General features: G+C 41.8%; 2 protein-coding genes, 2 non-coding genes and 3 pseudogenes across 9 annotated transcripts; 3 read left to right on the top strand and 4 right to left on the bottom strand.

Moving 5' to 3' along the window:
• Positions 1-24,581: 24,581 nt before the first annotated feature.
• LOC136317866 (poly(rC)-binding protein 2-like) lies at positions 24,582-85,507 on the bottom strand (annotated as a pseudogene).
• A 10,442-nt stretch (positions 85,508-95,949) lies between these two features.
• NHS (NHS actin remodeling regulator) lies at positions 95,950-449,326 on the top strand. Of its 4 annotated transcripts, XM_066249261.1 has the most exons (10): positions 95,950-96,272; positions 96,482-97,113; positions 395,238-395,390; positions 401,202-401,338; positions 429,720-429,782; positions 431,902-432,094; positions 434,695-434,826; positions 435,758-438,736; positions 439,224-439,350; positions 445,250-449,326. In XM_066249261.1, the coding sequence occupies exons 2-10, from the start codon at positions 96,555-96,557 to the stop codon at positions 445,857-445,859; spliced, it is 4,953 nt and encodes a 1,650-aa protein (XP_066105358.1). In that variant the 5' UTR covers positions 95,950-96,272; positions 96,482-96,554; the 3' UTR covers positions 445,860-449,326. The 4 variants fall into 4 exon arrangements, with proteins under 4 accessions (XP_066105358.1, XP_066105357.1, XP_066105359.1 ...); XM_066249260.1 differs by having other exon boundaries at positions 95,950-97,113; XM_066249263.1 differs by lacking the exons at positions 95,950-96,272; positions 96,482-97,113 and adding an exon at positions 342,895-342,980.
• Positions 409,713-417,193, bottom strand: LOC136317304 (calcineurin B homologous protein 1-like; annotated as a pseudogene).
• Positions 438,966-439,105, bottom strand: LOC136318028 (small nucleolar RNA SNORA29). Its single transcript, XR_010727999.1, has one exon. It is a non-coding gene; the product is annotated as a small nucleolar RNA SNORA29 (small nucleolar RNA).
• A 29,967-nt stretch (positions 449,327-479,293) lies between the features above and the next one.
• On the top strand, positions 479,294-480,533 carry LOC136317160 (transcription factor BTF3 homolog 4 pseudogene; annotated as a pseudogene).
• Positions 480,534-504,189: 23,656 nt separating this feature from the next.
• On the bottom strand, positions 504,190-576,319 carry RAI2 (retinoic acid induced 2). 3 transcript variants are annotated; one of them, XM_066249034.1, is made up of 2 exons: positions 576,133-576,319; positions 504,190-506,174 (listed from the first exon to the last, which is right to left on the bottom strand). In XM_066249034.1, the coding sequence occupies exon 2, from the start codon at positions 506,148-506,150 to the stop codon at positions 504,549-504,551; it is 1,602 nt and encodes a 533-aa protein (XP_066105131.1). In that variant the 5' UTR covers positions 506,151-506,174; positions 576,133-576,319; the 3' UTR covers positions 504,190-504,548. The 3 variants fall into 3 exon arrangements, with proteins under 3 accessions (XP_066105131.1, XP_066105132.1, XP_066105130.1); XM_066249035.1 differs by lacking the exon at positions 576,133-576,319 and adding an exon at positions 575,535-575,898; XM_066249033.1 differs by lacking the exon at positions 576,133-576,319 and adding an exon at positions 522,776-522,814.
• On the top strand, positions 550,557-550,747 carry LOC136317906 (U2 spliceosomal RNA). The gene has a single exon (XR_010727915.1). It is a non-coding gene; the product is annotated as a U2 spliceosomal RNA (small nuclear RNA).
• Positions 576,320-576,716: the final 397 nt, after the last annotated feature.

Here is a 576,716-nt window from a genome sequence, read left to right as displayed (position 1 = left end):
TCTTAACCCCAACAAACCCACTCCAAGGCACATCATAATGAAGATGACACAAACCAATGACAAAGAAAAAATTCTCAAGGCAGCCAGGGAAAAGAAGAGTACAACATATAAAGGAAGGCCTATTAGATTATCATCAGATTTCTCAGCAGAAACTCTACAAGCTAGAAGAGAGTGGACCCCAATATTTAAAGCCCTGAAAGAGAGGAACTTTCAGCCAAGAATACTATACCCATCAAAGCTATCCTTCAAGTATGAAGGAGATATAAAAACATTCACAAATACAGAAAAGATGAGAGAATTTATCATCAGAAAGCCCCCACTCCAGGAAATACTAAAGGGGGTTCTCCAACCAGATTCAAAGAACAAAAGAAAACAAAACCACAAGTAACAGCTCCACCAAGAACACAATAAAACCAAACTTAAACTGTGACAACAAAAGAAAAAAAGGGGGGAGAGGATGGAGATTAACAGTAGCAAAGGACGATGAAGTGCAGAAATACTCATAAGATAGGGTACTACAATGAATATGGTAGGTACCCTTTTCATTACTTAATGGTAACCACCCTTGAAAAAACCACCATAAAAACACTTGACTTAAAAAAGGTAGCAACAGAGGAAAGAAGTATGGAATACAAACAAACAAAAACAAATGATAGAAAAACAAAAGAGAAGAATCAAACAAGATACAAAACTAACAGAAAGCAATTTATAAAATGGCAATAGGGAACCCACAAGTGTCAATAATTACACTAAATGCAAATAGATTAAACTTACCAATAAAAAGTCACAGAGTAGCAGAATGGATTAAAAAAGAAAATCCAACTGTATGCTGCCTACAAGAAACTCGTCTAAGCAACAAGAATAAAAATAAATTCAAAGTGAAAGGCTGGAAAACAATACTCCAAGCAAACAACACCCCCCCAAAAAAGCAGGTGTAGCAATACTCATATCTAATAATGCTGACTACAAGACAGAAAAAGTACTCAGAGATAAAAATGGTCATTTCATAATGATTAAGGGGACACTGAATCAAGAAGACATAACAATCCTTAATATATATGCACCAAACCAAGGAGCACCAAAATATATAACACAGCTACTTATTGACCTTAAAACAAAAACTAAAAAAAATACAATCATACTTGGAGACCTCAATACACCGCTGACAGCTCTAGATCGGTCATCCAAACAGAGAATCAATAAAGATATAGTGGCCTTAAACGAAATACTAGAACACCTGGATATGATAGACATCTACAGGACACTTCATCCCAAAGCGACAGAGTATACATTTTTCTCTAGTGTACATGGAACATTCTCAAGAATTGACCATATGTTGGGCCACAAAGATAATATCAGGAAATTTAGAAAAATTGAAATTGTACCAAGCATATTTTCTGATCATAAAGCCTTGAAACTAGAATTCAACTGCAAAAAAGAGGGGGAAAACCCCACAAAAATGTGGAAACTAAACAACATACTTCTAAAAAATGAATGGGTCAAAGAAGAAATAAGCGCAGAGATCAAAATATATATACAGACAATGAAAATGAAAATACGACATATCAGAATCTCTGGGATGCAGCAAAAGCAGTAATAAGAGGAAAGTTCATATCACTTCAGGCCTATATGAACAAACAAGAGAGAACCCAAGTAAACTACTTAACTTCACACCTTAAGGAACTAGAAAAAGAAGAACAAAGACAACCCAAAACCAGCCAAAGAAAGGAGATAATAAAAATCAGAGCAGAAATAAATGAAATAGAGAACAGGAAAAACTATAGAAAAAATCAATAAAACAAGGAGCTGGTTCTTTGAAAAGATCAACAAAATTGACAAACCTTTGGCAAGACTCACCAAGGAAAAAAGGCACAGGACTCAAATAAATAAAATCCAAAATGAAAGAGGAGAGATCACCACAGATATCATAGATATACAAAGAATTATTGTAGAATACTATGAAAAACTATATGCCACCAAATACAACAATCTATAAGAAATGGATAAATTCCTAGAACAATACAACCTTCCTAGACTGAGTCATGAAGAAGCAGAAAGCCTAAACAGACCAATCAGCAGGGAGGAAATAGAAAAAACTATTAAAAACCTCCCCAAAAATAAAAGTCCAGGCCCAGATGGTTATACTAGTGAATTCTATCAAACATTCTATTCTACTCAAAGTCTTCCAAAAAATTGAAGAAGAAGCAATACTTCCAAACACATTTTATGAGGCTAACATAACCTTCATACCAAAACCTGGCAAGGATGGCACAAAGAAAGAAAACTACAGACCAATATCTCTAATGAATACAGATGCTAAAATACTAAACAAAATACTGGCAAATCGAATACAACAATATATTAAAAAAATAATACATCATGATCAAGTGGGATTCATCCCAGAATCTCAAAGATGGTTCAACATACGCAAAACGGTTAACGTAATACACCATATCAACAAAACAAAGAACAAAAACCACATGATCTTATCAATAGATGCAGGAAAGGCTTTTGATAAAATACAACACAATTTTATGTTTAAGACTCTCAACAAAATGGGTATAGAAGGAAAATATCTCAACATGATAAAGGCCATATATGATAAACCATCAGCCAACATCATATTTAATGGCATAAAACTGAGGACTTTCCACCTTAAATCAGGAACAAGACAGGGTTGTCCACTCTCTCCTCTCTTATTTAACGTGGTGCTAGAAGTTCTGGCCAGAGCAATCAGGCAAGACAAAGAAATAAAAGCCATCCATATCGGAAAAGAAGAAGTAAAGCTATCACATTTTGCTGATGATATGATCCTATACATTGAAAACCCGAAGGACTCCACAAAAATTACTAGAAACAATTAACCAATACAGTAAGGTCGCAGGATACAAAATTAACATACAAAAGTCCATAGCCTTTCTATATGCCAACAATGAAATATTAGAAAACGAACTCAAAAAAGTAATCCCCTTCACGATTGCAACAAAAAAAATAAAATACCTAGGAATAAACATAACAAAGAATGTAAAGGACCTATATAACGAAAACTATAAGGCATTGTTAGGAGAAATAGAAAAAGACACAATTAGATGGAAAAATATTCCTTGTTCTTGGATAGGAAGAATAAATATAATTAAAATGGCCATATTACCCAAAGCAATATATAAATTTAATGCAATTCCCATCAAAATTTCTATGACATTTTTTAAAGAAATGGAACAAATAATCATCAGATTTATATGGAACTATAAAAAACCCCGAATAGCCAAAACAATCCTAAGGAAAAAGAATGAAGCTGGGGGCATTACAATACCTGACTTCAAACTATATTATAGGGCCACGATAATCAAAACAGCATGGTATTGGCAGAAAAATAGACACTCAGACCAATGGAACAGAATAGAAAGCCCAGAAATAAAACCACATATATATGGTCAAATAATCTTTGATAAAGGGGCCAACAACACACAATGGAGAAAAGAAAGCCTCTTCAACAAATGGTGTTGGGAAAATTGGAAAGCCACATGTAAAAGAATGAAACTCGACTACAGCCTGTCCCTGTGTACTAAAATTAATTCAAAATGGATCAAAGACCTAAATATAAGGCCTGAAACAATAAAGTACATAGAAAAAGACATAGGTACTAAACTCATGGACCTGAGTTTTAAAGAACATTTTATGAACTTGACTCCAATAGCAAGAGAAGTGAAGGCAAAGATAAATGAATGGGACTACATCAGAATAAAAAGTTTTTGCTCAGCAAGAGAAACTGATATCAAAATAAACAGACAGCCAAATAAATGGGAAATGTTATTTTCAAACAACAGCTCAGATAAGGGCCTAATATCCAAAATTTACAAAGAACTCATAAAACTCAACAACAAACAAACAAACAATCCAATAAAAAAATGGGAAGAGGACATGAGCAGACACTTCTCCCAAGAAGAAATACAAATGGCCAACAGAGACATGAAAAGATGCTCAGCTTCATTAGTTATTAGAGAAATGCAAATCAAAACTACAATGAGGTACCACCTCACCCCTGTTAGATTAGCTATTATCAACAAGACGGGTAATAGCAAATGTTGGAGAGGCTGCGGAGTAAAGGGAACTCTCATCCAGTGTTGGTGGGACTGTAAAGTAGTACAACCATTATGGAGGAAAGTATGGTGGTTCCTCAAAAAACTGAAAATAGAACTACCTTATGACCCACCAATCCCTCTACTGGGTATATACCCCAAAACCTCAGAAACATTGATACGTGAAGACACATGTAGCCCCATGTTCATTGCAGCACTGTTCACAGTGGCCAAGACATGGAAACAACCAAAAAGCCCTTCAATAGAAGACTGGATAAAGAAGATGTGGCACATATACACTATGGAATACTACTCAGCCATAAGAAATGATGACATCAGATCATTTACAGCAAAATGGTGGGATCTTGATAACATTATACGGAGTGAAATAAGTAAATCAGAAAAAAACAAGAGCTACATGATTCGATACATTGGTGGAACATAAAAACAAGACTAAGAGACATGGACAAGAGTGAGGCGGTTACCAGGGGTGGGGGGAGGGAGGACGCAGGAGGGAGGGAGGGAGAGAATTAGGGGGAGGGGGAGGGGCACAGAGAAAACTAGATAGAGGGTGACGGAGGACAATCTGACTTTGGGCGAGGGGTATGCAACATAATTTAATGACAAGATAACCTAGACATGTTTTCTTTGAATATATGTACCCTGATTTATTAATGTCATCTCATTAACATTAATAAAAATTTATTAAAAAAAAAAAAGATTCTCTCTTTGTCTTTAGCCTTCACCATTTTAATTATGATGTGTCTTGGTGCAGGCCTCTTTGAGTTCATTTGTTTTGGACTCTCTGTGCTTCCTGGACTTGTGTGTTTTACCTTCACCAGGTTAGAGAAATTTTCAGTCATTATCTTTTTCCTTCACCAGGTTAGGGAAGTTTTTAGTCATTATTTCTTCAAATAGGCTCTCAATTTCTTGCTCTCTGTCTTCTCCTTCTGCTACTCTTATGATGGGGATGTTGTTATGGTTCATGTTGTTCCAGATGTTCCTAAACTATCTTTATTTCTTTTCTTTCTGCTATTCTGATCAGGTATTTTCTGCTACCTTGTTTTCCAAATTGCTGATTCGATCTTCTGCTTGCAACTTACTGTTTATTCTTTCTAGTGCAGTCTTCATTTCAGATATTATAATTTTCATTTCTGACAATTTTTTTTTTGTATTTTTCTGAAGCTGGGAATGGGGAGAGAAAGTCAGACAGACTCCCGTATGCGCCCGACCGGGATCCACCATGCCCGACCAACAGCACTGATGCTCTGTTCACCGGGGGGCGATGCTCTGCCCCTCCGGGGCATCTCTCTGCCATGACCAGAGCCACTCTAGCACCTGGGGCAGAGGCCAAGGAGCCATCCCCAGCGCCCGGGCCATCCTCGCTCCAATGGAGCCCTGGCTGTGGGAGGGGAAGAGAGAGACAGAGAGGAAGGAGGGGGGGGTGGGGGGTGGAGAAGCAAATGGGCGCCTCTCCTATGTGCCCTGGCTGGAAATCGAACCCGGGTCCCCCGCACGCCAGGCCGATGCTCTACCGCTGAGCCAACCGGCCAGGGCCAATGACATTTTTTTTTATGGTTTCTATGTCCTTTTTCAGGCTGATGTAGTTCTTACTAAGTTCCTTGAGCATCATTATAACCATTTTTTTAAACTCTGTAGTTGAGAAACTGCATGCCTCTATTTCATTCAGCTCTTATTCTGGAGGTTTTCCTTGTTCTTTCATTTGGGGAATTTTTCTTAGTCTCCCCATTTCAGCTGTCTCTTTGTATTTGTTTCTATGTATTAGGTAGATCTGCTATGTCTCCCAGCCTTGGTAGGTGGCTTTATGTAGATGTGCTTTGGGATCCAGGTGCACAATCTCCTTGATCACATGAGCTGGGTGCTCCAGGAATGTCCCTTGTGTGGGTGATGTTAGCTCTCCTGTTATAATTGAGAGGAGACAGAGAGACTGACTCCCACATGTGCCCCCACTGAGATCCACCCAGCAAGCCCCCTGGGACAATACTTAGCCTATCTAGGGATGTTTCTCAGCAACTGAGCTATTTTTAGCACCTGGGGCAGAGGCTCCACGAAGCCATCCTTGGTGCCCAGAATCAACTCGCTTGAACTAATCAAGCCATGGCTGCAGGTGGGGAAGAGAGGGAGGAGGAGGAGGAAGTTTGGAGAATCAGATGGTTCCTTCTCCTGTGTGCCCTGACTGGGAATCGAATCCAAGACATCCACATGCTAGGTAGATGCTCTAACACTGAGTCAACTGGCCAGGGCCATTATTGAGTCTTGATTGCTTTTGGTCAGTTTATGTGTATGTCCAACCTTCAGGCTGGCTGACTCTGAGGATTGACTTTGTTTGCAGTATATGAGCTGCTGCTGTATAGGTGCTGAGCACACTAAGTGGAATTCTCCTCAGCAGGTTCTGGTGCCTGAAGAGATCTTCCTTGGGATATGCCTTTTGTGAAGCTAATTGGATGCTTCTCTGATGTTATCTCAAGCTGGCCACTGTGTGAGTTGGTTCTGGGGCCTCTTGGGAGGGAATGTGGTGCAGGTCAATGTCAGGTGCTACTTGGTATTGACCCTGGGCAACCTGTTTGGAGTTACAAAGCAGTCTACAGTTTATGGCTGCCTCTGCTGGGCCTTAGTGTGCATGGGAAAGACAAAGCTGTGCACCAAAGCTGGATTATACCAGCACTGAGTACAGGGGCAAGTCAGCATAAGACCTAAGACATTCCAAGATTCATCTCCACCTACCTCCTCCTGCCTCTACCTGTCTGCTAACTGTTAGGCTCACTCACTGAAAGAACCTCTGGTGGTATTTGAGTTGCATGAAGTAGGTTCTCAGTGAGTAACCAAGCAGGGGTAAGTGATGTTAACTAAATTGATACAAGTTCAATTTCAGTGCCAGTGTTGGGTGTGAGGCTACTCAGCAAAATACCCAAGATATATCAAGTCTAACTTGCATCCACTGAGTGCCCACAGACCTTTGTGATGGGGCAGGGTCTCAGGAAATTGTTAGAGTGAGGCCAGCAGAGTTTATTTGGCCCAAACAGACCAAGATTTGGCTGTGTGAAGGGAGGGCTCTGAAAGAGGAAAAATGACCCTCGTTCTAGATCCACACAACTCAGTCTCTCCCCGATTCTGCCACTCTGAGCTCAGCTGGGCAGAGCTGCAAGAAGTTGGGATGGTAGAGCTAGTGGATCTCATGTGGGGGGTGCTAGTCAGGCTTGGGGGAAGATATAGGGGTGTCCTTTGCCCCAGAGACATACAATTTAGTCACTGACACCTCCTGAGTCTTCCCAGACTTCTACACCCCTGCCCTGGCAGCCGACTCCTCAGTAGGGTATAAGCTCTATAGGGTGGGGCAACAGGGAGTCCAGAGGGTAGGGCTATTGCTTTCCTCCAGGCTGATGCCGTTTGGAAGGAAGAGAATGCTACACCCAAGAAATATGATATCTGCAGTGTGGGAGAGAGACTCAGCACAGGAATCCTGGAGTCTCTCCCTTCAGCTCTCTTCTCAGAGCCACAAAGTCCAGTCTTATTTCACACAACTCTAGTCTGCTTTGTCTTCTTTCCATTGGAGTCCAGGATGAGTGTCTGAGAATCAGATTTTGTCTGTTGGCACTTTCAAAGTGTGCCTGTGTCTCTAGCTGACTTCAGTCTTTCCCTGGCAGACAGAATCCCCACTGATTTTCATAGCCAGATGTTATGGGGTCAACTCTTTCTGGCTCTGGCACTCTGGGCTGGGGATCCTGGCATGAGGTTGAGACCCCTCACTATACAGGGGAAACTTTTGCAGCTATGATATTCCTCGAATTCTCAGCCTCCAGGGACATGATCCAAGGATAGACCTTTCTGTGTCTCCACCATTCTTATCAGTCTTGATGTGACTTCTTCTGTAAATCGTTGGTTATATGATTTCTGTTCACCTAGTCTTTGGTTGGTTATTCAGGCTGTTCTATATTTTAGTTGCAATTCCAGTTTGGTCTTGGGAGGTGATGAGTGTAGCTTCTACCCACTCCACTGACATCTTGGATCTCCTACAAGGACGCTTCTAATCAACATTCAACAGAACTTTTTTGAAGGCTACCGAGGGACCAGGTCCTGGGCTAAGGACAGCAGTGGATAAGAGAGACCTGGCCCTCTCCCTCAAGAGGTCTAGCTGAGCTTGACCTCTGTATCTTCTTATATCTAGGAAGTTAAGCAACCAGCTAAGGCAGTCTTGGCACCAAACAGCTTGAGGATCCATAAGAACAACTTCCCTCCTATTTTTGGAAAGATTTAAACTCATGGTTTCATTCAACCAGGGATCTTCTTGCCTACTACCTCTACCACCCACAAGCTCTCTAACTTGAAGCAAATGACACAAACTAAGTAGACTAATACTTTCCAATAGAACTTTCTGAAATGATAGAAATGTTATAATTTGTGCTGTCCAGTATGGGGGGTACTAGCCATAGGTGGCTACTAAATACTTGAAATGGGGCCAGTCAAAATTGGGATGTGCTATAAGTGGAAAATTTCAAAGCCATAGTACAAAAAGAATGTAAAATATCTGAGTGATAATTTTTATGTTGTTTACACGTGAAAAATATAATATTTGAAACATACTGGGTTATAAAATATATTATTAATATCAATTTCATGTTTCATTTTACTTTTTACATATGATTCTAAAGTTTTTCAAATTATATATATGTACTGTATTATATTTTTATTGGACAATGCTATTCTAAATCTTGGTTTTCTTACCTGGAAAATTAGGGAATAGGCCAGAGATTGGTGGGATGCACTCATCTCAAAGATACTATGATTTCCGCCCATACCTTATTCATTGTGATTGACTACACAACAATGTGAAACAGGGTCAAGGTTAATGCAGCAGGTTCTATCAGTGCCCCACTCACATTCCCTCAACACTTACCATATTATAGGCTGAAGGCTTCCTACTTCAAGCATCTATAGCTCTTCCATTTAAGGTTCTCTATCAACCTCCAGGAGGGCAGGCCAACAATGCTTCTAGGAGCAGCCCTTAGCTAGTGATGGGTGGGAGTTGGAGGATAAATACTCTAGTTTCCATGCCCCTCAGGTGGCACATTAAGGTGTGTTCTATACAATTTCCCAGAGTTCCTCAGCAGTTTGAGCCTCAGCACCCACCATGGTACGCTGCTCAATAATACTCTTTATTGGCTTTCTTCACTTCCCTATTTCACTTCCTCATTTCTTTGTTTTCTGGGATCATCTCTTAAGTAAACTACTACATTCATATCCTTTTTCTCCAAGTCGGCATCTGGGTGAGTACAACCTACAGTAGTCAATTACTAGCCCTATAAGGTAGTGATGTTTAAGGGCACTGTCCCAAGAGCCTTTCACTGGATTCTATTTTATCAGCTCATCAGAATCTCTGGCACATTAAAGACACAAGTAGATGCTTAATGTTGTTCTTAGTTTGTCCTATCCCACAAAACTGTAGACATAACTACTTGGCATTCTTTCCTTGCCCTTTCAAACACACTGCCTCACATGAATTGGCACTTACAGCTACATTTTTTTCTGCATTAATGATTTCTATTTTAATACTAGTTTCCAACCTCAGTTTTTTATCAGACTGAGCTCCTGGTTTCATTTTCTCCTAATTGCAATAAGATGCCTAAGACAGCTTAGGCATGATGAGTCCTGGGTGGGTGTAAATTGTTTGCTGCTGTTGAAGACACTCTGAGAGGGAACCTTCTGGGATATGACAGGAAGTTGTTCCAGATGTCAGAAATTCAACACCAAAAAATAAGAATAAGCTGCCTTTACTAAAATGATCATGGTATGGCATTTCAGAAATTAGAGAGCCTCTACATTGAGCCAAGTCTGAAATATCTGGAAATGGTTCAGAGGTACAGCAAATATATGGCTTATTAGTGTTCTGGAAGCTAGAAGATAGATTGTGGCCATTTAAGGAATCATTTTATCTTGTCACATCATGAATTAGAATCCTAGAAGAATAGGAAGGAATCTTGGGAATTCTCTTATCTACCCTCCACCCTCTAATTTTATGGGTTAGAAGCACTAAGGCCCAGAGAGATGAAATGATGGGTCTAGGACCATGATGGCAAACCTATGACATGCATGTCAGCACTGAAACATGTAGCCATTTTTGATGACATGGGGCCACATACCAGAGAAGTATGGAGCCGCATGCCGAGAAGGACGTTTCATCCTTGGCTCCTGCACGGCCAGGTGCAGTAGCCGAAGATAACCAGGAGTCCCCAAACTACGGCCTGCGGGCTGCAATGCGGCCCCCTGAGGCCATTTATCCAGCCCCCACTGCACTTCTGGAAGGGGCACCTCTTTCATTGGTGGTCAGTGAGAGGAGCACTGTATTTGGCAGCCCTCCAATGGTCTGAGGGACAGTGAACTGGCCCCCTGTGTAAAAAGTTTGGAGACCCCTGGGGAGGTCTGTAGGCCAAAACAACAGAACTCCGGCACAGAGCATCTAGTTCTGGGACTCCCGGTTAGGCTGTTAGGGGATCTTTGACCTCACTTCCGGCCTGTGGAGCAGGGAGCAGCGGAATGCCGTGGGGGACAGACACATCTCTGGGGGCCCTGTGATCGCCATTACGGGCAGCCACATAATCACAGCAACCATCATCCAATCTACTGTTCTGGGGTGTCATGGATTTCTAACTGATCATCATTACTGAGATAAGTGAGGGGGAGGCTGGGAGAGGCGAGGGCCTGTGCTATGGGTGCTGTTTCCCACCATTAGAAATAGCGGCAGCCATCTTAATTTACATAAGATGCAACTTGCAGAATTTCAAGACAGTATCTGGGCTCAGGTGTTTGTTGACCTGAGGTCAAAGCTTGAGAATCTGGAAAGGTGCCGCTTGGAGAATCAAGAGGAGTGCCACTACAAACAGGAAATTTGGAGTGCCTGGAACCGATTACCAGACACTTTTTGCATCCTGAAAAATAAAGCAATGGCTTTACTCACAATTTTTCCCTCTATTTACTTTTGTGAGACCTTATTCTCAGCGTTAAATAATATCAAAACCAACAAAAGAAACAGATTGACAGATGAAGTTAGTAGCACTTGCTTGGGCTTGAAGTGTACAAAATACCAACCTTCAATTGAAGATTTAGCCAATGAAATCCAGCAACAAAAAAGTCACTAATAGGCAGGTTAGTTAAAGAATTCCCCCTCCCCCTCACTTATCTTAGTTCACGGCACCCCACACACGTTAAATAATATCAAGACCAACAAAAGAAACCGACTGACAGATGAACAAAGAAGTCACTAAGCAGGTAAATTAAATAATTAGTTTTTGGTTTATTAAATACAGTTATATATTACAATTATATATTTTTGTTATTTAAACTATAAATATCGTGAGATTATGGTTTTTTTCTCGCAGTGACACACCACCCAAGTTATGCTCATTTTTTTGGCGAATTTTGACATACCAAGCTCAAAAGATTGCCTATCACTGGTCTAGGACATACAGATAATGAGCTGACTCTAAAAACAAGTTCAAAGCTTTTTCCACAACCTTTGTATAGAAAATCTAATGATTCCAAACCAACAACCATTGCTCCCACCCTCATCACCAGGAAGGACTAGTGAGTCAGGATAGCCAAGGGAAAGACTAGAATTCTCAGAGCCGTTTTTGGCCACATAAGACAATGGGAACCACATTTGGTAGCTCCCCATGAGGGCTTAGCGAGGGTCTAGCTAGAGCGCTGGCACGTGAAATGTACCGCACTAAAAATTATTCCACCTGCAGAAGTAGCATAAGAACTGGAAGAATATTTTGGGCATACCTCATGGCATTAGGCTCTGAATCAGTCACAGTCTTGGGCTCTGCTCTGAAGTTATTTATGATTTAAATAGTAGGGATAAGGCAGACAATGAACCAATCTGAAATATATAAATGTGGTTATTAAATTTCTTTCACCAAATGTTTGGTTGAGGTCTGGCATTAATCTCCCCCCTCCCATTTCTGGAATTCTCCAATAATTTCATGAATATGAATTTTATCACTTAACAACACTCATAAGTTCTTTAGTGATAAAGAGCATATTTTCATTCATTTATCCATTCAACAAATTTATTGAATGCTTTCTATAAGTCACCAGGATGGAACAGAGTGCTAGGTGAAGTAGAAGGTGTAACAGAAGAGGTCTTAAACCCTCCAGTGGCTTCTCATCATATTCAGAATACAAACCCAAGTCCTTATAACCATTTGTAAAATCTGTCCTGATTCCCAAATTGTAAAGCCAGTAGCTACGGCCACCATCACAGCCTCCCAGCCCATGCAGGTTCGCATTGGATTCGGACAGATGGTAATGAAACAACAGAGCCAAGAACTGGTGGGCCATTAGCTTTAATCCTAGCTTGCACCCAGCAGGCAAGTAAAAACACACACTGGGCTCCAAAACCCACTCATTCAGTGCTCACAAAGCTACTGACTTATCCGAGTTTCCTAGAATCAAAGGTTTCTAGCTCACTAGCCTTATTCACCTCTGTTCCCCATCTCCTCCTCTCTGCACAAACTTTGCACAAACTGGCTTCTCCTTCAGCACTCTGCCATCTTGGCTGCTTCTCCTCTCCTCCACGTGGCCTTTATCTGCTCTCCTACAGCATGGGCTCCTACTAGAACATAATCACTCTTCTTAGAACAACGTGATCTCTCTTCCTTTTAAAACCTTTTGGCACAAAAGCCCTCCCCCAACACATATTAACATAATCACGCCCATCCCAAGCAAGAAGGGTAACTAATATCATCCCCTGGGCAACGGGCTTCCACGTGGGCAGTGCCATCTTTAACAAAGTGAGCATAATATATTTTATCTACCCAATATAAATCTTTTACTTTCCCTCTAGTATCTTGCTATCTATAGTATAGTTAGCTGTCAAGAAAAGGCTGTTACATGATGGTAAAAGGGGTGATAGTTTCACTCATTTAAGTTAATTTACTTACTTCGCTTATCCATTGTAAAGCCAGTAGCCATGGCCACCATCACAGCTGCCTGGCCCATGCAGGTTCACATTTGATTCGGACAGTCAGTAATGAAACAACGGAGCCAAGAACTGGTGGGCCATTACCTTTAATCCTAGTTTGTACCCGGTGGGCAAGTAAAAACACACACTGGACTCCAAAACCCACTCATTCAGTGCTCACAAAGCTACTGACTTATCTGAGTTTCCTAGAATCAAAGATGTCTACCTCACCAGCCTTATTCACCTCTATTCCCCATCTCCTTCTCTCTGCACAAACTCTGCACAAACTGGCTTCTCCTTCATCACTCCGCCATCTTGGCTGCCTCTCCTCTCCTTCACGTGGCTTTCTCTGCTCTCCATTCTCTGCTCTCTCCTCTAATGCTAATCTCAGGAACCGAGAGAGAGCAAGCTCCCGGTCTGCCCCACTTTATAGTGTAGAAATCAAAACCTTTAATCCAATAAAAAAACAAGGAAGTCGCTGATACAAAGTCACTTAGGGTGGGAAGGCTTAGTCTTAAAACTAAGCCTTAGGGTATAACGACCCTGCCTGCTTACAGCCTGTTCCCCACACCCAATGCAAACTATAAGCGAGCAAACATATATATCATATTTACAAACTTATTTGACCAACGTGCATTTACTTATTTAATAAACATTTATTACCACTTCCATGTCAGGGCCTATGCTGAACACTAGGGAATTGGTGTAAATGATGTTTTAGTTCTCATAAAACTTATAGTCTTTCCTTGAGTCTCTCAAGGTACAACTACCTCAACACAAGAGTTCTGGGAGAAGAGTTATAGAGAGTTATTACATGAAGCTACTCCCCAAAACACACACACACACTCACACACACAAACACATACACATCTTCATACTTGGACACATTTTGTTGGCAAGAAGTAAGTAGGATCCTCTCCTGTTTCTGTCAGGGACAAAATGTACAAAACAGGAAAATTTCTCTTTGATTTCTTCCTCAGCTTCCCTAGATTTCCTGCTACAAAAGACTGACCTCTGTTCTATGCACACTGACTTTAGAATCAGAAGTTTCTCTCATTTGTTAGTTGAACTTGAAGTACTTGAAGTTGTACTTTCCTTGTCTGTAATACGTGTATACTATATTTGCCTTATTTTCTCATAACTTTTATGTAAAGGTTTTAGAAAATAGAAATCATTTAAAAATATTTTTAAAAATATAACTTTATTTTAGAGTGGTTTTAGGTTCATAGCACAATTGTGTAAAAAGTAGAGATTTCTCATATACCTCCTGCACCTCTACCCTGACACACAATAGCCTCCCATACTATAAATATCCTCCACCAAAGTGGTATATTTGTTACAAACAATGAATCTACACTGATATATCATAATCACCCAAAGTCTATAGTTTACATGAGCATTACTCTTGGTATTGTACATTCTGTAAATTTAAGCATTATAAAAACATAATAGTAATAATTGTACTGGTTATTCTTCACCCTCCCCTACTTCCCCAAGATACATTCTGTATCCTTCTTTACCTGGCTCTGTGCCCCAAGAAACAGACTACATCACCCAGGTTCCCCTGTCTGCTGACTTCTGATTGGGTTCAGCTAATGGGAGGGCCTAGAAAGAGATCAGAAGGCAGGAAGAAAGAGATTAAGATATATATTTCCTGGTCCATCCCTGTTTTAGCACCCCATCTCTGGTAAGTGCTGGGTTCTCTCCATGACTACAGATCCTGATAAGTGGCCCCTCATCCATGCCCCCAGCTTTCACTGTAGTCTAGTGACATTATTTCTTCTCCTGTTCCCTTAGACACAGTAGTAGTGATAGTTCCTTATCATAGACTCTGGGTACTTTAATATTTCTTGTTGGTTCCCTTTACCTGCCCACAAAGTAGTCTTTTCACTGGAGTCTGTTCATTTGAACCTTTGGCCTGAGTTCTGTTTCTTGTTGGCATTCTCATTCATATACACATAACAACAAAAGCAACAGTAGCAAATGAACTTTATTGAGTGCTTACACTGTGCCAACTGCTATGTTAATTCCTTCAAAAGTATTGGCTGGATTAAAGGTTAATTTTATTAAGAAAAAATAAAGGTTAATTTTGAAAAAAGGTTTAACTATGACTTACATATAGATATAAAGTGAACACAAATTGATTGACAAAGACTCTCTCCTTAATTTAACTCTAGTCAATTTCCTGTTTGCCCTCAAGACTCCAACTTTGGGCTCTGTCCTTGGCCTGCTTATGCAAGAATACCACTGAGTCAGTTTAGTCAGAATCCCCAATCCCTGGTATCCCACTTTCCTTGATATCTGATCAAATTTCTCATCCCCCTTTGATATCTTATTTCCCTAGCCTGCCTTCAACAACAATCCTATAAAGTCTATCACATCAGTTTAGTTAGAATCTCCATCATCCCTGATGCTTCCTCTTGTAATTTTCTAACCACTGACTGCCCCACTCTTTGGATATAAATTTCCATGTGTCCTTGTATTTGGATCTGGGTCTGAACTCTCTTCCGCTCTGCAAAACCTCGTTGTGGTAATCCCCCTGATTGAGGTCTGCCTTAAACACATATCATAAAAATTTTTCTTTAACATAGCAAGAACTCTTTTCTTAACCAAACTTTAGACAAGCTCCTCTGAGCTCTATTTTTGACTAGGCTTCATCCTTGGGCCTTATCTTTGGCCTGCCTAGCCCAGTTTTAACAAGAAAACTGCTAAGTCCAGTTATTGGGAATCCCTGATATCTGATCACCCTAGATATCTGATCAAATCTCTCATCCCCTATCCTTGATACCTGATAACTCTGGTCTGCCTTCAGCAAGAATCCCTTTAAGTTGTTTTAGCAAGAATCCCTTTACCCTTGATGTCTCTTAGTAATTTACCACCTACTGATCACTTCACTCTGCTTGTTGGTCATAATATCAGTCTCCCACTGTTTTTGTGGTATTCAGAGTTGCACCCTATCTCTCTCCCCTACTGTGCATATCTTCACATATTTTGCAATAGTCCTGAATAAAGTCTTTCTTACCATTTTAACAAGCATCAGAATAATTTTATTCTTTAATAATGTTAAGTATTTAATTTAACTCATTAACAAGGGAACTAGTAAGATGTTACAGCCAGTTCAAGAGAGAATCCAAAGAATAGACACGTTTATAGGTCAGAAATATTTAAATGGTATGCAAATGAAAGCAAAATCGAATCTCTTCCATAGTTACAGAAGGAAGTCAATTGGACCTCTATTGGACAGAATTAGTACATGTATAGACAAGAATTATTTTTGTAAATACAGAGTTGTAAATTGTCTTTAAGGCAATGAAAGGCTAGACTCATATAACTTCAAGAAAGGTATGCTGTAGACTACTGCCCATGTGCAAAATGCAGTGCACTGCCTATTATTTTTTTTAATTTTTTATTTATTCATTTTAGAAAGGAGAGGGAGAGAGAGAAAGAGAGAGAGAGAGAGAGAGAGAGAGAGAGAGAGAGAGGAGAGACAGAGAGGGAGGAGCTGGAAACATCAACTCCCATATGTGCCTTGACCAGGCAAGCCCAGGGTTTCGAACTGGCGACCTCAGCATTTCCAGGTCGACGCTTTATCCACTGCGCCACCACAGGTCAGGCCTGCCTATTATTTTTAAATTTTATTTATTCAAGCTCTGGCCAGTTGGCTCAGTGGTAGAGCATCGGCCTGGTGTGCAGGAGTCCTGGTTTTGATTCCCGGCCAGGGACAGGAGAAGCGCCCATCTGCTTCTCCACCCCTCCCCCTCTCCTTCCTCTCTGTCTCTCTCTTCCCCTCCCGCAGCCAAGGCTCCATTGGAGCAAAGTTGGCTCGGGCACTGAGGATGGCTCCATGTCCTCTGCCTCAGGCACTAGAATGGCCCTGGTTGCAACAGAGCAACAGCCCAGATGGGCAGAGCATCGCCCCCTGGTGGGCATGCTGGGTGGATCCCGGTCAGGTGCATGCGGGAGTCTGTCTGACTGCCTCCTCGTTTCCAACTTCAGAAAAATACAAAAAAAAATTTTTATTTATTCATTTTTACAGAGAGGAGGAAGGGAGAGAGAGAGAGAGAGAGAGAGAGAGAGAGAGAGAGAGAGAAAGGGGGAGGAGCAGGAAGCATCAACTCCCATATGTACCTTGACCCGGCAAGCCCAGGGTTTTGATCTGACAACTTAAGCATTCCAGGTTGACACTTTATCTACTGTGCTACCATAGGTCAGGCCCACTGCCTATTTTTGTAAATAAAATTTTATAGGAACACAACCACATACATTTCATCCATGTATTTTCTATGACTGCTGATGCTAGAATGGCAGAACTGAGTAGTTGCAGCAGTGGCCGTGCGCCCCACAAAACCTAAGATATTTACTATACAGCCCTTTACAGAAAGGTTTCTTGACCTCCCTGCTCTGAACAGTGCCTAGTTTTCTACTGAAGCAATTTTTCCTACAGCTGATTAGGAATATACCATTATTAACCCATTTTACAAGTCAAAAATCTAGGAACAGAAGTGGCAGAACCTGAACTCTAACTTAGGTCAGGCTGATTCCATCATTAGTACTATGCTAAATTTAGGCCCAGGTAAAGCCTCAGAGTCAGCCACCTTGAGGGTTGATAGCACACAAAACAGGCCAATAAAAGTCAAGATTCAATTACAACAGGAGAGTCACATAACCTACACAAGGGACATTCCTGTAGTGATCAAGGGGATCTCACTATTGACCCAACAGAACACCTACTACATAAGGCCACTCAATGAAGACTGGGAATCAGAGCAGATCCAATACTTGGGAAAAAAAACAACAACACAAAAAAGCAGCCAAAATGGAGAGAAAAAACAAGCCCCAAGTGACAGAACGGAGAAATCTCCAGAAAAGGAGCTAAATGAAATGGAGATAAGCAATGTATCAGATATATAGTCAAAGTAATGGTTATATTAATGCTCAGGGAACAAAGTGAGATTTGCAACTAAGAAATAGCAAGCATAAAAAAGGACATAGAAACCATTAAAAGGAACCAGTCATAAATAAAGAATACAATATCTGACATTAAGAATACACTAGAATGAATAAACAGTAAGTTGGATGAAGGAGAGGATCAAATCAGATATTTGGAAGACAAAGTAGAAAACATCCAATCAGAGCAGCAAAAAGAGAAAAGAATAAAAATGAATGAGGATAGTTTAAGGGACTTTTGGGACAATATGAAGTGTAGCAAAATCTGTATCATAAGTTTACAAAAAGGAGACAAGAGAGAGCAAGGGATTGAGAAGCGATTTGAAGAAATAATGACCAAAAATAACCCTAACCTGATGAAGGAAATAAACACAAGTTCAGGAAGCATAGAAAGTCACAAATGGCCCTGGCCGGTTGACTCAGCGGTAGAGCGTCGGCCTGGCATGCGAGGGACCCGGATTCGATTTCCGGCCAGGGCACACAGGAGAAGCACCCATTTGCTTCTCCACCCCCACCCCCTCCTTCCTCTCTGGCTCTCTCTTCCCCTCCCGCAGCCAAGGCTCCATTGGAGCAAAGATGGCCCAGGCGCTGGGGATGGCTCCTTGGCCTCTGCCCCAGGCGCTTAGAGTGGCTCTGGTCGCAGCAGAGTGACGCCCCGGAAGGGCAGAGCATCACCCCCTGGTGGGCAGAGCGTCACCCCTGGTGGGCAGAGCGTCGCCCCTGGTGGGCGTGCCGGGTGGATCTCGGTCGGGCGCATGCGGGAGTCTGTCTGTCTCTACCCATTTCCAGCTTCAGAAAAATACAAAAAAAAAAAAAAAAAAAAGAAAGTCACAAACAAGATGAACCCAAAGAAGCACACAATAAGACGCATCATAATTAAAATGGCAAAGGTTAAAGACAAAGAGGCAATCTTAAAACCAGCAAGAGAAAAGAAGTTAGTTAACCATAATGGACCTCCCATATGACTGTCAGCTGATTTCTCATCAGAAACATTGTAGGCCAGAAGGAATTGGCATGAAATATTCAAAGTGATGAATAGCAAAGACCTACAACCAATACTAATTTACTGAGCAAGGCTATTATTTAAAATTGAAGAAAAAAACCAAGAAATCAAGGGCTTCCCAGACAAGACAAAGCTAAAGTAGTTTGTTACCATCAAACCAGTATTACAAGAAATGTTAAAGGACTTTCTTTGAGAAAAAGAAGGAAAAAAAAACCCCAGAGGAACAGTTAAAAGAAAAAGAATTACAATAAATATGCATCTATAAATAATCACTTGAAATATAAATAGCTTAATGCTCCAATCAAAAGACATAGGGTAGCTGAATGGATAAAAAAGCAAGACCCATATATATGTTGTCTGCAAGAGACCCACCTCAGAATGAAAGATACACACAAACTAAAGAGAAGGCAAAAAATATTTCATGTTAATGGAAATTTTTAAAAAAGCTGGGTATTGATATTTATATTTCACAAAATAGACTTTAAAACAAAGGCTACAGTAAGAGACAAAAAAGGACACTACATAATGATAAAGGGAGCAGTCCAACAACAGGAGATAAACACATTTACACATCCAATGTAGAAGCACCTAAATATGTAAAGCAAATCTTGATACACATAAAGGGAGAGAATGACAGTAATACAGTCATGGTAGGTTTTAACACCCCATTGACATCAATGGATAGATCTTCCAGACAGAAAATCAAGAAAGAAATGGAACCCTTAAATGACACATAAAATCAGCTGGATTTAATTGATCTCTTCAGAGCATTTCACCCCAAAGCAGCAGAATATACATTCTTTTCAAGTGCACATGGAATATTTTCTAGGATAGACCACATATTAGGACACAAAACAAGTCTCAATAAATTTAAAAAATTGAAATTATATCAATCATCTTCTGTGACCATAATGTTATGATACTAGAAATCAATCTCAAGAAAAAAACTCTGAAAAACACACAAAGACATGGAAGCTAAATAACATATTACTAAACCATGAATGGGTTAACAATGAAATCAAGAAATAAACCAAAAGATACCTTGAAACATGTGAAAATGAGAACACAATAACCCAAAATCATGTAACATACTGAAAAAGATACAAATAAATGGAAGCATATACTGTTTTTGTGGATAGGAAGAATTTATATCATTAAAATGTCCATACTACCCAAAGCAATCTATGGATTCAATGCAATTACTATTTAGACACCAATGATGTATTTTACAGAACTAGAACAAATATTCCAAAAGTTTATATGGAACCACATAAGACCTTGAATAACTACAGCAGTCTTGAGAACAAAATTAGAGGGATCATGCAACTTGGTACCAAACTATATTACAAAGCTATAGTAAACAAAACAGTATGGTACTGGCATAAAAACAGACATATAGACCCTGGCCTGTTGGCTCAGTGGATAGAGTGTTGGCCTGGTGTATGAATATCCCAGGTTTGATTCCCAGTCAAAGCACACAAGAGAAGCAACCATCTGCTTCTTTCCCGCCCTCCCTCTTCAATCCCTCTTCCTTTCCTGCAACCAGTGGCTCAATTGGTTCAAGTGTTGGCCCTGAGCACTGAGGACAGCTCAGTTGATTGAACAATGGCCCCAAATGGGGCTTGCTGGGTGGATCTCAGTCAGGATGCATGCGGAAATCTGTCCCACTATGTCCCCTCCTCTCACTTAAAAACAAAACAAAACAAAACAGATATATAGATCAATGGAACAGAATAGAAAGCCTAGAAATCAACCCACACTATATGGTCAATTAATATTTGACAAAGGAGGCAAAAACATCCATTGGGGTAAAATCAGTCTATTCAATAAATACTATTGGGAAAATTGGACAAATAAGTGCCAAAAAAAGAAAATAGACCGTCTTTCTACACCATACACAAGAATGAGCTCAAAATGAGTTAAAGACTTAAATGTAGGCCTCAAAACCATACCAATCCTAAAAGAAAACATAGGCAGTAAAATCTCAGACATTTCTTGTAGCAATGTTTTTCCTGATATATCTCCTCGGTCAAGGGAAACAAAAGAAAAAAAAAATTAACAAATGGGACTGCATCAAACTAAAATGTTTTTGCACAGAAAAGGAAACCATCAACAAAATAAAAGGATAATTCAATGAATGGGGGAATGTATTCACTGATACATGATAAAGGCTTCATATCCAAAATTTATAAAGAACTTATAAAACTGAGCATCATAAAAACAAACAATCCAATTATAAAATGGGCAAAGGACCTAAACAGACACTTTTCCAAAGAGGACATACAGATGGCCAATAGACATATCAAAAGATGCTCAGTATTGTTAATCATCAGTATTGTTAAATTAAAACCACAATGAGAAACACCTCACACCTGTCAGAATGGCGCTCATCAACAAATCCACAAGCAAGTGTTGGTGAGGGTGAGTAAAGGGAACCGTTGTGCACTGTTACTGGGATGCATATTGGTGTATCCACTGTGGAAAATAGTATGGAGGGTCCTCAAAATATTAAAAATGGAATTGCCTTATGACCCAGCAATTTCACTTTGGGATTTATCCATGTACCCCAAATAGTAACTCTAAAAAAGATATGCACCTCTGTGTTCATTTCAGTGTTCTTTTCAGTAGGCAAGATTTGGAAGCAGTCCAAGTGCTCATTAGCAAATGAGTGATAAAAAAGCAGTGGTACATTTACACAATGGAATACTACATGGCCATAAAAGAGAAATAATACTTACCTTTTACGACAGCATGGATGGACCTGAAGAGCATTATATGCAAAGTGAAATAAGCCAGTCAGAGTAATACAAGTAGTATATGATTTTACTCATATGTTAGAATCTAATGGATAAAATGAACAAGCAAATTAGAGACAGACTCATAGATTGAGAGCAGGTTGACAGCTGTGGCAGGGTTTGGGTGAGGGGGTGGAAAGATTGAGCAGAAAAGGACAAAAGAGAGAAACAAAAACCTCGTGGACAGAGACAAACAGCATGGTGATGGATGGCAGTGTGGTGGAGGGTATGGCGATGGACAAAGACTTCACTTCAGGGGTGAGCACACAAGACAATGCACAGAGGCGTGTTGTCGAACTGGGCACCTGAAACTTGTATAGTTATGTTAACCAGTGTCACCCCAATAAATCCGATTAAAGGAGAAATTTAAAACAATGTTTAAAATTCACCTGTAGCTTTATTAAAAAGTTAACTCCTCCCTCCTTCTCCATTGATTATACTGTCTTCCATTTTTAAAGCTTTTGATAGTGCCAGTCTCTGAAAGGGATTAAATAGTTAATTAGCATTAAAAAGCCCTTTATTTAGTCAGTATTTAAAATCTCTAAATACAGCCTCCATTATCCACCCTGCCCCCCATCTTGTGAATGGGAAAGTAAGATGAAAAACTTCAGTTATAATAGACTGAAACTAGCCAGTCCATTCCCCAATCAGATTTGGAAATCACATCTTTAGTATCAGGTTGCATGTGAAATTTTTGTCAAACTTTTTTTTGTACACACTTATAAATGATACTTCCCAGAATATCACTAATAGTCACAGACACAGTGGGTGAATTTCAGTGACTGAACTGCCCTGGAGAAAATGAATGAACTGATAATAGGATCATTCTTGAATAATAGCTAAATTATTAAACCGTAGTCTGGTGGATGTCACTTCCTTAGTGTGGCAAATTAGATTTGAAGGTGCCAGTGTGAATGTCTCAGGCGTATTACATTGCACAGCCTTTTGGAAGGATTTTAAGCTTTTCTATAGCCTTCAGCCTTCTATCCTTTACCAGAGCTCATGTTCATTTTTGTTTTTCATTGGTTTTTATTAGTAGAGGGTGTAGCAGACAGTATTGGTTTTCTGTCATATCCCTTTGTATCTACTTTGAGCCAAAGGCTCTTTCCTGCAAACACCTGCACTGCATTTTCTAGCCCTCGGAGCATCTGGGCCTGCCGTCAGGGCAAACCCATAATGCTGGAAACTAATCCTGACCTGGCTGCCCTCTTCTAATGATGGCCGTGGGTTGGTGGATAAATATCCAGCTGCCTCACCCCTCCTTTGGAGCAGTGATGGGGTAGGGTAACTCTGAGGTGTGGGACAACAGCAGGCTCTGGAGTTCTCCAGCAGGACTGAGCTCCAGTGACAACCCCCCACTCAGTGTTTGATAAAGTTCCCTTTATTGGCTGCCTTCCATTTCTGTCTCAATTTCTCTACTGGCATTTCCTAGAATCACCACCCAAAGAAACTACTTGCACTCAAATCCCTCTCTTAGGTTCTGCTTCTATGGTAACCCACACCAAGACAGAAAGTGAATATGAGAATTTTTCTTCACCAGTTATCATGCAGCTAAGGCAATATTTTCTAATTCCCTGTCATGGAACAACTTTGCCGAGTCCCTAGCTCTTACCGGATGGCAGCATGTTATGCTGGGAAAGCCATGAACTTGAAGTTAGGTTTGCTCTTGAGTTGAAATTCTGCTTTTGCCATTCACTGGCTATTTGACTTGTATGACTTTGCTCAAGTTATTTTTCCTAAGTAAACCTCAGTTTCCCCACATATAAAAGAGGAATTATAATAGCTCCTTCCAGAACTGTTAAAAGAACTAACTACATAATGTATGTCAACAAATCAGTAGAGCTTTGCATATAGTAGCAAACCAATAAATATTAGTTTGTTGACCTCTAATGGGTTGCTCCTCTAATGAGTTGCTCCACAGTCATTACCAACAGAATGTAATGTTCTTGTCCTTGTAGCTTTTGCCTTGAGAGAATAAAGCAAATAGATAACCAGAACAAGACTGTATCAAGATTCCAAGCTTCATGTGATTGCAAGACAGTGGTAAAAATAAACAAGGAAAACATTATTTGGCTAAAAAAAAAATCCAGTCCATTTGTTAATTATTTTTTGAAAATTTTCTGATATTCTAAAACTAAACTGAATTGTATTAGTATTCCACCTTTATAGTTCTATGACAAACAAAAAAATTATAAGCAACAAAATGACCCAAAATAAAACAGAACTGGGAGAAGCTTATAAAACCAAATATGGAACTCAGCTCTAATAGCTGAATGAAGAAAATAATTAAAATAATTTTTAAATCATCAAGTGAATTATAATGTGTAAAGAAACAAAAAAAGCCTGACCAGGCAGTGGCGCAGTGAATAGAACATTGGACTAGGATGCAGAAGACCCAGGCTTGAAACGCTGAGGTCACCAGCTTGAGCACGGGGTCGCTGGCTTGAGCCCAAAGGTCACTGGCTTGAAGACCAAGGTTGCTGGCTTGAGCCCAAGGTCACTGACTTGAGCAAGTGGTCACTTGTTCTGCTATAGTCCCCCGGCCAAGGTGCATATGAGAAAGCAATCAATGAACAACTGAGGTGCCTCAATGAAGAATTGATGCTTCTCATCTCTCTCCCTTCCTGTCTGTCAGTCCCTATCTGTCCCTCCCTCTGCCTCTCTCTCTGTCTCTGTCACACATACAAACCTGGAATTGCTGAATATTCAGAAACTACACAGATGGATAGAAGATGGTGAACAGTCAACAAGGATTATAGATAAATTGGCATTTTTTTTTAGCTGCTTCCAATGCCACTTGTCTCTGAGGAAAGCCTGACAGATATTGAACTGGCTAATGCTGGCAGCAGATGCAATGATGGTAACCTGCTTATTACTAGATCCTTCCTACTGGGATTGCAGTTTTTATCTGTGTCCCAGATAGCTGGTAGATCTTACTCATTTAGACACCCTAATGCCTTATTATACAGCCAATTGAAAGTGCTTGGGATGGTGAGTTCATAAATAGTCTTAGTAAATGCATCCAAACTTGCCCAATGGACTTTTACTTCTGGAGAGTGGATTGAACATCATTGAATCCAGGGTTGTAATGCATTATAGAAAAATAAGATCTTTTCATTGTCCACAGCTTGGGGCAGCTTGGTTAACTGTGGTGGTGAAATGGCATAATGTCCTTGAATAGTATAGGCCTCCAGAAGAAGTTACTTCAGGTCAGTATGAGGCACATGTATGGGGCGATGTGGGGAAACCTCACACATTGCTTCCTATTCTGTACCTGTCTTGAATACCTGCACAGATGGCCAGACAGCTGGATGGCCTTCAGGGTCAAGGTAACTCCAACATGACCAGAGTGGTATGTTTGACACACTCAGTGATGGATTTCACATGCCAGCAGTTGTAATGGCCTGCTTAGTTGAGTTGGGAAGTTTAAGCCCTATTGCCTGGACCTGAGCCAAATATCCTTGGTACTCTCTTGTCAGATGTCCTTGATGTCAAAACCACCTTTCCCAATGAGAGAGCCACACTGATAGCAGGGACAACCAGGCTCAGGGGTGACCAGGATCTACTGGCAGCTGTACTATTGTGCTATGTTCTCTTCTAGTTTGTCAATACAGCGGTACCTTGAGATACAAATTTAATTCATTCTGTAACCGAGCTCGTAAGTCAGTCAACTTGTATATCAAACTGCTGATACTGGACCTGTGTGCCAAAGCACCAACTAGCAGCAGCTTCCTGAATCACAACTCATATTTCGGAATTTCGCTGGGATCTCGAACAAAAATACGGACCGAGTCGCAGCTCGTATCTTAAAAAAAGAAATCATATGTTAGTCTGTTCGTATCTAAAGGTACCACTGTAATCCATAGCAGAGGCTTTAAAGATGGTGCTAGTGGGTCTAACCAAAGTGGTAATTCTCATCACAGTTCTCTTCTGAGATGTTAGTACATGCACCTCTATCCCTCACAGCATCTTAACTGATCCTCTTTTCCTTCTTTTTTTTTTTTTTTTTTTTTTTCATTTTTCTGAAGCTGGAAACAGGGAGAGACAGTCAGACAGACTCCCGCATGCGCCCGACCGGGATCCACCCGGCACGCCCACCAGGGGCGGTGCTCTGCCCACCAGGGGGCGATGCTCTGCCCATCCTGGGCGTCGCCATATTGCTACCAGAGCCACTCTAGTGCCTGAGGCAGAGGCCACAGAGCCATCCCCAGCGCCCGGGCCATCTTTGCTCCAATGGAGCCTTGGCTGCGGGAGGGGAAGAGAGAGACAGAGAGGAGATCGCGGCGGAGGGGTGGAGAAGCAAACGGGCGCCTCTCCTATGTGCCCTGGCTGGGAATCGAACCCGGGTCCTCCGCACGCTAGGCCGACGCTCTACCGCTGAGCCAACCGGCCAGGGCCTCCTCTTTTCCTTCTGATGATACTCCCAACTTCCTTTCCATGCACAAGAAGCTGGATGAAGACATTTAATTCACTTTTAATCATACCCTCCATCTGGCCGCAGGGCCCTTGTCACTTTCCTGTTAATCCCTCTTGTTCTTCCTCTGTCTTCAACCAATCCACTAGTCTTGAGCCTTTAGTTTTTAGTTTTCACAACTACAACAACCAAATACTTGACCTTTCAAAGTCCAGCTCCCCAGATATGGAGACAACTGTGATTATTAAAGGAGACACACTAGACAGAAGCATAAAGGGAAAACAATTGATAGATTTAATTACATTTAAACAACGAACTTAAAACAAACTTTAGAGTGAGAGAAGCTATTGCAACTCCTATACCTAACAAAGGACTTTTATTTAGAATAAAAAACTCCTATAAATTATGAAAGAAATAGAAACTCGATAGAGAAATGAACAAAAGGCTTGAACATGAGCTGCACAAAAGAGTATATTCAAGTGATCAATAAACATAATAAAATGTGCTCAATGTCACTACTAATCAGAGAAATGCAAATTCAGATCTCTACTATACACTGAATAGATTGGCAGAAATGAAAACATTTAACATTACCAAGTATAACCTATGGCGTAAAGCAACTACAATAGAATACTCATACGCTGTTAGTATGAGTGTTGATTGGTACTCTCAATTTGGGAAAGAGTTTAACATTATCTGTGGAAGTTGAAGATACTTACACCCTATGGCCCTTCCAATACACACTAAATAATTCCGTTTATATAGCTTTCAAAAACAGACAAAACACATCTATAGTTTAGATATGCATACTTAGGTGGCAAAACAATGAAACATTGCAAGGGAGTTATTACCATAAAGTCAGGGAAATGGTTAGTTCTAGGGAGGAGGAAGGAATTTGTAACGGGCCAGGAGTACACAGGAGTCTAGTGAAGGGTTCGAAGTACTCTATTTCTTGACCAGGGGGGTAGTTACAAGAATGTTTGGTCTGAAATAATTCATTATGCTGCATGTTTGTGCTGCATGTGCTTTTCCATATGTGTGCTGTATTTTAGTATAAGAAAGTTAAAAAAAAACTTTCTCAAAGTGTTTTCTGAGAAACACTAGTTATTGAGATTTTAATATATGTTACTTATGAAAAGGGTCCCATGGTCAAATATATTTGAGCACTGGAATAAATGAAGATGAACAGGTCTTTAATGTGCCAAGGTACATTGTGAAATTCCAAGAGAGGTCAAGAGCATGCAATTATTTATGTTACCACAGAACACTTTTCCTAAGGGATGTCTTATAGAGCATACACTTAGGAAAAATAGATGGGAAAAACATTATAAAGCAAGTCCCAGTTTTACAAGACAATTGATATGGTTCAACTAAGGGCTTAGGAGTTTTATGGAAAGCATGAAATGCAAAGGTACAAACAAATGAAGTTTTATGTGGCACTGACTATGCTTAAAATCCTCATGATTTCAAGTATCTACCCAATTGATCCAAACATTGAATAGTGAGGGATCAGCATACCCATTCCCATGCTCTCTGGCTATGTTTATTCCAGTTTTCATAGTCACCATGTTGATAACTGTGTGTCTGTGGACAGATGGACCACCCCAGATTTGCTCACATCTTATTGTTTTATGTCAACATCAATTACAATAGTTTATAAGCAAAATCATTCTGATGGACATCTGCTCCAATGCTCATGTGACAACTCTGCTGTAATTGGGACACCATGTCATTTAGCTTTCACTGTATAACAAACCACCCAAAACTTAGTGGCTTAAAACAACAACCACTATTCTGTGTTCTGGAAATTTGGACTGGGCTCAGATGGATGAGCCTTCTGCTGGTCTCAATTGGGTGTCACTCATGTGTTTGTGGGAAGCTGCTAGTTCATCTAGGATATTGGCTGGCTGTTAGCTAAGACAGCTATATGAGTTCCAACCAGGAATTTCTCTCATCATCCATCAGGCAGCCCTTGATGGGCTTGTTCATATGACAGCTATAACAAGAGTCCTAAGAAGAGCGAGAGAGGAATAGTTCCAATGTGCGAGTGTGTTTCAAATCTTTGCTTGCATCACATTTATTATTATCCTATTGGTCAACAAATCGCATGGCGAAGTCTAGAGTCAGTGTATAAGGAGACTACCCAAGGATATGGATACAGGCAGACTTGAGCAAATTGGTAGTCATTACTGCATCAATCTGCCAAAGGTACCTCTGGCATCATAGCCACTTATTACCAAACTATCTATAAAACTGCACTGACTTACGGTACTTCTGATACCAGTCAAATTTACTACAGAGCTGATTTTTAAAAACAAACCTGTTCAATAGTCTTTGAAGGAATGGTCAAAATAAGAAAGGTTGAATAACAGAGAAATCTGCTTTATTTCAAAGATATTGATATGATGAAATGTGAACAGTTTCCCCTAAGGAAAGTATGCAAGATAATTACTCAAGGAGAGATTTAATTATAACCTAACAAAACTAAACAAAACAAAAAAACCAAAGGGATTCTAGCAGATAGGGATTAACTTTAGTTTGCATCTTTTTAGATGTAAAAACTATGACTTTCCCTTAGTTTCACTTTTTTTTTTTTTACCAAAATCTGTTTGTTGTTTTTCCCTCCAATATGACTGTGTCTTGTTTACAGTTTAACTGTTGCAGACTTCAAATTATTATCCAAGACTGGACATATTAACCCTGTCTGCTGGAAGAGAAGAAGCCTGTCATATGGGTAATTATGGCTGTGGGAGACAATAATGAAAAGGCAGAACAGGCCCAGACCTGCTTTTTGTTGTCTTCAGCCATTGGCAGACTGTCTAGGGCTGTGACCATGCTGAGTTGGAAAGGGACTCACATCTCCAAGTTATAACAGTACTTGGAGATAATTACTCTTGGGAAATGGCAAGCCAAGGATCATTAAGTGACTCCATGTGTGCTAGCAATTTCGATTCCATATGACCACCTAAGGCTACCTTCTTGTACTGATTTTATTTTTTTAATATTTATTTTGTTGATTTTAGAGAGAGTGAGGGAGAGAGCAAGAGAGAGTCATTATTGTCAATCTGTTCCTGTACGTGCCCTGACTGGGGAACAAACCGGCGACCTCTGTACCTTGGGGCAATGCTCTTACCAACCGAGCTATCTGGGCAGGGCCTGATTTTATACTATTAAGACCACAAGAAAGGATTTTTACCAAGAATTTGAGTCTCTCAGTTCTAGATCTGAATCATGGTAAGATTCATTTGTTTTGGACATCATTAAAATCTATAGATAATTTAAAATTTGATGAAGTTATAGTTTCTAAACCTTTTATTGATAAGTTGAGATGATAATGATAATAATGGTAGAGAATAGCAGCTCTTACCAAGTTCTTGACAAGAAGCCTATTATTTGATCTTCACAACACCCTCTTATTTCTATTTGACACAGGAACAACCAATGACTTCAAGAAATTAATTAACTTTCCCAAGGACCCACGACTTGTACATGGTGGCACTAGGATTTGAACCCAGGTCTAATCTGACTCTAAAGTGCTGCTATTAACTACTAAGCCACGCCACCTCCCTTTGAGAACTTGGTGGGTCTGAGTATCATAGATATGCTTTTGTTGAGCATTTATTCACTGTTTGTAGTGTGTGCAGAACTGTGCTGGAAGTGTGGCATAAAAAATGTCTCTTGCACAATAGAATGTGGGATAAACAACCTTATAAATAGCTCTCTCTAGTTGGCTGTCTTGGTAGAAACAGAAAGCATAAGTTACAAGAACCTTGTCAATTGACAAACCTGTTTTTAGTTAGAGGTTTAACACTTTCCACCTCCCTCAACAAATCCTGATAAGAGAGTTGCTAACAAGCAGCAAAATGGAAAAATTTGAGCCCTAGTGTATCTTCACCACACACACCCCAGCATTTTATTGATGAAATCATATGAAGTTCGGAAACCCAAGAGAGACCAGGGAGCATCCTGGATATCTTACAGCTGTAAAGATACTACATCTTTCAGGTACTACATCTTTGAGAAATGGCCTTTCACAGTTACATATGGTTTTGTCTCTGTCTTCTGCTAGTTAAAGGCACAGACTCAGGAAACAGACTGCATGGAATCCACCACACATCTATCATTTTACTAGCTGTGTGAACTTGGAAAAGTTAATAAACTTCTCTGGGTCTCAATTTCTTCAACTGGAAAAAGGATACGATAATATTATACTTTGCAATTGAGTTATTATAGAAATTAAGATAATTATGTAAAGCATATAATGCCTGGCTACTTAAATATTAACTATTGCAATTATTATTCTATTAATCAGCTTAAATTAGGTAGAGGTTTTCATTTTTAATTTAAAAGCTTGAAAAAGTATTTTAAATTTTGTAAATAGAAAAAGCATTTTTTTCTGATTTAAAAAGTAATGTGTGTTCTTTGTAAAAGTTTAGAAAATGTAGAGTTACAAAAAATTGCTTTTGAACTTTTAAAGTAACCAAATTCTACTACCTGAGATTATATATCATACCATCCAGAACTTAGTGGGTTGAAACAATAACCAATGATTACTTTATAATTCTGTGAGTTGGCTGGTTCCGCTCAGTATCCCTCTGCACTATTCTGGAGGCTTGGTTGGGCTGGATGGTCAAGCATGGTCTCACTTACAGCTGGTGGCTGGTAGGCTGTAGGCCAAGCTACCTCAGTTTTCCTCTTTGTGGCCACTCTAGCAGGCTATTTACCTGCTGGATAATAGGCTGTTCACCTATTCACATGGTGGTCTCAGGGCTTCAAGTGCAACAAGAAGCAAAGTACCAACCAAAGTCCAAGCATTTTCCAGGCTTCTGCCAGTAACACGTCGGCGAAACAAGTTACATGGATAAGCACAGATTCAACATATCAATAGACAGAGTTCACCTTTTGATCTCAGGAGAGCCAAAGTTGCATTCCAAAGTTACAAGCATACAGAGATAGAAAATAATTTGTGGCTATTTCTTTTTCTTTTTTTTCAGTTTACCATATATATATATATATATATATATATATATATATATATATATATATATATAATACATGACATAAAAACATACTCAAAAGAAATGTTGATTCTGAGCTTTTATAACTTTTAATTACATACCGAGGGCATTTTAATGTCTGCATTCTAAGATGTGCATAATATTACATTGTATGGATTTACCAAGACAAATTTAACCAAAGTCTCTTGCGGGACTTTTAGGTTGTTTCTAATTTTGCAATAACCTTCTGATTATGTAGACTTTTATACCTTTTTCTCATTAGTTCCTTGGTGTATATATTTTCAGGTCTGACATATTGTAAGAATATTCTACAGGAATACTGTATCCAGAGATATTTAAAATACTCAACCGCAGAATGGATATGGACCTTAGCATAGAGCAGCATCCTGAGGGCAACCATTCTATTGCTGGCTACAGAGGTTTGATCCCAGGGGAGAAGGCCAAAAAGCTGGAATAGTGGGTGGCATTCAGAGGTGGGTGGGATAACTGTTGTTTACTTTTACAACCATAACTAAGTATTAGCCACAGAGAACTGTGTGGGAATGCTTCCTATCACCCTCTCCAATTAGAAATGTCTATCTTTTTAATCTTTGCCACTCTGACAATGTTGTTTCCATGATAACAAGACAATAATACCATCTTTTATTTTATATTTTTCTAATCACAAGTAAGGACACTTTTTTATGCTTCATCACCATTTGTACTGGGTTTTTATTGTTGCTTTTAATGAATTGCCCATTTATGTCCTTTGCCCATTTTTCTTTGGTATTTTATTCTTTTATTTTAAAAATTATTTTTACATTTTTTTAAATGAGAGGAAGGAGATAGAGGAGGGGAGATAAACAGACTCCTGCATGAGCCTGAACTGGGATCCACCCGGCAGCCCTGGTCTGGGTCAGGCGCTCAAATCAACTGAGCTATCCTCAGTGCTCAGGGCTGATGCTTGAACCAATTGAGCCATTTGCTTGAGAGGAGAAGAAAGAGAAGGCAGAGAGGGAGGGGAAGACAAGCAGATGATCACTTCTTCTGTGTGTCCTGACCAGCGATTGAACCTGGAATGTCCACATGCCAGGCCGGTGCTCTATCCACTTAGAAACCAGCCAGAAGTCTGACCTGTGGTGGTGCAGTGGAAAAAGCATTGACCTGGAATGCTGAGGTTGCCGGTTCGAAACCCTGCACTTCTCTGGTCAAGGCACCTATTCTTGACCAGATAATGATGCTAGAAACAAGCCAGGGCCTATTTTATAATTTTAATTTATTTTGTTGACATGGTTTCAAGTGTCCCACTCAATGTAACACCATTTACCCACTGCATCGTGCCCCCCCATGACCCTTGCCAAGTCTCTTTCCACCCCCATTTCACACCCTTAGCCCCTCTTCCTGTACCTCCACCCCCCTTTTTCTCTGGGAAGAGCTACCCTGACTTATTTCACTTAGCATAATAATCTCCAGGTCCATCCATGTCATCACAAAAGGTAAGATTTCCTTCTTTTTCATAGCTGCATAGTATGCCATTGTGTATATGTACCAATGCTTTGTTATCTACTCATCCACTGATGAACACTTGAGGTGTTTCCAGATCTTGGCTACTATAAAAATATAGATAGCCAATAGGCATATGAAAAAATGTTCAACATCACTAATCATCAGAAATGGAAAGTATTTTTTAATGGAGAAAGTTTTCATTATAGGAGAGAAAGCAAACCAGGGACCTTAGGAAATCATCATAAACCACCTTTTGCCCAATTGCCTTTTCTTTCCATTTTTAATCTATTTTTTTAAGTTTTTAAATTTATTGTGTTAACATGGATTCAATTGTCCCACTCAATATAACATGCTCATCTTCAAACAACGTGCCCGCATTACACCCCCTTTGCCCCTCTCTCCAACTGCCTCCCCCTTCCCTCTGTGATTTGCAGTCCTGTTATCTGCATCTATGTGTTATGCATATATAATTTCATTTATCCCTTCACATTCTCTGATCCCATCCCTTCATTCCCCTTCCCTCTGACAGCTGTCCCTCTGGTCCCTGTGACCCCACCTCTGCCTCTGTTCCATTCCTCAGTTCACTGTGTTCATTAGATTCCACACATAAGAGAGATCATATGATATTTGTCTTTCTCTGCCTGGCTTATTTCACTTAGCATAATAATCTCCAGGTCCATCCATGCCATTGCAAAAGGTAAGATTTCCTTCTTTTTCACGACCACATATTATTCCATTGTGTATATGTACCACTGCTTTTTTATCCATTTGTCCACTGATGGACACTTGGGCTGTTTCCAGATCTTGACTGTTGTAAACAATGCTGCAATAAACATAGGAGTGCATATCTTCTTTTGAATTAGTGTTTTGGGATTCTTAGGATATAGTCCTAAAAGTGTGATAGCTGGGTCAAAAGGCAGTTCCATTTTTAATTTTTTGAGGAAACTCCATGCTGTTTTCCACAGTGGCTGCACAAGTCTGCATTCCCAACAGCAGTGCGGGAAGATTCCCTTTTCTCCACACCCTCACCAGCACTTGTTGTATGTTGATTTGTTAATGAGAGCCATCCTGACAGGTGTGAGGTGGTATCTCATTGTGGTTGTAATTTGCACTTCTCTAATGATTAGTGACATTGAACATTCTTTTCATATGTCTATTGGCCATCTGTATGTCTTCTTTGGAGACGTATCTATTCACTTCCTTTGCCCACTTTTTTTATAAATAAATTTTTATTTTAATGGGGTGACATCAATAAATCAGGGTACATATATTCAAAGAAAACATGTCCAGGCTATCTTGTCAATCAATCCCGTTGCATACCCATCACCCAAAGTCAGACCGTCCTCCATCACCCTCTATCTAGCTTTCTCCATGCCCCTCCCCCACCCCCTCCCTCTCTCCCTCCCTCCCTTCCCCCGTAGCCACCACACTCCTGTCCATGTCTCCTAGTCTCGTTCCTATGTCCCACCATGTACGGAATCCTGCAGTTCTTGTTTTTTTCTGATCTACTCATTCCACTCCATATAATGCCATCAAGATCTCACCATCTCGTTGCAAGTGATCCGATGTCAATACTTCCCATGGCTGAATAGTATACCATGGTGTATATGTGCCACATCTTCTTTATCCAGTCTTCTATTTTTTTTACAGTGATTAAAGCCTTTAAGCAAACTCTTGGCCAATACAGCAAGAATCCATAAAAGAGTAGTGTCCTTAACATGTTCACCAAGTTCAAGTTGGCCCCAACACCATGCCAAATCCCTGAAAAATGCAACCCAACCCCAGTTCAGTCTGTTAGGAGCTGTCACAAGGAGCAGGAGTCCAGGAAAAGTCCACATCCAGGAAAAGTCAGCATGGCACTGGAATTGTTGTCACAATTCTATACTTTGCAGCTCACGTCCAAGTCCCAATGACCACTGCTTCTAGCTGGTAATGATTCAGGTAGACTGGAAAAGCCATCTGCAGCATGTGTGGAGATGGAGCTTCTGTTCTCCTCTGCCTGGAGAGATGAGACCAGGTTGCTTTTCCCTGGAGCTCTGCGACTGTGGCTTGGTAAAGAGAACCTTGGGATACACTAAGCTGGGTGGCAAAGGTAGATTCATAATAGATGTTGCCTGTGCCCATTTTTTAACTGGATTGTTTACGTTCCTGGTGTTGAGTTTTAGAAGTTCTTTATAAATTTTGGTTATTAACCCTTTATCAGATATATTAGTGAATATGTTCTCCCATTGTCTGGGTTTTCTTTTTATTTTGTTAATGGTGTCTTTTGCTTTTTAGTTTGATATAGTCCTATTTCTTTATTTTGTCTTTTATTTCCCTTGCCTGAGGAGATATATTGGCTAAAATATTGCTTCGAGAGTTATCTGAGAGCTGACCGCTTATGTTTTCCTCTAGGATTTTTATGGTTTCACAACTTATATTTAAGTCTTTTATCCACTTTGTTGTTTTTTTTTTTTTTGTGTGTGTGTGTGTGTGTGTGTGTGTGTGTGTGAATGGTGTAAGCGGGTGGGGTTTTTTTTTGTTTGTTTTGTTTTGGTTTTTTTTGCATGTATCTGTCCAGTTTTTGCAACACCATTTTTTAGAAAGACTGTCTTTATTCCATTGTATACTCTTGCCTCCTTTGTCAAATATTAATTGATCATAAAGGCGTGGGTTCATTTCTGGGTTTTTTGTTTTGTCCCATTGATCTGTATGTGTGTTCTTAAGCCTGTACCAAGCTGTTTTGATTACACTGGCTTTGTAGTATAACTTGATATCAGAAAGTGTGAGACATCCCACATTGTTCTTCATTTTCAAGATTGCTGAGGCTATCCAGGTTCTTGTTTGGTTCTGTATAAATTTTTTGGAATATTAATTCTAGATCTGTGAAATATGCCACTGGCATTTTAATAAGAATTGCATTGAATCTATGGATTGCTTTGAGTGGTCTGGGCATTTTAATGATGTTCATTCTTTCTATCTGTAAACACAGTATATGCTTTCACTTGTTTGTGTTTCCTTGATTTCTTTTTTCAATGTCTTATAATTTTCTGAGTATAAGTCTTTTACCTCCTTGGTTAAATTTACTCCTAGGTACTTTATTTTTTGTCATTGCAATAGTACATTGTATTGTTTCTTTAATTTCTCTTTCTGACAGTTCATTATTGGTGTATAAAAATGCCACTGATTTCAAAACATTAATTTTATATTCTGCCACTTTTCTAAATTCATTCATCATGTCTAGTAATTTTTGGCAGAGATTTTAGGGTTTTCTCTGTACAGTATCATGTTGTCAGCAAGTAATGGTAGTTTTACTTCTTCTTTTCCAATTTAGATGCCTTTTCTTTTTTTCTTGTTTGATTGCTATGGCTAGCATCTTCTAGTTTTATGTTGAATAGGAGTAATGAAAGGGCTTGTTTTAGATCTTAAGGAAATTGTGTTTAAGTTTAGCCCATTGAGTGTGATGTTGTTTGTCATTTTTGTCATATATAGCCTTTATTATGTTGATGTATGTTTTTTGTGTTCTCACTTGGTTGAGAGTTTTGAGCATAAATGGATGCTGGATTTAAGCAAATGCTTTTTTCTGCATCTATTGATGTGATCATGTGATTTTTATTCTTCTTTTTGTTTATGCGATGAATCAAATTGATTGGTTTGCAAATATTATACCAGCATTACCTCCCTGGAATAAATCCTACTTGATCATTGAATATGATCTTTTTAATGTTTTTATGAATCCAGTTTGCTAATATTTTGTTGGAAATAGATTGATTTACATAACAGCTATGTTTATCAGGGTTACTGGCCTATAGTTTTCTTTCTCTGGAGTGTCTTTACCCCGTTTTGGAGTTAAGATAATTCTTTCCTCATAAAATAAGCTTGGAAGTCTTTTCTCCTATAGAATTTTTTGGGCTAGCTTGAGAAGGATAGATGTTAGTTCCTCTTTGAAAGTTTGGTAAAATTCTCCTGTGAAGCCATCCGGTCTAGGACTTTTCTTTTTGCTGCTCTGTGCTTATATTTATCTTGTCCTCTAAATCAGTGATTTGATCCTCTTCTTCATCCAAGTTGCTGTTGATTCCTTCTGGTGAAGTCCTCATTTCAGATATTGTACTTGCCATTTCTGACTGGTTTCTATTTTATGGTTTCAATGTCCTTTTTATTGCTTACTATTTCTTTGTTTAATTTCTTAGTTAGATCATACGTTGTTGCTCTAAGCTCATTGAACATCCTAATAACCGTTATTTTAAACTCTGTGTCTGGTAGTTTGGTTGCTACCATATCATTTAAATATTTTTCTGAGAATTTCTCTTTTTGATTCATTAGGGCATATTTCTTTGTCTTCCCGTATTGCTTGTGTATTAGGTAGCTCTGCTATGACTCCCAAATTTGTTGTGGTGTCTTTGTGAGGAGGATGAGCTCAGTGGTACAAATCTCCAGGCAACCTCAGCTCCTTGCTCTAGGAATGTTTCTTGAGAAACATATTTACCCTCCTGTTGGATGTGAGCCTTGGATGCTGTTGGTCCTTTAGTGGGTGAAATTAACCCTTCAGGTTGGCTGGCTCTAAGGGTCTACCTTGATCATGCATATCAGACCTGTGCAGTGTCTGTCCTCTGGGGCGTAATTATGCTCAGCAGGGTCTGGTGCCTCCTAGACTCCTCCTTTTAGGTGTGCCGTTTGCATAGCTAGTGGAGTCTAGTGTTGGTGCAGTCTGCCACCCACTACCGGTTGTGTTGGTTCGGGTTCTGTTGGGTGAGGTTTTGGTGTGGGTTGTCAGATGTCTTTTGTAACCCATCGTGTGCTTCCTATCTGTAACTACCCTTTGTTCACTGTTTGTGTTTTCTGTGCCTGAGTGTGTATTGGAGGGGTCAATCTGTGTATAAGGATCAGTTTCCTCCTGGTTAGAGTTGGCAGTAACTCTGTAAAAGGGCCCAAATCCCTTAAGATTTGCCTCTGCTTTTTGGCTGCTCCACCTCTCCTTCCAACTTCCCACAGAGTCTGCAGTAGAAAGACTGTAGAGTGGGCTTAGACAATCCTCACCCTATCAACCCCTCTACAGGTTGTAAGGTTGGTGGGTTAGGGCACTTGAGTTTGGGAGTACAACATTAGTGGGGCTCACTACTTGGGAGGTTTCTTGATCAGGAGCTCAGTATGGGGAAAGTGGACCCTCCTACAGAGCCTAATCCCTCAGCCACTGCTAGACACTCCCAATTCCATTTCTCCCCAGTGAGATGAGCAGCAAGGTCAGATTGGGTGGGCTGACAGTCTCCTCTGAAGAAGTTCTTTTAGCTGAGAAGCCCCTGGTCTCAGGTAGGAAGATTAAGAGAGTCTTCTACTGGGGCTGATTATGACCCTTCCCCCAGATGGTGGCTAAGCCCCTCGTCTGGTTCTAACAATAGGTCCCAAGGAACTCATACTTGAATGTCTGAGCTCTAAGCCTCTCTCTCTTCCTCTGCAGAACCTAGTCCAGCAAGGGAGGGTATTCAGGACTTGAGCTGGCTGACTGTGAGGCTATATAAGTCGTCCAATGTGTGTAAACTGCTGTGCAGGTGCTGACCTCAGGATGTGGAATTCACCTCACTTGAACTTTGTGCCTGATGAGTTCTTCCTTTGCATATGTTGCTTGTAATGCTTATTTGACCTTTTCCATTGTTTGCAGCTGGCTACTGGATGTGTTGGTTCTGGGCCTTGTACAAAGGAACCTGGTTCAGACCAGTGTAAGATACTTTCTATGATTGGCCCTCAGCAACCGTTTTGGAGCTATAAGCAATCCAGAGGTTGTGGCTACTTCTGCTGGACCGAGTTGCACATGGAAGGACCAAGCTGCACACCTAGGCTTTTACCAGCACCAGGCCTGAGGGCAAGTCAGCAAAAGGCTGAGGTTCCCTGAGAATGCCTCCTGCTGCCTCTGCCTACTGGCTGCTTGTTGGCCTCAGTCCCTTAAAAAACTCTGGTAGAGTCTAGAGACTGGGGCAATTCAGGGATTAGGAAGGGTGGTGGGTGTGACTCCCACTCCAGGGCCCCAGGTGTCGATCTGTCCTGTATATTTTCACAGATCTTGGTAGGGTGTGGCCACCAAATGTCCAGTGTGTATGGTCTGTGATACCCAGAGATATGGTCTGCCCTCAGTCTGGACAGTTTCTACTGAATCTCCAGTGGGCCAGAAGTACCAGTCATATTCTCAAGAAATTGAGGGGGAAAGCTCCTGCCTCAATGTCAGACAATTGGGTCTCTGTCATACCTCCTGTTTCCTGGTCAAAGCTGCTACTTCCTAGCCCAGCCCAGTCTCCATAGGGTGGGGAAAGAGAGAATCCCAAAGATGGGGCAGTTGCTTTCCCCCAGGCTGACACTGCATGGAGGGTATGCTCCACCCAAGAAAGATGGTGATTGCAGTACTGGAGAATGACGCACAGGGGTTCTGGTGGCCATCACCCACAGTGTCTCTCCCTGGGTCACGAACTTCACAATCTATTCATGCAACTCTAATCCTCTCAGCCCTCCCCTGCCAGAGCCCCAGGTAAGTGGCTATCTATGAGACTTTCTGTGCTGGCCCTTTAAGATGGAACTTGCATCTCTGAGAGCTCCCATCCCTTTCTTGCAGACAGAAACCTTGGCTCTTTTCACCACCAAATGCTGTGTGGGCACCTCTTCTAGGCTCTGGAGCTCTAGGTTGAGGGCCTGGCCTGGGGCTGAGGACCCTCCCCTCTCAGGGAGACCCTCCCCACAGTGAGAGTCCCTCTGGACCCTCAATCCCACTCACTCCTGGGAACGGGGTAGCCCTTTTCATGTCTCCGCCCTTCCTACCATCTCAGTGTGGCTTCCTCAGTGATCCTTGGGTATAGACTCCTCTTTGTTTAGTCCAAAGTTGTTTTTCAAGATGATTTTTATTAAATTTACTTATAACTTCAGTTTGGTACTGGGAAGTGGCAACTGGAATATCTGCCTACTCCTTTGCCATCTTGGAATCTCTTTTGGTATGTTACTCTTTTCATTAGAAAGCTAATATTTATTGATGTCTTACAATATGCTACTATTCTAAGCTCTTAATAGGCATTACCTATTTTAATATTCACCATAATCTAATGGAATTACAGTGGTTTCTCATTTTTCATGGGGGTTATCTTCCAGACCCCTTGTGATAGGCAAAAATCCACGAATTAGTGACCTTATATTTATTTTATTATTTATATATATTTTACAGCTTTATAAACCCTCCCCACACTCTTATAAACCTCTCCCACACTGTTATTAACCTTTTACACACTTATTTTGCTGCAAAAATAATTAAAATAATAAATATATAAAAATACCTATATATTGCAACATCCCTCAATATAGAGAAAAATCCATGATACAAAATTAGATATATACAATTTAAAAATCCTCAATACAGTGAGACCATGAAAAGTGAACTATGATATGGTGAGGGACAACTGTATTTTTGTTTCCATTTTAGAGATGTGAAAACAGAGGCAACGACTCAGTAATGTGCACCCCAGGAATTTTTTTAAGTGCTGGTGTTAGGATTCAGATCAGGCAGTCATATCTTATAACCCAGGTTCTTAATCATTCTGATTTATTCTTTTTCTTCTGAAGTATTAACTTTTAAAATCTTTTTATATCTAGATATTAATTTGTAAGAGGTATTTTACATTTTTCCTAGTTGGTCCTTCTATATTCAATTTTCTGGCAGTGTTGTTTTCTGGACAGGAGTTTAAAAATTTTATGGGCCCCAGCTGGCTGGTTCAGTGGATAGAACCTTGACTCAGCGTATGGATGTCCTGGGTTCGATCCCCAGTCAGGGCACACATGAGAAGCGACCATCTGCTTCTCTTCCCCTTTCTCTCCCCCTTCTCTCTTTCTTGCACTCCCAGAGCCAGTGGCTCGACTGGTTTGCACACCAAGCCCTAGTGCTGAGGATAGTTCAGTTGGTCCGAGCAACAGCCCTGGCATTGAGGATAGCTCGGTTGATTCAAGCATCAGCCCAAGACAGGGGTTGCCAGGTGGATCCTGGTTTGGCACATGTGGAGTCTATCTCTTTGTCTCCCCTCCTTTCACTTAAAAAACAATCTTACAGATGTACTTTTCATTTTTTTTAATAAGTTTTTACTAATGGTAATGGGATGACATTAATAAATCAGGGTACATATATTCAAAGAAAACATGTCTAGGTTATTTTGTCATTAAATTATGTTGCATACCCCTCGCCCAAAGTCAGATTGTCCTCCGACACCCTCTATCTAGTTCTCTGTGCCCCTCCCCCCTAACTCTCTCCCTCCCTCCCCCCACCCCTGGTAACCACCACACTCTTGTCCATATCTCATAGTCTCGTTTTTATGTTCCACTAATGTATGGAATCATGTAGTTCTTGTTTTTTTTCTGATTTACTTATTTCACTCCGTATAATGTTATCAAGATCCCACCATTTTGCTGTAAATGATCTGATGTCATCATTTCTCATGGCTGAGTAGTATTCCATAGTGTATATGTGCCACATCTTCTTTATCCAGTCTTCTATTGAAGGGCTTTTTGGTTGTTTCCATGTCTTGGCCACTGTAAACAGTGCTGCAATGAACATGGGGCTACATGTGTCTTCATGTATCAATGTTTCTGAGGTTTTGGGGTATATACCCAGTAGAGGGATTGCTGGGTCATAAGGTAGTTCTATTTGCAGTTTTTTGAGGAACCACCATACTTTCCTCCATAATGGTTGTACTACTTTACAGTCCCACCAAGAGTGAATGAGGGTTCGTTTTTCTCCACAGCCTCTCCAACATTTGCTATTACCCGTCTTGTTGATAATAGCTAATCTAACAAGGGTGAGGTGGTATCCCATTGTAGTTTTGATTTGCATTTCTCTAATAACTAATGAAGCTGAGCATCTTTTCATATATCTGTTGGCCATTTGTATCTCTTCCTGGGAGAAGTGTCTGTTCATATCCTCTTCCCATTTTTTTATTGGATTGTTTGTTTGTTTGTTGTTGAGTTTTATGAGTTCTTTGTAAATTTTGGGTATTAGGCCCTTATCTGAGCTGTTGTTTGAAAATATCATTTCCCATTTAGTTGGCTGTCTGTTTATTTTGATATCAGTTTCTCTTGCTGAGCAAAAACTTTTAATTCTGATGTAGTCCCATTCATTTATCTTTGCCTTCACTTCTCTTGCCATTGGAGTCAAGTTCATAAAATGTTCTTTAAAACTCAGGTCCATGATTTTAGTATCTATGTCTTCTTCTATGTACTTTATTGTTTCAGGTCTTATATTTAGGTCTTTGATCCATTTTGAATTAATTTTAGTACATGGGGACAGGCTGTAGTCGAGTTTCATTCTTTTGCATGTGGCTTTCCAGTTTTCCCAACACCATTTGTTGAAGAGGCTTTCTTTTCTCCATTGTGTGTTGTTGGCCCCTTTATCAAAGATTATTTGACCATATATATGTGGGTTTTATTTCTGGGCTTTCTATTCTGTTCCATTGGTCTGAGTGTCTATTTTTCTGCCAATACCATGCTGTTTTGATTATCGTGGCCCTATAATATAGTTTGAAGTTAGGTATTGTAATGCCCCCAGCTTCATTCTTTTTCCTTAGGATTGTTTTGGCTATTCGGGGTTTTTTATAGTTCCATATAAATCTGATGATTATTTGTTCCATTTCTTTAAAAAATCTCATAGGAATTTTGATGGGAATTGCATTAAATTTGTATATTGCTTTGGGTAATATGGCCATTTTGATTATATTTATTCTTCCTATCCAAGAACAAGGAATATTTTTCCATCTTATTGTATCTTTTTTGATTTCCCTTAACAATGGTTTATAGTTTTCATTATAAAGGTCCTTTACATTCTTTGTTATGTTTATTCCTAGGTATTTTTTTTTTGTTGTTGTTGCAATCGTGAAGGGGATTATTTTTTTGAGTTCGTTTTCTAATATTTCATTGTTGGCATATAGAAAGGCTATGGACTTTTGTATGTTAATTTTGTATCCTGTGACCTTACTGTATTGGTTTATTGTTTCTAGTAATCTTTTTGTGGAGTCCTTCGGGTTTTCGATGTATAGGATCATATCATCAGCAAAAAGTGATAGCTTTACTTCTTCTTTTCCGATATGGATGCCTTTTATTTCTTTGTCTTGTCTGATTGCTCTGGCCAGAACTTCTAGCACCACGTTAAATAAGAGTGGAGAGAGTGGACAACCGTCTTTTTCCTGATTTAAGGTAGAAAGTCCTCAGTTTTATGCCGTTTAATAGGATGTTGGCTGATGGTTTATCATATATGGCCTTTATCATGTTGAGATATTTTCCTTCTATACCCATTTTGTTGAGAGTCTTAAACATAAAATTGTGTTGTATTTTATCAAAAGCCTTTTCTGCATCTATTGATGAGATCATGTGGTTTTTGTTCTTTGTTTTGTTGATATGGTGTATTACGTTAACCGTTTTGCGTATGTTGAACCATCCTTGAGATTCTGGGATGAATCCTACTTGATCATGATGTATTATTTTTTTAATATGTTGTTGTATTCGGTTTGCCAGTATTTTGTTTAGTATTTTAGCATCTGTATTCATTAGAGATATTGGTCTGTAGTTTTCTTTCTTTGTGCCATCCTTGTCAGGTTTTGGTATGAGGGTTATGTTGGCCTCATAAAATGTGTTTGGAAGTATTGCTTCTTCTTCAATTTTTTGGAAGACTTTGAATAGAATAGGAACCAAGTCTTCTTTGAATGTTTGATAGAATTCACTAGTATAACCATCTGGGCCTGGACTTTTATTTTTGGGAGGTTTTTTTAATAGTTTTTTCTATTTCCTCCCTGCTGATTGGTCTGTTTAGGCTTTCTACTTCTTCATGACTCAGTCTAGGAAGGTTGTATTGTTCTAGGAATTTATCCATTTCTTCTAGATTGTTGTATTTGGTGGCATATAATTTTTCATAGTATTCTACAATAATTCTTTGTATATCTATGATGTCTGTGGTGATCTCTCCTCTTTCATTTTGGATTTTATTTATTTGAGTCCTGTGCCTTTTTTCCTTGGTGAGTCTTGCCAAAGGTTTGTCAATTTTGTTGATCTTTTCAAAGAACCAGCTCCTTGTTTTATTGATTTTTTCTATAGTTTTTCTGTTCTCTATTTCATTTATTTCTGCTCTGATTTTTATTATCTCCTTTCTTCGGCTGGTTTTGGGTTGTCTTTGTTCTTCTTTTTCTAGTTCCTTAAGGTGCGAAGTTAAGTGGTTTACTTCGGCTCTCTCTTGTTTGTTCATATAGGCCTGAAGTGAAATGAACTTTCCTCTTATTACTGCTTTTGCTGCATCCCAGAGATTCTGATATGTCGTATTTTCATTTTCATTTGTCTGTATATATCTTTTGATCTCTGCGCTTATTTCTTCTTTGACCCATTCATTTTTTAGAAGTATGTTGTTTAGTTTCCACATTTTTGTGGGTTTTCCCCCCTCTTTTTTGCAGTTGAATTCTAGTTTCAAGGCTTTATGATCAGAAAATATACTTGGTACAATTTCAATTTTTCTAAATTTGCTGATATTGTCTTTGTGGCCCAACATATGGTCAATTCTTGAGAATGTTCCATGTACACTAGAGAAAAATGTATACTCTGTTGCTTTGGGATGAAGTGTCCTGTAGATGTCTATCATATCCAGATGTTCTAATATTTCGTTTAAGGCCACTATATCTTTATTTTTTTTTTCCTTTTTTTTTTCTTTTTTTTTTTTTTTTTCTGAAGCTGGAAACAGGGAGAGACAGTCAGACAGACTCCCGCATGCACCCGACCGGGATCCACCCAGCACGCCCACCAGGGGCGATGCTCTGCCCACCAGGGGGCGATGCTCTGCCCATCCTGGGCATCGCCATGTTGCGACCAGAGCCACTCTAGCACCTGAGGCAGAGGCCACAGAGCCATCCCCAGCGCCCGGGCCATCTTTGCTCCAATGGAGCCTTGGCTGCGGGAGGGGAAGAGAGAGACAGAGAGGAAAGCGCGGCGGAGGGGTGGAGAAGCAAATGGGCGCTTCTCCTGTGTGCCCTGGCCGGGAATCGAACCCGGGTCCTCCGCATGCTAGGTTGACGCTCTACCGCTGAGCCAACTGGCCAGGGCCTATATCTTTATTGATTCTCTGTTTGGATGACCGATCTAGAGCCGTCAGCGGTGTATTGAGGTCTCCAAGTATGATTGTATTTTTGTTAGTTTTTGTTTTAAGGTCAATAAGTAGCTGTCTATATATTTTGGTGCTCCTTGGTTTGGTGCATATATATTAAGGATTGTTATGTCTTCTTGATTCAACTTCCCCTTAATCATTATGAAATGACCATTTTTGTCTCTGAGTACTTTTTCTGTCTTGTAGTCAGCATTATTAGATATGAGTATTGCTACACCTGCTTTTGTTGGGGTGTTGTTTGCTTGGAGTATTGTTTTCCAGCCTTTCACTTTGAATTTGTTTTTATTCTTGTTGCTTAGATGTGTTTCTTGTAGGCAGCATATAGTTGGATTTTCTTCTTTAATCCATTCTGCTACTCTGTGTCTTTTTATTGGTAAGTTTAATCCATTTACATTTAGTGTAATTATTGACACTTGTGGGTTCCCTACTGCCATTTTATAAATTGCTTTCTGTTATTTTTATATCTTGTTTGATTCTTCTCTTTTGTTTTTCTATCATTTGTTTTTGTTTGTTTGTGTTCCATACTTCTTTCCTCTGTTGCTACCTTTTTTAAGTCAAGTGTTTTTGTGGTGGCTTTTTCAAGGGGGGTTACCATTAAGTAATGAAAAGGGTACCTACCATATTCATTGTAGTACCCTATCTTATGAGTATTTCTGTACTTCATCGTCCTTTGCTACTGTTAATCTCCATCCTCTCCCCCCTTTTTTTCCTTTGTTGTCACAGTTTAAGTTTGGTTTTATTGTGTTCTTGGTGGAGCTGTTACTTGCAGTTTGTGTGGAACTCCGGAATGCTCCGAGGATAAATTTTTCTGTTTCTAGTTGATAAATTTGTTGTGATTTTGGGGAGATCTGTCGGACGCGCTGCTCATGGCGCCATTTCCGTGACGTCACTCCAGATGTACTTTTCTATACGAATATTTCAGCTTGATTGAGGTTGAACTGACAAAAATTTCTCATATATGTAAAATGTACAAAGTGATGATTTGATATACATATACAATGTGAAATGATTCTCATCATCAAATTAGTTAACATGTTCATCACCTCTCATAGTTACCTTTGTTTTCATTTTCTTGAGAGCACAATTTCAATTCTCAGCAAATTTGAATTATATAATACAGTATTTTCAATTATAGTCACTATGTTAGACATTAGGTCTTCACACCTTATTCATCGCATAACTGATAGTTTTACATAGTTTAAAATATTGAATATGGTCAAATATCTCAAGCTTTTTTCTTAATGGATTTTGTCTTTAATATCATTCTCAGATGTTCCCTATATATAGGTTATAAAAGTATTCATTTATATTTTCTTCTATAAAGAACTTCAGAATTGCCTGTATTAAGAAAGTATACATGCTTAGGCCCCAACTTAGACTTGCTGAATCAGAATTTCTACAATAAGGAGTAGATGTTTATGCTTTTGAAAAAATACACAAACTTACAGTCCAGGAGGGCTGGTAAATACACATATTTATCTCTTCTTACTTTCCAAAGCACATAAAATTGACTGAAGAAATACTAAATTAAGAATATATCTACAAAATCAATTCCAGATGGTGAAAAAGTTACTTATGAAATACAAAACTTAACTTTTAAAAGAACACATAGGAGAATATCTGTATTAGAGTTCTCTGAAACAGAACAAATACTTGTATATCTAAATCTATATCTATATATCTATATCTACAGACATAGGAGAGAGATACAGGGGGGTGGGGTTAAGGAATTAACTGACATGATTGTAGGGATAGGACTGGAAAGTCTAAAATCTCCAGGGAAAACCATCAGGTTGGAAATTTAGCAAGAGTTGATATTGCAGTATTGAGTCTGAAGGCTGTGTGGAGACCAAGTTACTTCTTCTTTGGGGAACTTCAGTGTTTTCCTCTTAAGGCCTTAACTGATTGGATGAAGCCCACACATATTATGGATGGTAATCTGGTTTATCAAAATCTACTGAAGTAAATGTTAGTTACATCTGTAAAATACCTTCACAACATCTGGACTGGTGATTGACCAACAACCAGGTACCATAGCCTAATCAAGTTGACACAGAAAATTAGCCATCACAATAGCTTCCCTGTGGTAGGGATGGATTTTTAAATAAGAAATACACGTGCAGATTAGAGACACAAGCACTTGATAAATGGTTTGAAAAGGGAGAAAATGTTGTATTTTCTTACCTGGTGTAGTCCTTTCCCTTCATTTGAGATGCCCTCAAGTAGATCAGGATCTATATTAGATAATATGCTTCATGGAACCATCACAACTTGCTTCCTTGCCAGAGAGCTATTTTCTTTCTTACATTTCTGATACACACCAAGAAACACAGTACAAGAATTTAAAAGAGACAAGTGTGTTTTAATTTAAAATCCACAAACCTAGGTATTAGCTGTGGTACCACAATATCCTAAGCCAAAATACTAAACAATAACGAATTTTTGTTGCCCTAATTTAAAACAAGCCTGATTTATTTTTAAAAATGCAACCTCAAAACACAACTCACCAGACATGATATGGAATGTATTATGTGCCTAACCAAAAAACAAAATGCTACTCAGTACAGTGGAATTGAAAATTATATTGCTATTAATAGATCTCCCGGATGGCTGTGATCTGTTGGATTTGATACATTAAGGTTTGGCAGTTGCTGAGAACTGAAAACAAGACGTTCCATACATTATTACTTAATAAAGAATCTAGGTCATGAAATAGCCCTTTGGTGCAGTTTTTAAAAAGATATTAAAGAGCCCAATCCCATCTTTAATAAGTCCCTGTCACCAAGTACGTTTGGCAAAGCAGCAATGTGATTAGCATACTCCTTCAGAACTCTGTGAAATTGAGAGCAATGTGGGGTGCCGTTACTTCCATCTCTTCATCTGCAACAAATGCCTAAAATATTATACACCTGCAACAAATATTTGCTGAATCTAAATATGTCCCTCTCTTTCCTTTTATATTTTGAGGACCTCACACTGAACTGCTGATTCAAATGTTTGTATTGAGAACCTTTACAAATATATCTGTCAGACAGATAACATTTTCAAGAGTTTAAGGTAATACTGATCTGTTTAGCTAGGCTCAAAATATTTTTTAAATGTTCAACTGGAAAATATTTCTACCCACTATCCCCTTTAAAACAAGATTTTCTTTTTTAAGAGATTACCAAAACAAACAAACAACAAACAAAAAACCTTCAGTGGATTTTAGGTGTTTTTTTATTTAAAGAAATACTTGTTTTAGTTTGGATTCCCTGGTAGTAGATTGAAGAGTCATAAAATCAGTAAGGAAATATAACTAGAAAAGGAAGAACTCCAAGGAAGCGTGATATATCAAGTAAAGTCACAAAAGGGTAACTTAAGCTCATTCCTGCTCTGGGAACAATATAGATCCTCATTAGGAGACAAAGGAGCTGAAGTATTTATAGATCTCCCTCCTCATTATAATCAATGAATCAAGATGCACTGCAGCATAGATTCACATGTACTCCGTGATCTCCTTGCATGGACAATGTGGGCTCTAATAGCCTGAGGACTGTCCTCTAGCAAACAGATGTAGGTACCAGCTGAAGGGGGTAATGTAGGGAATGACAGGTATGCATGAAGATGGTGAAGGGCTCTAAGGGGATATGTGCTGACATCTGACACCATCTGCCTCACTATTACACAAGGAATCATTTGTCAAGGTATCTCCACAAATTAGAGCAAGCTTAGGTATAAAGTGAAGGAGGTACTATATAGGTGATGCAAGGTTTGAGACAGTCACTATACACACACACACACACACACACACATTGGTGTCTCAGCACCCAGATTGAGTGAATAGAAAGATTAAAGAGAATTTAGGTTTGGAGATGGAAAATTGTGATATTTCTCTTGTGAGGGCAATTCTACCAATAGATCCCAAAGTCTGGCAGGTGGGGGACAGTGAACAGGTCTGGAGATCAAGAACAGAAAATCAATCCTAAAGGGGGTGCTTGGGTCAAAGACAGAAAAATAATCACAAACCAGGGCTTCACTGGGGAGAGGAAGGAGAAAGGGGTGGAGGTAGGAGCTGGAACTGGAATAACCACTATTATAATTATCTCAAAATTATAAAGCTATATTGTAGAACATTTAATAATGTACCAAATGAGTTATTTAAATAACTGTAAAACATATTGAACGTACTACCCATTTTTCAAGTACTCAATAGCCACATCTGGCTAGCGGCTGCTGAATCGGATGATGTAGCTCTAGAACATCCCATCACAGAAAGTTCTGTTGGGCAGTGCTGGTCTACAGGTTCCTAAATGGATCAAGGGTTGAAATGCAATGGGTTTCACTCTCATCTCAAACTTTGTTTTCTTCTTCCTGATATTTAGCTTATGAAGAAATTAAATTTTACCACTGGGATTTCCTTGAAAAATTTGAGGAAGCCATTTAAAGGGCAATAGTATAGAGATACTTTTAAAACTTTCTGTCTTTAGTTACCTTTGTTAAATGACTTTTGACTCTATGGGTCTAACCTGAGTTCTTAGCAGTTGAATGTTACCTCAGGTTTAGTACACATTGAGCTTCAAATGAGCTATTAAAACAACCAATCATATTCATTTTCTTTTTTGGTTGATGATTTTCTTTACCTTATTGTTGGTTCCTTTACCTTATTATTTTAATCTTTACAAGAAAAAGGAAAAATATATGACATTAAGAGAGAAGTGACAAGAAGCTACACAGGCAGAAACTTACTTTCTCAATCTTTTCTACTCCCATTTTCTACTCCACTTGGCCAAGGCAGGACAACTCTGCTAAGCTTCTGGGACAAATTATCACAAGATCAAGTGACCAAGTAGAATTTGGGCACAGTATTTCTAACAGCTTGAGATCTGCTGCTCCATTTATGCATCCAGGAGCATTTGTACAGTGCAGGTGCCTCCTGGGCCACCAGCCAAAGTCTGAGGTTGAGGAGATCCTGTGTTGTTGTTGATCACTTTTTTGCCAAAGTTGAATTATATATGGTCTTAATTTGGGTACCCCCAGAAGAAGACCCTGACACAAGGATTCAAGCACAAGCACTTTGTTTATGGGGTAATTCCAGGAAACACTGGTAGTGGGTGGTGGGAAAGAGAGAGGAAGAGGAAGGATTCAGTTAAAATACATCATCAAGCAAGTTTCCCAGTATAAATTCTGGGGTCCAATGCCTCAGAATTATCCCAATGAAGGGTGAGAGAGCTGGGCATTTATCTGTCATTTCTTATCAGTTATTGGTTGAAGGATATTGGGAAAGAAGGGAACAGGAGTCCCTACTGTGTCCGTGAGCAGAGAAAGTCCTCAAAGAAATACAGATTCAGGCATTCAGGCTGATATGCAGGGAAATGGTGAGTGTTGAAGGACATAGGTGGGACATATACAGAGTCTGCAACACAGATTTATTTTTAGGTTTAAGTAGAAAAAGTAGACTTACAGCTCTTAGAGCACAGCCCATCAATGTCCTAGTAGGGCTGATCCTTTGGCACAGAGGACATAACGAGTCACTGCCAAATGGGAAAACAAAAGAAACTTTCATGGGTAATTTGACCACTGGTCAGAACATCTCAAATAGTTGAGAGTAAGAACAGAGCCTTTGGTATTAAATGCCTCCAAATTAGAAGGGTGGGGAGACAGTGTTCTGCACCAAATAAGACATGGAACAACTTATTTTAACCACTTGTCAGAGGATACATGGGCGGCTAGTGCATTCTGGAATTTCTGAGAGAGACTTACCAAATGCTGAGACTGATGAAGACAAGCTGGGGCATCTGTGTGCCAGGAATATATGGTTGTATATATGCCACTATTTATCTGTTTTCAAAACATGCCATATGTTGACAGCTTGACATATGTTGAGCTTTATGGAAGATCAGTCAGAGAGAAAGAAGAGTCATGATATAAGAAAGAGGGAGAAGGAAAAATATGAGAGTGGAGAAAAGAAACCTTGTGACTTTGGCTAGATGGTAAATACCTTGAGCATGAGGGGTATATCTTGGTCATCTTTAATCTCTAGTGACTACAGTTTTACTGGGCACATAGTAGATGCTTAGTTAGTGCATCCTGAGGATGAAAAGACTTAGAACACTAAAGTGCTTAGAACCAAGTCTCCTATATAGATGATGCATGGTAAATGTGGATTGAATAAATGCATCAGAGGCTGTTTAGAGCTACAGAGACTCTTGAAGTTTCATTATATCACTCTTACGCATAAATTGACTCTTGGGGGAACCTGAGAATGATAGCAGCCATGGTATCCTTGGGACCTGGATGATGGAACTGGTGCTTATGTCCTGAGGTGTTATCCACTACCTTACTTACTGCATTGCTCTTACTGCTGGTGTCTGAACCCTATGAGTCACTGCTGGGCCTCTCCTTGCATTCTAAGGCATTATACAACTTGTAAGTTATAGTGTGATGACATACACAGTGCTGAAAGTCCTAGAAGAAAACATAGAGGAATAATTTCATGACATTAGTTTGGATAATGATTTATTAGATATCAAAATATAGTCTGATGTTTACAGAGCTTTCCTTCCCAGAACATCAGCTTATACATTCTTCTCCAGTGCACATGGGACACTCTCAAGAATAGACCATATGTTGGTTCACAAAACTAGCCTCAACAAATTCAAGAATATTTAAATTATATCAAGCATATTCTCTGATCCCAATGCTCTGCAATTAGAAATCAACTGAAAAAAGTGAGTAAAGGAACCCACAAATATGTAGATATTTAAAAAACTTACTACTAAAAAATGACTAGGTCAAAGCAGAAATAAAAGTAGACATCAAAAGATATATAGAGACAAATGAGAATGGTAATATGACATATCAAAACTTTTGGGATAGAACAAAAGCAGTAATAAGACTGAAATTTACATCAGTAAATGCCTATCTCAAGAAACAAGAGAAATCCCAAGTAAACAGTCTAACTTACATCTTAACTAGAAAAAGAAGAACAAAGGCAACCTGAAGTGAGCAGAAGAAAGGAAATGGTAAAAATTAGAGCAGAATTGAATTAAGCAGAAAACAAAAATAATACACAAAACGTAATACAACAAAGATCTGATTCTTTGAAAAGATTAATAAAATTGGCAAAATCCTGGCTAGACTCATGAAGGAAAAAAGAGAAAAGACTCATATGAACAAAATCAGAAATGAAGAGAAGTTACCACAGACATCACAGGTAAACAAAGGATCATACTAGAAGACTATGAAAAATTATAAGCCACCAAATACAATAACTTAGAAGAAATAGGTAAGTTCCTAGAAATATATAACCTTCTTAGACTGAATCATGAAGAACTGGAAAACATACATAGACTGATTGACAGTGAGGAAACTTAAACAACCATCAAAAACCTTGCCAAAAATAAAATTCCAGGACAAGATGAGATCACTAGTGAATTCTACCAAACATGCAAAGAAGACTTGATATTTATCCTTCTCAAATTCCTCCAAAAAAAGAAAAAGAAAAAGAAAAAGAGGCCAACATAATCCTGATACCAAGACCTGGCAAGGATAACACAATAAAAGAAAATGACAGACCAATATCTCTGATGAATACAGGTGCAAAAATCCTACATAAAATATTAGCAAGTCAAATGCAATAATACATTACAAAAATAATACATTATGATCAAGTGGAGTTCATTCCAGGGACACAAGGATGGTTTAAAATATGCAAATAAATCAATGTAACATACCACATTAACAAAACAAAGGATGAAATAATATGATCTTATTAATAGATGCAGAAAAAGCATTTTTTAAAATAATTTTATTTTTTTAATGGGGTGACATCAATAAATCAGGATACATATATTCAAAGATAACATGTCCAGGTTATCTTGTAGTTCAATTATGTTGCATACCCATCACCCAAAGTCAGATTGTCCTCTGTCACCTTCTATCTAGTGTTCTTTGTGCCCCTCCCCCTCCCCCTTTGCCTCTCCCTCTCCCCCCTCCTCGTGTAACCACCACACTCTTATCAATGTCTCTTAGTCTCACTTTTATGTCCCACCTATGTATGGAATAATGCAGTTCCTGGTTTTTTTCTTTCTGATTTACTTATTTCACTTCGTATAATGTTATCAAGATCCCACCATTTTGTTGTAAATGATCTGATGTCATCATTTTTTATGGCTGAGTAGTATTCCATAGTGTATATGTACCACATCTTCTTTATCCAGTCATTTATTGATGGGCTTTTTGGTTGTTTCCACGTCCTGGCCACTGTGAACAATGCTGCAATGAACATGGGGCTGCATGTGTCTTTACGTATCAATGTTTCTGAGTTTTTTGGGTATATACCCAGTAGAGGGATTGCTGGGTCATAAGGTAGTTCTATTTTCAGTTTTTTGAGGAACCACCATACTTTCCTCCATAATGGTTATACTACTTTACATTCCCACCAACAGTGTATGAGGGTTCCTTTTTCTCCACAGCCTCTTCAACATTTGCTATTACCTGTCTTGTTAATAATAGCTAATCTAACAGGTGTGAGGTGGTATCTCATTGCCGTTTGATTTGCATTTCTCTAATAACTAAAGAAGATGAGCATCTTTTCATATATCTGTTGGCCATTTGTATTTCTTCCTGGGAGAAGTGTCTGTTTATGTCCTCTTCCCATTTTTTCATTGGATTGTTTGTTTGTTGTTGAGTTTTATGAGTTCTTTGTATATTTTGGATATTAGGCCCTTATCTGAGCTGTTGTTTGAAAATATCATTTCCCATTTAGTTGGCTGTCTATTTATTTTGTTATTAGTTTCTCTTGCTGAGCAAAAACTTCTTAGTCTGATGTAGTCCCATTCCTTAATTTTTGCCTTCACTTCTCTTGCCTTTGGAGTCAAATTCATAAAATGCTCTTTAAAACCCAGGTCCATGAGTTGAGTACCTATGTCTTCTTCTATGTACTTAATTGTTTCAGGTCTTATGTTTAGATCTTTGATCCATTTTGAGTTAATTTTAGTACATGGGGACAAACTGTAGTCCAGTTCCATTCTTTTGCATGTGGCTTTCCAGTTTTCCCAGCACCATTTATTGAAGAGGCTTTCTTTTCTCCATTGTGTGTTGTTTTGTTTTTTTTTTTAATTTTTAATAAATTTTTATTAATGGTAATGGGATGACATTAATAAATCAGGGTACATATATTCAAAGAAAACATGTCTAGGTTATTTTGTCATCAAATTATGTTGCAAACCCCTCGCCCAAAGTCAGATTGTCCTCCGTCACCCTCTATCTAGTTCTCTGTGCCCCTCCCCCTCCCCCTAACTCTCTCCCTCCCTCCCTCCCATGTCCTCCCTCCCCCCCCACCCTTGGTAACCACCACACTCTTGTCCATGTCTCTTAGTCTCATTTTTATGTTCCACCAATGTATGGAATCATGTAGTTCTTGTTTTTTTTCTGATTTGCTTATTTCACTCCTTATAATGTTATCAAGATCCCACCATTTTGCTGTAAATGATCTGATGTCATCATTTCTTATGGCTGAGTAGTACTCCATAGTGTATATGTGCCACATCTTCTTTATCCAGTCTTCTATTGAAGGGCTTTTTGGTTGTTTCCATGTCTTGGCCACTGTGAACAGTGCTGCAATGAACATGGGGCTACATGTGTCTTCACGTATCAATGTTTCTGAGGTTTTGGGGTATATACCCAGTAGAGGGATTGCTGGGTCATAAGGTAGTTCTATTTGCAGTTTTTTGAGGAACCACCATACTTTCCTCCATAATGGTTGTACTACTTTACAGTCCCACCAAGAGTGAATGAGGGTTCCTTTTTCTCCACAGCCTCTCCAACATTTGCTATTACCCGTCTTGTTGATAATAGCTAATCTAACAGGGGTGAGGTGGTATCTCATTGTAGTTTTGATTTGCATTTCTCTAATAACTAATGAAGCTGAGCATCTTTTCATATATCTGTTGGCCATTTGTATCTCTTCCTGGGAGAAGTGTCTGTTCATGTCCTCTTCCCATTTTTTTATTGGATTGCTTGTTTGTTTGTTGTTGAGTTTTTATGAGTTCTTTGTAAATTTTGGATATTAGGCCCTTATCTGAGCTATCGTTTGAAAATATCAGTTCCCATATAGTTGGCTGTCTGTTTATTTTGATATCAGTTTCTCTTGCTGAGCAAAAACTTTTAATTCTGATGTAGTCCCATTCATTTATCTTTGCCTTCACTTCTCTTGCCATTGGAGTCAAGTTCATAAAATGTTCTTTAAAAACCCAGGTCCATGATTTTAGTACCTATGTCTTCTTCTATGTACTTTATTGTTTCAGGTCTTATATTTAGGTCTTTGATCCATTTTGAATTAATTTTAGTACACGGGGACAGGCTGTAGTCGAGTTTCATTCTTTTGCATGTGGCTTTCCAGTTTTCCCAACACCATTTGTTGAAGAGGCTTTCTTTTCTCCATTGTGTGTTGTTGGCCCCTTTATCAAAGATTATTTGACCATATATATGTGGTTTTATTTCTGGGCTTTCTATTCTGTTCCATTGGTCTGAGTGTCTATTTTTCTGCCAATACCATGCTGTTTTGATTATCGTGGCCCTATAATATAGTTTAAAGTCAGGTATTGTAATGCCCCCAGCTTCATTCTTTTTCCTTAGGATTGTTTTGGCTATTCCGGGTTTTTTATAGTTCCATATAAATCTGATGATTTTTTGTTCCATTTCTTTAAAAAATCTCATAGGGATTTTGATGGGAATTGCATTAAATTTGTATATTGCTTTGGGTAATATGGCCATTTTGATTATATTTATTCTTCCTATCCAAGAACAAGGAATATTTTTCCATCTCATTGTATCTTTTTCGATTTCCCTTAACAATGCTTTGTAATTTTCATTATATAGGTCCTTTACGTTTTTTGTTATGTTTATTCCTAGGTATTTTATTTTTTTTGTCGCAATCGTGAAGGGGATTATTTTTTTGAGTTCGTTTTCTAATATTTCATTGTTGGCATATAGAAAGGCTATGGACTTTTGTATGTTAATTTTGTATCCTGCGACCTTACTGTATTGGTTTATTGTTTCTAATAATCTTTTTGTGGAGTCCTTCGGGTTTTCGATGTATAGGATCATATCATCAGCAAAAAGTGATAGCTTTACTTCTTCTTTTCCGATATGGATGCCTTTTATTTCTTTGTCTTGTCTGATTGCTCTGGCCAGAACTTCTAGCACCACGTTGAATAAGAGTGGAGAGAGTGGACAACCCTGTCTTGTTCCTGATTTAAGGTAGAAAGTCCTCAGTTTTATGCCGTTTAATAGAATGTTGGCTGATGGTTTATCATATATGGCCTTTATCATGTTGAGATATTTTCCTTCTATACCCATTTTGTTGAGAGTCTTAAACATAAATTGTGTTGTATTTTATCAAAAGCCTTTTCTGCATCTATTGATAAGATCATGTGGTTTTTGTTCTTTGTTTTGTTGATATGGTGTATTACGTTAACCGTTTTGCGTATGTTGAACCATCCTTGAGATTCTGGGATGAATCCCACTTGATCATGATGTATTATTTTTTTAATATGTTGTTGTATTCGGTTTGCCAGTATTTTGTTTAGTATTTTAGCATCTGTATTCATTAGAGATATTGGTCTGTAGTTTTCTTTCTTTGTGCCATCCTTGCCAGGTTTTGGTATGAGGGTTATGTTGGCCTCATAAATGTGTTTGGAAGTATTGCTTCTTCTTCAATTTTTGGAAGACTTTGAGTAGAATAGGAACCAAGTCTTCTTTGAATGTTTGATAGAATTCACTAGTATAACCGTCTGGGCCTGGACTTTTATTTTTGGGGAGATTTTTAATAGTTTTTTCTATTTCCTCCCTGCTGATTGGTCTGTTTAGGCTTTCTGCTTCTTCATGACTCAGTCTAGGAAGGTTGTATTGTTCTAGGAATTTATCCATTTCTTCTAGGTTGTTGTATTTGGTGGCATATAATTTTTCATAGTATTCTACAATAATTCTTTGTATTTCTATGATGTCTGTGGTGATCTCTCCTCTTTCATTTTGGATTTTATTTATTTGAGTCCTGTGTCTTTTTTCCTTGGTGAGTCTTGCCAAGGGTTTGTCAATTTTGTTGATCTTTTCAAAGAACCAGCTCCTTGTTTTATTGATTTTTTCTATAGTTTTTCTGTTCTCTATTTCATTTATTTCTGCTCTGATTTTTATTATCTCCTTTCTTCGGCTGGTTTTGGGTTGTCTTTGTTCTTCTTTTTCTAGTTCCTTAAGGTGCGAAGTTAAGTGGTTTACTTCGGCTCTCTCTTGTTTGTTCATATAGGCCTGAAGTGATATGAACTTTCCTCTTATTACTGCTTTTGCTGCATCCCAGAGATTCTGATATGTCGTATTTTCATTTTCATTTGTCTGTATATATCTTTGATTTCTGCACTTATTTCTTCTTTGACCCATTCATTTTTTAGAAGTATGTTGTTTAGTTTCCACATTTTTGTGGGTTTTTCCCCCTCTTTTTTGCAGTTGAATTCTAGTTTCAAGGCTTTATGATCAGAAAATATGCTTGGTACAATTTCAATTTTTCTAAATTTGCTGATATTGTCTTTGTGGCCCAACATATGGTCAATTCTTGAGAATGTTCCATGTACACTAGAGAAAAATGTATACTCTGTCGCTTTGGGATGAAGTGTCCTGTAGATGTCTATCATATCCAGGTGTTCTAGTATTTCGTTTAAGGCCACTATATCTTTATTGATTCTCTGTTTGGATGACCGATCTAGAGCCGTCAGCGGTGTATTGAGGTCTCCAAGTATGATTGTATTTTTGTTAGTTTTTGTTTTAAGGTCAATAAGTAGCTGTCTTATATATTTTGGTGCTCCTTGGTTTGGTGCATATATATTAAGGATTGTTATGTCTTCTTGATTCAACTTCCCCTTAATCATTATGAAATGACCATTTTTGTCTCTGAGTACTTTTTCTGTCTTGTAGTCAGCATTATTAGATATGAATATTGCTACACCTGCTTTTTTTTGGGTGTTGTTTGCTTGGAGTATTGTTTTCCAGCCTTTCACTTTGAATTTGTTTTTATCCTTGTTGCTTAGATGTGTTTCTTGTAGGCAGCATATAGTTGGATTTTCTTTTTAATCCATTCTGCTACTCTGTGTCTTTTATTGGTAAGTTTAATCCATTTACATTTAGTGTAATTATTGACACTTGTGGGTTCCCTACTGCCATTTTATAAATTGCTTTCTGTTAGTTTTGTATCTAGTTTGATTCTTCTCTTTTGTTTTTCTATCATTTGTTTTGTTTGTTTGTGTTCCATACTTCTTTCCTCTGTTGCTACCTTTTTTAAGTCAAGTGTTTTTGTGGTGGTTTTTTTAAGGGTGGTTACCATTAAGTAATGAAAAGGGTACCTACCATATTCATTGTAGTACCCTATCTTATAAGTATTTCTGCACTTCATCATCCTTTGCTACTGTTAATCTCCATCCTCTCCCCCCTTTTTTTCCTTTGTTGTCACAGTTTAAGTTTGGTTTTATTGTGTTCTTGGTGGAGCTGTTACTTGTGGTGTTGTTTTCTTTTGTTCTTTGAATCTGGTTGGAGAACCCCCTTTAGTATTTCCTGGAGTGGGGGCTTTCTGATGATAAATTCTCTCATCTTTTCTGTATTTGTGAATGTTTTTATATCTCCTTCATACTTGAAGGATAGCTTTGATGGGTATAGTATTCTTGGCTGAAAGTTCCTCTCTTTCAGGGCTTGAAATATTGGGGTCCACTCTCTTCTAGCTTGTAGAGTTTCTGCTGAGAAATCTGATGATAATCTAATAGGCCTTCCTTTATATGTTGTACTCTTCTTTTCCCTGGCTGCCTTGAGAATTTTTTCTTTGTCATTGGTTTGTGTCATCTTTATTATGATGTGCCTTGGAGTGGGTTTGTTGGGGTTAAGAAAACTTGGTGTTCTGTTTGCTTCTTGAATTTGAGGCTTTAGTTCCTTCCACAGGCTTGGGAAGTTCTCGTCTATTATTTGTTTGAGTATATTCTCCATTCCATTTTCTTTCTCTTCTCCCTCTGATATACCTATTATTCTTATGTTATTCTTTCTGATGGAGTCAGACAATTCCTGTAGGGCTTTCTCATTTTTTATTATTCCTGAGTCTCTTTCTTCTTCTCTCTGTTGTGCCTCAAGTTGTTTGTCTTCTATTTCACTAATCCTATCTTCAATCTGGGCTGTTCTGTTAGCTAAGCTTGTTACCTCGTTTTTCAGCTCGTGAATTGAGTTTTTCATTTCTGTTTGATTTGTTTTTATAGTTTCAATTTCCTTGGTAATATATTCTTTGTGTTCATTGAGTTGTTTTCTGATCTCCCTATATTGCCTTTCTGTGTTTTCTTGTATATCTTTGAGTATTTTTAAGATTTCTAGTTTAAATTCTCTGTCATTTAGCTCCAAGGCTTCCAATATGTTAAGTCTTTTCTCCATAGATTTTTCCACATCTATTTGTGTTACCTCTCTTTCTTTTGTATCCATAATATTCGATTTCCTCTTTCTTATCGGCATCTGAGGGTGGTCTTATTGATAGCGCTAATTAGAATTAATAAAGAGTAAAAAGAAAAAAAAAAAAAAAAGGGTAAAACACCCCACAAAAAAAAACAGTAATAATTTATTATTTCCCCCTTTTTTCTCTCTTCTCTTTCCCTCCTCTCCCCTCCTCAGGGAAATATCGTGCCTATAATGGAGGGCCTGATTTGGGGTGAAGAGTTCAAGGGGCAAAAAAAGGGAGTAGAGACCTACTAAATGCAAAAAAAAAAAAAAATAAAAAAAAAAGGAAGAAAATCTTAGACAAGCATAAGATGATTTGCTTGTAAGTGATGGTCAACTAAGAGATATAATGAGAGGGATAAGAGGGAATCAGAAAAAAGGACCAAAAAAGAATAATAAAGAAGAAAAAATAAAAATAATAAGTAAAAATCTGTTGTATTAAGTGGAGCGAAGACTAAATACAATGGAGACCTTGGGTTGGGAGGACCCAAAATGCCACAAAAATAAACAAACAAGAGAAAAAAAAATAAAAACAAAAGCAAAAAAGAGAAAGAAAACCAAAAAAAAGCCTTGAGTCCCAAATTAACTAATTTGTTCGTGATTGAGGATTATATGGGAGGAAAGTAAAATGAGAAAAGAAAAAACGAATAGAAAGGAAAAAATAAGAAAAAGAGAAAAACGAAGGAAGAAATAAAATAGGAGGAGAAAAAAACAAAATAAAGCAAGACAAAAAAAAAAACAAAAGAGGAGAGAGTGAGAGTTAAGTGTTTTGGAGTATAACCTTAAAGGAGGGTGAGGATGAAGAAGAAAAATAAAATGCAACAATGGGTAGTGTAGTTCAAGAAAGGGGAAGCATAAGATGGGCAGAGAATAGAAGGACCGAGTTGGAGGAAATAAAGGCAAAAAGATAGAAGAAACAAGCAACAACAACAACAACAAAAAAAATTAGTGGATCAAGTTGTAAAGTCTGTGGGTTTTTCTTGATTTTGAGAGGTTAACTTCTTCCTTTTTCTTTTCTCTCCCTCTTCCTAGTCGGTGACTCTGTACCCCAGGCTCTGCCCCTGTGTCACTCTTAGTTAGGGATTTGCAGTTGATGGGATTCTATGGCAATGTCATATAATTGGCTTTATTCTTGCTGGAAGTAAAGGCTTGTTGGCGTTTGCAGGGTCCAACGATGAGAGAGTTTGCTTTCCTGGATTCTCTCTCCTAGTCCCCCCTTTCTGAATTAGCAGCCTGGTGATCCAGCTATAAGGCTGCAACTGCTTCTGCCTGGGGAGTAAGAGGCTCAAAGAGCTGGGAAATCCCCACTCTATCCCCACTCAGTGCAAGGCTTTGGGAAAGGCTCTGACAGTCAGGGCCTCCAGTGTAATCAGGCGGGGGTGGGAGTCAATTGTTGTCAAGGTGACTGTTCAGCGCCTATCATTTAGTTGGACCTCTCAACCCAGGTTTTCCACACTTTGTAGCCTGTTTTTGCAGGGAAGAAGAGGCACTAGTCTCTGCTTACGACTAGTGTAGTATAGACCTTATTATCTGCCAAGTCCTTCTTGTTAGCGTTTATCCCTGAATATGGAGGCTCTATCAATCAGAAGTTGCCCCCGCCCCTTTAGCGAGAGGCACTAAAAAATATCACGCCTCTTGTCTTGGATCGCTGAACTGAGAGAGATCTTATCAATTAGAACCGAGGGTGCGCAGATTTTATGGGTTAAGCTAATTTCAGTGATTGGGTCGCAGCTGTGTTTCCGAAGGTATTTTAGGCTGCCTGCGCGCACCCCTCCCCCAACGCTTGATTGTTAGCTTGAATGGCTGGGTGAGGTGCCCCGCCCACGGAGAGAATCTCCCAAGCCTCTCCCGATCGCCCTGCCGCTGGCGGCTGGACCGCACCAGGCGCAGGATAATGGAGCCCCCTGGGTGTGCAGGCCAGTAGGGCGCCCTGGGCGCGTGGAATGCCCAAGGCACGTGCGCGAATGGGGCGCTCAGGGCACCGGTGGCCGGCGACCCCCACTCGCAGTGTGCGGGCCGCTGGGAACGTCAGCGGTGCCCAACCGGACCGGGCGCGTGCGCGGAGGCTCGTGGCGGTTCGCGGGGGCTCGCGGCAGCTCGCGGTGGCGGTTTGCGGGGGTTCGCGGCAGCTCGCGGGCTCGCGGCGGCTCGCGGTTCCCAAGTATAAGGGCTGACTCACCGCGGGCGCACTCCCTGGCGGCTTGAATGAGCGTCGTTGCGGTAGCTTCCTCCACACCCTCGTCTCTCAGATTCAAGTGATAACAGTCCTTTTCCTTTCAGTTTGTGTGGAACTCCGGAATGCTCCGAGGATAAATTTTTCTGTTTGAAGTTGATAAATTTGTTGTGATTTAGGGGAGAGCTGTCGGACGCGCTTCGCATGGCGCCATTTCCGTGACGTCACTCTGTGTGTTGTTTTTTATCAAAAAATATTTGACTATATATATGTGGTTTTATTTCTGGGTTTTCTGTTCTGTTCCATTGGTCTGAGTGTCTATTTTTCTGCCAATACCATGCTGTTTTGATTGTCATGACCCTATAATATAGTTTGAAGTCAGGTATTGTAATGCCCCCAGCTTCATTCTTTTTCTTTAAGATTTCTTTGGCTATTTGGGGTTTTTTATAGTTCCACATAAATCTGATGATTTTTTGCTCCATCTCTTTAAAAAATGTCATTGGAATTTTGATGGGAATTGCATTAAATTTGTATATTGCTTTGGGTAATATGGCCATCTTGATTATATTTATTCTTACTAACCAAGAACAAGGAATATTCTTCCATTTCATTATATCTTTTTCGATTTCCCTTAACAATGGTTTATAGTTTTCATTATATAAGTCCTTTACATCCTTTGTTATGTTTATTCCTAGGTATTTTATTTTTTTTGTTGCAATCGTGAAGGGGATTATTCTTTTGAGTTCGTTCTCAAATGTTTCATTGTTGGCATATAGAAAGGCTATTGACTTCTGTATGTTAATTTTGTATCCTGCGACCTTACTGTATTGGCTTATTGTTTCTAGTAGTCTTTTTGTGGGTTCTTTGGGGTTTTCGATGTATAGGATCATATCATCTGCAAAAAGTGATACCTTTACTTCTTCTTTTCCGATATGGATGCCTTTTATTTCTTTGTCTTGTCTGATTGCTCTGACTAGAACCTCTAGTACCACATTAAATAAGAGTGGAGAGAGTGGACAACCCTGTCTTGTTCCTGATTTAAGGGGGAAAGCCTTCAGTTTTGTGCCATTTAATATGATGTTAGCTGATGGTTTATCATATATGGCCTTTATCGTGTTGAGATATTTTCCTTCTATACCCATTTTGTTGAGAGTCTTAAACATAAAATTGTGTTGTATTTTATCAAAAGCCTTTTCTGCGTCTATTGATAAGATCATGTGGTTTTTGTTCTTTGTTTTGTTGATATGGTGTATTACATTAACCGTTTTACATATGTTGAACCATCCTTGAGATTCTGGGATGAATCCCACTTGATCATGATGTATTATTTTTTTAATATGTTGTATTCGATTGCTAGTATTTTGTTTAGTATTTTAGCATCTGTATTCATTAGAGATATTGGTCTGTAGTTTTCTTTTTTTGTGCCATCCTTGCCTGGTTTTGGTATGAGGGTTATGTTGGCCTCATAAAATGTGTTTGGAAGTATTGCTTCTTCTTCAATTTTTTGGAAGACTTTCAGTAGAATAGGAACCAAGTCTTCTTTGAGTGTTTGATAAAATTCACTGGTATAGCCGTCTGGGCCTGGACTTTTATTTTTGGGGAGGTTTTTAATGGTTTTTTTCTATTTCTTCTCTACTAATAGGTCTGTTTAGGCTTTCTGCTTCTTCTTGACTCAGTCTAGGAAGGTTGTATTGTTCTAAGAATTTCTCCATTTCTTCTAGGTTGTTGAATTTAGTGGCATAAAGTTTTTCATAGTATTCTACAATAATTCTTTGTATATCTACAGTGTCTGTGGTGATTTCTCCTCTTTCATTTTGGATTTTGTTTATATGAGTTCTTTCTCTTTTTTCCTTGGTAAGTCTTGCCAAGGGTTTGTGAATTTTGTTGATCTTTTCAAAGAACCAGCTCCTTGTTCTATTAATTTTTTCTATAGTTTTTCTGTTCTCTATTTCATTTATTTCTGCTCTGATTTTTATTATCTCCTTTCTTTGGCTGGTTTTGGGTTGTCTTTGTTCTTTTTATTCTAGTTCCTTAAGGCGTGAAGTTAAGTGGTTCACTTGGGCTCTCTCTTGTTTGTTCATATAGGCCTGAAGTGATATGAACTTCCCTCTTATCACTGCTTTTGCTGCATCCCATAGATTCTGATATGTCGTATTGTCATTTTCATTTGTCTGTATATATCTTTTGATCTCTGCACTTATTTCTTCTTTGACCCATTCATTTTTTAAAAGTATGTTGTTTAGTTTCCACATTTTTGTGGGATTTTTTTTCCTCTTTTTTGCCGTTGAATTCTAGTTTCAAGGCTTTATGATCAGAAAATATGCTTGGTACAACTTCGATTTTTTTGAGTTTGTTGATGTTGTTTTTGTGGTCCAACATATAGTCAATTCTTGAGAATGATCTATGTACACTGGAGAAAAATGTATACTCAGTCACTTTGGGATGAAATGTCCTGTAGATGTCTATCATATCCAGGTGCTCTAGTGTTTTGTTTAAGGCCACTATATCTTTTTTGAGTCTCTGTTTGGATGACCGATCTAGAGCCATCAGTGGTGTATTGAGGTCTCCAAGTATGATTGTATTTTTGTCAGTTTTTGTATTAAGGTTAATAAGTAGCTGTCTTATATATTTTGGTGCTCCTTGGTTTGGGGCATATATATTAAGAATTGTTATGTCTTCTTGATTCAGTGTCCCCTTAGTTATTATTAAATGGCCATTTTTGTCTCTGAGTACTTTTGCTGTCTTGTAGTCAGCATTTTCAGATATGAGTATTGCTACGCCTGTTTTTTTTTTGGATGTTATTTGCTTGGAGTATTGTTTTCCAGCCTTTCACTTTGAATTTGTTTTTATCCTTGTTACTTAGATGAGTTTCTTGTAGGCAGCATACAGTTGGATTTTCTTTTTTAATCCATTCTGCTACTCTGTGCCTTTTTATTGGTGAGTTTAATCCATTTACATTTAGTGTAATTATTGACACTTGTGAGTTCCCTATTGGCATTTTATAGATTGCTTTCTGTTAGTTTTGTGTCTTGTTTGATCCCTCTCTTTCATCTTTCTATCTTTTGTTTTTATTTGGTTGCATTCCATACATCTTCCCTCTGTTGCTATCTTTTTTATCTCATGTGCTTCTGTGGTGGTTTTTTCAATGGTGGTTACCTTTAAGTAATGAAAAGGGTTCCTACCCTGTTTATTGTAGTGCATTATTTTGTGAGTACTTTTGCTCTCCATTGTGCTTTGCTACTGTTAATCTGCATCCTCTCCTTCCCCTTTCTTTTTGTTGTTGTCACAGTTTAAATTTCGTTTTATTGTGTTCTTCTTGGAGCTTTTACTTGTGGCTTTGTTTATTTTTGTTCTTTGTATCTGATTGGAGAACGCCCTTTAGTAATTCCTGGAGTGGGGGTTTTCTGATGATAAATTCCCTCATCTTTTCTGTATCTGTGCCAATTTTTCGCTCGACCATACCTTCAGGTGTATTGTGAGACATCTGGAGGCGCCAAGGATAGGTTTTTCTGTTTCTGGTTGAAGATCTTGTTGAGTTTTGGGGGAGATTTATCGGTATCGCTTCCTGCCGTGCCATTACGCTGACGTCATCTCCTCCAGAAAAAGCATTTGATGAAATATAACTTCCATTTATGAATAAAACACTCAATAAAATGGGTATGGAAAGTACCTCAACATAATAAAGGGCAATAGGACAAACGTTCAGCCAATTATACTCAGTGGTGAAAAACTGAAAGCTTTTTATCTAAAATCAGGAACAAGACAAGTATGCTCACTCTTACTACTCTTCTTTAACATAGTACTGGAAGTACTAGCCAGAGCAATCAGGCAAGAGAAAGAAATAAAAGGCATCCAAATTGGGAAGGAAAAGTAAAAGTGTCACTTTTTGCAGATGACATGATTCTGTATAGAAAATCCTAAAGACTCCACCAAAAAACTATTAGAAACCACAGACAAATACAGTAAAGTTTCAAGATACAAAATCAATATACAAAAACCACCACTTTCTTATATATTATCAATGAACCTTCAGAGAAAGAAATAAAAAAATTAATTTTGTAATTGCAACAAAAAGAATAAAATACCTACGAATAAACTTAACAAAGGATGTGAAAGACCTATATACTGAAAACTACAAAACATTAGGAGATTGATGAAAAAAAATAATATCCTGTGTTTATAGATTGGAGAATCAACATAGTTAAAATGGCCATATTATCCAGAGCAATATACAGATTTAATGTTATCCTCATCAAAATCCCAATGCCATTTTCTTAAAGAAATAGAACAAAAAGTAATCAAATTTGTATGGAATCATAAAAGACCCTCAATAGCCAAAACAATCCTGAGGATGAAGCTGGAAGTATCACACTATTTGACTTCAAATTATACTACAACATGGATGGGCCTTGAGAATATTATACTAAATGAAATAAGTAAATCTGAAAAACTAAGAACTATATGATTTCACATATAGGTGAAATATAAAACTGAGACTCCTAGACACAGATAAAAGTAAAGTGGTTACCAGGAGGAGGGGCGTAAAAAGGGACAAATATATGGTGATGGAAAATGATTTGACTTTGGGTGATGAATTAACAATATAATCAGCAGTTCTAATGCTATAGAAATGTTTACCTGAAACCTATATATTATTATTATTGAGCAATGTTACCTCATTAAATTTAAATAAAATTATAAAAGAAAAATTTAAAAAACAAATTATACTACAGAGCTACAATAATCAAAACAGCATGGTATTGTCAGAAAAACAGACACGCAGACCAATGGAATGGAACTGAGACCCAGAAATAAATTGAAGTATATGGGCAAATAATTTTTGACTAAGGAACCCAAAACAAAGTCTATTCAATAAATGGTGCTGGGGAAATTGGAAAGCCATATGCAAAAGAATGAAACTAGACTAGTTGATCCCCATGTACAAAAATTAATTAAAGTGGATCAAAGACCTCAATATAAGATCTAAAAAAAATTACACAGAAGAAAACATAAGTACTAAACTTATGGACCTTGGTCTTAGAGAGCATTTTGTGAATGTGACCCCAAAGGCAAGGGAAGTAAAGGCAAAAATAAATAAATGGGACTATATCAGGGGTTCGGAACCTTTTTGGCTGAGAGAGCCATGAATGCCACATATTTTAAAATGTAATTCCATGAAAGCCATACAATGTGTTTAACACTAAATACAAGTAAATGTGTGCATTTTATGTAAGACCAACACTTTTAAAGTACAATAAGTCTCTGAATTATTTTTAATAACGTTGTTATGCTGTTGCTAACCAATGATGAATAAAGTACTTCTTATCATTAATGCAACTTCTGGTGCTGCATGGTTTTGCTGATGGCTTTGTAGTCTGGTTAATACGTGGTGAGGTTAAGCTTCATGCAGGCGTTGAGACTTCCATCTGTTAAACGTGATTGTAGATTGGTCTTAACGTTCTTTAGAGGTGAGAACAACTGCTCACATCCATACGTAGAGCCAAACATTGTCAGTACAGCAATACTCACATGCTGCAGTGTGTGGTATGTGATGGGAAGTACGTTCCAAGTTTTGACAATCAGCTGGTCCACGGGTTGAAGTTTTTTCATTTCTCCCCACTTGTGTTTGCTCGCCAACTTTGCTGTTGTGCAAATCTTTCCAAATCTTCATTCAGTGACTTGAACTTATTCACCCACATGTCTGAGGCCTTCAGGTCAGCAGCTTGTAGCTCAAATTCTCTGATGGAGACACCGGGGATGTAACTCAGGTCAGCGCTGTCCACTGCACACACATGTGGATGGGTGATGAACTTAAAAAGACGAATGTGCTCACGAAATTCTCCAAAGCATGCTTTGAATGACTGCATGAGATTAGATGTGAAGCCCGCTAGCTGCTGGAGATCAAGATGTTGAGCAGGGTCACTTGCTGTGCATGCATCTTTAAACTCTCCCAGTTTTTCAAAGTGTAGTAAACAATCTGTTTCAATGTTGGCAATGAAGAGTTCCAGCTTGTTTTCAAATGTAAACACTGCTTGTTGAAGGGATAAGACTGTATTTCCAATGCCTTGCATTTTCACATTGAGCTGGTTCAGATGTTCAGTTATGTCCAAGAGATAGTAGAACTTCAGGAGCCACTCAGTGTTAGCTAACTCAGGATGCTCGACATTTTTCATTTCAGGAAAAGTCCAGATTTCATTCAGACAAGCCGAGAAATGGCTGAACACCTTTCCTCTTGACAACCAACACACACTGCTGTGCAGAAGCAGACCAGGATAATTGTTCCCAACTTCATCCAGCAGTGTTCTAAACTGGTGATCGTTTAATGCTTGGGCAACAAAAAAGTTGACCACCCAAATGACCAGTGACATCACCTCACCAACTGCTCGCCACCCATCTGAGCACAAAACACCTCCTGATGTAGGATGCAGTGAAAACTTAGGATCGGTCTTTTTTCATGTTCACAAAGAAGTGCAACGAATCCTCTGTTTTTCCTCACCATGCATGGAGCACCATCAGTACACAGCAAAATAAGTTTATCCATTGGTAGATTTTTTTTTATCTGAATCTGGAAACGGGGAGAGACAGTCAGACAGACTCCTGCATGCGCCCCACCGGGATCCACCCGGCACGCCCACCAGGGGCAAAGCTCTGCCCACCAGGGGGCGATGCTCTGCCCCTCCGGGGCGTCGCTCTGCCACAACCAGAGCCACTCTAGCGCCTGGGGCAGAGGCCAAGGAGCCATCCCCAGTGCCCAGACCATCTTTGCTCCAATGGAGCCTTGGCTGCGGGAGAGGAAGGGAGAGAAAGAGAGGAAGGAGGGAGTGGGAGTGGAGAAGCAGATGGGCGCTTCTCCTATGTGCCCTGGCCGGGAATCGAACCCGGGTCCCCTGCACGCCAGGCTGACGCTCTACCACTGAGCCAACCGGCCAGGGCCAGTAGATTTTTTTCGTTAGCGAACTCAGTGAAAGACTTGAATAAATCCTCCCCTCTTGTTGTCTCTTTCATAGGCAAAACAGCAAGACTTTCCTCACGTAGTGTGTCACCGACAGCATACCTTGCAATCATGTTGAACTGGGATAAATGGCTTACGTCTGTTGACTCATCCAAAGCGAGAGAAAAGAATGGTGCTGCATTTATGTCCTTCACTTGTGTTGCCTCAATTTCATTTGCCATCATGATGGTACGATTGTGAGCAGTTCTTGCCAACAGACGTATGTCTTTTATTTGATTATCTTGTCTTTATCTGAAAAGTTGTCAAAAAGTTCATTGGCGAGATTAGATGGCGATGGAGTAGGCAGACGTACCAACTTCCACCTCCCAGAACCAAAGTGGATTACAAACTAATTTTAAGAACCATCATCTGGAAAAACCAACTTTGAACTAAACTAAGAGGACTCTTCAACCAAGGAACACTGAAAAAGGCACACTGAGACTGGTAGGAAAAGTGGAAGTGCAGAGAGGGCTGCCAGCTCCCTGGAGCGAATGGCAGCCAGGAGAAACTTGTGTGGTGGAAAGTGAGTTTAGCAGAGAGGGGAGGGTCCTGAGCCCCAGGAAAAAAGCCCCAGCCTGTAGCCCCAGAGCCTAGAAGAGGCGTATGGACAGCATTTAGCTGGAAACAAGACAGTATACTGTTTGTGAGAAAGAGACTGATTTCTCAGACCCAGGATTCTTCTTAAAGGGACCGCGCAGAAAACCTCTCTCACAACCACTCACCTGGGGCTCCAGGGGATGGGGAGAGAAGAGAGGACTGGAGTAGCAGGAAGAGAGTGTAATCTAGGAGGCACAGGGAGAAACATTTTGAGGGACAGCCACCCTAACCCCTGGGACGAGTCACTCCCCAAATCTGAAGTGAATATTTCCCTTGGAAACAGCAATACCAGCAATAGGAAGCAGGACACCAGCCAAACAAGCTCTCCAGCAGCACTCAGAGCAGAGTCACTTAGAAGGAGGGAGCTTCCAGGACTACAGTAGTGAGTGTTAGGGTCTGAGCTGGAGCACTCCCACCCACACAGCTGAGGGGTAGCTCAAGGGCAGGTGGCGACATGGAAACACGGTTCTGTCAGAAAGGGTGGAAGCCAGCTGGCCACCACTGAGGCCCAGGTATGAGCTCAGTCTTGGCTAGCTGGAGAGGAGGAGTGTGCAAAACTGGTCAAGCCCACCTGCAGGATGCCTGCAATCCAGCCTGCAGGGGAAAGGCAGGAGCCCCAGAAGGGGCAGAGACCTGCCCTTCAGCAAGGGCACAGGAGCACAGCCCTGCCCCATCAGCAGAGCCCAGGCTTGTGGCCTGACTTGGGAGCCAGCTCCTCCTGCGGGGGTGGAGTCAAAAGCCCAAAACAGGTGGAGTCCCGCTACTGAGCGTGGGCACACAGACCCGCCAGGCCTGTGGAGCCAAGGCTTGCAGCCGTCCCACAGGTGGGTTCCTCCTGCAGGGGCAGGTGAAAGCCCGGCATCAGGCAGAGACCCACAGCTGAGCAAAGGTGCTCACCCCTGCCCTCAGGGCTGAGCATAACACCACCAGTGGGAGCATGGCAAAGGCCAAAGCCAAGGAGGCTTGCACACCTGAGCACGTGATCACAGCCACTCCCCTGAAGGAGAAGCAGAAACCAAAGCAACAGCCCCAGTGAGCAGGCACCGGCAACGCCCATACCCAAATGCCCTAGGCAGCAACAGCAGAGGGGGTGGTGGGCCTGCAGACAGAGCACACCTAGGGAACACAGAGGACACACTCAGTGGACTCTAGTGGCCAGAACCTTCTTTTACACAGACAAAATGAGAAAGCAGAGAAATGCAACACAAATGAATCAAGAAAAATCCCCAGAAAAGGAACTGAATGAGTCAGATATAACCAAATTACCAGATGCACAGTTTAAAATAATGATTGTAAGGATGCTCAAAGATATTAGAACAACAATAGATGGTCATTACGAACACCTAAATAAAGAGATAGCAAATATAAAAAAGGACATCAAAATAATAAAAAAAGAATCATTCAGAAATGACAAATACCATATCAGAATTGAAGAATACAATGGAAGGAATTAAAAGCAGGATGGATGAAGCTGAGAATCAAATCAGCAAGTTAGAGGACAAGATAAATGAAGGCACGGAAGCAGAGCAGAAAAAAGAAAAGAGACTCCAAAAGTCAGAGGAAACTCTAAGAGAGCTCTGTGACAACATGGAGAGAAACAACATCCGCATCATAGAGGTTCCTGAAGACGAAGAGAAAGAACAAGGGAAAAAGACTTTTTTCAAACATATCATAGTTGAAAACTTCCCTCAATTAAGGCAGGATAACATGTCACAAGTTCAAGAAGCACAGAGAATTCCATTAAAGAGAAACCCAAAGAAATCTACACCAAGACACATCATAATTAAAGTACCAAAGCTAAGTGATAAAGAGAAAATATTAAAAGCTGCTAGAGAAAAAAAAGGACTATCACCTACAAAGGATTCCCCATAAGAATAACTTTTGACTTCTCAACAGAAACACTTGAGGCCAGAAGGGAATGGCAAGAAATATTCAAAGTAATGCAGAACAAGAGCCTACAACTAAGACTAATTTATCCAGCAAGGCTATAGTTTAAAATTGAAGGAAAAATAAAAAGCTTTCCAGACAAAAAAAACCCAAAAAACAAAAAAACCCCAAAAACTCAAGGAATTCACTACAACCAAACCAAGGCTGTAGGAATTGCTAAGGGGCCTGTTGTAAACACATCAAAGGAGAAAAAGAATATAGCAAAAGAGGAATACAGTTTTAAAGAATAAAATGGCAATAAACAATTACATGTCAATAATAACCTTAAATGTAAATGGATTAAATGATCCAATCAAAAGACATAGGGTAGATGTCTTATCCATGCATATTTTTCTTATCCATGCAAAAGACATCTGCGTGGATAAGAAAACAGGACCCATAAATATGCTGTCTACAAGAGACACACCTTAAAAAAATATACACATAGACTGAAGGTAAAAGGATGGAAAAAAATATTTCACACAAACGGAAATAAAAAAAAGCTAGGGTAGCAATACTTATATCAGACAAAATGGACTTTAAAACAAAGACTATAGTAAGAGATAAAGAAGGTGACTACATAATGATAAAGGGAGGAATCCAACAGGAAGATATAACCATTATAAATATCTACACACCTAATATAGGAGCACCTAAATATATAAAGCAGACTTTGATGGATTTAAAGGGCGAGATCAACAGCAATACTATAATAGTAGGGGATTTCAATACCCCACTAACATCACTAGATAGATCCTCAAGAAAGAAAATTAACAAAGAAACAGCAGACTTAAAGAACACACTAGATCAATTTGATTTAATAGATATCTTTAGAACCTTTCACCCCAAAGCAGCAGAATATACATTCTTTTCAAGTGCTCATGGTACATTCTCTAGGATAGACCACATGCCTCTAGGATAGAGGCATAATAGTGGTCTCAACAAGTTGAAGAAGATTGAAATCATATCAAGCACTTTCTCTGATCACAATGGCATGAAACTAGAAATCAACCACAACAGAAAAGCTCAAAAACTATCAAACACGTGGAAACTAAATAGCAGGTTGTTAAATAACGAATGGATTAAGAATGAAATCAAAGAAGAAATAAAAAAATTCCTAGAAACGAATGACAATGAGCATACAACAACTCAAAATCTATGGGACACAGCAAAAGCAGTACTGAGAGGGAAGTTCATAACACTACAGGCACACTTGAAGAAACTAGAAAAAGCTCAAATAAACAACTTAACCCTTCATCTAAAAGAACTAGAAAAGGAACAGTAAGTAAAGCCCAAATGTAGTAGAAGGAAGGAAATAATAAAGATCAGAGCAGAAATAAATTACATAGAGGCTAAAGAAACAATACAGAGGATCAATGAAACTAGGAGCTGGTTCTTTGAAAAGGTAAACAAGATCGATGAACCTTTAACTAGACTCACCAAGAAAAAAAGAGAGAGGACTCAAATAAATAAAATTAGAAATGAGAGTAGAGAAATAACACTGACACAACAGAAATACAAAGGATTGTAAGAAAATACTATGAAGTACTGTATGCCAAAAAGCTAGACAACCTAGATGAAATGGACAAATTCCTTGAAACATACACTTTTCCAAAAATCAATCTGGAAGAATCAGAAAACCTAAACAGACTGATTCCACCAAATGAGATCGAAACAGTTATCAAAAAACTCCCAAAAAGGAAAAGTCCTGGGCCTGATGGCTTCACAAGTGAATTCTACCAAATATTCAAAGAAGAACTAACTGCTATCCTCCTCAAGCTATTTCAAAAAATTCAAGAGGAAGGAAGACTTCCAAGCTCCTTTTATGAGGTGAACATAATTCTGATTCCAAAACCATGCAAAGACAGCACAAAGAAAGAAAATTATAGACCAGTATCCCTGATGAATATAGATGCTAAAATCCTCAACATAATATTAGCAAACCGTATTCAACAATATATGAAAAATTCATACTCCATGATCAAGTGGGATTTATTCTGGAGAGGGAAGGCTGGTACAATATTTGCAAATCAATCAATGTGATTCATCACATAAACAAAAGGAAAGAGAAAAACCACATGATAATTTCAACAGATGCAGAAAAAGCATTTGATAAAATCCAGCACCCATTCATGATCAAAACTCTCAGCACAGTGGGAATACAGGGAACATACCTCAACATGATAAAAGCCATCTATGACAACCCCACAGCCAACATCATACTCAATGGTCAAAAATTAAAAGCAATCCCCTTAAGATCAGGAACAATGCAGGGGTGCCCCCTTTCACCACTCTTATTCAACATAGTCCTGGAAGTCCTAGCCACAGCAATCAGACAAGAAGAAGAAATAAAAGGCATTCAAGTTGGAAAAGAAGAAGTAAAACTATCATTATTTGCAGATGATATGATATTATATATAGAAAACCCTAAAGTCTCAGTCAAAAAACTACTGGACCTGATAAATGAATTCAGGAAAGTGGCAGGATATAAAATTAATACTCAGAAATCAGAGGCATTTTTATACACCAACAATGATAAGTCAGAAAGAGAAATTAAGGAAATAATCCCCTTCCCTATTACAACCAAAAAAATAAAGTACCTAGGAGTAAATTTAACCAAGGAGACTAAAGACTTGAACTCGAAAAATTATAAAACATTGATAAAAGAAATCAAGGAAGATATAAACAAGTGGAAGCATATACCGTGCTCATGGTTAGGAAGAATAAACATCATTAAAATGTCTATATTACCCAAGGAATCTATAAATTTAATGCAATACCAATTAAAATACCAATGACATACTTCAAAGATATAGATCACATATTCCAAAAATTTTTATGGAACCAAAAGAGAACACGAATAGCCTCAGCAATCTTAAAAAAGAAGAATAAAGTGGGAGGCATCACACTTCCTGATATCAAGTTATACTACAAGGCCATTGTACTCAAAACAGCCTAGTTCTGGCATAAGATCAGGCATATAGATCAATGGAACAGAACAGAGAACCCAGAAATAAACCCACAGTTCTATGGACAACTGATATTTGACAAAGGAGGTAAGAGCATACAATGGAGTAAAGACAGCCTCTTTAATAATAAATGGTGTTGGGAAAATTGGACAGCTACCTGCCAAAAAATGAAACTAGACCACCAACTACACCATTCACAAAAATAAACTCAAAATGGATAAAAGACTTAAATGTAAGTCGTGAAACCATGAGCATCTTAGAAGAAAACATAGGCAGTATGCTCTCCGACCTCTCTCGCAGCGATATATTTGCCGATTTATCTCCACGGGGAAGTGAAATAAAAGACAGGATAAACAAATGGGACTTTATCAAACTAAAAAGCTTTTGCACAGCTAAAGACAATAAGAACAGAATAAAAAGACAAACTACACAATGAGAGAACATATTTGACAGTACGTCTGATAAGGGGTTAATAACCAAAGTTTACAAAGAACTTGTAAATCTCAACACCAGGAAGACAAACAATCCAATCAAAAAATGGGGAAAAAAATGAATAGACACTTCTCCAAAGAGGACATACAGATAGATGGCCAATAGGCATATGAAAAAATGCTCAACATCACTAATCATTACAGAAATGCAAATTTAAACCTCAATGAGATATCACCTCACACCAGTCAGAATGGTGCTCATCAACAAAACAACACAGAATAAGTGCTGGCCAGGATGTGGAGAAAAGGGAACCCTCCTGCACTGCTGGTGGGAATGCAGACTGGTGCAGCCTCTGCGGAAAACAGTATGGAGATTCCTCAAAAAATTGAAAATCGAACTGCCTTTTGACCCAGCTATCCCACTTTTAGGAATATACCCCAAGAACACCATAGAACGGCTCCAAAAGGAGAAATGCACCCCCATGTTTGTGGCAGCATTGTTCACAATAGCAAAGATCTGGAAACAACCCAAGTGTCCGTCAGAGGACGAGTGGATTAAAAAGCTTCGGTACATATATACTATGGAATACTACTCAGCCATAAGAAATGATGACATCGGATCATTTACAATAACATGGATGGACCTTGATAACATTATATGGAGTGAAATAAGTAAATCAGAAAAAACTAAGAATTATATGAATCCATACATAGGTGAGACATAAAAATGAGACTCAGAGACATGGACCAGAATGTGATGGTAACGGCGGTGGGGGGGTGTGGCGGGGGATGGGGCGAGGAAAGAGAGAGAGGGGTTGGGGGGAGGGGAGGGGCACAAAGAAGACCAGATAGAAGGTGACGGAAGACAATTTGACTTTGGGTGAGGGGTATGCATTATAATCAAATGTCAAAATAATCTGGAGAAGTTTTCTCTCAACATATGTACCCTGATTTATCAATGTCACTTCATTAAATTTAATAATAATAAAAAAATGTTAAAAACGTGGAAAAAAAAAAGTTCATTGGCAACATCAAGCATGAATGTTTTGGCATACTCCCCATCTGTGAATGGCTTTCCGTTTCTCACAATTGCTAAAGCACCAGCAAAGCTAGCCGAATTCCAGTCATTTTGTTGGATCCAAACATGGAGTTGCTGCTGACTAGCTTGTACTCTGCACAGTAGCTCTTGACATGCTTTCTTCCTGCTGTCCCCCGCTGGATATTTCGATGCAAATATATAGTATGGCGTGTGTCGAAGTGCCGCCTTATATTTGCCCGTTACATTGATGCAATTTTATCATTGCATATTAGACACACCGCAGAACCTGCTCTCTCCACAAAGGCAAATTCCTCTGTCCATTCCTGCTGAAAAGTATGATACTCCTCATCTTTTTTCCTTTTAGTCATTTTCTTCGTCAAAACGGTTTCTGCAATTAGCTAGCTGACTACTTGATTAAAAGGAGGAAAGTTCACTTCCTGACCTCACAACGACCTGTGTACATTACACATTATCCAATAAAAATTTGGTGTTGTTCTGGAGGACAGCTGTGATTGGCTCCAGCCACCTGCAACCATGAACATGAGCGGTAGGAAATGAATGGATTGTAATACATGAGAATGTTTTATATTTTTAATGTTATTAATATTTTTATTAAAGATCTGTCTGTGAGCCAGATGCAGCCATCAAAAGAGCCACATCTGGCTCATGAGCCATAGGCTCCCAACCTCTGGACTATATCAAACTGAAAAGGTTCTGCACAGCAAAAGAAACTGCCTGCAAAATTAAAAGGCAACCAACTGAATGGGTGATGATATTTAAAAACAACAGCTGTGACAAGGGGTTAATCTTCAAAATATATAAAGATCTCATACAACTGAAAAACAGACAACCCAATTAAAAAATGAGCAGACATTCCATTCAAAGGTGGGACACAAAATTGAGACTCATGGACATAGATAAGGGTGCAGTGGTTACCAGGGGGAGGGGAAGGGAGGAGAGGGCGGAGGGGGGGGAGAGGGAGGGGGAGGGGCATAAAGAGAAACAAATATAAGGTGTCAGAGGATGATTTGACTTTGGGTGATGGGTGTATAGCATAATCGACTTTCCAAATGATGTGGAGATGTTTTTTCTAAATCTATGTACTCTAGTTGAACAATGTCACCCTGTTAAAATTAATTGTCTAAATAAAAATAAAAAGGAAAAACATGTTCAGAGGGCCAGAACATACACTGCTCCCAAGAAGACATACAAATGGTCCCAGATATATGAAAAGATGTTCATCTTTGCTAGCTATTATGGAAATGCAAATCAAAACTACAATGAAATATCACCTCACACCTATTAGCTTGGATATTCTCAGCAAGACAGATATTAACAAGTGTTGAATAGGCTGTGGAGAAAAAGGAAACCTCATTCATTGCTGGTTGGAATGTAAACTGGTACAGTACAGTCACTATGGAAAACAGTGTGGTGGTTCCTCAAAAAATTAAGAATAGAGTTACCATAGGATCCAGCAATCCCTCTTCTGGGTGTCTACCCCCAAAATTCAAAAAGGTTTATTCACAAAGATATATGCACTCCATGTTCATTGCATCACTATTTACGTTGGCAAAGACATGGAGACAACCAAAGTATCCTTTGATAGAGGACTGGGTACAGATGTGATACATATATACTATGGAAGAAAAGATAAAATGTTGCCATTTGCGACAACATGGATAGATCTTGAGAATACTATGCTAAGCAAAATAAGTCAATCAGAAAAAGCTTAAAACCATATGATTTCACTCATATGTGGGATATAAAATTGAAACTCATAGACACAACAGTATAGTGGTTACTAGAGAGAAGTGGATGGAGGAGTAGTAAAGGGTAAAGGGGGCCAAATATATGGTGACAGAAGATGATTTGACTTCAAGTGGTGGGCACACAATGCAATATACAGATCATGTATCATAGATTTGTACCCTTGAAACCTATATGGTCCTTTTAACCAATATTACCCCAATAAATTTAATAAAAATAAAATAAAAATGTATGTATATCAATCAGACAAAAACATAGTCAATAAAAGCAAAAATAGATAAATTGCACCTCATAAAACTTAAAAACTTTTGCTCATCAAATTACACAATCAACAGAGTGAAAATACAACCTATAGAACAGGAGTAAAGGTTGCAAATTATATATTTTATAAGGGGTTAATATCTTGAATATATAAAGAACTCCAATAACTCAAAAACAAAAAATCCAATAAGCCGCATCCTCAAAGGTCTAGGTCTCAACCCCATGGTACTGAGGACTCCTATGTTTGGATAATTCCAATCTCTTTGCTTTGTTCCCTAGCCCCAGGAGTGGTAGCTGTCTCCAGCAGGAGCTGACTCTGTGATAACTTTAGTGTTCTCTTTTCACCTTTTCAGTTACCTAATTAATAACCTCATACTTAGTTAACAATTTTTATATCAAATCTTCTTTGTTAAAATAACTAGTGTCATTTTTGTCTCCTTGCTAGACCTTGACTGATATGCATTCCATTCAGCTTTTTGATATGTCTTCTGTGGGAGTGCTTGTCTAAATTACTATTTTCCAAATACTGAAATTGGAAACCCCTCAAATGCTATTATTATGTTGTATGAACAAGTCCCCATTCATTCATTGCATCATCACTAAAGCCAAACTATGCAGCCTTTGCTTTTGCTCCAAGATAAATGATGAGAAGGTCCTCCTTCTGTAAAGTGTCCTTATTCTGTTTCATTGGGTTAGGGGAGAGACTTTCACCTCTTTTAGTAGAGATGTACAACCCTGATCCCATAGGGTATGTCCCCCCTTCAAGCTGGGTAGAATGAATGGTGACCTGGTTTGAGTTTAAAGATTCATAAAAAACAGTTGACATGGTCACAGAACTCCAGGTATTGTTAGCATGAGTGTGGTCTTACCACTTCGTTCTGGATATTGCTTCAGGCTGCAGATGGTTCACTATCCATCTAGGCTTCTTAGGCTCCCAGTGATATAGATAGCAAGGGTCTAGGTCTGTGATGTCTCCAACACAGAGCAACCAAACCGCACTGCGATTGGCCCACCATGAAAGCTGGAATGCACACTAGTGGGCAGAGGGACCAGGTTGACCAGCACTGCAAAAGTGGGCAGTTTGTTAAAAAGGTTTGCCATCACAGATCAGGTCTAGGCAATCATCTGGTCCAATGCCCTCATTCCTAAATGAAGAAAAACTGAGTCCAGAGGTCTCATGGCCCAATGAGTACAAAGTTAGGATTAGGAAGACAGAGTTCTGACTCCATAGTTCTCCTTCCATTCTTGGCTTTAGTTTCTTACATACCCACTTATCCACCCACCTACAGCCTATCATCTGCCTTGTCTCCTGTTCATTCTTCAAGTCCTGTCCACTCTTCTAATCCATTGGTCTCCCATCAGCCTTAATGCTTGTTGTACTCCAGCTAAGCTGTTCCCTAAGCATAACATTAATCTTCTTTCCTCTGAACCTTTGTCACCATTGTTTCCTCCGCTTAGAATTCCTTTCCCTCCTAATCTATCATAGGCCCAACCATCTTCAGGGTCAATTCAAGTGGCGCTCTGTCATTGGTTCTTCCCTAGAATACAAAACTGAAAATAATTTCTCCATCCTCTGTATTACTATGACACTGTATTTCTATCAGACCATCCATTAGTTCTGCCTTATATTATGGTTGCTTATGCCCATTATTCTCTATAAAATTATAATCCACTTGCATGCAGAAATTCTTTCATCTTTGACCTTCCTCAGTGCCTATCATAGAAGCTTCAACATAGTAATAATAATAATTAGCAATTATTGAGTGTTTACTACATGTTAAGCACCATGTTTAAAGGTTTACATGAATTGGGTCATTTACTTCTCCCAATAACCATATGAAGTAAATACCATCATTAGTCTCATTTTACACACAAGGAACCTAAAACACAGAAAAGTTAAGAAACTTGCCTAACATAATACAGCTGGGGAGTTGGTCTCAGGGCTGCTGAAGTCTTAAGTTCAAGCTCTTACGCACAATACTACACTTCCTTCTAAGGACTGTATGAGCATTTGAATTTATTTCACTGTTATTAAATACAGAAAAGATCATTTTTATTTAAAAAATTAAGTATTTGATTCTAAGAATAGTTGCCCTCCTAGAAAGAAGGCAAAAAAGGAAACACTAAATAAAAAGTTAATATCACTCAGATTGTCCTCAGTAAGAAGTTGAATGAGTCTGACCAAGCAGTGGCACAGTGGATACAGGGTCAGACTGGGATGCGGAGGACCCAGGTTCGAAACCCTTAGGTCACCGGCTTGAGCATGGGCTCACCAGCTTGAGCACAAGGTTATTACTGGCTTGAGCGTGGGATCATAGACATGACCTTATAGTCGCTGGCTTGAGCCCAGGGTTGCTGACTTGAGCAAGGGTTCACTTGCTCTGCTGCAGCCACTCAAGGCACATATGAGAGAGTAATCAATGAACAACTAAGGAGACTAAGGAGCAGCAATGAAGAATTGATGCTTCTCATCTCTCTCCTTCCCGTCTGTCCCTCTCTCTGTCTCTGTCACAAAAAAATTAAATGAGCTTCATCAAATTATTTAAAATATTTTATCACCTCTATGTATAAAGAGTAAAGTATAAGTCCTCCTCCCTCCCAAAATGATTATATGAAGTGTAGTGTTGTTTATGAAACCTTTAAAATCCATGCAAGTATAGGGAACAACATAAATCATTATTAGTTGTCTTAAATTTTATGAGCCTCCTTATGGGTCAGAAGGGCTGGAATCACCTCAGGAGTCTGCCAATCTTGTGTGGGTGTGGACTTATTATGTTTTATTTTTATCACCTCAAATGGAACATAGCCAACTACAGCAATTTCAATTCTGTGGGAGCCTAAAGATTAGTCCTGTAGGAATCCTTTTCCTCTATGAATCCCCAAACCACTAGCTAGTTGAAGAGGTTTTAAATGCAAGGATACACAACCAACTATTTCTCAGAACAGGGCCTTCTGAAGCATTTGGCTTGAAGAAAAGAAACCTGAGGAGTTAGATCACAGTTGGCCAGAGTTACTATTGTATTTCACTTGGAGAAACTACAAGGAGGTGATGGGTTAGCAGCAAGGTCGGGCACAGCTTTGGGTTTACCTGAGAAGCTGTGCGGTGAAGTGTTAAAGCAACAGACACTAGATTTCCCATCTGGTCCACCACTGCCATTTAATAGTTTGATGACATTGCCTAACCTACCTACACTGTCTAATCTGCACTTTCCTGCTGTGTCAAATGGGGATAACGATATTCATCTTAAAAGGTTGTTATGATGACTTAATAGCACAGTTCGGCTTCCCAAACTTGAGTCATTCACATATCACCGTATCAGTGAGGGTAATTTTGAGGAAAGTTTAGTTAAGGGATCTGTTACAAAAGTGTGGGCAGGATTGAAGGAAACCAGCTAAGGGATAGTACAGCACACAAGGCTAGCCATTGCAGGGGGCTGTTATCACACCAGGCATGAAAGGGGCAAGAGGAGAAAGCATGGGCAGAATTGGGGAGCTACTTAGAGAAGGCAGCAAGATGTGACCCAGTAAACCTATAGGGACTCTTGCTGGAGAGGAAGCAGGAAACTGAAAAAGTGTCCTAACCTCACTTTCTTTCCCACCATCTCCTACTGGGGTTCCCTGTGGGCTGAGCCCAGCCAGAAGCAAGGAAGCCCATGATGTGAGCCATGAAGATCAGCCTCCCAAGAAGGAGGGGGAGTTAGGTGAGCCAGGACAGGCAAATAGAAAGAATCCTACACAATGTCTTTATTAGCATTTGCCCATTTCCCCAGTTAAAACAGATCCCCCTTCTATTAACTGAAATACGTCTAGTTTACAGAAGACTTCTTAAGTCTCATCCTAAGCAGTGATATCCATGGATGTGCTAGTTTCTTCTCTGTATTATACACTTTGGGAAACTTGGCCCCAGTTCAGCAGTTGGAACATAGTAAATACTCAATAAAGTAATCATCTCTGTTGCTGGATGTCACAGATGATCACTTTGTGCATAATGAAACTAAATTTTAAAAACACATGGTACTATTAAAAATGCAATATTTTCTCAATGTATTTTTTAACTGGAGATTGCTAATTTATAGAAAAGATGATATAAATAAGTTTTGTTTATTTGTTTTATAACTTGCCCACCTTAATGAATTTGATTATTTGGCCCATTGGTTTTTCATTCGATTCTTTTGGCTTCTTAAGGCAAACAAGTAAATCATCTGGGAATGTTGACAAGTTTTTCTACTTGATGCTATTTAACATCATATCACAGTGGCTAAAACCTACAGGGCAATGTTGAACAACAATGGAACAAGAATGGTGATGTCAGGAGTTCTTTGTTTTTTCCTTACTGTAATGGAAATCCTTCTAGCACTTTTGCCATTTATTGATTTGGTACCATTAAACAAGCTGTTGGTTTATGAGAGACTCTTTACTTTGGAAGTGTCCTTATATTCTTAGTGAACTAAGAATTATTAGGAATGGACATTATATCTTATCAAATGCCTCTTAGATGTCTGTTGAGACTTTTCAATCCTAGAATAAATCCTGCTGGAGGCCCTGGCTGGTAGAGCATCAGCCTGGTGTGTGGATGTCCTGGGTTTGATTTTGATTTCTCCTGGTCAGGGCACACATGAGAAGTGCCCATCTGCTTCTTCACCCCTCCCCCTCTTGCTTCTCTCTCTCTCTCTCCTCCCCTCCTGCAGCCATGGCTTGATTGGTACTGAGGATGGCTCCATGGCCTCTGCCTCAGGTGCTAAGAAGAGCTCAGTTGCTGAGTAATGAAGCAGCAGCCTCAGATGGGCAGAGCCTAGTGGGCTTGCCAGGTGGATCCTGGTCGGGGCATATGTGGGAGTCTATCTGTCTGCCTCCTCTCCTCTCACTGAATAAAAAAAAAATCCTTCTGGATTATGGTGTATAATTCTTTTAGTATATTGCTTTGCTCTTTTTCCCTAGAAGAGTTAAATCTTAGTTGCACAAAAGGAAAGTGTATATGCCTAAAAGTCATTTTCAGGGTTTTGAAGAAATAAGAAGAGTGCTTAAAACTAAAATGCAAATCATTTATTCTTATGAAGAATAAATATGTAAGAGTGAAATTGTATATTGTACATACAATAATGTTTAAAGTAACAATGTATAAGAAATAACTGTAGTTGCAGGCTCCCAACAGGTCTGTAGGCTACTGAGTCCCTCTTCTACCTCCTGCACCTTAGCAGTTTCTCGAAGAATATAGAGACTGAAATGTGGAAGATTCTAAATAGTCAAAATTTAATATTCAGGTTAGAATCCAAGCTGAGATGAAGTTGGGCCTTGCAGATCTGCCTACTTTTCTGAAACTAGATCCAGCATCAGACTTTTCTCTTTTGTCTCTAGTTAGAGTAGGTAAATTTATCCCAGTATAAGCAAGGGCAACTAATTAAGCAAGTGACAAACCAAAATATAATGTAAGAAAGCTGTATGTATGTTGTAAAGTGTACATGGGAGTGGGGGATACATGCATATGCATGAATGAGATACAAGCCAAGCTTGTAATCTGCATAAATTTGGGCAACCCTGTTGTTCACCTCAGCTCAGTGCTACATTCAGGAGAAATACCACCTCAACAACCCAAAATAACTGAAAAACTATTTAATATTTTCCTGTGCAATCAACAAAATGCACAGCAGCAATTCATAACCCAGAGCCAAGTTCCTCTTTGCTCATCTTTCTCCCCAAAGCCCCATTTCATCACAACCCAACGATTGCCCCTTCTTTTTCCCATCTCTCAAAAGCCTCCTGAGCTTTCTCTCCTTTGCCATCTCTTACCTTCCAGATCCATTCTTTCCTCTGCCTTTCTCAGTGTAAACAAATCAAGCTATTTTTTGGTTCAGTGCCTCACCCATTGTGCAGACCTGCACATTAAGGCTCAAGAATTATCCTTAGCAAAACGCTTAGCAGGGAGGATTTTTATTTTGTTTTGTTTTGTTTTCCTATAACACGTACAGAAACAAATTTCCTAGGCAATCCTCAGCCTCTTCTTACCCAGGACTTTAATTTTCCTCCTCCAGCAAACATTTCACCATGCTCTCTCTTGATGGATTCCAATACCCCTATCCCCACCAACTCGATTATAGAACAACTAAGGAACAACAAAGAGGACAAAAGCAGGGAGAAAAAAAAAGACCTTTGTAGCTCAGGACCTGGAAAAGGAATTCTATGAGTAATGGAGTGTTGGGTCTGTTGGCAAAATTATGGTCACAAAAAGTGCCATCTCTTCTACTTGGCATGGTTCCCCTGAAGCTGAAGTTTCCCAAAAAGTATTATTAAGGCCTCAAGAAAGAGGTACAGGAAGAACAAGGCAGCATTAATCTGTCTTTCTGCTTCTTAAAGCTGGAGGGTTTTCAAGGGCTGAGATTCATCTAGATGGAGGAGGGTTCTGCCTGCCTTGGGCAGTTTCCACTCAGCCCTTGCCCTCTGCCATCATCCTCTCAGTCTCTAAAGCCCAGACACCCCTTCCAGTGGAGTGAGGAGCCTATTTTTAAAAGACCAGGCATATTTTGAATGAATAATGACTTCTCTTTTTCTCCACCCGGTGCCAATCAGTGACTCATCAACCATTTTCTAAATGACTATGTTTTCATTCCCCAGTTTCCCTCGCACTGCAGTATTAGAGAAGATTAAATACAGCCTCTCGCTGCTTCCCTCTGCTTTTCTGCATCTTGTTTTAGAGGTGGTAATACCCCCCAAAATAGAAGTGTTTCTTTGAATGCTGATCATTTAGTGACAAGTAAATACACACACACACACACACACACACACACACAGGCTGTGGTGTTAGGAAAAGGTCTGTACCACTTCCAGGAGGATGTTGTGTGAAAAGAGAAGTGGAATCTTGGGCTCTGAAAAATGTGATATCTCAACTGGACCCCATTCCCTCCCTGCCCCACACCCCCAACTACACTTTGTATAGTCACTATCTACTCTGTGCTATTCTCTGACTACTACCAGAGGTTTCTATTCCTTTGTGAGTACTTCTGCTCTGCCCCACTCCCACCCATGCCAACTTTCTTACCCCTTTGCCATATCCTGTTAGCAGCCACAGGGAAAACTACAATATTTCTTGCTAGGGTTTTCACTTCTTATTCCTGTTCCTGGACATAAGTGTTTACAAAATTAGGCTGTCTTTCACCCCAAAGGCAAAGAGAGAGTTTGGATGGTGAACATAAATGCATCATCATATTGGGGATAATTATACTCAGCCTATCCTGCTGCTAATGGGCCTGTGGTTTTCTCTTCTTGACCAACAAACAAACAAACAAACAAACAAACAAACAAACAAAAAATCACACCAGTACCATTCCTTAGATGTCCCTCCTTTACTATGCCAGATACCTTCTACTGACCATTTTCTACACTTCCCCAACCTGGGTGGGCTGCTTGATCTATGTAGATTATGTCAACAGGGTTACCTTGTCCAAAGTCTCCCAGTTGGATTCAAACTATGAAGAGTCTGGAAGTAAATCAGAGGGTAAGAGGACAGTAAGGTCCAAATATTTATTCCGCTCAGTTCCCTCTTTGGGTTGACTCTGTCCATTGACTTAAGGTCACTGCTTCTTTCAAGGAAGACTACACACCTCTCTCCTTCTGGTAACATCTCTTTCCCCTCCTCCTTTTAGACCTAGGGGTGGTAACAGCTCTGCTGCTGCTTGTTGTGAGTTCCTACATTTTCCCACTAGCTGACATTTTGTATCATTAGTCCCTTTGTAAAAGAACCCTCTGAAAATTATCCTCATTTGAATGTACCATCTGTTTCCTGTTGAGACCCTGTCTGGCCCTATTTTCCTCTTTTCTCCAACCCCACTCTACCCTTTAGCTTTACTTTGCTCTGATTTTTCTCTCACCTCCTGCAGCATCGTTGCCTCCTCAGGCCTCTGGCATGATGCATGATGAGGCAGGCCTTTCAAAACACCTGCTGACCCTTTGGGAAACAGCACCAAAGGGATTACAGTGAAAAGAATGAGCTTTTCTGGAGCAAGAAGCATAGCCCGTAGGAGTCTTCAGACTTATGGTTTAAGTGCAATGCTCATAAGCATCAGTTGGCCAAAATACACTTGCTAGGAAGAAAGGCTACGGATAGATTTGGAGCTGGATTATTGACTATGCCCTCAAATTCTGCACATTACAACCTACTTGTTCTGAGCCTGAGGGACTTCTTACTCTGTGAACCATTCTCAGATCACTTAAGGCCACAGGATATCTATAGCAACTGAATCTCAATAATCATAATCATCATAGTGGCTGTCCAATTACTGAATGCCAACTCTGAAGCAGGCACTGTGCCTGATGTCTTGCCTCTGTAAATCAAATGGAAGTTTCCACCTCACTGTTAACGGTTACTTCCCTATAGTATTTGGGAAAGGTCCATTCTCAAGTTGTCCACCTGCATCACTGTGCTTTTCTGAGTCGTGTGTTATTCCTGACTCCACCGGCGGGAGGTGCTAAAAACTTCATGATGGGTGCAGGTCTGGAATGCGGTGGAGGTGGGGGATTATCCTCAGTAAATTGCTGTTCTCTGTGCAAGAATCTCTGGGAGTTTTAGGGATGATTGGGAGTCTCAACTTTCGCTTTCCTCCCTAACATAGCCAGACAGTTATGTAGATGCGTAAGTCTGTGTTTAAGGTTTGAGGAGTATCAAAAAGGAAAAACCACATGTAGGGAAAGAATCTGAAACCTCAGGAACACTCGGGGAGTTTCAGCTTTCACAGGGGGACTCAGAGGCGCACACCAGTTCCTGTCCTTGCTCCCTGCCCTCAAGGGGGCTCCTCTCTCTGGAATTCCCTCCTTCTTCTACCTTTGCCTTTTGGAAATGTTCATTCGCTGGAGCTACTCTGATCCCTTTTCCCCCAGAAGTGTGACTTAGTCAACATGTACCTGTGCAGTCTCCCCAGCGGTATTCTGTCCACTCTCCCTCTAATTTGTGTGCCTCAGTGCGGGCAGGTGCGTGTCCTTCCTCTTCAGACTGTCCAACGGGAGCTGTGGGTCTCCCTCTAATCTGTGTGCCTCAGTGCGGGCAGGCGCGTGTCCTTCCTCTTCAGACTGTCCAACAGGAGCTGTGGATCTCTCTCTCTCTCTCTCTCTCTCTCACACACACACACACACACTCACATACACACACACTTACTTGCAGAGATGCCGAAGGACAAATACAAATTTTCAGAGAGAGCATAGTCTACCCCCAGAAGGAGGAAGAGAGCTCTTTCCCTGAGTGCCTCCAGGGTTTGCACAGCCCCCTTTCCCACAGTGGACCTGGCACCTCACATCATGATACAATCATAATCAGTTCTTCTGTTCATTTTTTTTCCTTTCAAGTTCTTCACTTTGGGCCTATGGGAATAGACTCTTTAGTGGCCTTCCCTTTAGCTGCATAACAACCCAGCCTAGGTATTGAAATGACCACTTTGAAAGCCTTTTGCATTTTTTAGCTAAGGTCCTTTCTCTGCCCTGATCTCTACCTGGAGTGGGGTTGATTTCATTTGCAATTTCACATACCTTAGCTCTAGATCCTCACAGCCCTCTGAGGTGGCTGGGGGACTTTTCTCACATTCTTTATCCCAGTGAATCGGCCATCAACCTTGGGACCTAGGAATTGGATTTCTTCCCTATTTCTCTCTCATGTATATATTGTGTGCATCAACAAATCCCAGAGATGTTGTCTCTTTGACTTTTCCTGGAACCTATCTAGAAGTGCATCTAACTCCATGTATAGTAGCTGACCCAAATAGGGTGTTATTTTTCTCACAATAGAAGAAGTATGGAAAAGGGGTCATCCAGGTCTGGGGCAGCACTCTGCTCTTCTGTATTACAGAAGTCATATCCCTTTGTATGAGGCTTCCATCCTCATGTATGTCACAGGCATAAGACTGACCTTCCATCACAACCTTGTGTCCATTTTCTGGGCAAAATAAAAAGAAGGAAGAAGCAGGAAGAGACAGCACTTGTACCAGGAAAGCAAAACACATTCCTAGAAATCTCTAGGAGATATCCACTTAGATATCTTTATCCAGAACTGCATCACCTAGCCAACCCTGAATGCAAGGGAATCTAGGATGGTGAGCAAATTGACTGGTGCCATTGCCACTTGAACAAATCGAGACTCTGTTAGGAAAGAAGAAAGGGTAAGCAAATGACAGTGTCTGCCACTGTAGTAAAATTACACAAAATCTACGAATGTTTCACAGTTAAGAGCCTGTACCCCAAGAGCAAATAAAGGCAAAATTAAAATAAAATTGAAAATAATTAAGATCTCAGCCTGACCTGTGGTGGCGCAGTGGATAAAGCGTCGACCTGGAAATGCTGAGGTCGCCGGTTCAAAACCCTGGGCTTGCCTGGTCAAGGCACATATGGGAGTTGATGCTTCCTGCTCCTCCCCCCTTCTCTCTCTCTCTCTCCTTTCTAAAATGAATAAAAAATAATTAAGATCTCAAGTCCCTTTTTTGTCTTTTGGACTTTCCCCATCCTTTTATTATGATTCCTAGCAACCAGGGGTGAAGTGCTCCCTAAAGTCAGTAGGAAATAGTTGAAACACGTTTCTGGGTTTTAACATGGTCAAAATGAGACTGTAATGCTGATCTTTGCTTGCTACTTTTTTCAGTAAAGTTCTTGGATAGTTGTTTATTTTTGTCTTAGTGGCCTGGTAGTATACCTTTACACTAGTGAATGCGTAGGACAGTCACCTTTAAATTCTTTTTCTCTTAAGGAGGGATTTGGACTCCTGCAATGATTCTGCTCGTGTTGCTGTTACTACAGGAGACTCCTAGGTGCTATGGTTCCTCACGGTGAGCCTTGTATTTCTCCATGGAGAAGCTTTCATTACTTCCAGATTCTTGCTGAACACATTATGAGGCCATTGAGACAGGATGAGAAATAAAAATGTCTACTTTGTGCACTAGGCTATTATTCCTGGATCTTTATAATTAAGGTGGAGAAAAAATACTTTCAGAAAAATAATTTAACCAGAGGCATGGCTGGTTGGTTGTCTCATTTGATCCCAGGAGCTCTGTTGTTCATATGCAAATAAGAAAAGGGCCACATAAGTAAATTCCAGTGACATTTTTTTATTGAAAAATCTCCCACTGACAAAAATCACCTTTCCTACCAATGGTCATCTCAGAACACAATTTAAAGGCTGTTCCATCTAGTAAAGTGCCTTTGTGTCAAGAATTCTGGATTTTCATTTACAGAGTTCTTTTTCTGAGTGGTCATGCTGGGTTTGAATTAGTGCGTTGACCTTTTTGTGCCTGCATGTTACCCATTCATAAAAAAGAAAAAGAATTAGCTGTAGTTTTTGGTTGTATTGATGTGGAGGCACAAAGTCAAATATCTTGACCTCAAAATACTTAACTCACACCAGCAACATTATTTGCCAGAGCACGACATCATTTTTGAAAGTAGATTTTGTAGTCAAGTTGTTAAGAGTATAATAGTTCCTTCTAAAGAACCAGACTCTCAACCATTATTGCTAATTGGCTAGATATTGGTTTTCTTGTTTGTTTGTTATAGCCCATCTAATGCAATATCATATATTATAATCTCAGTGAGCTTACTATGAGGATGTTAACTTGTTCTACACTCACATAAAATACTTTATTCTCTGGTTTTCTTATTAGATTTACTAACAAGTCATTGTTGTACCATTACCATTTAACAGCCTGGGAAGAAGAAAGAACAAGCTATTATACAACTCTTGGCAAAGCCAACACCGATGTAGCGAAATCATTAAGTTTTAGGAAGTTTTAACTTTTTTGCACAGAATTTCTTATCATTATACAAAGTTTGTATTCTTCCCAGACCCCCTGATCTTGTAAAGGAAATAGACGGAGGAAAGGGGAGGGGAGACTAGGAAGAGACACAAATCAGACTGAGCTATAGCCAATTCCAGTGCCTGCCTTCACATCAGTGATTAATCAAACTAATGGGGAGTTCTAATTCAGTGCTTTGCTACCCTTAAGCCCTGTAATTGCGGCGTCTCTGAACCCAAAGGAAACACGTTGTGCTCTGCGTGCCCAGACGCATAGCTTTTAAATCTTCATAACTCTGTAATTACTACAGCGCTTTCCTTCAAATCTGGCTCAATTTCACTTCCTTAATGAGCATTACAATCTTGATAAAGTTTGAAGTTTGCTGCCTCTGCTGTTCACAAGGACTCAATCCCAGACTGATAATGTGAGTTGTAGATTTTACTCCCTCAAGTTTCTCTCAAAAAGAGCTGATTTATTTCATGACCACCACAGTCAAAAGCACTTCCTCTGGGTCAAGGCCAGCGCCTGGGTGTTTTCATCACAGAATGGTGCTTGCTTGGAGAGCAAATTCTGAATAGTTAAAAAAAAAAACCAAAACAGGAGGTTGGGATGGGGGAGCTTATGAACCCTTGGGGAATGGCTGTTTAGCTTTATTAGCGCCATGTGCTCTAGAGACTGTGGTTCATTTTACCCAATTGAAAACTTTTCTTTATAGTAAATATATTAAAAATCCACTTCCTTTTTATAAACCAAACTCTGCCAAAGAGTGAAAATTACAAGTCAGCTTTGAGAAAAAGCAAGATAATTTCCACATTCTTTCTTTTCCCAACTGATTTTCAGGAGTTTTAGAAGACTTGTTAGAAATGCCATTTATTGTTTCTAGTCAATAGCACATCTTCTCCTGCAGCTGGTTAGGAGGGGGTCTCAATTTTTGCCAGTCTGTTTTACTTTTAACTGGGCGGTGATGCTTGGTCTCAGCTTTTATTCTTTCCAGTTTGAAGCTGTAAGAACCAATACTGAAGCCCAAATTGCTCTCAGAACCCTATTGCAGTCTGTTCCCTCCCCAGTCACCCCAGACAGTGTTAATCGTCCTGGGATTCTGAATAGCACTTAATTCTTCTCTGTTATTTGTTTACACGTCTATCTCCTCTCCTAGATTCCACCCTTTGAGAGCCATGTTTATGTCTTCTTTGCTTTATATCCCTGGCAGCTAACAGAGGCCCGAGCACCCAATAAATGTTTGCACTCAGTAAATAAAGCTTCCGGTTAGTGTTTGTTGCGGAAGCAGAGGAACGAATAAGTGAATGGAACGCCCTTGTTGTTTGCTATCACCATCTGCTTTAACTCTATCAGTTATTTTGATGTATTTGCAGTTCTGACTAGATCCAGATTTAGCATGTTTAAAATTATATTTAGTTGTAAAATGTGAGGCTCGGATTTTTGAAGATAAGAAAGAGGTCTAAATTTCTCCCATTGGAAACAATGTGAGTAATCAACAGTTCTTTGGAAGGAAGATAAAAAGGCTGGTTGAAACAGTCTTTACATTCAGTCTTTGGCATTTGGGGAGAACCATTTAATAGCATTATTTTTTTCCTACCCATGTTTCTCTGTCAGTAAAATGCAGAAAGAAACCCCTGTCCTTCATACTTCATAGACTAAATGAGGATTTTTGAGGAAGAAATGCACAAAATAAAACAAAGGAAAACTTCCAGTAGTGGGATATAGTCCTTTTTTCCCTTAAAACTATACACATGATAGTTGTCAATATGCATGTGCCTGTACTGATGTGTATTGTAGCTTCATAGTTTGATATATTATTGAATTTTCCCCCTGATGTTTTCTAGAAACACAGGCACACAAAGCCAAATTTAACATTCTTGAACTGGAAGAAATGGGACTTTTAACTTTAAAAAACAGCCATGAAAGCGTTGGACATAATGTTTATGCTGTGAACCATAAATCTGGAAGAATGCATGTTCCCTCCTACAAGATGGCACACAACCATGGACTACTGGTTTCCTCCCAGGGACCAGCAAAGCAAAAGAAGAGAGGGAGCTGGAGAATCTCAGAGCTCAGCAACTACCATCAAACTCAGGAGAACTCCCTAGGCAGCATGAGGTGGTCATTTCCAGTTGTGGGGAGAGAGGGTGAGCAGCATCTTCTGCAGTCCTTCCATTTTTTTGATTAATTTTAATGGGGTGACATTGATAAATCAGGGTACATATGCTCAGAGAAAACATCTCTAGGTTATTTTGACATTTGATTATGCTGCATTCCCATCACTCAAAGTCCAATTGTCTTCCGTCACCTTCTAACTGGTTTTCTTTGTGCCCCTCCCCTCCCCCAACCCCCCCTCTCCTCCCCCCCACCCCGTAAACCCCACACTCTTGTCCATGTCTCTGAGTCTCATTTTTATGTCTCACCTATGTATGGAATCATATAGTTCTTCGTTTTTTCTGATTTACTTATTTCGCTCAGTATAATGTTCTCAAGGTCCATCCATGTTGTTGTAAATGATCCAATGTCATCATTTCTTATGGCTGAGTCCTTCCATTTGCTAAGCTAAGCCTTCTTCCCATATGTTTCATGGCTCTCTAGTCTTTAGCTGTGTTTTTTTTTGCCCTAAAGGTGTTTTTCTGTGCTATAACATTATGTGTGGGTGCAGGTTGAGTATAGGACAACCATGAGCTCCAAAAAGTTTTCTGGTTGTATATGAACCATATGACTGTCCAGGTTTCCCAAGAATGGCAACCTCTCTCTCCTCCTCGAGTCATTACTACCCACTCTCAAATCTGCTCTTTTTCCTTTGGCAAGTATAATGCCCTTTATTATAAGATACTATGTTTTATGGACAAAGCATATTTACTTTCAAATTGTTGCTTTTCACTTGTATGAGCTTTATATATTTTTCTATCTGTGAAATGGTTTGGGTAACTTAGGTTGGGATGGAATAGTCATATTTATTCCAATAAAATTACTAAAAATATTTTTTATTTAACAACTTATTTAGTGGCAGGGCTTTTAGGAATGAATTAAAATGATTAAGTGAGGAATAGGTGCAATTGGGCGGAGAGAGACTTCAGTCACTATAATTACATGATTATGCTAACAAGCTCATGTGTTTCCTGGAATTTCTTAGACAAAACAAATATATTTCTAAGTAGAAATAATGATGGTGCAGCATCAATGCTGGGATATTTGAAACACAACAGACATTTTTGGTGAAGATTCTTTCAGAAATCTCTGCTTTGTTGCTTGTGAGATTCTAGAGGAAACTTGAATACTGTGGGCAGAGGAGGCTAGTAGGCTGAGGGCGGAGGTGCCTTATAGAGCTCTCTATGCCGATCCTTTCTTTCAACAAAGACCCCATTCCTACTGGGCTGCAGTGGGCATGAATGTAACTGTGGGCATGACGACACAGACGGGATATTTCATTCATTTTACATGGCATAAGGTTTATACTGACTGAACATTAGGGTTTATGGGGAAATTGTGCTGGCTTTTGAGCTGCGTGAATGGCTGCTGGGGATTAGGCAATGCGGTCATTTTTCAATGATGCCTTCACTTTCCATTTTGGCTATAAGCTCATGGTAGTAAATATGTGTACATGGGCGGGGGAGTGTGTGATCAGGAGAGATCAACACACGTAAGTAGGTATAAAAGTCTGGCTTCAGATACCAACTTTGATGTCATCAGAGCTTTTTGTGGGAAAATCCAGTGAAATGGTGCAATCAGTTATTTGAATAAGAAAGGCACAACTCTGGGATGTGTGGAAAACTCAATCATGAAGATTTTGTATACCTGAATTACATAATGTTATTAACCAATATTATCCCAATAAATTTAATTTTGAAAAAAAGGAAAAAATAGAATATTCATCCATCCCATCATGTTTACACATGGTTACGACAATTTGTTGGTTTCAGTTCCACAAAGTAGGAAGCAAACTAAAATATTTGTGTGAGGATGTGTGTGGGGGAGGTAAGCCACACAGAAGAGTTTTGAAGTCAGAAGGGGTACAATGAAGGCAGGAGGTTGTCCTGAAGCTGCCCTTGTGTAGCTAGCTTCCAGGTCTTATTAAGGTGACATAGTATAACAATGATGTTTTCAAAGGTGCCTTTATTTAAACCTTATAGTGAACTGAGAGAACATCAACTAACCATATCAATATTATGTATTTATTTGTATTAATTTTATTTTTCATGACTTTGAATTAAGCTGTCTTTTAAAGTCATCAAGAATAAAAAAATACAAAAAACTAAAGTGACCTTAGGTCACTGGAGAGTACCAAAAGTGTGCGTGTGCTTGTGTGTGTGTGTGTGTGTGTGCGTGTGTGTGTGCTTGTGTGTGTGTGTGCATGTGCTTGTGTGTGTATGTGTGTGCGTGTGTGTGTGTGTGCGTGTGTGTGTGTGTGCTTGTGTATGTGTGTGCGTGTGTGTGTGCGTGTGTGTGTGCGTGTGCTTGTGTGTGTGCGTGTGTGCGTGTGTGCGTGTGTGTGTGTATGCGTGTGTGTGTGTGTGCGTGTGTGTGTGTGTGTGTGTGTGTGGCGGGGGGGGGGATGAGAACAAAGGAGATCAAAAGCCAAAACCAAAGTTTATTTTGAACCAAATGGCTTTATTAGCATTTGGTTACAAAGAGAGTTTTCATTTTTACATAGCAGGTGATTGCAAAGGGAGTTTTCCTTTTTGCATAGCTGAACTGTGCTTTGAATCATTCTGAAATCTTGACTTCGGTCTGTGCTGACCACTTTGGGGCTGGCCTTTCCTTGAACTTAACTACCCCTTGCAATCCTCCATCTCTTGGGCCTGGAGGACCACTCCTCCTCCCCTCCAATCACTTCTCTGGGTGGATAGGAACCCTCAGGCCCAGGAAGGAATTTCCAGTAATTAGAAGCTCCATTAGGAATGAGAACTCAATACCACTCATTGCCCATGTCAGGGTTCAGCTGGGCTCACGCCACTGGCCCCTTGAATGCTATTAATAGGACAGTGCTGGGTACAGGGGAGGTGAGCAGCAGCGCAGGCTTGCCATAGACTTGCTAAATGGATGCCTTTACTCTTCATTGTTCTTCACCTCGGTATATTTAGGGAGGAGTGTGTGGCTTGGCTACCTAGCAGAACTCATATTCAGAATTTTGAACATATTAAAAAGTCATCCTAAATTTGAAAACAGCCAGCTCTAAGCTTTTTAAATTTGTGAGATAAAGAACAACTCCTAAAAGACCCTTTTCCAAAATATTCTTCCTTTCACTTTTTATTTGGAAACCAGACCAAATTTAAAGTTGCAAGAAATGTGCGATGAATCCCAATATGCCCTTTACTTAGACTATTTTGCACATTTTGCTGTATTTTCTTTTTCCTTTGTACATATACATTATTATCGTTATTATTCTTATTGTTGGTACTGAACCATGTATGTGTACCTTGAACACATCATGACCCTTTACCTCCAAATCGCCAGCCTGGATCTTTTATGATCAAGGACATTTCCTTGCCAAAAATGTTACCTTTTGAAAACTAGACTAAGAGAACGGCCTGTTGAAGTCTTTATAACCAAAGTGTGGGCCAGTTCAAAGTGCTGATTGTGGGGACTTGTGTGGGCTCCCGCTAAGGCGGGGGTGAAGAGAGGAGACGCCGCCGCAGCTTTGGAGGACTTTATTTTCATAAAACATTTTTTTCCATGTTCTCTTTAGACACATTCAATGAAAGCTGCATTCCCAAGATCTGGCTTGTGGCTTTAATATATATATATATATATATATATATATATATATATATATATATATATATATATATATATATATATACACACACACACATACACACACACACACACTATTTTTTACAGTATTCCCTTTGGAGGGATGAAAGTATGTATTTTATTAACATTTCCCAAACTCTTTTGTAAAAAAAGGTTTTAAGCTAACAGCATCCAGCCTGCTGTGATCGAAATACATGGCCTTTTAGAAATTATACCTTTCAGCTAATAGAAGGGGAAAAATTTCTTCTGTAAATCACCATTTCTTTGACGGAGAACTCTAAAATGCCTCTGTATGATTAGCACAGTAGGGTGACAGAAAGGTAATCCTGTGTCTCTCACCTAACGCATCAGTAAGTTTTGCAAGCAGTTTTCTTGGGGGGGGGGTTGCTTATTGGTGGTCTGGGTCTCATTCATGTTGTGTAGAGAGCTGGCCCAGAACAGGCAGCCCAGCGATGCCTGGGAAGAGGGTAGACACTGCACCCTGGCCGCCCGAGCTGCACGGGGATGTGCCCGGTCAGACACCCGGCTGTCTCACTAAGCTCACACAGCCCGGGGCACCCGTAGGGGAAGCCCGCTTTTCCCCGCTAAGAACCCAAAGGACTGGCTCAGAGCAGGAATTCGGGAAGCAACTTGCTCCAACACGACAGACCTGCCGCATCCCCAGTGCTCCCCCCTCCGCCTCTGCGCTCGGTACCCACACCCCAGCCCCGACTTGAGGAGCACCCCCACCCCGCCACGCTGACCGTCTCAAACCTAACCCCTCGGATGGGAGGAAGTGTTCTTGCGTCCGAACGTGCCCGGCGAGGCCACCAGTGACTCCCAGCGGCCGCACAGGGCGCTGCGCCCCCCTCGCCTGGCCTTCTCCCGCCCTGCGTCGGCCCCGTCGCCCCCGCACCGCCTCCTGCGCCGGGGCTGGAGGTGGATTCCTCTCTCCGGGTTTTCAAAGCGCCTTACTGAAACCTCCTCCCGGCCCAGAGAGGGAGAGAGCCCGGGCTCAATCGCTCCCCGGAGCTGCCGAAGGGCGCGCGGGGAGAGGCCTGCGCTGGGGTACTTTCAAACTGAGGCGCGCGCACACTCACACCCACCCACCCAGACACACACACGCGCGCGCGCGCGTACACACACACACACACACACACACACACATACACACGCCCATTTATATAGGCGGTGGCGGCGGCAGCGGCCGGGCGGCGGCGGCGAGCGCTGGAATGATGGAGCTGAACCAACCGACCCGGGCTGGAAGCAAGTGAGCAGAGCCCAGGCGCACCCCAGGATCCCTGTGCCCTGCGCTTGGGAGCCTCCCCAGGGGACGGGGCACTCGGAGGAGGACCAAGTAGACTGATTTGTTAGGAGGAGGGCGGGGAAGTGGAGGAGGCCAGGTGACCAGAGGAAACCCCTGCGTCTCCGGACTGCCCCAGAGCGCCTTTGCCCAATTCCTGCCCCCTCTCCGCCCAGGTGGGCGCGCCAGGTCCCCAGCTCGCAAGGGGTGCTTTGAGGAGACCAGAAAGTCGCGGCCCGGCTGCGCGGGATGCCTTTCGCCAAGCGGATCGTGGAGCCGCAGTGGCTTTGCCGGCAGCGGCGCCCGCCGCCCGGCCCGGTGGAGGACGTGAGCGAAGACAGCGCCGAACCGCTGCCGCCCCTGCAGCCGCCCAGCCGACGGGACGAGGCCGTGGAGCCGGAGCCGGAGCCGGAGCCGGAGGACCCTCCCCGTGCACCCCCTGCTCCTCCCGGCTCCCCGCCGCCGTTGCCCGCTCCGACCGACCCAGCACAGCCGCCGCACGGAGAGGGGACGGCGGCGGGCGAGGAGACCGCGGCGGGGGTCCCGGAGGCGGCGGCCGCGGCTGACGAGGCGTCCTCGGCGGCGGCCGCGGCCGTGCTGCTCATGCTGGACCTGTGCGCGGTCAGCAACGCCGCGCTGGCTCGCGTCCTCCGGCAGCTCTCGGACGTGGCCCGGCACGCGTGCAGCCTGTTCCAGGAGCTCGAGAGCGACATCCAGCTGACCCACCGCCGCGTCTGGGCGCTGCAGGGCAAGCTCGGCGGCGTGCAGCGCATCCTCGGCACGCTGGACCCCAAGCAGGAGGCAGTGCGTGAGTACCCGCGCCGCCCGCCCGCCCGGCGCTGCGCTCCTGCGCTGCGCCCTCCGCCCTCCGCGGCCGCCGCAATCCCGGCCCCGCGGCGCCGCGCCCACTGCAGCTCGCACCTTCTTCTTGCCGCCCCCCGCCCCCTCTTTCCTTCCCCTGGGACCCACCCCGGCCTCCCGGGGCAGAGTTGCAGCCCCACTCCCAGGCGGGGATGCAGACGCAGCGGGGAGAAAGTTAAAGGGGCGGGTTCAGAACTCGCAGGCAGCCGCGGGCTGAGCGGGATCCTTCTTGGGGACAGAGGGGACGGAGGGGTTTGTCATTCACTCTGGGACTCACCTTCCCTGCGCCGCCCTGTGTGTGTGTAGGGGGCGAGGGTCGGTGCAACTTCAATGATTTTCAGCGGCCTAGTCCCAAGCCCCATAGTCCGGAACCCCTACTCGTGCTCGGGGGACGGGCTCAAGGAATAGCGAGTGGCTTTTAGGGCTTCTGCTTCGCCGTGGCGGTCCCGTCAGTTTCACCGTGACCTCGGGCTGAGCGGAGCCCCGAACTTGTGCCTTGCGCTCTGTGCGACGCAGCACGGAGGCGCTAGCCTCCGAGTGAACTCCGAAGCGCTCGGCTCCAACCTTGTAGCCCAGAAGGGCCGCGGGGGGGAGAGTGGAGGGAGGAGTGTCCCGGACTCTGGGGAAATCGGTGAGATCTGGGCATCTTTTCTGCTCTGAACAGCACAGGGTTCCTATTAAAAGCCTCTCTATGTGCCATCTGCCTTCTGAGGACCCCAGAGGCGTCCCTCCCCGGGGACTGTCGCCCCAATCCACCCGCGTATGGAAGACCCCGGAGCATCTTAGCAGCCCGTTAACTTCACTGTTGGAACACCCTAGGGCTCCCAATAAATGTCATTCTGTGACATCTGCCCTCCGAGCGGCGCACAGTCGGTCAAATCGGGCGGCAGCGGAACGTTTTAGGAACGAACCGGAGGTGGGCGGGGGCATTGGGCCGGTGTTGCGGCCCGGGGGCGCCTAGTCCGGCGGCGGCGCTCCCCGCGAAGGTGATGTCAGCGGCTCTGCCTTACATAAGAAGCTCCCTTCCCGGGCTGCTGCGGCAGCTGCGCCAGTGCTCGGTGGCCCGGAACGCGCGGGGCGGGGGCGCTCTCGGGCATCCTTTCCGGGAACCTGTGTCCTGCGACCCAGCTCGCGCATTGCTCCCACTACAAACAAACAAACAAACAAACAGCCCTTTGAACCCCACCCGGGAATTCGCTGCTTTTCTGCAATAACAACAACAATAAGCATAATGAATAAATGGTGTGCACGGTCGGTTTTCGCAGCTATAAAAGCCCCGGCGTTGGGTTAATGACTGGCTGTTTGAAAGGGCAGTTCCGGAGATGAGTTCTGGAAAGAATTAGGACCGCCGTAGGCCAAGTCGTATTTTACTTTTGGGACTTGAAATGAGCGCTTTAATCCTGCCTCCTTTTTCCCTCAAACCACACAGCGGGGACAGCCCCTGCACTTTCAACAGCGCTGATATCTGGGGAGTGCGGTCTGCCTGAGTGGTGATTTCACTTCAAAAGGACTAGAGGGAAGTTTTGCAGACTGTTGAGTGGTGCATACATTTCCCGCGTGTGTGCGTGTGTGCGTGTGTGCGTGTGCGTGTGTGCGTGTGTGCGTGTGTGCGTGTGTGTGTGCGCGTGTGTGCGTGTGTGCGTGTGTGCGTGTGTGCGTGTGTGTGTGTATGTGTGTGTGTGTGCGTGTGTGCGTGTGTGTGTGTATGTGTGTGTGTATGTGTGTGTGTGCGTGTGTGCGTGTGTGTGTGTATGTGTGTATGTGTGTGTATGTGTGCGTGTGTGTGTGTGTATGTGTGTGTGTGTGTGCGTGTGCGTGTGTGCGTGTGTGCGTGTGTGTGTATGTGCGTGTGTGCGTGTGTGCGTGTGTGTATGTGTGTGTGTGTATGTGTGCGTGTGTGCGTGTGTGCGTGTGTGCGTATGTGCGTGTGTGTGTGCGTGTGTGTGTGTGCGTGTGTGTGTGTGCGTGCGTGCGTGTGCGTGCGTGCGTGCGTGCGCGCGTGCGCGCGTGCGCGCGTGTGCGTGTGTGTGTGTGTGCGTGTGTGCGTGTGTGCATGTATGTGTGTGTGTGTGTGCGTGTGTGTGTGTGCGTGTGTGTGTGTATGTGTGTGCGCGTGTGTGTATGTGTGTGTGTGTGTGCGTGTGTGTGTGTGTGCGTGTGTGTGTGTATGTGTGTGTATGTGTGTGTGTGTGACACACTGCTCTTTAAGTTAGATTTCATGCAAGTGAAACAGTGCTGGAGCAAATTGTGTGTCCTCTTCGCCCCTCTTTTGTTTAGAGGCAACAGTGGGCACTTAGGTACAAGGAACTGGACCCAATCCTTTAAAGTCCTTTTAACTCTTTGGAGTAAAAACTAACGGTTAATGGTGAAAAGAAAAAAATGGAATATGTCTATATATACTGTGATGATTATGTGGATTTATATATCAATAAGTAGGTAAAGATGGGGCTAATGTAGTACCCAGAGATGGACTTAAAATTCTGTTGCTTGAAAATTTTCTGAAATGTTACCTCCCCATGTCCTTTCCAGTCCTCCCACTTCTTTTGTCCACATGGATTTAAAATGACATTGTTCTTGTTTTATGTCGAAGAAGGCATTACCGTTGGAAGGAAAGGCAGAATCGTATGTGCTTTAGTTGGAGTTTCACAGCACGCAGAGGTTGAGACTAAGGTTTCTGTGTAAATGGTTTATTTCAGAGGGCATCCCAGGACGCACAGGGAAGGAGTACAGAAGTGGAAAACCGTAGGGAGAAAAGCGCATGCACCTGCCAGCTTGGCTACCACTGTGGGCAACCTGGTTCAGTCCAGCCCATGCCTCAGAAGTGTTCCACTGAGGAGTGAGGAAGGTGGTGTGTTTATCCACCAACTTCCACCTCTCGCTGAGGGAAGGGTAGGACCTGGAGTATGCATTCCCTGGTTCCTGTGGCCTGCTCTATGTTAGGGCTTAGGATGCTCCCAGGCCAAGTAGAGAGATGCAAAAAGCCTAGGGTTTAAACAGAAATGTCTCCAGGGGTCCTGAGGGAGGGGCTATGGGTGGAGTACCAGTGGCATCTGCTACATCATGCATCTTCCTTTAGCATTGCTGAAGGCCTAGGGGAGTTTTAAAGGGAGTAGCGAGCCACATTCCCTTTTCTATCCCTTCCAACTTGTCTGGCCACCTCCTTAGCCCCTGTACAGCCTTTCCACCAAGATAACCATTCCCCATGTAGTTGCCTGTTGCTTCATCCTTGGACAGCTGCTTCCCACTACCCTGAGACAGGCTTGGGACAATTTGAAGGGGTGACATAATTTGGCATATGCTTTAGTAAAGTCACTCTAGAGGCAAGTCGGAAAGCTGGTAAACTAGTTAGTGTAACTGGAGATGGTGGCTAGGACTAGGAAGGTAGGTAGTTATGCAGACAGCGAGAATTGGTGGGACTCTGAATTCATTTTGGAAGTAGAATTGATGGTATTTACTAATCGGATTGGCTACAAGGTGGAAGAAGAAGAGAAATAACTATGTATGACTCCTAATTTTTTGTCTTAAACAACTTGTAGAAAGTAGTACCATTTCCAGAAATGGGAGAGTGGCTATTTTCTTGTGGGAGAACAGAATCAATAATTTTCTGTTTGTGCCATGTTAACTTGAGACTTAGACAATTAGATATGTGAGTTCAGAACTTGACAGGGAGGTCCAGGCTGGAGAGGTAAATGCCAGACATAAGCATAGAGATGGTATATGAAAACTTGGAGCCAGGGAGAATGTAGACAGTGAAGAAAAGGGGGTCAGAACTTAGTCTAGGGCAGTCCAATTTTGTAAGTTTAGGAAAGAAGGAGAAAGACTGAGAGAGAGCAGCTAGCAAGCTAGAAGGAAAAATTAGGAGAACATGGTCTAATGGAAACCGGGAGAAGGGTTTCAAGAATTGGAGAAATCAACTTGGTCAGGTGCTTCCAAGAGTACTGTGAGCACCAAGACAAGACCATTTAGTTTGGTAACTTGTAAGCAAGTAATGGCCCTGATAGGTGCCATTTAAGTGGAGGGGTGGCAATGAAGGCCAAATAAGAGGATGAAGAGAGGATAGGATGGGTAGAGAGATAGCAACCACAGATGACTCTTATAAGGAGTTTACTCTGAAGAGGAATGGAGAAATGGAATAGTGGCTGGAGGGGAATACAAGGTCAAAACATTAAAAGGTATTGCTATTTAGGCATATTTAGATTCCACAGAAAAGGGGAAATGGATGATAGTGGGAAAATAACTGGACAATTATGGGAGACCTTGAAAAGCTGAGAGGAGAAGGGATCAAAGCACCCTGCCATTCATGGGTGCTGGAAGGAAGATGGAAGATCCGGGCAGATAGGCAGGTTGGCTGGCGAACTGATAGTGGTAGAAGGTGGTGTTCTTATACAATTGCATGTCTTTTCTCTGTGAGGTTATTAGCAGAGAGGGCATTGGTAATGAGAGAAAAGAAGGCAGGGTGGTGATGTCGTCTCAGGGAGGGAGGCCTGGACGCAGGAAGGAAGTGTAAGGGAACTGACCACCTGCCTTTGTTGAGAGCCTTCTGAAATTTATGGTCTTAAACTTGAAGTAGGTCCAGCTTTTCAGTCACTAAAATCTGGGATTTTGGAATTACTTCATGGACCTCAGCCCCAAGGTGTTTATTCTTTCACATGTTAATGTCATTGGCTTTTTGGTTGTAGTTAATTATATTTACTTACTGTGTTTTAAAGTAAATTTTGTATTAAAGTTGAACATTACTACAGAAAAATGCACAAACCATAAATGTACAGCTTGGTTAATTTTCATGAAGTGAACAGCTCGTGTAACCACCACCCAGATCAAGGAATGAAAGCGTTACTGTGCCTTCAAACAGTCCTCCTCCCAGGCCCTTTGCCAGTCACTATCTCCCTTCCTGAGGTTACCATTATTTTGACATCCATAACCATCAGTTAGATCTTCCTATTTGTGAATTTTATGTAAGTGGAGTAATATAGTATACACTTCTTAGTGTTCATCAAACATGTTTGCAAGATTCTTCCATGTCATTACAGTAATTCATTCTCATTGCTGGATAAACTTTTACTGGGTGCATATACCAAAATTTGTTGATCCATTCTCCTGATGCTGGCCATTTGGGTTGTTACTAGTTTAAGACTATTGCCACAACCTTTTTTACTTGCCTTTTAATGAGCTTATGTATACAGAGCTCTTTGGTGTATATCTAAAAGTAGAATTTCTGGATCGAAGAGGATGGATGTGTTTGGCTTTATTAGATATTGTCTAGTAGTTTCCTAAACTGGTTGTAACAATTTATACTCCCAGAAGTACATGGAAGTTCCAGTTGCTGCACATCCTCACCAACACTTTTATTGTCTTTTCAACTGTAGCTACTCTGATGGGTAAGTAATAAAAATTTCATTGTGGTTTTAATTTGAATTTCTCTGATAGCTTGTGAGATTGAACACCTTTTCATATATATATTTGACCACTTGGATATTCTCTTTTCTGAATTACCTATTCAAGGCCTTTGCTCATTTTTTTTGATAAGGTTCTTTGTTTTTTATTGTCTTGTAGGCATTCTTTACATATTGTAGATATGAGTCATTTGTGAGCTATAGGAATTGCAAAGAACCTCTCACTCTGTGGCTTGCCTTTTCACTCTCAGTATTACCTTTTAGTGAGAAGTTCTTGTTTTTATGTAGTCCAGTTTATCAATCCTTTTCTTTGTCATTATTGTTTTTTGTGTTCTATTCTGTTTGTTCTTAAATTCTTCATTGACCCCAAGGTCCTGAAGAATTCTCCTATGTTCTAGAAATTTTTTGTTTTGCATTTGTCATTTAAACCCATGATTCATATGGAATTGATATTTGTAAACGGTGTGAAGTAGGGTGTAAAGATTATTTCCCATATGGATTCACAATTGATCTATTGCCACTTACTAAAAAGACCATCGTTTCCCCGTTGCATTACAGTGACAGTGACACTTTTGCCATCTATTGAATGGATTGACTTTATTTTTAGCTAACATTTATTGAGTGCTGCTACATATCAGGTTCTGTGCTACGGTCTTTATATGAATGACCTTATTTAATCTTCAGAGTATCTCTGTGAGAGAGGTACACTTATTTTCCCGCTTTACTGTGGGTTAGTAACTTATTTCAGTTAGCAACAACTAGAAAGTGCTAGAGCCTAGAATTAAGATCAAGGCCAGAGTCCACAGTATTGTTCCCAAGCACTAGACTTTTCTTTCATGCATTGCTGCACAAATCTAGGGAAATTACTGCATTAAAATTGAGACCTTTCTCTATATGCTTGTGTCTAGTTGACAAGCTTCAACTCTTGCTTTTCTACTCATTGGCACCCCTTGTATTTTCCATTTTCTACCCCAATACAGTTATACTGAACTACTAGGTGTTCCCCAACTTTCTAGGCATTTTCCTTCATCATGCCTGCATATATGCTACTCTTTTCTTCTGCAACATTTCACTGGCTAATTCCTACATGATCATTCCTTGATACTCAGCTGACACTTCATCTTCTCTGTGAAGTGGAACCCGATTCCTTGCCCACCACCTCCCCACCTACAAGGTTTCTAGAGCTCTGTGCTAACCTTTATCTTAGCTTTTCTCCTGTACAGTAGACAGTGTTGGCACTTTGCCTCTATTCCTTCAGCCCTCACTTCCCATGCTGAAGGCTGCTTACTGCAAACTCCTGGGACTTTGCCTAGGGTTTTCTTTTTCTGACTAATGGACCATGCTTGGCTGTGCACACAGCAAAACCCAGAAGTGCCAGTGAGGTAATATCCCTGAAGCAGAACTCAAGCAGTGGTGGACTAGGCATTGGTGCATGAGCACCCCAGCTCTTTTGCCCCTTGGAAGAGAGTGTGTTCTGTACCATCTCTCAGAGTTCCCCAGTAGGACTGAGCTCTAGTTGCACATGATAATGCACAATGTATTCTCTGCCTCCCTTTCTCCATCTCACTTTCTCACTCATCTATAAGTGGTTCCTGGGGACACCTCCCACATAAACTACGTACTTGTGGCTGAAGCTACACTCACAGGGTCTGGGGGAATCCAGATCAAAACAATGTATTTAATCTTGAAATTGTGAGAGTAAAGATCGAGGGCTGGGAGTATGGTAGAGTTGAAACCCTTTTTCCTCAGGATTATTATATTAGCCACATACCTGACCCATCCCAGGTGCTCTGCAGTGGGTCTGGAAATAACTTACTACCTTTTATATAAGAGATATTTAGTGCTTCAAGGCTGTGAGGGGGCATGGGAAGAACTCAAGTCTAAGATGAAGACACATCTTCTCAGTTCCTCAGTGGTCCCCTGGCCAGCCTTTTAGGGTAATATAAATCATCCTGTGGAATGAGGTCAGTGATGGCCCCAGGAAATCCAAGCTTTCCTATTTGAGAAGCATAATTTCAAACCTGGAAAGAAACTAGGAAGTCACACATTGGGCAAATTGATCATTTTGGGTTGATATGGTAGCTCTAATCATGGGTTCATTCTGCTCTTGGAAGGATGATCCTTTTCCTCCCTATTCTGCTCATTCTACCACATGCAAAAACCCTTTGCAGACTGGTTAACTTTTTCCCCCATCTTTCAGTAACTGTGGTTAGGTTTCTTCCCCTCTAGTCTCTGCTCAGCAAGTTTCTTTGAACATTATGAGATCCCAACAGCTCCGTTGAAAGCTGCTTTAAAACCCATCATAGAACAATTGAGAAGAAAGTAGTCTTTCAAAGGTTAATAATTTATGGTTATAATATTCTCATAACAGCAGCACATTTCTTTCCAGACTTTTCTTGTTTTACTGGATTGGACTTTTATTTTTTTATTTTTACAATTTTTACTTATTGATTTTAGAGAGAGAAGAAAAGGAGAGAGAGAGAGAGAAAGAAAGAAAAAAACACCCATCTGTTTCTGTATGTGCCCTGACCAGCAAACTTTGCCCATTGGGACAATGCTCTAACTAACCAAGCTATCTGGCCAGGGCTGGATTGGGCTTTTAAATCAAAACTACTAACCTACTTTACCAAGGAAATCCTTGAGATTCTGTTGGGCTAATATTGCTAAGATGGAAACAATAAAGATTTCTTCTTTCTGTTTCTTGAGACCTTTTCCACACAATGCCACTAGGAAAGTGTAAATTCCACATAAGCTCTCAAAAACATCTTCAATATCAGAGTTTGAAGGCATCACCTTTAAAATACTAGGATGTGTGACATTTCTCCTATTGTCCCATGATAACCCAAGAGTCTTAACGATCCATTGACTTCATATAATGCTTTATGATTTTATGGACAAAGACAATTTAAAATGTAGTTAGAATTTTGTTTTGACAGTTGAATTTCCTTTTACTCTATTAAAATAGTGAAACACAAGATTTTGTGGGACATTCCTTAAAATCACGGGAAGAGTATGCCTGGAGCAAACCATCAGTCACAAAAATTCCTGAAAGTTCTTTTTTGCATCAAGGATTCCTCATGAATCACATCTTGTTAATAAAGTAATTTTTTAAAAAAAATAATGAGATTGGAATGGTTTCTGAACGTAAGGCTCTTATTCTAAGGTCAAAATTTATTGAAACAAGGTTTTAAAGAGCCCTCCTCCCAGACTGTGAGCCCACAAAGGACAACGGCCCTGTCCAGCTCATCTCTTTCAGTGACTAAGACAGGTATGGCACATTTTTGTTTCTGATATTAATGTCAATCTTTCAATTCACTAATAAACATGAGAAGGTTGGGGTGTACTGAAATAGGAATCTGAGGACCTGGGCATCCATATGCTGAAAAATTAATTTATGATAAAGTACCTAAGTTCTTCCAAGTGAAATTAACCAAGAGTAAAATGAATTGAATAAAAGTTGGAGAAATTTGGGGACTTAGAGTTTGGAAAGACCTTAGCTAGCACCCATTGAATCCAAGCTCCCACTCAGGATGGGGCTATTTTTAAAAATGTCCCAAATGGCAACTCATCTGGTTTCCATGCCCTCTGAGGCTCCCAGGAGTGGGAAATGGCCACCCCACCCCAACTTTATTGCTGGATAGTTCCTGTTCTCAGACAATCATTATCCACACTGAGACTGAATCTGTCCTTTTGTAATTCTAGCCTTTTAGTCTGGTGTCTGGAGCGTTATGGAATCTGCTTACAATCTCTTATCCAGGACATCTTTTAAGTGGTTAGAGGTTACTGTGTGGTCCCTTCTAAACTTTCTTTGTCCTAGGTAAAACAACTTCAGTTCTTTCAACTATTCCCTTAATGCCAAGATTTCTGTGTCCTCTCATACTGGTTGTCCTCTCCCACAGGTGCAAAGCATGAATGGACCCATTCCTTTCTTCTTATGAATGCCCTACTAAGACTAAGGTGGCCATTGTTGTTGTGTTAACCATTGCAAAATATTGTGGGTGCATTATTGCTCTTATAGCTCAACAAACTTCTTCCTTTATAGTAGTGGTTCTTTTACATGAGATTTCCTCTATTCCACTGGTGCAGTTTGTATTTTGAACTTAAATTTCACAAGACTTCCCCATTGTCTCTGTTAAATTGAATCTTGCTTGCTTTGCTCTTTCACTTCCAATCAGTGGTGATGGTTTAAAATCTTGATTCAGTGTGTCAGCTACTGCCCACAGCATTTTGCTCTCTGCAGACATCATAAACATGATTCTAGCCCATCACCCACATCTTTGATAAAACTGTTGTTCTATTGCACTGAAGGCCAGATCCCACTGGCAGGCAATAATGGCAACATCCCTCCAAGTTGATGTCTATTAATCAACATTCATTGGGAATCATTGTTGCAGCAGCCACAAATACGCCTCCCACCATCCCATTCAAACCACATTTCTCCACCTTGTCCACAAGATCTATCATCATGAGTGATTATCAAATAATTTGCTGAAATCAAGATACCATATGTCTATAGTATTCCTTTGATCTCCTAGTCTAATAACCATACTCAAAAGGGAAATGAAGTTAGTCTGGCTCAAACTGGACTCATAGCCATCAGAGAGACGATTTAAATTTTCTTGTATATAATGGATAAAGAGTTTATTTTGGAGAATCTGATTTAGTGTTTTGGCCACAGAATGACTATACCATTGGACTGTAAGGGGACTCTCTGGGTCTTAGAATCAATGCTCAGACTCCAAAATGTGTGGTTGGTAAAAGGTAGAGAGAATCGGAATGCTTGTCCCTTTCTTTCTTTTATGACACCTGGTGGGAACCTTATTTCCTGTTTCTTAAGGAAAGGCTCAGAATTCATGACCTTTGGAATTTGCTTAGGCTCAGTTTGAGTAAGGTTAGCAAGTGTCAGGGTTATCTAATTGTTGAGAAGTGAGTATGTGGTTAAGAATGGATTCTGAAGTTAGAGAGCAGGAGTTCAAACTTCCAGCTCCACCTCTTCAAAGATGTATAACTGCATAATTTACTGAATACTTATTTTCCTTTGGGATGGAGATAAAAACAGTACCTACTACATCAGGTTTTTGACAGGATTGAAGGAGTCAGGGTGCACAGGCACTGAGAACTGTGCCTGGCACATGGTAAGTCCCTGGTAATTATTAGCTGTTATTTTATTGACACTGTAATTGGATCATGCAGAGTGGAAGGCATGTATTAATTTTTTCCAAGTAGTTGAAAACCTTTGCCTGAATCTGTGAAATGCTGGGTCAGGGAGAAGAGACAGCTGACAAGGCAATGCTGTATCCCTCTGCATGGTCAGACGACTATTAAGATTTCTATGTTCTTTGTGCCTCTCTTTGTTATGCGAAGTATAAAAGTAAAAAAATTTAACCAATAATCTTGTCATCCAGATTCATTCATTATATATCAGGCACTAATCTAGGCACTTGGATTTCATCACTGACAAAAAGGTACAAAGAGCTTACAGTGGAGAGAGATAAACCAAGAACAACAAACATAATGCAGAGATTTAACATAATTAAATGCAATTTAAAGAGATTACAATACATGTTAAGAGATGGTAAGTTATGGGCAAAAAGAAACTAGAGCAAGGTGAAGGCAATACAGAGGATTGAAGTGAGGTTACCATTTTAAATGAGGTGATCAGGTGGGCCTCTTTGAGGAAGCAGCGTTTTAGTAAAGATTGGAAAGAGGTGAGGGAGTTAATGATGTCAATAGCTGGAGGAAGACTGTCCCAGCAGAAGGAACCAGAGCTAATGCAAAAGCCCTGAGGTGAGAGCATGCCTGATATAAAAGGGATGGTAAGGAGGCCAATATGGTGGATGTGAAGTGAGAATGGAGAAGACTAGGAAGAGAGGAGGTCAGAGATATAGTGTGGAGGGTGGCTCATGTAGGGTCTAGCAGGCCTTTCTGAGGACTTTGCCTTTTGCTCTGAGTGAAGTGGGGACTCATTGGAGGGTTTTTAGCCTAGGAGTGACATGATTAACTTAAAGTTTTAAAGGATCAATTTGGCTATTGTGTCAAGAAGAAACTGTGGGAGAGAGTTGGAAACAGGTGACCATGTAGGATAATTGCTCTGCCAATCCTGGTGAGAGGTGGTGGTGGTTTGGTGGGAGCAATGAGGAAAGTTTGGATCCAACTTAGAGTTTTTGACATTTTCTGTTTCATGTTTGGGGCTAGACAGTTCAACTCATACAGATGGGCACAAAATGGAGAAGAAAAGGAAAGCCCTGTCTCCTCTTACTGTGCCAGACTTGCTCCAAAGGGTGCCATGGTACAATGTGTTGTCCTTCTAGGAAGAATAAAAGAATTCTCACAGAGGTCTAATTCATTCTGTAAAGCACATCCTGAATGTTGAGGAAATAAGCACTTCTAGAGTCTTGTTAATTAATCTTATTTTTGCTGTCTTGGGAAAATTTAAAGGGTGTTCTAAAGAAAACTCTTGTTAAAAACCAATGCATAATTTCCATGCAGTGAAATATATGGATTGCAAGTGTGTAGTCTGATGAGTTTTAACAACTATGCACCTCTGTAAGCCACATCCCTTATTATTAAGATAGAGACAATTCCCTCACTTGAGATAGCTAACACCTTACTGAGGTAGGAAAACAGTATTTGAACTCTGGTGCTTTTGCACTAGTCCCTGCCAGAGTTGCTGTATTAATACAGACATGGGAGAAAAGGTTTCCACAGGACTCTCCAGTAGGATCAGACTTAGAACTAGTAATCCTATATATAAGATTTGCAAAGGAACAAATTTCCAGTTAGACAATAAATAAGTCATGGATATGTAATGTACAGCATGGTGACTATAGTCAATAATAGTGTCTTGTATATTTAGAAGTGGCTAGGAGAGTAGATTTTAAATGTTCTCATCACAAGAAATAAATTTGTAACTATGTGTGATGTGGATGTTAAGTAGATGTATTGTGGTGATCATTTCACCATATGTACAAATATCAAATCATTATGTTGTATACCTGAAACTAATATAATGATCTGTGTAAATTATATCACAATGAAAAAAAACGATTGAGAGAAAAGAATTTCCAAAGCAATTGGAACAGTGGAGTTTCTTCTCTTTGGTCTCTCTGATGTGCTGGGCTGTTTATGCCATCTGGGTGCTGGGCTTTAAGGATGACCCGTTTGGGGGCAAATATAAGAATCTGGCCTCAGAGGGCCCAGAAGTAATTTAAAAGTAGGAGATTTTCTAAGTTAAAGTTAAAATAACATTTAAAAAGAACTTGTTACTTTTATGCAAATGACTAAGTAGTAGGGAACACTGATTTGTAACTGGGTTTTCAGCTTATGCTGATGCTTGAAGCCTGCAGGAAGATGAAGGAATTTCTTTAAAATGTTATTTCTGATTATTCTTTTTAAGTGCATTTAGAATTGTGAAATAAGAAGCCCATTCAAGAATTCAAATACTCTTGATTTTTAATACTGGACATCTAAGAGATGGAAGAACTAGTATCTATGAGGAAGGATGACAGCCAATGAGATATAATGTTCATCAGACTATAATATCAATATTTATGTTTCTTTCCAGAGTGCATCTGGACTCTGTTCCTCAAGCCTGTATTTACATTTTAATAGTGTGAGTAAAGCTATATTTTCCTTTTTTAATTTCACATCAGAGTTCTGCTGCCTAAGCCAGTCCCTTCCTCACTCCTGAAGACCTCAATTGCAAGAAGGCACGTATTTATCGAGAGGTCGATTCTAGAGATTAACTTGAGGGTGGAAATATGCAGCATGAATAAGTATGTCAGAAATCCTTTTCCATGAGAGAAGTCATGGGGCTTTCTGCTTCACAAATGAGACAAATGCTTAAGAGTTTGGGGCAGTGTGGGGGAAAGTAGCAGACTGAGAAAGAGGTACTAGGAAGGGTGCCCTAGAAAGTTTCCTAAGAGTTTCACTTGGGTTAAATGCCGTTAGTGTGAGAGAAGAGATGTTGGAACCTGCTCAGGTATCAGATGTCACTGGTGCTCATCTGGCAAAGTTTTAGCCTTTGCTAATTAAAATTAATCCAATTGCATGAAGAAAAATATATTGCATAACGTTGTGCTTGTGTGGTTTTATTTTAAGCTTTGTCCCATATCCTAAGACCAGCAAATCTCAGGTCAGTGATAGGATAGGAAGTGATAGTGAAAAAATGGATTTACTTATCAATGTATTTGAGTAAAGTCATGGAGTGAGGCGATTGGTTTGTCAATTTAATTTGAAGCCCTTTTGGGTTTTTTAAAAGTTGGTTTGTCAATTCAAAATTTTAATGGCTGTTAAGTGAGGAGGAAAATTTAAAAATAAAAAAAACACCAAAAAGATACCCTCTTTTACTTACCAGCTTGTATTTTGTCCTTCCAAGTTGCTCTGTATACCTTTCTTTGGCCTCATCAGCTTGGCTGGATCAAGCTCTGCAGTTAGGCAGCCACCTAGAACCAAAAGAATTCATTTATTTTCTTTCTTTCTTTCTCTCTCTCTCTCTCTCTCTCTCTCTCTCTCTCTCTCTTTCTGTCTCTCTCTCCTTCTGACTGTCCATATGTAAGTGATTTATATATTAAAAATTTAAAGGTCTAATTATAATACAAATATAGCAATTTGCACAAATCATAAATGTACAACACTTGGAATAAGAAACATTTGCAACCCTCTAGAAATTCTGCCACTGTTCCCTTCTAGTCATACCTCCCAAAGAGTGGCCATTCTCCTGAATTCTAACAGCACAAATTGCTTTGGCCTGTTTTGGAATCATGGAGTATATGTTTTTTAAATCTGGATATTTTGTTTAAAATTATATTTGCCACATTTTTTGCTCCATAAGATGCACTTTTTCCCCAAAAAAGTGGAGGATAAAATGCCCATGCATCCTATGGAGCAAAAAATATAGTATTTTATTAAATATTTCAACACACCATTTGGTTCAGAATATTTTTTTTCTTATTTTCCTCCTTAAAACTCTAGGTGTGTCTTATGGTCAGGTGCATCTTATGGAGCAAAAAATATGGTATTTGCCCCATTCATGTTGTTTTGTTGCATGTAGCTGTATTTCTTTTTTTCAGTGCTGTATAATATTTCTTCAAATGACTATACCATGCTTTATTTGTCCATTTTACTACTGACGGACATTTGGATAATATACAAATAATGTCGCTATGAGCATTGTAGCTCCTGTCTTTTGTTGAATATATCTACACATTAATATTGGGTAAAAACTCCCTGAGTTGTAGTTTTACAAAACTTTCTCCTTCAATGAGATACTTCAAGGCTATGACAGTGATTGTATTTATTCCTTGCTGTCCCTTAACTTCTGAACTAAGTAGAAGTTTTGTTCTGTTTTTCTGTAACGTAAAGATTATCACTGATCACTAATGACAACATTTTGAGGTCTGAAATGGAGGAAATGTGATCTGCTTAAAAGGACTTTTCCCCTCTCTTTAAACTAAAGAATAGTTATGAGGCTTTTTGATTCTCAGACAAGGGCTCTTCACAAAGCCATGTTTCAAATCACTTGCAAACTCCATGTAATTGGAGTTTGACATTTGAATCTTTATTGGCGCTGCTTCAGCTTTTCCTCTGTGAGAAGGAGAATCCTTTTGGATTTTCAAATTGTTTTCTTTCTTTGAGGAGGGAATGGAGGAGGAAGAGTGATGAGTTCTCTAATCACTTGGTTGGATTAGCCTTAGAGCTATGGGGGAGTTGCCTTCTCCAGTTGCCCCTATATCAAGGTTTTATGCAAAATGTAGGCAAAATAGAACATTTCCTCAGCAGGGCAAGAGACAAAGAAGAGGGGGAGGCCTTTCCATTCCCCTGGCAGAGTCTATTCTTGTGGCTCTGTTTTCAGAACCTTGGATATCTGATCCACAAAGTAGCAACCCTGGCTAGAGGAAACTTTGTGGATTCTGGTAGTTGAAAAGGCCTCAAGCAAATTCTAAGTTGCCCACAAGACTTTCTTTCCAACCCCTGACATAGGCTCAGCTTCCCAGATGCCTTTGCTGAGGTTTGATGTCCTGGACTCAATGAGTGGTGTAACCACTCTCATCCTACCCCCACCAGCCCACAGGCTTCCCCACTGTTTGGTTTGAACTAACCATGATTGGAGAATAGAGGGGTAAATATTGCAGCCTGAGCCTTCCCCTCCAAGCATCCTGGCAATGTCTGAAACATCTTTGAAGCCCAAGCAGCCCCACACTGCCTTGTGTTTTGATGGAATGTTTGGTTCACTTTGGGTGTGAAGGTGTGTGAAACTTTTAGGGTTAAGTCTGAAAAATGGTTGTGTGTAGTCCCCAGGGAACCATGCTGCTGAGTGACACACACCTGGGCCTTTGAAACTGGGGTTTTATGATAAATTTGAACATGGTTTTAAACTTTACTATAGTTTGCTTCATTCCTTTTCCTAACGAGAGGATAGGTGAGCTGATTTTTCCATGAGAGAACTGCTTTGGACCATTAATTCAGATTTTATTTTTTTCAAATGTAGAAGTGACTATGTAATTGAGTTTGGACCTTTAAGAACTGGAGGCCTAGTGAGACAGCTCTTAAAGTCAGAGTTGCAGGTGGTGTGTGTGTGGGGGGAACGACATGCTTTTCTTTATTCACCAGGTGTGAAATGTAAAAGAGCTTTATGCAGAATGAGAGGCCTTTAAAAATCCAGATGTACTCTGAGGACCTGGGTAGCTCTTGCTTAAATCCACTGCTTATCTCGGGTTGTCTTTTCCTTGTGTAGAGTACAGCTGAGACTGCAGCTTGCAATTTATTCTTCTTTACCCCTTTGACTCTCTCCTGTAGCCAGCCCTGCCCCCAGTTTTTAGTAGATGGCTGAATTTTTGTCTTAGATGACTGAGTGTTATCAAGGGGAATCTTCTAAACATGTTCAGGCAGACATCAAATAAATTCACACACACACAAGCATGCACACCCCTCCCACCTCCACATTCTCTTAGCACTTATTGTGTGACTGCTTTCTGCTAGTACTCTCTCACCTTTACAAAGCACCTCAAAATTCTGTGATGTAAATGTTTGATTGATACTCTTGGGGTAGATGAGGAAACAGAAGCCCTGGTAGTGGCTTTAAGACTACATTGTTTAAAATTTGAATCCAAGATTCCGATGTGGCTTTTCATCTTCAGTTCTGGGGCTCCATTTGCTCTATCCAGGGTCTCTCCATGCAGCACATGGTTCCTCCCGTCACTACCACCTTATCGTCACTGTGATAACCTCCGCCTCCCAGTTTATCTTGGCGAAGTAAAGGCAGAAAAAAAGACATGAGGATGATGTACAGGTGGGGTCTTGGATGCACAGAAGGTCTTTTGGGACCTCTGGACAAAACGGTCCACAAATCAAGAAGTACCTAATATGTATCTGGTGCAGGCACATGGCTCTGTTGGCAGGTGTAGTTCGGAAAGGTGGTGGCTGCCTGTCTGGCTGTAACTAATTAGTTGTTCAGTTGTAACTTAATAGTTTTGGGGAACATACTGAATATATAAAATAAGTCATTTGCTGTAACAGGAGTCATTTTATATATCAAGGCCTTTACTACTTAAACCCAAATGACACTTAATGGATACACAGATTTCTTTTCTAGTTCAGTGGTCACCCTTCTGTATTCTGTAGTGTTGCTTGAAGGTTGGTATAAATTAGCTATGGATGATCTCAATTCACATAACAAATAACCCAAATTAAAATAAATTGCTATTTTTCCATTTATTCAAATAGGCCAAGATTTAAAAAATGATAATGGTCAGGTTTGGGGTGGGAATAAGGGTAGGGTGGACATGAGGGTACTTCCAGACACTTCTGATCAAAGTGTAAATTTCTATAAATTTTCTGGTAGGCAGTTGGCCATTATGAAATTAATATACAAAAATCTATGTGCTAGAGATTTCACTTCAAATTTTAACCTAACTCATCACACACACACACACACACACACACACACACACACACACATACACCCAAAAATTGCAATTATGTGTGGTGATGGATGTTAACTAGATTTATTGTGGTGATTATTTTGCAATATATACAAGTATCAAATCATGATGTACATCTGAAACTAAGATGATGCTATATGTCAATTATGCCTCAATTAAAGAAATAAAATTATGGAGAAAAATGTTAAAAAGTAATTAACCTAAGAAAATAATTGGAAAAGTAAAATAAAAGAACATAAAGATCCCTTAGTGTTGCTTATAATTAATAAATATTGGAAATACCTTAAATGATTAACAGTAGAAAATTGCTTGAACAAACGTTACTGTACATTGATGCAGCAAACAACATTGCTACATATTGGAACAGTGAAATCCTCTATTGCCATTAAAATGATACAAATGAGTATGTTCATTCAGAAATACGTTTATCATACATTCCAAAGTTAAAACGACTCGCTACTAAATAGTATGCAGATTAATGCATGTTTATTAAGAAGATGTAGGAATATAAGGGAAACACTGTCTAGAAGGATATATGCTAAATTATTATTTTAAAAACGTGTTTTGATTATGATCCACAGTGAGCAATACAGTTTACATTGTGACCCAGTAGATGCAGGTAGCTGAAACAATAGTTTTATTAATAATACTTACTTTTTTCCAACAGTACATGCAGAGCAAATAGAGGCAGAGGCAGGGTCACAGGGAGCAGAGGGACAGCTGTCAGAGGGAAGGGGGATGAGGGGATGAGATCAGAGAAGGTGAAGGGATAAGTGAAACTATACATACATAACACAAAGATACAGATAACAGGACAGCAAGTCCCAGAGGGAAGGGAGGAGGGAGTTAGGGGGAGGGAGGCAAAGAGGGTGTAATTGGGGCACATTGTTGGGGGTTGAAGGTATTATATTGAGTGCGGCACTTGAATCCATGTTAACACAATAAATTTAAAAATTTAATAAAAATGAATTTTAAGGAAAAAACAATACTTTTCTCTATGTGATTCATTCTGATATATTTATTTATTATTTTTATTACTATTTTATCTTATTCTATTCTTCCTTACCCTATTCTACTTAACTTCAGTTCTATTCCTCTTCTCTTCTGTTTCTTTTTTAAGATGGCTGGTCATGACCACTAGGTTGCTTTTATGATTTCCCAATGGGCCACAGGCCAGTTTGAAAAACTGCTCTAAAATGTTAATAGTGGTTATCTCTGGCAGGTGGGATTATAAACAAATTTCATTTGGGGGGAAGGGAGATCCTCTTGGCATTTCCATGTTGCTTATGTAATACAAAGGCTAATGAAAGTCTTAAAATGACATGATTTCATTTAAAAACAAATTGATACTCTATAACTTTTTAGGAATGTACTGATTGTATAAAATAAGATGTCTACATGTATAAAATAAGATGTCCATGATTATTAGGTATTCTGAATGTTCTTGGAACCTTAAAGAACATTATGGCAGGAATAAATATATCCATTCAGACACAGTTTAAATACTAAAATAACAAGAAAAATGAAACATGACCTTACCTCTTTAAACTCAAAAGATCACTAAGCGTCCCTACTTATTGCTTTACGCCAGTGAAGTTCATCAGTTCTCTGGGAATTATTTCTGTTTACGTTCCAGATTACAGTTTCTCATGCTCATCTCTCCCTGCCTTAAAAAAAGGATATTAAATTCATCAGGCTACTTTCTGGCCAGATTATCTTGGCTTACAGTACTGTCGAAGTTAGCCTCCTTTAAAACTAAAGATGCTTTTAAATGGAAGGTAGTCATTAAGAACTTAGAGCAGGAAGCAGAAGCTTTAAAGAAGGAGAGGAAGAATCCCTGGCCTGAGCCACTGTACTTCCCCATGGGCTTCCTGCTCTCAGCACATAGTAGAAAATCTGTAGGCTGGCCCCAGGAGCCCTGCCCCTATCATGACCACACAACCAGAGGGCGTGTAGTATATGAAGTGAGCCTTCTCTAACTCTTCTCTGGGAAAACCATTGGTGAACGAGGGGCAGAGATTTCTGAAGAAAGTTCTGTTTATATAGAGTTCAGGTAAATCTTTGGGCATGTGTGCCAACTGCCAAGAGGGAGAGGGCAATCTATAGGGTTGGAGTAGCATTTTCAGAGTAAGGGCAGGAAGAGAGATGTTTTCTGCCCTTGAAAGGAATTAATAATAGGAAATCTGAGAAAATAACTGGGGTTGCTTTCCAAGATGTACTAATTTAGTTACTGTTGTCTCAGACTTTGTAGAGAGTAATCTGACAATGCTGAAAATGTTATTTGGACCTGTTATTTGGAGCCCTGGCTTTATAATAAAGGAGAAGACTAAATTCATTCTATCTTTGAAACATTGTGAAAAACATGTCAAAGTTATTCATGTGCTCCTTTATTAATTTTCATTCATTCCATTTATATAATTTCATATAAACTCAATGATGATTATCCATTCATGTAATTATTTGTTCATTCATTCTTCTTTCTATCCATCCAGTCAGCCAGCCAGCCAGCCATCCACCCAACCATCCATTGAAACAATGACATTTCTTACCTAGATGCGTTGTATTGAGGGACATGTGGCATCACTGGGGTAGGGCAAGGAACTCTAAAATGAGGAAGAGCAATCTTTATAGTTGTACTGTTCACAGTCGGGTAGTGCTGACAGAAGAGTAAACAACTAATTACCACATAGTGTAGGCAGTTTTTCTAGAGAAGCCAACCTGTCTTGATTCATATAAAATTCCCTTTCCTGCTTAGAATTATGAATGTTAGCCTGAAAATAAGCCTTAGAAAAACTGAATGTCACACTTTTCAGACTTTATCCACAGATTTGATGGGGTGCCATTCTAGGGAGTAGAGGTAGGTGTAGGAGGGAGGAGTGAGAGGAAAACTGAACAGATGGGTTTTAGCTTCCTTGAGAAGTAGAGCATGTCCCTTTTAATCTGTTTCATATATTGAAGTTCCTTGTAGAGTATCATTTGAGAAAAGACTTGTTTGCTTAATGATATTTGCAGAGCACTGAACCAATCTACCATCATTCCTTGTTCCTCTGATTTAAAAATCAAAACCCAACAAGGTGAAGTAATTTGACCAAGGCTATAAAATTAGTTTTTTAACAATCCAGGAATAAGATCTGGTCTTCTAATTTATGTGGACATTACCTCTGTATCAGTTAGCTTCTGCTATGTAACAGATAACTCCAAAACTTGCTGGCTTAAAACAACTACTGTTTGTTTTTCCCATAATTCTATGAGTGGATAATTTGAGCTAGACCCAGCTGAGTGGTTCCTCTGGTCTCAGCTGGGCTTACTCATGTCAGTGATGAATTTCTGATCAGCTGACAAGTAACTTGAAAACTGGCTGGTCTAAGATGGTGTTACATGTGAGAAATGGCTGGGTGTTGCCTGAGAAAATCACGTAACTGAATCTAGAATCTCGTCATCAGATGGGTTCTAATGGAATAGGGAAATGTACATAGACTTTTGAGGCCTAAGCTTGGAGCTGGTCAAAGCAAATTACAAGACCAAGTCATACTCAAGAGGTAGACAAAGAGACTACTTTTTGAATGGAGAATTACAAAGAGGTGTGGATACAGGAAGGAAATCATTGTTGCCCTTTTTGCTATCTACCACAAGAATACAGTACTTTGTTATTAACATGTCTTCTCCTCTTAATTTGGGCATTGGAAAGATGAAATTTTTTTTTATAGAGACAGGGAGTCAGAGAGAGGAACAGATAGGGACAGACAGACAGGAAGGGAAAGAGATGAGAGGTATCAATTCTTCGTTGCGGCACCTTAGTTGTTCATCGGTTGCTTTCTCATATGTGCCTTGACTGAGGGGCTACAGCATAGCGAGTCACCCCTTGCTCAAGCCAGCAACCTTGGGATCAAGTTGGCAACCTTTGTCTTCAAGCCAGTAACCTTTGGGTTCAAGCTAGGGACCTTGGGGTCATGTCTATGATCCCATGCTCAAGCCAGAGACGCTATATTCAAGCTGATGAGACCATGCTCAAGCCGGTGATCTTGGGGTTTTGAATGTGGGTCCTCCACATCCCAGTTTGACACTCTATCCACTGCACCACCACCTGATCAGACAGAAAGATGTATGTTTGAAATTGTTAACTCCAAAGCTATCTTTACAAGAAGACCATAGCCATGACTCTTTCTATGTACTACGAGACCTCTCACCAACCTGAGTTTTCAAATTCTTTGTGTTTGAGACAGGTGGTATTTACTGCTTGTGGTAAGGGACACTTATCACAAGCCTTAAGAACATCCTTACTTTACTCCCAGTCATAGTCTTTCCATCAACAACCCTTTCCATGGTAAGACTCCTTCAGCTCTTGGTCACCCTGATTCTTTCAGATGTCTGTGAAAGATGACTTAATCCTCATCATTTCCACCAAGATTTATTGAATGACTCCTATGTATTAAACAGTTGGATACTGAGGATACAAATAGTCTAAGGTAGGCCCCTTTTTCAGGTAATTCACAATATGGAATAGAAGGAAAAAATATAAACAGATTAGTAAAGTGAAATATGATGAGGAAGAAGGGTGGAAATTGAATTTCTTTTCAGTGGTCATTGTTATGTTTGTAATTAGATGGTGCAGCCACATGATCATATACATAGGTTCAGATTATATAAATAGGTTCAGAAAAAGCACTCAGCACAATTCAGTACCCTTTCAAAGCAAAAACACTTAAATTAGGAACAGAAGGTAACTTCTTCAAGCTGATAAAGGCCATTTATGAAAAATTTACAGCTGACCTCATATTCACTTGTGAAAAATTGAATGCTTTCCCCCTAAAATAAGATATTCAAGGCAAGGCTGTCCATTCTAGCTATTTATATTTAACATTATATTGGAGATTAAGCCAGAGAAATTGAGAAAGAAAATAAAAGGTATTCAGACTGGGAAGGGAGAAGTAAAAGTATCTCTTTACACAGATGTCATGACCTTGTATATAGAAATTCCTAAGAAATCCACAAAAACTCTTATTAGAACTAATAAATGAGGTTAGCAAGTTTTGAGGCTACAAGATCAATATACAAAAATGAATTATATTCTACACACTAGCAAGGAATAATAAGAAAAATGAAACAAATTAAGAGAATAATTCCTTTAAAAATAATTTTAAAATAATTCCTTTTTAAAAGAAAAAAGATACTTAGGAATAAGTTTTACAAAAATACAAGACTTGCACACTGGAAAATATAAAACATGGCTGGATGAAAATAAAGATGTAAATAAAGAGAAAGATGCCTGACTGGTAGCACAGCAGATAGAATGTTGACCTGGGACACTAAGGTCTCAGGTTCGAAACCCTGGGGTTCCTTGCTTGAGATGGACTCAGTTAGCTTGACTTCAGGATTTCCAACTTGAGCACAGGCTCACTGGCTTGAGCATGGGTTTGCTGGCTTGAGCACAGGGTCCTTGGTTTGAAGCTCAAAGTCGCTGACTTGTGCCCAAGGTTGCTGACTTGAGCAAGAGGTCACTGGCTCATCTTGGGCCCCCTGGTCAAGGCACATATGAGGAGCAATCAATGAACAACTAAAGTGACACGACTACATGTTGAGGCTTCTCATCTCTCTCCTTTCCTATCTCTCTTTCTTTTGCTTAAAGAAAAAAGAATAAAAAAATAAATAAAGAGAAAGATATTTTATGTTCATGGATCAGAAGATTTAATATTGTTTAAGATGGTGATATTCCCCAAATTGATATACTGATTCAATTCAATCCATATCAAAATCTCAGCTGACTTTTTGCAGAAATTGACAAGCTGATTCTAAAATTTGTACGGAAATGCAAGGGACTCAAAACAATCTTTAAAAGGAAAACAATTGGCAGTCCCACACTTCTGTATTACAAAACTGTAGTAATCAAAAAACAAACAAACAAAAACTGTAGTAATCAAGACAGTGGCATAAGAATAAACATATAGACCAATGGAATAGAATTGATAGTCCAGAAATAGATCCTTACATTTATGGTCAATTGATTTTTTTACAGGGTGCTAAGGCAATTCAATGGGGGAAACTTATCTTTTCAATAAATGGTGCCTGGATAACTGAATATCCACATACAAGAAGAATGAGGTTGAACTCCTTCCCCACATGATCACAACAAAAATTAACTCAAAATGAATGATAAATTTATATTTAAGACTTAAAACTATAAAATTCTAGAAAAAAAAACATAGGAGCAAATATTTATGACCTTGAATTAGGCAATGATTTTTTAGATATGACACTAAAAGCACAAGTGACAAAAATAGTGAATAGAATTTCATCAAAATTAAAAACTTTTGTCTTTCAAAGGCTACCATAAGAAAGTGAAATGGTAACTCATAAAATGGAGGAAAATATTTACAAGTCATTTAGCTGAGAAGAGACTTTGTATTAGTTCCTAGGGCTACTGTAACTACCTACCACAAATTGAGTGGCTTAAGACAACAGAAATTTATTCTTTCATAGTTCATGAAGCTAGAAGTTCAAAATCATGTTGTCTACAAAACCATATTCCCTCTGAAACCTCTAAAGAGGAATACTTCCTTTCCTCTCTCCTGGCTTCTGATGGTTACCAGTAATGCTTGCTGTTCCTTGACTTATAGTCACATGATTCCATGGTCTCTGTCTTCACATAGTACTCTCCTTTATGTGTATCTCAGTGTTCCTGTGTTTTCACAAGGCCTTCTTATAAGGATATGAGTCACTGGAGTTAGAGCTTCCCCTAATCCAGTATGACCTCATCTTCACTTGATTCCATTTGCAGAGAACCTATTTCCAAATAAGTTTATATTCATAAGTATTGGAGGTTTGAACATCAACATACTGTTTTTTTTTGGGGGGGGGGGGAGAGCACAATTCAACCCACAACAGACTTCATCTAGAATTATTTAAAAACTTATAACAACTCAACAGTAAAGAGAGAAATAAATTAATTTTTAAAATAAGCAAAGGATTTGAATAGACATTTCTTCAAAGGTGGGCATAAGCACATAAGCACACAAAAAGAGACTCAACAGCATTAGTCATCAGGAAAATGCAAATTAAAACCACAATGAGGTATTACTTCATACCCACTAGGATAGCTAAAATAAAAAAGACAGACAATGACAAGTGTTGGTGAGGATGTGGATAAATTAGAACCCTTATGCAGTGCTGGTGGGAAGATAAAATACTGCAGTAGCTTTGGAGAACAGTTTGGCAGTTTTTCAAGATGTTATACATAGAGTTATCATATGACCTAGCAGTTCTACTCCTAAGTATCTACCCAAGAGAATTGAAAGCATTTGTTTAAACAAAAACATGTACCTGAATGTTTATTGCTGCATTATTCACGATAGTTGAAAGATCAAAATAGCCTAAATGTCTATTAGCTGATAAATGCATAAAGAAAATGTGGTATATCCATGCAATGGAATATTTTTTGGCAATGAAAAGGTGATAAAAGGCAATACGAATTATTGATATATGTTACAATATGGAAAAATCTTGAAACATTATGGTAAATGAAAGAAGCCAGTCATATAAGAACACATCTTATATAATCCTAATTATAGGAAATGTCCAGAAAAGGCAAATTTATCAGGACATAAAGCAAGTTAGTGATTGCCTAATGCTGGGGGGGGGGGACTAGAAAGTGACTGCTAATGAGTATGAGGTTTCTTTTAGGGGTGATGAAATGCTCTAAAATTAGTGGTGATGATTGTTCAACTCAGTTGAATTTGTTAAAAAACCATTGAATTGCACATTTTAAAGGGTGTATTTTGTTCTATGTGAATTATATCTCAATAAAACTCTAAAAAATTTAAAGTCCTCTGACAGAAGTAGGGGATATTAGGGAAGTTGAGAAAAATGTTAATGATTTGGAATCTTCATTCAAAACAATTAGGTTAGCTGCTGCACCAAGCCACAACACAACTTTCATTGGCTGAGCACATAAAGGTTTCTTTCTCTCCCAGTATTGTCTGATCTTGGTCAGTTGACTGTCCTCAGTGGCTCTCTTCTACTTGATGACTCGGGCCCCAGGTTCTTTCTATCTTTTGTCTCTGTCCTTGTTTAGAACTTTGGTGCCCTCTCTATTCACCTGCTGGATGGGAAAAGAGAATGAGGATTCAGCATGGGAGAATTATATGTTATAGGCTTGGAGTGAAGCAATGACTTGCTTCATTTCCATTTATATTTTGTTTGCCAAAACTCAGTCACATGGCCACACCTACCTGCAGGGCACATTGGTACATACAGTCTACCCACGCTCCTGAGAAGAAAGAGGAGACAGGCTTGCTGAACAGCTAGCCGACTCTGCTACAAGGGCTGACCAAGGATATGGAGAAAGATTGCAGGTTCAGAGCCTAGCTTGAGGTGGTATATATTTGTGGTCACCGCAGTGACCAGGGCTGGGTGGTTTGCTCCCTCTGCTCTAGGTGAAACATTCCCAGGTCTAAAGTATGGAAGGGGGCACATTTCTGTGGGTGAACGTTGTCAAGTCTGCATTAGTAATGCCTAGCACCTCTCTTAAGAATGACAAATGTAGCCATGCTGTCCACACTGGGGTTAGATGGGGAGCAAGAGAGGAATGAATGTGGGAAATAAACTGCTGTTTCTTTGCACTTGGACATGGAATGAATAAAAATAAAAATCTTTCCCCCTTTAAAGTTGTGCTTTAAATAGAAATATGCCTCAGGGTCTTCTTGATCTTTTTCTTTTTGGCTTCCTCTCTTCAAGTATTATTCACTACCAGCCACATCTGCTTCTTTGTGGTGGAGAGGCCAGAGTTCTGTTTGGGAACCAACTCACCTGAGTAGATTCCTCAGGTTGAAGCTTTTTTTTCATAAGTTTTCAGGGCTGCCTTGACATTTCTGCAGTGAGTGTACCTGCCCTTCTAGACTGCTGCATGTCTTTCTGACAGACTGTGTCTGACTACTGATGCTGTAGTGAAAATCACCTTACTGGCCTGTTCTTGTTTTCAGAGGCATTTGTCTCTTAGTATAATGCTGGATGTTTAATGAGCCTTGTTTGTGGAGAGTGTAAGATAGAATAGTACAACCTTTTCCTTTGTGACATAAGACCCTGTGGGCTTTGCTGAAAGTCATCCTGGGCCCTGGAGGACAGGCTGGCAAGAAGAAGGGTCAGGGAGAAGAGATTCTGTCTCAGTCAGGCTCTAAGAGAACATGGCCAACAGTCTAATAACAGTGCCCAAGTTTTAGACTAATGATGGGTGAGATCTGGGCTGATGTCTATGCCCAAGGCTCTGGTTGGTGCATAGAAGAATTTACATTTTTCTATGGCTTCTTATTGCTCTTCTGATAACATCTAAATCAAGGGTCCCCAAACTTTTTTTTTTCCTGAAGCTGGAAATGGGAGGCAGTAAGACAGACTCCCACATGCGCCCAGCCGGGATCCACCTGGCATGCCCACCAGGGGGGCGATGCTCTGCCCATCTGGGGCATTGCTCTGTTGCAACCAGAGCCATTCTAGTGCCTGAGGTAGAGGCCACAGAGCCATCCTCAGCGCCCGGGGCCAACTTTGCTCCAATGGAGCCTTGGCTGTGGGAGGGGAAGAGAGAGACAGAGAGGAAGGAGAGGGGGAGGGGTGGAGAAGCAGATGGGCACTTCTCCTGTGTGCCCTGGCCGGGAATCGAACCTGGGACTCCTGCACGCCGGGCTGATGCTTTACCACTGAGCCAAACGGCCAGGGCCATCCCAAAACTTTTTAAACAAGGGGCCAGTTCACTGTCCCTCAGACCGTTGAAGGGCCGGAATATAAAAAAAAAAAAAACAATCTATGAACAAATTCCTATGCACACTGCAAATATCTTATTTTAAAGTAAAAAAACAAAACGGGAACAAATACAATATTTAAAATAAAGAACAAGTAAATTTAAATTAACAAACTGACCAGAATTTCAATGGGAACTATGGGCCTGCTTTTGGCTAATGAGATGGTCAATATCCGGTTCCATATTTGTCACTGCTAGCCGTAACAAGTGATATGACGCGCTTCCGGAGCCGTGACGCATGCCTCCCGCGTCACCGGAAGTAGTACTGTACATAAGTGTCGCCGCTTTGCGGCACCACCACATACAGTACTCCAGGAGCACAGGATGCATCTGCTGACCACCAATGAAAGAGATGCCCCTTCTGGAAATGCGGCGGGGGGCAGATAAATGGCCTCAGGAGGCCGCATGTGGCCCGTGGGCCATAGTTTGGGGACCCCTGATCTAAATGATTGGTTTTCAAGACCATGTGAATCTCTCTAGCCTCATTTCTGGTCTCAGTCTCTCCAGCCTTATCTCTCCTTATGTCTCTCTAGACTAATTACACTACCCCCAGTTCTAAGATTCTTCCAGTTCTTACACACCATACTCTCTGAATCCTACCACTTCCTCTGGTCCTGACCTTGATACTTCGTTCCCTGTGTAGGCTTCCTGACTAACTTCATTTGCCTCATTGAGCTAGTTGCCACTCTGTCTCCCTGTCCATGGAAGTTATCTCAATCTGCTGTAAATACCTGTTTGTTTTTGTGTTTATCCATAAAACTGAAAACTTTATAGGATCAGGGACAATGTCTTATTTCCTATTATTTTCAAGTTGTATTAGTCATGTAGGAGGTTTTTTTGGGGGGGGGCATGCTTGGAAGTTGTGTACTTAATTTCTACTTGCATTCCATTGGCCAGAACTTAGTCATATGACCACATATAATTGCAACAGATGTTGGGAAATGTTAACCAGTTGTGTGCAGGCTTGTGCAGCAAGTAGCTAGTCTCTGCCACACCAGTGCTTTCCTGGCATGTGGTAGAAACCGAGTAAGTATTTATTGAATTTCTCAAATGAGTGAATGTTGTATTCTAGGCTCCATGTTAATTTTTAAGTGATTCAATTTAACTATCAGGAGGGACATGTGATGACAGAGCGTAGAGAAAGAGCCCTGTATATTCCACGTCCTGGATACCTTGAAAGTATTATAGACAGTGGCAGAAGGAAGAGCAGAGTTGTCTGGAAGTCTGGCACCCAGACAGTGGGTGCTATCTGTTAAGTCCTCCAGGAGAAGAGTTTTTTTTGTATTAATTCTAAAATATATTTTCTCAGAGGGGACGAAGGAAGATGTAACAGAGAGGAGGAGTGAGGACTGCTTTTTTTTATTTTGTAGACTGTAATGGTGTCAGCTTTTTTTACACATTGCTCGTAGGTCTATGTAAGAAGCAAATAACATGCCTGTGCATGCTCCTGTCACTCTTTTTTCTTCCCAGGAGGGAGCAGGTGTGTGTAGCACATGTGACATTTCCATTGTCAATTCCATGATCAGAACCTCCCTGAGGCCATGCTGCTTTTGACATAAGTGTCCATCCAGTCTTCTCCCTCAACCCAGCCCCCTACAGTTGGCAAAACCTTATTGCCCACATGGATACAAAGAAGTAAGAGAAGCACATGTTGATAGCTATCAATAACTAAGAGTTTAGCTTTAAAATTAGCTTCCAAAGACTCAAATTCTCAGTGTTCTGAAATATAATGACTCCTTGCCTGTGGGTGGCTCTAGACTTTTCCAAAGTACTTTCCCACACCTTATCTCATTTCATCCTCATAACAACATGGTGAGGTAAGAAAGCCAAAAGTGATTATGTCTGCTTTACAGATGAGCAAACTGAGGCTCAGAATAGCTCAGATGACTTTCCCAAGACCACGTGGCTGCTATTCCACACTTGCTGTTTCCACCCCCAAGTCCCGTCACTCGAATCTGCAAACTATTTTCCAGAAGATTCTCTCTTAGCTTGCAATTAGTGGGACTGGAAAATATGTCTGATGACTGACCTTACCTCTCAAGACTGGCCATTTATTTTCCTGTCTAAACAAGCGGGTCTGCAAGAAGCTACCACAAAATCCTCCCCTATATTTAAATCTCTGTGCACTGTAGATCTGTGTCCTCTCTCCGAGTATTGGAAGAAAAAGCCAAAAGCAACTAAAAGGGTTTCCAAATTGCAATGCCTCACATCCCAGTTCATTACAACAGGGTCTAGGAGGGGTTGTGCCACAGGACTCTTTAATATTATTATTATTATTATTATTATTATTATTATTACTATTATTAAAACAAAATCAATCCAAAAAGCCCAGAGCTAGGATGCTTCAATAAGTGTTCATTTGTATGCTTGCTGCTGAGCACTTGTGTTGCATTCCCAGGAATCCTTAATACTCTTTCTTGACCTCACTCAGACAGAAAGCCAGCATTACCTTGCTATCCTACCTAATTAAAGGCAAAGGCTATAGTTTTCCTAGCCTATCATAGTCTGGTTAATGGTTTTTGCCAGCACAGAGCAGGAGGGTAATGCTAAAGGTTGGCTGTGATGTGGGAGGGCATAGGGACGGGCAGAGGGCGTCTGGATGAGTTATTTACCCCACAGCACCTGAAACAGAATTTCTAGCATCAGAATCATAATGGCACAAAATACCTTGTGGAGAAAAGACTGGCTAGTGTCAGTTTCCAAACCTTCCTCCCTCCTGCTGGCTCAGGTAGACCTGGGAAGCACACATCTTCTGGCATCACCTTCCATGCATTGTTTTCTCAGAAGCAGAGCATGACCGACATCGAATAGTATCTATGTTGGTATCTGTCTCAGCAAATCCCTTTCCTTATTAAAAGATTAATGTAGTAAATCCGTAGTTAGGGGGAGATTGCGGTGTTTCCTCTTCTGCCGTCAGTGTTGTTTATTAACACTATTTTGTGTTTTCCTTTTGTGATCTCCCCTCACATCCCTATAAACCATATTTTGAAGCCCTTCTTCCAATTTTTCACTTTTCTCAATAGTAATAAAATACCCAAGCAATTTGGATGGCATCTGTGCTTCTCCTCTTAGGGAAGATAACCCCATTTTTCTCCACAGAGAAGTTACAGGTCTTGTATGAAGTGGCCTAAGGTCCCTTGAGTGAGGCTGACATGAAGAAATTATTCTTGGTCCATAAGATTTTAGGAAAGGCTCTGAAAAGCAAGCTCTCTCTGAGGAATACTGTTGTTGCTTTTTGTGGGGATTATTTTGTCAGTTTTCAGGTGAGAATTCAACCTGCTTCTGTTACTATTCATGACTGCCTAATGGTGTGCTTAATTCTGATACTGTACTTGTTCAATGAGCACTTACTTTGAATTGTATATTATGACATGTTATTATATAACCTTTTCTGCAAGCCAAGCATTTGTGGTGGAGCTGAAGATATGGCTGTTATTGCTTCATCTTTTGAAACATTTTTATTGAATTTATTGAGGTCAATTGGTCAATAAAATTATATAAGTTTCTGGTGTACAATTCTATAATACATCATCTGCATACTGCATTGTGTGTTTACCACCCCAGATCAAGTTTCCATCCATCACGATTTATCCCGTTACCATCTTATACTTCCCCCTACCCCCTTTTGTTTTCTCTTTTCTGAGTGTCTGCTGTTTACAAGGCACCATATTGGTTAGACTCCTTTCAAGAGCTTCCAGGTTAAGTCAGTCAGACTGAGCCCAGCTCAGGGAGAAGATGGCAACATTTCTGAGGACAGTTGTGCTGCCATGTGATAAGGAGAGCATGTCTTCCCAACCCACTACCTGGTTATTGATTCTGCTCACAATTGAGCAGTACATGCACATCTATGAAGGATTGTGAGATAATCAATGATTATAGACAGCCTAATTCAACTCCCAGCATGGTGTTTAATAGCACATGGTGGGTGCTAAGTAAATGTCTGTGGTACTGAAGTAATATGTTAACTCAATATATTTTTCAGTAGATTGTGAGTTCTTGGAAGTCTGGCCTGTGTGTTACTTGCCTTTGTGTCACTAGCTCCATGCCCTAATTTTACCGTGCCCTTGTTTTTACCTTCCATTATAATTTTTTTAATTCATGGGAATTCCGAGCATATTGATTGCAGAAAGCCATTTATGTTTTAGATACAGAGCAGCAGTAGCAAAAGAAGGTGTAATAGGCAAGTCAGGATAAGCAGTGTTCTGCTATGATGATAAACATCCCCCAAATCCCAGTGGCTGAAGATAACAAATGCTTACTTCTCCCTTACACTATGTCACAGGCGTGCCAACAGTGGTGCTCTGCTAGTTGTAATTGTTTTGGGATCCAGGCTTATGGAGTCTCCATTTTAACATGTATATTACAAAGGGAAATGTAGTAAATTGTACATCGGCTCCTGAAGTTGTCACCTAGAAGTGCCACATAATTACTAGCTGCTCATCCTTCATTGGCTAAAGTAAGTCACAGGGCCACACCCAACCTCAAAGAGGTTGATGAAGCAATCTTCCTAAGAAGAAAAGCTAAAGTGTTTGGCAAACAGCACTGATTATTACTATAATGGGGTAATGACGAGGCTTAGGTAAATGTGGGTGGAACTTGAGCAAAATTTGTGGCACAAATGAGAATTTTTATTTACTTTAATGCTGTTTTTTGAAAAAGATTGTGTTTGCAAAACAGTCTTAACATCTAGGAGTTTTTGCCAAGCTGAGTATTTTTGTACCTAGAATGAGATTCAGAGCAGAAAACCGTTTTCCATTGAGATTATTGCCTTTCAAGTGTCCATACAGTATAAATAACAATAGCCTCAGAGAAACAATTAAAAGCTCTCCAGGTGGCTTATCTCAGATCCACTGAGAAATGAAAACCCCCAAACATGCCAAAACATTTTTAAAAAATGGCTGTGTCTGAGGGTGGTCTCGCTGTAGTGATAAAGCATTCTTCCCATCCTTCCTGAAAGTGATACCAGCCTGATGTTAGCAACAGTATCGCCGGCTGCAAACGGGATGGCTGAATCTGGTGGGATTACATTTGAGCTACATAAACACAGATTGAATTAAGCATGGTGAGTTGATGATGGGGAACATAGAAAGAGTCAGGACCTTCCATTGAGATAATAACTAGTTCATTATTTGCCTAGATAAAGGTCGTACAAGCTTTCAGCAACAGCATGGAAAGGAGACTAGACTGACCTTTCTGACAGCAACTCTCTGCTTCATTTTTTTTTATAAACAGACCTTAGAACACCACTGAGTAAGAACATCCAGGTTCCTCCTACACCCTTCCTTCCCCTTTCATAGCCTTCCCAATACACACTCTCACTTCCATTAGTCTGTGAGTGGATGCCTTTGTTTACATTTCTTATAGTGGAACTTTCCTGGAAAAATCTCAGATAAGCCCATGAATAGATATTATTAGCTTAATTTCCCCCCATTTTACACACTATGTCACACCTCTTCCTTGCGCTTAAATTTTGCTTTTTCATCAAAGGGCAAAAATGCATCATTTAGTGAAAGGAAATTTCTGCCTCTTAGGCTATATTTTTCGATTTTCCTTAAAAGGGCCCCTTATGAATCATTAGGAAGGAGGCAACGTGCCATATTGTCTTTGTGTGAAGCAATGTGGTGTGGGTGAGGCACTTCCACCTATAAAGAGAAATGACAGTTACATGTTGCTTTCAAGACATTAAGACTGTTTTCGAATCAGAAGTTAAGCAATGGCAAGGTAAGCTTTTCCCAGGAGATGGTGATTTTAGTGAAGTGTCATAAAAGTGTTACTCCAAAGCCAAAGTTTCCAATAAGATTTCAAGTGAATGATTTTCCCTTATTTATTTTGCATAATTGTTTTAATATGCCAAATATGTTTCATAATGGGTTTGGAAACCCTGGACAATATATTTTTTTCTCCTACCTTAGAAATCTTGTCGATAAAATGAAGACTAGTAATATGGATTTCTTATGTGGCTATCATTTTTCTTTGTAAGGGGAGTTACTTTAGTGAGAGAAGTGGGCTGTGTTGAATGCCAGATCATAATGAGGCCTCCTGGCTCCAATAAATTACATTTGCTCTAGGTTGACTAGCTATGGAATGAGGTCATGTACCCTTGATCCAAATCATGAGTGTGACAGTCTGCATCTACATACAGAATAATTCAATCTTTGCTACCCTACTATACTTCATCACCATCTCTGTCATCTTCAGGGCATGGGTTTGGCAGAGGATGACAGTAGTGATGTGTATTATGCTCAATCTTTAGCCTCAAACAGTAAAAGCCTTACATTTAGGTTTTTAAAATAAGATAATTTCATATCACCTAAGGATAATTGATAGGTCCCATGTAAGACATGAAACCAGAATTATTGAACTTAGAAATAGAGGGAAAATGGAAGATTCCATGAAATATATTCAGATAGTATATAATAGAATAATTTGTAATGACACTGTAATATTTTCCCCTCCCTGGATACCTACCCATGTTTATATTCTCCCCAAATGTACTTTTGAGCACAGTGCATGAGAAATAATAACAAAAGAAGCAAGAACAAGTGATTTTTTTGGAAACAGGATAATCTTATCTTGTAAGGGGTAAGTGGTTGTTATGTTTAGGAAAGATATATGTGGGAAGTGTATTTCCCAATGGTATTAGAATCACACGTAGCTTCATTCTTTTGGTAACAGGATTTCAGAGGGCTGTTTAGTTTCCCCTGATTGTTATATATCTTCCTGAATTTTGTGATGAAATAGAATGCAATGATAATGAATATAGTAAATATAGTTACGGAGTTTTTGTATGTTTCTTTATATGAAAGTGGGAACAAATCCTGTGCATGTATAAAGCTCTTGAAACATGGATGAGTAACATTTGTGTAGCTCCATTTCAATGATATTTATATACTTAAATTGTATATTTATAATACATATATGTATTAAAATAATATATATTATATCATCATATCAATAACATAAGTCAAAAATGTTTTCAAATAATTAAGGTTCAAAACAAAGGTAGTAATTATGCTAAGTCTCAAAAGTTCTTTTTTCTTAATTCTTAGTGGGTCATGATATGTAATAACATTTTTCAATAATTTGGGAAAAAGGTCTAGAGCTTGTTGAATCAAATCTGAACAGTGTGTGCAGGCTGACTAATGTGTGAGTTAGAAGGTATTTATTTTCTTAATCAGCGATTGGCAAACTTATTCTGTAATGATTCAAATAGTAAATATTTTGCAGGCTATATAGTCTCTGTTATGACTACTCAACTTTGTGATTGTAGTGTGAAAGCAGCCATAGACAATATGTAAATGAGTGAGCATGACTGTATTCCAATAAAACTTTATTTATAATAACAGATGATGGGCCAGGTTGGTTTGTGGGCCAAATTTTCAATTCCTGATCTTAACTATGAAGCCTAATTGAAAAACAATTTACATATGGCACTGAGTCGAATATATGACTATCTGTATAATTAGCACATGTGCACAAATGTGTGTGTGCACACAAGAATGAGGTAGACTGTTTATATATGTTTATCAGATAAATCCAAAAGAATTTCTGTATATGTGATTCTGTCTTGCAGTAAATAAATTTGCTCCATTTTCTAAATAAACATTCTGATTCCCTCTGGGATGGCGGCTACCTTATCCACTTAAAGTTTATTCAGTGTTGTCATTGTTGCCTTTTCTTCAGTGGTAGAGGAACAAACTATTCTCTACCCTCAAGTTTCTTTTGGCTGATCTAATAATCAAATAGACATGAGACAGATTAGCAAGAGAAAATAACCAAATTTAATACATACATATGTATGGGAACCCCACATACATGAGAAGTTCAGAAACCCCACATGCAGGTGAGGTTCACAGATAGAAAAGGAACCTGGGTATATAATATTCATACCACTGAGGCACATCTTGGGGTGGCTCTTTCTGAACCCCCATACTGCTCTCAAATTCATTGCATAATGATCATATGGGCTGCTTAATTAATGCTCTTTAGTGAAGATGATACTATTCACAAGCACTTTTTTTTAATGTAGGCTATGAATATCGCATTTCTTATGAGTCATTTTCTATTGATGTCTTTATACCGTTTTAAACTAAGCATTAATTGAAATAAAATTACAAATTTAGTCAGATTGATCACTCTTTTCAGACTCTATTCAAAATACTTTTCTTTGTTTCCAGAAAGAAAAAAAAAACTATAGTCATTTGCTCAGTAATGGGAGAGAACAATGCTTTTCCAAATGGTAAGGCTGTTTGTTTTGAGAAGTGAATTTATTGGTATGATAAATCTGGCTTTTACTGTCTGCTCACCTGTTTGTCCTCAGGGGAACTATCACTCTTTATTAATCCTTTTACACTGAAAAAGTTGAATGATAGTTTTAAAAGTCAGACCAAAAAGTGCTGATAAGCATAGGGAAAAAAAATGACTCTTCTGCTTTGAATACATATGGGCACAGTATGCAGGAGCACTTTCTTGTGGGAGGCAGTCTGACTAGACTAGAGCCATGTCCTTTTGTACTGAATCCTGCCTTGTATTTGAGAAGCACTGTTTTATAGAAATTCAGGCTACAGGTCTTCCTAACTCTTGAGCTAAACGTATCTTTCAGTTTTTCACCAAAGAAGTAATTGATCTTTCATAAATAGGAAGAGTTTGTTACAAAGATGATTTTCATTTTGCTAAATGACAGTAGTGCCTATAAGTTTAGAAATTCAAATGAAAAAATGCAGATGTGGTTTGCATTTTATTTCTAAGCAATGACGTTTTTATTTTCCCAGAGACTTTTATTGAGATTACCTACTTACAAGAAGAGGTATTCTACTTCTTCTTCCCACCCTCAACCATAACAGAAACCACCCTAGCTTTCTAAGAGGACAAAACACACCCAACCTGTCAAAAACAAACAAACAAACAAACAAACAAACAAAAGAGTCAATATGATCCTTTTGAGACACCCCCACCAAATCTCAAAAGACATATAGAAACAGAATAACTCCTTCATCATGGGAGGGGTTTGCTCATCTTAGCAAAATCCAAACATATAAATACAGTGAGACACTTAACCTGGGGAAGCCTGAAGAAACATTCTCTTAATTATTTTTATCGATCTACACAGTTCCTTTTGATGTATCCCACATCTACACTGCAGGCATGGAATGGCACACAGAATGACACTGGTCCATCCTTTTTAAAATATTAGCACCATTTGGGGTCTGAACTACTTCTTCTGGGCTTTTCACCCACCAAGTTTCATTAGGGGGGACTAGCCCAGACAGTTACCTGATGAGAATTTTTTTCCCCTCACTCCCTTCTGTGCAACTGGTTGCAATAACTCTGCAAAACTACCCACATTTTCTTAACCTTTGCTTCTTTATGAAATGAGTGAATCCTTAGTACAAAGCAGCAGCAAGCAAAGGCGTAATAATCACTGGCAGGGCGCGGGGAGGAGAGAAATGAATTGCTGTGGATGGAGGTGCAGTTGTGCATTCAGAAATCGCATCAGCACGTGCGCTCATGAATGTTAGTGTTATATTTCAGTCATTCTAGTCATTGTCAGTGGTGTGCTTTCATGTGCAATTTGATCTTAGAAATATGTGGGCTTTCAAAATTTTATTTCATAATCTTTCCCCCCCCTTGGTGAAATAATTGGGTAATACATATAAAAGAATGCCACTTCTTGGCTGGGCCTGTTTTCTCTAAGAAGTTACTTGCAGTGTGCTCATTAGTAGTGGTGAGGAAATGGCACCCTAGCAGCTCTCCTGAAATGTCTCCACAGGGACCTAGGAAGTGGATGACTGGGTGGCTGGGGCCTCAGCAATTTTAGCAGAAGGGAAAAGGGAAATGAGGACTTTTCTAACCTCAGAAGTTTTTATGCATACATGCTGTGAAAACAGTGAGGATAATGAAATCCAAGTTGGGATAGGCAACCCAGAGACATAGACAGACAAGAATGGGCGACACAGAGACACAGACAGACACACACACACACCCTGAGGCACAGGAAAGAGAAATAAGAGACCCAGGGTTGAAGCAGCAAGGTCCTTACTTACTGTCTCCGGGGATCTTTGTTGTCACCTTCACTCCTAGGCCTTCCAGGAACGGGGGACAGAAAGGCAGAAGAGAAAATGGAGCAGAAGTTCTCTGTTGCCCTGGGGAAGTCAGGAGATATCACATATGGTTGGAGACCTAGCTGGGGTGGGCTGAGCAGTGTGGTGATCACAAGACTGCACCATGAACAAGCATAAGCTCCCTGGTCGATATTGCAGCTCTACCTTGCTTCTTCTAGCACCTTCTGAATGTGTTTGAACGTGTTCCCTGGGGCATGCTATAGTCCCCACATGGCCCCTGTAGGTCTTTTTTTTCTAAATGTATGAATTCTTCACAGTAAAAACTCACCAAGACTCTCAGTAAGAGTGGGAATGAAACAATCCTCCAGACTCCTCTTTCTTCCCCTTCTGAAGTCTCCATGGTATCAGATGGCTGCTTGCAAGCATTTACTTATGATTGAGTACTCTGATTTCTTTAGTTTCTTATCTTCTCCTCTTCCCTCCCCCAGTTCCTTACCCCTCTCCCCTCTTCCCCCCCCCCACACACCCAGCTTTGGTAAGAAAGAGCTAGCCTTGAATTCAAGCATAATTGCTCGGTAGGGGGGGGGACTTCCTTGAAAAAACCTCAAATTTGTGGGTTGTAACAGTGGAAATCTGTTTGAACCCTTGAACTTCCTTTATTGTTGAAATGACCACCTACAGAAACATGCTGGGGAAAGTAGCAGAAGCACAGTGGTCCCTTTTATGGGAGAAACAGTAGCTGGAATTATTTCACTTTTGCAAGAATTCTGTAATGAGGAGGAATTTCTGAAAGGAGAGTATGGAGCAAACATTCCACAAGTTGGAGATGTCTGGGCTGCGATTGGGATTTTGTAATAATCGATGTTTCTAGACTTGGAAACAGAGTCTTCATTCTTTCTTGGCCACAAGTACAAAAGCTGATTACTGTAGCATTTCTGTATATGTTCATTGCCATTCGCAGGGCTCTGTTCTGGATACTGGGGACTTTCAGACACAAGCAACAATAGAGAAAGAAAGGGTTTTTGTTGTTGTTTGTTTTGCCTCTTTTGAAGTAAAATTGGCATGCTATGACTGCTCTATTATTTTCAAACAAACAGAGTGCGTGAGCTCTTTCATACAGATACTAGGATGTCCTTCCATTTACGGAGGCTCTGTGTACTTGGTGTGCCTGGGAAGGGCTTGCGGGTGGAGACACACTGATAAATCTGGGAAGTTGTTGCTTTCAGTCTTTCCCGTTCCTTATCCTCTATCCATCTCCCCTCCAATGTTTTTATCTTAAAACAGAAATCTGGGCATGTTACTTCTCTGCTTAAGAAACATCTATAGCCCTCACCTTTAAAGATAAAGCTGAGATTCCTTATCAAGACAGGGGCCTGACCCCAGTCCACTTTCCAGCTCATCTTTTTATGCTCCCCACTTCCCCTAGACTCTGCCCAGCACACTCAATGTGCAAGGCCAGGGACGTGCTATGTTTGTTTCACTGCACTGTAATATGCAGCTCCTGCTGCTTAGCATACCATTTTTCTCTTCATCACTGGAAGAAACCCCTACTCAGACTTCAAACCGCAAGCCAAATGTCCCTCCTCTGTGAAGCCTTCCCTAACTTCATCTGCTTATTCCATCCACTTTGCTGCCAAAACATTTTTATATTTTACCAATATTCTTCTGAACAGTACTTACCACACAAACCATAATCATTTGTTATATGTCTATTGCAGTCCACTGCCAGCCCAGTGAGCCCAGGACCATGTTGTACTCTGCTTAGATTCTTGGGGCCCAGCATAGTGCCTGGCCTGGCATCCAGTGGGTGTTCAATAAATATATTTACTCAGTGCATGAATGGGGCCCGTGAGAAAAATGTGGGACAATACCCGTGAGTGTGCTTGTGCGCGCATGTGTCTGTGTGAGGTAGAGAGAGAGAGAGAATAGTCACTGTGATTGGTGTTATCTAATTACAAGGGTTATAGTTTTCTTGAAAGAGAAGATGTTTCCATCAAGAAATAGCAGAATATTTACATCCACCCTCTTTATCAGCATTCTGGACAAACACCCAATATTGTTATAAGGTGACACAGTGCTTCTGTATTTTACTTAGATTTGTGGGTCTATGTGAATTTCAGAACACACACAGAAACTCTCAGTTTTAAATACACAAATTAATGGGTTTTTTTTTTCATTGAGTTATTGCATACCAGGGGTCAGCAACTTTTTCTGTAAAGGACCAGATAGTACATATTTATGGCTTTGTAGGGCAGTCTTTGTTCCAACTGCTAAGTCTGCCTTGTAGAGAGAAAGCAGCAAAAGACAATATATAGGTTAAAAAACAAGTTCTTTAAAATTATAGATTTTAAGTTAACATACAAAGTACTCAATTTGAATAGTGAATATTTAGCAATGATTTGTCTTAAAATGATTTCTTGCAACTTTTTGGAGTTATATAAAGCATGTGAAGGGAGCTACAGCAGGAGCAGACTCTGAGAATGGGTGAGAGTATTGGAATCAGTTTATTTTTATGTTAACCACAAATATTTATGATGGAACTCTTTAAACTGCCACAAGTAAAATAAAATGCAACACAAAATACGAGTTTTTAGCAATGCTTTTCCTTACTTATGGCTTCCTTCCATGATTCATTTTCTCATTTACAGTGATTAAACATTGGCCTCTCTGAGAAAGACGAATTTTTCCAGAGAGAGTTGCTGTTCCTTTTTGGCATTGTGCTGATCAGACCAGTCAGAATTGCGCATTAAAACATATATTTGTAGAAGCTGCAATGTGGTCAAGATATTTTCATTTTTTAAAATAATAGGGCTGCAGATTGTTCTGTGACCCACTCTAGTGATTTGTATTTGGATGATGAATAAGAGACCAAGGATTTTGTGTATCAATGTCCTGCCTTTGAGTAATTTTGCAATTTTTAAACTTTGTCAGTGATGGGCTTTCTTTGCAGTCACATTCACAAATGCCTTATTTAAGCAACTTAATTCCAGATCATGCATGCCACCAGATAGCACATGCACAAAAGAACTTTGAAAATTGTCAAGTCCAACAACACCATGTGCTTCGTTATTATTTATCGTGGAGCTGCTCAAATCTCCACTTAGGCACGAAGCCTTTTGATTTCACTACATACTATTTGGAAAGTTGTATCCTGTTCTCACACATCAAGGACTCATTCTGACAAAACTAAGCAGCAAGAAATCAGTGCTAGAAGAAAATATGAACAAGGATGAGCTGAGTTGCAAATGCATATATTCATGCCTTAATTTTTCAAGAAAGCAAGATGATGCATTCAGAGAAATCATTTGTTCTCGGAATGCTGAAATCTTTTATTGTTGCTCATTTAAACAACAACAGTAACAAAATAGAAAACCAAGTTGGGAGTGTAGAGATGACCCCTCATCATCCTGGCAGGGGCTGGCCTTTCGGTTGCCCTCCCTTCCTGGGTGCTGTTGCTGCCCTGGGAAGTACTTCCTTTCCTCAGACCAAGGGCCTCACCCAGCCTGGCCCAGGCTACTTTGGGCAGTCACCTCATTTACTCCCGGGAGAACATAGTTCCTTCAGCTGGCCCTGCCTGGAGCCTGTCCTCAGAAGCCTCACATCCAGTCTGTCAAGATACCATAGTTTCTTTCTCCTCACTCTTGGCTGCCCTCAATCCAGTGCCAAGGAGGCTTGGAAATTCCCTCTACTTCTTCTGCGTTCAGGCTGACTGCAGAAAAGAAAACTCTTTATCCTTTGAAGATGTGTTCGTCCTCGAATCTGTGTGGCTTTCGAGCCCGTGATGTATTTTCACAAAGACCTGTGCCAAGGGTGCTTCCCAGCCCATTTTCCCAAGGTTTACCTTTGTAATGATATTCATCCAGGCCATCTGATATTGAAATAAAAGACAGAGATCGAGAGAGACAACAATGGATAAGGAAAACTACGAAGGGGAAGAGGAGGAGGCAAAGAAAGAGGCAACTCTAACAGCAAAGAGCAAATAGAGGAGAATATTGGTTGATGTTCAAGCTGGTGACTGGGAAACATGTTTCATGGCTGAGACTCTCAGAGCCAACACTTCTTTTCCTAGTTTGTGTATATGTATTTGTGGATAAGACTACAAATAAATGGGATTATTCTGCTGTAAATATTTTTGTTGCAGTTTTATCTTAGCATCTTTATGGTTCAACATAGATTCTTTCCTTTGATCAGTGGATCTTAAAAGCAGCAAGGTTTGCTATAGACTTTTATAAACAGAATTTTCCCTTTTAAGTGTGGAGCTTAGAAATCTAAAGGGCATGGTCCTTCTTATGGGCAGATCTTTTGTTTATAATCTTCAGTGGCTCACCATCAGCACCAGGAACATTTTAAAATTGAATTCTGAGCTATATTATCTCTGGTTTGTATGAAAATTCTCTGTTGAAATTCTTTTCTTTTTCAAGTGGATCTTCTGAACTTAGACATAAACTTCCACAATCTAGTTTGTTTCTGAGAATAATAACACTTAAAACAAAGCTTTTGGATGACTATCATTTCTGACTGGAAGTGAAAACAAAAATGTAGACAAAATGCATCAGTAAGAAACAGTAAAAGAAAAGTAACCATTGTCTTTAATGTGGGTGGGGAACGTAGGTGGTATATGCTATGGGCTGCTTAAGCTTATGTTAGGTTCCTTAAACTTGGTTTGATGCTTTAAGAGCTATATGTGTGTCCATGTGTACACATGCACGAGAGAGACAAAAAGTATCTCTAAATTTAGTGTGTAAATAATAACTGGTTAGAAGGTTTAGAAGGTGAGAAATGATTGGTCATGACCATGACCCACTCAGCCCAAGGTTCTGCAGTAAGGTATAGACCATAAAAAGCTAAGATTGTTCCCTCATGTCACTTTGAAAGGTGAGGTCTTTTTGATAGCTTCTTTTCTAGACATCCATCATTTTGAATTGTTAAAGTATCTTGCTTACGCACACTTTTGAAATAAGTAATTCTTTAAATATTTCCTAATATTTCTAGATGTTGGTAACAAATCCATGTTCACCTTATCCATGTCCTTCATGGATTTATAGATTTCTGTTAATATTGGCTTTCTTCTACAAATCTGGTAGCTGAATGATGGCTATAGACTAGTTCTTTAACTTCTGTATGCCATCGTATTCTACCTCGGTATGCAATCTGCTCATTTCTTCACCTTTCGAAAATGAGGGTCTATTTTAATTTTTTAATTGATAAGTATTAACTGAGAACCTATAAGAAACCTGATTCAGAGATGTTATAGGTGGATGTCTAATGAAAACAATTTGAAAAGCTAAAAATAATTTGCCAAAGCATAGCCTAATCACAGTAAATGTGTGTGTCAGGCTTTCTTTAATAGTTGTTTTAAAAGACAATGCTAAGTTCTACCTTGGTAACTGAATATTTTCTTCCTCTCCTCTTCTGAATTCTTATTTAAACATGTAGTGTTTATATAATGACCTATGAAGGTATGCTATTAAAATGGAAATAAGAAATATAGAGGTAAGTGTTACATGGAATTAAGGGGCGTTTGGAATGCAGGAATACAGTAGGGGGACATGGCTGAGAATTTAATAGTTTTAAGGAGACTTACCATCTTCTTTTTCAGTAGCAGAAAACCAATGATTTTTGTTTCTTAGGAAGGAGAGAGCAAGGGTGATGTCTTAATTATGAAATGCAATTGTTTAGATTTTTAAGCTATATTATTCCTGTTATGAGCTGCCCCAGAAAGCCACATCAAAGGCAGCTCTGTGTGTGTGTGTGTGTGTGTGTGTGTGTTTGTGTGGTGCTGGCCTGGGTCTTGGAGACAGATCTGATCTTTCAAACTTGGATTTAATTTCATTGTTTGAATGGGAAATTAGTGTTTTCTTTTTGACTGAGAGAGTAATTTTTTCCTTCCTTATTTTCTAGCCATCAAGTCTATATTTGCATTTTAATTAAGAAAGAAGATAACTCTTGGAGCTGAAATTTGGATGAAAGCTGTGATATTTACTGTAGGGAAGAGCCTTGTTAACATAAGCCTACCTGTTTAAAACCATACTTTAAAAATTTTATACTGGGGCTGATTCTTTCTTTTTAGTACTTGTATCTTAATTAATGTTTTCCTTTTTAAAAATAAGCTATAACTGATATACAGGAATGTAAAACAAATCTGATAAATTTTTGTGTGTATATACACACATCTGACCACCAACCAGATCCAGATATGGATCATTTCCAGTGTTCCAGAAAGTTCCTTTGTACCCCTTTTCAGTCAGTAGTCATACCCTAATTCCCACAACAGTAACTACTATTCTTACCTCTATCATAGATTCATTTAGCTTATTTTTGAAGTTCACACAAAAGAATCATACAGATGTATCCTTTGTTTGGGGATTCCTTTGATGAGTATTATGCCTATGGTGTTTATCTATATTGTTGCATATTGAAGAGATGTTCTGCTTGTTTGTTTGTATTGCTGTGATGTATTTTTATATAATGACTGATTTTTGACCATTCTTCTGGGTCTGTTATCTTAAAATCATAATAAGATTGAGCTAAAATGTTCTATTTTTTTCCATTTATATTTGGTCATTTGCTCCCTCCTCTATGATGTAATGAGATGCATAATCATCAATTAAAAAATTTTTTTACACCTACCATGTACCCAGCATCACTGGGAATAAAAGAAGTATAAGACACAGTCCTTGCTATCAAATATCTTACAATTTATTTAAAGTAAATAAACTTTATGCTTTTATTCACAGACAAAATTAACAAGGTTTCTGCATGAGTTCTAAGAAAATGAAATTACTACCTGAGTTGCTCTTAGTTGGGTTTGTCTGACTTCTATGTTTTGTTTTGACCACAGGGATTGGTCCCAGAGATAAAGGCAGCTAATGATTCAGTCCATCAATCTGTCAGTTTTAATTGAAAACCCACTTGCTATGTGCTCAGCATATGCTTCATCTAGATAGTTCTCTTCTAGTCCAGTTTCTCACCATAGGCATTATTGACATTTCGAGCTGACATTTTGTGGAGGGGGCTGTCCTGTGTATTTTAGGATATTTGGCAGTGCGATTGTCCTCTACCCACTAGATGCCAGTAACACCCCCACCGTACTAGCTGCGATAACAAAAATACCTTCTGACTACCAGAATCACCTTCATTGAAAACCACTGTACTAAACACACTGCTGCCGCTGCTTTCTACATTTTAGTTCATACGCCTTTTTGAATACTTACTGTGTGCTTCTATTAGGAAGAACCTTTGGAGGAGAGGGGAAGGTGTTCTCCAACTTCTCCTTTTGTTATGTACCTGGGTGTGCAAATCACACAAATTTCACTTCTAGGGGATAGAGAACAGTGTGAAAGAAAACACCAAGTTAAAAATTGGTAAGCTTTTATGGTAGCTACTGAAAGAGCAAATAGTCAAACTTAAAAGTGGCAGTTCTTAAGAATCTGTTGGCCGTCTGCATCTCCACGTGCTATTTAGAGCTTTTGAAAACTTAAGAACTTCTAAGACCACCACAGTTTGAAATTATGCCTTGAGTAACTGCCCTGGGGTATGCGTAAAGTTCCTATACTGTATTTCATTATGAAATTTGACCGGGGTCCCAACTGAAATTTGTGGCTGGAGTTTGATCAGAGAAAATCTTGTCCTAAAATATGAGAAAACTTGAATAATAAAAGCACCATGCCAATGGCTTTTCATTTATTTGTTTAGAACCTGCCTTGGTTCCAGGAAGGATTCAAGATGGTTGTGTTCATTTCATGTGCCGTCTTCAGCACTGGTTTAATATCAACCAGAGTTGAGATATATTAGAGAGGAATACCAGAATCACTGCTCAGAAGACAGTTTGAGAAGGCATCTCCTCCTCCTTCATCTAACCTTCAAAATGGACCTCCCCTAATGAGACAGTCTAGTGAAATCATGAGTTAATTATAGACTTGGAAGGGTTAGCATGAGCGCCTGGTCTGTTTTGCCTCTGGCCCTATGTCTGCTCGGCTGCCTCCTGGTTAGGAGCCTTAGGTATTACTCAGGCTGAAGATGAGATACCTAGGCAGCCTTGGGTGGGCATCAAAGACACCGGGAAGGAACACAGCCCAGTTTCTGGCAATTCTGTCTGTCACTGGGTTTTATGCCTGTGTTCAAAATATTCCATTTCTCCATCTGTGAAATGGAGATAATCCTTCCTCACCTTGCAGGGCTGTTGGGAGGATTAATTAGCTAATGTTCCTCAAGTGCTTTGAAGTTGAAAAGGCTTGTGGAAGTGCTAAGTAGTATTAAGGGAAGGCAGCGAGTGCCTACTGGAAGTACCCTTATTGAACTCATTGTCGTTTCTGCAGTGTCTTTCTCTTAACTTTTAAGTGTGTTTCTTGGAGCAAAGTGCTTTTTTGGTGAGCAGGATGATGCACTGAACAGTATAGAACAAAGGCAGTGCCGCTTTATTTTATGTCTTGGTACTAATTTGGCTTATCAGTTGGCACAACTTCTGAAGATCTTTAGGTCAAAATGTTTTAATTATCAAGTTCTGGTGGTTGTTCAAGGTGAGCTTAATCTACTTTGGGGTGGAAGGAGGAAGTGGGATTAGAAGAGGTCAAGCCAGATGGCCTTGAGTTGGAAGGATTTCTCAAAATGAAGGTCATTTATGAAGTTATGACAGGTGAGAAGACTGAAAGAGAGAGAAAAGCTGAGAGGAAAATGCTGTGTGTTGTCACTTTTACGACAGGAATAGAACTTCCACTGTCTTAGCAGTAGCTTGCTTCTCGAGGCTGTCACACCTTCCAATTATGTCTTTCCTGAGGTGAATTTCTCCTTTCCAGCCCAGACTTAAAAGAGAGAGTCCATGAAGGTCCCTATACTGTGAGGATACATTGATTAAGCATGCCAATTGCAGCTCATCAATTCATCCTTTGCTGTCAGTTTTATGTATTAGGATGGAGCTCACTGTGAGGGGGCTGGATGCAGGGCTTTGTTGAGAAGCATGTCTACTACTCTTGCACTGGTGGCTTCTTTAGATTTTTCAACCTCTTCAGGATCTACATACAAAACATGTTATGATTTGTAATAACCTCCTTGAGTCTGAAAGAAGAAAAATAATAGTACCAGAAGTAATCACTTGCTGATTTGAATCTCGTAGTCTTAAAAAAAATTATTGAATTTTATCAAGTTTCTCTGGTCATTGATCTAAAAAATCACCTTGCTTTAGAGAATGGGTTTGCTCCTGAAACACTGAGGGCAAACCAGATTTTGGCAAATCAGGTTTAAGGAGTCATGGAAGTTTGTGATTTAAATAATGCTTACAGTGAGTCCCTGTATAAGGCAAAGTGTCTTGTATATCCTGTTGACTTTATCAAGTGTATATGTGTGTGTGGGGTGAGACTCAAGACCAATAGGCAACATATGGCAGGGTCTCTCCCCAAGAGACACTGAGGAAAGGGTTGTGCTTATGTCATTTTGGTGGGGCAGATCAAAGGGTCAAGAAGCTAGGGAGAAAGCTGAGAAGCTGGCATTTATAGGTCTTTAAATCAGGTCTCTCTATGATCTGTCTGATATTTATTCTCTTCCATTTCTGAAACCAAGGCCCCGGATTCCCTTTTCTTCAAAGGCCTCTTGGCAACCTCCCGAGGAATGGCAAAGTTCATTCTGATTGGTGTCCGGTGAGTGTAGCTCAACTGTGATGGAGCTCAACCTGTCAAACTTGCAGAAAAATGGCTGTTACATATTCCAGCTGTTCCTTAAACATGCTCCCTAAGAGCTATTTCCATTTGTTAGCTGTCAGAACGATGTAGAGTAATTGCTGCAGACCCTTGGATGTCATCAGCCACCTTTGTTTATATACCAGTTTTTTTCTTTATTAGCCAATCAATGTTTGGCAAAGAGAAAGAACAGGCTAAGAACTTTCCCTGTTGAGTTGCTGCCCCTAGGTTTGGAGCTCTTCTAGTAAAAGGAAATTGAGGAGGAATTTGTTTTTTCATCTTTTCTCTCTTGCTTATGAGACCTGTAGAGGGCTGCCTGAAGCTGAATTCAAGCACCTCCATTGACATTGGCAAAAATGAACATCTGAGCTCATGAATCACCTTGGAAACTGGATCCAATTGCTGCTGGGAAAGGAATGTTTGGTTTCCCTGCACATTAAAATAGGGAATGTTGATTTCAACTCTCAGCACTCCTACTTGGAGCTATCAGAGATGCAGGCGGTATGAGCCAAATGACTTCTCAAAACTTTGATTCTCTCTGGGTCCCGTGAACACTGGAACTAGACACTTTAGGGTTCAGTGACTGAGGCAGAATGTGATAAATTCTTTTCCACAAACTTGAGTGTTTTTCATTGTGAGACAAAGGTCATTTCATCCTCCACCTGAAGTGTTTTGTATTTCTCAGAAACTCCAGTGGTGTACTAGAGTCAGCTTGTACTAACCCTCAAGAGCTGATTGTGATATCTCTTTCTAACTTGCTTTCAGTGACATCATTGGTAGTTTGAAATCTGCTGTGGTGAGAATATTGACACCACAGCAATTGCCAAATGCTGCAAATCAGGGCTCCCCAACACCCAAGCTGGTTGTTAAACATCTACTACTGGCACATACAGAAAGTTATCCATATATCTCCTTAGCCTCAATTATGAGGCTGTTTAAAGGGAAGAGACTCTCTTTGCTGTGCTTTCATCGTGCATATCTGTTGTGTATAGGCAGACTATTCCTTGTTCTCTTATCTACTGTACTCAGCCTGAGAGAGAGCATTGTGGGGTGGGCTGTGTGACAGAAAATCACCAGGGTGATAATTCTGATGCTTGCACTAATAAGCTATCTGGCAGATCATTTTACCTCTCTAGTCCTCAGCCTCCTCTTCATTATAATAAGAATAATATGGATTCTTAGATGATCGCTTAGTTTCCTTTTTAACTCTGACATTCTGTTTCAGTGAATGCTTACGTACTAGGAAATGTCAAGTCTTTTATTTTTATTTATTTATTTATTTATTTATTTATTTTTGTGGCAGAGACAAAGAGAGGGACAGATAGGGGCAAACAGACAGGAAGGGAGAGAGATGAGAAACATCAATTCTTTGTTGCAGCTCCTTAGTTGTTCATTGATTGATTTCTTGTATGTGCCTTGACCGGGGGGCTACAGCAGACTGAGTGACCCCTTGCTCAAGCCAGCGACCTTGGGCTCAAGGTGGTGAGCCTTGCTCAAACCAGATGAACCTGCGCTCAAGCTGGCGACCTCGGGGTTTTGAACCTGGGTCCTCAGCATCCCAGTCCCATGCTCTATCCACTGTGCCACCGCCTGGTCAGGCGAAATGTCAAGTCTTTTAAAGGCTTGGTACCCTTCAAAGCTTTCCTGTTTTCTCTCTAGACCTTGGGCTACCAATAATCTCACTTCTACAATATTTTAACTTTGACCTCCAGCATGAACTAATGGGGTTACTCCAGAAGAGAATTACCACTAATTAGTTCTTTTTATTTGGGGGTGTCAAAGCACTTGAAGGCAGCAGTCAGCACCCTTCATTGTCACCCTCCAAGGAAGGCTACATGAGTGTGACTGCTTCACAAGGGGTCTATCATGGTTGTCACCTGAGGGTCTGGAATTATTGACCTAACTTCTCTTGATCAGAAAAGAGGCTACCTATCTTAAAGTTCCAGTTTTGAGATTAGTCTGCTGTATTTAACTCCAGATTACTTGGTGAGCTTTGCCTGGCTGACTTGTTGACAGAGCTTTGTGTGTTTTCCATCTTTTTGAAATGGAAATATACCTGCATAAGTTTTTGCTAGTCCAGAAGATTTTGAAATACAGGGGTCCCCGGGTTACGACAGTCTCGGCATACGACGTTTCAAGTTTACGATGTTCACTCCCATAAAAACTTTAAAAAATTGAGACGTGAGTGTTTTGGCTTACACCATTAGCATCATACAGCGACGACAGATTCAGTAAGGTTTATGGAGCTGTTATGGATGCCTTGCAATACTATAGGCAGACTTTGGAAGAGAAGTCATCAACCTTCTAGGCTAGCCTGGAACAATTGTTTAAGAAGGCAGAGAGGCCTGCAATAGATCCTGTGCCCTCTGCATCAGCTGCTTCTCGAGATGAAACACCCGTAGTACAGGTGTTTCCACCTCCAGCATCTCCTACATGTTCCTTAGGCAATCCTGACTCACCTGACCCAGTGTCTCCAGCACCTTCTGCAGGTTCTCCTGCCTCTCCAGCTTCCTCCTCCTAATAAGTCTCTCTCCCACCTTGCAATCCACCTTCCAGGGTACAAGCCAACCACAGGAATAAAGGTAAGGAATTTCTTTTACACTCATTTTTTTCTATTACTACAGTACAATGTACAGTACAGTATATGTATGTCCTTTTCCTTTTTCTGTGGCTTAATTGTGTTTATTTTACAACTGTGTTAGGATAGGTAAGTGACAGGCTAGGGTGTGTTTTGACTTACCAAAATTTGGGTTTCATCACTGTCATAGGAATGGAACTGTGTCATAACTGAGGACCCCCTGTACATGTTTAAATAAGGTTTTCTCTTCAAAATTATTTAAGAGTGGTGTGGGTTGGTATTGGGGATTGAGGGTAGACTTAATGGAATGTGGAGGGATAAAACCTACCTTTATGGGGTGCCTGGAAGAAAAAGAGGTGCTGATAGGGAGTTAAGACTGACTACAGACTACAGACTTGGCAACTTTGTGATTTACTTAGAATCATGTCAAGACCACGTAGGCACATATTTCAGCACCTGTAGAAATATATGTCCATGGGAGGAGCCCCCTCTGCCCAATGACATGTGCCAACTCATTTCAGCTGTTATTGTGATTGTGTTTATGAGGCCATTTATTCTTGAATCCGGAATCCTGAGTGCTTTCCTTACTGTTTGCAGGGTTGGTTACCCACTCCCACCATCCCAACTGGACGTTTGTGTTCATTGGCTGCAGCCATGAACCTGAAAGTTTGAGCCTTTGAATCTACCACCAAAAACATAAGTTGTGTGAAGGGCTGGAAAAGAAGTACATTCCTCTGGGATTCAACTTAGGGGAAAAAGAATGTTTTGGCCTACACAGGCAACAGAGGCTGACTGCAAACCTTTTAGACTCAGACTGCCGACAGTGGCCAAACTCAGAATTCTTCATACTTTTTTTGTTGAAATACTTCCAAATACATGTTTACAAATTAAGAACCCCCTTGTACATTTTATATTTGCTATCTGAATTTTAATGATAACTTTAATTCATTGAAAAAAATGTATTTTTCCAGCACATTGTATATTCTCACTGCTCAATGTGTGATTCATGGACCAGCAACATCAATGTCCCTTGGGAGCTTGTTAGAAATGCAAAATCTTGAGTCCTTCCCTAGCCTCACTAAATCAGAATCAGCTTTTTAATAAGATTCCCAAGTGATTTATGTGCACATTAAAGTCTGAGGAGCACTGTTGTATATCATATAGATGCTTTAAGTATATCTTCATCAAAATATTTCAGTTTATGAAAAAGGCCTGTTATATCTGCTAATTGGCGAAGCCATTCTTATTGTCAAAACAATCAGCCAAACCAGACGACTGACTTTTAGACAGTGAAAAGAATTGACTTTATTCGTTTATTCAAGTGACTGTGTTAATATGTGTGCTTGGCTAGTCTTCTCTCTTCTAAGTTCTGATTCTAGGATGGTTGGGTAGCTATATGGCTAGATAGTAAATATATAAGGCACAAAGCTGTGCTATGAATTTGTGCCTGAATAAAATATGGCACTGTAGCCTTCACTATTTCTTATTAAATGTTTCTTTGCTTTACTCTTGAGATTCTCCTTCTAAACTGATGCTTTTGGGTACCAGGAGACTTTTACTCCCAGGGAAAATGCACCTTTGTAAGATTGAGGATAGGTGGGCAAAATATGCCTTTCTTTAGTAAAGGGGGAAGGAGGAACTGTGAAAGGGGAGTGAGGAGGAGCAGGAGACCACAGATCTGGCAGATTAGCTTTAGGGAGGCAACATATGGAAGCTGAAGATCTGGAAATCAAATCTCTTAAAGCTATCCATATGCCTGCATAATGCCAGAAAGTCTTTGGGGTCCCCAGTGGTAGATGAAACCCAGTTTAAGAATGTTGAGCTGGAGAATGAGTTAATACCCTTTTGGAAATTCTTGGATTCAAGCTTTTTAATCTCCTTTCTGCCTTTGATTTCCTGTGTGTGTGTTTGTGCATGTGTGTACATGCATATACACACACCCCCAAATATGTCAAACAAAAGAAACTTAGTCCCAGTTCACCACAGCCAAAGCTTCTGCCTGTCCCCTTGTAGACTCTTGAATTCTAGTTTCAGATGAATTCATCAAATATTTAATACATATTATGCACCAGGTACGGTACCATGCATTGGGGATATACAGGTGATCAATGTAGATATAGGTAAACAGTCACCATTAGTAACCAATATGCAAACACTTGTGGGAATCATATAGAGATTTTCATAGGATTCTGAAAAAAGAAATGGCAAGAAACTCTCAGTGTTAACCTCAACCTCCTTGTTATGGCAGAAAGTTCCTAATAAAGGATACTGAAGTCTGCTAAAGAAGAGATGCATCTGCCTCTGTGTGTGTGCACATGCATATGTGTATGCTTTATAGTTCAGACCATCACAGACCTGCAATGTTATCCAAGTGATTTAATGTTTAATTCTCTTTGATTTGGTCCACAGTAACCTCAAGTGTTTCTGTGGGCAGTTCCAAGCATCTTACGAGCCTTGCTGGGATCAAATCCAGTAGAACCTTCAGAGAAATTGGAGAAGAGGAACTTCATTGGTTTTTAGGCCAGTCTTATAATTTCATTCTGTTTTCTGTCTGAGACACACATGCACAGTCTGTTATCAACCATTAGTCATGTGTCCTGCTAATCACAAGATTTAAGATGAGAAAAACAAGCAAATGCTTGATTGGAGAGAAAACAGCGCCGTTAGGGCACTGTGACTGTTCCCATGCTGGAGCAATCACCCGCACCTAGGATCGTGCATCAAAACGGAAATGGTACGGAGAGACTCTACTGCCCTCCTTAAGCTGTGGCTCTTGGCAACTTGTTGACTCTGATCCCGGGGTCAGGTTATTGTTGAGTTGCTGCTAGCACTAATAATTGTAAAATCGTCCTCTCGTACCAGAGGTTAGAATATTTGAGGTTTTTATGGTGAGAATATTCTCCAGATTGTGTCAGAACTTCTCACTATTACTCTTTAGGGGCCCTTTGGCTCCAGTCCCTTGCCCTCCATGTAGCCCAGTCTCTAGCACTTGCTGCCTTCTCTCCCCACCCCTTTGGTTGATTTGGCCAAAGGTTGAGGAACTCATGAAAGAGGCTCAGGACAGAAGAGGGGTGAGGTTTTGGACATCCATGAATACCCAGAGACCACTAGGGATCCCTGCCTCATTATTCTTTCTTTTTCTTTGCCATTAATTACTTCATTTAACATTTTAATCTTTATTGGATGCTAAGTATGTATTGAATAAAGAGCTTAGTTTTTAAAACATTTAAACATAATAGCTTTGTTGGAATATAATTCATTCATTTAAAGCATATACTTAAGTGATTTTTAGTATATTCACAGAGTTGTGCAGCCCTCGGTACAATCAATTTTAGAACATTTTCATCACCCCAGAGAGAAACCCATTAGTAGTTACTCCCCATTCCTTCCCTTCCCCTGGCAACCACTAATCCACTTTCTGTCTCTATGGATTCGATTATTCTGGATATTTCATGTAAATAGAATCACGCAGTATTTGACCTTTTATATCTGGCTTCTTTTACTTAATATAATTAAAAAATTGTTTTTGATCCATGTTGTAACATGTATCAGTATATCATCGCTTTTGATAGCTGAATAATATTTTTTGTTTAATAACTTTGTTTTCCTAATTAAGTTTATTGGGATAACGTTTGTTAATAGGATCATATAGGTTTCAAGTGTACATTTCCATGATACATGATTTGTATATTGTGTTGTGGGCCCACCACCCAAAGTCAAAGCATTTTCCATTACCATAGATTTTGCCACCGTTACACCCAACCCCCTACTCTCTGGTAACTACCATACTATTGTCTGTGTCAATGAGTTTCAGAGTTTTTATATTTATTTAATTAATTATTTATTTTAAAGATTTTAATTATTGATTTTACAGAGGGGGCGAGAAATATCAACTCATAGTTGCTTCACTTTAGTTGTTCACTGATTGCTTGTTGCATGTGCCTTGCTTGACCTGACAAGCCCAGGGTTTTAAACCAGAGACCTCAGCATTCCAGGTTGATGCTTTATCCACTGTGCCAACACAGGTCAGGCTCTATGAGTTTCAGTTTTATATACCACATGTGAGTAGAATCTTATAGTTCTTAGCTTTTTCTGACTGATTTATTTCACTTAACATAATATTCTCAAGGTCCATCCATGTTGTCGCAAGTGACAGCATTTCATCTTTACTTATGGCTGAGTAGTATGCGTCTATATGTACCACAACTTTATCCGATCCTCTATCGAAAGACATTTAGGTTGTGTCCATGTCCTGACCTCTGTGAATAATGCTGCATGAATAATATTTCATTGTGTGGATGTGCCACATTTTGTTTATCCATGCATCTGTTGTATTGTTCTAACTTTTGATAATTTGCTGCTATAATCATCTTGTGTACATATTTTGGTGTGAACATGTATTTTCATTCCTTTTTGGTATATGCCTATGAGTGGAATTACTGGGTCATACGGTAACTTCATGTGACCTTTTGAGGACCAGGTTATGCATTTTTGACCTACTGTTGTCTTGTGAGGCTTGAAGGTAGGAAATGGGAGGTTAAGTTATTATGGAGTAGATACTGGTGGATCTCAACGATGCTCAGCCTGGCTGTGCCATTTTTATGAGCACAACAAGCTCATCTTCTTCAACCTTTTGTGGTCTTGTTTTCTAGAGACTAACAACCCTCTTGGGTTTGTGATCCTGGCAAGAACTAGGGAATTTTTATTCTTAACGTCTCTTGAGGGACGCCTGTGAAACACGACCCCCTAGAGTGCTTGATGGACTGTCAGCCTCTATGTGCACGGAACACAAACCAGCTGTTCAGCTCTGTTAGCTCCTGTCTCATCTGGAACTGCCTTTCACAGGTTCCCCCCACCTCAAACAATGGCTCGAGTTATAGCCTTGCAATTGCCAGCCCCCTTTAATTGGGTCCTTCGTTTCATATCTGTTACTTGCGTGGTGTCTGAGCCTTGACTGGAGGGCCACACTTTTTTTTTTAACTCAACAGTTTAGTAAGATGTTTGATGGAACCCAATGATTCAACTATTCTGTGAAGAATGGGAGGAGAGAGAGAGAGAACTGGGGAGGAGGCACAGAATCCAGTTTAGAGTGTTGTAGATAAGATTGAGGGCCATGGAGGTGGACTGCCTGGGAATAAACCCAGCTCCGGATGACTCTGAGAAGTGGCTTAACCTCTTGGATCTCAGTATCTTCATTTGTAAAATAGGAATAAGAATACCTACCTCATGGGTTGTTGGACAGATTAAATATGTTGACAGATGTAATACACTTAGAAGGTACTTAGTCAGCACTAGCTGTATTTGTTGTTCTTGTTATTATTATCCTATATTGGCCCAGCTCAGATTTCACCTCTTCTAAGAAGCTATGCTTACATGTCTTTCTTGGTCACTACTGAGTGCTCAGTATCAAGCATTGTGCCTGGCATATACTAAATGCTCAATAAATAAGTGTTGAATGGATGAATAATTGAACAAATGAATGAATGAATATATTTTCCCATCTGGGAGTGATCCATGCTCCTTGAGACTTGGGTAGTACTTTGTCCCTACCTCCTTTTACGAAGTTTTCCACATTTAACTTTTATAGGAGTTAATTGTGCTTTAAATGTAACTTCCTTATCCAGATGGTCAGCCCTTGGAGAGTAGAGCCTGGGTCAGTTGTTTTGGTATTTCCTGTGAGGCCTTGCATGGAGGGCAATAAATATTTGGTAAATAATTAATCCCCTTTGGAAACGATGGTCTTAAACCATTAAATTGCCAAGTGTGTTTTACTGGATTCAAATGCAGAGACATATGCACACAGAGAGGATATCCCTTCAACATTTTCATGGCATGTGGCTTTCTTTTTTCCTAAAGGAAGTGATAAAGGTTAAAGTTAAAGAGGTGGGGGACAGTGGGAGCCAGAGACTCGTAATAAATAAAAATGTGAGTTCAGTTCAAAGAACAGGTTAATGTTAAAGTTTATTGGAGTCTAACAATTTTAGAAAATATATAGGTTTCATTCTGCTTTGAACTGTTTCAAATGTTGTGGTTTTTTTTAAATAAAAGCACACACAAGCCCTTTGATTCTGTATGAAAAAAATAATGAATTATTTTGTATTGGCTCTGCATTTTGAAGTTAATCTCTATTCTATTTCTTCTTTGGTTGAGGGTTGTGGATGCTTTGATTGTTTAGTGCAGAGCTGAGGCCTATCTCTTCTCAGATATGACTGGCTAGAGAGAATGAGAAGTTATTTGGCCAGTGATTCTGAATAGAGCAGGTTTGATCAATACACAGGCTGGGCTCTTTCCTGAATGCCCAGAGGCAAGTGACAGATCAAATGGAGGTAGATGCTAACTGGTACCTGAAGAAATCTCCCTGTTTTATTTGGGACCAAGTAACATTTGGCTAAGCTGGGAAGTAGGGAAGTGAGTTATATTGAACTACTTCCTACATATTCTGTAGAAAGAAGCCATGTGCATCAAAACAGAAGTATGGAGTGGATTAAGGTGATTTTTTTTCACTTTGACCTTTGAATTTATGGATTATGTGTACCCTGAAGTTTGAGTAAACTGGCAAAAAAAATGTTAAGTCCATTATCTATAGTAAGCTAACTGTTGTAATACCCTCAAACTTCAGTGACTTATCCAGAAAATGATTATTTCTCAGTCACACCACAATCTAATGTGGATTGGCAGGGGATGGAATGACTGCCATACACAGTCATTCAAGGACCCAAGCTCTTTCTGTCTTGTGGCTCCACTCTCCATAGGCTCTTAGAGTTCTACATTGGATCGCCAAATTCAGCCATCAGTCCAGGAATGAGAGAGACAGCAAGTGTGGGGGAGTGTGAGGTCAGTTTTTATGGATCAGGCCTAGAAATGGTGTTTATCACTTAAACCTACATTCCATTGGCCAGCCTCTGTTCATGGCCACACCTAGCCACAGGGAGGCTGGGAAATGTGGTCTAGCAGTGTGCCAGAGAAAGGCAAATGGTCTGGTGAAAAACTAGTCAACCTCTGCCACAGAAACCAAACTGGAAGTGTCCCCTCTCAGTTGTCATAGGAGGGGCAAGGTATTTTACTGTGGTTTGGAAAATGCTTGATTAAAAAAAAATGCTATCAGTGTGTCCTAGGGAAGGGACTGGTGCTGAATAAGCCAAGGACAATCATTTGTTCAAACAGGTTTTTAGTAAGCATCTATCCTGGGTCAGGCATCATGTTGGGGACAGAGGCTGTGATGGTGAGAAATACCAGAGCAGCTCGTCTTCTAGGAGCTAGCATTTGTCAGAAGACAGCTAATTGTATGTGCACACTCTATGCAATCTGAGGACCTAGGCTAGTATGGGAGAACCAAAGAAGTTTCCAGATAAAAATGACATTTACAGAGACCTGCAGGAGGGATCCTAAGACTTAGCTGGCTGAAGAAAGGCAGGACAATGATGTGTGTAAGAGTGTGCCAGGCAGAGGGAGTAACAGCTCAGGGGGTCTCAGCCTTGACTGCACTTGGGGGCCACTTTGGGTAGATTTGGCCAATTAACTCTGAATCTTGTGATGGTAGTGGGGAAAGAGGGATAAGTCCAGGAATTGGTTTTGTTTCATTTTTTTTAAAGAAGCTTCCCAGGTGATGATGATGATGGCTGAGATCAAGACTCACTAGAGTAGCAGCTTCAAAGAGAGGCCTGGAAGAGAGCTCTGGGCTAGTGGGTGTGTGTGAGGGACTGAGAGCTTTCCAGAATGAAGCTGCTTCCACACTGAGGCTTGGTTGGGGTTGGTGGGAACAGGATGGGGGGGCAGGGTATGCATAGTTGAGGATAAGCCAGTTCCCAGGAACTATTTTCTCTGGGTGTCGGGAGGCATCACTTCTCTCCAGAGCTCTCAGCCTGGCGGGGGTTTCACCAACACCGAAACTCCTCCCGCAGGGTCTAATTATCTCTTTGCCTTTAGTGGTTTGGGGGGAGGTAGGGCAAGAACAAGGATGACATAAATAGAAACCTGCTTCTCTCTCTGATTTCTTACTTAGAGTAGGGCCAAAGTGCAGGCGCTGCTTGTGATTGCCTGAAGCCTGTGTTTCCCTGGGCTGGGCAGGGTGCAGGTGCAGGCTCAGAACTGTCAGCTCACCATTCAGCAAGCTAGTGAGTGGGCATGCAAGGGCTCCTTTAGAAAGAACCCGTTGGGATTTATCTGGTCACCATGGGGCCCTGCCCATAATGAAGGGGTCCGTAGGTTCTTATATCTAGCCCCTTCTTGGGTCTGTCAGTCTGTTCCTTCCAAAGGAGAACGCAGTTACCCCAGATCCTGGGCCCACATGCTAAATAAGCTTGGTTTTTGTAGGACTCCTGCCTTCCCCAGCTGCACCTGCTTGTGTGCTCCCACCCCCTCATGTGTTTAGAAGCCCCTGGAACAACCTTGGTAGCAAATACACACCTGTTCGCCCATAAGGAGTTACCTTACAATGAAAAGCAAACACTTTGTTCCTGTTTGGAAAGCATAAAGCCTGACCTTACAATTCTGACATTCAAACTGCCAAATTGGAAGTATAAAAATGTTGGGGCTGGATATTGAATCTAAGTCAGGCTGTGTCACTCAGAAGGCTATGAGTTTTGGGGAGAGGGATCATCCCAAATATAGATAATAGCTTGTTTAAGAATAAAACTAAAGGAAAAGTTTAAACCATTTGTACTATTTTTCTCACAGAAATATTATGGTTATTAGGTTTTCCTCAGAGATAAAAGGGGGAAAATCTCCACCTCTCCTCTGTATACAAGATTGTCCTCTGATGGTGCCCTCTTGGGCATAGATCTTTCTAGGCATCTTGGATGCCGAGAGTAGGAACAAAGCTTTGTAAATTATATTGGGACACTTACCTTGTGGATATATATGAATATCTAGAACCTTCCTTAAAAATAAAATTGTAACGATTATCTCGGCAGCCATTTTGCCAGGAGATTCTAGGTAAATATTTAGGCTAAAAATCAAACAAACAAAAAAACCCAAGCCACTTCCCACCCCATCGATTTCTACTGTGGGTGATCACTCACTATGTCAGTATGGGCCCAACTTGTACTTTCTCAGATATTTGAATGTGACATCCGGTTGAAGCCTGGGTCTCCATTACCACACAGGAGAAATGAGCTATGGAGGACAGGGAAACCTGCTGGAATCCAAGATGTCGAAGAAAGTCAACTTGGGTTCTTTGTAGAAACATCCCCCTTCTCCAATTCAGGGGCCCTTATCTCTTAGTTCTCCCATTGGACACCTGAGAAAACAGAAGACCTGAGAGGTCAAGTTCTTGGTTCAAGGTCACACAACTGTTTAGTGGCAAATCCAGGATTAGAAACCTCTTCTCCTGAAGCTCAGGGTAAACTCATTACCTTAACAGAGATAGCAAGCAGATTTTCAATTGCATGTTGGTCTTACCATCTGATCATGAAAACATTGTGTTGAGAAGGATTCTGAGGCCCATTACTTACTCACTGAGAAGCACTGTGAATCATTAGCTTGGTCTACCCGAGGTACAGAGGAGAGGGTTTACTGCACTTTTTGTATGCCTTCAGCTGTCATATCATGTTATATTTTGATTTGTAAAGATTCTAGACCTTCTGTCACCCCCACTCCTCTGCTAGTGTGTGTCCAAACTCCTTTAGAATGGCCTTCCAGCCAGTTGTGCCACCCCTACAGGGAAGCCTGGAGTAGGGCCACACAACATTTCAGCTTACGGGAGTACTTTCTCTTGGTACTTCTGAATGGGACCCATCAGAATTACTGACCCTAGAATGACCCACTCATTGTCTCTAACATACATTTCAAGCAGTGGAAAATGAGATCAAAATAATACTCTCACCCATCCTTCAGGTACAAGTTTCCCCTCCACTTCTCCTCCTGTGTTTGATGGTACATGGCTCAGGGCCAAGCAAGCAGGCAGTTTGGGAGTTTACTTGAATGGCAAACACAAACACACACACAGTACCACCTCCTTCAACTATACCCTGAAATTTGGTGTTAATAATTCCCAGTCATGTCTATACATACAGGATGGGGCAAAAGTAGGCTTAAAGTTCTGAGTACATGAAACACAGAGTTTATCCTTGTATTATTTTTTATTAATTATTTTATTATTTTTCATACAACTGTAAATCTACTTTTGCCCCACCCTACATATGTATTTCCTCCTAAGAAGCATTTAGTATTATTTTCTTGATTTTAAATTTGTGTAAATTGTTTTGTATTATATTATCTTTCTGCAACTTGCCTTTTTACATATGGAGATTTAGTCATACTGTTACTTGTAGCTCTACTTGACTCATTTTTAATTGCTTTATATAATTCATTATATGAAAGTACTTCTGTTTATTTTTTTATTCTGTTATTAGACTTAAGTTGTTTCTAGTTTCTCCTCAGGGAACGCATGTCGCTTTCAATTTCGTGCATATATGTTGTGAGTTATTCAGGGCAGTGTTTTTCACGGAGTGTATTGTGACCCATTTATGGGTCATTCACTCAAACCAATGGGTTACAACCAGCATTGAAAAAAATGAAAGAATAAAATGTATTAGAAAATATCAGAATATGTTGCCCATGGTAAGAGGAAGTGAGATTACATTAAACTTGTTTTAGTTAGAAGGTGGTACAGTTTACTCTGACACCCAGTTACCTTGAAATTAAAACAAGTTTAATGAAATTAAATTTGCTGTGTGGGTCATGGTCAACCTAGGTATGAACTTGCTGGGTTGATGGCTATGTGCATCTTTGGCTTTGCGAGAGCTTGCCATATTTCTCTTCCAAGTGTACCAGTTTACACTTCTGTGAGTTTTTAGGTTGAAAAGCTCAAGAAAAAAATGGACCCCAAGGACAGATGGAAGCTAGAGAATGAGTAAGAAAAAAAGGAAAGCTTAAAATTCCCACCTTCCTTGCTCATCTTGCATGCCTCTTAACCCTAAGTAAACATTGTGGGTTTTCTTGACCTTGTAAATTTGCTTTTAATCTTAAAAAAGAAAAAAAAAGTTTCAAAGGAAATTCCTCATCTTCCTGTCTCTCTCGCCTCAGCTCAGGAAGGGGCGAGCTGGAAGGAGGTAATAAATAAGCACCCCCTTCCTTTTTGGAATCCATTAATAGCAGGTCTGGAGAGAGTTGTGTCTAACCTTTGCTCTCTAGCTGCTGTTTTTCAAAACTGGACACATATCTCTCTGGATCAAGGTCAATGGTGCTATCATTGTTGCTTGTTTAGAAATGAAGCAGGGATTTGGGGACCCCAAGGAGCTCTTCTTCCATAATTCATTTCTCTGGAAGGCCTGGTCAGTTCCTGCTCTGATCCTGAACACTCCCCTTCCCCCATCCTGGGAAGGCCAAATCCTCTGTGAAATGGTTGCGCTCTGATTCTGTGCCCTATTTTCCTGGAAGAGGATATCCATGTATTCTCTCCCACTCTGCATCATACAGCAAGACCTAGAGATGTAAAAGAGGCTGTCTTTGGAGAGGAGGAGCTCCCAGCCCATCAACCTGGCTCCTCCTCTGTGTCAGTACACAATAGAAATTTATTTCTCACAGTTCTGGTAATTTTACAATCTATATATATAACAAATCACTATGTTGTGTACCTTAGGATAACACAATGTTATATGTCAATTATATCTCAGTAAAACTAAGAAATAAGAGTTTATATGTAATTTTTAAAAAACCAGCTGTTCGCGCTCCACCCTGCCTACCAAGTGTCTGATTGAGCAGGATAGGAGTGAGGTCTGGGAATTTGCATTACTAACAAGTTCCTGCTGCTGTTTTAGGGAACACCTGTGGGAAACCACTGGCTTAATCAACAAGTAAGATTTTTTTTAAAGCACAAGAAAAAGGAAATGAATGAATGAATGTGATTTGTGTATTAGTCAGAGTAGGTTAACTGTCATAACAAACAAGCCCTAAATTCTTTGCGGTATAACACAGTAAATTTTTATTTCTTGTTTATGTTACAGTCCAGTGCAGATTGATAGGGGCGTGTTCTGCTCCATTCAGGAATTCAGGGGCCCAGTCTCCTTCTATCTGTGGCTCTACCACTCCCTGGGGACTTCAAATCCTTCATTAGAGCTTCTGAATCTAAGCAGCAGAGGGAAGAGAGAATAGAAGATTGTGCAGAGGCTTTTATGTGTCAGCCATAAAGGAGAAATGCATAATTCTTCCTACGTGTCGTTGGGTAGAACTCAGTTCCACAGTTCCACCTACTACAAGCAAGTCTGGGAAGTTCTGTCCCAGCCACATGCCTGGGAAGAAAAGGAAGCAGAGGATGAATATATAGCAGTCTCCGGCCAAACCTGTTTGAAGATCCACAAGGCTCTTCGTTTGACCGGAAAAGAACATTTGTGTTGAGAGAACAAGAATGTTTCATGCTCTTCCAAGGAAAGTTGCTGCAGACAGTTCAGGTCATTCTTTAGCATCATTACAGTGAAGCTGCAGAGTGGGAAAAATAATCACCAGATTTACGTGCAGATGCTCTTCATTGAAAACTTGGATAGCTGACCTTGTGAAGTTACACAACTTCTCAGTATCTGACTTTTTTTCTCTATAAAATTTGGGATAAGATATATGAAAATCACTGGCCCAATGCCAAACACTGAACAACACAGAGTAGTTATTTCCATGCTTTCTGCATTCAAATGGACAGATGTAGTCAAGCTATTGTGGTATTTGCAGCCTCTTCATGTGGGCAGCTGGGGGATTTATCTTTTGTGTGTGTGACAGAGATAGAGAGAAACAGAGAGAGGGGCAGATAGGGACAGTAAGGAAGGGAGAGAGATGAGAAGTATCAATTCTTCACTGCGGCAGCTTAGTTGCTCATCGATTGCTTTCTCATGTGTGCCTTGACCGGGGGGCTATAGCAGACCGAGTGAGTGACCCGTTGCTCAAGCCAGTGACCCTGGGATCAAGCTGGCAAGCTTTGCTCAAACCAGATGAACCCACACTCAAGCTGGCGACCTTGGGGTTTTGAACCTGGGTCCTCCACATCCCAGTCCGATGCTCTATCCATTGTGTCACTGCCTGGTCAGGTGGATTTATCTTTTAAAGGACGCAGGCACAAACCCTCTCTCAGCAGTTGGCTGGCTGTTCCAAAGGCTGCAGCATTATGCCTCAAACATACCAGGGGGAATCAGGCTGGCCCAGCAAGGCCTGAGGGAGTGGTCTAGTCCTGAGACCACAGCGAGTCTCATCAAATACTGGGTTTATGGAGTTGTGCTGCTTGGAATCAACACCTTTGTGCCTTAGTTTCCTTATGTGTAAAAAGGGACAAATCATGGGATGAATAATGATAGGATGAGAAAAAGCTAAAGACTATACTGAGATGTAATGGATAAAGATTCATGAATTTCCTAGCCCCTGTTGCATCATTTCTCCCTCTTGGTGTCATTAGCTGAGGCCAATATGGAAGTTCTTTGAGTATATAAACCTTTTAGTTTTCATTGATCTTAGAATGCCCATCTTAGGCCTGACAGAGCCCTCTTCTCTCTCCATAGCTTAAGTGTCTTTGAGGGATTTGGGGGCCCCTAAACAGTCAATGGACAGGAACACAGTCTGAGGGAGGAGGTGATGAGAAATTATCTGAGTTCTTTTTTCAGGCTGTACCTACATGTTTGATTAGTGGCCCATGGTTGAGTTGACCCAACAGCAAAGATGAAAGTCTCCTCGGCTCCTCAATGGCAGTACTAATACCCCAGAGGCCCCCTCTCCATCTCAGCTCTAGCACAGATCTCCATTTCCTCTAGTTCTTTGCTCCCCTCAGGTCTGGGCCCTTTAAAAGCCTTTCTCTCAAATGGTGCAATTGTAGGTGATTGAAACCACATTTTTATATGTGTCAAAATCAGTTCAGCCCTTAGAAAGAAATCATAATATAAATTGGATCATATATCCTAAGTGGATGCCACCAGCTAATTCGTTTGTTAGACAGTTCAGCTACATAGGATTAAGTGAGTGTTTACTCTTAAGCAGTTACACGTGGGTCTCATTAATGCACACTCTGGTATGGCTTGTGCCTAATATCTTGTCAAATAGAGGAGCGTATGTGCAGAAGGCCCTCGCAAACCACCCAACTGCAGGGAGCCATTACTTTTCCAGCAGCCTTTAGTGATTAATGGAGTGGGGCTGGGGGAGCTGGCTGCCTTTCTCTAACTTGATGTTGCAGAAACTGGGTGTCTTGCACTATCATTGGCCTCTCTTTAAAGCAGAGGAGGACAATAGGAGGGCCTGCACATCTGCTTTAGTACAAAGGGACACAGACTTGGAATACCATTTGTGTGTAAGTGGATATAAAGGGCTAGAAAAGCAAATCAATTTTAAAATGCCCCTGCCCTCTTTTGAAATGTGCACTCATTAAGTTTCTTGAAGCCTCAAACAAGCAATGGTCTATACCCTCACTAGTGCAAGTGGGTACATACTCAGGCCCCAGTCCAGATTCACTGAGTTGTATTTTGCCTTTTCATGTGTCATATCCGAGCATTAAAGTTTAACATGTGCTGGTCTAAACCATTGTTCTCAACCTTAGTTGCATACTGGATTCATCTGGAGGTTTCTGAAAATGTTGGTGTCTGCATCTCACCTCTAAGGATTCAGAAATAATTGGTCTGGAGTGGGCCTGAACATCAGAATTTTTAAAAGCTACCAAGGTGATTCTAATATGTATCCAAGGTCAGGAAGCACTACTCTTAACTGGTGGTGCCTCGACCCCTCCCAGTTTTAGGGGAGATTACAATGCCTGGTTTCCAGGTGGCTGAAAGGAATGGGGGAGATAACACGGGGACCAGCCAGCACACCACGGGTACCCAGAGATCACTCTTCCTTTCTCCCATTACCGCGTTTCTCTCCGATCTCCCCAACATCCCATTTTCCTAATTCCTAAAAAGAGAAGTTTCTTTTGGGCCCAAATGTGAGAATTTTGGGAACTGGTGCTGAGGAAAGTTCAGAATCCATGTGGATTATTTTCATCTAGAACTGTCTTTCTGTCTTTTTGCCTGTCTTTGTGTTATTGTAACATGACAGCGAGAGCTTCGTTTCTGCTTTTTTATTTTTTATCCCCATTTCATTTATTTATTTCTAACTACCAACAGTGGGAGCTGAAGCATGGGAAGGAAGTTTAGAAATGCTTCCTTTAGAGGGTGACGGAGGACAATCTGACTTTGGGCGAGGGGTTTGCAACATAATTTGATGACAAAATAACCTAGACATGTTTTCTTTGAATATATGTACCCTGATTTATTAATGTCATCCCATTACCATTAATAAAAATTTATTAAAAAAAAAAAAAGAAATGCTTCCTTCCTGGTACATGTATGGGAATCCAGCCTCATAGCACGACTATGATTTTCGGAAATGTTGGCTGATCCTGGTGTAAACTGGAGCCCCCGAGGCACAGCAGGCATTTCATTTGGCCACCAGATTTGTCTTTTATAAGGGAGTAGGTAAGGTGTTTTTAAACAGCTCTCCTCGCCTGACCAGCCCACACAAGTTGGCAGAGACTCATTTCTCCTGGCTCCTTCCTGCTTAGCACAACTAGAAACCCTGGAAATATTGTAAGAGTCTAAGTAATGCTAAGGACTCAGCCCAAGGGGAACTACCACCCTAACCTCTGACATCATAATATTGTGTTGCTGCTTTTTGTGTTTTAGGTAAATGAACAATTCAGTTTGTACACTTTCGTGTCTGGTTTCTTCCACACAATATTATGTTTGTGAGATTCACCCATGTTACTGTGTGTAGTTGTAGGGAATGATTTTGTCCAAATATTGATCTTAGATTCTGAGCCAAGTTAGGACTTGAGTAAAACTAAATTTAACAGAAGCTTTTTTTTTCTTAGTATAAAAGCATAAGACCTGTAAAATGAACAAAATTTAAAAAGTAAAGATCAAGAAAATAAAAATAATAAAAATAGTCTCCAAATCTATTACCCAAAGAGAATCACTCTTAATGTGTTAGTGTATATCCTTTAATATTTTCTCTGTACATATTTTCATAAAATGGGCTTAAAGTTTACCTATTCCTTTGTAAACTGATCTTTTTCACTCATTAGAACAAGAATATCTCTTGCTACCAAATATTCTTCTACAACATCCCCTTTAATAGTTACATAGTTTTTTACTTTCTCTAACGAAATTTGGCTTAAGATAATTTAATCTTTTTTTACTTGAGATTCATGAGCTGCCTTCAACAGCTTTTATTACAGTGTCATAAAATGCAATAAGTAATATCACCCTCTCTTTTGATGAAAAATAGGCTTTACTTTTTATCCTAATGGTGAATTCAACTGCCCCCAGTTTATGGGCAACAGTTGATATCTGCTGGGTGGGCCTAGTTGTCAAGGTGGAAAAGTGTCCATGTATTCTGCAGTAAAGACCAGTATTCTGTGTCCCAATCTCTAATGTCCTGACCTCTGGTTCCTTTCAGAAAGTCAAGACCTAAGGGGTGATTTTATTTTTTTAACAGGGACAGAGAGAGAGTCAGAGAGAGGGATAGAGACAGACAGACAGGAACGGAGAGAGATGAGAAGCATCAATCATCAGTTTTCATTGTGACACCTTAGTTGTTCATTGATTGCTTTCTCATATGTGCCTTGAGCACGGGCCTTCAGCAGACTGAGTAACCCCTTGCTCGAGCCAGCGACCTTGGGTCCAAGCTGGTGAAGCTTTGCTCAAACCAGATGAGCCTGCACTTAAGCTGGCAACCTTGGGGTCTCGAACGTGGGTCCTCTGCATCCCAGTCCAATGCTCTATCCACTGCGCCACCACCTGGTAAGACAGGGTGATTTTCATAAACTCACTTTTAGGCTAGTTTTATGAATTTTCTCTTTTCTATCTGCCAAAATGTCAAACTGTGTCTGCTAGGCATTAGGGCCACAAGAGTCTAATTTTGAAGGCACACCTCCTTTACTTTTATGAAATAATTCAATTGTGTTAACTAGCACCTGTGGGCATTCGTTGACTTTTCTCCCTTTTTACCAAAAGGGATTAAATGGTAGTCGTATTCCTAATTCTTATGCAATATTCTAACTGAGGCCAAAGAGACAGGTGGACATTGTAGTTTTATTGGAGATGCTATTAGAGCATTTATAAACCACAGAGCTACTTTGGAGAACTTTAAAGCACTTTGAGCCAATAAGCTCATTAATGATGAGGAAAAGGAAATAAAATTTCATTGTCTTTATACACATGCTATGGCTGAAGTCCAAGTAATTTTGGCTCATATCAACATTTGCTGGCTAGTACTTTGAGAACAAATAGACACAGTATTAGCAAGATTTTAAGTCAACAAGAACATTTGGACTTTGGCCACACACATACACACGCACACACATATGCACACACATACATGCACATACACACAAGGGGGGTGGGGGGGAGAGAGAGATTAAATGAGAATGAGAATTTTCCAGTCCTTTTTAAATCATGAAGCAACAAGAAGAAACTGCTATATCTGAAATGTTTTAGGGCCTTCCTATGTTTGCTCTTAATAGGTAGAACTATTTTCGCTTAGAAAGGCCTGTCTTTATTTCGTACAGTAAGTTCCTGCCCTTCCTGGAATTTAGAGGTCTTTTAAGTCCACTATTCTTCCATTTTCCCCACCCTCTAGCCTTGTTGAGCCGATCTTTATAATTGGAGTTTGAGTTGCTTCCTTTTGACCCTCTTGAGCATTAAGTATGGCCATATATTTTCATGCTATGGTAACTTCTTGGGTGAGATGCTAGGGAGAAATATGTTACATGATATTTGTAATTATACTAGAAAATGTTTTAGTAGGACATTTTCTTACCATAATTGTTTCTCTGAAAAATTTCATTGCTGCCTAGAACAAAAATCTTTAGAGTTGTTAGACATTCCCTTTAGAAGCAAGAACACCTTGGCACTACCTAATGCCACATACACCTCTCTCCAGTCCTGGGGCTATGGAATATTTTGTAGGTGTTACAAAGTTCTCGACATTGATAGAGTTGTATTTGTTTGTTTGTTTGTTTACAGAGACAGAGAGAGTCAGAGAGAGGGATAGATAGGGACAGACAGACAAGAACGGAGAGAGATGAGGAGCATCAATCATCAGTTTTTCGTTGCGACACCTTAGTCTAGGGGTAGTCAACCTTTTTATACCTATGGCCCACTTTTGTGCCTCTATTAGTAGTAAGATTTTCTAACCGCCCACCAGTTCCACAGTAATGGTGATTTATAAAGTAGGGAAGTAACTGTACTTTATAAAATTTATAAAGCAGAGTTACAGCAAGTTAAAGCATATAATAATAATTACTTACCAAGTACTTCATGTTGGATTTTCGCTAAGTTGGCAGAATAAATCTTTATAAAACTTACTATAGTTAAGTCTATCTTTTTATTTATACTTTGGTTGCTCCTCTACTGCCCACCATGAAAGCTGGAATGCTCACTAGTGGGCGGTAGGGACCAGGTTGACTACCACTGCCTTAGTTGTTCATTGATTGCTTTCTCATATGTGCCTTGACCGTGGGCCCTCAGCAGACTGAGTAACCCCTTGCTCGAACCAGTGACCTTGGGTCCAAGTTGGTGAGCTTTGCTCAAACCAGATGAGCCCGTGCTCAAGCTGGCGACCTTTGGTTCTCGAACCTAGGTCCTCTGCATCCCAGTGCGATGCTCTAGCCACTGCGCCACTGCCTGGTCAGGCGGATAGAGTTTTAAAGATGGTATTCTGGGAAGAGTTCATTTTCTGTCTAGTGTTTGCTGTCCTAGGAATGAGAATAATCCAGCTCCCTGTGTCCTCTCCTGGATTCCCAAGGTGGTTTGGGGCCATGAGTCTTGTCTCCCACCGGTATTTTATGGACCTTTTGTGCATTCCAGCTCATACAATGTCATCTCAGAATGAGTGAATCCCACTTGCATTCAGAGGTGGGGGAAGGGAGAGATTTCCATTCCCCAGACTGGCTTATGGCAAATATGTTCCTCTCTTTTATACTTTCTTCACTTTGATCTTTTGCCTCTGGGTTTTAATGAGCAGGAACCTTTTGAGAAGTTGAGGAGACTTTTTCACCTGCATCCTGAGAAGTGTGGTGCTGAAGGTACGTATGTGTGTATGTACCTGTGCAAGTATACATGTGTGTATATGTGTGCACCCTTGTGTACTACTTTATATGCACATTATGTACCCTGTTTACATGTGCATGTGTTTGTGTACACCTGTGAGCATTTGTTTATATGTGTGTGCTACACAATCATTGGTCTATATTGTACCCTACAGATGTCTCTGAAGGTATTAAAGATATTGTGTAGGTATAATAATTTAGCTAGTCTTTATGAAGTTTCATGTTTCAAGCACCATTCTAGGCATTGAATCCTTACATCACCTTGTGAAGTATATATTCTTCCTATGCCTTCTTTTTCAGCTGAGGAAACTGAGGCACAGAGAAGTAAAGAAATTTACCTGAGGTCACTCAGGAAATGGCAAAGCTAGGCTTCAAACCCAGGCTGACTGCCTCCAGCTCTTACCTTGCATGATAAATTGAAAAGGATGTCCCCAGAGAAAGCAAGACCTCCCCAGCTTTCTCTAGATGAAGCTGAATCTTGTTATGATGCAGCTCAATGCCCAATAACTGTGGGCCTGCTGCCCTACAAAGCAATTCTGGAAGTAGGTTTGGACACCTAGGAACTTAGGACAGTAGTGTTCATGAGTCAGAGTCAGAAGGCCTGAAAGTATCATGTTGCTATATTCAGGGACTTTTCCTCCTCCCTAGGGTCACTTTTCTCATGTCCCTTTTTGGTATTCAGTTGTATAAATGAGATAGATCACCTATTCTTGGTCACTTCCTATTGCTCTCTTTTGGTCTGTATCTCGGCTATAATATCCCTAATTGAGTGCTTCAGGAATCAGAAAAGAGAGAGAGCTATGCCATTTATATGGAGTTCAAAACTAGGCAAAGCTAATTTATGGAAGAAGTCACAAGAGTGATTATCTTGGAAGACGTATTCATGGGAGGGATTCAAGGGAGCCTGCCAGAGCCCTGGAAATAGTCCATATTTTGACCTGAGTGGTGTTAATTTGGCTGTGGAGATATATAAAAACTCTTTGAGCTGTACACGTAAGATTTATGTACTTTACTATATGTAAGTCATATCTCAATATAAAGGTAAATAAAGTGGAGACATCTATATTGACCTGTGCCAATATTGTAGAAGCCATGCCAGGAATGCCAGGGGAGAAAAAATAGATATATATGAGTAAGATTAAAAAAAAAACAGTCAGGGATTTAGAGATATAAATAGATCTTAATCTGTAAGAATCAAAGGTTATTTCCTGGAAGACATAATTGCTTCTATTTAGCAGACATTAATTTTATTGCTCTTAATTTCTTCTTTATTTTCATGATTTGTATTCTGTCTTCTAATATACCTGATCACTTGTGTTTGGCCTCCCTTCATTTGATCCTGACTGTGCCTTTTAAAACAACTGCTGCTGCCACCTCTCCCAAATTCAGAATGACTTACAAATGTTTGAACAGAGAAACAAAGACAGAAAATGGGAGACATGGTCTGGTTTGTTGCATATGGCTTTTCCTGCCAAGCTTTAAGGAATGGTATTTGGACCAGCTTTGCCTTCCTAATTGGAACCATAGATCCTCAAATTGCCTTTAGATTGCAAACTTGAGGGCCTGCCACCCTCCAGGACAATTTACACCGGGACACTGTATACAAGGATTGTCATTGTCTTGCAGGGGAAGACAGCAGAGTTTCTTTGCACTGAAAGGAAAGTTGCAAACCTGTCATTCTGTCTTTTGTTTTAATTTTTTGGGGGGTTCCTGTGTAGGTCTTGTACTTCTCTGCTACTCTCTTCCTGTCACCTCTGGTGCTGTTAACATTTACTGACAACTTACTATGTGCTTGATGTAGCTCTAAGCATCTTGCATATATTAATTCATTTAATCCTCACCAGCCCTGGAAATTGCTATTGCTATTGCCCTGTTACAAGGGAAGAAGTTAGACACAAGGAGATGAAGTCACTCACCCAAGGTCACATAGCTGGTAAGTGGTAGAGAAGCATCTGAACTCATTCTGGTTCCAGAGTCTGAGCTCTTATCCATTGTCTAAATAAAATAGATTTGCAGTGGAGTGACCCCCACAGCTATTCCCATGCTAGCTGAATGAGTGCTGTCCAATACAACAGTTACTAGTTGCACATGGCTATTGGACACTTGAACTGTAGCTAGATGATCTTTTCAGTTGTAAAATGCTCTAAATGGGAAATACATGCTGTGTTTCTAATACATAGTATAAGAAAAAGAATGTAAGTTAGATCATTGATATGTTTTATATTGATTATATATTAAAATACTTTATTTTGTTTAAATGTGGCTACTAGAAAAAAATTTTTTTTTGTATTTTTCTGAAGTGAGAAGCAAGGAGGCACAACTCCCACATGCACCAACCGGGATCCACCTGGCATGCCCACTAGGAGGTGATGCTCTGCCTATCCAGGGCATTGCTCCATTGCAACTGGAGCCATTCTAGCACCTGAGGTGGAGGCCATGGAGCCATCCTCAGTGCCCAGGTCAACTTTGCTTCAATGAAGCCTTGGCTGTGGGAGGGGAAGATAGAGGCAGAGAGAAAGGAGAGGGGGAGGGGCAGAGAAGCAGATGGGTGGTTCTCCTTTGTGCCCTGGCCAGGAATTGAACCTGGGAACTTCCACATGCCGGGCCAACACTCTACCATTGAGGCAACTTGCCAGGGCCAGAAAATTTAACATTGCACATATGGCTCACATTGTATATCTGTTTAAGTTTGTGAGACTGAGCTAAACCTTCTTTCCAACCTGCCCCAAATACAGTAACATTTTGTTCCCATACAGTATCAGGTAAAATTGATTCAGTAATAAAATGCCACAAATAAAATTCCTATCTTTTACCACCATTACCTTGCTGACTATGTACAATTAATTTTTTTCTATGTTAGGGAAAATATCTAGATCCTCAATGAACTCTGTCATGTACCAGTTATGGCCCCAGAAGCTTTCACACAATGGGTGAATTTCATCTTTATATTTTTTCTTTCTTCCATTTTATAGACAGGGAAATTAAGGATTAGTATAGCACCTTTTCTTCAGTTTCTATTACTAATAAGTGATGGGGTCAAGATTTATATATAGGTCATCTGAATCCAGTTCTAATGACAGTTTCTCCCAAATGATCTATCTTATAGCATGTATCTCATTCTGCATTGTGCTTGAGATATTATGCATGCCTTACTTTCCCATATTAATTAAATCCTTATGGAAAGGGACTGTGACTCACAGTAGGTTAAAGTAAATGTTCAGTGAACTGAATTTCTTTAACAAGCATTGTATGAGAGACCTTAATTTTAATATTCTCCTATAAGGTTTGGTATCTGTTTTATTACTTTCCTTTTAAGAACTATGGTTATGGCCCTGGCCAGTTGGCTCAGTGGTAGAGTGTTGGCCTGGCATGTGGGAGTCCTGGGTTCAATTCCTGGCCAGGGCACACAAGAGAAGTGCCCATCTGCTTCTCCACCCCTCCCCCTCTCCTTCCTCTCTGTCTCTCTCTCCTGCCCCCCGCCCCCTCCACCCGCAGCCAAGGCTTCATTGGAGCAAAGTTGGCCCGGGCGCTGAGGATGGCTCCATGGCCTCTGCCTCAGGTGCTAGAATGGCTCTGGTTGCAACAGAGTGATGCCCAGATGGGCAGAGCATCGCCCCCTGGTGGGCGTGCCAGATGGATCCCGGTCAGGCTCATGTGGGAGTCTGTCTGACTGCCTCCCCATTTCCAACTTCAGAAAAATACCAAAAAAAAAGAAAAAAAGAAAAAAAAGAGAGCTGTGGTTATATCCCTAATGCTTGCATCATTAATTTTTTTATGTTCTCATAACTTCCTTAGAAATTTCATTCTTTGATTAATTCAATAAGATCTATTAAGTGTATACTCCAGTTCTAATGGCACATTTACTGTGTCAAATCTTGGAAATCCAAAGAAGACCAACAGGGTTCCTGCCCTCAAGGAACTTATAGGCTGAAATGAGATAGAGATATGTAAATAAACATTACAATGAGCATTGTTCCTACAAAGATAAGAGTAGGTGAAAGAGACTTAGGAGCTCTTTGTTGGGGTACTTCACCCAATCTTAAAATGTAATAGAAGGCTTTTCAGAAGAAAGGCAAGGACATGCTAAGTTTCAGTTCCAGGTTAGTGGAATAAAAAATTCTGACTTTTTATATAGACACTAAATTATATAAATGAGATTATACTGTGGAGATGGGAAGTGGAAGGCAGTTTGAACCTCAGACCACCTTAGGTAAGGACCCATCTTCAGAGCTCATAGTCTACAATACACATCTCCACCCTTATTGGGCTCAGCTTCTCTCTTATTACCCTGAGTCAAAGTCTGGCTTGGCTCTGTGTTTTCTTTCATCCTGACTTCCAGCAATAATTGCTTTATTTTTGTGATGTGTCTCAGTTCTCATTCATGAAGAGATCATGAGAGAGAGAGGCTATTTGGCTTAGACTATTTAAATATATCAAGCCATATCATTAACTGTTGACTAGCCAATAGTCAAGCTGCTTTTTGAATCTGGTGCTCATCTTTGGTCCAATCAACTATGGCATAAAGAGAAGAAGGGACATGTAGTACAAAAATTGGCTACCAAAGCCACCCTCTACACATACACCTTTTCTGGGTTGTGGCAGGTTGGTGGAAAGTGTATCCAAGGATGTGGTATGGCAGGCATGATCACTGATCTAGAAAGTTCTTTTAATATCTAGAGAAGCAACGTAATGGACAACAAGTGAGCAAGTTGGAAAAATCCAGGAGCCTGTGTCTTTAATAGTATCAGGGCAGACCTCTGGATCCATAGCATTGAGGTTGTTTTATCTGTGGTTTCACCATGCTTGTAATACCTTGCCCCAGAACATCATCTTTACTTCATTGTTAGGGCTCAGAGTATTATTCCAATATTCTCAATAACTAGTTGTTGACACAACCCCTCATTGGTTTAGATGGCTCATCCGTTTTTTTTTTTGTTTGTTTGTTTGTTTGTTTCAGCAGTCCATGCAGGTAGCCCCTCTCTGGGACAAAAATCTGTCTTAACCTGGAACTCATGACACCCAGCAGTCCCTCACCCCCCACACATACAGAATTCATAAAGTCCAGGAAAAAAAAATGACTTCTTTAATTTTACTACCTTAAACTGAAATTTGGCCTTTCCTTCAATTTTGAATAAAGACACAAACCACAGTAATGTTAGCTGTATCTGTGGCTTGATCATTAACAGAAATCATAGACATGTCCATATCATATAATTCCTAGAGAGATCTCAAAATATGCTCATTGCTTCAAAATCGTGGTAGTTTTAGACTTACCACTAGATCTTATTATTTCATGTGTTGATAAAAAGAATACTCTGACCAATTTTCTATTTAGTATTTGGATGACTGCATTTTGATACAATTCAGCTTTATAATCCTATATTTTTTATGCATTATGAATTCTGAAAAGGGGTCCATAGGCTTTACCAACCTTCCAAAAGGGCCATGGCAAAACAAAGTTTAGGAACCTCTGCTTGAGGAAGTAATCCTCTGATGCACATACCCATTGTAGGGGCCACTGCTCACTCTGGGGTTTCTAATTCATTGGAGCTGTACTGGTGTGTATTAGTCTGTAAGAAGCAGAGCCTGAAGCTGAAATCCCTCAGTGGTCCTGGGGAGGGTAAATCAGGTAGTTTATAGTAAAGAGACCAAGCTATTCAAGTGATAAGCAGAATAGTAATTAAAGAGAATGGTGGCAGGAGGCTTTTAATTAAAGCCACCCTATTGCACCCACCCCATAGTATGTGTATAACTATGCTCCATGGTGTGAATGTATTCTTCTCTGACATTAATCTACCACATATATTTTGTATTATGGAATGGTATAAGGCTTTAAGTTCTTGCCTCCATTTCCTGGTTTAACAGGAAGTAGTGTGGGCACATTTTGTGGAGAAGCCCAAGTCTGAATCACTGGAGTCCTGCATTTGATGTCATCGCTGCTCATTGAAGCTATCCATATCTTTCTAATTAGAGAGCCAAGTCGAGGAAGCTACAAGGTGGATAGGATGAAGAAGCAAAGTACAGAAGGGGCTACAGAACATATGAACTGGAAGCAAGTTGAGAACTCTTCATGGGTACTATCTAATGAGTGTTCCTAGCCACTAAAAATCCCAGTTGGACATTAGTGTAGGTTACGTCTGAGGCTTCCCTGATACCTGCACTGAAGGCTATTGACTTCTCCTTCACTCCAGTAACAATTAATCCATTCCCTCATTTTGCTGCTGTGGAGTCTATAAATTCAATTTAGCCAATGTTGGCTAAAAGGCTGCTGGGTGAGAAGAGCACAAATTGGGTGTAAGTAGACTGAAATGCTACCTTTGACTGTTCTAATGACAGCTCTGTGATCTTGGGGATGCCACATTACCTCTGTCCACTTCAGTTTCACCATCTGTTAATTGAATTCAATAATTGCCCTGCTTAGAATTCTTAAGAGGATCAAAGGGTATTAAAACATGTGGGGAAGAACAAAACTTTGTGAGAACACGAGGGACTCTCACAAGGCACCTATTGGCTCCATCACAAGAACTTTGTGCTTTTATCATGTCTTTCCACTGAATGTTCATTAAAGAGAAGAGTCTGAAATGCTGAGGTTTGTTTTATGTCTGGAAAACCTCTAGTGGCCATCTGCCAAATTGTGATGAAAGAGCTTGATTCCATGCTTAATTAGAATAGGGTCTCTGTTAGTTTCTACTCTTATCAGGTTGAGCTCGAAGCTTGAGGAATTAGAGAATGGGTGGACTTTCTTCTACTCATGGGTCTAATTTGGCAATCACAGAGGGTCCAAAAAGGGAAGGGATCATGGTAACAATGAAGAGTGAAACAGAACCCCCTCTTTGATTTCACTATCTATTACCCTTGTCAGGGGCTGGCTTCCATAAAATGTAGGCTAGAATTCCAAAGCTATGGAAGAATCAAATGTAGTTTTTCATCCAAAAAAGGATGGGGATCTTGAAGTTGAAAAAAGAGTTTCACAAGACTAGTAGCCAGATCAATAGCTACTACTGGCTACTTCCCAATACTAAAGAGAGGTCCTCTTCCTTCTGCTAACTCTCCTCCTCCTCACACTCCTTCTCAGCATCTTGACATTATCATAATGATCATCACATATTCCATAGCACATGCCTGTGTGGGTACTGTGTCAGGTGGTTTACATACATAACATAGTCTCATTTAGTTCCCGCACCCATACTCAATTGCACTTAGGCAACTGAGTCTCAGAGAATCCAAGTGACTTGTCCAAGGATACAACTGGTCAAATTGAGCAGATCTGTTTGAACCTAAGTTTCATGCCCTCAAACAGCATACCATATAGGTTTCTTTGGTACTCAATAAGTGTGTGAGGAACTCATGAGTAAATGTATAAAATAATAAAAATGAAATAAAAATAAATGTATAAAAGAATAAAAGGGCAAAAAAGGGACTGAAGTCACGGTAGTAGTTTTACCAGGGTGTAACTTTTTTTTTCTTTTCTTCTGAAGCTGGAAACAGGGAGAGACAGTCAGACAGACTCCCGCATGCGCCCAACCGGGATCCACCCAGCACGCCCACCAGGGGGCGATGCTCTGCCCCTCCGGGGTGTCGCTCTGCAGCAACCAGAGCCACTTTAGCGCCTGGGGCAGAGGCCAAGGAGCCATCCCCAGCGCCTGGGCCATCTTTGCTCCAATGGAGCCTTGGCTGCGGGAGGGGAAGAGAGAGAGAGGAGGGAGGGGGTGGGGGTGGAGAAGCAAATGGGTGCTTCTCCTATGTGCCCTGGCCGGGAATCGAACCCGGGTCCCCCGCACGCCAGGCCGATGCTCTACCGCTGAGCCAACCGGCCAGGGCCTCAGGGTGTAACTTTTTCATTTGTTGTTTCTTCTGTCCCCATGCCAAATACACTGCTCACAAAAACTAGGGGATATTTCAAAATGAATATGAAGTGATAAAAAAGAAGCATTTTATTTTTTTTATTGAACAAGAACATCAGAAAAGTAAATGACAAGTCAAAGAAAGTTGTTCAGTTATGCAAATAAAATGCAAAGCCAACTTTTATTTCATGGGTGAAAATGCACTCATTATACAAAAGGCTGAAAGTACTGGAGTATCTGCATGTTCCCCGATCCCCTTATTTTTGCGAGCAGTGTAGTATTAAACTCTGTTGCTCTGTTCCTGTATATCTCAACTCAGAGTTGAGCTGCTTTTGCTTGATGTGGCAGTGGAACCCCACACTGAATGCCACCACGTTGCTTCTAAAGGGCTCTTGAGCCGTACATGGACTGTTAGGTAGTATGGATAGCGAAGGCAGGTAAAACCAAATTCTTCACAGAATTTCCTGGATGTATTTTCAGGCAAGTAGCCCCCTCCTGAGAGGAAGGAATTCAGAATTTTCAGTGGGGATATGAGGTTGATTTTGTTGCCTGTCGTCTTAGCCTACCAGTACCAGAGTGAACACTGTGTCTTTTTGGGGTAGGCAGGCCAAGGGGTGTCTTGGTTTGTGTAAAATGTGGGCTCCTGGCCTTTGGGAGCTCTTAAGCTAAATTATAAAATGTAGTCCGTTTGTTAATCCAGAAGAGTTTGAGCCATTGGTTTAGAAAAATGTGCCCATTGTGAGGCCTCTGAGCCAGCAATAATTGCAGACATGGGATTTGGGGCAGGGCAGAGGAGAGAGAATAATGCAACCATCCTTAGTTCCATGTTGGGGGATCAATAAACTGAAAACAAGAAGAAAAAGCTATAGAGAAGGGAACCAGTTGCAGCTGGTGGAAGAAACCCTCCAGTGAAACTGGTAATGCCATTTTTTTTAATTAGGCTAACGCGTGAATGATTGCTGCGTTAAGATCTTTTTCTTGGTGCCCTGGGTCGCGGGGAGAGAATGTGTTCCTTTTGTGTGCTTTGCCAAAGCCTACCAGCTGCCACCTTGCAGGAGAGTTACATCTGAGTCACTGGTTTCCAAAAGGGTGACAAGTAGACTGTGTGTGGCTGAATGAGAGGGGCCCGTCTTTCCTTGATCCTGCCAGCTTGGGCCTGGATTCGAGCCATTCCAGCAATGGCTCTAATTTGTAAACAGGTTGGATGTTTCAAGAAGCTGCTATGAGAGTGGATTGGGGTGGAACAGGAAAATAGGGGTGGAGGAAGAAAACTGTCGACTTGGGCTGGACTTTTTGAGGCTCAGAAGGCCTGTTGCTGTTGTTTTTTAATCTTCTCACTTCTCAGCTTTATACTTTATAAGCTGATAGTATAAATATCTTGCCATCCTGAAGATATTACATCTTCATCACCCCTTGTTGATGAAGATAGTAATAATGATGATAATAATAATGATAATAAAAATAAGATTGAACATTTAGCAACCACTTTCTATGTACCAGGCACTGTTCTTTCTTCTTCTTCTTCTTCCCTTGCAAGAGAGAAGATAGAGAGACAGACTCCCCGCATGTGCCTGACCGGGATCCACCCAGCAACTCCCATCTGGGGCCAATGCTCTGACCACCTGGGGCCATGCTCAAAGCCCAGCTCTTTTTAGTGCCTGAAACAGAGGCTCAGCAGAGCCATCCTTAGCGCCTGGGCCAGCTGTGCTCTAACCAATCGAGCCATGGCTGCAGGAGGAGAAGAGAGAGAGAGAGAGAAGGGAGGGAGAGGGATGGAGAAGCAGATGGCTGAATCTCCTGTGTGCCCTGACTGAGAATTGAACCCAAAACATCCACACACTGGACCGATGTTCTACCACTGAGCCAACCAGCCAGGGCCCAGGAACTATTCTAAATGCATTACATAAATGAAATCATTCTTCACTCTAGCCCTCTGATGGGGAGTTATACTATTCTACCCCTTTTAGAGATGAGGAAACAGAAGCACAGAGAGGTTAAGTAACTTACTCCAAGACCCATAGCCAGCAAACCAGGATTCAGAGCCAGGGACTGCAGCATTCCAGCAAGAGATAGATCTTAGGAAAGGCTCCCATGGACTTTGGACTCAAGTATGGAGAGCTTCACCTGCAGAGGCACTCCAGACTCTCAGCTTTAGGAGGACAGGAGTCACATACATTATGCTCAGTGTGCGATTCAGCTCAGAATATTCCTGGTACAGTCCTTGTTCTCTTTCAATGTTCCTTGACACACTGATTTTTAATAAAGTCAGAGCACTACTGATGAAACTTTGTTACATGTAATTTAATGGGCGAATGCTTCCATTCATGTTATTCATTTATTCATTCATTCCATAAGCATTTCATTGAGCATCTACTGTGTACCGAGCATTGTACCTAGATGTAAGAAGTAGAAAAATGAGTAAGATGAGGTCTTTGCCTTCGAAAAACTCATGTATAGAGATATATACATACAGATGTAAATGTATATACACATGTATATATACAGATACCACTTCAGCCCAACCTCTTCATTCAGTTTCTCTTGCTTGCTGTCTGAATCTCTCCTAAAACTAAGACTTACGTGTTTAACATGGTGTTGTTTTGTGCCTGTTCATGTGTGCACATGCATCTTAGGTCCAGTGATGGATTATTTGCTGCTTGAGGCCAGCTCTACATGTTGTTCACCTTTGTGCCTCTGAAACAGTATTCCTCCAAGTGTGGTCTATGGAGGGCAGCATTAGCATCACCTGGAAAGTTGTTTGAAATCCCAAGTCTGGGTCCCATCCCTGACCTACTGAATTAGTAGCTCTGAAGATAGAGTCCAAGAATTTGTTTCAATATTTCTCCAGGTGATCTCAGTGCATGCTCCAATTTGAGATGCAGTGCTAGAATATGGAACTCAGGTCCAGTCACATGTATGCACCCAGTAAATAGTCTGTAAATGATTACATGCATATTGACATTGAGTGGGGGAAGTGGGTTGGTCTCACTAGGCCTGGGCATGACTCCATGTGCCCATTTTGCCAAATCCAAGGAGATTGTGGGGATATGGAGTCATATTTCTCTTACTCTAAAAAAAGTGTGCATGGATTTACTTAAATAGCTGGGAAGATAGACCCTGACACCATCAATGCGGGAAATTGTGAGCAACTGAGCATGTGTACTGTTGGGAACTAAGTGAATGGGCCAGTTCATAATGAAGGGCAGGAGATAAAACAGGATGGAGTAAAAACACCATGCAGATGGTTTGAGGCAATATGCTAAAGCCACAATTGACAAGAATTGTATGCTTGGGACTTTTGTCTGTTCCAGAGACTTACTACAAATTAAAAACCCTGCCATGTCAGAGCCTGGCTGTAAATTTATTTCAAACTGGGTTTTTCTCCTTTCCCATTTTCCTTTTCATGTTCTTGAACACTCCCTTCCACCCCCAACTTCTCCCTTCTTTATGTCCAAGAAGATATTGTTGTCCAAACTTTGATCAGTGTTAAAGCTATCCTGTGGCATGACATTTGTCAAGGACAAGGATGTGTGGGTTTCTGTGAGTAATCAGCAGCTGTTTTTGGAGTCATGGTTTTAAGGAATCTCCCTCCCTCAATAGTATGACCATTCCCTCATTGTAACACCTCCCCCCAAATCCTTGCATAAGAGTATTTGCCTCAATGTAATAAAATACATCTTGGCACCATGAGCTACATAAATGAGAGGCATTTAATAAGCTGTGTAGAGTTTTGGCAGAGGGAGGGACAGTAGCAGCCAACGAGACACATATGGCTGGCTTAGCAGCATCCTGGACGCATGAGAAGAAGATCCCTAGGTTTCAATCCCTGGGACGTGGAAGTGCGGTGAACAAAGGGTTAGAAAGACTAGGGTGGTTCAGCACCCTTGGGAATACTGTTATGCCCAGGTGTTCCCAAGGACAGTGTTTATTTTACTTGATATACACTTACATAGTACTCGTTTTAGTCTAGGGATTGTTCTCTAAACCCCTTATGCTTTAAAAAACATCTTAATTGAGATGTAATTTATATGCCATAACATTCAACTGTTTTGAATGTACCATTCAATGAATTTTTATAGTAAGTTAACAGAATTATACTACCATTGTCACAGTTTTATTCTAGAATATTTCTCAATCTATCATGCCCATTCATAGTCAATTCCCACTCCCACCCACAGCCTTAGGCAGCTACTAACCTACTTCCTGTCTCCATGAATTTGCTTTTTTTTTTTTTGAAGTTTCATATAAATGTATCATATAATATGTGATTTTTTGTGAGTGGCTTCTTTCACTGAGCGTAATGTTTCTGAAATTTGATCCTTTTTATTGCCAAATAATATCCAGGATATAGTTGTGGTGCTTTATATTTATGATCTCATTTCATTCTCACAACAACCTCGTGAAGTAGATGCTTTTACTATCACCATGTACAGGTGAAGAAACTAAGGTACAGTTAGTAATTTGGAGGGTAATAATTCAAACCCAAGTAGTCTAACTTTAGAGTCTGTGCTCATGAACCCTCTTAGTATGCTCTCTCTCCATAGGCATAAATATGTATTCATTTCGAACTTGGAGAGCTTCTTTTACATACAGGCCACTGAATTTCTAAAAATGAGTGGCTTAGTTTTGTGCAATCTGATAAGATTTTTTTTGAATGCCTAATTTTTGCTTAGAATTTTGCCAGCTGCTGTGAAGGATTGAGACTATTTCTTACCTTCAAAGAATTAAGTGTCTTCTTTGGTAGACAAGATACCAATGCACATGATGATGTAGATCTTCTAGGGCCATATGAGGTCAGAAATGATCTAAAACCTAAATAAAAGTGTAGAAAGTCCACAAGAAGAGGTTGATGTCTGTAAGAACAGCTGAGGAAAAATTTTTGGAGGAGACGGCCTTGAGCTAGTTCTAGACTCTTGGCCTGATCAGTCCCAAGTTGCATGAGTGAGAGCTTATACTTGTTTAAAGCTCGCCCTATGTCTTAATGTCCGTTCCACCCACAAAGTTTTCTGCTTGTTATGTTCCAACTTTCATATCCCATCTCTGTGTCTGTAATTATACCAAGAAACTTTTCCTGTTAAGCTGTTTTTAATAGTAATGTCTTGAGGGGGTTTTGCTCTCTTTAGAAAAACTGGTTAGCCAAGGCACAGGGATTGGTATGTGTATGTTTATTTTTAAATGCCTTCAAACATTCACTTCTTTTTTTTATATAAATTTTTATTAATGTTAATGGGGTGACATAAATAAATCAGGGTACATATATTCAAAGAAAACATGTCCAGATTATCTTGTCATTCACTTATGTTGCATACCCATCACTCAAAGTCAGATTGTCCTCTGTCACCTTTTATCTAGTTTTCTTTGTGCCCTTCCCCCTCCCCCTCTCCTCCTTCCCTCCTGCGCCGCCCCTCCCCCCTATCCCCGGTAACCACCACACTCTTGTCCATGTCTCTTAGTCTCGTTTTTATGTCCCATCAATGTATGGAATCAAAACATTCACTTCTTGGGCTGGCCTTGTAGACAAGGATTTAGGAGTAAGAATCATTCATGAACATGGAGTTTAGACTCTAGAAGGCCTGCATTAGGTAGCTTGTGCTGTGTAACAAACCATACCAAAACTTAATGGTTTAAAACAACAACCATTTAGCCCTGGCTGGGTAGCTCAGTTGGTTGGAGCATCGTCCCGATATGCCAAGGTTGTGGGTTTGATCCCCAGTTGGGGCTTATACAAGAGTCAACCAGTGGGTACCTGGGTAAGCAGAACAACAAATTGATATCTCTGTCTTTCTCTCTCCCTTCTTCTCTTTCTTTAAAATCAATAAAAAATAATAAAACAGCAATAATAACAGCAACAACCATTTATTTGGCTTATATTCTGTGGGTTATCGGATAGTTCTTCTGCTCTGGAATGGTTCAGATGATAACCTATATTGGGCTCACATATGTAGCTTTGAACAGCAGGAAGGTTGGCTCATGGCTGGGCCACAAGGTATGGTAGTCAGGGTATGTTTATTGGCTAAGATGCCTAGTTCTCTTCTGTATGGTCTCTATCATCCAGTGGGCTAGCTTGGTTTCGTTTCCCCAGTTTACAAGTACTTTACTGAGCCTCTGCTGCATTATGTTTGCTAATGGTCTGTTGGCCAGAGCAAATCCTGTGGCCAGTTCCAATTCAAGGAGTGGGAAAATAAACTCTACCACTTGGTGGGAGATCTGCAATGGGGTGTGAATGCAGGATAAAGCCAAATCCGTGGCCGTTTTAATAATCATCCACAAACTCAGTGCATATAAAAGCAATAAGGTTAGCCAGCATCTATTGCATGTTTATAAGATGCAAGTACTGTTAGAAGTACTTTTTATGTATATATTTTAAGTCGTTTAAACCACAGAACAACCTTGAGAACTAGGTGTTACTATTTCTTCCATTTTGCAGAGGAATGACTTGAGTCTTTCAGAAGTTAAGTAATTTACCCAAAGTCACACCACTAGTAAGAGGTGACCCCAGGATTCTTATACAGGTGTTCTGGTTCTAGAGTCTGTGTACACTCTGAACCATTGTGTCATTTTACCCACTCCTGGCTTTGTGAAATTTAGTTAATGTGCCACTAAACTCTAGGAATAAGACTAATATACACTAATATGTATTGAAGACTTAGGCTGTGCCTGGTTGTGTTCCAAGCAGCTCACATATATTGTGACATTTTATTCCCCTATCAATCTGATCCATCCAGGACTGCTTTTACCTGCAGTTTACAGATGGAGAAGCCAAAGATTATATGTGTAAGGTTGCATAGCTTGTACTGGGGCAAGCTAGGACTTGAATGCAGGTCTGAAGAGTCAACGCTTTTATCTAATTCACAGCATCATTCCACTTAGCTAGACTTGATTTAACAGTTTCAATTTACAGTGATTGGGGAGAGGGATCTTGGAACTCTTTAGAGAATAGACGATAATATATATAATAAAGAAAAAGGGGGGAAAGCATCTAGAGAGGTAACTAGAGTTGTCATCACAAAGCCCATGAAATTACCAGGGTGGGGGGATTATTAGTTTGTTGTCCATTTTACCTGGCAGAGCCAACTGGGTATTTCCCTCAGTCCAGGGGCACTCTTCAAATGGGCTACAATGTCAGTAGCACACTGGAATGTGTAGTGTAGTGCTTTTGCAGTGCTTGCTGTCTCGGTTGTCTGGTTTTCAACCTTGTGTGGATTAGTGAAGCAAACAGGATTGGGTTAAAAAATTCGAAAACAGCTTATAAGGTCAACAAAATAAGAAAATGATAGAAGACTCAGAACTAGTTTACCAAAAACATGAGAAGTCAAAGTGTGAGGGATTGAGGATGTTGGTATAGGGGCAAATAGTCTACAAAAATCTCCATAGCTCCTGAGAAGCGGCACTGTCTTCCTACTTAGTACAGTAGTTGGTTTTTAAAACAAAAATAGATCAGGATATGTTCATATGCTTTGTTGATCAGGGAGGGAATTAAATAAGGTGATTTGGAAAGATTGCCATAGACCATGTTGATGGTATTAATATTTCTTAGGGGGAGCACCCCACACCCTTAGACACCAGATAAATCAGATGTCTTTGAGACTGACATTCTAGGGTGGCAGTGTCCTGTTGGGGTCCCTGCCTTTTCATAGTTTTGCTTCGATTTTTTGCAGGGTTGATGTACTTCTAAATGAAGAAGAGTGGGGGCTTTCAGAGATCAGGGAGGTTCTGGTGACCATTTAAGACTTGTGAAGGCAGTGGCTGGTTGCCCACGGGGAGAATTTGCTCCTGGCTTTCAGAATGGTTTGGGAGAGTCAGTGCATGACAATGAGAAGGACAACTAGCAGATCTGTCCTGGACTGACCAGTACTTGAAATGAGTCCCCACCTCCACATTGTTCCCCCTCATAATGATGGAACATGAGTTCCTTTTTTGAAGTGCTCTTGAATTCAGGTAATGGAAGGAAAATGAAGGCGATTCCTCTGAATTTCAAGGGTTGAAGCCAGCAGCTCGGTGCAGGAAACAACTTGGGAGATCCCAGTGGTGTGTGCCACTGGAAAATGGCCCACTGTTGTGCTCAGCTAAAACCTTTGTTCTCCCTTCGTCCCACCACTGTCCTCCTTTACTTTAAGAGATATTTCAGAAAAATATCAGAGCAAAATGTCTCAAGTTCTCACATATAGCAGGGTCTACTTTTAGACCAGAGGCAGCCATGTCATGGCAACAGTGAATCTGTGGAAACCGGAAAGTAGGAGAACATATATGGGGGTGGGAGAGCCAGCTGCAGGAAAACATCAGCCTGCTGAATGAACACAGACATCGTTTCTGATGCTCTAGCTGGCAGTATTTGTACACTTGTATTATGTTTTCAAAATGCCATAAATTCCTGGGAAGAAGGATGTAGAGCAGAAGATAGGAACTTGCCACCAGATTGTGAGAACATTCACTGTGGCTAGTGAATCATTGATACCCAAATGCATTTTCATTGGGACCAGGAGAGCTGTTAAGGGCAATGGTAAGAAGGAAGACCCATGTTCAAGGTGAGGTGATCTGAGTGATTACACATGTGGATTGTAGGTGTCTGGGGCACAGAATCTGACCAGGACTCAGGACTCAGGACTCAGGACTCAAGAGGTTTTGGATGGATTGGCGAGAGTGTGATGATACTGCAGAGTACATAAATAATGCAATTGGTTGCTCAGTTCGTAAAAGTCTTCATAAATGCCCTAAAGCAAAAAAATATATATGGAAATAATTAAAGTAGCACTTTGGAGGTCTCCATTGAAATTTCTTTTCTGTGTGTCATATGTGGTCAGGATAGCAGCAGACAGCTTAAAGGAAAGGGCTCTTTGTGTCCTTGTCAGTGTGGGGCCCAGATGGAGATGAGGTTGTTCATTGTTAATACTTGTAATGGTATTTGTGGAGAGGAAGGAAAAATGAAATTCCTTTCAGCTAATTTCTCAGCTTGCTGGAGTAATAGATAAAGGGACAAGAACAGGGATGCTTGAGTCTTCGAAGAATCTGCTCTTCCAGAAAGAAATAAAGTACTCCTTATACAATGAAAGCTAAGATCCAGGACAGTGCCTTCTTTTTCTAGGAACATAGTATTTTGTGTTTGCTTTTTATCTTTTCATAGTTATATGTGCAGTAATTTCTGTCTGTCCATTTATCTGCCTTGTCTATTTTTAAAGCATCAAATTCTTCAGTGTGTGGAGCTAGTTTATCATGGGTAATGTCTAGCATTCTAAAGCTATTTTATATACGTTTCTTGGTAGCATTTAAATCTGGCTGGGTGTTTACCCAGTGGCACCCTCCTGGCCCCAGGGCAAGAAGCTTTCTGCCTGTCCGTTGTTTCTTGTATGGGTTGCCCTTTGGTATATGATGAAATTTGAATGCTTAACACATGGCTATTAACTGTGACACTGGTTATATAAGCACGTGCAGCAAAATGACATGAATCCACATGCATGTGCCTCCTACAAATGCAAGTGGCCCAGACATGCTTATTGTGGGGGTCGTCAAATCACGTTTTGCCCTCCTGCCCTGATGGGCATCATATTTACCTCGCTAACCGTGAGAGAGCTGCAGTGGGGCAGGCAGGCAGGCCAGGCTGAGGAGGGGGAGATAGAGGTACCATATGGAAATGGTTGGAAAACAGATGGGGGAAGTCTGGAAAAATCCAATTTGTTGTCCTCAGGTATTTTAAGGAATGTCTTGTTATAAGGGTGTTAGAAAGGATTTCAGTGCTCAACACAGCTTAGAATTGGATGATACAAAGTGATTTCCCAGGTAGGATTGGTAGTATATAACTGAACATTAAATAATGATGTTTAATTCGTGACTGATCAATCAATGAAAAGACTAGGTCTGTGTATCAGGCAGGGTTTGAGTGGAAGGAGTTGGCCAGAGTTGGGGTAGTCAAGCACCTCCCAGTGGAAAGAAAAGAGTCTGAAAATAATCTTAGTGTAATCTTGTCAACAATAAAATAGAAAGAAGGAACAGAAAGTTCTTTGCATCTCTGGGAAAGAAGCCATTGCCAGGAGATCTGTCATCCAGTATCAGACCTCAACATCTCATCTTTCATTATCATCTCTGAGTAGGTTTATGATGCAGTCTAAAGACATAAACCTTCCCTCCCTGACCGATGCACCCACCCACCTTTTATGCTATTGACTGTACCTTTAGAGATGATGGAAGCTCATTTGGTGTGTTTGAACCCATCATGTGAGAAACTGGACACTTTCTTCATAGGTTTCTTTCATGGGCTTCTATTGAAAAAAATCAAATTTGGAAACAGTTATGTGAGCCTACATATCCATGCAAACCAGCTGTTAGTGTACAATGGCCAATGACTCACATAGAGTGAGGACTTCCTTTTTATTGGCCCCTGTGGTCAGCATCTTGTCTGGGGTGTGAGAGCTTAGAAGGCTGGGAGGGCTTCAGATCTCTGGTCCCTAGACCTGGTGACATGAAGGGAATGGTCCATACTCCTAATCCAGTGCTCTTTCTGCTCTCTCATTTGTTTCCTAATTTCTCTTGGCCCCTACATTAACCTAATGTTTCTAATGAACAAGATGGCCCTATTTTTTTTTCCTTTTTTTTTTTTTTACAGAGGCAGAGATAGACAGGGACAGACAGACAGGAACAGAGAGAGATGAGAAGCATCAATCATCAGTTTCTCGTTGTGCGTTGCGACTTCTTAGTTGTTCATTGATTGCTCTCTCATATGTGCCTCAACTGCGGGCCTTCAGCAGACGGAGTAACCCCCTGCTGGAGCCAGCAACCTTGGGTCCAAGCTGGTGAGCTCTTTGCTCAAGCCAGATGAGCCCGCGCTCAAGCTGGCAACCTCGGGGTCTCGAACCTGGGTCCTTCCGCATCCCAGTCCGACGCTCTATCCACTGCGCCACCATCTGGTCAGGCAAGATGGCCCTATTAATGTTGCATCTTCTATCCTTAAATTTTGAAAAGAAGATACAGAAATATACTTTTACGTAACACAGGGGCATGCATCTAGTGTCCCCAAACTCTTGTTCTTTCCTTTCAGTGTCCAACCCTGCATCTCTTCCCTTGATTTAATTTCAAATTAAACATATTAACTTAATAAGGCTTCACTGTTCTAAGAGTTGGGCCTGTTGGGTTCCTACTACTTTAGGACTTTTTCTTGAGGATGGAGGTCATAAAGGGGTGGCATTAACTTTGATAGTGATTAAAATTGGATTTAGCTCTCCATTCTTCCAAATGATAATATTGCCAAATATAACTGAAGACATTTTTAGAACCCGAATTTTCTCACTTAAACTTATTCCCCTAGATAAAAATTTTTAAAATTAAATTAATCACCATTTCACTAATTACTTAATTTGCTATTAACCCAATAATTAGATAGCCTAGATTTTAACAGAAAAATAAAAAAAACAACAGAAAAGTCACATAAAGATTTTTTCTTAAACAGAAATATTTCTGAAAAAGCAGATAATCTGTGGAATGTAAGTGAAATTGGGATCATGTATTTGACAGGAGCCAAGGTTTGAAGTTAATTAATAGGCTTTAAAATTTTTAGTTAATTAAAAGTTGTAAAATATACTTAGAGACTCTTCATGGGAAAGAAAAAAAATATAGATTTGAACACATTAATACAATATAAATCATCATGTTGATTTTTATATCTCCCCATATCCCATTCTCACCCCAGACATCAGGAATGCACTGTTCCTGCTTATTTTATGAACATATCATTTATGTTCATACACAAAGGACTGTAGTACACAAAGGAAACAAAGTCTAGTGATTTCTAGACATGACATGGAATTCTTAGACTCCTCACCCAGCACATTCACTACTGTTTTTTCTGATATTTTTATTTGCCAATGTAAAAAAGCTCATTATGATATTCAAAAGAGAAAGTCCTTCACCATCCATTGCAGTTTGTAAAATACTATGAACTTTTCTCTTGCAGCTTGAGTGCGAACCTTTGGAAGGTTCAGCCATATACAGGGTGGCCTAAGAGAAAGTGCCTCTCAGAGTGGGGCTAACAACTTTGTTTACTCTCAGTGCACTGATTAAAGGGATTAGGTAACAGTGGACATCCTGGCATTTGAACCAAAACCAATGATCACACAAAGCTCTACTTACCATGAGAGTTCAGTCTCACCAAAAATTACTTTACAATACATTTTTAAGTTGAAGGATAACATATATATATAGAAAAGTGTTCCAAAATTAACGGTATAAGTCCCCAAGTTACAAACATCCCACCTACGTACAACTTGTGCTTATGAACAAAGCACCATAAAGGCTATTTGGTAATCAGCTACAGTTGGACATCGGTGAAAATGATATCATAGAGTTACTTGGCTCTCATAGCAAAGAAATAACCAGTGAAGGCCTTATAGAATGAGAGCAGCAGAAGACAGTATTTAGGGAAGAAAATAGGGACCTAGAAACTCCAGAATTGAAAGAGTTTTCTACAAAAGAGATAGCTGATGCTTTTTCTCTCATGGAAGCAGGAATGGCAAAGTTAGAGGAGCAAGATTCTGACACAGAGAGGCTCACCAAAGTTTACTTCATGCTTACCGAAGGCCTGAGATGCTACAGGCCATTGATGACGAGGAAAAGAAAAGCTCTGTACGCACCTCCCTAATGCCTACACTTCAAGAAACTCACTCGAGCAGCAGAATCAAGCCCTGACTCTAACACCAGTCCTTCCTCTCCAACAAGTCCGTCATCTTCTGCACCACCCAAGACTGCTTACGGGGGTATTGGAAAATGTTTAAGTATTTATATATGCAGAAAGGTAAAAAAAAATAGTATGTTAAGACAAACATCTGTCTAAGTTACATTTAATAGGTAGATGTAACTGTTCCAGCTTACGTACAAATTCAATTTAAGAACAAACCTATAGAACCTGTCTCCTTCGTAACTCATGGATTGCCTGTACAACTTGATGGGTTGTAACTAGCTCAAGAGAGAAGAAACAATATTACCAGCATCCCAGAAACCCTTCTTTTTTTCAATCTGCCACTGTCCTAGCCCCAGAATAAGCACTATTCTGAATTCTAACACCATAGATTAATTTTGCTTGTTTTCATACTTTGTATAAATGGAATCTTTCAGTACGTGCCTTTTTGTATGTAGACTCTTTTATTCAGCATAAGTTTGTGAGATTCAACCCTGCTTTGGTGTATAAGAGTGGCTCAATTCACTCACATCGCTAAATTGCATTCCATCATGTAAATAGGCCACAGTGCATCTATATATCAAGTCTGTTGTCTGTGGGCATTTGGGTGTTTTCTGGCTTAGGGCTATTACTGATAATTCTTCTATGAACATTCTTGTACGTGACTTTTGGAGAACATGTGTTTGTATTTCTGTTGGATATATATCTAAGAGAGGAATTTCTGGATCATTCAAGAGGAGCTATTTAGCCAGAATTCTTGTTTTATTCCCACCACCCCCATCTTCCATAAGTCAAGGAGGTTATGGATTTTAGGACTGGGGAGGCCTCACAGAACACATATCTGGTTAGTGACTTCTGATTCTGCTCCACCCCACTCTAGGAGTTTAGGAGTCTTCATTAAGGGGAGGGAGGAGCTTGAGTGGGGCTTTGGGCTCTCTGCCTTCAACCAGAGTAACGCCTCTTCTATCTGGCTCATACACAATGTTGGAATTTCATAAAATACTTTGTTTTAAGAATGAGCTCTTCAGTTAAGAAAAAAAGTTTGCAAACACTTGATCATGGTTTGTTATCCTCACTTGAGAGAGGGAAAAACAGGCCTATATGGCAGATCTCGGGAGGGCTGACATACCTGGAGGGTGTTGGAACTTGATGGATGTTACTTCACTCAATTCCCTTGTGAGGCAGCTATGTTCTTATTCCTACTTTACAGCTGGGGAAACTGAGGGGTAAAGTGGTTAGGTGACATTCCTAAGGACATACGTCTAAAAGAGACAGAGCTGAACCTGGGCAGACTAACTCCAAGGCTGCTCTTTGTAATTATCCAAACCAGAGTATTCTGCTCTCACACACCACCAATTTCAATGATCTCAGAGTCTCAAGCACCTGTGATAGTAGTTAACCCTTTTGGTCCAAGTTTTTGTTTCTCTGATAAAGTTATTGCCCAAATAAAGCTGATCGTCTCTTCTCTTTTTTCCCTTTCAGAGTAGAATTTAACCCTTTATATTTACCTTCTACACACACACAGTCTTCTGTGATTGCTGATGAAAACCTGTGAGATTAGCATGATAAGTATCACTCACCCTTATTTTGTCATTCTCTCTGCTTAGATCCAACCCCCACCCTCTGCACTGTAACCACATAGCCTCCTTAATATGCCTCAGGACTTTTGTACTTGCTGTTCCCTCTGGCTGGAATTCTCTTTCCCATATATTCTCATGGCTTGCTTTGTCATTTCCTTCATAGCTGTGCTCAAAGTCACCTAACTGAAAGAGCTCCTTTTCTGACCTCTGTTATATAAAGTTACCCTTTCATCACTTTCCACTTCCTGGCTTGCTTTACTTTTCTTCAAGGTAATCCTGCTATCTAGTATGTGATATATTGATTTACTTTGTTTTATATCAGTTGACAGACAAGGTAGGCTTCAAGTGGGCTGTGCCTTTTTAATTATTGTATATACCTGGTATATCAATGCATATTAAAAGAATGAATAGAACTACTTTAAAGTTCAGAAAATTGATACCCAAGTATGGTAGCTAGAACTGATATTTAATGGGGGAAACTTTGAGGTGCTGTATCCTATTACATTCCAATATTATTTATTTTTTCATTCTCTCCTTTTTTTCCTTGATTATTCTTGCCAGAGGTTTATTTTTTCATTAGGCTTTTCAAGGAGCCAGCTTTTGGTTCAGTTGAGTCTTTTGTTTTATGCCTTTCTTCTTGTTTGGCTCTCTGTATATTTACTTTGGTTTGTATATGTCTAATTTATCTCTACATTAAAAATTGTTTGAGTGCAGAGACCATAACTAACCACAGCTATGATGAGGCCCACTGACTAGGTTAGATCTTTAAACCTCCATGTCTGGAAGTTTGTGGTTTAGATCTGTATTTCTCCTGCCCTCCCAATTGTGCATGAGCCACTGGTGTAGAAAAGAGCAAAAAAAAAAAAAAATAGGTTATTTAGTTATCATTTAAGCTATTTTCAAAAAATTTCAATTGATACAGATTGTTTTCTTACCTGTGAATAAAATTGCTGTTATAGTGTTATTTGACAATTCCCTTCTAACAAACATCTTCTATTGTTTTCAGTGTTACTTCTATTATTTGACTGTTGTAATTAAAACCATGGGGAGATGAAGATTATACTAGAATAAGAAGTTCAAACCACATTTTGGGGCTCTTTTCTCTGGGTCTAAGTGAAATCTCACTATGTTAGACTAACAAGACAGAAAATCTATATCTATAATTAAGAAACCAGCAGAGTCAGAGTCAAACCATAAGGAGGTACATCACTAAGGGATGCCTTTCCCAATGCACATATAAACCAGTAGAAAACAAAGTCTCTGTGACCAAGGAGAGTCTTGGGCACGGACCCTCAGGGTTGGGGATGTGTGTTTGTGGAGCCAAGGAAGAGATTGATGACAGCTTAACATCTAGTTTAAGCACTTAACCTCTGGGGTGAAATCTTAGTCTAGAGAACAATGAATGGTTGCACAGCAAAATGTCATCTGATGAAAAAGTGGTGGAGACATGGTTGTAAATTTGTTTGGGGGTTCTTGTGTCTCTTTCTGGCTTTGGTTAGCAACCTGATAGGCTTGATTTTCCCTGGGAGTCTCCTGACACCATGCCCACTTGTGTTAAGATCAAGGCATTTAGTTAGTATGTGAAATATGATCAGGGAAAGCACCAAGGATTCTGCAACTTGGGGGATTGTCTCTGACCTTAAGAGAGACTGGGGCAAAAAGTAAAGAGAAAAGGAAAGGGGAAGAGAGAGATGAAGAGCAAGAGTGAGAGTGACAGCAGCAGACACACACACATTTTGGGTGAAAAAGCAAGTCTGTACTGCCCACTTAAAGATGAAAATTTCACCCAATCCAATTTTAACACCCCCCCATTGAGGTCCACAGAGAGAGATGACTTGATTTCTAATGTTCCTTCCAGCTGGACCCCTCTACCCTGCCCTCGCCATCCTTTTATTCTAAATACATGAAAGACATCCTCTGGAAGACAGGGCAGCTTACAACATACCTTGAGAGGTCAAAGGTTGATGGATATCCCCAGTGCCATCTAACTGTGAAGACAGGAAATGTTCCCTTTCAAATCCTATATCCAGAGGCATTTGTGTCCAGTGTCTAGACCACTGTCGACCCAGGATAAAGTACGTTGTAGAATCCAGTAGGAACCAGTGTGGATTTTTTGGGCCCAAGGATCACTGATCCAGTGGTATGATGTAGCCACTACATGCAGAGTAATTTTCACTGGTGAGTCCCTCACTGTGTGATATCAAAGGCATGTTTTCTTTTAACAAATGGAATTTAAGTTCCATACAGCAGCTGTAGCAGGAGATAAAGATTATATTTTATTTTTTAAAAGGTATCAAAGGAACCGAGACCATGTATTAAGTACAAGTTTGAGTAAGGAAGATTCAGATTTTCCAATGATATGCAGAAAGTGAAGTTTGAACATAAACACACGTGATTTATTTACCACAGAATATCAGGACTATCAAACCAAGCCAGGCAGCATGAGTGTGCCAGTAAAGTCTTGACAGACACCAGAAGAAAAATGAGAACCCAACTTACTAAGTGGTGGGAAAAATTACTGGTGGTGGATTGAATTCTTTTTAAAAGGCCCATTTAGAAATAAGTGTAATTTTCTTGAACAGAGGCCCATTTATACTGGAAACTTTCTCTTTAACATATATATGAACACACCAGATCACTGAAAGGAAGAATACTTCTTCCCATTGGAATAGTAACCAATAGTCTTTTTTCTCAACAAACCAACCAGTTTTTTTAAAATAAATTTTTATTAATGGTAATGGGATGACATTAATAAATCAGGGTACATATATTCAAAGAAAACATGTCTAGGTTATTTTGTCATTAAATTATGTTGCATACCCCTCGCCCAAAGTCAGATTGTCTTCCGCCACCCTCTATCTAGTTCTCTGTGCCCCTCCCCCTCCCCCTAACTCTCTCCCTCCCTCCCTCCCATGTCCTCCCTCCCCCCACCCCTGGTAACCACCACACTCTTGTCCATGTCTCTTAGTCTCGTTTTTATGTTCCACCAATGTATGGAATCATGTAGTTCTTGTTTTTTTCTGATTTACTTATTTCACTCCGTATAATGTTATCAAGATCCCACCATTTTGCTGTAAATGATCTGATGTCATCATTTCTTATGGCTGAGTAGTATTCCATAGTGTATATGTGCCACATCTTCTTTATCCAGTCTTCTATTGAAGGGCTTTTTGGTTGTTTCCATGTCTTGTTCACTGTGAACAGTGCTGCAATGAACATGGGGCTACATGTGTCTTTACGTATCAATGTTTCTGAGGTTTGGGGGTATATACCCAGTAGAGGGATTGCTGGGTCATAAGGTAGTTCTATTTGCAGTTTTTTTGAGGAACCACCATACTTTCCTCCATAATGGTTGTACTACTTTACAGTCCCACCAACAATGGATGAGAGTTCCCTTTTCTCCGCAGCCTCTCCAACATTTGCTATTACCCGTCTTGTTGATAATAGCTAATCTAACAGGGGTGAGGTGGTATCTCATTGTAGTTTTGATTTGCATTTCTCTAATAACTAATGAAGCTGAGAATCTTTTCATATATCTGTTGGCCATTTGTATCTCTTCCTGGGAGAAGTGTCTGTTCATGTCCTCTTCCCATTTTTTTATTGGATTGTTTGTTTGTTTGTTGTTGAGTTTTATGAGTTCTTTGTAAATTTTGGATATTAGGCCCTTATCTGAGCTGTTGTTTGAAAATATCATTTCCCATTTAGTTGGCTGTCCGTTTATTTTGATATCAGTTTCTCTTGCTGAGCAAAAACTTTTTATTCTGATGTAGTCCCATTCATTAATTTTTGCCTTCACTTCTCTTGCCATTGGAGTCAAGTTCATAAAATGTTCTTTAAAACTCAGGTTCATGAGTTTAGTACCTATGTCTTCTTCTATGTACTTTATTGTTTCAGGTCTTATATTTAGGCCTTTGATCCATTTTGAATTAATTTTAGTACACGGGGACAGGCTGTAGTCGAGTTTCATTCTTTTGCATGTGGCTTTCCAGTTTTCCCAACACCATTTGTTGAAGAGGCTTTCTTTTCTCCATTGTGTGTTGTTGGCCCCTTTATCAAAGATTATTTGACCATATATATGTGGTTTTATTTCTGGGCTTTCTATTCTGTTCCATTGGTCTGAGTGTCTATTTTTCTGCCAATACCATGCTGTTTTGATTATCGTGGCCCTATAATATAGTTTAAAGTCAGGTATTGTAATGCCCCCAGCTTCATTCTTTTTCCTTAAAACCAACCAGTTTTTTAGTTATCCAAAATACTCAGTTGTCAAGAACTCGAAACCTGTGCTGTCCAGTATGGCAGCCACTAGCCCCTGGTGGCTATCGAATATTTGAATTGTGGTTAGTGTGATCAAGGAGCTGATTTTTTTTTTTTTTTTGGCTTAAGCAAGAGAAATTTATTTTCTCCCAATTCTAGAGGGTAAATATCCAAAATCAAAGTGTAGTCAGTTTTAGTTTCTTCTGAGGTCTCTCTCCTTGGCTTTCATATGGCCACCTTCTTCCTGTGTCTTTACATGTTTTTCCCTATGTGTGTGTCTGTTTCCTAATCTCTTCTTTATATAATATGACACAAGTCATACCAAGCTAGGGCCCATTCATATGACCTCATTTTAACTTGTATTCCTTTTTAAAGTCCCTATGTCTAAACAGAGTCACATCTGAGGTGCTGAGGGTTAGGATTTCAAAATAGGAATTTTGGGAGAGATGCAATTTAGCTTGTTTCAGAAGCATATCCTAATGTTTCCTTGTAAGTAATAAAACCACTCACTTGGGTTGGTGTCAAATATTTTTTCCTTTTTCTTGTTGTGATTTTTTTGGATTTAATTGATATTTTGGTTTTAATTTTAAGTTTTATTTAAATTTAATTAATTTAAATTAGGAAAATGATATTTGATTTAGTTATTGAAAAGTTATAGTATCTCTGGAACAAGTTTGGTATTGTGAATCTACTTTTCCAGCTATTTCATGAAGTCTAAATACAGAGCAAATATTTCTGATGAATATTTACCACCCAAATTGAGATGTACTTTAGGTGTGAAAACCACATGCAACTTCAAAGTCTTAATATAAAAAAGAGAATGTAAAATATCTTTTTAATTTTTTATATTGATCACATGTTGAAGTGATAATATTTTAGCTATAATGAGTTAAATGAAATACATTATTAAAATTAATTTCACCCAATAACTTATTTTTATTTTTCTATAAATGTGGCTATTGGAAAAACAGCAAATACCAGAGAGAAGGGAGGACGGAGTTAGGGAGAGAAGGCAAAGGGGATATAAATAGGGACATGGGGTTGGGGGGTGATGGTGTTATATTGAGTGGGACACTTGAGTTCATGTAAACACAATAAATTAAAATTAATAAAAATAAAAAACTAAATAAAAATGACTACTGGAAAAAGTAAAATTACTTATAACATTATAAGGAGTGAAATAAGTAAATCAGAAAAAAACAAGAACTACATGATTCCATACATTGGTGGAACATAAAAATGAGACTAAGAGACATGGACAAGAGTGTGGTGGTTACCAAGGGTGGGGGGGGGAGGGAGGACATGGGAGGGAGGGAGGGAGAGAGTTAGGGGGAGGGGGAGGGGCACAGAGAACTAGATGGAGGGTGACGGAGGACAATCTGACTTTGGGCGAGGGGTTTGCAACATAATTTGATGACAAAATAACCTAGATATGTTTTCTTTGAATATATGTACCCTGATTTATTAATGTCATCCCATTACCATTAATAAAAATTTATTAAAAAAAATGCTGCATCTAAAAAAAAATAATTAATAAAAATAAAAAACTAAATAAAAATGACTACTGGAAAAAGTAAAATTACTTGCAGCAAGCATTCTTGCATTATGTCCAATGGTCAGTGCTTTCGGCATCACATTGGTAGTTAAGGCTGTTGCCACTGAGGATTAAAATGAATTGGAATCTAAGGAAAATGGTAGACCCTTTAGCCTCCAGTGGAACTGAAAGCTTTCCCTGCTCTTTCCTTTTGTTCCCTGAAACCAACCACTAGGTAATTATTTTATCTAATGCAAGATCTCTGTGTGCCGAGAAAGCTAGGTTTTATTGAACTCTGATGTGTTATGTTTAATCCTTAAGATCAATGAAAAATCTAGTTGGTAAATGGTTTCAGGACAATGTGCTTCTTCCTGAAAGCTATCTTGAGTTGGGTTTATTAGACAGAGTGAGATGGTGATTTGTGTACAGGAAGCTTGTAGTTGGTACATGTGGGATCAACAGAGGAGCAAGGGAAGGAAGGGAATGAACAGGGGAGGAGTTGAACTGACACGGAGCACAGCAGAGACCTCAGCCTTGGAGGTGAGTTGGCCCTTTAGAGTTGTCCCAAGTGGAGGCAAGGAGGTTGGGCCTTTGTATCCTCTGACTGACTAGTCTTTTGATGTAGGTTGCCCCTAGTAGGGAACTGAAACTTCAGTGAGGCAGCTCCCTTGTGCAGAGTATAATTCTCAGAGCAGAAAACAGCTGTAAGCTCTCAGCAGCCAACACTTCCAGCAGCTGGCAGAAGGGGTACCTCAACCTATAATGGGGTGTTTGGGTGGCAAACCATAACATCTACTATGATATCTCAATCTTGCTCTAACCATCAGCCCTCAGCCAGACTCAAACATGCAAAGCCTTTTAAATGGCATCATCCTAGACCTGGGGAACTAAATTAACCTCCCTGTGCCTTAGAATGATGAGTGATAAGTGTGTGTGTGTGTGTGCGCGCACACACACACACATACATACCTTCTTGCATTCTTCTCTTTCCTTCCCTGGAATGAGCCATAATTTCTAGAACACAGAAAAGTAAGGTATTGGGAGAAGGGGAGACTAGAAGGATGAATCAATGTTACTCAACCACTCATAAATCCTGTTGTCAACCACTCATAAATCTCCATTGTTGTAAATGCAAAGGGATACATTTTATTTTCCTCTAACTTCTGAATTGGTCTGTACCTAGTTGCCAGCAGCCATTTAGAAATACAGACCAGGAGGAACAAGAAGGAAGCTAGTCCCATAGCAGATACACTGCACACATCAATTTAAAAAGAAGTCAAGATTCAATGTAGACTAGTATTCCACTGATATTCAACCACATGGAGAATTAGCATCACTGAGATAACAAGGCAAAAAAGAGAGCGGGTCTCAACTCTCAGGTCCTCCAGAGAGTGACCTGCAGTTGGCTGCAGAGGTTATAAGAGCTTGGTAGCCACATGATCCCTGAGAGCTTGACTGATTTTTCTGTGCGTATGTTTGTTCATCCATCTGGTTCTTCTGTTTCCCATTTTCTATTTTGTCTTTTAGGCTAAGTTTACATCTTGGTACTACTCCTAAGAATCTCCCCAGTCTATTTGTAAAAGCTGATTAATCAGAGATGCCCAACAGCTTGTGATCACTGGATAGAAGCATTTTCCCATAAACCTCTTCTGCTTCTCCTGCCTGTTTATCCAGAATTTAACAGCTAAGCATGTCCCATGTGTCTGTGCTTACAGAGGGATGTACACACTTTTTTAACTCACACACAAGCATGTTAGTGCAAACTGGGTTAAAGCTGCCCCAGCTACCTCATTTTCGTTCCTGACCCTCGCCTTCCCCTTCCTATCTCTAGCCGCCTTGCTCTTTGCCTCTCATTTCATGCTGCCTCTGAGAGAGAAATCTCATTTCTGATTTAGGGGCTCCTGTGCTCTCCCCTGCTACATGTCATGCCTGTTGCCAGTTTGTTACAATATCACAAGAGAACTCAGAGCTCTAATTTATCTGCCAGAAGGAATGACACTAGAGGGTGGGGGTAGGGGAGAGTAGGACTGAGAAAGGGAGTAAAAGAGAGGATTGGCAGGGAAGGGCTGCCGTTTTTAGAGCTGAGATAGCTTCAGGATGCTTGGATTAGTAGGGTTCAGCCACATGACAAATATTGTACATTTTATTAGAAGCCTAAAGAAGAAGCAGAGCATCCTTTGTTTATTGAATTTTAGAGATGGGCTGGGGACAGGTCATTGGAGCTCAAGGACAGTCATTGGGGCTCAGGAACAACTGTTGAAGAAAGCTGTAACGGACTTTTTCATCATTTCTCACTTTTCCTCCTGGGAAGTGGTGAATGGTGGTGATGGTTTCATAGTTTATAATTAAGCTACCTCTGCCCCATTTGTTAAGGCTAAAGGCAGGAATTAGGTATCTTGTGTTGGGTTCAATGCACAGGTCTGTCGCACAGTTGGAGCTCAGAAAAGATTTGCTCAATGTGTAATCAGCCAGGTCTTTCAGCTGTCTTGGATTTGGTTCCGCCAGAAACAGTTCCTGAGACAGTGATTCAAATGTAAGTAGTTTATATGGGGCGATTCAGGATCACTAGTAGGTCATGAAGGTTTGATATAGGGTAAGAGGTAAGCCAATATAGGGGAATTATCAAGCTTAATTCTGCACAAAAATTATTCTATCCAAAGGGCAAGATATCTGAAGTTTGTATACTCTAACCTCCCAAGAGTCATCAGAGCATTAGTTCTGTGGCATTTTTGGCCCATTTTGTACCTGGGCAGAGAGACCTTTCACAGTCTGGGAAAAATGAGTTCTCAGGCTCAGAGATGCAGTCAGTTGGAAATCTGGAACATACCTAAAAGGTCTGAAAGATAAGCATAGGACATTGACAGTATGGTACAGTAGCTAAATTTCATTCATTCACTCACTCAACCAATATTTATTGAGCTGTTCCTATGTTCCTGGCACTGTTCTGGGTGTTCTCAGATAACTTTTTGTCTAGTAAGGAGACTGACTAGATTATGAGAAGACTGACATAAAATACATAAATTAGGTGGTGATAATACCATGAAAAAAATAAAGATGGAGGCTAAGACTGCTGAGGGAACCCTGTAAATTGGCCTCAGTGAGAACTTAACATGTGTGTAAAAACCTTGTGAGAATTATTCATGTGGATATCTGGGGGAAGAAACTTCCAAGTAGAGGAAATACTAAGTACCAAGGTCCTGAGGCAGGAGTGTGTGCTTGGCATGTTCAAGGAATAGCAAGGAGACCTTGCTGTGGTTCAGTGAGAACAGAGTGGGGGAGACATGAAGCAATGGGAAATGAATGCAGAGAAGTCATAAGGTGGAGCTCCCCCACAGAACATGCAGGACTTTGGGGTGATTGCAGAGACCTCTTACTCTGAACAAGATATTGGAGGGCTTTTAGCAAAGAAGATATGTGTTCTGGCTTGTGTTACTGTGCTGAGAACATACTGAGGTAGGGCAGGAGTGGATGGAAACAGGGTGACCCATTAGGTAGCACATCTTCCAAGACCTTCCACTTTACTCCATAATAAATGAATAAAAAATGAGTGTGAAGAGGCCTCTTGAGGCTTCCGTGCAGAATTAGCATAATGCAATTTCTTCTGCATTCTGTTGGCTAAAACAAGTCTAGATTCAAGGAATCAAGAGTCACCTTTTGATGGGAGGAGCTTTTTTTTGCAAAAAAAAAAAAAACAACCATGGCAAACAACCTCAAATTAAACTTCTACTATCCTTGTTCCTAAAATTTCCTTGGACCACCCCACCTCATACTGTGAAATAAAATAGAAAGTCCAGGAAGATGTACCATGTTTATCTTAGACCATGTCCAGTGGCTATTCATATTCTAACTAGAGATAGGGAAACACATTGGAAAAGCAGTTCCCTTTGACTGCTTTGCTCTTTTAACCCTATCACCATGTTCTTTTGTCAGCTTCCTTGTTTTCCCTTCTCTTTGCTGCCTCTTCTAGCCCTCTATGCCCTTCTTTCTTGAGAACAAACACCCATATGTCATAAAGAGCACTTTGCAGGTCTTCATTAACCTTGCTCTTGATTACTTTGCACTAAATATCATAGTTTACTTCCAGTAGCTTCCAAGGACTTTCTCACCCCCAAACAGGGCCTTCAACCCTAACCTGCCCAGATGAGTTCTGTGCTCATTTTCTACCTGCTTTAGAAATGGATGTCCCTGGTTTTGGAACTGAAACTATTTTTGGTTCTGTGGTTTGGGTGGACAGTGGTATTCTGAATGTGGTGTTGACAAAATCTGGTACTATGTTCTTGTATTAGAGTGCCTAATGGTTGTATTTTTTCCTTTTTTTAAAATTAACTTTAACATGGTGATATTGATCAATAAGAGTACATGGGTGGCCAGTAAACATTTCTATAACATTTGAACTGTTGATTATGTTATGTACCCATCACTCAAAGTCAAATCATTTTTTGTCACCTTATATTCAAGTCCCCTTCCTCCTCCTCCATGTTCCTTCCCCCGATAACCACTTCACTTTTATCTATGTCCATAAGTCTCAGTTCTTTAAGCTAAAGTTTCTTTGATTCTCCTCCCAATACCTAGTACCTGGTGTATGCTCAACTAATGTGACCATAAAACTGAGGTCAGTTTCTACAACAGTCTGTTACCTCAGACCTTCCTCTCTTCCTGTCAAGTGTGGAGAGAATGACCTGGAAGCATATCTATAGATTAACCAGATTTTTGTAATCTAGACCATCACTATGCAATAGAACTTTATATGATGATGAAAATGCTCCATAGCTTCACTATCCAGGATGGTACCCATTAGCCAGTTACGGCCATTGAGCATTTTACGTGTGGCTAGCCTAAGAGAGGAATTGGATTTTTAATTCACCTTGATTTTATTAATTAATTTATATTTAAACTTACATACCATGTTAGGCTGTTCAGCTCTTTATAGTACTTCTCAATTTTTTACACTGAAACACTTGGATGGTAGAGAAAAGAGAATGAATATCTTGATGGATTGGGGTTCAAATTATTTTAAAGTGTTAGCTTAAAAATGCTTGATAACCAAAGCAATCTATAGATTTAGTGCAATTCCTATCAAGATACCAATGTCATAGTTCACAGAACTAGCACAAATATTCCAAAATTTATATGGAACCCCAAAAGACCCGAAATAGCCACAGCAATCTTGAGAATAAAAGAATAAAGTTGGAGGAATCGTGCTACCTGATAACAAACCATATTACAAGGCCATAGTAATTAAAACAGCATGGAACCAGCATAAAAACAGATATATAAATCAATGGAACAGAATAGAGAGCCCAGAAATAAACCCATATTTCTATAGTCAATTAATATTTGACAAAGGGGGCAAGAACATACAATGGGATAAATAAAGACAGTCTATTTAATAAATGGTGTTGGGAATATTGGACATATACAGGGAAAAAAAATGAAACTAGACCACCTTCTTATACCATACACAAGACATTTCTTGTAGCAGTACATTTTGTGCTGAATCTCCTTGGGCAAGGGAAACAAAAGAAAAACTAAACAAATGGGACTACATCAAACTAAAAAGTTTTTGCTCAGCAAAGGAAACCTTCAACAAAATGAAAAAACAACCCACTGAATGGAAGAACACTTTCACCAGTGATACATATGATAAGGGGTTGATATCCAAAATTTATAAAGAACTCATATAACTCAAGACCAAAACACAAATAATCCAATTAAAAAATGGGCAAAGGACGTAAATAGACATTTCTCCAAAGAGGACATATAGATTGCAAATAGATATATGAAAAGATGTTCAACGTCAACAATCAAGAGAAGAATGCAAATTAAACCATAATGGCATATCACCTCGAACCTGTTAGAATGGCTATCATCAATAAATCAACAAACAACAAATCCTGGCGAGGGTGTGGAGGAAAGGAAACCCTCGTGCACTGTTGGTGGGGATGCAGATCGGTGCAGCCACCATGGAAAGCAGTATAGAGTTTCTCCAAAAAATTAAAAATTGAACTGCCTTAAAGCCCACCGATTCTCCTTCTGGGAATATATCCAAAAAACCCAGGAACACTATTTTGAAAGAATATCTGCACCCTATGTTCACTGCAACATTATTTACAATAGCCAAGATCTGGAAGCAGCTCCCGTGCCCATCAGTAGATGAGTGGATAAAAAAGCTGTGGCACATTTACACAATGGAATACTATTCTGTCATAAAAAGGAAAAAAATCTTACCTTTTCTGGGAGCATGGATGGACTTGGAACATATTACGTATTCTGAGTGAAATAAGCCAGTCATAGAAATACAAGTACCATATGATTTCACTTATATGTGAAATCTAATGAACAAAATAAACTAACAAACAAAATAGAAATGGACTCATGGATACAGAGAAAAGATTGGCAGTTGTCAGAGGAGAGGGGATAGGGGAGCTAGATGAAAATGGTGAAGGGATTAAGCAAAAAACAAAACAAAAACTCTCATATAAAGACAACAGTATAGTAATTATAGGAGGGAAAGGGGGATAAGAGGAGGTAGAGAGTAAAAGATAATAAAATGGTGATGGAAAAAGACTAGACTTGCAGTGGTAAACACACAATACAATATACAGATGATATATTATAGAATTGTACACCTGAAACCTATATAAATTTATTAACCAATGTCTCCCAAAAAATTTAATTAAAATTTTAAAATGCTAGATTATTTTGCATTTATAGTATGCGTGATTTTGCTATTTCTATGTGTACTCTAATGTGGAGCAAAATGGATGGTCTGGGAAAATGTAGCCACGGCCTCCTTAGCATATTGCTGCCATAGACTCCTGTGGGTTCATGAATAGCGGTTGGAGATAGATGAATGCATTGCGAGTGAATTAGCTTAAAGGTTAAACTTTACATTCTCCCTATTTTTAGTACAACCTGAAAATGAAAACAACTTATCCAACATCCATTCACTGTTAGGAATGACCTCCTGCATAACCCTCTTAGTGCTTTCCCCAGAAAGCTTTTCAAGTGCATTTAATGAATAAGGTGGTTTCTGAAACTTGCTGTGACATTTACTTAATTAGACATGGGAGTGATTTAGTGATCAGTGGGTACTGACATTTGGGAAGGGAAAGACAAACTTTGCTGCTTCTAACATGACTTTTTTTTCTTCCCCTCTTGACTTCTTGCATCCATGGAAACTGTTTCTTGCGAGAGATATTGTATCCTCTGGGTTTTGGGAGTAACCTTCTTCTTTTTTCCTTCAGCATGTAGCCAGCCACAGATTAATTTCTCCTTGTATGTATGATGGTGCAACTATTTGTAATGAGTATATTTTCCACAGAATTTGTACTTTCTGACTTGTTCTAAGAGGTGTGCACATGTGAACATATATTTGTTTACATATGATGTGTGCGTGCACATGCTTTTCCTCAACATGGATTTTGTTCCATCTTGTTTAGAAAAAAACATGTGAGAAAAAAGATTATAAAAGACAGATTTAAAAATATTACACAGATAAATATGTAACTACAACTATAACCATATATATGTATATATATACATTATATATATATATATATATTATAACAACCATTCAGATCAGGAGTAGTCAACCTTTTTATACCTACCGCCCACTTTTGTATCTCTGTTAGTAGTAAAATTTTCTAACCGCTTACCAGTTCTACAGTAATGGTGATTTAAAAAGTAGGTAAGTAACTTTACTTTATAAAATTTATAAAGCAGAGTTACAGCAAATTAAAGCATATAATAATAATTACTTACCCAGTACTTTTATGTTGGAGTTTTGCTAAGTTTGGCGGAATAAATCTTTATAAAAAAGTTTACTATAGTTAAATCTATCTTTTTATTTATACTTTGGTTGCTCCGCTACCGCCCACCATGAAAGCTGGAACTAGTGGGCAGTAGGGACCAGGTTGACTACCGCTGATCCAGATAAAGATCTAGAACATTGTCAGCACCCCAAGAGGTTCTTTGATGTCCCCCTACCAGTCAATATATCCCACCCAGAGGTAACTATACTGACTTCTGTCACCAGATATTAGTTTTGCTGGAATCACACAAAATCTAGTTTTCAACAGTAGGCCCGTGAGATTCATCCATGTTGTTGTACAGATCAGTACTTTATTTTTAATTTCTGTACAGTATTACATTATATATGAATACACCCATGAATATGCTACAATTTATTTATTTATTTTCCCATTGATGAGTGTTTGGGTTGGTTCTAGCCTTTGGCTGTTCTGAATGAAACTGCTATGAATATTCTTACACTTGTCTTTTAATAAGCTTTTGAACTATTTTCTTTTGGTATATATTTAGATGTGGAGTTGCTGGGTTATCACATTAAAAGGAAGGTTTGGCTGCTCTAGCAAGGACCCAGTCAGTCTAACAGTGGTTTTGTCAAGGTAGAAGTTTATTTCTCTCTCATGTCCTAGTGAGAAACCCAGGATCTGTCCATCTTGGTGGTCGCCCGTTCCCTTATTCTGTTGGTCCAAGATGACTGACCATGTTGTTCACATTCCAGACAAAAGAGGAGAACAAAGGAGGAAGTCCACAGCATGCCCCTTCCCCGCAAAGGCAAACTTCCTATGACTGTGGTACACCACTTCTGCTGTGAGTGCATGCACCAGACTTGAATCACAGCCACCCTCCCCAAAAATGTGAGGTGCCATCTTTATTTTGAGAAGCGATGTGCTCATCTATATGTGAAAGAAGATGGGGATAGATATTGGGATATTACAAAATGTCTCTAACACAGCTTACTTCTTGGGGTTGGTACGTGCCCCATTGGGGGGAATGAGTGTACAGGTATCAACATTGATCTCATTTACATCCTAGCCCAGGAGAACCTCTGAGAACATTTTTGACTCCCTGGAAAAGTTTTACCAGCCATCCCATCTAACTTCCTACTAAGCATGGATGTTGTTAACTCATCACTTATACACAGATGTTTCCCCTATAACTGATTTGGTTTTGTTTGTTTTTAATATTCTGAAAATAGAATATTAATACTCTTACTGTTTTTAACATAGTTATTATTTTCCTAGTAAGAGACCACGTCTATTGTGTGGTTTTGGAATAGTTGTTTATTCTCTCTGAACCTCTCTTTCATCATCCATAAAATGAGAATAAAAATACCTACCTTGAAGAACTGTTTTAAGTAACAGAGATCATATATTTTACACCCAATATAACTAGAGCTCCCCGTGGTCCAGTCTTGGTATATTGTCACAATATATATATTGTGTCACCATATATATATATATATATATATATATATATATATATATATATATAGTAGAACCAATTAAATATAATTCTTGTTTCTCAAAATGTTAAAGAGTACTCAATTTACAACTTATATCAATAGTTCTAAACACACACACACACACACACACACAAACACACACACTTCTCTTATCTCTTAAACACACCTAACTATCTGGGAAAGTTCTTTGTCTCCTTGCCCTAAGTTCCTCTCGATTCTTCCAAACTTTCCCAGACTATCTTCAATATCCCACTTATATGGATGCTTATCTTTCTTCCCTCTTCCTATTTCTTTCTGCCTCTATTCTTTTCCTCTCACTCAAATAAGTCTGAGGGAAAGAGACTGAGGTTTGCTTACATCATTAATGTTTTCCTCTGTCACATGGTTCAAACATCTGTCAGATAGTAGACAATCAGCAGTTGCTATTTTCATTACCATCAAGATGAAGGCTTTTAGTGCTCTTTGCTTATCTAAGACCTTCTTCTTGTTTTTTAAATGTTTATTTTGTTGATTTTAGAGAGAGAGGAAGGGAGAGAGAGAGACAGAGACAAGAACATTGATCTGTTTCTGTATGTGCTCTGACTAGGGATCAAACCAGCAACCATTGTGCTTCAGGATGGTGCTCTCACCAACTGAGCTATCTGGCCAGGGCTATCTAGGACCTTCTTAAGAGTTTTAGTGGGAGTGAATGCCACTGGGGTTGACTCTGAGAGAAGGATATATGGTGGGTGAGCTACTGTTAGTCATAGCAACAACTCTTGTGTAGTTTACAAAGTATTTGAATTTCATTCACTCATTTAATTTTTTTAAGTGAGAGAGGGGAGATAGTGAGACACACTCCCACATGCGCCCTGACCAGGATCCACCTGGCAACCCCATTTGGGGCCGATGCTTGAATTAACTGAGCTATGTTTTAGTGCCTGAAGCCAAAGTGCTCTGACCAACTGAGCCACTGACTGCAGGAGGGGAAGAGGGAAAGAAGGGGAAGAGGGAGGGGGAGACAAGCAGATGGTTACTTCTCCCGTGTGCCCTGACTGAGAATCGAAACTGGAATGTTCATATGCTGGGCCAGCACTCTATCCAGTGAGCCACTGGCCAGGGTCCACCATTTAATTTATATAGATGTATTGATTGATATAGTCAAACAATTTTGAAAGAGTTGACAGAAAAACATAACATAGGACAAAGTAAATAAATAATAAATATGATCAAAGGGAATCAAAAGAAAGTCAAGGCCCATAAATGCATACTCGAAGCTAATGTTCATCTCAGAGGCATTGAAGAAGCTAGAGGTATGTGACTGACCAACCTCACAGTTATTTTGAGGAATAAACTGTGGTATAATGCTTGTCCAGGTATAAACTGCTTGAAAGATATGTAGTGAAATAAACTTTGTCTCTTATGTGTACAGCTTTAATGACTAGTGGATGGCTGTTCTTTTTTGCCTGTTCTCTGCATTTGCTGCTCCAGCAGTTAGCTCTGAACAGAATAGACACAATGCTATCAGCTACCAAGATCTTGCTGCTCAGCTAGGTCTCACATACCCTTAATCACTTGTTATTCATCATGGACTCCCAGTGAGTTTTTGGTATTCTGAGAACTATTAAGATATGAGCTTTTTCATAATATGTTTGGGTGCTGGGTCCAGGGCTGTGGTGTGCTGGAGCCAGCTTGTACTGGTTCTCAAGAGCCAATTGTGCACATGTCTTATCAACTCTGTGTTTAGGCATATTAAATTGATAGCTTGAAATCAATGAAGGCATGTACATTTACACCACAGAAATCAGCAAACACTACAAGTCTGGGTCTCCCTCCACCATGGAAAGCCAGTTGTTAAACATTTACTATCATGCACTGGTACTAGTGCATGATTATGTCAAGTAAAATAGATTTCACTGTTTGGAAGAGCTTATGGAAATAATTACAAGGCGTTCTGTGGACTCCAAAGTGCTGTGTGAAATTGCAGAAGAATTCCGGGTAATGTTTATATCTGATCTGGGAACACCAGTGAATTGATCAGAATTTTAGACTGGGAAACTCAAAGGTTAAACATTGTAATGAATCTTCCTGGTCTGTTTGAAAATGACACAGAAGAAAGGACGTTGCAGTTTTTTGCTGATGCTAGAAGCAGAAAGCATGGGATCACCCAGAGGACTCTAGAGCATTCACCACAGGGCAGCATAAAATTCATCTGAAATGATTCTTCCTGACACATCCCTTTAAGAGAAAGAATGAAAAGAGACTTGGAAGGGTTATCTCTATGCAGCTGATGCCTTCAACTGACAGAGCATCCATTGGCTCCCAATTGTCAAATCAACCAGCACTTTTATCTCTTCAAGTTCAATACCCAAGGCTGATGTACTGACTCTAACCAGAGAGTTTTCCAGGATCAAAAGTCACCACTGCCCCAAAGACTGCTTTAAATGTACCCATAGCTGTAGTGAGCTCTTCAGTCTTTGCAATTCTTTGAGGATATATCTATTTAGAACAATAGCTAAGAATATAGGCTTTGGAGCTGCACTGAGCTGGGTTAAGATCCTACTTTTATCACCTACTACCTGTCTGACCGTGGGAAAATATTTTGAGTTTTCTCATCTCTAAAATGGGGGAAATAATAGTATTTAACTCAAAGTTTATGGATTGGAATAAAAGAGCTACTTCATTCAACAAGTACATTTTCAATTGCCTGGAGTAGTCCAGGGCAGCTCATGCAGAGGAACTCTGCTGTGCCAACTTTTGAGTGCCCACTTGTTCCCAGCTGGAAGGGCAAGTGACAGCTTAGTAGTTGTGTAGGGAGCTCCTAAAATGCCTTAGCTAGACGACACAGTAGTAACTGCCCAAGTAACAATTTATCCACAGTTTTCTACAAATTAAGCTCCATTCCTCTACAGTTCTTGAACCCAACCAATAAAATTATTTTCCAAACTTCTTTCCAAGTTCAAAAGTGTACACAGTCTGGCCTCAAGGGCATTTGGTCTGCCGCTCACAACATCTCACAGGACTGAAGTTGTCATGCCTAGGTTTTCTGAACCATAGATCATGACAGAATATTAGCAATTGGTACCTATTGAGGACATCTAAGTGCTATGTTTTCCAGTCTCCAGGAGCAGCTTCAGCTTCTTCTGGAGTTAGAACATAAAATTAATATGTGAAACACCCAGTCAGTGGGCATGGAGCTGGGATTCACACCTAGTGCCATTGTGGGCCAGAGAGCCTTGTTTGAGGCCAGATGAACAGTGGCTAGGATTTTCACTGAGTAAGAGAGAGGACCAGGCAGTGAGCACAGTCCTCCTATTCAGTGGCTTTATTAATGTTCTGACAGCTTGTGGTCACATGGAGCTATGATATCATCCAGGGAGTGGGGATAGCTGCTCTATTTGGGCTCACTTATGGAAGGCTGTCCCAGACGCATCATAATCATAAGCATCCTGCTTCCATTTATAATCCAGGAATTTTGAATATTTCTTTGAACAATGGGGCCCTTTGGCAGTTTGGTAAAATTTATAGATCACTTCTCAGAATAAGATTTCTCAATGCGTAAAATACAATACATAGGATTACAATGGAAACCACATATATTGAAATACAATTATTAAAATATTTTTAAAATTGTGATATTGTATTAGATAAATGCTTCTTTATTAATACATTAATAAGAATTACTGGTGAATCCAACAACCATCATAATTTGAAATAGTGGTGATACAAATAATATTTTATGATATTGATTATAATATGATATGGAAATATCTGTAATTTCTTTTGGCAACAAACTCACAAGCACTGCTAATACCTCTAAATTTCAGTTACAAATTGCTGGAAAAAATCCAAGGCATCCTTGACCAGGTTAAGAACCTGTGTCTATGTCAGACATTGTGCTCAAACCTGAATAAGCATTATTCCTAGCCTTTGCCACAACCCAGCAATGTAGGAGTTGTTGTTCTTATTACAGATGAGGAAACTGAGGTTCAGAGATGGACTAACTTGCTCAAGATCACACAACAGGCTTTTGTGACACTTGAAAAGACATTTGCAGGCACATCCTTTTCCTGGATTTTATATAGTTCCACGAGGAAAAGAGAGGCTCCTATTTCTTCTGAAAGCTTATCCCCTGGGAGTATCAAGGAGATTTTTTTACTCTTGGGTCTCTAGGGCCATATTTTAGAAATTCTCCAGGACCCCAGCAAATACTAGGAGTTCAAGCTCCATTGGTGTGCCAGAGCTAATGCACAGAGCTTGCAAGAGTTGATTGTGTACATCTCATGTCGGTAGCTTGAAATTGGCCATGGCAAAGTCATTTACATGATAATATTCCTAAACATTACTAATCAGGGCATTTTAATTTTTTTAAAAAACAATTGTTACACATTTGCCTTTGAATGTGCTCCTTTGTCCCGCATGTGTATCCAGTCCTCATCCCTCCAAAGGAAAGGATTTGGACAACCATCTCACAACTGGAGGAACCATTTTCTCTTGGTGACACAAGGTCTTGATTTACTTGCTTACTGTCCCTTATTCTCACCCCTTACTAGGCACTGAAGCTATTTTAAAATGTGAGTTCTATTACTTAGACAAGATGAATCCAAGAAATCAGAGGATGATTACCATTAAAAAGACTTTGTTGCTCACAGATCCCAAGAGGAGATGCTAAGTCATGCCATGGGGTGTGGGGCACATGAGAAAGTACCGGGGTAGATCAGCAGACAGAGGGAGAGGAGGAAGCTGTGGGTAAGAGCTTTTTTGTGGTTTCCAAGGGAAGCAATGGGCAGGAGAGAGTAATAAGCAGATTTGGGATGGGTTAGTTTAAATAATTTTTGTGGGGTCTGGAGTATAGGAGTGGTCCCTAGTTATCTGGTACCTGAACTGGAATGGTTAAGGCAGGTGGATAGTAGCCTGGAGTGCTAGAGCTCCATAAAGGAGGCAGTTGGTAGAGTTGGCTATGGACTAGCAAGTTTGCATATGAAAAGCATGCTACCAGGTGAGTTGTCAGGTATCTCTAAGAATTAGCTACATCTGGCAGAGGCAGTCCCTCCAGGCTCAAGACCTCAGGATGTCAAAGCATCAAAAGTATGGACTAAAAACACGTGATTAGCACAGAGGCCAACACTGTTCTGAGAGTGGAAGGCAGAGAATAAGATTGGAGTGGTTTCCAGATAGTGTGACATGCCCCCCTGCCAGCTTTAGCTCCAGTGGCGAGAATGTCTTACATTGCACATATTGGCGGCTACGGCTGTCCTCATAAGAAGCCTGATAGAAAGTAAAAGCTGAGATTTATGGCCAATTTAAAGCTTGAGGTAACTATGCTATGATAGGTCTATAGAGATCCTCAGGTTACCTACATAAGCACCAGTCTCAGTCCTCTGTGTATTCATTCAAACTTCAGGGGTCACACATTTTACATTTCTAGAAACCAAGTGAGCGTTTAGAAGAAATAAACACTTGCCAGTTATTTTTATGCTACCACATTCTATGATGTACTTAAGAAAAGAATTATGCCTTCTGGAGAGTTGTAAACATTCTACACATGAGGTCCATTATTTCATGGTTCACAGTGGAGTCCAAATGGAATAACTGCAGCCGAAACCCTTTCTTTATGCCCAGGGCCGAGGCAGAGGGCAGTGTGGGCTGCGTGGGTGGGACAGCTTCTGAGGTGCCCTCTGACTCTGAAATGTGCTGACCTGGAGGGTTGCCAGTCAGCCAGGTTGGATAATAGACTCTTAGATGGCCTACATCAAAAGGATGACAAAATAGCAACCCAGCCCTTAATCCTTGCGCCTGCCAGGTTCCAAACACTATCAGCTATTGGAGAAATTTCCAAACAAACTGCTTTTGAATTCCCCAAAGCCTCAGAAAAGCAGCCGGCTGTTAAAGACAAGGACTGCTTTAGCCTGAAGGAGAGAAGACATGCAATTTATTGCCTTTGCGATCCTAGGTGTGAGCTGGGGTTTATCCAGGAAAAAGATGGCAGTGCTTTGCATCCTGAACATCAGTGACAATTTGGAGGCTATAGAACTTTTTACAGGGCTTGGAGGATCCTGGACACTGACAGCCTTCCTGCTGAGCAGACACATGGCTGGCTAAAGACTGTGGTGGATTCTACTGGTGATCATGGCATGCAAGCCTTCTTCCCCTGGCCAGGGCTGATGCATCACAGGGCGTGACTTTGCTTTCTAAGAACAGCATATCAGGCAGCTGAAGATTTAGCTGCAGGAATTAAGTGCAGATGGCTTTGAAGCATATGTTTTCCTAGCACCTAGTGTGCTGTCTACATGTAGTAGATGCTCAGTAAATGGTAGTTGGATGAATGAACAAATGCGTGTTTTATGCATCCTGCAGTGGAAAGACAACAATCCTTTCTATTTGTTTTTTTTTTTAATATAATGAGAGTTGATCAAAAAAGGAATAAAGTGTGTTTTAAGATTTAGCATTAAAACTGCCAATGTGTCCAAGCTGAAGCTGGATTATAAAAACTAGATCATAACTATCAGTCAGCCATGGCTGTGTAGCAAATAACCCTCATACTCAGTGGCTTACAACAGTAAGTACCTATTCTCAGGCTTTGAATTTTGCACATCAGCTCTGGTGACTGCTTCGGGCTGCACTACTGCAAGTTTCTAACCTAGTCTGGGCTTGGCTGTGGTCTTCAGGTTTGGTTCCCCGTCAGCTCCACAAGGCTTTCGTCCTTCTGGAACCAGTGGACTTACGAGGGTGTATTCTTTTCATGGCAACGGCAGAAGCACAAGAAGTCAAGGCGCACAGCACAAACACATCTTAAGCTTTAGCTCAGGGCAGATTTTCCAACATCTTTTTGGCTTAGCAAGTCATATGGTCAAGCCCCAAATCCATATGTGGTGAAGTATATAGTCTGCCTTCAGTGGGACCATGAGGGAACTAAATAATCCCTGAATGCTAATCTAGACTCTCATAATAACTCCCATTTATTGCATGCTAAACAATACTTTAAGCATCTTACCTAAATACAACTCATTTAACCATCATGACAACCTTATGGGGTAGGTGCTGTTATGTTTAAGTTCCATTCTACAGATAAAGTAGAGTCGCGTCACTACTGCTGAACTTGCTGGAGGACACACATCTAGGAGGCAGCCAAATCAAGATTCCACACCCTGCAGTCTGATCTCAACCCCTACTCTCTTCTCAACTCTGGGTTCCGTATCTAGATAGCAAGAAATGTGCTTAACATCTTGGAGCACCTTAAAGTCTGCAATGTGCTAGCACAGGTAATGGTTCACTTAACTTTTGTGGGAGCCCAGGTAGGGGAGGTTTACGTTCTCCATTTAGTGTGGAGGTTAGGGACTTGCCCAAGTCAAACCGCGGGGTAGTGGCTGAGCCAACATGGAGTTCTGGGCCTTGCTTCTGGCAGGAATTCCTCCTTTGTGGATGAGGAGCCTCTCAGCAGTTAGTTACCAAGCGTTTTTGTTTTTGTTTTTCTTTATAATTTTGCCCTGCATCCTTGAGAGGCGTCTAATTGAGGACTCTCACCCTACAGGGCAGCCTTTTACTTCACTTATTTATTTTCTGGCCGGAGGATTTGTGTCCTGGTTCCTTGGCATGGGATTGATGCCACGGCAAGATAGCTGCACATTAGTTCTCACGGTCTCCAAGTCCTTAGTTTCTCATGACATGGCATGTCCCCAAGTGTCCCCTTCCCCCCCCCCCATGTACCCCGCCCTGGCTTTCCTCCTTCTCAGAGAATTGTGGCAGCTGAGGCTGTCCCGTGGTGTCTGGTTACAGACTCAGAAGGGCGAGGCCAGCCCAGTGGATGTAATTTTAGTCCTCGATGAAAGGCTAGGGGAAGTGAAGGGGGCTCTTTAGGCCATGTTAACAGGTGTACCCAAGCCACAAGTCTCTGTCTCCTGAAGCCTCGGAGAAAGCACAGCCCGAAAGGTGTTTGGATTGTGTGCAGTCACTAGAGCCTCAGCTGGAAGTTAAAAGTTTTAATTGAGTGCCTGGATGTGAGCAACATTTCCACCCCAAAGCTATGAGAGGATATAAAGCCACCAGTTTGGGGGGAGCTCAAGGGAACAGGAAGTTCTCAAACCCCAAATAAAATGCAGAGCAACAGCTGTGAACATAACCTGCCGCTTGCTGCCCGTCAGCTAGGGAGCTTTGCCAATACAAGGCAGGCAAACGAAGGATTACCACTGTGAGTACGTGAACCAAGCATTTATTCTTGTATTATTACTTATTAATTATTGCATTAGTTTCCATCCAAACAACTGTAACCCTACTTCGGCCCAGCCCCGTGTACTCCCACCCTTGTGATTGGTTTGGAGACCACCTCCAGGCCAGCAGAAATCCGATTAATGTATTTCCCCTTACCTGAGTTCTGCTGGCATCTCACTGCCTCTGCCCTCCCTCCTTCCAGCTTCTCTCCTGTCAGAAGTTGACTGCTACACCCCTGTCATTCAGGAGTTTCGACTGCAGGCAGAAATTCCCATAGATGATGCACAAATGGTCCAGGAAGGGCAAACAGAGAAGAATGCTACTTTTATTTGGCCCACAGCCCAACATTTTTTAACTAGAGCCAGGGCTTATCTTCAAGATACTGGAACCTTCCAAATGCTCCCAGTCTCCTCCCCCCATTCTGAGTGCTCCAGTCATGATGACATTTGGGCTTGAGGGCTGAAGGGCCCGCATTTTTTAGGGGGAAGGGATGGGAGATTTATCGGCGCCACAGGCAGGAGGAGCCTGTTGGACGTGTGCAGGGGCGTGGCAGCGCTGCCCGGGCAGGTGGTGGTGGTATGCGGTGTCTCTGCGTTCTGGAAGCCTGACCCAGAGCTGGGACTTCTAGCCTTTCCCAGGCCCTGCACCCCTACAACGAATGGGTGCAACCTGGGCCTGTCAAAGACTAAGATTTGAAAATGTGAGGATATATAGAATTACAACAATCAACTGTTATTGAATACCGTTACTAAAGAATAAAGTTATTAAAATATAAATTTGTACTATAGTAAAACATGAGCTTCTTCTTAACCTATGGATTATCAAGATCTACATTAAGTGAGTGACATTCTGAGATGCCTCTAAGGGCAGTTACTATTCTATTAAAATGTCTGTGGTTTCTATTGGTAACAGAATAACAGGTCCTGCTCATACCACTGTGGTTTGTTGCCTACATTCATAACTGAAAGAAATGCTACATTTCAGTTATAGGTGAGTGAAATAAAATTTAAAATTCTCCTTCATGTGCTCAGAATTCTAAGGACCCCTGATGTAGAATCAGGCTACATGATAGTTTGTAAGTTCTTTGAGGATAGGTAGTATGTTGTATATTCAAACCACTTATACACTTTAATTCTGAAAAATATCAAACATGTAATAAACAGAACAATATGATGAAACTCCCCCAGGGACCCATCACCTAGTTTCAACTATTATTGACTCACAGCCAATTTTATTTCACCTATATCCTCACCCACTACCCCTCCCATACAATTTTGAAGCAAATCCAGACATTATACCATTTCATCCCATGCTTTGATTCATATATAGCAGATGGGCCATTAACTCTTTATGGACTGCTGGATGTTTGAGTCAGAAGTACCGTTAGTTGCACTTGGTTCCACTCATGGTTCAGTGTTGGAGAACCCCATCCCCAGTCACTGTATGTCCTGCACTTTCCAGCATGGATCAGAGAAGGTGGAGAGGGAGGGTGGAGAAGCAGATGGTTGCTTCTCTCCTGTGCCATGGCCAGGAATCAAACCTGCCATGTCCATATGCTGGGCCAATGCTCTATCCACTGACCAAGCTGGCCAGGGCCAGAACTCAAGCTTTTTAAGGGTTACAGTAATAATAGCTAAGGTAAGTGTTCCTCTTTGCCCTCCCCCCACAACACCCCCCAGTCTTGCTTCACACATCCAGTATTTGATACAATGTGTTTACTTGGGGCTTTTCCAACAGAGCTCAGCAATCCTACTTCTATCTTGCCCTGGCTGTGTATTTACATAGTAAACATTTTTATAAAAGAAAGGGAAATATTCACTTTAAAATATCTTATAAAATTGTCCTTTAGAGATGAGTAGATAGGAAAGAGCAAACATTTCGTATTTATTAAATGAATCATTTTATAAAAATGTTACCCATAGAGCAAAAACTTAATAATGATAATATTGCTGATAGTACTGTTGTAGTACTTACCTAGGTTTGTTTAGCATTCTATAAATATATAGGCCCTTTACTATACATCATTTTCTCTAAGTTTCCCCACCAATCCAGCAGACGCTGTTAGCTCCATTTTAAAAATGAGGATCTTGAAGTGTAGAAGAGTTGTATAAATACCCAGTATTACACCCCTAGAGCAGGGCTATGAGCCTAGGTCTTCTGACTCAAAACCAAATAGCTATTGGCAGATATCAGCCAAGTAACATATACGTGTAAACCCATTGGTACATAGCTGCTTTAAAGTATCTGTACCATTCAGCACTTAACCAGGGAAATGGAACCACTCTAGGTATTCCACACAGAATTTTATTTTTATTTTCTTATTTCATTTATTGATTTTCAAAAGAGGAGAGTGAGAGAAAGAAAAAGGGAGGAGGAGTGGGAAGCATCAACTTGTAGTAGTTGCTTCTCTATATGTGCCTTGATCTGGCAAGCCCGGGGTCTCAAACCAGCGTTTCAGGTCATTGCTTTATCCACTGCGCCACCACTAGTCAGGCCACACGGAGAGAATTAATACACTGAGTTGGTTACATTGACCATGGAAGAGCTGAGAAGCCAAGCAGAGAATGGAAAGATAAGCCAGAGTGTGCTGATGGCAGGAAGCTGCTTCACTTAAGCTAGAGGGACAGAGGGAAGGAGTGATGCTATCAGAAACCAAGGGCTGTAAGCCTCTTGCAGACCCTGGGACGATGGTGAGCTAAGCCTAGCTGGAAGCCAGTGGGCATGGAAGATGCAGCCTGTAGGGTGAGCCCCCTTCTGACGCCCAGCAGAGTGGGGAAGGTGAGGAATGGATCTGGGCCGCCAGCATGGCATCTCCTCCAGCGGAGTTTGGATACACTCCCAGAACTAAGTTTGTGCCTTCCAAGTTTTCCTCCTCCAAGGTCCCCTCATTCCCCTGGCTCCTTGATGACACGCCCCCTTCCATTTGCTTCCCTCCTTCTCCAACAGGGTTGGCAGCAATTCATTTTTGACCAGTTTCAGGATGAAAAATAAGAGTTGCTTGGGAGTTCCCAAAGATGAGAGAGACCGGTTCAGATTGGTCCAGTTATGCATCTGAAGTCCAGACAGAAACTTCTGTTGCTTTTGGGACACAGGGACCAAGGCTCCAGTGACCCAAGAAAGGACTACGTCAGTATCTTGGCAAGCAGATACCAAAAAGAATGCTGCCAAATGCCCCGCCAGGAGAACTGGTTTGGCAACAAGCTGATAAACGCAAAGGACTGGCATACCTCACCCATTCTTCTGGATAATGCTCCACTAGCCTCATTAAAACGCTCATTTCAACCTATGCAGCTTCGCAGAGCCCTTTCTTGACTTGCTGGATTTTGCAGGACCGTTGTCTTCTCCTGGTCACTGTCCTCTCGCCACCCCCAAAGTTCCATTTTCCATATATTTCTCTCTTAAAGGTAAGCTTGTTTGCAGGACTTTTTTTTCTTTGATTGCACAACCTTCTGTGTAGATAATTGGAGACATCTGATGCCCTTAAACCAAAATGAGAAAACTCTGGAGTAAGAAAAATCATTTCTGTGGTTCATAGCACAGTTTTGTGAACTCTTACCAATGAAAAGGGAAACTCATGGTCATTTGGGTTCATGATGGGGAAGAGATAAAAGGGAAACCCTATACCTCATTCAGGGCCAGGCACACAATAGGTTCTCAAAAAAGAAATGCTCACTGAATGGATGGGAACAAGCAAAATGTACAGTACCCTGTTCATTTCTTTTGACAGGTGCCTTTTTGTTTAAAATACACACGGCAGCATTTGATAGCAGGCAACTAAAGTCTTGGAGTTTTCTGATGACTTAGTAAAAAACTTAAAAAATAATAAATTATCTTCAAGGTTTTGTTTAGTTTCAGCTCTTTTATGGAGTTACTGCCTTTGCTCTCTGTACTGTTGAGTTTGTGATTAATTTGGGGCTTTTTGCATATGTCGAATCACTTTATCAGCTTCATCACTTTTATAATCTGTAGCTTTAAATATTTATTATGCAAGTTTTCAAGCAGAGAATAACGTAACAACCATGTATCCACCATCCAGTTCTATCAACGTTAACCTTTCTCCTATGCTTGCTTTATATGTTTTAAGAAATAAAGTATTACAGTTAGAATTGAAAGCCCCTACGTTCCCTGACTAATCTGAATATTCCCTCTCCCTAATCTTAAGCATTAGCTTCATTTTTGTGTTTATCATCTTCTCCCTGATATGTTTTACTCTTATTACTACAGCCATATATATTCAAAAACAATATTGACATGTTTCAAAATTTGCATAAATCACAGAAGATTGTGTGTGTCATTCTGTAACTTGTTTTATGAGTTAAACATTGCTACACACAGCTCTGCTGTACCCGTCTTTCATTGCCCTGAAGAATGCAATAAAAGAATACAGTGCAATTTATTTAGCACTATCCTATTGATGGATATGTAGGTTACTCCCAATTTCTTGCTCCTGCAAACAATACTGCCACAAACAATTATGTCAAATGTCCTTCTGGCACATGGGAGAAGGTCTCTAGGCAGCGGACCTCAGTCTTTTTCACATATTCGTATTGCCTGGGGAGTTTTTTTTTTTTTTTTTCCTGAAGCTGGAAACGGGGAGAGACAGTCAGACAGACTCCCGCATGTGCCCGACCGGGATCAACCCGGCACGCCCACCAGGGGGCGATGCTCTGCCCCTCCGGGGCATCCCTCTGCTGCGACCAGAGCCACTCTAGAGCCTGGGACAGAGGCCAAGGAGCCATCCCCAGCGCCCGGGCCATCCCTGCTCCAATGGAGCCTTGGCTGCGGGAGGGGAAGAGAGAGACAGAGGAAGGGGGGGGTGGAGAAGCAAATGGGCGCTTCCCCTGTGTGCCCTGGCGGGGAATTGAACCCGAGTCCCCCGCACGCCAGGCCGATGCTCTACCGCTGAGCCAACTGGCCAGGGCCTGCCTGGGGAGCTTTTAAAAGTTCCAGCTGGGTTGCACCCAGCCCAATTGAATCCCAATCACTGGGAGTGGGAACCAGGCATCTGTATTTTTTAAAGCTCCCCCAGATAATGCCAATGTGCAACCAGCATATTGATATATGTATATACATATATATCTAGAAACAACATTTCTAGGTCCAAGGATTTGATCCTCTTCAGCTTTTTAGATATTGCCAAATTATTCTCCAAAGTGGAGGTTCCAGTGAACACAGCACAAGCAGAGCATGAGGTCTCTCATTCCTGTAGCGTTGTCTCCTCCCCTAAAGTTTATTAATCTTGTCCCCATGGGGATCTCAAAGGAGGCAGAGAGCTATCCCTTTGGTGGCCTCCTATGCCTGCCTCTACATGACTCATCCCTGATAAAATCTTGCCTCTCCCCAAGGTTGCAGAGTAGGAATTATTCTCATAAAGTATAACTCAAGGCTTGGGGCTCCCAATACCACAAGATTTTGCAATTTAAGGTGTTGCAGTCAAGAGGTTCTTGCCATCCATTCGACTTGGTGTAGTCTAACAGCCTTTTCACGGCATGGTTTGCCACTGATCTGTTATGTCTAGTTTTGGGGGTACCAAATGACAAATGACAGAGGCCATATTGTTGCTTAGCCCCAGGTCCAATATGACAGTCCCCTGAGCAGCTGGGGAAACAGGATGTTCAGCCAAGTCCAGACTTCTGTGGTGGTTAGATCAGAGTGATTGTGAAGAAACATCAAAGAGATCCTAGCTTTGGACCTTCCTCAGACCACTGCAGTGTAGGAGTGTCTTTTAGCTTGATGTGCTCTCTCTTTGGACATTCTGGACAGCTAAGTGATACTTTCTAACCTGCTTACACCCTGAAAGCTCCTATTACACAACCTCTCCCTGTGTTTGTGTAGATTTAGAAAATTTAACAGGTAAAAATATGCGAGGTCATAATTGTTGTCCACTTTGAACTTAGCAGCCTTAACCCTAATACAGGAAAGCTCCCTCGCAGTATGCAGATGAGGACCAAATAATAACTCAAACATATACAATGTTGTGTCCACGAAGTCTACATAGCTCCTTGGCCAGGAGTTCCAGAGCTCTATGTGTATGATCCAAATCCATCTCAAAACAGTCTCTGGTGGCATTCTCTGGCAGTGATGTCCCTCTCTGGCTTAAATATCAAGAGAGCCAATCCTAGGGTCCATGGCTGGATATTCTGGGAATCTCTTCATTGGCCTATCAGAGGAGGCTGTGCCAGGAGAATACTGGGACTCAGAACTAACTCTGCTCTTCCTTCCAGTGTCATTTGCTGAGACAGAGTTGCTTGCCAGTTCCCTGTCCAGCCTCACCTTCCCCTCCACATTTCTTCCATACTCTCCCCAAAATATATAAAAACTTGACCTTGGCTGTGTTTGAAAGCACAGCCCATCACTAATTGCATTATACCCAGAATCTATTATCATGGGATACCTCACTGCAGGGTTTTATGCTACTGCTTATCTTTGCTTCTAACTTTGTGTCTTGAGTCGGGATCCCTAGAGGTGGAGCCTGAGACAAGAATTCCAGTGTGTGGGTTTTATTGGGAGAGCACTTTCAAGAGAAACTTGTAAGGGTATGCATGAAGCAGAATGGGCAAGGGAAAACTGCTAGGCCACAGTGTGGTCACAGAGAACTCAACTTTGCTCTGATCTACAGAGGGAGGGCTTCTGTCTGCTATTTCAGTCATTCAATGCCTGGAAGCTGTCCCCAGGAAGAAGGTGGCCCTAACCTCCCAGGCAAGGTGGCTCCCATCAGCCAAGGGCAGCTCTCCTGAGAAGGGAGCAGTTGTGAACCACTAGCAGCCACTACTCACAGCAGCTGGAAGATGGGTGTTCAGATTTGGTAAAGGGGATCTCAATGGGGCATCACTGTCCCCACTACCCTCTAGGATAGCTAATGGAGTGGTAATAGGGCATAATGCTCCCAGCTCTCACATACTAACAAGCAGGGCTCTGAAAAGGAGATGGGCTTCCTGTAGGTAAACAAGTAGTAAGCACAATTTCAATGGATATCAAGTGCTATGAAAGGACTACGCTTAACAACGCACCTTATTTTCTGGCTACAGGTCTAAGTGTATCTTTGCTGTTTTAATCTTAATCCTGGAACTGAGTCTTGGACTTTCAGTGTACCTAGAAGCCACTTTGACTGTATGTTGACAAGCATTCTAAGGCACGTGTGTGAACTGATAACCAGGATAAGTGGCATGATGAAGTTATCCCCTAGTAGACGGGAAAGGGAGGCCTGTGCATTTCCCAGTCTGGGCTCCCAGACAGGATTCACAAGCTGGGGCTTTGAGGTATGGAAAGCAAATGGCAGACTCAGGAGTCTCGGATGCAATTACTTCCTTAAGCCATAAACCTGGGGAACCCAGATGACTGAAGTGCATGTTTGCTAGGCTAAGGTCAGGTTTTATTCTGCTGGGAGCTGTCCTTGATTTTAATTGGGTCTTATCATTTGCTTGTCATCTGGAGGTTGTGCAAAGGGTGTAAAGGAGTCATAGAAATGTCCCAACTGTGACCCCGTTGTTGCCTGCTGTAATGTCTGGCCATGTTTCCTCCTGGGTTGTCTGGTTAGAACTTCCCTCTGAAGAAGCAACAGCAGAAATGAATAGCCAGAACTGCAACTCTCTTTCCACAGGAGGCTAGGGAAAGGAGTCTGCGAGCTTTACATGGCAGCTCGATGGGAATGTACATCTCCGCAGATATGTTCAGCTACCCCTTCAGGGGAGGATGATAAGGATTTGAAGCAATGTGAAATAGGAAGGTAGGGACTGGGGTTGAGTCTTCCTTCCACCGCTTATCAGCTGTGGGAGCTTCCACAGCCCAGGCCCTTAACTGCTCCCAGCCTATTGTTCCAACTAAAAGTGGGGAAAATAAAACCTGTCTTAAAGGGTGGTTTGGAGGAGTAAATGAGATAGTGTTGTATAAATTGCCTGTTATGTTGTAAATACTCAATAAGTGGCAGCTAGTATGGCTTCCTAAGAAAATTCTTTTGCATTCTTGGTTTATGGGAGTGGGATCATAGACCAGATATAATAGCCTTTCTTGGAGAGACCAAGAAATGTATTAGGGTATTTTGAGGGACTAACATTCCTGAGACCCAGTCAAGGAAGGAAAAATGAAGGTCACAGGCAGCCCATCAAAATGCGGGGTAGGGTGATCATATGTTTCAAATATTCTAGGACACTTACCATTTCAGATATTCCATCTCAGTGGGCAACCTAGTATACAGATTTTGGATTCATGAAATAGGATCTCGTTCTTGTGAGACAATGCAGCTCTAAGGCCGACTTGCTTGGGAATATTCGGACTCTTTGGAGCACTTTCAATAAAAGCGCTTTCCTTGTGGGTTGTTTTTGGTGTTTAACACGTCACTTTAAATTGTTCGGTGAAAAGTTTATTTAACTCAGTTAATTCTTGGGTAACCTTACACTCACCTCACCAAATATTTGGAGGAGTCCTTCCAAAGCTCAGCAGGGGTCAGTTTCCCAGGGAGGGTCAGGTGAACAGAGTCTCATGGGCAGTTCATTGCCCCTGCCACCTTTGCGCTCTGTGATTGTGGAGGGAGAGTGAGGGGCAGTGGACAGGTGGGCACTCTCCCTTCCTCTGTCTGGAGCCTTCTCCATGGTCCAGTTAGCAACTACACTTTGCAGCATTCAGATTGAAACTCAAGTGCCAGCACAAGGACACTAATGCCATTTGCTTTAAGAGCAACCTATGTTTAAGGAGTCAGAGCTTTCTACTTCGCCAACATACTTACTTGGAAACAAATTAAAGGTAAGGGTGGAACCTCAACCCACCTTCATATCCTGACTTTATCTACTTTGCAGCTAGAAACACCCCCATTTCCCTTTGAGTCCCAATACGTCCCACTTAAGACTTCCCTCCCATGTCCCTCCTGCGTTCTGAGACTCCAGTCCCCACCTGCTTAGCCCCAGTTGCTGATGAACATTCTCTTAAAAAATGACCTAATCTTTCAAAAACCTTATGGACGGCAAGAAAAAAAAATCAATGTATCTCTTGCCTTCCTGACCCATATATATTTTTAATGACACATGGTATGCTTTCTGGAAGGAGAAGTGTTATTTGAATTCTTGAGATGTGCTCTGGCAGTGGTGGGCCTATTAACTTTTCATTAACATTGACTTTTTGAGGATGGCTGGACCATTATTCTTTTGGCTTTACTTTTTTAAATAATTAGTTTACTAGAGTGGATGTATTATATAGGAATGGTAATGTTGGAGTAAGATTCAGAACGCTGAGGCCCCAGCAACTTTATTTTGCTTAAAGAAACACTTACCTAGTGATTACTGTAGGCTAGGCACTGGTCTGTGGCCTTTACAAATACCTGCCCACTGGATCCTTATCACAAGACTACCATTATCTTCATTTTTCAGATGAAGAAATGGAGGCCTAGAGAGTCATGTGACTTGCCCGAGGTCTTGCAGCATGCTGGAACTTACAGCCAAGCCTTCTGGCTCCAGGGGCCCTGCTCTTAACCACAAACTGTTCCCTTTCCGTTTAGGATTATCTGGGGCTTTGTGTTGTTTTTACAGTGAAGGAGATGAGCTCTATTGTTCCTAAATTATGTTCTAGGACAATATGATGGAGGACAGTGATAGCTTCAGAGGGGCTTCTTTAGCCATAGCACCAAACTTTTATAATTTTTGCCCTGAGGCTCATGCTGAAATACTTATTTTGGATACATTATTCTGAGACATAGTTTTTACTCCCCCTTCCATTCTCTGATCTCAACATTGAGTATGAGAAATGACCCTTGAATGAATTGGCTTTCCAAAACACATTCTAAGGCACCCCAATCCAGTGCCATGCTTAAGACAAAGGGTTCCCAGACAGGAATTTGGGGAAGCACCGCATACCATGCCCCACCCTCTTGGAATTCACAGTGCACACGAACTTGTTAAAGGAACGTAGATGTTCCACAGTTGAGAAACCTATTCAATTTCGATTATTTAAGTGTTTACTATCCTTGTTTTATCATGCAATCCACTCTTGGCATAGCATTTTATTAATGTCTTTTAGAGTTGAGGTTTTGGCAAAGACTAGGGCCACACTGGCTTACATGTTCTTTGTAAGTGCTTTGTACCCATCTGTGTGTATATATAGCTGGATAAATATTAGGAACAACAGGAGTCTTCTGTAAAATGATTACATACTTGCAAACTCTTGGGATTTTCAGCTAACAATATATGTATGCTTCACACATAGCCATCCTTATGGTGAGAATATTCACTTAAATTCAAACTGTATGCGTAAAGATGTGAAACTGATCCTTGAAGCATCCCTTGCTTTACTCCACCCCCCAACCCTGTACCAGCTTGAGAACATGGTTACATGTTGACTTCTCCTCACCTGCTTCTTACATGGTATCTTTTCTCCATTTATTCTTGGATGCTTCCTATATATCTTTCCGTTGGCTTGCCAGTCCTGTTTTCCTCTGCTTCTTATACTTTTCATGATTGCCAAAGAAAAAGATGTCCAGGGAGAGAAAGTCTGACAGTTGGCAGAGTACCATTTCCTAGACACTGAACCTGGGCCACCCCATGCAATTTCACAGTTTCTTTCCCTTTCCGTCTTTCTTTCTCTCTCTCTCTTTCTCTCTCTCTCTCTTTCTCTCTCTCTCTTTCTCTCTCTCTTTCTTTCTCTCTCTCTCTCTCTCTCTCTCTCTCCCTCCCTCCCTCCCTCTTTCTTCCTCCCTCCCTCCCTTCCTTTCTTTCAAATTTTATTTATTCGGCCCTGGCTGGTTGGCTCAGTGGTAGAGCATTGGCCTGGCGTGCAGGGGACCCGGGTTTGATTCCCGGCCAGGGCACATCGGAGAAGCGCCCATTTGCTTCTCCACCCCCACTCCTTCCTCTCTGTCTCTCTTCCCCTCCCGCAGCGGAGGCTCCATTGGAGCAAAGATGGCCCGGGCGCTGGGGATGGCTCCTTGGCCTCTGCCCCAGGCGCTAGAGTAGCTCTGGTCGCGGCAGAGCGACGGCCCGGAGGGGCAGAGCATCGTCCCCTGGTGGGCAGAGCGTTGCCCCTGGTGGGCGTGCCGGGTGGATCCCGGTCGGGCGCATGCGGGAGTCTGTCTGACTGTCTCTCCCCGTTTCCAGCTTCAGGAAAAAAAAATTTATTTATTCATTTTAGAGGGGAAAGAGAGGGAGAGAGAGAGAGAGAGAAGGAGGGAGGAGCAGGAAGCATCAACTCCTATACGTGCCTTAACCGGGCAAGCCCAGGGTTTCAAACTGGCAACCTCAGCGTTCCAGGGCAACACTAGATTCATTGTGCCACCACAGGTCAGGCAGTTTCACAGTTTCTATTTGCTGATTTCCTTATAATTTCTACAACATCCATTTGCAAAAAGGGCTCCTTTACTGCATTTCCTAGTCTTCTTTTTTACTTTGTAATTAAAAAAATAAAACACATGTGCAGAATTAAAAATAAAACCTCCAACTATGAAGGAAGGAAAAAGGTCAAGTGCAACGTGAAAGCCTTCCTGTCCCAAGTACTACTTCCTATTTCCAAAGAGAAACCCGGATAACAGGTTCATGTGTGTCATTCCCCAAAGGGTTTTATTCAATTACCACTAGTGTGTGTGTGTTTGCATAAATCTCTCTTTCTTGATCAATCTATCTAATTATACACATAATGTTCATTATCTTGCTTTTCAGTCACTTAATAACTAATCTTAGAAATCTTTCCAGTTCCAAATGAGCTACTCATTCTTTTCATAATATGCATAGTATTTAAAACTCTATAGTTTATTGAGCCAGTCCCCACTGACAGACATGATTTTCCGTTTTCTGCTATCAACGTTGCTGCACTGTGTATATTTGTTTACTTATAACTTGGTTTTCTCTTGAGGATATATCTGGGAATGCCAGCTCAAAGGGTGGTATGTTTTCTAGCTGGAGAGATACTGCCAAATTGCCTTCCAATTAGATTGCACTATGTATGCTTCTACCCTCTGTGTGTGGAAGCCTTCTTTTTTTCCAGCGTGCAACAACTGTGGATATTACCAAGCTTTTAACCTTTGCTCGTCAAAAATAGATGAGACAAGGTATATTTACTTATTTCAAATGATAATTCTAATTGTTATTGTAATTTCATTTACAAACACCTTAGATTACATTTTCTCATTTGATCTGCATAATGAATAGTGATGTTGGGATAAGTGTTATTTTCCATAAGAGGAAGCTGAGGCTCAAAGAGGGAAAGTGACTTAGCAAAGCCAAGCAATGAGGGAACAGAGAATCAAAAGCAGGTTTCCTAAAATAAAAATAAAGCAGATTTCCGGACTCACAATTTAATTTGTTTCACTAAATTTCATTGTCTCTCCAGCAAGGATGAGGCTGAAAACCTTGTGGCGGTATGTGTGTGCAATGTGGCCCGAGGACCTGAGAATGGCTGACTGTGAATCTTTCTCTTCTTCTCCCAACCATTCCCCCTTAGTACCCTGCAAAATCCACATTTGAGCCTTGGGTGCTTTTCTCTCCATCATTCGATTTAATTCTCACACCCAGCATTATTAGTCCTCTTCTGATTCTCAGCCAAATCATCACTTTGTGGATCCCACTGAAGTAGAACCAGAGAATATGGAATTAAGTGACATGTGTGAAATTTAGGTGAGAACCATGTAAAACTTGGTTACCTCGCATCTTGAAAGCACTCAGTCCTAGAAGCAGCATAAATAGGCTGCCTCCTCCATCTTTTATTCTCAGACATATTCTCCAGAAAAATGAGAATATTATATGCTTTGCTTATTAAAGTCAGGTTGCCCTTGTACTGATATCACGGGAGAACCTTCAGGGACTTTTAATGTTTACTGTTCTCTTCTCGTGACTGTTGGTAATTCCTTGAAAGTGAAGGGAGCTACAAGAATTTCTGTCTTGCTAGTTCTTAACAAGATGGAGGAATTGGCACATGGAATCCAGTCTCATCTACTTCTAGCATGCCTTCCTGTACTGTACTTGAGGCTGGAAAGCTAGAAACTACATTTCCCAAATTCCCCTCGCTGCTAGGTTCTAGTTGACAAAATAGATATTGTCAAATAGATGTAGCTGTGCCTTTTTGAATCTGCTGGGGGGAGGGGTTCAGGTTCACCTGCTTCTAGGGAATAGATCTGTGACATGTCTTCCCTTTGGACATACTTAATTAAGGCTGGGAAAAAACACCAGCCATATTAGATGACCTATCTTATGTGATGGAGTGTATTTTGATGTGTCTACTTTTAAGATTCCTTACTATCTTTTATAGTTGAGTTTTTTCTGCATGTATCTGTGTTTTTACAATCCCTTTAATCAGTCTTTTTAGGCTTCTTGCTAAACCAAACAATCCAAAAATAGCCAACAAACAAAACCCGGACACAAACTTTACCCTTTCATTTGTAAAAGGTGATATTTTCAGATGCTATATTTCATGGGCTTCATAAATAGATACTTAGTTCAAGGATCATTAACAATCCTGAAATGAGTGAAGAGATGGTTTTATTGCTGTTTAGACATCTGGTGTATTTATGTGATGACATCTTTTCTATTGTGACTTGTACGCTCCTGTGAACTTGTATGTCACACCTTTCCCGGCCTTCATTTGTGCTGGATTTTTGCTTTGAGCTGGAAAAACACAAATACCTAAAACCACACCTCACCACACTGTAATGAAGATCAAAGTGAAAAAATGAAGACTGGCAAGACATCCAGGTGTGCCTTCAAGTCTACAAAAAATTTCCCCTCTGGGGATTCTCCATGCTTCCTGCCAGAAAGGTCTTTCCTTTTTAGAATGTAAAACAAAGTTGCTTCTTTTGCTGCTGCAGATGGGGAATTTTTATAAAAACTGGCTTCTTGTCACTGTTGTTTACCTGGGGAGCCTGGTCACTATTCCTATTGGCACCTCCTTCCCTAAGACATAGACAAACCACTAGAGTGCTTTGGGTTTCATTAAGTGAGGTAAAGGGATGTCTCATCTGTTTTTAGAGCACAGATTAGCTCTTTTTATTAGGAACCTTAATCTAGGTAGCTTTGCTAAGCATTTCACCCTCTTTCTCTGCAAGATGGAGGCAGGAATGAAATTCACCCTCTTTCTCTGCAAGATGGAGGCAGGAATGATAAAGGTCAGCATTTATTGAGTGTTCACTCTGTGCCAGGCATAGTGCTAAGTGCTTTACACATATTATCTCATTTAATCCTCATAGTAAGCCTGAGGTTGGCATTATTATCATTATTGTAATTTTGAATTATATTTTTTGAAGTGAAATTTCCATAATACAAAATTAACCATTTTAAAGTTAACGATTCGGTGGCATTGACTACATACATTATGTTGTTGTGCAACCACCACTTCTGTCTAGTTCTGAAATGTTTTCATCACCCTAAAAGGAAACTGCATTCTCATTAGGCCGTTGCTTCCCGTTCTCCCCTCTCCCAGCCCTGGCAACCACCAGTCTGCTTTCTGTTTCTATGGACTTGTATACTCTGGACATTTCATATCATTGGAACCATACAATGTTTGTTCTTTTGTGTCTGGCTTCCTTTACTTAGCATGTATCAGAACTTCATTCCTTTTTATGTCTGAATAAAATTCCATTGTATTGATATGCCACATTTTGTATAGTTACTCATCCATTGATATACCTTTGAGCTCTTTGCATCCTTTGGCTGCTGTGGATAGTACTGTATGAACATGCATGCACATCTGTTTGAATACTCGTTTTCATTTCTTTTGAATATGCATAAAATGGGTATTATTTTTTTATCAATATTTTATGTGGAAACTTGGGTATGGAGAAATTAAGTCTGCTAATAAGGGTTGGAGGTAGGATTCAAATGCAGAGCCTTCATCTAACCACCACATTATGCTCCTTCCTGTATTTACACTACAGTGCTGTCCCAAAACCCTTCCTAGGGAACCGACTTATAACAGTCTCTTTAGCACTGACATTGCAAGTCCAGAGGCCAGGGATGGAGTTCAGCTGGGATTTCTTTAAAGCATCTGCCGTTCTCTAGCAACTAATGTTGGGAAGCATCCGTCTTTATTCCTGAACTTCAGGTAGTAATAATTAATTTGAATCTACATGTATGTTACTTTTATAAAATATCTTTATATAAGATTTTCATTTGGCCCTTATGACAACCTCCTGAGGTTGGAAAGGCCAGCTTTATAACTTGTATCTTACTTTACAAATAAAGAAACTGGAGCTCAGAGAGGTTAAGGAACTTGCTCAGGATCACACAGCTTAAGGGTAGATGATCCAGGACTTATGCTGGTCTCCCATGATCTTTCTACTGTGCCATGCTGCTTCTCCAGTAAGCAATCAGAAGGGTTAGAAGGCTTATAAAAACAAGTTATACAAAAGGCAGTTATACAAACAGCTTTTTTTGTTTTTTGTATTTTTCTGAAGTTGGAAACGGGCAGACAGTCAGACAGACTCCTGCATGTACCCGACCGGGATCCACCTGGCACGCCCACTAGGGGGCAATGCTCTGCCCATCTGGGGAGTTGCTCTGTTGCAACCAGAGCCATTCTAGCACCTGAGGCAGAGGCCATAGAGCCATCCCCAGCGCCCAGGCCAACTTTGCTCCAATGGAGCCTTGGCTACGGAAGGGGAAGAGAGAGGCAGAGAGGAAGGAGAGAGGGAGGGGTAGAGAAGCAGATGGGCGCTTCTCTATGTGCCCTGGCTGGGAATCGAACCTGGGACTCCTGCACACCAGGCTGATGCTCTACCACTGTGCCAACCTGCCAGGGCCCAAACTGCTCTTTTTTTTTTAATCAAAAGCTGCCTGACCAGGCAGTGGCACAGTGGATAGAGCGTTGGACTGGGATGTGGAGGACCCAGGTTCAAGACCCCGAGGTCGCTAACTTGAGCGCGGGCTCATCTGGCTTGAGCAAAAAAAGCTCACCAGCTTGGACCCAAGGTCGCTGGCTTGAGCGAGGAGTCACTTGGTGTGCTGAAGGCCCACGGTCAAGGCACATATGAGAAAGCAATCAATGAACAACTAAGGTGTCGCAACGAGAAACTGATGATTGATGCTTCTCATCTCTCTTCATTCCTGTCTGTCTGTCCCTATCTATCCCTCTCTCTGACTCTCTCTCTATCCCTGTTTAAAAAATGATCAAAAGCCAGTTGTAATAAAGGAATGTTATTTTAAAGCAATCATGTCATAGTAATGATAACAGCAACAATAGCCACAATAGACGATTCCAACATCTGTACATATATGCTCGTGCAGCAAATATAATCCAATACACAGTAACTTTCTACCAACATTTCTTAATCAGCAGTGTAATATCTGGAATAAGCATCATAATAGCTCTCAACCTCAAAAGGTTCACCCCAGTGACCCAGAGTCTGTCTCAAAGTTTGTCTCTGGAGGCTGTTAACCACTGGGTGATATTACCCTTGACTACAAGTAGAAACTGTTATTAATTCTGTTCCCAGATACCTCTTCCTATCTTCCCATTTTATCAGGTCATATGAACCATCTCTGTTTTTTAGATGAGGAGATAGATCTGGAAATGAGAGATATCAGTGGGCAGTAAGAGCTGGACTCAGAGTCCTGGGTGCTTTTCTAGAACTTTCTAAACTGCTTTACGTTCCCTTGGAGGGCCAATGAAACCACACTTTGCCCTGGGTACAGGTTATTGGCTTTTACACAGCTTCCTGGTCTGTTTCACTCCTCATTGTGGGGTTACTGATCTGCAGATACCCACCTCCTCCTTTCCTGCTGGCAGATTTGTTCAGAAGATGTCACATGGAGGTGGGTTCAGTGCTATGAACTGCCATTAATGAGTAATGGGGAAAGGATTGCTTTCCAAAATGCCTAATACAAACACATGTCCAAGGTTAGCACTGTTTCTATAGCAGCATCCAAGGTGGTACTTAAGTAGTGAGATTATAAATCGAGTGGTGAAGCTGTTTAGATTTTCCCAAAGGAGCTTGAATGGCTGGTCTTTCCATCTCCCCTTAACTACAAGGGACGATTCTGTCCTTCTGACTCATACATTGTTGCATGTAAAAATAAACTCCAGCCTCATTACTCTGACATTGTATTTTTGGACTTTTTGGATGCCGCCATAAGGCTTCGATGGCCAATTTAACTGACGACATAGGTTTATTTACTTATCAACTCTAGAGCAACATTCTCTGTCAAGTTATTTCATTCTGTTTCATAGATGAGGGGTTTGTTCTGTTGGCCAGGCTCACAAATGAGCCATGTTTGGGTAAAGGAAAAATAAGGACTTGAGACTGATGCACAGGAGATTCATGCTGTTTGTAGACAGGCTGGTTGTCTACAGAATTGTAGCTCTGTGCCCAATGTTGGGCAGTGAAATGGGATTGCCTTGGCCTTAAGCTCTAGGAGATTAAATGTACAGCAATTTCCTGAAGTTGAGTTATCTCTAGGATGAGAGAAGCTATTTTGGGGCCTTAAGTGACCTTGATTGTGGGTGGCAGGATGTGACCTTGGACGGGAAGCCTGCAAGCCTGGCCCCTCACTCTCCATAAGGTACTTACTGCCATTGAAGATTAAAGGAGGAGACAAATGACCACAGCTGGCCTGCCACCTCTTTGTCTTCTGAGAAGGGGTCTCTTGGGGAGTGGAGGGCCTGAGAACCACCTGTAGACCTCTGCCACAGTGATTTCTAGTTACTCTCCTGCCCCTTGGACTCAATATGGGAACTTCTCCCGTGGCCAGTTGAATCAGACAAAATTATTTGTTTTGCAATGTTTTGTGTTTTTGCTGGGTGAAAAGTCACCTTTGGAGAGTGGCATTTGGGGGATAAGCACCATTAGGGAGCTTCTCAGGATCTTCCTCTGGAGAATTTGATTCAATAAATGTGGGTAGGTTTCAGGAATCTGTATTTAAACGAGCCTTTAGTGACTCCTTGTCCCTGGCATGTTTGGGTGACTCTGGTTTAGAGTAAGAGGCTTTGAAATATGCAACCCCACACTCTTTTCTCCTGCAGTCTCTTCCCCTTTTTTTGTCTTTGTGGAAGATGCTCATAGGGAGATGACTCATATCCCTTGGGTCTTAACACTTCAGTGTACTCTAAGGGGATTTCCATCTGTCAATAACCACATCTTCTTGCCTTCCTGAGAGCTCAACAGGCTGGAATTAACACCTCCAGCAGCAGCCCTTAACTAGGGCTGCAGAGGAGTTGGTACATAAATATTCCAGCTCCCTCACCTCTCAGGTGGGATAAATCTGAGCTGTGTCTTGTACCATTTCCCAGAATTTCCTGGTGGAATTGAAGTCTACTCACCCACCATAGTAATATGCTTCACAGTACATTCTTTCTAGGCTGCCTCTCCTTCCTGTCACTTCCTTGTTTCCTTACCAGCATTCCTTTGCCTCTCAAACTGTAATCAGTTCTGCTATAACATAACACAAGTTCCTAGAAAATCACCATGCTATGCAAAATTATGTGATAAAAACCACAGGGCTTATGGGATCAATGAGATTAGGGGCACAATGCTAAAAAACTTAGTAGCACATAAAAAATAAGATGGGGATCTAATAAAAGTGGTAGTACAGTTTCACACATGTTATATGGTTAAGAAATGCATAAATACAATAACAGCTATGGCATTCTACCTAAAAAAAAAAAAAGAAAAAAAAAAAAAAACAACCCTGAAGATGGCTTACAGAAGCGGGCATCAGAAGGATTGCAATTTGTAAGTTACTCTGAAGTGGAAAGTGTGTTATCAAATCCATACAGACAGTTGTAACACCAGACAGAGATGATTGGGGCTCCTAAGGTGAACTGAGGTTCCTGGTAGACATTTGAGATGTGTGCCTGGGAGTGTTTTTTTGTAAATGCAGCTTAATTCAGCTGAGTGCACTTTTCTGTGTTCACCCACTGTTTCTTGCAGACAAAATTGCACATAAGTAAACACGAAATTCACGTGATGCTCAAATAATTCCCTAATATATCAATCACGTTGGAAAATATTTGCATTCTCAAGACAGGTATTAGAGCGGAACTGACGGTACTTGCACTGGTTTCCTTGTTGCAGGGCTTGTTTCTAAACTTAAATTAAGATATCTATTAATGGCAGCTTGATGGAGGCTTTGTTTTTTAATTGGATCTTTCACATGTTCAACTAAGCTGATATGTAGAACAAGCCCCTTCACACTTAGGTAAATTCAATAGAGACTGTGGCTGGATGTAAAAAGTGGTGTCTCCAGAAAAAATGTCCCCCACAGGAGGCTTTGCATCCCAAGTCACACAGTCTAGCCCACTCGTTCATTATCTTGTAAGGGGACTGCAACCCTGTTTTATAAGTCCTAAAAATCTTGGTTGCCTATTTTGCAGTTTCTTAGAACTGAATTAAACCTAAAATCAAATGTCAGATTATTATGAGCTGGAGCAGAATTCTGTAAATGCTCAGCTCCTTCCTGTATTGGGGGAAAAAAGATTAACATAGAACTTTGGTAGATATATTATTTGCCGCATTCATTCCTTCCTAGGAGGTAAAATTACAGCATGAGCTCAGCTCATTCTTAATTTCCCATGGTAGATTACAAATGGGTTCTTTTCTATTCTACAACTTCTTTAATCTCAATACCTGATTTCTCCCATGTGTAGCTCTAATCAATCAAGCAACTTATATACCACATGGCTCATTTGTTTAACTGGTTCTGCTTCAGTTTCAGGTTCTTACTCTCTGCAGCCTTGATTTTTGACCTAGGTGTGCACCCAGGATGTAAGATCAGTGTTTTTCAGAGTGTGGACTTCAGACCACCCACATCAGAATCTCTAGGGAGCTTGTTATAAGCACAGCTTCTTGGGTTCCACCCCAGACCTCCTGAATAGAAATATCTTGAAGTGAGACTCAAGGGCCTACCTTTTCTACAAGCTACTGGGTGACGCTGATGTGAACTGAAAGTTGCAACTCAAAGATTTAGACCAGTGGGTTTCAACTGGGGCCAATTGTGCCCCCTCCCATCAGGGGAAATTTGGCAATGTCTGGAGATGTTTTTCATTGTCACAACTCAGAGGTGGGGAGACTACTGATATCTAGTAGGTAGAGGTTAGGGATGCTGCTTAACATCCTGTAATACATAGGACAGCCCTGCCACACAGAATGATCTGGTTCCAAATGTCAATAAGGGTCAAGATTTAGAAACTCTGGTTTGGATCCTTAGAAATTTCTCCAGAGTGTGCTGCACTTATAGGGCTATTTCCTTTGTCATTAGTTTCCTCGGTTTCATCACATATGGGTGGTTTAGAAGTTACAAAGTTCTCCGGATAAGCAGAAATGTGCAGGTTGGACAGACTGACCACTTCCCATAGATGGGATCAGGTTGGTGGGGATGATGGCTGACTCTCTTAAAGATGCCTTCTCAGGCATCCATGAGGCATCAGGTCAGCTTGTATCATCCCAAAGATTAAGGGACCTTGTGGAGTTAAAGCAAATAACACAAATTTGGAGATGCAAAAATGAACTTTTCTGTCAGTGTGTAGAAGTTTTGTCGAACAAGCTCAGTATTTATTACCTGACTGATACATACATGATTCAGTGAAAGCTAGCCCTATTCATCACCCAGGACAGTGCGTGGACTGGTACTTCCATACTTCATATGTTATTGACCCTTGTTAACGGAAAGATCTGAAATTACCTTATAAATCATCAGAGGGATTAGAGTAGTCAGTATCACTTCAACATTGAGAGTATTTTTTTGTGCCATGAATTTCTGAGAACTGGTAATTCATATTTATATGGTAATGGTAATTCAACTTTCAGTTCTGAAATTCTAAGAGACTATATTATATCCCAAGGAATATGTATCTCTGTTATAAGCCTATAAATCAATGATAACATTTGTCAGATATTGTACAAAAAAGGATATTTTGAGGGCTAATTAGTGATATTTTACAAGTTCTTCATGTATATTATTTAAATGTTTTGTGTATGCTCCAGCTTAAATGTGGAATGTCTTTCATTTGTAGCCTGTTAAAGTCTGGAAAACTCTTTGGGATCTTCTAAAATTATTGAAATGTGAACATGTTTTGGATAATTATGATACCTAACATCTATTGAGCACTCACACCTGCCAGCTACTGTTCTCAGTATCGTGCATTTATTTTGCTCATTTAATCCTCACAACTTTATGGTTTAGAAGTATTATTATTACCATTTTACAGATAAGGCTAATTACCAGGGACATAACGATGTCCAGGTGGCCAAATTGCAGTTGGAACCCAGGCAGTCTGGGTTCTTAACAAGAGTATTGTTCTGCCATAACTTCCTTAAGCATAGTCAACAGTTTGTCACCTCTAACTTGAGCCAAGTGGAATAAACATTAAAATGAGCCTCTTAGTCCAGTACTGTGCAGTAGAAATAGAACACAAGTCACATATGTAGTTTAAAACTTTCTAGAAACCAAATTTTTTCAAGATGTAAAAATAAACAGATGAAATATAATTTGATAATATATTTTATTTACCCAATATACACAGAATATTATATTTTCAACTTGTGACCACTATAAGATATTATTAATGAGACATTTTACATTTTTCTTTTATACCAACTCTTTGAAATCTGGTGTATATTTTACACTTACAGCACATCTCAATTTTTATGAACTACATATGTTTTAAGTGTTCTGAATCCAGATATGACTAATGGCCACCATATTAGACAGTGCAGCCTTAGATAATACTTGGTGAGAAGCTTCAGGCTTTGAGAACTTAGCTGAAATCATTCTTTTTTTTTTTTTTTTTTTGGATTTTTCTGAAGCTGGAAACGGGGAGAGACAGTCAGACAGACTGCATGCGCCCGACCGGGATCCACCCCGCACGCCCACCAGGGGCGAAGCTCTGCCCACCAGGGGGCGATGCTCTGCCCCTCTGGGGCGTCGCTCTGCTGCGAGCAGAGCCTCTCTAGCACCTGGGGCAGAGGCTAAGGAGCCATCCCCAGCACCTGGGCCATCTTTGCTCCAATGGAGCCTTGACTGCAGGAGGGGAAGAGAGAGAGACAGAGAGGAAGGAGGGGAGGGGGGTGGAGAAGCAAATGGGGCGCTTCTCCTATATGACCTGGCCAGGAAATGATTCTTGAAAGGCAGAGAGATGGTTACCCAATCATGCTTTGCTCAAGTCAAAGAGAGGCCTTCAATGTATCTCCATATTTTGATAGAATTCTGTAGCTACTTCTGTCCCGGGGCAGGCTTCTGAAAATAGACCCAAACACTTATACACTTCTTTGCACACCTAATAATACTTAACTGTCAACAAGTATTCTTTTTTTTTAAAACAAGTATTCTTGAAAGGGAATTTAACTTACAAGTACATGCACACACACACACTGACCATCTTTATTGTTAATGTACACATTTCATTGGAGTAAGGATTCAGTACAAGTGTATAGTAAATAAGAAATGATTTATTTGTAGCTGTGTGATACCTTTCTTTGTCTGGCTGACCTTTCAACATTCATATAACTGCTAATTTGACCCCATGTGATTTAAATAGTACACATATCTGTGCACAAACATATACCACATTGCACACTGGTGGGAATGTATGGATCTATATCCTAAGAGCAAGTAAGCTTGTTGTAGACTAGCTCAGAACTCTAGGAGAGCTCCCATGCTTATCTAATAATGGCACCAACTTCGTGAAAGACATCAACTTAATCCAGAAGAGTGTGGGGTTATTTCAAAATCTTGAAGAGCAAGTGTGTGTTATGTAACTTCCTAGTAGATGAATAGAATGCACAGAGGTGCCCTTGAACTTTCAGACAGGCCAACAAGAACACTAGCCATTGGTATTGTCATCTTTTTGTTAATTAAATTTATGGGGGAAAGTGGCTCTTCTAGAAAAACACCCATAATCCTTGTGAAAGAATGTACTAGAGTGAGAAGGTCATGGATGAAAGATTTTAGTCTTGACCATTGCCATTAGCTAGCTCTGTGACCTCCATCCCTCTGGGGATGTTTTTTTTGTTGTTGTTGTTGTTTTATTTTTTATGCTGATGCCGAAGCCCAATTCTAGACCAATTAAATCAGAATATCTGGGGGATAGTGCTGTTTGTTGTAAATGAGCCCTCCCATTTTGGTGAAAAAATAGAGGACCAAGGAGGGAAAAATGGGGCATGTAGGCAAGTGCATTCAAATGCACTTGTTTGTAATGTACTTGTAAAAAAAAAGAGAGAGAAAATCCATTTATTTTACTTTAACTTCAGTTGCACTGTTTCTAGTCTCAAAAAGGAATTAAGGTGTCAGGGGATGGGAAATAATATTGAATGTCTCCATCCTTCTCTCTTGAGAAGAGTTCTATAGAGAAGGGAGTGCTCTGGTGTGTCTTATCTACTCTAGAGCATAACTGAAATCAGAGAATTCGAAGGTGAGTGATTGTATCAGTCATGATAGGCCTGGTAACAAATGACACCCAAATCTCAGTGGCTTACAATAGCACAGGTCTATTTCCTGCTCATAAAAATGTCTGTCATAAGTCATCTGCAGCTCTGTCCTTCATCACCTTCACTCCATGCCTAAGGCTGATAGAAACAGTCTCTGCCTAGAATACTGCAAGTTTAAGTGGTAAATGGGGGGAAAGAGGAAACAGTGAATTATGCACTTCCTGTTAATGCCTATACTCAGAAGTGTCACACAACATTTCTGCTCACACTTAATTGGCTAAAGCATGTCATGTGACTGTGTCAACTCTGAGTTCAACAGAGCAGGGATGGGGTTGTTTCAGTCTTCTGCAGGGATGAGGGTGAGAACAATAATGCAACCCATCAAGCAGTGAAAAACACCATAATAGAGAGAGTCACCAACCCTTAATGAGTGCCCGAGTGGCCACCATCCAAGGCTAGCTCATAGCTGGCATGGCCTGCCTCTCTTTTCCCATGCTGGTCTACTGGAGTTCATTTTCACCCTGCACCCACCAAACAAGTCTTGAGGCATATTGTGCACTAACTCCTTTCAGGCTGGCCTCTGCTGACCTTTGGCTTTTTCAGAATCTTTCCATCTGCTAAAAGTCACTTGTTTGCTCTCCATGTGGATTTTCTGACGACTTGAACAAAGACCCAGGCTAAACTCAGCCTATCCAGCTGTTCTTTATTTTCTGAAGAGGCAATGAAGAGTGGTGGTTGGCAACAGTGGTTCTCAAATTTGGCTGCACCCTGTAGTCATCTGGGCAGCTTTCAAAAATACTGATGTCTAGGTCCTAACCTCAGGGAGTCTGATTGAGTTGGTCTTGGGTGAAGCCTGGGCCTAGATAATTCTAACGCGAACTCTGAGGACCTCTGGTTCAAAGCAACCACTTCCTAGCCAGCTGCCACTTGTGTCTACAACTTGACTTTTCAGTTTCTTAGCTGTATTACTCTGGCCCAGGTTACTTTATTTCTCTGCTGCTTGGTTTTTGTAGACTTTTGTTGTGATGATTACAAGATAGGTGGATATAGCACTAAGCATTGTATCCAGTTCCTAGTAAGTGCTCGATAAGTATAATGATTTCTGTTGTTGTGATTCTTGTTACCCTGCTCCAGAATGCTTCCCATGCTGTACCAATACCTCATGGAAAAACCAGCTGTTCTCATAGGTTGGCCGAAGAAGAAGTGGTGTGTTGTCAAAGCCACACTGTGCTATTAAACATGATTGCATTTCTCAATGGTCTAGGTTATAGGAATGGAGATAGCTCTGGCTTTTGCTGATCTCTCAGGGCCTCAGAGAAGAAAACCACCTGGGGTCCTCTGTGGATCCTTACCACTCATTCCCCTGTATGCAGCATGGAGGGCTCATTGGGGAGAAGCTTTTATGGTTAAAAAAGAAAAATGAATAAAAAAACACAATTTCAAAATATCTTTCCATTGCTTTGCTGCTCCTTTTACCTTCCCACATGAATGAACAGGCTGTTGAGAAGCTGGGAGGGCAGTGTTTCACTTTCCTCCCTGGTCTTACACAACCAGGAGGCTTGGGCCAGCTGGGCCCAAACCGACGAGTGCTTGTACACATACCGTCCCCCGGATGTTCCTGCATATGTTTGGGTTTCACTTTGAAATAAAACACAAAGCATGGGAAGTACAGGGAAGAGGCTGGGTAGTGAGCAGCTTAAAAGAGCTCTAACCACTTGTTTCTAGATATTAGTTATGTTTCTTTGTGTTTAATGGTAACCCACTAGGATCACCATCCTGGGAGACTTTCCTTTGTAAGGAGGGGACATTGTCACCACGATACCTCCCATCATTTCTGTTTCTTTCAAAATAAGCATGTAGGGCTGCTCAGCTTTCATACTTGTCTGGCAAGCTCTTTGCCTCACAGTCTCTCAATTCCTGAAACTAGAACCCCCTTCCAGTTTTGCTTATGGAGTTTTTAATAATTTAATTAACAAATGTCAAGTCTTATATTTCTGTTTCCAGGAACTATTTCCTGATCATTCCTGATTCTTTGCAAATGACACACACATCAGAGAGTTCCGTTTGACATTTGTGAATTTATGGGAAGTCTCATCTTTGTAGACATCTAAAACTTGGCTGCATCCATCGATTCTACCCTAGGGAGAAATTTTGCAAAGGTCCCTGAAGGATTAGGCCAGATGACCAATAAAATGTCACTTTTGTAAATTCTGATTTCTGTGGGGTTTTAATTAGAAGGGTATTTTTTCATTTTTGTTTTCGTTTTTCCCATGAACATGTAAAATAAGAATGTCTTTGAATGATTAAGATCTAAGAGTGGATAACAAAAGCACAGACAGTGATAGTCTTGCTGACTGCCAAGGACTCGAGCTCTGTAGGGATTTGGGGCTGGCTCAGAGGAGAGTGCAGATTGCTCACATTCTATTCAGACAAAAAGGAGAATTTCTGGACCCAAAACATTTTATCCCTTTTAGAAATTGCTTCTAGAGTTGTGGCCCTATATACAGCTTATGGGGAGTGGGCTGGCTTCAGGGCATCATGTTTAAGGTCCTGTTGAGAAGAGGTGTAGTGGAAAAGAGGTAGAGGGTAGGTCAAGAAAGAAAATTCATAATTTGTAAATGGAATTTTCCCAAGAATGACTGGAAAATAGAAACATTTCCACCCATTCTAAATAATGCTGTCATTAATGGGACGACATTTTGCAAGCATGAGCCCTCTTTTGTAATTGAATGTGTGATTTCAAGATGGGGAGGAATGGAAGTACAGAGTGCATTCATCTACTTGAACTGGAATGCATCTCCAGCCCCACTCCCTTCATTTGCAGGTGGATTTTAGAACCTAATTTTTCAAACTGGATTCCATGGAACCAGCAGCATTGGCTCACCAGGGAGCTTATGAATAATGGAGACTCTCAGCCTCAACTCAGAGGGACTGAATAAGATACTGCATTTCAGCAAGAACCTGGGTGGGGTGGGTAGTTTGTGTACATGAAGGAAGCACTGCTCTGGGATTTTTAAAGAGCCACAGACACTTCTCTTTCTGGGTTGACTTTCTCTAACCCAGTCAGGACACATGCAGAAGCCCAATTTGGCCCTCCCTAAGGAGCATAAAGCCAGGCACTGGCTATGTGCTCAGTTATCTCAATTCCATGGTGGCAATAGCGATGCTCTGCTCCTGAAAGTCTTGTTGGAGGGATGTCAGGGGCAGGTGGCAAGGGATCAGTGTGAGACTCCTTTCACTGCCAGATGTGACCCACGAGACCTTGAAGAATTCATCTGGATTCTCCCGTTTCTCTCTCTTTTTTTTCACTGAGGAAATGTTCAATAAATTCTATCTCAGTTCCCTGCTCACTAGCCCCCAAAAATATTTATTATGTCTAATGCATTATATATTTCCAAAAGTGAGAGGGTGATTTTGCTGATTTAATTTTATTCATTCATTCATCAATTTATTTGTTCATTCTACAAAACCAAATGTATTCTTATTTTCTAGTGCTTCACTTATAAATATCAGAATGACTAAGGCCAGGTAGCCATAGCTGAAGTGAAATGGAAGGTTAAGAAATGGTCCCCAGTTCACTGAATGACCTTGGCAAATGAGTTGGCTCCAATTCTGCGAATAATTGCCTCATTGCTGCGTTTTGGTTTGGCAGAGGAAGCAGCCCCAATGCTAGGCCCATAACTGAATTTCACCAAAGCTAGAACACCTCAGCCTCTGCTCCCCTGATGGCTGTGGTGTGAGGCGCAGGCTTAGAAAACGGAGACCATACAGGTCCTGGGCCACAGCCACCTCAGCTCCTGGGCCACTCAGGAGATGGAGTCCACTGTTCTCTGTGACATTGTAAGGTCATTCTTCCTGAATCTCCACCATTTCCACTTTATGTAACCCCTAAGTCACCCGGAGCAAGCTTTCACCCTAGAGTGTGGAGTGTGGCCTCCAAGAAATGCTGTTGCTCTTCCAGCCACCAGACTGTCATGTTGGGTGGGTGGGCCTTGGGAGGAATTGACTTGGGAATGTTCTGACCTTGGTTGTTTCCCCATGGTTTGTGCTAATGAATGATATGGACTCTGAAAGGAACCTATTTATATGGCGGAGGTGGGGCTCTGAGCCAGGCCCACAGTTTCCCCTGTTGGTAGCTCAGACACATTGGCTCAGAGAGTAGCAGGAAGCCTCTGAGAAGCATCCCAGAACCCTCTGTGGTCCAGGTTTCAGAAGCTGCAGCCGCCTGGGTGTGGTAGCTTTTCTAAAGTTCCCGGTGCTGCCATCTGGAAAACCTGGACTGGATTTCTTTTTATGGCTCAGAGCAGGCATGTGTTGGTTCAGAGTCCCAAAATATTAACTTCTGACTTTGGCAACTGGCCTATGAGAAGCATTCTTGTGACACTGTCCCCAGATCTTTTTTTCTTTTTCTTAAAATAATTCCTCTCAAAATTATGTGAGAACCCAGCTACTCAATCCCCAGCAGCTGAGGCTGGGGAAGTGATATGGCTCCCTCAAGCAGTTATGCTGGATCTTTGTCCTGGCACTGGCTTGATCACAACTAGAAGTCAGGTTTGCTCTGATCTATGGTTCTAGAGGTCAGAGGTCATCTCTGGGTTACTTTATCAAAGGTTCGTCAGAAAAAGAATGGATAGAGAAGACTCTTCAGCTGAGAAAGCATCTCAGGTTGGTAACTGTGCTTAGAGGAGTTGTCCTTCAACCAGCAAGATGATTCTGTCACTGTCTGAGCATCATGGGTCTAGCAGGTGTACTCACGGAGGTCGAATCTGACAAGTAGGAGTGACAGCAGAGAAATCCAACATGTCTGGTGCTTCTGCCTGGAGCTGGGCAGGAGCTGGGCACCATCAGGCTGAGTCTTGGGGCCTCGTATGATTCCAGCCCTGGCAGAATGCAGGGGTGCTAGAGAGGAAACAGGGGATGGCCTAGTGACAAGGAGGAGCAACAGCAAGTAGGAAAGTCAGCAGCAGGTAACACCTAAGTGACAGAGCGCCAGTTTTCTTGCCAGGCATGTCCTTCCAGGGCCCATTCTGCCCAGAAATGGCTCAGTCTACCCACACTACAGGGTTGCTTATCACCACTGAGTAGATGAAGAAACTGAGGTGCAGTGCAGCCATGAGACCCAACTCCAGGTTCCTGACAGTCCAGAGACAGAGCCAGGAATTGGGACAGTTCCTCCCGATGAGCTGACCTCAGCGGATCTTTCTACAAATGGTACAAGATGGTCCAGATAGGGTAGCATCAGACACCACAAGGGATTGTCTCGGAACCTGTGATTTCCTGCTCGTCCCTCTGTTGCCTCCTCAGACCCCCTCACACTTCGGTAAAAACACAGTCATGTCTTTCTCTCTGGACAGTGCCAGCAAAGGAACTGTAGCCTCCAACCACCACAATGGAAAACCCACAGGAAGAAAATGTTCAAAAAGAATTGAACTGTGGCCTGGAGTGGTTTCAGTTTCCTGGCTTTCAAGGCACACAGAGACCTGGAGTGCCAGGGGCCTGCGGTCACAAAAGCCTTGTCTCAGAAGAAGCTAAGAGGGGGTCCTTTCAGGGGAACGCTCGAGGATGCTAAAGATAGATGGTGGCTGGGAAGGGACACTGCTCACTGACCCACTACTCTGCGGGCCCAGCCTTGCCATGTCCCACCACCAGCAAACCTTTGAGTTTGTGATATTGCACATCTATTTGACTTTTTTATTTTACAATAATCTAGACTTTAAGGTAAGTTGCATGAATAATACAAAAAAGTTCCTCTATTCCTTTACTCAGACTGCCTGCCACGTCTGTTTTGTCTTTTCTCTCTCTACACACTTCTGTACACACACACATTTATGGATATATGTGATTCTTTTTCTGAAACGTGAGTTGGCTGCTGGCATCAACCTCCCTTCATCATTTGTATTTCCTAAGAACAAGAATATCCCCTCACATAAGAACATACAGCTATCAAATTCAGGAAATGTAATATCAATTTCATATGATACTTTTGTCTAATCCATAATCCATATTCCAATTTTGTCCCAATAACGCCCTTTAAAACAATTTTCTTATGGTTCACAAGTTATTCCTGGATCCTACATTGCATTTAGTTGTCCTGTCTCTTTAGTTTTGTTTAATCCAGAACAGTTTATAAGTCTACCTTTGTCTTTTCCAGCCTTGCTACTCTTGAAGAATTCTGGCCAGTTATTTTATAGAATGTCCCTTATTTTAGGTTTCTCTGATGTTTCCTCATGTTTTGATTCTGATTTTTTGCATCTTTGGCTGGTATACTACTATACCAGTGATATAAGTGATTTGTCCTTCTCCGAGGGCCATATGAGGAGACACTGATATCCATTTACCCCTTATTGGTGATGTCAAGTTTGATTAGTTGGTTAAGGTAGTCTCTGTGTAGTTGCTGTTTTTTGTAGGCAGATAACTTTGATATTATATAAATATCCCTCTCCCCATGGAGTGCTCTCCAAGTAATTTTAGCAATCATTGATGAGTCCTGCCTGAAATAGTTCTCTCTGATGGTTGCATCCATCCTCCCTTCTACATTTGCAAGTCCAAAATAGTTTTTGATTGGGTGAGAAAGCACACCCACCCCACTGAGCTTGGTAACTGAGCTCACACGGAGGAAAACCTTGACTGACTGCTCTTGTAAAGCCATACAGGTCTATTGGATGTGTCTTGAGACATGTAGTAACTCATTTTGGAAGTACTTGTCTACTAGATGACTTGAATAACTTTATAAATGCTTTAAAAATGTCAAATCTTGGTTAAATATATTATGATTTATTTTTGTGTTATCTGCTGGAATAATTGCACTTAGATCTTTTACACAGTGTTGATAACAGAAAGTTGATCATGATGAGTGTTTTAATAATCCCTTCTCACTATGTGAATCCTGCTTCAGAAAAAGGAGTAAATTAAAGAGATTGTTTGAACTTAGAAGGATGGTTAGACTGGAAAAAAAACTAGCTATTGGAAGCAAATGAATTAAGTAAAACGTAAAATTTCAGGAGTATTTAAAAATGCTGTGTGGAAGCTCTTTAGGACTTCAGGAGAAGGACTGAAGTGATGACAATGGGTGGGGTTTTTTTCTGATTTGATTCAAAATGAATCCTTACTTATTTTCTAGCCAGTTCATTTTGGTCTAGTTTTTGCAGCCATTTACTGCTATTTGTGGAAGAGGAATCCATGAAGGAACCTCTAATTGTTGTTTTACTGGGGCTAGGATATTAAGTTCTTGGTCTTGATTTTTGTCTTTTCAAATAGTTCTATATAGCCCATTGAAGGAACAAAAGGAACAGTGCGGAATGTTTGGGAGCTTTCTCAGCTCTTGTATGTCGTTATAACACTGGCTGTTACAGTTCCCATTAAGGTAACTGTTTTCAGAACAGCAGTGAAAGCTGTAAGTGGACATGAAGGACAAGCAGCTGTTTTCCATAAAACCTACAAATGAACAAATGCTAGTTACTCCTGTGATGTGTGATCTGGAGCACAGTTTCCCTAAGAGTGTGTGTTCCCTGGAATGTGCATGTGTGCACACAGAAGAGAGAAAAGGGAAAGAGGAGTAAGTTTGTTGTTAAATAAATTTCAAAAAACTGCAAATCATAACCTCCTCTTCAAGAATCATAAAGCAAAACAGTCTAGTCAATGTTACACCTTTGCCAAAGAACAAACCACCCCAAAACTTGGTGGCTAAAAACAACAAATGTGAATCTAGTCTGTGTTTGAGCTGGATAGTTGATTCCACCTGAGCAGCTTGGCCCATCTTGGATGGGCTCTGTCACGTGTCCACAGTCCACTGGCAGGTCAGCCAGGACTGACTGATCTAAATTGACTTTATCTTGGGTGTCCCAAAGGTGCTTTCTCATCCTCTGACAGGCTAGCCCAGGCTTGTTCACATTGTGGTCACAGGATTCCAAGCATGTGAGCAGAAGTATGCAAGACCTGTTGAGACTCAGGCTTAGAACTCATAGAATGTCATTGTGTTGCCCTGTATTGGCCAAAGCAAGTCACGTACCATGCCTAGATCCAAGGATACCAGAAATAGACTCCATCTCTTCATGGGAGAGCCTACGAGATCTCAAGCAAAGGGAGGGGTGGAAATACCAGAAGGGGAATGATTGGGCCACTTTCACATTCATGCACAGAGATCAACTAAGTGACTGGCTATTATTTTTATCCATATTCCTGGGTTTGGGAGAATTTATATGGGAGGAGGGAAAGAAGATAGAGATAATTTCCAATTGCAGAATTTATTTTAACAAAAGCTTTGGTTTGGATTTATTGAGTTAATCCATGTAAAGAGCTTTGAAGTAGCATGTGATAAATGCTCTATAAGTGATATTTTATTATTATCATGAGTGGGTATGGCACTAGAGGTCCCCAACCTTACTTAAAAATGAAGGTAAAGATTAACTTGACATTGAAGTGAACCAAGCTTCAGATCCATTCACAAAATGGATAATCAAGTAAATGGCAAAATCAGTCTGGTGTACAGACCACACATTTTCCTCTAAGGGGTGAAGGCCAGAGGATATGTCCAGTTTTACCTTCTCTCACCAGTTAATCCCATTGGGCTTGTTTCTGACATAGGGTCAGGGCTTGGTGGGTTATTACTAAACTGGAGTCTGTGCTAAAGAGGGTATCCAGGTGTAAAGATTGTTTTCTCAAGACTTTTTCTTTGTTTATTTACTTAGCCTTTATTAAATGCATTGGAGTCTTAGAGGCTCTCAGAAGTGTCATTTGTTATATGATAAAAGCAGCATTTAACTTTGCAGTAACTATTTTGGCTCCTGAATGACAAAGGGGGAGGACACTACCAGCCTCCCCAGTCTGCCCCTTGCAGGCATCTGGGGGAGCAGCCCATTAACTGCTACCATATGCCCTTGAATTAATTCTGCCAGTGCTCTGTCTGGACTCCAAGCTAGGGGAGGAAATCTTTGCCTCTATTTCCCTTTTCACTGTACTTCGTGGTCTCAGCGCTCCTCCTCCTCATCTTGCGCAAAGCCCTCTGCAGTTAGCGTAAACACATCCCAAGCTGTTTGTATGTGTGTCTAGAAGAAACATTTTCTAAGGATTAAAAGCAGACACACTAGAGGGAGTGCTCCCTTGTGCTTTAATCACTGCAGGCTACTATGTGTTGACAGAAAGTTTTGTTAGTCTTCAAGTTTAAAGAAAGGAGCATTCGGGGTGGCTTTTGGAGTGGTTTTTTTTTCTACTTTGAATTGTTAAAGTAAGTGTGATAAGATATTTGCTGAGCCACAAGACACTCCCTTTTTAATCGGCTTCACTGTTCCTTTTATGAACTCATGGTTACCTTCAAAGGGACCTAGGAGCATGGTGAGTTCTTGGTTCAGAAACTACCCACTGCTCTGAACTGCAAGTTGAATTTGAATTCTTCTTGGCTAAAGGCTGTGAGATGTTCCTCATCTCTGAGCTTCTGCTTTTAAGCTTCTATGTTTCTTTTTTTCTTCTCTTTCCTTCCCCCCTCCACCCCAAAGTAATTGGTACCTGGTGACTTTTCTACTGTTTCCTCTTATTCTCACCTGGGGGGAGTGATTCTGCCCCTACTTCTGATATGGCTCCTACTTTTCTGAAGAGGACTGTTCTGTGTCTAGTATTGGTTATATCATCCCTACCTTTAAATAACTAAGACTCACAGAGGGAGAAATTTTTTCCTTAAGGGTGCTACTGCCTCTTGAATCTGGGAGCACATATGAATAACTGGGTCATGTCAGCACTGAGAATTTGTAACAGAATTAGGCCTGGTTCTGGGTTGCTTTGGGTGGCCGCTATGCTGCATTTGCCCACAGGGGAGTTTCATGGCAGCTAATCTTTGACTCTTCTCTGAGGAACAAATTCTCTCTGGGACTGTTGACTGACTAACCCCTTTTCCAAAGACACTGCTTGTGTGGCTTTGGGGTAGGATTGCTGGATTTAACATTTTTTAAAAGAAAGAAAAATAAATGAAAAAACTCACATTTCAAGGCAACCCATATGAATATATGTTACACAGGAAATACCCCATTTCTCAAATATTTATAAATATATGGTCTCTTTGGAATGTTCCAGATCTATCATTTGGGAAAGTTAGAAGGCCTTGAGCCACTGTCCTTCTTAAGCACAGTATGTTGGAACCAACACCAGATTGACAGCTGAATGATGCCCAGGGAATGGTGATGGTTTGACTCTGTATACTCAACACATATCAGACCCAAGATCTTGAATTAGCCACACCCCTTTTCACAAGCTATACCTTTCCTGACACCAGTCCTTCAAGAATAATGTCTGTAAAATAGCCATTCCCAGGATATCTCCTTCTGGCTCTTCCTTCTTCCTCTCTCCTAGCATAATTTCATTAAATATGGAGTAACATCTGTTGAGTGCCTACAGTGTTCTAGGCGTTTGAGAAGTAGCAATGTACACAGCCATCAGAGCCTAGGCAAACAATACAGAATAGACAAAATTATGGGTGATGAGATGCCAAGTGATAAGAGCTAAAAAATCAAATGAAGCTGGTTAAAGGGATAGAATGTAGTGGGAGCGAGTACAGGAGACCTTGCAGAGGTGGTGGTGACATCTGAGCAGAGGCCTGAATGAGGCAGAGGAGCTAGTCCTGTGTAGCTCTCTGGGGAAGAACCTTCAGCAGATAGAAGAACCAGGGTAAAGACCCTCAGGTGAGAACATGAATCTTAGTATGGATGCTCTGGCACAATGTGGAGACTAGACACTGGGAGGCAAGAGCCCATACAGGGAACCAATTGGGAGGTTACTGCAACTACTCCCACACAAGAGGGATGCTGGTGGCTTGGACTTATCCACCCTCTCAAGCTTCTAGGCTCCCTCTGTGCCCAGTGTAGGTCTTTGGTGTCTGCTCCCTTCAGGAAAAAGAATTATGGGAGGTGAAGTTGCTATTTGCAGTTGCTGCAGTGGTCTTCAGTTCTCTCTATCTTTAAAATGTTACCTGGAGTAGACTGAGAAATTTTGCAACCCACCCCAAGATGCCGAGGAAGATGTGTATTCTGGAGCCGGGAGAACAAGGACTTTGGCTCTGTTTTCATCTTCTTAGGAAAGGACCAGGGCTAAATGAGATCTCCCAAAGGCCTCTTCTGTCTTCCTCCATATTCTCTCTCTCTCTCTCTCTCTTTTGTGAGAGGAGGGGAGATAGACTCCAGCATTTGCCCCAAGTGGGATCTACCCGACAACCCCTTCTGCCACTGATGTAAGAATCAACCGGGTTATTTTTAGCACCTGAGGCTGACACAAACCAACCGAGCTATCCTCAGCACCCAGGGCCACACTGGAACCAGTTGAGCCACTGGCTGTGGGGGAGGGGGAGAGAAAGGGAAGAGGGAGGGGACAGAAGCTTCTTTTATGTGTCCTAACCGGGAATTGAACTCAGGACATCCATATGTGCAGACGATGCTCTATCCACTGAGCCACCAGCCAGAGCCCACATTCTCTTTTCTATCTGTCTCTACCTTTCCCCGTATCTCTCTCTTTCTCTTGAATCTCTCACCACTGCTCCTCTTACTTCCACTTCCATAATGAAGACTTTACTGCCCAGCACAACATCTCGTCCCATCCAGATCAAACATTCTTTTAAAAAACATACTGACTAGGCCCTGGCCGGTTGGCTCAGTGGTAGAGTGTCAGCCTGGTGTGCAAGAGTCCCGGGTTCGATTCCTGGCCAGGGCATACAGGAGAAGCGCCCATCTGCTTCTTCACCCCTCCCCCTCTCCTTCCTCTCTGTCTCTCTCTTCCCCTCCTGCAGCCAAGGCTCCTTTGGAGCAAAGTTGGCCTGAGTGCTGAGGATGGCTCCATGGCCTCTGCCTCAGGCACTAGATTGGCCCTGGTTGTAACAGAGCAACGCCCCAGATGGGCAGTGCATCGCCCCCTGGTGGGCATGCCGGGTGGATCCCGGTCGGGCGCATGCAGGAGTCTGTCTGACTGCCTCCCCATTTCCAACTTAAGAAAAATAAAAATAAAAAAAACATACTGACTACCAGGGTTTTTTTTTCCTTCCTTCCTCCCTCCCTCCCTCCCTCCCATCCTCCCTCCCTTCCTTCCTTCCTTCCTTCCTTCCTTCCTTCCTTCCTTCCTTCCTTCCTTCCTTCCTTCCTTCCTTCCTTCCTTTCCTTTCCTCCCTCCCTTCCTCTTTCCTTCCTCCATCTCCCTCCTTTCCTCCCTCTTTCTTTCGTTTTCTTTCTTTCTTCCTTTCTTTTCTTTCCTTCTTTAGTTCTTTCTACCTCAGCAGGAAGGTAACACACCTTGACTTCCTCAAGTTCATCAACTACTGTGGGCTGCTATCAAGAAGGGTGCTATGTGAGCAGAAATGCTGCTCTGATTTCCACATATCCCTTCCTGCTGCTCACTGAGTTATTTAATTAGAAGGCACCCTATTTTCTAGGGAAAACACTTTGAACAGAAGGTCTGATTTAGCTGGATGGAAACAGATGCCTTTATTATGTGTCAGAAGGCTAAAAATTGCTAGTGAGATGTTGATGTGTGTATGGCTAGAAAACACAGAAAATACAGCACATACAGGAAGAGTGATCAAAAGAGAGATGCAGAGGGATTGAAGACAAAGAACTGTGACATGCCAGGGATGACTTGATTCCTGCTCAGGAGCATGCAAGCTCCAGTTGGCTCCAGTTTGGCTAACACCGCAATGTCTTTAGTGTCACTGAGCCAGGGAAGAGAGCTGATGTACCGATTTCTAGGGGAAAGAATCCACCCCCTCCATATTCCCAGTACAGACAGGCAGCAGAAAACAGAACTGAGACCAAGCCACCTAGAGTCTGTCTTCACAGACTCCAGCTCAGTCTCTGAGTTATTTACCCAATTCTTGCCACTTTGTACATTTTCCCTAAAAAACAATCAGTTCACGGTAGGTCTTCAAAAGCATGAAGGGGGTATCCTCAACAGGATTCAATTTGTCCCAAGAGAGAACTTACAAGTTTCGTTCTCATGAAGAGATTTTATGCATAGGACAGGAAGTCAGCTAAACCTCAACTGCATTCTGTTTACTTTTGTTGTTTGTTTACCCCTTTGGTGTTCCCTGTTGACCTGTGCCTTTCACTTTGCTTCAAGACTCCTTGGATGTGGCTTTTGGCTTGCTAGTGGTTGCTAAGGGGACTACCTCACTTCTAGTTCTGGGTTACAAAGAAGAAAGGACAAAGATGCTTTCCTTGCAGTGACTACAAACTAGAACTAATAAAGCTCCTCTCTTAAGAGAGACAACAATTTAAAAATAACTCAAGGAGAACTTGAAAGTGAATTTCTGCAAACACTCCCAGTGGTGTCTGGATTAAACTCTCCTGTCCCTTCCCCAGCCTGGCTGTTGGATGGGATAAGGTATTTGTACACTGTTCAAAGGTTTTCTAGTCCTTCTGGGTATGAGTTCCATGCTGGGCTTTCCCTGGATAAAATTCAGTGAGGAGCATGACATTTCTCAGGTTTCTGGAGAGATGATTTTCTGGCTTTATGTTGAGTGCTCATTTGTCACCAGAGGTTAGGATGGTACCTAACCTCTTGGTCCCTTGCTGGTCAAAATTGAGTCCTGGGACTAGTAGTATCATCACTCTGGGAATTTATTAGAAACATGGAATCTTAGACCCCACCCTTGACTGATGAACTCAGAATTTGTTATTTGACATGATCTCCAGGGAATTCAGACACATTAATGTTTGAGAAGCTCTGGTCTACAGCAGTAGTTCTCAAGCTTCTGTATACATCCAAATCACCTATTTTAACAATCATGCTAAAACAGATTGCTAGACCCTAGTCTCAGACCTATCAGGTCTCAGATGGAACCCCAGAATCTGCATTTATTCCTTTTTTCAGCTTTACTGAGGTATAATTGACAATGTCGTTATATACAGTGTGTCCGTAAAGTCATGGTGCACTTTTGACAGGTCACAGGAAAGCAAAAAAGACGATAGAATGTGAAATCTGCACCAAATAAAAGGAAAACTCTCCTAGTTTCATACCTATTCAGTGCAATTCGATGTGAGCTCCATTTGTTACCCTACACACATCCAAACAATAGTGAAGTTCTTGCCACACACGGGTAAGGACATCTGGTATAACAGAGTGAATAACGTCTGTGATTCTGTTTTAAGTGATTAATGTCGTGGTACTTCATTATAAATGTACCGATATTCACATTGCACTTTAGTCATGGATTTGAATTTAGCGAGCCACAGAACACACTGAACTTTCCTTTGTATCGTCCACATCTTGACTGGCATGACCGTGGGCTGTTCCGTTGCACACACGGTGTTATGTCATCATCTGCGCATGCGCACATGCTGCCACATCATCCTACAGAAACTGGGAGGGTTTCCCTTTTATTTGGTGCAGATTTCACATTTCTATTGTCTTTTGTTGCTTTCCTGTGACTGGTCAAAAGTGCACCATGACTTTACGGACACACATCTAAATTCACTCTTTATTTCTTTTTTTAGTTTTATTAAGGTATAACTGACAAATAAAATCATTATATATTTAAAGTATACATTGTGTTGATTACACACACACACACACATTGTGATCTCGCCCATCTGGTTAATTAACACATCTATTATCTTTTTTTGTGAGAACATTTAAGCTCTACTGCCCTAGCAAATTTCAATTATATAATACAATGTTCAAGAATCTGCATTTCTAATGAGTTCACTAATAATGTTGTGGGGCTAAGTCCTAGGACCACACTTTGAAATTCCTTGTTCCTCCCTTGAACAGACCTCCATCCCTGTCTCCTTGTAAACTGTACACACCTACTTGGCTTCTCTCCATGTTCCCTGATTCTCTTCCCCTTTCTCTGTTTGAGGAGGTCAGTTCCTCTTCCTTAAGAACTTCCCCACTTCCTGACTGTGAATCCAGGTCCACAATCACTTTCATGGCCCCTCTGAGCTTTCCCCTCCCCTCCAACAGTTTCCCAGTGCTTCTCCAGTGCACCCAGCTTCCCAGTTAGATTGTAAGCATACTGTGGACTTCCCTCTCCCTTACCGCCCCATCTGATCTATCACCAAATCCCAAGTGTTTCCCATACAACTTTACCACCACCACATGTGTCTAAGCCCATATCTTCCTGGCAAATGTCCTTAAATTGGTCTTCCCATAGCCTCTGTTGCCTTCATCCAGCCTCTTTTGACCTTCAAGTTCCAGAGCCATTTTCCAAGTCTCTCCCACCATCACTTCCTCCCCTTTGATGCCACAACTTCAACCCTTTTGGTGACTAACAATTGGTTATACCAAGGAATCTCTCCTCAAGAAGAAAAGATGGAGAAATTTGTCCATGAAAACATTCTACACATCTCATAGAAAATCCTTGTGCAGTCACCTGATGTGTTACAGAAACATTGTCAGTTTAACAATTTGCTCTGAAGATAGTCTGAGTTTGAATCCCAAGTCTACCACTCAACTCCAGGCAAGTCACTTGGCCTCTCTGTGCCTTGATTTTCTCATCTGTGAAATGGGGATCTTTGCCATTAACTTTAGCCTCAAATCCTGAACATAGCCTAGGAAGCACTGTGGATGGGTCCTGCCTACCCCTCCCTGATGTCCTCACCCATCTCTGTGCTCTCCTCCAGCCAACTGGGCTACTATCAGGTCTCCACAGGACCTTTGCATAAGCTTAGATGCTCTCCTTACCCTTGTCTCACTTGATTACAGGCTCAGCATCCTTCAGATTGTTCCTCAGGCTTCCACAGAAAGTCCTGTTCTGACTTCTCCCCAACTGCTGAGATTCCTTTGTTAGAGATACACGTCATTCTCAGTGCCTTTTGCCCTTTACAAGTGTACATTCAAAGTGTGATGTTGAATCGGTGTGTGTTGTTCCTCTTGGACTGCAAGTTCCATGGAATACAGAGACCTGATTTATTTGTGTTATTCCCTGTGTTCTCAGGAGCTGGCATCTAGAATAAATATCTGCTGACAAAGCTATTGTCCTTTGTAATTCTGTGCAATGGCGTGTACACAGCATGCTTATTTCGAGTGGACTATCTTCCTTGTTTAAGGGGTGCTGGTCTCCTAAAATATGATACTGGGAAACAAAACCAGACTTCCCTCCAAACCTTTAACATATGCCTTTTTAAAATTGTCTTAAATATATAAGGATTCGGTTTTGAATGTCTCCATAACTGATTGCATGATGGCCCTAGAGGTCAGAAAGGCTTCTTTGCTCTTGCTTTAACTAGGATAAAGCTGAACCCACTTCTATGAAAATTAATCAATCCATGGACACATACTTTTTTAGACCTGATTATATGCTGGGCACCACCAGGCTGGAACCCTAGGGAACAGATATGAATGATGCAGTTTCTGTCCTTGAAAGAACAGGAGGCAGATGATGGCCTGCAGAGAGTTTAATCACAGGGAAGAATTTAGTAACAGTATGGACCATATCACCAGAAGTGTGCTTTGCTTAGGACCAGCCTCAGCATACCTGTCATCATGCAGTTCCAAGACCTTGAGACATCACCATGAAAAATCTACAGAATGTTTCCAGGGAGGAGGTAAGATTTTGGTATTTCAGTGAAAACATCAGCATTGTTGGAGAGAGCCCACACCAAAAATATGGCTGGGTTTGGGGGCCTAGCGTAAGTTAACTGCTCACCTGGCATCAATTCTGACCCTGCCATTCACCAGTAAGCAATTTGGGGATGTTTCTGAACTTCTTTGAGCCTCAGTTTCCTCATCTGTGAAGGGAGAATATATCTACCTACAGAGAAATGTTAAGGAATAAAGAAGATGATATAAGTAGCACACTCAGCACAGTGCCTGTAGGTGGAGATGCTGAAGCTATTGTTACATATCAAGGCTGCAGAACAGTACCTACCAAAGACGTTTGTAGAATTTTTTAATAATGAGCAACAATCATCTCCAAAACAGCCTATGAAGCCTTGACTTACAATGGAATTATATCCTTATAACCCCATTGTAAGTTGAAAATATCGTAAGTCAAAAATGTATTTAATACACCTAACCTACTGGACATCACAGCTAAGCCTAGCCTAGCTTACCTTAAATGTGTTCAGGATACTTGCATTAGCCTACAGTTGGGCAATTATCTTGAGTTTTACCTCAAGGATAATTATCTTCCTCTTTTTTTTTCACCAGAAGCAAGAGACACAGATGGGTATGATGTGATGTGAAAACTCAAAACACAATATCCAAAAGACACTGGCAACACAGAACACCGTAGAGTATCGGTTATTTACCCTCATGTTTGCGTGGCTGACTGGGAGCTGTGGCAACTGCTGCCCAGCATCATGAGAGAGCATCATATAACATATTGCTAGCCCGGGAAAAGATAAAAATTCAAAGTTCTAGAAGGTTTACTCTGTTTTAGGCAGAGTCTTAGGATTGATTTCTGAGCCATTTATTGTTCTACCACTGGAGTGATTTGAGGCCACCACCATTTTCCTTTTTGTTTTTTACAAGAGGATTTGAGGAGTCCAATTAACTGATTCTTTTTCTTGAAGAAAATCTAAAAATATGTTCCTGAGTGGGAAAGATTAGTCCCATGATGCTGTATACTATCCACTGTTTGACATGTAAGAAACTTTCCATAAATGTGTACTGAGTTGACTAATCACAAAGTTGGTTCTTGTTCACTAAATAAAACTTTGAGAACTTTTCTTTGCAAAGATGTTTTTCCATTCCAAAAGAGCCTTGGAAGACTATGCAACCATGTTTCTTTGGTGTGTAGTGAACTTAATTTTTCCATGAAGGAAAATTTAAAGGAATTTTTTATCTTGATTTTCCATAAACGGATCAAATTGTGGGGGTAAATTGAAATATGAGTCATAAAACTTATTGAAATAACAGCAAAGACTTGCCAGATAGGATACAAAGCAAAGGCTCTTATTATGTCCAAACGAGACAAGGACCAACCCACACAAGGAAGAAGAATGGGGCATTTTGCTCCTATCTTTTAAGCAGGCATTTGGCTTCCACCTTGAAGACGAGTTTGTGGTAGACATTTTGCTTATTCTGTTAGGCACTGACATCAGCAAGACCCACCAGCTAAGCTTTATGGAAAATACAAGGCAATGGGAAGTTGATCTTTATATTAGATTCCAAGCATAATGAATGATGAAATATCTCTGACTATAGATTTAAACTGGAGCAAATGTACCTTTAGAAGAAGATAGTCTCTTTGCATAGGAAGAGAAAATAAAGTGAATTAGAACTAAATTATGTGACAAGAATTTATGGAAACTATGTTTCCTACTGCATCCAAGGCAGAGGTAGCCTCAGGGTCCTGCCTATTGCTCCCCTGATGAGGTCAACTTGTCACAAATCAGATTCTATGTAGGTTAATTTCTGTAAAAGGACAAAGCTGAACTTCGAAATAAGAAGAGCTCAAGTCAGACAAAACAGAGGTGTCCTGTTGGCTCAGCATAGTGACTAAATCCACCAGGAAATGGGGCATCTGGCCTGGTGGCGATAGGGGAGTGCATTGCCAAGGGGAGTTAGACAAAGGTCAGCAAAGCCAAAGGGTTTCAAAGAGGCAGGCATGGGGACTGTCCTGCTCAGCGTCCTGACCCGCCAGGCTGATGTCAGAGGGATTATTCAGATTTGAGAACCTTTGTTTGGGGTGACTGGAGTGATCCCTAAGAGACAATGCTCAACTGCATGCTGGAGGCAAACGATGCCTGAATTGCATTTGGGCAGTTACTGAGCAGATGGGATCAGGACAAACAAAGGGGAAGCTGTTCCCAGCACATCCACAGCGGGGAGGACTGAAGAACCGGCCTCAGCAGGAGGGCCTCCTGAGTGGCTTGGCTAGGGAGGTGGCTATGCCCGCGTCTTTGCAAGACAAAGCATCCCCAGGGCTTATGTGGCTTTGTCCATTTCCTAGAGAGAAGCGAAAAGAAGGGGTGGGAAAGTTCAGGCCCATGAACTTCCCTTAAAGCACAAGCTTTTAGAAAGTTCATGCCATTTCCTCATTTGTGGGTCCTGGACTCATAAGATGTTTGGCCAGAATGTGGCTTCGTGGTTAATCCAAGTCTGACACCTTCATTTTAAGGTGCATTAAAGGAAATGAGATCTATATAAGTGAAGTGCCTTTTCTGGACTCTGTCAGTTTTTGATTAGCTTCCTCTAAAAGCAGACATGAGCCCTGGTTGGGTTGCTTAGTGGATAGAACGTCGTCTGAGCCTGCTGAAGTTACAGGTTCAATCCCCGGTCAGGGTACATTCAAGAAGCAATCAATGAGTACACAACTAGGTGAAACAACTAAGTAGAACTAGTTGATGCTTCTCTCTCTCTCTCCCTTTTTCTCTCTCAAATCAATGGAATTTTTAAAATGAAAAATAAAAATAAAAGCAGACACAATTTGAAGAATGGAGTGCAATCCAAGTATTCAGAACGTGCTCCCAGGAAGCGATGGTCAGAGACTGGGGAGGAGAGATGGGGTAGGGAGGGAAAGCAATACTACCATGTTACTGAGCAACTGGGGTTCAGTCCCTCTGGAAACCTCTGGGAGACTCAGTAGAACACACTTCAGAGCCTTGTCTCTGAACCTGGTTAGGGCAAAACACCGAACATTTTACAAGAGGCTGTGAATAATGACATCATCAAAATTGTAAGTTCCCACTGAGTGAATGTTCACTGTGACAGCTCCTTGGCTTTAGTGTGTCACTTGAGTCAACTCATGTCATCCTCTCCATAGTGCTAAGAGGTAAGCACTGCTATTATCCTCATTTCACAGATGAGGAAATCAAGGCACAGAGAAGTTAAGTGACCTGCCTGGAGTGAGCTGGCAGACTTGGAATTCAAATCCCGACAGGCTGGCTTCAGAGCAAGGTGTAAAGGTGACAGTGCTTCTGTAACACATCAGGTGACTGTACAAGGCTTTTCTCTGAGATATGTAGAATGCTTTCATGGACAAACATCTCTGACTTCCCCTCTGGAGGAGGGCTTCACTAGTATTTCTCTTTCATCTTCCTTGTAGGGCCATTGTGAAGATGAACAGCTTAGTAACGTGGAGGCCCATTACTCAGAGCAGTGTGCATGGTCTGAGATGACAATAAATGTTAGTGGACAAGTAACATTTATTGCATGTTAATAAAATATGAGGAGTGGTGTATGTTGTAAAGAATGTGGGTGTTCTGTCCATACCTCCTGGAATTGTGCTAGGGTCCCCCAACATTCTAACTTTGCTATCTTTCAGTGGTGAGCACCTGTAGTTCATTTTATGAGAGCTGTCATTGTTGGGCCTATTGGACCTCCTTTGCCCACAGGCTGGCAAAGACAAAGTGCCTGAGTTTACACTCACGTGCACACACACACACATGCACAATCCTGAGCCAAGACTGATGGGTACAAGAGCCAACTCCCTTGTCACAAGCTCAGATAACTGAAGTGTAACTTACACTCCAGAGTTCCCTGCCACCTCAGAGCTTTTCCTGAGACCCCGCCCTTATTTAGCTCTTCTCTGTCCTGCTTCTTCACTCCCTTACCTGTCTCTCCTGGGAACATCCCTTTGATAAATAACGCGCACAGGAATCCTCTTTCAGGGTCTGCTTTTTGTAGAATGTGACCTAAGAGAGTGAAGTACCAAGGGTCAGAATTCTGTCTAGTGCTTTATAACCCAGTTTCAGTGGAAAAGGGCAAAGGGAAGTAACATGGAAAAACTACCCTGTTGGGGCATCCAAACGTTTGAAAGAGATGTGGTGAAGAGGGTGTAATCTTGGCATGGTCACTCATTGCCTATTAGTTGCCTGACATCTATTAAGGAGCTGGGCCTGCTGTGAATTGATCTCCATCCAAGCCCCTTGCTAGCACCGTCGTGCAGGCCAGCCAGAGCCTTTGGAATAAGCCTTTGGAGAGCCTGCCAGGGTTCTGTGTACTTGTACGCCTGCTCCCCAGTTGCGAGAAACAGTTTCTACATTTCTGCCACTTGCTTGACCTGCTGCGGCAAAGCAGGCTACTAGGAAGGCTTGGCATCACTGCCTGGCACTGGTGCCTATTCCTTCCTGGAACTGGCCCATGCCAGCAGGAACAAGGACAGTGCCAAGCATGCCACCATGGCTGTGCCAAGCAATTCCACTGTAGCCTCAGCCTGAGGATGCTTGGACCTGCCCAGTTGTCATTAAAACTAATGCTGATGACTCTGGAGGGACTGGTCGTTTCCTTATAGCTTCCTGTCTCCAAGCAGTTGTGGCTTCCTGGGTCAGTCATAGAGGTACCTATTATTAAGATCTCTGAATCCAGAGAAAGTATAGCTGCTGCAAGAAGGTGATACCCCAGGGATCTTTGCCTAGAGAAAGTTCCAATCCAAGGGAGGGGGAGAGAAATTGAGACTTGTAGTGCTTTTGTATCATCAGTCAGCCCTGAATTCAAGCTTAGGATCCATTACTTTCAGTCTGGGTGACCTTGAACACATTACATGATCATTTTACTCCTCAGTTTTCCTATCTATGAAATGGGCACTATAATGATATCTAGTGTGTGGTGGGATTTTGATGAAGAGTAAAGGCGATAACAAGTAATAACACAGTTTCTAGCACATAGTAAGTATTCAATTAATGCTAGGTGATGTTATTACTTACATATTATTACTAATAATATTCTCATGAGTACTTGATTCTCTAAGGAAGTTGGTATAATCCAGTGCTCCTCAAACTTTACTGTCCATAAGAATTGTCAAGAGAGTTGGTAAAAATGTAGATTTCTGAACCCCACCCTCAGAAATTCTGATTTCACAGATCCTTGTTTCTAACAAGGTCCCTGGTGTTGCTGGTCCTCAGACCACGCTTTGAGTAGCATCGGTATAAACCACAGGACAGCATTATCCTTATCTGCAACAGATATTCTGAAGCATTTGAGGGTGGGATGCAGTGCATTTCATCTTAGCTCATGCCACAAGCTCCATATAGAATCATGTGATTTTTTTTTTTTACCTGACTGCAAATCCTATTCCATTCGGCTGCAGAATTAAGGCTTAACGTTGTCCTAAGCATTGATAAGACAGGAAGGCAGAGCTAATGCCTAGAAAAGCTGGCATAACTAAGAAATGCTTAGGGCTTGAAGGCTGATCCCACTGCTGAACCTGAACGCTGCTTAGAAGTCAGAGCATATTCCCATCATAGAAAAGTGTGGGTTCCTCTCCCCCAGGGAGGCCAATGGAGCTGATGGAAAGAAATGCATTAATTGTCTGTTTCTCTTGCGCAAAGATCGTGCAAAGAGGAAAATAAGGGTGCTTCAAAAACACTCTCTAGGCAGTTCTTGATTTTTTTCTTTTGTAGTTATGAGACATGAAAATTAAACGCCATTTCTATCAAACTAAGGGCCTATGTAGCCCTCGGTGTCCTGCCAGTTTCTCCCCAATCTTCCTTTGTTGGTGCCTTCACTCAGAGTTCAGGATTTCGCTCCCTTCTCCATGCCCCTCTATTCTTTCTTTTGACACCAGAGTCTCCTTCACTCGAAAGTGCCTGAATTCTGAGAATCCCTGTATTTAGGTCTTCCTGAGGACAAAAATGCAAGAGAGATAGATGGAGCTGTAAGGCATCTAGAAATCATGGTTTCTGTTTTATGATTTCTTTCCACATTTTCTTAATTGCCTAAAATGAGGAAATATCACTTTTCTAATCAGAAAACCTAGCTACTATTTTCTTTCAATAAAAATGGATACTTCTGTACATAGCCTACAACAATAGCTCACATTTCATAAGTGCTTTGTCTCAGCCAAGTAGACACTGTGCTATGTGCTTTCATGCATAACATCATGTAATTTTTGTCCCAAGTTGAATGAGATTCGAATCATTGTCCCCATTCCACAGACGAAGGAATGGAGACATAAAGAGGTGAAATAATTATTTCAATGTTGTAGAGTAAGAAGCAGTGAGATAGGATTCAAATCTGACATTTTGAACTCAGTACCATGACACTTTATTTGTGTATAACCACACTTATGTGAAAAATATAAGCCAGGCAAAAATTCTAGAAAGAAATATGTCAACATTCTGATAATGATTTGTCTGGATGGTGCAGTGGTCCAACTGTGCACCTTTTTTTTTCTAGTTGAATTTTCTAATTTTATTTTCTCAAAAACCAGATATTAATTTTAGCAATATGTATATATATATATATATATATACACTTTGCTTATTAATTGAAATAGTCACTTAGCTCAGTCTCTTTCTTCCTAGTTTAATGCGTAAGGTCATCCCAAGCACCTGATCTTCTGTTGTCCTATGAAGAGTCCCAGAGACACAAACTGTAGGAGGTAGTCAATTTGGTTAATCATTCTGTAGATTTACCCAAAAGTGGCTGACTCCATTATCTGGATGGAAAGACCTCGTGTAATCATGTGCTTTCCTGCTGGGCAGGGAACTGCTGTCAGGAGGCTATGCCCTTTGAGCTGTTCTTCTAATTGTTGAAATGAGATCCGCTGATCAACCAAATTCCTGTTTAGCCACCTTCATGCCCCAAAGCCTGCTGCACAGAGTTGGATGGCTGGCCAGGGCTAGAGACCAAACTCATGCTCTTGGCCTCTTGGCTGGTTAGGGTATGCTAACTGCTGCAATAAGCAGCCCTCAAATCTCAACAACTTAACACAATAAGCAGTCATTGTGTGCTCAGTGAACAGTTCTGTTTCATTGTTTCCTATTTCCACATTTGGCAGGAGATCCTCCACCTGGTCATTGTGAGATCAGGCCCCTCCATCTGGTGGTCCTGCCTCACAGGCTTCCTTTGGATCCTCTAAGTGTTACAGGTCAACAAGGGAGTCTCACCTGTCCTTTGGCCAGGCCTGGAAGTGGTGCATATCACATCTGAACTTTCCATTGACCAACATTAAGTCACATGGCCACCCTAACTGCGAAGGAGACTAGGAAATGTAGTCCAGTTGTATTTTGAGAAAGACCCAAAGAGTACGTAGCAGTCTCAGCCATAGGCATATTCATTTGTTCAATGAATATTTTAGGAGAGTCTGCTGTGTCAGACCCATAATGCTATTTGTGTCTTGTTTGCTATAGGTATGAGGCAGTTTTGTCTTTTGTCATTTTGGTCTAGCCAAATTTGGAGTGTCTTACTCTAGACTAAGTAGAGTTCACTGTGCCTGACTTCTAATCTTTGGGGGAGTACACAAGGCACTGTTGCCTCTAGAAACACCCCAGTTCTCATATCAGTCAGGATTCAGCCAGGAATAGAGCAACCATGCCACTTATTTTGACACAGGCCATCAGTTAAATAGGCATTAGAAGGCTAAAAATGCAAAAAGTAAAACAGAGACAGGAACTACAAGAAGCAGTGACCCCCCTAGGACTAGGGGAACAAAGGGAAGATGTTGAGTTTATCAAAACTTAGAAGTTTGGAAGTGATACCCTGAAGAGCTGGGACTCAGAACTCTGAGGAGGAAATGCTGTCTGACTAGTGCTGTTGTTTCCAAAAGAGCACAAGGAGGCTGGTCTGGGATTGCCAGATCTCCCCCACAAAACAGTTAGATTCTGGAACCAGTGGCCACTGCTTGAATGAAGGGCTGTTACTAAGGGGATGCTCTTGGGAATGGGAAGCAAAGAGAGGCACAAGTCCCTTCTTACTATATCCTACCAATTTCCCTCTAGCTCTCTTTACTGGCAGAGCCCAACAGGGAGCAGCTGGCAAAGTAGGAAGGAAGTGTGTGGCGTCCCAGCCCTGGCATCACAGAGCAGCATATAGAATGGGTGCATTTGGAACTGAGAGACTGGTGTAGGGGATTTTGTTTCAAACACAATTTGTGTTTTGGTTACATGGTGCACCCACAGTAGAATCTCAAAGGGTCACTCACAGAGACCTCCAGGTACAATCCATTCATTCATTGGTTCAAAGAACACATATTTTTGAATGCCAGGCATGTGCTTGGTATTGGAGATCAAGCTAGGAATTAATAATGCAGTTATTGCCCACAAGGAGCTCATATTACACACAGGCACATGCAATATACACATGGGCATGTACGCACATATACAGGTATGCACACACATGGTATAAATGAGAAAAGGAATTGAGAAACACTAAGAGACATTTGGGCTTAAGAGCAGATACCTTTGTTCTTCTTGGCTGCCTCCATTGGAGGATTGTGTGAAAATGAGTTTAGTTCTTCTTGGAGAAAGCAGAGGAGGAGAAAGTGGCATTTCGCATGTCCTTGCCTGGCATGGAGGTCACTGAGTGTTCTGCTGCCCAGATCTGCTCTCCCAGCAAGCAGCCTTCCCCATTAAGGGGCAAATCAAGTGGAGGTTGACCTTGACTGAAGGGAATGAAATAAGTATATGATAAATGAGGGCAGTCAGTGTAGTCTGGCTTCTTGGAGGCCTCTGCTTTCCTCCCTGGGGCGCATGCAGGAGTCTGCTCCTTTCATTTGCATCCTTTAAGCATTTGCGACAGAACACTCAGGGATCAACTTTTTCTGGCACATTGGGAAGGCAATATATTTTCTGTGATTCTTTATGAGGGGAGATAAAGGGCCCTGAAGGTAGGAACTGCAGATTTGTTCTTTAGTATGGCAAGTTTTCCACATACATGTTCTAATTTGACATTAATTGAGCACCTATTGTGTGCCAGTGACAAAGAACAAGACAGACCTATGGATTTGAATCAGTGGATTGTGTTTACTACTGAGGCTTACCCCTACTTTTCTGATCCAGGAAAGTCACAAGTCATCTGGATGCTTCCTTTATGTTATGATAAGTGTCATGTTGCAGAGGAAGACTGCCATTAGTTTTAGGACTGAGGAAATCATATAACCTACTTGAGCCTATGTTTTCTCATCTTTAAAATAGGGATTAAGATTAGGTCAGCTCAGGATCCAGCCAGTATTTACTGAGGGCTCACTCTCTGCCAAGTATTGCAATTTCTAGATTGTCATTATGATAATCTGTTTCGTTTAGCATTTCTGAGACAGTCCTGATTTCATATAACTTGATTTGTCTCAATAAAAGCAATTTCTAAATATATAACCAATTGTGATTTAATGTTTTCTGTAGACCTTTTATCTGAGTCAGAAAACAATGAGGTCAAGTGTTAGAGGTCGTGGATATGGGGATGTAACACAGGTGTATCTGTTAGCATTTGCTGTTCCTTAGTGAATTCTAGGCACACATGCTTATTCTTTCCCATTGTCCTGTATGTTGGTCCATTTGGAAGATCTGGTCTGGGCTGACCTGGTCAGGGCTGAAAGGTCTAGCCTAAACAGCTGCATTGGCTGGTTCCCTTCTCCATGTGGTCTTTCATCCTTTAGGAGGCTAGCCTATCCTTGCTCCCATAATGTTGAAAGGGTACCCAGCAGCAAGAGAGGGCAAGCCTGGATGTCCAAGTGCTCCTGCACTTCACTGCTTGAGTCAGGTTTCCTATTGTCTCTTAGACCAAAGCAAGTCACAAGGCCAAGCCAGAGTCAACTTTGGTGGGGAAGACCAAGGACTATTTTGCACAGTTTCCATAGAGCTAGTAGGTGCCAGTGACATTTTGGCAGCTTGTTTCCATGTGGGGGCCAGTGAAAGGGTGGCCAGCTGTGACTGTGTAAAGGATGAAGAGCTAAATGAGAGGAGTGATAGGGCCATTGAGAACCAGAAGATCTAAAATAGGACCAGATTTGATGAATGAGATTTTTTTTCTATGCAGGTTGAAGTGCTGATGGGTCTCACCTCACTACCATCTAACAGATGACTCAAAGTTATTCAACAAATATTTACTGAGCTCCATCTATTTCAGGGGTAGTCAACCTTTTTATACCTACTGCCCACTTTTGTATCTCTGTTAGTAATAAAATTTTCTGACCGCCCACCGGTTCCACAGTAATGGTGACTTATAAAGTAGGGAAGTCACTTTACTTTATAAAATTTATAAAGCAAAGTTACAGCAAGTTAAAGCAGATAATAATAATTACTTACTAAGTACTTTATGTCGGATTTTCACTAAGTTTGGCAAAATAAATCTTTATAAAACAACTTACTATAGTTAAATCTATCTTTTTATTTATACTTTGGTTGCTCCACTACTGCCCACCATGAAAGTTGGAACGCCCACTAGTGGGTGGTAGGGACCAAGTTGACTACCACTGATCTACTGTTAATCTGCAAATCCTCTAAGACAGAGGCTGGAGTAGAGGTAGGAGCAATAATGTAGTAGAAACATAGGACTTCTTGACTTGGAGAAAATGGGAGAAAAGATGGAGGAAATTTGAATCTGTTAAAAGCTAGACACACATATGTACACATGTACATTGCCACATGCACACACATGCACATATCTTGCATGGGTGGGCCCCACACAGACATGCTCACACACCTCCACATGTACATATGGTCATATTTCTATGCTCACTTACACTGCACACATGCACAATGAGTATATACATGCATGGTCTTCAAACAACCACAGAAGACTTACAGAAGCCCATCCTAGGGGACCTGAGAATTTCCAAATGAAAACTAGGCTGTGGAGAAAGGGAAGAGGGGAGAGGCCCAACGACAGGCCCTGGGGGGAAGCTTCCTTTCCTTCTTTAAGGTTAACGAGGGTTGAGTCAAGATATCACCACATTCTGCTCTACATAATGAATCCTGAAGTACATTTTTGTATATCATACTTGTCCCATTTTTTTAAGAACAGGGTTGACACATGTCTGTTGAAATTAATTTTCCCATCTCTATGGACACATTTGAGGGAAACAAGTCTTCATGCTAATAACAGAGAAGCGGGTGGTGAGGCGGAATAAACAGCGGGAGTTGGGGGAGGGGAGGAGACCTATTTAAAAGGTTTCAAGATGAGTAGGCCCCTCATTAAAAACAAAACAAAACAGAAAGTCAGGCTGTACATTAGCATCAGAAAAGCAACCACTTCAGTGCCTCCTTTCCATTAGGGCCTGCCTCTGCCAGGGCTAGTTATGTTGGTGGCTGTGAATAACAGGCTCTTTTGGAAAATATGGAAGAGAGCAAGCACTGTCCCTAACTTCCCTAGAGGCTGAGTGATTCCTTTAAGCCCTACCATGGTTCTGACCACCCATTGTTCCCAGATCTCATTGTCCCAGGCCCTCATCGTCGACAAAAATGTAGGCTTCATCCCACTGGATGAAAAAGAAAGACAGGCTGTCGTCTGCCCCTCCTAATCAGTTCAGGGCTTTACTCTTGTTTATGTTTAGAGGTTTTCCGCTGACAAGAGTGTCAGCTTCCATCAATGACATTACAGCCGGCTCTTCATAGCGGTGAGTGTGAGAACATGTACAACAGAACAGTTCCATCCTGTTTGGCAGAAGTGATGGGGGCAGGGAGGCGGGTGCTGCCATAATCCCTTACAGAAATAGGCACCACTGATGGTTCAAGAAGCAGCAGCTCCACATGACTTTCTCAGAGATGGAGGGACAGCAAATGTCAGCACCAGGAAAAACAGCTAGGGAATTTGGGGTGTGGGGTGAGAGGAAGGCTGGGGAGCAAGAATTTGCAAAGCCCTTAAAGCCCAGCAAAGGAACAAATGTGTTTGAATAAGGTCATATCAGAAGTCTGGAGGAAGAGATTTGACCAAGGCCCCTTGAGTCAAACAGGCTGTCTATTAGAGACCATGAAAGATTTGTAAGAAAGATTGCATTTGAATTTGGGGAAATTCAAACATAAGACATTTGGCCTGGTAACCACAGGCCTATGACTTTTTTATAAATGGTAAAAATAAATACAAAGCAACAGATACAGAGGTGATTTCTGGAGACATCCAAGCACCCAAAGACTCGTAAGTATTTTCTCCAGCTATCTCTCCACCTTGCATGTGCATGTGTACACACAGAGACACACACACACTCACACACACACACACACACATATACACCAACTAGCTGGCTCTGTGAGGCAGAAAGGAATTAACCTCACAGGACATCTTCTGCTTACTCAGGGCCATACACTTAACCCTTTCTTTGTGTGTGTGTGTGTGTGTGTGTGTGTGTGTGTGTGTGTGTGAGAGAGAGAGAGAGAGAGAGAGAGAGAGAGAGAGACAGGAAGGTAGACACATGAGAAGCATCAATTCTTCGTTGTGGCTCCTTTGTCTCCTTAGTTATTCATTGATTTTTTTTCTCATACATGCCTTGACCGGGGAGCTACAGCAGAGCGAGTGACCCCTTGCTCAAGCCAGCGACTTGGGCTCAAGCCAGCAACCACGGGGTCATGTGTATGATCCCATACTCAAACTATTGAGCCCACGCTCAGGCTGGCGACCTTAGGGTTTCAAACCTGGGTCTTGTGCTTCCCAATCTGATGCTCTTATCGACTGTGCCACCACCTGGTCAAGCTTAACCCTTTCTTTTTAAACATTTTAAATCTTTGTTGGACTTGGTATTGCCTTTCAGGTTCATGTCCTGGGGAAATGAAGGTTTTATTGTTTGGGTGCTTTTCAGAATTCTAGTTAGTAGAACAGAGGCGGTCTGGTTGGATGCCCATGGGATCCTTCTCTTCGCCCTAGCCCCACCCAAACACTCTGAAGATCTGAGGCCTAGCAGGGAGAAGTCATCTAAGTCACCATTATCTGTCCCCGTGGTCTCCCTGCTCCTGCATTTGAAGGCTTTGGTCCATACTACACACACCTGCTAGAAGTGTTGTTTTAACAAAGGTCAAATCATATCCCTCTTTTGCACAAAGGCATCCAAAGTTCGTCCATCTCACCCAGGGTAAAAGCCAGGGCCCTTTAGGGAACATGTGTGTGTGTGTGTGTGTGTGTGTGAGTGTGTGTGTGTGTGTGAGTGTGTAGTGTGTGTGTGTGTGTGAGTGAGTGTGTGTGTCTGTCTGTCTGTGTGTGAGTGTGTGTGTGTGTGTGTGTACACATGCACATGCAAGGTGGAGAGATCTCACCCAGGGTAAAAGCCAGGGCCCTTTAGGGAACGTGTGTGTGTGTGTGTGTGTGTGTGAGTGTGTGTGTGTGAGTGTGTGTGTGTGTGTGTGTACACATGCACATGCAAGGTGGAGAGATAGTTGGAGAAAATACTTACGTGTCTTTGGGTGCTTGGAGGTCTCCAGAAATCACCTCTGTACCTGTTGTTTTGCATTTATTTTTACCATTTTAAAAAATGTCATAGGCCTGTGGTTACCAGGCCAAATGCCTTACGTTTGAATTTCCCCAAATTCAAATGCAATCACAAGGACCAACATGATCTGACCCTAACATTTATCTCTCTACCTGCTCTCCCCTCACTCTGCCTCTGTTCCAGCTACACGACCTCCTGGTGCTCCCAGAACACACCAAGTGCTTCTGTCTCAGGACTTCCACTTTTGTGGACGCTGTGCCTGGAATACTTACTCTCACCAGATATCCAAATGCCTCACTCCCTCATCTCCTTCAAAGTTCACCTTCACAGTGAGGCCCTCCCTGACCACCCTCTAAGCTCTCTGAATCTACCTTCCTTGTTTAATTTTTCTCCATAGTCAGCACCTAACAAACTATGCATTTTATGTCCATATTTTGTTTGTCTCCCTCCACCACTAGGATATAAGCTCTGTGATGGCAAAGATTTCTGTTTGTATTATTCAATACTGTGCCTGCAAGGCCTATTACAGTGCTTGGCACAGAGGAGGAGCTCAATAAATATTCACAGAAAGAATGAATGGACCCACATCAAAGAACACTTTTTGGGATGACACTTGAGTTGTCACTCAAATCTTGGTGCTCCCACCGAGCTGCACAAGCCAAACACTTTCTCAGCTTTGATGACTAGAATGACCTGGATGGAGTGTCTCTAGGAGACTGTCACCTTTCCTAGCAGTCTTCATGTTATCTGTTGGACCCAAAAATGACCAAAGCTTTGTGGTTTCCTCTTCATCCCATGTACACAACTCTTGGAACCAAGAGGATGGCCTGTTTCCATGGCGTCTGTTAGATCACACTGGTCTTGTAATGAAGCAGTTTCCCCAGGGCATTGCCTGAGTTCACAGCTTCACAAGGGTTGGATGCAGGGGCCCTTGCTGATAAAACTGCTGATCCCATAAAAGGCAGGACACAACAGACACACAAATGAAGGAGATCAAATGGAGTAGAGCAGCTTCTCAGCATGCCTCCCTAATGTACAAACATCTTTCCCTTTTCTACATACCCTTTTGCCTTCCTGTACCCATCCACAGATGTCTCAGGCAGTAGCCTGGCCTGACACACTGCAGCTGTGGGAGGAGGAGACACTTAAAGTCACTATAGTCATTCAATGAAGGTTATTCCAAACACACGCTAACACAGATTGTATAACATTTTCTATAATAATACCTGTTATTTATAGAGTATCTGCTATGTGCCAGGTGTTTAACGCATATCTTTAATCTTTACAAGAGTCCTCCCAAGGAGGCATTATTATTTATTTTTAAAGAGGGGAAATTGAGGCTCAGAAAGGTTACATAACTGATTCTGAGCTAATTAGGGAAATAATTAGTGGAACTGGGTTTCTACCAAGATCTCATTCTAAACACCATGCACCACACTCCCTTCATGACTTCCTTGTATGATAAGGCAGGTTGTGCACCACACAGCTCCAAAGGCATTGTCAACAATGCCCCATTGAGAGTACAGTCTACATGACTGTACACAACCACCCTATCTGCTGGGAATAGTATTTGGCTTAGGGAGACTAGGTGTATCAGTTAGGAATGCATTGCACAGCAAAGAATAGAAAAGCTGAACTCTTGGGGCAGGGGTATTAAACAAAATCAAGTTTTCGTTTTCTCATATAGCCAAAGGTCTGGAGGTAGGTGGCTAAAAATGTCGGCATGGTGGCTCAACAATGCTGCATATAGTGTCTCAGAAGTTCCTCATGGTTGAAAAATAGCTGCTGCAGTTCAAAGCATCACATCTTGTTCTAGAGAGAAAGAAAGATGGGGAGAAAGCTTCAGTCACATCTGTTCCCTTTTGGTCATGAAGGTAAACTTCCTCAGTCCTGCATCTCTACTTTCCATAAGGTTTCTGCTCATGATTTATCAATTTGAACTGTGTCACAGGGATACCCCTAGCTGTAGACCCTGGGGGGGGGGAAGTATTTTAAATTTCAGGGCTTTGAAATGGAAGTCAACAAAGGAGAGGAGTTGGAGAGGGAATTCTGGGCCACAGTGCCAAGTATACCAGTATTTTCAATTTGTTAGCTGGGAGCCTTTTCAGCAGACCCTGTGCCCAGCAGTGTCCTGTTCTTTATTGACCATGCCAAGAGAAACGGACTTATTTGTCCTCCTGGACTGAAGCATGGAAGAGAAATCAGAAGGCAGAGGATGCTTTGATATAGTTTGTGGCCTCCCTGAGATAGGGCATGATTCTAGATTTCTGATGATGATACCATTATCATCTGGGAGCCTATTAGAAATGCAGAATCTCAGGCCTCAGACTAGAACTACAGAATTAGAATCTACATTTTAGCCAGTGATTCATATGCACCTTAGTGTTTGGGAAGTACTGTTTCTAGACCATAGACTTAGAACACAAGATGTTTCCCTGAACTATACCAAAGTTCTCTCAGCTCTGGGTTGACCAGTCTATCCCAATTTGCCAAGGAATGTTCTGATTTCTAGCACTGACAGTCTCATATCCTAGGAAACTTCCCATTCCTGGGCAAACTATCCTATCAATTCTTGTGTGTGGGGTCCTACTCTCCTTCTGCTTCTACTAGAAGGCAAAGGCCTAGAAAGCTTTCTGGAAGAGAACAGGAATGATAGGTGGAAGGTCTTTCCTTTGGAATGTAGGTTTGAACAAGATTTGAGTCAGGGCTCATAAGCATAGGAACATGGTGGAGCCCTTTCCTCCTGGCGGGAGGTAAGGGAATCTGGCAAGGAGATGGTTAACCTCCATGTGGGCTTTTTATCCAGGTGGTTTGGAGGTATCATTACTGGACTTAATAATACATCAACAGCCAGCATGAATGGGCTTTGGATTAAGAACCTGCTAACAGCAGCTTAACTCTTTCCTCTTTTCTTCCACCCCTTCGTGTCACTTTCTTCCTTCTGCCAAGAAAACAGAAGAGAAATGCCCGAATCCCACACAGGAAGCACTTGTCATAAGTAGCATTGGTGACTCAGAGTTATTTTTTAGTCCTGCCAGCCAAGAGCAACAGGATTGAGCTGGAGTGATTTGATTTATTAGTGGAAAAAAACAACAACTTTTTCTGACCTCGAGCCTCCTTCAAGTCCTCCCCATTCTGCCTCCCAGCCTCCTTCTTCGTGCCCTGGGCTGCCCATGTGGCTGCTGGGAAAACCCTCTTTGGTGAGCCTATTTTTCAGGCCAATGCTTCATTAAAAAATATGTGCTATGACCTAGTGGAGTGGGAAAGAGACAACAGGGCCTGGCCAGTGGTGGGATTCAGCCAGTGTGCACCAGTTCGGCAGAACTGATACCTAATTTTTTGTTGAGTTTGGTGAACTGGTTGTTCAAATGGCACTTGTCATCAGGGTTCTCTCTAAGGTGGGCCCCAGGGCAGCTGCCCAATGTGGAAATCACAAATTTACATTTCTTACTCTTTTTTAAGGCTCATCTGTGCAACAACGTATTCTGAGTGCCCATAGTACTGTTCATTCCATCCACAGGTGAAAAACATTGATGGAACTATGCTTATAATATTTATTTATTCATTTCATAAAACTCATTATACCTTTGATGAAATGTGACACTTTAATTCCCTCACGTTTGTTACTTTAATAAACATATAGTGTAAAGAGGAAAAGTACCAAGCATCCAAGGGGTGGTAAGCTGTCATTGGAAATATCTTTAATAACAGTTTTATTGTTTTTTGTCAGGTATTATTTAATATTTTTTCATTAATATTTTAAAACTTCCATATAACATAATCTAGTTTTGTGTACCTCTTTTATTGTTCTTACTTAAGTATTAAATGTATGAAATAATAAACTACCTTTCTGTATATTGTTTTTTTTATACTTAAAACAATCATTAGGGTCCTGGCCAGTTTGCTCAGTGGTAGAACATCAGCCTGGCATGTGAATGTCCCTGGTTCGATTTCCAGTCAGAGCACACAGGAGAAGCGCCCATCTGCTTCTCCACCCTTCCACCTTCTCTCTACCTCTCTCTTCCCCTCCAGCAGTCAAGGCTCCATTGGAACAAAGTTGGCTTGGGTGCTCAGGATGACTCCATGGCCTCTGCCTCAGGCACTAGAGTGGCTTCAGTTTCAGCAGAGCAACACCCCACCTAGGCAGAGCATCGTCCCCTAGTGGGCATACCAGGTGGATCCCAGTCGGGTGGATCCAGGTCAGGTGCGTGTGGGAGCCTGTCCTTCTGCCTCTCTGCTTCTCACTTCAGAAAACAACAACAACAACAACAACAAAAACAGTCATTAGGGCAGATAATCAGTTGTTAAATTATTTGAATCCCACTACTGGGCCTGGCTACTGAATCCCAGTGTCTGGGATCCACTTGGCAAGTAAACAGAACAACACACTAAAACTTCTGTATGCTACCTAGAGGAGGGGGCAAGAAATGCAAGAGCAGCTGAGGTGACTTCTTTAAGAACTTTGGTTTGGTCCTTTAGTTTGACCATTCTTATTTTGAGTACAGTGGCTCATGGGAAATTTGTGGACCTCTCACAAAAAGCTAAGGAGCAATAGTGCTTTCCTCAGGACCTTGCCAGTTCACTGAAGACCAATGTGTTTTCATTTTGTCTCCTTCTATTGTATGAGAGATGTTTTGGATTCGGGGGAGTGGTAGACCCAGGAGCCTTCCTGTAGAGTTTTTAGGGGTACTTCATACCCTTTTGCTGTCTGGAAGGACAGCTGTGGGATATCAGGGTGTAGTTCCTCAATCAAAGTTTCTGTTGGTGAGTTTCTACAATGCCTTTTCTCAGAAAACTATACAGAAGCCTTTTAAATGTTTCATATTATCAGACACAGGCCAGAGCTGCAGAGGTATATAGTCATGACGATGGGCAAGAGTGACAAGGTGAATAGAAGATGGCATATTAGGTCCTATTTGCCAACCACAGCAGGCAAAGAAAGACAGGACATGACAAGTCTCACCCCTGGATTATGCAGAACTGAAAACTACAGTGTGGTTGACCCAATGGGACCATCCCTGTAGAAGCCATAGCTTGCTGACTGGGATATGGTGAGATGAAAGGCTGTCTGAGTTTTTCATTGTATTTGTCTTTAATAGTTGGAAGCCCAGCTTCAAACAGGAAAACCCCTGTTTCTATTTGAAGTACTATAAGGAACAGATCTTTTTAAAGGGTCAGTGGCCAATTTTACAACTGTGGTGACCGTGAATCCCCTTCTACTCAGAGGCCCCTTTCTCTCAGGGAGTTCATTGTGTTGGTATTGCAGGGTGCTGTGTGAGGGCTGTTCAGTGAGTGGAAGAGGGCTAATGGTGGATTATTGTATTTCAAACCTTGATTTGGATTTGTTTCACATTTAGTAGTTCATCTGTTCTCTCTCTAGACTTCAGTGACAGATTTGAGCTCCAAGCCATGGATTTCCATTGTTTGTGACTGATGGCCTACATGAAGCAAGGCTTCTCACATTAGAGCATGCCTAGAACCACCTAGGAAGCTTTGCAGTGCCTGGATTGCTGGGCTCCAGCCTCTGAGATTCAGATTCAGTGTGTCTAGAGTGGGCTCAGGAGTTGACATTGTTGATAAGCTCCCAGTTGCTGCCGCTGCTGGTCCAGGGCCACTTTAAGTGACAGTGGCCCAAAGGAGGTGCCAAGCGCAACTACCTTCACTAGCTCCCCCTTAGCACAGATTGAATATGTCTGGATAAGAAGAACCCAGTGTGATCTCTTTTCCTTTTGAGACTCTCTTACTTTCTACTCCCCCAATCCTTGTTTGTAGGGGGATTCAAGATGCCATCTTAGAGTGTGAAGCAAGAATCCTAGGCACTAAGGAGCTGGCCTGGCTGCCCTCCCCCACTGGCCTGGCTTCCCTCCCCCATTGACCTGGTGCCCTCCCCCATTGGCCTGGCTGCCCTCCCCCATTGGCCTGGCTGCCCTCCCCACTGGCCTGGCTGCCCTCCCCCATTGGCCTGGCTGCCCTCCCCCACTGGCCTGGCTGCCCTCCCCCATTGGCCTGGCTGCCCTCCCCCACTGGCCTGGCTGCCCTCCCCCATTGGCCTGGCTGCCCTCCCTATACTTGCACTTCCACCCACCCCCAGGGACTCTGGGGCCTGGGAATTCCTGCTGGAGCTGCAGTAGCAGGCTGCTTGTATCTGGAGTTACACACTTCTGAGGTCTCCAGAGGAGCAGGAACAACCTGGAGAGAAAATTACATTTGAAATAATTTATTTTCACATGCAGAGGAGAAATCACATTTGGTCTAGATTCATGTAAAGAAAACAGAGATTAGATTTTAAAAAATGTGTTGCTGGCACGAGAGAAGAGCAGATGGGTTTGGATAAAATACACATTCTGTTGAACCTGGCCTTCAGACCCAGACTACACTTAAAGGGTTTTTGAGTTAGACTATGGAGAAAAATTGAATCTGGATTTTATTTTCAATTTCTTTTTCTTTTGAAATACTTCCTAGGTTGGTACTGAGAGTGACAGAACATCTGAACTACGTTAAAGGTTGTTCTTAGAATTTTGAACTTTTTTGCTCTACTCAGTAGCAGGCTGACTTAGAAGTCCCATCTGAGGAGAGAGAAGACATTCTCTTGGGATTTTTGGCTGGAGTGTGAGGATCAGTTCTAGGGAAGACAATGAGGGGAGTCTAGTGAAAGAGGTGTCCATGCAAAGTGAAGGCTGAATAGCTCATGCAAATGGCCACATCACAAAGGTTTCCCCTAAGTCCTTCAGTATGAAAAATGGTTAATGTCAGGTTTAAACTCATCACAAAGATCATTAAAGAAACAACCATAGCAATAGCTAATTTTTATTGGGTTTTTACTGTGTATCTGGCTGTATGTGCATCATCATATTAAATCCTCGCTTAGATCCATAAAGTAAGTACTGTCATTATCTTCATTTTGTAGCTGAAGAAAATGGAGAGAAGTAATTTTCTGAAAGCCACACAGCTGTCTGATTTAGATGCCCAGGCCAGGAATAAGTGTAGGTAAGAATTAGCATCAGTAGCATTATCATCGTAAATAAAGGGCAATAGTCTATGTGCATGAAAATTGATTAGATTGAGTCCCATGAAAGAGCTATTTTTGTAGATATAAATGAAAAAATATTGACAATTTCATATGGTTTAACCAAATATATGTACACACACACACTCACAGACATGCTCATTGTCTGGAAAAGGGATAAATAAATTATGATGTAATAAATGAGGGACTACTATATATGGAATATGATGAACTTTATATGTGGGTGAATATGCAAAAATGATAATTTGTTAAGGGATATATATCTATATACTATATACAGGTTGGAGACATATATATATATATATGTCTGTAGGGAGGATTTGTATTCTCATGGACTAATGGGCTATTGGACCGAGGGTCTTAGTTTCTCACTGACTATTTTACAAAGGCCACCCTCAGTTCATTGCCACATGGCCCACTCCATAGGGCAGCTTACAACATGGTAACCGGATATATCAGAGTTAGGGTTTTGAGAGACACTGAGAGATAAGTTATAGTCTTTACTTATGGAACTGATACCTCATTTTTGTTGTACCTTATCCTTAGAAACCAGTCACTAGGTTCAGCCCACAGTCAAAGGAAGGGGATTATACAAGGTCATGAATACTAGGGGTGAGGAACATCTTAGAAGTTTGCCTAGTACAATATGTCTGAAATCTGTATAATACATTTTTTAAAGAAAGATATATTTATAGGTAAAAATATAACTGATCGCTGGCATTATAAACTCTCTAATCCTCAGTGGTAGTCACATATTTGGCTGCTGCTCAATATTGCCTATGCCCCATGCCCATCCTATTCTGCCTAAGATACATTGTTATCAACAACAAAATCAGCTAAGGGTGTTTTTCTCATTACTGGATTTAGAGAAATATCTGTGTTTATCAAAAGTGCTTTTCATTTCTTCAGTTATACCTTTGCTAACTTTGTGTTAACAGTGCATTTCAAGATTCCCCATTGGCTACTCCACCCCTTATCAATATGACTTTGGGGAAGTTATACTCTCTGAACGTCAGTCTTCTCATCTGATAAATGAGAGAAACAATTCCCATCTCAAGGGTTACTGGAAGATTAAATTCATGAGAAAACATGTGCAAGTTGAAGGGCAGTGGCTGATTCACAGTAAGGACCTGATAATGTCAAGAAAGATTGCTCCAGCTCTATTAGCACCCAAATGGTGTTTGTGGCTAATGAATGGGCTGGGCAATTTAGGTTGGGATACTGAAAAAGGATGTTTGTATTATTTCTCATTTGATCCCAAGATGAATTTCCTACTATACACTTGAAGTTTGTTTCATTCATTGATTGATTCATTTGTTCATTCCTGTACTCAATTCATTCAGCAAATGGTATGTCGTAAAGAAAGTGAAGACCAATCTTCAAAACTTTAATGCCCTTTGCTCTCTCAGGGGTAGGATAGGGAATCTGGGCTATTTGTGAGCAGTTATTCATGTTCAGGATAGCAAAAACATTTGAGTTTGCTCAAATCTACCTCTCTTCCATGTGGCTGCCTGGGTAGAGTTGTTCCACCAAGTGAAAATGCTCCAATGAGTACTGACCTTTGGCACTTTTGCTTAGCAGAGGAGAGGAGCTAATGGCCCAAAGGAAACATACTACCATAAGATGGAAATCCATGTAGATGTGTTTGTTCTCTGTGGGTCCCTGCCTGCCATTAAGACACTCACCATCCCTGCTGGTTGGCCACCTGCTAGCTATTAACTTCTATATCTGAAGGAGGTGTGATATAGGACCCTGGAGACCTTTAAGCAGAGGTTTGATTCTGGCCTCTCAGCAACGGTGAGGAAGAATGCTTTTAGCCAGAGCCTGGGTTGAAGCAGTAGCCTCCATGAATCCCAATGAATGTAAAAATATATATATAGAGAGAGCCATGTTATTTCTTCAGGATTCATATGTATGTGTTGCTGTAGTAATATTTTGCTTTCTGTAACAGTCTCAGTCTATATCCCTAAATCTTAACACTCAGGGCAAATCTCCTGATAGCCAGCTGCCAGATTCTCCATCTTTTTGCCTGCAGGCTTTCTCTAAAGATGCAGAAGATCCCTCTGCTAGCTTCCTGGAAATGCCAGAAGTGCAAAGGAATTCAAATACCCCTGAAGAGCTCTCATCCCATCAATATTGGGGGCTGGTGTGTAAACCTTGCAACCCCCTTGGCCCTAGGAAAAACCCTCGGAGGTGCCTGTTCTGTGCCACTGTTTCAGACTCTGCTAGTGGGGCTGGACTCCAGGCACTTGCTCGTATTATTATGGCTTCCTTCTGTTCTCTGATTTACTACCCCACACCCCTGCCACTGTTCCCTGCAACTCCCAAATAAACTGTATACCCTTGAATCCTTGTCAAATGAGTCTGCTACAGCAGTGGTTTTCAACCGCCGGCCCATAGACCAATGCAGGTCCACCAAAACTTTCATGCTAGTCCATGAAAGAGTTAACTACCCTGATCCTGTATGAAAACCACTGTGCTAGAAAAACCCATCTTACTTATACTTTAAAACACTTACATTTAAAAAGACATATAGAAATAGAAAATGTAAAAGGCCCAATGTTTTTCCTCGCCCCTGGTCTGTGCACTGCATTTTGAAGGCTTCTGGTTTCAATCCTGGAAGTACCCCTTCTTAATCTTGTGATTTGGTGTCAGGAGGTCCTCTTTCTCTGGGTGCCTACTTCCAAGATCCATTTGGCTCATCTAGGGTGGCTTGGCAGGCTTATACATTGATTTGCGATGGGGATTTGTGGATTGCAGGCTACTGATTTGAAGGACATCTTCAGGATTGGGTTTGCTAATATCTCCTATATATGAAAGAGTGATTTCCCTTATTGGACTTTCAGTGAATTAAAAAGAAATCTCCAAGCTTAGAATCAGGCAGAAACTCCCCACAGATATTTTGATGCCTTTGGGAAACCCAGTGGTCTTCTGAGTTCAGCTGTTCATGCAAAGAAGGCCACACAACATGTACATCTTGAATCTAACCACTCTTTCATGATGGGCAGCCTCATGGTATCAGGGTGTGTGAATATTCTCTCTTGCCAGCTTTAAGTCCAGCACAAGGTTTGGCACTGCCCAGACATATAAACACACTTCAAACAGCCTTTGGCTTGAAAACAGACTCCACTGGCCTTAGCATAAAGATTTGGAAAGGCTGAATACACCCTTATTTTCTCTCTGCCTGAAAAAAAGCTTCTACTGTCTTTCAGGTCATCACTTTGTTTAGTCATCCAGATTAAAGTTGCTCCTTAACTACCAAATTCAACTATAAAGGTCCACTCTGTTGGCTCAGCCTGGCTGGAGGAGTCCTGGGATATAACACAAGCTAACGGTCCCACCCAAAGGCCTTTCTTCCCAGGGCCTCCCAATGACCTTTAAATGATGGTACCTTCAACATCCTGAGAACAGTCTCCCAGAACACTTATCTAAGGAGAATGCCACCTACCGCACACCTGTTCACCAGTCCTGTTCAAAAGCACCTCCCATGTCTTTACAAAAGGCTCATTCTCTCAGTAATGAACCAGAAGTAAGAAGACTTCCAGGCATGTTATATTTTATTTTATTTTTAGAGAAGGCCTTGGCCATGCCTCTGTCCTGCCAGGTTGACCATCCAGTGCATAAAGTTCATGAGCCTTGTCTTGTACTAAGTTCCCTCAAATTTCCCATTCACTATATATTCCTTGGCTGAATAGATGTCATGGCTGTGTAGTATTGAGAAACAGTATCTGTGGTGTTGGAACACGCAGAAAAACAAACATTCCTCTTGCTATTTCCTTAATCCTGATCCCCATGGGCCTTTCCTATTATTTTTGCCAGATTACCCACTTGGGAGGGGTGCAGAAGTGCTGTTACTACTCCATTGTCTGGGGAGTGAAAGAGGGTTCACATGATTATCAAGAGTACACTGAGATGAAAAGTCCCCCTTGTAGGGTCTTGGAGGGAGGGAGAGCAAAAAGGAGCCCTTTCTTGCATTCTCAACAGTTGACTTCTCAAGCCAGTGGGTAGAGTCATTTTGAGGTCTACACATATGCAAATGTGCATGTACATGTATAATATGCCTTCCCAAAGCATGGTTTGGCTTGGCAGGGCTGGATTAGAGCTTGGAGAGCTGCCTACTACACGGTGCCAACTTTTGGAAAATAAAGAAATGGACCACACTCATTGGTGAAGTTTTAATGAGAAATAAAATACACTTAAACAGTCAGAGAAGATACCCTTTCCCTGGGAACAGAAAACATAATGTTAATCTCCTCAAATATGGTAATAAAATATTGAAGAGTTTTTAAGAAGTTGTGAGAGGACAAATTAAGGAATTAGGGGCACATTTATCTAATCCTGGAGGATGATATGAGAGATCTAAATGTATGTCTCAGTCAGGAACAGAATCCTAGTCCAGATGAACTAGGATCTGAAGTTTCTGGCTTTCATCTTCCTTGATATTTGTTCTTCACCTTTTCCTCAGCATGTGTATATGTGTGCACAATGTAGACAAAACCCTGGGCCACTGCTCTGATATCAATGGATTGTGAATGACCATCTTAGTTTGTTCTTCCCAGAAGCAAACCCTGAGACAAAGGCTGACATATATGTAGTTTATTTGAGAGGTGATGGAAACACTTGTAATGCTGGTAAAGGGAGAGAGATGGGGAAGGAACGAAGCCATGAAAGGGTTATTAAGCGAATTACCACTGTATGCATCTGGAGATGAATTCCAAGGAGGACTCGGGGATACAGTGAACACTCAGTGTGCTCCCACCTGAGGGGTGAGGGAGCTGCGGTATTCATGTCCCAATTCCCTGAAATCATTTGTTGAGATGCTCCTGGAGGTTGCTAATTTCCCAACATATCTGGCCAAGCCTGTGGACAGAATGGCCTTCCTCAACTACGAGGGAGAAGAGCTAGGCACAGATGTGGAAGGAACCTTTGGAATTCAGCTGCAGTGCACTGGGGTGAGAGGTCCAAGGGATATCTACAGGGCACTGATGATGGCTGCCACAATCACATAAGGGTATGTATATAGATTGTTGGGGAAGGGGAACTATCTCACAGATATGGTCTCTATCAATATTTCTATGCTTTAATAAAATATAGAAAAATGTTTAGAATAATAAAAAAAATTAAAGAGAGCTTTTAAAAAACCAGAAGACAGTGGTATAGGTTTATGGTATATGCATTTGTCAAAATCATACTATACATTTCAAATCTATACATTTTACTGTATGTAAATTACACCTAAATTTTAAAATGAACAGGTATAAAATTCTAGATTTTAATACCTTTCAGTAGAATCTAAGTTTCTGCGTGTTTGGGTATACTTGCCTGAACTCCTGAAATTCTGCTTTCACTGTGGACCAACAGTTGAAACCTTTTCTTTATACCTTCAGTCAGAAAATGTTGAAATGGGGTGTTGGCAAGTCAATGCATTGTACTTGGGTAGTGATTCCCCAATAACAAAGCAGGCTCCTCCAATTAGTTCTGTGCCATGTTTGTGCCTATGTGGCCCCTTGCTAGGTTGTTCTTGTGGCATATATTTATAAGAGAAATGGCTAGGGATTTTATATCTGAGGCCATAGGTTAAATATCTGTAATGCTGAAGAAACTGACAGATAAAAGGTCTTACCTTACAAATTTAACCTTTCTGAGTCCACCTGCCACAGCTGTCAGATAAGGAAATAAGGACAAGATGATGTTTTAGAATGGGCACTAGGCCAGGTTCAATTTTAATACCTTGCACATAGTGGGCACTCCATAAATGTTTGATGGGCTGAGCAGATTCTATCTAGCTCACTAATACCTCTTGGGACCAGCTTCTGCTGAGAACAGAAAGGGGTGGATATAGGAGAAGCACCAATAATGTGAAGGCCATTGAGCCCTTCTGTTTTTCTCTCAAAAGACCCAGATCTGGAGCTGAGAAGGCAGGCCTTCATAGCAGAAGGCCTTTCTAATGACTTTTCAATTAATTGACTTGACGCTGGTGGGTAGAACACTAGAGGCTGAAAAAGATGAAAGGCATTGAAGACGAAAAGCTTTGATGTCACTGCAATCCTGTTCAGATTCAGAAAGGTTTTTTTTAGGAATTTTATATTATAACCACAAAAGCTCCACAGGGTTGATCAATCATGCAAGAAATTTTTTGTCATTTTCTGGGATTGGTGGATGATGAGAGGTGGAATGGGAAGCCAAGACAGAAGGGTCATGTATTGTCTCTTCAGGTGGCAAGTGTGTGTCATTAGAGGAGGGAGGCAAAAGAAGAAAAGCGTGCCAGGAGAGGTAGAGGATGATGGCAGTGTGCAGGGTGAGTCAAAGTTTCTGGACAGTGGTGTGCTTATTTTACAAAGTTTGGCATAGGTGTGTGTTTTTCCAACAGGTTGTGTTCTTCTAGCCTCACTGTCTTACCGTGTTTGTTTCTAAAGCTAATCTAATCTAGTTACATTAATCAATACTACCTGGCTATTTAGATACACATCACACCTATGCATCTTATTGATGCAAAATTTAAATAATTTGAAAACTCAAAGTAGTACATTGACATTGTAGATATGTAACGAATAGAATTGTAGAAGTAGAACCCTAGAAAGCAATTTGTGAGGAAATGGCAGTGGGATTATGGGAACTGACCTTTTATTCACCTAAACCAGAGTTTTTAAGTTTGGCACTTGTGATATTCAGGGCCAGATTAATTCTTTGCTGTGGTAGACTGTCTTGGGAATGGATGTTTAGCAGCATCCCTGGCCTCTAACCACTAGATGCCAGTATCACCTCCTCCAAGTTATTACATTCAAAAATATCTCCAGACATTGCTAATGTCCCCTGAGGGGCAAAATCACCCCTGGTTGAGAATGACTGGCCTAGATAGAGACCTTAGTGGATCCTGGAATCCAACACTCTTTGCTCTGTTCAACTTGAGGGTTTCAAATGATGGCTCTTATATGTCTTTGGCATCACGTACAAACATTTAAATGGAATGATTCCATGTGTGGTATGCATAACAGAATTGGAAAAGTTCAAACAGCCAACCAAGATATTTGTCTTACTAGGGCACTCCATTCTCTAACAGTTCTAAATCAGATGTGTGTGTGTGTGTGTGTGTGTGTGTGTGTATTTTAGCATGTATTATGTTAGAGCATATGAAATTGCCCCTTTTGTGTGTGGCCCAAATGGTCAAATATCAGCAGTTTCACATGGTTCAACCTAAACACAGACTTTAAGAGATATATCCTGAACACCTTTTGAAATTCCCCAACTCTTGAATGTGGAAATATTTGTTTAGGCTTGTGACTCTTCTCAGTCATATTTCTAAGGCGAGTCCAATGTTTTCCGTGCAGAACCTCAAACCACAAGCTAACCGCATTGCAAAATTCCCCTCAATATTTCTCTCTCACCCTGTGGTAAATTAAATATGACCATGAATTCTTTGCAGTGATTCCCATTAAGGGGTGGAGTCTGTTCTCCACCCTGTTGATTCTGGGCTGAATATGTGACTTGCTTTGAGCTACGGAATGGGCCGGAAATGGCATTGTTCAGTACCAGAGCCTGGTCCTTTAAGAGGCCTTGTAATTGCCACTTTGGCCCTTTTGGCCACTGTCCTGAAAGTGCCAAATAAGGAAGCTGGTGTAGCTTACAGGAGGATGAGCATCCACGTAGAGGAGAGCCAAGGCACCCCACTAATTGCCAACACCACCAACAAGATACGTAAATTGGGCCATCTTGGACCTTTTAACCTGTAGACCCTCTAACTAAGTCCAGTCAAATAAGTGAGACCAGGTAAAACCAGCAGAACCATCTAATGGATCCACATAATTATAAAAATAATAAGTCATTGTTGTTTGACGCTACTAAGTTTTGAGATGGCTTGTTGGGCAGCAGTAAAAAACTGATACATACCTATTGGCAGTTTTATGGTTTTTAATAATCTATTAGAGTGTGACTTGAAATGGAGAGCAGCAAATCTATGCTCCCCTGGACTGTTGGCTGATTGGCTGGCATCATTCACTAACTTAGTGTCTCAGAACCTCACACCAGCCTCCCAGAGGGCACCAGTAAGTCACGTTCTTCAAGAAACTGCTCATTTCTATATTCGGAAGCCATGAAATAGGATCAAAAATTTATGACTAAAAGCTACAAAGGCCAAGTGTCTGCTCTATAGAATGGTTACTTCCATAACATTCATATGGAGTGGATACTTTATATATTCTGCTCCTGTGTATACCCCACATACCAATGTCACCCATATACACCCAGTTTAAACATGGCATATCCCATAGGCATGGATATGTGATTGAAAATATCTTAAAGTTCCATTTACCATTGTCAGAATTTGAAAGGGTTATTTCAAACCAAGAATTTCCTCATAACTCATGGGCATTAATTGACTTTCTATCTTAATGCTTTCATTGAATATCTCTTTTGATCTATAGCAGATTCCTTAGGAGGTCCTTTCTTTATTATCTAAGGAAAGCTATATTTAGCACTCGTGATAATAATGCTCTGTGAGTTGTTTTTTAATGTTGCACATGCCAGCCCCCACTGGACTTAACCTACATGATAGGATAAATTCTGTCCTTCTCTCTGCCCAGGGCATCCCCAGCACAGACCACAGGGTTTGGTTCCTGCTTATTCCTCAATAAATTTGTTGACGAATGAATGAATGAATGAATGAACAAATTAATGCATTATAGAAGCTGAGAGCTGGAGAGGAGCTTGGAATTCATTGCCTTCTGTCTCCTGTTCTGCTTAATGAGTAAGGACACTGAGATTTAGAGAGGATTAGCATTTTTTTTATTCTAGGATTTTATTCATTTACAAAGCCACTCAACACACTTGATTATCTGATCTGTCACAGCTTGTGATTAGGGAGAGGAAACATTGAGGATTCTTTCTTGGGTTCAATGGGATACAGTGTGAGCATCCATTACTTTGGGCTGGCTTTGTGCCATTGAGAGCAGGTTTCTGCCCACCTTGCTTGGTCCTGTAACTCATTGAGGGGCTGCCAGGCCCACCCGGGCACAGAGCTGGCACCAGATGTACCTCTCAGAGTTAAATTATTATTACTGTTCATCAGCCTGTCAAGCCAAGGCCTTTTCTGTGCTTCAGAATGTGAAAGCAAAATGGCTTTCTCTTATATGAAGCTAATAATAGTTCTCATCTTGATTCTACTTAACACTGAACTGAAGATTTGGCCTCTGGGGTGACACTTATAGTTAATTCATTTACTTTGAAAATAATTACAGAAGCCATAAAAGAAATATCCCAATGAGGGCCATGAGCGGTCTGATTCTCAGTAACCAGCTGTGTGCTGGGTGCTTGAAGGAATGGGAATGTGGTAACTCTGTTTGAAGCCTTTGGCAGAAGGTGAAGCTGGAACGGAATAAGTCTGTAGTTACTCTGATTAGGAGTAGCTATGCCCATCCCCCTGCCACCCGCTCACTTCATTTTCTGTGATGACCTAAATGAGAAAGACAGTTGGTTTCCTTCCCCCTCAGCTCAATCCCCCACGCATACAAACAGGCTGCATCCTGGCAGACTGCACTGGGGTTATGTGCTGTCTCATCTACTCAAGAATGATCTATAGCTTTGAAGGAAAAAATAAATAAACAAGCAAAGTCCACCTCTGCCCTTTGTCTAAGAGGAAATGGATGAGTTCCCTGGCTGCCACCTCCTCCATGTTGCCATTCCCATAAACCCCAGAGAGAGGACAGACAGTGAAAAAAAGAAGCTGTTTCTAGTTGTGTTTGCATGTGCATGTTAATGTGTGTGTGAGAGACAAAGAGAGAGACAGAGTTATGGGGGGAGAAGGAGAGCAAGAGAGAAAAGAGAGAGGGATAAAGAAAGAGTGAAAGAGAATGGGGAAGATGAAAGAAGAAGAGGGAGAGCGAAGAGGAAAAAAGAGGGAGAGAGAGAATAGAGTGAGAGAGTACAAGGGACTAGCTTAAAAGAAGGCAGAGTAGTGGTTCAAATAGTTATTTCAAAATGTGAATAAGGATATTAAAAGTACTTTCCCCTTAATTTTCCCTCCTTTTCCTTCCAGATATAGTTGTAAGTACCTCTCTCCCCAGTCCTACTGTCTAACTCTGAAATATATCACAGAAGTGCCAGCACAAGCTTCAGATAATTTCTCCTTCGAGCCAGTAAATAACTTAAGCATTTCTACACATCTGCCACTCTGTTACATTTCCATCTGGCTACAAAGCTCAAGGAGACAGGATCCCACCTTCCTAGCATGAAAACCATTGACTTGTTCCCGGGCATGCCAGAGAGAACTGTCCATGTCTCAACTCATTCAATTTGAGAGTGTCTGTCATCTGGGGGAGCTGTCCCAACTAGAAAGCAGTCCCAGAGAGGGCCTTCATCCTCCATGCAGGCTGGATGGAATGTTGGTGCTTGTGTGATGGAGAGCCCATATGGTTTGACATATGTATTATCACTGTTTATTAGAGTAAAAACTGCCTGACCTATGGTGGCGCAGTGAATAAAATATCGACCTGGAATGCTGAGGTTGCCGGTTCAATACCCTGGGCTTGCCCGGTCAAGGCACATATGGAAGTTGATGCTTCCTACTCCTCCCTCCTTCTCTCTCTCTCTTCTCTTTCTAAAAATGAATAAATAAAATCTTAAAAAATAGAGTAAAAATTAAGTGAAATAATATACCAAGCATATGGCACATAGTAAGTGATCAGGAAATATTTGTTACTATTATCTGATGTTACAATAATAATAGCTAACATTTTTATCACAATATACATGCTGGACACTATTCTAAGCAAACCTTAAAACAACTCTATGAGGTTGACGCTGTTTCATTTTCTTTTAACAGATGGGGAACTGAGGCAAAGAATAGCCCCAGTTCTCATGACCTAAATATGAAGATCTGTTTTAACATGGCACCCATCTGTTATGAGAAGAGACGGTGACAACAGGGGCAGAAGAGAATTCACTAATATACACCTCCTTGTCTCCATCTCTAGCATCACTGCCCAAGACCAGGTCACCACCTCCTCTTGCTGACCCATAGCAGTTACCTCCTCTCTGGCCTCCCTATGTCTGCTATTACTCACTACAGTTGATTCTTCACATAACCATCACAGTGGTCTTTTAACTCATGGGCCACACAATGATATATTCCTCTAAGAACTCTTCATTCTCTTACATCGCACTTAGAATAAAAGCCACATATGCATGACCTGGCAAGCTCTGCCGATTTCTCCAGTTTCATGCTGTGACATGCTCCTCCAGGTACAGATCTCCCCTTCCACTCTGGTGTATCACATTTTTAAAAACATGTGAGCACTTTCTTATGTCAGAGCATTCATACATACTGTTCCGTCTTTTCTTTTCCAGATCGGCCTTTAGAGTTCTTTTCCACTTCAGCCTTTAGAGTTCTGCTCATATTTCAGTACCCTCTCCATTCCCATTTTTCTATATCTCAACACCTTCTTTTTATCCTTTATTGATCTTCCCACAATTGAGAAGTATGTTCATTTGTTTGATCATGTCCTTGCTTTCTCTCTACTTCCGCCCACTAACCTGGAAGCTCTGTAAAAGCAGCAATCATGTCCATATTGTTTGCTGTTATATCCTTAGCACTAGCACAGGGCCTGGCTCATGGTAGGTATACACTAAATAGTGGTTGATATATGAATGGCTAGTGTATCTGCAATGTGTGGGTTATGTTATTTGAAGATGTGACAGGTTATGGCTGAGGATCACCTTGCTTTACTTCCCTGGCTGCAAAATGTCTTATTTTCATACTGTTGCCTGCCATCTTGTGCTCCAGACCCAAGCATGGTCTTGTCTCATCCAGAGAGTTTTGCCCTCGTTGTAACTTCAATGCAAAGAAGCCACAGAGCCGTTGCACAGAAAGAAAAGATGGCATTTATTACAATTGGTTCTCTTAACCTGTGGCAGGATAAGGATGAAAGGTAGAAGGATATTAGTTATTCAGTAGTTCTCTCATTGTCCAGAATAGCCGAGAAATGCTATTCCCTAAATAGTATTTATAGACTATCTAATATGCTACCCTTGGCTCCCTTGCTATCCTTAGTCACTTCAAATAGTTGAATCTAAGACCCACAGCATAGTCAGTCATGGACATATTTACCCTCAAATAATTTCCTGTTACAGAATGTGAATCAATAAGCTGATTAAGTATGCATGTAAGAACTTAGCATCGCACCATTGGAAGTTAACTTCTCCTTTATGTTGCAGCAGACATTCTCTGACAAAGGTAAAGAGGTGAATAGATTTTGGTCTCTTTTCACCTTCCAGACATTCCTTGGATTTTTCTGAGAAAGACTGGTATAAGGAAAATCTCATTTTTTCTTATTCTTCTACCTTTGTCCTGACCAAGGGGTGAACTATGGGAAGATCTCATGGGTGGTGTTCTAAACAACTTTCCCTTGATTGAATAACCCTTCTCCCAAGGGCTACTTGTGTGGTTTAAATTACTTAAAAAAATCCAGAGTAACAGAATCACTTTGAACAAATAGGAGGTTACTAACAGACTTGCCCTGTACAGCTGGAAAAGATGTGAAAAGCACAGGCTCCAAGTGCCAAAGAGGATAAATAAACGTGTCGCAAGTGCCATTAAGAAAACACATCTGCACACTGTCAGTGGTGAGGATAAACACACAATTATTTTCCCTTTCACAAGGAGCAGTGATGGGGAGAGGCAACTTGATGGACCCCATCCAGGTCTGTTCAATTTACATCATCCCGAGGTTGAGGGATGGGCACTTATCCAGACTTGATGCATTCCCAGAATCTCTCATCAGAAGGAAATCTTCAAAGAAAACAAATAGTATATTCCTTCTCCTTCCAGCTTACAAAAAAGAGAACAAATGAGGAAAGAGAGAAAGGTTATCTATCGGACCTCAGTTGCCCAAGATTGGGGTTGGGCCCAAGATTGGGGTTTTGGACCCAACATACTTCTCTGGCTTTCCCCTTCTCCTAATTGCCATGCCAATGGGAAGAACAAATAAAACTGGCATGAATATTCTTTATAGCTGTTGAGTGTTAGCCAGTGTTTCTTCCCTTAGCCCTAAAACCCACATTTCCAAGGTCCATCAACTTCCCTAGTGTCTCAAGAAGTAGCTTTATAAATTTTTATGAACCATAATCAGAATTCATGAAAAATAACTAAGGGCCTAGATCATTATGATGGATCCATTGAAATCCTCATGGACATAATTTGAGAAGATTATGGCAGATACACAAGGAAATGAAGACAACCTGTGGGGATGTCAGCAATCTGGAAACTCCATGCTCCATATTCCTAAGACTACTGACAGTCCACTATTTAAATTTTAGGTTGAATCTTCTTCATTTTGATTAGGTCAAATACCTGTTACATTATGTGCTTAAATCAGGGAATGGAATATGATGACTATCTTAAAGCAGGCTTAGATTCAAATATCTATATATTCTTAGTCACCTAAATTTCAAACATTGCTCTAAAGTGAATGAAATAGAATTCCAACCTCAATCTTTTGTAATAATAAAAAGTGGCCCCCAAATTGGCAACACTTCAGAAGTCATTCACTTTGACTTTGGAAGGTGTTCCTGGTTTATTAGCTGACATGCTGAAAGTTGGCTTCAAATACCATAACAGAGAAATGCAGGAACTGACTCAGGTAGAGTTAGAAACCTTTCTACGTTTTCCTCTTTCTGCCTTCTCTTTCTTCCTCCAGCTTCCCTACAAAGTCTCTAACAAGGAATGGGAGTAGAAGGTTAAATTAGAGTATTTCTATGACTCTTGTAGTATTACATTTATGCAATTTAATGAAATGTATATGTCCTGATATAACTTTCAGCTATTCATTTATGTAACAAATTTGTTTGAGTACCAATTAGGTGCTATTGTGCTAGTCATGAAATATAAAAAGATGAACAAAATACCACCCTAAGCCCTGAAATGATATAAAATATATTGGCTAAATATACAGTAAGCACTTCATAAATGCTGTTGAAGGGGCAAAAAGTTGTGGTTATAGCAGCTCTACTGAATGATGCTATTATTAAAGATGTTCTTTAATTTTGCCATCATTTAATATCCTGTGTTAAAGACTTTTATCATTTTCTAGCTATTGGAAATGATCAGAGAAGCATATATACCCAATAACTATGAAGAATTCTCCTATACACACAGGTCCAGAAAGGTTACATACCTCATCAAGGTTATACAAGGATAGAAGTAGAGCCTGGACTAAAGCCAGCCTTCCTGAATCCCAGCATTGGGTTAGTTGATAGTTAATAAAGTAGGCTTGGAGCCGAACTACATGGGTTCAAATTCTGGCTTAGCCACTTGGTTACAGTTTGAGTGACCTTGGGCAAATTATTTAACTTCTCTGTGTCTTAGTTTCCTCCTCTGTAAATTGGGACCAGAAGAGTAACTCATTGCATAGGGTACATGAATTAAGTGAGTTCCTACATGTTGAAATGCTCAAAGCATAAATATAGTATAGTTTCATATTTAGTAAGAGCTGCTAGCAGCTAGAGGAAAAGGTGAAATGCTTTCCGACATACAACAGAAAATCAATTGGTGTTATGGAATAATCAAAACTGGTAGTATAGCCAGTTCCTAGATCTGTCTGTCCAAGATATTTCATGAGTAAATTGTAACTCTGCCAAAAAAGAAAAACCTTTTTATAACTATTCCTGGCATATAGTAAGTATTCAATAGGTGTTAGCTATTTTCTCACTATACTGCTTCTATTTCCCACAATGTTGGAGAGGGGGTTTAAAGAGCATCATTGGAGTCAGACATAATGCTTCCACCTCACCCCCACTGTGTATGTGTGTGTGTATGTGTGTGTGAGAATGTGGAGAGAGTATGTGTATGTGCATGTGCGCCAGTGAACAAGAAGGTATGTGCTAGTGGCAAATCAAATAACTTACTCAGTAAAGTATCTCAGCCAAAAGTTCAGTTGCAGGAAATCAAATTCAGAGCTGTAAGCCTGGTGAAATTCAAATTCCTTTTAAACATTTATTGCCATTTCTAGGCAAGAAACATTTCCCCTGATCAGATTGTCTTGGCCAGGAAATCTTTTAAAAGCGAGTAAAAAGTGAAAAAATAATTCTTGGTACATGACACAATTTACAGTTAGCTTCTCAGGAATGTGTGTCATGTTTTAAACTTGAGTAGGTTGATGTTCTCCAAATGTCCCAGTGCTTCATATTTATAGAGTACTTTATTTTAGCGTGTTAACGATGAATGAGAAAAAGTGGTACGTTCTGCAGGCATTTTTTCCTTTCTTTTTTTTTTTTTTTGTCTTGGTGCTATTTTGATGTGGAAACAGCCTTGTTTTTCCTGCCTTTTTTAAGCACCACAGAATTCCATTCTCTCATTCTCTTTTTTCTCCCCAAAGGAAATACTTCAATTGCTTTTATTGATGAAGAGGGAAACAAATCTAAACATCAGGCAATCAGGGTAATGAGAAAGAGGCTGATGTGACAACTAAGAAAGAACCAAACCAACTACCCCTCTCGATGTAGGTATACTGGGTTCGAAAGGAAGTGGAGTGGAGAACTGTCCAGATGTGGCTGCTGCCCCAGCCATGTTCCCAAGGTCACCTGTAGCTTGGTAGAAAATCGGCTACACACTAACAACCTTTCTGTCTGAGGGCTTTTTCTACACACTAAGTAACCCTCATCCAAGAAGAGGCAGATGTGGAGGAAGAATACCCTATATTCCTCCTTCCCTCTTCATGGGACAGTACTAAGATGTGTTTCACAATCTCTCAGAGGGTAGCCAGCAGGATTGAGCCCTGATGGCTCACAGTGACTTGAATTGAGTTCCTCCCATCTCCTGTCTCACTCCACCCCACACACATATTCTCTTGCTGGCTTTCTAGAATTGCCTCTTGTATTGGAATCACCCTCTCAGGGGCTGCTTTTGGGTGAGACCCATATCAGGACAAGAGCCTAAAAATACCGTATTTCCCCATATATAAGACGCACCATTTTCCAAAAAATTTGGGGTCTAAAAACTGGGTGCGTCTTAGACAGTGGTTGCAGATTTTTTACTTGCATTTCCTACTTATTTGCACTTGGTTTTGCACTCATCTTTGAAGACAATGATTCGTCATCAGACACAGATGAGGACAAGCTAATGGATGGGAGTTTTGACAGTGATGAGAAGCTGTATGAATTTTATGATGAATAAAACTTGAGATCAATAACTTTATGTAATACATATTTTTTTTTCAAATTTCAGGCCCCAAAATTAAGGTGTGTCTTATACATGGAAGCGTCTTATGCATGGGGACATACGGTATTTACTCAATTATATTCCTTATCCTGATCCTCCTTTCCACTCTGTCTTAGTACCAGAATAAAAGAGACAAAAAGACTAATATAGACTACATACCTGTGTGTGTGTGTGTATGTGTATTATAGCTATACAAGGGTCCCTTTTATTGGAGCGATTCCTGTGCCATATTCTAATTTAAAATACATGATTCTCTTTAGGTTCCTGAAGCTCACATTTCTTTGGCTGCGTGTTTTCATGAACTCATTCAACAAGTATTTATTCAGTGTCTACTATGTGCCACATACTATTCTGAGTGCTGGCATTATGTCAGTGAGCCAAGCAGACAGAATCTCTACTCTTCTTTATGGTGCTAGCAATACAGTGGGAGAAGACACCCCATAAGCAATAAATGTAATGAATATATAAAGTATATGAATGTTAGAAAGTGATAACTTCTGTGGACTAAACAAATCAAGCCAAACAAGAGGCATCAGCAGTGGGAGGTGGGGGGAGGTTGCATTTTTAACTTCGGTTGGCAGTAGCTTTTTTGCCCCCTGTAACAAGAAGACGATGGAGTTTGATTCTGTGATGGGCTGCCCCTACCAGATAACCCCCTTTTCCCTCCTCATTTTCCAAATTAGTCTCCAAGGAGAAGCCAATGCTATTAATAGCCATGAAGGACAGGAAACAAACGTCTGTCTTCTCTCCAGATGCAATTCTTTGCCCACATTAAGTCTGTTACCGTATCTGGAGCCGGCTAACTGTGGACACTAAGAAGTAAATGTTCAAAGAATGATGCATGCATGTCAGGATCTACATTCCTGTTTGAAGTCCAGTTGAATTTTAACGACCAACCTTGCCATAGCCATGACCACTGGGGCAGAAAGGGCAGGGAGGAAATTGGAGAGCATGCTTACTTAAATTCTCCTATAATTAAAAATGAAGCTTAATCATTAGTTTTAGGGGCATTGGGTGGCTTGCATGCACAATGGAGAAATATGAGTTCCACTTTCTCTTGCCTATTGGGACCATCCAAACAATACTTGAAAAAAAGGATTGGTCTTAAGGGTACAACCTTGGATGGGGTTACCAGGGAGACAGAGAGCAGGGAGCAATTATCCCTGCTCCAGTGTTATTATTCAGACTGCATTATTTCCAGAGAGGAGTGAAAATGTAGAAAGAGAACTGGGCAAAATCTATGGTTGGAGAGGAGAAAAATCTAAGGTGGAGAGCTGGAATTGGGGAAAGGAATGGGCCCATCCGCCACAGGACTGACATAGAAAGGCCACCCAGAGCTGTGAAGGGAGCCGGGCGGGGGGGGGGGCAGGGAGAGAAGCAAAAGAGGCCATCCTGTGGGTTGTTCTGGGTATTGGGACCACCAGCCAGGAAGCGAACTGAAGGAAGGATTGCAAATCAGAGAAACACATTACAGTTTTGTTGGAATTGGCTAATAATTCCAACAAAGTAAAATGAGATATTGTCTGTGTCAGGTTTATCCTTTCTTTTGTGATTTCTGTGGAATTGCTTGGGGGAAAGACAGGCTGATCTGGCCTTTGGAATTAATGGGTTAATTAGGAAATTGGGCTTTTCTGCTTTCTTGGGTTGCCTCTCACCTTCCTCCCTCTTAGTGACTTGAGACTGATAAAGGCAAGATCCCCTGTGAACGTTTGGGATGAAACACTTTGTCGGGAAAACAAGCAAATAAATTTGACAGCTGCTTGATGTAGGACAGTCATTAAATTTTCAAGAATGTAGGTCTTCTATTATTTAGTGACGCTAATCTCTCTTCAAAAATAGAAAAAGAAAGGGTTCCAGAATTGCAGAGAGGGGAAGTTGTGTTGTTTGTTCTGCTGAAAGTTGCCAAGGACCCCCTCCCCCACTCCCTTTCTTTATGGGGCCACTGAACTGGACCTGTTAGGCCAGCATATGTCAATAATTAGGTTAGGTTTTCAGAGGCTGGTATTAGGCCTTGCTGTCATTCAGTTCCCTTACTTGCCTCCTCTTTTCTCTTCCACTGCCTGTTCTTTTGGCTATTCACCCACTTTTTAGACTCACTATGGTGGAAATGAGATGAAGAAATAAAACTCAAATCAGCTATTTATTTTGCTACTTGGGGTGTTTCTGGGAAGATTTGGTATGAAGTGAAGTTGAAATGCTGGCCAAAAGGAGGTTTTAGAAAATTCTGTGGCTTTCTTTGTGCCCTGTTACTTAGGAGGGGTGACTAAGAATTGATGTATTTTCCAAGAAAGGCTGAAACATCATAGGGTTTGAAAACAAAATGAAACAAAACACTATATAGCAGTATTCCCTGTCTACTCTATGCAAGCCTAAAAGTGAGGTTGGATGTCCAAAGGTGGGAGGTTAACAAGAACTGCTCTTCTGGTGACTTTGGGAGGAAGAAAGAAATCTTTGTGGTAGGGCCACTCATATGTGGAGGAAGACGGCACTGTCCTTGAGCCTGCCAGAGCACAATCAAACTGTGCACAAAGGCCTCCTGGGTGCATTGTCTGTTTCCCCACTGTCTAGATGGGTGCAGCTAAATAAATACAGCAGTAGCTATGGGCTCAAGGGTGAATCCTGCCTCTGCAATTTTCCCACTGCATGACCTGGGTAAAGTCAGTTAGTCTCTGCATGCCTAAGTTTCCTCTTTTGTAAAACACCCAAGTCATAAAAATGTGTGCCCATAGGCAAACACACACACCCTTATATGTATGCACAGTAGTGACGGTTGCCAAGTTAGGAGTGGCTGCCATTGTGCGTCTGAGGTAACTTGGCCAGGATCATCTGGGCATTAAGACTATGCCTTCACTCTCCCTGAGACCACATGCCAACCTTCTAATTGAGCCACTGGTCTTTCTATCATGGATTAGGGTTTAATTGCTCTGGGAAGAATCTGCACCTTTTTTATAGCCTTTGGAGTAGAACATTCCACTAGGCTGTTTATTCATGCCATTCAAAGAAACATTCTCCACTGATAGGACATAGCTAATTTAGTCATTACTTGAGAAATATTAATTGAGTACCTACTACATAATTCTAGGCATTGGAGAAGATACAATAGGTTTATAATTAGATAAGGCCCCTCAATGCATAGAGCTTATATGCTAGGGAAGAGATGCAGACAGGAAACTATATCAGGCAGTGGTGAATGTCAGGAGTGCTATGGAAAAGATGTCACAAATCCATTGTTCAACAAGTAATGCCTCCAAATCTGTTCATTCATTTATTCAGCAGGTAATTGATGGAGCAGTTGAGGATGTAAAGAACTGCCTGACCTCCAGGTGTTTACACAAATCATTCCTCTCCCCTTCTCCCTAAATGAGCCATCTTGTGTTCAACGGAATGATCTGGGACAGTTAATTTTGGGCCAAACTCATTCAGCATGGCAATGTCCGCCAGGCATGGCCACCCAGACAAATGATTTCCGGCAAAGGAATTATATAAATGCATTTTGTGGGCCTAGAGCTGGACTGGCAGTTGGGGGGAGAAGTTTCCAGCACATATGGGACTCCACAAGGAAGTGAGGGAAAGTTGGTCTTCACATTGCCCCTCTTCGTGTTCAGGCCAGAGGTGGCCACAAATTAGTGTAGGATTTCCCTGTCCAGTTTACTTTGTCGGATTTGACCAGGGATAGTATATCTCTAGTGAGGATTCTCATTCTCTGCTATTTGGTGAGTTGTAAGTTGAGTCTTACTGAATTTTCAGAAAAATATGCAGGGAAAGTATATTTAGGCCAATTCCAAAATGGAGATTATTGATCCAGTTATGTAGATGGATGTGGCAAATAGCAGATGTCCCTGATTTTTCTTCCTCTCTCTTTGTTATCGGAGAGAGGTGGAAGTTGGCAGAGGAGGCTCTGATCAAAGTGGATAAGTCAGTTGCTGAGACAGGCCATTCTGTGTCTGTGTAAGAAGACAAGAAGCTTTCCTTTTGAGGGGATGATGGGCAGTGAGGGAAGGTGGGGCAGTCAGGTTTTCTAGATTCTCTGATTTGAAAATCAGGGACTCAAAGGAAGTCTGTCCTTCCTGAGTAATTGCATCCTGAAACTGTTGCACTTCCTCTGGGTTTCGACTTTCACCCCAGCCAGCCTTGGAGGAGGGAGGACAAAGGAGAGGCCACCCCTCCTACGGGGAGGGAGGAAGTAAATGTGCAGTGTAGGGCAAGTAGCCCAGCCCACAGGCTGCTTCATGTGGCTGCTTCTCCTCTTCCTGGGCAGAAGGTCTGGGGGTCATTTTTCCTTTTCCTCTTGCTTGACGCCTTTGTGGGCCTCTCATTGGTCTTTGGTGCACACCAGGGTCTATAAGGTGGCTGACACACAAAGTCTGCTTTGCAAAGGGAGGTGGCACCAAAGGCAAACATTGAGTATGGCAGTAATTTGTGAATTTTATTCAGCTGCTCTGTCCTTGTAGTGTTAACAAACCTAATTAGACTGGAGGCCACTAGTGTGAATTTGGGATATTGATCCACCAAGAGCCAGAAAAAGAATAATGCTGAGAATGCTGAGAAAATATTTAAAATGCCTCTGAAGACAAAACATTCTAAGCATCCCCCATCACAAATAAATAGTGGCCCCAGGATACCTTCCTATATGGTATTTGGTTGACCTGGTTTCAACATTTAAAGATGAAAAACTGTACTTTCTTTTACAATTTAGATTTTATACTTGTCACTAATGTAAGAAATTACTTTTTTATTTAATCTGAATTAGACTCACTTTACAGTTTGGCTACATCTTTTTAATTTAAAAAGTAATACACTTATCTGCTTGTGGCAAAAATAATAAAGATAAAACAATAACGTATACAATTTTTAAAAGATTCTGTTTTTTGATTTAACAGAGGAAGGGAGAATGAGAAGTATGAACTCATAGTTGCTTCACTTTATTTGCTCATTGCTTGCTTGTTGCTTGTCATATGAGCCTTGATCGGGCAAGCCCAGGGTTTCAAACGGGCAACCTCAGCGTTCCAGGTTGACACTCTATCCACTGTGCCACCACAGGTCAGGCTAATGCATACAATTTTAAAAAAGTGCTAAGTAGCCCCTCTCCAAACTATTCCCCGAAGTTAACCATTATTTATTTCTCTAGTTGTGTGTCCTTGGTAAGAATACATAATTTCCCCATGCTTCATTTTCTTTATCTATAAAATGGGGACAATATTAGTAATTATCTCATAAGATTGTTGTGAGAATTTAGTATAATGTTTGATGTTTATTCTGGCTAAATCTATATTAGCTATTGTTGTCAGCAGTGTGTACTATTTTTATATATCAGTGTTAAGTTTGCTGCTTTTCTAAATTCGTAGACCTTTAAGGGGATGACGAGATCACAGTAAGCAGCATTTTCACTCAGAAAAGGGTTTATTTGAGTGAAGAAGGCTGGCCCTCTATTTGATTTTCTTTAGTGGGATTTAGTGGGATTCGATTTCTTCATGGCTTTTAAGAAGCACTATGCTTTCTTGAGCAGGAGGTGTGTGGGGAATTGGAATGCACCTTTTGCTCTACAGGGGGGCCTGACAGATTAAGTTATTCCTTCCATTGCAAGCCCCTGGTGCCTTAATATGGGTGCTATCGTCTGGAGGAGCCTCCACCTCCTGGGAATATGGTGGAAGATTTGTGGCCAAAAGACTAGCTCAGAGTGACTTAAATAGAAAGAAGAGGGAAACACAATCTCATATTAGATGAGTTGATAGAAAATTAATTGGGGTTTTACTTTTCTTTTTTTTAATGAAGTTAGGGGGAGCTATTTTGTTTATGTTGCCAACTGCACTATGAAAACCTGAGAAAACCTGTGTGATTGTTTCTGCCCAGAAAGCAGAAGAAATGAAAATAACCTCTAAGCCATCTGACAAAAAACAAGGCCAGACTAGAGATACCTTTTTGTCTCCCTTAAAAACCAAGGGTATTTGTTATCAGGTAATTTTAAAAGTCCAGTCAGAGCACCTTTCTCCTTCTCCTGGTTCTGCCATATGTGGCCTGTAGCAAGCTACTTAACTTCTCTGTGTCCAAGGTGTCTCATTTATTTAAGAAAATGAGGTGATTTCTACCCTACAGAGTTATTTCTGGGGAATGAGAACTGTGACAGTGGGTCATATGGTCACATTGTTGGGTGAATGTAGGCTTATCTGTCTATTTTACACCATAAGCTTTTTTCACAGTGTATGGAACTCCGAGTGTCCACCTGAGAATAGCTACAAGTGAGTCAGAAACTACTGCTGTCATGGGACTTAGAACCAAAACATATGTGCGAAAGCAGCTTGAATACTTACTAAAGAAAATGATAACCTTTTAGCCACCACAAGAGCATTTAATAAGACTGTAATAAGATCGATACCTAAGAGAAAATGTGGCTGGGAACCCACACAGAGGTGGCAAGGTGGCAGGATACCTTGTCAGTTGCTCATAGGTAGAGATCAGGTTCCCAGTTTTTGCCACAAGCCCTCTTGGTCACCTTCTGTGAACGAACACAGTCATTTAATTGATGTCTTATTCCTGGTAAAACTCGAATCCATGACTTCCTCAGCTCTGCCTTCTAATCAGCCTCTCCTGTCTGCCAGGACTTAGGAAGCTGAGCTGTGCTGCCATAAACCAAGGACTGCTGGCTGAAACACCAGTGAGAAGCATGAACACCACTGTTCAATGGCCAAGATGGCAGAGTAGCCCTTCAATAAATCTCTTTGCTATGCTCTAGGCTTTACACAGGCTTATTATATCTCTTTTCTAAGCTCTCTGAAATTGCCAGGACAGAAAATGGTATCAAGCTTTTTCTCTTAACTTAAGTGGCTTGCCTAGGGTTACCTTGTTTATTAGTGAACTGTGGAGGAAGAAAGGGGCCCACAATTGGATTTTCTAATACCCAAAACTGAATGGATTTAGTAAGTTGGAGTTTCTAGAGTAACATACAAATTCATATACATATATTAACTTATGGATTAATTTATTTATGCAGCAACTACAAATCTACATTAAACAATGCACATTTATTCCACTTAACAATAAAGATGTCTCTCATGTACTTCTTTATCCTCTTACAAAAACAACTACCAATCTGGTAATTGTCCTTAGTTGAAGCTGAAGTCAGTTAGGTCCCTCAGTTAATCATTGAACTGAGAAGTATAAAAAACATGCCACACCACTGAGCACAATATATTCCCTCCTTTCTTCATTAGGTCTGCTGCTTTGAGGTAGGGGCTAGGACCCTTTAGGTTTAAGACCGGTAAAAATGAGTTCCTTGGCTATGTACTAAAAGCAAATCTTCCATGCAGTGCCTTTCTGGCAGAAGCCAACAGTTCACTAAATCTGCTTGGGAAATGATTTGTTGATTATTCTTTTCCTTTTGTGACATTTTTCAAGATAAATTTACTTGGGTCAGACTCCTACAAAACCTTTTAAAATGCTAATTGCACAATTGTGCAAATAATGTAAAAATGAGTCATGTGGTGCAGTCACTATTTGAGTAATTAACAAGCAGTAAATGAACCTTTGCCTAGCAAATTCTGCACTGGAATGTGTGAATGGCAGAGAGCTTCATGAAACTACAGCTGAGTTTGGTTTTAAGTAAACAGGTTTTTATAGGAATTGGTCAGTGGAAATCACAAATTATTGGTCATAACTCTATCTTTCACCAAAATTGAACATTGTTGGTGGATTGGATTCAGGGAGCATTTATTGAGCCCCTCTAGGGCTCTGTGATAGGCCTGAGAAACAAGAACACAAAGATGAATTAGATACAAAGGATACCCTTGAAAGCTAATAATCTAGTGAAAGACAGAAGCCAGTTATCAAAGAGAGCAGTAGGATATTTTTTAAAAATATACTTTTAAAAATCTTTTTAAAATTATTCATTGATTTATTTTAGACAGAGAGAGGAAGGGAGGAAGGAAGGAGGAAAGGAGAGAGAGAAAGAGAGAGAGAGAAGCATCCACTTGTTCCACTTAGTTGTGCATTCATTAGTTGCTTCCCATGTGTGCCCTGACCAGATATCAAACCTTGGCATTTTGGGAGGATGATGCTCTCACCATCTGAGCTAACTGGCCAAGGTTAGTAAGATGATTTTGACTACAAAGACAGAATACCCAACTAATGTGGCTTAAGTGATAAACATATTTAATTATCTCACAAAGCATAACGTCTGAAGGTAAACTTTTCTAGGGCTGGTTCAGTAGCTCAACAATATCTTTTACATCAAGCTTTTCCTATTCTTTTGCTTTGCCATCCTCATCATTTTGGTTTTTTGTCCTTAGGCTTGTTGCCTACATGGTTGCAATATGATTGTCTCCAAGAATCATATTCTCAAATGACAGGGTTCACAAGCAGTAAGCAAAGTGGGATGTTAGAAGATCATGTCCACTCATAGGCTGTTCTCAAAGACAAGTCACATGGCCATGCCTAGATGCAAAGGAAGGGGGCATCTGGAAATCGAGTTTGTCTGGGCAACCACCTCCCATCATCAACTCATCCTTTTGATTGCTATGGAAGGGATTAAAAATTTTGTTATGCATTTAGACATTTCTGCCACATAATATAAAAAGTGCTCCTATTGCTACAAGTACAGATGCATACAGAATATGAAGACAGTTATTTCTGCCTTGAAAAATGATGGGAAATGTTATAGTAGATCTGATACTTTAGCTGAGTTATCAGGTGGATTGGGGAGAGAAGTCCAAACAGGAAACCCGTTGGGCAAGGACATAGAGGCATGAAGGAGCCTGTCAGATTCTTGTGCTCTTTGTATTTTCTTGTCCTCCTTCTCTGATCTTTTGGTCAAACCACCGTATCTAGCAAGTCATTTAACTCCTCAGAGTCTATACAAATGAAACGGTTGGATTATGTAATTGTGAAAAGGTCTCCAAAGTTCTCTCATTCACCCCTTCTCTACCTTCAAAGGTTTAAGTAGACATTCTTATATGGCTAGCAAAGAAGTTCTTTAATCTTATCTCCTCGATAAAAAATACATTTCAAAATTATCTCAGGGAGGCAATATAGTATCACAGGCAGAACATGAAATTGGGGATCATGGATCTGAATTTGAAGTCATAAGTTGTCATTTACTCATTGTGTGACCTTGAGAAGACAGTTAAGACCTCTTTGCCTCAGCTTCCTCATCTATAAAATGGAGATTGTATTATTTTTCTCACACGGTTCTTTGGAAGACTTAGTGGTAATTGTTTTTAAACATGCAGCACAGTGCTGAATACTTATTAAGTTCTCAAATAATTCACAAATGAAGAAATGAAAATAGCCAATGCACAAAGTTTTAAATATCCAACAGAGAAATAGCTATGTATGTGTGTGTATGTGGGTGTACCAAATGGGAAAAGATTTTTAAAATCTTAAAATTTATGCTAGGTGGATAATTAATTATGTGAACATAGGATATAATTAGTTTAAAGTTGTCCATCCTAGTATTATTTGGAATAAAATGTATTGAAGCCTTGGCTGGATAGCTCAGTTGGTTAGGGCATCATCCTGAAGCACAGAGGTTGCTGGTTCAATCCCTGGGCAGGGCACATACAGAAACACAATGATGTTCCTCCTGTCTCTCTCCCTCCTTTCCTTTCTCTCTTGAAAATCAATAAATTTTAAAAAATTTGTTAAAGTATTAGAATCGAAGCAAATGGCCAACAATAGTCAATTTGTTAAATGAATTAAGTTCCATTCCAGTATTTCAATATTACCTAGACATTAATAATCACGTTTTTGAAAGATATCTGATGATGTGAAGGAAATGGCCATGATATAATATTTATGTTAAAAAGGTAATCTATAAAACTCTATATACAACATGGTCCAAGTTTTGTATAAGTAAATAAATATCTTGCTTAGAAAAATGGCTGGAAGGTAAAACACCAAAATGTGAAAATGATTATCTCTGGGCACCGCAAAAACAAGGGGCTTTTATTTTCTTCCATGCTGCTCTGAATTCTCCAAACTGTCTTGCATTGCACATGTAATGACATGGAAAAACAGTTATAAAATTAAGAGAAAACATGAGGTTAGAAAAATTATCCCCTAAATCAGAAAACACTGACTCCAACTATATAAGAATACCCACATATTCCTCCCCACTCCCCCCAAAAAAAGAGGATTGGAAGGAAATATGTCCAAATGTATCAGTGATTTTTCTCTGGATAGGGAATGATGGATTATTGCCATTTTTTTCTTTGTACTAGTTTGTATTTTTCAACTTTTATATGGTTGGCATATATTACTTATATCAGCAGAAAAAGAAAATTACCACCAAATAAAACCTATAGAAAGAGGATTTCTTGAATACTATATTACACATAGCCATCAGTGCGGTTAACCACCAGCAAAACAAGTAAGTCTGAGGGCCCAAGCTTTTCCTGCTCTGCAGCTGAGAAGTCATTTGACCAGTGTAGGGAAATGGTACCCATGTTTATCCTCTGCCTCCTGAATACACCAAGTCCCACATTCTAAAAGGCAGAGGGGTAAGGCCAGAGTTACTGTTGATGGGGCAGATGAGTGAATTTTGCTGGTATAAAATTGCTAATAGAACCTGTGCTCCAGGCTGCAGGGACTGAAGGGCAGCCTGTCTTTTTTAAACTTTGTGCTTGTTGAGCCAATACCTGCCTCTGGCTGGATGCATGGAGCTCTCTGGTGGCCAAGAGGTGTCAGCGCAGCAAGTTTTGCACTCCCAGAACCAAGCCCAAGGTTGACTAGCCAAACCAGAATGTTCAGAAACTACTGCATACTTGCAGATTAAATGTCAAGTCCTCCTAATGGGTAGGAAACCATCTGTCTCCTCTATTCCCGTAGTATTTCCTATGAAGAAGGAATACCTCACATCTGCCAGATAGAATAGGTACCTCTCTGCCTTCATGCTCATGTTGAAGTCACTTGACACTGCTTGGTTTTGTGATAAATTATTGATTAAATTGGATGAGGTGCACCAACTACTGGGTGAGCCCTACATTGCTTGTTTCACAAATCCATACTGTATAAAATTGTTCGTATGGGTTGTTTTGTTTTTAGGTGGGTCTTCATAGCATCATAGAATGTTAGAGCTGGAGAGAGCCTTAGAAACAAAGAGACTCAGCTCCAAAAAAGTCTAATGTCTTAAAGAAATTGCTCATTATTGGATGCTCCAGGAATTTAACATATTCCAATTTAAGAAGTTTGTCCAGCAGACTTCAACATATCCTTCATGTTGCCTTTATCTGGGTTGGTCTGCTTAAAACCAAAACTAAGACTCTAGACTCTCACTGTCCCTGGATAGTCTTGTGTTTCTCTGTGTTTGTATCACACGGTGACTCTGTGGATCTGAAATGTGATGATCAGCCAGTGTGTGTGTGTGTGTATATATATAACTGTGCAGTCATAAGCCTATGTAAGTAATTGCCACCATATTTCTCAGAACCTCTATCATTTCCTTTGGACATATTCCACACAGTCAACCATATCATAAATTCCTTGAAGTTGATCTTCTATGTCATTTGCATTCTAATATAATATTCTCTATACATGTTGGAACCACTGACACAATTCATGTTACTTTCTTTGTAAGCCATGAATGAAAATAATATTTGAATCGTTTGGGTTCTAAGACTCGGGTCTTTGTTTATATTTAATTTTTTGCATTTGCATTTCCACTGAAGATTAGTGGAAACTTACCCCTGGCTGTTCTAGAATGTTCTATTGAAAGGTAATTAAAGGGAGCAAAAAGAACAACTTGTCCTCCCAATTGGAAGACGAGTTATTTGATTATATATTTATTTTTTCTGAAGCAAAAATGCTTTGAATTTCATTCTTCTCTAACATCATCTCAACAATTGCCAAGGTAGCTGTATGATGACACCTTAGAATTTTGCTTGATATTTGGAAGCCTAAGGAGACAACTTGAAATGCTCTTTAAGGTCAATTTGACTATTCTTTCAAATTTATTCATTTTTGACAATCTTTTTCATATTTTAGAAAGAGAGAAATATATATATGAGATGCATTATAGCATTGGGCACCTGAAACCTGTATAATTATATTAACCAGTGTCATACCCAATAAAAGCAATTAAAAGAAAGAAATGATAATGTAAGGTAGGCCTTGGAAATTGCTGTAACAGAGCACAGTGCTCGGGAAAAAACCAAGGGCTAGTATGGTGAAGGATTTTGAAGACAGACCTGTGGGTTTGACTTTTGGCATTTCCAAGGTGTGAGGGAGGAAGTGGATGGGATGTTGTATGTGTGTTAAGAATGTATAATTTCAGCCCTGGCCGGTTGGCTCAGCGGTAGAGCGTCAGCCTAGCGTGCGGAGGACCCGGGTTCGATTCCCAGCCAGGGCACATAGGAGAAGCGCCCATTTGCTTCTCCACCCCTCCGCCGTGCCTTCCTCTCTGTCTCTCTCTTCCCCTCCCGCAGCCAAGGCTCCATTGGAGCAAAGATGGCCCGGGCGCTGGGGATGGCCCTGTGGCCTCTGCCCCAGGCGCTAGAGTAGCTCTGGTCGCAACATGGCGACACCCAGGAGGGTCGCAACATGGCGACGCCCAGGATGGGCAGAGCATCGCCCCCTGGTGGGCGTGCCGGGTGGATCCCGGTCGGGCGCATGCGGGAGTCTGTCTGACTGTCTCTCCCTGTTTCCAGCTTCAGAAAAATGCAAAAAAAAAAAAAAAAAAAAAAGAATGTATAATTTCATTGTAAAGTCTTATCTACTTTGGGTAAGTTAGAAATTCTTCAAAGACCCTAGATTAACCCCCCCCTTCCAAAGATAATCATAATGGAAGAAACTTAGCCAAAATCATTCAACAAGTAAGTGGCAGAGAAAAACATACTTAATACAAGGCTGTACTTAGTAAAAGACCAGCACAAGGGTTATAATGAGTGTAGTAGACTTTGAAGTAAGACATGGATTCAAATCAATTATCTTATTCCATTTGTAACCCTGGGCGAGTCACCGATCTTCATTTTTCTCAGCTGTAAAATGAAGATAAAATACCCACCTTCCAGAATTGTTGGGACCATGAGAAATTAATATATACCAAGTACCTAAAACTATACATGGCCTTGGTAGGCATTACCTCAAAGTGGTTTCTGCTGTTAAATTAATATTCTAAGTGGATTAAGAATCCCAGTGGATTCCAGTGGGCTCACTGAGAGAGAGCAGGTTTGGGTGCAGACATTCATTTTGTCTTGAGGAAAACAGGAGCTCTCAGATCACACAAGGAGGGCCAGACCAACAGTCCCAATTGCTTGGAAGTTGATGATTTGGGAGGCTCTTCCAGGCTGCAGTAACAACTAAATGAGAAAAATTTTCCATCAAATCCTAAAGGATACCTGGTTGTTTCATTGGATGGGAGTGTAAGAATCCACACAGGAAAGACTTATAAAATAAATGACTTTTCAGTGCGGAACTGAGCCCCAGTTTAAGTCTCCTGCTTATTCCTTTTTCCAGATGCTCCTGGATTCCCAGGAGAAGAGGCATACAGCTCTCATCGCAATCATCTATGAGCTTCTTCCATGCAGCTCGTACCTAATTCACTTCTATATTCCCAATACATGGCTTGCAAAGAGGACTAAGGAGTTTTGTTTTGGTTTTTGGTTTTTGGAAGGATGGGTGGGGGTTGGGGTGTGGATGGATGAGTAAAGGGGTGGATGGGTGAGTGCGCAGGTGGTTGGATCGATGGATTGATGGATGGATGGTGGAAACTGAGCTGAAGCAGGATACCGATGAATCTCTGTGTGATAAGAATAGTTCTTTTCAGTTTTTTAAAATATCTTGTTTGTCTTTTTACAAAATTCCCACTAAGGAGAACTTACTATATGCCAGATAGTCTACCACTAGGCACCTATTATGTACCAAGTAGGTTGTCAGTGAACACCTAGTTTTTACATCATTTAATATTAACAACACTCTGAGCGAGGCCTTATTAATATCATTTTATATGAAGAAATCCACGCTCAGAAAAGTTGAACAACTTTCCCCAGTTTATACACCATGTAAGTCCATGCTCTTTCCTGTACAGCAGTGCAGGCATACCTATAGTAAAAAAACCATCCATACCAGTATAGAAGTGAGGGAGAGAGTCACTAACTTAAATGCACTTCTAGAGGCAGAGGGTTAGTAGTCAGAGAAAATCCAATGGAAGAAAGGGAATCTACATTGGGATATGCATTGGAGGGTGAGTGGTAGATGAGGAGAGGGCATGGATCAATGGAGGGAGCAAAGAGGTACTAAGCAGTCCTATGCTCCTAAGCTTCTCCTCAAAGTGGAAGTCAGTCACTGATTGGAAGGAGTGAGATGGGTTACTCCAGGGGTCCCCAAACTTCTTACACAGGGGGCCAGTTCACTGTCCCTCAGACCATTGGAGGGCTGAACTATAAAAAAACTATGAACAAATCCCTATGCACACTGCACATATCTTATTTTAAAGTAAAAAAACCCAAAATGGGAACAAATACAATATTTAAAATAAAGAACAAGTAAATTTAAATCAACAAGCTGACCAGTATTTCAATGGGAACTATGGGCCGACTTCTGGCTAATGAGATGGTCAATGTGCTCCTCTCACTGACCACCAATGAAAGAGGTGCCCCTTCCAGAAGTGCAGTGGGGGACAGATAAATGGCCTCAGGGGGCCGCATGCGGCCCTTGGGCCGGGCAATAGTTTGGGGACCCTTGGGTTACTCTATCTCCATTCTGCCTGAGGTGTCACTGAGATCAAGCTACCCTACCTATATACAGAGGCAACTTCTGCCAGCAAATTCTCAGGCAACCTCTAGGCAGTGAAGGGGTACCAAATGTCTTGCCTGTTCTTTGTTCAAGTTCATAAAAAAGAGGCAGAACAGGAACAGAAACTGAGACATTGATTATTGTATACCTGCTTCATTGAGGAGAAGGGCTCTCAGGAGAAGGGCAGTAAAGAAGCAGGATAGGTAGGGCAAAGAGGAAAGATCTAAGCACATTTATGGTCTTAGCTAGACATTGGCTTCAGCTTCTCATAGGAACAGGAATTTCACCATGGGGTTGATCCCACTTTAAAGCAAGTGCTGGCCTTTTGTATCAGTCAGTTGTTAGCTATGGGCTGCCCTTTGGGAAGGGCACATAACCATTTGAGCTAAGTAACTCACATTGACCACGGAAATTCTCCAGTGAAGGGATTAGTTATGAGCTCTCATTGGCAGGCAACATTCATAGCAGCTTGGAAAGGGGGTTTCAGTCCACTTAACGGATCTAGGTAAGACAGCAGCAGCATCCGATATACCCACCAAGCTCCTGAATATATTCCTGCTGGCATGGGGTGTACACAAAATTTCTGCAGGTATTTTGGCTACTGCCTTTCTCTTGGGAATGAAGAGTGACTTGGGTGGAGATAGTCCACCTGGAAGTCCATTCTTTGATCCTGGAAGAGAGGATACCAGCCCAGGATCCTTCCTGTGAGCATGCCAGTCAGGAGACTTTCCCCACTCACTTTTTGTTGGTCATATGCTGCTGGGGTCCCCACCTGACTCAGTCTCAATTTAATGTTATTGATGAACTCTAGCTTAGGGTTTTTGCTTTAATGGTATTTGTCATGCACAATTCCCTTTGATGTAGGACAGCCAATATCATGACATCTAGATTTTATCTTCTATCTTCTATCCCCACATTTTATATCTCCTCTTAGTTTAGATGTTCCCCATATCCCTGCTAAATGCCTATCCAACACTTCCCACTACAAACCTGTAAATACTTAACCATTCTTTGGGTGAAGAATAATGAAAAAGCAATCAAGTCGGCTTTGAGTGCCAAAGGAGTGAAAACTGGTTATGTATCTGTAATTTGAGACATTCCTAAGAATATGCCTTTCTTTTATGGTCAAGATTGAAAGAGACCAATGGATGTAGATTTTTTTCCTTGCCCTTAGATCTTGAGGATCAGTCATAGGATCATGTTGAAATTATTCAATCCAGAAAAAAGTGATTAACGTTTAACTTTTTTAATGGGCAATTACTCAACAGCTATGTCAGTGGGTAAATATTTACTCATCATCTTTTCTAAGGAGTGAATGTTAACTTGAGTCAAATAGTTACTTGTGTTGTTTCTATAACAATGGAAAAATGAATTTTATATAGCTGTAAGAACTACAATTTCCAGCCAAGTTAAAACTGACTGAAGGATGTTCACTTGGCTTGAATTACAGATAATTTACTCACCTACTCCCCCATGCAAAAAAAAATACTGAAGATTTGTTGTACTCACCACTATTCATTGAAATCTGGCAGCCTCAAATCTCACACAGTCAAATATAATAAGTCAAGTCAATTTCTCAGTCTGTAGACCAGTGTCAGCCTCTATTTACCACAGAACTGTCTGTTTCTTGTCATTATGGATGCAAGTCAGGGCACAAGCAAAGCCAAAATGGTGGATGGTTTGTTCTTTGTAATGTGTTTTTAATTGGCCTGGCTTAGAATGTGAAGAAGGGCTTGGGATAGCTTGTCCAGCTTGGAGGGACTTGGCAGCTTCCAATCTCTGCTTGTCTATGTCTACACTGTAGCCAATGGGATTAATTCAATTATCCCAAACATGTCCACATAGACACACAGAGAATATAGCCTGAAGATTCAGTTAAGGGAGTAATGGGCACCATTTCTAACTATTGAAAATCACTTTCAAAAAGTAAATTGTAATCAACGGGCATGAAACCAGATTAAAAGTTGAAACATGAACCAAGATTAGAAGTTTAAAATCAGGACATGGGACTTTGATGGTAATACACCAACCAGGTGTGGCCTACCACACAGAGAGGTCAATGACACCTGCACAGGGAACCACCAAGAGAGAGGACTAGAGTGTCCAGACTTGTAGAAAGAAGTTCGAGAGTCTGAAACTTGGTGTATTAGGGAATGCTAACTGCTGTACCAACTACAACAAGTCTCAGGGCTTCGTACAAATCAAGGTTTATCTCTTGTTCATGTCACATTTCAAGGGGCATTCCAAGACCCAAACTCCTTCCATTTTATGACTTCACAATTCCCTGGGACTTTCTAGTCCTCTGCCTCCTGAGCTACTGCACCCAGCTAGCAGATGAGGCAGAGAAAGAGCATGGAGGATAGCATAGAAAGTTTTATGGGAACTGTCATATGAACCAGCAAATATGCAGGGGAAGTTGGGAAGTCTGTGTGCCAAAGACGTGAAGGGAAATGGTTTTGTATAAAACTAGTCAGTCAGTCTGCCACATATGGCTTCAAGAACTTGAGCTCATTCGTCTAAAAAAAAATGGGAGTGGGGAAGATACTCATTTGAAAGAGAGCTGGAGAAAGAGAAAAGAAAGAGGGCAGGCAAGAAACTAGTTAAAACTTAGTGGGATACTCCAGGAGAGTTGCCAAGTTAGAGTAGATTCACTTACACTCATAATAGGAGATAAAAATTGTCCTCATTTGGGTTTATTTTGTTCAGGCACAGGCTTTAGAGGGTGAGTTCAACTTACTAAAGCAAAGGATGAGATGAGAGGGAACTGTGCTTTGATTGAGGAGCCAGCTGTGTGAGAAAGTAAGCGGGAGAGGAAGAGCGGGTCGAGCTCCACCATGAGCACCTGACTGTGACAGACTCTGGGGGTGGGCCGTCAAAGGAAGGCTCCTCGGGCTCCTCATCCACTGGGGACGTTCAGGGAAGAGCAAACTGGACTGAGATAAGGTGCCAAATGTGCACAGGCGCGTTTCTGGAAACGTAGGACAATCCTGATTGATTTTCTCTTTTTATTTCTTTTTTTTTTTCCTGTCCGTGAGTGCAGCCCTGTCTCAGTCAGCTCTTTATGGAGGAGACCTGTGGTGGAAGGGAAGGTTCTGGCAGGAAGGTGGAGGAGAGGCAAGGGCTTAGGGTCTGTCCTACCCAGCAGATAGCTTCAGGGGCCTCCAGCCTGGTGCGGGGCCTTGTGTGGCTCCTAACTGGATCATGCTCTCCCTCCCCAGAAATTCCCACGAGCTCTCTGGGGTGGACTCTTTTGTGGCAGTTTCTGGCAGTCCCAAATGTGGCTTGTTGTCAAGCCTCTGGATCAGTGCCCAGGAGCTGTTGGAAGTCCAGATTCCCAGTCAAGAAGAACAGAATTAATTGGCCGAGCGCCAAGATAATATTTTCTGTCATAATCAAGAACTCTGCCTAAGAAATAATTTTAACTTCTTTTTTTATTCCCTTAATTCTTCTTCAGACTCCTTTAAATTGGTAATCTTTAAAAGATTTTTTTAAAGTGCATCCCCCCTCCAACAAAACTTTTATTTGACAAATACTTGTATGGTACTTCTTTTGAGCCTTACACTATTGTAAGTGTTGTACAGATAATAACTTACTTGATAGTCACAATGACCCCATGATATAGGTGCCATTATTATTTCTACTTTACAGATGAGGACATACAGGTAAGGCTTACTAGTTTACCCAAGGTCACGCAACTTATACATGGTACACCTGGAATTTGAAGACCATCCAGTTTCAGAGTCTGTGTATATTTACTAAGCTGATACTTTACATGTTCTTTTCCCCAAAGAAAACACAGGTTCCTTTTGTAAAATGATGTAATAGCATATAGAGAAATACAAAAACAAACCCTCAATAAGTTTTCAGTGAACACACCCAGGTACCCAATCCGCACCCCAAACAGAATATCGCCAGCCTAGAGGAACTTCTTCACCTCTACCCTGACCCCAAGGATAACCCTTATCCTGACTTTTATCCTCATGGATTAGTTTGAACTGGTTTTTGTTTGTTTGTTTGTTTTTTACAGGGACAGAGAGAGAGTCAGAGAGAGGGATAGAGAGGGACAGACAGACAGGAACGTAGAGAGATGAGAAGCATCAGTCATCAGTTTTTCATTGCCACGCTTTAGTTGTTTATTGATTGCTTTCTCATACGTGCCTTGACTGCGGGCCTTCAGCAGACTGAGTAATCTCTTGCTTCAGCCGGTGACCCTGGGCTCAAGCTGGTGAGCTATGCTCAAACCAGATGAGCCCACAATCAAGCTGGTGACCTCGGGGTCTCGAACCTGGGTCCTCTGCATCCCAGTCCAATGGTCTATCCACTGCACCACCTCCTGGTCAGGCTGAACTGTTTTTTGTCTTATATACAAATATATAGAACTATACACTATGCTTCCTTTTGTGTCTGATTTGTTTCCCTCTGTATCACCTTTGTTGTTGGATATACTTCAATTTTTTTTGTTTGTATTGCTGTATAGTATTGCAATTTTTGAATGTATCACAATTGATTAATGTTTTATTATTGGTGGATATTTTGCTAATACTCAGTTTGGGATAGTATGAATAGTGCTGCTATGTATACATCTTTTGGTGAACTCATGGACATATTTCTGTTGCACCTAGAAGTGCAAGAGCATAGGGAGTACAAATAACCAGCTTTCATGGATACTGACAGTTTTCCAGAGTGGGGGTACCAATTTACAATCCCATCAGCAGTGTGGGAAAATTCTAGTTGCTTCACAGTCTTGTCAACACTTGGAATTTTCTCTCTTTTTAATTTTAAAAATTCTGGCAGGTGGTATATATCACACTTGAAAAAAATAACCTATTTTCCGAAGAGTTTTAGATTTATAGAAATTGTGAAATGGCACAGAGAGCTCCTATATACCTCTCATCTATTTTCTCATATTATTAATACCTTATATTAGTATGGTACATTTGTTATAATTAATGAACCAATATTGATACCTTATCATTCATGTAATGCTTATTAAACAGCAAACATACCTGTGAAATGAATAATAGTGTTCATTTATTCTCCCTTTGTCAAATTAAGGACTGTTAGGTAATGGTTTTACGGTTAGATTATTCAAATGGACCAGGGTTGGGTTGCTGACTCTATTACAGTGATTTTCAACTTTTTTCATCTCACCACACACATAAACTAATTACTAAAATTCTACAGTACAACAAAAAATATATGTTTTGCCACACTGACATAAAGTAGCTATAATTTTGCTTTGTTCATATTGGATAGCTATTGTCGTGTTGGTGGTTGTCATTTTTATTTGACAATCTAAGTGCAAAGATGTCAGTACCCCTAATTAAATACTCAAGTATTGCATGTTTTAAACATTCTTGTGGCACACTGGTGTGCCTCTCACAACACTGAAGTTTAAAATTGCTGTTTTAATGCAATTCTTTTCTTGTTAAAGTCAAACCTATCAGATGGTGCAGGAAGTTGATTTCTGGTGTAATCCTTTATCATCACTATCCTTGATCAGGATTCTCCAACTATGGCCCAAAGAAGCACATAGAGTTCTTGTTAAAATGCCAGTTCTTAGGAACTCATGCCACACTAAGAATGAAAACCTTTGGGGATGGATAATGTGCCTTTTTAACAGAAGACTTTATGTGGGTTTAATGTACCCTAAATCCAGATAACCTGTGTTCTAGACATAGAAAACATAGTACCTATAATTCTTTAAGTCCAAAGGCATATCATTTTCTGGACTGGGCATCTAGTACTAATACAGTCATTTAGTTCACATTGTGCTTTAATAAAATAAAGGCTCATGGGCAAAACAGCAGCCCTTTTATACTAAAGTCCTCAGGAGGATGACTCTTGAGTTAGGTTTCCCAAGACCTTGACTAAAAAAGATTGCACTGGAAAACATAAATAATGCAGCTGGTCCCCAGTGGGTAAAAAAGCTGAGACAGAGAGAGTTAGGGCTCTTGGTCGCCTTGGAATCTCAAAAGGAACTTTAATGTCAAAGAGGGTGTGGAGCAAGCTGGAAGAGATCAGTGTGTAAAAAATTTCAGTGGCAAATTCCAGGAAAGCAGCAGTCAGAGCTAAATGGGACAAAAGACAATGCACATTAATTTAAGATGACGTTGTCAATTTAGTGGCATGTTTATTTAAATAGCCCTCCATGTTCTCAAAAAAGCACTAGGGTACAGACCTCTGAATCCCTGCAGGAAACTCTACAAATTCCTGGGTGGGAGCAGCAGCCTCAATCCTGACTTTAATAACGAAAGGCAATTATTTTTAGTATTTTGCAGTAGTTCTCAGCTGTCCGGTATTGTGAGACTCTATTCATGGAGAAGTGGAATTTAGAGAGAGAGAATTGAATGAATGGGGAGTGGATGAGAAAGGAATGAAAGGAGGTAAGGGATGAAAGAGAGAAAGAGGGAGAAAGAATGAAACTGTGAGTAGAAGCTTACAAGCTTTTCTACTCTAGTATAGTATCTTGCATGATGAACCCCAAGGCAAAGAGCTAGTCGTCGAATAATAAATGCCAAGTTCAAGCCTCCCAGAAATAAATGAAGGGACTCTGAAACAAGTAATTTGTCAGACTGGTTTGGGGATACATGGAAGTGTAAAGAAACTAGAGGGAAAGTAGGTCAGTGAGAGATTCTGGTGGAAACACCTGGGATCCCATTGTGGGTGCTATGTTGTAACTAAGAAGTGATAAAACCATGGGAGGTGGTTGAATCAGAGGGGCTGGTGGTGGCATGCCTTGGAGGAGAGAGAGGGTATGGAATTAATTTTTTAAGCTGCTCAGAAAACCCGACCTTGTGGACTCAGCACATCTGATGGATGGAATAGCTTGTGAAAAATCGTGGAGAAACAAGAAGGGTGTTAAGTGGAGACATGGCTCTGCAGAGCATTTGTCTTTCATGGGGGATTGGGTATGGAAAGCACAATCTTGACGATTGCTGGCCAGGAAATGAACATTAGTTCCCTATCAAAGTAAAGAGGAAACACAGAAGAAAAATACTAAGAGATCCCAGCATGGCAGAATTGTTTACAATGGTCAGATCACCCATCTTAAATTAAGATAAATGGATTTGATGATGGGAAAGAGTAGTTGTTCTAAAATTACAGAATTATTGGATGAGGAAGGAGACCATTATATCTAGAACTTTAAAAGATGTTTCTATGGTGTCTTAGAAAGTCTTGCTTAAAAACTCATTGAGCTTGGCCTGCGCACTAGCAGTCTCACTTAGATTTTTGAGTGGCTTAAGGAGCACAGTCTGAAAACGGCAACATACAGAAACATTCAGCCTGGGAGCTTAAGGAGCACATTCTGAAAACATTCAACATACAAAAACAGTCACACAACGTCTTGTTTTTTAAGGGTTTGCTGTTAACTGGTACTTCAACTGACCTCACTCCCACATTCTGGGAAAAGAGCAACACGCTGAAAGTCCTTTTTAGCACTGTGAGAAAGATCCGTTTCTTTTACGTAAAAGGAAATTTAAATTCAGAGCCATTAAGACATTATTTAAAGTCACAAAACTTACCTAAAAATCCAAATCAAATTTCCAGCTGCTGTTATTTAACTTTGAGTTGTAGCTTTCCGTCAGTTTTCTTATAAATTGGACTGTCAAGTGCAAGTGTGAGGTGTCCCTGCATGCCAGGAAAGAAGCAGGACCAGAACCGAAGTTCTCCTGAGAGCTTTGAGCTAGGACAGTGTTTTTCAACCTTTTCACACTTGGGGAGCTGTGACCTAGCTGGCCGGAAATGGAAACACACAACAAATAAATTTTTATCTTACTGCACATAACACATAACAGTGCGACACAGTACAAGCCAGTGCTTGATTTCCAAACTCCACACGTCCAATGCATCGAATACTACATAAGTTTGTCTGAATGCTTTTTGTCTACTGAGCATGACTTGTAAATGTTCTCCATGGTGCAAAAGGTTTTTGGAAAGAGCCTACAAGTTCCAAAGATATCTAAGACAACCTCAATAGTATTTTCCTCAATGATAGAGACTGATAAGTGACAGTCACCCTAAGAATAAGCAAATTTGACTAAGATTATTTGGTCTATAATCTCTATACAGCATCAGGTTAGTTAACTCTTTCATGGACCAGCATGAAATTTCTGGCAGACCCACGGTGGAAAAACACAGACTAGGACAGCAAACATGATTCTTCCTTCTAAATAATGCAAGTAGTAACTACTCACACACACACCTAGAGAATCAAACCTATATTATTTTCAAGGTGTTCCCTGATGCAAGAGGTAGTAATCTAAGAAATCATTTTAGAGTCTTCCCAGAAAAGCATTTTGAATACTTAGAATTGGTAAGACAGGGAAGGGATGAAAAGCACAGCTTCCTTCCACCGAGCCTCTGGTCTTCGGTAGTAACTGAAGATGCCTCCTGTTATTCATCAGAAACTGGGTCCGGTAGGCTTCTGTAGAAGAAAAGGGAAGATTGCTCAACTGGAGATGGCTAATACACTCTAAGAAAGTAGGCTCTGAATGGTGCCAGTGAAATACCACTAGAGAAAAGTAGTGTATTTGCTACAGATTAGAGAGATGTCCTGGTGAGATATCTGCGGTCTTGCAGGGTGAACAGCATGGAGTGGCCTTGCGTGGATACTGTAAGTTACCTGCTGCTTGCTAAGCAAGTCAGCTTTGCCCTTTCTCCCTCTGAGAACAGTGTTTAAGGAAGGAAAAAATGTTCAAACAAAAAAAATCCATTACACTTCTTTAAATGGGTTTCTTCTGTGTTTGGGGGAGAGGGGTTCTAAGAACATAAGACTACCTGACAACAGCCCAGCTACTGTTAACATGATAAATGTATTAAACTTTTAATTTTCATTCTCATATACATTTGCGCACACACTTGCATTTCTTTTCTGAGGAATTTAGTAGCAGTGATTTCAGGCTTGGGGCTTTGAAGCAAGATAAACTACTTTCCTTCTTTCTGAAGAGCAGGATTCAAGAAATATGTCGGCCAAGTGCCAGAATAGTCTCAGACAGAACATACTGGCTTCATTTGGGGACACTGAATTGATACTTGTAACCATTTCAAACTTCTTTCCAAGATATTTCAGAGCTCAGAAAATAGAACAAAAGGAATTTGCATTATTTTTTTCTCTTTCCAGAGTCCACAGCTTCTCACGAATGTCTTCCAAACCTATCATATAGTTAGACTTTTATTCAGTCATCCACATTCCTATTATTAATGGCTCAAACAAAGGAAATAACAAAATATAGTTGTAAGCGCTAAAAGATGTTTCTGTGACTTCACACTATGTCTTAACACTATCCTAATGTTACTGCTTTCATTGACCAAGTCAGTAAGCCTCTTTAGTCCTAACTCCGATTGGCACCCAAAGCTAGAGTGGCAGTCAGAAAGGGGCACATATTTTATTAAGCTACTAGAACTTTCTTTGCCCAAACCCCAGGACCCATGAACCAAGAGAAAATGAAATTGGCTTAGTTTCAATCACATCTCAGAGAAGACTGTAGATTCCTTGAAGGCATAAATTTGCCTCTTCAGTAACCTATTATCTCCACCCGACAGCATCCTACCCCGGGACTATAAGAATGTCACTTAGATAGTATTTGTGTCCTGGTAATGAAATATCATTAATATTATTTTAATAATTGAATTAAAATATATTAGTTAAGTTAACAATAGTGTACAAATGTAAGGTATTTTATGTATGTACAAATATATGTTAATAAATATATCTCCAGATATGGGATATTTATATCAAGTGGGAGACTAGTGAAGGGTACATTGCTTTTAATTAAGTATATCTGTGGGTTCCTCAGAATATTAGTGTATCACACACACACACACACACACATTTCTGTGGTCAAGAAGGCTTGAGAAAATTGGATAAGTTTAAAAAGGGGAGGGGTTATCTATTGGAGAGCCTATCATATAGTCTTTAATATCCTGAAGGGCATTGTGACTCTCTAAAAGATGATCAAGCATGAAGTAGTTCCCAAATTCATTTGACTACAGAACTCTATTAACACATTTATGTCTTGGGTTCCAAGGAACACATTTAGGAGATGCTATTTTAGAATGCAGCTCTCTGTAAGAATGATCCTTTACTGAGTAGGCTGGCCATGCTTATAACAGTCAAGACTTTCTGTAACTTCTAAGTGGAAGAATGGGAGGTAGAAGTTGGGGAGAGGGAATCATCAAATATTTGACTAAGCAAGGTCATGAGCTTATTGAGGCCAGAAACTCCATGAGGACTCCCCGAAGTCACCTCCACCAGCATCTTGCATAAGTGTTTGATACTTGATTGTTGGGTGAATGAATGAATAAATGCTTTCTCCAAGCTTGAGGTAAGCCAAGTACTAGTTGATCCTTATTATCATTTGACCCAACATCATATGAGAATATAAAATTAATCCTGAGGATTCAGGGTCCCTTACAGTAGATAAATGACCAAATCAGGTAAAGAAATACCAGAACTGGTTCACTATGGGTGTCTCAGAACTGTGGCCCTGATAAAATACTCAAGAACAATGCATGTTGGGATGGGAGATGCCTGATGCCTCCCAGTTTGACTTGAGAAAGATGAAAGCATGTCTAGTTACATTTTGAGGTGGACTTTGAGGGAAGCACAGGGATATTCTCCCTGCTGCTATGCTGATACGCTAGGACATTGGTTCTCAGACACAGACCCTGACACTTCAGTATGTCAGTTGTAAGCTGTAGTAGTAAGTCTCAACTACTTTGTTGTTAATGACAGGCATTTAGCAATGATTCACTTTTAAATATAAAAATTAAGGTGGATTTAGGGCTACAGCTAATTCTCATCCCATTTTGATATGCTTTCTTGAATGAGAGAATAAACAGCTTGCTTACTGGAACAAAATCATGTGGTACTGTATCATGAGATAGGGAAGTGCATCCTCCAAGCAAGTGGTAAGCCAGGAAGCTGGTAAAGAGCTGTCCTTAAGTCAGTCCCTTAACTGCAGGTCAGTGAATAGATTGGTTAACTTTGATTTCCTTCTCTTTCTTTGAGATTCAAAATGTTTTCCCTGGGGTGTGGAATCATGATGCTTTCTTATCATGGGTCAGCCATCTTGGCACCTGTAGTATAGAAGTCTTGCTCATGGTCTTTCCCTCACAGTAATAGCCCTAACCCTAATCCCAACCATTCATTGCTAAGGAAGCACTGTATCTTTTGGGATTTCTGATGGCCAACCTTTGCCCTTAGGCCTGGGTTAAGGTCCAACTTCTCTGCATTCTATCTCATTCCTGTGTCCAGTTAGCAGGGATTGGCAAGCTCCTTCTATGGAAGAGTTTGTCACCATGGGTAAAAGACTAACTTAACCCTTCCCCTTTCTCTGTGGAACTCTATCCTTGTGTTAACTTTCCAGCTCTGTTGCCCTGGAAATCTGCTGGAGGTGAAATGTTACCTGTGTTACCAAACAATATTGCTTACGTTACAAATGACCTGATTATTAAGTTACTTCTGGTGTCAGGATTATAAATGAATCTGAATACCTATCAAGACACCATAGCTTTGGGCTTCCCTAAATGTGAGTCTCTTGGTGCAGCCATGTCCCTTATGATACCCCTGGAAACTATAGATGCTTACAAGAGATTTTAGCTCAAGGGGGCTTCTAAGCCAAGATGGATCCTGTACTCTCTGATGTGCTTCTTGTCTGTTTGCTCCTGAGCTGCCACATAGGGGGCCAACAACAAGTCCTTGCACAGCATGTGGGCTCCTATTAGGACCCCCACAGAGGGGGAATGCCTGCAGCTTCCCTGCTGACCAGTGGTGGTTCTTAGCCAGTTTCCTTCTGAGTAGACTGACACTAATGGTGACCTATTGGAGTCAGAATGTTTTTGAGCTGAAAAAGGCCCCTGGTAGACATTAGAGTCCCAAGAGGGTAGGCATGCTCTCTGCACCTGATGGGGCTGACGTGACATGTTATCTAACTGTTAAGTTTCAAAACACATTCTGGTCTAGCCCTTCAAATCTCAGTTCGCCACAAATTGTTTTTCTCTGCTCGGATGATATTCTGAGCCTGTTTCCATTAAAAACAACCCTATTGATTTATCTTCTTTGAACAAAAGTGATCAGTTGAAAGGGCCAAAAAGGATTTCCACTCTCAGTTTTTCTAAAAGGTTTATGTTTCCTATTTATGGAGTGGTTCATTCTGCTTTTAAATCTCTCAAATAGCTCGCACTCCCAGAAGCCTCCTAACATACATGCTTCAGATGGCTGGAATAGCTTTACAGAGTTTCATTTTATTCAGTATAGTCAGCCCTGCTGCTATTTGTGGACACATTGGCAACAGTTCTTACTGAGACTCCTTGTTTAGCAGGATGGGCTTGACAGGAGGAGTTCAATAGCAAACATAATATTGAGCACTTATGAGCATAGCTGTTCTAAGCACTTTATGTGTATTGACATGTAAACAACCCTTTGAAGTAGGAACTGCTATTTGTTATTTTTATTTTAAAGGTGAGGCAACTGAGGCACAAAATAGGGTAAATGACTTCCCTCAAGGCCACACAGCTCATAAGTGGCAGGTTTTACATTCAGGGAGTCAAGTTTTCAACCCCTGTAGAAAGTTTTCCCTTTGAGTTTCATAATTAAGACAGGATTTTGTCTACCCTTGGGGAGTTGAAGATTGAGGCTGTTTGAGTGTCCCCGGTGGTCCCTGGTGTACTTAGTAGATATAGACAGCAGGTTCTCAATGAATAAGATGTAAGTGAAAGATGTTTTAGTTTCTTGCCCCATGGAGAGAAGTGGAGACACCCCACCTCATTGGGATCAGTCATTCATCAAGCACTTACTAAGCACCTATTCTTAAGCACTGTGGTGGCTGTGAAGGGTACAACAGTGAACCAAAGGGCCCCAACTCACTGCCCTTGAGGTTCCATCCTGTGTATGTCCTGATCAGATCCACCCATCCACAAAGTCGAAAAAGAGGAGAATCAGGGATAGAAAAATAGGTGGAAATCGGGGAACAGGAAAAAGGAGAAATGTTCCATGATTTTCTGTTACTACTCATTAAGGAAATTTCTGTGCTCCAGCATGAGTTTGCAACAACCCCAACCACCAAAGCCAAATCACTGATAACACCACCCAATAGAACTTCCTGTTATTCAGTAGGGTAACCCCTAGCCATATGTGACGATTGAGCTCTTGAAATGTGGCTAGTGTGCCCAAGGAACTGAATTTTAAATTGTATTTTAATTTTAATTAATTAAAATTTAACTATAAATAGCCACATGTGACTAGTGACTTCTGTAGTGGACTGCACAGTCCTCTAACTTTCCTACCTGGAACATGACATCGAGCCCTCTCTTCCCAATCTGGTTTAGGTTATTCTAAGTTCCTAAATTTCACTACTAAAGGTTTGACTAGGTGACCACAGCTATAGCTTTCTAATGTGCACTGTTAGATTAAAACTTAACTCCATGGCCTGACCTGTGGTGGCGCAGTGGATAAAGCGTCGACCTGGAAATGCTGAGGTCGCCGGTTCGAAACCCTGGGCTTGCCTGGTCAAGGCACATATGGGAGTTGATGCTTCCAGCTCCTCCCCCCTATCTCTCTCTCCTCTCTGTCTCTCTCTGTCTCTCTCTCCTCTCTAAAATGAATAAATAAATAAAGAATTAAAAAAATGAATAAATAAAAAAAAACTTAACTCCATGAACATGGGCTGTAAACCTCCACATTCATTCAGTCTTTCTCTTCAGAGTTCAATTTCTTTCTACTGCTACTTACTTTGAACACATTTCCTGGTAGCTAAGTAAAACACTAGCTGCTTAAAAATCTTTTTTTTTTAAACCAAGGAGAATGTAAGAGAAAGGGCAGGAGGGGAGTAAAAGAAAGAACGATATTGTAGCATCCTACCAATCTTTGTTTCTACATCTCAGCAGCCTTGAAAGAGAACATTAAGATATCTTTTACTCTCTGGCCTGGCTTCCCAGAGAGAGGGAGACACAAATGAAAGCCTGCTTTGTGCAGTTATACTGTGACAGCAAAGACAATGAAAAGACTTTTTAGGGGGGGATATAAGTTTGTGTGTGTGTGTGTGTGTGTTGAAGCCCTTGTCACTCCAGAGTAATCTCACAATTAGCTACTGTTCACCTTCTTGGCTCAAGTCTTTCTAAAAATAATTATAATAGTAACTTTTTTTATCTGCTGTCTACACTCCGGGCAATTTCTTGGATCCTGAAGTATTTAACAAACAGTACCCAAAGACTCAGGCCTAGCTGACCTAATCAGCTTGAAACCTGAGCAGTTTTTAAAGACTAAATCAGATATGGAACACCCTTCACTGAAACCCCGACCATTGGGCGATGGCCAAGGTTCAGCTGGGATGCACCAGCCCAGCCAGGAATCCATTGGATTGGTCACTGCCCATGCCACACACTTGTTAAATATTATGAATATCAACTGTGAATATCCTAACTGTGCCAAAGCTCCAGGAATTGCAATTATTTCAATGAGAAAGCACTGAGCCCCCCATCAATGATTTATTTAACACCAAATTGAGTTAGACAGTGAGGGAGACAGATATGCAAACAAACAATTGCCTTATAGAAAAACTGGAGCCAATGCTAAAATGCAAATTTTTATAAAAGACTGTGGGAGGCCAAAGGAGGAAGTCATTACTTTGGCATGGGGGTATCAGGGAAGTTTGAAGAAAGTGATATTTGATATGGGTCTTGAAAGATGAGTAGACATTCACCAGGACATAAAGCATTCATTCTAAGTAGACAATGCAGTAAGTGGAAAGCCACAAGGGATAAAAAAAATTACAGGTACAACGTTTTGGACACAGAGTTTGGGTGGTGATGGTTGAGGAGGTGGTACAATACGAGATGAAGTGGGAGGATTAGGTTGGAGTTATATTCTCAAGTGCTTTGAATTAATGACATGCCAGAAAATAGACTTAATTCTATAAGCAACAAGGAGTCAATAAAGTTTATTTTAGCATTTAAGTGATGGTGGGGTTTGATTTGAAGGAAGATGACATCTAGAGTAATGTGACAGAGTGACCAGAGGGAAGAAATGGACCAGTGTCAGGGAAACCAGTGAGGAAGCAACAGTTAACATAAGAGTTAAGGGGACCACTGGCCTCTGGCAGTAGCTGAGGCAGTGGGAAAAAAGAAATGTATGGAGTTGAGAGCCATTACAAGGTAGAATCAACTGCAGTTGTTTATTGGATTTGGAAGACAGAGAAGAGATGAGGATGATTCTGAGGATTCCAGCTCAGTGGGCCTGGTGGAAGTGAATATTCTTAAGTAAGATGTTGTAGCCTTGGGTGAAAATGGGATACTCAGCGCTGGACAGGATACTTTTGAGGTGTTGGCTCCATAAGGTAATTGGAAATCCATCAGCATGTTATTCCAGCCCTACTGTTGAGCGTAAAGATTTCCCTCTTCCAGTTTCTTCTGAGTTGTTAATGATGTGTTATATTCAATTGACTTTCTTTATTTATTGTACAATCAAATAATCCAGGTCCCATGGTGACTGCAGAGTTTCTTCCTAAAAAGGACTTAAAGCCTGGCTGGAAGGGAGCATCTCTGAAAGCTGTATTGCATAGGAAGCTTTGAACAGAATTTTATTTATTTATTTATTTCTTATTATTTTTTTATACAGGGACAGAGATAGAGTCAGAGAGAGGGATAGATACGGACAGACAGGAATGTAGAGAGATGAGAAGCATCAATCATCAGTTTTTCATTGCGACACCTTAGTTGTTCATTGATTGCTTTCTCATATGTGCCTTGACCGCAGGCCCTCAGCAGACCGAGTAACCCCTTGCTCGAGCCAGTGACCTTGGGTCCAAGCTGGTGAGCTTTTTTTGCTCAAGCCAGATGAGCCCGCCCTCAAGCTGGCAACCTCGAGGTCTCGAACCTGGGTCCTCCGCATCCCAGTCCAATGCTCTATCCACTGTGCCACCACCTGGTCAGGCTGAACAAAATTTTAACGCTTACATTTAACATTGCTTTTAACAGAAGTACATATTATGTGTCTATAAGAACAGGTCAAAGAAAAAGAACAAAAATAAAATAAATCATTACAGGAATATTATCAAAACACAATTCTGTACTTCCTCATGAGTGATGTCATCTATTGCCCAGGACTAATCACAGAGGGAAACAAAACAAACATGATTAATGAATAAGTGTAGCTACATACTTCTTCTCATTCAAAGGGAAACTTAATGGGTTTATAGAAGCAGAATTTTTATTTGTTCATTTTAGGTAGGTTTCAGTAAGAGTCTAATGGAGATTTCGAGGGATTAACACTCCTCCAAGCTGTCCTGTGGTGCCACCATGATAAAGACTTCATTCCAATATGTCAGGCTGAACGATTTCTCCTCTGACGTCCAGATTTATCAACTCGTGGCTGCATTGCTTCTTGAAGATCCTGTTTCAACTACAAATGTTTAGCTACTGGAACTTTGCTTGTTTCTACTGGGTTGGATTCTACATCTATTGAGCTGTTTCTCTCATGAATCATTCACAGGATATAGCCAAAGTAATGTAACTTTGTCCCCCTTTATTAAGGCTTTTTATTCCTTCTTGTCTGGGCAGAGATAACACTTTCCTCTGGACAGGCTGTGAGAAGTCATTGTATGCAGTGAATTTAGATACCTTCATGGGTCTGTGATCTGCAAACTTCACTCTGTGTAATCACATAGATCTGTAACCACTACTCATGTATGAACTTTGGTGAAGTCTGCTAAAGATTACAGCAGATATGCCCGTTTAGAAACTTTTACTGGCTACTGTTTTGTTTCAGGATGGCTGGCGGAACCACAAATTGAGCTTAAGATGTATCTTGAAACCCTTTAGCCATGCCCCACATTTGATCAGAATCAGTCAACTCCTTTGAAAGTTATCATGAAACAAATAGGGGAGATAAAAGCAAAATGCTGAGTGACTGAGGTGAAACAGACCCCTTTTTTTGGTTGGTTATTTGATCTCAAACCATATCCTGTCATTAGGCACATTGTCAGATATAAGAACTAATTCCAGGCTTCCATTTATATGAGGGAAGTCAGTGAACATAATAGAAGGGAGGGGGAAACCCACACGATTCATTGGATTCCTTCCCACCCTCCGTTTTCCTCTTCCTTGTTCTAGAAGCACCTCTCCTGCATTCAGGCCCAAGCTGTGCCTGTAGTGAGGTATAGCAGAACCTAGATCAATGGGCAAACTGATCTTAGATAGTCATTGACTTTTAGCCCTTCCATTACTAAAATATAACATTTGATTTCCTGTTTGTTTGTTTGTTTTGTTTTGTTTTGTTTTAATGTCTAGGGGAAGAACTAGCAAAGGGAAAGAGACATTTTTAAGTTTTTATTTTTACTTAATAGAAACTTGCCTGGCTTTTTCATAATAAAGGTGGCTTAGTAATGTTCCATTTAAGTTTCCTTTCATTGAGAATTTAGGGAATACTATAGGGCAAAACTCTCAAACTTCCAATATTTTTAGCAAACTATAGCCTAATAGTAGGTACCCAAGTACTTATAAGAAGAGATGAGAGAGCCTTTATCAGGCAGTTAGGTTAGGAACTATTGTTTTACCAGCAGAGAGCGCCTCTGTTTGTTCCGATGAAAGCGTGGAGAGTGTGTCCCTTTGGGAGTGAAACACAAGGATCTGCAAATCCCAACTATTCAGCCACCAAGCTAGGGGTCTTGCCAGATTTGTGTGTTCTAAGGAAGTACAGACACAGCCAGTTAGAGAACTGTCAGGGAAGCACATGTAAAACTTGTTTGCTGTTTAGATCCTGTGCATTTCAAGTAAACTAGAATCTAACTCTCAGGAAAGCTTAAATGCATGGTTGGTCAATGAGCTTCAGCAACACTTTCTTCTAAGATTGTTTCTGCCCAGAATTTTATTATGAAACCTTTCAAACAGCACAGCTTTCACAAAGGACCCAGCATCACCTAACTGGAACAAATAGCAGGAATTCGAATCAGCTGGATTCAGACACCAAATTTACTTTGTGTATTTCCCCATGAACTTTTAGGTGCTTTTTATTATTCTTGTGAAAATGTGTTTGGCATCTTGATGAAATACACGGACGTTGCCTTCTGGTATGCTCAGCGCCACGTGTTTGAAGTATATCTTTTCCTGCCCCTTGCCCCAGGCTCTTCCTGTCATCTCTCCATGTTCCCACTCCCCAGACCCTAAATTTGAGAGCCACCTTTGATGTTCCCTGTCTTTTCCTTATCTATGCTCAACCAGGTCCTCACAGGTCCCCTTGAACACATCTTTTCCAGCCTTCTTTGCTCCTTTTGGTTGCCACTGCCCTACTGCCCCAAAATTTGTTGTGTTTTTTTTGTGCCCAACCCCATACAAAGCACCTTCTACACATTATCACATTTCATCCTCACAGCAGTCCAAATGAGGAAGGCCATTATTAACCCCATTTCACAGATAAGAAAATAGACCCATATTACTCTGTGCTCAGATTGCTGTGCTATTCTCCACTGCACCCTGGATATGCCTAGGATCTTCCCATTTCTGGGCCATTGTTTCCCATGCTTCATGTGCCTTCCTCTTCTGTCTACCCATCTAAATCCTGCTCTATTCTTCAGGCCAGCCCTGGCTCCCACAGCTGGAAGTGATCTCTCCTTAAATTATAGCTCTAACTGCCTGCACCACTCCCTTGGTTCCCCTCGAACACAGCCTCCCAATCATTTTCCCCATGTGCACGTCTTATCTCCCAACTAGCTTGCGTCCCCTCAGCTGCCTGTGTATAATAGGTATGCTGTATACATGCATTGATTGATTATTTTTTCAAAAGTAACCACTGTTGTCATCACTCTTCCACACTTCTCATAGTAATGACACAATAATGATATTGCATTAAAAAAGATGGTAAGGGGGGAGTGAGGGAGGAGGTTTCCTTATCCATCTTTACCGTGGTGCTCCAGTGCTTCCAAGTTCCAGGTTCAAGATCTGAATGGCCATTTTTACTAAAAATAATAACCGTCTCAGATTTGGTTTATTTGGGGTCCTGGTTTCATTTCCTTTAGACCTTGTACTTGTTCTTATTGTCCTAATGTTTTGAAGAAGAGCTCTTTCCTTCTGACTTTGCCTGTGATGAAAGCAGCATTCTCAGTCCCCCTTTCAGAGCTTGAGTAATTGAGTCTCTGAAGGCAACATGTAAAAGGGGAAAGACAATCCCCTGGTGTCTGACTTCAACCTGGTTTTCTGTTTTCAGCACACGCTCACTTCTGTTTTCATAATTTCCCATAAGATAATGACCCTTCCCATTCACTTCATTTAGTTCCTCTTGAGGTGGACTTTTAAAGAAATGTTTTCAATTAACTGGTCCTCCGCTAAATACTGAAGAGTGCAGTTAAGCTCTAAGGACTTACAGTTTGGATAATGGTTGACTAGAACATTCTGACCAATGGGTCTATTGAAGACAACTTAAAAAAAATGGGTAAAATATAAAGAAAGCCTCAGATCCATTAGTTTCCATGAAATGGAATTAATTAATGGGTTGTGGTTAATCTGCTAGTACCTTCAATATACATTTTCTTTTGGGGGTGGGAACAGAAATATAGTGTTTGGTTTGTTCTTGTGCGATTAAAAGAGGTGCCTGGTATCACTTAGTATCAATTGGGGTGAAGGGGTGGTGTTAAAACGCTGAGCGTTCTCCAGAAGAAGGTCTGCATTGTTGGGAAATGATGCGGAGAGAGAGGATGAGTGATAGCTATAAGCAGTGGCCCTCCCCTTTCAGAGGCACAGAGCTGTTGACAGAACAAATAATCACATCTAAAAGACTTTGAAGCTCCCCACATGGTCAGCAGACAAGGGGCCACAAGGCTCAGCCATAAATGCTGGAATTAATTCAGAGAGCAGGAGGAAGGACTTGCCTTTTCTTGAAGCCAAAACCAATCTGAAACCACAGAACTGCAGCCTGAGGGCTAGGCAAAAAGCTTGCTTTTGAAACCTGAGCTCCTGTTGCTGTGGGAGTGGGGGGGGGGGGTTGGTGTCTGTTCCACTTGTACAAGCAAACCCTCTGATAATTTTGACTCCGCAAAAATTACATAATCCTTTCATCACAGCAGGTTACATTTTCTAAGGGCACAGCTTTGACTGTTAACTGATTATAGGTGTATTGTTAGGAATCCAGCATCCACACGTAATATGTGTTTGTTTGATTTCCGATGTTTTATGTATTAAGTGTCAACAATTTACACTCATGCTACCTCAAGTTTGAAAATGAACTCAGGAAATCCCAAAATGAAGATCCAACCCCTCCTTGGCAATTTCCCATCTTCATTGTGTGATAAAGGTTTTTAGTAACAGCCAAGAACAGCACTAGGCATACAGTGGGTCTGTGGGTCCACGGGTCTGTTATCAGTATCTTATGTTAATCCAGGCTTTCTTCCAAAGAGTTTGCAGTGCTCTTTTTTTTCTGACACGCCATGTCATGTCAAATCTGTTCTTCCTCTCATGTTTTCTAATCATACTTAATGACAAAACCATTAACTCTATCGTCTCTTCCCTTACTGCCCTGATAACCTACTATTCTTCCACTATGCCTTTTAATATGCCCCCTCTTCTGGCATTTTTCTTCTCCCATCCCAAGACAAGCTGTCACCATTTCTTCCTTGGCACATTGCCATGGTCTCCATGAGCCTGCCACTCCTATCTTCTAAAAACCACATTGGTCCTGGTCCTAGCCGGTGGCTTCAGTGGATAGAGCGTTGGCCCAACATATGGATGTCCCAGCATATGGTTCGATTTTTGGTCAGGGCACACAAGAAAAGTATCCATTTGCTTCTCCTCCCCATCCCTCTCACCCTTCTCTCGCTCTTCCCTTCCCACAGCCAGTGGTTTGATTGGTTTGTGTGGCCTGGGTGCTGAGGATAGCTTTGATGGTCTGAGCATGTCAGCACCAAGCACTAAAAATACCTCAGTACTCAAGCATTGGCCCCAGAAGGGGTTGCTGAGTAGATCCTGGTTGGGGTGCATGTGGGAGTCTGCCTCACTATCTCCTCTTCTCTCACTTAAAAAAATAAAAATTAAATTAAATTAAAAAATAAAAACCACACTGGTCCCAGCTGATTCATCTGGCATTCCTGATTCTTTATCATCTTATCTGTTTGGACTTTTCCAACCTCATCTGTCAGGACTTCTCTTCTTTTACCTCCATTCCTGAATGTACCATGCACATACCTATGTCCTTTCCTTGGCTCAGGCTGTTTCCATCATCTGCAGTGTTTCCTCCCCCTTCTGCACTGATAACATCCTCCTTATCTACCTTGGTTCATCTTACATGTCATTGCATGGAAACCCCACCCTGATCTCCCTAGGCAGAACTCATCACTCTTTACCCTACATTCCTGGAGCTATTTGTTGGAAGCTCAATTTTAGCATTTATTTCTGCCTGAAATAATTAACTAACTAGAAAATGAGTTAGTAAATTATGGGCTTAGAAACTGCTAGACTGCAAGCCCTTTGAGTCCAGGGATGTTGTCTCATTTGTCTCTTGGCCCTGCTATGTCACCTAGCAAGTGACCTGGCCTGAAGTAAAACTCAACAGATGAACTGAGTGAGTGAATGATATCCATGTGTTGGAAGTAAAGAGAGGTTAGCATCTACCGCTATAAAGACAGATAAAGGGATTTAATTGTCCAAAATCTTTCAAAGGACAAGTCAAGTTGGGGACACTGTCATTTCTGTCACAATCCTCAGTGTCTGAGTGATGCTACCTCTTCAGAGATCTTGGTACTAGACATTCAGTTGCCATTTGTTATTTTATACCTTGAAGAAGGAGCTATATGTATGTATGCTTGTGGCGAGAACTTGAAAGGCAAGTAGGTGATATCTGTCTATATTTACTCTTCATTAGCAGCATCCTATGGAAATATAGTGTGAGCCACAGAGGTATAAGCATACCTCATTTTATAGCACTTGGCTCTATTGCAGTTTTTACAGATTAAAGGTTTATGGCAACCTTGCATTGATCCAGTCTGTCGGTGCCATTTTCCCCACAGGTTCAGATGATGGTAGCATGTTTTAGCAAAAAGTATATTTTAATAAGGTATGCACATTGCTTTTGTAGATATAATGCTACTGCACACTTAACAGACTCTAGTATAGTATAAGCATAAATTTTATATGCACTGGGAAACTGAAAAATACATGTGACTCACTGTATTACAATATTTTCTTTATTGTGGTAGTTTGGAACCAACCTATATCTTCAAGGTATGTCTGTACTCAAATTTAAAGAGGGAAAAAAGTGATATTAATTTTAATATATATATTTTATTTAGCCTGATATATCCAAACTATTACCATTTCAGAATGCAACCAATATTTAAAAATATTGGTTTCACGTTTTGTGTGCTACGTCTTCAAAGTTCGGTATGCATTGGACACTCACAGCACGTGTTAACTAAAATGCTAAATTTCCATCAGAAATATTTTATCTGTATTTAGCTTTCATAAAATTTACAGTTGAAAAAGTAGATTCACATAACCAAATCCTTCCAAATATGTCTAAAATTTTTCTAATAACTGAATTTTACACAGCTTTTAAAATTAAACTTAATTTAAATTAAATAAAATTTAAAATTCCGTTTCTCAGTGGCTCTAGTTTCATTTCAGATGCCTAATAGCCACACGTGGCTTGTGTTTACTGTTCCGGGACCCACTGCCCCAGAGTACAAAGATTTCCAAGTATTATTTAGCTCACTTCTCTGCTCCTACAACTTAATCCAAAAAAGAAAGAAAGAAAGAAACAAGTGTGATGGGGAGAGTTGTTAGAGAACTCCGATTTGCCAGACTTGCCACTAATTCTTTGTGAAATTGGAGCCTGTTTGTAACTTCCTGGTGCTGCCATGAAAGGTAATATAAGGTGCTGTTAATGAAACGCTTGAAAGTCCAGGACTGAAACGACATGTGTGATTCTTAGGTTTGTTAATCAGGCTGGATTCTGGATAGGGGTCTGTGTCCACACAGTAGCTGTTCCCTCACAGCCACACTAATTCGTGCTTCCTTCTGCAGTCACCGTCCACACCAGCATGTGTCAATAGCATGTTTTATCATCTGCAGCACACAAATAACAGAGTTTTAGGTGCTCACAGCTTTTGTCAGATTAGAACATACTTGAAATTTCAGTGCTTAACTACTTTTGAGTGATCAAATATATGGAAAACATCTTTCTTGGCCAAACAGCATATTTTCCAGATACAAAATAGTTGGATATGTATTTCCCCCTTCCTTCAAGTTTCCTACTGAACGGCACCCCAGAGACCAAATTAAAGCCTGAGAAGTATTTGGGAACAAGTAAAAATGAAGTACGTCACCTAACCTAGTATCTAGCCACCCGTGCCTCATGAAAAACCATCAAAGCATTCAGCATTACTTATTTATAATAGGAAACTGGGGTTAGGAATTGATTTCCCCAGAATTCTGTGAGGCTGAGGCATGGCCCTGTGGCTGGCTCTGATGTGAGATTTGAGGCCTAAAGGGAAACTGAAATGACTCTGTACCCTTAAGGGTTTGAAACAGGTGCAGTCTCTCTTCTTGCCCTCTAAGAAGTGTGCTGTCCACAGTTGGATGAGTGGTTCAGCAGCAGTTCACTGAGCTCTTAGATGAAAATGGCAAATTTCTCCCCAAATGAGCTTATTATCTGCTGGTGTTGGGTGCAAGGCATCCTTCAGCTATGGCGGGAATTACAGCTTCCATCTGTTCCCTAATGTGAAAAATGTGTGCAGGCCTCTGTGCTACCAAGCTACATGAACTTGAGACATTCAGATCTGCTGACACATTTGAGTCACGGCCCTTAGAATGTCTTTTGTCAATTATTTCATTACATATCCAAATAACCATCCTGAGGGTGGTCTGGATTTGTGATCTGTAACAGTGTGGTGCTGACACATTTCTTGCCCTTGGAACTATCTGTTTTTTTGGCTTTGTTTAGGAGTTGATGATATATAAGTACTCAGTATATTTAATAACTATTACTTTTGAAGTTAACATAGTGCTGCCAATATGAAAAATTCTTGGGCACAGTTACAGCCAAATTCACATCATTAATTCTTGGCTTCTTCCCAACATCTCCAGTCTTTCACCTTTCTCCATTGTTTTGCTCAGACAAATCAAATATTGCTTTGTGCTTAGAGAGCAACTTTCATCCGAAAATTGCGAGGCCCTCTGTTATCTTTTATTTCTTTAAATACAAATAAATATCTTTAGAGAATCATGCATATTTAAACATGTTTATTTGTATTGAGTTTTTTCAATGGGCAAGAAAAATTATGGCTTTCTATGTGTTCACTTTGGAATATAGACATGTAATATACAGACTTAAATTTGGCTTGACATAGTTAATAAGTATCCCTTGAGTAAGTGATTAGATATAGAGTCAGGTATGCTCCCGAGAATATGGCCAAGCATTAGTTTCTCCTACTAATTCCATATATTTGAACAATTTTCAGTTACATCCTGTAAATTCAATAGAGAAATTATTTTCATCAATTAATAACTGTTTCTGACTGTCACAAGGAATAGAAAATGCTTTGACTAAATTTCAAGCAGGATTAATTCACCAATTGAAAAAGAGAGTCCATTATTTAAGACTTAGCTCATGATTTGTTTGTGTTTGGGTGATTGGTTGTTTGGTTTACATAATGCCACCAATTTATTTTTTTATCTTATTTTTATTAATTTTAAAGCAGTGACATTGATAAATCAGGGTACATATGTTCCGAGAAAACATCTCCAGATTATTTTGACCTTTGATTATGCTGCATACCCCTCACTCAAAGTCAAATCGTCCTCCGTCACCTTCATCTGATTTTCTTTGTGCCCCTACCCTCCCCCCACTCCCTCCCTCTCCTTCCTCGCCCCCTCCCCACCCCTCCACTCCACTCCCTGTTACCATCACATTCTTGTCCATGTCTCTGAGTCTCATTTTTATGTCCCATCTATGTATTGGTTCATATAGTTCTTAGTTTTTTTCTGATTTACTTATTTCACTTCGTATAATGTTATCAAGGTCCATCCATGTTATTGTAAATAATCCGATGTCATCATTTCATATGGCTAAGTAGTATTCCATAGTATATATGTACCAAAGCTTTTTAATCTACTCGTCCTCTACAAAATACAAAATTGACCCATTTTGTATTTTATGTCATTGCTAAGTGCCCTTGTGGTAGAGGCAATGCTAGGTATTCACCCAACTCTATTTTCTTTCCTTCTCAGATGTACAAACAGACTACATTTCCCAGCATCCCTGTGGTCAAGTAGAACCTTGTAACAGAGTTATGACCAATGGGATGTGAACAGAAGTCATGGAGTCCTCTTTCAACCCTGGCCTTAAAAATCTTCTCTTCTAGTCCTTCACATACTGTTTTCCTTAGCTTGTTAGATAGGTGCAGAGAATATGGTGGAGGACCCTCGGTCTCTGGGAGATAATCAGACCACAAGATAGTAGGAGTCTAGTTCCCTAAATGACTGCTTGGAGCAGAACATCTCAGCTGATCTGTCTTGGTTGTGACATCAGCAAGAAATTGAACTCTGTTGTGTAAAGTCAGTAAGATTTGAGGGTTGTTACAACAGTTAGCCTACCCTAACTAGTATTTCTATAAAGGTAGAAGGGAACCAATACTCTTCTTATACACATTCTACAAATTGCAAGTGGTGATGGAACACGCAGAGCACATTGTTAGGACTGAACAGTAGGTTGTGAAAATGTGTAACCAGTGAGCCATGTGGCTCTCTAATCACCATGTCCAATTAAACTACATGGTTACTATGATTTTTTGGCTTGAGTCAGCCTTTTGTCTGGAGCAGATGCAACCATGAACAGTTTTATGTAATGAAAACTGATCATTTCTGTAACTTCCCCAGAGGAGCGAAGGGAAGATGCAGAAATTAATAAAAATTACCAAGAACTTTGGACTTGAGCCTCATTTTTTCTCTGTCTCTCTAAGAAGACTTCCCTAACCCTCACCCATGCCTGGGTTACTCACCTCTAATGCCTCTCACCCTATGGTCTTGTCACTTCCCATGTATCTTCAGCAGACATCTTTCTTCACTGGCTGGTAATGTCTAGATTTTGATCTGGAAGCTTCCTCTGTAGACCATATGTCTTAGGGGTCAGGAGCCATTTCAACTTAGCTCACTGTTGTATCCCCAGCATTTCACCCAGTGCCTGGCACATACCTGTTGACTGATTGATATGGAAATGAATGACATTGTGATTTTGGTTACCAGGCATGAGCAAATAGCCTTAGGATCATTTATGAGCTTGTCTTCAGACCACTTAAGTTAAGCAGGCTGGAATGTTTTTTATTTCCTGCTTAAAAATGGGAAACTGAAGGATGTAAACTGACTTTAGCTTTGTCAAGAGTCAAAACACAAATCGACATTAGATAGAGACAAGAACAGAGCCTGACCTGTGATGATGCAGTGGATAAAGCATCGACCTGGAATGCTGAGGTCACTGGTTCGAAACTCCGGGCTTGCCTGGTCAAAGCACATACGAAAAGCAATTATGAGTTGATGCTTCCCGCTCTCTCCCCCCCCCCCATGTCTCTATCTCCCCTATCTCTAAATCAATAAGTAAAATCTTTTAAAAAAAAAAGAAAAAGAAAACAAACAAACAAAAAAACCAAACAAGAACAGGATCCATTTTCAGGTTTCATCTTATTTCATCATGAGTTTTTAAGAGCTGGAGATCAACTGATGGCCTGAGTCCACTATTGAAAACATTTAAGAATAAGAACACAAGTAGCAGTTAGAGCCAAATCACTTTGTTTGTAGCCCAGAACAGATCTTGATGTTTTTACTCTTTCATGCATTCATTGGCCAAACATTTATTGAGCTGGTTCCAGGTAATAACCTGGTTCTAGGTGCTGAAACAAATGGTACACAAGAGAAAAAATGACCCAGCTCTCAAGGAGACTCCAGTCAAGTGGGCAACAGACTGACATAAACAAGAAAATGTCAGCTTGAGATAATGTTCTGTGAAAAATATTCAGACAGGTGAATGTGATTAAAACTGCCACATCACTAAGATTTCATCAGTGGTCAGGAAGGCCTTTGGGGAAACAGGTAGCTCCATTACGTGCAAGCTGAGGCCTGAATGACAAAAAGAAATCAGCCATCTAGAAATCTGGAAAGAGAGCATTCCGGGCAAAGGGACATCATAAGGTTTATCTGGCCCTGAGGTGAGAGAATAGCCTGTGCAGAGAAGGAGGCAAAGGGTCGTTTATCAAGAGCCTTGTTTACTGTTTCCAGAATCTGGATTTTACCCTGTGAGCAATGGGAGCCATGAGAAGACTGTTAGCAGAGGAGAGAAATGAGCTGGTGTATGTTTTAGGAAGAACACTTACTACTGGCTGCTCTGTGGAAAAACTGCCTTAACCCAAGCTCCAAATGGAGGCCTGATTAGAGGGAGAGTACATAGTTGTCGAAGGAAGCAGCCAGGTTTGGAGCTCTTCGGGAGGTAGAACTTATGACCTGGAAATGGACTGGACATGGAAATTGAGGCAGAGGGCTGGAATCCAGGGCATTCCCAGGATTCTAGCTTAGGCAGTGGTGATAGAGGTAGGGGTGCCCTCCTCTGAGACAGAAAAGCCTGGGAGGATCAGATCTGCATGGGAGGCTGCAGAGTTCCATACATGGTGAGTCTGAGGTGCCCATGGCATTGGCAACAAGAAACATGCGGAAGAAAGGTGGATATGCAGCTAGGCCAAGAGAAAAGAAGAGGGCACTCTGAGTAAGCAATCCGATGATAACACAGGGGAAGAGCACAGGAACGGCAGGTTCAGATCAGATTTCTGAATCCCAACTACTTGATTTTGAGTGGCTTTTTATTTTGTCCTTGACCATCTTTTTTTCAAGATGCTGAAGAGTCATTTCTGCCTCTCCAAACTGGTCTGCCCCAATCTTGACTTCTGGTCTCTATTCTGTTTCTTACACATTGGCTTTTATCCTCAGAGATCTTCCCCTTGCTGTTATATGGTCTTGCTACTGCCTTCATTTTTCTTTGCAGCTTTGTGTAATGAGCCCCAAATAATGGCTCATGTCCTGAACATTACTGGTGAGGGGCTGCTGCTGGAGTCTGTGTGCAAGTCTGAATGTATGTGTGAGCTCTACCATTCTCTAGCTGTGTGGCCCAGAGCTCCTTTTCCTCATCTATAAAATGAGTGGATTGGACTGAAGAGTACAATTTCTGACATTTTCTGATTCTTAGCTATGTCAGTCTTTACGATGAAGTAAGTGACCTCTTACAGAACTGGCTGTAGGAGCTAGTGTAATAGCCATCAATACCTGAGAGAGAATACCTTTTGTTCATGTATGTGTGTATGTTGGCTGTTGTTATTTATTTATTTATTTTTATTGAGTTTATTGGCTAATAAAATTATATAGGTTTCAGGTGTACAGTTCTATAATGCATCTTCTGTATATTATATTGTGTGTTCAGCACTCCAAGTAGCTTTTGTTCTTTTGTGTAAGGCCCTGTGGAGGCTGGGTGGGCTGCAGCTGTTCAGCTTCAATTAAAAACATACACAAACCTCCCGCTTTGTTTCGGTTTCAAGCCTTGGCCATCTGACTAAGCACATCTGAATTCCTAAGAGTCCAGTGTAGGTGTGAGAAGGTACTGTTCTGTAGACCTAATGCAACCCTTCCTCTTGCTTTCCAAATTTTAAATATTGAGAACAGGAGAGATTTCAAAGTCTTGGAGATACAAGGAGAGAATGTACGTTGGTCTTGAAGTCATTGGCAATCAAGTTCCAGTGCACAATTATCCACTCCTTACTGAGGGCTCCGTAAATGCCAATATGTGCTTATGAGGCCAGTATTTGGTCAAATATTTCTGAGTGGCTTAAGGACGAAAATTGGTCTTTCTGTTATAAAGACAGTCTACCAACTGTCTGTGGTGGTCCTGAAGCAAAGTTACCTCCTCCAACAAAGGCAGGCATTTGGACTTCCAAACAAACTCATATTCTAGAACCTCAGACAGCTGTCATCTCACTTCAGGGTAGGCCACTTCAGGCTGAGGCTGCATCCATCCCTGCCCAGCCTGAGTTCCTTATCTCTGGACTGTTGGAGTGCACCAAGTGAACAAACTATAACCAGAGATGGGCTATGGTTCCACTCAGTAGCACTGATGGCCTAGGCAGCAGGGCCCAGAACAAGTACCCTGGCAGATGTAGGATATCATAGGTATTGTAGTCCAGCTGGCCACATACTTAGGGATCTGCATTCAGTGAAGTCTAGGATTCTGGAACATCAGAGATAAGGTAAGGTGTGTGGGAGAGCTCCACGTGAGTTTTGATTCCAGAGCAGAGAAGGACATCTTAGTGGCCTCTTTTATTGCCCCCTGCAGAGTACTGTTGGTTCTCAAGGTAGGAAGATGGGGTTTAATATGAGGCAGAGGCAAACACAGCTCACCAGTGTCCATAGTCTCCTCTTTTTCCTGAGCGCACAAACTGCATTTCTCACCATTCCTTGTGGTTAGTGGAGCCAAGCTAGACAGTGAAGCCTAGACTTTCTCCCCATGTTTCGTGTGTGTGTGTCTGTGTGAGGGAGGGGGTTGGAGCTGAGGTGAAGCTAGGAGGAGTTGTAGCTTACTCCCTATTAGGGTGGGGGCTAGGTGGCTAGGTTATCTGAAAGATCTCTACAGTGTCCCTCTAGATACCCATGTGAATGACTGGATGCAGACATGAGTCTTGACTGAAAGGAAGCTCAGGTATTAGAAGTAATAGGAATGGCAAAAAGTGACTTTTTGACTAGAGAATTTTCCCAGGATCCTGCTGGTAAGGTCACATTCATATCCCATAGACAAGAATACCCTTGTCATTAATCCTGGCCTGTCAGTCCACCTGCTCACCTTTTCCCTCAGAGGGCCCTTGGGAACACATCACACAACCGGCTCATTCCGCCCTCCATGCTCTTCTTCCTCATACCAATACCCTGTCCCTCTCTAGCGGCAGTCTTGGCCATCACTGTCAGTGCACAATAACTCTAGTCACCTCTGAAATCATTTATGTCATAGGCCTCAAACTCAAGTGCTGTCAGGGTCAGACAGGTAGCTTAAATATGGGACAGAGTCAGTGTGGCACAATAAGGAGTGGTGGGGACTGAGACGCTGTGTGCACTCTAAGTAAATACAGGCTTTCAAAGTTAGAAACAAGTCATCATGCTGTCCAAGCCAAACAACCCACCCCAAATTAAATCTTCTATTATTATTTACCTCTCAGGAGGACTGAAATAAAAGCAGAAACCATAAACAATGTCTGAAAATTCTATTTTATCCTCTCCTGTGCCTAGCAGAGCAGGTTGTAAAAACAATATTTAATATTTGATTTTTTTTTACCTTGAGTGATGTCTAACATACATACAGAAAAGTGCTCAAATTATACAGATCAATGAACTATTAAGAAATCAACACTCCCCTGTACACACCAGGCAGGTCAAGGCCTAGAAAGTTATCAGCTCCCAGAATCGTACATAGGCTCTTCTTGCTCCACAAAGGCAAGCACGATCTTGATTCTAATATTATAGATTAGATTTACCTGATATTTAATTTTACAAAGATAGAATCATGCAACCTGTACTTTTACTCAACTCTGGCTTCTTTTACTCAACATTATACCTGTGAGACTCACCCACATTGTTGCACGTAGCTGTGACTTGTTTTAGTTGCTGTATAACATTCCACACTGTGAAAGCACCAGAACTTATCTATCCAGTCTACTGTTAATTGCCATTTGGTTGTTTCTAATTTTGGACTTTCACTGACAGTCCTACAGCATGAGAGCAAAGTCTCAGACAGAACAATAGAGATATCTGGGTGTTTGAGTTGGGAAACTGTCCACTGCAGCTGCAAAGGACTTTGAGGTGGGCGGAGGAGCTATGGGGTGGGCCATCAACAGCATCTGCTACCGAGTCCTTATAGAACAGCAGTTCTCCAGATTTTGTATCACAGGACTCCTAAAAGATTATTGAGGACCCCAAAGAGCTTTAGTTTGTATGAATTATATCAGTGTTTATCATACTAGGGATTAAAACTGGAAGATAAAAAAGATTTAGTTGGTAATTTATTTCAAAATTAATAATAAGTATATACTCTACATTGTATAGATACATACATATATTATATATTTATAAATAGAATATTTTGAGGAAAAATAACTTATTTCCTAAGACAACAAATGTTAGTGAAAAAGGCATTTTTTAACTTTTTTTTTTCAAATCTCTTGAATAGCAGTCTGGCTTGATAGGAGACTGCTGGATTCTCATATCTGCTTCTTAATTACAGCTGGTATGGTATCACATTTCACTCAGGAGAGAATGAGTGTGAAAAAGTCAAAGCATGTCTTAGTATCATTGTGATAATAGGTTTGAGCGCACAGAATCCCTGAGAGACTCCGAGGAACCCGCAGAGTTCCCGGAACAAACCTGGAGAAGCGCTCCTCTAGAACACCCCAGCCACCTTTAGCGTGAGCCCTCCAATGAACAGGCACCCCCAAGGTGACCCACGCAGAGTTTTGTGAACTTACTTCAAACCATTATCACTTAATTCACTTCTTAGCTGATTAGAAACTCTTATTTTCTTTTCAAAACTTTATAATCCTCTCTTCTAAAAACATCAGTGTGAAATGTTTTGATTTTGTTCATTCTAAGCTAGTGATGTCCACTAGAAATATAATGTGAGCCCTTTATATAACTAAAATTTTTAGGTAGCCATTTAAAAAGTGAAAAAGAAACAGGTAAAATAAATTTTAATAATGTATTTTATTTAACCCAATATTTATACAATGTTATTTTTCAGCATATAAAATCAACAAAAATAAAATTACGAAAATCAAGTCATAAATATTAATGTCATATTTTACATTCTTTTTTCATATTAAGTCTTTAAAATCCAGTGTGTATTTTTATCTTATAATGTGTCTCAAATCATATGCTAAAAGTAGATTCACATATTCAAGTTTTTCCAATAATCGAATGAAGTATCAATATTCAAATTAATTAAAATTAAATGAAATTAAAATTTTGTTCTTCATTCATACTAGCCACATTTCAAGTGTCTACCATATTGGACAGAGCAGATCTGAACTTCATCTTCTGCTTTCCTTACCCATTGGTGCTTCAGTCGTTAGAAGCCTGATTAGGAAAATGTAATCATTCTCTGACTTCTAGAAAACTGGTGCCACAGTTGGTTTTTTCATAGGCTGATTAGGATGTTGGACAGAGAGCTAGGAGTGGGAGAATCACTCCACAGCCACATTAGCAATGTCAGGTTGCTTTTCAACTTGGCTTCCAGGACTTTCTCATTTGATGTTTTCATGTACATAGAATAATCTGACATTGTTACTGAAAGAGCTGTGAAATATACTGCTGCCCCCAGCCAGCCCTGCAATGAACCTCCTTCCGATTGGACATGGCAGGAACTTATATAGGATGATGCCATAGGCTGCTTTGCTTATTGGGACCAAGCACTGGAAAGTTTGCAACGTTCTTAGTGATGAACTCTACATCAGTGTCAGAAAGATAAGGTGTTTTCTTGCCTTTTGTCTTCCTGTCTCCTTTCATTGGTACGCTTTCCAAAAGGTAAAGGGAAAGAGTGGAATGAAATTCTAGGTCAAAAGTACACTGGGTAAAGATGTAGCACTGAAGTTAGCATCTTACAACTCAAAGTTTGCAGCAAAAATCACTTAAGAAGTTTCAAAGGGGAGAGCCAAGGAAAGGTGGTACAGCATTAAATACTTTGTTCTGTTGGTGAACTGTATCACCTCCAAGCCATTTCAAATTCATGAATATTAAAAACTATCCCATTTTACACATTAGGGAGTCTCTTACTTGTATTCCCCAAATAGAAAAGAATAGAATCACAAGTCTAACCACTTGCTCCCCTTACTACAAGTTTTGTGGCTGGTCAAGCGTTTGATTCTTATTATTGGGTAAGCAAATGAGAAAATGACTTACATCACTTTCATACATTCTCCCTTCCCCAAGCTGTTTACACTCTTAGCCAATCTTATCATTCCATCATATCCATTCTTGTAATGTTGGACTCATTCTAGAATCCTGCATCTGAGTGCATGATGTCATTTCAAATAAATATAAAAGGAAGTAGAAAACTTGTGGAATTTCCTTATCTGAGGTAGCCAAACTAAATAAACTTAATCCGCGTCCATCGGGGGCTCAGTGAAGGCTGGCACCATTCCTGCTGAAGTGATTTCATGCTAAATGACAGGTTTTCCTGGTCTCCTCATTGAACTGGATACCCTAACTTTTCTGTCTTCAGGTCCCCAGTGCAGAATGTCAGAGGAGCCAGGACCACACAAGGCTGGCTGGGCACAAAATGCCTTTCAATTAATACACTCAACTCTTAGAATCAGGAATTACATAACTGAGACAGTAATTATGCCACCATATTTAGTACATTCTGATTTGGGGAATCCAAACCTTTTCTTCAGCATTCACACTACAGGAGCCAGAGTCATCAACAGATTTTTTTTAAAAACTTAAATCGGAGTGTTGGAACTATTGGAGATTATGTAATGTTGTCTCACTGTCCCTGAATGGTCTTGTTCTTAAGATCATTTTTATATTCTTTTCCTTTTCTGGGTAAAATAGTTTTTCTTTTACTAAGACCCTCAAGAAATTGTATGTGAAATGTTAGCCAGTTCTAGAACTATAGAAAGCCCAGTGGTTTCTCCTCCCCTCTATGACCCAGTTCTTTTCCATCTGCTGACTGATACCTCTAGTTCCACCATTCCAAGTTTATCCTTTCAGCAGTAGGATAACTTGGAAAGGCCATTAAAATGGAAAGGCCCCAGGAAAGGCTGATTCTTAACTATTATCAGGTGTTTTCACTTCAGTACTAGAAAGGATCAAAGTAAGATGTTTTGTATCAGTAAGGCAAGGGTGTTAGAGAAAGAGAGAGTGGTAACCTAGAGGGCAAGAGGCCCCTAATTGGGAGCTTAGAGGGTTCTACTTGAGGCTTAAAAGGCTGGCTCCTCCTCCCAAAACATCTGCATTTGTTTGAATTTATCTTTTGACTCCATCTGGTGATCCAGGTACTTGGTAATTGTTTTTGCTCAAACTGGAGCACCTTCAAAGAGGAAGGTTCTGGTACTGAGGCGCAGCTCAGGCCCAGGGTAAGGGTTTCCAGCATTGCCAGAAGGGTATGTTGGTGCCTTTCCCATCTCAGTTTGTGGAAATAGCAGTGGGAAGTCATGCAAGGTGAGGAGGGGAGGGTTTTGTTTTTAACTTTATTATCAATGGGAACCCCCTATCCATAATCAAGGAAGAGCATTACATAAGAGGGTATGTAGTCACTTGTGCATGCACACACACCCATAGGTTCTGTGTTCTCTCTCTCTCACTCTCTCTCTCTCTCTCTCTCTCTCTCTCTCACACACACACACACACACACACACACACACACACACACCTCCAGAGCCACATGAATGTTTCTCCTGAAACAGTCAGCAAAGCAAGTGACAGATATTTCCTGTGGGTAGCTAGGATTTCAATCCTGGTCGTCCTTATTGTTGACTTGAGATTGGAATGTGAATGGTGGGAAATGGTGAGTCTGTGTTTTCTGAGGCATGTTAATGAGTTCTCTCATCTATATTTCTGGGGTAACCTAGCATAGTGGTTAGAAGTCCAGGCTGTACCATTTACCACCTCCAATGCCTTAGGCAAATTATTTAACCTCTTTGCACCTCCGTTTCCTGATCTGTAAAATGAATGTAATACTAGTATCTACTTCATAGAATTGTGAGAATTAACCGAAATAGCACATACAGAACATTTAAAACAATGCCTGACACATAGTAGGTGCTCAAGAACTATCTGCTTAATAAATAGAATATTAATGTGATCATTATTATATGGTATATTATTACCATGAGGAACTACCATTACATGCTGGCTTCAGATTTAGTGGAAAGAGTAAGGAGAACTCTATTAAGTATCAAAACTTCTGTTCATATGGTAGGGCCAGATTGCCAGGCAGACTCATCTGCAGATATTTCTCAGTATATGAAGGGAAAGGAAAAGCAACAACAACTGAACGTCTCAAAACAAAACAGACAATGAAATTAGAGGTGAGACAGAGAGGGGCATTGATATCTTACAATGAAATAAAAGCATTGCCACAGTACAACTTCTGGAGAGACAGTGGAGCTAGTCCTGGATCTTTTATTTTTTTAGCTCCAGACTTTGACTGGTTAGAAGTATTGAGCTTCCTTTTAGATCTGAATAAACCACAAAAGGAAAGCATATCATTCTCTTTCTTTCAGCACTCCTCACTCCTCACACCCTTTTCTGCTTCCTTTCCTGTGTCTCTGCTCTCATATAAGAAAGCAAAACGGTGACACCTCTGTCACGAGAGCAGAGACTGAGTAGCCGTGAGCTCTGCAGCAGGGTGCAGTACTACCTGAACTGTACTTGGCTTATCTCCTGATGAAAAGCAACTGACAGATGGGGAACTGGAGTTTACTTTTACATTGACACTCACCATTTCTTGACCATGTGGTAAGAACTGCTTCAACAGACCCTGGCATTAATCCTGGTGGAGGCTAGAACAGCTGTGGGGCAAGCCAACACCAAGCCAGGGCCTGCTGGGCCTTTAATTTTTCATATATATACACATATGGGCAGCAAGTAAGCTTGGGTAGCAGTCCACAGACAAGTAGCAATATCTGAATAAATCAAAGTGGCCTGAGCTGAAATATTTGCTCCAGGGGATAGGGACTTGAACAAACAAGGAGAAAAGGCGTTCACTCAACTTTTTTCCTGAAATGCCAGAGAAATAAAACAGGTCAGTGGTGAATACGAAATTAGCTTTTGGCCAGTCTCCAAAGTGATTTGACCTATTTCGTAGTCATTGAGAATGAGCCAAAGGAAGTTCAGTGGCCTGCATCTTGATTTGTCAAGGGAGAAGAAAGAAGGTCTGGATCTCCTGGCGGCCAGATTTCCTGAGTCACTTGTTATGGAGCGTATGAGTGAATACGGTTGAAACTCACAAGAATAGTTCTGGGACTCTGACTTTGGGCCAATTCCTGGCACAATTTAGCTTGCAAATGATAACCCCAGCAGATGTATTGGCAATCTGGTGTGCCAGCTTATTGGCCCTGGTCACCAAAAGGACCATAGAAGATAACGAAAACCTTCCGACAGGTTAAACTCTTCTCCAAGGCCCTTCTTTCTAAGGTAAACTCAGGCCGAGTCAGTGAAGAGGGTCTAGACTTTAGTGGAGAGCAAGACTACAAAACACTGAGGCCCACTTGACTGCAGCCTTGCAGGTTGGAGTTAGTGGTGGGTGCTGGTGGCGCCCTGCCTATATCTCCTTCACCAGCTGTGTACCCTCGCTCCAGCTGCTGTGAACGCTGACTGCTTCTTCCCTAGAGAATTGCTGTCTGCCAGATGCTGGCCCTGTCAAACCTCTTGCCTCAAGGTGAAACCGGCTCTGTGGTACAATTTGTACTTCAGAGCTCCCTGTGGGATCAGGCTGGACCAACCCTCCAGCTGAGGCACATCTTTACTTAGCTCGTTCCTCTGCTGCATCCTGCCCTCCTTCTGCCCTTTCTATTGAGAGCAACCCCTCTATACGTCACGTGTATAAGAATCCCTATCTTACACTTTGCTTCTCAGGAATCCAACCTAAGAGAGAATTGGGGAAGAGGGGCATTTGAGAACAGTCCCAAACCTGTCTACACATCAGAATTACCTGGGCAGCTTTAAAAACAAATTCCCAGCCCTACATCCAGAGATCCTGATCCGGTAGGTCTGGAGTGGGACCTGCGATACTGTAGTTTTCCTAAGTGGACCCGTGGTCATTTTAATGCAGCCAGTCCTTTGACCAATGGGAACTGCTCACTCTAGCTCATTGTCTTTATTTCCTTCCTTAGATTTTTTCAGAAATATTCATTGATCAAGTTCAGGAATAAGCCATACAATCTGTCGAGGACAGTAAGAAGCAGAGATTTAAGTAAAAGAATCCATAGTTCTTAGAAATTTTGTTGAAGTCCAGCATATTGTGCTGACTTTCAGAGTTTTTTAAGCAAATTGTATCTTTACATTTGTGTGTGTGTGTGTGTGTGTGTGTGTGTGTGTGTGTGTGTGTTCTGAAATGTAAAGGCTTGTCTGGTTTGGAAACGAGAGGGTCTTTTTGAGCCATTGAGTTGCTATGGAGCATTCCAAGAAGGGATATTTGATCAAAGTTATAATTTCATTAATACTTCCCAGTCTCCATGCTCAGAAGTGTTAACCTAACCTCCGTAGTGCTCCAGAAAACCCTTTCTTGTACCCTGGCGGCTTTCTTCATTCAGTAAATATTTATCAAGCACTTACTATGTGCCAGGCACTAGTCTAGGCATGTGGACTTCACCAGTGATAAAACAAAACTCCTGCTAACTTAATAGCTGTGTGATCTTCGTCAAGTTCCTCAAACTCTCTTGGCCTCAGTTTCTTCATCTGAAAATGGGAATAATAAAACTTACTGCACAGAGTTATTATAAAGATTAAATAAGGTTCTATATAGAGGCCCTGGCTGATTGGCTCAGCAGTAGAGCATCAGCCTGGTATGTGGAAGTCCTGGGTTTAATTCCCGGCCAGGGCACATAGGAGAAGCGCCCACCTGCTTCTCCACCCTTCCCTACCTCCCTCCTTTTTGTCTTTTTCTTCCCCTCCCACAGCCAAGGCTCCATTGGAGCAAAGTTGGCCCAGTTCCTGAGAATGGCTCCATGTCCTCCGCCTCAGGTGCTAGAATGGCTCCAATTGCAGCAGAGCAATGCCCCAGAGGGTCCAAGCATCGCCCCCTGATGGGCATGCTGGGTGGATCTTGGTCGAGCACATGAGGGAGTTTGTCTGTCTACCCCCTACCCCCTCACCCCTGCTTCTCACTTCAGAAAAATACAAAAGAAAAGATTTTATATAGAAAACAGTCACTGGCACATCACTATTTTTTTCACGTCATTAAAATGTGAAAACTGGTACCTATTGCTATTATAGTGTTGTTATGAACATGTCTGTCTTCTCCAACAGGCTGCAAACTTCTCATGGGCAGGAATAGTACCCAAGGCCTTCTGGTAACACCCAAAGATCTCACCAGAGTAGGGGCTTAGTAAATATTGGTTGAGTGGATAAAAAGCATCCCAGTTGTAGAGACGACTTCCTGCTTTCTTATGCTGTAGATTTAGGAAACAGTGAGAAATAGACTAGGCCTGTGGGAACTCTTTTTTTCCCTAATTTAAGCTGTCAATTGTAGTGGGTGGTGTGCTAAAGAAAAACAAGACTGAATAAGAAACTACTCCTCATACTATCCTGGAAGGCTGCAGAAAGAAAATATATTATTTTTCCTTTAGGGTTTCTTTTTCTTTTTTCTTCTCTGATAGATTTAGTGTACCAGTAAGTCCTGCTGATCTCTTTTTGTGTGTGTTTTTTTCTGTCTCCTAATTCTTATTTTCCATTCTCCATTGCTCCCCTTGGTTTCTACCACCAATGAGGATAGTGCTGTTGGCCTAGTGTCCACAAAATAAACTCTAGAAGTACAGAGGCATTGTCCATCCAGGGTCCCGGAGCTGTTCATTTCTAGTTCCGCACACAGCACCCTACAAGGACCTAACCAGCAGTTACATCAAAACCACACGTTAGGTTTTTGATCAAACTCCCTCCATTTTGTCTTCTTGTTCAAGCCTTCCCCTCAGCCCTTCTGCAAAGGTGAAAGGCAAGCTCACAGGATGCGGGGCCTTTTTTCTTCCCTGACATCTGGTTTGATTCTGGGCAGCTAAATAGTGGCTTTGCCATGAACAACAAAAGCTAATTCACTGTGGTTTTTAAACACCAAGTGCAAATATTTTTCCTTTTCAGCTTGGGGTCACTGGAAGGGAAAAAACAGGACCGAGAAGGAGATTAACCTTTTAAAAACTATTACAACTTCCCATAGAAAATAAAACAATGGCATCATTTCCTCCCATTCATGAGAGTCTTTTTATGAGTGATTGTTGTTTGAGGAATGAATAACTAGGGATCTGAAGAAGTTTTTTAAATACTGCTTTAGCTTGATTTTCTACTCAAGAGCCCACCATGATTGCTTTTAAGAGGCCACAAAAATCCCAGTAAAGCCCAGGGCCACCCTCTTTGCTTTCTCTCTCTGCATCTCTTGCTGGCTATCCCTCCACCTCCCCTCCAGTCCTTTGATTTTCTCCCTCAGGCAGGGCCCTGACCCTCTGCTAATGGGAGGGGAATGTTAGCAGGAGCACTGCAATTTACAGTATTTCAGGCAATGGGCATGCCATCCACTGATGCCACTAACATTGCTCAGAAGACTGAAGGTTCTGTTTAGGTCACTTCCCGGAAGTTCTAGCCAGACTTTCTGTTGATTTGGTTTGTCTTAAGGTGTCTCAGAACCTCAGTGCCGTTCAGGTTCAGTTCCTCTTCAGAAATGAAGTCACCTATTCCGGCTCTGCTGCACATGATTAAGGAACAGAAGCATCCAATACAGGGAACTGATGCCCCTCAGGAGAGACCGGGTGACTATCAGAAGAAAGCAAGTCTATCTACCTCACTATTTGTTATTTCAGTGTTCTCTTTGGATGGCAAAACAAATGCTCTTCTCCAATTTTCCTTTACTTTCGCTTCTTTCCCTCTGTCTACGCATCCAGCTTTTGCATATGGATTCAGTTTCTGGGTTCTGGTGGGAGGTGAAGCATGTGCCATGATGACATAAAAGCTATTAGAGAAAAGCTATAGAAGTCCCTAAATTTCTCCTTTCTTGCCAAGAGGACGATCTGAGTAAGCTCCCGGATGGTGGATGTTTGTGAAGGGTCTTAAAGGTCCTTGCATGTACTATTACTGTTGTTATTGGCATCGCCAGAATCAAACATGTTGATACAGGTGGTATGTGTATTAGGGTAAGAAAGGATCAGAAATTGATCTGCAACCTGCAAAGAAAAACTCCCAATTGTAACCCCACCCCCATCGTTTCAGTGCGTGTGCAAACATTTGCAGACCTGTTAAACAGTTCACCCTCACACCTACGTAAAATTTCACAGCCAAGTGAACCAGCCTGGTGACAAGAATGGGTGGCGAAGTGGCTCAGCCATGAGGCGATGGGATGGGATGTATTCCTTCTCATGACTGGACATTTGGCACAGGGGCTGAGCTGCTGTGGCTCCCTGGGTTTTAATGTTTGTCCAGCTTCTTGCTCTGGCATCTTGCTAATGGTTTCCATAGCCACGTGGTGCTTGGCAGAGCTTCTCAAGCTGATGGGGCCTGAGAGCCTGCATTTCTGACAAGCTCCTTGGTGATGGCTGATCCCTAGCCTATTGCAGTTGGAGCAGGGAGGCTTTAAAAAAGTACCACTGCATTCTAAACTGCTCCAGGGCTGGAAAAGGAAAGTACTAAGCTCCTCCTCTGGAGACAGGGTGTGTCCCAGGCTACACTGGAGTCCTGATTTGCCATTCAATTGAACCCCAGAGGGATTAGCGGCTGGCCCAGCACTTGGGTGAGACCATCTCCCCCTCCAGGGGGGAGTCCCGGAGGCAGAGCAGATGTTGTGTGAAAATCTGCCACCCTCCTTGCAGAAGGTTGCCCTCTCTCGCCCTCCCGCCTTCCTGCTCTGCCTGCTGACTTAAGCAGATCAGCTTTCAGCTCTCGGGGACTCCAAGAGGGCTTTGGATAAAAGAAAAGGCCTGTCCTTAAGAAGCAGAGCTGGAATCCAAGCATGCCTCTCGCCTGCTGCATGCCCAAGAATGCAGGTATTTGGGGTTTGCAGCATTTCCTGGCAAGACAAAGGGGGAGGGGATCTGGGGGAGGCAAGGCCTAATGGAGAGGGGCTTGAGCTGCAGCCGCTTTCTATTCTGGGGGGACAGAGAAGTATGTTTTTTGAAGAAAGTGAGCCCTTGCACAGGAACAGACATAAGCAAGAGAGGCTGTGCCTGATCTCAAGGTTGACCTTGACATTTGGGGTAAGCAGTGCTAAGCTTTGGGGCTTTGGGTTCTTTATACTGACTGGTCTTTTTTTACAACTTTGCTCCTTCTGAAGTGTTAGGTGTTAGACTCCTTAAGAAAGAGAACAAGACTTTATCCCTCTTCCTCTGCTACTGTGACATTTGCATGTCTTCCAAGAGAGCCCAGAAGGTAGCCCAAGTTGGGCTTCCAGGGTAGGATTCCCTGGGGCTGCTGGGAAGAGGCCGCTGGAGGTTCAGGCCTGCCTCCTGCCCTGAATTGTTCCTCTTGCTTGTCCCTTTCTTCTCCTCCTGCCCCACCCCCTCCTGTCTTCTTGGAATCCCTTAGAATCCTACCCTCACCATGAGATTACACAGAGAGATTTCTTTGATCTCTCTATGGCTCAAAATAACCCTGATTTGGTAGTCCCTAGACCCAGGTTTCCCAATATCTAGTGTCTCTTTGACCTTAACTGGCCTCAAACCATTTGGGGGTCTGTCTTGACATCTTAAGTCCTTCAAACCCTTCCTCATGATATTCCTTTATCATGGAAGGTTGGCCACACAATCGAACACTGTTTGAACACTGTTGAACTATTTGCAATATTTGTCTTGCCTTGGGGTTAGTTAGTCCTTCCATTTGAACTCAGACTCCTAAATGTCAGAGACAGTACCTTTCTTATATTCTTTTTATAGACTCCATGCCACCCCTATCCCCAAGCATGAGGAGCATGCAGAGGTTGGCAGTTGCTGCTCTCCTTGTCCCAGCTAAACCATCTTATGGCTCATTTGCCTGCACAGTTTCTGTGGAGACCGATGCATGGCCGGGCCAGGCTCCAAGCGCCACATGTTGGCCTGACCACTCCCAGTACGGTAGTGTGCAGCCCTGCTCCATGAAAGTGTTGTTCTGCCCTGCCATCTCAGAACGTACTCTCTGAGTTGCTTTTCCAGGTGTGGTGACGGGGGAGGCAAGGGCTTGTTCCTGTTTTGTTCCCTGAGATCCTTTAAGAGGGAAAGGAAACATGCTCGTAGACCGAGCAGCTTCTGGTGGGTACCACAGAATCTCTGCCAGTTTCTCCAGGGCATTGCAGTTTCCAAATCTGAGGGTTCAGTTCTTCAAATCCAATCACTAGTTTCAAATATACTTATGATGAATAACCCTTATGTGTAGGCACACTTCAGACCAAGTAACTCAGAATCTCTGGGGATAGACCCAAGTTGGAGTACATTTTTAACAAAAGCTTCCCAGGTAGATTCTAATGTGCAGCCACAGTTGAAAATCACGGACTTAGGTAAGAAGTGAGAACTCTTCTCACACACTAACCCCCAACTTCTTCAAGGAACTAAGAGAGACCATTAAAGACCCAAGTCCACACATTTTCATAAGTTTCAGTGGATTCAGAGGAGTGTCCAACAGCCAGGTAGTATTCACTGGGCCCAGAGGACTAAGTAATAGGAGGGAGCACCAAAGATATAGGTGTCCTGCAGAAGTTTCCAGTCTGAAGAGAAGGATGGGGAGAGGGCCTTTCCAATAGTTTGACCCAGTTTACCTTGGAGAGCTGGGGATTCAAGGCATAGGTTGGCCTGCAGGGCAGGGGGGGGATGGGGGAGGCTTGTAGTGCTCCATGCAGAGGGCTCAAGCTTCTCAGAGCTGCTGGCACTTTGGAGTTTGACCATCTTCTGGCATCAGTGTCAACAAGGTCATGGCACCTACTGCCAACTCTAGACAGCATATAAGTGGGGAGACCAGGCCCTTAATCAAAGATACCTCCAAGTAGGACTTGGCAGATAATGCGTTCAGCACAATAAAAGCTGAGGGGAAAATGACTACCTTTTGCCTCAACACAAATTTTATTACACCAGGTTTCATTATAAAAATGTTATAGTTTTGGGTGTGTGTTTACTACATAAACAATGTAGTTACTCTGATCTTCACTATTTTTCAAACTGGAGTCTCAAAGGGAGTTTCATTTACGAGATTTAAAGCCGTGAAACAATTGTTTGATATGATTGCCTTATAAGCATAGGAATAATTCAGGGGGAAATCAAACCCTGTGCTTTTATTCCTCCTTATCCCCTGCCAGATCTCCCCAACTTAGAGGCAGGCGTGGCCACATGCTGACCATGTTAGATCTTAAAACTGATGGACTATAGCTGGGCAGACAGCTATAGTGTGTGATAGTGTGGTCTTCAGGGGAAATGGAGCATAGGTCTCGAGATCCAGGCTCCTGTTGCATCCAGCCTGCAAGGCTGTGCTGCTGGCTTGGACAGGGCTGAGAACCACTGGAGCCTATGAGGTGAACTCTGAGGGCCCACACCCTTATGCCAACCCATAGTTAGGGGCTGGGGGACCCAACAGCTACTGCTATATATGCCCAGACCTCTGGGCATTCCTATCTCCCCAAAGCGAAGCACTCCTATCAGTATGACTGTCAGCTCAGGTTCCTTAGTTCATTCCTGGGAATGCCACATTCAGAGGGATCAAGATGTAGGTTGCCACCATCTTATGACACAGTCTGTTTTATTGGTGTTTTCCATTTTTAATTTATCTGGTTTTATATTCATTTACTCAAGATTTTAACTTGTTTTTTTTCCTATTTCTTAAATTGAATGCTTAGTTTAAAAAATAAATATGAAAATTGAGAACTATAAATTTACCTCAGAGGACAGCCTTGGTAATTTCTGCAGGTTTTACTATGTGGGCTTATTGTTACAGATTTCATCCTCTAGAAGGGTTTTGAAGAGACAACATGGTGTGGGGAAAATGGACTTTGGTGTCTGTCAGATCTGGGTTTGAATCCTTACTCTACCATTGATCAGTTGTGTGTCTTTGGGAGAGTTACAGGATTGCAACTTCCTCATTTCTAAAATGAAGTTGATAGTATCTGCCTCGTGTATACTTTACTTTAGAACAAAATGAAAGAATGCAGGCAAAGGACTTAGAATAGTGCACCTAGCAGCTGCTCATTCTTTAGTAGCTCTGGATAATAATCATATTTAAAATAATACGCCTTTGGAACAGGCGAAAGCTCTGTGGCTGGGAAGCTGCTCTCCATTTGCATGTCTTAGGCAGAGGGCCAGGACAGTGGGTGTCCTTTCTGGATCAACCCACTTATCCTAATGTCCTCCAGAGGCACTGGCAGATGGGACATGAAAATACCAGCAGTGTGCCTAGGGGAGGGCATGCAGCCAAATGTTACACTGAATTGAACATGCTGAAGTGAGCCAGAAAGAAACTCGGCACAACACAAGAACTCGCCATTGAGAAATTCCTCCGAAGTTTCTTAGTCTCTGTCTCTTGTGGAATTGTTCCTCAGTAGAATATTTGAGTTACTCTCTCCCAGTCCTGGCCTCTTTCCTGGATACCGAACTGAGTTGCTCCCCATTCTGTAGGGCCCTGGCTGTTATGGGCTTTGAAGGAAGTGAGCATTGGAGGAGCTTAACTTTTTGGAGCCACATCTCGGTGCTGGGCTCTGTCTATGAAATAGAACTAAGACACAGTTCTGCCCTTGAGGACTTCTGAGTCAGGAAGATACTGACTCATGAGCACCCAAAAGACTGCTTACCTAACGGCCTATCCACAGGAAAGAGGGACCAACTCTTCCTCATAGAGTGGCTCAGCTAAGGCCGATAAAGGAAGGGACTTCCTAACTAACTCTGTTTAGGTAAATAGGTTAAAGTGTATCAAATTTTAGGTGTATTTTTGTTTCTGGTTTTATTTTGGAGGGGGTATTGTATTTTGTTTTATTTTTTAGAATACAATAGAATGAGCTCACTTTGATGATCCTCAAAACAAACAAACAAACAAATGGTACCTGGTCTCTAAAACCAAAGGAAATATTTTAAGCAGCCACAATTTTGCAGAAAATTAAGCCTATTGGCTCTGGGTTGATTCTTGCCTTCTCTCCTTCTGGTGGTGTGGGGAGGCAGAAGAGGAGGTAAGATTAGGAAGGAATAAGACTGCAGGAAGTGATCAGCAACTGCAGTCTGTTTTCCACATTCTCTCTATCCTGCATAAGCCCTCTCTATGTAAATTTAGGTGGAAGTTACTTGTCTATGTTTAAGGAAGAATCTTCTAGTCTTCCCTGAAGCCCAGTCATGCTTCTGAATATTCTGTTGAATAACGTGGCTCCCTCCCTCCTGGGTGCTTTTTTTGGGGTCAGCAGGAGTACTGAGAAAGCCCACTCTCCTGAAGGATCCTAGCATTGCATGTGGCTATATGTCATGGACCTTGAGTGTGGTGACAACCACTGGCTCCTGAAATGGCAGAAAGTAGATGCAGAAGGGAATTAATCTCAGCCGTATCCTCTCACAACTGATCTCCTAAATCTTCCCATCTCTTCTTTCTCCCTGTTGGGCAGATAAAATGTATTATGCTCACTTTGTTAAAGATAACAGGAGGAGGCTGTCACTCAGGTGATATTAATGTGTGTTGGGGTGGGCTAAAGGCAGGCAGAATCCTTTAGCCTGGGGCTTGGTTTTGGGATTAAGCCTTTCCTACCCTTTTTGATGTGGGGTGGTGCAATCCAATCATGCCTCAGAAGGTGACTTTGGGTTGGAGACTTCCTTACTTTGTATATTGGATTAGAAGTTGTGAAGCTACAGTATAAAGTGGGGGCAAAACGGGAGTTTGCCCTCTTGGTTCCTGAGGTTAGCATGAGAGAGCAGAGAGAATAGAGCCAGCAGCGGGAGGAGGCCACGTGGAGGAGGCCAGGAGTAGCAGCCAAGATGGTGGAGTGCTGAGTGAGATGCCAGTTTGTGTAGAGTTTGTATTTGGGATAAGGAAGGAGATGGGGAACTGAGGAGAATAAGTCTGGTGAGCTAGAAACCTTTGATTCTAGGAAACTCGGATAAGTCAGTAGCTTTGTGAGCACTGAATGTGACTGGGTTTTGGAGCCCAGTGTGTATTTTTACTTGCCCGCCGGGTGCAAAGCTAGAATTAAAGACTATGGCCCACCAGTTTTTGGCTCCGCTGTTTCTTTGCCGACTGTCCGAATCCAATGCGAACCTGCATGGGCCTGGCTGCTGTGATGATTGCCCTGGCCCTGCCTTCTGGCTTTACACTCCCCACCCCCCAAACTGGCTCTTCAGCATCCAAAGGCCAAATGTCAGACTCCAATAAGGGTAAAAAATGCAAATGTTTCCTCAGCTTTGAGGCCTCCCAGGAATGTTATCTTTACTTCTTTCTTGCCCCACCCCACAACAGAGCAAAGAGGGCCTTACTCTTCCCTAACTGCCTTGTTTTTTTGTTCCGCTTGCCATGGATGGCATTTGGCCATTAACAACTAGGCTCCGTCTTCCATCTAAGATTTTATCCCTGAAAACCTCCTCCAGAAAGTTAGAGCTGGATGATTAATTTGAAAATAAGGATGTGCTTGAGAACAGGCCAGGGGCACACATCAACAACCACAGAGCCCTTTGCTTAAATGAGTGATAAATTACTCATTCCAACAGTCACAGACTGTTGTAGCTCCTGCTCTGAAAGTCAGGAGTGATGACAAGGGCCACGGGTTTCTAGTACATTCCACGCCTACTTTGGAAAGCAAAGAAAATGGCCGCCTGGGAAAATTAAGATAATTGTGTATCAAGTGCTTTTCCTTGAAGAAGTTGATTTATAGCTTCTCTTGATTAATTGGCCTTTTATTTTTCTCTGTTGGCATTTACTTGCTTCTTTAAAAAAATTTTTTTTACAAGAAAGACATCATGGATAAAAAGAGAAGATTTTATTTTGAAGAACAATGATCACATTAACAAGGTGACAGCAGATAAGCTAAAAGTCACTCCATTTCCTGCCGAGGAAAAAATGTTCTTTGCCACCAAATTGCATTCTGCTTCTCTTTGTCTACTCTCCTTTTATAGGACAGTGGCAGGCCTAGCCACTGATGGATTCGGAAGAAATAACTGGGAGATAAGATATACCCTTGATTCATGTAAGAAGGGAAACTTTTGAGTTGAATGATAAAAAAATGACTTCCTTTTCTTTTCCACAACATCCTTGTGGCTGGAGCTCTCTATAGGACAGTGACATTTCTCTGCCCTTGGTCCAAAGTATCAAGCAGAAAATAACTATGAAATCTAAAACTTGGTAAGGGCAAAAATCCAATTCATTGCAATTTAATAGATGTCTAGGTCTGAATCAGGTACAGAATCTGCCTACATTCTGCAAAACCGAAGATTCCCCCTACTTTTAAAGAAATGCAGCCACATTCAGAGACCAAAGCAGCACTCGGAGGAAGAAGAGTCAAACCAAACCTGTGTGTGACTATGTCTCCAGGTGTGTCTACTAAAAAAACAAAAAAAAAAAAACAAAAAAAACCACAAAAAACTAGCTTTAAAATGATCAAAGAAAAAGTTACTCTAGTTTGAGCACATCGGCCCCTGGCAATGAAGATGGCTCGGTGGAGCCTCCACCTCAGGCTAAAAATAGCTCGGTTGCTAGCATGGCCCCAGATGGGCAGAGCGTAGGCACCAGACGGGTTGCTAGGTGGATCCTGGTCAGGGAACATGCTGGAATCTGTGTCTCTATCTCCCCTCCTCTTGCCTGGAAAAGAAGAAGAAGAAAAAAGAAAATAAAAAGTGAATGGGGGATGGAAGAGGCGAAAAGGGAAAGGGAAAGAAGCTTCATGAAGGAGGTGAGATTTGAGCTAGACTTTGATGGGTTGGTAGGACTTTGTTAGCCAAGGGAGACATTCTGGGGTTATACCTCTCTAAGCTGCTGTTTCTTATGGAAACTCTCATAGGCTTGTGGTGAAGATTGAATGATGTAATGAAAGTAAAGTACATAGCACAGTGCTTGGCACATGGTGAGGCTGACTGTTTGCTGTTATTATCATTATTATCATCGTCATCATCATCATCATCATCATCATTAGGAATTGGTGTTGGAAGTGTATGAACAAAACCTTCAGGGGCTTCGCAGGAAAATGGTGCTATCAGCACAGGTAATTAAAACCCTTTCCCTTCTAATCTTACCTCACTTTTTCTGAGGCTGACCCTCACCTTTCATGTCTTGGCATACTTTGGTTAAGGTCAGTTCACCTCTGGCAAATGAAGTCAGACTCAACCAAGTATCAAAAGATGTTTTTAACCTACTCCATTTCCCAATAAAACATTTTACCCACTCGTTTATAATTTCAAATAGTGGGTGGCTATTTGAGTGAAGATGTAAATATAAAACTAATAGGTTATGTTAGCATTTCTCTTAGGTCTTTGTTTTCCACATCTTATTTTAGCAACTTCAAAAAATATTCACTCAAGGTATGTTTTTTCTTCCAATCTGTTTATCCTCCAGTGGTTTCATTCAGGCCACATAGGAAAAGTGTTTCTGGAAGAAAGCAATAAAACTAATTTCTTCTAAACTTTTAGAGTTAAGACAAAAGGCTAAGTACTTTTGCATCATAAATAATTAATAGAATGTGTTTGAGAGGGGCTTGTCTATTGCATTGCGAGCTGAGAAGATCTGGCCCTGTGACTAGGGAAAAACCAAGATGTTAACATTAAAAGTCATTCAATGACCCCTTATTATGTGCTCAACAGAATATGCTAATTGATCTCTAATAGTTGACACTGCACAATTATTATGTTCATTCCATAGATGAGGAAAATAAGGCTTAGAGTATTTACATACATAACTTGCCTAAGATTATATAGCTCAGATGTTGTAGAGCCAGGATTTGGATCCAATTCAGTCTGATTCCCAAACCCAGGCTTTTTACCATCAGGTTACTCTGCCTGCAAGGGTTTGAAAATAATCGCCTCAAACTAAACATGGAGGGTGGCATTTTTAAGTTATTATCCAGGTTAAGAGTTAAGATTTGTGGTGGCCTATGCTACTATCTCAGCTTAGGTCATACAAAGTAGAAGGACACTTAGTTTTGATTTGAAGGAGTAAAAACCAATCTCCAGACATGGCTCCCATCAAAATAAGACACTGCAAGCTAAGAAGAGAGACAAAGGACAGAACCAGCAGTGTCCTATGGCTTGAGAAAATGGAGAGGAGTAGGTAAGGCCTTTTACTTTCTCATTCAATTCGTATAATGATTCTACTTCTTGCTAATTAACCTGATTGCCTGTAACTGATATATTTATTACCCAGCATTGTTTATCAATGACATATTGTTCAAATAGTCATTTCTTAGGAGCAGGTTATAAATATTTTCTGGGATCATAAATGGTGATGGATTAACAAGTGCTGGAGATTGTAGCAGGTTAAGAAGTTACAATGCAGAATTTCCTACACCTTTGCTCGATTGTGTTGGCAGTTGAGCATGAAGAAGTAGTGTTTTTCAGTGTGGAGAAATAAGATATTTTGTCCTGTGATTTCTTAACTTCACATCCTGGTGAAGGTGCTTGTGGGGATTATACTGTATCTCATTCAAAGTTTCAGGACAAAGTAACAGGTAGCAGATATGATTACAGCTCTTCCTGGAGTTACAAAAACCTATTTTTAAATGTTTTCTTTCTATACTCATGCTACCATCTGCTTTCCAAAATTTCCCAAAACTATGTGCTCTGAATAATCACCAAGCTGCCCTGGGCCAACAGCCCCACCTGTTGGTTAGAACAGAGAACTCTTGGACTCAACATCCTTCCTTGTCCTTTGAAATGATAATACATGTGTCTGAAATTCCCTGCACCAGCTGGGTGTTTCAGTCATGCAAACTTGCTTACATTTGTTCATCACACTGTGCTCTCTCACATACCTCCAGGCCTATGTATACTTTTCTATTTCTGGAATCTTTTATGACCTGTTTCACCTGGCCAACTCCTAGTCAGTTTGTAACCCTTGGCTTAAGCATCACCTTCCTTGGAAAACCTTTCCAGAAATCTCCCAGATGATTTAGCCATTTCCTTTTCCATAGCCCATATGCTATGCATACCTATATTTTATAGTACTTCCAAGAACAGAGGGTAAGCTACTACTCCTAAGGGTATTTGAGCCAGATGTTGGAGACAGAGATAGGTAGAGTTGCGTATGGCCCAAAACAGCCTTCCATAGATCTTAAAATTTCTTTGTAATCATATACATCATCCTAATATTTTATAAAATTAATATTATTCTGTACATTATTTAACATAAAGTAATATCCCCCAAACAATTATTAAGTAAAACTAGTGGTCCCCATCTATGCAATGGCTTCTTGAAGCCCCTAGCAGAACACAGTGTATCTTGGAATTATGCGTAAGTCCCTCTGAAAACTATGTGTAATACAGTGTCTTTCTAATCTGCGATTCTAAGGGCTTTTTCAGCGTAAGGACTAGGTCTTTCATCTCTGCTATAATATTGTCTAGTGGATTTTAGATACTCAAAAATATTATTTTTGGAGGTATGAGTGAATCTTTCCAGTAATTTTGGTTATAATAAAGAACCAATGTAATTAATCCTCAGAGACAGATATTCCAGTTGTAGATCTCAATGTTTCCATCAGCCCACTATTCTTTACCTACTTTTTTCTTGCATTTCATTGGGAACTGGCATTTAAGATTAATTTTTAAAACTATCTTCTTGAGTTATGTTAATGTTTATTTACTATCACTCTTGTGTACTGAAAATACATATTTCCCCAGAAACACTGTGGAGGAAGTAAACCTTAATCAGCAAACTTGAAATTCTAAATGACATTTGTAACTTTTTTCCATGGGAAAAAATGTGTACTGATTTAAAAAGAAAAACTTACAAATGAACTTTGGAATTATCTGAGGCTGGAGATATACTGTATCAAACCCCCACCTCCTACAGCTTCCATTTATATGGGTTACTGCCCACAGCCCATGGTAAGGGGAAGGAAGACTATAGCCACAGACACACAGTGACATCCCAGAATCACTAGAGTGGGCAGAAGGACCTCAGATTGGTCCTTACTTCGGGTCTCTCAGGGTTCTACCAGCATCATCATCAGGCCATCTTTAACCTCCCCAGGAAGCCAGAAAAATTCATTCTTACAAATGCTAACATTTGCATTTCTATGATCCTAAAATTGTTACCTCTCTGAGATGAATGAACACATGAACCATCTGTTGTCTCTCCATTTAAAAAATCAATTTTAAAAAATTAAGTTTATTAATTAAGAAATATTTATGAGTAAAGATGTTCCCCTAGGTGCCTAGGTGCAAAGTAACCTTTTTATTATTATTATTCTTTGGAAACTTCCCTCTGGCTTCTCCTTTCTTCTTTTAGAAATGAATTACTCTAAACTAAAATCCTTCAAGAACAGGCCAAACCATGTCTTGATTCCTTTTTTAAAAAAGAATTTATTTATTGACTTTAGAGAGAAAAGAGAGAAAGGGTGGAGGGTGAGGAGCGGGAATCATCAACTCATAGTAGTTATCAACTTGTAATAGTTGCTTCTCACATGTGCCTTGACCAGGCAAGCCTGGGGTATTGAACCAGTGACCTCAACATTCCAGGTCAACATTTTATCCACTGTGCCACCACAGGTCAGACAATGTCTTGGTTCTTCTCCATGTTGTACTCCAGGTGATAAAATATGGATAAAGGACTTTTGACAAGAAGGGTAGACTTCTCTACCTGGCTTCTCTAGAATAGTTTCTGGTATATCATAAGGGCCATTGATTTCTTTTCTTGTTATTCAGTTTGACCCTGTCCTTAAATTAAAAGCATCTTCCCTCCCAATTGGCACATAATATTATTTTTATGTTGACTCTGATCTGAAAGTTTCATATTTGATTCTACCTAGAAAGCAACTAATGGAGGTCCCAGCCTGGAGCCTGAATCCAGTGTCCTGGTCACATTCTTAAGCTGGGAAAGCTTGTAGTTGGGAAGCAAGTTCAGAACCTGAACTGAAAATAAGGGCAAACATTCAGTAAAACATCCCGTCTTCTGGAATGTGATTAGTATGTATTTAACCACAAATGTAGAAAAAAAATTGCTTAAGATCTGACCAACATATTTTCTCAGGACTATAAAGGTTTCTTTCTCTTTCTCTATTATATGCTTCTTATAAGACTTTTCCAGAGTCTACTAAAAGGAACACCTTTCAATTCATACACTTTTACCCAAGAAGTAAAATTAACTAAATTAATTTATTCACCTAGCACTGTAAATACCAAATGAAAAAGCTATAGACATATAAGTGTAAATACTGACTCTGTAATTTTTTGTGTGTTTGAGTAACTAGAGGGCACTGAGAGAAAGAAAAAAATAAATTATGCAAAATTCAAAGGTTCCTAGATTTACTAAGAAAAAAGAAAAGGAAATAAGAATAATAAAAAAAGGCTTAAGCATCTGTCATACTAAGCTAGCCAAAGAATCAACTAATATATTTACTCACTAGCATTTTCTTCAAAAGAAATGACTTGTCAAAACTGGTGGGAAGTCCAAATGTGGAACATTTTTTCCCTATTAAATAAAGGTAGTAATTAATGTTGTGATTAAGAGTGCAGGCGTTGATATTTCACTATGTTGAAATTGCAATGTACAGCCAAGGTTGAGAACTACTGCTGGAGATATTTAGTTATAACGATTATATTTCCTTTCTTGGATACTTCATTCGGCCCTAATTTAGTTTGTAATTATTACTTTCTTCCTTTCCAGGGTCTCCATCTGTTAAGTTTCCAAAGTGTGTGGGAAGGGGAGGGTGGACGTTGCTTTTTGCCATGCCACCTGTGTCTTTGGAGGCCCAGAAGACAGCCATGACCGTTGTTGAATAATTGCAAAACTGACACCACATCCTAGAACACAGCAGTTTTTGTTTCATAGCATTACTCCTCTATTTCCCTGAGGGGTTTTTGAGGTTATGCATTAGCATTTATAGTCTTTAAATATATTATCTCTCCTCTTCCTTCCATCCTCCCCCATCATCTCTTGAGGGTGGCTCTGAGTCACTCACCTTGGTGATTCTTTTCCCTAAACAACGTGACCCAACATCAGCCTGATAAGCTCAGGATTGGAGAAAGGGCAATGGTCTTCAGGGACTGAAGGCTATTGATAGGAAGACTCTCTGAACTGCTACTTTCATGGGGCATAATTGACACAATGAGAAGATTTTGAACTATGAAAATATATATTTGGAGCCATGAAAAAGGATTTATTTTTTGTGTAAGAAGGCTTTAGTTTATGATATCTGTGCTCAAAGGAACAATTCTCAAAACAAGGTATCTGTTTTGACACATAGCTAGAAATTTATTTTAAAGAACTTGATCAGTTAGCCTTTTCTATGTAACAGATCACCCTAATTAATATTTAATGGCTTAAAATGTAGTGGGTGGTTCTTCTGGTCTGGGCTGGCTCATTTGAGATCTGTAGGACCTAGAGTGGCCTCACTCACATGTTAAGTGGTTAGCAGGCCATTGGTCAGATCGAAGCAGACAACTGGGCCACATGTGTCTCATCATCCAAAAAGCTAGCCCATGCACTAAGCATGGATAGGTACCAAAATCAGCAAAAGTAGAAGCTACAAGATTTCATGAGGCCCAGCTCAGAACATGTACAATGTCACTTCTGCCACATTTTATTGGCTAAATCAAGTCACACTCTAGATGGGAAGAGCTGAAAAATATTGTAGTTATTAAAAAAAAAAGATTTTATTGGCCCTGGCCGGTTGACTCAGTGATAGAGCATTGGCCTGTGTATGGAAGGCCCAGCGTGTGGAAGCCCCAGGTTCAATTCCTGGTCAGGGCACACAGGAGAAGCAGCCATCTGCTTCTCTACCCCTCCCCCTCTCTTTTTCTCTCTCATTCTCTCTTTCTCTCTCCCCTCCCCTCCTGCAGCCATGGCTTGAATGGTTAGAGCAATTTGGCCTGGGGTGCTGAGGATGGCTCCATGGCCTCACCTCGAGCCCTGAAATAACTCAGTTGCTGAGCAACACAGCAGTGGCCCCAGATGGGCAAAGCCTCGCCCCCTAGTGGTCTTGCCAGGTGGATCCTGGTCAGAACACTTAGGAGACTATCTCTCTGCTTCCCTGCCTCCCAGCCTCTCACTTAATAAATTAAAAAAAAAGATTTTATTGATGATTGATTTTAGAGGTTAAAGAGAGAGAAAGACAGGGGAAGGAGCAGGAAACATCAACTTGTAGTTGCTTCTCATATGTGCCTTGAACAGGCAAGCCTGGGGTTTTGAACTAGCAACCTCAGCATTCCAGGTTGAAGCTCTATGCACTGCACCACCACAGGTCAGGCACTGTGGATATTTTTAAAATCTACTATAATAACCAAGCAATTTTATTTAGAAAATATTAATGTATAAATTAAAGTGGAATTACAGTTATTCCACTAATAAAGTAACTCTCACTTGCATTCAGATGGACTTCATAAGTGGAAGAGAAAGGGGTAGGAACTGCCCATGGTCATGACAATGAGTAACCTGTATAAATACTATGTATTATGTGGGTCAGAGGAAGACTGCAAACAGCTATCCAAAAGGTAGAGTGGTGAGGTAGAAGAGGTAGAAGAGCATGAATCAGAATCAAATAGACCTGGGTTCAAATTCTCTCCCCAACTTGTTAGCTGGATGACCTTGAGCAAGTTACCTAACCTCTCTAAGTATCAATTTCCTCAACCATGAAACAAGAATGATCATACTAAGGCACAGGGCTGTTGTGAGGATTAAATGAGATTATGCTGTAATCACCAGCATATAGGAAAGAGCCATTTCATGCTAGCCTCCTTCTTCATCCCCTTAATGTTTTGGAATTCATGTGTAGTGGGCATAGTAACCCTCCTCTACTCAGAATCAAAGCTTCACAGTTCCTTTTCCTGTCAGATGCCAGCTTTTCTTTTCTACATATTGTACACCTGTGAGAGATGACTTTGATATAGTATTTTTCAACCTGGGATCTTGGCAGTGCTTGCAAACATAAGCTTTTCTTAGTTTTTGTGCAACAAATTAGTTTACATTTTTGGGTTGTGCATAGCTGATGTAAAGCCAGTCTGGATATACTATAGAATTTTGGAAACCCACCATCAGAAAAGAAGGCTTTGAAATAATAGAAGTTGAGCAGCAATGGGAATGGTGTTCTCTCAAAAAGGATGCATCTACTAGATAAGGTTTTCAAACGTATCTAGAAGCTCTAAATGCTGAGGTTAGTCCTTAGGGTGAGAAGGGGCCAGATTGGGCAAAACCTCTGCTTCGCTTGTGATGCATTCCATAGGGCTCCATTTTGGCTAAATCATCATAATTCCCACCATGACAGCACAGAATGATAATGGTTTTATTTATTATTTTATATGCATTGCCAGTATATGCAAAGCTTTATAGCTTGCCATAAATTGAGCGGGATTATCACAGCTGTTACTTATTTTAACAGGTCACAATACAGTAGTTTATGCCAGATGGTTTAGAAAATTTTGAGAAAGAAATTTTATACAGGCAGCCATATAGATACTTGCTTGGGTAGTTGAGCCCTGAAATTAATTTACATTTGTTATGATATAAAATATATATAAATAAACACATAGTTCCTTATGAACGAGTGAGCCATTTTATAGCAGTGATTTCTTCTGGAAGTCATGAGGTCTCTTGTGAGTAGTGGTGGGGCAGCAGCAGTAGTAATGTGCTGCTACTAGGAGAGTGGAGAAATAAGACTCAGTCACATCCATAGCAATGGAAGGGATATCCAACTTACTCCACAGAAATAAACTTTGGAGGCACAACTGGCTTTTTATTATTTGAGCCAAAGAAAACAAAGCAGGGAAGCCATCCTAGGTAAACAAAAGGAAGATGTGTGTGAGGGGGAGAGTAGAGCTGGAATTGGGATCCCCAAAGTCAGTCTGGGGCAAAAAGGTTACTTAGCCTGGGTAGATTAAGGGACATATTGCCCTTGAAGATGCTGAAGTTTATGTGTAGAGTGGTCAGTTCTGGGTGATGAGCAGAAGTGGGAAGAAGAAATAAGTACTGATGATCAGAAATCATTTCAGAAGATGTTTTTGGTTCTAGTTTTCAAAAAGCAACAGATTTCCAGAGTGAGTAACCTGATGAAAAGCTTACAGATCTCCACCCTCTTTGTTTTCTATATGAAGAAATAGACCAAGAGGATAGTTTAAAACAAATATGGTCATCTTGGTTCTTTCAATAAACAAGTAAAATCAGACTGTCAAGGTATTTGGACTTCGTCAGCCTCCTCCAATCCCTCTCCCCTTGATTTGCCCCACCAATTCCTCTCTTGCTCTCCACCCTCATGCTGGAAAAGGACCACATTGCCACCTATCAGAATAATCCAAAGACCAAGCCTAATGCACAGCTAGGTTTTCTCGGTAAATAGCCCTGAGGTACAGGAAGGGTAATATGCTGCCTCTGGAGCAGGAATAAAATTATTTAGCATTTTTGAGTCAGTTCTTCTATCTCCTATAAGATAGGGGTCAACTAAGATCTGTTCATATCAACAAAATAAGCAGAAAAGGTGAGTTTAAAACATAATGTGGGGTATATAATAGGTGGCAGCAACAGTGTTTCAAAAGTTGAACAGCCCATGAGTGTCAAGGGACAGAACTAACAGTTCTATGAATTCATTATAGATGACTAGTAGAAGACTTAAGTCTTTGAAGATTTGTAAGCTGGTCAGTGTTTTTCAACTGCTGGTCTGCGGACTGATTTGCAAGAAATTTTGTGCCAGTCTGTGAAAGAGTTAACCACCCTGATGTTATATGAGGATTATAGACCAAATGATCTTAGTCCAAATTGCTTATATTCAGGGTGATTTTTGCTTTAGTGGTCCCCAAAATAATTCTACTATTTTCACTGGTCCCCAAGTGTAAAAAGGTTGAAAACCACTAAGCAAGATAATATCAAAATGCCCAACTGTTTTCAGAGATGCTGAGCTTCCAACTTCCGCTCTCCAAACACAGCACTAAACCTGAAAGGAAATGAAAGGAGCTTCCCAAGGCCACAGATCGTTGTCAGCAAGTCCATGCACGTTACCACTTAGTGACTTGGTCAGACCATTAGTAACTTTTTAATGGACAGATGTTACCCAGCCATGGTGTCTGTTTTCCTAAGCCCATTGTAGACTCAAACTATGGAGGATGAGGTAGAAGGAGGGTGAGAGAAGAATAACAGTGGAGAACTAAATATCAAGAAAGAGCCTGGAATCGAAAAAGGAGTCTTTGAAATGTGTTACCATAGAGACCAATAATAAGCCTTCTTAATAAAGACCCTAAGTTAATCAGCAAAGCATTAAATTGTGTTTTGTATCATCTGATTAAAGAGATAGGAAGGTGAATTTTTCAAGGTAGGCCAATTTGGGTAATAAAACCCCCAGCATTTCAGTGGCTTCTCATGTATTTTGCAGTCTAATGCAGGTCAGCATTCAGTCACTTGGGTACCCAGGCTCCTTCCATCTTGGGGTTTGAATACCCCACCCTCCATGGAGCCTCTGTTCAGCCAGCAGGACAGAGAAGGGAGTGTTTATAGATATGGGTGGGGGTCTTTACAGGCCAGGCCGTGAGATTCCCAACCCTTTGCCACATTCCATCAGCTAACACTCGGGTCCATGGCTGCACAGAAGTGCAGCGGAGGCTGCCTGCAGGAAACGGAGGGAGACAGGTGAGTGGATAAACTAATTAGCCAGTTCCTTCCAGGGAAAGTATAAAATCTGTTTTAAAACAAGGTGGGGCTTCAGAACTGCTCTTGCTGTAATAGGGTAGTTGTATGGAAAATCACCTACATAGACTTACTTCTCCATTTCTCAACAATATCAGTTCAAGGGAATAGTTATGTCCTGAGAGACACTGTAGATCACAGGCTGGCAAACTATAGCCCATGGGCTAAATCCAACTCAGCGCCTGGTTTTGTGAATACCATTTTATTGGAACTAGCCACGGCTGCTTCTGAGCTACAGCAGCAGAGTAGAGTTGTCGCAGCAGAGACTGCACAGCAAGCAAGGCCTAAAATGTTTACTGCCTGACCCATTACTGAACAAGCTTGCTGATTCCTGCTCTAGAGCATTGCTGTGCTAATAAGGGAGGACACATTTGCAATCGTTTTCTTCCTGAGACCTGTTACCTTTGGCTTCCAGTAAAAAAAAAAGTGGGACACCCACGTGACTGAGATGTAAACTCTGCCCTTAGAGTGCCAGGTCCAATAGAGCCAGACTCGGCCGTATCCCTAGCAGCACCCAGCACAGTACCTGGCATCTAAGAAATGCTCGGGAAGTGCCTCTGTTTGAAACATCAAGCCATAGGAAGCATCAGGACCTCAGGAAAGCTACAATAGGAGCGTATGTGTGAAGACCTCAAACATAGGAAGGTACCACCCTCACTGGGCTTTTATGATGTGCCAGGTGCCATCACGGTGCTTTACACGTAATCTTTTATTTACTCTTCCTAACAACCCCATAAATTAGGTATTCCTGTTTACATTTTACAAAGGAGGAAACCAAGGTTCAGAGAAGTCAAATCATCTTCCCAAGGTCATGCTGCTAAAAGATGGGGGAACTAGGACTCAAACTCAGGTCTTTGTGGGACCAAATCCTAGCTTTTCTTCCTCTACATCATGGGACTTGCTAAAACCCGATTCTAGTTATATCATTATTTTCATGATCACTGTTATCAACAACCTCATTATTGTAAAGATCTATGCAAAGTGGGAAGACAGGGCTATTTGCATTGCTTTATGCAGTTCTGCAGCTCTCATAGCCAAGGCTCTCCCCATGGAGGAGCCCTGAACACCCGGAGCAGCACCGTTTATCTCCTTGGGATGTGTGATTAGTGCCTTGGCAACCAGCTTTCCATGCTCTAGCCAAGGATTGCTGTAGAGGACAGCCATTTTGCTCACCCAAACATAAATTCTCATTTCAAGGCCTTAGCTGGTTGAGTCCACATATGGTCGTGCTTCTGATGCCCCAAGTGGAGTCAGCCTGGGAGCCTGTTAACACAGAGATGGTCAGGCCTCACCCCAAGTCTGATTCAGCCTGTCTGGGTGGGCCCTAAGCAGTTACACCTCAAACAGGCTCCCAGCTGCTGTGCTTCTGGTCCTGGGATAAGCAAGGCTAAGGGAAAGACTTCCCTTCTCTTTCTAGAAGCTTCAACTGGCCTTCCCACCCATCCACACTTCCCAGCAATGTCTACTCCATCAGGCCTTCCTGAAGCCCAAGGGGCCCAGCAGAACTCTTCCCACTGAACTCTCAGTGACTGTTGGCATTCTTGCTCATGCTGCCTTCTTGAAACCCTTTCACGCCCTGGCTTCTGAGATGGGTGGGGTCTTCCCTCCTTCCTGATTGCTTGCTTATCTGACTTCTCTCTCTTTCTCTCTGGTGGCCTCTTTTTTCTCTCAGACTCCCTTAAATTTGGGGGTTCATGTATCTCTTCTCACACTCACTGGGGGAGTGACTGTGCCACCCCCTCCTGCCTCATCCTTTCTGTCCTTGCCATACTCTGTTTTCCAAGGGGGACCCTAGCCAGATTCTCCATCTTTTCTGGCAGCTGGTAGCCCTCCCAGGAGGGTGGCATGAGTGGGGCCGGAGGAGAGCGGCCAGCTCAGATTAACTTGAGTTCAATGTGATACTTCATGTGACCACAATCATAATTCATAGTAATGTCAATTAGAAAATGCTCTTTACCGGTGCTAGTGTAGGCCCTGTGATTTCCTGTGACCTTGGCAAGTCTAGTGTTCACCACAATTTGTGAATTATGGCGGAGTCACGGGGCTCATGGACATAGTACTGCCCGCTCATGCAAATCTGCCTAGGGCATAAACCTCCCTATTTGAAAATAGGTGACCTGGTCAGAAAATAGTCAAGTTTTCTCTAAATGGGTTTCCAAAGCATCGAGACAAATTTCCAAAAACTGTGGCGTCTCTCTTAGCATCTTTGGATAATTTCATTCACTGATCCCCCCCCCACCTTGTTATATATTAAGATCTATCCCATAAGTGGTGTTTTAAGTGGCCCGACATGGCTTTCTTGCATGTAATTTTTATATATAGAACCTGCTCGCCTAAGGCATGAGCACACACTGCCATGGTTTTTAACCCTGCTTCAACCTCAGAGCTGGTTTAGTAAATCACCCTTCCCTGGAGATTAGTACATCACAGCGAAGGCATTGTCTTTGCAGTGTTTTTAAGCCTAGGCAGGTGAGTTGTGTCTAGGATGCTAGGTTTCAGGTCTGGAGATGAATAGGGGGAAGGGACGCAATGTTACAATTTTCTGGTCGCTCTATTCTGTTACACGCGGGTACATGCTCCACGCCAGCCTCTGTCCTCCCTCTTGCCCGGACTGGAGGAGTTGGCACAGTCGGTGTCTCTGATTCCACTGCTGTTGGCTAGAGACCCGGGAGAAGGGAGGTGAGAAGAGGCCACGGGGGTGCGATGTTGAGCAGCTGTGGAGGGTCCAGCCTGTTGGTGATGTGTCGAGCCCGCCACCACTCTGGGCATGGGTAACGCGCAGCACCAGCGGTTGCGCTGCCAGAGGAAGGAACGCACCCGTACCAGAAAGCTGGATTCGGGATCCTCTGCAGCCCTTGTCTTGTCTAAACGCACAGGGCCCGCGCGCGCCACCGAGTTTGGGGTTGGGGGCTGAGTCCTGCAGCTCACTGCGGCTGGCGGCAGGGGACGGATTATTTTTAGCAGGTTCCCTTTAGCCCACTGGAGCCAGGAGATGTTCGCGGAGCAAGGCGACTGTCTGCAGAACGTTGGTGCAACCGTGCCGGCTGCCCGGGAGGTTTGGCTGCCGCAGTCCCCTCCATTCACTGGGCTGTAAATCGAAGCTGTCTGCACAGGCAAGGCGCTCGATCCCAGCGTGGCCCCGGGGCTACGTCCCGCCCAGGTCTCCCGGCACCTGATTTCCCAGTGGTCAATTAGGTGGCTCAGCCTGCAGCACTGAAGCAGTGGAGGGGCCAATGCCCCGGCTTTGATGGAGCGCGCCGTGCGCAGAGACCTCCCCAGTCGACTCTCTCATCAGAAGGCAGCATCCATTCATAATTCTCTCTCTGCCTGTGGACCGAGTTAGGCTGGAGCTGGGCATGGACTCCTGCGATCTCCCTTTTTGCGTGTGAAGGAGAAACTAATATAAAAGGGAAAAGAGAGAGGGGAATGCGGTCCTAACGCAACAAGGCGCTGGAAAGCCCCTGAGAGGCCTCTCCTTGGCGGAGTGAGGGAGAAGAAGCAGACCCCGAGCCCAGCGCCCCAGCCAGCTGCTGCTTCGCTGCGGAGCCCGCACGCATGCCTACCTCACCTGACGGCCGCATTCCCGGGGAGCCGGCGCGGGGCCCGGCGGCGCGCCCAGGGCGCACGGGCGGTAGGATTTCTGCACCGGGAGAACGATGCGCGGGCGGACTTCCCAGGGCCGAACCCGAGCCCGAGCGGGCGCCAGGGGAGGCTAGTCTCGGCGCGGCGCCCCACCGCAACCCCCCGGGATGCTCCGCGACTCGCAGCCCAGGCCACGCGGGTGTGTGTGACATGGGACCAGCTTGGGGGAGGGAGTAGGGGCAGGTGACATCGATTTAAACTAATTTTTACACCTCTGGGTGGTGGGTGAACTTGGGAGGCTGAGGAGGCAAGAGCCGCAGCCCCAGCACGTATGTACTAGAGGAAATCTCTTCGGTCGGTCGTGGTCTGAGAGCCCCGGTCCGGTCCCCTTTTAGGAGCCTAGTTGGGTGAGCGGGCGGTCAAGGTGGACCGCGCATATCTCCAAGGGGCAGGGGAGCAGCTCCGGATTTCAGGGGTCTTTTATTTTTTTTTAAAGCATATTGCAGCTGCAGCTTTGAAGTTTGCCGCCTCCTCCCCAACCCCCATCCTAGATTCTGGGGCGGGGCAGTACTTTTCCACGCGGCTGCCCAGGCCCTAACCAGCTGCATGGAGGGGGCTGCAGGGGCTGCAGCGTCTGCTGGTGGGTTTTCTGCAGAGGACACTGGGACTCCCGGGCGCTGCAAGTGGGAGGGTGTCCCGAGGCTCAGCCTTTTGGGAGCTCTGAGGGCTGGGGAGAAGTAAGGGATCCCGCCGGGTGTCCCATCCTGTTTTCTTGTCCTACCACTTGGTTTGGGGTGACATTTTGCCTGTGCAGGCGTTTCACTGTCATGGAGCTGTCTGTGATGCTGTAAGGCAAATGGACTGTTAGGATGAGATGGGAGAGAAGAGAGCAGGAGCTCTTCCTTTTGTGGCAGTGTTAACCCCATCCAGCCTGCTCCCTTGGCACACCTGTCCCCCTGGGTCACCATCTGTGGGTGTGAGTGGGGCTGCCTGGCTGACTAGCCCTGCCAGAGCCGGCGGCCCAGAGCTGGACTTGCCCAGGACATGCCATGGTAGGAGTGTGGGCAGTGGAAGAGCAAAGCCCCACTTGGCACCCCTCTGGAAAAGGTTAATCAGGCCCTGCCGCGACGGTGCGTAGCATTTTAGCCATAGTATGGTCTGCTCTGGAGTTTGGGAGGTCTTGTTTTCCAAGGTTTTTATTTTTCCAGTTTGGTGCCTCCTGGTCACCAGTTTGTTTTCCACAGCTGCTTGCGAACAAGGCGAAGATAACAGCATCTAAAAATAGCCCTGCGGCTGGAGATGCAGCTTAGCTTGACCCTACCATTACAAGGATGGGGTCTCCCTTCCCAGCTGCCAGAGAGTGGGCCAGACAGCCCGAGACCAGGTCCACACATCCTTCAGAGTAGTTCAAACTCCAATCTCAGGGCAGGGCGGGGATGCCAGGATTCCAGTCTGCGAGGAGGGCAGCAGCTCCTCCATTCATAGAGAGGCCCAAAGCAACTGGGCTGCAAGATTGGGGGATGGGATCCCCACCAGAGACCCCTTCCCCGCCCCAAGCCGTGGACATCTGCAGCATTATACTCCCTCTGAGTTCTACCCAGCCATATTTATAGGGCTCCCTCATCTGTGCTTCAGGGGCCCGCAAGTCACTCCCCCCAAAGGAGTTTGGCCCAGAATACAGAGAGACCAAAGGGTCCAGGGTGGCACTTAAATCATGCCACCTTCTTCGGGGCAGATAGTAGCTGAGGTGCCACTCCTCCCTTTCTAAATAGAAACCCCTGGATGGTTGAGTGAGGAACCTCTTCCTGATAAGAAAGAGGTATCCAGTCTTTCTGAAGTGGGTGGCTCCAAGCTGATGGGGAAGGTACCACACATGATAGAGACTTTTCAGTGATTACAGTGAAAACCCAGGTCTTCTCCTGTGGGTCCTGGATACTGAAAGCCTACTAATTCTCTCCCTTGATTTTCTAAAGCCTTTATTTCCTCTGTGTTCACCTTTTCCTTGGTGACAAAGGTCGTGAAACCCAGCTTGAACAAAAAAGGTCTTTGATTTGGTTGAATGATGAAAAATGTTTTTTTCGCAAAAATGCATCATTAATCACTGAAAAATGTAAATGCCTAATTTTTCTACATTGAAGGTAACTAGGTAAAGGGCATGGGGATTTATAAGGGAAAAATGTAAATTCCCACAATCAGTTCTCTATTCAAGACAGAACCTGCCAGGTGTTTCTTCCATCCCTTTCAAAGTGGACTTTAATTTTTAAATTCTACCTTAATTTTCTATAGCAAATAATAAGAGAGATTTATTTAGGCAAAGGAAGCAACCAGAAAACACCTCTGAGAACGCCAACATTCCTGTACTCTTCCAGTAGAGAAGTTGCATGTTTCTCTTTATTTTTATTTATTGATTTAAATTTTTCTGAAGTGAGAAGCACAGGAAGGCAGACAGATAGAATCCTGCATGTGCCTGACTGGGGTCCACCCAGCATGGCCATCAGGGAGCAATGCTTGGCTCATCTGTGGCGTTGCTCCTCTGCAACTGGAGCCATTCTAGTTAGTGCCTGAGGCGGAGGCCATGATACCATCCTCAGCGCCCGGGCCAACTTTGCTCCAATGGAGCCTTGGCTGTGGGAGGGGAACAGAGAGATAGAGAGGAAGGAGACGGGGAAGGGTGGAGATGGTGGATGGGCCCTTCTCCTGTGTGCCCTGGCCGGGAATTGAACCTGGGACTTCCACACACTGGGCCGATGCTCTACCACTGAGCCAACCAGCCAGGGCCATGTTTTTCTTTAAAATGTCCTCAATTTTTTTTAGGGGATTACTGATCATCAAGATTACTGATCCAATGTAGCCAAAAGGTTAAAAGTCCCAGTGCAACAGTAGCTAACCTTTTAGCCCACTTAGAAGATGAGATAGGAAAAACATGAGTTGGGATTCAGATTTATAAAGATGTCACTGATTTAGCTCTGCCTGTAGCAAATAACACATCAATGATCCCTTGCTCTTAAACAAAAAGGGCCTGCTTCCTCTTGAAGCTCAGAACCTGAATCAGAAATTCGCTAGAGACTCACTGAGTGTATTGGTCAAGGAACGCTAAGTACTGTAACAAAGAAGCTCCAAATCTCAGTAGTTTAACACTGTAGTTTATTTCTTACCACATAAATTCTTATCAACTTTTGACTTGTGATGACAAGGAACTTAGTCTCATGCCCTCTGTGGCTCTACCATCCCCTAGGGCTTTGGAGTAGCCCTGGGTTCCTCTGCATCTAGCCAGAAGAAGGGAGAAGAGAAAGCATGGAGAATTGGAAGTAGTATACTTCATCCCTACCCACATTCCACTGGCCAAAATTCACTCACATGGCTACATCTAACTGCAAAGGAGGTTGGGAAGTGTAGTCTGGGCGATGACATAAAGCTATCTGTCACTGAAGACTCTCTTTTTAGCTATACTTTGGGATTTGGATTTGGCTCTGGACAAGTCATGTGGCCAAATATAGATATCCATCTTAAAAATGGTAGTAATTCCACCTGCCCTTTCCTGTCTCAACAGGGATTTGGAGAGGTATCGAAACATAAAAATGCTCCTAGAGGGACCATTTGGTCTAGCCTCTTTAGGCAAGGTCATTGTCATCATCTCCATGTTATAGATCACTTGCCCAATATGACATAGTTTATGACAGATCTGGAATCAGAACCTAGACTTCCTTCTCTTGGCTCAGTTTTTCTCCAGGCTCCATTCACCCAGCCCTCTTACGAAAACAGTTATAAGGGATATACTTTCAAAAAACTGATACACAGTTACTGGAGAGCCTTAATCTTGTATAATCACTGAATACAACTATTCACATTATTTAAAATCCATGTGTTTCCCCCCCCCCAATTCTTACTGTAGAACCACTTATAGTCAGGCTCACAATAGCCAGACACTGGTTTATGGGTCTGTGTCCTGTACATATGTTAACTCATTTAATCTTCACAATAACCCTGGGAGGAAGGGACTATTATTACCCTAACTTTATAGATTAGGATGCTGAGGCACAGTGAAGGTAAGAACTTGCCTAAGGTTTTATAGCTAACAACTGACAGATCTGAGATTTGGTCCCAGGTGATACGGCTCCAGAATCCAGCCCTGGATTATTTTGCTGCACTGACCTGGCGGACTCTGTCCAGCCTTTTCTGGTGTGTCCAATTGACACAGATCCTGAGACTCAGGATTTAATAGTATTCTGAGTTTCCTCTCTTAGTGAGTGATATTGCAAGTCTGATAGGGAGTCATTTGTAAATTTGCTGAGGCAAATATTTGAGCCCCAAGCATATGAAATTGAAACACAGGATTTAGCTACTTAGCTAGAAAGGGCGCTCAATCCCCAACCTCCAGTTCCAATAGCCCAGTGAGGCTTTTTTTTTTTTCTTTTAAAATTTTTTTGGTCTACTCTTCACTGTCTAGGCAAGAACTAGTGTGAACAAATTAAAAATGATTGCTTCCTTGTGAAAAGCAGCCATCCAATGAAGAAGGACTTCTGTTCAAGGTTAAAAGGCAGTTGATTTGTTGGGGGTGGAGCAAGGTGAGCAATCACCGGACAGTTCTGCTAATCTTGCTGGTGGTCATTGGTATGTCACCTGGGAGCTAGGCTCAGCCGGGACTCAAGGCTGGCCGTGCTTCTGTCTCTTTCTAAGCAGCCTCTCCATGAGGTCCCTCCACATAGTCTGTCCAGCAGGATGACTGAACTTCTTACTCAGCTGCGTAGGTTTCCCAAGTGCACAGAGGCAGAAACTTCCAGGACTTCTCAAGCCTAGGCCTCTGACCTGTTTTACCAATAGAATGAGGCAAGTCACATGTCCAGGCCAGACTCCAGGGCAGGGAATTAACCAAATGTGTGGATACCAGGAGGCATGGAAACAGACTACCACAGGGGTGAAGTGTGAAGCTTCTGTATTTACAAATCTGAGGATTCTCAATGGTCTCAGAAGTTAACTGTATATTAAAATGTAGGTAAAATGAAGTCAGTTGTTTTTACTGCAGTGGAGTGAGTCTGTTATATATGCTTGGTTCTTTCTCCATCCCAAACTAACAAACCATTTATGCCCATGAAAGTACCAACACTGCAGATGTGACTGCCCATAAGGAAATGGAACTAAAGTGTATGACTTCTCTGTAGCTGTTCTTATGCTGGGTCTCAAAGGTATTTATTTTAAAAAAGGTATTAGTATTCACCCTCAGACATAAACTAAGGATAGTTTCTGAAAAGTCAGGAGCATACCAATTGGATCAGGGGACAAAGACTACTTTTGATCTTCATCTACTTTTTCCCAGCAAGTCACACATTCTGAGGTGACTTAGCCTACACAACAGAAGCCCCTGGCTGCCACACAAAGTAGAACTGCTCACCTGCAGAAATGGATCAGTAAGTTCAATTGTCAGGGCTCCATTTCAGATCATCTTCCCCAGGCCCTGGAGTCACTATAGCCAGTGGGGTGCCGTGGCTATTTTGATACACCATCCACATTCTCCTTCTACATCATGACTTATGCACTCATTTGTCAGATCTGGGCACTGGTGGCTGACAGCTCACAGCCAAGTCCCTCTTGGAGAATTGTCCTTGGCTCAAGAGAGCTATCTTGCCTAGGGTCACACTGCTTCCCAGGTCAGCACATATCCAGTGACCAGTCACCTTTCCTCAATTCAAGATTCTACAGGGCCATCCCAACTCCAGAGCTCCCCATGGATTGGCCAAGCTTTTGTTGTGACTATATCACAGTCTAACTTTTCTCTGAGGTCATGCTTAATTCCTCCATAGGAGTTGACCCAATGAACATGTTCTACTAAGCTTCCTGCACACCAATGTCTATATCAACATCTTCTTGCAGGGAACTTGATCCAAGATAGGGGCTTGTGCACCAGAATACTTCCCACCATAAGTCGGGCCACTGTAGCACACATAGATGCAGGACCCACAGCATGGGCCTCCCTTAACTCTTTCAATTGGGAAGAGATGACACACAGAGTCATAAATAGGCCTGATGCCTCAATGATATTTCTCTCTCCTCACTCTACCTCTCACAACTTCCCCCAAAGTTGTTTTTTTAGGGGATGGGTGATTCATGACATTGATTATATAGTTAACAATTGCGCCTAAGCGCTCTCCCACCTGATTATTTCTTCCTTTGGGCATGGCACTGGCAATCAAAATTTATCTTTCAAATTAAGGCTATAATTATATTTTGATAAAGATCTAGCAATTCAATGAGAATGAAATTTTGAGGGTTGCCAGGATACGGATGACTCTGGGTTATAGAGAAGGGTTTGCATGCAGAATACTAATAAGCAGTTCAGCACTCTTATCTAGCTAGACCTTTCCAATAGCGTCTGATAATGCAGGCCAATCAAGTACTGTTTCTCTGCTATTATTCTAGGAGGATAAAAATGATTAAAGATATAAATAGTGTTTTATGAATGAAAAGGTGATTCATCAGATGTCTTTTGGTCTATCTCACCAGAGTTAAGAAACAGAGTAATAATTATGTGGATTTACTTAAAATTATGAGACTAAAGCTTTCTCTTATTTCCTTGCCTCCTCTTTTATTGTAAATAAAAGCAAGATTTCTTAGATTTTGGGTTAGTGTTTTGTTTTGGGACATAAACACCTGTTTGCAATGGTGCTGACTCCCAGGTAAATAGAAACAGTGGAAATGTGTGTGATATCATATTCTCATTTTTCTTTACCTTTTCTTTCTCTTTTGTACTGTCTGATTATTACTCATTCATTCCTTCGACAAATACGGTGTCTCAAGAATTGTGTGGGTTCTGATGAGGGCTATAAGAAAATTTGAAGTGGATAACCACATATGAAAATAATAAATATGTGAAACAATGTAATTCAGTAGCACCCAATCTTTTGGGGAGGGAGGAGAGTAAGTTTTTTTACTGAGATAACACTTATATACAGTTAAGTTCTGTACAGGTCTTAAGTGCTTAATTCAATGAGCTTTGACAGACATATACATTTATTAACTACCTTCTGAAAGAATATACACATGGGTATTCCTCAGAGAAATTTGGGTTTGGTTCCAGACCACCTCAATAGAGCAAGTGACACAATTTTTTTTATTTCCTGGTATAAATATGTTATGTTCACAGTATACTGTAGCCTGTTTAGTGTGCAATAGGATTTTGTCTTTAAAACAATGTACATACCTTAATTTAAAAATACTTTATTGCTAAAAAATGCTAATCATCTGAGCCTTTAGTGAGCCGTAATCCTTTTGCTGGTGGAGGGTCTTCAATTTGTAAACAATGCAGTGTCTGTGAAGTGCAATAAAATGGGGTAAACCTGTATAGTACATTTCCATCACCCCCAAATTTTTAATACTCTCTTCCAATCTTCCACCCCTTTTGGCAACCATTGTTCTGATTTCTATTACATAGATTAGATGTGCCTGTTCAAGAGCTTTATATAAATTGAATCATACAGTATGATTTTAAATAAATGTCTGGCTTCTTTCATTCGGCATAATATTTTTGAAATTTACCCACGTTGTTGCATGTATCAGTAGTTCATTTCTTTTTAGTGCTGAGCACTAATTCATTATAAAAATATACAACAATTTGTTTATCCATTTAGTTAGGCTGTTTCCCTTTTGAAGCTATTATGAATAAAGCTGCTACAGATATTTTTGTACAAGTCTTTTTGTGGATTTATGTTTTCATTTCCCTTGAGTAAATATCAAGGAGTGAAACTGCTTAGTCATAGGTTAGGTGTATGTTTAGTTTTATAAGAAACTGGCACAGATTCTTCCAAAACCGTTGTACCACTTTACTCTCCCACTAGTAATGTATCAGAGTTCTTTTTGATCTGCATCCTCCTAGGCACTTCGTATGTCAGCAGTCATTCCAGTGGATATAAAATGGTATCTCATTGTAGTTTTAATTTGAACTTCTCTGATGACAAATAATGTTGAATATCTTGTTGTGTGCTTATTAGATATTCATATAGCTTCTCTTGTGAAATGTATAGTTGAGCCTTTCCCTCATTTTTATTTTTAAGTTAAAAAGAAATTATTGATTGCTTTTTAGAGAGACAGAGGGAGAGAATGTGTAAGGGAGAAGAATTCATTTGTTGTTCTACTTAGTTGTACATTTTTGGTTGCTTCTCATATGTGCCCTGACTGGGGATCAAACCCACAACCTTGGTGTTTCTGGATGATGCTCTAACTGACTGAGCTAACCAGCCAAGACCTTTTCATTTTTTAACTGGGTTCTTTTTATTACTGATTTGTTGTAGCTGTTTATATACTCTAAATAAAAGTTCTTTATCAAATGTATGAATAGAAAATATTTATTCACAGTCTATTCTGGCCAATTTATTTTTAATAGTGTTCTTTTGATCAGAAAATTTTAAATTTTAACAAAGTTTATTTGTCACTATTTTCTTCTATGGCTAGTGCCTTTTGAGTCCTGTCAGAAAACTTGATTCCCTCAGTTAATGACAATTTTCTCATGCATTTTCTTCTAGAGGTTTTATAATTGTACCTTTTCTGTTTAGGTCTGTGATCCTTCTGTAATTACTTCTTGTGTAGAGGTGAAGAGTGAGGAAGGGGACGAAACGCATTTTTCCCTGTATGCATTATTCACTTGTTCCAGAACCTTTTGGAAGAAAACAAAAACCCACCTTTTTTTCGCCCATTGAATTGATTTAATGCCTTTTTCAAAAAAAAAAAATCAATCAATTGTATGTGTGTGGATCTATTTCTGGACTCTTTGTTCTCCTCCATTGATCTATATGTCCTCTCTTGCCAAAATCACACTGTCTTGACCTCCATAGATTTATAGTTAGTCTTGAAATAAGGTAGTATAAATCCTCCAAATTTGTTCTTCTCTTTCAAGATTGTTTTAGTTATTCTAGAACCTATGCATTTTCATATATATTTTAGAAACAGCTTATCAGTTTCTTCAGAAAAAAATGCTGGGATTTTGATTGGCCATTGATTTTAATTTATAGAGGAATTTGGGGAGAATGGACATCTTTGTCAGTAGTGTATCTTCCAATCCTTGAATGTAGTATACTTTGGGATCATATAGGTCTTCCATTTCTCTTAGCAATGTTTTGCAATTTTTAGTGTGGATGACTAGCATATCTTTTGTTAGATTTGTTCCTATGTATTTGATATTTTTATGATATTGAAAATAGTATTCCTTTTTATTTAATTTTCCAATTTTTCTTAATAATATGTATGTATGAATAAATAAATACAATTGGTTTTGATATATTTACCTTATATGCAGTAACTTCTAAATTCACTCTTTCTAGCAGGTTTTGTACTTTTCATAGGGTTTTTGTTTTTTTTTTTTTGTATTTTTCTGAAGCTGGAAACGGGGAGAGACAGACAGACTCCCACATGCGCCCGATGGGGGATCCACCTGGCACGCCCACCAGGGGGCGACACTCTGCCCACCAGGGAGCGATGCTCTGCCCCTCCGGGGCATCGCTCTGTTGCGACCAGAGCCACTCTAGCACCTGGGGCAGTGGCCAAGGAGCCATCCCCAGCGCCCGGGCCATCTTTGCTCCAATGGAGCCTCGGCTGCGGGAGGGGAAGAGAGAGACAGAGAGGAAGGAGAGGGGGGAGGGGTGGAGAAGCAGATGGGCACCTCTCCTTTGTGCCCTGGTCGGGAATCGAACCCGGGACTTCTGCACACCAGGCCGACGCTCTACCACTGAGCCAACCGGCCAGGGCCTGTTCATAGGGTTTTTAACCTACACAATTATATTGTCTGATAATGACAGTATTTACCACTTTTTTCTTAGCCTTATATCTTTTTACATTGGTGAGAGTAGATGTTTTGATTTTTTTCCAATCTTAAGGCAGCTAATGTTTCATCATTAAATACAAGGTTAACCATAGATTTCTCAGAGATGTCTCTCATCAGATTTTGGTGTCAAGGTTATACAGGCTACATACAATGAGTTGGGGAATGTTTTCTATTTTTAAAAAGAATTTGTGTAAATTGGTATTATTTCTTAAATGTTTTATGGAATTAACTAGTGAAGCCATCTGGGTCTGGAATTTTCTTTGTGGGAAGGGTTTTGATTAAGAATTTAATTTCTTTAAGAGAGAGGGACAATTTATATTTATATTTCTCCTGTGTCTCTTGCTCTGTACCCCACCACCACCAAGGAACTGTTCATTTCATGTAAGTCGTTGAATGCATTAATACTGAAGAGAAGGGACTTAGGCAGACAAGGAGGGGTGACAAGAATGGCGTGAGAAAAGACACGGGAGTGGCATCTCCAATGGTGTGTATTTTTGAACATGGTTTATGCTAGTCTGGTTGGACGGGAAACAGTGGAAGGAAAAGTGGAAAATAGTGTTTGAAAAATGGCTCACAACTGGATCGATGCCAAGTTGAGGAGTTTGGACCTTATGTAAGCAATGAAAACCCCTATTTGACTTTAAAACGGGTATGACCTGTAAAGATGATACTTCAGAAAGACTGATTTGGAATGATGGGCTGGTAGAGAGGAGAGTAGTGGTAAATGTGATTCTTTTAGAATGAGGGCAGAAAGCAGGGTAATACTGCCTAGAGTCTAGGAGGCCCTAGACCAGGGGTCCCCAAACTTTTTACACAGGGGGCCAGTTCACTGTCCCTCAGACCATTGGAGGGCCAGACTATAAAAAAAACTATGAACAAATCCCTATGCACACTGCACAGATCTTATTTTAAAGTAAAAAAACAAAACAGGAACAAATACAATATTTAAAATAAAGAACAAGTAAATTTAAATCAACCAACTGACCAGTATTTCAATGGGAACTATGCTCCTCTCACTGACCACCAATGAAAGAAGTGCCCCTTCCGGAAGTGCGGCAGGGGCTGCATAAATGGCCTCAGGGGGCTGCATGTGGCCCGCGGGCCATAGTTTGGGGACCCCTGCCCTAGACTAAAGGAGTCTGATAAAGAGTGAAACTAAGAAGAGTCTAGTGCTTAAAGTTTTCTAAAGGCAAAGACCTCTGAATCTTTATTTCTCTGCACACAACACTATGTTATGCACCTAGTACACACTTATCACACTCTATTATTATTGCTTCTGTTCCCATATGTGCCTCCTCACCTAGACATCCACCTTCTCTAGGGGAAGAACCCAAGATTTATTCATGCTAAAGTACTAGTATCTAACCATGTAGTAGCCAATTAATACTAAGTGAATGAATAACATCTGAAAGTACTAATGAGTACATGAATAAATGAACAGGCAGAATAAAGAATAATTGTATTAGTCAGGATAGGCTATACTGTGCTATGATAGTAGATAAACCAACAGAGCTTAGTGCCTTAATACAATAAAAGTTCTAGTTCTTCCTCACACAAAGTCTGATGTAAGTCTATAACATGTAGTCATTAAGCAGTGGAGGAAAAGAGAGAAGCGAAATTCTTGGGAGGTTTAGTAAAAACCAGGTGTCAAAGTGGTGTACATTGCTTCCATCCATATTCTACTGGCTAGTAGCCAATACTCACTCTGTCATTGTGCCCTAATTTAATTGCATAGGAAGTGGGAAAATGTAGATATGCACATGGACATTTGCTAAACACTAAGAAGAACAATTAGAGAAGAGTAAAAGGAAATCCTAAAAAGTATTTGTTCTTGCTATCAGCCTGAGAGAAGCCTAAGCCCCAGAGACACTCAGGGACTTACTGAGGATTACCCACATAGAGCACATACCAGTTCTGCCCATAGAGCTCAGTCTCCCCAGCCTGCCTTTTAGGCCTTAATAGTTATCACCTCAGGGCTCACTTATTGCTGACTAATTTTTAGATGCCAACTCCTCCAGAAGGAACTGTGAGCAGAATGAAGCACTAACAGACTTCGCCATCGGTTACTCAGTAGCTCTAGCCAAAAGCACAAATGAAGAGAGGCACAATATGGGTCAAGGCACAAAGTTTTGATGATGAACCTCCCAGGAGGCAGCAAAGCATTCCTGAATCAGGAAGCATCTGTAGTCAGCTCATGCCAGCTGCCTAAAGAGAACTCCACATCCTCTTGATCTAGAATCTCCTGTTCTGGATCAAAGCAGCTGCCTCAGCGGGGCCTGGAATGTGGGACAAAGGCACTGCGGTCACAGAAATCACTGCCAGGGTTTGTCTGTGTAGCCAGAGGTGTAAGAGGAGGTCCTCGCCTGCTGCAGGGGGTGAAGTAGGAGGAAGGTTGCCTCCTTGGGCTAGGCTGCAGTTGCTGTTTCGTTTTCAGAACTGGTGTGAAGGGTCAAAGATGATGAAGGCTAAGCAAATGGCACAATTTGGCACATAATAGGTTCTCAGGAGGTGTTGTGGATGAAGATGATGATGATAGCAATGGGTACAAGTAAATGAAAAGTTTTCCATTAAAAAAAAATCAAGGGTGGGAGCTATGAAGAGAGCCTGCTGCTTTCCCCCGGAAGCTGCCCCCTGAGCAGGACTGCAGATTCCCAGAACCCCTGCACCGGTCAGCGATAGATGCATTTAAATCAAGTGAAATAAAAATGCAAATAAAGTGGCAGAAGTCTCAGAAAATTAGCCATCAGAGAAATGAGAAGTGAAGCCATTGGAGGAAATGGTGAACGCAAGGATTAAGGGGACATTGTAGCTATAGAATCTGCAGAGTAAGGAAGACGTGTTCTACACCCTTCCCCTCACCCATTCTGTTCCTGCACTCTGGTTTTGCTGTTCCTCAAATACTCAAACACGAGCCCATCCAGGGGCCTTTGGTTTTTCTGTTCTCTCTACTCGGAATTCGCATACCGCACATTTTCACTTAGCTCCCCCCTTCATGGGGGCAAGTGTCACGTTGGCAGAGAAGCCTTCCCTAGCTACCTATCTTAGTTGAGTTCTCCCAGAAGTAGACTCTGAGACAAGGATCGAAGCACAAGTGGTTTGGGTTGTAAGTCCAGGTAACACCTATAGGGAGTGGGGAAGAGAGACGGAGGAAGAAACAAATCTAATAAACATGTGTTATCAAATTGCCACCACATAGTCAGCTGGAGCTTAGTCCTGCTGAGGAACCCTGAAAGAGGTGAAGACCACACTTCTGAGTTAGCTTAACCTGGGAAGAGGGCATCTGTCATTGGTGAGGGCTGCTCTCAGAGACATGCGCTTTCTAATATTTTTTGTTTGACCTGCTTATGAGCCAAGCATTCTTTCATTATCAGCAAATATATCACCCCCGGGCAGAAAAATCACTCAGACATTCATGGGGACCTGCCTTTGGAGTATCTAGGTAAATGCTAAGGGGATTCTGGCAAGGAACTGAACTTATCTGCTATACCACACTCTCCACAGCAGTGACCCTCCCACTCTCTATCCCCTTACCCCACTTGCTTACTTCCTCACAGAACTTATACCACCTGATGTTATATCTGCATGTTGTCATCAGTCTCTCCAGTCGCTCCAGGAGGACAAGAGACTTCATATGTGTCCCAATGCCTCAGGCAGAGATAGAACTCAGTAGATGCTTAGTAATTAGTTGTTGAATGAATAAATATTCAAAGAAAGATGGAAACTTACTGACATCACTATTACCCTCAGCACATGGAGGTATGGAAGAAACAGAACAGAAAGCAAGCAAGCTGCTAGAACAAAGGTGAACATTATACAGTAGAAGGCCATAGCAGGTGCCATTTATTGAGAAATGCCATTTTTTTGTTTGTGTGTTTGTTTTTTCAATGGGTAAAAGGTGAAGAACCGAGCACGAATATTCTTTCTAGATTTTTAGTCTGATTTTTTGGATACTCAAGGGTTTCATTTTTGTCATGGTCATGAGAGCTATTGCTTTTGCCCCATATACCAAGTGGAGAAAACTACCAATAACAGGTATTTCTTTACAGGTTGAAAAATGTAATATATGTAAAAAAGGCAGGCTAGTCTTGGTCTGTTAGCCACACCCTCACCAAGGACTACAGGGAAAGGACTGTGAGGGGACAGAGAAAGAAGTGAGGAAGACAGTGATGGACAAAGTGCAGTCTAAGGAAGCAGCAGGCAAGGAAGAGACTAACAGACTTGGAGTTTTCACTAACAATTGAATATTGAAGTGGGATTTTCTTAATTTTTAAGATGTACCTTTTGGAGTCTAGCACACCCGAAGCCCTAAATCCATACTTGTTACTAAAAAGGCCCTGCAGTTCCACAGTTCAGAGCCTGAACTGTGTGTTCCAGGCCACTGGCTTGACTTCACCCCAGGAGGAGGAAATTTCTAGTTTGTTACCCATGAAAAGGCAGTTTGCTTGGACAGCCCCAGTGGATCCTGGTCTCTGTGGATTTGCAAAAAGCCCTACCACAGAGGACACTGATATTTCTGGAATGGGCTTCAGCCAGGGCTCAAAATCTAAAAAAAGACCTGGGAACACACAATGGTAAACTAACACAATGGTGAAAGAGATGTGAATCTAGACACCTTTGTGTGTCACTTGTCTCAAGTAGCTTTTGCTCTAGTAAGAACAAGCCTTTCTGGGTGGAAAAAGGCAAGTAAATGTTGTGCTCACCAAAACTATTGGTTTGACAGTCTTTAAAAGAAGGTGAAAGAAAGAATCAGAGCATTGGCTAAAAATATTTCCAAGTTGGGCCCATTCCTTTCCTGATCTTCCTCTTTTTGCCATATTGCTCTGGCTTTGGTGTCTCTGATCGGTGAAGCTCTGCACCATGACCCTCAAAGAAAGTTGATATCTGGAACAGAAGGACACTGTGAAGGCAAGAGCCTGTTTGGGGTTGCCACCTTGGTCTGAGGGCACTGAGAAGGCATCTCAACATAGGCTAGCTGCAGTCACTCCCTGGCACCCATTCATTGCTTAAAGATTGGCCTTGAAGAGAAATCAAGCACAGAGTTTTGCCTAACTGGGTACTTGCAGCTTTCACTTGGTAGATGACTTATAGAAGTGGGTGTTGGAACAAAATGTAACTCTACCTATAGACTCCTGGCGATAATTTGGAGGTAGAGTTTGGGAAGAAAGAGCAAAGGGGGAAAGCCAGCACTTAGCAAAGCAACAGGAAAACAGTGTTCTATTCAGTGTGCCCTCCCGCACAATCCTCATTTCTGTGGATGCCCCGAAGCAACTTATAATTCAGCCTGATTTCCATACATTTTGTTTTCAAGAGAAAGCTTCTATTAATGCTGACTGTAAATTGAGGGGGTAGCTTTAGAGATGTTTTCTAAAGAACAAAAACTTCTGCAGATTATTTCCAAAGCATACCAGCATATTTAACAATATAAAATAAACATTAAATCACCTTATTTATCTATTCAGCAAGCACTTATTGAGCACCTACTGTGTGCCTAATTCTGTTATTTGTGCTGAGATATAGAGAAGAAATATTCTTTGTCCTCAAAAGTATACAGTTTGACAGGGAAATAAACAACTACAACAGTCTACGGGTTATGTTGACCCTGTCATATTGACCCTGGCCTGAAATACAGATGACTTTAAAGGGCCATAAAAGCATCCATTGACAGGATATAGCAGTGAAAGCAGGTTCCCACTTTGGTGAGCAGTAAGATATCAAAGCACTCCCCTAAGGAGATCAAGCCTCTGACTGCACTGTAGCCATCTGAGTTGAGGGGATGTGGCCTACAGGAAGGAAAACTGAACTGAAAGTACAGGGGTAAATGGTGGTACAATAGAAACCATGCCATATGCCCAGAAGGGGCCAAACAAGTAGCCATAGCAATGACACAATAACTTCAGTGAATTAGTCTAATGTGAGCTGCTATAGCAAATAACCTCCAGTGTCTCAGTGACTTAATGAAAGTCAGGTTTATTACTAACTTGCATAATGTCCAAAATGGGTTCTTCTCTATTGGTGGGTAGCTCCTCTCCTATCCAAACTTCAGTGATCTAGGTTCCTTCTTTTTTCTTTTTCTTTTTCTTTTTCAAATAAGGGAGATAGTGAGACAGACTCCTGCATGCACCTTGACCAAGGTCCACCCAGCAAACCCCATCTGGGGCCAATGCTCAAATAACAGAGCTATTTTTAGCACCTGAGGCTGGTACACTCAGACCAACCAAGCTATCCTTAGTGCCCAGGGCCAATGCTCAAACAAATCAAGCCACTGGCTACAGGAGAAGAAGAGAGAGAGAAGGGGAGTAGGAGGGGTAAAGAAGCTGGTGGTCACTTCTCTTCTGTGCCTTCACTGGGAATCAAACTTGAGATGTCTATATGCCAGGCTGGCACTCTATCCACAGAGCAAACAAGCCAGGGCCAAAGTCCCTTCTATCTCACAAATCTACCATCTTCAGTATATGGCTCCTAAGGTGTCAAGAACATGAAAGAGAATGCATGTGAGGTTTTTATGGGCTGTGCTGGAAATGGTGCATATCACTTCTGCTCAGATTCTACTGCTAGACCTAAATATATGACCACATTCAGCTGCAAGGGAGGCTGGGAAATATTCTCTAGCTATGTGCCCAGAAAGAAGAGGAAATGACTTTAATAACTACTAGGCAAGACTGCCACTCTGAACTAGAGGAAGAGGTCATCCCATTAAAGGTCAGCTCTATTTGGATAGGGGCTTTCTCTCTCTCCTTCACCTTGGTATCTCTGATGCCCAGTTGAGACTATCAGGCCTTCTTTGTCATTAGGTCTCTACTGTCATTTCTTCCATGCCATGCTTCCCACTAGCCTTGCTCTCTCTCACATTCCTGTTTTATTTTATTAGACTGCTTATTACTATCTGATTATATCCTTCCTTATTAATTGGGTTATTTTTTGGGCTTCTTTCTACCTGGATATAAGCTCCATGAAGGCAAGGATTATGTCTGTCATGTACATCACCGTATTCCAGTGCTTAGCACAGTGCTTAGCATGTGGGAGGTCCTTAGTCACTCATTGCTTAATGAATGAGTGAATCAACTGTGTCCTGAGGATCTTAAAGGGCTTGATGGAGGAGGTACAACTTGAGCTGGGTATTGAGTAGAATTTATCTAGGAGGAAAGAGATCAAGTAAAGAAATGAGGTAGGTTAAAAGGAAACAAAAAGAGGCCACAAAATGCATAGATCGAAAATTTATGGAGTTTAGCCACATCCATTCAACCACATACTTTAGCTCCTATCCTCAAACAACTTGTCTTGAGCTCTGCTTTGGAGAAGGAGCAATTAAGATACTCCCCATCATGTAACAGGTTCCTCATTCTGGCCACCAGTGTGCTCCACTGAATAATTGCAGTCCTTCTTTCCAGGATGACTATTGTCTTCCCAAATAAACATCGGCTCCTGTATAGGTTAGAAAGTGGAGTAGTAAGGCAGAAAGTGGTGCGAGGTTTTGATATCAAACACACTCACTTCAAGTGTTGGCTTTAGCATTTATAATCTTTGAGCCATTGGGCAAGTTTCCTAACCATTCTGCGCCTATTCAGTAAATTGGCGATAATGAATGTACTTCCTGGGTTTATTGTGGGAACCAAATAAGATAACTTCTGTCAAGGGCCTAACCCAGTGCCTGGTTCATGCACATGCTAAGTGGTATTGTCTTCCCCTTTGGCAGCCTCTAACCTGTTCCACTCTGCTTCACACAACTCCTGATCTAGCAGCAGTGCTCCTCTTGGGACCTGCACTGTGGAACTTTTCCCAGCCTTCATATTAGGCCGCTTCATAGGAAATTGCCAGTATTCAAATCTTTCTTACTTCAAAATGGAAATTTCCAGTGGTTCTCTTCCAGCATTTTCCAACCTTCCTGCTAATCCTATTCATCAACCCTTACTCTACTTCAAGGTTACCTCTTCCCTGTACTTCTTACTATACCAGAGAACATTTCTCTAGAATCTGTGGCACTCTGTACGTCTCTCAGGGTGCACACTTGATCCTATCTGGGATTATCATCTAATAATGTGCCTTTTGTGGCGACCAAGTTATAAACTCCTAAGGGCACTGATGACATCTCTTTCTCCTTAAAATACATCTGCACAATAATTTGAACTTAATGAGAGATGACACTTTCTACTTCCCAGACCCAAGTGTGATTAGACAGGGACCCCAGTATACTCGGACATCTGTTGGTGGGCCTCTGAACCATGTCAGCCAGTACTGGGGCTTGAGACCCTTGTTCTTAATGAGACCCCCTATAGTCAGTTGTCTGTATAAGTATTATTTTCTCTCTTCTCCTCTCACCTTTGCCTGCCTCCTTAGAAAATCAAACCGAGAAGAGAAACTTCAAAGATATGCCTTGACCCTGGGAGAGAAAATAGGGTGTCATTTATCCATTTTGAAAGATTATTGGGTTTTTGGATCCTCATTTGCTTATTTAAGAGCTGTAAAGTTGAACCATATGAAATTGATAATACCCAACTATTCTGACTTACAAAAATATCAATTTCATATGGTTCAACCTAGTGTTTTGGTATTTCTTTGGGTTCATTCACAGTCATTCATAGGTGATGTAGTCTGATCCCTGTGTGTGGTCCACTCAGCCAAATTCTTGGTAAGAGAGATTCCCCAGAGAAGTTTCTCATAGCTTCGGATGGGCTCATGGACTTCGGTAGATTCTGCCATTGCTTATGGAGTTTCCATCATAGGCTTTGGATTCAAAAAGGCCTTGTTCATTTCCCTTTTCCATGCAGGTGCCAACACATGCGTTTGATCTCTGGGATAAATGCCAAGACCTCCAAGCTTGAGTTTTCAAGTCTTCTGGAGATCAAAGGCTCTCTGCATCGCCACATGGGCTTCTCTGTGCTGTTACTCAGCAAACCCAGTCCACCTTCTCTGAGGGCCAGTGGCTGAGTTCCCAAGAGACAAGGAGGGAAGGAACTCTTAGTTTTCTAAACATTGCAACACATGGGCAGATGAGCATGATTGGCAAGAAGGCCTGTACATCTTTCTCAAATAAGCTGTAAATTAAAAATGCAGAAACTTTTGATAAATTTTAATTATTTATGAACTAGAGCCACCTGAATGAGACAGCTGGGAGCCTCTCACAGTTTCTCATTTCATGTGTCTAGAGGAGTATGCAGGCCTTCAATAATCATTGAATTCGACACCTTCAATAATTTCATATGACTTATAAATAAAGTACTCTTTGTTGTCCATTTCTAGTAGAAAATATCCAAAAGACAAAAGAAAAACAGAAAGCAATCTACAGCTGTCTTACTATGGTCATTCTGAGACTATTCAAATAAGAAATTATGCCACTGTCATTAAGAAACAAGATTTTCAGCATAAGAGAAAAGAGATCAATTATAAGATCAAGGAATTTGAATTAAAACCTGTAATCTTAGATTTGAATTGGAAATAGTGGTTTGAATTCATGAGTTTTCTTCACCTTCTGAAACTTACTTATTTTCTAGCCCTGTCTTTCGAAGGCTAGAGTCCATGAAAACCGAGCAACAATGAATACCCTTGACATGCAGAAAGTTGTCTCTAACACCTGTTCCTTCTGAGTGGAGCCAGGGCTTCCTGGAGAAAGAGCTGATTTCAGAATTGGGGAAGCTAATGTACAAGATGAACCTGGGACACCTTAACATATCTGAATGTCTGACAGAGGAGGAAACAGATCTCTAGAGGTTCCGTGACCTGCTAGGACCCTAGGAATAGCCAGGTTGCCTGGTCCATGCCCCTGTAAAAGGCAGCCTGCCCTTAGCCAGGCCTTCCCAGCTAGTGTTGCAACCAGGATCCAGAGCTATCTGACCATGGTTCTTCACTGCCACACTGAGAGATTTGAAAACAAATTTATTTATACACCACTTTAGCATTAGAGAACTATTAAAATTAGCCAGCTGCACAATCAAGATATCCCAAATTTGAAATGCACATGGTTATGGGCTGTGAGGATTACATTTCTAAAACCCCCAAGACTATTGGTTACCTGCCCATACTCCCTCATCCTTATCACTTCAGTGCACAGTAGCTGGGTTAATCTCCCAGGACTTGCATTCTTTACCTGAGGGCTTTCTCTGGCCAGGGAAATGACTTTTCTAGAACTACCAGGGAAATATTGCTGTGGTGCCTAGGCAGCTCTCAACCAATGACTGACAAGAAGTAGTAGATAAATATCCCAACTCCCTTGCCTCTAAGATGTGCATTTTGCACTGGCTCCTGGGGCGATCCAGTCCATTTCCCATAGTGATAGCATGCTCTTAAATTAAGCACACCCTTAATTGGTTTCCTTCCCTTCTCTTTTTCACTTCCCCAAAGCCCCTACTGGTAACTTTCTAGCATTACCTCCTAAATAAACTACTTGTTCCTGAACCTTTGTCTTGATGCCTGTCTTGGGGAAACCCAAACTCTTATTTCCATTTTCTGAGCCTGTCTTCCATGGGCAGATAGAGAGGGAAAGAACCATTGGCCATGGAAAGCAGAACGCTGTAGGTATCGCTGCAGACTCAGCTAGACTCTGGCTAATTGAGTCTCAAGAGAACACATCTTTTCTGACTCCAGATTCAGTGTACACATGATAAATATCCCCCACTCATGTAGCTTATGCCATGTCTTTTATAAAGAGCGCAGAACTCATAATAAATGTCTAGGCTTTTGGTGTGGAGACTAACCTCTACCCAAGAGGAGAGATTTCTTAGCATATATAATTGGGTGTCACATGCTGATTACCTTACTGCTCCACAATTTAACCAAGACAAAGAAATATGTCCAGGAGGACCAGAGAGGTGCCATGGATGATATTGGAAACAGAACTCTTCTCTTACATCCCATGCTGTGTCTCCTGAATAAAAAAGATGATTTCACAGGCTTTTTTAAGCTGCCTTTCCAACTCCAGCTCCACTTTCTTCCCTAGCATGTCAAGGGACATCACATCTGTAGTTTGAGCAATATAGAAGGGACTTTAAAACATATTAATCTTTGTGGGTAGAATCCATCTTCTCCATTTTCCTGCTTTCAAGAAACTAAAAGTACCAAAGGATGATGTTTATGGCCTTCCCTGTAACCAGCCTCATCTGGTTCTTTGCAAAGAATGAAAATATTGCTCTGCTCTGAGTGTACCTAGCACCTCTGTCGTGCACTTGGGCTACAAGAACAAAGAAGCCAAACTCTGGGGCACAACATCTTCCTGCTTGAAACAACTAAAAATTTCTACAATACATCAGGAATATTTCACCCTTAATCTTCAATGTCTCCCAACCTAGAGGCTCAGAGCAAAGTGAGCACTGGTCAGACTATCACCAGCATTAACTTGTCATGCTCAAGTGACACAGAGGCAGGCGATAAAGCACATGGGGGCAGGGGCAGTGGACGTGGCCGCGGTGATGGTGAGATGGGGATGCATAGACTAATGGATGTGCTAGAGAGGCATGGAGTCTTGGCATCTGTGAATGGTTGTAGGGAAGGTGGATATTCTTTTTCTTCCTTACTTCTGTTTGTTTTTAAAACTAACATTTCCTCTTGTTCTAAAAAGAATTGAAAGCAATAATCTAGTTTGTTAATTTGTACCTCAATTTACCTTTTAGGGAAATAAATCAGAATGAGGAATAACAAAAAAAAAAAAAAAAAAGAAAAGAAAATATTTGTGACATTCACCCTTTTCTGAATCCTGGAAGTATTTCTTAACTATCCATTTGGCTCACCTAAAATATTAAATTCTTTATTTCTGATTAATATTATCTTTTTTATACTTTAACCTGTTTGCAAACATTTAAACATTTAAAACTGCCAATGTCTCTTTAAGGGATGTGAGATTAATGAAGAAAAAGTTGAGCCAAGCTCCTATTCCTCCCACTCTGATTTAAGATTAGGTATGAAAACCTTGAACATTGGAACAAACGTGTCATGATTCAGTGAAGGGATGGTCATCTTCAGTCCAAGTTGCTGGAAAGCAAGAAGTTATTACAATTTAAGATCTTAATGGTCCCTCTGGTGAAGCTAACTTTGGGGTTGATCTAATTATTAGATTGAGCTATCAAGATAGTTTTTGTAGAACAAAACAGTTGACTATCACTAAATTATTATTATTCAACAGAATACCTACCTTGTAGCCTTGATCTCTCATTGTTGACACTAGTGATACTCAATATGAGTTCTGCTGATTGCTGGTGGCCTCAGGACCCCCAGAGAACTTGTTCTTTACTCCCTGGGCTAATATGCTTCTGGAATCCCAAAATGAAAATGGCTGGTTTCTTTGAGAACAGGTGAGAAAGTGTGTGTTTTTTGGAGGCAAGAACAATCTGACTGATGCAATAGGTAACAAATCATGACTTAGAGAGATGAAGGGCACAGCAGCCAGGCTGAATGTTGGCATGGGAAGAAGAGGTTGCCAAGGAGAATACATGGACCCAATGTCAGGAGACTTGAGCTTTGTTTTTGCCTCTGCAAAATACCAGCTCTGTGATGTTGGGTCAAATCTTTGTACATCAGTTTCCTAATCAGCACGTGAGAGTGATGGCGTAAATAGTAGATTTCAATGTGCTGACTCCTACCAAAACAAGAAACACATTTTACATTACAAACAAGAAACAGATTTTTACATCACAGTCCTGAACACACACACACATACACATATACATGGCATGCACATGGAACAAAACAATAGCTTCACAAAACAATATTCACTACATGCAATGTGTTTCGGTATTTTTCTACTCTTTTTTATTTCACTATTTTATTATTCATTTTAGAGAGGAGAGGGAGAGACAGAGGGAGAGAGAGAGGAGAGACAGAGAGAGAGAAGGGGGGGAGGAGCTGGAAGCATCAACTCCCATATGTGCCTTGACCAGGCAAGCCCAGGGTTTTGAACCGGCGACCTCAGCATTTCCAGGTCGACGCTTTATTTATTTATTTCACTATTTTAAAAAATGCTAGACTTGATCTGTTGAATGGATTTCACAATTGACTAATGGGTCATGCCCTGCAGTTTGAAAAAACACAGAACTCTATAATTTCTAAGGTCCCTTCCACTGGTAGAATCCAATGACTCTGCAAACTGCCTCAAGGAATTTTTTTAAACAATAGCTGAACTGTGACAGGTGGCTACATGCTTACATTCTGGAGGAAGTGCAGGGTGTAGAACATGCAGCTGAATGACCCAAAGATAAACAAGTACATTATAAACTGTTTCCCAAGAGGATAGATAGTGCTGCTGCTCTGACAGTGAGTCAGAGAATTAGGATAGCCAAATCATTATACTGAGTGCTGCCCAAGTCAACAGGATCAGAGACGGAGGACATCCAACCTGTCAGAGAGGCCACAGACTCTCTGGTAGTGGACAGACTTCTTTACAGTTTCCAGATTGTAAGACACCTACCCCTACCCCCAAAGAGTGATCTCCAGTGGCCTCATCTTTGTTTATGCAACACTCACCAAGAAGACAGAAAAATAAAGAAAAAAGAAGAAAAGAAACTTGGAGACCTCCAGATTTTCTTCTTTTGAACTTGGACCTCAATCCTGGCCTCTTAGTCTTTTTTTGTTTCCAATTCAGGAAAAGGAACTAATATTTAGTAAGCAGTGACATGGCAAGGACTTTATTATATTGCATTGGATCCTCAGAACCGTTCTATAAAGCCTCTGGGATTCCCACTTTACAGAGGAGGATACAGAAGCCCAGAGAGTTCACTAACTCGTCCTGGATGCACAGCTGCTATGATGACTTCCCAGCTTTCCATCTCAGGGTCATTCCCCAAGCTCATCCTGCTAGAGCTTGAATATAGAGTCCTTCAGAGTGGATGATGCAGCCTTACTTAATTTTGGTGACTGGTAGAAAATCAGAGGCGCAAACATAACAATACAGGATTCAGAGAGCAGAAGGTCTAAATCCTCACTTGTAAATATGGAAAATTGAATCCTGGGAAGGTTTGATGACAAGCCCAAGGACACAAAACTGCAAGCAGAACCCAACTTTCTAGTAGTCTTGTTACAAGGTGTTGGACATTAGAACAACAACAGTAATAGTAATAACTCCATGGTACCCTTGGTATGAAACATCACTTTGTTTTAGAAGATGGGGGAATATTTCTATAGGGAAATCATTCTAGATCCTTTTAATACATAAATAAATACATAGACATGTTCTATTCTGTGGGTGTTGGAATGTTTCAGGACACTGAAACTCGTCAGGAAGCCTACAATTTCCTGATGCTAAGAGGTACACATTAGATGTTATGCCCACTTGTTCGGTAGGGAACAAGTCTGAATTATTGTGGTTCTACAAATAGGAAACCCAGCAGGGACAGACTGTGGGTATCTGGCTCTGATGTTGGGCTGTTCCACATGCCTTTGTGCCATGTACCCTGCTTCCTCCTCCACGCTGTCAAGCAGAGTGGGCAAGGGGCTGGTTGCCAATGAAGGAAGAGAAACAGGAACAAATGGTTTCACTCGGTGAAATCCCCTGCCTAGTTCTATAACAGATCAGAGAACTCAGGCAACAACAACAGATAACCTGAGCAGATTTTCAATTTGCTTCCCACGCTGATGACTGTTGAAGATTGGCTTATGCATAACAGGGATCCAAGAAGAAAACCTGCGACATATCTGTGACACTGACTATTTCAGATTCTCATTAATATATTAATGTGCTAACACACTCCTTGCTGCTTTCTGTCACAGAGCATCAGAGTGGATGGTTTGTGGAGAAATGTGTTCCTAGCAAGACATCTGTGTGCATGGGGTGGGTGTGATGGGTGGAAGCGCAGGAAGGTTAGCAAAGTGTATGTGGGTAGTTAATCCTGTAAGTACTCTAAGAACATTTTTTAAAATCCCTTTCCTCCCTTGAAGGGGCGGAGATTCCATTTCTGAGTAATTTTGCATATTTTTTCTGAATTTTTCGCCACATGTAGCATTCAGACTTTGATTTCAGCTGCCACCGCCCCCCTTTCAAAGCCTTGGGAGGCTAGGAGAAGGAAGGAGTAGCATGGGGAGAGAGCCGGTGGCAGGGGCGGACGCTTGAGGGAGAGAGGCTTTCTAGGAAGACAGGCCAGGAAAAGGGATTTCATGCTTCCCCCAGAGGAAATAAAGCTTTAAGGGAGTGAGAGGCTCATAAGGCCAGGAAAGGCAGTTTTGAACAAATACTAACCCCAGTAGGGCAGGGGGAGACTCTGAACTGGAGAGGCGTACGGCAAGATTATATGTGCCCCTGATTTTTACCCATTCCCAATAGTTCCTAAACTCAAGTCTCCTCCTGCCCTTAAAAAGGGGCCTGGCTTTTCTAAGAGAGTGGTAGCCATTAGTTTTTCTCAACTTCCAAGTCAGCTCATTTCAGACGAACCCAGTGACCATATACATGCTTTCAGTACATCAGTGTGAATCAAGGTCTAGACAATTCCATTATCCCCAGAGTTCGGCAGGGGAATGAATTAAGTTCAGTCTATAAAGACTTCACTGCTCTGTGGACATTTACTACAATGGCATTTTCTTCCAGCAGTTTGGTGTTTGTGATGCTGTTTGTATTTCTATAACATGACAAATCTGCTGGGCACTTTCTAAAAGATTCACTCAGCTCTTGGTTACACCTATTACTATGAATAGCATGAGAGTAGCAGTTCTGAGTCCTTCATTTTGATTTTGAGAAGCACTAAATACTTTTATGTGGAAAAGAGCCCACTCAACCCCAGTCCCCAGTTGGTCTTGGCTTAGGTAAACTTATTTCGATAATTGTTTTAGAAAGAGGAGCAGCTTGGAAGACAGATTTGGTTTCTAATCCCAAATTTTTCACTTGCCAGGTGTGTGACTTTGGAATTTACTTCTTTCTCTGAGTTTCTCTTTCCTTGTTTATAAAATGGGAGCAATGTTTTGTTTTGGGGTTTTTTTCCATTAATTTGAGAGAGAGAGGCATCAACTTATTTCACTTAGTTGTTTCATTTAGTTGTGCACTCATTCATTGCTTCTAGTATGTGCCCTGACCAGGGTTTGAATTTGTAACCTCTGGTGCACGAGGTTAATGCTTTATCCATTGAACCAAACAGTCAGGGCCTGGCAGCAATATTTTAATCTTTGGGTTATGTGACAATGTCATGAATACAATGGACCTCACTTAGAACATGGCATATGGCTGGAGCTCTCTCTGCAAGAGCCTGCAGTCTTGGACAGGAGAAATGTTACATCCACGTAAATTATTTTCCTGCTGGAGAGGATTAAAGCGAGACACAGAGCCCTATTTCCCACTGTAGCTCATGCCATTATCTGTCCCTTCCTTGGGGAGCAGTAACAAAGGGAGTACAGAAGAAGTACTAGATAAGGCAAGGAGTTGGCTCTAGGAAAGTCAATAAAAATAGTGGGAAGGCGCATTAGTTTTTTATTGTCATGTAACAATTACCGCAAATTTAGCAGCTTAACACACATTTAGGATCTTGCAATGTCCGTGGATCGGGATTCTGGACGCAGGTTAATTAGGTCTCCCCAGGATCCCACTAGGCTGCAACCAAGGTCTTGGCTGAGACTGATTTTTCATCTGAGGCCTGGGGGTCTCTTCCAAGTTCATTGGTTGTTGCCGTAATTCAGTTCCTTGAGGTTATAACACTGAGACTTGCAGCTCCCAGAGGCCACACACCATTATTTACCATGTGGCCTTCTCTACACTGTGGCAGTTTGTTTCAAGGCCCGCAGGAGAGTGTGTCTTCTGCTTCTTGTCTTTTTTTTAAGGGCTCATCAGATTAGCCCAGATACAGTCGATACAGTCATGATAATTATCTCCCTTTTGATTAACTGAATGTCAACTGAGTAGGGATCTTAAAATCCCTTTTGCCGGGTAATGCAACATAATTTACAAGTTCTGTCTGCACTTGAGGGGAGGGCACTGTACATGATATGTACATGAGAGGATAGGAATCTTGGTGGCTATCCTAGAATTCTGCCTACCACAGAGGGATCCCTGGATATATCCAAATAAGCAGAGGAGAAACCTTCTTGCTTCTCTTTGTGTCATATTTATGAGAACAAACATTATTGGGAGTGCTAAGCCTGCTATATCACATGGCCTAGCCATGTTAAAATTGTTAAACGGGAGAAAAGGGGGCAGGGTGAACCTAAAAATATGGGACAGCCTTGCTACAGTGGTTCAGTGAGTTTATGAATGAGTGGATTCAACTCTCGCTGAACAGTTATTTAGGAAAAGGAACAGATTTTTTAAAGAAAGAAAATGGGATACTTTTTCCTGAAGAGCTCCATTAGTGCCTGTCTGTCTGCCTCCAGTGGACACATAATACTAGTTAATGTTCTATAACCAAAGGACAAAACTGAAAGCAAAGGCATTACATAGTTTTCCTTTTCTTGCCTAAGAGATAAACACTATTGTGGAACTGATGAGCAAAATGTTCACCTGTTAGTGCGTGGCAGAAATCTGTTACAGCTTCTCAGCAGATAAAGAAAAAGACTTTGGATGGCAAAGAAGTGAGGATTCCTAGCCTTAAAGGCTATCATTGTGAGAGCAGGTTGACTTCACTGCCCTGCTGGAACTCATGCATTTAGTCTTTGCATGTACAAATCCCTAGTCCTGAGCAGCAGGCAGTTCAGAACCTCAGAGCTGGCTTGCCTGAGTAGCACGGTAAGAATGTGTTTAAGGCATCATCAAAGCAGGGGCACCAAAAAAATGCTTTTTTCAAATAACCTCCTATTTAATAAGAAGAAAAGAGAACTTTGCTGAATATCTTTCACATTTATTTTATGATATGCTAATTTATCCTTTAATTTAGACAACCTACTGCAGAAAAGTGGAGGTGGAGGAGTAGGGAGTATAATCTCTTTGGTATTCATGCCCTTTAGAGTCTGGAGTCTTAAGCAGTCCCCAGGGGATTGTGTAATACTGAAACGGGAAGGATCTGCTAGGGGTCACATCTCCCAAACTATTCCTTCCAGTTGGAGTCACACCTAAACCATTTCCCCACAGGACCAAAGAATGTATACCCTATGCCGCAAGGATTCTTATATATTTCATTCTGTGCTATATCCCAGCACCTAGTACTGTGCCTGAGACATAATAACTATTTAGAAAACATTCCACAGGTGAATGGATGTTTTCATTTGCAGCAGTTTCTTCCCTTCCCCCATGTGGCCCATCTGCCTTCACTCCCAAAAGTTCCTAAGGCATCAGCAGATAACATTTTGTGTTTCTCAAACTTACCTGATGATAAAAAAAAAATCCTCAGGGCACTTTTCAAATATGCAGATTACTAAGCCTCTCTGTTGGAAACTTTGGTTCAGGAAGTCTAGGTTTAAGCCCAGGAATCTGTGTTTTTAACAAGTACTTATGATGAAGCTTCTCTTCAGATCAATATTGAGATAAATAGCAAGAGCTCAGCTCTTCCCCACACAGAGATTGAGGAATCACAGCTACTTGACCCAGTTCCTGAGGGACAATCTAAAGTTAACACCCTATGTCCATGCTTCTGTTTCTATTTTGTTTGTTAGTTCTTGGACACGTGGGACAGATGGACAGCTGTCGGGGGGAGTGGGGTAAGGCGACTGGATGAAAGAAGGCAAAAATATTAGCCAAACCAAACCAAACATATATACATATCACATAGACACAGACAGAAGGGTAGCAGTAGACAGAGGGAAAGGGATTACGGGTAGGTAGAGGCAGACAAGGAAGGGGAAGATGGAAACAGAAAGAGACGAGGAGACATTGCTGGGACAGAGGGTGCACAATGCAGTGGGCAAGTGGTGTTATGTGGAGCTGTACACTTGAAGCCTGTATAGTTCGGCAGACCATGACATCACAATAAATTAAGAATAAAATCAATAAGTAGATAAATAAATAATAGTCTTCTCCAAAGCAGATGTTCTTGAAGCTTCTGTTACCATTACAGACAAGCTGTTCTCGGTGTATAGAAAAACAAATATGTAGTAATAAATTATCATACTCACCTTAAAAATAAGTTAACACTCTGAGCTTCTGGTAAGTGGCACTGAAGGACTGTGCGGCTTTAAGAGTTTTCTGGTCTACTCCCAAGTCATGTGGGCCCAGCCTCAGATCTCACCTCCTGCCATCCTGGTCTGGAGAGGAAGTACTTAGAAGCACCTCTACTTCTGGGACTGCCCACTGAACTTCTTGCGTCATCTTTCCACCAGGCAAGCTTTCTGTTCTGTGTCTTCCCCTAGCCATCACTAGCACAAGAATTCACAGCCACCACTCTTGGGTTGGGTAATGAACTGCACTATTAGGTGGGAGTTGAACTCTACATACAGGGAGAAGCTGACTATTTAGTCAATCCCGGTCATTGAATCAAGGTTTTCCTCTGAAGGTGGCTAAATAAAACCTCTGTTTTCAGCATTCTCCCTGCTTCACACTTGAGAGTAGGAAAATTCTGACCAGCTATGGCCTGCTCTTTCTATCCCAAGGCTGACCATACCTCATCTGAGGCCTGAAGAGGCTGGCTTCTCCCTTAGTAGTTCCTCCTAGGTTTTCTTATGCCCAGGACCCAGTGACTCCGGACTGGTTGCCCAAGCACCTACAGTTTCCAAGGAAAGGGCTGAGGTTATAGAGTAACTCAAGAAAAAACTGTTTCTGTCTTTATTCTTTGTTCCATAGAACTCTTCCCTGAAAGTACTATCCCCTACCCAGGAAGATAATCGTGGGATCTCTAGCCCTTACACTTGAATTCTTCTTGGAGATTAAACACCAAGAAAGAATAAATCTGGGTCAAAGGGAGTAATCTTCTCTGTAGCTGACGGTAGTAGAATATAATAGACTATTTATGATAATGGTTGGCTAATACTATAGCCACCTATGCATACTTAAATTTACATTAATTTTAAAATTTAAAAGTGCTTAATAGTCAGCATGGCTAGTGGCTACCATATGGGATAGCACAGTTACAGAGCATTTCTTTATCACAAAAATTTCTATTTTATGGCACTATTTCTGAGGCATGCTGTAGTCCCTTTATCCTTTGACCCTGTCCATGTGGTGTTTATTTAGCATCTTTGGAAATAATGTATTTCTGTTGGTGCTGCTTGTGAGAATGATGCATTATTCTAGAAAAAAACACTACTTATGACTATATCAGCAAACAAAATCAAAATCAAAATTACTGCCATGATTATGATTACAATACTTGGGGAGAGGGGGATTCATTATCAAAAGGCTTCATTTTTTTGCCAGTTTTCTTTCTTTGTTCCCCTTCTGCAAAAGTATTCTTCCTGCTATTTCATTTGCCTTTCTGTTCTATCTGTAGATTATCTTGTCCTAAGTATGGCTTCTCAAACAAAGTGAAATGGTCTAGATCTCAAAAAGAAAAGGATCAGAGAGAAACCATAAGCCTGTTTGGGACACAGGAGTACACAGGTGGGCATAATGTCCCCAAATCACACACTAAGAAAAAGAGGAAAAGAAGCAGAAAGAGGCAATGGCAGCCTGTGGGCCCAGGATGGGGGTCTGGTATGAATATCACCAGGTCTGAAGGGAAGGCAGGCTGGGTCAGTGCTCACCATTCCTGGGGCCGGCCAACTGCCCCGGTGCTCAGGAGTTCTTATGTGCAGTAGTTCCCTCATCAGACTGTTCCTCTTAGGAACCACTCTTTCTGTAAGAATTTGTCTTTGACTCATGGACAGTCTCTGTCCTAGGCTCAGCATGTACACGAGGAAGGCATAGTGCAGGGGTCGGGAACCTATGGATTGTGAACCAGATGTGGCTCTTTTGATGGCTGCATCTGGCTCACAGACAAATCTTTAATAAAAATAATAATAAGGTGTCCTGGCTGGTTGGCTCAGCGGTAGAGCGTCAGCATGGCGTGCAGGAGTCCCGGGTTCGACTCCCGGCCAGGGCACACAGGAGAAGCGCCCATCTGCTTCTCCACCCCTACCCCTCTCCTTCCTCTCTGTCTCTCTCTTCCCCTCCCACAGCCAAGGCTCCATTGGAGCAAAGTTGGCCCGGGCGCTGGGGATGGCTCTGTGGCCTCTGCCTCGGGCACTAGAATGGCTCTGGTTGCAACAGAGCGACACCCCAGATGGGTGGAGTATCGCCCCCTGGTGGGCATGCCGGGTTGATCCTTGTCGGGTGCATGCGGGAGTCTGTCTGACTGCCTCCCTGTTTCCAGCTTCAGAAAAAATACAAAAAAATTAATAACATTAAAAATATAAAACATTCTCATGTATTACAATCCATTCATTTCCTACTGCTCTTGTTCGTGGTTGCGGGTGGCTGGAGACAATCACAGCTGTCCTCCGGGACAACACCAATTTTTTATTGGATAATGCGTAATGTACACGGGTCATTGTATGGCTCTCATGGAATTACATTTTAAAATATGTGGCATTCATGGCTCTCTCAGCCAAAAAGGTTCCTGACCACTGGCATAATGGGTTAACTGCTGCGCTTTGGGGAAGGAAGTCTCCATTCCTGGCCTCTTGGAAGAAATGCATGGACTGTGCTCTCTCTTCACCAGCATTGCCTGTGGTTTCCCTCCCTTAACCCCCATTTCCCATGTACTGGCATCTCTGATGCTTGTGTTCTCCCCTGGGTGGCACTAGGGAAACCGAGCAATGCACTGAAACATGGAAGACAGTGAGGTTGGCAGTTGGAAGGCAGGATAAGATTAAACAATGAGGGTCGGGGGCCCGGCATCACAGGAGACAGAAAGCAGGGCAAGCGAGGGGCAGAGGTAAAGTAAGCCCCAGGAACAGAGGTGTAGAACTACAGATCTGAGGCACTGTGGCCAGAAGACTGCAACTGGGGCAACCTTTTAGACTTATCGCTAAGGCTTGTCTCTGCTTCTAGAAGGCAGGACCTCCCACCCCCAAGCATGCCTGGCCAGGGGCCTGCCCAGGTTGATGAGTGGCTGTCCGAGTACAAAGGGAGGTATGGAGAAGTCAGCTGGACGATGTCCTGAGGTTTCTCTGCCTTTGGATGGGGACAAAGGATGTATGCCTCTCTATTGTAAACTTCAAACTGTTTTTCAGCCTTGAATGAGTTCCCAATGGGAATGCAGCAGTCTGGACTTGCGCTCTACCCAGACCCGGCCCCTGTCCCCTCCTACCCCAGCATCTGTCAGATTCACAGTTTAGAGTTATAGGTGCGTAATGCCCCATTTCCCTCTTTCTCTTGCAGCCGTCTCCAACCTGGACATCGAGAGTAAGCTGAGTGTGTACTACCGCGCACCGTGGCACCAACAGAGAAACATCTTCCTCCCGGCCACACGACCGCCCTGCGTGCAGGAGCTGCACCGCCACGCCCGGCAGAGCCTGCAGGCCCTGCGCAGAGGTGACTTGTCCCAGGCTTGGGGGGGCTTTTTGAAGCGACATCTCAGAGCATGTCCCATCCAGGAGTTGTCCTCTGTCCCTCTTGTCCCAGCACCTCTCCTGTTATAGCAAGTACTTTGAAATGCTCTATTTTCTACCCTGAAATGAATTCCTGGATAATATGATATAGCCTACCTATACACATAATTACAACTAGCATTATGGTCTAAATATGATAATAAAGAGAATTTAAAGGGAAATATTTATAATAATAATAATTGCAATATGCAGATGCCTGGGCATGACTGCACCAGTAGACATAACGAAGCAATCAAATGTTTGTACTATCAGTGTAGGTGTGAATTAAGTAAAGGCAGTCAGAAACCATTCTGAACAAAAAAATCTAAGGCAATGAAGGGGTTCAGAGGCAGAAGGGCACACCATAAAAACTGGTGCATTCAGAGCACATTCAAGATGAGCAAAAAACACCCTTGGATTATAATTAAAAAGGAATTCAGTTTGATTCAGAAATACATTCTAGACGTTCCCCCTACAAGAAATTCTGGTGGGATATTTGTGGGACCCGAGGCACACTGTTTCATTGTTCAGGACTGTCCTGTGCATTGCAGGGTGGCTGTCATCCTGGGCTCCTGGCCAGTCATCAAACAATCAGACCTCCCCCAGGGACCTCTTGTGCTCCTGCAGAGAACCAATTCATTCTACAATGGAGCACATGGAGACCTAGAGATCTCAGGAAACTTGCTCAGGGTCACAATTAGCAGTTTAGGTACCATGCCAGAACCCAGACCCGGGCCTCCAAACCCCCGGCTGGAGCTCTTTTCGTCTTTACACTGTGTTCTAGGGAAATAATTATTCCTATTTCTGTTTCTCTCTGAGAAAGCCAGAGATAGCGCAGAACAGTCAAAGGTGGAAGATACAGCCCTTTCTTACACTGATTACTTACTTTTCAGTGCCTTAAAAGCATTCTAATTAGGACAAAGAGATTCAAAACTGGCCTCATCGAGTCCCTTAAGTTAAGTATCAAAAGTTATCATGCCAGCTTTTTGGGCCTTTAGATTTTTGCTATGGAGACAGATGGTGTCTGTATATTCAATGTTTTTGTTCCAAATTCCCTATGCTCCCTTAAGAAATTGTATTTTGCAAAAGTATTAGAATTCAAAATAAAATATGTTAATTCACTATTAAGATGGAGAAAGATGACAAATGTTTTTTTCAGCTTATTTTTTTCACATGTATATGACTACTCCCTTTCCCCTAATCCCTAGTCTTTTCTCCTTTTAACGAAACAGCTTAATTTACTGATATCCCTAAAACAACTGTTTCTAAAAATACCCCTTGGTTATTAGTAGCAGATACTGTGACACTTATAATGAAAAGTGATGATCAGTATCCTCTATAAATATCTCTGGTGTTCCTATTAATCACTTTGTTATTATACATGGATAAAAAGGTCTTCTTTATCAACTTTTTAGTGCCAGCCACCTTCTAGAAATCTTTGTTAACATCCTCTCCATTCCTTTGCAGCTTGGATTAGGCACCCTTCCCACAATATTCTGTGTACCTTCTCATCATGACTAAACACATATGAGCCTATCTTCCACAATTAATTCATGAGTGACATAAGGGCAAGGATACCTTATTAATTTTTTTATTACAAGCACTTAGCATGAACTTGACATATGATGGGTCCTCAATGAATGTGCTACTGAATGAAACTGTGCAGAAAACTGGTTGAGCACTGAAGGCACAGAATGACGACAGAGGAATGTGATCATTCCCACTAAATACTTTCTCTGATCCCATCATTAGAGAGCTTGAGTAATGTTAGCCCTTTAACTGTACTTATTTTTATCCTTTTATTATTATTTATAAGTCATCCTTGATTTGATTTTCCAGATTCAACCAGATAACATTAAGCTACTCATAAACCATCATACTTCACTGTGTTGTCAGGTTTGGACTTCATGGAAGAACTGAGGAACAGCAAGTGCCATTATCAGTTTTCTCCAACCTTCTTCCTCGGGGCTCAGAGAGGGGTGTGGGGTCTCCTGGGGTTTGTAAGGAAGACCCTGGAGCTGCATCTTGCCTCCACAGACTGGCTGACTGTGGTTGTCTCAATAGCAAATCTTGGGTGTAGTGGTTTTAATAGCACTGCAGAGAGCCATAAACAGGAATTATAGGCATCATAGAATTAAAAACATGCAGTGTAGAATTAAAATTAGAAAGTGACTTTTTTTTTTAACCTTGTCCATGAAACACAGTAGCTTAGCAGTGCTATCATCAGAATACCACTTCTGCCATCTGGTGGCCATGCCTAGTTCTGACCTATCAGGCTCCGCAAATGCCATAGTGAGCTTCCCTGTAGATTTATCTATTTGGACAGCTGGAATATCCTGGCTCCCACCAGGAGGGAGTGGATAATGAAGCTATAAGGAGGGAGCTGGGCTATTGAGATATGAATGTAGAAACTGGCTGCCTTCAAGATCTGTTCACTAGCAGCCTCCTCAACAAAGTCTACCGAGGGGCCCTGGCCGGTTGGCTCAGCGGTAGAGCGTCGGCCTGGCGTGCGGGGGACCCGGGTTCGATATCCGGCCAGGGCACATAGGAGAAGCGCCCATTTGCTTCTCCACCCCCCTCCCTCCTTCCTCTCTGTCTCTCTCTTCCCCTCCTGCAGCCAAGGCTCCATTGGAGCAAAGATGGCCCCGGCGCTGGGGATGGCTCCTTGGCCTCTGCCCCAGGCACTGGAGTGGCTCTGGTCGTGGCAAAGCGATGCCCCGGAGGGGCAGAGCATTGCCCCCTGGTGGGCAGAGTGTCGCCCCTGGTGGGCGTGCTGGGTGGATCTCGGTGGGGCGCATACGGGAGTCTGTCTGACTGTCTCTTCCCATTTCCAGCTTCAGAAAAATACAAAAAAAAAAAAAAAAAAAAAAAAAGAAGTCTACTGAGGGCCAGGCATCGTGCTAAACTGGGATTCACAGAGCAATACTGTATGGTCCCTACCCACAAGGGATTCCTGACCTAGTGAATAGATACCAAGGAACAAGTAATTACAACAGTGTGGTGGCTCAGGGCAAAGGCACTAATTATATCCTGGAGCTTCCGGGAAGGTTCCCCACAAAAAGTAGCACCTTAACGGATTTCAGGTTATTTAGAATCTGATTACTCTTTTCCCCCCTTTTTTTCTTAGCAATTCTTTATTCTCAGAGCCAATAATGGATTTAAGTGATGCCATTGTTTATGTTTGTAAGACAGGGAGCAATTCCTAGATGGCTATAAAGAGATGCTTCTATTTTATATTTCCTTTCTTTTCAAGTTTCAGGGCTGGGGTCTAAGTTCCATTTATCTACGGGAATAAGAACCAAGAGTCAACTATAGTTTCAGGTTCTAGTAGACAATTGTTCTCCCCACCCCATCATCAGGAAAAGACATTTTTAAGGAACTATAAATTTAGCCTGCCTGCCTCTGGCCTAGGGTGAGTGAAACAGATAAATTTAAGAAAGTGTAGGAGGGAAGCAACTCAATGGGAAACTGAGTTGATGTCTCCCTCTGGATTCTTTTCTTCCTTCTACCTTTTCCTAACCCGTGACACCTATATTCTTCTTTTCAGTATGAATTTAAGGATGTCAAAGCTTTTCTTTGCATTGCTCACTAAGTAAAAAGGCCACCACTTGCTTGCAGAGAAAAACAAGGGTGGTAGTGGAGGTAGGCACTTGAACAGGGAAGACATTTATGTAACAAATGTCATTAGTTTTGTTTCCTGATAAACACCGGTTGTGAAGGCGGTTTAGCAAAGACTACCCACATGGTGATGAAGACATTTTTCCTGTTTGCGAATGAGAGACAAAATTCTTCTAAAGAATCCCAAGCAAAGGACGATAAGGAATGCTACCACATTTTCCTGCCACAAACAGAGCCAGCAGTTCAGGCAGGGAGGCCCCTGATAGTCAAATCAGACATGGAGAGAAACTTGAAAGCTCAAGCATGCTTGGATTCATTTAAAGTACAGCACACTGACTATAGCAAAGAGGAAAGGGGCCAGCATTAGTGAGGCCAGTGGAAACAGGCAGCAGGCCCTAGAGAAGGACCTACCAGTCGGTGAAAAAGACAGGAGTATGGTGTGCACTCTAATGGTAAAAGACTAGGACTTTGACGAAAACATTAATTCATTCTTGCTTTCAGTCACTCAACAAACAGTTATTGAGACCACACTACCTCTTGACACAGCAGGGCACTGAGATCAAAAGCTAAATAAAATAGAATCTCTGCCTTCCTTCTAGTGAAAGAGGCAGACATATAGAGAAACCTTGATTTTTATCAATACAGTGATAGAGAGGAAACGGACACTGGGCAGTGTCGGGCCTTTGGAGAAAGGGCTTCCTACTCTTGTCACCTGAGAGGGTCAGTGTAGTTAGTTCTATTTCCCAATGTGGTTAAAAAGCTTAAAAAGTAGTATGTTATGAGCTGCCAATATTCTGTATTATTTTACCAATATTCAAAGAATTAGAATGTAATAACATGTAATAATAGTCAAATACTATTGAAGCTAAGCAGTCTGGGCTGATGAGTGAGAAAGTGCAGGAGGCCTTACAGCACCCACAGGTCAGATAGTGGTGCAAGGCACAGTCCTATGGCCAAGTGTGGGTCACTGATAGTTCAGCAAGACTTAGGCCCCCTGAGCCTATTTAGGTATCTGCAGAGGGACATTGTCCGAGCCTACTGTTGAGATGCACATAAGAGCTTCAGCAAAGTGTCTTTGGCATGGGCAATTGCTCAGTAAATTTTGGGCATCATAGTTATTATTATTGATGTGCTGAGTAATGGTAATTTAAGTACTAGGAGGGTGAATTAAGAAATCTGCTGCATAAATTTGTACACTCGTTAAAATGGGGTCATGAGATTTCAGGCCCTGAGCATGAATACAGGCTAGTTTTTGGCAGGTGGGATGGCTTTTGGTGTGGCCAGTGTATTGAGCTGGGTACACTTTGGGGCTTTCTGAAACACTCAGAAAGCTAAATTGCTGCTCTTAGTGTCTCAGTGATTCTTGCTATGAAGACAGGATCACTTCATCCTACATACAGAAATGCCGTGGCTTTTCCCAGTGGCAGCTTTATGCCTAAATCAGACCACTGTTGTTATTGAGATTCCTTTACTTTCTCTAGGAGCCCAGGATCTCAAAGCCCTTTGAGTGTTGTGGGTGACAGGGCTCAGATGGCTGCAATTGTGTGCTGGTCATAAGCTCTCTAAACAAACAAAAAGTAATAAAGTAAAACAAACAAAAGCCCTGATATATAGCTCTTGCCAATAACTGTGGTGTATATACTCCCACCACGGCTTATTTCAAGCGACCAACGGTTTGAAAACTAGCTTGCAAAACCCCTAAACATGTAGTGCCCCTGAGCCATGAGTCGGTCAGCACGTCCTGGGTGGCTGTGAGCATCTGTACCGGGTGGCTCTGGTATGTCTCTGCCAGCACATCTTCCACTGTTGTGCTGGAATTTTTTTTATTATTATTTTTGGCTCATGTTGTTTTGAAATGAAGCACGTTAGGAAATACACTGCTTTTTCCAAACTCAAGTGTGAGCCATCTTGTACAAAGATTATGAGATGTGCCCATTGAAATGTGGGTGTCTAACTTCATATTAATATCAAGTGAATGTTTAGTTCAGAACCATTTTGAAAATCTTAGCTAGTATAGAGATGAGCTAGATTAGCACGTCTCACTTTTCTCCAGCCCTCTGCTCACCCTCCCAATGGGAGAAGAGAAACTTAAAAATGACAAGGATGTTTATGTATTATTGCTTTTCCCTGCCTCCAGAACATCGGAGCCGAAGTGATCGCCGGGAGCAGAGAGCCACCGCGGCCCCCCTTTCTGCAGCCGCTCCTCCACTGCCAGCCTACCCCCCAGCTCACAGCCAGAGGAGGCGCGAAGTTAAGGACCGTCACTTCTTAACGGTGAGCTTGGTGGCCAGCCAGCAGGCCTGCCCTTGCTCATCGGGAAGCACGAGTGGGTCTTGGGCATCAGTTTCCCTCCTAGTGAAGGAGGCTGGGCTGCCTAAGAGAACAAATTATGGGGATTTCCTCTCTTTCATTCTTGAAACGAATGACTTTTGGGGGGGGGCATAGCGTGGAGATACAAATATATATTTTTCAAGCAAGTGGTTGCACAATGCAGTAAAGCAATAAGAGTTAAAGAATCTAAAATCAGGGGGAAATTTTGCTTCAAATCCTAGTTTTGCATGTAAGCTGAAAGATTTAGGGCAGGTTACTTACATTCTTTGCCCTCAGTTTCCTCGTCTGTAACATGGGATGTTAATAGTACCTAGCTTACAGTGTTTGAGGGTTAAATGAGATAAGGCATGGAAAGAACTCAGCATAGTGCCTGGCACAGAGTAAGGCTTCAATAAGCATTAGCTCCTGCCACCACCACTATTATGTCTCGTCGAGTGAGAGTTTGGCTGACGCAGTGAAGTGAGCTGGGAAAGAACTTAGATGTTGTCTACACTTTCCATTTGAACACACTTTATTCCATTTCATGTTTCTCCATTCTATAAGGAGGGCTAGTTCTTCAGAGTCACCCATGGTGACGTCAGCCTTGCCTGGGTGACTCCAGCTGTCACTTAGCCCAAGCCCCGAGTGTAGCTCACAGATGACGAAGCTGAGCCCAGCTCAGAACACCTGCAAAAAGATCAGCAGGCGCTGCAACATCATTGCCTCAGATGTGCCTTCCAAGGCTCCAGTGGGGACCACTTTGGCCTTTGAGCAAGGCATAATTGACATGAGGGGCTATGGTTTTTGTGACCAAATCAGCTCATACTGCCTGCTGAATGGCTGGACCCCTGCTCTCTTATCATTCTTGTTTGAGGCCCAAATTCTAAAGAAGTTACAACAGTGTGCTTACACAGTGAGGTTTTCATTTGAATTAAAGTTGTATGTATGACTATAAACCCTGTACCCTCATGGCTTTTACAATATGTAAAATAGATGCAAATTATTTGGATCACATGATGGCAAATACCTAGATGAAGAGACTTCATTTAAATGACTCTGCATGATATAACATATCCAGATAAAACCATGAGTGGTATTGGACAATCCATAGATGTTTTTCTTTGTTGTGGCTGGACGTTAAGCTTCATGTACTTCAGGCTCATCAAGTGCCTACTGAGTGCCATGTCACACTCAAGACACTGCTGCAGTGCAGCCCAGGGGTAAGAAAACAAGGTAAGAGCCTCTTAGAGCTTTTTAGGTCTTATGTACAGCAGTTACACATGCTAATGATTTGTCATAAAACCCCTGCACAACAAAAGTTCGTATTAAGCTCAAATCTGCTTGCTGAAGCATTTGCTTTTAATGAGGCATTTTCTGCATAAAACGCTAAAAAATTTTTTTCTATTTATTATACATGTTTTGTGGCTCATTAAGTTGGTTTTATTGGGGGAAGAAGGTAGGAGAGAAGAACGTTGAGCATTTACAGAAATGACATAAAAATATTACTCTTCATCATATTCTGCATAATTTTTAAAAATGTCTAAATACCAAAATAAGACTCTAGGAGAAGGCTTAAAATAATGAATATCAATGACAGTATTTACCTAACAAACATTAATAAGAGAAGAATCTATACCATACTTATGTAAACTCCAGAAAATTTACCCATCTCAAATGATAGTACTTAGTATTTAAGTAAGTTGAAATTTAAATTGTTTCATTTATTCTTTTGAGTTTGGGTCACCAGGTTCATTGGAAGATTTTTAAAAATTTTTATTTATTGATTTTAGCGAGAGAGGAAGGGAGAGAGAGAGAGAAAGACAGGAACATCAATCTGTTCCTGTACGTGCCCTGACCAGCGATCAAACTGGCAACCCCGGCACTCAGGATGATGCTCCAACCAATGGAGCCATCTGCCAGGTGGAAGATTTCCCATTCAAGTTATATCCCTTACACCTGGAATGGACTCAGAATAGATCACGGTTCTTTGCATTAAACTTACAGGGCTGTATATTGCTATAAGAAAAAAAGCTGCAGGTATAGGGACAGGAAATTTGCAGCCAAATTGCTAGATAAACATTTTCTTAGACAGAAAATTGTTTTATAGACCTTTTCTTAGACAGCAACTTTTCTTTTAACTACAAGATTTTAGATTAGCCATTTTTACTCTTTTAAAAAAGCATTCATGATGAGATTCTGATACACAATCTTCCACAGCTCTGAAAACTGTTACACTGTACTGTGGTCGTTAATGACATGAACTGTAAAGCCAAACTGCCTGCATTTGAAAACCAGCTCTACCATTTACTAGCTGTGTGACCCTGAACAGGTTAATTACTTCAGTGTCTCTGGGCTAATGCAGATAGAACCTCATAAGTATGGATCAAGTCTGTGTTACTACATGTAAACAGTACCTGGTACATAATAAGCCCTCAATATGTATCAGACATCATCATTGTTATTATTATTAGCCAGTCAAATCTCCAAAGTATCAGTGAGATAGTGATACTATTATGGGTCTAACCAGGTTTAAATCCCAGTTCTACAACTTTTTGGCTATGTGATTTGGAAAACCTTATTATATCTTTCTGAGTCCCAGTTTCTTTATCCACAAAATGGGGATAATAACTTTAATTTTACAAGATTGTTAAGTAGGCTTAATGCAATGTTAATGTAAATACAATTAAATTGTGTGTGTGTGTGCACGTGTATGAGAGAGTATCGCACGGTGCCTAAAATACAAGAATATCTGATTCTGTATTCATAATCACTTAAAATAAAACTCTTACCATAAATGAAAAGCCTATAATACATATTCACATATAAGACTGGAAGAAGTATAAGTTGTCACACCCTTTCTAGAGGGCAATTTGTCAATATTTATCAAAACTATAAAACACTGAAAAAGGAAAGCTACAGGGGCAAATAGACCTCCAGACATTAAAATATCTTTAAATCCTTTGCAGTTATAGAATTATAGTACTGGCACATGAATAGACAACTATACCAGTAGAATAGAATACAAAATCCAGAAATTACCATGTTTATATGAACACAATATATGATAAAAGCAATATCTCAAAACAGACAAAAGATGGAGTTTTATAAATGATAATGGAACAACTAGGTAGCCACTCAGTAAAATAAAATAAAACTTACCTGAGTTTCTCAGCCTTGGCACTATTGATACTTTTGGTCTTTGCTTTGGGGGCCATCCTGTGCATTGTGCAATGTATAGTGGCAACATTGGTCTCTCTATCCACTAGATGCCAGGAGCAATCTCTCCCCTAGGTTTGATAACCCAAAATGTCTCCAGACATGGACAAATGTCCCCTAGGGGGACAAAATCACCCTCGATTGAGAACTATTTAATTAGGTCCATATGTCACAGTATATACAAGACTAAACTTCTCATGGATCAGAGACGTAAACCTAAAAAATGAAATGAGACAAATACTGGAGGAAATTAGGGTGAATTATTCTTTCATTTAAGGCTTAAGAAAAGGCTTTCTAGCTCTGACTCAAAATATAGAGGTAATAAAAGAGAAGATTGATAAGTTTGAATAGTAAATGTTTTTGTATGCACAAACATCATAATAAAGTAAAAAATAACCAAAAATGGGAGAAAATATGTATAACATGGGCCAAAGAAAAAAAAAGACTAATATCACTAATACATATATACCTCTTTTAAAATGAGGGACAAATTAAAGAGCAAATACCTGGTGAGAAAACGGAAAAAAAGCCTTGAACAGACAATTCAGAAAAGAAAAACAAAACAGATCCACAAAATTATTTCTTTTTTTTTTTTTTTTTTTTTGTATTTTTCTGAAGCTGGAAACGGGGAAAGACAGTCAGACAGACTCCCGCATGTGCCCGACTGGGATCCACCCGGCACGCCCACCAGGGGGTGACGCTCTGCCCACCAGGGGGCGATGCTCTGCCCATCCGGGGCATCGCTATGTTGCGACCAGAGCCACTCTAGCGCCTGAGGCAGAGGCCACAGAGCCATCCCCAGCGCCCGGGCCAACTTTGCTCCAATGGAGCCTTGGCTGTGGGAGGGGAAGAGAGAGACAGAGAGGAAGGAGAGGGGGAGGGGTGGAGAAGCAAATGGGCGCTTCTCCTGTGTGCCCTGGCTGGGAATCGAACCCAGGACTTCTGTAGGCCAGGCCGACGCTCTACCACTGAGCCAACCGGCCAGGGCAAAATTATTTCTTATACTTAAAAAACATTATTCAAACTCACTCATTGGAGAAATGCAAACACAGAGATACCATTTATCACCTATTAGATTGGCATAAATTAAATAACATAACAACGTATTCTGCCAGTAAATCTGGGGGAAATAGGAATTCATGTATAGTGCTGATGGAAATGCAAACTAGGTACAACCTATCTGGAGGGAAATTTGGAAACATCTAACAAAATTACATATACATGGCCTGGAAGGTTGGCTCAGTGGTAGAGTGTTGACCTGGTGTGTGGAAGTCCCAGGTTTGATTCCAGATAAGGAGACACAGGAGAAGTGACATCTGCTTCTCCACCCCTCCCCTTCTACCTCCTCTATATCTCTCTCTTGCCCTCCTGCAGCCATGACTCAAATGGAGCAAAGTTGGCCCTAGGCACTGAGGATGGCTCCATGGCCATGCCTCAGGCACTAAAATAGCTTGGTTGCCAAGCAATGGAGCAGTGGCCCAGACTGGCAGAACACTGCCTGGTAGGGAGCTTGCCAGGTGGATCTCAGTCAGGGAGCATGTGGGAGTCTGTCTCTGCCTCCCTGCCTCTCATTTAATAATAATAAAAAATTATATATGCACTTACTTTATGCCCCAGCAATCCCACTAAACATCCATCTCCAATAATATAGGAATGTAACTAATTGCAATGTTGTTTACAATTGCAAGATATTGGAAAGAACCAAGGTGCCTATACATAGATGGATGTATTGCAGAGCTGTTTATCCATTAGTGGCATTAGCACTTTTTCTGTGATAGATGTATATATAGTAATAGAATAAACTATAGGTTATCCACACAGTAGAGTACTATACAGCTGGGAAAATGAGTAAGATCTTTATAGACTAATAAGGAGTAGTTTCCAGAATATACTCCTAAGTGAAAAAGGCAAAGTCCAAAATAGTGTCTATAGTATGCTACCCCACATATTAGAAAGGTATATAAGAGAATATAGAGGTATCCATTTATTTGTGTAAAAAATAATCAACGCTGGTATGAAACAACATATGCATCCCTTAAAATTTCCACAGTATGCAAACTTTCACAATAAAATCAAAGAGTTTATGAAGAAAACAGGCACAGACACTAAAAAACAAAACAAAAACTTCTTCTGTGACACATACAGACACACAAGGAAGTAGGAACCTAATTTTAAAAAAACTAGTGTTTTACATATGTTAAGTGGTTAGAAAAAAACCCAAAAATTGGTTCTGGTGTGGGCCTCAGGAGGACTGCAGCTTGTGAGTCCCTATGAAATAGTGGAAGGAGGCGTCTCTGAAATTCAAGGGAAGGGTGGAGCCCCAGCTGTGGATGAGTGTGGCTCCTAACACACCAGGTAGAGTGAGAGAGCTTAGAGTATTTGAGGTGTGTACATTTTGTGTGTTCTTACACAGTTCAGGTCGGCTGGGAACAGTTTCTGCTTTCACTTAGAGTTTCTCATGCATGAAATCCTGCATAAGTAAACATGAAATTCATATTAAGCTTAAATTGTTCTCCAAGATGTCAGTCACATTGGAACAAATTCACTTTTTCAAAATAAGCAATATAGCAAAACTGACAGTCTACGAAGGATAAACTAGGAACTAATGAGATTGGTTTACCAAGAAGGGGTGGATAGGAATGGAATAGAAAGAATGGGGGATGGGAAGGAGGTAGTAGGGTCAAGGGAGAGTGATACTTCTTTGAATATATGTTTTGGGTAGCTCTAGCTCTTAGAGCCCAGGTAATATTTCACATACCCCTCTCCAAACAATAAACAATTAACATCAATGAGAATGTGAAGAGAACCCAAAGTGAAAAATAAACAGTAACAAACCTAACTATATCACAAATGAATATCAAAACCACAAAGAGGAGGTGGAGAAGAAAATAGCTAACAAGTAACTTTAGAAAGAATATTTTTGTTGTGTTTTAACACAAGTATTTATCGATGGGTTGATGAATATAATTTTAAGTAGAATAATAAGCCACAACTGTGGATTAAAACAGTTTGCTATACCTCCAAAAGAGGAAAAAGCTATAATTTAGAAACTTTAAATATACAAGTCCAAGACCCTCTGGGTTAACAAATAAATACCGTATTTTCCCATGTATAAGCTGCTCCCATGTATAAGACACACCTTAATTTTGGGGCCTGAAATTTGAAAAAAAAAAAGTATTATATGAAGTTATTGAACTCAAGTTTTATTCATCATAAAATTCATACAATTCCTCATCACTGTCAAAACTCCCATCCATTAGCTTGTCCTCATCTGTGTCTGATGATGAATCACTGTCTTCAACAATGAGCTCAAAAACACGCAAAAAAGCAGGAAATGCAAGTAAAAGAATCTACTACTACTGTATAAGACGCCTACAGTTTTTAGACCCCAAATTTTTTGAAAAAAAGTGCGTCTTATACATGGGGAAATGTGGTAAGTTTCAGGTAATTTTCCCTTTTATACAATTCCTATATTACATCCCTTGATCACAAAGCCAGAATGATACTTCATACAGAATTCCTCATTCATTTATAACAGAGCCATCCCACCTGGCTAATCCAGATCCCCATTCCTTTCCTTTCCCTTCGCAGTGGTGATCTTTAGCCATTCCCTTACTAAAGAATTATGCACATGCATTCCTTCCCAAGCAAGGAAACCAGAAAGCAAGGACTGAGTCAGAGAATTTCAGCACAAGCAGATATATGAAGGAATAGAACTAGATGGACATTAGGATGTCAACAGCCTGATTCAATGAGGTCTAAACTAAGCTGAGTTTGGCAACAAAGCTATTCTGGCTCACAAAAAGGTCCACAATGCCACCACCTCAGGTTGTGCCACTACCTCCAGACCTTGTGTTTCTAAGAGATTAGCAGTAATCTACACAAGGATGTAGGATGCCAATGTAACCAGGGAGCTAATGTGACAATGCAGTCAATGTTTTGGACTTCTACTAAGAGATGACCATGGCTTCTGGCATAATCATTTGCCAAAACCTTCAGGATACGGAACACAATCTCTAAATCTCTTGGACAGGATAAGTTAGGCACATCCATAACTCAAATTTTTCTACTTGGACATGCAAAGAAAGACACATCCAAGGGCATACAACAATGAGATATAAACCATGTTGGAGAGGTGAAAATACAAGAGGCTTTTAAGGTGTCCAGCTTCTTTGTTCAAACAGCCATGACAAAGTCCCCAAGCATATTGTCTGAGTAGCCATTTTGGTGGTGACAGTGCCCCAAAGCTGAACAAACCTAAAGACATATGGCTATTTTCTGAAAAGCTAATACTTCGCTAACAAGAGTAACCATATAAGTACACTAGGTATATGGAGAATCAGAGACCAGAGGTCAAGGAACCTGGGCAAGCCACCTAGAAACCGTGGCTGAACACCTCTCACCTTTCAAGAAGAACGTCTCCATGCAGCAGTCCTTTGACTTCAGGAGACTAAAGAAATGGTTACATTCTTCTAAGAGAATTGCTGGTTCTCAAAAATCTCCTGGGGAGATAACGTCCCAGAGGCTCATTTGTGAGAGAAGATAACTAAAAACTGCCAGACTACAGAACTATCTTGCTGAGTTAAACATATACTTAACAGGCACAGCTTGGAGTATCTAGTAGAACAGAGGACATTTTGAGGCATAATAAAAGCAGAAAGACTAAAAGATCAAGTGAATGGTAGGTTGGATGACAGAAGCAGGAAGCAAAGGACATAAGGGAAAGTTTGAAGGAGTATGCAAGAGCCCTGCTAGAGGGAAGGCAGCATGGCTACAGTCTACATCCAGTGAAAGAGCTTGCTTGACCGATTCTTGGCATGAGTCCCTCTGTCACTTTTCCGACTGGATGGGTGTGTGGCGTTCAGAGCATAATTGGGGAAGATATAAATGGGGAACTGGTGAATGGATACTGAAGAGAAAAGACTTCTCTGAACATCACACTTTATAGGTGTGATGTTCTATAAAGGCAGGTTTGTGTTAGCAAGCACACGTGGAGGTCCCACACAAATGCAGCAATATCTCAGGAGAAAGATGATAGGTTAGATGTGGGTCTGGTAGATAGGAAGACTTTAAGTTCCAGTTCTTAGATACTAGAGAGAAGGAACTGTTTAGTCTCAGCCTGTTAGTAAAGAAATCAGATGCTTAATTTCTGTTCTACATCTACCTTCTCCAAAATCTTAACAAATTGCAAAAGATATGGCACCATCCCCATCCTAATCAGCCTCCTGGATGGTTCTGCTGTGATGCTGCTCAGTTGCTCATCCAAGATATTCACTCCATGGCCTTGGCTGGTTGGCTCAGGCATAGAGCATCAACCCAGCCTGTGAAAGTCCCAGGTTTGATTCCTGGTCAGGGCACACAGGAGAGGTGACCATCTGCTTCTCCCCACTCCCTCTCCTTCTCTCTCTCTCTCTCTCTCTCTCTCTCTCTCTCTCTCTCTCTCTCTCTCTTTCCTTCCTGTAACCTTGGCTCCATTGATTTGAGCATATCAGCCTCAGGCACTGAGGATCTCTCTGTGGAGCCTCCACCTCAGGCACTAAAAATAGCTCAGTTGCCAGTAGACCCAGATGGGCAAAGCATCAGCCCTAGACAGGGGTTGGTGGGTGGTTCCCGGTCAGGGTGCATACAGGAGGTTGTCTCTCTATCTCTGCTCCTCTCACTTAAAAAAAAGAAAAGAAAAGATATTCACTCCAGCCATCCTGCATAGCACCTGCAATAGCTCATCGTGGGAAATCCTGTCATCTTAATCCAAATCATATAGTCAAAAAGAAAAGTACAGTTTGCTGCTTTGGCTATTGAGTGGTTCTGGTCCATTCTTATCTTTGCTCTTTGCATTATCTTCAATGGGTCAGAAATGAGCCAAAGTTTTTTTATGAATCCATGAAAGTTTATAGGATCTTCTCCCTCTGGAAAGAAGGCACTGACGAGTTGGTCCCCCAGTGAGTTGATGACAAGTCCTGGAGTCTGATGTAAATCTTCCCGGCTGAGGGCCCTGTTCTCGATTTGGTCAGGTTGGTGAACCAGCTGTAGAAGCGGGTGATGTGGGGAAAGGCAGTTTCCTTTTTGATCTCCTTGCATACTCCCCTCTAGAGCAACATGGAGGCCTGAGACCTTAATCTCCAAGCAGGAGCTCCTTATGGAGCAGCCACACCTGAGGCAACAGTGTAAAGCTAAAGACAAAAGGAATTATACACAAATGTGTAGTCTAGCTAGTAAATTTGTTCTTTGCAAGAGAATGAGAAATTCTGAAACTACTTTATGTGTATACTAGAGTTGAGTAAATAAATAAATATGTTGCGGGTGGCAGTCAGTTTATCACTGGTGGAGAAAAGCGTTACAAATAAGGAAAGGGGGACATCTATAATGAATCTTGTAGTGATGATTAGAATCTAAAGTATCAGGATAAAGTCATACATATATTCTCATACATTCACACACACATACATGCATATTCAGATAGTTAAGCATAAAATAAATATATGTATGTGCGCAAACCTAGGAGTCCACAAACATATATTTTTTGTATGTATGCTCTCATCTGAGATGGTCTGAGAAGCAGTGCCGCTCTGGAAACACTGAGGAAATCTAGCACCCAGATCTTGTTTCTAAATACCACTCTCTAATAAAAGAAACCGGGTTTCTTGGAGCAATTGTTTATATGGTGAAAAGGAAAATGTAAGCTAATTCTAGACTCTCTTGAGATGCCAGAAAGCAAGAAAGTGCTCAAAAAATAATAGGGAGCATGTCTAAAGGGCACAGGAGCCAACTTGAAAGAGGTCCCAATGGCCTAACCTGGAACATTTTGAGTAAAAAATAAATAACTATAGTAATAGAATATAGCACAGAATAAAATAAATATCCATGAGTCTGTACTGATATTAAACAAACTGGGATAAGTAAATAAATACATGAGAGCTGAGTAGTTCTTCCTTACAGAAGGATTCTAATTCATAAATGTAGAAGTGTTGATGGAAACTTTAAAAATCACCATGACCCAAATATGATAATAACAATATTTGCAGGCAATAATAATCAGTGAATGCTAAAATGAGTAGGGTAAAATTATGTTAAGAGATAAGATTTTTTTTTTTTATAATTTTATTTTTTTAATGGGGTGACATCAATAAATCAGGATACATATATTCAAAGATAACAAGTCCAGGTTATCTTGTCGTTCAATTATGTTGCATACCCACCACCCAAAGTCAGATTGTCCTCTGTCACCTTCTATCTTGTTTTCTTTGTGCCCCTCCCACCCCCTATCCCTCTCCCATTCCCCCCTCCCCCCCGTAACCACCACACTCTTATCAATGTCTCTTAGTTTCACTATTATGTCCCACCTACGTATGGAATAATACAGTTCCTGTTTTTTTCTGATTTACTTATTTCGCTTCGTATCATGTTATCAAGATCCCACCATTTTGCTGTAAATGTTCCGATGTCATCATTTCTTATGGCTGAGTAGTATTCCATAGTGTATATGTGCCACATCTTCTTTATCCAGTCATCTATTGATGGGCTTTTTGGTTGTTTCCATGTCCTGGCCACTGTGAACAATGCTGCAATAAACATGGGGCTGCATGTGTCTTTACGTATCAATGTTTCTGAGTTTTGGGGATATATACCCAGTAGAGGGATTGCTGGGTCATAAGGTAGTTCTATTTGCAGTTTTTTGAGGAACCACCATACTTTCTTCCATAATGGTTGTACTACTTTACATTCCCACCAACAGTGTATGAGGGTTCCTTTTTCTCCACAGCCTCTCCAACATTTGCTATTACCTGACTTGCTAATAACAGCTAATCGAACAGGTGTGAGGTGGTATCTCATTGCCGTTTTGATTTGCATTTCTCTAATAGCTAAAGAAGATGAGCATCTTTTCATATATCTGTTGGCCATTTGTATTTCTTCCTGGGAGAAGTGTCTATTCATATCCTCTTCCCATTTTTTTATTGGATTGTTTGTTTGTTTGTTGTTGAGTTTTATGAGTTCTTTGTATATTTTGGATATTAGGCCCTTATCTGAGCTGTTGTTTGAAAATATCATTTCCCATTTAGTTGGCTTTCTGTTTATTTTGTTATCAGTTTCCCTTGCTGAGCAAAAACTTCTTAGTCTGATGTAGTCCCATTCATTAATTTTTGCCTTCACTTCTCTTGCCATTGGAGTCAAATTCATAAAATGCTCTTTAAAACCCAGGTCCATGAGTTGAGTACCTATGTCTTCTTCTATGTACTTAATTGTTTCAGGTCTTATGTTTAGATCTTTGATCCATTTTGAGTTAATTTTTGTACAGGGGGAGAGACTGTAGTCCAGTTTCATTCTTTTGCATGTGGCTTTCCAGTTTTCCCAGCACCATTTATTGAAGAGGCTTTCTTTTCTCCATTGTGTGTTGTTGGCCCCTTTATCAAAAATTATTTGACTATATATATGTGGTTTTATTTCTGGACTTTCTATTCTGTTCCATTGGTCTGAGTGTCTATTTTTCTGCCAATACCATGCTGTTTTGATTGTCGTGGCCCTATAATAGAGTTTGAAGTCAGGTATTGTTATGCCCCCAGCTTCATTCTTTTTCTTTAGGATTGCTTTGGCTATTCGGGGTTTTTTATAGTTCCATATAAATCTGATGATTTTTTGCTCTATTTCTTTAAAAAACGTCATTGGAAGTTTGATGGGAATTGCATTAAATTTGTATATTGCTTTGGGTAATATAGCCATCTTGATTATATTTATTCTTCCTAGCCAAGAACAAGGTATATTCTTCCATCTCATTATATCTTTTTCGATTTCCCTTAACAATGGTTTATAGTTTTCATTATATAAGTCCTTTACATTCTTTGTTATGTTTATTCCTAAGTATTTTATTTTTTTTGTTGCAATCGTGAAGGGGATTATTCTTTTGAGTTCCTTCTCAGTTGTTTCATTGTTGGCATATAGAAAGGCTATTGACTTCTGTATGTTAATTTTGTATCCTGCGACCTTACTGTATTGGCTTATTGTTTCTAGTAGTCTTTTTGTGGATTCTTTGGGGTTTTCGATGTATAGGAAGAGATAAGATATTTTCATAAGTCTCAAAGTTTCTCCCCACAAGGTTACAGAGAGAAAATACTACTTGGAAGCTGCAAAATCACAGCTGACACCATTCAAGTTAACATCACCAGTGATAGGGTGCCTTTATATGTGAGCTCCCTAATGTAATGCATTGAAAAGACACTTCTGGGATATGCTTACCAAAAATGTGTAACCTCAGTCTGATCATAAGAAAACATCGGACAACCCCAAATAGAGGAAAATTCTAGAAAATAATTGGCCAGTGCCCTTCAAAAGTGTCAAGGTCACAAAAGGCAAAGATTGAGGAACAATCACAGTTTGAAGGAGCCTAAGGAGATTTGAAACTAAATGCAATGTGGAATCCTAGACAATAGTTGGAAAACTGGAAAAATCCAAATAAAGTTAAGAAGATGTATCAATATTTATTTACTGGTTTCATTAAATGTACCAGATGGTTGTATAAGATGCTGAAATTAGGAAAAGCTAGATCAAGAATAGAATATGGGGTCTCCCTCTACTACTTTTGCAATTTCTTTGTAAGTGTAACATTATTTCAAAATAGGAAGTTTAATACACATACACACACACACACAGATTTAGCCATGGATATTTCACAGTTCCTAGGTTAGGACTTAATGCCATAGTGCCTATGATAGATATATGGTTTCAGTAAGTTCAATCAGGAAATTCTTAATTCAGAATTTCTTTAAATTAAATAGCAAAATTTAGAAGATCACAGCAAATCTAAGATGTTAGAAGTTGCCATGGTATATAACACTTTGGTCCCTAGTGCACCATCATGGCATAGATTGCTATTTCAGAGCGTGGAGTCAGTTTGTCGTAGGAGCTCAACTCCATCCCCTCCCGAATGAAATGTCTAACCCCTATCTTTTCCCATCAGTCAGGTCCCTTAGCCCAGGCCCAGATCTGCAAACACTTGGGACATTCAGCTGCAGTTGCCCTGTGCAAGCCTAAGGCAGGCAGTTCCAATAGATGACGGGACCCTTTCCCACACAGTCCACACAGCTGGACCAGAGTTGGCACTTTAGCTGAAACACCTATTGCTGCATTCAGCCTGCAGTCATGCCCATGGGGTTCCTTGAAGTCTAAGTCGCTGCTTAGATGCTGATATCTAGATGTACAGACATGGATATCATCCTTCTTCATATGTGGTGAGACTCCAGCAGCTTCACCAAGTATCCCTCTCCAAGCCTCATAAGTTATCGAGGGGTAGAATGTTTAATGGTCTCTGTGGATTTGGAGGGAGATGTTTGACATGAGATGGAGCCCTATGGCAATAGTAGATCAGGTTCCAGAGGAACACCGAGGTCTAAATCTTTATCATCAGGTTTGACAGTTAACTGATTACAGTGCATTGTGTTCACAATTATATTCCTTGTCTGACTTGATAAAACTAACTAGGAAAGAATATCAAGGAGTCCTTGTCATTTCATAGCTAGATAGTAATTTTCTTACTTAACACACAGTGGCACGTAGGAACTTAAAAATCAAACTCTGTCAAATCAGACTTTTCTTCTTATCAAGAAGGTGCATTTGGAGGACAAGGGACATTTCAACAGGCTTCTTGGAAGTAAATGGAGGAAATAACTCAAACTAAGATCCAGACAGACCTCCTCAATCATATTCCAGAGCTATACACAATGACCAGGATTACTCTTCCATTTTAAGTCAAGAAGAAGCCCTGGCTGGTTGGCTCAGTGGTAGAGCGTCAACCCAGCATGTAGAAGTCCTGGGTTCAATTCATGGCCAGGACACACAGGAGATGTGCCCATCTGCTTCTCCACCCCTCCCCCTCTCCTTCCTCTCTATCTCTCTCTTCCCCTCCCACAGCCAAGGCTCCATTGGAGCAAAGTTGGCCCGGGCGCTGAGGATGGCTCCATGGCCTCCGTCTCAGGCACTGGAATGACTTCAATTGCAATGGAGCAACGCCCCAGATGGGCAGAGCATCACCCCCTAGTAGGCTTGCTGGGTGGATCCCAGTCAGGTGCATGTGGGAGTCTGTCTCTCTGCTTCTCTGCTTCTCACTTTAGAAAAATTAAAAAAAAAATTAAAGAAGAAAAAAATTGGTCTTATGAGAAAGCAGCGTCTTAGAAAAACTAAACTAGCTTAGGGAAGAATCAGAAAACTGAGAATGGACTTTTGAGTGAGAAAAGAGGATTAAAGACAAGAGCTGGCAGAAGGGGTATTTCAATAGTATTTGACCTACCCTGGGATAAAAACCTTCTCACTGCCTCCCTCTCTTTGCCATCCCTAGCTTTGTCCTGGTCTTACCCAGCCTCTCCCCTCCCCTCTTCCATGGCTACACATTAGAGATTTTTGTGATTCTATTGGTGTATAAGAGCTGGGAATGAGAAACACTAACCAAGCCTTTCCTTTACTGAAAAATAATTACACATATTACAGTGTTCTAGGCAGGTCTTGTTTTGCTTGTATTTGCTTGTATAAACTATCTCCATGGTTTTTCCAGCTCCCTCAGAAGTGTTCTTTTTATTTACGACCTGTCCCAAAATGGTTGTATCCATCTAGCCTCTCTTCCTTAAGCTCAGGTGTTTCCCTTTGTCTCATCTAGTTTGCTGCTTTAAACCAGTTTAAGAAAAATTCTAGCCTTGGTATGAGAACCTTTGAAATACAAATTTTTCTCTAATTTTAAACCTTCAATTGTTTTATTCTGCCTAAAGAAAAATAACTTCAAACCCTTAGTCCTACTCTCTGGCCTCTGTACAGTCTGGTCCTAGTTTATCTTTCCAGATGGACTTCACACAACTCCTTTGCACAGACCTTAGACCCCAGCCAATCCAAACTATATGTGCTTATCTAGAAAACGTCCAGCATTCTGAAAACAGTATCTCCATTTGGAATGACCTTTCTCCCATTGTGGCCTCTTATTTATTCCTTCATTTGGGGGAAAAAATAACTGTAAATCTACTATTAATAAGTACTAAAGGGATACAAAAATGAGGGAGACAATCTCTGCCATCTGAGGAAATTATATGGTATTAGAATGGGGTTGTGTATTAGGCTTAAACTTTATGGTAACAGTAGAATTTTAGAAGACCTTGAAGGATGGGGTAGAATTTTGGTATGAATGCTGATAAGAAAAAGATTAAAGGCTGAAGAAACCATGACAGCAAGCACACAGAGGCAGCAAAACTGGAGTGCGTGTACATGAATTCACATACTTTATTTTGGCTGTAATACTTCAATAGACCAGATCTTGAAGGATCTTGAATGTCAGACTAAAAAGCTTGAATTTATTCCATACGCCTAGGAAATTACTGAACAATTTTGAGCACAGAAGTAACATGATCAAATAGAGTGGTGCTTTATGAAATACCAGACCATGCATGTATAGGGTTAATTTCCTCAATTTCTAGAGGCTTTTTCTTGATATAGTAAGGAGAAAAAAGCCTGACATTACTTTCAAATATAGGATTGCAGGAATGGTGATGCCTATCACGCTCTCCATTTAACTCACCTGTCTGATCTTTGCAGACGGATCTTGGAGACTGGCTGTAAACAGCTGGTAGCTTTCATTGTAGCTGCTGTTTTGATGTGGTATTTTTCTTGGAGCAAATCATCACAGCATCTAGCATGTGCAGTGATACAGCTGTTGACCCCAGCAAATGCTTTTTCCCTTTATACCCATTTTCAAGGCTCACCAGCAGTCTGCTTTCGAGACTGTCAGCTCTCCTGCTGTCTGCTAGAAGCTGCAGAGATCATTGTCATCTTGACACCACACTGCTTCATATTTTCCTCATTAGACTGAGAGACTGGGAGTAACAAGTACTTTAGATGTCTCAGACATAAGTAACCCAGGAGTGAAAGCCTGGTACCACATATTTTATCAGTCAGGAAAAGAGAAACCACACCAGTTATTTTAACAAATAATTGAATATAGGGAAGGTATTGACCTTGCCAGATAGCTCAGTTGGTAAGCATGTCATCTCAATATATGCAAAGTTTGTGAGTTCGATCCCACCTGCTCAGGGCAGGTGCAGAAACAGATTGATGTTTCTCTCTCTCTCTCTCTCTCTCTCTCTCTCTCTCTCTCTCTCTTTCTCTCTCTCTTTCTCTCCCTCTCCCCCTCTCTAAAATCAGTAAATACATTTTAAAAATATGTACGTGAGGTATTATAGATTGACATGGCAAATGGGAAACTGAGGTGACAAAGGTGTAGTAACTACAGAAAGCAGCTGACACTCCTAGGAAGAACCTAACAGAAAGCAGCTGGTGAGAAAGAAATGTTTGAAGAGCCCCAGCATAAAAAAACAGAATATGGAAAAACAGATTTGGAGTTGACAGCTTAATAGCCAACACAATACCTAATGAAAGCATTAGCCAATGAGTCTGGTTTATATAAAATATTCTGAGAAATAAAGAAAATTCCTTGTTGCAGATTTTAGTTTTGGAACTCTTTCTTTTTAAAACATTAGCCTGGCTGTGGAACAGCCAATAAAATTACTTGTCTGCACACATTACAGAATATTCTCAGGTTGACATTCTTCTGTATGCTTGAGACATTTAATTCATTGTTCAAAGTATAAGCAGACAATGGAAGACTACACACAATAAAAAGAAACGAATTACTGATACACACAACTTGGATGAATATCAAAGGCATTCTGCGGAATGAAAGAAGCCAGTCTGAAAAGGTGTGATTCCATTTATATGACACCTTCAAAAAGACAAAGCTATAATGATGGAGAACAGAATAGTGGGTGCCAGGGGCTGGGAGTGGGAGGAGACTATAAAGGGATAGGGTGAGGGCCTTTTTGGGGGTGATGGCAATGTTCTGAATCCCGATTGTGGCAGGGTTACATGAGTCAATGTGATAACATTCACAGAGCTGTACTCAAAAAGTCTCAATTCAAAAAAGAAAAAACAAAAACAGGGAAAAAGTAAAAACAGAACGTGTATGGCTTGTGTGTGAGGTTTTAGCTTTTTAAAAAATTTTGCTGTGGTAAGGTAAAGTGTGACCCTAGTGAGCTTTTGCCACATGGGGCTTGAGTTATGAGAGAAAAGTACCAGTTGGAGTGAGACTGAATGTGAAACATCTCTTCAGTTTCCGCACACCTGTGGAGCCCCCAGCTGAGGGCAAAGCACGGAGGGGGAGGGAGGAATTCTTCTTGAACCTCTGGGCTCTTCTAGGACTCAGGCTGCCAGCTCCTGTGATTTGGGTGAGTGTATTTGCACTGCACTTCAAAGCCTGGCCTGCCTTTCTCCTACTCATAGCTTTTATTTGGTACTAGCTACCTTTGAGGATGACGCTGAGTGGCGCTTGGCAGTGACCACACTAATTGGCAAAGCTCGCCAAAGGGGATGAAGAAGCTATCACTGGCATCAACATTACAGTGTCATGATCCAGTGGACCTTGCTTTGTGTTCTTCTCAACAGTCCAGAGCAACTCCTGTGAGTGACCGACCTAGTGGCAGCAGGAAGCGTTCTCTCCGCTCCCTGGAGCCCTCTTTTCCATTCACTCAGGGACTCCCTGCCACACATGCTTCAAAATACAAGTTGGTTATGCTCTGCACATTTAAATTGCTTCATTAATATAACCACATTGAACAAAGTGTTCCTGAACTTTCAATACATAAAATCATTTTGCATTCCATCACACTAAGAATTTTTGTTCAGTTCCAGCTGAGATCAAAAGGAGAGAAACATTCTTTGCAGTTACACACTGTCTTTTAGAAAGCCTCTTTGGATGAATACTGCACTGATTTCCATTGTCATTACCATAGCCATTGTCTTGCAAGCTCTGTTCACCAGGGGGTTGATCTTATACCCAAAACATCTATCAGCCTTTGAAAGGATGGGCCTAAAGTGAAGAAGTGCTTACTATTTTGTGTCAGGCTTCTCTGGATACATATACTTTTTGGGGGTATCTGTTACGTCTATCAGTTGCATGTTCTTCTTTATTACTGTATAGCAGTGGTAGTCAACCTGGTCCCTACCGCCTACCAGTGGGCGTTCCAGCTTTCATGGTGGGTGGTAGCAGAGCAACCAAAGTATAAATAAAAAGATAGATTTAACTATAGTAAGTTGTTTTATAAAGATTTATTCTGCCAAACTTAGCAAAAATCCGACATAAAGTACTAGGTAAGTAATTATTATTATTATTATATGCTTTAACTTGCTGTAACTCTGCTTTATAAATTTTATAAAGTAAAGTTACTTCCCTACTTTATAAATCACCATGACTGTGGAACCGGTGGGCAGTTAGAAAATGTTACTACTAACAGAGATACAAAAGTGGGTGGTAGGAATAAAAAGGTTGACTACCCCTGCTGTACAGTATTCCATTGTATGAATACAGTAGTTCACAATTTGTTTATCCATACTGTTGTTGGTAGCAGATATTTCAGTTGTTTCTAGTTGTGGGTTTTTTGTCTTTTGTTTATTTTTGGTGGGGGCTTTTATGACTAAAGCTATCAATATTTTTGTGTAAGGCTTTTTGTGGACATGCTCATTTTTATACTTCTATATACCTAAAAGGGAATTAAAGGGCTGACATATGTTTAAGGTTATTAGCTATGCCAGTTTCGGAAATGGCTACACCATTCTATATTCCCCTCCTCACCGCCAGCAATCTAGGAGATTTCAAGCTGCTCTATGTCTCTGCTAACACTTGGTATTATTAATCTTTTAAATTTTGTTTCCTTTAGTATATAGTAGTATATCATTGTGGTTTTCATTTGAATTTTCCCAATTAAGAAATGATGTTGAGTGCCTTCAGTCATTGGTCTTTTGTATATTTTCTTTTATTTTTTCCAATTACACTTTACGTTCAACATTATTTTTTTATTAGATTCAGGTGTAGAGCATATTGGCTAATGATACACCCCTCAAAATGCCCCCCCTAATACGTCCAGCACCCAACTGGCTGAACACATAGTCACCACAACACTATTGATCACATTTCCATTGCTGTACTCCACAACCCCATGACTATTTGTAACTACCAATCTGTACTTCTCAGTCCCTTCCCCTTTTTAACCCAGTCCCCAACCTCCCTTCCCTCTGGCAACTATTAGTCTGTTCTCTGTATCTATAAGTCTGTTTCTGTTTTGTTTGATCATTTATATTTTTCTTTAATTCCATATGTAAGTTATATCATATGGTACTTGTCTTTCTCTGACTGATTTATTTCACTTAGCATAATACCCTCTAGGTCCATCCATACTGTCTCAAATGGTAATAGTTTATTCTTTTTTTTATGGCCAAGTAATTTTCTACTGTATATATGTACCACAGATTTTCATCCAATCATCTATTGAAGGGCACTTGGGTTGACCCATACCTTGGCTATTACAGATAACACTGCAATGAACATAGGGGAGCATATATTCTTTTGAATTAGTGTTTTGGGTTCCTTTGGATATATATTCAGAAGTGGAATCACAGGGTGATAAGCCAGTTCCATTTTTAATATTTTGAGGAATGTCCATACTGTTTTCCACAGTGCCTATACCAATCTGCATCCCCGCCAATAGTGTATGAGGGTTCTCTTTCCCACATCCTCTCCAAAGCTTGTTGTTTGTTGATCTATTGATGTTAGCCATTCTGACAGATTTGAGCTGATATTTCATTTTAAGTTTTAACCTCTATCTCTTAAGATTAGTGATATTGAACACCTTTTTAATATGTCTATTGGCTATCTATACGATCTCTTTGGAGAAGTGTCTAAGTCCTTTGCCCATTTTTAAAAATTGGATTGTTTTTTTGTCTTGAATTATATGAATTCTTTATAAATTTTGGATATCAACCCCTTAGATGTATCATTGGCAAATATGTTCTCCCATTTAGTGGGTTGTCTCTCTTTTTTTGTTGATGGTTTCCTTTGCTGTGCAAAAGCTTTTAGTTTGACATAGTCTCATTTGTTAATTTTTTTCTTTTGTTTTCTTTAACCAAGGAGATATAGCAGAAAATTATTACGAAGAGAAGTGTTCAAGATTTTACTGCCTATGTTTTCTTCTAGAATTTTTATGGCATTGAGTCTTATATTTAAGTCTTTAACCACTCAGAATTTATTCTTGTATGTTATGTAAGAAGGTGGTCTCATTTAATTTTTTTTATTTTTGCATTTATCTGTCCAATTTTCCCAACACCATTTATTGAATAGACTGTCTTTACCTCCATTGTATGTGCTTGTCTCCTTTATCAAATATTAATTCACCATATAAGTGTGGGTTTATTTCTAGGCTTTCTATTCTGTTCCATTGATCTACATGTCTATTTTTATGCCAGTACCATGCTGTTTTAATTACTATTGCCTCATAGTATAATTTGATATCAGGTAGCATGATACCTCCAACTTTGTTCTTCTTTCTCAAGATTGCTGTGGCTATTCGGGGTCTTTTGTGGTTCCATATAAACTTTTGGATTATTTGTTCTAGTTCTGTGAAATATATCATTGGTATTTTGAAAGGAATTGCATTGAATCTATAGATTGCTTTGGATAGTATGGACATTTTAATGATGTTGGTTCTTTCTATCCATGAGCATACGTGCTTCCATTCATTTGGATCTTTTTCGATTTTTTTCTTCAGTGTCTTCTAATTTTCTGAATATGGGTCTTTTACCATCTTGGTAAAATTTATTCCTAGGCTATTTTTTAATGCAATTGTAAATGGGATTGTTTTTTTTTACTTTCCTTCTCTGATAGTTCAGTATTGGTGTATAAACATGCAACTGATTTCTGGGGATTTATGTTGTACCCTACTCCTTTACTGAATTAATTTATCAGCTCTATTAAGTTTTTTTGGTGAAATCTTTAGGGTTCTCTATATTCTGTATCATGTCATCTATAAATAATGACTGTTTTACTTCTTCCTTTCCAATTTGATTGCCTTTTACTTCTTCTTCTTGTATAATTGTTGTGGCTAGGACTTTTAGTACTATGTTAAATAAAAGTGATGAAAGTGGATATCCCTTTCTTGTTCCTGATATTAATGGAAATGCTTTTAGTTTTTCCCCATTGACTATGATGTTAGCTGTGTGTTTGTCATATATGGCCTTTATTGAGATATTTCCCTCTATTTCCATTTGCTGAGAGTTTTTAACATAAATTGGTGCTGTATTTTGTGAAAAGCCTTTTCTGCATCTATTGATATGAACGTGTGATTTTTATCCTTCATTTTGTTTATGTGGTGTTTCACATTGATTGATTTGTGCATGTTGTACCATCTTTGCATCCTAGTAATAAATTCTACTTGATCATGGTGTATATGATCTTTTTAATGTGTTGCTTGATTCGGTTTGCTAATTTTTTTGGAGGATTTTGGTGTCTATGTTCATCAGGGATATTGGTCTATAATTTTCATTTTCTTTGTAGTTTCTTTATCTGGTTTTATAATTAGGATAATGCTGTTCTCATAAAATGAGCTTAGGAGTCTTCCCTCCTCTTGAATTTTTTTAGAATAGCTTGAGAAGGATAGGTTTTAGTTCTTTTTTGAATGTTTAATGCAATTCACCTATAAAGCCATTCAGTCTAGGACTTTTGTTTGTTCAGAGTTTTTTGATTACTGCATCAATTTCATTCATTTGTAATTGGTCTGTCCAGATTTTCTGTTTCTTCTTGATTCAGTTTTGGGAGATTATATGTTTCTAGGAATTTATCCATTTTAGATTGTCTAGTTTTTGGCATATAAGTTGTTCATAGCATTGCCTTATAATTTTTTACTTCTGTGGTGTCAGTTGTTACTTCTCCTCTTTCATTTCTGATTTTATTTATTTTTGGCCTCTCTCTTTTTTTCCTAATGAGTCTCGTTAAAGGTTTATCCATCTTGTTTACTTTTTCAAAGAACTAACTTTTGACTTCATTGATCTTTGCATTGTTTTTTTAGACTATTTTTTTATTTCTGCTCTGATTTTTATTATTTCCTTCCTTCTACTCACTTTGCACTTTGTTTGTTGTTCTTTTTCTAGTTCCTTTAAGTGTAATATTAGATTGCTTGAGATTTTTCTTGCTTCTTGAGGTAGGCCTGTGATGCTATAATATCCCTCTTAGGATTGACTGCTTTTGCTGTATCCCATAGATTTTGGGTTGTTGTGATCTCATTTTCATTTGTTTCAAGCTATCTTTTGATTTGTTCTTTGATCTCATCATTAACCCATTCATGTGATTTAACCTCCATGTCTTTGGGTGCTTTTCAGTTTTTTTTTCTTGTGATTAATTTCTAGTTCCATATCATTATGGTCAAGAAGATGATTGATGTGATTTCAATGTTCTTAAATTTATTGAGATTCTAACATGTGATTTATCCCAGAAAATGGTCCATGTGTTCTTGAAAAGAATATATAGTCTGCTTTGGGGTGAAATGCTCTGAAGATAGCAATTAAATTCATCTGATCTAGTGTGTCATTTAAGGCTATTGTTTCCTTGTTTATTTTCTGTCTGGAAGATCCATCCAATGATGTCAATGGGTGGTTAAAATTCCCTCGTAAGACTGTATTTTGTATATTTTCTTTTGCAAGGTATTTCTCTGGAGAGTTGAGGATGTTGTGGTGGCAGTATCTGTCAGGGAAGAGAAATAAAAGTGTGATTTGGAAAAGCAGACTTACCACTATAAGCTCATTTTCCCCAGTCCTATATAGTTATGCATTTTACTGTTTTAAATAGATAGTAATGTATATATAACATGGGTAAAAAAAGAACCCAATAGGCACTTTCCCCAAATCGCTCCCTCCTAGCCTACAATCATTGTCCAAAATTCTGCTTCAGAGATGTATTCCTTTGGGTTATCACTAGGAGTACTCGGCATGGTAATGTGAGTGCATTCATGGGCTTCTTCCTGGCCTCACAGCTGTCTGGGAGTGCAGTGTGAAGTGCTTGGGCACTTGGGTTCATGGCATTCAGGCCCTTTGGGGAAGCACGAAGGCTGCCAAAGGATAAACCAGGAAAAGAAAGAAAGACTTGGGACATAGAAAGCATAGGATGTGCCTAAACTTTTATTTACCTCATCATTTTTCCCCACAGTTGCTTACTTTGGTTATGTTGGAGTTGAGGAGAAAGGAAAGGGAGAAGCAATAGTATGAGTTTAAAATGATGTGATAAAACATGTTTGGGAGATAAAAGTACAGTAGCAGGTAGTAGAAGACTTTGGGACAGTGTCAAGGGAATAGGAGTGCTATGTAATTGCAGCAGCAAAAGTGATCATTGACAACGGTACAGCCACACTCCTTTAAACCTTCAAAGGATCAAGGGACTTCATATGTATGTATAACTCATATAAACACTCCAGTAAAGAAAAATATGAGGCAAACAAGGCCCCCTCCATCTCAGAAACAGGTCACAGTATGTGCAGAAATATGGGGAGTTGATCTAAGGATGAACAAATCCCAGAGAATAATGAGAATAAGATCCTATATCACCTAACTAGGAACTCAGTGTGCCTTGCAATGTCCATCTTCAAACTAAGGTTTTATTTCTGTATTCAAATGTGTCACAACTTCCATACTCTGGTAGATATTTCTCATGTTTAGACAGCATGATAGTAATAAATCAGCTCTGAAATTTGACTGCTATAAATGCCATGTGGTATCAGTTAGATCACAAACCAAAGCCAATTTTTCAAAAACATTTCCTGCTGGAATACCCACAACATTTTCACAGATGTCTTTTGGAAAGTTTTGAAGAAAAATAAGTCCCCATCAGCATATAAAATAAAACCAAAAAGAAAGTAAATTGTAGAGGGATGATTTTTTTTTCTTTTGGCAGTAAGAGAAAGGATGGGGAAATCTTGAGATCTTTGAAGAAATAGCCACAAAGGTGAAGACATGAACATTTCTCACATGCATACACAAAGAAAGATTGGGGTTTAGAAAATACTCTTTTGTTATTCACCAAAGAAATGTGTTTGACTGCTTTTGTATATAATGTCTGTTATTTCTTGTTCTGAACACCTGTTATAACTCTAGCTTTTGTTGAAGCAGATACATAGGAAGCTAGAGAAAGGATTTGAGAGTATAACTAATTGGCCAGTAGGGACAGAAATGGAGTGAAAGCATCAAAGAAGCATCTTTTGTCAAGATGGGTATGACTGGTAGCAGCTCATCCTAAAATGGGGCAACTTAAAGTCTGAGGCCTCTAAGAATCAGAGGTAGGAGGGTCAGAATGGGAGCCAAGAAAAAGAATGGGGCAGAGCTTTTTCATTTTTTTCCAATATTTTATTAATGTTGGAAAAATATTTTATAAAAAAAATTCAAAAGTACAGAAAAGTCAAAAGAATTATACAGTGAACATGCATATACCCATGAAGGAGATATTATTTTTCATCTATTTGCTTCCACTGGGACTGATTTTTACCCTCATCAAACAAATGATCTTGAATTAACGTATGAGTGTCTAACAGTCTTCACACACACTTATTCGGGGGAAGCCAAGGTTGCTCACTGGCACTCCTGTATGGAGCGCCAACTCCAAAAGCAGAAGTCCCTGTGGATTGGCTTCCATCCGTTGTTTAGGATGCTTCTTGCGCATGCTGTCTTGTCTCCTCCTTTTCTTGTTATTTTTTACTTTATGCTGGATGTTATGCTGAAAAATTATATATGGACATAATTTAATATTATTCCTATAGAGAGGATTTTTTGTTTATTTATGCCAGGCACATGGGGGTGCTAGCAGTACAACAAATATTTATTGAGCATTAGCCTTTGAGTAGTGAGGTTTTTTCATGCTCACTGACCCCCAGGAGTGAGGTTTTTTGTTGTTTTTTTTTCAAAAAATGAAATTAGTTCTAGTTACAGTTTTATTAACTTAAAATCATGTTTGTTTGATAACCAATTTATGGAAACAAGAACATACATTTGCCTTTTTTTAATGTTGCCTTACACATTTTAAAACAAATCGATCATACTCTGGATGGTCAGGAGGCACGAGGGTGTACATGAACATTCGTACTACTCAAAGGGTTAATGAGGCAATAGGAATACAGTTATGAACAAGAAATGGTTCCTGCCCTTATAAGTCTTACCCTGAATAAGCACAGGATTCATTTAAATAGAGCCTTTAAAGAATAATTTAGTTTATACAAATTTGAGAAGCATGCAGTCTTTCCTAACCTTATCTATCTGCAGAGATGCCCTGAGGTAGCAGTTCTTTTGCAGTTTTATTTCATAGGTAATTTAGGGGGAAAAAGTTCTATGAATTGATTATTACATTCACTACATACAATTTGATCAGAAATAATCAGAACAATTTTACTTCCTTTGACCAAATGCCCAGGAAAGATAATGCTTTAAAACACTATGCTAAGGAATTTACTAATTCATGACAGAAATAAAACTATAACCCATTTGAACATTATAAATCAAAATACATTAAATCGACAGACCAGCTGTGGGATTTAAGTTCTTGTGTCTAAGCCTGACCTGTGGTGGTGCAGTGGATAAAGCATCACCCTGGAACGCTGAGGTCTCTGGTTCAAAACCCTGGGCTTGCCTGGTCAAGGCACATATGGGACTTGATGCTTCCTGCTCCTCCCCCTCCTCTCTCAGAAATGAATAGATAAAACCTTTTGATAAAAGGTGAAGTTCTTGTGTCTAGGTGGTAGAACCTAAGACCATTTCCTTGCATACACAAGCTCGAGAGTACTTAATTTCAGCCCTCACAAGCCGGAGTTGGAAGTGACTATCAAAATAGCAGAGAGACTGAGTAGTTGAAAAGGAATCTTCTGTGGAGTATATCCCACAGAGACCTTGACTGATAACCCAAACTGAACAAGCTGAGCTTTCTCTCTCTGGACTTGCTCTCCTTGGTCATTTCCAGGTGTTACTGCATGCTTGTTTAATGGAATGGGGACTTTCTGAAACAGATGAAAAATAAGTCACTCCTTATCTCTCACTCCTGGAAAAACTACAAAACAGGAGAGCTGCCGTAGGAGATTTCAGACAAACTACCAATGTTAATATGTTAATATCATTAATATGTTTTCTACCCTGCAGTTTCCTGCTCTTCGATGTTTTGAAATCCTCTCGCGAGACATCATCAAAGCCTTTGGTTTGTTGGAAACAAATTCCTTTACCATGTAGGCTTTGCTTTCAGGATCCACTTTTTCCTATTTCCATGAGTTTGCTTTCTATTTTGTATGCCCCTGTGTCTTACCTGAGACCTGCACATCCCTATCTGTGACTGATTCTTATGAGAGAGCCAGGTTAAGTGTCTGAATTTTGGCCACATACACTATATCTATCAAAATGATTACTTTCTCAGAAGGAAGGATGATGAGGGGACAGAATGAGAGAAGGTGAAGGGATTAGCCAAATTATATATATATACATAACACATGGATACAAATAGAAGGACAGCAGAAAGGAGGAAAGGAGATGGGGGGGCAATGGGGGTTTAATGGGGGCATGTTGTTGGGGTTGAGGGTGTTATATTGAGTGGGACACTTGAATCCATGTTAACACAATAAATTTAAAAATTTAATAAATTCTTTTAAATTTATACAATGATCACTTTCAGTTGGGGGAGCCATAGATTCTACAAAATCATTTGTCTAATAATTTCTAGATCAAAGTCAACTATGCCTAAGAATATAGCATTAATTAATGAGCAATCCTGCCAATTAAAATTTAGAAACTTAGAATAGTATTAGATCTTGAGTGTTCCCCCCCAAAAATTCATGTATGCCATAGGCTTAAGAATAACTAGAACCTGCATATGTCGATACTGAGCCTCCGGTGGAACAAAGGGTTGCTTGTGGTTTCCTGTATTTGTTTTCACCTATTTACAGTAAGATGGTAAGTTCTCCTGAATTCTGTGGTGCCTCTTCCTTCTGAGATCTTGAGCATGCCCCTTGCTTTATTTGGGTTTCTCATCACTTAAAAAAAAAAACATAGAACTGGTATCATTCAAGTTCACAGATAAATTTGTTAGAGCTCTTACAATGAGGAGGCATTTTGTTGGCATCATGGAAGACTGAAAGGAAAATGAAATATGGCTCCTGACCTCTAGGAATTTGTAACTTAATAAATGAAAAAGACACATCTGGGATCATTCATGTTCTATTAGAGCAATGCTACATGGAAAGTGCTGTAATAGAGGCCTAATTGAATCCAATGCTGACATGGTTTAGAGTTTAAAAGAGTTTTAATGTCTTTCTCAGTAGATCCTGAAAAGCATATTCTGGTTACCAGATTATTCTCCAAACAGGACCAGCTACATAATTAGTGAGTCCCAGTGCAAAATGAAAACACAGGGCCCCTTGTTCAAAAACTAAGAATTTCAAGACAGTGACAGCTTTAAACCAAGTGTGGAGTCCTTCTCAGTGTGGGGTCTTGTGTGACTGCACAGGCCATATCCCCATAAAACTGGCCCTGTATTCAAATACCATCTATGAATATAAGGAAGAGGCAATTTTTTAACAGTCCAGAGGAGGAATTTATACACAGGACATGTTCTCTCAAGTAAATCATAGGAAAATAAACTCTCTCTAAGGAAAGCAAGTAATTCAGTCTTTCTCAGATTAGCAATTGGGATTGGGATCTAAAATATAGAAAGTTACAATTTGCAAAAATAATTTCACAGATCTTTTATAACTACAGAGTAAGAATAATAATAATGGCAGTAGTAGCTGATGCTGACATATAGAGCTTATTATGTGTCAGGATTCTTTAAGTCTATTATTATATTTACTCATTTAATCCTCAAAACAGCCCTGGAGAGTAGATACTATTACTTCTTTATCCTACTGGTGAGGAAACTGACCTTAGAGAAGTCGAGTAATTGTCCCAGTTACACAGCAAATAATTGGTAGAACCAGGATTTGAACTCAGTCTAGTTCCAGAGTCTGTGCTCTTAACCACTATTTATGATACTTCACATAAAATAAAGGAGGAAGGAAGGAAGGAGGGAGGGAGAGAGGGAGGGAGGGAGGGAGGGAGGGAGGAAGGAAGGAAGGAAGGAAGGAAGGAAGGAAGGAAGGAAGGAAGGAAGGAAGGAAGGGTGTTATCCCATTATATTCATTCATTAATATCATAGAGTTGGCTTAACCAGGGTATACTATATGCTGTGTGCATGTTTTGATTTTTTTCTTTTTGCATTTCATGTTCATAGTTTAACAGCACCCGTTCGCCCTCCCCCACTGAGTGTTGCCACATGACCCCATGGAGTAGAAAGGTACTGGTTCTGAGAACATTCCACTGCACTCTGTCCCACTCTCTCAAGACATTTTCACTTTCTTCTCTTTTAACTTCATGGCATACTGTTGTTTCTAACTAACTAACAGGTATTCTTTTCAATCAATTTAAAGAGTGGGTATTTTCCTAACTTGAATTGAGTAAAATATCATTTAGACAGCTATACCATTGACTTTTCTCCCATTCACTCACGTACCCCCACACACAGACACATACACCCCTAATTGCAAATAAGGCTCTGTTCAAGATGGGCATCACCTAACACTGCTCCTGGACTTTATAGTTCAGAGGAAAGAAATCCCAACTTGCCTTGTATTTATCAAATCTATAAAGGTTTGGCTTCTCAAGTCAAAAAAAAGACAACAGGGCCTGACCTGTGGTGGCGCAGTGGATAAAGCGTCAACCTGGAAACGCTGAGGTTGCCGGTTCAAAACCCTGGGCTAGCCTGGTCAAGGCACATATGGGAGTTGATGCTTCTAGCTCCTGCCCCTTCTCTCTCTCTCTCCTCTCTCTATAATGAATAAATAAAATCTTAAAAAAAAAAAAGAAAAAAAGACAACAGGACAGACTGATTCTCTGGCAGTCAATTGTCCCTGTTATCATTAAATAAAACGTGCTTTTGGCTGCAGGTCAGAGCCTTAGTCAGGTCATTATTCTTTCTTTGTTCCCCAGTCCATTGTTATTCAAGGAAGGAATCACCTACAAAATGTGGTCTTTGGTGGTGGGGGTTTCTCTCCCCAGCTCTTGCGCTCTATCCCTCTCTTTCTGTCTCTCTTTCTGCTTGCACCAAACTTTTTTTTTCCATTTTGGAAGTTACCTAGGAAACAAATTCTTTTGTACTCCAAATTTATTTGAGCTATTCACTTCCCTGGGAATCTGCACAAAATCTGAAGAGAGAAAGAAGGTTGCAATGTTTTTACTAAAACATTCATTGCGAATACATTTTTCTCAAGGAGGAAATCATATCCTCTTGGGTGTTTTAGGGGGCTCTGCAGATACCTGTGACAAGGTAAGCAAATGCTTGGGATAAGTTTAAACAACTGGCTCTAGAATTTTCTCTTTAAGGGGACTTAAGAACAGTTCATTTGACAATATGTGCTATCCTCTCAGTCAACAGGGTATAATTCTTCCAAATGTGAGAATGAGAAAAAATTTTAATGGTCCTAATTTTAGGACAGAATATTATTAAAATCTAACTGGAATAAGAGTAAAATTATTAATAATCTAAACTCAAAATTGAGATGGAGCCTTTTTAATAATCTGGGCTAGGAACCCAATCCTAAAATCAAAGTCAGACAATATTGATATCTATCAAAGGTTTGGATGGAGAATTTGCAAATGTCAAATAGAAAAGGCCCCTAACTACAAAGCTGGAAGAAAAGCTTAGCACTGCAAAGCTGAAAGAAAATAAGATTGTTTTACTCTTCTGAATTTGAAAAAGAAACACACTTGAACCCCCCCCCCAAAGCATTTATGTTTTTCACTATAGTTGGTGGGGGGAAAGTCTTCAATTTTTGCCTTTCTGTGTATATACGAGGTTTTTAAAATGTTATTCACAACACCATAGTCCTGCAGTAAAATTAATTCCTTGTATTTTAATCTGACCTCTCAGGTTAGGTTTGCTTGTCCTTCAGGTGATATGTCTCCTGATTCCAGGCTTTCTAGCACATTTTTAAAATGTTTCATAGGCACCCAAACCATCTTCTCCCTTTGATCATAGTCACCTAGGGCTCTCAAGATGTTTAATACGAATTTATGGCAAGATGGGTATCGAGAAAGTGGATCTACCTTTCACTGGATTAGAGACTAACATTTTTCTTCAGTTTGAAGTTTGGGGACTTTTGCCTACCTTGTCTCTGTTCTTAATTCCATTTGACCTGAAACATATGTTTATTTAACCCATTTTTTTCTTTTTGTGTCACTTGACTACTGAAATTATAACTTTCAATTAGTTGTGTTCACTAACTACTTCTAAGAATTCTTCCTTTGACCTAAAAGCTTTTTTCTGACCAAATCTTTCTTAACTAAACTGTGAAATTCCTTATATGTGTGTTTATGTATAAACCATGATGGCTGAGTCCACATGTACTTCATTTCAGTCCCATCCCCCAGAGGATGAAGATTCAGATGTCACGTTAGGGCAGAGGCCAAAAAACCCAGTACACAATATCCCTTCGACACTGGACAAGCAGACCAACTGGAGCAAAGCACTGCCTCTCCCGACACCAGAGGAGAAGATGAAACAAGATGCTCAAGTGATTTCTTCTTGCATTATTCCCATCAATGTTACTGGTATCATTCTGTTCTTTTCTTAGGGGCAATTGGGTCAGAATATTCTGTGTATTCAATATGTTCAAAACCTGTGCTGCTGGGGGTACAATTAAAAATACTGCTTTGTGAACAAGTAAGATCTTTTTATCAGAATACAACCCAGAAGATGTTTAATATGCTTTTGTCAGGTTTTGAACATAAATTTGCATATGTTTTGCTGGGCCACTTGTTATGTAAATGATGGAGAGTTTCTTTTTGGAAAAAAAAATTACCAGATAGTTCTTTGGCCATAGCTGACTGAAATAATGGAGAAAGCAGCAGTGATTAATCATGTGATAATGATGTGTGACACCACAAGAAAGAAAACAGCAAACACCAGGTTCCTAAAACTGCAAGTAATGATCCTGTAGAGTAGACCAAGTATAAAATCTGTGTTCATGCTTCCTTGGATGAAGGTAGGCGTGTTTAAATGAGTGCTTAAAATTTTGCGGTGATTTTAGGGATTTTTGACCTAAAAATATATGGATTCTTAGATGAATTCGACTCTAAAACCAGCAAGCCTGTCTTCCTTGCATTCTGCTTTCCTGCTCCTGTGTATTAAGGGTGTGAACATTAGTCTAGGCTGAATGCAAGCTGGCCAGACTTTTCTGGAACAGTTTATCGGCAGCAATTTAAATTCCAGAATTGGATCTGGTAATCTCTGTAAGTAAAATAATAGTACAAAATAGTCTAACTTTCAAAGATGGAAATTAAATGATGTACTTATTAGACTTTTTTAAAACATCTGTAATAGTTATATCTTAACTTGCTTATGTATTGAACTTTTCAAAATGGCTATATTATGACTGATTTTCATGCTTGTACCAGATGACTAAAGATGCATGTTAGTCAAGATGCATTTTGGACATAGCTATTATTAACCCCACTCAAATTTCTGTCACACAGAGTAGGGAGCAAACGATAACCTGGGATCAGCATGTTTATTTCCTTTCTGCAACAAAAAGGAATTCTAGTTGATCAGCTGCTTGTGAGCTGGGGGTTAACTTTCCTGATGACCTATTCAACTTGTAAGATCAAGTATTCTAAGAATGTGCATTTTATCTGATCTCCATAATCTAAATGGGCTGGATTAGGGGAGCTCAGCTGTTCAGAATGGATCATTTGACATCCTCGAAAACTAACTTGCAGTTCTAGGGACATCTGATTATTAGCAACACCTGCTTTCTTCATGGTACTGTAAGTAAAATCTTGTTTTCAAATTTAGCTCTCTGATTATGGATCTTGTGATTCAGGAAAAGTGAAGATTTTTCCTTCTGCTTTATTTCAGGGACTCTCAGACTAAAGCCTAGATTATCTTTTGATTTCAAGAGCTTTAATGAGCAAGTTGTTGATTATAGCCATATGACACAAAACGTCTGTGTCTATAAGCCATGTGTTCTATAATTATTATGATTAGAATTATTATGATTAGAATTTTACTTTTCAGTTGGAATTAAGAAAGTAAATTCCATTAGTACAAATAATCCGATAACATTGTAATTATTCATCATGTGATATCTCATATACAGATTTTTCAAAGTGAGTTCTAGAAACTGTTGTCACTGTGATGCTAAGCAAAACTCAAACTGCTTCATTATGTAGCTCAACAAGGTTTAATATGCCATCCTACCCCATGCTTATCAATCAGGATAAATGAGACAACCAAATTCCAAAACACTTGTGTTATGTCTTCCTGAGGCAAAGCTCACTCTGAAAAATCCACGGCATGCCTGCCAGATGAGTTTGCATTCTCACCTCTCCCTCAACACTCTAGATTGCATAGGACTGCATGTTGTGCATCAATAACGTGGTTATGGAGGGAAAAACTAACAGGTATCATGGTCTTGCCCCCTGTGTTTACTAAATCAAATAGACACATGTTGTGAAGACTAGAAATACCAGCTTGAGTTGATACAGGAGGTAGATCCACTTATGTTCAGAACTGGGTACTGCCTTATATTTTTATTATATAGTGATAAGACGCTGGCGCTAAACCAAAAAGTGTCCAATTTAGTCAGTAGAAGAAAGTAGACAGAGTTATATGATGATTTCAAAAAACCAGTCTCTATCTAGGCTGTTGTTTCTTCCCAGCATGTGTGTATGTTCGAGAAGCTGAGCATTGTGGGTAGAGAGTAAAATACTCACAAAGATGCTTTGAATGAAGAGATATGTTAGCTGAACTAATTTAACATCTTGGCTATGGCTCTACTATGCAAAGATACCAGCTTCTGAGAACCCAGAAATAGACCAATAAATACTAGTAACTAAAGGTTTAATCCTTAAGGAGTCATCTCTGTGAGGGTATTTATTTGTTGTTATTTTTCTGTCCTCTTTCTTTTGATTTTCCTTCTTTGCTTGTTACTTTTGGCAGTTCAAGCTGTTGTGGAGAGCCGCATTCAGAAGCAAAGCTTAACATGTATTGCAGCATAATTTAAATAAGATCTGAATAAGGGCTCCCTTATATTTGTTCACAGGCTTAATTCAAACTCTTCCTTTACTTCAATAAATATCACTGTGTTCCAAGCAAATGAAAATGTGTTTGCCATTTCTAAAAGCTAATGAGATTTATTTGTGGGTTGCAGGAGTTGGTTTTGACAGAGAGGCCAGCATACGCTGCTCTCTTGTTCATTCACAGTCCGTACTACAGAGGAGGCGAAAATTGAGGAGGAGAAAAACCATCTCTGGTATCCCCAGAAGAGTCCAACAAGAAATAGGTGTGGTATAAAACTGTTAATGGTTAACCTTCTGTTGGGTGCCAGTTTTAAGGAGAGGAAATAGAAGCTGGTTTTTAACCAGCTTCCTTTAAAAAAGACAATGCTGCAACTTGTAAAGGTTGTGAAATGGTGTGTATATTTATTTTGTGTTTAGCAAGTCAGGTAGTATGACTTTTTAAGTCTCTCTTCAACTGAGAAGGTTTGATCTTATAATTCAGGCCAATTTATTTAGTTCTTATGGCTGAAATGTAATTTCAGCTAATTTTGATAATTTTTAAAAGTTTTATTAAGGTGGAAATTATGAATAAAATATAGCAAGATTCAATGAAAGATTCATTTAGAAAAGTATACCTTTATTTGAAGAGAGACATATTTTTATGACATTAATAATTGAGAAAGGTATTTCTCAAGCATACTTAATTAAATAATGAATATTGATAACATGATATCCTTGATGAGATATTTTCTGTTCCATGTGTTTAGGATATCACTTCCTGTGTTAATTATCACTGTTATTATGGCATCATCTCTTGTAAATAAGACTTAATTCTTACAGTGAATCCTAAGACTTTTTCATTATGTTTCTATTACAAAATAAAAATGAATAGTGGCCAAGAATATAAAATAAACTTGAGTTTAAAAAAATAGTAGTCACTTATTGGGGAAAAGTAATTTGACATTGAAGAGACAATATTAACAAAAGGTCTAAAAGCATATATTTTCTTAGTATATGTGTATGTGTGTGTGTATATATATCTATACCTATATCTAAACTTCCAAAGCATTTTAACTTTCTCCTAATGTTATATGTTGATTTTTTATGTAAGAAAAAGATCCAACATACTAGCATCCAGATTTGTGAGAGTCTCTCAGAATGTCTGTTAGTCTGCTGCTGTATAAAATATCTTACTATACTTTCCATGTGCCCTAGATTCAGATGAATCACCTGTGGCCAGGGAAAGGAATGTGATCGTGCACACAAATCCAGACCCTTCCAACACTATCAATAGGAGGTCTGGAACCAGGGACTCAGAGTGCCAAACTGAGGACATTCTGATTGCTGCTCCATCCAGAAGGAGGATCAGAGCTCAAAGAGGTCAAAGCATTGCAGCTTCCCTTTCCCATTCTGCTGGCAACATTTCTGCATTGGCAGACAAAGGTGACACCATGTTTCCGACTGCAGTGAGCAGCCGCACGAGATCTCGGAGCCTTCCCAGGGAGGGCAATAGAGGCGGAGACACTGAGCCCAAAGTGGGTCCTAAACCCTCAGCATATGAAGAGGAAGAGCCTTTCGTGGGCGACCGAGGAAGAACCACGAATGATTGCAGTGAGGCCCCCAGCAGCCCAAGTGCCCAGGAACACCAGCCTGCTTTGGGCCTGGCCTGTTCTCAACATCTTCACAGCCCCCAGCACAAGTTAAATGAGAGAGGGAGGTCACGTCTGTCCCGAGTGGCTGCTGACTCTGGCAGTTGTGACATCTCCTCCAACTCAGATACCTTTGGGAGCCCAATCCACTGCATCTCCACAGCTGGTGTCCTCCTCAGTAGCCACATGGACCAGAAAGATGACCACCAGTCATCCAGTGGCAACTGGAGTGGAAGCAGCTCCACGTGCCCCTCACAGACCTCAGAGACAATCCCTCCTGCAGCTTCTCCTCCCCTCACTGGCTCTTCACACTGTGACTCAGAGTTGTCACTAAACACGGCCCCTCATGCTAATGAGGATGCAAGTGTCTTCGTGGCAGAGCAGTACAGTGACCACTTGGATAAAGTGAGAGGCCACCGGGCAAACTCCTTTACCTCCACTGTGGCTGATCTTCTGGATGACCCCAATAATAGCAACACAAGTGACAGTGAGTGGAATTACCTACACCACCATCATGATGCCTCCTGCCACCACGATTTTAGTCCTGAGCGCCCCAAGGCAGACAGCCTGGACTGCCCAAGCTTCACAAGCATGGCCACTTATGACAGCTTTCTGGAAAAATCTCCATCAGACAAAGCAGACACTAGCTCTCACTTTTCAGTAGACACAGAAGGATACTACACCTCCATGCACTTTGACTGTGGTCTCAAAGGGACTAAGAGTTATATCTGCCACTATACAACCCTGGGCCCAGAGAATGGCCAGGGCATTGGAGTTCCTCCTACTCTTCCGGACTGTGCCTGGCAGGACTACTTAGACCACAGGAAGCAGGGAAGACCAAGCATCTCTTTCAGGAAACCAAAGGCAAAGCCAACCCCACCTAAAAGGAGCTCATCATTGAAGAAGTCCAATGGAAATGCAGACACTTCCGAGAAGAAAGAACCAAAGACTAGCAGTGGCCAGCTCCTGCCTCACAGTTCCAGGGAAATGAAACTGCCTCTTGATTTCTCCAACACGCCTTCTCGAATGGAAAATACCACTCTTTCCACCAAGCAGGAACCTTCTTGGATTAACCAGAATGAACATAGTATTAAGGAACCTCAGTTGGACACTTCAGAAATTCCACCATTCAAAGATGAAGGTGCTGAATCAGCACACTATGCAGACCTCTGGCTTCTAAATGACTTGAAAACAAATGATCCTTATAGATCTTTATCTAATTCAAGCACTGCTACGGGTACCACAGTTATCGAATGCATCAAATCTCCAGAAAGCTCTGAATCCCAGACATCCCAGTCAGAATCAAGAGCCACCACCCCATCCCTTCCTTCTGTTGACAATGAGTTTAAACTGGCTTCACCAGAGAAGCTGGCTGGCTTGGCATCTCCATCAAGTGGCTATTCAAGCCAGTCTGAAACACCAACATCCTCTTTCCCCACAGCTTTCTTTTCTGGCCCATTGTCTCCTGGAGGTAGCAAAAGAAAACCCAAAGTCCCAGAGAGGAAATCTTCACTACAGCAACCCTCTTTAAAAGATGGAGCTCTGTCACTAAGTAAAGATCTGGAACTTCCAATTATACCTCCTACACATCTTGACCTAAGTGCTCTTCATGTCTTGAATAAACCATTCCACCACCGTAACTCATTGCATATTTTTAGTCATAATAAGCATAACACAGTAGGGGAAACACTAAGGTCAAATCCTCCACCATCCCTTGCAATTACACCAACAGTCCTGAAATCTGTTAACCTGAGGTCTATCAGTAAGTCTGAAGAAGTCAAGCAAAAAGAAAGTAACAGTATGGAACTCCCCTACTTAGAGCAAAACACTCTCACAATGGCTGGCCTGTCTCCAGGTAAGATTAGGCCGCATATATCTAGGAAATCAATATCGCGTCAGTACTCCACTGAAGACACTGTATTGTCCTTTTTAGACTCCTCTGCAGTTCAGATGGGACCTGATACACTACAGCTAGAAAAAAACCGTGCTTTTGATGTGAAGAATCATTGTGATCTAGAAACAGTAACCTCCGCTGGTAGCAATCTTCTAGATTCAAGTGTCACAAAAGACCAAATACATATGGGGAGTGATTCTATTCCAGAAAACACACCAAGTAAAAATTGTGACTTTCCCACGGAAGGATTTCAGGGGGTCTCTACTGCCCGCCTAAATGATTTGGATGGTAACATACTGCAATATGGAGCTGGTCCAGACGGAGCCCTAGCACAGGGCCAGAAGGTATCCTCTGTAGATAGGGAGGAAGTTGCACACCCTGAATCTGTGGATGTGCTCACATCTCAGTCAAACTCACTAACTAGAACCATAGACAGAAGCAATCAACTTAAGTATCAATTTGGGATGAGCCGCCACCATGACAAAGTGCCTGGGAATATCAGCTATGAAGCAGAGCTATCAACTGCAAATTTACGCCCTGAAAAATGTTTCGAACAGGGAAATATTGTATCAGGTATTTCAGCCAAAAGTGCCTCTGATAACAGCGGAGCAGAGGAGACCCAAGGAAGTGTGGATGAGGTTTCATTGAAAGGTCAGTTTGTCACTATGGAAAGGGGTCTCATGGCACTTCCAGATATTTTTCCTGAAAATTTTCTTCCTTGCATTCCCCATAACATGGTACAGCCCTGGGTGTTGGGTGTCTCCATTTCTTTTCACTTATTAAAACAGTTGAGATAAAACCTACAGCTATTGAGGGACTAAGCTGTTATGGATATCTCTCTCATTTTATTTATTTATTTATTATTTATTTATTTAAATTTATTTTTCTGTTTAGCCATTTCATATAGAAAGAGGACACAGAAAAATCCTCCCTCTTCAGATCATGGCAACTTTAATCTATCCCATAAGCATAGGCACTAAACTCTATTATTAGTAGAAAATGTGGTAGTCAAATGGGCAGATATCTCTCTTGTTTTGAAAAGGGCGGTAAGATGACTGTTATTTGTTCTCTGGGTCAGTAAAGCATAGCAGTATGCCAGGTAACTTCCTCCTAAACATGCTTTTGTTCTTAACTTAAGAATCGTCACCAAGTGATGACTCTATGATTTCACCACTTAGTGAAGACTCTCAGACTGAGACAGAAGGTGTGTTTGTGTCTCCAAACAAACCTCGAACAACTGAGGATTTATTTGCAGCCATTCACAGGTGAGGCAACAATATGAAAGGTTTTGCTACTTATAGTGCTACTCATCAAATGCAAATATGGAAAAGGCTTGTGTGCTTTTAATGTATTCAGCAGAAAAACAAAATCAAGCAAAGAAAATTATTTTTCTAAACCAAATTGATAACCTTGCATTCAAGTTGGGAACTATGAGTCTTTATATATAGTTAGATTGACCTCAATTTAGAGACTTTCATTAACTGCTGAGGGAAATTTTTTTTTCTCCCTAGGAAAGACATTCTGGAACAAATTTCTATTTGAACCCAATGTGTAGTTACATAACTTAGAGTCAAAGCTCAAACTCTGGTGCAATCTCTGACTTTTAAATAATTTCTTGAACCTAAAAGATATGCTCAAAGCTATAATCCTGTATTAACAGAGATAAATGTAAGTCAATTCACTAAACAGAGCCCCTAATTTGAGACAGGACAGTGTATTAAAAACCTGCCTATGCCTGGCTGGATAGGCCAGTTGGTTAGAGCATTGTCCCAACATGCAAGGTTGCCAGTTCGATCCCCAGTCGGGCAGATACAGAAATAGATTGATGTTTCTGTCTGTCTCTCTTCCTTCCTCTCTCTCTAAAAATCAAACATTTATAAAACTGTACTTGATAAAAAACTGCCCATATCATAGCTCAGAACGAGTAACTGTTTCCTTTTTTCTCTCTTTCTATATCTTAAAACTGGCCTTCTCTAAGATGAATGCTCCATTTTTGCTTCACAAACTTGACTCGGAGGGTGAACATATAATACAGTGTAAGAGATGTGTTGTAGAATTAGGCGACTGAAACCTGTGTAATTATGTTAACCTGTGTCACACCTAAAGATTTATTGAAAAAAAGATTAGGAAAAAAATGAATGCTCCATATCCCATGAATAGGGGATGTCCTCTGGACTGCTTTTCCGGAACAGTGTTGGGTCAGTGCCGCCCTTTCACATGCTTCCCCTATACCTTGGTGGTCAGTGCCCATGTTTGCAAGAAGACTCCTTACAACCTGTAAGTGAAGAGCAGGCCAGGAACTAGCCCTTGGAAACGGAACCCATGTCAGACTGAGCTATCCAATTATGATGTGCCTACTCCTTTCATTACCGTCACTGCCTTATTCCACTAGGCCTCAGTGACTTAGATGGGACTCCCAAGGGAAAAAACAAACAAACTTGGGGACTATCTTTTCTTCTTCAGGAAGTTCTATGTTTTGAAGCCAGTTCTTTGCAAGCAGCCTGACCAGGCAGTGGCACAGTGGATAGAGTGTCGGACTGGGATGCAGAGGACCCAGGTTTGAGACCCCAAGTTCACCAGCTTGAGCGCGGGCTCATCTGGTTTGAGCAAAGCTCACTAGCTTGGACCCAGGGTTGCTGGTTTGAGCAAGGGGTCACTCGGTCTGCTGAAGGCCCACGGTCAAGGCACATATGAGAAAGCAATCAATGAACAACTAAGGTGTTGCAACGAAAAACTGATGATTGATGCTTCTTATCTCTCTCCGTTCCTGTCTGTCCCTATCTATCCCTCTCTCTGACTCTGTTTCTGTAAAAAAAAAAAAAAAGTTCTTTGGAAGCAGCTTACCATTGTACTTCCCAGAATTCTACTTTTTAAGGGACCTTGGTTTTTCTCTTGATGTGATTCTCCCATAAAAAAAGGAGCGCTACTCTTCAACAACTGTTTTAAAAGAGCCAATCAGGAATGCCTTCTGTGTGTACCTTAGCAGGCATACTGCTCCATTTGCAGAGTGAAGAATTATTAGTTTATTTTTTCTTGCCCCTGTGTGTAGTCTAAGCTCTGATAATATTCCTGTCATCCCACTTTATCTTCAACCTTAGGACAAGTTACTAAATTTCTATGTAAGTTAAAGAGCTAAATTCTTACCCCGAAAACTACATGCTAGTGACGGGAGTAGTGGACATAACATAAACAGTGGGGTCAGAGCTAGAATGGAATCCCAGTGCTGCCCCTTCTTGCCCAGCCTGTCAGTGAAAACCTCCGTACCTATTCTCTTACTGGAAATGGAGAACGTACAGCTCACATTCTCAGTTCTGATGATAAAATGACATTTTAGTGCCTAGAATATGGTAGATGCTAAGAACGAACGTTAGCTTGAAACTCCCACCCTATTAGAGTCCTGGCCAATGGCATATACAAGATGATAACGACAAAGATTTCAGTGAGCCCAGATCAGGCTGACCTTCAATCGCAAAGCTGACATTTTCTCTACCCTATATATTTTCAGAATATTTATCAATGAACTAACTCACGCTGAGTTACTTACCAGAAGAAATAATATGATGATGGGTACCTAGGTTTGGTAGACTTTTTGAGTTAAGTAATCATAGTTTTGCATCTGTGTAGTATGTGTGTATATATGCATGTGCAGTAAAATGACAAGAATAATTTTGTTTTTAAAATGAAATATTTTTAATTTTTCCTTTTTATGCTTGCAAATGCAATGTAACTTAAACTTCAATTGTAAATAATTCAAACTTGAAATAAATATTTAACATAGAAAGTGGAAATCCCGCCATTCTAAGATAACTGCCATTAAATATGGAATATGTACATTCCCCATGTTTTCCCATGCATTATACATGCATATTATATTCTAACTTTTATACAATTTCTATTTTTATTTTTTTCAGTTAAGTTGACATTCAATATCATATTAGTGTCAGGTGTAGAGCATAGTAGTTAGTCACTTATATCACTTGCAAAGTGATCCCCCCATAAGTCTAATGCCCATCTGGTACCACACAAGAGTTACTACAATATTATTGACAATATTCCCTATGTTGTACTTTACATCCTCATGACTATTTTGTAACTGCAAATTTGTAATTCTTAATCTCTTCCCTTTCTCATTCAGCCCTCCCAATCCCCTTCCCATCTGGAAACTATCAGTTTGTTTTCTGTATCTTTTAGTCGATTTCTGTGTTTGTTCATTTATTTTGTTTTTTGGATTTCACATATAAATGAAATCATATGGTATTTGTCTTTCTCTGTCTGCCATATCACTTAGTGTAATACTCTCTAGATCCACCCATGTTGTTACAAATGCTAAGAGTCCGTTTTTTCTTATGGTCAAGTAATATTCTGTTGTATACATGTATCACAGCTTTTGTGTCCACTCTTCTATTGATGGACACTTGGTTTGATTCCATATCTTGGCTGTTGTAAATAACGCTGCAATGAACTTAGGGATACGAATATGTATTTGAATTTTTGTTTTGTATTTCTTCGGATAAATACACAGAAGTGAAATTGCTGGGTCATAAGGTAATTCTATTTTTAATTCTTTGAGGAACCTCCATACTGTTTTCCATAGTGGCTTACCAATTTGCAATCTCACCAAAAGTACACAAGAGTTCCCTGTTCTCCACATCCTCACCAAAACTTGTTTGTTGATTTATTCATGATTGCCATTCTGAAAGTTATGAGGTAATATCTCGTTGTGGTTTTAGTTTGCATTTCTCTGATGATTAGTAACATTGAATATTTTTTCACATGCCTATTGGCTATCTGTATGTTCATTTTGGAGAAATGGCTATTCAGGTCTTCTGCTAATTTTTTAACTGGATGGCTTGGATGGGTTTTTGGTGTTAACTTGTATGAGTTCCTAATTTTATTTATTTATTTTTAATTTTTCCATTGATTTGAGAAAGAGAAAGAGAGGAAGGGAGGCGGAGGGGGAGAAAGAGACAGAGAGAGATATATAGAGAGAAGCATCAACTCATTCTTCCACTTAGTTGTTCCATTTATTTGTGCACTCATTGATTGCTTCTTGTAGGTGCCCTGACTGGGAATTCAACTTGCAACCTTGGTGTGCTAAGACAATGCTTTATCAACTGAGCCACCCAGCCAGGGCCTATATGAGTTCTTTATAAATTTTGGATAGTAACTCCTTATCAGATGTATCATTGTTGATTATCTTCTCCAATTCGGAAGACTGTCTTTTTGTTTTATTGATGGTTTCCTTGCTGTACAAAATCTTTTAGTTTGATGTGGTCCCATTTGTTTATTTTATCTTTTTTTGTTTCCCTTAGCCGAGGAGATGTAAACAACAAAATATTACTAAGAGCAATATCAAGGAGTGTGCTGTGTTTTCTTTTAGGAGTTTTATGGTTTGAGGTGTTATATTTAAGTCTTTCATCCATTTTGAATTTGTTCTTGTACATGGTGTAAGAGTGTGGTCTAGTTTCATATATTTTTTTTGCATATATCTGTACAGTTTTCCCAACACCATTTATTGAAGGGACTGTCTTTATTCCATTGTATATTCTTGCCTCCTTTGTTACAGATTAATTGACCATAGAAACATGGGTTTGTTTCTGAGCTCTGTTTATGCCAGTACCATGATGTTTTGATTATTAGAACCCTGTAGAATAGTTTGATATTGAGTAGCAACTTTGTTCTTCTTCCTTAAGATTGCTATTGTTATTTGGAGTCTTCTGTGGTTTTATATAAATTTTAGGATTATTTATTCTAGTTCTGTGGAAAATGCCATTGGTATTTTGATAGGGGTTGCATTGAAGCTATAGATTATTTTGGTAGTATGAACATTTTAATGATGTTAATTCTCCCTATCCATCAGCATCAGCATGGTATACATTTCCATTGATTTGTATCTTCTTAAGAATGATTTTGATTTCTTGATATTTTACTGTATACAGAGTTTTAAGAGCTCCAGATATGGTCTAGGTTTTCATTTCCTTACATAAAGATGGCTTACTGATTAATAAATACACTGTTGATGTTCCTAGGCAGCTGTGGACAATGATATCTTCAACCCAAAATGGATTGACTTATTTAAAAATTCATCTAAGGATACTTTTTATATGGAGAAATTTTAAAAGGAGACTCAATAGTATAATGTACCCCTCTCACTCATGCACATACACACTCATGATCCAAGCCAGTCAACCAGCAACCTATGGCTAATACTATTCCATCCACAGCTCCATCTACTTTGGTAGTTATTAGAAGCCAACTCAAGACATCAGAGCATTTTAATATGCATTGGAGAGACAGATTTAATATGAGAAAGCTATATTCCTTCACCATCTATACTCTAACCAGGAGTCAGCTAGCAATATTTTCTTATATTAAATGGTCATTTCTAGAACCTAATTTATGTCTAATGGGTATGAGACAATTTTTCTCAGGCTGTTTGTGTTAAAAGAGTAAGGACTGTATTTTACTCCTCATCTCCACAGCCCTAATACTTAGTATCTGATCAGATAGAGTGTACCAAAATAGTCTTTAAAGAGATGTTTGGCCCTGGCTGGCTGTCTCAGTGGACAGAGTGTCAGCCCGGCATATGGATGTCCCAGTTTCAGTTCCCAGTCAGGGCACACAAGAGATGCAACCATCTGCTTCTCTTCCCCTCCCTCTCCCCCTCCTCTCCCTCTTCCCCTCTTGCAGCCAGTGGCTCTACTGGTTAAAGGGTCACCCTGGGCACTGAGAATAGCTCAGTTGGTCCAAGTGCTATCCTTAGGTGCTAAGAATAACTCAGTTGATTCAAGCATTGGCCCCAGACAGGGGTTGCTGGGTGGATCCTGGCCAGGGTGCATACGGGAGTCTGTCTCACCACCTTCCCTCCTCTTACTTAAAATAAAATGTGTGAATGTAACGTAACACTTTTTGTTTCATAAAATTGTATCTGGCCCTGGCCAGGAGGCTAAGTAAATAAAGCATCATCCTGGTGCGCCAAGGTTGTAGGCTCCATCCCAGTTCAGGGCTCATACGAGAAGTAAACAACGAATGCACAACTAAATGTAACAACTAATGGAATGGTGAGCTGATGTCCTTCTATCTCTCTCTTCTCCCCTCCCCCCAAAATCAATGGAAAATTTTTTTTAAATGTATCTGGACTGAGATTCTTCCTTTTCTTAAAAGGTCCAAGAGGAAAGTACTTGGAAGAAAAGATTCTGGGGATATGTCTGTTCGAAGCAAATCAAGAGCTTCCCTTGGCAGCAGCAGCAGTAACAGCACTGGTTCTGTTACTTCACCCAACAGCAGTGTGACTACCCCAAACAGCCAGAGGTCTCCTGGCCTCATCTACCGAAATGCTAAAAAGTCCAACACATCCAACGAAGAGTTTAAGCTGCTACTCCTCAAGAAAGGCAGTCGTTCAGATTCCAGTTACCGCATGTCTGCTACTGAGATCCTGAAGAGTCCCATCCTGCCTAAACCTCCTGGAGAGCTCACAGCTGAGTCCCTGCAAAGCACCCATGAGGCACACCAGGGGGTACCTGGCGCTGAAGCATTGTCCCCACTCTCGCCCTGCTCCCCACGAGTTAATGCAGAAGGCTTTTCCTCAAAGAACTTTGCCACCTCAGCATCAGCAAGGGTTGGACGTTCCCGGGCCCCCCCTGCAGCCAGCAGCAGCCGCTACAGTGTCCGCTGCAGGCTGTACAATGCGCCCATGCAGGCCATCTCTGAGGGCGAGACGGAAAATTCCGATGGGAGCCCGCATGATGACCGATCCTCCCAGAGCTCAACTTAGATGGCCTGTGCCAGGCTGGATGTCAAGAGCCAAAACCCTTAGTCATATGAGGACGGGGAACAGAAGACTAGGGAAAAGCACATTGCAGGGTACCATCACTTACTACCAATGAATTCCTAAATATTTGCTGGGGAAACAGAAGGTGGTTTGGTCTTTCTTGATTATTTTCCATGTTTTGACATAGCTACAATGTCTTTCATATTTTTCTTTAGCTTATTTTGATTCATCCAATGTCGTTTTGTTTGATAATATAGAACTCAAAAATGTCTGCTTTTCATAAAACCTAGAAAAAAGTTTTCCCAGAGCTGCCTGTTCAGAAAACAAAACCCTTACTGTCATAATTCTTAAGAAGATGAAATTACTCTGGAGGTTTGGTATTTTTTACATTAAAGTGAACTAAAGCGAAATTTAGAAGAACTACACACATGTAAATATCATATTTTTGATAAAAATGTATAAATAGATTGATCAATGACGAGTGGACATATGGCCAATTATCTACCACACACCAACTCTTTATAGAACATAACAGGAAAAGTGTATAACTGTATTCTGTGAATACCATTTTCATATCAAATACCACATTTAAATGTCCACCAATATAATTTCTGAGTGATAAACCTCATATGTGAATTGTAAACTGGTGAAGTAAAGGAAATCTTGATGTCATATACTGAAATATGATTAATTTAAAATAATGAATTCAGACCTAACCATTTTTGTAGCAAATTGCAGCACCAAAAAAGCTAATAGTAATACTCACATGGCTATGATTTGCCATGTGGTAATTTGGACAGAATGAAAAGCATGCGTTTGATTTTTTAAATCAGTAAGAGAAATCATCCTTCTCAACGCAAAGCCCTGAACAACAGTATTTGACAGTGTCCTTTAAACTTTAAGTTTTCAATGGATTGCTTTAAAGAGAATGAGTAGGGAAAACTAGTTAATTTTAGGTTATGTTTTGTATTAGGCTACTGGGACATAAATAGTCAAAATCTAATGACTATAATCTTTAAACTCCTTAAACAGTCTGGCAGTTAGCTCCAGGTTCTTTAACTGACAAAAATAAAACACAAGCATGCCACAGAGCTGTTGATTTATTCGTAAATACCTGCAATGACTTTTCAGTGAAGCTTCTCTCTGTGCTGATGAGACTCGTGCTACCTAAAGATGAACAGAAATGACACTGTGAACAATGTAGTTGGGAAGTAGGTGTGTGTATGTGCATTATTTATATTCGCTGTTAAGCTGGGAATGGGAACAGCTCTGGTTCACAAGGCTACATACAATTGAGTTTTTGTCTGATTTTACTATATCTGCTTGATGGCAAAATGGGAGGGGTGGAGGGTGGGAAAGGAAATGTCAGGGCAAGTGCTCTGATCAAATGAAGGCAGGGAAACAAGCCGAATTACTTGAAATTACTTGAATTTTCTTGTCTTAAAACTGAAAAAAAATGTAGTTACAAGTTGAAATCTGCAAGTAATTTTTACACCTCTGATTTTAACATGAACTGACGCTAATGTCTGAAATATGTCAGAAATATAAGCAGTTCTGTACTTAGACTATGTTTTGAATGGGAGAAGGTAGGAAGTGGCAAGAACTAAGAACTATAAGAGAAGAGACTGCAATCAGAACGCTAGTACATACCAGAGTCACCAAGCAATTGATATGCAGCCGGCTTTAGCTTATGCACGTGGTATTTGGGAAAGCAGGATGTGTGAAAGGGGGTGTGGTTTTGATTTAATTCATGCAAGATGAAGGAGAAAGCCTGGTCTGAGAAGATGCTGTCTTTCAAAAGAAACACTTTCTAAGATGTTACAGATTGATAATTAGAGAATCTGATTGCTGTTGGGATTTTTGTTTGTTTGTTTTTGTGGAAAGAAAAAAACAAGTCTGGCTTCTACTATTTGTTTTCACTATCAAATTGTGTTTCTCAATTTCTTGTCATCCTTATATGTAAATGGGTGCTGGGGGTGGTGGGGTAGAGGAGGGAGAATGTGTGTGTGTGTGTGCTTACGTGTGTGCATATGCACGCTCTTGTCTGGGATTGATAAACTACCGGGTAAAGGGTACATTTGAACATTTACAAAGTTTTATACTTTTATTAAAAGAAAAAGGTTTGGGGTTTTAAAAAAATGGACCATTATTTCTCATTGGAACCCATTGGCTAAGAAAACCAGCATGGTTTGACACCACTTGGGAACATGAATATCTTTTTCTCATGCTTTGAAAAGTACAGTAGGCAAAATTTTAAAAATAAAGTTTTTAGACAAATGTGGTAAGAAACAGTCATTTCCAACCACAATAGGAGGTCTTTTGTAATTTTCATAAAAGCAGTTTGTTTGCAGTATAGCTTTATGTAGGGGATTTTTAAGCGTAAAGAAAGGTATGTGGGCTTTAAAAGTGATTCTAAATCTTGAATAGAAAACATGAATTGGCTTTAATAAATGTCACCTTTTTATTATTGACACTAATTTAAGTAATGGTACATGCATATTTTAAAATACATATCGACTTGAATTGTGAGGCAATAAGATACCTTCTGTATGTAATGATCACAGAACTAACCCTTATAATATAGTTTTACTTATTTTGTTTACTCTATAAGTCTATAGCAGAGTTTTTCTATTTTATAGATTTAAAAAAAACAAATTAAGATGGATTTTAATTCACTGTGGAAAAGAGTATTGAGTAACAAACTGAATTTAAAAAGCAAGGAATTCCTTAGTAATCTGGAATATTCTACATGGTTTTCTGGAATATTCTACATGGTTTTATTACACAGCATGTAAGACCAAGATTTAGAGGACTGTCTTCAACATCACTGCCATCTTGAAGCAGGGTACACACATTAGGTATTGCAAAAACATCAAACTTTTCTTCTGTTGTTTGCACTGATGCTAATTTTTTGTTCTTTTGTGTTTATACAACATGTCTATGTTGTGTGCGGGGAATTTTTTTCCTTTTGGATTTTTTAAAAAATGTTTTGGCTAAGTAGAGGACGTGGACTAGTTATAGCAAACAAAACACACTGTTTGCTTTTGCCAAAGGTCAGTGAGTGAGTATATTTGCTGCAGTGGTGGCTGACTTAGATAATGAGATCAGGACAAAGATTTCAAACTCGGAAGAAGGTTACAGTGTAACTATTCTGGTACTAGAACCAGTTCATGCCTTCCCAAAAGACAATGATTTATAGACTTGCATCCATTTTGTATTTTTGTACTATTTGTAAATATGAACTTTTTAAATTGGTGCAAAAATGGTTTCTTTTGTAAGATGTTTTCAACATTTACATTCAATTCAAGCCGTTGTATATTTTAGAGCTGTGCAACACTTTAAATCTTGTATTTATTTTTAGTAAAAATGGTGACAGTTTCATTGTGAACCCCTCTCAAAAAATGTACCAGAAAAGTTAAATTACCTAGAAAGTGTGTATAGAAACTGCAAATAAACGTGACTGCAATTAACTGGTTTCTCTCTTCATTGTTATATAATTGTATTGTTGGGGTTTCACAGACACAAGCGTTTTATAGGGAACTGGACATAAAGAGGAACTGCTATGGCAAAAGTATGAGCAAAATAATAACAATAATAATACTGTCTCTGTAATGGGTTCCAATCCAGCTTTGTATTTGAGAGGAAAAAATCACATTTCCAATGTTGGATATGCTTTCCTGTAGCTCCTCTCTGGGTTGGGAAAAGATTTCTGGCTTTACTTTGAAATATTCAGCTTTGCTTCTGATAAGTACTCGGACTGTGCCTCCTTCCCAAGATGGGCAGCCTACACACACACACACACACACACACACTCTATGCCGTTAAATAATGTCAGGTACCCTTTATTACAGAGCAAATTCATGTGCCGGATACTGTTCTATGCACCTTGCTTACTCTAACTCATGTACTCCCGACGTTGTGCCCATTTTGCAGATGGAGAAACTAACGGACAGAGGGTTACTTCACTTGCCCAAAGCCATAGAGCGCTGGGGCTGCGGTTCCAACTCAGAAAATCTGGTCCAGGGTCGGTGTTTGTACCCAACTCAGATCGCCAAACGACATCGCTAAGATCCCGCCCCTCCCCTTTCAAATCCCAGTGCTGAAGAGCCCACCCTGGACCCCTGTGCGCTGCGTGTCTGTAGCGCGTCACAGAGGAAAGGGGAATGACATTAAAAAGAAAGCTTCAAAGAACCAGCTAGTGACAGCGGGGAGGCCTTAGAGCCCCATCCCCGCGAGCGGCCTCCACGAACCCTCCGAGCCGCGGAAAATGGCGTGGGCTCACGCCAGCGCTCATGCGGTACAGCGCGGGGTTCCACACGCACCAGCCTCCTGGCACCGAACCCTGGGAGGTCGGCAGTGCGCTTGCGCAGTGGGAAGGAAAGCCGCTTTCCCGACTGTGCCCCTAGCAACACCCCGCGGCCCAAGGACTGCGCATGCGCCCTCGGCATCGCTTGGTAACTGGCCGCTTGCGTAGGGGACCTGTGCGTGCGTGGTCCCTGCCGTGCGTGGGGGGCCCGGCCGGCGCGTCACGTGATCCCGCTGGACATCCCGTGACACCTGGAGCGGTAGGGAGGGTCTTCGCCATTGACCCTGCTGGCGCCCGGCGTCGCCAGCGGTTCCCGCGTCCTCCAGAGCGTCACTTGTTAGGAAGAGGTTTGTCCGGCGGCGTTTTCCCGCCCGTGGAACTTTCCTGTCGGGTGTGGGCGAGAACCCACTGAGCGCCTTTAATGGCGGCGGGGCTCCGGGGCGGGGTCGGGGAGGGGGTCTGAAGCAGGGAGAGTGTCAGTTCCTAGGAAGTGTGCCTTTTGGGTGTGTGGCCGGGGTGGGTGGCTGGTGGCGCAGAGTCGAAGGCGGTGGTCCCCGGGAGCGAGTTCCCGGGACGGGACTGGATGTGCACCCTGGGGTCTCAGTTAGGGTCCCCCCATTGTCGTGGGTGCAGGGGCTGCAACTGGCTTTTTTTTAAACTGCCAAGGGCTCTCCCAAGCTCGCGGTGTCTGTGCGCGCAGGGTCATGAGCGGATCCCAGCTCGGCCCGAAGACAGCCGCGGACGAACGGCTTGCCCGCAGGGCCCGGGGCTGGGGCTCCGCGCGCGGCTTCTCAAACGTGGCAGCAGCGGTGTGAGGACCGGTGACCGCTGCAGGAAGCGTCGAGGAGACCCTAGGTATGGGGGGGGCCGTGTCCCGTGAGGACCGGAGAGGCGGAGCCTTGGCGTGAGGCTCTGGCCGTGGTCCGCGGGCGGGCGGGCGTCTGGGAGCCGCGTCGGCGCGAGGAACTCCCCTTCACCGCCCAGCGGAGTCGGGCCTTAGCCGGGCCCCCCAGTCCAGGGGTCCCCTGCCCCCCGCACTGCCCTCGAGGTCGGTGGGGCCGCCCCGCACGCTCCCCCGGGTCCGGCGACGGGCCGATCCTGTCCGGCCGTGGCCCGGTTCGAAGCTCGGCCAGCAGCCTCCCGAGCAGCTTCTAGCGGTGGGTGGGGCCGGGCTGGGGTCCCGGGCGCGCGGGTGGGCGCGGGGCTGAGTGTGTGCGCTCCGTGCGCTCCGGCTGAGACTCGGCGCAGGGCCCTCGGGGAGTGAAATATCGGTTCGGGAGGAGGCGCCGTGTGGGAGCGGGCTTCGCACTGGTGTGTCAGGTGCCCGGGGGACAGGTGCCAGAAGGCTCCTGGCGACTGGTGGGGGCGGCGGGAGGGCGGGAGCCCGAGGACGCGCAGCCCGGGGCGGGTGCTGAGAGCTGGGCTGCCCTCTCCCCTGGGTCAGCGAGGTTACTCTGGCGGAGCTCCTGCGGCCTGACGGCCTAGTCTGTCTGCTCTCTCTCTTTCCTCCCTTCCTCCCTTCCTCCCTTCCTTTTCTTTCCCTTCTTTTCCTGCTTTCCTTCCTTTCTTTTTTGCCGGATTACCCTGTCTGCAATTTCTTTCCTTCTATTGTGATTCCAGTTGTAAATGGAAATTTGAGGTTATCTCTCTATTAGCTCCTTGCCCTGGGAATCTCACTGCTCCTACTCATAGTTCTAGTTGTGTGGATATACAAGATCTGAACAATGTGAGCTCTGCCACAGCCATCAATGTTAGAGTCATGAGATTATGGTGTGAACCAGGGGTCCCCAAGCTTTGTACACAGGGGGCCAGTTCACTGTCCCTCAGACCATTGGAGGGCCGGACTTTAAAAAAACTACGAACAAATCCCTATGCACACTGCATGAATCTTATTTTAAAGTAAAAAACCAAAACGGGAACAAATACAATATTTAAAATAAAGATCAGGTAAAGTTAAGTCAACAAACTGACCAGTATTTCAATGGGAACTATGGGCCTGCTTTGGGCTAATGAGATGGTCAATGTGCTCCTCTCACTGACCACCAATGAAAGAGGTGCCCCTTCTGGAAGTGCGGCGGGCCGGATAAATGGCCTCAGGGGGCCTTAGTTTGGGGACCCCCTGTTTTAAAGAATATGTTCCAGCAGTAGCATCTGAAACTTAAAGATTGTGAGTAGATAGCGTGAATATTGATCTGGCATTTTCAGGCGTTTTGTAGTTTGGAGTGAGTGAATCAAGCACTCTGAAGAATTTGGGGCCCTGGCCAGACTGCTGGGTTGGCTGGTTGGTTGGTTGGTTGGTTGGAGCATTGTCCCGGAGCACAGAGGTTGCCATTTCAGTCCCCAGTCAGGGCACATTACAGGAGCAGCTCGGTGTTCCTGTATCTTTGTCTCTCCCTGCCTCTCTCAAAAAAAATTAGAAACATCTCAGGCCCCAAGGACTGCGCATGCGCCTTTGGGATTGCTCGGTAACTGGCCGCTTGTGTGCGTGCGCGGTCCCTACCGTGCGTGGGGCGCCAGGGGGCGCATCACATGATCCCACTGGACATCCCGTGAGATCTCAAGTGGTCAGGAGTGTCTGCATTGACTCTTCGGGCCGCCGGCATCGCCAGCGGTTCCCCGTCCTCCAGAGGCCGGTGTGGCGGGGCTTGTTAGCAGGTTTGTCCGGCGGCGTTTTTCCCGCCCGTGGAACTTTCCTGTGGGCTGTGGGCGAGAACCCACTGAGCGCTTCTAACGGCTGCGGGGCGGGGTGGGGGGGCCCGAGGAGAGGGAGAGAAAGCACCGCTTTCCTGGGCGACGCGGTCCCCTTCCCTGTGGCAGCGCTCCGGCGGCGGGTCTGACGGGCCGGGACGCCCAGGCGGGTGGGACTCGGGCTCGGACTCCGGGCTCCCCTGCGGGCCCCACGCCTCGGGCGGCGGCGGGCGCCGCGAGCCCCCTGCCCGGGCTCCTAGCGGCTGCTGCCCGCTCCCCTCCTCCTCTCCTGGCTCTGAGCAGCAGTGACACAACGTTCTGTAGAAATATGGGAAATGATTGTGAAAAGGAATGGATAAGATAGCGAATTGTTTCGTTACAACGTCTTCCGAGGTTGAGATGACGCAGATACATAAGAGGGAAAGAAAAGGACGATGTTGACCCCGTTTGGTTAAGGCCGTCTGTTCTGTGGGGGTCGCTCCCTGCCTCCCTCCCGGGCTCTCCGGGAATCCGACTGCTCCGGGTATTAACCTGGCTTCATGTTTCTACATCGTGACTTCAACGGCTCAGTTCAGGGCCAAGGGATGGCATACAGTTTAGGCAGCGCTGTCCCCTGTCTGGCAGATTTTGACCTCTTAAATTTCCCAGACTGTAGAAGTGCTGCTTTTGAGACCTCACGGGGGTTTTGGTTTGTCTGTTTATTCAGTGAGGGGGGAAGGCACAGACAGACTCCCGCATGCCCCTGGGATTCATCCTGCAAGCCAACTAGGGGGCCATGCCCATGCCCTGAGGAGGGTGGGGGGAAGGGGGGTGTGGGGGGTTGCTCTGCTGCTCAGCAACCAAGCTATTTTAGTGCCTCAGGCGGAGGCCAGGGAGCCATCCTCAGTGCCCAGGGCCAGCTTGCTCCAGTAGCGCCATGCTGCAGGAGGAGAAGAGAGAGAGAAAAAAAACCTAGAAAGAGGAGTGGAGAAGCAGAGGGATGCTCCTCCTGTGTGCCCTGACCAGGGATCGAACCCAAGACTTCCACATATCAGGCAGAAGCTGTACCACTGAGCCAACTGGCCAGGGCCCCATAGGGGTTTTACAAACTGTTCAGTGTACTGACACACAGTTTTGTTTTAAAAAATTTTTGGAATTGCCTCATTGTAACCTGCCCTCTTTTGCTGTGTGTTTCTTGCAGTTGGTTTTTGGGTGAGAGGCTGTGTTCATCCTTCACCATTGAGGTAAGTGGAAGGCAAGTGAACGCATTTACCTTGGGAGCAGAATCTGCAAGTGACTTTTGGGAAATGTCTTTAATGTCTAAAAAATGTCTTATAAACACCAGGTGGCTCTTTGTTCTTACGTTATCAAGAATTTTCTATCATAAAATATAAATAGGGTTCATTTTCAGTAAATTTATTTTGCAGGATTTTGAATTTACCAAATTATATTAACGAATTTTGCAAAATCTAGTCAGTGTTTGGCTACAAAAATGTTGCACGAACTTTATTTATCTTTGGGAAGAAGCAAAAGGAAATAAAGTTTATGCTGTGCCTGTTATGGACCAGACATGAGGCTGAGTGTATACTATGTCATTTGGTCTTCACATCCCTGTGAAGTAGATATTATCTGAACTTGACAGGTTCACAAATTGAGGGACAGAGAGATTAAGTCCCTGCCTAAAGCAAAATAGCAAAATTTGCAATTTGGTCTTCGATTTCAGTATTTCTTAAAGCCCAGTATTTGTACGAAGGCTTGGTACTTCAGATTTGTTTACAAGAGATGGTTGTTGTATCTGCGTGTCCAGGTACATAGTGAGTCAGATTTACATGCTGTGACTTTGAGGACATGTGCCTGTGCTCCATGATGAATCGTTCTGTTGGGAGAACGTTGTGAGTATCCAAATAATAAAGTAATACTAGCTAACAATGGGTGTCCTTGCTCTGCCAGTCATTGTTCTAAGCACTTAACATATGTTAATTTAATCCTCATAACTCCATCAAGTTGGTAGTGTTATATCTGTTTTACAGAATTTTTTTTTTTAAAAAAACCACAGAGAAATTAATAAATTGTCTGAAATTACACAACTAGTAAGTGGAGGAGCTTGAACCCAAACCCAGGTATTCTGAGCCCAAGCCTAAGGTCTTAAACGTTTCTGAAGTTGTCCCTGTGTAACTAGCCGGTGTGTGAAAGTTACCGTAAAAGCAGTCAGGTGTGAGTGTTCTGGCACTAGGGAGAGCAGTGGCACTTCCAGACAGGGTGACATCGCACCTTTGCTTTGTGAAGAGGAAACTGGAATGAAGTCGGGGAATTGAATAGGTTCCCCAGGTGGAGTAATGACAGGTTGTCTCGGGGCAGAGGGTTTGAAAGGAGGGAGAGGTTCAGAATGCGAGATCCGTTGATTTGTGTGAATGGGCCACAGAGGTAGAAATTGAGTTGGTAGACTAAATGCTTGCTGCTTCTGTGTCTAGCTACAGCCAAGATTTGCAGCATTATAACTATCCAGTAGAGAATTAATTGTCTGATTGTAAGTATATAACAGTGCTTAGCAAACTTTGTCTATAAAAGGCCAGATAGTCAGTATTTTATGCTTAGATTCGGGGGAGAAGTGATAAGATGTGACCTCTGAGAGGTGTGGAGGCTTCTGAGTATGCTTTGTAAGGACCTTAATACGAGTTTGAATTTTATATTGTCACCGTTATAAAGAAATTCTTTGTGATTTGAATAATAATATGTAAGGCACACGGACTCTGGAGGCAGATTACACCACACTTACTAGCAGTGAGACTTTGAAAATTAGCTAAACTTTCTTTGCCTCAGATTTTTCTTAGGGAAAATGGCAATAATGATACAGCCTTCCCTGTAGGGTTGTCGGGAGTAACACATCTAGTAGGGCTTAGAAAACACTGCCTGGCAGAGTAAGCAGGCAATGTTACCTTATGGTGTATTCCAGATTTTCTATAGTGAATCCATATTTAATGAAAATTACATATATAAATCTGTAAATCAAAAGTGTTGAAAATATAGTGAGAATATGAAATACTATTAGAGTTGGGAAACTTGCACTGGCTATTCTCATTCTGGGAGAGTTCAAGTAGAGGTGCATGATTCAAGTAGATCTGAATTTGTAAGAGCAGAAATTAGAGGTGACTTGAACATCCATGAGTAGGGACTGGTTAAACAGATCAGGAGTATCTGCATGGTAGGAAACAAAGCAGTAGTTAAAATGACAGCGGTGTATGTGAAAATACTGGTTTTGGAAGCCTTCTTCCACTGTGAACTGATCCCCTGCAGGGGTTCCTGTACAAAAGCAGTGAGGATCCTGTTCTCTCCTTTTCAGCATTTACTCTGTAGCCTTAATATTGTGAAGCATTCACTTCACACTTGGGAGTGTGTTTGATCCTGATTTTTATTCCTCTGTGTGGGGAATACAGCCCTTCAGATTTTAAAGGTTTATTCTAAATCACGAACGGAAAATTTCTGAAATTCACCCTGTACTCCAGTTCAGTTTGAGTTGGCATTGTGAGAACATGCATCCTAAGTTTATTAATGCAGCTGTTAGAGTAACTTGTATGCGTTCTTTTCAGGAGTAGGTTTACCAGTCCTAGGTGACCAGGCACTGTCACAAGTAAGCCCTCCAGTGAGTTTCAAACACTTAGGCCCACCTCAGAGAAGTGGAGTTGCTCCTGTTGCACCAAGATGTCTAGCTGCTCCAACGAAGACAACGTGGTTTGTATTTCAGATTATTAAAAAAATCTGTTCTTGTCTTTTTCTCGAGCCGTATTTCTTTTCTAAATTGAATTTCATTTCACAGTGAAATGCAGAGATCGTAAGCGTACAGTTCATGAGTTTGACAGTGATCTCTAAAGCTGTGTGAACATTCACGCACAAGTTCCTTTGTGACCAGATCCTGACACTCCTTTTCGGTAAATGCTCAGGAGCTGAATTGCTAGGTCACAGGGTTGATGTGATTATAACTTTATGAGAATCTGCCAGTTTTTCAAAGTGATTGTGGTCTTTTACACTCTGTCCCATTCTTGATCTCTGAAGTGGATTAAAAACATATATTTTTAAGCTATATGTAATTTGGCTTAACAGAAAACACATTACTTACGTAAAGATGTGGATATTCCTGCCACCTAAGTGGTATAGGCGATTTTCTTTAACTTCTTCCATTCTAACGTTTTTCATCCTTGGAGATAATGTTAACCATTTAGAAAGAGTTATTTTTCTGACATAATTATTTGAAAGTACTTGGAAAGATGTAAGGTAGTATATACAAGGGTAAGTTTGTATATTTTATAAATAATCATCTATAGCAGCAGTTTCATATTATTTTGATTATATCTTTTGAAACAGATGCATAGATTCAAAATATGTTTATTTTAAAATTATTCTTATAGTTTATAATTTATTCTTAGAATAAAGTTATTAAATGAAATTAAATAGTTATTTACTATCCACTTATTTAAAACATTCCAAAAATATTTTAAGATAAATTAGAGATTTATCAAGAAAAAAAGGTAAGGGATTGAGAAATACAGATTGGTAGTTACAAAGTAGTCATGGGAATGTAAAATACAGTTTAGGGAATATAGTCAATAGTATTGCAATAAGTATGTATGCTGCAGGTGGGTTCAAGGGGTATCAAGGGGCCACTCTATAATAAAGTATATCATTGTCTAACCACTGTGGTGTGTGCACCTGAAACTAATATCAAAGAAAATTGAATGTAAACTGGAATTGAAAAAAAAATTAAAGTGCTCCTGGGGAAAAAAGAAAATGAAAGCCTTGGTTAAAAAAAAGGAATTATGTAGTCTGACCAGGGAGTAGCACAGTGGGTAGACCTGGGACCCTGGGAGCCCAGGTTCGAAACCCCGAGGTCACTGGCTTAAGCGCAGTCTCATCTGGCTTGTCGGCTTGAGCATGAGATCATAGACATGACCCCATGGTCGCTGACTTGAGCCCCAAGATCGCTGGCTTGATTCCCAAGTTCACTGGCTCAGCTGGAGCCCTGCAGTCAAGGCACGAATGAGAAGCAATCATTGAACAACTAAAATGCCGTAACTACAAGTTGATGCTTTTCATCTCTCTCCCTGCCTGCCTGTCTCTCTCTCTTTCAAAAAAATTGTGTAGAAATACCTAGAATTGAAGAAGTTTTATGATTATTGTTTTGCTAGCAATAATTAACTTATGTTAATTATTAATTAATACTATTTAATTAATACTATTAATTAAAACAAAGCTTTGTTAATCAGAAACATAAAAGTTTAATGAAAAGAAATAGGTACTTAAGTGCATCATATTTTGTCCACAGAGTGGCACTGTTGGGTGGTTTAAAAAACAAAAGTCATGTAATATGGTTCTTTGTGATAAGAAATATTTGCTGTTAAAGCAGTTCTGGTGCCAGATTACTAAACTTGTCTTTCTACCCTGAGGCACACAAAAGGTTAAGCTTGATGGAAATGACTTCTTAAGTGTATGTAGTTGGGTTAATGAGAAAACTGTTTTGCAAGTAGGTCTTTTCTTGTAACCATAGTAGTTATTTACAATGGACAGAGTCCTTTAATACCACAGATAGGCTTTTGGAGTTTCTTGAAAGTGAAATTGAAGTCCTCAGTTTTTCTTTCGGCTTGAGCAAGGGGTCACTCAAAAGTTCCATCATTTACATTTCCTTTTCATTTATTGATCTTTCTTGGATTATAACTCAAATATCTACTTGTGATGATGATAATGGCATTCTTTATGCATATGAAGCAAATACTGCATATACCCGTGTAAGTAATGTAAATTGACATTTGCCAAATATAGTAACATTTAACCATTTTAAAGAGAAAAGTTTAAGTTCTTTATATACTGTAGAGTGTCCCTAAACCATACCCAAGAAAGGATTATTTTCCTGAATTTGTTTACCTCTTTTTAGTAAACTACGAGCATTTAAGAATTTTACTTCCCTCTTCCTTATACGGTAGGAAACTTAGAGCAATACTCATTTTCAGTGCAAAGCTCTTTAACTGTAGATCCTTCTGATACAATGTTATTTTCTTACTCCTCTTAAGTAGCATTAATGATGGCTATTATCATATTAATGTAAAGGTTTTTGTTTTGTTTTTCTACAGAGACAGAGAGAGGGACAGACAGGACAGATAGACAGGAAGGGAGAGAGAAGAGAAGCATCAACTCTTTGTTGCAGCATCCCAGCTGCTTACTGATTGCTTTCCCACATGTGCCCCGACCAGGGGGTTGGGGTGGGGGGGGCTACAGCAGACAGAGTTACCCCTTACTCAAGCCAGCAAACCTGGGCTCAACCTGGTGAGCCTTGCTCAAACCAGATGAGCCCACACTCAAGCTGGGAACCTCAGGGTTTTGAACCTGGGTCCTCCGTGTCCCAGTCTGACGCTCCATCCACTGTGCCATCACCTGGTCAGGCGTAAAGGGTTTTGTTTTTGCTTTTATTTTCATTTCATCTCTGCTTTAGATTAAGACTTCTGAAGCTGAAATTTGGTGAAAAAATATTTAAATAAATATAAAGTGTTTTTTATCCTTATGTTCAGTTTGGCTATTACAGAAGTAGACCATTAATATTTAACATTTAAAATCTTAGCAAAGTTTCCAGCCTTACACATCCTATGAAGAGCGAGAAAAACTAATTGAGGATATGCTGAAATGTTGCCAGGTACAAAAGTTCTGTCTGTCAAATGTAGTGTTCTAAAATATTAAGATGAAATTCTCTTTATCTCGTATAAAGTATACAATTAATTGAAATTTTGTTGTGTTAAATTACTTATATCACCCTATTGTGATGATTTTTAATAATTTCTAGTTTAAATATATAGTATCTCCAGATGAAAATTTCAAAATAGCAATCTGTAGATTTTATAACTTTTTTTAAAGCCCTTAACTGGTTAACTGTTATGTCTCTTTCATCTAGATCAGTGGTAGTCAACCTGGTCCCTACCGCCCACTAGTGGGCATTCCAGTTTTCATGATGGGTAGTAACAGAGCAACCAAAGTATAAATAAAAAAAGATAGATTTAACTATAGTAAGTTGTTTTATAAAGATTTATTTTGCCAAACTTAGAGAAAATCCGACATAAAGTACTTGATAAGTAATTATTATATGCTTTAACTTGCTGTAACTCTGCTTTATAAATTTTATAAAGTAAAGTTACTTCCCTACTTTATAGATCACCATGACTGTGGAACCGGTGGGCGGTTAGAAAATTTTACTACTAACAGAGATACAAAAGTGGGCGGTAGGAATAAAAAGGCTGACTACCACTGATATAGATCATTCAGTAGCAAGTTAATTTTCCCTACAAAATTTTCAAAGGAAATTAACATATTTGGGTGAAATTTAGTGTTTGACTAAATACATTTTAAGATATCTCAATTGAAACAAAGTGACAACCCACCAGTGTTTAAAAGAGTATATCTGACATAGGTTTGAGTGGATTTTGTCAAAATTAGCATATTGTAGAGATTGATAGAAGTATGTAATTATCAAGGATTTTGTGAGTTGCATTCCTAGAGGTAAATGAACATTTATAAATGTTTCTTAGCTATCAAGTGTCATGAATAAAATGAGCTGACATACTTTGAAAAGTAAAGACTATGTCTCTCATTGTTCTTCCTGAGAACAGAACTGGGATGCTGAGCAAGTCTCCTGGGGAAGATGCACAGAGGGTGGGTGGGCCACAGGGGGCGGGAGTGGGCTCTGAGGTTGAGCAGGGCTGTGCTGGCCTGTTTTACAGAAGCATCCACGACGAGGACCTCGGTGGACACTGCTCTGCCAGGGCCTCTGAGCAATTGTGCAGGACGTGGTGGGATGTAGCTTCTAGGCTCAGAAGTGCTCAGGTCCCAAAGTCACAGCCCTGGCATGGGCCATAAGGGACCCCCCTGTTTCTCCTAGTGTGTTAGCTCTCTCCTTTCTTCAACTCTTTCCCTTTCGGGTCTAGACCACAAGGCGCAGCACTTCCATCTTTTCTTTCTGACCCTTGCCCAGCATGCTGTTTGGTAAAACCGCAGCCCTGCCCAGACTGGGAAGCCGAGGGGAGGACATCGCTGGGCCTGTCCACTGCCTGGTAATCCTTCAGCAGCTCTCTGGTCAGCTCCCCTTGCCACCCCCACGTGCTCCAGGCACCCCCATCCTTGCCTCTTGTTTAATGGAATGGGGGGCGTGGAGCAGAATCCCCCCAAGTCCTGATTCCTCTCCCATAGCCAACAGACGTGCCTGGGCTCCCTTCCTCTGTGAGGCTGACACCTGCTGGTGTCTGCATTGGACCCTCTTTCCCTGTGCTCGGACACCTTCTGTCATGGGCCATCTCTCTCGTCCCTTCAGACTCTGTGCTGTCACTCTCAGCATACTGTCCCACAGTCTTAAAATACCATTTTTAGCCTCCCATCCCCTTTTGCTGTCATCCCTCCTCCTTCCCTTGATAACCCAGCTCTTGGCTACCAGTTATGCTCACTATGGAAGCATCTGACTTCCTGTTTTCTCTCTGGGTAGTTTAGAATACACTGTTCTTTCTGCCCTATGCCCTTCCATGCATCTTTTCCTAGTGGCACCTCCTCATCTTTTAATTCTCAACGTAGACATTTGCTTTTCTGAAGAGACCTGCCAGCCTGGGTTAGACCTTGTCTTCTGTGCACCCTAGCCTCCTGTTCTTCCCTGTGTCATACCAGGCATCGTAGTAATGTTAGTAGGCGGTTTGAGCACTATTGGACCATTTATCATATGGTAATGTTATTAGGTTAGTATGAGCATCATGCTGTAGCACCTTGCTTTGCCCTCAAGAGAACTCAGAGATCTTGATCCTGACTCTCTCCACGAGGAAATTAAACCACTGCTCCAGGCTGTTAATTACTTTCTCCGTTGAAATCATCTCTCTACTTGTCTGCCTTTAGCTAAAGTGGGAGTTTGTTAGGACAGGAGCTGGTTGGTTTGTTTTTCCTTCAGTCCCTGCTTCCCGCTTCTAGCAAAGTAGTTCTGATAGGTGGTGGGCCCTCAGTAAATGTGTATTGGAATGAGATCGTGAGGAAAAGGATCTGGCCTGTGATTTAAGTGTATTTTTTGCCTGACTGAAATTTCTGTGTGTTTCTAGAGTCCTCAGGCTCGCTCTAGTCACTTCCCTGATTGGCATGTAGGGGATGTGTACTGGGTTATTGTTGATTGCATGAATTTAAAATGCTTTGAAGCCAGGAGTCACATCTGACCTAGCTTTCACTGTTCTTTCTGGAGTGGAATGCCTGTTAGTTCATGTCAGATCACATGAAAAGAGGTTCTTTGACTTTTCAACCGATTTGAACATTTAGTTCTTAAAATAGTACCTTCCTTGATTTTAAACGACTTGATGTGTTAAAGGAATTGTGATACGTTTATGTTTCAGAATTAATACGTCTTAAAGCTCCTATAGGACATGGAGTAAGTGACGTAGGAGTTTGGGGCTCCTTATGCCAGCCCGCTGGGCTCTATGTCACCAACAAGGAGTTGTCAAGTGGAACGACATTTTGACGGCTTGAGAACTTTCTTTGTTCCTAGTAGGCAAAATTTGGCTTAATGGTATGTTCTTATATACTACTTTTATTTTGATATAGAATTTGCTAATAGATTGTATTATTACAGGTCAACCACCATACTATTGTTACCCTGTATAAGAAGTTGACTGCCATTAATACAGAGCTTTCCAAAACTTCCTGTGCTCTTGGTAAATTAATAGATAAAAATCACATAAGTGTCCTAAAAGCTCTTTTTGAATTATAAATCTCTGGTTTCTGAAGAAGCCTGTTTATTAGAAGTGAGCAAGAGCTAATAAGTCTGTGAGATTGCTGGGCTCATCCATAGTTGAAGTAGCAACGGGCTAAGAAGAATGCTGAAGTTTAGGATTGGGAAATATATTTACAATGGGCATTTTTATGTTTGTAACCATAATGTATAAAATGCAATTAAAAGGTAGGGTTAAAAGGGAATAAAAGTCATATAATCAAATAGAATATGTCTTTAATAATGGAAAGCAATGATGCATGGATAATAAATATTAATGCATTTACTACTTTATTTCCTTTTTTGCTCACTCAGTTTTATTATGCTGGCTTTGTGTCATTTTAGAAGCTATCTGGCGATGTACACAGATAATATGCTGACCTGAAGGCCAAATGGCTGAAAACGGTGGTGGTTGTGCTCCACCCCGCTTCACTCTCTGGTAGTGAAAGTTATAGCCCAGCTTCGCCTGTAAGAAGGCCAACAGTTGACTCCCAGGAACACCCTGTAGGATATCAGTCACAGGCTTCCACATTAGCCCCTGCAGCCATGCTCAACCAGGGACCATCCCGTCCAGCACACAACCCTGAGGAGATAGCTTACTCGCCTTTGCTGGAGAGTGAGAGCCTCGGCCATGCTGCCTCAGCTCTCGACAGCGCAGCTGACTGCGGTGAGTATGGGACAATACGTGTGACAGTAGTGCTGTTTCACCACATGTCTCAGTATCCTCGGTGCAAGCTAGTGGAAGCTCTTTCCTGCTTTGAGGGCTGTTTTGGGGAGTACTCATACTGAGGACTTACATTCATTAAGTGTGTGTTGTGTGCCAAACATCAGGTGTTTTAATCTTTTGTTTTTCTTTACCCTTTTCCTCAGTGAATACTCAAAATGTCCGTGAAATGACCAAAGCCCAGTGATAGGAACGGAAAAGTTCATCTTTGTCTAATTCACACACAAGAATAATCAAAATTATTTTGATGGTCCTTGGTTAGAGAAACAGATCTTCCTAGGAAATTAAAACCACTTGTAAGTAAAGAAAAAGAATTTTTAAAATGCTCTAAAGATAGAGTCTATTAAAAATAAAAAATTATATTTACCTGAAACTTGTGCACTCTTATTGATGAATGTCACCCCATTAAATTTAATATTCTAAATAAAAAATTTAAAGAATTTTTTAAAAGCCACTTCTGTTACCACACACTATGGAGTTGAATGCTCTGGTGGAGAAATAAATACTTGTCTAGACACAGAAATTTCAGCACTTAGTGAACATCACAGCCAAAACTTGGAGTTATGAGCACTTCAGTTGTTTCCTGTCTTAGTTATTTTTTCAACATTAAACCTTCAATCAGAATAGCTATTACTATTACTGTGTAATTGAACTCGAAAGAGGTCTTGAATATTAAGTTATAGTTACTTCTGACCTAGCTAAGTAGAACATACTCTTGTTTTCTTCAAAATTCAGACAAGCATTTAAGCCTCGAGAGACAGAAATTTAAAGGGTAGAATGATGCTTAAAATATCCATAGTGAATACATGGGACAGATTCAGTAAAGAACTACTTTGGTTCTCAAAGGTAATGGGGTTTTTGATATGTATTGATTAAGGTGAATAAATTTAAGCAATTATAAAACTAAATTTGGGGAATTTCCATTGTATTTAGCTAGTAAAATAGACCTACTCTAGACCATGAGGAGAGAGATTGAAAAAATTCATTGAACCACTTAGAGTAATAGATTAGCTTAGATACTCACTCAGATATGCCAGAACAAGAGCTCTCTGATGACCCTTCAACTTGGTCCATAGAGGAAGTGATCCTGTTTCTGAAACAGAGGGATCCTCAGACACTCACACCTGTCGAGGATGTCTTCAGGCAACGTGTAATGTATCTTTTGACCTGATTTTCCTGTCATGATGTTTTTGACCTCTGTGTAGGCTCTTCAGTTGGATACTGATCATTGTGGATGGTGGGGAGCCCTATGAACTGATTTTTCCCTGTGTGGGAAAGGTTACTTTGCTCAAAGTTAGATCCTTAAGTGGTAAAGGCTGGATCTGTGCTCTGTGTGGGTACCCGGGCATCTAAAACACTACAAATATTTGGGCTCTCAAGAGCAGATGAGTCGGCATGGTCACTCATTGGCAGGTGTTGTCTACTTTGTAGTGACAGCTACAAGCATCCTTCTCCCCACCTGCTTCCTGCTCAGCCTCAGGACTTTGAGTAGGTGTGATCACAAAGTCTTAACAGGGCATACTCCTTGTTATGATTCCGAGTAAATTCAGCAACTGTGTAAGATTACATGCAGCTTTATTTTAACTAAGAACCCATGAATACCAAATAATACATGTCTGTGACATAAATTGGTTAAGGAAATTAAGAATTTTAGGATGCCTTGTGTCTATTAAATAATGTTTATATTATTTTCTAATAAGTCATACTTGTGACCAAATATCTGATATATCCTTTTCAATACTGTAAGAAAATGAATGATTAGTTTTAGCATCTGATTAGCTTGAGACGGCTGACTTTCATCATAAAGACAACACTGTATAGCACATTACAATTGGGGTTGATGCTGACATTTCATATTCATATGCCCAGCCATTCTAAGACAGTTAACGACCATCTGCAACTCATTTCTCCCACTTACAGTTTTCCATTCTTTGTCATTGATCATGTAGTATTTTATTCATCATACAGTATTTAAAATTAGATCGTTTGATACTTAGGGCATTTAAAAATATACTGGGTTAAATTTCTTTTTAAAATTTGAAGTGAATTTAAAAATGTTCAAATGGTGCTTTAGTATATAAATTTTAAGTAGTTTTTAGGAAATCAGTGTGTATCAAGAGAATATATACTGGGAATGCACAGCTGCTCTCTTTTACATGATCTTGGATATAAATAACAACAAAATATGAAAGAATTATTATTATAATTTCTTTCTCTGTAGGAAATTGATGGGAAGGCGTTGCTACTACTCAAAAGTGATGTTATAATGAAATATTTGGGGCTGACGTTGGGGCCAGCTCTAAAAATACGTTACTACATTCAAACACCTAAACGAGAAATACAATCTTTAAAATGTGTAACGTTAGATTCTGTGTAATTCTTAGTTTTCCTGATAACTTATTAATCTAAAAGTATTTTAACTTACTAGAAGTTTTCGTTTTCTAGACAGTTCCTGAGAAGTTTGTAGCATGCAGAATTGCAGAACTACATCACAGTCCAGTCAACTTCTTTACATACCATTTCATGTGTTAGTATATTCAAATTGGCACTTTTTAAGTCTTTTTTAATTTTACAGTTCCTTATCATACTGTTAACAAGTATACTTCATGTAGGAAACAGGGATGACACCTTTGATTTTTTTTTGAATAGTTGGAGCTCCAGTGCCCTCTTTATTTTAATTTTTATTAATTTTCATGGAGTGACATCAATAAATCAGAGTACATATGTTCAAAGAAAACATGTCTAGGTTATTTTGTCATTCAATTATGTTGCATACCCATCACCCAAAGTCAGATTATCCTTCGTCACCTTCTATCTAGTTTTCTTTGTGCCCTTCTCCCTCCCCCTTCCCCTCTACCTACCCCCCCCCCGTAACCACCACACTCTTGTCCATGTCTCTTAGTCTCGTTTTTATGTCCCACCTGTGTATGGAATCATGCAGTTCTTAGTTTTTTCTGATTTAGTTATTTCACTCCGTATAATGTTATCAAGATCTAACTATTTTGTTGTAAACGATGTCATCATTTCTTATGGCTGAGTAGTATTCCATAGTGCATATGTACCACATCTTCTTTATCCAGTCTTCTGTTGAAGGGCTTTTTGTTTGTTTCCATGTCTTGGCCACTGTGAAAATACTGCAATGAACATAGGGCTATATGTGTCTTTACGTATCAATGTTTCTGAATTTTGGGGGTATATACCCAGTAGAGGGATTACTGGGTCATAAGGTAGTTCTATTTTCAGTTTTTTGAGGAACCACCATACTTTCTTCCATAATGGTTGTACGACTTTACATTCCCACCAACAGTAAATGAGGGTTCCTTTTTCTCCACAGCCTTTCCAACATTTGCTATTACCTGTCTTGTTAATAATAGCTAATCTAACAGGTGTGAGGTGGTATCTCCTTGCAGTTTTGATTTACATTTCTCTAATAACTAATGAAGATGAGTATCTTTTCATATATCTGTTGGTCATTTGTATTTCTTCCTGGGAGAAGGATCTGTTCATGTCCTCTTCCCATTCTTTTATTGGATTGTTTGTTTGTTTGTTGTTAAGTTTTATGAGTTCTTTGTATATTTTGGATATTAGTCCCTTATCTGAGCTGTTATTTGAAAATATCATTTCCCATTTAGTTGGCTGTCTGTTTATTTTGTTGTCAGTTTCTCTTGCTGAGCAGAAACTTCTTAGTCTGATGTAGTCCCATTCATTTATCTTTGCCTTCACTTCCCTTGCCATTGGAGTCAAATTCATAAAATGCTCTTTAAAACCAAGGTCCATGAATTTAGTACCTATGTCTTCTTCTATGTACTTTATTGTTTCAGGTCTTATATTTAGGTCTTTGATCCATTTTGAATTCATTTTAGTACAAGGGGACAAACTGTATTCGAGTTTCATTTTTTTTGCATGTGGCTTTCTAGTTTTCCCAGCACCATTTGTTAAAGAGGATTTCTTTTCTCCATTGTGTGTTGTTGGCCGCTTTATCAAAAATTATTTGACCATATATATGTGGTTTTATTTCTGGACTTTCTATTCTGTTCCATTAGTCTGAGTGTCTATTTTTCTGCCAATACCATGCTGTTTTGATTGTAATGGCTCTGTAATATAGTTTGAAGTCAGGTATTATAATGCCCCCAGCTTCATTCTTTTTCTTTAGGATTGCTTTGGCTATTTGGGGTTTTTTACAGTTCTTCATAAATCTGATGATTTTTTGTTCCATTTCTTTTAAAAATGTCATTGGAATTTTGATGGGAATTGCATTAAATTTGTATATTGCTTTGGGTAATATGGCCATTTTGATTATATTTATTCTTCCTATCCAAGAACAAGGAATATTTTTCCATTTCATTGTATCTTTTTCGATTTCCCTTAACAATGCTTTGTAGTTTTCGTTATATAGATCCTTTACATTCTTTGTTATGTTTATTCCTAGGTATTTTAATTATTTTTTGTTGCAATCATGAAGGGGATTATTTTTTTTGAGTTCGTTTTCTAATGTTTCATTGTTGGCATATAGAAAGGCTATGGACTTTTTTATATTAATTTTGTATCCTGCGACCTTACTGTATTGGCTTATTGTTTCTAGTAATCTTTTTGTGGAGTCTGGGGGTTTTGATGTATAGAATCATATGATCTTCAAAAAGTGATACCTTTACTTCTTCTTTTCCAATATGGATGCCTTTTATTTCTTTATCTTGTTGATTGCTCTCGCTAGAACCTCTAGCACCACATTAAATAAGAGTGGAGAGAGTGGACAATCCTGTCTTGTTCCTGATTTAAGGGAGAAATCCTTCAGTTTTATGCCATTTAATATGATGTTAGCTGATGGTTTATCATAAATGGCCTTTATCATGTTGAGATATTTTCCTTCTATACCCATTTTGTTGAGTGTCTTAAACATAAAGTTCTGTTGTATTTTATCGAATGCCTTTTCTGCATCTATTGATAAGATCATGTGGTTTTTCTTTGTTTTGTGGATAAGATGTATTACGTTAACTGTTTTACATATGTTGAACCATCCTTGAGATTCTGGGATGAATCGCACTTGATCATGATGTATTATTTTTTTAATATGTTGTTGTATTCGATTTGCTAGTATTTTGTTTAGTATTTTAGCATCTGTATTCATTAGAGATATTGGTCTGTAGTTTTCTTTTTTTGTGCCGTCTTTGCCAGGTTTCGGTATGAGGGTTATGTTAGCCTCATAAAATGTGTTTGGAAGTATTGTTTATCTTCAATTTTTTGGAAGACTTTGAGTAGAATAGGAACCAAGTCTTCTTTGAGTGTTTGATAGAATTCACTAGTATAACTGTCTGGGCCTGGACTTTTATATTTGGGGAGGTTTTTAATAGTTTTTTTCTATTTCTTTCCTGCTAATTGGTCTGTTTAGGATTTCTGCTTCTTCTTGACTCAGTCTAGGAAGGTTGTGTATTGTTCTAGGAATTTTTCCATTTCTTCTAGATTGTTGAATTTAGTGGCATATAGTTTTCATAGTATTCTACAATAATTCTGTGTATATGTATGATATCTGTGATGATTTCTCTTTCATTTTGCATTTTGTTTATATGAGTCCTTTCTCTTTTTTCCTTGGTGAGTCTTGCCAAGGGTTTTTCAATTTTGTTGATCTTTTCAAAGAACCAACTCCTTGTTTTATTAATTTTTTCTATAGTTTTTCTGTTCTCTATTTTATTTATTTCTGCTCTGATTTTTATTATCTCCTTTCTTCGGCTGGTTTTGGGTTGTCTTTGTTCTTCTTTTTCTAGTTCCTTAAGGTGGGAAGTTAAGTGGTTCACTTGGGCTCTCTCTTGTTTGTTCATATATGCCTGAAGTGATACGAAGTTCCCTCTTATTACTGCTTTTGCTGCATCCCATAGATTCTGATATGTCCTATTGTCATTTTCATTTGTCTGTATATATCTTTTGATCTCTGCGCTTATTTCTTCTTTGATCCATTCATTTTTTAAAAGTATGTTGTTTAGTTTCCACATTTTTGTAGGGGGGGTTTCCTCTTTTTTGCAGTTGAATTCTTGTTTCAAGGCTTTATGATCAGAAAATATGCTTGGTAGAATTTCGATTTTTCTGAATTTGCTGATATTGTTTTTGTGGCCCAACATATGGTCAATTCTTGAGAATGTTCCATGTACACTAGAGAAAAATATATACTCTGTCACTTTGGAAAGAAATGTCCTGTAGATATCTATCATATCCAGGTGCTCTAGTGTTTTGTTTAAGGCCAATATATCTTTATTGATATTCTGTTTGGATGACTGATCTAGAGCCATCAGCAATGTATTGAGGTCTCCAAGTATGATTATATTTTTGTCAGTTTTTGTTTTAAGGTCAATAAGTAGCTGTCTTATATATTTTGGTGCTCCTTGGTTTGGTGCATATATATTAAGAATTGTTATGTCTTCTTGATTCAGTGTCCCCTTAATCATTATGAAACGACCATTTTTGTCTCTTGAGTACTTTTGCTGTGTTGTAGTCAGCATTATTAGATATAAGTATTGCTACACCTGCTTTTTTTGGGATGTTATTTGCTTGGAGTATTGTTTTCCAGCCTTTCACTTTGAATTTGTTTTTATCCTTGTTGCTTAGATGTGTTTCTTGTAGGCAGCATATAGTTGGATTTTCTTTTTTAATCCATTCTGCTACTCTGTGTTTTTTTTATTGGTGAGTTTAATCCATTTACATTTAGTGTAATTATTGACACTTGTGGGTTCCCTATTGCCATTTTATAAATTGCTTTCTGTTAGTTTTTTATCTTGTTTGATTCTTCTCTTTTGTTTTTCTATCATTTGTTTTTGTTTGGTTGTATTCCATACTTCTTTCCTCTGTTGCTACCTTTTTTAAGTTGTGTGCTTCTGTGGTGGTTTTTTCAAGGGTGGTTACCATTAAGTAATGAAAAGGGTACCTACCATATTCATTGTAGTACAGTATCTTATGAGTTCTTCTGCACTCCACATCCTTTGCTACTGTTAATCTCCTTCCTCTCCCCCTTTTTTTTGTTTTTGTTGTCACAGTTTAAATTTGGTTTTATTGTGTTCTTGGTGGAGCTTTTACTTGTGGTTTTGTTTTGTTCTGTCCTTTGTATCTGGTTGGAAAACCCCCTTTAGTAATTCCTGGAGTGGTGATTTTCTGATGATAAATTCCCTCATTTTTTCTGTATCTGTGAATGGTTTTATTTCTCCTTCGTTTTGAAGGATAGCTTTGATGGGTATAGTATTCGTGGCTGAAAGTTCCTCTCTTTCAGGGTTTTAAATTTTGGGTTCCACTCTCTTCTAGCTTGTAGAATTTCTGCTGAGAAATCTGATGATAATCTAATGTGCCTTTCTTTATATATTATATTCTTCTTTTCCCTGGCTGCCTTGAGAATTTTTTCTTTGTCGTTGGTTTGTGCCAATTTCATTATGATGTGCCTTGGAGTAGGTTTGTTGGGGTTAAGAAAACTCGGTGTTCTGTTTGCTTCTTGAATTTGAGGCTTTAGTTCTTTCCACAGGCTTGGGAAGTTCTCATCTATTATTTGTTTGAATATGTTCTCCATTCCATTTTCTCTCTCTTCTCCCTCTGATATACCTACTATTATTATGTTATTCTTTTTGATGGAGTCAGACAAATTCTTGTAGGGCTTTCTCATTTTTTTTAATTTTTGAGTCTTTCTTCTTCTCTCTGTTGTGCCTCAAGTTGTTTTTCTTCTGTTTCACTAATCCTACCTTCTGTCTGGCCTGTTCTATTAGCTAAGCTTGTTACCTCGTTTTTCAGCTCGTGAATTGAGTTTTTCATCTCTGTTTGATTTGTTTTTATAGTTTTAATTTCCTTGGTAATATATTCTTTGTGTTCGTTGAGTTGTTTTTTGAGCTGCCTAAATTGCCTTTCTGTGTTTTCTTGTATATCTCTGAGTATTTTTAGGATTTCTATTTTAAATTCTCTGTCATTTAGATCCAAGGTTTCCAATATATTAAATTTTTTCTCCATAGATTTTTCCTCATCTATCTGTGCTACATCTCTGTCTTTTGTATCCATAATATTCAATTTCTTTTTCCTTAATGGCATCTGAGGGTGGTTTTGTTGATAGTACTAATGAGAATTAATAAAGAATAAAAATAAAAAAAAAAAGGCCTGACCTGTGGTGGCACAGTGGATAAAGCATCGACCTGAAAATGCTGAGGTCGCCAGTTCAAAACCCTGGTTTTGCCTGGGCAAAGCACATATGGGAGTTGATGCTTCCAGCTCCTCCCCCCTGTCTCTCTCTCCTCTCTCGCTGTCTCTCTCCCTCTCTCTCTCCTCTCTAAAATGAATAAATAAAAAAGAGTGCCCTCCCCACTTCTACCCCCTTCCTGTCTGAAGGCACTTTAAAAAAAAAGTAAAAAAAAATATAATAAAGAAAATTTATTATTTCCCCTTGTTTTTTTCTCCTCTCCTCTCACCTCCTCCTTGAGAAAAAATTGTGAAGAACTGTGAATTATGTTGTGCTAAATGAAACAGAAACTACCTATAACAGAGGGCCTGAGTTGGGGAGAAGTGATAAAGGGGCCAAAAAGGAGGTAGGGACCCACAAAATGCAAAAAGAAAAAATTTGGGTCAAAAATAAAATGATTCTCTTAAGTGATGGTCGACTAAGAGATATAATGAGAGGGATAAGAGGGAAACAGGAAAAAGGAAAAAAAATTTTTAAAAATTACTATTGTATTAAGTGGAGCAAAAACTAGTTGGAATAGAGAGCCAGGGTTGGGAGGAATGCTAATGAGTTAAAAAGCGAAGTAAAAAGCACCCAAAGTGCCACAAAGAAAAATCTGAGTCCCAAATAAGATAATTTGTTCGTGATTGAGGATTGAATGAGAGGAAAAGTAAAGGAGAAAAGAAGAAATTTATATAGAGGGAGAAAAAAAGAAAGGAAAAAACAAAAAGAAGAAAAAAGAACAAAGAAAGAGAGAGTTAAGGTTTTTGGAGTGCAACCCGCATAGAGAGAAAGGAAGAAGAAAAGAAAGAAAATGGGAAATATAATACTTATGGGTAGTGTAGTTCAAGAAGAGGAAAGAATAAGATGGGCAGAGAATAAAACGACCAGGGTGGATGAAAAAGAAAATAATCAAGACAAGAAGATGAAAGAAATAAAAAAAATGGAAAAGGTTCTAAAGTCTGTGGATTTTTTTTGATTTTGAGAGGCTATCTTCTTCCTTTTTCTTTCCTCTCCCTCTTCTTGGTCAGTGACTCTGTACCCCAGGCTCTGCCCCTGTGGCACGCTTAGGTAGAGATTTGCAGTTGATAAGTCTCTATGGCGATGTCATACATTAGGCTTCAGTCTCCTTGACAGTCGAGGCTCACTAGCATTTGCAATCTGCGACAATGAGAGAGTCCATTTTCCCAGAGCCTCTCTCCTAGTTTCTCTTTCCTGAATTAGCAGCCTGATGATCCAGCTATGGGGTTGCTGCTGCCTCTACCTGGAGAGTAAGAGGCTCAAAGAGCTGGCAGATACCCCCTCTATCCCCACTCAGTGCAGGGCTCCAGGTAAGGCTCTGTCAGTCAGAGCTGCCAGCATAATCAGGCGGGGCTGGGAGCCAGTTGCTTTCAAGGTTTCTTTCTGTGAGCTTCCAGGTGTGTCCAGTATGCCTCAGCACTCTGTGGGACCACTCTCCTCAGGCTTTTTACACTTTGTAACCTGTTTTGGCTAGGTAGGAGATGGCCTAGTCACTGTTTCCAAAACAGGAGGTCTTAAAAGCTGCCAAATTCCTCTTTTTAACATATAGCCCTAAGTATGAAAACTGCCAATCAGAAGTTGCCCCACCCCTACGTGCATAGCAAGAGGCACTAAAAAATATCACGCCTCTTGTCTTAGATCGCTGAACTAAGAGAGATCTTGTCAGAGCCGCATAGGTCAGTTGGGTGGTGAGCAGACCGTGGGTTAAGCTAACTTCAGTGATTGGATCTGCAGATCTGCTCCCGAGTCAGACTGCAAGCTGCTTGCACACCCGCCAGGGCTGTTAGCTTGAATGGCTGGGTGAGGCACCCCACCCAGAGAAGTTCACGCGCAGGGAAGTTCACTTTTGCTCACTCCCCGTGTGCCACTCTTCAAGGTGCAGGGACCACACCGAGACTCTGGCCACAGCCCACACAAAGGCCTCTGACTCTGCCCCCTCTGTCCAGGAACACGGGTGCCCACTCCTGGTGCGCTAGGAGGAACCTCTTGCACACTATCCGTGCTTGCCAACCAGGATATCGGGTCTAATGGCAGCTGTCATTCGCCCATCTTTGCCAGGGTTTGGTGCGGGTGTTAGCTCGTGTTGGCTGAGTCGCCTCAGGCACACTCTTTCCTCAGCTTAGACGTCTATGCCGCAGCCTGGCTCAATCCCTCCACCCCCTTAGCCCTCTATCTCAGTTCCAAGTGAAAGCAGCCCTTGCTTAGGTTAGTGAGGAAGACAGAGTGTTCTTTTCTCCATCTTATTTCCTTCGGGGTTGATTATATATTTAGTCAATTTTTCGCTCGATCATACCTTCATGTACAGTGTGTGGGACTTCTAGATGCTCCAAGGATAGATTTTTCTGTCTCTGGTTGAAGAACTTGTTGAAATTTTGGGGAGATTTATTGGTATTGCTCCTTACGGCGCCATTTCTCTGACATCAGGGACACCTTTGATTTTGGTTAAGGTTTATATATAAAACCAAAACAGCCTGACCTTTGGTGGTGCAGTGGATAAAGCGTCGACCTGGAACACTGAGGTCGCTAGTTCGAAAACCCTGGCTTGCCTGGTCAAGGCACATATGGGAGTTGATGCTTCCTGCTCCTCACCCCCCCTCTCTCTTCTCTAAAAATGAATAAATAAAAATAATTTAAAAAAACAGTAAAAAAAAAAATTAAAAAAAAAATAAAACCAAAACAGCTAAGTCCCAAAGGGGACAGTATCAGGGACTGGCAAGTTCTCTGCTGAAACCCATGAAGAGTTTTCCGTGAAAGAGAAAGATACAGCTGAACATACCGTCTGTCTCGCAAACGTGGTGTCTGCTAGAGCAATGTTCTGTTTGTGTTCTACCAGTTTCCAGAAAGGGAAGAGCTGTATGTACACTGTTTCCCTTGTGTTATTGTTTCTCTGTAGGTTGTAATTGTTCCTATTTAAAGAAAAGAATAACCTTAGGAGCTTTCATAAAGTGTTCTTACCAGTTTTTTGATAAATTATAAAATAGAATTATTTTATACAATAGATATTACAATAAAAGGATGGTCTGGGTGGAGTCTTGTTATATTCTTTTCCATTGAATACCTATTATCTTAAAGCTTTTAAAATATTTTGCCTAAGTTTTAGGTATTTGACTAGCCAAATACAGTTCACATCTCTCTGAAAATGATCATGTCCAAATTTTTAAAGATGCATATTCTTATGAATACTGTTTCATATTTACATCTTATTCTATCTCTGAAGTATGCACACAAGTAAACCGTTCAGAATTTAAAACGGCACTTTGCACTTCTTGAGAGATAAAGATGAAGCTAGATATAGCGAGATGTTTCTATTCCATACATGTGCACATCATTTCCATCACTGGTACCTCTCAGCTCACTCCTCAGAGTGTCCCTGCAGAGAATTTCTGTCCTGTGCAATGTTTCTAGCTAATTTGCTTTCTGAGCTATTTAGTCTACTAAACATGGGAAGGTACATTAGTTCAGATTTGTCGTTTTGGACTTTAAGAATTAGAGCTTTCAAGCAAAACATGTTCATTGTTATTTATTACATTGTCATATCGTATAACGTTTATTGTAATGTTTATAAGAGAATCAGTGCTAATTATATCAGCCATTTGTTGTGAATGCCAAGAAATGTTCACCAGGGGCCAGAATGTATATTCTCTGTCTAGAAAACCAAGTGTCCTTTATATTTATAAACAAATGAAACTGTTTACTTGGCATATGTGATCTGAAGAGGGGTTCTCATTTCTTTTGTTATAAAGCAAGCTTCTAATTTACACTCTCAATCTCAGATTGTTTGAAGATGCTGTGTCCCGTAGAACAGCCCTCAGGTGTTTATAAAAATACTATGTTTTATAGTTCTCAGATTTTTTTTTGTATTTTTCTGAAGCTGGAAACGGGGAGACAGTCAGACAGACTCCCGCATGCACCCAACCGGGATCCACCCAGCACACCCACCAGGGGCAACGCTCTGCCCACCAGGGGGCAATTCTCTGCCCCTCCGGGGCGTCGCTCTGCCACGACCAGAGCCACTCTAGCTCCTTGGGCAGAGGCCAAGGCCCATCCCCAGCGCCCGGGCCATCACTGCTCCAATGGAGCCTTGGCTGCGGGAGGGGAAGAGAGAGACAGAGAGGAAGGAGTGGGGGGTGGAGAAGCAAATGGGCGCTTCTCCTGTGTGCCCTGGCCGGGAATCGAACCCGGGTCCCCCGCACGCCAGGCCGACGCTCTACCGCTGAGCCAACCGGCCAGGGCTATAGTTCTCAGATTTTAAAATATAATAAAGTTAAATACAAAAGTTAGTGCTAAAGCCTCATATTGATTTCCTCTCGTTATATTTATGTATGAATTAGTTATATTGAAAAAGAAGCACTTTGGTAAGTGTGTGGTTTTATATGTCCCAATACTTGTGTTTTATCCTTGACCTTATTCTATGGGTGAACCGATTCCTGGGAGGAAAGGGCTGGCCTCGTGTAGGGGCCTAAACAGGAACCCGGGGGATAGTCAGGAGTTAAATCATGGAGCTCTATCTGTGCTCAGAACCTCAGTTACGTGAAATGTCACTGATGACGTGAGTGCGCTAGACAATGCTGGTGCCCCCAGAGGCCATCCCACCTGATTCCAGGCACCTGCTGGCAATTCTGGCTGCTGCTTTACCAGTAGGGCTCGGAAGCCATACCGCCCATCTGCCTCCAGCTGTCCCAGCCTGCGTGGTGGGAAGGCCGAGGCTCAGGGTCGTGGTTGAATCACCTTCAGGATCTGACCCCTCGGCCCACCCACCCCAGGCGCTGCTGCTCGGTGCTGCTGCTGTTGGAGTGTCTGAGGACGTGCTTGGTGCCTGGGAACCCTGAAACGCTGTTGCTTCTCAGCAGCCTGTCCTGTAGGTGACAGGGCTGTAACAGGTCAGGGGTCATGCTCAGGTGAGTGAAATGGGGTGTCTGTTTGCCGTCTGAGATGGGTGATTCAGAACCACTTGCTCTTCACTGTCTGGTTTGAGAATTATTAGTGCAGAGAATATGTTATTTTATCCTGTGAACTTGCCAGACTCTAATAATCATCTTTCCCCTAGTTGTGCCTCAGTCCAACCTCGATCCCTGTCGCCAGCAGATCTGCAACTGGAGCGCTGAAGCCCTGTGTGCACAGCAAGCTTTTGCTTTTGTCGGCGTGATTTCTGATGGCTGGTGTGTCTTAGAGGACGTGTTTCAGAGAAGGATTTCCCAAACTTTTAAAGCCAGCGCCCTCTGTGAGCATGAAAGAACCGTGCCCATCTGTAGCATTATTAGAAATTAAACTAATTTAACTGATTGTGCAGCGTCACAACTGGGAACAGTGGAAAGAGGGGAAAGGTCCTGCTTTCTCAAGCTGCAGACGGGACTGCACTCCCAGCGGCCGAGGAAATGTGCATTTCAGTGACATTTCAGGGGCGGTTTCTACAGTGTGAGGCTGGGACTTGCTTGTGTCTGTAAGTCCTCTGGGGCTGACCAGGGAATGAGGGGGCTCTAGGGGTGGGAAGCCGGCCGACCAGGGCCCTCCGTCAGGACGCATGGCGGACAGTGCTCCCTCCACTCCCTCCCGACGTGCCCTCTGGTCCAGCAGCTTGATGGAGTTGAGTCTTGAAGGCTCCTCTCCCCGGTGCTGCGCGCTGACTCACTGGAGCTTGCCCACCCGCTACGGAAGGGCCCTGCTCCTCCCCTCAAGCTGCGAACATCAGGATGGGACTCAACAGCACTCCCGGGAAGGAGAGCCCGTGGGGCTTGTGATGAGGCATGTGCGTCAGCGTTCTGTGCCTTGTCTTCAGCTGGAGAACGAGAGCACTTAGTTAAGCTCATTCGTTTGGGGCAGTAACCGCTCAGAGGCAAGGAGGCGGCCAGGGCAGGCTTATGGCCTCGGCAAACCCCACCCCACCGTTGGCCTCCCCACTCCACCTGCCTGGGCTGCTCAAGTCCCCTGATGTCCAGGAAGGGGCTTCCTAGTCCACGAGGCACAGCAGTCAATCCAATGGGAGCAGGCTGCACATGCCGCACGTTAGAGTTTTGTAAGATGAGGGAAGTTAGCTCTGACACTTAGTGTATAGGCTGACTAAAGTGTTCTGAAGTGCTGGGTGGTGGTGACAGTTGTGACCATCCCAGCCCTTCTAAGTTGTCCCCTGTGCTTAAAGGCATAAAGCCTGGAAGCAACATTCCCCACACTCCCCAGTGGGTGGGTTCGATTCTACCCCGAGCGGGAAGGAAGAAGGGAAGGAGCAGCAATTTTTCACCTCTGGCTTCTCAGGACAGGCCTCTGGGCATCGGCAGACGGCAGATGTGGGTTTGCTGGGCTGGATGTCATCTTGAGATCCGTCCACTTGAGTCATGCAGGAAGGGGGATGTCCTGCGACCCTTGTCCTCCTGGATCTCTGGAAACTTCTTCCCTTGCCTTGGCCCTAGCCTTCCAGCACCTGGGTAAGCTCCTGGTTCTGTATTAAACCACATCTGTTCTGAAGACTAGAATGACCATGTGTCCCTCAAACCCTGACTGGAGCCCTCCCTCAGAATGTTGTCCCGCCCCCTGTTCTCAGAGAAGAGTGGAAGTTCCGCAGGGAGGGGCCTTCACTTTCCCTCGTTTCAACAAACTAGTACATTGAACCAAATGCAAAACTTTGTGCAATGTGCCATTGCTGTATGAACCAAAGGGAAAGAAAAATGCCTCCCATTAAACCAATTTCACAGATGGTACGACGTGAAAAACTGGGTGGATTAAGATGCATAAAAGGTTAACTCTGAAAAGCTGAACTCGGGTCATTTATAAAGGTGAACACAACGGAACTGAGAACTAAAGGCTAACAAGGTAAGCCCAAGTGAACAGCAAGAGAGAGGCTAAGCTGGTCTGAGCTTTTTAAGGACCAACGTAAAATGAAAACAAAAGCTATCTAATCGGTCTGCCCCCAAAGTCAAAATTAGCAAGACTTTGAAATGGGAGTCTATGTCCTACCATAAATGAACGGCCTTGCCACAAATGTACATTTTACCTTCTTGTATTAGCTAATGCTAGCTAGGATGAAGGCATCACAATTGGCAAGACATGAACAATTCCCTGCATGCAGCAAGGGAAAAGAGAGCAAGCTGGGGTGATTATATTGATAGATGAACAGTCTCAAAGACATGTCTTCCAAGTGCCATGGTGGACCTTGTTTAGATTCTAATTAGAACAAGCCAACCATAAGAATACATGTGTGAGAAATCCAGGGAAGATCATTTACCCAGCGGATATTAGGAAATATTAGAGAGTCACTCCTTTATGACAGTGATGCTCATGGTATTATAATGGTTTTGAAAGGGGGGGTCCCTTTATATCTTAGAAATGCATTCTGAAGTTTTACAGATGAGATGATACCTGGGACTGTTTAGAGAGAGCCCTGCAGGGAACGGTGTAGACGGAGTGGGATGAGCTCTGTGTTGTTATTTGTATAGACCAGATGGTGAATACGTCAGAGGTTTTATACAGATCTCTGCATTCTTACATACGTTTGAAAAATCCCATAATAAAATGTTTAAGAAAAGTAGCATCGAGAATTTGAAGACAAAGCTTCCTATTTTGTTTCTTTTAGAGATGTCTAAATTCAAGCAAATTCTGTCTATACAGAGTTTAAGTTAATGATAAATATTTGGCCACCTTCCTCGAGATTTCTCAATATTAGCTGAAAACAGTTAAGCTACTTATCCCTGAGAAACACCTGTTCTACCTGATGTAGTTAAAAAAGAAAAGGTTGAAGTAATATATATATATATATATATATATATATATATATATATATATATATATATATATAAAGATGGTTTCAAGATAAAATGCATTGCTTGGTTAGCACATGCTATTGGAAGGCCCGTAGAAAACAGTATGATGAACTGAAGAAACAGGAGGCAGCCATCTTGCTCTTGCTGTGTGCTGCAGTTGGCGGACTCTCCCTGCTTCAGGTTCACCTGCAGCATGAATCAAGGGAACTTAGACAGACTTCAGACTCAGGTCCGGACACAGGGTAAGGGCACAGCCTGCAGAAAGAAGAAGGTGGCCCATAGAACAGCTACAGCTGACGAAAAAATACTGCACAGTTCTCTATAAACAACAACAACGACAAACTGAATAATATAGCTGGGTTTGAAGAGGTAAACATGATTAAAGATGATGGGACAGTCATTCATTTCAACAATCCCATGGTCCAAGCTTCCCTTTCTGCGAACAGCTTTGCAGTGACCAGGCCTGCAGAAGCCAAATCAATCTCAGAAATGCCTCCTGGGATATTTTCAGCTTGGTGCTGACAGCGAATGAGTTAGGAAGTTAGCTGAACAGCTCCCTCAGCAAGTGTGGGATAGCGAAGCACCAAAACCAGATGGCATGGATGAGGAGGTGATCATGTTCCAGCTTTTGTAGAAAATTTTGATGAAACATCAAAGAATGAAGCTAACAAAATATTTTCTGGTTTTGGAAGTTGACATGGACTCCATTGAACAAGTCCACTATGTGGTTACACAGGGTTACAGACACAGAGAACATCAAATGTTTCTACTCCAATAGTAGAAATATGTTGTATATTTAAAAATAACAATAAACAGATACTAGAAAAAGCTGCACAGTATGGACGGACTGCCATTCTGTTGAATAAAATACCGATGTTTCTAAACCTCCTTAGTCTGTGGCATAATCTCAGGGTGCTTTTCTGGAAGAATCAATCGCCAGAAAGGGAAGAGTCTGGCTGCATCATTGCAGGCCTGCTTCCAAGCTGCCCCTTTCCCTCTTGAGCCTTCTGGTGAATTCCTCCAGGGCCAGGCCTGGCTGTTTCAAAGTTCTTAGCCCTCTCCCTTGATTTTGTTATTCCAGTTATTATTTCTGATTTGGTTTGCTTTTCAGACAACGGGATTCCTTCTCCCTTCTTCCCCCATGTCTTAAGGATCTCCCCTGGGGATGGTAGTGCCCCTAGATCCAGGGAAAGTGGTCCCATAACCGCAGAGTTGCCTCTAGTGTAGCGGGGTGGGCAATCTCGAGCGAGTCAGCGCGAACTGGCAAGAGGACCCTTCAAGGCTCAACTCCATCAAGCTGCTGGACCAGAGAACGTCGGAGGGAGTGGAGGGGACTCTGTCCGCCATGCGTCCCGACAGAGGGCCCTAGTGGGCCTGCTTCCCACCCCTAGAGCCCCCTCGTTCCCTGGTCAGCCCCAGAGGACCTACAGACACAAGCATGTCTCTTACATGTACCTGAAAAAGGCCCCCATGGTTCATTTTTGCCAACACACCTTGTTTCCCATGTTCACAAGCGTCTCCCTCCCCGGAGGGTTCACTTAAATGAACATTTCTGGGAATGATGGCACTATGAGGTGGCTTTCTATAATTTCCTGTTATCACCTTGTTAGTCTGTGCACTTTCTAAGGGCATGGCGTGTACTTAGCCATCCTAAATAGTCCCTGACACTGCTTCAGCTGTTGACATCACTGTTGCATGAGGAGCTAGACTGGATTTGGAATTGGATGTTTTGTGCAACACCCTCTTCCAAGTTTTCTTCTTGTAGAACTGCTGCAAATAAAGTCTGTGGCATATAAAGGTGTTTGGGGCAGCGACACCATGTCTTAGGATACTTGAGACTGTTGGCACTAACAGACCTGAAATGTATTATGTCTCCTATACAACAGAAGTGTATTCTTCCTCACAACCCCAAGCAGATGTCCCACTTGTCTGTGATGATTTGGGGACCCAGGCCCTTCCATCCTGTGGCTCTACCTTGCTCTGGGGCCTTTGGATCCTTGATTCCAGGTGGTAGGGGCCTTGGTACACTTCTCTTCCTGTTCCTTTGATGGGTGCCATCATGTGGCCATAGAAGACTATTAATGATGGCCTGAAAAATCTGTGTGCCCAGGAAGATGGGAAAGTGGGTATTCAGTTAATACGTAGCAGTCTTGGTTATACGTGGTGATCGTAATAAAACATAACAGATTGATAGCTCTTTGAAATTTGTCAATTTCCTTGTTATTCTCCTGACCCCCCATTATGCTCCTGCACGTGGTTCCTCTAGTCTACTCTCCCAGCACTTAAGCTTGGGGTTGGTTATGTTATTGTTCCCAGTCCTTGACTCTTCCCTTGCTTGTCAAAGGACCTTATGTGCCCTCCATTGCCATGGGACTTGCAGTTCCTCCCTGAAGACAAAATCTAGGGTCCACCCCTTTGTTGGCGCGGGACCCTGCTCTGGCCCATGGAACGTAAGTGGACCTGAAGCAGAAAGGACCAGCAGGAGCTTCACAGTGGCTCCCTGATCACCCCTCTCACCCATTCCCCTCTGCTCTGAGCACAGCGTGTGCCAAATAGGGGCTGCTCCTTCACACTGTGTTCCGGAGAAGAAGGCACATGGGGCTGGCCAAGTGGTCCCATTGCTTCTTACGGAACTCGTGAGCTGCTCAACACACAGATGTCCAGGTGTGTGCTTGTAACTTAATGGGTTTTGGGGACTTAGTCCCACAGCTCAAAAATATGGTGAAGTCCAGCTGATGCACTCCCTGACATTGTGTTTATTTGTACACTGGATGTCTTCCACACTAGACTGAACTCTTCGTAAGGGCAGTGGGTCTCAGTAGCTTGCTTCCTGCTGCCCCGTGTCTCAGATAGACACCTAGCACAAGGCAAGGCCCAAGTATTTGTTGACTGAGTCATATTCCTGGGAAGTCAGTTTAGCTTGATTTTTTGTACCCAATTCATCTCGAGCCTCTCCTCAAGTATGAAAGTTAATGCCATAAATATCCAGTAGGCCTTTAGCTAATCTTCTGGTTGCTTTTACACATACACTGCCAAGCTTTGGCGCTATAGGAAGAAAGAGGGAACATTGGAGAACAGTGTGGTTTTGAAGATAATTAAAAATTGTAAAATTCCCAACTGGTCATGTGGTTTTTAACATGATGTCTTGGTCCCGTTCTCGGGAGCCTAGAGAGTGTCTGCAGCATGGGGGAGGGGAGGGGAGAGGGGCTGGAGGGGCCTGAGGAGGGGCTGGGGAGGAGCCCACAGCCTGCAGAACAGGCAGCATGGAAGCCAAGGTGTCTCCATCTTCCCAGTCTCGTGAGGACTGCGGATTTTCCATCCACTGCTGCAAATCATCAGGACGCCTGCTTGAGCCCAGGCTGCTGTGTTACCCTCCCACCTTTTCAGTGGCCAACAGCGACTTTCAACCTTCTTCATCTCATGGCGCACATAGACTAATTACTGAAATTCCTTGGCACACCAGAAAATCTACTTTGTGCCGATCTGACAAAAAATAGGTATAGTTTTGATTCGTTCACCCTGAACTACTATTGTTTTGCTGGCTGTGGTTATTTTTTAATTTGACAATCTAAGCGAAAAGAGGTCAGTGCCCCTGACTAATTATTGCACATTAACACATCCTTGGGGCACAGGGGCTGAAAATTGCTGGCCTAGGATGATGAAAAAAGAAAAACCCAGACGGATGGGGGTGGCAAGGAAGGAAAGCCCAGAGCGGTAGAATGTCTTCCTCCTCTGTCCTCCACTGGTGTTTGTAGCAGTCAGGATATGGGTTTGGGAACTGTGAGAAACAGACCCCCAATCTCAGGAGCCTCACAAAGATAGAAACTGGTTTCTCTCTGGTTGTGTTGACAGTGGAACGGGTTCTGTATATATCAGGGATCCAGCTCCTCCCTCTGGTTCTGCTTTCTCGGCAGGTGGCTTCCATCTCTAGGCTAGTACAGTTGCTGAGACACCCGCCATTGCGCCCACATTCACAGATGTGCTCTGGGCCTCCGTGGAGTCTTGAACTAGGAAGCTGTAGGTATGTGTGCCCAGCCAAAAGGCTCTTACTCTAAAAACAGAACTGACTTTGTAGAAAGCCAGCGTTCTGATACACATGTGGGTTTCATCATCCTCATCTAGGTAAAGATATAGTTGAAGCTTAAGTGAGGATGAAAACTGTAAGGTAGAGAATGTGGCAAGGACGAGTTTTGTCAGCAGGTTCACAGCAAGGGAAGTGGGAGGGGGGGGCGACAGGACCGAGAGCTGTAGGGACAGGAGCTTGAGAGGAGTCAGGGGAACGTGTCACCTGTGGCCACATCCATGATACCGTAAAGACAAGTAAATATTAGAATTTGTATTCCTCTACTTTTGGTTACTGAGCTGCTTCCTTTTCTCCCTTTTTCCAGCCTGTGGAGAGCAGATGGCCTCAGCTTCAAGCAAGCATGGGTTCTGGCACGCAGTGCCCCACCCAGGTGCCGCTGTCCCCTTTTGGCCACCGCCCCCCACAGCCACCACCACTACCCTCCTAACCCTCTCCCCACTCCATGCTGCCCCTCCAACCCCCACCCCACCCCGCTCTGCCCACTCCGTGGCCGCCCCCACACCTTCAGGCTCCTACCTACCACTGGTCGCTGTGCCCAAGCCCCCACCACACTCACTCCGCCCACTCTGCATAGCCCCCACACCTCCCGCTCCTACCAGCCCCTGGGCACTGCCCCCCAACCCCCACCACACCCGCTCCCCCTCCCCCACTGTGCTGCCCCCCAGCCCCCACCATACCCGCTCCCCCCCCACTGTGCTGCCCCCCAGCCCCCACCACACCCGCTCCCCCTCCCCCACTGTGCTGCCCCCCAGCCCCCACCACACCCACTCCCCCTCCCCCACTGTACTGCCCCCCAGGCCCCACCACACCCACTCCCCCCTCCCCACTGGGCTGCCCCCCAGCCCCCACCACACCCGCTCCCCCTCCCCCACTGTACTGCCCCCCAGGCCCCACCACACCCCCTCCCCCCTCCCCACTGGGCTGCCCCCCAGCCCCCACCACACCCGCTCCCCTCTCCACTGGGCTGCCTCCCCAGCCCCCACCACACCCGCTCCTCCTCCCCACTGGGCTGCCTCCCCAGCCCCCACCACACCCGCTCCCCTCTCCACTGGGCTGCCTCCCCAGCCCCCACCACACCCGCTCCTCCTCCCCACTGGGCTGCCCCCCAGCCCCCACCACACCCGCTCCCCTCCCCACTGGGCTGCCCCCCAGCCCCCACCACACCCACTCCCCCCTCCCCACTGTGCTGCCCCCCAGCCCCCACCACACCCGCTCCCCCCTCCCACTGGGCTGCCCCCCAGCCCCCACCACACCCGCTCCCCTCCCCACTGGGCTGCCCCCCAGCCTCCACCACACCCGCTCCCCCCTCCCCACTGGGCTGCCCCCCAGCCCCCACCTGCTTTGGCCCTCCTGCTGCCCCGCGACACCCCGCCCAGCCCCTCTCCCCAGAGCAGGGGAGCTGCAGGGACTGAAAGTCATGGCCCATGACTGGTTTCTTTGAAAGCCTCTTCAGGGGAGATGGGACATAACTTTGTGTTTCGCATTGGAATGAGAATGCACAGGGACAGAATATCTGGCTGGGGTTTGGATATTCCAGCAGAGTCCCCAGGCGAGGTGGGAGTGCGGTGCAGAGGGCTGCGAGGTGCAGGAGAGTCACTGTCCCAGCTGTGCTCCGGCAATGGGAGTGTCTGGGGGGCCAAAGAGCAGCGGGGACCCAGAGGAGCGCAGTGAGCCTGGCCAGGGGGTCCCTTCCACTGTGGGGTGGCTGCGCCCTGCTCCCGAGTTCCGATCCAGTTCAGTCCGGTCCGGGTGGCCGGGGGCTCCTGGTGCCCAGACAGAGGGCGGAACCTCAGGCTCAGGGAGCCAGGCTCTTGTCAGCAGTGACTTTCCACCTTTTTCACGTCTGGCGCGCATAAGCTAATTACTAAAATTCTGCAGCACCAAAAACTGGCTGTAATTTTGATTCCTTCCCACTGGACAGTTATTGTATTGTTGGCAGTGGTCATTTTATTATTTTATTTGTTGGACAGTCTAAGGGCAAAGAGGTCAGCGCCCTGTCTCAATAGTCAGGTACCCCATGTTTTAAAAACTGTTGTGGTCCCCGAGTGCGCCTGCCCTGACACTGGTTGCAAAGCGCTGCTCCACACCCACAAGAGTGAAGAGGTGCCCGGCTGGGGTGGAGGCGTTTGGAGGACAGATCGCCCTGAGGGACACCAGAGCAGGACTGGCTTCCCTGGACTTCCCTTGTGCCCGCCTCAGGCTCGGGGGAAGGAGGAGGCTTGCTCTGCTTTGGGTGGAGCTCTCGGGCCAGTCAAGGCGAGGGTCCAGTTGTTGGCAGCCTCTCTCCGAGACGGGATGGGTCCTGGAGCCTGGCGGGATGGTTCCGTGGCTTCTGGAGGCATCCTGGATACGGGCTGGACCGGGCCACAGCCAGTGGGCGCAGCCCTGGGAAGCCCAGGAGGAGGAACTCCGGATGGAAGGTCAGTACACAGTCTTCAAACCGCTACAAAACCCGGATTTCATGGGAGAGGGGACATTAAATAGAAGAGGAACTTGTACAGGGTTTCCCTGAGCTCCATGGCAGGGACACTGGCTGTGCTGGGGCCCCGTGTCCCCAGGCCAGGTGCCTCTGGAGCCGCCCTGGCCACTGTCCCCTTTTTGGACCATCTCCTGAGCGCAAGAGCGCTGGAGTCTTCCCAGGTATGTTCCGAAGAGGTCTGAGGTAGAAAGTTGTACCCAAGGCACCTGGGCTTAGACACACATACCCCATGGGCCAGCTTCCCTCTGTGACTTTGGTCCCACTGCTGGAGCTCTCAGAGCCGAGGCTGACCCGCTTCCCTGCGGTGCGAGACTTCAGGGAGATGCAGCTGAGGAAGTGGCCTGACAGGCAGGGGCAGAAAGCCTGCTCTCCTTCCTTCCTGCCCGTCTCCCTCAGTCCCCGCCGCTCCCTCCGCATGGCTGGCTTGTTCACCGCTCGCTCTGCTGTCCGGGAGCCCTGGGAAACAGCCTTGTGGCTTGGTACTAAAGAGGATGTAATGGTGGTGGCCGAGGCCAGGCAGGTCCGCGTTGGCTTCAGGTAGATGGTAGGAGAACTGCAGAGCCGGAAAGGGGGGGGGGGCTTTTCCGGTTTATTAGATTCTCTCGTGGCCTCGTGAGCACACAGCAGGGGAAAGCACTCTCATGGGACGAACAGCAAAGCGGGCCCTCTCAGTGGTGGGCAGGCCGGCCATCCGCAAAACCCGCCCTGAGGGAACGCACCTGTAGCTTTACACGGGATATACACACGTGCCTCTCTGCCATGTGCTCATGCACTAGTCATACAGGGTACAAGCACGCAAGCCTAACAGCTGTTTTCCGAACAGAGGACTTTCAGTTTGTTGTTCAAAACAATTTCAGCGTAGGGCCTGGAGTCACTGGCCAGGCCCGAGCTGTGTGGCCTTGTTCCCTGCTGCCCTGTCTGTGGAGGATGGCAGCCGTGGGGCCTGGAGTCACTGGCCAGGCCCGAGCTGTGTGGCCTTGTTCCCTGCTACCCTGTCTGTGGAGGATGGCAGCCGTGGGGCCTGGAGTCACTGGCCAGGCCCGAGCTGTGTGGCCTTGTTCCCTGCTGCCCTGTCTGTGGAGGATGGCAGCCGTGGGGCCTGGAGTCACTGGCCAGGCCCGAGCTGTGTGGCCTTGTTCCCCGGTGCCCTGTCTGTGGAGGATGGCAGCCGTGGGGTCTGGAGTCACTGGCCAGGCCCGAGCTGTGTGGCCTTGTTCCCCGGTGCCCTGTCTGTGGAGGATGGCAGCCATCCCTCTGGCAACCTCGCACGCCGTCCTCGGGGAGGTCACACTTCTTCCCTACACTGAAGGCATCTTCATTGTGGGCCTCTGTCCCCGTATTGTCCACTTTACCTGGGGAAGTGGGGGACTAATCTAATCAGTAATTGTGGGAAGAATACTTGGCTACATTCTCTCAGCTCTTTTTCCTCTTGGGAGGAAGACTGTTGCCAGGGTGGGATGTCTGGGGGGATGAGTCCAGCGAACGCTGGAACCACCTGCAGGCTCCTTGGTCTGTCACACTGAGCTGTGTCTTCCAACTTGGCTCTAGTTGAGAAAGATGCTATTCTAACCTCCCTCTGTATTCTCTTATTTCTCAACATTTCAGAACCTGGGAGCGGGAAAGAGGGGTGCTATTTGCTAGAGTCCCTTTGAACATCTTATCACGCAGCAGAAAGTAGTATCAGATCCTCTCTGCCCCCTTTTCTCTTTCTATGCACACACACAAATACACACATTTAAATTTTTTTCTTGATGGTAATTTATTGACTTTAGAGAGAGGAAGGGGAGAGAGAGAGACAGGTACATTGATCTGTTCCTGTCTGTGCCCTGACTGGGGATCGAACCAGCAACCTCTGCACTTCAGGACAATGCTCTAACCAACCGAGTTATCTGGCCAGGGCGACACACAGTTTTCAGGTTCTGTTGCTTCCTTCATCACACAGCTGATTTTACCAATCCCTCTTGGGATCATCCCTTGCTACATCATTTTATAGACATTAATTACCTTTGCTCATTGTCAATAATTCCTATCTTCTCCAGGATATTATGCACCATGAATCTAAAATAAATTTTAATGTTAGTGGAATTCATATTCAAAAGTGTGGCCCTCAGAACACCAGTACGATTCTCCCCTACCTGGCTAACCTCATGTGCTGCTATGTCCTGGCCCACACCCCTCATACCGGCCAAGTCTTCCTTACACTGCTTCCATTTTCTATACTCAGGCCTTTCTCTCACCTCATTAAAGTCATAATCCTCATTAGCAGCTCTTTTCTCCTCACTAGTGAGGGCGTCCCCATGATCTCTTTTCCCAGGTTCCCACACCCCGTGTCATCCCCTTCCACTGAGTGTGGGCTGCCCTTACTAACTGCCTTCGAATGGATAGCAAACAGAGCAGTGGTGAGATGTCCCTTCTGAGCTCAGTTGAACAAATGGAGGCTTCTGTGTTGGGCTCCCTCTCAGGAAGCCAGCTGCCATGTCATATGGCAGCCCTTGGAAGGTCTCACCTGGGAGGACCGAGGGCTGCCAACAACTTTGTGAGTGACCCAGGAAGTGAGTTCCCGCTCCCCCACCGATCGAGCCTTCAGTTTAGATCACAGCCCCACCTGACAGCCTGACTGCAACCTCATGAGAGACCTTGAGAATGAGTCAACCTGCCAAGTCACCCCCATTCCTGACCCACAGGAATGTGGGATAACAAATGTTTGTTGATAGACAGCAATTTGTAACTAAAACAATGGTTTCTGCTCTGCTTTTCATTAAAGGCAATAGTTTTTGCTTGGTTATTATTTAATTTCCCAATCTCACTGCCAAGCCGTTCTCGTTCTAATCTCCTCCCTCCACTGACAACAATCACAGAATATGGTGAAAAACTGTCTGTTAGTTACCATGGGAAATGCTCGTTATCTGTCTTCTGTTTAAAGTCCTGACATCTCCAACCTGAACTGTGAAAATCTTGCCCAAAGTCCCAGTGAGATTTTGAAGGAGTGAAGACTGTCCTGTGAAAAGGAAAATATGCAAAGTTTCTTCTTGGTGCGTGAAATATTTGATATGTGCAACCTGCTCTGCTGGTTATTTTTAGATCTTCCCTCTGATGGAGTGCCTGGGTCTTGTTTTCACCTTTTTCAATGCTTGTGTATGACTGAATGAGGTCAGCTCCCAGGAAGAATAGGAGTTCCTGCATAATCTTTATGGAGAAGTTCTGTATGTACATGGAGATTGATTTTTTCTTCTTTTTTATTATCTAAAAAATACTTTGTTGTTTGGATTTCTTAAACATGAGTGTAACTTTGGTGTCTATATGGAAATATATCTGTAATGTATAATCAGCATATGAGTGTCACCATTTAGAAATGTTCACTGAGTGTGGGTTACTGGTTTCTAATGTTGCATCTTGCTTATTAATTTAGGTATCGTTTTCCAAAAGTTAGCATAACCAATAGCAATGCTTCTGTTAGAAAAATTGTAGGTACACAAGAAATGACTGTGGTCAGAAAACAGTGCCCTGACAGAGTCCCTTCCTGAAACGCCTCAGTTAGTAGGTGACACATGAGCCTCCCTCCATCAGGGCACTGTAGAGAAGCTCTGAATGGCATGGCGGATGGTAGCAGTCAGTTCTGAGTTCCACTCCAGACATTGTCAAATGTTTGTATTACCTGCTAAATTGTATTTTCATGATAGTTATTGAAAGGCTTTTAAGCTATATTATTCTGTAATAATAAGTAAGCTGCCCGACTAGGATGTGGCTTCGGTCACTGTGCTTGTATTGGTCAGGGTAAACTGTGCTATGCTGCATAACAAACACACCCTGAAATGTCAAGGGTTTTGCTTTTCTCCCAGGCAAGATCTGATTCTCCGTAGCTGCTGCTGCTTTTGCGTGTTCCTGTACATGTAACACATGGCCTCCAACACTCTTTTTGTTGCCTCAGCCCAGAGGTGACCTGTGGCACTTCTACTCAGAGCCCACTGGTAGAACTAGTCGTGTGGCCCTGCTTAAGTGCAGAAGAGTTAGGTAGAGTGGTTTTCCCAGGAAGAGGAGGAGGAAATGGAAGATTTGGTGAACACATACCATTGTTTTGACCACAAGGCTTTCAACATTCTTTTCAAGGGAAATGGTTGCAGACAGTCTTTGGGGCTGGGCCCTGTGGGTGACTAAGCTGTAAGAAGCTGGCTGTGTGTAGTGCACAGGTGTGCATAGGTGACTGGAGGAAGCTGTGTCTGGCTGGAGCCCACCTATTTCCCCTAAGGACGGTTGTAATCCTTGCATTTGCTGCCCCATGTGATTTTGAGTCTTATGTTACTGCTCTTCCAATTTGTCAGAAGTAAGTATAAATGCAGACTTTAATGTATAATCTCCCAATTTTAAAATGTAGGCTTCAGTATATGGAAGCATAAGCCAAACACGGCGTGCTCACAGGCCTCATTTGACCTATGTGCTGCCCGCCTAAGGTCTCAGCCCCTTGGCCTGAGAATGCGGACCTGGGATGGCCCTCCATTTCTCTGGGGGCTGGAGCTCACCCCCAGTGTCTGAGAGTTGTCTCGGCGCTGCCTGTGAGCATTCCCTCGAGGCCACCTGGGCTCAGGTTCAGATCTTCCCTCCTTGCCCTACGTCATGCTCAGCTGACCGGTGGAGCACTCGGGGCCACATATAAAGACGGCACATTCCCTGCAGTGCCGGTCTCTGCCAGGTCTGTACTCTTGAGTCATTTGGGAAACCGCAAAGTGCTGAGAAGGACTGAAACAGGGGCTGGGGCTGGGCACTCATTATGAACTTGGAGAGCTGAGCAGGGCCCGGAGCAGGCAGGCCCTGGGCTGGGCTTTGGGCGGGTCCCAGAGGCTGTGGGAAGCAATGAAAGAGTTGTAAAGGGGAGGGTGGGGTTCCACAGAGCCCGACCTGCACCCTGGAAAGGTCATTCTGGCGGCCACTTGAGGGGGGAGGAGAGCTCCCAGCAAGCAGCGCCTGTCAGTCAGTGTGCATAGCACCCTCCATGTGGTCCCATGCAGCTCTTTCCCTTGTGGGGGGTTCCAGCGATTTTGTTCCACTTTTTCTGCACTGTTCTCAGGAGAGCAGGTGGCCCGAGTTGTTGGGCTAATTACAGCCAGCGAATAGTCAAGCACAACCACCTGTCTTTGAAACGGTAGAAGCAGCTACTTTAAAGATTACGAGGCCTGGGGAGCCAGCTTTTTGCAGGGGGCTTAGGTGAACTTTAGGGCAGAACACATTAGTGGCCGTCTCCCGCAGTTGCTTTTTCAGTATTAAAATGGCAGCTTAAGGGCACGGGGAGGCAACCGGAAGCCCTGAGCATCTGTGACCAGGATATTCCAGGCTGCAGACCCCTGTGCCCCATGCTCAGGAGCAGAAAGCTCTGGGCCCGGCGGGGAGGCTGTGTGCCCTGCAGCCTCCCCTTCAGCTGTGACCCGAGATGGGGTGCAGACGGGTCATCCCACCCAGCCCAGGCTCCCAGCGGCCAGGTACCATGGCCAGGAAACGACATGGGACTCATGTCACTGCCACAAGGAAGGTGTGGGGCAGCCGTGTGAGGCTTGCTCACGGGATTACCACCTGCAAGCACTCTGCCCGATTAGTGTGTGAGCACATGGCAGCGCCGTGTGTGTGTGTGTGTGTGTGTGTGTGTGTGTGTGGCCTCTGTAAGGCTATGGGTGGTTGTACTCAAGAAGGATGAGAGAGTGGTAATTGCGGATTGCCTGCCCGGCACTGTGAGAGGCGTTTTGCTGTTTGTTTGCCTGGGGGGCGGTTTCCCCTGCCTGTGTGCTTGTCCGCCTGTGAGACTGGATTAAATGGAATGGCCCGGTCTTTTCCGGCTCCGCAGTTTCTCTGCCGTCTGCCCGAATCCGGTGTGAACCTGCCTGGCCTTGGCCACCGACATCACAGAAGGTAAGTGAGGGGACGTCTGAGCTCTGTGACTGGCAGCCAACGTCGCCCAGCAGGGCAACACAAGGTGTCAGCTGGGGCGCACTCCCTGCCACCTGCTCGCGGACCTGCGCCACCCGCCTTCCCCGGTCACTGGGCCTCCCCAGGCCCGGCCTGGCCCGGAGACAGACTGGCCTCGGACCGACACACCTGTCGGAGGGCACCTGTTCACGGTCGGTCACATAACGCGGAGGTGGGTGCTTTTATTTACCCGTCTCCTTACCCGTTTCTTTCCTGTTCTTGGCCACAGTCCCAGTCCTACCTTCCCCCAGTGTCTGTCTGCCTCTCTCTCTCTCTCTCTCTCTCTCTCTCTCTCTCTCTCTCACACACACACACACACACACACACACACTCCTTAGGGTGTTAATGAGTCCATGGGATCCAGCCTCACTGCCCCATGATGCTGCCGCTTCTCAGCCTTTCCCCATCTTGACAAAGAAAAGATGTTCCTCAAACGGGCCCCTGTGCTCTTGGCCCCGTGCCTGAAAAGTGGCCTTAAGGGCCAATAAGCCCCTTTTGGCCTCTGGGTGGCGGGGGCAGCACGGCCTCCGACAGGTGTGGAGCTGCACACCCGGGTTCCGCTGCCCGGCCTCTCACTCGGGCACTGGGGACGCGCGGTGCCTGTGCGACAGCCCGGGGTCGGGACAGGGGACGGTGTCCAGCAGAAGCCATCGGCGTGTGCTGCGTGCAGTAAGCGTCGCCGCCGTTCACGGAGAACCTTGTGTCTGTCCCGTGCCCTGTGGGCGGTGGGTGGCGGTGCTCTGCTGGCATTCGAGTCGCCTCCCATGCGCTCCGGGCTGCACCCGGGCCTGGCCCGCCCCCTTCCACTGCACATAAACCAGCGCGGTGGCCTGAAGCTGCCCAGGTCACATGAGAACGAGACGTGACGACCCTGGGACCAACCCCGTGTGGCATCCAGAGCAGCGGCCTCAGCCTGGCGCCCACGAGAATCCTCTGGAACTTTGGGAGCCCGGTGCCCACCCCCTGACCAGTGACATGGGGGCTTTGGGAAGGGGACCAGCGCTAGTGGTAGCACAGCTGGGCCCCGCGCTGCCTTCCCGCGGGGCCGTGGCTGGAGTCCGGGCCCTGCGCTGCCCAGCCTGCCCGCCGCCTCCAGCCCCTCGGGCGGGCACCTTCCGTCCAGCCTTCCCTCTGCTCCGCTCCCAACCCGCCAGCCTTTCCCCTGTGTTTCCTGTCCCTCCAGACCGAGGTGGTCGCTTCAGCTGCAGACACCGCAGTGTGTCCCCCCCGGTGTGTACCTTGTCCCTCCAGACCGAGGTGGGCGCTTCAGCTGCAGACACCGCAGTGTGTCCCCCCCGGTGTGTACCTTGTCCCTCCAGACCGAGGTGGGCGCTTCAGCTGCAGACACCGCAGTGTGTGCCCCCCCCTGGTGTGTACCTTGTCCCTCCAGACCGAGGTGGGCGCTTCAGCTGCAGACACCGCAGTGTGTGCCCCCCCCCCCCCCGGTGTATCTTAGTCTGTAAGGGGAGCTGGGAAGGCCTGGGCCTTGAGCCTCACTCGCTGGCTTTGCCGGGACACATTTTCTGTCACTAAAGTCAAAGATGCTGAAACAGTTTTCCGTCACTAACAGGCAAGGAGGCTTCTTTCCGGAACCTCGGGCCCTCGAGGACTTTCAATCTGGATCTTTCCCAAGATGTGAGATGCTCACAGACTAGCTGCCTCCAGGGACCAAGGTCATCAGCCAGGTGCCGTGTCAGGACCACTGTGTGTGGGAGTGCCCTGTGGTTGTGCTGCCAGCAGAGGGCTCTGTCTCCCCAGCTCAGGAGTGGGTACAGGGTGGTTTTTCCCCAGCTTGCTGTGGAGAAGCAGTGACTGTTCTGACGTTTTGAAAATTCTTTGGCTGCAACGGCTCCTGTTCCCGCGGTGGAGAGGTCAGCAGCTCTTACACGGGATGAAACCCGGAGTCCTTTTCTATGCTCACCTCACACACCATTTTCGGTACTTCGGTACTGCCCTCAAATACAGTTGGCCCAAGTTATCTAGTAGCTGTTAGTGAGAGGTTGCCCGCATGCTAGGTCATATTTAAAGGGTACTTAAGAAATCTCCGTTATTGAAAGAAGAAACTGATGTTATCTCTTGTAAAGTGAATTTATGTTGCTAATTCAAATAAAGGTTCATCTGCTGTCAACATCAGATGTTTATAAGACAGGTTTGATAAAAGAGAGTACAGTAAAAAAAAAAAAAAGAGAGAGTACAGCTCTATATGTTTGCCTCTGAGGAAGGCCCCACACCCTGCTCACTGGGTTGCAGGCTTCTGGTGCTGCATTTACCCACGAGGCACTTCAGAGGTGCCCCTGGGGCATGCCCTCAGCGGGCTATGGGCTGGGCAGTGGCCTCTGGACAGGCCTGTTTGTGGGGGCCCCCTGAGAGCCCCATGCCCACACTGGGGGCCTATACGCTGAAGGGGAGGAAGAGAATGGTGGCCTTTGTGTGCTCCAGACATATGTATTATGTCAAGCATCCCCACAAGAAAGACAGCTGAGTCATGGTTTCACAGACGGGTAACCCAAAGCAAAGTGGGGTTTAAGAACATGTACCACTTTGGGTCCATGGCCAATCTTGCCTCTGAGGTTCTTTAATCCCAGTGCATGTCCCTTTTTCTCCTTTTCTAACTAGTCTGTTTTTTTGCTGATGACCAAGTGCTGAAACCCTCTCTCAGGCCAAAAGAAAGGAAAATGAGATGACATTTATGTTGCTTAACTATGAGTCGGTAGTCTGGAGGAAGGCATGAAAGTACTAGAAACCCGCTTTTGTGGAACAATGTGGAATCTGAAAATATGTCAGCTGAAATTAAAGGCTTTGTAAAATCAGGAATTTTCATGACCTTTGTTAGTCTTGACAACAGACAAGAGAAATTACTACCCATAAACAAAATGTACAATACAAACTAACTTATTGAGTTCTCTGTCCTTGGTGCCTCAAACATGCTGACTCCTGTACTTACAGGTATTTCATTACTCCCATTTTACAGATGAGGAAATGGGGACAAAGAGGTTCAGTGACTTGCCCAAAGTCACACAATTAGAAAGGAGTGAAGGCAGGAAGTGAGTCAGGCTGTAGCTCCAAAGCCAACAACTCCTAACTTCTACTCAGGGTCCCTAGCCACTTAGGTGCTGCAAGATACACTGTTTCTAGTTCTGACACAGGAATATATTGTGCTTGGGAGTTTTCCACATTTCAAGACAGAAGAATACTTGGATCTATAGGAGAGTTCAAAGGTTTCTTCCATCACTTGAAAGAGTTAGAATCTTCTTGTTTCATTTTAACCCAGCAGGGTACAAAAGATGGTGAGTTGAGGCACAGAAAGAAAATAATGAACCTTTTTATATTTGTTTCATTCTTTCAAAATTTTGATGTTTGCACATATTTTCTAATCTATGCGTTTATAATCTCTGTGAGTTATAAATAACTCCACAAACTTTGAAGTGAAACATGCAAAAATATTTTCTTTGTATACCACCACTGGGATTTTGACTATTGCTTGCTTTATGGAATAAGTATATCTATATGAATGTAGAAACCCCTTTTGAAGAATCCATGTTGTTTTGAAGCATAGTGAACCATATGATTGAAAAGAATTCAATCATTACATCTTTTGTGTTGTTCACAAAGTGAATGATAAAGTCCAGATACTTCTGATTTTGTGTTTGTATTTCCATGTGTTGTACTGGTCTGGCTAAGAAGGGCATACTTGTACTTTCCCCATGGGCACAGTTCAGCCCGCACACATTTATTGAGGGCCCTGTAAATGCCAACCACTATACTAGACATGAAATACAATGGCTTTTACCTTGGCCCTATAGTACTTTATGGTATACTGGAGTGGGCAGAGACATACTTCTAAGTGAATGGTGGACAAGATGATATAAGTATATACATGTCATTATGGGAGGACAGGAGATGGCTCTTAGTTTATGCTGGAACAGTCATGGAGAACTTTTTGGAGGCGGTGTTGTTTTTAGTAAATCATAAAGGATTACCCAAAGTTAGAAGGTGAGGAGGAATGTCAAAGCACGCAGGTGGAAGCACAGAGGATTTTCTGCAAACTGTTAATCTTGTGTATTCTTGGAGCATACATATGGGGGTAAAGCAAGGAGTTACAGCCGCAGAGGTGGTCTGAGGCCTGATTGCAGAAGGTCTGACATGAGAGGCCTCTGCAGCATATGGGATATATCCAATACCGAAAGCTTTTATGCAGCAGAATGACATAGTAAGATCTGGCTTTTATCCAAAATACTCTGGTGGAAGCATAAAAGACAGATTTGGGGGGCTAAAATGAAGGCATAGTGCCCACCCAGTTTGGAGGCCATTTTAAAAGTCTAAGCAGAAGATGATATGGGTTGGTTCAAGAACAGTAGTGTGGAGGAAAGGAATCATGGATTTAAGGAAAATCAAAGAGGCAAAGTCAGCAAGACGGGATGTGAGAGGGGAAAGCAAGGGGAAGTAATAGAGAACAGCTCTCCATTTCTGGCTTGGGTAGCTGGGAAAAGGGCAGAGCAGAGAAGGTGCCGAATGGCCAGCTGTGGGGCAAGGGTGAGGGAGGGGGGTGTTGAGTGCAGTTCTGAGACTGACGAATCTGAAGTGCCTAATAGAACCACCCTATGAAGATGGCAGTTTGGACCTTGCGTATTTGAGTCTGAAGAGAAAAGAGGGGGAGGGGGTCAGGGCTGGAGATAGAGAGAAATAAACATAATAAAGATGTTGGAAACAACTAGGACAGCAGATGAGGTCACTGTAGGAAACACATGGGATGCGAAGAACTGGGTGCCTGAGACACTGACTGCTATGGAGACAGAAAGAGCCAAGCGTGCAAAAGGAAGAGGAGCTGAGAGACAGGAGAATGTGGAGAGGTGAGCCAGGAGAGCTATGGAGGGAGACAGGGGACAGTGTCTGCATCTCCAAGGGGTCAGGAAGATGAGACCTAAGAGGCAACCATAGCTCCCTGGGTAAGGATTGTCACTTGTAAAATTAAACAGACCAACAATTCTGGGAGGAAAAAAAAGGAGAAAAGAAGGGAGATTCAGTAAAACATTGACTAAAACTTCATTAACTTGGAAATTTGCAACAGCTCAAAGGGTCCTGCTAGATTTTAACCTCCACGATAGTGAAAAAGGAAAGGGTCTAAGAAGTAAATAAATAGGGCAGCAGGCTGTATGAGAAATGGCTGAAACACTGTCCTGTCCATCTGGTTCTTACACAAATCACCCTTGACCAGCATCCAGAAGAAGTCCAAGGCAGGAGGGCCTGACAGTGGCTGAGCCCTGGGTAGGGGCCAGTACAGCTGAGAAGTGATATATGAAAGTAAAGAAGGCACTCTGTACTCCAATTCAATAAGCAATTGTTGACGCATTCCCAGCTACTCAGCACTGTGGGCCAAAAGCTGAGGACACTCCAGGGCCCTGTCTCGGGGAGCGTAGAGCTGAGTGCCAGAGACTAACTCAGTGAGGCCTTCCCTAGCAGCATCCCCCCCCCCCCCCGGCAGCCGGACTCACAGAGCTTGTGCAGGAAAGGAGCTGGGAAGGCTCATTTTGGAGGTGGCACTGGAGCTGAGCCTTGCCGTATGATGAGGAAGCACTTGCCAGGAGAGTGGGGACCATTTTATGTGCTGGGTTAAGTCATGGATGAGAGCCAGTTGGCCAGTGGTGGCTGTCCAGGCATGCCCTGCTGTCATGGAAGCTGAGAAGGAACACAGTTGGAAGAGATTTCTTTTAAAAAATGAAAAAGATGAGAGATGCCAATGTGGAGTGGGCGCTGGGGTCAGGAGAGCCAACGGCAGCTAGAGACAAACAGCCCCTGCCTCCCTTCCCTGCACAGCCTGGAGCACCCTGTCACCCACCCAGGCCAGCCACCAGTGCCTACAGTAAAGTCGGACTTGGGGAAAGGTTTTCTCTGCTGACATGCTTATTGGATTTTGAAAAGATTCCCACTGAAAACAGCTAAAATAAAAGGTCTCAGACCTTAAAGGATTACCCTGGCTCTCCCATTGCCTGCCTAGTCACATTTCCGAGCCACACAAAGATAATAGACTGCTGTCATCCTTGAGTACCTTTGGAGCAACCATTCACTTATAAACAGTTGACATCCTCTTTATAAATAATGTTATCCCTGTGTCAACACCATTTCACCGAGGACTTCTACCAGACAAGACCTTGTTAGCTGGTTTCCACTAGCGTGGTACTCAAAATCATAAAGCTGCATGAAAACAATTATTTCTTAACAAAAAAAACCAACCCTGTTAATACTGTGTGCTGGCCTTGCCACCTTGAGGACTGACACCCGCTAACACCCTGTAATCAGGGGCTGAGTCTCTGTTTTGTGAGGATAGTGCTTAAATCCTTGATTGTTTTTCTTCCCTGGGAATGCACACCCCCCCCAGAGGAAAGAAAATAGAAATTCTGACTTCAGAGGTCATTATATGTGCTCTGAATGCTCCCTCTATGCCTGGATAAGATGTAATATAAAATAGTGGAAGGCGCGCTGCTCTGGTATCCAGAGTCTTGACGGAGGAGTGGAGTGGGACGGTGGGAGCTGCATTGCTAGGTAGGGCATGCCCAGTGCCGCCATTGTGCAGTATCTTTTGACAACCATGCATGCAAGCCCTGTAGGACAAGGGGGCAGTCGAGTAGGACTCCAGACCAGAGCAGCTGCTGTTCTGTGACTTTTTTACACTTTAGTTGTGCATGTAATTTTGTTTGAATTAAGAGGCTTGTGACCAAATGTAGTTTATACCCTGGTAGAGAAATGGTAAGGACCAAGCTGAAGGCCTCAGAAGGCCTGTTCAGGGCAACATACTTGGAAGAAGAGATCCCAGATTCTAAGAAATTAGACATGGGGATGATGTTCCAAGGAAAGTTTGGACCATAAAGAGAAACCTGGGGATGCCAGATAGGTAGGGTCCAAAGGGAAGTGAGGATGTATTAACAGGCATATAAATTAAAGATGGTGGGGCCCAACGGGAAGTGGTGATATACTAACAGATATAACTGATTAAAGATAGGAAGTAACTATTCAGTTCTAAGAGGCTTTGCCGGAACCCAAAGTCAGTCTACATTGCTATCTAGGGTTCTTTTATTATTTTTAAAAAGGTAACAGCTTTATTGAGATATAATTGACATACAATTCACCCATATAAAGTGTACAATTCAATGTGTTTTTTTTGTATATTATTCACAGAGTTGTATAACCATCACCACAATCAATTTTTAGAACATGATCATCACCTATCTGGGGTTCTTGACTCTACAAAGTAAATGGAGAAACTGGGGAAAGAGCAACCAAGATGAGAAAGGATTACAAAGTAGGAGCTCAGAGGGCACTAGAGGAGATGGGACTCATGAGTCCGAGGGAAGGGTGCTGCAGAAAGATCTGGTGTTTAAGGAACTACTAAAAGGAGGAGATTTGGCCTGTTTCCATTAAGGACAAACAGAAAACTGGGCTCAATTACAGCAAGAAGATTTAGGTAAAACTTGAGGGGGAAAAAACACCCAACTTCCTGGCAGTTTGTGAATTCCTGGGTTATACTGCCCTTGGAAAGACTGATGAACAGTCGTGGGTGAGTTTTACAGTCTCATGGCCTTGGTACAATGATGAGGCATCCCTTCAGGACTGGCTGAGTACCTGCTCTTTCTGGGAGCTGTAGTCCTGCTGAACCCTGTGTACTAGGGAGAAGATTCTAGAGAGCCCTCTTACATGCTAGATAAGTTATGGCCCTTTGGATGGATGAAAGTGGGTTCCAAATAATATTTTCCTGGTCATATCAGCCTTGTAGTAAACCAGAAAATATGCTAGAAACCACAGATCACTTCCTGATTGTTTCTTGATAAAGTTCATTCCTCAAAGATTTTGAACTCTTGTTGTGGGCCAAGTATAAGAGAGACCCTAGAGGTTCTTAACAAGGGGTAGGTTCCCCCCCCCAGGGGACATTTGGCGAAGTCTGGAGACACCTTTTTTCACAATCAGGCAGGGATAGGAGTGCTACTGGCATTTCATGGGTAGAAACCAGAGATGCTGCTAAACATCCCACAGTGCACAGGACAGTGCCAGTCAACAGAGAATCATTTAGTCCCAAATGTCAATAGTGCTGAAGTGGAGAAGCCTTGAGATAAAGAAGTAAGGTTCAGTCCTTGCTCTTAAAAGAATTTATTCTGTTCATTGTGGTGTTTCTTAATATGGCTTGAAATGTGGGCTAATGAAAATTTCGGCATTGAAAAAGAAACTCTTCAAGTTCCTTATTTGATGCAATTATAACTAAAACCAAATTTCCCATGCCATTTGGGACTGACAGTGTGGCGCTACCAATGTAAAGGGCTTGATTACATTCTTACTAAGACTGGGTTATCAAACCTTAGATTTAAATAAATATATATACTTAGCAGAGGGAGAGCAGTAGCCAGGTGACCTTTATCACCTTTCTCAGCAGAGTGAGCCTACCTACACTTTTATTTGAATGAATGTATAGATCGTAGTTGGGAGAAAAATAACCTACAAGTTGGGATTATATAGTAAACCTCAACAGTTCATTTCCTTTCACTTGAATTTGTTCGTCATTTTAGCAGGGCATAGCTAAAATCACACTTTGCTTAGAAACCCCCTGGTTTAATAACAGTTGCAGATGAATTATTTGCAATATTTTGGAACTACTTCAAGCACTCATATATATACTACTTACTGTAAAATCAATCAATATATTAATTAAAATAAAATACCAATTAATTAAAATGGCACCCCATGGACCTCAACTACACCCTATTTTGTTTCACTGATGTGGGAGGTCAGTTATTTGACCTGGTGACAGCGAGCTGTTCTGGAAAATTGCCTTTATTTAATGAATAGTAAAGTCGGCCAGAATGACCTCTAATGCTTTTTCCCTGCCGTTCAAGTTTTCAGCTTCGCAGCTTTTGAGGCTTTCAGAGACTTGGCATCGCCATCCTTCAGCGCTAAATCTCCCCTTTACCACTGTGCCAAGTGCTCTGGGCATTCCAGTTAACTGGAATGGTCTTGAAAATAATTGAAAAAAAGTCTTTAATTCAGACTCTTCACTAATTTATACTGGTTTTGCCCCAAAATGATCCAAGTTCCTGTGGGTTCACTGGGCTTCAAACCCAATATTTAAGAAACATCTCAAAGTACATACTTTGAGTTGTTGATGCTTAAAAACTGAAAGCAGAAAACTCTTCTGAGCCTCAATTTCCTCACTTGTAAAATAGGTTCTAAATCCTTTCCTGTTGTTTTATTAATTATGCTTTATAACTATTCATAACTATATTGACATACTCTGTCAGTAACTGGCTATCTTCCTCTCTCCTTCCTTCCTACTTTCCTTTCTTTCTTCCTTCTTTCCTTCCCTCTTTCTTTCCTTCCCTCCCTCCCTCCCTCCCTCCCTCCCTCCCTCCCTCCCTCCCTCCTTCCTTCTCTCCCTTCCTTCCACCATTGAGGACATATTTTTTCATGTTTAAAGCATGAGAGATTTGCCTTTGAATATAAACAAAATTTTTACCTCACTTTAGAACTTTCTACTCACTTTCAAGGACTTCCTTGGATAGGATATTAACTGTATCCTCTTTAAACCTTTCCTTTTTCCTCTAGATCAGGTGTCCCCAAACTACGGCCCCCTGAGGCCATTTATCTGGCCCCTACTTCCGGAAGGGGCACCTCTTTCATTGGTAGTCAGTGAGAGGAGCACTATATGTGGCAGCCCTCCAACGGTCTAAGGGACAGTGAACTGGCCCCCTGTGTAAAAAGTTTGGGGACCCCTGCTCTAGATCAACTAGTTTTTACTTTATCAGGAAGATCAGTCCCCCAAATATGGATTTTTATAACTTGTTCCAATTGTTTTTATCATTTCTGAACTGACGCCAGCTGAAGCCATCTTGACAAATTTGAACAAATATCAACATTCCTGGGAACTAATCCTATTTTCTAAATGATTCTGAAAAGCTGTTCTTTAGGTTATTGGCCCAAACAACTGTGCATGTAATTGTGTGTGTGTGTGTGTGTGTGTGTGTGTGTGTGTAAAGTGATAGGAAATTAAGTCATGGAAAAAGCCTGGTGGAAATCCTGCATGGGTGAAACCTGCAAGTGGGTTAGCTGAGGAACAGTTGTGAGGACTGGGGACGTAAGAGTCACCACAGCTGCCTGCATCAAGCAGAAAAATGATGGGGCCTAGAGTTTGCCAGTGGCCAACTCTGTGAGCCCTGTGAGGCTCACACACCTCAGACCAGGCACCATGGTTCCAGGCTGATGGCTCTTACTCTAGGTTTGTGTGAAAGGCTGCAAACTTCTGACTGGTGTGGGGTCATGGCATTGAACCATCAGGCAACCCTATGCTCACTCTGGCCATAGCAAGCCCTTCTCCCGATTGCTTGGCTTGCATGTAGCCAAGTGTATTCTATGTAGTTTCCATCAAAGTCTGGGAAGGGAGCAGGCAGAGGATGTCACTTCCTCAGTAACACAATCCTGGTCCCAGCACAATCCTGCAGGTGTAGCCTTTGTAGGTCTCAGTGGGCTAGTCTCCCAATGCTACAGCTGGTCCCCACCACAACAGCCCCTCCCCAGGCACCCTCAGAGATAAAGACAGGGTTTGTGGATGGGTGCAGCTAGGGTGGGTGCAGAAGCCTGTTGCAGGAACTTGTCCCAGGGCTGGGGGACAGCCCATAGCAGCTCAACAGCCAGGGTTGTCTGTGGAGCCAACTTTTCTCACCAACTAGAGCTGACATCTGAAGAGAAAAGGGCATTGCCGGATACAACAAAGAGAAATGTGGCTTGAGGTTTTAGAATGTAATTACAGCCTACCAGTGCCTTCCTTTCCACCTGTATGTCACTCAGCTTTGAGCACTTGCTTCTACAGGGCAAACTGACAACTCTGTTCCCTTGAGGCTAGAGGAGAGGCAACTCATGCCAGTACTGTGAAGCCAGGGGCCCTGCTGGGTGGTGTAGAATGACTGCCTAATGCTGTAGGGACAGCAGAAAAAACCTCAAATGGGGAGAGAGGATCTCAGGCAGATAGGAAATGCTACTTACTAGGCGCATTTGCATTGGTTGTATTTGAACCTAGAATACACATGCCACGCTCAGGAAACCCACAATGGGAGAAAAAATGGAAAAAGACTGCACAATGTAGAAGCAGAAAGGATGGAATATGGCTGGGGCAAAAGAACCAACTAGTTAGCCTGATGAGAAACAGCTATTTGGTCATTTACCATCATGTCCCATTTTGAAAAGTAGTTTAACAATGCAAGAAAAAAGCAGGAAAAAAGTCATTCTAGGTGTATGGTACAAGACCAGCTAAAGCTGTAATGCTATACACAGAGGACCTGGTAATAAAAGAACAGTCTCCAACTGCTTTTCCTCCTGTTCGTGTTCACAGTAACAGCTGGATACATACTAATTGCAAGAAGTGAAAGATAGAGCTTTAAGTTTAAAAGCAGGCATGCCATGATCAGCTGCTCACCCTCACAGTTTCAGACACAAGTGTGAGGCGGCACCTAGCAGATCTGTTTGAAATGCGCGCTCACAGTTCTTCACTTGTGTGGTTGGCTTTAGGCTATTCAAGGAGAGCAGCATGCTGTTCCCTCTTTTCAGGTTCATCACTGCCCATCAAAAACTGGCTTAAAGAGGGGTTCTCAGCGTTGGTACTGGTGACATTTGGGCTGGATTGCTCTCTCTGGTGGGTGCTGTGCTGTGCAATGTGGGATGCTACCCATCAGATGCCAGTAGCACCTTCTCCCCTAACTGTGACAACCCAAAGTGTCTCCAGGCATTGTCTCATCCCTGGGTGAGAACCACTGGGATAAACTAACAAGAACTGACTTTCTCTTCCCTCCCAGACCCCACTCTCAAATAGCTACCCAGGGCCTGGAATGTTGATGAGGGATCACCTCCTCTCCTGGCAACAAGCTTTCCTCTCTTTCTGAGTGCTCCTCAGTAATACTTCTGACTTGCAAGACTTTCAGTCATGCAGAACAGCGCTCTTACTGCCCTTGAAAATAAGGGGTTTTCCAGCTAAATTCTGGGATGGGGGTGGGAAGGAAGCAGGTAAATCCTGTTAGAGACATTTGTTTTAGTCTACAGAAATGTCAGACACAGAATTCTACACCCAGGGTCTCTGTGAACTGCACATGGCCTCAGATACTTGAAACTCACCTCCTCCCATCTCACTCTCTTTGCCACATTTTTAGAAAGGAAGAAAAGAAGGCCCAGAGGGAGGGAAGTGCTGGCCCGAGGTCATACATAGTCCTGATCCTCCTTTTGTGGGGCAGACACCAACAGAATTCTTTGCCCAGTATGTCGGAAGAGCTTAGGTCTCTAAACACAAAGAACCTGTAGCCCTTTACAAGCAACAGTTTGGGCCAAACCATGCCAGTTAAGGAATGCAAATTTTTAAAATGATAGAATGCTGCAACCAGTTAGTGCAAACAAACATTTATTGTGAAATATCCATCCTATCCTTTATTAGGTATTACATCATCAAAGCACTTTGTGGCAATGAAAATAGCTTTTTACCCCTCTGATTTCACCCAGTATTCCATTAAAGCTGCAAAAAATGTGCAATCTGCTTGAAAAATAGGTTGCTCTTATTTACTCATTTGTGAAAAGTCAAAAATTAAAAAAGAAAATGATACTAGTTTACAGGGCCTCTAGAGCCAATTTGCCTTCCTTCTTCCCAACTACTCCCCAAAATAATTAACAAAGATAATTTGTTTTAAATGCCTTTTTATAAAATCAATGCACCTTTCCCCATATTATAATCATAAAAATGTCAAAAAGCCATTATTTACTTTCTTGGAAAAAAGGTGGCCAGCCGTTGTTTTTTGATCGGGAGCATGTGTATTTCCTGGGAGTTCACTTTCTTGAACTTTATGCTCCGGCTTTTGACAGGCTTCCTAAGGGGCTCGGCGTTTCCCACGGACTCTTCTCCTTGGCTGTTGATGTCGTAGCCCTGAAAAACGGAGTCTTCTCTTTTGAAGGAGAAGTTTTTGGTGGATACGCCTGAGAGACCTTTGATCTTGCCACAGAAGAGAGCGGGCATGGCATCTTCCACTGACACAATCACCTTGGCTGCCTGGGAGTTGCTCCCCAGCTCAGTGTTACTTTCAGCCTTCACCCCGCCGCCGGGCTGGCTGGGCTGGCCGGGCTGGCCGAGGGGCTGGGCGGCGTCGCTGCTGCCCACGTGGCTCTCCATCAGCACTGAGGCCTCGTGGGCCGCCGCAGAGGCGAAGGGCTTCTCCACGCTTTTGGGAAGTTTCTCTATGACTGCGTGGCAGGGGCTGTCCACTGCCCTGCTGCTGTACAGCATCTCGGGGGGCGGCTGCGCTTTCCGGTGCGCTGCCAGCGACAGGTCCAGGGCTGCGTCCTCCTGCCAGCCCGGGGGACTGACTTCGCCGGCCTTGAGCCAGGGCACCGACTTCATGGAGAGGTCCAGGGCCTCGTTCTCACTCCCCATCTTGATGACCGTGTGGCGGCTGAGCTGGAAGTACTCCTTGGGCTGGAGGATGTCGAGGGGCTTCAGTTCCTCCTTGTCCAGAGGGGTCTGGGTGCTTTTAAAGGGGTGCAGGCTGAAGGAAGATGGCGGCTTGGATAAACTGGGGCTGAGCTTGGACTCGGAACTCTGAGGCACTGGGATGGGGATGGGAATGGGGACGGGCACAGGCAAGGGCACAATCACGGGGTACGGTACCAGGAGGGTGGCCGGGGGCACGAGCGGGGACAGGGGGGAGTTGAAGGGCTGGGGGGGCGCAGGGGCATATCCGGGAGGAGGCTGGCAGGGCGGGGGGCCGAGGGCGCCCTGCGAGGGAAACAGATTCTGGAGCACAGCTTCAAAGGGCAGCGCGGGCTCCTGCGGCTGGCTGGGGATGCGCAAGTCCAGGAGCTGCGGCTGGGCCTCGGGGTCCTCGGCCGCCTGGAACAGGTTGCTGTGGATGGCGCTGGAGGAGCACGGCGCCTCCTGCGGCAGGACCAGGGGAGAGTTGAGGTGCTGAAAGACGTGCTGCTCCAGCACCACGGGCACGGGCAGCTGCACGGGGCCCTGCGTGCTCATGACATAGGCGGCATTGCCGTTGGGGTTGAGCTCGGGGGCGGAGCCCCCCTCCACCTGCATGTGAATGGGCATCACCACCGGGCTCTCCCCGAGGCACAGGGGCTGCAGCACAGTGGCCGCCACCTTGAGAGCCATGCCGCTCTGGGACTCGGCCGGGGAGCTCAGCATGGACGGGGCCGGCACCGTCACCAGGGCCTTCTTTACCAGGTCTGTGGAGTTGATGTTCCAGGCCTCCGTGGTGATCAGCTGGGCCATACCGTTCTCCAGTCTGTTATTGGCCAAGGCAGGAGAGGAGTTGGTCATGTCCAGGGAGAGGTTCTGTGACTGCAGATCGTCCATCACTCGCCTCTGATGCCACTCGACCTGCAACATAGAGCACACAGAATGAATCTTCCTTCGCAGACAGTTTATGATTGCTTTGAGAGCTCTCGCCACGTCTTTGAAAAGCGTCCATATCTTCGTTAACTAGGGAGCACACCCATCTCTCCAGGTATACACACATGTTAGAGACATCTCCCTAATATATACAAACGCACCCATGTCATCAGCTGTGCGCGAAGAGCTGCAGTTTACGAGGTGATTTTGAGATAAACACCGATGATGTAATGACTAAATAGCCAAATGGGGTTAAACAGCGTATTTTTAAGCCTCATACTCAGCTTATATGTTTAGCCTTCAGTAGACACAGAGATTCATTTCACATTGCTATATCAGACAGTTAAGATATGTGGAGATTTGAGTTCAGATTCAAATAGGTAGCAGAGAATTACTTTCTTTTAAGAAAAAAAAACAAAACCCTGTCACATTAGAATATTCTATGAAAACAGAAGGGGGCCATCCCAAAACTGTAATTGAAAAAAAATTTTAAGTTAAAAAACAAAACTCTCTAACAATTCTTCTGAAAGAGCCCGATAAGAGGAACAGCAGTGAGTTTACACAAGAAGGTCATTACAGTTGTCTCGCCGTCTCCCCTCCAATCAATGGCATTCCCTTTCCTCCCAGCTCTTCACCAGTGAAGATGAAATAACTTGCATGAATGCTCATTGGGTCCAATGTCACTTTCCCCAATCAGCACATGTCTGACCTGTGACCTCTCCTAACTTCTAGCTGTCAAGAGGAGGGAATGCTGATGATTCTAGGGCTGGGTAAATGGAGCACTTGTTGGAAACAAGCATCCTCAAAGGTGACATACACTCTCTCGATGTCCACAGCACCTCTGGCCACCTCTCTCCTTTGGAGAGGCCAAAGGAGCCCAGTGAAGGTGCTTCCTGGAGGAAGCAGGCCTGCAGCTGTCAATATGGCTCTCCATAGAAACATAGCCATATTTAGCCTGGTTACCATGGAGAAAGCAGGCACCATGTCTAACTCTAGGATCCGTGCAGTCTTGGAGTCTGGTTGGGATCAATAATAATTCAGTAAATCTCAGTCTCACTGGGCATTTGATTCTTGACCTCACTTGTCTAAGCTGTCTAGACTTTAGTCCTACGGTCATCTGGTCCTCCTCCTGCTCACCACCAGATTACCAACACAACCTCCAAAACAAGTAAGAGGGGCAGCCCAGCACATAGGGGATTCAAAATAAACGAGACATCACTACAGGAAGGCAGCTTTAAGAAATGAACAACTCTGTGATATTTGTAGATAATTCAAATGTGTCAAATGCACAGAACAAGGAGTTTCTCTGAAGCAGGACGAGGGGAGGGCAAGAGGAAGGATGCGGCGCACAACATCACTGTGTGGAGACACGTGGTGGCTGATGCCCTTGGCAGAATGCACTGTGTGCCTCTGAGCGAGGGCTCCAGAGCCCCTGGGGTGTCCTCTGGAAGCCACGCGGTGACCCTGTATGCTGGCCAGTAGCGCCCTGGGGGCAGAATAGGGAGGCAGCCTGCTCCCAGGAAGCTGAGGGGTTTTGCCCCAACTCCAGGGCCTACCTAGTTTTTCCTGAGAGGAGTGCTCTCTGATTCAGCCAGAAAACACCATACCTGCAATACACCACTCATCCATTCACTCACTCACTCATCCAACCAATTAATTTGCTGAGTGCTTACTGCATGCAAGTACTTTGCTGTCATGGGCCAAACAGGGTTCCTGCTTTCAAGGAGATTATAGTCTGGTATGGGTGTATGCCTTTCATCAGACAGATTTGCTAGCATGAGAAAGCATCACAGTGATGCCAGAAGAGGCAGCATCACCAGGACTAAGCTTTGTTGCCATTCACTAGCAGCCCTGTGAAGGCACTGAGAACCTAAGGTTTCCTCCGAAAGGGTCTTCCCTGTCCTTCTTACTGGCCAGAATTCTTAGGAACTAGTGAGAAAAGGCTGAAGAGAAGCTGCCTGTGGGACTGGTGATGACAAGGGACAGCAACAGAGAAGGCACCAATGGCCACCCATCTGAAGTAGATTCTGATGGCCTGTGATACAAGTCACTGGGAGAAGTCATGCTCTGTGCTTCCTGTGGGTTTAGGATTATCCAGCAGTGAGACTGTTTTTCTTCTAACAGGCTGGACCTGTCTGCCCTAGCCTCCCTACCCCCCCTCACCTCCAAGGAAGAGATGGGAAACTTCTCAGAGCTTCCTTGCCCTGCTTCTGGCATGTACCTCAGCTTAGGTGCCAGCTCTCATCTCCTCCTGCAGAACTTCACTACTCTCCCTGCCTGGGGATGGTTCTAGGCCTGCTCCTCCCCTGGAACCTTTCTGCTCCAAGTGTGAGGAGGGGACCTCACCAGGGCAGAACAGCACCCATAGGCCCCTGTTCCTCCCACAGATGGCCAGAACTCAAACTCGCGGAGCATTTGCAGTGTCAGGCACTCTGCTGAGAACTTTCCATGCATTGCCTCATTGAATCCTCAGAACAACCCTACAAAAGGGGTTCAATAATTATGCCTGTTTTATTGATGAGAAAAATGTTTCCACAGGAAGGTTAGAAAACTTAAAGTGCATTGAGGCTGGGACTAGAGTTTAGGGTCAAACCCAGTCTCCTCCTCCCTGTGGGAGCTGTGAGGGCCACAAATACTCCTTGTATTTCATTTCTTGGCAGAGAGGCCCCTACAGCCTCCTGTTCAACACTCTGCTATGGTTCTTTTGTTACTGGACTGCTAGGAGGTCTCTATCCTCTCAGACTACTTCCAGTTACCCATCCACCCCACCCTGCCTTCCATGTGGGTAGGAGGGTACATCAGCATCCATGAGTTCCAAGGAGGCCATCAGACCCCCCCGCCAGGGCCTCGAGTCTCTGTAAACAGAGCCATGGCTAGATGGGATGCAGGACAGGGCACGCACAATGCGGTACGGATGAACAGTGTGCCGCACTTCAGGGGCAAAGGGGCAAAATCTCACTTCCACCTTCTCACACATGACAGCTTTGGACCTGCCTGATGACTCAGCCAACATGGGCTTTGTGAGTACCCCATCCCTAGAGACCCAGCACCTGCGGAGAATGCCTTTCCCCCAGCACTGAGTCTCAGCTCTCCACCAGGTACCAGGTGGAGCTGGGTTAAACAAGCAAAGGAAGCAGGAGCCTGCTTTTGTCATGCACCCTCCCACCTCCCAGAAAAGCTCTCCCTCTCCTTCTCTCTGCTCCTCCCCATCACTGACCCCGCCTGCAGGCACCTTCAGGTAGGGGTAAGCAGCTGGGCAGCCTGAGTGCACCCAGTGTGGGCAGAGCATGCCCTGAGAGTAACAGCAGCCCAGGGCAAGATTCAAAGGTAAGAGTCTCCCCAAGGATGAGCTGTGAAGGTCGATAATGCCGGGGGAGAAGGCCTGCCCTAACTGATTAGCACAGGGTGAGGAGTACGCTAAGAACTGAGTCAAATCAAGGAGTATCTCAAAAGCCACCAACTAGTGCTCAAGCAGAAGGGGCAGTGATTTCTTCAGTGGTCACAGGGAACATTCTATTTAGTTTTTTGAAACATTGCAGATGGATTTAAATGAGGTCACCCACCCATTCCCCTGTCCCCATTATCACTGGGGGTATGGACGAGTCAGTAAACGAGGCAGTGTGGCCAGGGGGAAATGGGCAACCTGGATCTCCAGGGAGCAGGAGACCCTCACCCTCTTGGGGTTGGGGTCTAGCCTAGTGCAGGCCACGGGCCACGCCAGATGGACACTGGGGAAAGACCTGGGGCCCAGGGCAGGGGGGAGGTGATGAGGGACTGTCTGGGGCAATGGCTGGGCTGGGCTCAGAGACTGTGGGGTCACAGGTTTGTTATCTGAACCCCTCATCCTCCTGTTATAAAGAACTAAGTGTACCAGGGGTGGGTTATCACAGGGTCTGCCCCTCAGTCTGGAGTCCCCCTGGGCCTTTGCCCTTAGCCAGCCAACTCCTGCTCACTGTTAGACTTTGGGGTCTCACCCTCTGAGATTTCCCCCAACTCGCTGAGTTCCCACAGGACCCCAGTCTACCCTTGTCTAGTTCTGATCCTCCCCTCGTACTAAGATTGCCTTTTGTGTCTTCAAGAGGAAAAACTGTCTTACCACCTTGTATTTCTATCCATACCTGTGAAAAGCAGGTGCTCAGTAAATAGCTTCAGAATTGAGAGCATCAGTGAATACCTAGGTCTCTCTGAGCTTGGTGTTCCCATGGCCAGCCTCCTTGGCACAGGCTCACCATTTATGGAATCATGGCATGTTAAAGCTGGAAGGGGTGTTATAGCTTACATCTGTCCTCTTCCTGCCTCCTTTTACACGTGAGGAAACTGTGACCCAAAAAGGCTAACAAAAACTCACCTGAGGCCAGTTATTAGAGATGTCACAATGCTCATTGTGGAAAGAGCAGAAGGCCAGGTGCAACAAAGGATAACGTGGCAGCCACCTACCTTCACCAGCCAGTGGGAGCCTCCAACGAGACAGTACATGCAAAAGCACTTTGTGCATAGAGAGGAGTCCGCTGGGGGTAAGTGTGAATGAATTCATCCTGGGCTCCTGTTTCTCTGACATACCCAGAAAAGGAGTTATATTCATGAAGAAGCCAACCTTGGGCCTAACTCCAGTCAGTGACCCGCCCCACTTCTGCGACCCAGCAGGCACCTCTGCCAACTGTGCCGCCTCCGACCTCCAGCGTGCACTCACTCTACCCTCAGGCCTCCATACAAGTGGATGTTTTTATAATGAGGATTTATTTATGACGTAATTTTAAAAAAGTGAAAACCCTTGACCACTCAGATAATTTAGACTATTTTCCAGGTCCTAGAGTCCATCTATTGTCTTGTGGGCATTTAACATTAAGTCTCTCTCATATACACATGTATGCTCACAAATAACCGAGTATCATCACCCCTAATGCCCTCAGCCATATCCTAAATGATCCCTGGGGCCTCCTGAAGTGCCTGCACCAACTCAAACTGAAGGGAGTTCCGGATGTGACTGTGAACCCCACCCAGACCCAAGGCAGTATCCCTGAGACTACTTCAGGCAAAACCTGGTTTCTTAGCCAGAAATTTAGACAATAGCCCTAGGCCTGTTGGGAGCCTCTCACCGAGGTCCACATCACATTCTGGAAAGGGGCTTGATTTTATTTTGTGAATTACGCATTTTCACCACAGAAGGAAACTATCAAGACAACCACAGGCTCCCATAGCAGCAAGTGCTCCTGAGAAAGTGTTCTGGAACTGGGTACTTAGTATGGAGGGTAGGGGTTAGTTAACTTCATAGCAACTCAAGGCAGTAGCCATTGCCTCCTTGGGGGCGCTGTGAGGACCCTAGGACTACTGGAGTGAGGTCTCTGGAAGGTAAACGCAGCCTCAGGAAAGCCATCTGAATGAGTTGGGTTACATTGGACAGATTCCACCCCCAGGACCCAGCTGCTGCAGTGCAGGCTTTGAAGTCTTCTCCTCTGGCCTCCATCCCAATGCAGGAGTTCCAGAGAGTCTGGGGCCCTGGCCCTGCTGAGGATGCCACCTTCAGCTCCAGTGGCCTGTAGATATGACCTGCTTTCTTCTTCCACTGAAATAAACCTCATTTAGGTTTTATCTAGCAAGATAAATTTATTCCTCTAAATAATTTTTTAGAATATAGATTCTGAAAATTCTCTGAAGACACGTGTTTCCTAACTGCAGAATCAATGGCTCTGCTTTCTGTGGAGACTGTAGGCAGCTATCAATCATTTCACGTCAAAATTGGATCTGTGTCCTTGAGGCTCGGCGTGGGTTCCCTGGAGCAGCAGCAGCTTCCCGAAAGCTTGCTAAACACTCAGATTCTCAGGCAGTGCCCAAACCTCCCAAATCCGAATCTGCATCTCAACAAGCTCCATGTAATTTGTGTGCACGTTAGAACCTGACAAGGACCAGCACTAGTTCTCAAACTTGGCTGCACATTAGAATTGCCTGGGAGCTTTCAAAATTACTGACGCCTGGGTCCCACCACCAAGACTGATTTAATTGGTCTGGGGTGCAGCTGGGCATTGGAGTTTTGGGGTCATTTGGGTTCTTTTTAATTTCCTGGGTGATTCTAATATGTAGTTAAGCTGGGACCCCTTCATCCAAAGGCCAGAGAACAGCCCTGGCTGGTGGCATAGTGGATAGAGCATTTTCTCAGAGCGCTGAGGTCACCAGCTCAATCCAGGGTCGTTGGCTCAACCCCAAGGGCGCTGGTTCCAGACCAGATCAGAAAACATATGAGAAACAATCAGTGACACCACTAAGTGGAACAATGAGTTGATGTCTCTTTCCCTTTCCCCTCCTTCATTCCTCTCTCTCTGTCTCTATCTCCCTTCTTTGCCTCTATTCCTCTCTCTAAAAGAAAAAATAAAAAGAACTAAAAACAAGTAAAAGAAGAAACAGCAAAGGCACATGGCAGCTGGCCAGCTAACCTTCTTCTTTGTGGCTGACCTTTTTTTTAACTTTATTTAGAAAATTAAATTTAATGGGGTGGCATTGATCAATAAAAGCACATAGGTTTCAGATAAACATTTCTATAGCATTTGAACTGATTGTGTTGTGTACCCATCACTCAAAGTCAAATCACTATATATTTGTCTTTACTTCCCTTCCCCAACCTTACCCCTCCAACTTCCTCCCCCAGTAACCACTTCACTTTTATCTATGTCCATGAGTCTCATTTTAAAATCCCATCTATGTGTGAAATCATATAGTTCTTAGCTTTTTCTGATTTACTTATTTCACTTAGTATAATATTCTCAAGGTGCATCCATGTTGTCGTAAATGGCCCTATGTCATCATTTCTTATGGCTGAGTAGTATTCCATTGTATAGATGTACCACATCTTCTTTATCCAATCCTCTACTGAGGGATACTTTGGTTGTTTCCATGTCTTGGCCACTGTGAATAATGCTGTGATGAACAGGGGGGCACATGTGTCTTTATGTACCAATGTTTTCGAGTTTTGGGGGTATATACCCAGTAGGGAGATTGCTGGGTCATATGGTAGTTCTATTCTTAATTTTTTGAGGAACCACTATACTGGCTCCTCAAATGGCTATCTCAGTTTACATTCACATTCCCACCAGCAGTGACCTTACTTCTTGCTTCACAGAAAAGACCATCAACCCTGAGCTCCCTCAACTTTCCCCCGGTCTTACAGCATCTCCCCATGTCCCCACATCCCCAGGACAAAAATGAGATGTCTTTCTCTCTTCAAGGCTGACCCCTACTAAGAAGCCTACTCCTTTCCAACCACACTCTGTTTTGAGTCTACTTTCTGCTTCCAATCCTATAATTCAGCTAATATCCTCAGGGAATGACCTAATGACTAAGAGTTAAATAAGCAAAGCATAAAGTTCGTCCTTTAATACAACATGGATATGGTTTTACCATTCAGGACCTGACATGCACTAAATATCTAAGAGGTAATTCCAGCTGGGTAAAAAATGGTTTTGTTCTCTCAATAGGGTGTAATAATTATCAATTATTTGCTCAAGTGTTTATATTTTCTGAGATTTAAACATCAGCACAGGGCCTTTCTACTGAAGCTGTGAACATAATTACCACATGAATGTCTTCTCAAATTGTTTAAAATACACAGAATACACAAACTAGTCACCCACCTTATGGCTGATGGCCTTTTTCACCCAGATATCCCACAGCCTTCCAAAAGGAATATGACTACCCAGGTTAGCTTTGAAAATGAGCTCCTGAACATGTTACTTAATTTATCAAAACAGTGGTGACCACATGGTTTATGAACTGAGTCTTACCTTCATGAAGATGAATAGTGGCTGTGGGGAAGCTCTACCAGAAAACAGAGTATAAATCTTAGCTGTGATGTCATACTGGTGAAAAGTGGAAGAGGTGGACAAGTCAGACAGGAGGTGGTGGGCCTGAGCATCATAAACTGGTCATCAACACTAGGGAACACCAAGGTCTTCCCAGAAAGTCAGGTAAGGTAATCAGGACTGCCATAAAACTTGGTTATATTCATTTTATAATGTTATCCTTTTTACTCCCATTTTCTATTTTATAGCATATGTAATACATATAAGAAGACATATAATTTAATAATGCGTAAGTGTTGAGGGGATGTTTGATTTTTTTTTCTGATAGAGTACAAGAATGAAAAAGTTGCCACTCAGCCAGAGAGATGACGCTGTCAAGGGCCAGTGAGAATTCCAGGGTCTCCCTGCCTGAACAAGTCCTAGGGTCACTGGCCCAGTTCACCCTCCCCATTTTTCAGAGCAGGAAGCTAAGGTTCAGAGGTGAAGTGAGGCTCAGAGGTTGTAGCATTCACCCACTCCAGACTGTGTTCCTTCAAAGGCCTAGTCCCTCATCCATGGCTTTGGTTTCAAGTGTCACCTGAGCCTAAGGGGTCCCTTGCTACACCTTTATGTTTACCAGCATTGAACACCAATGTATGTGAGATGGTCTGATTCAACCATCACAATGCCAAACAGTTGAGTTTGTGATAACTAATAGACAAGTGCTTGAAATAGAAGAAATGAAATTCAAAACACACATACACATGGGCTTTTTATGATGGTGGGGAAAACACTTTATGTCCCTGGGACTCAAGTTTCTTCTTCAGTAACATGGGATCCTGCCCTACTCTCGTGGGGTAGAAAGTTAAGTCAGGCCTCCCAGGGGTGAGTAATGCCTACTTCGGAGTCAGACCTGGCCTTCTTGTTGCGGGCTATGATGGCTGGGTAAGTGGGGGCATTCTGGGAGAACTGGAGGGAAGGAGGAATGTGCACAGAGGGGTGGGAGAAATGACAAAACTGGGGTGGATCCGGTTAGGCCACTCCCACAAGCACTGAGAAGACTCCATTCCCCAACCTCCCAAATCTGAAGGCCAGGCCACAGGGGAGTGAGGGGAGCAGCTTGGAGGGAGGGACCAGTAATGGTGGAAAGGGAGGTGCTGGTGAACTGGTGCAGGTTCTTCTGGGAGTTCTGGTTCATCTTTACACCAGGCCAGGGGGTGAAGGCTGAGAGGAAGGAAGAAGGTAGGATAGACCCCTTCAGCTTCAGTCAGAGCATGGTTTTCTTTTCTTGGGACTCAACTTCCCATAGCACAACAGTCTCTGTGGGTTGAAGACATTCGAGTGTTGGCAAACAACCCACTATGTGCCAAACATATCTATTATGTGCTCTCTGCGGGGTCTCAGGGCTGGGCCTCACCAAGTAAAAAGGGTTGTGCAAACCTGGTTAAAAAGAGAGACAATAAAGCTGGGTAAATGCGAAGAGTACAGGGGAAACTTGACAGCTAGAAGCAGCAGCCCACAGGCCTGGTTTTCTGCTGGGGGTCTTGACTGGGTCCACCAGAGCACAAAGGGACCTGGGGACTTCTCCGCCTCCTCTTTCACCCAGGTGGATAGCGTGGTCGCGCTTCCTATCTCATTTCACATTCCTGACGATCTCCAGCCTGCCCACAAAGGGCCTATGGCGGGCCTGGGGCCTTGCAGGCTTGTGTGCAGGGCTGGATGGAATAGGGAACCAAGTTCACACCCTCTCATTTATTCTTTCAAAAACTATCTGAGGTATTTTCTATTCCTCCACCCTGGCACTGTTTTCTCTGAAGGCTTGTTGCCTTCTCTCATGGCTTAATTCCCAAATTATTGACCAATCGACATTCTGCCAGCGTTCTCTGCTTCTAACAGGGCTCCTTCGAGGCCCAAATTTCCTGCCGAGGTAAAGGAGTAAGTCTCTAAAAGAAGAATGTCAGGCCCTAGACAGCAGCGGAAAAACGGTATGAGGACCTAAGATAGAAAAGAAATGCTTATTCTCCAGAGAGGGCTGCCTTGGAAACTAAAAGAAAGGAGTGCCCTCCTCAGGTCCCGGTGCACCGCACAACAGGAGAAAATCATGAACTGCTGTGGGTGGCAGGAGACACTCACCTGGACAGGGGCTGGGAGAGTCAGTGAGTATCTGTCCCTGCATCCAGCTGAGGCCCCACAGCCTCCAGCTGGACACACAGAACCCCAACACCCTCAGGTGCTGCTGCCAGAGCAGCCATCTTGTCCAGGATCACAGGTCACGTTTGAGGTCTCGGGCCAGGGTCTGTCATCTTAAAAAGCTATGGTTTTTGGCGATTTTTCTGGCAAAAAGAAACCTCTTAAGTATGGAACAAACAGCGGGATAAGACCTGCCTCTGGAAGAGAAAATATGTCTAATTAGATTGAGATACAAAGGTTACATTTTTGTTCTGGGAAAGGGCTGTTTATAATTCCGTGTCATTAGCAGGACATTTTCCAGAGACTAGTGTGCCAGAAATAGACCCTCGAAGGGGTCATTGCAAGGCAGCGGTGTAGCTTTGTGAAGTACAAAGGACTGGAGTTCGGATTTTCCCTTTCTTGTCGCTAGTGTGGGCCTCTCGCCAATCACTGGCACGGAAACAGTGCCAGGCTCACCCTTAGTCCTTGGTCCCCGTGAGCATGGTCAGAAGCACAAGTTTTGAAATCAGACATGCCTAGGTTCAAATTTCAGCTCTGCCTACCTTTGCTAGCTATGTGACCTTGTGACCTTGGGCAAGTTAGTTCTAAGCTTCAGTTTCTCTCTGTACAAAGTAGGGATTTTAAAAAGACTTGGGGAGGTCGTAACACTTGTAGGAAATAATCTACTTAAATACTTGGCACACTGCCTGGCACTTGTAAAGTGTTTAGTAAAACATGGTCATCATCACCATCATCATTGTCATTGTCATGTCACCAAAGTCACTGTCATCATTATCAGATTCACGGCGTGAATTTCTTCTGAGCATCTTAAGTAGCATTACAAATGCTCCCAATAGGTTCGTACATTCAGTTCCCAAGTTAAAACCCTGTTCAAAGATTCATTTTTAAATCAGCTGCTAAGAACTGGAAAAACACTTTTCATAGAATTAATGTTATATATCTAATGGTGAGGTTTCCACACCAACTCACTTAATTTCCAACATACCTGAAATACTGAATGAACATCTGCATTGAAAATAGAAAGCCAGTCTGACCTGTAGTGGCGCAGTGGATAAAGCGTCGACCTGGAAATGCTGAGGTCGCCGGTTCAAAACCCTGGGCTTGCCTGGTCAAGGCACATATGGGAGTTGATGCTTCCAGCTCCTCCCCCTTCTTTCTCTCTGTCTCTCTCTTTCTCTCTCTCTCTCTCCTCTCTAAAAATGAATAAATAAAAAAAAATAAATAATAATAATAAAAAAGAAAATAGAAAGCCACACTGTTGCAGTATCGGAAATGGAAGACAATGGGAAAACAAATAAATACAAACATCTATGTATTTCTCATTTGGGCTGAAAGGCTAGGGGAGAAAGAGGTGGCCAGAGCCTTTTGTATCTCGACTGTGGCCTAATGAGCATGTAGGGATCCAGACAAGTCTCCCCAGAATGTGCCAACCTGGCGTGCAGATTATTTTGCACTAAAAACAAAGTCCAACAAACTCAAGAAGAGATTTTTTTTAACCTCCTATTTTATCGGCCTAAAAATAATCCGATAGAAACACCTGCTTCAGGAGAGGAAGCTCACTCAGCGTCTTTCCCTCGGCACAGAGGACATAAGTAGCAGACAGGGAGGATCCAGCAAGTCTGTTAGATGCCCCATGTCCCAGTGTTTCTGGGCAGCCTGGTAATTTGTTGACCAAAAAATTTGCTCTCTCATCTACCTGTAAGTTACCAGTTTTCCCATAGAAGTCCCAGACCCCTTCCACCTTGTCCTTAGTCCAGAATGGCATATAAGCCCCAACGACCCAGTGCATCCTGGGGTCTCATATTCTTACAGAAGCCACAGGTGTACATATGTAATCAATTCAGTCATTGTCTCCTGTTATTCTCTCTCGTGTTCATTTCATTATTAGATCATCCAGAAAGAACTTCTAAGGGTGGGAGGAAAAGCATTTTCCAACCCCCACAAGCATTTGTAAACTTTGGAAGTGACCGCTGATTGGCTGTGATATATAATTTCACTGTAGATACTACAGATTTCCTTCTGGTTGTTGACACAAGGGCCTAAGTAGCTCTCCTCTCCTACTCAGCACTGGGCTTACGGTCATTTTTTTTTTTCACCTACAAAAGGAAAAAAAGACAAGGGGCAGATGAAAGAGGAAAAGAAGAGGGTAAGGACAAGAGGGAGAGAGCACGTGAAGAGATTTTCTAAGATAACTGGGCAAGAGTTGAAGAAGGGGGAGAGATGATTAAAAAGTATCTGTAGGTCCAAATGAGGAAGAGGCGGCTCAGCTGGAAGTGTGATAAAACAGGAACAGGAAAGCTAGGAGGAAAGCATTGAATGAGCATTATTCAGATGGCCACAAGGGGACGCTGCTGAGCTACAACAGCTTGGTTACTACACTGTGATAGAGGGAGAGGAGAGACTGGAGCTTCTGAGTAGAATGAAAATGTGGGGATAATAAGAAATTGTTCACCAGCAATTGAGGTACATAAAGAAGGTGACCCAAATTTGGGGAATGCTTCTCCCATGCTTTAAAGCCACCAAGCACATTCACTTGTGACTTGGCTGTGCTGTCAGTCTTAGAAATAAAACACAAGTTTATCTTCTCTTGGTACGTAACCTTCATTTTTGGCTACCTCTCACCCCTCCTTGGGCAGTTAGAACTGAGTTTCCCCCATCAAAATTGGGTTTTCCAGAAAGAAGCTAATAAAATTCTGATATCTATGACTGATAGGTTCAAAAATTATGTTTCCTTTATTAGTATAATAAACATAATTCAGTCAGTGATAAAGCTGTGGACAAAGAAATGAAACTCCGAGGGATTTCAGATTCCAATCATGGGGAGGGGCCTGCCCAGCTGTCTTGAAATCTCACCATACAGACAAGAGCCTACAATTACAACCAAGTTCAATAGTTCCAGTAAAAGACAATTGAGGTTCAAAAAGGGGGTGTGGCATAGCCTCAGCCTTTAAGCACTCACAGCTAAGAGAAGAAATAAATGCAAGTTAATTCTTCATTCCCTCATAGACCCAAACCACAAGTAGTTACTGTTCACACACCAGGACCCTCATGAGTGTGTGCCTCCACGCTAGAGATTTTAGCATATCTGGAACTGTCCTTATGTCATGGTCCTTACCCTGTTACTTAACTGGGTACCTCCTGCAACTTTGGTTTCTGTCTCACCAGATTACTATGCAGAAGTTACGGGCTCTTGACGGATTGTACCTCCAGCCCTCCTGCATGGAACACATGCTACAGTCACAATGGGAACTTAAGACCATCACCAATAGCGGTAGACATGGTGGGAGGGGGGGATGAAAGAGGGAAGTTTGATTTTTAGGAAATGCAACTGGCTAGTTATCTTAGTGGGGTTTCCCCATGGAGTGGTTTGCCTGAAAGTAGTTTATCAGGGAGAAGATCACAGAAGACACCCTGAGGAATAAAGCAGTGAGACCAGGAAAGGACTCGGTTCCACTGGGGCTGCCGGAAGACAGTGGAGAACACATGCTTTGCAGTTAGCATGTTTCCCCAACCCTCACCCACTGCTGATCAAGGGCTGCTCCTGGAACGTGTGTTAATTCCTTGGCACTTCCAGCTAGCCTAGAATGCCGGCCTAGTGTGCTTCTGGGGGAAAAGAACAAACTTGGGGAGAGCCACAGGTATTTGCAGTAAGCAGTTTTTGGGATATAGAGGTTGGTCTGATGGGACATAGGGTGGAGTACTGACCACATCTGCTTTGCACCAGCCATGCCCTGAAAAGTTCTAGTGCTTATGTGAAGACACAAATGTCACCAGTTCAGGCCACCATGACCAGATGTTTCCCCAACAGCTGACATTTTCTATGACCCCTGTGAAGAAGACACTCTGTTATTTGTATCTTCAAGCCTGCTAGGACAGAAACCAGAGTTCCAGGAGATAGCCAGTTCAGGAACAGAGTAAGTAAGAACCATGAAATACCATGACATAGGACAGTTCCAGATATGCTAAAATCTCTGGGTCCTGGAGGCGCACACTCATGAGGTTGCTGGTGTGTAAAAAGAGACATCAACTCACAAGAAATGTGCCTCAGGATCCCATAAAGAGCCAGGCATGCCAGGAGGCCAGGGATGGCTTGCTTTCCAAAGCAAAAAGGTCCAGAGATAAAAAGCTTGGCTAATGTGTTCCTTTGCTAGAATATAACAGGGGCCTGCGAGAAAGTTCTTTTAATCATATTTGCGCTGGCTAGAATGCAAGCTGCCCCTGGCATGAGTCACAGAAGAAGATTCTCTTCTGGTGATCTTATGTTCTAACTCAGGGACCAAAAAACAATCAACATGCACCCTCGAACATAAATAAATAATAAACATGCATCACTTCACTTCATCAGCTCAATAGGGCCTAAAAATAATAATTATTATAACCTCTACCCAAGACATACACAGACAGTGCAGGAAGAAGAGGGTGGGGAGTGCTCATCTTTTAAACAGGGAGCTTGCTTTCTGGAATTGTCAGAAGCACTCCTCTGCCTGAGACAAGCAGAACGGTGCACTCAGAAGAAGCTTAGGGTTAGTGAGTCTTTTGAGGTCTGATAAATTCACTATATTTATTATCTAAAAGCAAGTATGGTGGTTGCAGCTAATACAGCATCATCAGTGCAAGGTTGAGATGGGGCAAGAAAGAAGCTGTTGTATAACATTTGGCTAGTGGACAATGAAGATTATAGGTGTTACTTCGTATTTTCTTTGGGGGTGAGTTCTCCTGGAATGTGTGTGTGTAAACACATACACACCCACAGTGGATGAGTAGAATGGAAGCCACCTATTGTCCCTCCAATACGTGAGGTGGATCCCCAAAGCAAGGTTCATGGTGATTCTCCTTTGTCCTCGCCGGCTCCACCTCTGAGTTGTCATTAACCCCCCCGCCTTTTTTTTGTATTTTTCTGAAGTAAGAAGTGGGGAGGCAGACAGACAAACTCCCACATGCGCCCGACCAGGATCCACCTGGCATGCCCACCAGGGGGAGATACTCTGCCCATCTGGGACATGCTCCACTACAACTGGAGCCATTCTAGCACCTGAGGCAGAGGCCATGAAGCCATCCTCAGCACCCGGGCCAACTTTGCTCCAGTGGAGCCTTGGCTGCGGGAGGGGAAGAGAGAGACAGAGAGGAAGGAGAAGGGGAAGGATGGAGAAACAGATGGGTGCTTCTCCTGAGTGCCCTGGCCGGGAATCAAACCTAGGACTTCCACATGCCAGGCTGACGCTCCACTGCTGAGCTAACTGGCCAGGGCCCAGTCATTAACCCCTTATTCCTGGAGGTGACATGTGAACCAGGCCTGGCCACAGGGGTAGGATTTTAGCAGAGATCATGGAATGCGGGGGAGTATCTGGAAGCATAGGAGGAAAGGCATGAGAGGAAAGGTGTGGGGACGGGCCAGCAGCCTAGGAGGCTGAGGCACAGGGCCGAGGAGGGCTTGAGGGGAGACAAATTGCTGTGAACGTCAGAGGGGTGTCTGGCTCTTCCAAAGTATATTAAAAGTTACCCCTCAACAATGACCCTTGTGACCCAACACAACTGTGTGAACAAGAGGAGGCCATGATCTAGTACTGGGGAAGCTGGGAGGAACAGAAGGCATTAACTGGCAGGGCTGTGCTAGCTCCCCGTCTCTCTCCCTTTCTCGCACACACAAGATATTAATAAACTGTTCACTAAGATTTACTTATGTGCCAGGCACCCTGCTTGGTATTTTGCATTCATTTTCTCATCTCAGTTTCTCAGCAACCCCAGATCACTACCACCTTGGTGTGAATTGGCTTGTTGGTTTTTTGTTCTTTTTTTTTTTCTTCCAGGAACAGAGCTATGAGTCCCCAGAGAATGGTTGTTTTGACGAAAGGGAAGGAAGGAGTTTTCTAGAATGTGAACAACATTCAGTGAAGGGAAGGCAGGTCTGGGGGAGGTGAGGAAAAGCTAGGGCAAAGGTTCTTGGCTCTACATCTGGGGGCAGGTCAGGATACAGAAGGTAGGAATGGAGGAAAAAGGGGGAAGTGTCTTCTTACCTCTGACCAGGGATGAGAATTCCTTGCCCTTCTGTATCTGGGGCAGGCCCAGCCCTGAACTTCCCCTCTACCATCACACAGCAGCCAGCCATTACCCTGAGCAACACAGGTACTCTCATTTCTTCTTGGAGCCCAACACAACCTTCCTACACCTCTGGACCAGCTCGCATCCCAGTCAGGGCTTCACTCCCAGCCATCCCAGGAATATACAGGGTGGGGCAAAAGTAGTGTTATAGTTCTTTGTATGGAAAAATAATACAGTAATTAATGAATAATAATACAAGAATAAATTCTGCATTTCATGTACTCACAACTGTAAACCTACTTTTGTTACACCCTGTATTTCATCTGTGGCTGTCTGGCTGGCTGTTCACCATGCTTATTTCCTCTTCTGCCTGCACTACATTTTCCAGCCTCCGTTGCAGTTAAGGGCGGCCACGTGCCTGAATCCTAGCCAACAGAATGTGGGTGGAAGTGATGTGCGCCACTTCCAGGCTTGGCTCCTACAAATCCTTCTTACATGGTGCTCTGATCTCTTTCTCCTTCCCTCAGCTTGATGCATAGGGACCTCCTGGAAGCCATCTGTCGGAGATAGAGGATGGAAAGGCCTGCATACCTGAATCATCTGTGAAGGAGATCCACTGGCCAGGAGGAACCTCCATTTTGGGCTTTCTGTGAATGAAGAATAAACTTCTATTGCGTTTGAGCCATGGTACACTTTTGATTTGTTTGCAACAGCAGCAGCTAGCATTGCCATAACTGATGCTGCACATTAACTGCTGGAGAGCACACTGACTGCAGCCTCAAAGTATCCTGAGCCCCACCAGCTGAAAACCAAACTGCAGTAGCAGACCAGGTGCCCAGAGCCCGATTCTGAGCTTCCACGTGCTAACTTTTCCACACTAAAAGCATTGACATCCTTGGCTGTTCTTCCTGATTTGAATAAATTCATTAACATGGGACTATGACCATTCTTTGCTTGGTTCCTGCATAAATAGCCACTGATTCTATTACATTGGCATTCACAGAGCTGGCGGGCTTGGGAGAGGGCAGTGGGTGTGGAGCTACCTTCACAGAGAAGGAGGAGGCAGGCCTGTTAGAGCCTTCCCCTCCCCGCAGCTCTGCAGGCAACCCTCGTCCGTCTGAGTGGGTGGGGGTGTGGGAGGGAGAAGCAGAGCCCTGGCACAACACAGACAAGCAGACCCTGGAGACCTGGCATCTGGCCAGAGGAAACTGCTATGACCACAACACCCCCTTCTCTCTATACCCTTGAATGTTTTGTTCTTTTGCAGAACAGAGGCCTGGGATTTCTGCCCTTTCCTCAGCCACACTGAAGTCTTTCTAGAAAAGGTCCCTGTGGATTTTCCCTTGGGTGCACTCACTGTGTATGGCTCAAGGTCCTGGGCCAACTTTTCCTTGGTGCCCTCTTGATTTTCTAGACAAAAGACTACCCATTCAATACTATCCTCCCCTTCCACCAACTGCTGAAGTTTCACCACTAGCAAGCTCTTGCCTTGTATTCAAAATTATTGCCCTCTTTCTGGGTTCCTTTCCAAAATACTGATCTGTGTAAAGAAAGCGAGTCATTGCCACATTGGAGTGAATTGATAAAATACTGATCTGTATAAAGACTTCAGGTCATTGCCACATTGGAGTGAATTGATAAAATATTGATCTGTATAAAGATTTCAGGTCATTGCCACATTGGAGTGAATTGATCAGAGAACACTTTCTATTTAGTAGGGGTTCCAGCACCTCGAGTGGGAACATTTTCTATTTGTGCCTTAGATGAAAGCTCTAACCTCATCAGCCAGCAGAGTTCCACTTATCGCTTCATTTCCATCAATACTTGAAGGCTTGGCTACAGAACACAAGGAATATAAAATGTTCTTTTGGTGGGGAAATGGTTGGCTTGCTAATTAGCATGCTAACTGTAGGGAATGGGTAAAATTAGTGATATTCAAGATATATTGATAGCTAAAATATTTCAGAGGCACTCTGCATTTTGTGTGCATAGGGTTGGAGAATCCAGGAACACCACAGCCAGCACTCCAAGGATGATTCTGATACTTGCTACCTAACTGGTTCCATTCCTGGTAATTAATTGCTTTTGGAGGCTTCTGGTTGCCAATGTCAACTAAAAGGTAACAAAATCCTGCCTTCAAAATGTTGTCATATCTGCTTTGAGTGGAACTTTCAGACCATGGATGGTCACAGCAGCTGAAAAGACAGCCAGCTAGGACTCCCCAGGACAGAATGGTGAGCTGGCCTGTGCCTGCTGGCTACCTGCATGTCAGATTTTCATGGTCTGTGGGTGTATGGCACAATTTGCCCTAAGACTAGCTGTCAGTGTGGCTCTGAGCTCCCTGTGAAGGAGCCCTCTCCTCTCCTCTCCACTCTAACTTTCTGGGGGCATCCTTCTCTTGCCCAGCCTGGCACACTGGGGCTCTGGCTTTGAGGTTGCACTGAAGCAACCTAGACAGTCCTTGGTGCTGGCAAGACTCTGCTTCAGGGACAGGATGATGAGCAGAAACATCCCGTCTGTAAAATTGTAACACTTGGCTTCCACCCCTATAGAACCTTTCCAGTGTCTGAGCTGGCATTGACTGACAGGCTTGAAAATTCTTAAAAATGTCCTTTAAAATAAAAAAGTAATCATATCACATCCATTAGAATGACTAAAATTAAAGAGACTGTAGCACTAAAAATCGATGAGGATATGGAGCAACTGGAACCCTCTCTGGTACACGGTTAGTAAAAATTTACAGCCGCTGCGGGGACCTGGCAGTTTCCAGTGAAGTCAAACAACTGCCCACCCTCTAGCTTTGCAATGCTACTCCTAGGTATCTTTATAAGAGAAATGAAAACATACTCACAAAAACCTGTACACAGATGTTCCTAGCAGGCTGTCATAAGAGCCACAAACTGGAAACAACCCAAATGTCTGCCAACAGGTGAATGGATAGCATGCTGTGTAACACCCAACAGCGGACTTCTACTCAGCAATAAAAAGCAGTGAACTCCTGCCACATGCAATGACATAGACGAGTCTCAAAAACACCGTGTTGAGCGAAAGAAGCCAGATACGAAAGTGTGCGTGCTATAAGATTTCATTGAGGCAAAATCCAAAAACAGACCAAAAAACTTGGGAGGGTGGGTGAACACACAATATAATGTACAGAAGATGTGTATTATAACTGTGCACCTGAAACCTGTATAATTTTATTAACCAGTGTCACCCCAATAAATTCAATTTAAAAAGGCCAAAAATGCATAATGACAGGAATCATAAAGTGCTTGCTCTGGGGAGGGGGCAAGAGGAAGAACTTTTCTGGGGCAATGGGAGTATATATAGCCTCTTTCAGGTGGTGCTTACACAGGTGCACACAATTGTCAAAACTAATCCACATGACCACTTAAGAATCATTTTATGTTATATTAATTATCCTTTGATTTGAGAAAAGAGACATTAAAGTATTATCGAACTGCAAAAAAGAAAAACACATCCAAAGTGGTTGGTTCTATGTGCCTGCATTGTGCATTGTAACCAATTCTGAGCGTTTTGTGTGTGGGTGGAGATGGAGCAAGGGGGTGCGGGCACCCCCAGGGCACCTGCTAGGGGCCCTTTATTTCAGGTACAAATGAAGGAGCAGCACAGTCAGCCCCAAACAAACAAACCCTCAATGAAATAAAAGAACAGAGGCCCCAAGGAAAGCTGGCCCAAGAGTGTGGGAGAGCTATCAGGCTTTGAGCCAAAACCACTTTCCAGGAAATGGAAATATTTTTGTGTTTGGGAAAGGGGAGGGAGTAGTAAGGCAAGCAAGAGCCAAAACGCATTGGTTTTTGGACAATTGCTGCCCAACTAAGGGGCCCTGGGGGTAGGCTTCAAAGTGCTGCTACTGAGACCTCCTCAGCGGGTACCCAGGGTGGGGCACCTAGAAAAGCCCCGGCTAGAGCAAAAGTTGGAAGCTCTTTAAGGACAAAGGTCTCCTATTTTGCAAGGTGGAGGAGAACCTTCTATTTTCCTAATAAGAGGCCTGGCAGTCCCACCCATTTGCCTTGTTTAGCCTGCAAACAGCCCAGGGCGCCTTTCTGAGGTCCTGGCATCAACTTGAGCTTGTGAATCAGGCAGCCCACAGACTCTGCCCCTTCAGAAAAGAAAAGCAAGGGGCTAGATCCACACGGCCTCCTTTTTCATTTTACAGAGACCATCTGGTACAACCTATTTTTCAGGTGAGGAAACAAAAGCTCAGAAAAGGTCATTTGTCCCAGGCCAGCATCCAGTTTGGGGCACGAATATGGTTACAATTCTCCCCTGTTCAAGGCTGTGGGCATCTTCCATGATAATGTGCTGCCCCCTAGGCCCTCAAATGTTTTCACTTCCACAAAATGCCTACAAGTGGCTTTCAAGTAATGAGATGACAAATCGTATATTGAAATGGTGTTCCTCCAAGCAAAAGCTCTTTACTAAAAAAAAAAAAAAAAAAAAAAAAAAAAAAAAAAAAAAAAAAAAAAAAAAAAAAGATTATTTAAAGACTAATTAGGATTCTGACTTTTTTTGTGTGTGTGACGGAGACAGAAGGACAGATAGGGACAGACAGACAGAAAGGGAGAGAGATGAGAAGGATCTCATCTTCGTTGTGGCACCTTAGTTGTTCATTGATTGATTACTCATATGTACCTTGACTAGGGGGCTTCAGCAGACCAAGTAACCCCTTGCTCAAGCCAGCGACCTTGGGCTCAAGCTGGTGAGCCTTGCTCAACCAAATGAGTCTGCGCTCAAGCTGGCGACCTCGGGGTCTCATACCTGGGTCCTCCGCATCCCAGTCTGATGCTCCATCCATGGAGCCACCGCCTGGTCAGGCAGGATTCTGACTTTCTTTAATGGCCCTAGGGCCTTGTCAAAATCTGTGTGAATATTTTCAAGTGTTTTTCTTATCAAGGATATGCTAGCCACATTCTTTGAAATTTGAGTTGAGCCTGACCTGTGGTGGCGCAGTGGGTCAACCTGGAATGCTGAGGTTACCTGTTGCAAACCCCAGGCTTGCCTGGTCAAGGCACATATGAGAAACAACTACTATGAGTTGATGCTTCCCATTCCTCTCCCCCTATCCCTCGCCCCGGTCTTCCTTTCCTCTCTGTAAAATCAATAAATAATTAAAAAATTGAAACAATAAATTTGAGCTGAGTGCTATCATCACATAAGCAAAAGCAAGAATTTTTCTTAATTACCTACAAATAATTAAAAAATATATAACTAGTAGAGACATAATTTTGCACGTATTTTAATGCCATTCCTTCAGTTGAATGAATGACAAGAATTCTTCTAATAATGTGAATGGAAATAATAAGGTTGGGTGTGAAGGCTCACCTATCCTGTTCTTTCTTCTGAAACTCTGAGCTGGGTACAAGATAAAGCCAGGAGAGAGTGTGGAAAGACACTGGAGTAAGTCTGACCTGCATTCCCTTTTAAGCCTTCAGAATAAACGGATTTCTGAAATCTCTTTTCCTCTTTGATTGGCTAATCCCTTCCTTTCAGGAGAAGATTTCAGCCCTCTACTCTGCACCTGGTCTACGGCCACAGAGCCACGGGCTATTTGCATCTTGCATCCCCACACTGAGCTCTGATACAACTGCAGAAATGATGTTTTAAGAGGTCACAACTGCTGACTCCCGAGAGCCTCTGACTATTCTGGAAGAATAAGCAGATGAGAAATTCTACGAATTTTTAAAGAGGCGAAGTCAGGCTATTCCTGAATCACGCCCAGGCTTTTCCTCGCCTCATTTTTCTCGAGAGGAGAATTCTGAAAGGGTGCAGACGTAGCAGTGCTAACGGCAGAGAGGCCAGACATCTTTTGGCACAGGTAAGAGTCATCTGCTTTTAGTTACTAAACTGTGTCTTCACAAGACCAAGACAACTTGGTCCAGTGGATCAACTAAAGTGACTCAAATTATTGGCTGAGAAGCTGTTGACAGATGCCCTTGCTAAGCTCTCTGTCTTAAGCCACTCTTCACCATTGTGAAAGCAATGGGGTGCTGGTAGAACTCACAGGTGTACCCTCACTCCCTTGCAACTTGAACAAAAAATACAATGCATAAGCAGAACAAATCCAAGATAAACCCTTCCAACTTGTAGAGGAGAGCCCTACTTAATGAAATAGATGCCCAGCTCAGCCACGGACTAGATGTGGGAGAAGAAGCAAGTTCCTTCACCTCTCTATGCCTCGGTGTGTTCATCTGCCCAGTGGGATGGTAAAGGTATATAAGTTGCAGGGTTGTTAACTGGAGTAAGTGAATTAACATGCAAAACACTTAGAACAGTTCCTGGCACACCCTTAAGAGCTCAACAGGGGTTAGCTATTGCTATTATAATAAAGATAGGGAACTAAGGGAGCCTCAGTGTGAAAAACTAAATACGGTGAGAATTTCATTTTTAACTATAAGCAATAAGATGAAAAGAAGGTGCTTTTTCTTCTCAGCATTTTAAAGCCTGGCATGGCGCTGGCCTCTCATGGCCCACTATAGACAAAGTGTTCAGGGGAATAGTAACTGCCATCAAACCTGAAGTGACAAGTTTAAGGTCAATAGCACAGGCAGTAGGGACCCAGTGGAGGGTTTTCATCAGCCCAGATCCCCCGGGATAGATGGTGGGGATGGACTATCAGCTCAGGCTGTACTAGAGACTCAGCTGGGATGCTCTGAAAGATCCAGATATCCAGGCCACCCCCAGACCAATGAAATCAGATTATTCCATGGTTGCTCGGGCATCAGGATTTGTTAGAGCACCTTAGGTATTGCAGTGTATGACTAGGGTAATATACTAGGCCCACCTCCAGGTCTAGAACCTCCCTCTTCCTGACATGAATGAGTGCTTATCTTGATCCATCCTCAAGACACAAAGCTTCAATCCTCTCCACAGAGACGGAGAAACCCATGAATCCCCGACCAGAGCAGGAATTGATTAGATTGGTGTATGTGTGAACAGTGCCTGGGATATAGTCTTGGTGCTAAATTAATAAGTGAATGAATATGCATGTGGATGTGTGAATGAATGAATGAGTGAATGAATACAGCACCATAGCAAATATTTGAGGATGTGGAAGTAAAATTGGTTAAAAACTTTCTGGAGGGAGCGCAGCGGTTGCTTCAGTCCCCGCGGCACCGGGATTCTGGCGTGCCTACATCGTTCCGTGCCCATTGCAGAGAAACGAGACGAGTGTCGTGGGTTGATGGCTGTGTTCCAGGTGCTGACATCAGAAGCCTGACCTTCGTGGGAAACATGAGGAGTGACATTGGTGCCGTAAGGAGTGATAACGATAAATCTCCCCAAAAATTCAACAAGATCTTCAACCAGAGACAGAAAAATCTATCCTTGAAGCCTCCAGAAGTTCCACACTAAACGCGAAGGCAGAGGCAGCAGCAACTCCATAGCTGGATCATCAGGCTGCTAATTCAGGAAGGAAAGACGAGGAGAGAGGCTCCGGAAACACATACTCTCTCATTGGCAGAGCCTGCAAATGCTAATGAGCCTCGACTGCCAACGAGACTGAAGCCCAATATATGACATCGCCATAGAGACTTATCAACTGCAAACCTCTACCTAAGTGTGCCACAGGGGCAGAACCCGGGGTACAGAGTCACCGACCAGGAAGAGGGAGAGAAAAGAAAAAGCAAGAAGATAACCTCTCAAAATCAAGAATAATCCGCAGACTTTATAACCTATCCCATTTTATTATATTTGTTCATTTGTTTCTCTTATCTTCTTGTCTTGATTATTTTCTTCCTCTTCCAATTTGGTTGTTTAATTCTCTGCCAGTCTTACTCTCTTCTCTTCTTGAACTACACTACCCATAAGTGTTACATCTCCCATTATCTTTTCTTTCTTCTTCCTTTCTCTCTATGAGGGTTGCACTCCAAAACCCTTAATATCTCTCTCTCTCTCTCCTTTTATTCCTTTTTCTTCCTTTTGTGTTTTCCTCTTTCTTTTTTTTTCTCTCTCTATATTAGTTTCTTCTTTTCTCCTTTACTTTCCCTCTCATTCAACCCTCAATCACAAACAAATTATTTTATCTGGGACTCAAATTTTTCTTTGTGGCACTTTGGGGTTTTTTTACTTCGCTTTTTTTTAACTCACTAGCAGTGCTTCCAACCCTGGCTCTCCATTTTATCTAGTTCTTGCTCCACTAAATACAATAGTAATTTTTTAATTTTTTCCCCTTTTTCCTGTTTCCCTCTTATTCCTCTCATCATATCTCTTAGTCAACCATCACCTAAAAGCAAATCATTTTATTCTTGACCCAAATTTTTTCCTTTTTGCATTTTGTGGGTCCATATCCCCTTTTGTGCCCCTTTATCACTTCTCCCCAACTCAGGCCCTCCACTATAGGTAGTTTTTGTTCTATTTAGCACAATATAATTCACAGTTCACCACAAGATTTTCTCAAGAAGGAGGGGAGAGGAGAGGAGAGGAAAAAAAGGGGGGGGAATAATTTTTTTATAGAAAGTTTTTTTTTAATTTTTTATTTATTCATTTTAGAGAGGAGAGGGAGAGACAGAGAGAGAGAGAGAGAGCGGAGAGACAGAGAGAGAAGGGGGAGGAGCTGGAAGCATCAACTCCCATATGTGCATTGGCCAGGCAAGCCCAGGGTTTTGAACCAGCGACCTCAGCAATTCCAGGTCGACGCTTTATCCACTGCACCACCACAGGTCCGGCAATAATAATTTTTTTAATTCTTTTTTATTTTTATTTTTTTAACATTTTATTCTTTATTAATTCTCATTAATACTATCAAAAAAACCACCCTCAGATGCCATTAAGGAAAACAAAATCAAATATCATGGATACAAAAGACAGAGAGGTAGAAGATAGATGAGGAAAAATCTATGGAGAAAAAATTTAATATATTGGAAACCTTGGAGCTAAATGACAGAGAATTTAAAATAGAAATCCTAAAAATACTCAGAGATATACAAGAAAACACATAAAGGCAATTTAGGGAGCTCAGAAAATAACTCAATGAACACAAAGAATATATTACCAAGGAAATTGAAACTATAAAAACTAATCAAACAGAGATGAAAAACTCAATTCACAAACTGAAAAACGAGATAACAAGCTTAGCTAATAGAACAGGCCAGATAGAAGGTAGGATTAGTGAAATAGAAGACAAGCAACTTGAGGCACAACAGAGAGAGGAAGAAAGAGACTCAAAAATTAAAAAAAATGAGAAAGCCCTACAGGAATTGTCTGATTCCATCAAAAAGAATAACATAAGAATAATAGTTATATCAGAGGAAGAAAAGAGAGAAAATGGAATGGAGAACATATTCAAACAAATAGTAGATGAGAACTTCCCAAGCCTGTGGAAAGGACTAAAGCCTCAAATTCAAGAAGCAAACAGAACTCCGCATTTTCTTAACCCCAACAAACATACTCCAAGACACATAATGAAATTGGTACAAACCAACAACAAAGAAAAAATTCTCAAGGCAGCAGGGAAAAGAAGAATACAACATATAAAGGAAGGCCCATTAGATTATCATCAGATTTCTCAACAGAAACTCTACAAGCTAGAAGAGAGTGGACCCCAATATTTAAAGTCCTGAAAGAGAGGAACTTTCAGCCATGAATACTATACCCATTAAAGCTATCCTTCGAATATGAAGGAGAAATAAAAACATGCACAGATACATAAAAGATGAGAGAATTTATCATCAGAAAACTCCCACTCCAGGAATTACTAAAGGGGGTTCTCCAATCATATACAAAGAACAACAACAAAAAAAAAGCCACAAGTAAAAGCTCCAAGAAGAACACAATAAAACCAAATTTAAACTGTGACAACAACAAAAAGAAAGGGGGGGGAAAGGATGGAGATTAAGAGTAGCAAAGGACGATGGAGTGCAAAAGTACTCACAAAATAGTGCATTACAATGAACAGGGTAGGAACCCTTTTCATTACTTAATGGTAACCACCATTGAAAAAACCACCACAGAAGCACATGATTTAAAAAAGATAGCAACAGAGGAAAGATGTATGGAATACAACCAAACAAACACAAAAGATAGAAAAACAAAAGAGAAGAATCAAACAAGACACAAAACTAACAGAAAGCAATGTATAAAATGGCAATAGGGAACTCACAAGTGTCAATAATTACACTAAATGTAAATGGATTAAACTCACCAGTAAAAAGACACAGAGTAGCAGAATGGATTAAAAAAGAAAATCCAACTATATGCTGCCTACAAGAAACTCATCTAACTAACAAGGATAAAAACAAATTCAAAGTTAAAGGCTGGAAAACAATACTCCAAGCAAATAACATCCAAAAAAAAGCAGGCGTAGCAATACTCATATCTGATAATGCTGATTACAAGACAGCAAAAGTACTCAGAGACAAAAATGACCATTTCATAATGGCCAAGGGGACACTGAATCAAGAAGACATAACAATTCTTAATATATATGTACCAAACCAAGGAGCACCAAAATATATAAGACAGTTACTTATTGACCTAAAAACAAAAACTGACAAAAATACAATCATACTTGGAGACCTCAATACACCTCTGACGGCTCTACATCGGTCATCCAAACAGAGAATCAATAAAGATATATTGGCCTTAAACAAAACACTAGAGCACCTGGATATGATAGACATCTATAGGACATTTCATCCCAAAGTGACAGAGTATACATTTTTCTTCATTGTACATGGATCATTCTCAAGAACTGACCATATGTTGGGCCACAAAAACAATATCAGTGAATTCAGAAAAATCGAAGTTGTACCAAGCATATTTTCTGATCATACAGCCTTGAAACTAGAATTCAACAGCAAAAATGAGGGAAAAAACCCCACAAAAATGTGGAAACTAAACAACATACTTTTTAAAAATGAATGGGTCAAAGAAGAAATAAATGCAGAGATCAAAAGATATATACAGACAAATGAAAATGACAATACGACATATCAGAATCTCTGGGATGCAGCAAAAGCAGTGATAAGAGGGAAGTTCATATCACTTCAGGCATATATGAACAAACAAGAGAAAGCCCAAGTGAACCACTTAACTTCACACCTTAAGGAACTGGAAAAAGAAGAACAAAGACAACCCAAAACCAGCTGAAGAAAGGAGATAATAAAGATCAGAGCAGAAATAAATGAAATAGAGAACAGAAAAACTATAGAAAAAATTAATAGAACAAGGATCTGGTTCTTTGAAAAGATCAACAAAATTGACAAACCCTTGGCAAGACATGCCAAGGAAAAAAGAGAAAGAACTCATATAAACAAAATCCAAAATGAAAGAGGAGAAATCACCATGGACATCATAGATATACAAAGAATTATTGTAGAATACTATGAAAAACTTTATGCCACTAAATTCAACAATCTAAAAGAAATGGATAAATTCCTAGAACAATACAACCTTCCTAGACTGAGTCAAGAAGAATCAGAAAGCCTAAACAGACCAATTAGTAGGGAAAAAATAGAAAAAACTATTGAAAACCTCCCCAAAAATAAAAGTCCAGGCCCAGACTAGCAAACATTCAAAGACTTGGTTCCTATTCTACTCAAAGTCTTCCAAAACATTGAAGAAGATGCAATACTTCCAAACACATTTTATGAGGCCAACATAACCCTCATACCGAAACCAGGCAAGGACAGCACAAAAAAAGAAAACTACAGACCAATATCTCTAATGAATACAGATGCTAAAATACTAAACAAAATAATAGCAAATCGAATACAACAACATGTTAAAAAAATAATACATCACGATCAAGTGGGATTCATCCCAGAATCTCAAGGATGGTTCAACATACGTAAAACGGTTAATGTAATACACCATATCAACAAAACAAAAAATAAAAATCACATGATCTTATCAATAGATGTAGAAAAGGCATTCGATAAAATACAACAAATTTTATGTTTAAGACTCTCAACAAAATGGGTATAGAAGGAAAATATCCCAACATGATAAAGGCCATATATGATAAACTATCAGCTAATATCATATTAAATGGCACAAAACTGAAGGCTTTCCCCCTTAAATCAGGAACAAGACAGGGTTGTCCACTCTCTCCACTCTTATTTAATGCGGTGCTAGAGGTTCTAGCCAGAGCAATCAGACAACACAAAGAAATAAAAGGCATCCATATCGGAAAAGAAGAAGTAAAGGTATCACTTTTTGCTGATGATATGATCCTATACATCGAAAACCCCAAAAAATCTACAAAAAGACTACTAGAAACAATAAGCCAATACAGTAAGGTCACAGGATACAAAATTAACATACAAAAGACCATAGCCTTTCTATATGCCAACAATGAAACATTTGAGAATGAACTCAAAAAAATAATCCCCTTCACGATTGCAACAAAAAAAATAAAATACCTAGGAATAAAAATAACAAAAAATGTAAAGGACTTATATAATGAAAACTACAAACCATTGTTAAGGGAAATTGAAAAAGATACAATGAGATGGAAGAATATTCCTTGCTCTTGGATAGGAAGAATAAATATAATCAAGATGGCCATATTACCTAAAGCAATATACAAATTTAATGCAATTCCCATCAAAATTCCAATGACATTTTTAAAAGAAATGGAACAAAAAATCATCAGATTTATATGGAACTATAAAAAACCCCAAATAGCCAAAGCAATCCAAAAGAAAAAGAACGAAGCTGGGGGCATTACAATACCTGACTTCAAATTATATTATAGAGCCACGACAATCAAAACAGCATGGTATTGGCAGAAAAATAAATGCTCAGACCAATGGAACAGAATAGAAAGTCAAGAAATAAAACCATATATATATGACCAAATAATTTTTGATAAAGGGGCCAACAACGGACAATGGAGAAAAGAAAGCCTCTTCAACAAATGGTGCTGGGAAAACTGGAAAGCCACATGCAAAAGAATGAAACTGGACTACAGTTTGTCTCCTTGTACTAAAATTAATTCAAAATGGATCAAAGACCTAAATATAAAACCTGAAACAATAAAGTACATAGAACAGCGGTTCTCAACCTGTGGGTCGCAACCCCAGCAGCGTCGCCTAAAGCCATTGGAAAATACATAATGCATATCAGGTATTTATATTCTGAATCATAACTGTAGCAAAATTACAGTTATGAAGTAGCCACCAAAATTATTTTTTGGTTTGGGGTCACCGCAACATGAGGAACTGTATTGCGGGGTCACAGCATTAGAAAGATTGAGAACCACTGACATAGAAGAAGACAAAGGTTCTAAACTCATGGACCTTGGTTTTAAAGAGCATTTTATGAATTTGACTCCAAAGGCAAGGGAAGTGAAGGCAAAAATAAATGAATGGGACTACATCAGACTAAGAAGTTTCTGCTCACCAAGAGAAACTGATAACAAAATAAACAGACAGCCAACTAAATGGGAAATGATATTTTCAAACAACAGCTCAAATAAGGGACTAATATCCAAAATATACAAAGAACTCATAAAACTTAACAACAAACAAACAAACAATCCAATAAAAGAATGGGAAGAGGACATGAACAGATACTTCTCCCAGGAAGAAATACAAATGGCCAACAGATACATGAAAAGATGCTCATCTTCACTAGCTATTAGAGAAATGCAAATCAAAACTGCAATGAGATACCACCTCACACCTGTTAGATTAGCTATTACCAACAAGACAGGTAATAGCAAATGTTGGAGAGGCTGTGGAGAAAAAGGAACCCTCATTCACTGTTGTTGGTAATGTAAAGTAGTACAACCATTATAGAAGAAAGTATGGTGGTTCCTCAAAAAACTGAAAATAGAACTACCTTATGACCCAGCAATTCCTCTACTGGGAATATACCTCCAAAAGTCAGAAACATTGATACATAAAGACACATGCAGCCCCGGCCCTTGCCGGTTGGCTCAGTGGTAGAGCGTTGGCCTGGCATGTGGGGGACCCGGGTTTGATTCCCAACCAGGGCACATAGGAGAAGCGCCCATTTGCTTCTCCACCCCCCCCCCCTTCCTCTCTATCTCTCTCTTCCCCTCCTGCAGCCAAGGCTCCATTGGAGCAAAGATGGCCCGGGCGCTGGGGATGGCTCCTTGGCCTCTGCCCCAGGCGCTAGAATGGCTCTGGTCGCAGCAGAGCGACGCCCCGGAGGGGCAGAGCATCACCCCCTGGTGGGCAGAGCTTCGCCCATGGTGGGCGTGCCGGGTGGATCCTGGTCGGGCGCATGCGGGAGTCTGTCTGACCGTCTCTCCCCGTTTCCAGCTTCAGAAAAATACAAAATAAAAATAAAAATAAAAAATATGCAGCCCCATGTTCATTTCATTGCAGCATTGTTCACAGTGGCCAGGACATGGAAAAACCAAAAAGCCCTTCAATAGAAGACTGGATAAAGAAGATGTGGCACATATACACTATGGAATACTACTCAGCCATAAGAAATGATGACATCGGATCATTTACAACAAAATGGTGGGATCTTGATAACATTATATGAAGTGAAATAAGTAAATCAGAAAAAACCAAGATCTGTATTATTCCATATGTAGGTGGGACATAAAAACGAGACTAAGAGGCATTGATAAGAGTGTGGTGGTTACGGGGGGGGGGGGGAAGGGTAGGGGTAGGGGCACAAAGAAAACCAGATAAAAGGTGACGAAGGACAATCTGACTTTGGGTGATGGGTATGCAACATAATTGATTGAGAAGATAACCTGGACATGTTTTCTTTGAACATATGTACCCTGATTTATTGATGTCACCCTAGTAAAATTAATAAAAAACATAACAAAACAAAAAAACTTTCTGGAGGACAATTTAAAATTATTCATAACCACTGGCCCAGAAAATCAAATTCTTGGAATCACTCCAAGGCAATGCAGGCCCTGGCTGGATTTTCTCCCAAATGCCTGCAGTTCTGCTTAAAAAGAGATCTCAAGCAACAGAAGGGGAAGAGTGGACACTCCAGGGTGCCTGTGCCCTTGCAACTCCATTTCTGTGGGGAGGCGGGAGAAAGGCACCCTCAGACAAGGCTAAAATTTTTTGTTTCTTTCCTTAAGGTTTAAGATTTGCATAAAATTCCAGATAAGGACTCAACTTAGATCCCAGAGTCCAGTGGCATGAACACAAGAGACTTTTCTAGATAGTTGAAAGATTATAGGAGGGTCCTGCCAGCCAGTTACCTAAGCCACTAAAATAATCACAGTAAGGCAGGGTCTTGTGCCTGGTTATGAGCAGATCAATCCTCTATCAGTATCCCCGCCCAGGACAAGTTAACTGCAAAATGTGCCTTCAGGTAGTGAATGAGGTGACTCAATCCTGCCAGCTGCTCTGAACAAAGGTCTTGGCATTATGCCAAGGCACTGAGGATGGGTATTTAACTTGGGGAAGTTAACAACCTTTCCTTTCTGAAAACGGGATAAATTTGCCCTTGAGTCTATCTTGAAGGCACTATACATCAGGGTGAATCCATCTGTCAATAACCAAGGCCTACCCTTCAGATCTCTCCCACGCAGGTGATGAGATCTGTGTATGCAACAGCATTAAAATGATGGGGCTTTGAATGAGGAATCAAGAGGAAAAAATGTTTGTAAATATGCCTTTAAATAGTCAAACTATCCCATCTGAGGCTTTGAAATGTGTTTGCATGTGTATGTACTTCTTAAGAGAAAATAGAATCATCTTTAAATTTAAAAACATTCCCTGGGTAAGACTACTTATAAGAAGTTTAGTCCAGAAAAAATATTATTCTTGTGTTACAAAATCAAAGCAGTGGAAGAAAAAAAAAATCAAAGGGAACGATCAGTCAGGAAAAATGTCAGGGTTCCAAAATGCTGCGGGAGACCGCATAAAAAGCACAGTAATATTTAAGCTTGTGCTAAACATACTTTTTTCTACAGTCACTTTTCACCAAGTGTGAGTTTATATATGCTTTGTTGAATGCTTCTTTAAGGATTTATTCTGAGGGATTTCCTATCATTCTTGAGCTTAAAAGTTCAGGCAAGGTTAAGGAAGTGGGTGAACTTTGGAAGTGAAAGGACTCACAGAGGACAGCAATCAGAACATGGCACTGAGGACACTGAGGTCACCCCTCTGAACACTACATGGCTGTCTTAGAAGGGGCCTGGGTAGTTCTCTTGTGTTGTAGGCAGCCCCAGCCTCAGCCAGCCGTTTTTGCGGTGAGCATGGGTCATGAATCGCACAGAGACCCAGAAACTGCATGTGGCTGGGCCAGCACTGTCCCATAACCGGAAAATCACCAACGAGGTTGACAGTGGGTGTGTAGTAATATCTTAAATACCAAGGGCGATGTAACCACCACCACCATCACTGTGCCCATTGAGGTGAGTCTCCTACTAAAGAGAGAATAAAATCAATTTTCTAAAAACTGACCAAAGCAGTGTTAAGAAATGTTCATCGAATTATTGGTTCCTTAAACTGCCAATGACTATTTCTTGGTTAGACTGTATGTTCTAAAACCAAAAGACAGGGAGTTCAGCTGCTGTCCCTTTGTCCACTGCAATCACTGTGCTTTAGGTCATGCTGACCTCCACACGGCCACATCCACTGAAAGTCTCTTGGCCCTCATATTACTCATCTCAGCAGTACTCCACAGAGTTGACCATTCCTTCCTCCTCTTCAAACATAAATTAAATTGTTTCACTCAGCTGCATGAAATTCTCCAGTGGCCTCTCACTGTAACTTAAACTAAAAGCCAGGCCCTATGGGGCCAGCTCCACTTTAACCCCTCCAATCTCATGTCCTATCACTTTCCTCCTCCATCAGAATACTTCTTTTACTAGAAGCTACCTCACTTTTTCCTGCCTCAGGGCCTTTGCACTGGCTGTTTCCTCAGCTTAGAATGTCCTTTCTGCAGCTGGTTCCTTCTAAGCCTTTAAGTTTCAAAACCAAAGCAGACTCCTTAGAGAAAATTATTCATTCTGATGAAAGGAAGAACAGAAGAGAGAGAGGGTAAAGGTGACAGAAAGGGAGATAGAGGGAGGGAGAGAGGAAGAGAGAGGAGGGAAGACAGTGTTCCCAACTAGTATGCCCAATCAAATTCCTCAGAGAAGTACCCCTAAATTTGGTATGGCTCCATTGATGCTGAGGCCACATAGAGTTGGGGTGTTGTCAGTGAGGTATTGAGCTGATGCACGATGCAGGCCAAAGTAGCCTTCAACTTCTTCTGAGGAAGAAGCACTGCATGGGCCCTAAGGCCTGAGGGCATATCCACTGAGGACTTTCCCTGGGGATTAGCTAGGACAGCACCACCAGGGCAGTGCCTAGGGGCTGAGAGGAAGGAAGGGAGCCCATGCACTTCCCCCTCCACCCTGCTCTTGCAGGCCAAACTCTGAGTGCCTGGAAGGTAGGTGTGGAGCCTTGTTCAGCACCCAGAAAACATTTGTTGAATGGCTGTATTTCACGGAGATTCTTCGTCCAGATAATTGATGTTTTCTTCACAAAACACTTAATGTGCTGGTACTCTTCTAAATGTTTACAAATATTCAGTCTTCACAAACAACCCTACAGAGGGGATGCTATTATCATCACCACTTTACATATGAGGAAACTGAAGCATGAAAAGAACAGGGCCTGACCAGGCAGTGGCGCAGTGGATAGAGCGTCAGACTGGGACACGGAGGACCCAGGTTCGAGACTCCGAGGTCGCCAGCTTGAGTGTGGGCTCATCGGGTTTGAGCAAAGCTCACCAGTTTGATCAAGCCCAAGGTCGCTGGCTCAAGCAAGGGGCCACTCGATCTGCTGTAGCCCCCTGGTCAAGGCACATATGAGAAATTAATCAATGAACAACTAAGGTGCCACAACGAAAAACTGATGATTGATGCTTCTCATCTCTCTCCCTTCCTGTCTGTCTGTCCCTATCTGTCCCTCTCTCTGGCTCTCTCTGGCTCTGCCACAAAAAAAGAGAAAAGAATAGGGTACTTGCTATTTGGTGGTTGCAGAGTTGGGATATGAACTTGGGCTACAGCACTGTGTACCAAGGACAGGCAGGGTAGAGAACAGTGTGGAACGAGGGTAGAAAAGAAAGTTGGGAACCATAGGTAGTGAAGTCTCCCACACTTTATATGCCTGAGGGAAGGTTGCGAGGGAAACTGTGGGGGTTTCACCAGCACTTTCTACCGTGCCCTCCCCCTGCAGATCTCTTTTCTTTTCCTATATCTACTATAGGCCTAGGCCAGTGTTTCTCAACATGGTGCCCTTCTGTCCCAGCTGCCAAGGGGACATTTGGCCATGTCTGGGAATATATTTTGTTGTAACAACTTGTAGATGGCAGTTCTACTGGTATCTGGTGAGTGAAAGCAACGAATGCTGGTCAACGTCTTGCAGTGCACAGGACAGTCACCACGAAAGTGAATGATCTGGTCCCAAATGTCAATAGTATTGAGTAAGTACCACTGCCTTTCAGAAAATTAATGAAAATGGCAGTAAGGATGGTAAAAGAAGGCCCATCTGGAAATTCCTGAAAAATGCCAGGCTAGGTCTTGATTTACTTCTACCAAATATGAAGGGTGGAAAACTTCCTGCTTGCCTGCCTCTCTCTGCTGTCTTCTGACACCACAGCCGCCCCTCCTGCTGAGAAGCTAAGAGCAGCCCTTGGCCCACATGGCACACAGCAGAGGTTGTTAATACCCACTTCCTTTAGCAGCTTCTTAAGACTCTTGGCTTGGAATTTGGTATTCCTCAAGCCCTTTTTCTTAATTATATTCTAGAGATGAAGGGAAATCTATGTGTATGTAATTCAGAAATGAATGATCCTACCTTTGATTACTACTCTCGAACATGCCAGGCCAGAACAGAACGATGCTGTTCCTTCAACTAGATTATGGAGGTCTCTGTAGAAGCAAGTTGGCATTGATGAGCCAAGGTCTGGCCAAACCAGCTCTCTAAGCTGGACCCCAGAGCAGAGCCCAAGAAAATTTAAAATGCCTTTTATAGATGATAAGAAAAAAAATAACCCAGGGATCAGACTTAGGGAAGAAGAGAGCGGAGCAATGATATGATAGATTCTGGAGGCCTCAGCCCTCTGACCTGGGATCATCACTTCACCTTTCCCACTTGTGAAGTGAGGTTCGCAACATTCCCATAAAGATGTTGTCAGTGTTAGTGGGGGGTGATACAAAAGGGCCTCGCACTGTATGTGAATAAGAGTAGAGCCTTGTCAAATGTTTTATTTGCTCACTTGATATTCATCCTTTTATTCTCTTATCACTATTTATCATTTAAATACCAGGATCCAAAAGGGATCCAAAAGCTATTTATGTCTCCAACCCACCAACTCAGGAGCAGTCAGACAATCTGAGCAGTCAGTAGAATAATAACAAACAAAAGTAAAACTTGAGAAATATCGCATGTGACCTGATTTGAAGACATTTGAGGGAATCATATAGTTGACTGGATTTTAAAATTGGGCTTCAGCTAATTAATAAATGTATAATCTAGAGTCCAGGGCATTTGCCAAGATGTTATTTCATGGCCATCCATGTGGCAAAAATTGTCTGGGAGGGTATGGTATGAACAAGATCCAATTCAGAGAAATAGACTAGGCCAGCAGTTCTCAAAGTGGGTTAATCATCAAAATCCTCTAGACCAGTGGTCCCCAATCCCCAGGCCGCAGACCGGTACCAGTCCGTGGGCCATTTGGTACTGGTCCACAGAGAAAGAATAAATAACTTACATTATTTCCGTTTTATTTATATTTAAGTCTGAACGATGTTTTACTTTTTAAAAATGACCAGATTCCCTCTGTTACATCCATCTAAGACTCACTCTTGATGCTTGTCTCGGTCACGTGATATATTTATCTGTCTCACCCTAAAGGCCGGTCCATGAAAATATTTTCTGACATTAAACTGGTCCATGGCCCAAAAAAGGTTGGGGACCACTACTCTAGACGAGCTTTCTGAGCATGCAGAGAGTTCTGTTGAACCCCCTAAAAGCCTGACCCAATACATTTGATGAGGTCCAGGACCCTGCAGGTTCAGAACTCTCCCCCAACTGATTCTAAGGTCAGCCAGATTGATTTAGGAACCTCTTGATGAGGTTTCTAAGTTGCATAGAGCAATTTACCATGTACCAGACACTAAACCATGATCCTTAAATCGCTTCCAAAATCCTTAACCAAGATATTTCCCAAGTATTGTTTGAAGCTGCCTTTGCTTTTACATCTAAGAGAAAGTTTTTAGATGTAGGATTTGTTTTCCTCTCAGCAAGATCCTCTACATCACTACTACCAATTAAGCAAGTTCATTTAAAAGCTTTCAATCCATACTTGTAAAAATCCCCTGCCCCCGCTCATCCAATTTTATGTCTAAACATTGCAGTGGATGGCTGTACAGTTCCATTTGTGAATTCCACTCTTGTGAATGTATTTCCAAAATTGTTTCATAATTTCTTTGTCTGGGAAAGCCAGGACTGCTGGTTTTAATAAGACCATGGTTTAAACACAGTTATCCAGGTCACTGAGATTTCATGACTTCCCAGAACACAGACAGCACACAGCACCGAGAGTACCTTCGCCATTTTTATTTTTATTTTTTATTGAATTTATTGGGTTGACTTTGGTTAATAAAATTATATGGGTTTCAGGTGTACAATTCTATAATAAATCATCTGTATATTGTACTGTGTGTTCACCACTCTAAGTTAAGTCTCTTTCCATCACCATTTATCCCCCCTCTACTCTCTCCTACCTCCCCAACCCTCCCTTTTCTTCTGGTAATTACCACACTGTTTTCTGCGTCTATGAGGTGTTTTTTGTGTTTTTGGTTTGTGTGTGTGTGCTTAATCCCTTCACTTTACCTTCTCTTTTTAAAACAAAGACTGCCCAAAAGCAACTCCACCCTTTCCTCTTACAAAAGGACCCTCTCCCCACTCCCTTCTCCTAAAGTTTTCTTTAGAAAGTGTAACCGGGCTTAAAAGAATGAAAACTGAGGTCAGACCAAGTGAAAAGCAAATCCTGCCCTCAGATTAAAACTCATCAACATCACAAAGTAATTCACAACAGTGGCTGGCACCCAGTAGGTACTCTATCACTATCTGAATAAATTCAAATTATTTGATAGAAGTCTCCATTTATGAAAGCCCAAACAAGAAATCTCTGAACAACTGAGACATTCCATAGCCATAGCATTCACATCTGAGAATGTATTCTATTACGTAATCAACAAAGTAAAATAGAACTTTATTTTTAGCTACTGAACTTCACAGGGAAGATCCCAGTCCTATTTAAACTTCGCTTTCATCCCTAACCTTTAAATGACACTCACATGATTTGCTTTTCTAATTTGTATTTTTAAAGAGAAGACTCAAAGATGGCCTTCAGCATATTTAAAACAATACAAAACAACACAAGAAATAAAGCAGATGGCAAAAAATCATAAATCAGGACTAGCGTGCTGAACAAGCTACAAAGGCAGGCATCGTCAAACAGTAAAAGGGAAGAGGTACTTCGTTCCTCATGGCTAAGTCTCTGTTATTGCTTCTTTGGAAACGAGAGCTCATAGGTCATCTAGGGGAGGATGTGATCATCCTTCCTTAACCTTTCACAATCTAGACTGGGAAGAGCTACATAAATGGGAAACCCACAGGGTCAGCACTCCAAGCAGGTGGGCTGTGTGTTTCTTCCCATGTGATAAAAAAAAGAATGGTTTGAAAGCTTCTTACTTATTTTCAATTACAGTTGACATTTTATTATTATTATTATTATTATTATTATTATTATTATTTAATGAGAGACAGAGACAGACAGGAAGGGAGAGAGATGAGAAGCATCAACTCATAGTTGCAACACTTTAGTTGTTCATTGATTGCTTCTCCTATGTGCCTTGACTGGGGGGCTCCAGCCAAGCCAGTGACCTCTTGTTCAAGCCAGTGACATTGGGCTCAAGCCAGCAGCCTTGGGCTCAAGCCATCATGTTGATGATCCTGTGCTCAAGCCAGCAACCCTGCACTCAAGCCAGCAACCTCAGGGTTTTGAACCTGGGTCCTCAGCTCCCAGGTCAATGCTCTATCCACTGCACCACCACTGGTCAGGCTCAATATTATTTTGTATTAGATTCAGATATGCAGCATAGTGGTTAGACAATCATATACTTTATAGAAAGTGATTCCCCAAAGTCATCTCTGTTTTAATTGTACAATGGTACAAGTAGGGAAAGAAGACGAAACAAAACAAATAAGAAAACTCTAACCCAATGTATGTGCACTCTTTGTAACATATAATAAAAACTCTTCTATAGAAAAATCTTCCATCTCTATCTTTTCTACAGGCATCAGCAAAAGGACACCTCTTACAGAAACACCATTAACACCTTCTTTGGTTGAGGAATACAGTCATGGCCATATAAAAATATATGTTGGTTAACCATAGACCATCTGTATGAAATAGTCCCATAAGATTATAATGAAGCTTACAAATTCCTATTGCCTATTCACATCATAACACAACACATTGCACAAATATTTAACATTGTATTACAACTGCCTACAGTATTTAGTAGAGTAACATTCTATACAGGTTTGTAGCCTAGGAACAATAGGCTGTATCACATAGCCTAGGTGTGTAGTAGGTTATATGTCATCTTGGTTTGTGTAGGTACACTCTACGATGTTCACACAATGATGAGATCACCCAATGATACATTTCTCAGTATGTATACTTGTTGTTAAGCAGCATGTGACTGTACAAGAAAGAGACTCTAAAATTCAAGACCCATACTACTTTGACACTGAACTAAATGTTTGGACTATCCCATGGAGATAAGGGCCTTAGTTTGGGGGGATTTGTTTTGTTTTGTTGGATATATGTGATGGCTGGGTGGAAAGTAAAATAGATATCTGTGGAATGAATAAATGAATGAGTGAATGAAATGCATGGGCTAGCCTTTCATATTTTACAACAGCTGCCATATATCTCTAATGTATTAAAAGGGATTTTCTTCTAACCAACAATAACCGGGCCTCTTAGGCAAGAATAAATAGGTATTATTTATTTATTTTATCTTTTAAAATTGAGTTTATTGGGGTGACATCAATTAATAAAATTATATAAGTTTCAGGCATGCATCATCTGTATACTGTATTGTGTGTTCACCCCCCCAGTCAAGTCTCCTTCCACCACTGCAAAAAGGAGACATTACCATCGTTACTTCCAGCTACTTTAGCAGTGTATGTTGTTCTGTTGTAACACAACAGAGAATCTGGCACTAACCTTTTGCTCCTTGAGTCCTGTTTACAAACATACTGCATTATTAACCCCAGTATATCAGCTCTGCCTCCCCCACTACATTTTATCTACATGACCCATGAAGATGGAGAAGGCTTGCCAGGGCATGCATATCAACGTGCATTCGTGGACACAGACAACTCCAAGATCTCCTACTCACCCCACAACTGGCTGCGCCACATAATAGATGTCCTCCGAGTGGCAGGCACAACGGGGGTCTACGCAGCACAAAGGATTATACCAGTAAACCTAAATCGGCCTACTTGCTTATCATCCCCATGCCTACCCTTTGTTCCATAGCCATTTTCAATGATTTGCCGAAAATTGCTTTTCTGAACAGCTCTAGAACTTTGTGGCTATGTTGAGATAAAAGAACAGGTAGGCATTATTTCCCCACCTGCTTCATAGCTTCTGGTATTTTCCTAGTTAAAGCGCTCATTACCTTATCCCTATCAAAGCAAGTGTTGCACTGGACTGTAATCCAGTCCATTTTAAACTCCACCTTTCTCTCTAATAGGAAATATTCTGGAAGAGGGGAGGGATCACGTGTGCCTTGTTGATTACACCTTTATCCCCAAAGCTTGCGAGGTGCATGGTGTGTAGGAAGTTCAATAATATTTGTTAACTGAAAAGTCCCTCTTCTAGGCTGACTAACCATCTAGGACTTGGAGGGGAGTAAGTGGGAGACTTTCTAGGACCTCAAACTTTCCATGCTTAACTGGCAACAGTCTCAGGCAAAGCAGGATGGTTAATGGCTTATACTCTGCAGACTCACCCCTCCCAGGAGTTCCCAATCATGGGACACTTATACATACAGCTGCTTGCCTTACACATCAGCTGGAGGAAGGGAGCAGCCTTCTAAGATGACAATCCTTTGTGCCCTGTTTCTGCCTAATGAAAAATGCCTACCCCAGTGGTACTGCCTGGTCAACTTCATTATAAGAGATAATAGTTTCTTTATTTCCCAGATTCAGAAAATGGAAAGGTGTTAGAATGATCAGGAACGATGCGCTAATTTAAGCTGCATCTCTGCATCTACCCAAAGGTGGGCGTGGTGCTACAAACACAGGTGCTGCAAATGAGAAACAGCTCCTCCCACAGTTGCCTTCAAGCTGCTCTTAGGCCCACCTTCCAATCAGTTTGCTAAGCTATCAAGATATGACTGGCCAAGGTACTGCTCACCTCCCTTTCTCTACCTCAGAGTTAAGGGAGGTGAGGCCCACAACTCTTGGGGGGTTGTGATAAGAGAACATGGAGCTGGCCTGATTCTTAGGGGAAAGATAACCTAGGACAATTCTTGACTTCAGGATACAGCACCCTTGCTTATGCGATGGTGAGTGGACTTGGCCACCAGTTTGGAACAAGTTCACCCGGGGGGTTTACCATTCCTGCTTATTCTTAAATGCTCTTCTATAGGCTATCTAGAAATGTACATTAAATCTAAAGGCAAAGGGGAACTGGAAATGTCCATCAATAATACATACATCGTGGTTATATTCTCATAATGAAATATTACAGAGCAATAACAGAGGATGAATTAGTGAGAGATGCAACAACCTCAATGAATTTCACACTGGTGAAAGAAAACAGAGATCACAGGACTTTATATGAAGTTCAAAAACATGCAATGAGGTCCTGATCTAGTAGCTCCATTGGTTAGAGTGCTGTTTGATACGCCAGGGTTGCGGGGTTGATCTCTGGTCAGGGCACATACAAGAAGCAACCAATGAATGCATAAATAAGTGGAACAACAAATTGATGTTTCTCTCTCTTTCAGCAATCAATTAAAAATAAATACAGATGACAATTTTCAAAAACTCTTAGAAGTCAGGGCAGGAGAGGGATACTATACTGACTGGGAAGTGAACTCTTTACAGGGGGTGGGGAATGGTCTATATGTATATTTGGATAGTGGTTACATGAATTATACAATGGCAAACATTTATTAAATTGTACCTTTGGCTTTCCCTCCTGGGAGCACGCCCTTGCCTTTCCCTTCCCTCTCATCTGTCACCCACGTATATTACTTTTTTTTTTTGTATTTTTCTGAAGCTGGAAACGGGGAGAGACAGACAGACTCCCGCATGCGCCCGACCGGGATCCACCCGGCACGCCCACCAGGGGCGACGCTCTGCCCACCAGGGGGCGATGCTCTGCCCCTCCGGGGCGTCGCTTTGCCGCGACCGAGCCACTCTAGCACCTGGGGCAGAGGCCAAGGAGCCATCCCCAGCGCCCGGGCCATCTTTGCTCAAATGGAGCCTTGGCTGCGGGAGGGGAAGAGAGAGACAGAGAGGAAGGAGAGGGGGGAGTGGAGAAGCAGATGGGCGCTTCTCCTGTATGCCCTGGCCGGGAATCGAACCCGGGACTTCTGCATGCCAGGCCGACGCTCTACCACTGAGCCAACCGGCCAGGGCTCCACATATATTACCTTTGCCCCTCTCTCTCCTAAGCTCCGAGGGCCCTTCTTTTGCCTCTGTAACTTGTTTCCTGTGCCCATTTCTTCTAGCTCTGTCACTTTCTAAAGAAATTTTCTCTTATAACTTGAAATAAAAGGTGTACATTTAAGGTAAGCTCACTTAATGTACTTTATATGTCAATTAAAGAAACTAAAATGAAACCAAACAACAAAAATATTAAAGCAATGGAGGAGATACTCAATGACATCTAATCCAGCAAGCCCTATCATTTAACCCCTGGGAAGCTTTCTTACCTCCTCTGTAAGTACATTCTTCTAGTTACCTACTTCGACTGTCAAATTAAATTAGATGAAACAGAGTGGGGTGGTTGATCAATCTCATTTGTTAAATGTATGCTCGGCAAAGGCAACACTGTCAATCTCAATGAAATTAGGGTTTGTCAAACTAAGGATCTGACTCTTTTCTTTTTTTTTAATAAAAGACAGCTTTCTGCATTTAGGACTCACTCTCAAATATCTCTCTAGCAGCTGTATCAGCCTATTAGTCAAGGGCAGGCATCCAGCCAGCTGTTTGCTGAATTTGACTTCCCTATATATGATTATTTCAAAGGTTGTGTATATGTTAATTTACTACCTGGTTGTTATTTAAGAGGATTTTATTACATCACTTTATGTTGATTTATTCTTTCTCCTCCTCTAGGAAATTCTGGATGCTAAAGCAGCCAATGGCAGGGTAGCTCTGGGTGAGTAGGAGACTTCAAAGAAACCACTGTTGTCATTTTTCAAATTAAAAAATGAATACACGGTGGCAATATGTTTTGATTGGACAGGATTATGATTGCCATTGTCTGGAGCTAGAAGAAAGAAGTGGCTTAAACAAAAATTGTTCATGTGAAAAATAAAAAAAAAGGAGAGAAAGCAAGTAAGAGAGACACCCACAGCATGCCCTATCTAAATTACTTGACAGTAACAATATCCAGTTGGTGAATTTCACAACATTTAGGTCTTAATAATTTGATTCAGTTTACTTTTTTCCTGGGGCAGCCTAAAGGCTTAACTATTTTATTATAAGGCTCTGCAGTTTCATTTGCTTTGGGTTCTATGGGACCGACAGCATCCTAAAGCTGGAATAATATGGGAAGAGCCTGAAACACCTAGAGGAGAAAGAAGGAAGTTGCAAAAAGGCACGGTTAGACAGGCGAGATGGCCCAGCCAAGGCAGCTGTAGCAGGGGAGGGGGGAGTCCTCTGAGGGAGGCTATTCCATAGGAGTAGTTACAGACAAGGACTGGCGCTGCTTCAGGGAGGAGAGTGGTGACAGGAAAGGGAAATGGCAGAGAACCATAGCAGAGGAGACCTGGGGGGATTCAGCCCTGATAAAAGCACTTCTTGGCCTTCAAAGGGACACTTCAGTGCCTCCTTTACTTTTCTCCAGCATAAGTGTGAGGCTTCACCCACAGGTGCTCCTGTAGGAGAAAAGAGTGACTCACACTCCAAACTGTCAGTGAGTGATCACCACTGTTCTGCTCAAATGTCACATCCAGGCACCCTCTTGCTGCCACTCAGAAATCTGTAAGTGGCATAGTGGAGTCAGGTACTTCCCTGACCTACTTTTGTCAGAGAGGGGAGGCTTCTAATTCTGCAATCAGTGAAACAGCAAAACAATTAGAAACTGTTTGGTGCTGTGCCAGATCAACCCAGGCAAATACAGCCCTGGGGAAAGGTTAATAGAATGTAACTTAAACAGTTTGCATGTCTCTAAATATGTGGATGACGGTGAGAAAAAGACAATAGGGGATCCTTTGGAACCCAGAACACATCTTCCTCCTCCATCAGCCCAACCCTTGGAGAGTGAGTTTATCTGGCCCTCAAATGCCCCCCTCCCCCTACACACGCCCTTGCTGCTTGCTCTCACTGCGTTCTCCCACAGATGAACTGTTACCGTATCTGCAATGTGACACCCTACTTTCCCTAATGCATCCAGATCACCCCAGCCCCAAGGAGATAGGTTTGTGCGTTTATTCCTGCAGAACCTCAAACTCAAACTCAAGTCACCCTATGTTATATGGCATTATAGTTCTCAGTGGTCACCAAACTCCACTTTCCTCCTTTTTTCCCTTTCTTATGTTATGTGGAAAAATACCCTTCCAAGAAAAGATTAGAAAGAAACTGGACAAACTGCTTTGTGCATTAGGATTTTTCTCCCCAAAAGGATTCATCTTAGAATTCTTTTAAAAATGTTCACAACTACATTACAACTGCATTTTTGGAAATAAAAAAAGAGAGAGAAGAAAAGAAAAGAAAATTTCATTCAGGTATCTTAGGACCTCAACAAATAAAAACTATTTGATTTTATTGTTTTGTCTATTGATTGATTGTGGAGAAAGGAAGTGAGAGAGAGGCAGAGACATGGGTTGTTCCACTTATTTATGTATTCATTGGATTCCTGTATGTGCCCTGACCAGAGATCGAACCCACAACCTTGGTATATCAGGACAATGCTCTAACCAACTGAGCTATCCAGCCAGGGCCTGTTGTTTTATTTTTTAAGGATACAACATATCATGGCAGAGATATAATTTGTTTTTTTCCTTTTTGCTCTGGAGTTTATAATAAGTCATTTTTGGGGGACTTCAGAAGGGCTTGGAATCCCCTTAAAATTTAACGCCCAGCCCCATTCCACGTCCTCACCTGCATATCAGTGAGTGTTTGAAATGATTCCATTGAGTATCACTTCTCGGCCTTTTGGCTAAGATCACGTGTAGTATCTATTCTTCTCAGTTTAGATGATCCCACTTACCCACACCTTTCTGCAGTGTTACATCTACCCTGCACAGTATGGAGAGCGATACTGACAGGCTGGGAGCAATGGGATGAAGGCTCTCTGCCTTCACTGCAGCTTGAAAATTAAATACTATTTATTACTGTTCTCCCTTGGGTCAGCCACTCATCTCAAACTTTTCCACAGCCAAGAATCCTGGAGGCAGCTTGGCTGAAGCCCTAGGTGAGGCAAATGGTGCCATAAAATTTGCAAAATTCTCAGACAAAATTAATGTGCTAGAGAACATTTTTTAAATTTCATGTTTCAATTACAGTTTACATTCAAGACTACTTGATTAGTTTCAGGTGTACAGCATAGTGGTTAGACCATCATCTACTTTACAGAGTGATCACCCTGATAAGTCTAGTGCCCACCGGACACCGTACGTAATTACAATAGTAGAGTCTGTATTCCCTGTGCTCTACTTTATATCCCAGTGACTATTTTTGTAACTACCAATTTGTATTTCTTGATCATTTCACCTTTTACCCCCCTCCCCTATGGCAACTATCAGTCCGTTCTCTGTATTTATGAGCCTGTTGCTGTTTTTGTTTGTCCATTTCTTTTGCTCTTTCCATTCCACCTATAAGTGAAATCATAAGGTATTTCTTTTTCTAGGTCTGACTTATTTCATTTGGCATATACCTTCTAGATGCATCTATAGTGTCCAAATACTATTTTTTCTTTTTTATGGCCAAGTAGTATTCCACTGTATTATGTACCATACCTTTTTTATCTATTGATGGATACTTAGGTTGCTTCCAAATCTCTGCTATTGTAAATAATGCTGCAGTGATCACAGGGGTGCATATATTCTTTTGAATTAGTGTTTTGGGTTTCCCAGAGATCATTTTTTCTTATGGAGGTTCATGGCTTCAATTGGGATTCTCCTCCACCAAAGCCGGCCTTGAGACAAAGACTGAAGTGCAGATAGTTTTGAGGGAGGAGGTCCTAGATTACTCTGGTGTGGGAGTGGGGGATGTGAGTGTGGAAGTGTAGGCAGACCTCCCAAGGTGCTTTAAAGAACAGGTCCCTGTTGTGGGCAGTCACAGATCACTTCCACTGACTTGAGGTGGGGTAGAAGCTCTGATGTTTATCTCCTAACTGTATTTCAACATTGGTTGGGATCTTCCCTGGGGCCACTAACTCCAGCACCTCTTATTTGCCCAACACTGAGCCAAGCATGCTCCCATGCATGGCTAGAAGAGAAGTCTTGTTGTCAAGAGCCACAGGGGGTGGCATTGAGCTCATGAGTAGGTGGAATGCATGACAGGGACATAGGGGTTGACTTCTAGAGTTTCTATAAAGAGAGGATCGAGATTTAGGTGCTGAAGACACCAAATTATCTGAAAGCAACCACTGTGCAGGTGCAGGCCTGGTCATTCCTCATCATTCTCTGAACAGGCCAGATTTTCCCCAAGGTCTGAGCTCCCTCAAAGTAAATCGGGCATCTTATGCAGTTTTCTGAACCCAGACAGTACAGGAACTTCCAATGAGAAAATCTTGAAATTGGAGCCCAAATCACAGCTCATAGACTATAGCAGCCAGCAGCCCTTCCAAAGGCCCCAGTATACCCCCAAGGAGCAAGTTTTACATTGGGAAACCTGGCTCCATAAATATTGTGATCTTCATAGATGATGCCCATTTCGCAGCAGAGCTCTAAGTCCCAGAGAGCCTGCCACTCACCCACATGTGATGCCCTCTTTTCCCAAAGGCAGAGAAGAAGTCAGATTCAAGACAAACCGCATGGAAGTCAACTGCTTCATTCTTCTTGGGAAACTTGCTGGAGTAAGTTGGTGGCTTGTTATTGTTGTTTGATTTTTGCAAGCTCTATCTTTGTCAAATGCTATGACAGGCTACACTGAGACAGCTCTACATATGGCCACCAAAAGACATGTTCAAGAATGTTCGTAGCAGCTTTATATGCAATAGCCCCAAACTGGAAACCACCCAGATGTCCGGTAGCAGAACAGATAAACAAACTCAGATACATCCATACAATAAGATACTAAATAAGAGACTACACCGCAATGAGAAGACACGAACTGCTGATACCTGTGGCGACATGAGTGGATCCTAAAAGCACCATGCTAAGTGAAAGCAGCCAGGCACAAAAGACTGTCTACTGTATTATTCCATCTCTATGAAATTCTAGAAGAGACAAAATTAATCTGTGAAGACAGAAGTCAGAATCATGGTTGCCTTTGGGGGATACTGACTGGGAAAGGGCTCAAGGGAGCATTAGGAGTGCTAGAAATGGATCCAATTTTGATCTGAGGGGTACATGGATGCATGTATATACACGGAAAAATTTGTCAGCACTTATGATTTGTGCACTCCATGCACTTACTGCATTGGTATATATACCTCAATAAAAAGGTAAAATAGAATAATATTTTTAAAAGAATATTAAACAAAATAAGATGGCTCTAGAGAACGCTGCCTAGTTCTCTATCTCTGCCAGGTTATGCTATGAAACATAAGTGAATCCTAGAGTTTAGCTTCCTAAAGGAGAAAACAGTCTAGATGGTTTTCTTGGATGAGGCTGGCATTTTTGCCACAATAAAATCCAAACCCTAAAAAGCAAACAAACAAAAACAACAACAACAAAACCCCAGGAAACTCTCTAAGTGAGCAGTGTGTAGCCTTTAGTAGGCCACATGAGTGCCTCAGAAGATTTAACTGGTGCCCCTCAAACATATCCACACACAGTACACTGAAACATTACCACTATGACATACCACATATCCCCACACGGTCACAAACACACAGAGCACTGCACACATTCACTATACACTACACATAAAGATCACACTGACATACAAAACCATATCACGGTGCACACACACACATACACACACAAATAGGAGATGCTCATAACACACACACACACACACAGCAGCCCTTGTCACAGATTCAGCTCTTCGTGCTCCAGCACTGACTCGGTGATCATCTCCCTCCTGCTGCCAACCACAGCCACTGTCATCATCATTATCATCATCGCCATCGTTCCAGTAACATCCCTCATGGACAGGACGTCTCAGAAAGCACACAGCTGTGCCCATAGACAAAGACATCTGCCTAGAGCTGCCTGCTCACCCCGAAAGCTGTCCAGGCACATCAGATTTATGCCTCGTTCTGAGGAGTGAGTGTCCTGCAACCTTCAGCTCAGCCTCAGCAAACACCTTGTGGCAACAGATGTATATCCTCTTCTCCCCTTCTGTTATGGCCTAGTGGCCACTGCCCCTCCTCTGAAAGGAAGTCTTGCTTCACTTCATAGTAAGGGACAGGGTCTTCCCTGCAGCCCCAATCAGCCCTGGCCTTCCAGACAACACTGACCTCATTACGAGGAGGCTGCAGAGAAACCAGCAAACAGAGTGAAGATGCCTCATCACTATTCATCTTTGCATTGAGCTTGGCGCATACCTGCATCATTCTAAAATCCTAGAAACTATTTCTTTCACTGTTCTTCATTATCTTAACTTAAAGAACTAAACCCATCAAGTCCATTTCAATATCTGTTGACCATCTGAACCTTCTATAACAATTGGTTTCCACATGTGGAAGACAGTAAAACATGCCCATCATTGTCCTCACAATTTCTTAGGATTCAACCAAAGATTGAGAACAATCTAAATGACAACCAAGGGGGAACTGGTTAATTATTGCAGATCATTATATAGTCATTGCAAAAGATGACACAGATTGGTATGTCCTAACATGGAAATAATGTCCAGAGATTAAGGGGAAAAATAAGTAAAAATAATCATGTCACAGGAGAGAATACAGATTTTGTATACACAAAGTGAACTAACTTTTGTTGAGTGTGTGTGTATATGTTAAGAACTTAAAGAAGAAACCCAAGCTTGGACCAGTCTTCTCTAAGATTACACAGGATTGTTCCTTTGTTTTGGATGTCTATAATGTTTTCATTTTTTAATGTGTGTTACTTTTTCCAATCAGAAAAACAAGATGAGAGACTAAAATGTCTTTTTCTTTTTTACAATACATTTTCAAAGATTTTCGTTATTGATTTTAGAAATATAATAGAAAGAGAGAAAGGTGGGAGGGAGGAGCGGGAAGCATCAACTCAGAACAGTTGCTTCTCGTATGTGCCTTGACCAGGCAAGCCTGGGGTATTGAACTATCGGCCTCAGAATTCCAGGTCAAACCCCTAACCACTGTGCCACCACAGGTCAGGCACAAAGATGTCTTTTTCTAAGGGCACACCACTGGCTACCCACCCATTCTTTATAACCCTTGGAGTAGTGAGTTTTTTTCATGCTCACTGACCCCTGGGAGTAAGTTCTTTTTCAAAAAATGAAATTAGTTCCAGTTAGTTTTATTACTTTAAAATCATGTTTGTTTGATAGCCAATTTATGGAAACAAGAGGAACATACACTTGCCTTTTTTTTTTACACATTTTTAAAATACATCGATCGTTCTCTGGATGGTCAGGAGGCATGAGGATGTACATGAATGTTCGTACTATTCAAAGGGTTAAAGTCATGGGTTAAAGATACTCAAAGGTAGATGGATCTTGAAGCCAGGCAGACCTAGATGAATAGTGGGTCCAGCATTTTCCAGCTGTGAGCCCTGGGATTGTGACTTTGCCTCATTAAACCTTCCTTTCCTCCATCATCAACAAGCATCACTGACAACCTACTCAATACCACCCTCTGTGCTAACCCTGGGGATCATCTTAGTGGACAAAGTACTCACTCCCTTCCCACTTGGAGTTGTATCTACAGCTATAAAATGAGGGTAACTTTGCAGGCCAACTGAAAGGATTATTAACCTAAATGAGTCCTGGCACACAAAAGGCCTTCAGAAACCATCAGCCACTTTTTTAAAACACCTGAGGAGTATAACTTAGGTAAGACAGGCTGCCTAAGAAATCACACTTGTAATGGCTCACTAATGGAAGCTTATTTCTTGTTTATCTAACAGTCTAGGGTGGGGTCCAGACTAGGTACTTCTGTTTCATGCAATAATCCTCCCAGGTCAGAGGAGGCTCTGCCATCTTCCAAGGTTAAACTGGGACTCTCTCCATCCCAGAGAGCCAGTGGATGAAAAAAGAGCATGGAGGAAAACCTGGAAATCTCTTATGATTGGGTCAGAGGTGCATGCATCATTTCTACTCATATCTTATTGGTCAGAACTCAGCTACACGAATTGCAAGGGAAGCTGGGAAATGTAGGCTGGCTGGGTGCCTGGGAAGATGAACAAAACAAGTTTGAGGAACTAACCAGCAATTGCTGTCACAGTGAATTAGAGGAAGAAACACACCCCAGTGTCTGTGTGTTTACTTGTGTCCAGTTTGCAAAAAGCCAAAGCTCTGAGTTCTGAAGCTCTTCTTTGTTGAACTTTTAGTTTTCTAGAAGAACTTAACCTCTTTTTTTTATCAAAGTTGTCTTGCCACCATCTGAGATATTGCTAAAAAAAACAGCACCAGTCTCCATCTCTTTCACAAGATTTGATATGCTGTCAAAAATAAATGCCAACTCATCAGATTGTATGTGAAAGAGAAGCCAGCAGACATATATCTCAGACTAAAGTCTGCAGACAGGAACTTTACTTACTGTGCATACACTGTCACACCTAAAGGACCTAATGTGCCAACCAGCGAATCCATGGATTTAATCATGGGAACTAAGAGGAAATACTATTTTTTTTCCTTAAGCGAGTGCTTTGCAGAACCAATACTTATGTGCCTGTCTGTTAGAAGCTTACCTTATAGAGCCAAAGAGCCAGAGATTAAATTCTATAGTTTGGTTTGTTTTTGTCATCCAGAAGATTGCAGAAAGCCCACAGCTGTGGTTGAGATAAGGCAAGAAGTGTCCAACATGATATTATTCATTCATTCATTCATTCATTCAATATATATTCAGTGATTCCTCAATTCCTGGATTCCAGGTTGAAGATACCAAGATGGAAGGCCCATTCACTCTCTAGTGAGGGAGTCGGCGACTGGACATACAGTTACAATGCAAGAAGACACATGCTACAGGGGAAGCATGTGCAATGGTGGTGGAAGTGCAGATTATTAGAAAAGCCACTCGTTCTTATCCATTTCTGATTTTCTTGGCACAGAAGCATAAAACAACTCATCTGAAAGTCTCCTACAATGATTAGATGAACTGAATGGAAATGCAAAGAGAAAGGTTACACTGGTGCCCCTAAGGTTCCTTATATTGTCATTGGAAAGAGCAGTGCAAAATACTAATAGCTACAGATTTTGGACACCTCCTGTGTACTAGGCATCATGCATACTTGTCATTCATCTTGCTAGGCAGGTATCACCACTGTCCATTTTACAGATGGCATTTCTGAGGCCCAGGAAGATTAAGACACTTGCCCCCTTATGTACAATAGTAATCTGCAGTCCTGGAAGTGTGGTTGGTTTGACTCCAAAGGCTGGGCACTTTTCACTGCCACCCTTCACTGCCTCCTCACATGGAAGATCAAGGGAAAGCATATCCTGGCAGACAGCGGTGGGGAACCTATGGCTTAATCAGACTGCTTGGGAGAGGCAGCAAAGGACGGAGGAAAGAGGTGGCCTCAGGAGTCAGTGCTTACGTCTTGGAAGTAACGTGTGAATAGACTCACCATTCATTCATCGATTCAACAATATAAGCAGTGGCTAAGTTCCGGGTGCTGTTCTGGGTGCTGGTGATAGAGCAGTGAACAAGATAGAGAGTGGGGGAAGCAGTAGGAGAGTGGGGACTAAATATACCCCAAATTTTTGTCACACATGAGAGGTAACAAAATAGATACCTATTCATTCTTGATATTGCTAATTAGAGAAACGTATGCTAGAGAATTGAGGGGGAACAATCAATTGAAGCACAAGAAGACATTCAATTGTGGAATATAGTTTCCAAATCTGGAGAAGATAAAGGATAAATGCATAGGAAAAAAGACTCTTAAGGACATAAACCAAACACATTGATAGTGGCGATCTTTGGATGGCAAGGCTAAAAATGATATTCTCTTTTTATTCATTTGTAAATTTTCTAAAATAAGTATGTATTACTTTTATAATCATAATCATAGAGAAATAAAATTTACTAAAATGTTAAAGAAACTAAAGCTCCCAAGAACCTGAATCTTCCTCTCCCGGCATTTGGGCAGTAACTGACAAGCCAGACACGCAGGGTGATGGCTCGCTCTTCTCGTCATGCCGAGTGATATCTTATTTCAACATACTGCCTGATTATCTCAGAAATCACTCACAGGGGTAGCCACAGGAGGAAATATATGCTCATCACTGAGATATTAGGGACTGAATCCTGAAGCTTAATTTTTCATTAGGGCATTGTGCCATTTTTCAATTAAGACAGGTTCAATCTTTTTTTTCTTTCTTCTTTTTTTGAAAAGTGCTGATGTATAAAACCTCATTTCCTTCCTTAGCACAGTGACCTACGAATTTTACTTTTAATTGATTTCCATGTGCTCCTAAGAGTGGCAGAAAAACTGGGCTGATGAGCTGTGTTGCCACAGTCTTCCTGATGCTGGTAAGGAAACACAGCTCTGTGAGAACAATGCTTTGGAAAATCTGTAAAACCCAACGGAACACACCTAACATTTGTATGAAAGGGCAGGCATCACTCACAGAGGCTTTTATAGTGAGAACAGAGCCTGCAAAGCCATCCAGCCCTTCAGCAATGAATGTGCCTGGATGAATGGTCCAGGTCTCATTTAGAAGTGAAGGAAAATTTGTCTATAATTTTTCAATGTAGTGGATGCATTGCATTCTCTTTTTATGGAAAGTATTTTCTGTGTTTTTGAATAGAACAAGATTGCCACCATCCCCTCCTCCACCAACTATCAAAGCTAGAAATGAAAATACCCTCGCTCTAATTAACAGAGTCTGGGAGGGGCTTACGTTTAACATAAGATTCTGTTTCTTACTAGAAATAGTGTTTCAGAAAAAGTAGAAGGAATGATAGAAGGACCACAGGAAACATCTGTGTGTACAATCAGGCCAGCTCAATAGGAATAAATATGCATTATGTATTACGAAGTTCTAAATATTTTTATTAACACAGTTCGTTAACCAAAATCCGAAAAATAAGGTTCTCTAAGAGTCCCCTGTTAAATGCTTTCTTCAGTGTTTTATTTTATTCTTAGGAGAGAAGTAACTCTGAAATCTTATCTTAGATTTTAGCAATGAGTTTCCTATTAAAAGTCATTTCTTTTCCATCTCAGGCTGAACAAAGCTCTGGGCCAAGGGGGTTAGAGAATTTGTTTCATAAAACTGACAGCTTGGCGAGCATTCAATCACTCGGCACTACACAGCCCAGAACAAATAAGTCCTTTTCTGATGCTGCTCCAGACACATTACAGTGTATGTTCCATAGCTTTATTCCTGCATTCATCCTGCTTGCCTCCTGCAGCAACATGGAAAGGGGGCAAAAAGCACATAAAACTACAACAAAACCGAGGAGGAAGTGATATTAACCAATTACGCTTTCATTGGAAGTTGGGAGAAAATGAGCATGTTGGACATGCTGTTTTAGTGGTGGCACCGCCTTCCTTTCCAGAAGGACAATACTTTCAGGGGACTCTCGGCCATTTTGTTGTCCTGTCCTCAATGCTTCCGGACATGTGTCTTTGCAAGAGCCCAAGGCTTTAACGGAGCAGATAAGGCTAGCGTGGTGGCTGCCTTCGGCAGAAGCAGTGCCTAGGACAGGCAACTGGCTTGCAGTCTGGGCATCGTTCTGGGTAGCAGAAAGCAGCTTTCCCCACACCCTGCACCAGCGGAAACTTCCAATTTAACAGGCCTAACTCAGAGCAGCCAGGGAGAGGAAACCCTTACAAAATCTCTGCTTTCCTCCCTAATAATAAAAAAAAATACAAGAAATTTTTTTGGGGGGGATTACTCATACACAAAGCTAAGACTGAAAAATTCTTGTGTGAGACACAACTGATCCATGCTGTTGGAAGATAGTGATTGCTGTTGGTGAGAGCTATGCAGAGGGTGTGGGGAGGGGCTTCAGAGGACTGGTGTGGCCCCTGTCTCCATCGGGATGCTGGTGACATGGGTGTGCTCTTTGTGAATGAGTTTCAAGCTGTCCACTTACTAATACGTGTACTTTTCTGTATGTATGCCAGAATTTGAGACAAAAATCTGAAAAGTCTGTGATACATAATTTCTAGGAGTTCTCCCATCCATATAGCTGGCTTTAAAAATCATTGCCAAAAAAACAATAAACCATATCTGCCCACAGCTTCAACTTTTGACCTATTGAAAGTGTATGTGAAATAGAAAGCCTTTTAAAAATGCTGATACTATTACTTAAGTGTTTATCCACCACGTCCTTTATGCTTGGGAAAGAATATACTGTAGGCAATTCTGCTACCCATTCCTCATAACATGACACAGATGGGCACAGAGAAATGACAAAGCTCATCTGCACTCCTGGACTCATGGCAGGATTTGGAGGTTCTTTCCAAAGACCCAAGTTCCATTTGGGGTCTTTCTTGATCTTTTACTATCACTGTCTGAGTCACATGGCCAGAGGAATCTCATCCTTGCTTTTTTCATCTTCTTCTATTTTTCCCTCTTTTATTTCCCTGCACTGAATTCCTCCTTACTCCTGCTGCTGCATGAGAATGGACTTTTGATGCTTTTTTTCATGTCACTGGTGGCAGATGAGTGTGTCACATTATGCTCTGTTCTCTCTGCATTTCTGCATGTACCTGAAGGTTTGTGCCAAGCCAACACTTCACAGGAAAAATCTGTTTATTTGGCTTGCTATTCAGGACTCTTCTGTCCTACCACTTACAACATGATGTCTGCTTACTTACAGATGTTTATTTTGCAAGAAAAATAGTTGGGGTGGGGTAGGGTGGAGAAGGGAAGCTTTTGAAGACAAAAAATGTATCATTTGGTTTCAAAGATTTATGAATAAAGGCGGGCTAGGGTTAGTTTGCAAATTAAGATTTGAATGGTCTACTGCTACAAATGAGTTTGCATTGTGGGCTATTTCTAGACATGGTTTCAAGGATGTAAGAATGCATTGTGTAAAGAAATGGTTTTTGCTCACTTAAGACTCAGTTTTAAATACTCCCACGTGGTTAAGGACTTGCTGGTCCCAGATGCCAGCAGAACCAAAGAGTTTGTTCAGTCACTTGAAATTCATCTGAAAAGTTATAGGTGACTCCCTCAGCTGAGGAGAGGGCATGGCACAGGTTAGCTTCCGGGAAAGCCGAGTGGAGTTCTCAGGCCCTTATTTCAAGAAAAGCATGCCGTTGGAACCCAGAGAAGTCATCGAAAGGGCTTGGGATATGTTCCTGCTCCCTCCCGTTCTGCTCTGCAGTGGCATCACTGTACTGAGTGCCCAGGCTGCACTGCGTCTCCACTGCTCTGGCCCCGACCAGCCCAGCTGTCCATGCTGGGACACTTCCTCTGGCGGATGGGGCGCCCACCTCATCGCGGTTTGCCCAGCACTGCCCGAGTTTTAAAGCTGAATGAAAGTCCCGCATCTCAGGCCCCCACTCACCCAAACCTAGGCAAACCAGGGCAGTCGGTCCAGCCCAGTGGCAGGCCACCAGCCAAAGCCCTCTCTCCCAGCTGGGCCTAGTCAAGGCCTGAAGCAGCACGATTACCCCTTGACCCCTGCCGCTTACAAATTTGGACCTAGTTAAAGTACGTGAATTTGGAAATGTATTTAAAGCTGCTGATCGAAGGTGTTCCTGGCTGTTAACTGTCAAATTTTCTCTCCCCCCCCCATTTTTCTGGCCCATTCATTGTTTTCATCGCACTCCCTTCAGAAATTGGGGCTCAGATGATTAGGGAACAGTGCCAAGATTTTCTGCTCTCTCACCTAGTTCTGGGCTGGCCTAACCCTGGCTACAAGGGAAGATGCGGCCCGGTATCCACTTTCTCCCCCATCCTGAGTTCTTTGGGCCATTAAAGGGCCTAAACAACAGAAATCAGGGTATTTTCCTAATTTATTCAGTCAACCAAGCATTACCAAGTGCTACAGGATCCGTCTTTTAAATACTTCTAGAATCCAACCACTCACCTCCCCGTCCACAACTGGCCACTATGCTGCTTCAGTTCAAGTTCATTGCTCTGTCTGGATTACTACAAAACCTGTTTTGGCCTTCCTTCTCTCCTGCCCCAGCTCATTCTCCACTACGGGGGGAAAAAAATAAACACATAAAGTAGATAATGTGACTGGCCTCAGGATAAAGTCCAAGTTCTTTATCAAGTTTAAATAGCTGTTTCTAAACAGTACTGTGGGTTTAAGTGAGAGCACGTATATGAAATTCCTGGCCAGGTGTTTCAGCACCATCATGAATTTGGAGTGCTTCACCTGGTCCACAGAAGTGGCAAAAAGGGTGGGGCATTTGGCACTGACAACTAAAGAGAGAGCAAGTGACAGACTTGAAGAAAGGGAAGAAGTAAGTATCCCACACAGATGGGGTATAAAGTGCTTCGTGCCCAAACATCTGAGCTGGAGGTCAAAGTGGGTCCTATTGATTAGGGGCAGGTGGGTCCTCCCCTGATGAGTGCTGGTGACAGAGATGAGACGGACAGTGTTGGGCCCCACTGGTGTGCTCGGTTTTGTTGAGCTCCATCGTGGGTGGATGGCACAGAGCTAAGTGGAAAGATGGAAATACTCAAGGCACAAGAATGTGACATTTCACCACTGATTAATGGGGACAAAACCCATGTAAAAACAGAATGAGGCCCTGAGTTCTTGCCTTTGAAGACTTGTTTTTTTGGAAACAGAGAAACAGGAAAATCTGTGTGTTTGTAATTTTTTTATTAAATACATTATATTATCAGCATCTAAGTGCTATACAGTACAATGCCAGGAGCCAAAGAGGGCTAGATCGTTACAGATGGTGATCAAAATGAACTTTAGGAAGTGCAGCCTGGCTCAGGAGAATGAAGGCTGGTTTAAGACCAAGCCACCAAAAAAAAAAAAAAAAAAAAAGACACGAGTCCCACTCTCAAAAAACAAAACAAAGAGAGAGAAACAGACAGAGAGAGGGGGAAAAAAGACATACATTCTGTGGGAGAAAACTCCAGTTTGTGCATAGTTGATGAAAAAATGATTCCACATTACTCTTTTATTTTACAAATATTCGTAAGAAAAACAACCTAATAGCTGCTTTCATGAGCAACTTCAGCTACTTTTTTACACCTGCATTTTTTTAAAACAAAAAACAACATTCTTAGCACTGGTGAAAGCTAGATCAAATGTCAAATGTCAAGGTGGCCAACATCACAGTCCCCTTTCCAGAGACCTCCTCAGGGCCCCTGGCCAATCAGGCCCCTTCTCCTCCAGTCCTGCCTCAGGGCAAGGCATCTGGCTTGTGCTCTCCAAATGCACGAAGACTTGAATGAAGGTGAAGACCAAGGGGATGGGGACCTTGCTTCCTTATCATTCTGCTTCATTTGCTTCACTCCCCCCTCCCCAGTTGACTTTTCTCCCACCCTTTCATTGCAGAGAAGAGCAGATTGGACAGTGCCAACTGCTACAGGGTCAGTCTCCTAAATACTTCTAGAATCCAACAAACAGGCCTCTTTGTTCAGGCTTGCCCTACATCACCAGGGTGGTCAGTTGATTCCTAGAGATGGTCCCTCTTTTTTTACCCTTCCCAGGTCCCCTCTCAAGACATCCCAAATTAAAATGAATGGATTCCAGATCAACTGCCACGAGAGTGACCAAACCTAACGATGGCCCAAATTAAAGTGGAACTGTCCAGGTCCCCAGGAGAGCAGCAGGAAAGAAGCTTCTCCCAAATGAAGTGAGCCAGTGATCATTGTTCTCTGTGTACCAGGAGGTAACAGATGAACCTCAGGCCATACTACTAAAGATGCAGGAATTAGTCCTTAAGCCCAGGTAGATTAATGGTTAACCAAAGGTCCTAGCACCAGAAGCATCAGCAGCACCTGGGAACTTATTAGAAAAGCCAGTTCCTGGGCTCTACTCCTGGCCCTGGTGGTGGGTCCCAGGAGTCTGTAGTTTAATAAGCCCTCCAGGTGATACTAATGTATACTAAGAACTGGAGAACCACCCATCTATAGGCCTCTGAGAACAAGAGGAGCTGTGTTGGGCTGGAGTGGGCGAGGAAGAGAGATGCCAAGCTGGTGGGCATTATAGGAGAGCTGCATATGAAGCCAGGTGCAGAGGGGCAGAATGGCACAGGGAAACAAACATGTTCTAAGCTGCACTGTCCAACATGGTAGCTACCAAGCACATGTGGCTATTGACATTTAAAATTTAAAATAGAAATATTGTATGATCTCACATGTGAAATTTTTAAAAAGCCAAACTCATAGTGACAGAGAGTAGAATAGAGGTTATGAATCTAGGATGTGGGGAATTTTTTTAAAAAAAAAAAGAAGGAAAGAGATAAAGTATAAGGGAATGGGTGGAAGAGGTCATGGTTATTGTTCAATGGGCACAGAGATTCAGTTTGCAAGATGAAAAGACTTCAGAGAGAGATGGTTGTAATGGTTGCACAAGATGAATGTACTTAATGCCACTGATCTGCACACTTAAAATGATTCAGAAAAAAATTTTAGTACAATTAATTAAAAATAAAATTTTAAAGTCAGGGTTCAGTCACACTAGTCACATTGCTAGTGCTCAATAGGGATTTATTGCTAGTGGCTATTATATTGAACAGCATATGACATTTCTATCATTGCAGAACCAAGCTGTACTTCTATTCTACCTGGTATGAGCTGTGTGACCTTTTATAAGTTACTAACCCTCTCTGAGCCCCTAATTCATCCTTTATAAACTGGATTTCATAATACTCACCTATCTCAGATGATTGTTATGGAGCTGGAAATAAAATAACAAATGTAAATTACTGGGTGCAACAGTCCAGCCTATGGCAGGAGTTTGATAAATGATGGGTAATATTACTGCTATTATGATTTTATGAGCAGTCACTGGAGACATTTTCTAATGAAATGGACAGTCTGCATTGGCTAGGGTGGACTCCTTCCACTACATCTAAATTGCAAATTTCAGAGCTTATGTGGGTGGCTTTATTTTCAACAGGACAAGCCAGCAGTACCATCCCAAAGCAATACCCATTTGTTGACAGGCCAAAAAGGTGGCATCCTAATCAAAAAGCAGTACGTAAGAGAGTTGTATTTAGGCTACAATTCTTAAAGCCATGGAGCTTCATTTTGGGGGTGTGTGTCTTTTTTTAAACACCATTAATGTCATAATCCCTGGGATGGTCCATTATATTAGATTAAATGCTTCAGTGTTCATCTAGTACAGGGGTAGTCAACCTTTTTATATCTACCGCCCCCTTTTGTATCTCTATTAGTAGTAAAATTTTGTAACCGCCCACTGGTTCCACAGACATGGTGATTTATAAAGTAGGGAAGTAACTTTACTGTATAAAATTTATAAAGCAGAGTTACAGCAAGTTAAAGCATATAATAATTACTTACCAAGTACTTTGTGTCGGATTTTCGCTAAGTTTGGCAGAATAAATCTTTATAAAACAACTTACTATAGTTAAATCTATCTTTTTATTTATACTTTGGTTGCTCCGCTACCGCCCACCATGAAAGCTGGAACCCCCACTAGTGGGCAGTACGGACCAGGTTGACTACCACCACTGATCTAGTAGAATGTGCAGGAGATCTTACAACATTCTTGCAAACCTTCCCCCAACGTAAGAAAACAAAATTCATCCCAGAGTAACTGCACAACCCAGAAACATCCTCTCTACTATAGGCCAGTCATGAGGGGAAGAATGGGAAGAGGGCTTCATGTGTGGTGCTTTACTAACTCAGTGGTCCCCAACCTTTTTTGGGCCATGGACCGGTTTAATGTCAGAAAATATTTTCACGGACCGGCCTTTAGGGTGGGACGGATAAATGTATCACGTGACCAAGACAAGCGTTAAGAGTGAGTCTTAGATGGATGTAACAGAGGGAATCTGGTCAATTTTTTAAAAATAAAACATCGTTCAGACTTAAATATAAATAAAATGGAAATAATGTAAGTTATTTATTCTTTCTCTGCGGACTGGCACCAAATGGCCCACAGACCAGTACCGGTTCATGGCCCGGGGGTTGGGGACCACTGCTCTAACTAATTAGGGAATAGGGATCACTGTATGTTCTTGAGCTAGGGTGACTGCTTTAGCAAGAGAAATAGCAGCTGGAGGAATGAGGACAGGAGTCAGGTGGAACAGTGAGAAGACTGGGGCCACATCCAGGTAAGCCATGTTGAGGCTTATGCTCACAGTGGCAGTGAGCAGAGCTAAGGACAGCAGAAGGGGGTGGAGCCTATGTGAACTGTCAGCAGAGTTGACATTGGGAGCCAGGGATAAAGGTTCCAGGCTCCCAGCACTGAGGCTGCATACTCCGACATTATGTCCAAGAGGCCCGTTTTCCTCTTCAAAGTCCTCTGTTGAAGCAACTCCATTCTGCACATGGGCTTTGGACTAAGCCAGTTCTGTGGGTGATGGGTCAGAAAGTCGGGTAAGAGAGTTGGAGCAAGCCCTCTTACGTGGGTTTTTCTGGCTTAGGAATCCTAACAAAGGTTCCCCCTCCTGATCTACTCAGGTCTCCTGGGTGAGACCCAGACTTTCTAATGTTCTAGATGAGTAACATTTTTTTTAAAAAAAATAGAGGCTCCAATAAGAGTTAGACAACTTCTGACTTTGTTTAAAAAAAAAAGTTAATTTTAAATGCCATGCACTATCTTAATCATTTATAAAAGAGACGAACACTAAAAAAATTAAGAAAGGCCATTTTAGAATAAAGGGCAGTTCTATAAAGTCGAAAAGGTTTAGCTTAAAAAAGGAAACTCATTACATTTTCACTTTTCTTCCATTTTACTGTGAATGGGTAGAAGTTGTCTCATGTAGGCATTTGTCTGCAAGCTTGGTCTGTGGGGATCGCTGGTCTATGTGACATTCCAAAATGGTTCACTCTGTGGTTTAGGCTGTCAGAATCAACCCTGATGACCCCCAATCCAACTGCCCAGATCCTAAGAGCAAAAACAAAGCTGAGGTTTCTGGTGTGGGTGTGTCCAACATGAGAAGGCAGGGGAAAATCAGTCTTTACTAGCATCCTTAAAATGCAAGTGCTAAACCACAAAGGATCCTAGAACAAACGGTCTCATATTAATATATTCATACTCAATAATTTCATATTTAGTCCAGCAGGTTAGCGATTGTTTTTTCATTAAAGGGAATTGAAGCCAGAGCTAGTAGCTCAATCTGAAATGTATCTGGACATTGTTTAGATGTTGGAAAGGAAACTTAACGTTCTAGAGTTTTAGGAAAAAGGAGAACAATATTTTGTAATGTAAATGTAAATTAATAGAAAATGTGGCTGTTTATGGTTTTCAAAGCTCTGATGTACATGGTTGAAGAGCACCCCTATTTTGAGCTTTCTTTAATATTTTTCTTATTTCTAAAATGTGAAAGGAAATTTATCAGCACAGGCTCAATCCATTCCCATCCATTGATTTGTTAGCCAATCAATGGCCACTGTGGTCTGAAAAAAATAACACCCATTTCTATGAACCTTTCCATGTGAGGCCAAGTTCAGCTAAGCTTAATAAAGAGAAAAACAGCAAGGACCATCTGGAAATCACTTCCGGAGTCGCAAAAGATAGTGGCAGCCTTTGCCCAACCTGCTATAAATAAGTGTCTCAGGGAAAAAAAAAACAACAAACAAAAAAAACACCCAATTTTCAAATCTGTTTCTACTTAATACAGCTGCAATGGAGCTTATTTAGCTTTTCCCTATAGCAGGAAGACTGCTTGCCTTTTTATGACAAGGGTCTAAATGTTTTTCACAGCCATTTCCATTGCCATTATTTTGCGGAACAACATACCACACGTACCTGTTTGTTTCTGCAGCACACAGCAGTGGCCCCAGTGGCCTCTGCACCACAGAACTGGCCACCAAAGCCCAGATTTATGATCCTGTTTCCTCTCCCAGTGTTGCAAACATCACCCAAATCCTGGTCTGCAAGGGGCTGGCAACTTAGAATGACCAAGTATCACATGCAGCAAATCAATTATTTATCTGCCTGGACCCAGCACACCATGGATGTCTGCCAGCTCATTGCCTCTTCCTTCCCGATGACAAGAAAAGGTCAAATTACTCTTTGAGCAAGGCTAGTACTCGCCAATGAAGGCTTCGCAAACCCCTACACACTCACTTTTCCATCTTTCCTCACTGGCCAAGCGTGCAAAGGAATTCCTCTACACATGACACTCCCAACCCCTTCAGACACTCGGGGGGAAAGGCCCGCCAACCTTGGATGGCTGTAAAATTAAGTGGCCCCCACTGATGTCCGCACTAAGTATCTGTCCATACCCACAAGCACCCCTAAACACCCACCCGACTTTGAAGACTGGCAGGGCACGGCTGACCCCAGGGCACTGTCCTATGTAATGAGAGATCCGCCTCTATGTTCTCCCTTTCCCCAAGTGCCCATCGCATTTCCATGCATGAGCAGAACAGGGTTCACTCCATGACACCTTCCCTGTGAATGCATGCCCCTCCTCCGGAGCCTTTCAGGAGACCAGCAGAAAGATGATTGCTGAGGGCACTTCCCAACAGCAGCATTTCAGCTGTTGCTGCTGACTGCAGGCATTATCAGGGTTGAGGTGCCTGAGGGAGCCCTGCTGACATTTTCTTTCCGAAGGAGGATTGCTACAGACAACGAAGGTGTGTAAGAGGGACAAAAATCAGAAGGGGTGGGTGCAGACCACCTGAATTTGAATTTCCAGTCATTTTGAAAACTCATTCCTTTAGCTACCATTGACCTTCTCTCTGAACAGTACTGAAATAAGTGGTGGATAGAGGTTTCCACATTCTGAAATGAGTCTGTTCCCGTGTTATGAGCAGAGCTCTCCCAAGTACACTAAGGAGCTAAATTAATTGACTCAGGCTTAAGATGCTACAGGAAAAATGACAGTGAAGTGGGAACAGGGGTGGAGGAAGATGCCTGGCGGCTCTGAGGGCATGACTGGAATCAGGTGTATATGAAAAAGAAATTAGGGAAGAACAAACCTGTTCTCTTTATGAAAAACCAGAGAAGCCATTAGTTATTACAAGTGCCCCCCAATTACCTTTGACTTATTCAATGCCTGTCTTTAAAAAAACCCAAAAACCTCTGTGTTCTTACAATTTTAGAGACCTTTCCACCAACCTTAGAATTAAATTAGGCATGTGACCCACTTCTAAATGTTAATTAATAACCCCCATGAAGTGTATAACTCAGAAGGGAAAATTGTGTCTTTTATTATATCAAATTGAATTTTCCAAAAACCACAACTTACTTATTAAATCTTGGTCTAGGCCAGTGGTTCTCAACCAGGGGCAATTTTGTCCCAGAAAGGACATTTGGCAAGGTCTGAAGACATTCCTTGTTGTCAACTAGGATAGGGGGTGATGCTACAGGCACCCAATGGGCACAGACCAGGGATGCTGCTAAACATACTACAACGAATGCACAGGACAACCGCCATCACAATAAAGAAAGAGCTGGCCTAAAATGTCAACAGGGCCAAGGCGGAAAAAATGTGCTCTAGATCAGTGTTTTTCAAAGGCTGGTCCACGGACTGCTGCCTATCCACCAGAATTCTGTGCTGGTCTGCAAGAGTTAACTACCCTGATGCAGTCTCAGGTTGAAAATCACTGTTCAATGTAAAGCCAAGTATGCTTGGCCTTTAATATATTTTTATCATTGGCAGTTCTCAAAGGCAGACAATCCCATTGTCTCTGAAATGTAAGGTTAAATTACATATATGTCAACCACGGACATGTTTACTCCTTTAAGAATAGAGGAAATAGGTTTCAATATTGAATCCAGGAATATTAAAGAAATACTGTGAGCATGGTGGGGGTAGGTAGAGTGCATTTAAAAAGCATATTTCATCAGTCTAAATGGATGGAAATTAATATCTCATAAAATAAAATGATTATCTGGTTATGTTCCATACAAAACCAAAATCAATACATTGTTTCTTACTTAACCTGCAATTAGAGCTTAAAAAAAAACAACTAAAACAAGGAATTGCCATTCTTTGCCATTCCTTGCTAGCTGGGTGCACATTTCTGAGCACAAGGCATTAAAACAGAAACAAGCAGACAAAAACCTTTTTTTAAAGCAGATTTTTCCAGAGCATACAAAGCTTTCTGAACCATTCCATTTTATTTACTATAGATTCAATCAGTCTTTAGTGAACAAAACATGCAGCCCATTCTCTTGGTTATGCCTGCCTGGCTTTCCAAATGCCCTCAAAACTGGGATGATGAATCACACACCTTGCCCCCACTGTGCCAAGTAATAGCAAGCAAAGAATCCCAAACAGCTAAGATAGGACTTTCTGCCTGGTGTGTGTGTGTGGTGCATGTGCGTGTGTGTAAGGGGGCATCTGTGTGCGGGGGAAGTCCTTCAGCCAGTTGTTTTCAGATGATCTTAAGAGCAGGTGTTGAGCGTCTCTAAAATTTCTTTAGTTCTAGCACATTCTGTGTGGCTCTGCAGTGTCCACTGCATAGAGATGGGCTTTGGGCAGGAAAAAAATGTATGTTCCTAGAGTCAGCCTAGAGCTTCCAAGCTTAAACCATGAAGGAAAGAATGGCTAACAGTTATACCATTTCGACCCTTCCAGGCCACCGTTCCTTCTTCTGAATTATATGGTCAAAGTGGCCATACACACAAAGGCAAAAATAACAACAACAAAACGCCCAACACACCCATTCTTGGCTGCCAGCGAGCCTGATTCTGCTGCTGAAAAAGAACAGTTGCTACAGTGCAGCTGGAGGAGCTTTTCCAGAGGACTGGTAATACCCTGGCTGTTAATGAATTATTTTTTCGCCAGAACATCAGATTCTTCCTGTGCTCCAGTAAACACTCTGCTTCTGCCATGGGAAACAAAACCAGCTCCTTCCCAGGAGCTCAAGGAGGTCAGCCAAGGGTCCCCTGTGGAGGCAGCCCCCTTAGAAGCCAGAGCCACAGGCCCAAGTTCATTGTTCCAGCTCTTTGTCTCTACTTGGGCCATGCCCAGTGCTCAGCCAAGGCCCCATGAAGATCACAGTGCCACTGTCAACCTCCCTGAACTGTTCCTTGGTCAAATTTCCTCATCTTCGGCACTACCGTGTGTGAAATTGGGCTTCCTTGAATGTATTCTGTCTCTCACAGAAACTGTATTTACTTTCTTGCTCTTCTTTTCATCAAGCTGTCATGAGATAACTATGTCTATCCCCTGTTCCCCTTTCTCTCCTCCAAGATTGGCCCAGCCCCAAATAATCCAGTCTATTAAAGTGTCTACTTGGGACACAATTCTCCAAACACAAATCTCTGGAAAGGATATTACTAGATCAGGTGCCAAGGAAATCAGTTGCTCAGGCAGGACAACTCGTTCATGTACATGGACACTGGCCTGGGGGAAGACAAGAGGCCACTTTGTCCCAACCAGCCCTGACCCCCACCCTGCCTTGCTTTCCTATCTCCATTAAGTTGCAGGAGCCCATGTTCCTAACTGAACTTGACTGAGCAAACATGTTTATGGATAGGCTTGATGGGGACTCCCCAGAATGGCACCTTAGCTACCGAAACTGTAAGTCGCCTGAGGACAGATTCTTGTGACTATAGCATCAGCCCTATGTCACCCATCTATCAAGTCTCCCAAGACATCTGGAGATGCTGTAAGGCTAGTCACAGATTAGTGGTTAGTTTGCTCTGGAGCAATGCTATGTAGTAGAAATATAAATGCAATTTTAAAGTTTCTAGCAGGCATATTAAAAAGATTAAAAGAAACGGGTGATTTAAATTTAATACTATGGCTAATTTAAACAATATATTCAAAGTATTTGCATTTCACCATGTAATCGATATAAAATTATTAATGAGCTATTCTGCATCGCTTTTTTGTACTAAATCATAGAAATCCCATTCATATATTATCCTTATAGCTCATCCTACTTTGGACTAGCCACCTTTCAACTACTTAATTGCCACATGTGACTAGTGGCTACTGTATAGGACAGTGAAGACATAAAACATTTCCATTATCATAGAAAGTTTAATTAGATAATGCTGTGCTGAAAGAGCAAACCAGCTGTGGGAAGAAGAGTGACAGGTGAGAGCAGGGTGGACTATAGAGTTACTGGAGCTAAGAATTACAGCAGAGATAGGAACTGCGAGGATTGCAATATTATAGGAGCCCCAGCCCTACCTCAAAGTGGAGATTAAAATGGGCTTTTAAGAAAGTCCCAGGGCCCATGCTTGCATAGTGAGTACAGTTACTACTCAAGGCATCAGCTGGTTGAGCCGCCTCCATCTTAGCTCTTCTGGTGTGTTTAAGGCAGAGGATGGGGCAGAAGATCACCAAAGTCAAGTACGTTCTTTCAATAACAATTCTGGGTTTGCAATCTAATTTGGTGAGCAGATACAGAAACATGATCAAATTACATGTGCCTGTGTCTGAGTGTGCATGTGTGTTCGTCTGCGTGTGTTCTTGGCTAGAGAGAAAAGGGTCATGTGAGAAAGACAGAAGTACTAACATGGCCACCAAAATCACCTCTTCATCAGTGACCATCAGAACACAATACAGCAGTAGAATCGAGGGGCTCATCGAAAATTGTGAGCCTTGAAGGAAATGCCTTGAGTCCAGAAAGAATGAGATGATGGCGTGAGAGAGAGAGAAATGATAACCAGAGGTATTCTCCAAAGACAAGAGCTGCCAACTCTACAGCAAGGATGTCACCCTGATCCCTAAATAAGGCTTAATTCAGAATCCCACACAGGCTTTTGTGTAGGGCAGACTGCAATTAGCCACCTCTCCCTCCTTTTGAGAGCTTCATTCTCTGAGGTCTCCCTGGGATTCTGATAAAGGGAGCATCAGAGTAAAAAACACCTCATATACGGATTTAAATCCTTGCCTTTCCAATGGCTCCAGAATTTCTAGGGGCTTAAGGTTGCCATCTGGTTGGAAGTGGGCTAAGAGATTAGCTTTGAAAATGTATTTGCATAACAAGACCCCATCTCATTTTTATTTAGAGTTTATTTATCTGAGACAGTTAAAAGTCAGAAACACCTACCCACTCTTTTGGTCCTACTAGGAGCCTTGGGCTAATTACAAACCTGTCTGAGCTTTAGTTTGCTCATCCACAAAGTCAGAATGCTATTATTGCCTGTCTCATGTGGACTTGTCAGCTTAGAACTACTCTGGGCTAGAACTGGAGCATGACCCCAGTAACTCCAAGTCCCCAACCAAACATTCACACCAAGCTTTCTCCCTGCTGAGTCTCCCTTGACAATGACCTTCAGCTAGCTCCCTCCTCAACACCATTCACCCCACCGGCTCCACCATTTAGTCACTCAACTCGCACTTATTAAACGACAATTGGGTGTTGGTTAATACAAGATGAAAAGGCTCAGTCTTTCCACCTGCAATACTTAGGGACAATTTGGGGTCTATTTACTTGGCATATAAGCCTGGGTGACTGGGTTGCATCACTGGTAGGCTCCTCTCGCCCTTAGGTACCATATTTTGTGAATGGGTAGGGGCTGAGAACTCTGGCCTCTGGGAGAAATAAGAAAGAGACTTGGGGGAGGGTTTAGAAGGACATGTTGCCCCTTTAAATTATAACCACTAAAGCCTGGAGTCAGACATGCAAAATTTCTCTGAACCTCAGATTCCTTCTCTGAAATAACGCCTCATGGGTTCCCACATGTGCAGTGTCTGTCAGACAGGGCAACAGCGAATGTCAATTCCTCTTCCAATTTACTTCCCTCCACTACCCTCCTCCCCCACGCCTAAGGCTAAGGAGGGGGCGAGGGACAGAAACTTGGTATTTTCTGACTGTGTGTGAACATGTCCACATTCAGAATACTTCCATCCTGGGTCCGAACGACTGGGGGAGGCCAGTCCTATCCAGTTTGGGGACCCTTGTAATTAGTGCTGTATCTGTCACCAGGGGACCGGGTGCTAGGACACTCCCAGCAACACCTGGTCCCACGCCTCCCCTCCTTTTCTGTTCCTCTTGCCTTTCAGAGGCTCTGTTTTCTGGCTCTAAGACTTTATTTTACAGTTTTTACCCAACTGCCCACCAACCAATTTCTCACACTGGCAATTGGCATCACCTGGAAAGCTGTTTTCGCTTTAATCCTGCGATCAGCAGGTGGAGCCTCGCTGCTGGAGGTCTGGGGCTTCTTTGCATTAGAAAGGACACCCCCACCCCGGCCGGCCCAGGTCTGGCTGATTGCTGCTGCTACCCAAGCAACCAGTACCCTAATTTTCGGTCTGACTTGGCTCATGGTGCCCCCCAGCTGCCTTGCAGATGTGTGTAGTGGGCACCTGTTAGGACGGACCACAAGTGCCCACTCGCAGGACATTGTGTGTAGGGGGGGGGGGCGGGCGGGTTCCTGAAGGGCAGAGAAATTGGGATGCCACCGGCTCCTGAAGCTGTGCCTCCCAGCCCACCCCACCTGCTGCAGGTGGCACAGCTGCCCCTGCTCCCCTTTGAGAAGAAAAGCTAAGGACAAACCTGGGTGGGGGCATAACGCTGCTCTAGTGATGGCTCCCACCCCCGGCCTCCCACTGTCTCTCTCCCACAATGCCACCCTCTACTGTAACAAAGGCACATCACTAGGCATTTCCAAAGTTATCAGAAGTCTCTTGTTCAATGAACAAATGATTCTGATGGCTCAAAAGGAGGCAGAGACGCATGCAGAGATGGTGGGAAAGACTCCCTGGGAGAAGCACAGCAAACCCTGCCCTATGCACGCAAGGCGAAGAATTGTTTTCTCCCTGCTGGCTGCCTTTCTCTGTTCTACAGAGAAGCTTCCAAGAAACAGCTAAATAAAGGGATCACACCCGACGACGAGAGAGAACGCTAAACCAACAAAAACAAAGACCCAAATGAAACAGAGCAAGCCAAGGGAATCCGCGGTTATCAAAACTTTGTTGGCCGTATCTATTTATCATCGCTGCACGCCCGGGCTCTGCGGAATATCATTCTGTTGATGTCACTTATCCTCAGCAAAATATTTACAATCCTTAAAAACGCCAGATGGGGGGGCGGCGTGCACACGGCCACCAGTCTCCCCTCGTGCCCGCCGCCGAGTTCTGGCCAGCCAGCGGGGTGGGGGCACGCCGAGCCCGGCTCCCGCGGGCACAGGGAGCAGCGTGGACAGTTCCCGCAACGCGCCGCCGGCGCTGCGCCCTGCCCTGCCCTGCCCACCTCGCCCCCACCTGACTCGGAAAGAAGCAGCCACATCCCGTCATGGTGTCAGAGCCTCCGTCGCTCCTCCCTGCCTCTCTCATTGATTAAGTTCTCAAACCATTGTTAAAGCCGGGTCGCTTTTCCCTGGAAAACTGGGCTGAATTCATTAAGCTTCCCTGTGCCACAAAAGGAATATTCATAAAAGTTTGGCAGGCAGAAAAGGAGGCTGACTGCGTGCCACGGGGTGGGCGACAATTCGCTCCCGTCAAGCCACCTTCTTCCTCCGTGCCCCGTCTCTCTCTCCATCCATCCGTCGTGCCCCAAACCTACTCCAGGGACTTCTGATAGGGAAACACAAAGCAGCAGCTGTTTGGCAACATCTCTACCCCTCGCCGGCAACTGTGGTGGGATGCCATTTCCCCACCCAGGCGGAGCTTATCCGGAACAATAGTCGGGCTTCAACCGGCAAACAAGCAAACACACAGAGCACAACCCCAACCCCGAAAAAGCCAGCGCGGCCAGAGGCAGTAACTCCCTCCGCAGCAAAAGGCGCCGCGGAAACGCACGCGAAAATGCAGCCAGAACGCTGCTCCGTGCCTAACATGGCAGAAAGCCCGAGCCAGTGCGGCCACCCCGAGTCGGGGCACTGGGGGCAAGAGGGCTCCCGGGCGCCGGCACACACTCACCCGACTCTGGGTGGATGCGGGGCTGGCCAAGCGTCACAAAGACGAGCCCAGCGCGATCTGGCAAAACCCAACTTTCCACCCGGCTCGCCAGGGCCGCCAGATACGTCAACAGAATCCATCTTTCGAAGGGCCTGGAAGGCGCCGGCTTTTCCGGGCCGGGGCAGAGCGGCAGAGCCAGAAGCGGCCCGGTGCGGTGCCCCGGCGCGGAGTCCGCCGCGCGCCGCCCTTTGCGCCCGGTGCCAGCGCTAGGAGTAGCCCGGAACCCCCGAAACCCACTTCGGGGGCCCGCGCCCCGCTGGCCGGCGCCGCCTCCCGGGTCGTCCCCGGCCCCGCCGGCAAGTGCGCGGCGCCAGGAGCGGGAGCGGGGCCCGGAGCCGCCGCACCGGGGGCGGCCTCCGCCTGCGTCCCCGCCCCCGGCCGGCCCTTCCCGCTGGCCCCAGCTTCAGGGCGCCGTCCTGCCCCCGGGAGCAGGCCCCTCCCCGGGCGCCCGGGCCCGCCAGCGCTCCGAGTCCGGCGCGCCCCGAAGTCCCCTGGAAGGTCCGCAAGGGGAGGGCGCGGGGGGGGGGGGCGGCCCGCACGAGGGCGCCGCGGCCGCTACCTCGCAATCGCAGCCGCCGCCTCCAGGAAGCCGCGGGGTGCTCGCGGGTACGGGAAGTCTCTGGTCTGGCCTCGCCGCCGGCCTCCTGAAGGGGGTGCGCAGCGGTGGGAGCCGCCGTCGCCGCTGTCACCCAGCTGCTGTCGCCGCCACCGCTGCCGGTTGTGCGGGAGCGTGTGTGCGCCTCTGTCCGGGCGAGTGTGTGACTGCGTGCGGCGCCTGGGTTTTACTATATACACCGAGGGGTGGGAGGAGGCGGGGAAGGGGAGGGTTTGGGGGAGGTGGCGGAGGAGGGGGAGCAGGAGGGGGGCGAAAGGGTACCCGAGGAAGGAGCGGCGGTGGCAGCGAGGGACAGGTGATCTCGCCCACGGGGAGGGCGTGGCTGGGGGGCGGCACGGGGTTGGCCGCGGAAAGGGGCACTCGGGCGAGGGGTGGGGGTAGGGGGGTGAGACGCCGGGGAGGGCCCACGGAGCAGAGGTTCTGCCGCTTCCCGGCAGGCTAGGGACCATTCCAGACCCCAGGATGGAGAGGACAGAGAACACAGTCCAGGAGGGAGGAAGTGGCTGGCTGATGGAGGTGGGAAAAGC

The sequence above is a fragment of the Saccopteryx bilineata genome, chromosome X (assembly GCF_036850765.1).
Source record: "Saccopteryx bilineata isolate mSacBil1 chromosome X, mSacBil1_pri_phased_curated, whole genome shotgun sequence".
Taxonomy (NCBI): Eukaryota; Metazoa; Chordata; class Mammalia; order Chiroptera; family Emballonuridae; genus Saccopteryx; species Saccopteryx bilineata.
This window is presented reverse-complemented; position numbering and strand designations above follow the sequence as displayed.

Coding starts and splice junctions, on each gene's coding strand:
- NHS (XM_066249261.1), top strand. CDS start 96,555: ATGCCTTTCGCCAAGCGGATCGTGGAGCCGCAGTGGCTTTGCCGGCAG. Junction 97,114..395,237: donor CCCCAAGCAGGAGGCAGTGC/GTGAGTACCCGC, acceptor TTTCTCTTGCAG/CCGTCTCCAACCTGGACATC. Junction 439,351..445,249: donor TTATTTGCAGCCATTCACAG/GTGAGGCAACAA, acceptor TTTTCTTAAAAG/GTCCAAGAGGAAAGTACTTG.